This window comes from Oryctolagus cuniculus, chromosome 12 (assembly GCF_964237555.1).
Source record: "Oryctolagus cuniculus chromosome 12, mOryCun1.1, whole genome shotgun sequence".
Taxonomy (NCBI): domain Eukaryota; kingdom Metazoa; phylum Chordata; class Mammalia; order Lagomorpha; family Leporidae; genus Oryctolagus; species Oryctolagus cuniculus.
Window position 1 is genome coordinate 9,443,873 of NC_091443.1, and position 568,037 is coordinate 10,011,909.

The following is a 568,037-nucleotide window of genomic DNA, read 5'->3' on the forward strand; positions in this document are numbered from 1 at the left end:
GCAAACAGGAAGGGGGCAGGGGCATCCGGGGAAAAGGGGCTCACTGCAGGGACACGAAGCGGGCCCATTGTGCAACCTCCACTGTTTTCCAAGAGCGCAGGGCTCGGGTGACTCCGTGGTGTGCTGGAGCTGAGGCGGGCAGCCGGGCAAGGACAGAGCTATGCTCAGACAGTGTGAATGGGGACGCTCGGTGCAGTGATTTTTTTAAAAGAAAAAAATATTTATTTGAAAGAGTTACAGAGAAGGAGAGACAGAGAGGTCTTCCATCCACTGGTTCACGCCCCCAAGTGGCTGCAATTGGCCAAAGCCAGGAGCTTCTTCCAGGTCTCCTGTGTGGGTGCAGGGGCCCCAGCACTTGGGCCATCTCCACTGCCCTCCCAGACATGTGACCAGGGAGTTGGACTGGAAGTGGAGCAGCCGGGACTTGAACTGCCGTCCACGTGGGATGATGATGTCGCAGGTGGTGGCTTTACCCGCTGCGCCACAGGACCCTCCCCTGCAGTGATTCTTAGAATGGGTGTATCTTTGAGCGTCTGCGTTTAGGAATTTGCCTGATTAGGAAGTAGTTGGACAGGTAAAAAGACTTGGCTACAGGACTCGGTGGTGAGAAATTGGGTGGGGTGGCGTCCTAGATGCCCCGCACGTAGCAGGGGATTCCGCGAAAGGAACTCCTGTAGCTCATGTATGCTCAAACACAGGTATGGCATGGTAGACTATTCAGGGAAAGGAAGCATTATTTTAAAAATCTCTAGAAAACAAAATACGGGATAAACCTCCAGACATCCAGCGTTTCCAAGCAGAATGCGCACTCCTGGGTGATTTTCCTGCCTTCCTTGCTTCTAGACGTTGTGTTTACTCTGTTGTAAGAAGGGAGTGTAAATAGGAGGAATACTTCTACGGCAGAGTGAGACACCTCTGGCTGACAATAATTAACTGAATATTTCAAAATAACGAGTAGGATTTTGAGTTTTCCGAACATAAACGATATGAGATGATAACTGCCTGTTCACCATGTCCGGTCATTACATGTATACCCGTATTGCAACATAACGCTGCATTCCATGTGCAATGTGCAATGTGCAATTACTGCATGTCAGTCGTACACAGACACACACATACATGTTTAAGAATGCAGAGTGCCACACAGCGGTTAAAACCACATGGTGTGAGGTCAGGAGTCCAAATTTGTATTTCTTGGTTTGCTTGTTTGAGAGGCAGAGAGCGATGCCGTCAGCTCCTTAACCCCCAGATGCCCACCACAACTGCGGCTGGGTCAGGCCGAAGCCAGGAGCCAGGAGTTCAGTCGGGGTCTCCCGCGTAATTGGCGGGAGCCCAGTCCTTGGGCCATCGCCTGCTGCCTCCCAGGTGCGCTGGGCTCAGGGGCAGCGCTGCAGCTCATGGCCAGGCTCCCTGGTGAGGGGCCTGTTGTCCTAACTGGCCCCTGAACTGCGAGGTGCAGCATCCTCCCCAGGTATCCAGCTCTGACCCCTCAACGCCCTGTGGCCGACGGAGGCCAGTGTCATGGGCAGGGAGGAGAATTCACTGTAGAACAGAGAGGAGTGAGCAGAGTTGGATCTACTGAAATCCAGTGCGAGGGAGCAGTGGGCAGGGGGGTCGGGCGGAAGCTGACGACTGCTGAGAGGGCTGTGACCGGGCGGTGCGCATCCGAGGCAGACTGCTGCTGGCTAGGGGCTTTCCCTCACTACCGAGTGCCTTGTTACCGGGATTTTCACGGGGGGCTTCCTTCTCGCCAGGGTCCCGGGTGACCTCCACGCTCTGTACCCACAGGAAAACTTGGTGATGTCCCCAAGCCTCAGTTTCCTCATGCGTAGAATGCGACGGGAGCTGGTCCCGGCTGCACTCCCGGTCAAGCCTGCAGCAGGTGCCCGGCATGCAGTGGGCATTCTGGGAATGTGTCTACCATTATTATCAAGGGAGAAAAATAAAATCAGCTAAGTTATTTTTTTATTTAAAAAAAATACACTTCTGCCTGTAGTGGATTCCATGTTTGTGTCCCCCCGCCCCTGACCCCCAGGTTCACATATTGCAGTCCTAACCCGCTAGGTGATGGGGTGGAGCCCTCGTGGGTGGGATTAGTGTCCCTCTGGAAGTGACTGTGGAGAGCGCCCTGGCCCTCCTGCCTTCCTGTGGCCACACAGTGAGAAGGCAGTGGTTTGGTTCAACCCAGAGGAGAGCCCTTACCAGAACCCACCATGCTGGTCCCCTGATCCCGGACTTCAGCCTCCAGAGCAGGCAGGAATAAATCTCTTTAAATGCACGAGTTACCCAGTCTGTAGTACTGTCACAGGTGGAGGCACTGTCCTAATTTGTGTAGCTGGAGGGGGTTGTGGGGCTTTTGGGGGACCCAGGTCTGCCCTGCTCTGGTAACAGTTTTGGTGGGTGATTTTAAGTCCGTTTGTCTGCTGTCCCCAGGGCCAGGGCATGGGCAGGTAGCTGCCAACAGGAGCCTGGTGACCTGGGCGGGCCATGATAGGCAGATGTAAGGGGTGGGGGGGTGTCACTGCCCTTCAGACCTGGGTGAGAGTCCACGCAGGAAGTCCAAGGCCCGCCCAGGCGTCCTGGACTCCCCCAGGCCACCTTGCCTGGCCGTCCCAGGCTGATGTCCTCTTGCCCTGGCCCTTCCTGAAGCCAGGACGGTCCTGTCATTGCCACCTCACTGGGGAATTCGGTCCCCTCTCAGCCTCCCTGGAGAGTCACACCCAGCACCCTGTTCAGAGCTGCATCTTCAAACCTCCACTTTGCTGTCTCAGCAGCAAAACCGCAGTCCGAGACGCCCCACCCCATTTCCCAATCTCCTGGATTTCGCCAGCACCGACCTTTCAACTCCGCTCTGGCTTCCCTGGGCGGACCCGGGAGCGGTGCCCGGCACTGGAAGGACTGACTCAGCTCCTCCAGGGGCTCCACCTGCTCCTCCGTGGCTCAGGATGGAGGCAGGAAACGTTCCGCAGTCACTCAGCACTCAGGAACTTAAACGGGTTTAGATGTTCAAGGTTGCGAGACTAAAGTCTCCGAGGCACCCTTGACATTGCGACTGAACCCCTGTGCGAAGCTCCCTCAGTGTGGAGGCCAGGAGTGACATCAGCCTCCCCTGGTGCCAGCTGTCTTTCAGGATGAACTGCTTATCAAAAGGAATCCACCGAGGTGGGTTAACCTTAGCCGATCGTTACTTGTAGTCACATTGAAACATGACGCTGTACTCTGTGAAAATGTACAATTACCACATGGCAATCAGACACACACACACACTATCTTAAAGAGTGCAGTGTACCACACAGTGGTTAAAGCCACAGGTCATGAAGGCAGGAGCCCACATTTTTATTTGTTTGGACCTACAGGGTTCTAATCACTGGATGCAAGAGGCCATTTGCTTCTCCAGCAGATAAAACCCTGTTGGCCAGCGCTGCCCGGAGCAGTTTAGGCGAAGTCCAGCTCCAGGCAGGGAAATCCCAGGTCTGGGACCTCCCAGCCTGTATGGAACCCCCTAGACTCACAGAAGCCCCCTCAGCCGCCGTAAAAACTCCCTAAGAAGCACAGCATTGCTGCCCATTCACAGGAAGATTACCGGCACCACGGGCCAACCAGGAACGTGAGCAGGAGCTGAACACACACCTCTCAGCCCCAACTTCAGTCTGTAAGAACCATCACCCCCAACCCCTTGGGGAGCCCAAGAATGAAGCCATCGCGGTCCAGCTCCTCGCTCTGCAGTTTGCAACTAAGCACCGACCTTCTTCCTCCACCTGGTGTCCGTGGTCGGCTTTCTGTGCATCAGGCACGCGGACCCACGTGTGCGGGTCTTGTTGCACCTTCACCTAGTTTGGGGGTTCCTTGGCAGCAAAATGACGTTGAAAAGTCATGGGGGGATCTCTGAGAATGTCGGACACACCAACAATCCCACTCCTGGGGATTTGCTCAAGAGAAATATGACATTCTGGAATCCAAGACCATAGGCACAGTCACCAGATCAGATCGGGGGTGTCAGGGTGCAGGGAATTTTCTAGAATGATGAAAGCGCTCAAATCTCAATTCTGGGAGTGGCCAACATGCACCAAAATAATACACAGTAAAGGGATGTGTTTTACTGTATGTGACTTAAACTCCAATAGGCCTGTGTTGAAAAGGGGGCTGGTATTCCTGAAAAAAAAAATAGAGAGTAAATAAAGAAAATTGCTATATGATCCAACAACCTCACTTCTGGGCGTGCAGAGGCACACAGAGATGTCCGTCCTCTGATGTCCACAGCAGCACTGTGCAGCACAACTGTCCACTCACCGGAGACTGGCTAAGCTGTATGCAGTCCATCCGTACAATGGAATAACACTATTCCGTCTGAAAAAGCCGCTTCCGGCACCTGCCGCAGCCTGGATGAACCTCAGGGACATCGGGCCAAGGCACAAAAGCACACGTGCACGATTGCACGTATCTCAGCTTCCCAGAGCAGCCGAGATCACAGACAGAGGCAGAATGGTAGTGAATGTGGCTGCGCTAAAGTTCAGGTGTTGCCAATGCGATGGCATTGAGCGGTGATTAGGCCACGAGGGCTGCTGCCTCGTGGGTGGGATCAGGCCCTTGTAAAAGGTGCCGTGGGCAGCTCGCTCCCCTGCTCTTCTGCCCTAAGGCTTCGGCCGTGAGGGGCCATCTTGGAAGCAGGGGCCGGTCCTCCCCAGCACCCACCCTGCTGCCTCCAGGCCTGGGAGAGACGAGCGTGTGCTCTGTGGAGGCCACCCCGGCTCCCGCGGCGTGAGCAGAGCGAAGCCGGTAGTTAGCAGGGGCTGTGCGGGAGGGGGGCGTGGGGAGCTAGTGTTTCATGGGGGCAGGGTTCAGTCTGGGGGGCTGAGACGTTGCTGGAGATGGACGGCGGTGATGACTGCCCGGCGCGGAGGATGTGCGTGGCCGAGTGGCAGCTGTTGTGTGTATTTTACCGAAGTTGGGGTGGGGGAGCGTTGAGGGCAGCGCTTTCCTGAGAGGCTCTGGGTGTGCTGGCCAAGTTTGGGAGCCAGTAAGCTAAGACGCTGCCTACAGGGTGAGACTCGCGGCTGTGGGGCAGCCCCTGCCCGCTGTCCCGAGCTGTGTGGCCCAAGAAGGCCACCCCTCACCGCGCGAGGCCACCAAGCCCTTGCAGTATGGCTGGTCAGATTCAGACATGCTGTGTGCAAACTGCACATTGGAAAGACAGCATGAAAAACGCCCAGCGTAATGCTTTTTACGTTGTCTACAAACGACAATGTTTTCAAAGTGCCGAGGGGACTTCAAAAAGTTTGTGGGGAAAAACGGAATTAAAGGTTTATTTGGGTGCGAAATTTTCGAACTCTGTGCATTTTTTTGTAATGTACTTTTTTTTTTAAAAGAATCCTCTATCTGCATGAACTTCAAATTTTTTCCCACCAACAAAACTTTTAATTCCATTTCCACCAACTTTTTAAAGTCCACCTGTGTGAGGTTACCAAGAAAGATGGTTGAAGTGACTCTCACCTGTTCCTTTAGCCGTTCTCCAGGGTACTTCCTGGGAAAGGTGAGCGCCCACGGTGCTTCCCGGTGTGTTTCTGCGTGGGTCTCCTGCAGGTGCCTGCAGTCCTGCTGATCAGACTTCCCGCGTGGGCTTCCTTGTTCTCCAGATGGGCTCTGGTTAACGTGCAAGTTCCCAGCCATCCACGCAGACCCAAGCGCGACCGGGGTGGACAGCTGGGAGGGAGCAGGAGAGCAGGTCCCAGCCATTTCACGGCAGCCTGCAACTGCAGGGCCAGCCCAGGTGCGCTCTCCAGAGCCCCTCTCAGAGCAGGGTCCCTTCCTGGCACGCCCCTCTTCCCATGTACCCCACCCCAGCCCTCCCTTGGCACCCCGGGGTGCTGCTTGCCCCAGAGCTGTGCTGCCCTTAGCAGCCTGCCCTGGGTGACTGCTTTGCGCAGGGATGGAGACCCAGGCCCCCTTGTCTAGGTTTGAGACACCGCTGAAGGCCAGTCCAGCACCGACTTCCTGTGGGTGGACGCCTTGGGTGAGTGCGCAGTCCCACGTCCCTGCCTGCTAGGGGGCGTGGGTCCCAGGATCGCCGCCCACAGGTCTGGAGTCTGACTCCCAGGCTGACCCGTGGCCGCGTGTGCCAGGGCGAAGCTGACTCTGTGGAATTTGAAGCCCGTCCTCTGACGCCCAGCAGGGAAACCTGAGCGCTGGGGGGAGGTGGGGCCCACCTTTACTCTCCGGGGTCTCTCTGGGGTGGCCGCAAGCAAGCCCACCAATGGGGCGGCTTATGCAACAGCCGTTTATTTCTCACTCTCCTGGAAGCTGCAAGCCCCAGCCAGGTTGGGCACCGCTGACCTGGTGTCGGGGGCAGATCGCTCCGTGGCTTGCGAATGGCCTCTTTCTCACCAGGTCCTCCCGTGGTGGGCACAGGCCATCTCTGGCACCTCGAGAGGACAGGGGGACAGTACTGCCCTTGGGAGCGTGGCCCTCGCTCCCAATCCCATCACACGGGGGCTTGGGCTTCGACACGCGAGTTTGGAGAGGACGCCAACATTAGTCCCTATTGGGTGGGACACTCATGGAACGAAACTTGGTGGCAAGTGAGGTATTTCAGGATGGGGGAGCTTCAGAGAGCGGAAGTGGTAAGGTTAACTGATGTGGCTGGCGCAAGGAGGGCACTGATGAAGGTGGCGAGAGGGGCGTGGGAAGCCCGAGCCTCCTCCCTGCCCAGGCAGGCTCTCGCCTCCTGCGGCTGATGGAAGACCAGGGAGTCTCCTACGGGAGCAGAGCTGCAGGGAAGGGGTACGCCAGCCCCCAGCTGGCCACGCCGAACTCAGCTCCCTGAGTCATGGGTCGTGGGAGAGCCGGGCTCACTCAGGATTCCTGGAACTTCAGGTTCTATGAGCCTCTGGGCCTGCCAGGGGCTGTCCCCCAGCACGCCCCCTGCAGGCCTGCAGTGTTCTAGGTAGGGGGTAGCTGGGGAAGTGCTGGGGGGGCCCCCAGGACTGGTGGGGCGTGGCTTAGACAGTGAGGAAGGGTGCTGTTGGATAGCAGGGCAAGTGAGCGTGCGCTGGGTCCAGAAGGGCGTTGCTTGGCACTTCCCAGGGCTGGGAAGCGAGCAGGTGCGGCGTCCATGGCCTGGGCAGGGCTGGCCCAGGCTCAGCAGACAGTCCCGGCTGAAGGAATCGAGAATGGGTTGCTGGAGAGGAGAGAAGCCTTGGGACCCGCTGCTTCCCTCCTGTGAGTTTCCCTTGGTACAGAGACCCAGCAGAATCCTGAACAAGTCTCACATGGAAATTCACAAGTTTGGAAAGTGTGGATTTCAAAAGTAATTCACATTTCAACAACAGTGGAATAGAGAACTCCTTTCTCTGAATCTTTGCCCATAACATGGATTAACACTTAATCTGCTTTTAATGACTTTACCCATGTTTAATTTGCATGTTTTTAGCTGCTGGTAAATCTGGGCACATTTTAAGGGCAGCCGTTTGGTTAATTGGATTAGGTTCTGGTGCATACAGTGGAGAAAGCACAATGGAAATCTAAATTGGATGACTGATTTCTGTCTCTTATCAAGGAGTCTGGAGGCTGAGCAGGCAGGATGGCTGTTGTGACTTTGCAAACTTTGTTCAGTTTTGCTCTCCCTAGAGAATGGCTGTGTCCTCTTCAGCCCTGTGTTCCAAGATGGCTGCTCGAGCTCCAGCCATCACATGCTCATTCCAAGCAGCAGGGCAGAGGCAGGTGCAGAGGAGCGCAGACTCTCTCTTTAAAGAGACTTCTCGAACGTAGCATATAACACCTGTGCTTTGTGTGTATTCCCTCAGAATTAACACATGGCTGCATCTTGCTGCAGGCTGGGAACCGTCTGAGCCAGGCAACCCTAAGTAAAACTGGGTTCTGTTCCTGAGAGGCAGGGAGGCGGTGTGAGCTGGAGGAGGTGAGGAGGTGGTGTGAACTGGAGGAGATGAGGAGGCTGTGTGAACTGGAGATGAGGAGGTGGTGTGAACTGGAGGAGATGAGGTGATGTGAACTGGAGATGAGGAGGCGGTGTGAGCTGGAGATGAGGAGGCGGTGTGAACTGGAGGAGATGAGGAGGTGGTGTGAACTGGAGGAGATGAGGAGGTGGTGTGAACTGGAGATGAGGAGGCGGTGTGAGCTGGAGATGAGGAGGCGGTGTGAACTGGAGGAGATGAGGAGGCTGTGTGAACTGGAGATGAGGAGGTGGTGTGAACTGGAGGAGATGAGGCGGTGTGAGCTGGAGATGAGGAGGCGGTGTGAGCTGGAGATGAGGAGGCGGTGTGAGCTGGAGATGAGGAGGCGGTGTGAACTGGAGGAGATGAGGAGGTGGTGTGAACTGGAGGAGATGAGGAGGTGGTGTGAACTGGAGATGAGGAGGCGGTGTGAGCTGGAGATGAGGAGGCGGTGTGAACTGGAGGAGATGAGGAGGCGGTGTGAACTGGAGGAGATGAGGAGGTGGTGTGAACTGGAGGAGATGAGGAGGCGGTGTGAGCTGGAGGAGATGAGGAGGCGGTGTGAGCTGGAGGAGATGAGGAGGCTGTGTGAACTGGAGGAGATGAGGAGGCTGTGTGAGCTGGAGGAGATGAGGAGGCTGTGTGAACTGGAGATGAGGAGGCGGTGTGAACTGCAGGAGATGAGGAGGCGGTGTGAACTGGAGGGGATGACCATGCGTTCTTGTGCTGATCCTTTCCGGTTGGTCGTGTGGCCTCTTAGTGGGGGCAGGAGTCCACGCTGTGCAGACTGAACCATGGGAACTGTGACTATTTTGCTCTTTGGCCGACAACGGCAGCCGTGCTGACACCGCCTAGCAGAGACGCACCCTTGCCCTGATGCCGCCAGCATGGCCAGCCTCCTGGTCCCGTTGCCGTGTACGTGTTGGAGTGGCTTGCGGACCTTTCACCTTCCAGAAACTTCAAGTCTGCCGCACTCGGCTGTGCCTCCTCTTCTTCCACAGCTTCTGAGCTGCCTGACTGGGCAGGGAATACTCCTATAATCTCGATTTTCTTCCAAGGTGTGAATTGCATTATTTTTTTTAAACACTTCGACCTTGTGTCATGGTGGAGCGTCTCTTTGTATACGGTATAAATAGGGCTCAGCTGGCTTGTCTCCCAGCTGCCGGCCAGTGCCGGACACACCAGTGTGCTTGAGCGATGTTCGGGAAGCTCGTAGAAAACGCACTTAGGGAAGACCTGTGCGTGGATTCCGGTATTTCTTCACCAGCTCTCGGAAGGACCCTCACATTAAGCAGCCCCGCCTTTCCTGCCAAGGTCAAAGTCCCTGTAAAGATGTACTCGCAGTAGGATCTGCTTGGGGGCTTTGCGGGGAATGTCAGTCTTTAACTTGACCAATCAAGGTTTTTTGCATTTTTAGCTATTTTATTTCTTTGAAAGGCAGAGAGACAGAGCCAGAGTGCCCGTCTGCTGGCGGCCGGGCCGGGCCGGGCCGGGCTGGGTGTCCCACATGGGTGGCAGGGACTCAAGGGCTTGTGCCGTTGCTGGCTGCCGCCCAGGGTGAGCGTGAGGAGGAAGCTGGAGTCGGGAACGGAGCCAGGTCCGGAGCGAGGCCCTCTGATACAGTGTGGGCAGCCCACGGTCCTCCTCACCATCGAGCGATTGCCTGCCCCGGGGACCCACTGGAAATTAACATGCTTCTTCCCCCTCTCCCGGCCCTTTCTACTGGTGGCTGATGTGTGACCGGCAGCACTTTGGGGAGGGTGAGCTCTGTGGAAGGGGTACCCACCCTCTCTGAACCACCACTTTTTTTTTTCTGCATAATCTGGTTGGAGCCCTCGCCCTGTGGCATCCTTAGTCTGGGGGTGTCACCTGTGGGCGGGTCAGGTGTTCAGCTCCAGCTGCCTTGCTATGCGTCCCATCAGCCCCTTCCTGCACTGGGCCATCTCTGGGCTCCGCTGTCGGAAGGCAGAGGGTGAGCCTTTCCCATCCCTCCACCCGCAGCGTCTACACTGCAGCACTGGACGTGGGTGCCACCCCTTCTCTTGCCCTGTGCCCGTGCTGTCTTCAGTGCCTCCCGCGTGCCCGCTTCCTCACAGCCCCACGGGAGGCTCCTGTTGGCGTCTCCATCCTGTCAGTGAGGAGTCTGGGCAAGGGGAGTACTTGTGGAGGTCGCGAGGGGCACAGCTGGACGTCGGGACCCAGTGGCCTCCGTGCAGAGCCCAGGCAGCTGACCCGCTGCACACTTGCCAGGGTCGCTGCTATCGGGGGAGAGTACAGGTGCGTTGGCCCCATGTGGTTCCGGCCACCCAGGCCCCAGTTCGAGTGTGGGTCAGGAACCATGTGGGAGGAGAGGAGGCAGAAGGGCTGCAGGGCCTCCAAGGAGACCCCACCCTGGCTGCTGGACAAGAAGTGGGGAGACAGAACCACAGGAGAGCAGGGGCAGATGTGTGCCGAGAGTCTACACATGGGAGGGCCTGCGTCCAATCCAGGCTTCCGCTCCCGACTCCAGATCCCTGCTGATGTGGGCCCTGGGGGCGATGGTGATGGCTGCAGCGATGGGGTTCCTGCCATCCACGTGGGAGATCCGGATGGAGCTCCTGGCTTTGGCCAGCTCAGCCCCAGCCACTGTGGGAGCTTGGAGACCATGGCCGTGACTGTCGCCTGCTTCTGCCGGGAGGCTGGTCTGTCAAACGGTTCCCCACCTGGGCCACGCCCTCTCGGGAGACTGTTTTGGAGTTGCATCCCACACCATCTTTCCAAGGGCGTGTCCAAGTGAGCAGTTTTGGAAGAGAGCTGCGATGTCTCCCTCTACGGAGCAAGGGCGGATTTATTTGCCGCTCAGTGTAACAGAGATGATGCCTCCCTGTGGGCAAAGGTTGGGCAGGAATGCCTGCAGCTCTTACAAAATGCGGGGCCCTCAGCACGGGGCCCCCGAGCTGTGACGGGGCCTGATGTGAGAACGTGACTCGAAAGACATGGGTCTCTAGGAAGAGCCAATCCAGCCAGCGCCTTGACTTTGGACTTCTGGTCTTCAGAACTGAGTTGTTAACCTTGACCCTTCGAAGCAGCCGAGTTGGTGGTGATTTGTTACGGCGGCCTGGGAAGTGAGCCCGGGGATGGGGGGCGGGGGTGGGTGTGAAGAGTGGCCGCCAGCACATGGCTCATGATGAGGTGGCCACGCGGTGGGCTGTGAAGCCCCCTGCCTGACCCTGGGTCTGCCGCTGGTGTCTGCGTGATGGGGGCAGGGCGCTGGGCCAGGGGCTGGCACAGGTGACCTGGCAATGAGCACGTGCTGCCGACCCGGACGTGGCTTTCTCAGAGGCAGGGCAAGGGCAGGTGTGAAGTCTCCACTCCCTGCCGGGGGTGGGGCGGGGGAGGCGTCCAGTCCTGCCGGTTCAGGGCTGTTACCATCAGGCTGAGCAGCGCGGGGCGGGGCGAGTCCAGGGATGCCTGGGCAGCTGCTGGCCTGCCTCTGGGCAGACAGGGACGCCAGGACACGGGGGTAGCAAAGCCTGCATGTGGGCCAAAGGCAGTGTGGCTGCACCTGCTGAGCCAAGGAACCCCCAACACAGAAGTGGCGTGGGCAGGACCCAAGCTGGAAGTCCCTTTAGTTGAGCCCTGGCCAGCATGGGCACTTGGACCCGAGAACCGGTGCAGCACCTTGAGTGGGCTGCCGCCTCCCTCCACGCCCCTCCCTCCCTTCCCTGTGTGCTGACCTCCATCACCAGGAGAAAGCTGGGATGCTGGAGGTCCAGGGAGGGGAGAGGCTCAAATTTTTGTGGTCCTCTAACGGTGCCCAGTTCATCTTCGTACTCTGTACTGTATTCAGCTGGTGGGTTTGGGGTCTTCCTCACTAAGGGAAGTGCCCTCCCCTGGGGGTGGTGTCCCAGCACCGAGAACAAACTGGGTGTGTGATCCCTCACCCGCCAGCTCTGGGCCCCCGGCTGGCTGCTGCCCCCACCCTTAGTCTAGCTCGGCGCCTCCACTTGTGGGCGGTAAGGGGCTTCCTGAACTCTGCATGTTCCGGGGGTGCTCTCTGCTGGCCCAGGGTGGGACGCCCCTCCTCTAAGATCGTCTTTGCATACCTGTGACCTCTGGTGCTCCGTGCACTTGACGCTAACGTGGTGCTATAGAGCAGATGGCTTGTTGCGGGTCTGGGGCTTTGCGTTGTTCCTGCAGAGTCGCTTTGACCTCAGGGAGGCTGAGCGGCTGAGGTCAGTTGCATGGGGCTGCCAGTGACAACCCTGGACGCCAGGGCTTGGGGAGCGTGCGTTGTCGCGCGTCGCTGCTGGCACTGTCGGGGTGACTCCCCGGGGAGGACACTTGGAGGCTCTGCTGTGTTTCTCCTGGAAGCGGCCCGCGTTCCTGCTGCACGGCTGGTGTGAGCTTGGCTCCTCCTGTGAACCGTGGCCATGAGCGCAACAGCTTGTCTGGCTTCTCCGAGCCCTTCCGGCTAATCGCCAGAACTGGGGCGGGGTACAGGATCTTGGGGGTCACGATCCCCCCCAGAGCACCTGTCAACACCTCCGGATGTCTTCCCTATCAGCCAGGGACAGGATACCCGAGGACAGCTGCCCCTCCATGATCGAGGACAAAGAGCCTCAGTTATTCAACGCGCAGGGCCGTGATGAGGCTAACCTGTGTCCTGGCCGACGGACATGTCACTGGGGTCCATAGCAGCAAACAGAAACAGCCCTTCCTTCCGGGGACACCACGTGTGCCCTGGGCGATGCACTTCCTGTGCAGACGGATGCTGGCCACTAACTGGCCCCCCTCCCCCAAACACAGTGTTTGGTGGTCCGAAGAGGTCCCACGTGCCTAAGGAAACACCTTGGAAGCTCATGTGGCAATTCGGGGACCAGGGATCTTGCCTGAACGAGCTGGGCGTGGGTCACTCAGGGCAGCTTCCAGGAGGGGTGGCGGCTCGATATTCGGGAGGCTGGGAGGGGGAGGAGGCTGCTCTGAGAGTTGTTCCTGGGGCGGGCTGCAGTGACGGGTGACAGCTCCGTGGCCCTGGAAGCGCGGTCTCAACGTTAGTGTGCTAAGTGACAAATGCAACCCAGGACTCGTGTCTGCACCTCTGAACGACATTGGCGCGTGTGTGAGAAAGGTTGTCCCCAGGGAGGCCCTCAGCATGTCACCAGCTAGAACAGGGTAAAGTCCCCGCCACCCATGGGTGGGCTTTTAGGAAACTGTGCCTGCCCTCACTGCACGCCATGGTGCCCTGTTTCTCACCCGTCCTCTCCCCTGTTGGAAGATGCTAGCCACGCCCTTCTCGGGCGATTCCAAGACCATGAGCTGGTTCTGGCCATCGTCACTGGCAAAGCGACACCCTCAGCTGACTGTGCCTGGCTGTGGGCCTGGCACGCAGTAGGGGCTCGCTGCAGCACTGGGAAACCTCAGTGGCGGGGTGAGGGAGGAGGAGCCGGCGAGGCGGCAGAAGTGAGGACTAGGAAGCAGGATGTGGCCGCTTCTGCCTCGGCTGCCAGGAAGTTCAGAGCAGAATCTGGAGCTCAACTCTGAGTTCAAGAGTTAAACGTAATCGAGCGTTCGGCTTGACCGGACAGTTTAAACGTGCTTATCGACATATCGCACGTCGATTTTGGGAGGTGCCTCCCGTTCTTTTTGAAAGAACCAGATATTATAAATACCCACACACCAGTTAGCAAACAGATACTTGCTGGTCTGGATGCAAATTCCTGGGCTTCTATTTGGATCTTTTCTTCATTCTTCCAAAGGCTCGGTTCCCAGGCCTCTTGCATAGAACAGGATCCTTCCGCGAGGCCCCGAGTGCCATCGGTGTTGGAAAAGGCGGAGCTAACTTCTATCAAACCCAAAGGTGCAAGCCCCAGCGAGGCTGCAGCCCTGACCACGAAGTTCTCGGGCCCTTGTGAGGCAAGGAATCCTGGCTGTCCACTGCCTCCAGCTGCCCCCCGTGGTTGGGAGCCGATTCCCCAGTGTTCCATGAGCCCGAGGCTGGGTGTGCCAGCCCCTCGTCCCACGTACCCAGCATAGCCCAGGTGGGACAAACCCCACAAGGTTAGAAGCGGGTCGGTGTCCCTGGGCTGCCACATTTGTCTTTCAGTGGGAGACAGCTGTGGACGTGACCCACAGGGGGAAGTTTCAGGACCGAGTGGCAGCTGGCGGCACCTGAGCACCCTGCTGCAGGAGCTATAGAAGTTGTAGAAGTCATGAATTAGGATGAGGCTGTCCTGAACTTGGTCCCTAATCCCAGGTGGCTGGTGTCCTGTGTAGGGGGGATGGACACCAGGAGGGTACAGGTGCAAAGGAAAGCGTGGAGTTGGGGACACCGGGCTAAGGAGCGTGGGCCCGGGCCAGCACACCCCAGGAGTTGGAGCAGAGGCAGAGGCTGGGAGTGCTGCCCGCCAGGACTGTCTGCAGGGGGCAGCCCTGCCCTTCCATTGCAATACTTACCTTCCGCGAGGTGTGACTGCCCTGCAGTGGCATCTCGGGACAAGTGCCTTCTCGGCTCACGGCTTTGACAGCTTCTGGAAGTTTCCCAAAGCTGCTGGACGTGGGCTGGGTCAGAGCTCCGGGTCTGCAGCCGGCCAGCCCCGCGTCCAACAGTCGGCCACGGACTCCTCGGGGCCCCGCCTCCCGCCTGTGCCGCGGCTGCGTAGGGACTGTTCTCTGACGGAGCCCTCTCTGCGCCGGTCCCTGTAGCCTTTTTTGGTTCTGTCTTACCTGTTTTTCTTTTAGCCTTCTTTGTGTGCTTTGTTTCTGTTTTTCTGATGCTGGTGAAATACTGAAGCTTCCCTTTCTTACAATGTTAGCTCCTGAGGTCGCTGTGTGCTTGGTGTGTGCTCTCCACAGAGATGAGAACCCCACGGGGGAGCAGCATGTGGCTGCGGAGGGGTCAGGGGAGGGAACGTGAGAAGGGACTCCGTGGGGGTCCCCCAGGACAGTCCCAGGGGCCAGCACCCCCAGGAAGTTGGAAAGGCAGGACTCGGAGCCCCGGAGCCCTGCGTGGGAACACTGCAGAAAGTGCATTTTGGCACCCACGGCCTGGTGTGCACCTGATCCCAGCTGAGGGCCCTGCTCGCTCGTCCCTCCACTGGGCCTGTGTCCCAGCTGCCCTGTCCAGGGGCGCGCCCTGCGCTGCTTTCCTGCTACCCTCGTTTGTGTCCCAGTCCCTTGTCCTTGTATCACCTCTGTCCCTGAGCAATGAGACTGGGCCAGGGGGAGTGAGGGGCGCCCAGTTCCTCCTGTGCTGGCCACGGGGCCGTGGGCGGGTGGGCGGGGCACGTGGACAGGGAGACTTGGGCAATTCTGGTGTGGAGGTTCCTGGAGTGAGGCCCACCCTCGTGTCTGAAGGGATGGAGACCTCCTCACCCCTCCCAGAAGGAGTGAGGGAACTCTGCAGGAGAGAGCTGGACTTGGGCAGAGGGACAAAACCATGGGCCACCAGGGCCGACGTCAAGTGGGGGACAGGCGCCTGCCTGGGGAGGCCAGGCTGTGGGGAACATGGGAGGACTGGCATTGCATGGACTCTGCCCCCCGAAGGCCCAGCCCCACCTAAGGGAGACGCGAGTGGAGGCTGCCAGCGTTATCAGGGGCCGCCTGGGGAGGCTCTGTCTGCTGTCCCCATGCACCGCACAGCAGAGGGCCGGGCCCTCGGGAGCCGCCGAGGGTAGCTGGGCTGCCTCCCCAGCCTACTTCCCCACCTCTGCGGCTCCCCTTTCTTTCTACCTAGCTCCGGGGGCTGCTGCACCCACCTGCCACGGTTTGCTCAAAGTGTTGCACCTCTCACCTACCCACGTCTTAGCTCGCACCGTTGTCCCATCCCCAAATGCCCCCCTCCCTCTCTCTACCTTGTGAAATGCTTAGAGATAGTAAATATAGAGCCGGTGGAAAGAGAGAGGGAAGCAGTAGAGAAAATGGATAAAACCAAAAGTTCCTTGAAATGATCAAAAAGTTGACAAATCTGTAACTAGACAAAAAAAAAAAGACTCAGATTATTAAAATCGGGGGTGAAAGAGGCCACTGCACTCCTCCCCCACTTTTGCAATCATAGATGAGCTGGTCTTCTCATACATATGGAATTTCAAAGGACTTGGAACAGCCAAAATCTTGAAAATAAGGATGAGGATAGAAGAGGCACAATTCCTTCAAAATTTACTACCAAGCTGCAGTCCTCAAAGCTGGCGCAAGAATAGCCATATAAATCAATGGGATCGAACTGACAGTTCAGAGAAATCCTCGTATTAAAGATCCATGGATTTCTGAGAAGGTCGAGACCAGCGCATGGATAAAAAGTCTTTTCTACAAATGGTGCCAGTTTAAATGGATATCAACATTCCAAAAAATTATATTTGCATCTCTACCCACACACCATATGTAAAAAGAACTCGAATATAAATCTGAATGTAAGGATTGAAACTAAACCCGCAGAGAAGAGTGCAGCTTGGAAATTCTGTGACCTGGGATTAGGTGATGGTTTCTGGGATAGGACGCCCAAAGCGCAAGCAATCAAAGCAAAAATAGATAAATTGGACTTTCATCAAAGGTATCAAATAATACTATCAAGGAAGCAAAAAGCCCACACGCTAGAAGAAATTGTTTACAAGTTGGCTCTCCGGGGAGCGCCTGGTTTCCAGGGCATATAGAGAATTCATCCACCTCACCAACAAAAAGACAAATGGGTTGAAAGTGGAGAAGGGATCTGAATAGACTTCTCCCCAAAGAAATGGCCAAGCGGAACATGGAAAGATGCTCGATACAGCAAGTCCTCAGGGAAGTACAAATCCAACCACCACGAGATGCCATTTCAGGCCCCGAGGATGGCGAGCATAGAGAACTGAAATAACCAGTGTTGACAAGGAGGCAGCGCAGTTGGAACCTCCCTGGGTTTCTGGTAGGAATGTGAGATGGAGCAGCAGCTGCAAGAAATACTTTGGCAGTTCCCGAGAAAGTTAGACACACAGTTACCATATGCTAGGACGGTTCCTCTACTAGGTGTGCATCCAAGGAAACTGAAAACATGTGTCCACGCCGAAATACCCACTCGGAGCTTCATAGCGGCTTTAGTCAGAGTCAAAGCAGAACCACCCAAATGGCCGTGACCTGGCTAACGTGCAAACAAAAAGCAATAAATCCATACGATAGAATATTACTTAGCCACGGCAAGATGTGAAGAACTGATCCATGCTACAACACAGTGAACCTTGAAGGCGTGATGAAATGCTAGTGAAAGATGCAAACACACGAGGCCACATGTTGCGCGATTCTCTGCACAAGACATCGAGAACAGCAAACCCACAAGGCATCCAGGGCGTCAGTGGCTGGCAGAGGCGGGGTGGGGGTGGGGGTGGGGATGTGCTCGGAGGAAGTGGCTTCTAATGCCGAGCGGGGCTTTGGGGAAGGTAGCGGTTGTGCAACTTGGTGAGCAAGCTAAAAGCCTCACTGCACCTTGTCCTTTAAAATGGCGAATGTTTTGATCATTAGATCTCAAAAAGATACCCGGAGTCCAATCCAGGATGGCAGGGGGCATTTCTTGTCAAGTTTCTTTAATCTCCTTTAGTTTAGAATCCCCCACCCCACCCCTTTCATGACTGACATTTGGAAGAGGAAGGGCCACTTCGTAGGATGCCCACCATTGAGATTTCACTGGCTTCCCTGTGATTAGATTCAGGGAAGCAGTTTTGGGGGGATTTTTTTTTTTTAGTAAAAGATTTGATTTGAAAGTCGGGGGTGGGGGGAGATGTAAACTTCAGCTGATAAACGTGTATCTTACAGGGGTCTTCCACGTGGGTGCAGGAGCCCAAACCCTTGGGCCTTTCCCAGCCACCAGCAGGGCGTGGAGTGCAGGTGCAGGAACTAGAGTCCAGGAATTTTGTTGCTTCATGTTTGCTGTTGGTTTATAGAAATACAATGGATTTTTCAGAGTGACCTGATAGCCATTGACCTTGAGTTACTGCATTCACTTTATTGTTTTTTTAAAGATTTATTGTACTTAGTTGAAAGGCAGAGTTAGGTCTTTCATCCACTGGTTCACTCCCCAAATGGCTGCCATGGCTGGGGCTGGGCCAAGCCAAAGTCAGGAGCGTCTTCAGGGTCTCCCGCGTGGGTGCAGGGGCCCAAGCACTTGAGCCATCTGCTGCTGCTTTCCCAGGCCACAGCAGGGAGCTGGATCGGAAGCGCAGCAGCCGGGACTCAGCTGGCGCCCATGTGGGGCCTGCAGCGATGCAGGCAGCAGCGTAACCGCTCCGTCCCTGTGCTGGCCCCGGTTCCCAAACTTGAATGCTTTGCTTTTTGTTTGCTTTGCTTTTCTTAGTCTGTCATCTGACATTTTGAGAGGTTGTGCTTCTTTCCAGTATTTTTCTGTACTTGCTTTTCCTGCCTTACTGTACAAGCTGCCTCCCAGACCTAACACTAACCCCAGGCACCCTTTAATCTGGTTTCTTCCTCTGTAACTACACTGTTTCCAGAATGTTGTGTATGTGGAATCGGAGTATGTCATGTCTTAAGCTGGCTTTTCTTTTTCTTAATTTGGCATCCTTGCCCACTATTCAACTGCTATTGTGTGTCAATATTTGTGTGATTTGAAGAATCAGATTACATCAATCTCTTAAGGAGGACTGAGTGTACCGATCCATGAATGTAGGATATTTTCTTATATCTTTACATTTTCTCTAAATGTTTATTAGCCTATAATTTTCTCTTCTCACCCCCATTAATGTGGGATAGAATACCTCTGGTTTTATTTTTTTAAGATTTATTTTATTTCTTCGAAAGGTAGAGTTACAGAGAGGTAGAGACAGAAAGAGAGATCTTCCATCCTCTGGTTCACTTCCCAAATGGCTGCAATGACCGGCACTGGGCCAGGCCGGAGGCAGGAGCTTCTTCCGGGTCTCCCACATGGGTACAGGTGCTCAAACACTGGGCCATCTTCTGCTTTGCCAGGCTCTCACTACTGAGGGAGCTGGATTGCAAGTGGAGCAGCCAGGACTTGAACTGGTGCCCATATGGCATGCTGGCACTGCAGGCCGGTGCTTTACCTTGCTGTGCCATAGCGCCAGCCCCATTTTCTCCTACACTCTGGAAGACAGGACTAGTGTCAAATGTTGGGAGAACTCACTGGCGAAATCCCACCTGATTTTCTCTCTGGGTGTGTTTTTAGACATGCACTATCCTTTCAATTTTTTCTACCGAGGGCACGCGTTTGGAGCAGCAGCTAAGATAATACATGGGATGCCCCCATCTCCTATTGGAGTGCCCGGGTCTGGCTCCCAGCTCCACCCCCAGTTCCAGCTCCCTGCTGAGTGCACCCTGAGGGGCAGCAGGTGATGACTCAAGTACTTGGGAACCTGCCACGCACTTGACAGACATGGACGGAGCCCCTGGCTGTTGGGGGAGTGACCCAGCAGATGGGAAAGGTCTCTGTTTCTCTTTCATTCAAGTAAATTAACTACAGTTTCCCAAGCTTCTCAGTGTTGCTTTAAGCCTCTGTTTCCCCTTCATTTCTTGGCAGTCTCCTCTGGGTACGGAAGTCCAGTGTGGCCGTTCCCGCATTTGCCGGCTTCCAGCTTGTCTCTCTCAGAGGTGGACTTCTCTCCGTTTTTATCAGCCCGCTGTGATGTGCCTCGCCCTGGTGTTGCTTGTTTTTCGTCCTGCTGGGAGTCAGGCTGCTTGAACCTGTGGTCTGAGGCCCTTGCACGCAGTACTGCCCCCCTCTCCTTTCCTTCGGGCTCTGATGCCAAGTGTGCCAGCTGTCTCCACCACCCCCGGCACCGCGGTGCGGCTCGCGTTCCTCTCCCTGGTTTCCGACCGTGTGTCTTCCTGTGTCTGTCTCCTCCTGTGTACTTTCAGCCCCTGTTCACTAATTCTTTCTCAGTTAAATTCAAACTCGTATCAAGCCCATCTATCTTGCTAATAATTTCAGGTTTTTTTTTTTTTTTTTAAGATTTATTTAGTTTACTTGAAAGTCAAAGTTACACAGAGAGAGGAGAGGCAGAGAAAGGTCTTCCATCTGAAGGTTCACTCCCCAAATGGCCGCAATGGCTGGAGCTGTACTGATCCAAAGCCAGGAGCCAGGAGCTTCTTCCAGGTCTCCCATGCAGGTGCAGGGGCCCAAGGGTTTGGGCCATCCTCCACTGCCTTCCCGGGCCACAGCAGAGAGCTGGATCAGAAGTGGAGCAGCCGAGACTCCAACCAGCGCCCATATGGGATGCTGATACTGCAGGGGGCAGCTTTACCCACTATGCCACAGCGCTGGCCCCATGGGCTCAGATCTTTTACATAGTTCTATATATGTAGAATTTTTACAATTTTTACATATTCATGCTGGGTTCCAGGAAGCACTGCCAACCTCAGGTCCCTTTAACAATTCTATCTGGAGTCCTTTAGTGTTCAGCTCACACCTGTGGGATTTTTATTTCAATGTGGCTTCTGCTCTCTGATTAGTTTCCTGGCCTTCATTTGTGTTGGTAGTGGTTTTATTTGCCATTTTCACAGGCAAAGAACAGGGAGGGATTTTTAAGCAGACTGACTCTTTGCCGCATGAATTTCACCTTATTAGTTTGTCACTTGAGAGCGTAACATTTTAAGCAACGACAGCGGTGGTTTCTCCAGCTCAGTATCTGCAGGGGGGCTCCGAGAGCACAGACCCCACAGAGCCACGTTTGCTTCCAGCTCCAGTCGGAAGAGCTGATGCCCGTCACCGGCTCCCCAGCGCAGCTCCGCCTGCTGCAAAACAGACTGTAAGCCCCGGGTCTCGGGAAGCTTAGGGGAGTGAATCAGGAGACAGTGCTGTGAGCTTCTTGCATCAATAAGCATCAGTAGAGCGCCTCCTATGGTGAAAGGCGACTTTGCGAAGTGCTAGGGACACAGCAGTGAGGGTGGGTGTGCATGTGCACACGCGTGTGGTAATGGCGCAAGAGTAACGTGTATTTCAGGCGGTGGTGAGTGCTATGGCAAGCAATTATGTGGATGCAGTAAAGGGGCCAGGAGTGAGTGAGTGTGTGTGTGTGTGTGTGTGTGTGTGATGTGTGTGTGTTCATCATCCATCCCTTTGACACCCCTAGCAGATGACTTGGCGCAGAACAGAGCTCCGTACATAACAGCTCGTAAGACACCTGCTGCTCTCGGAATGGGTGTAGGTATTCCTGGTTCCCCCTTCTCCAATCCAGTTGTTGGAGACAGGTGCACGGGTCCCTGAAGGCTCACAAAGCTGTGTTTGGCTCAGGAATTATTTGGACGAAAATTGGGATGGAAATTGATGCCCTGCTCCCTCCCGCCTCTGCCCACCCTGGGGGTGGGAGTGAAAGTGGGGGAGGGGGTGCCGCTGGAGTGCCCCAAGCCACTCTCCACCCAGGATTGTCCTGCTTCTACCTGGGAGCCCACACAGGCCGCCTGAGCGGCAGACAGGCCTTCTGTTTTCCGGCCTGGGCTCTCTTTTCCCTCTGGGGAGACTTGGGAGTGCCTGGGGTCTAGGGTGAGCACTGCAGAGGCCTTGTTTCACGCCCAGGTGTGCGTCCAGGTGCCGGCGAAGGCACGGGTGCTGAGGGGTGCAGCCGGGCAGCCGGGCGCCGTGAGGGCGGCCGGCCGGCAGGGGGCGCTGTGGTGTCGCCGTGCTCTCAGTGCCAGGCCGCCGACGGGAAGCACCGGGGTTCGCCCAGCTTGTGGCTGCGAATGACAGGGGTGGACGCGAGTGGCCACACGCACCCCGAAACACCCGATTTCCTTGGTGTCCCCAGGCCCAGGCTTGTCAGGCCAGCAACCCCAGGTGGCAGAGCTCGAAGGCTCCAGGCTGAGGCTGGGTTTGCTGTAAGCATCCGGGCTGGGGAGGGCAGGGTACTGAGCCCCAAGTGCACCTGCTCCCGCAGGACCCGGGGTACCTCCACGGCAGAGGGCGCTGCTGCTGCAGATGGAGTTCGGGCAGCTAAGCAGCTTGGAGGAAGCTTAGCAGGGGTCAGCAGGCCGGCCGGTGTCAACCCAGCGTCCGGGCAGTGGGAGGGGCAGTGGCCCTGGAAGGTGACAGCCGGGTTTTCTGGTTTGAAAATGGAGGAGGGGCTGCCAGTCAAGGCGTGCAGGTGGCTCCAGAAAGGAACGCAGCCTGGCCGATGCTGGGATCTGAGCCGGGGACACCCGTTTGGTCGATTTCTGTTCAAACCACAGAGTTCTGCGTCATCTCTTAGAGCAGCCCTGAGACAGAACACACCCACCCTGGGCCCTGTGTCCAGAGGCCTTGGCTGAGCTGTCCTGGGCAGGTGGGTGGCCTGTCCACCGGTGGAACTTTACTGATGAGCCCAGGACAAGGCTGCCGCCTCCTGGGCGGGTGAGGAAGTGCAGGGCCCCAGGGCAAGAGCCGGCAGGTACTTGCAGGCCCTGGGGCTTGGAGCTCCCGGGAGGGAGGAGGGTGGGGTAGCAGCAGCTTTGAGAGCCGTGGTTTCTGCCTGCTGCTGAGTGGGGGAAGCGACACCGTGCAAACCCGAGCCCAGCCCGAGGCCCCAGGCCCTGAGGTCCCACCGGCTCTGCCTCTGGCTGGCTGTGTGGCGCTGGGTGGGACACTTTGCACCTTCTCTCTTCGGATCTTTGTGATTCTGGCTGGAGATCTGCCCATTTTAGTGGCCGTTCCAGAGCGCCCAGTGCATCCATTCTCTGCCTTGTTGACTGCACACCATTCCATGGTCTCGTTCCTTCTGCCGCGTTTGGGTCTGGCTTGCTTTTCCCTCGTGCCGTAAGGCCGTTGATCTGAGGTCTTTTGTCTTTTATGTACAGCTGTCAGTCTCCCTGTGAGGGCTGGCTTGTTTTGTTTTCATTCTGCTCTATGTGTTTTCTGGTGATTGTCTCCCCTTGGCTCACTGGTTCAGTGTGTGTGGTTAGCGTCACATATTTTCTTGATTTTTCCAGTTTTCTCCTGTTACAGATATCTGGGGTTATCCTGTTGTGGTCGGAGAACATGCAGTGTCTGATATCCATCTTTTAGAATCTATCGAGGGCAGGTGTTTGGCCCGGGGCTAAGATGCTACTTGGGGTGCCCACACCCCTGGCTGCCCGAGTTTGAGTCCTGGCCCTGCTCCCAATTCCAGCCTCTTGCTGACGTGGGATCTGGGAGGCAGCAGGTGGTGGTTCAAGTGCTAGGGTCCCTGTTGCCCATATGGGAGCCCAGACTGCGTTCCTGGCTCCTTGGCCTTGATCTGACCTAGCCCTTGGCTGTTGGGGACATGCCCCCCATACTTCTCTAATGAACGACATTGTTAAAACCCTGTGGAGGCTTTGTTTTGGGACCTAATGCATGTCCTGTCCTGGAGAGCGCCCCTCCCTGTGGGTGTGAGAAGTGCGGGAGTGCTGCTGTTGTTGGGCGGGGAGCCCTGTGCACCTCTGCGGGGTCCGGGTGGGGAGCCCTGTGCACCTCTGTGGGGTCCGGGTGGGGAGCCCCACGCACATCCGCAGGGTCTGGGTGAGGAGCCCTGCGTTCATCCGCCATGTCTTGGGTAGGGAGGCCCACGCATCCATTGGGTCCGGGAACCTGTGGCCAGCGAGCCCTCCCCAGTTTCTTTCTCCCTTCATCTGTTCCTTTCCCCTCCCTCCCTCCTCCTCCCCCTCTCCCTCCCTCCTTCTCTCCCTCTCCTTCCCTCTCCCTCCCTCCCTCCCTCTCCCTCCCCCCCTCTCTGTCCCTCTCCCCTTCCTCCCTTTTTTTCCTTCCTTTCCTTCTTTCTTCCTTTTTTTCTTCCTTCTTCCTTTGCTTCCTTTCTTAGAGTTATTTATTTATTGAAAGACAGAGTTAGAGGAAGAGAGAGAGAGTCCTCCATCCGTTGGTTCACTCCCCAGAGGGCAATGGCTGGAGCTGTGCCAATCCGAAGCCAGGAGCTTCTCCTGGGTCTCCCATGTGGGTGCAGGGGCCCGAGGACTTGGGCCATCTTCTACTGCTTTCCCAGGCCACAGCAGGGAGCTGGATCAGAAGTGGAGTGGCTGGGACACAAACCTCCGTGTCCCAGCTTGCAGTGCCTGGGCCCAGTTCTTGGCTCTAGCTCCTGAATCCAGCTTCTTGCTGATGTAGGTCCTGGGAGGCAGCAGTGATGGTCCAAGGGATTGGGTTCCTGCTGTCCATAGGGGAGATCTCAACTCAGTCCTGGCTCCCAGCCCGGATGCCAAATGGGGGCTGTTGTGGGCCTTTGGGGAGTAAACCAAGCAGTGGATGTCAGCTATGTCTCTGTCTATGCCTCCCAAACAAATAAAAATTTAAAAAAAAGTTTTGCAATTGTTCTATTAAAAATGTACATATTTTTCATATACCTTGATCATTGCTGTGTGTTTATTCCTTTTATGTCTTTTCTACTCTTTTCATCATGATGGTTATTCTTTTATTAAATTTTTTATTTATTGGGCTTACTCTTTTTTTTTAAAAAGCTTTTATTTAATAAATGCAAATTTCATAGGTGGGAATATAGTGGTTCTTTCTCCCATAACCACCCTCCCACCCCCACTCCTGTCCCACCTCCTACTCCCTCTCCCATCCCACTCTTCATTAAAATTCATTTTTAATTTAACTTTATATGCAGAAGACCAACTCTATACTAAGTAAAGATTTCAACAGTTTGCACCCACACACATAACATATAAAGTACTGTTTGAGAACGAGTTTTTTTTTTTTTTTTTTTTTTTTGACAGGCAGAGTTAGAGAGACAGAGAGAAAGGTCTTCCTTTTCCGTTGGTTCATCCCCCAACGGCTGCTGCGGCCGGCACACTGTGCTGACCGAAGCCAGGAGCCAGGTGCTTCTCCTGGTCTCCCATGCGAGTGCAGGGCCCAAGGACTTGGGCTATCCTCCACTGCACTCCTGGACCACAGCAGAGAGCTGGACAGGAAGAGGAGCAACTGGGATAGAATCTGGCACCCCAACCGGGACTAGAACCCGGTGTGCTGGTGCTGCAGGCGGAAGATTAGCCTATTGAGCCACGGCGCCTGCAGAGAACAAATTTTGCAGTTAATTCTCACGGTACCACACATTAAGGACAGAGGTCCTACATGGGGAGCACAAGTACACAGTGACTTCTGTTGTTAACACTCTTATTTATGACATCAGTGATCACCTGAGGCTCTTGCCTTTAGCTGCCAAGGCTATGGAAGACATTTGTGACCATAAACTCTGTCAGTATTTAGACAAGGCCATAATCAAAGTGGAAGTTCTCTCTGCCCTTCAGAGAAAGGTACCTCCTTCTTTGATGGCCCCTTTTTTTCCACTGGGATCTCACTTAGATCCTTCATGTAGGATATTTTTTGCCACAATGTTTTGTATTTCCATGCCTGAAATACTCTCATGGGCTTTTCAGCCACTTCTGAATGACTGAAGGGCTGATTCAGGGGTCAGAGTGTTACTTAAAGCAATTGTCATTCTATGAGTCTGCTGTGTGGACTTCTCCCCATGTTGGACACTTTCTCCTTGTAATTCTGTTATTATTACCAGGCACTTGATGGTATTTATGTGATCTCTTTAACACTTAATCCTATCTACATGATCACTGTAACACTTAATATGGTCACTTTTACAATTAAGATGGCATTTTTACTACCAATTTTAATGAGATTTGGGGTCCCATGGCAAGTTCTTAAACTGTACCCTTAGAAGTAAGGCCATAGGACCATGTGCAGAACTATACGGCTTTACAGTTACAAACTTCCTCCTCCCTCTTATTCCCCCTCTTAATTTTTACTGTGATCTATTTTCAGTTGAATTCATACACATATAATTAACTATGTTAAGTAAAGAGTTCAACATACAGTATGAAGAAAAGAAAAAAATAAAAATAAAAAACTGTTCCTTGACAGTCAAGAGGAGGGCTGCTAAAGTCATTGTTTCTCAAAGTGTCAATTTCACTTCTACAGCTTTTGTTTGAGGTGCGCTATTAATTCTCACAGATAAAGGAGAACATATAGCATTTGTCCCTTTGGGACTGACTTATTCACTAAGTAGGATGTTTTCCAGATTCATCCATTTTGTTGCAAATGATCAGAGTTCATTATTTTTCTTACTGCTGTGTAGTATTCCACAGAGTACATACCCATAATTTCTTCATCCATCTTTGGTTGATGGGCATTTAGGTTGATTCCATGTCTTAGCTATTGTGAATTGAGCTGCATTAAACATGGGGGTACAGATAGCTCTTTTGTTTACTGATTTCATTTCCCTTTGTAAATTCCCAGGAGTTGGATGGCTGGGGCACATGGTAAGTCTATATTCGGATTTCTGGGGTGTCTCCACACTGTCTTCCGCAGTGGCTTTACCCAGTTTACATTCCCACCAACAGTGGATTACAGTACTTTTCCCCAGCATTTGTTTATTGATTCTGTATGAGGCCATTCTGACTGGGGTGAGGTGAAACCTCATTGGGGTTTTGATTTGCATTTCCCTGATGGCTGTGACCCAGAACATTTTTTTCATGTGTCTTTTGACCATTTGGATGTCCTCTTTTGAAAAATGTCTGTTTAGGTCCTTGGCCCATCTCTTAACTGGGTTGTTTGTTTTGTTGTTGTAGAGTTTCTTTGTTGATTTTCTGTCTGGTGGATCTGTCCATTACTGAAAGTGAGGTATTGAAGTCCCCTGTTACTGTTGTATTTGAGTCTATATCTCTCTTTAAACGCCTTAGCAATTTTTTTAATAACCAGATGCCCTTTAATTAGGTACATATACATGTATAATAGTCACATCTTTGTGTTGAATTGATCCTTTAATCATTATATAGTATCCTTCTTTGTCTCTTTTAATCATTTTTGTGTTAAAAGTCTATTTTCTCTGATATTAGGATGGCCACACCAGCTCTTTGTTGGTTTCTGTTAGCATGGAATATCTTTTCTATCCTTTCACTTTTAGTCTGCATGCTTTTGTTGGTAAAGTATGTTTCTTGTAGGCAGCAAATAGATTTTTTTTTTAAATTCATTCAGCCAGTCTGTGTTTTTTAACTGGGGAGTTGAGACCATTTACATTCAGTGTGACTATTGTAAAATACTGTCTTTGCCCTGCCTTGTTTTCTTTCCTTTTTTTTTTTTATTTGACAGGTAGATATATAGATAGAGTCAGAGAGAAAGGTCTTCCTTCCAGTGGTTCACCCCCCAAATGGCCACTACGGCCGGCGCTGCGCCAGTCTGAAGCCAGGAGCCAGGTGCTTCCTCCTGGTCTCCCATGTGGGTGCAGGGGCCCAAGCACTTGGGCCATCCTCCACTGCACTCCCAGGCCACAGCAGAGAGCTGGCCTGGGAGAGGAGCAACCGGGACTAGAACCCGGCACCCATATGGGATACCGGCGCTGTAGGCGAAGGATTAACCAAGTGATCCACGGCGCCAGTCCCAGCTATGTTTTCTTAAATAGTCCTGTGTAGTATTTTGAGTTTCATTTATACTTCTGCTGGGTCAATTTCTGCTTTCAACTTCTTTTGTAGGGCCGTGTGCCTAATTACAAATTCTTTGAATTTCTGCTTGTTGTAGAAGATCCTTATTTCTCCTTCATTCATAAAAGAGAGTTTTGCAGGGTACAGTATTCTGGGTTGACAGTTTCGTTCTCTTAGGGCTTGGAATACGTCTCGCCATTGTCTCCTTGCCTGTAGGGTTTGTGATGAGAAGTCCGGAGTGAGTCTAATTGGGTTTCCTCTGAATGTGATTTGTGGTTTCTCTCCTGTGCATTTTCGGATCTGTTCTTTGTGTTTCACTGAGGTGAGCTTTGCCACAATGTGTTGTGGTGAAGTTCTTTTCTGGTCGTGTCAGTTCTGTGTATTTCTTGCACTTGGATGTCTCTCCAGATCATGGAAGTTCTCGGTTATGATCTCATTAAGAAGGCCTCTAATCCCTTCTCCCTTTCCACACCTTCTGGAATTCCTAGGATCTGTAAGTTTGATAGAATCTGCTAAATCTCCAACTGTGATTTTTAATTTTCTAATTTCTTCTTCTTGTATTTGGTCTGACTGTATTATTTCCAGAAATTTGTCTTCTAGTTCTGAAATTCTTTCTTCTGTTTCATCTGTTCTATTGCTAAGACTTTCCACTGCATCTTTGATTTGGCCAATTAAATTCTTCATTTCCAGTATTTCATTCTGGCTTCTCCTTAAAAATCTCAATTTCTTGGGAGTGCTTTTCATTTAGCTCATGAATTTGTTTCTGATTGCTTCTAAGGAATCTGACCATTTTCTGAATTCCTTTTCTGGCATACCCTTGATCTCTTCTTCAGCCTCCATTACTGAAGATTTGTATTGCTCCTATGGCGAGTTCGTAGTCTGCCTTATTCTTATTGGGTATTTTTCCTTTGTTCTTTGGCATTCTGGTCGGTTTCTGGTTGATTTCCCTCTGCTGTGAGCTGCTGTGTGTCTGTGTGTTGCACGTGGAAGCACTCAGCCCACCTCCTGGAGTTCTGTTTCCTTCTGGATCCTGATGGAGGCTCACGCACTAGGGACTCAGTGCGCTAAGCCCCGCCTACTGGGGCTGGGCTCGCTTCTTACTGGTGCATGAAATGAGCTCGGGTTTTTGTTGTTTAGAGTTACTCCTGGTTGCACAGCTTGTGTGGTGGGGAGAAAACTCCCTCTGAAATGCTGGGATCCTCCTTCCCGGGTGGGGGGTGTTGTGAGGTGGCCCCTACAGTTGATGGGCGTGTTCACAGGAGGCACACACGGCAGTCCCCTGCTTACACTCAAAAATGTGAATAACTGATATGGCTTCTCCCCACCAGCTGTAGGGCCAGTTGAGGGGAGGGGGGAGACACAGATGGACCGTGGTGTGCGCAACCTAGAGCTTCAAATGCAGTCCACCAAGACTCGCCGCCCGCCACTGTCTGCAGCTCCATGGACTCGCTGCGGGGGTGGGACCAATCTCCTCGCTCGGTCCCCCTACTGCTCCTATGCTGCACGTCCACCCCTCTCCCTCCTCTCTGCTCTCCCTGCGTGGACCTGAGCAGTCTCTGGCAGACTCCTGGGCCACTCTGTGATTCTGCTGCTGTCTTGTATCCCCTCTGCTCACTAACTATCCGTTTTCCCTTGCTGCTATACTGCCATCTTGGCCCCCCAGTGGTTAGTCTTTTAAATTTTATTTATTTGAAAGTCAGAGTTACAGAGGGGGAGAGAGAGAGGGAAGGAGAGAGAGAGATCTTCCATCCATTGACTCACTCCCCAGATGGCTGCAGAAGCCAGGAGCCTCCTGCAGGGCCCCACGTGGGGGCAGGGGCCCAAGCACTTGGGCCATCCTCGTGCCACTCGAAGGCCATTGGCAGGGAGCCGGATTGGAAGTAGAACAGCCAGGACACAAACCAAATGGATGGCACCAAATGGAGGCCAGCAGCACAGGCAGTGTCCCCCCCTGCTTTGCCACAACACTGACCCCCTCAATGACTGTAATTGTACATATTTCTGGGGTACAATGTGATAATTTGATATATATATATATATATGATATTTACTGATCAAATTGGATGAGCACTATCATTTCCTTAGACTTTTACACTCAAATTTTTACTACTAAATAATTGTACATATTTTTGGGGGCACAGGATACTTCAATAAATGTATTGAATATATACTGATAACATCAACAATTAACGTCTCCCTCTCATTGTTACTGCAGGCCGGGAGGCTCCGAGCTCCTCTGCACTGATTCACCAGTCATGCAGCAGGTTACTTGAACGAAAGTCAGCCGACTGTGCTGTGAGATGCGAGAACCGGCTCCTCCCTGTGCCTTGCTGTCTGCTATCCAGCCTCCCTCCTTGCCCCGCCCACACTCCCCCCACCGGTAACAATTGCTATTCTACAGTCACAGTGGGTTTTATTCTACATTATAGGGACTTTTGTTTTTTTTTTTTTTTAGCTTCAACAAAGGAGAAAAAAATACAGAGGTTGTCCTTGTGAGCCTGACTCGCTTCAGTTAGCACAATTTCCTACTGCTCCCTCCATTGCACCACAGAGGATGGGATTTCACTGTTCATGGCTGAGTAGTATTCCATCATGTCTATATTTACCACTCTTTCTTCATCCATTCCTCCATCGGTGGGCATTTAGGTTGATTCCATAGCTTAGCTGCTCTGAGTACTGTAGTGGTATCCTTGGGAGTTGTACGTATCCCTTTTTTCCCCCAAAAGACTTATTATTTATTTGAAAGGCAGAGTTAAAGAGAGGCAGAGACAGAGAGAGAGAAGTTCACTCCCCAAATGTCTTCCTTGGCAGGAGCTGCGCCCATCTGAAGCCAGGAGCCTCCTCAGGGTCTCCTAGGCAGGCGCAGGGGATCAAGGACCTGTACCATCCTCCACTGGGTTCCCAGGCTACAGCAGAGAGCCGGATTGGAAAAGGAGCATCCAGGACTTGAACCAGCGCCCGCATGGGACCCCAGCAGTGTAGACGGTGGCTTTACCTGCTATGCCACAGTGCCGGCCCCCTGCAGGTATTATAAATTGTTTTTAGTTTTCTCCGTAACGGCTGTGTTAATTTACATTCTTGCCAGCTGTGTATAAGGGTTCCTGTGTCCTCTTTCCTCCACATCCTTGCAAGCATTTTTTTTTTTTGTCTTTGATAATAGCTGTTCTGACTGGGCTAAGATATCTTACTGTGGCTTTGGTTTGCATTTTCTGGACAGTTAATGGTGCTGAGCAATTTTTAAAATGTTTGTCATTTGACTTTCTTTTACTTTTTTGTAAAAATATTAGAAGGCAGAGTTACAGGGAGGCAGTGGCAGAGAGAGAGCATGAGAGCGCTTCCATCCGCTGCTTCACTCCTCAAATGGCCAGAGCTGCGCCGATCCGGGGCCAGGAGCCAGGAGCTTCTTCCGGGTCTCCCACACGGGTGCAGGGGCCCGAGGACTTGAACCATCTTCCACTGCTTTCCCAGGTGCATTGCCAGGGAGCTGGGCCAGAAGTGGAGCAACTTCACTCAGTTCAAGTTTTTTGCTGGAGTCTTCAGGTTTTTCTGTACATACAATCCTGTCATCTGCTAAGAGGGATGGTGTGACTTTCTCTTATTCTATTTGTGTGCTTTTCTTTCTTTCTCTTCCGTAGTTGCTCTAAGATTTCCAGTACTACAGTGAGTAAGAATGCTGAGCCTGGTTGTACCTGTCTAGTTCCCATCTTCGAGGTGATGCCTTCGGCTTTCCCGTTAGATACAGTGTTGGCTGTGTGTTCATCATATATCTCCTTTACTGTGTGAGGTACAATCCCTGTATATATAATTTGTTTTTTATCACGAAGAGGTGCTGAAGATCATCCAAAGCTTTTTCTGCATCTAATGAGATGACAGAACTTCTATTTGGTTATTTCAGAGGCAGAGAAATAGAGCCCCATCTGCTGACTTACTCCACAAAAGCCCAAAACAGCCAGGGCTGAGGCCAGAAGTCAGAAACGCAGTCCAGGTCTTGCATGTGGGTGGCAGCAACCCAGTTACTTGATCCCTCACTGTGGCCTCCCAGGGTCTGCATGAGCAGGAAGCTGGAGCCAGGCGTTGGGTCTGGGCACTGCAGTGTGGGCACCGTGACCACCAGGCTGACGTCTGCTCTCCAAACGCCGTGACGACCATCCTTCAATGTGTTGATGTGGTGTGCGTTGATTTGTTTACATTTAACCATCCCCGTGTCCTGGGGTAGGCCCCACGTGATCTTTCTGATGTAGTGTTGCTGATATTTTATTGAGAATCTGCATTTGTGTTCATCAGGAATATTGATCTGGAGGTTTGAATTTGTGTCTTTGTCCAATTTTGGTATCCGGGTCATCCTGGCTTTGTGGAATGGGCTTGGGAAAGTTCCTTTTTCTGGAATAGTTTGATACGAATCGGCACTGGGTCTTCCTTGAAGGTCAGATAGGACTCAACGGTGATGCCTTCTGCGTCAGACTTGTGTGTCTCGCAAGATGTCTCACTACCGAGTCGGTCTTGCTACTCCTGTTGGTCGGCTCTGGCTGTATTCGCGGCTCAGTTTTGGAAGTTACATGTATCCACAGACTTACCCACTTTTTCTAGGTTTTCCAGTTTCTTTGTGTACATTTTTTCATCATAATTATCCCTAATGACCTTCTGTATTTTAGTGGTATCAGTTGTAATATTTCCTTTTTCACCTCTGATTTTATTTGAGTCTTTTTCTCTCAGCTAGTCTAGGAAAAGGTTTGTTGATGATTATCATTTTTTAAAAACATTGGTTCATAAATATTTTATATTTTTTGTTTCAATTTCATTTATAAATATCTGCTTTAACCTTTGTTCTTTGTTCCCACTAATTTTGGGTTTTCTAGGTCCTTAAAATGCATCATTAGATTGGCTCTTTGAAACCTTCACCCCTCCCCACTTATTTTTTTTTAAGATTTATTTGAAAGTCAGAATTACATAGAGAGAGGAGAGGCAGAGAGAGAGGTCTTCTGTCCGCTGGTTCACTCTCCAGATGGCCACAACAGCTGGAGCTGCGCAGATTGGAAGCCAGGAGCCAGGAGCTTCTTCCGGGTCTCCCATGTGGGTGCAGAGGCCCAAGGACTTGGGCCATCTTCTACTGCTTTCCCAGGCCATAGCAGAGAGCTGGGTTGGAAGAGGAGCAGCCAGGACTAGAACCGGTGCCCATATGGGATGCTGGTGCTTCAGGCCAGGGCATTAACCCACTGTGCCACAGCACCGGCCCTTCCCCCTCCCCACTTTTTAAAATGTAGGTATTTATTGTTATAACCCCCATCTTAGCACTGCTTTTGCTGCATCCCCTAAGTTTGGTAGGGAGCATTTCCATTTTTACTTGTTTCAGGAATGTTTTTCTTTTTTAAGAGGCAGAGGGACAGAGACAGAGTGACAGAGTCGCCAGCGCTGGTGCACTCCCCAAATGCCCACAATGGCTAGGGCTGGGTCAGGCCAAAGTTGGGAGCCAGGAACTCCGTTTAGGTGTCCCATGTGGATGGCTGAACCTCCACCACCTGAGCTGTCATCGCTGCCTCCCAGGACGCTCATTAGCAAGAAGATAGAATTAGGAGAAGAGCCGGGACTTGAACACACTGTTCTGTTAGGGAATGTGGACGTTCCAACTGACAGCTAACTGCTGGGCCCAACAACTCCCCAAGCGTCAGGAAGTTTTAGAAACTTCCCATTTGCTATCTTCAATGACCCAGTGTTTGTTCAGAAGCAAGTCATTTGGTTTCTCTGTATAATTCCTAAAATTTGTTTTGTTGTTGATTTCTAATCTTATTCCATGTGGTCAGAAAAGATATGGGATATGATTTGATTGTTTGGAATTTGTTGATTACTTTCAAGTCTAACATATATGGTTTATCCTAAGAATGTTCCACAGCTGATGAAAAAATGTGGGCTCTGCAGCTGCTGGATAAAATACTCTGCAGACGTCTGTGAAGCCCACCCCACCTGCAGCTTAGCTCCGATGTTCCTTTGTTGAATTTTCCCCTTTGGATGATGTGTTCACTGGTGACAGTGGAGTATTGAAACCCCCCACTATTATTGTATTGGAAGCTGTCTCTCCATTGATGACTGATAATGTTTGTTTTAGAATTAGGTGTTTGGTAGGGCTGGTGCTGTGGTGTACCGAGGAAAGCCACCGCCTGCAGTGCCAGCATCCCATATGGGCGCCAGTTCGAGTCCCGGCTGCTCCACTTCTGATCCAGCTTTCTGCTATGGCCTGGGAAAGCAGTGAAAGATGGCCCACGTCCTTGGGCCCCTGGCTTCTGGCTTCGTATTGGCACAGCGCTGGTCGTTGTGGCCAATTGGCAAGTGAACCAGCGGATTGAAGACCTCTCTCTGTCTGCTCCTCCCTCTCTCTCTACGTAACTCTGACTTTCAAATAAATAAATAAATCTTAAAAAAAAGAGAAATAGTCCTTCTAAAAAAAAAAAGAATTAGGTGTTTGGTATTAGTTGCACATTTATAATCATGATTTTCTGTTGTTGAATTGATCCCTTGATCATAATATAATACCCTTCGTTATCTTTTTACACTTTTTGTCCTAATGTCTTTTTTCCCCTTAATGTAAGCATAGCTACTTCTGCCGACTTTTGGCTTCTGTTTGCATGAAATATCATTTTCCATCATTTCACTTTCAGTCTTTGTCTTTACCAGTGAAGTGAGTTTCTTAAAGGTAGCATATTGGTTATTTAAAAAAAATCCGTTCAGCCAGTCTATAGTCCATTTATATTTCAAAGTTATTGTTGATAAGTCAAGGCTCAGTCTTGCCATGTAACAACGTTCCGTCTGCATAACCTTTGTTCTTTCCTGCCTCTCCTGCTGTACATCTCTGTGGATTGGGGATTGTTCCGCTAGCTTTGGGGCCTTGCTACTTCGAGCGTGGTGGGTGTTACAGCTTCACCTGAATCCTGGTGGTTGCTACCTGCTTTGCTTCCGGAGGCGAGATTCCGGTAAGCATCTCTTGCAAGGCTGGTCTGGTGATGAACTCCCTGTGTTCACTTGTCTTGGGAAACGTTTCTCCTTCATTTCTGGATGGCCGCTTTGCTGGGTTGAGGTTGGTAGGCGGAGGTTTTCCCTTCACAACTGGGAGCGTGCCACGCCACCCCGCCTGGTGTGTCGTCAGTCTGCAGGCTTCTGTCCAGTGTGACTTGATGGTTCTCCTACAGCTTCTGGAATTCCCTTCGCTGTGCTGCTGACAGCTGTAGCACGTTGCTGTGAAGAACCCTCCTGCTCACGCCTGTCGGGACTCCTGTGGCTCTCCTGTGACCAGGCTCTCCGTCATTCCCAGGACTGGGGGACGCAGTCAGCTGTTACTTCATTTCATAGATTTTCTACGTCTTTTCCACTTTCTGCCCCTTCCGGGACCCCAAATTCCAGTATCTGTCCATTTACCAGTGTCCTATTGTCTCCATCTCTGTTGTTTTTTAATCTGTCTTCAAATTCTGATATTGTTTCTTCTGCTTGACCCAGTCTGCTTCCAATTCTAATTTTCATTGGGCTCACGGAGTGCTTCATTTCCAAGATTTCTGTTCGGTTGTTTTTTCAAGATCTCTCTCTTTGCTGGATTTTTCATTCGTAACGTGTGTTGTTTTCCTGATTTTGTTAAGCAGTGTTCTCATATCTCAGCGAATTTCCTTAGAATCATTGTTTAATGCATTATTAGGCGTTTCATCAATAGCCTTCTCTTTGGAGTCTGTTTCTGAACACGTTTGTTCCTTTGGAGGCATCATGTCACCTTGCTGTTCTATATTTCTTCTTATTTTTTTTTTTTTAATTTGAAAGTCAGAGTTATGCAGAGAGAAAAGGAGAGGCAGAGAGAGAAAGAGAGGTCTTCCATCTGCTGGTTCATTTCCCAATTGGCCACAATGGCCGGAGTTGCACCGATCCAAAGCCAGGAGCTTCCTCCAGGTCTCCCACGTGGGTGCAGGGCCCAGGGACTTGGGCCACCTTCTACTGCTGTCCCAGGCCACAGCAGGGAGCTGGATCAGAAGTGGAGCAGCCAGGACTTGAACTGGTGCCCATATGGGATGGCAGCACTTGAACCCACATACTCCAAAGTGGGATTCAGGCATTCCAAACAGTGCCCTACCTGCTTAAATGGGGGCTTTCATGGTAAAAGGCTTTTTTCAGAAGATGTTTCTTGGGGTATCTCTTTGGTGATTACTCTGTCTTTAATTCCAGTTGGATGCCATAACACAGTCTCCCCACAGACCCTCCTGCTGTAATCACTGGTGGTGGTGCCGGTGCGTGGAGCACGCGGCAGGATCACACGTGTGTGGTGGTGGCCTGGGGTGGGGGTAGGGGTCACAGCAACAACTGTCCTCACCCAGAGTTGTGTGGATCCCAGCAGTGGCCTGTGGTGGGCGGGTGGGGCTGGGGTCAGGGAGTGCCAGCCCACAGTCAGGGTGGGGTGTGTGATCTTGGTCACAGACTGATGGGGGAAGGGTCAGTGGGAGTGCCACCAGCCATTCTGGCAGGGTTGCACGGGTCCAGTGGCAGCTGTGGTGGCAGAGGTGGGACCAGGGATGTAAGAGCACTGAGCCAGCAGTACCCATGGGGGCGCAGGGGCCCAGCAGTGGCCTGGAGGGGAGGGGAGAGAAGGCAGGCCTCAGCTCTGAGGAGGGAGCTGCCCTCTTCTAGGGTCCAGGGGCAGGATGACCTGCTGTGCTGGGCCCTTTGTCCCCTGTAGTGCAGAGAACCGTATGGGCCAGGGTGCTGGGGTCCCTGTTGCCCTGCTAGGTGCAGCTGGACTTGTGAGGCTGCGGTTCTGCTTGCTGGTTTTGCTGGCCTGTGTGGGACCCAGGGCTGGGGATGCACCTCTCTCCGGATGGAGTCACGTGGCTGCAGCAGGGTGTGCTGGGAGCGAGTGCGCCGAGCCCTCAGGGAGCCAGGATTGCTGGGGCCCAGCATTAGTGAGGGTGGCCTTTGCAGGCGCTCTGCTGCCCACCCTCTGGGGATCCCCTGTGGCCGTGGGGCCGGGGTCACAGGTGCCAGTTCACCGCGTCCTCTGCCCTCCCAGGCCTTCGAGTCCCACAGGGTTCCCGTGTTCTTCCTCGGCCGCTCTCCTCCAAGCTCTTCTCCGTGGAAGGGGAGGAGACGTGGAACCTCTGTTCAGCTGTGTTGGAGTCCTGCCTCCATCATTTTCTCCTGACTTAGCTTGTAGTCTCTGACCGCTCATTGGCTTTGCATTTCTGTGGCCTACTGGCAGTGCTGCCTGTGTTTTGGGATTTGGGACTGGGGGCTGACCTTAAAGGGCTTCCCCTCTGGGAGTCTTGTGCACTTCACCCAGGGGTAGCTTCCTTCCAGTGCTTTGGGTTTGCTTCCCTGAGGGCTCGGGGTGTAACCAGCCTGGGTCTGCTTCTCATGCCCGACTTTGGCTTGGAGTTTTCTAGACTATGTAGGTCATATATGACCAACTCGACTGCCAGCACAGGTGTGTGAAGGCAAATCCTTTGTTTTTAAAATAGTCATTTATTTATTTGAAAGGTAGAGTTACAGAAAAGCAGAGGCAGAGAGAGAGGTCTTCTATCCGCTGGTTCACTCCCCAGATGGCCGTAACGGCCGGAGCTGTGCTGATCCAAAGCCAGGAGTCTCCTCTTGATCTCCCACGTGGATGCACTGTCAGTTTCTCATCGTGGCTCCTCCACCGCTAGGGCTCATCCCCCACCCCCGGCCCCGCACCCCTCGCCTCTCACCAGATTCCCGAAGCCACCATACTGCTGTCTGGCTGGCCGGCTCCCTGTGCTCTCCTGCCCGCCCCTCCCGCCCGCACTGCCATGTCTTCAGTGGGGAGGCCCGTGCAGTGGCTCGGAGGAGGACCAGTCCATGCACCAGGGAGGACCGTGGGCTGGGAAAAGATGAGACAGGATGTCATTCCAGGCCCTGCGTGTCGGGAGCCATTCTGAGAACGGTGGGTTTTCCTGGCTAACACTAGACAGAGGGCTGCTGGCTTCCTGCGCAGGCTGGGGTCACCTCCAGGGATGTGCAGAGATGACGCTGACCGAGGTGTAGCTGGACTTGGCCATCTGGGAGGTCAGCTCCTCTCTGCTGAGTGGCACCAGTGGCGTGTATCTCAAGGCCTTAGACAGTCTGCTCTTGGGTGCTACGTCCCAAAGACTTGTACACGAAGGGACAAAGGAGACTCAACACGGTAGTGTTTGGGGACAGTAGGGAGTTAGATGCAACCTGGCAGGCGTCCACCACGGGGTTATGGATGAATGAAATGACAGGCGGTCACAGAAGTTATTCACAGCCACACACCGGCAGCTGGCCACGGCCTTAAAAATAGTGCTGAGTAAGAGCAGTGCGCCAGAACACAGTACATAACAGCATGTTATTTATCTAAATGGACAGAACACGCCCAGAGGCCTACGTGTCAGCACAGAGGAGAAGGATAGACTGAGTTGAATTGTGGGGGTGGGGATGAAGTCGACTCACAGCAGCGGGACCCCGCAGGGAGAAATCACGGTGCTGCGTGAGCTGGACAGCGGGTCAACTCTCTGCTCCTGAACGCAAAGAACTAAAGACCTAAATAGCCAAGTGTAAGCTGTGGGTGTGGGACAGGGACGGCTCCTGACGAGAGCGTGAGCGAACCTTCCAGGCAGGGCCGGCTCCTCCCTCTGGCCCGCCCACGCCGACAGCAAACCCTGGCCGAGACTGGAGCAGAGGCCTCCTCCAGCCTGGGTTTTGTCCTGTGCTTGGGCTGTGGTCCAAACACAGGGCAGGATGCTCTTGGATGCCAGGATCCAAGGAGTGGTGGCTGTGCCAGGGCCCCGCCGTCCTCCCTCTTCGGACAGGAGCCACCGGGGGCCTCTCATCTCCATCCGTCTCCTGATTGAGATCTCGGCTCCTAGCCCAGGGCCTGGTGGACAGGTGATCCTCAGACGAGGAACGCACAAATGTTCTCATCTATTTCACACCTGCTGATCTCTGGTCGGTGAGAAGTGGAGCAACCATGTGATCGCTGGTGTGCTGAGCACCGTGAAGGAAGCACAATGAGGCTACTCCTCCCCCTCCCTCCCCCTCCCTCCCCCTCTCTCCCCCTCTCTCCCCCTCCCTCCCTCTGTGTTCCGGGAAGGCAGTGGAGGATGGCCCAAGTGCTTGGGCCCTTGCACCCACGTGGGAGACCAAGAGGAAGCACCTGGCTCCTGGCTTTGGATCAGCCCAGCGCGCTGGCCATAGCGGCCATTTGGGGAGTGAACCAATGGAAGGAAGACCTTTCTCTCTGTCTCTCTCTCTCACTGTCTAACTCTGCCTGTCAAATTAAAAAAAAAAAAAAAAAGAAGTGGAGCATCTGGGACTCAAACCAGTGCCCATATGGGATTCTGGTGTCACAGGCTGCGGTTTTAACAGCTACACTGCAACACTGGCCTCCCCAAACCATTTCTTACTCCAATATTGTAAAAGTGTTTATGTTTTATTTGGAGACTTTTATTTTTTACATTTAGGACTTTATTCTATTTTTTTAAAAGATTTATTTATTTATTTGAAAGAGTTACACAAAGAAGGAAAGGCAGAAAGAAAAAGAGGTCTTCCATCTGCTGGTTCACTCTCCAACTGGCCGCAACGGGTGGAGCTGTGCTGATCTGAAGCCAGGAGTTTCCTCCAGGTCTCCTATGTGGGTGCAGGGGCCCAAGGACTTGCACCATCCTCCACTGCTTTCCCAGGCCACAACAGAGAGCTGCATCGGAAGTGGAGCATCTGGGACTTGAACAGGCACCCATATGGGATGCCAGCACTGCAGGCAGCCAGCCCCATGACTTTGTTCTATTTGGAGTTAAGTTTTCATACATGGTGTGAGGTAGGGATCCAATTCATTCGTTTGCATAAATATTTAGTTGTCCTAGCACAATTTGTTGAAAATATTCTCAATTCAATGGATTATGATTGTTGAAAATCAAATGACTATACATGTTTGGGTTTATCCTTGTGCCAGTACTAACTAACCACACTATCTTGATTACCATGGAGAAATTGAACTTGATTACCATGGAGAAATCCACTTGTTGCCGTGGATTCTTTCTGAGAGGAGGAGCGTGGTGGGGGCAAGAGGTGTGGAGTCACCACACAGACACCAGGAGTCGGGTGAAAGCCGGCCAGAGGGGAGCAGCCCGCAGACTCGTTTATTTCAGTTAGTACAGCAGCTTAAATAGCCAAGGCAGCCAATCTGGTCAAGGGGTGGCTTATGCCCTAACCAATCACAGCCTGTTGCCAGGCAGTCTCTGTTGCCAGGTGGGTTTCGAAGCCATTCCTGAGTAACTGATGCTCGCTTGCCAGCGGCCATCTTGGCATGGCCTTCTCATTCCACCACATCCAATTATTCTTGTTTTTCTTTTTTAAGATTCTTTTGGCTATTCTTTGCCATATTTAAAAGGATATTTTAGAACTAGTTTTTATATCTTTGTAGAAATAGGTAGTTGAGATTTTATTAGGAATTATATTGAATCTGTAGACCAATTAGGGTAGTATCACCATCTTAATATTAAATCTTCCAATTTAAGGACAAGGGATGTCTTTCCATTTGTTTTGTGTTCTTTTTTCTTTTTTTTCCCCCCTCAAGGTTTGTTTATTTATTTGGAAAGGCAGACAGGAGAAGTGAGGGGGAGAGAGGGGGTGAGGCGGAGTGAGAGAGGGGGTGAGGTGGAGTGAGAGAGGGGGTGAGGCAGAGTGAGAGAGGGGGTGAGGTGGAGTGAGAGAGGGGGTGAGGCGGAGTGAGGGAGGGGTAAGAAAGGAAAAAGGGAGAGAGCGAGCGAGTTTCCATCCATTGGTTCACTCCCTAATGGCCACAATGGCTGGCTCCAGCCGAAGCCAGGAGCTTTGTCCAGGTCTTCCACACAGCTACAGGGGCTCCAACACTCAGTCATCGTCTGCTGTTTTTACAGGTGCATTAGCAGGAAGCTAGATCAGAAGTGGAGCAGCCAGGCCAGGACCCATATGGGGCGTTAGCATCACAGGCAGTGGCTTTACCTGCTGCACCACGATGCCTGCCCCTCTTTATTTTTTTTAGACAATGTTTCCTTGTTTTTAGTCTACACATCATTATGGGGTTTGGGTGTGATTGGTCCCCACCAGGACTTCTACTGAAGTTTGATTGCCATTGTAGCAGTGCTGGGAAGTGTGTCCTTTAAGGAATTAGTGCCTTGGTGTTTCTAAATAATGATGCAGTAAGCCTGGGGGCACAAATATCTTTGACTAATTTCTCTTTATTTGAGTAAATATCCAGTAGCAGAATTGCGGCATCATGTGGTAACTATATTTTTTTTTTGAGGACTTCCATACTGTTTTTCTTACTGGCTGTGCTAATTTACATTACCACCGACAGTGTATAAAGTTTCCTGTTTCTCCACATCCTGGTCAATGCTTCTCTTTCTTTTTTTTTATTTGACAGGTAGAGTTAGAGACAGAGAGAAAGGTCTTCCTTCCATTGGTTCACCCCCAAAATGGCCGCTACAGCCAGTGCGCTGGGCTGATCTGAAGCCAGGAGCCAGGCACTTCCTCCTGGTCTCCCATGTGGGTGCAGGGCCTAAACACTTGGGCCATCCTCCACTGCCCTCCCGGGCCACAGCAGAGAGCTGGACTGGAAGAGGAGTAACCGGGACTAGAACCCGGCGCCCATACGGGATGTTGGGATGCTGGCGCCGCGGGCGGAGGATTAACCAAGTGAGCCACGGTGCCGGCCCTATGCTTCTCTTTCATCTTTTTTGTAATAGCCACTGTTTTTACAGATTTCTTACTTTGAGGGAGGGAGAGAGGCAGGGGGTTAGGGGAGGGCACGCAGGTTCACGCCCCCACCTACTGGTTCATTCTCAAAATGCTCCTGCACCTGCTGGGACTGCGCTGAGATGCAGGTTCCGGAGCTCCGTCCGTGCCTCCCACAGGGGCGGCAACTACCCGACTGCTGGAGCCATCGCTGCTGTCTCTCGGGGTCCGCATGAGCAGGGAGCTGGAGCCAGCGGCTGGAGCTGGGGCTTGAACCCAGGTGGTCCAGTGGGAGAAGCTAGTGTCCTAACATCCAAACGCCTACCCCAGCCACAGCTATTTTAACAGATGGGAGGCGATACCTCATTGTGGTTTTAGATCTGTATTTCCCTGATGATTAGTGATGTCCACAAGCTTTTCATAGGATTGTTGGCCATTTGTATGTCCTTCCATGAGAAACGTCTCTTCAGGTTCTTTCCCATTTTTAAATCACATTATTTGTTTTCTTGCTATTGAGTTGTTTGGATTCTTATATATTTTGGATAGTAACTGTCGCTCCCCCATTCGCGGAGGAGCGACACAGGACCCTGCGCTGTTCTTTTGTCTGCTTGGCCCTCCCCGGGTTTGCTGCTGGTCCTTCCTGGGTTGGCTGCCAACCCTCCACCTCCGTGGAAGGGCGGCTCCCCCTGCCACTTTCCCCACTTCCGTGGAGGAGTGGCACACCGCCGGCCGGCCGGCTCTCTCGGGGGCTGCTCAGATGTTATCCGGATGTTCCCCTTAGATGTTCCTGGTGCATGTTGTTCTCTCTCCTCCTTTATAGTCCTCTTCCACCAATCCCAACTCTGCTACCCACACGCCGAGTACGCTGCTCTCCTCCAATCAGGAGCAGGATCAGCTCCTGCAGGTTACTGGTCGAACTGGAGGCAGCTGTGTAAACGTTGTTTACTCCTCTCCCAGCGCCATATTGTGGGAGAGCAGATGCATAGAATAAGTCTTAATTCCAGTAACTTAGTCTAGTCCGAGTTGCTCCCCACAGTAACCCCTTCTACATCTATGGCTTGCAAATATTTTCGCCTATAGATTACCTTTTCACTCTGTGGATTATCTCCTTTGCTACGCAGAGGATTCTTAATTTGATGTAACATCATTTATTTGTCTATTTTGCTTTCTTCCTGTATTTTTGGGATCTTACTGGTACCAGCATTGCCCAGAGAACTGCCATGTAACTTCCCATGCGTGTTCTCCTCTAAAAGTTTTTACAATTTCATGTCTTAGCGTTTAAGTTTTTAGCGCATTTTGAACTGATTTTTGTGTGTGTTTGAGCTAAGAGGCTCATCTCCTTCTCCCACACGCTGCTGTCCAGTTCCCAGCACCACCGTTTGAAGAGACGGCCCCTCCCCACTGTGTGTCCTGGCACTTCCGCTGCCAGTCGGTTGTGAACGTGAGGACTCTGGCTCTGCGTTCTCTTCCAGCGGGTTACGTGTCCACCCGAGTGATGCGCTGTTTGGATTCCTGCAGCTTTGTGGCGTATTCTGAAGTCGGGGAGTGCGATGCCTCCAGTTTTGTTCTTTTTGCTTGCGATTGCTTTGGCTGTGTGGGCTCTTCTGTGGTTCCATAGGACTTTAGGATTGTGCTCTTAATTTCTGTGAAACATGTAATGAGAATTTTGATAAGGGCTGCGTTGGATCTATAGATCACTGTGGATAGAACGGACATTTTACCAAAACCTCCTTCCAATCCATGAATGTGGGATATCACATTTATAATAAATAAACAACATTGCATCCTCTTCATCATATTGTATATTTTTAATCACTGTTACATAGTTCTCAGCATATAGGCATTTCACTGTCTTGGTTAAATTTGCTCTCAAGTATTTGATGTTTTTGTAGCTAATACAAATGGGATTGTTTTCCTGACTTCTTTAGATGGTCCTAGAGCATGTCCTTTATTCTCTTATTGTCACCATTATGTCTCTGTATGTCACGCGTCCACCAATCAGACTTGTACAGTTGCCTTCTAAATCAAGCAGGAGAAGCAGCAGTCAGAAACAGGAACTCCAAGCCTACTGTTCTTCTCTTGTACCCATGTGGCTCCTGTTGGCAGTGTGGCTCACGTCTTCGTCTGGATTTGTATGTCTTTGCCACCTCACCCTCTGCCTGCCCGTTCACCCTCCGCACTGGCTGACTTACCCTCCTCCTGCACATTTCCAGACGCCCTCTCATTTCACCCTGTGGGTTTGCGAGAGCTTCGCCTCCTATCCATGCAACCTCTTGCTGTCTCTCCCTGCCCCGCTCCTGAGCACGCGAGGGCATCCTATTGCTAAGCTATGGGAACGTGACCCACTTGAAGGCAAACTGACTTGGGAAAAAAAAAATGGCATTTCTCATTCCATCTCTAGAGGCTGAGGCTGAGACCTCCATGGTCTCTGTGTTACCCCAGCCAATTGCATAGTTGGTGCCCATTCAGTAAAGTAGTTGCCTCCGTGAACAGACAGACAGGCTGCAAAACACGGTGCAGACTGAGCAATGGGTTCCTGGTAAGAACAGACCACCAGGGCCGGCCATTAACACGGCATTATCCAGGACCATTGTTAAATGACTCCTCCACTGTGCATTAGGGTCTCGAGCCATGTATGACTTATTTGTGGCGTGGTGTCGCCATCAATCATGGTCTGGACTGAAGTGAGCTAAAGGTTGAGGTTTAAGGTTTCTTGAAGCCCAGCTCACTTAATGATATTCATGAGCGGATGACGTGTTGTGGTAACCAGTCCTTGGGATCGGTCCAGTCCCATCCGTGATCCCTGGGGCCAGACCGCTGGCCAGATGCCGAGCTTTCTGGAAAACAGTGATGTGTATTCAGCAGGAGGCTGGGGAGAAACCGGATACAGCACTTCTTGTGCTTTCAAAGCTTCGACCAATGGAGACCGAACGAGAAGGAGAGGTTTAAGATTTCCACATAAAACTCAGAAGCTGTGTTGGCCAGGGAAGAGAGGCCAGGCTGCCTTGCAGTCTGAGCTTCCTCTGAGCCCCTCAGCGCTGGAGACTGACCTGAGCACAGAGTCGGCTCTAGAACCGGACACACAGCATTCACCATTATGTCTCAGCCGCTGTCACTATCTTCAGCAACAACGATACTGATACTTCTCCTCCACCTAGTCCGGGCCAGCTGCTTCCCTAGGTGTCTTAAGACACCAGCACCCATTGCTCAACTTGTCAGAGCAATTTCATGGCAGGGTGTGGTGTCCCCAGTTTAGAGGGCGTTGGACGTATAAACTCTGGGGGTGGGGGAGAGCGAGGGCCCCAGAGAGCAGGTTCTTGTTCCCACAAACCCCCTCTGCGGCATTGGTTCTTCCCTGGCCCCGAATGCAAATGTTGGCCGAACGAATTTTCTAGTCTCTCCTAGGTAATAAAAACAGTGCTCCACTTTCTCAAGGCAACTAAAATTGCAAAATATGGATTCATTTCAGCAATAAACATCAGTTCCACGTCCTGATCCAAGTCTGGATTTCACATGCAGTTGTCTCTCCACCACCTCTTCTCGTGTGGGCAGGAAACCCGCCTGGGAGAGGATGTCCGAGACGAGCCTCATGGAGCCTTGCTGCCTGGTGTTCTTCCTCAGGGCCTTGGACAAGGTGGAGAGCAGAGGCGACCAGCATCATTTCAGCATGACAGGGGTGGCTGGCCCTCTCTCTCCACGAGGCCTGCGTCTCGGTGTTCAAACGTCCGTGGATCACAAATATTCAGGAGAAAAGCTGTGAACCTGTACTAGACACAGACACAGACTCCCTTTCCTGCCAGTGTCCCCTAAACAACCCAGTACAGCGGGTGTTGATGTAGCACGAGGTCGTGTTAGGGGCTGTAAGTCACCTACAGGTGGTTTGCACATACGGGAGGGCGTGCATGCGTTCTCTGCAAATCCTATGGCATCCCAGATAAGACTTGGGCAGCTGTGGGTCCCGGCAAGTCCCCTGTGGATAGCGGGGCACACTTGCATCCACGTGGCTGTCACGTGGAAGCCTTGCAGGGCCTGAAGCATGACCTGTCTTCCTGGAGCACTTTGGGGGCTGCTGGGCACACACCCATCACCCCATCAGCTGCTGCGTCGCCGTGAGGCTGCCATGACAGACTTGGTTTCTGCCCTTCGTGACCGGAGTCCTTCCTTCAGCTCCCGGGACACGGGTGGATCACGGTGGGTGGACCCCCTGTTGTAGTCTCCTTACTGCACAGTCCTCCAGGACAGGCCCTAGGCCGCTCTACGCTGGCCCTGGGGACGCAGGCCCACCCTGGTGCTGTCTCTCCTCTGCCGTGCCACCAGCGTCTCTGGGCAACCAGCTAGGAGCTGAATTTTGTGCTCCTCAAGTTCGTGTGTCAAAGTCCTAGCCTCCGACGGGGATGGATTTTGGAAATGGAGCCCGTGAGGAAGTCAGCGAGGTTAAAGGATGGTCAGCAGGTGGGGGCCTGGACGGACGGGGTTGGTGCCTCTGTAGGGGGACACACCAGAGAGCTCGCTCTCTTTCTCCCTCGGATGGAGAGGAAAGGCATGTAAAGGCCAAGTGGCCTTCTTGCAATCCCAAAGGCATGCCCTCGCCAGGAGCCGAGCTTGTCTGGGCCCTGGCCTGGGCCTTCCAGCCTCCAGGGCTGGCTACGCTGCCATCTGCGGGGCTGTGCTATGGCAATCCGAGTAGACCAGGACACAGCCCATCCCTCACCCAGGTGGGAGCCAGGCCGCTGTCCACCATGCTACTCAAACTTCCAGGCACCTGTGTGGAATCTTTGGGAGGTGCCCATGCTGCCCGCTTCCGTCGGCTGGGCCGGTACGCAGGCAACCTTGCCAAAGAACCTGTCTCATCCCCAGAGCCCCGCAGTCTAAGGGGCTTAAAGTGGGCTTTTGATTGATGGCTTTGGCCGGGTGCTGTCCTGAGCGTGGGGCAGCTGTGGTCTCAACACTGACCCGCCTTTCATTGTCACATCATTCGTCATGTGGCTGCTCAGGAGCTAGGCCCCCATCTCCATCCGGGTCTCCTTGTCCTTTCCTGTTCTACCTACCCCATAGCCCTTGACCTCTAATGTGCTCAGCACCGAGCCCACATGATTGGATGGCCCACATGATTGGACGGCCCACATGGACTGGTGCTGCTGTCTTGCCTCTGCTGTGTCAGCAGCCGGCACGGAGCCTGGCAGATAAGGAGGGCTCACTCCGTAAGTATTTGTTAGTTGTTGAGTGGAACTGAGAGGCCGGAATCGGGGGCTGGGAACCACATAAGGGTTCTGGGACCTTCTCAGTAGGTGAAGGGTCTGCCTGGTGAAGGGAGCATGCATGCTACACAGTGTGGGGGAGGGATACCCTTGGTCCTTTCCCTGGGTGGGGGGGGGGGGTCAGGCCAGATGCATTTCCATCCGGGTCCAGTTTGCACCACCTCTCTGCTTTCTTCCAGGCACCAGCCATCTCCCTTAGGAGAATCTCCCTGGGTCCCAACGTTGGCAGTCACCAGCGGACGGAGCCGCAGTGCCGTGAGTGAGCCACGACCCTCAGCCGCCCGGCTTGGGAGGGATTCTGCCTAGATCCAGATGTTAGGGCAGGGCTCAGTCGCTGGTTTGGTAGATCTGCTTTGGCCCTTGGCCAAAGCAGGGAGATAATAAATCAGACAGCGGCACAGCCAGGACACGGGGCTGAGGGTCACTGTTGCTTTTGGTCTCACCCCTAATGTGCTGTGTGACCTTGGCACGAATCTTCCTCTCTAAACAAGCTGGGTGGGGCAGTCTGCTGGCTAATGCTTTGCATATGGGTGTTGTAAGGAATAGTGAGCCAGGCTCCACGAAGCATGTTTTGTCCTTGGGGGACAAACAGTACGAGCAATTTATTTTAAGAGTGTGGCTTAACCAGCTCATTCGCTCAGCCCAAACCTCTCCCACCCCCTGGCTATCCTGGCAAGGTCCGTGTAGAAGCAACAAAATCTAACTAGACCTCCTTTTCTGCCTACAGCCCAGCTAGCCAATTCCAAGCAGAAGGCAACGGGCTGTTGGCCTGGCATGGGAAGGCCCGTGTTTCCGTCCATGGCCACCTCTGGACCTGTTCATTCAGAGACCTCTGTTGAGCCCGTCCTCTGCCCAGGTGTGAGCCCTCGTGGGCACGTACTGGCCTCTGCACCCCCGTTTCAGCTCCCATTGCCACGTGCCAGCAAAGCCTACCCACCGCTGCCCCTGGAGCCACACCCCCTTCTGCCCTCTGCACGCTGTGAGGTTGCCATCGACTCCACGAGGCAGAGTGAGCTGTTCCTGTGGCTTGGCAAGGCACAAGGACTGAAGATGCCCTCCCAGCTTGGGAGCCCTGGTGCCCAATGGGGCTGCCCACCACTCTGAGACTGATGGATAGTTCTGGATTATTCCACCAGACCCTAAATGCTCAAAGCCAAGCAGGGCCTCATTCTGGGGTGGTTTCACCCATCAGTCAGCCAGCCCTCGGTGTCGGCAGGGGCAGTCTCCATTCTGATGAGGGATTGCATAGATGGGAGGACAGACGCACCAGGCAGCCCGCGGGATGGTGACGCGAGAAGATTGATTGGTTGGTATTTTCTGTCTCAAAGGGGCCCAGAAGGCTCAGGCTCATTTTGCAACTTAAAGAGGAAGTGTGGGCTGGGGGCCAGCTGGAGGCGAGGGGGCTGAGGGAGAGACGTGGGGGTTGGCTGCTGATGGTCTGCTAAGACCTACCCGTGGACTCCCATCACTCGCTTCCCGTGGAACCTGCCCATCAAGGCAGACAGGCCTGGAGAGCCCACCTGAGGCTCCCGTCTCAGTTTTCCCGACAGCCTGGCCATGTTCCTGTTGGAAAGACAGCGCAGGCATAAAAGGCATAGGGGTTGACATTGGCAAGGTCCCTTGGTACAAAGTTTCCGGGGGCAGGGGATTTGCCTTGGGGGTCACGCGGGAAGCACCAGTGTCAGTCAGGAGCTCATGGGGTGAAAACGTGGGCTGAGCCTTCACTGTGGGTGCTGGGGGCAGGGAGGCACAGAGCTCAGGATTTGCTGGTGTCTGTGGTCTCGGCTATGGAGCGTGCGGAGTGTCCCTCGTTGCTTGGGCCCTGGGCGATGAGGGAGGTGGTGGGTGAGGACACAGGGCTGGCTGGTTTGCATTGGAAAGGCACACCTGGGGTGAGTTTTTGGTTATCGCCAGGTCCTGGAAGAGGCAGCCCCTATAGGGTCAGCCATACCCTGGGTTGACGGTATCAAAACAGGGAGTGAAAGATATAGGGAACACAGCCTCCAATCACCGAGGCGTGTGGCTCTGGGCCTGGGCACCCTGGGTAGACAGGCCTCCCTCTCCTGACAGCACCCAGCAGCTCTGGGCTGTGCTGACCTGGACTGAGCCCACATCTGTCCAGCACTTGCCAGGGCACAGCATGCAGCTGGTGGCTCTGGGGTAGGGGAGGGGGCGTGGAGACGCAGGAAGTGGACTCTGGGAAGAATCAGGATGGTGTTCAGGGGCTCAGGTGGGAGGTTGTGCTCTTGCCTGGATTCCTGATGCTAAAAGATCCAGCGATATGGAGGTAAACGTGGGGTGGGCTGCAGGGGTTCTCTTGGGTCAGAGTCCTGGAAGTGGTGCCTCCAGAGGGCACCTGAGAGCAGCGGTGTGGCCTGGCAGGGCCTGGGGAAAGGGAGGCCAAGGCGACACCTGTAAAGGGACCAGGCTCTGTTTTCTTTCACTGCCTTTCACGCTCTCTCTGTGCAGGTGCAGTGTCTGCAGGCTCAGGTCCCTAGGGGGAGAGCCACACAGCCCAAGGAGCCAAGTTCAAGTTCACGGGCACCTGCTGGAATGTCCTCGCAGAGCTGACCCGTGGCTGATGGGACAGAGTCCTGGCACCATCACCCCTGACTCAGGAAGGAGTGCCCGCAAGGCCTCCGTCCCCTCTGACCTGGAGGGAGGGCGCGCTCTCTCATCCTTCATGTCTTGTGTCCACAAGGGACAGCCAGCCCCAGCCCAGAAGGAGCTCACGGCCTAATGGGGTCTATGAGTCTTTACAGAATACCCGAGGCTGGGCCCTCACACAGCAGAGAGGTTCGTGTAGCTCAGAGAACTGCAGGCTCGAGAGCCTGCTCTGCGAGGGCCCCTGTGGCCATGTTCCTTGTGGATGGCATCGTGGCAGGAGCAAGGTCACCCAGTGAGCCCAAAAGCCAGGGAGCAGACAGGAACCAGCCTCGCTCGTTTCTAATAGCGCTCTCTGGGGAACCGGCTGGGGTTCCATGAGAGTCCCATGAGTCCCTTCCAGATGTCCTAATTCCCTCTCCCCAGGCTCCGCTACCTCAGCACGGCCTCATGGGAGGACCACGTGAACCTCTGGGGGACACGCTCAGGCCATATCCACACCACGGCAGGCAGAGATGGAGTGATCACGGACAAGTGACTGTCGTGTGAGCCGCATCAGGGTGACGGGGCCACGGGAGGTGAGGAAGGAGGGGCAGGTGAGGCAGAGGGACTGGCAGGGTGGCGGGCCCGAGAGGCAGAGGGCTTAGAGCCCAGTGGCAGACGTGGCTGCGAAGGGCCACGTGATGAATACAATGGGAGACGGAAGGTGACAGGACTTGAGCACGTCATGTTTGTGGGCTGATGCTCAGGCTGTAGGTTTTGTTAAAGGAGTGCAGGGGGAGGCCGCCCACCAGCAGGGCGGAGGGCCTGAGCAGTGACCCCGGGGGCTGGGGGAGACTGGGGATGGAGGGAGCTGAGCCTCCCCAATGCTCCGCTCGCTGGAGCCATCTCCCCTCGGCAGCAGTTCCGCTCCCTGCAGTTCTCGCTGAGCTCTGACGACGGGGACAGATCCCAGCACTAAACCGCGTGTGGATTTTACGGTGTGCGTCATCCTGTGTGTGCTGTGGAATCCTGGGCCGTCTGCTCCACACCACCAGGGGTGTGAATCACCCGTGTCCAGAGTGTCCGTGCTGTATGCACTGCCTGCCCGTTAGTCACGCCACAGCCGTGGTGCTCACCTGGCTGCCAGTCAGTGTAGCTCAGTGGTGTGTTCAAGTCAGCCCCATTTTACTCAACAGTGGCAACTCAGAAGTGTCAGAGAGACGCTCTCAGATGCTCCCTGTGAGTGAGAAAGTCACAGTTCTTAATAAGGACATAAGGATGTCTGAGACTGTTGAGTTCTTGGGGCTGGCGTTGTGCTGCAGTGAGCTACCCCCCCCCACCCCAATGCTGGCAGCTCATATTGGAGTGCTGGGTCAAATCCCAGCGGCTCCGTTTCCAATCCAGCTCCCTGCCAATGTGCCTGGGAAGGCAGCAGAGGATAGCCCAAGAGCTTGGGCTCCTGACACCCATGTGGGAGCTGGATAGAGCTCTGGGCTCCTGGCTTTGGCCTGGACAAGCCTCAGCCATTGTAACCATTTAGGGAGGGGATTAGCAGATGGAAGATTTTTCTCACTCTCCCTTTCAAATATTTTTTTTAAAAGATGGCTAAGACCTGTGGCTCATTGTTATTAACTGTTCTCTTGTGTTATTGTGGCTATTGCTAATCTCTTGTTGTGCCTGGTTTATGAATTAACCTTTCTTACAGGCATCTGTGCATGGAAATGCACAGATTTCATGGAGTTCAGTACTACTGGCCATTCCAGGCATCCGGTGCAAATCTTGGAACGAACGCGTCCTCCGTGGAGAACGGGCAGTCACTGTGGTCGTTCCTTCTGGTTTAAGATCTTGCCTCTTTATTCTCGGATACCCTCAGCCGTTCATTCTTTTGTTCTCATCCCTGGAGTAGCTCTTGGATAGCAGTTGACACCTTCTGGAATACCTGTGCCCATCCATCTGCACCTTTTTTCTCCCTTTACTTTCTTTGTCTCTACTGCCTCTGGGTAAAATTCCGATTTGTGACCCCTCCGTTCGAGTCCTCCTCTGGAAGTCCCTCTAGCGTCTGGATTCTTCACTGGAATGACTTTGCTCTCATGCTCTGAGTTTCCTCGTTGGGCCTTTTTCCTACATCTTCGATTTTGTTCTGTGGCTTCCTGTCCTTCCCGAAGGTGTGGCATCTCTTGCTTCGTCTCTGTGAGCATCCTCACATCGCCGTGCAAAAGTTCAGCTCACGCCTGCCGCCGGCCACGTGCAGACACCCCCATCCACCACAGGCAGCCATCGCGGTCTGGGCGCAGAATACCACGCAGGAGCTTTAGGTGTGGTCTGCCACGTGCACACCCTTACAAGGCAGGGTCACTGTCGCTATGGAGTGGTGCTCGTGCTCGGTCCAACGTCGGAAGCGCAGGGTTCGTTCGAGGGTACCTAGGAGGGGCAGTCACCCCCTGAGAACTTGGCTGTGGCACGTTGGATGGCTCAGCGGACAGCAGATCCGATTTCTCCTTGGGTAGGGCTTTGTTTATCCTGAAGCCAGAGCCAACAGCCCTATTAGTTTTGAACAGACTTACATATTTTTCCACATTTGGGCAGGGCCACCTCTTTGCCAAGGGGCACAGTAACTTATTGCTGTGGCTCTGCGGACAGGGGACTGCGCCTTGCTCATCCACCACCCCTCCACCCCATGTCGACCCCACTACTCGATAAAAGCTCATCGATTTATGCTGAAAAGGGGACATGATGTAAATATGTTTTATATAGTTATTTTTATGTCCCTCGCGGCTCCTGGTCTAATTGAGCAGTGTGCCTATTATGCAAAGGATACCAGGACCCTGTTGGATGGCACCCAGTTGCAGGCACTGTGGGCAGGCTTCACGTGTGTGTGTGTGTGTGTGTGTGTGTGTGTACAGAGAGTAAAATGCAATATCATAATGCAATATATGCGGATAGCTAATACACACAAAGCATTGGCGAAAACCATTGGCCCATCCAACCAACCCTGCTGCAACATTTACAGCATTCTCTCCTCCATCTCCCGAACCCCAATTTAATAGGCGGCGTTTGGCTCCCACGGAGGTTTCAGTCTTTCGGTATTTGATAGGTCAACAGTTAGATCGTGTGTTGACTTTGCAATGTAGCGTTTTAATGACGTGTTAATACTCGGCGATCCTGGGACCCAGCTTCCCGAATTGCTGCTTTATAACCATCAGCTGCCATGTTACAGCCAGCCTTGGGGGCCAGAAAGCCAGTCGCTGGGAGTCAGCACCGGCCAAGGACTGTCGAATGTGTGATTGGCACACAAAGAAATAAGCTTGGAGTGAGCACTCGGAGCCTTTAAAACTTCTAAAGAACAGTGAGTGTGCAAGGACGGGGTGATGCTTTGAGAGGCGTTTTTAAAGGGCACTTAGCCATCTACAGTCTCGGCGAAGCCGGCTCTCAGGGCGGCCCCCGAGTGAGCCCCGGGCGCCCTGTCTGCACCTGCAGTGGAACCACGGCAGCAGTGGCAGAGAAAGCAGGAGAGAGGGAGAGAGAGAATAAATGCTGAGACGAGAGAGAAAGGCGAGGCAGCGAGAAGGAAGCGCAGGGAGGAGGGGAGAAGCAGGTCCCTGGGCACCGCCGTCTCCCCGAGCCCTGCCGAGCCGGGCTCTCCTCGGGTGCTCGGCTTCTGCGCCTGGGCGGGAGCGCTGGCGAGGGCGCAGGAGGACGCTGGGCTGCGTGTGCGGCTGACGCTTGTCCTTTGCTCTGGCCGGTCCTTCGCGTTCTCCCGCGGGAGGGCGGCTTCCCTAAGGCCTGGATGTCTCCTCTCGTCCAAGGGAAGTCCCAGTGTGAGAGAGCCCCACAGGGAAACCGAGTCTCTCCTGGCCAGTGCCGAGTGCTGCTGCTTGGCCGCTGGGGCTGTGGAAGGGGCTTCAAAGCTGGGCAGACCCCAGGGCGCACAGGGGAACGGGCTGGCCTCTGGCCGGGGAACTCCCCCCCCCCCCCCCCCCCCCCCCGGGAGCTGCCCGTCGCGCCCAGTCCCAGCCAGGCACTTGGCTTATCCCCACGGCTCGGCTCCGTCCTGCAGCTTGGTTAGAATGTTCCTGCTACGGACACCAGATGGCAGCCCCACAACAAGCTTTGCAAATGTCCTCCCCAAACCACGGCGGTTCTCCTGAGTCCGACCCTCTGCTGTCCCCAGAGAATGGAGTGGGAACGGCTTCTAGATCGCCACGGCCACCCCCAGGAACACCCGGCTCAGTTGGAGGGGTGGCTGACCAGGCGGAGACGTTGAAACACAGCAGACGTCTCTCCTCGTTGACTTGAAGCTGTTGTCCAAATATTTGTATCATTTGCAGAATAAGCCAAAAACATTATTGAATCTAGAGTGCATTTTTATTACCCCATGCAAACATCTCCTGGTACGATCTTTAGTTTATCTGAACATAATTTAAGCAACAGAGATTGGAACCAGGGCAGGGGAAGTGTGTTCCCTAGTGCATATGGGTCTGGGTGTGGGACAGGCAGGGGAGGGGACCCAGCAGCACACGAGTGGGACATGTGTTCTGTCTCAGTGGAACTTTCTAGATGGGTGGGAAAACAACGATGTGCATGTAACAACGTTAGCAAAATAACTCTAGGTTGGGACAGGTCCCGAGGAGGGGCCAGCAGCCAGGCCTTGGGAAGCCGGGAGAGGCAGAGCACTCGGAACAGGTCTGGGTGAAGAGGCACCGGAGGGGGCAGGTGGCGAGGCAGGGTCCCCAAGTTGTGGGGGGCGGGAGGGTGCAGCCAGGGCATGAAGCTTAGGTTTCGATGATGGCTGATGTGTTTCGAGAATTACCCTGGCTGGGGTGTGGAGAAGGAGCCGGAGAGGGAGGAGGGAGGAGGGAGGTGCCGTGGTCTGAACATTCCAGTCCTCCCCGCCTGCCTTTGTTGGAACTTCCCCTCAGGGTGGGGGGGAGGGGAGGGGGCCCTCTGAGGGCTGAGTGGGCCTTGAGGGCTGGGAGCCCCCGCAGAGGGGGCTGTGGAGAGCTTGCCGGTGCCCCGTGAGGACGTGGTGAGAGGTGCCATCTTGGATAGAGAGAGCACGCCCTAACCAGACCCTGAATCTGCCAGGGCTAGGTCCTGGGCTTCCCGGTCTGCAGGATTGCGAGTGATGAGAAATTCCCGGGTCCAAGGCGTTTTCTTAGAGCAGCCCGAATGGACCAGCGCAGGAAGGCTTGGCAGGGGAGAGTGAGAGGTCCATGGCTTGGTCCTCTTGGCCTTGGGTACGAGAGGCACAGGGAGAAGTGGACAGGCTAGAGACAGCCAGGCCGGTGCCATGGCTGACTGGATGGGAGACAGAAAGGGAAACTGAGGCAATGGAGATTTTGAGTGAGGTTTTGACGCCTGACATGGGTTGGTTATGAGGTGGCGGAGCCCCAGATAGATGGAGGGAGGAAACCGGGCACTTGATTCTGTAGGAACGGGAGACTGAGGCCCGAGGAGGGTGCTGTGGGGTGCTCTCTTCCCGGCTCCCAGGAGCATGGCTGGCGCTGCACCCAGCAGAAGGGAGTGGACTCTCGAGTACAAAGGCCCACACTGGGCCTCCGTTTGGGCCACCTGTGAGGGGCTGGTCCAGCGCCACGGCCCCCTAGGAACGGGCTGAGCCCGTGTTGTGTCTGTGTTAGGGTTCCTGTACCCCGTGCCTGGTTCCCGTCTCTCCACCATGGTGCTCCTGAGGGCACTCCCCCCGCGCCTTCTACCTGCCCACAGACTCCGCCTCCGAGACTCTCCTGAGAACCCCAACAGAGGCGGCTGGGGGTGCCGCCAGGCGTGCTCCAGCCAGCAGAGCCTGGAGCTGTCGTGTGCCAGTCGTGGACACAAGGCCTAGCTACGGGAGGGAGGTCCCTGGCAGGTGTACAGGGCGATGGTTAGTGCCTCACAGGCACTTGCAAGACGTGCAGAAACCAACACATGAAGGCAACGCATTGACTTTGATGTGGCAGCAACAGCACAGTGGTGTGGTGTGGCAAGATGCTAACAATGCTGTGGCTGAACCCCGCTGGGGGCGAGTGTCCAAGGCTTCCTCGGTGGCACAGACAAGGCGCTTCTCCCTCAGCGGGAGGCAGGGAAGGCAGGGCCTCAAGCCAGGATTTTTATGATGGCCACGGAGGCCACAGAGGAGGTTGAATCGTCCGCCTAGGAAGGCTGGCTAGAGGCGGGATCCTGATCAGGAAAGAGTGGGACCTGCAGTGGGCGTGTGGTCAGTTTGGATGTGGTTGGTCCTCAAGGGCTCACGTGCTGAGGCCTGGTCCCCACAGGAGGTGGAACCTGTAGGTGGTGCGGGGAGTGGGCAGGTCAGGGGGGCGCTGCCTGCAGAGGGGATTCATGTTGGATTGCCAAGTGGGTTGTGACCCCAAACACTCAGCCCTTCAGTGCACAGCCGGCCCTGTGTTTGCCTGCCACGGCGTGGCACAGCTGGGGGAGCACATGACGGGCTGAACAGAGGGAGCCACCTGCTCTTGGACTTTTTAACCTGTAAACTTCGGGCCTAAATAAACCTCTTTGTTTTTTTCAAGATTGTTTTTTAAAGATTTTTAAAGATTTTTTTAAAGCTTTATTTGAGAGGTAGAGTTACAGAGAGAGAGGGAAAGACAGGGTCTTCCATCTACTGGTTCACTCCAAATGGCCACAAATAGCCAGAGCTGAGCCGATCCCAAGCCAGGAACTTTCTCTGGGTCTCCTACGCGGGTGTAGGGGCCCAAGCACTTGGGCCATCTTCTGCTTTCTCAGGCCACAGCAGAGAGTTGGATTGGAGGAGGAGCAGCTAAGACACGAACAGGCAGCCACACGGGATGCCACGCCACAGGCAGAGGTGCGGCCTGCTGTGCTGCAGTGCTGGTCACTGGCCCTTTAATTTTTTTTCTAAGTTTTTATTTTATGTATTTGAAAGGCAGAGAGAGGGAGGGAGGGAGGGAGAGAGAGATAGAACATGCAAAAGAAAGATCTCCCATCCACTGGTTCATTCCCCAAATGCTCACAACAACTGGTGCTGGGTCAGGCTAAAGCCAGGAGCCCAGAAGTCCATCCGGGTCTAGTTGGCAGTGACCCAACTATTTGAACCATCGTCAGCTCGAGTCATCACCAGTGTTCGCACTATTAGGAGCTGGAATTGGAACTGCAGCCGGGACTCGAGCCCAGGCGCTCCCGTGTGGGATGTAGGATCCGAGAGCACCTTCGCTGCTGCACCAAACACGCACCTCCTCTTTTGTTTTAACATAAAGGACCCAGCCTCAGGTGTTGTTTAAATAAGCATATAGTACTTATCCGTATTTGTGGGGTGCAGTGTGAGAATTCAACCTGTGTGTGCAGTGTGTACTGATAAAACTGGGGTCATTAGCATTTCCCTCTCCTCACCACTTCTCTCTGTTTCTCCTCGTGGTTCACAAGGCCTCTCGCAGCCTCTACAGCCACCCTCTGTGGAGCCCTAGGATATTGCCTCCATCAGCTGTGTATTGGAACTGCTATCCCCCTCTCGTTCTCCCCTCTCCTCCCCTCCCCTCCCCTCCCCTCCCCGACCGCTAATAATCCCCGCTCTGCACTCAAATGGACTTTTATAGCTTCCACATGGGAGAGGGAACGTGTGCTCTGTGTCGTTCCGTGTCTGGCTCATTTCACTTAATGTCCTCCAGTTCTGTCCATTCCACAATCAGTTTTTAGCCTGCTTTCTAAGCAATGTTCCGCTCTGCCCACCCATGTGCTGATGGACACCACTGGACACGTACCCGGAAGTGGGGTAGCTGGATCAGGTGGTGCACTGGGGTTTAGTCTCTGAGGCACCTCCACGCTGTTTTCCCTAAAGGCTGTGCTAGTTTATATTCCTGTGAAGCCTGTACAAGAGTTCTCTCGGGCCTGCATCCTCACCAGCGCTGGCATTTGTCTTGTTCTGTGCAGCCATTCTCATCACGGTGAAATGACATACATCACCATGACTGATACCCATTTCTCTGATGGCTGGTGATATTGGGCATTTCAGCCTTTACTATTTCCTCTTCTGAGAAATGACTGTCCAGATTACTTGCCTACTTTTTTTAAAAAAAGATTATTTATTTGAAAGGCAAAGCTCCAGAGAGGCAGAGAGAGAGAGAGAGAGAGAGAGGAAGAGAGAGTTCTTCCATCACTGGTTCACTCCCCAGATGGCCACAATGGCTGGAGCTGGGCTGATCTGGAGCCAGGAGCTTCCTCCAGGTCTCCCATGTGGGAGCAGGGGCCCAAGCACTTGGGGCATCTTCCACTGCTTTCCCAGGCCATAGCAGAGAGCTGGATCGGAAGTAGAGCAGCCAAGACTCAAACTGGGGCCCATGTGGGATGCTGGCACCGGGCAGAGGCTTTGCCTGCTACCCCACAGCGTTGGTCCCCAGCTTTGTTCTTTGGTTCAAGATGGCTTTGGCTGTTAGAGTTCTTTGTGCTTCCATGTAAGTTTTAATATTGTTTTTTCTAGTTCTGTGAAGAATGTCATTGTATGTTGATGGGGATTGCACTGAATCTGTAGGTTGCCTTGGGGAATAAGGACATTTAACAGTATTAGTTCTTCCTATCCATGAATATTGGAGACCATTTGTGTGTGTGGATATTTTTTATTTCATCAGTGTTTTGCAACTTTCATTGCAGAAGTCTTTTGACTCCTTGGTTAAATTTATCCCTAGGCATTATATATATATTGATAGCATTATACATATTTGCTAAGTTGTCCTCCTGATTACTTCTCAGCAAGGTTTTAATGGTGTATAAACACGCTACTGAGTTTTGTGTGTTAGTTTTGTATTCTGCAACTTCACTGAATTCATGTATGATTTTTCTTTTTCTTTTCTTTCTTTTTTTTTTGACAGGCAGAGTTAGAGACAGAAAGGTCTTCCTTCCATTGGTTCATCCCACAAATGGCCACTATGGCCAGCACGCTGTGCCAATCCAAAGCCAGGAGCCAGGTGCTTCCTCCCCGTCTCCCATGCGGGTGCAGGGCCCAAGCACTTGGGCCATCCTCCACTGCCCTCCTGGGCCACAGCAGAGAGCTGGCCTGGAAGAGGGGCAACCGGGACAGAATCTGGAGCCCCAACTGGGACTAGAACCCGGGGTGCCGGCACCGCAGGCGGAGGATTAGCCTAGTGAGCTGTGGCGTTGGCCCCCATGTATGATTTCTAAATGCTGTTTGCTGGCATCTCCAGGTTTTCCTGCATATAGAATCCCACAGTCTGCAGATAGTTGGACTTCCTTCCTTCCTGTGTTTATGCCTTTTCTTTCTTCCTCTTGCTTAATGGCTCAGCTAAGATTTTTAGGACGACGTTGAATCAAAGCAGTGAGAGTGGACCTCTTTGTGTTGTTTCGGATCTTAGAGACAATGCCGTTGGCTTTCCTCCCATTCCGTGTTGGCTGTGGGTTTGCCATGGCTGGCCTTCATTAGGTGGCTGCTCCAGTCCTGACTGGTGCAGGGTTTGATCACGAGCGGATGCTGAACTTTATCACACACCTTCCTGCATCTGTGGACGACCATGGATTCTTACCCTACATGCTGCTGATGGGAGGAGTTAGGTTTAGCCAAACCCCTCAAAAGAAGCCTCATTTTGCTTCTCTGGATGAAAATCCTGCTGGTCTCTCTCTCTTTGACCCTCCCAAAAACAGCCACAGTGGTATGTCCCGTCCCACCTGCTCTTCTAGAACCTTGCTACGCCCCGACGAAAGGTGGGCTCCTGTGCTCTCCACCTACCCGTGGGCGGGCCTCCCTGTGCCTCACTGGGGTGGGGCAGGAGGGAAGCATTTGAACTGAAGCAGCTGTCATGAGTGTCCCTCTGCTCTCTCCAGGGTTTTGCCACTGAAAACATCTGTCATGTTGCAAGAGAGCCAGCTGCCCCAGAGAGACCCCTGTAGGTGTCCCACCAACACCCCTCACTCACTGAAGTTCAACAGACAGCTGGCAGGTGCTGCCGGGGGTGTGAACACAGGAGCCTTTGGATAGCTGTCCTTGGAGCCCCCCCTCGCCCCCAGAGGTGAGCCATTCCCCCTGAGCTCCCTGCCCAAACTGCAGGTATGGGACGACCCAGCAGGGCTATCCCAGTCTCAGAGCTTCCGGGGATTGACCTTGTAGGTTCAGAGACCACGCATGAGTATGGAGGACGTGGGGTGGGGGAGCTCCAGAGCCAAAGAGTTTATTTGGGAGGTGACCGTGTGTTTTTAATTTCATTTTATTAGAATCTTTTCCATCTACTAGTTCAGTCCCCCAAGTGCCTGCAGTAGCCAAGGCTGAGCCAGGCCAAAGCCAGGAGCTTAGAACTCCATCTGGGTGTCCCACGAGGACCCAAAGACAGCTGCTGCCTCCCAGGACGCACACTAGCAGGAAGCTCGGTGAGAACCAGAGGGGCCAGGACCAGACCAGCCACTCTGATAGAGGAAGTGGCTTCTTAACAGCAACTTGTCCACTGTGCCAAGTGCCTGCCCCGTACATGGTTTAGGGTCTGGATGATCCGACCTGGGGAGAGCATGGAGAGAGGGGGGGCTGCAGAGATGAGGAAGAGGAGAGGGTCAGAGTGTGGTGCTAAGGAAGCTGGGAGGTGAGGACATGGAGGTGTCCCTGCAGCCTGGAGCCCGGAGCCAGTGCAGAGGTGGAGGCTGGCGGCATGGCCGCAGGGCACCACAGGGTCAGGTGTGGGTGTGAGGAGCGCTGGCCTTCGGGCAGGCCACCAGCAAGGCGACACAGGTGCAAGCAGATTGGTGGCGGGAGGAGAGTGCCACCATACGTAGGCTCCTGCTCCACGCCACGTAGTCCATGTCTGGAGGGTCAAGCAACAAACCCACCCAGGAAGTCCTGCCCCCCCCCCCCCCGGGAGTCCCTGCTCCTCTTGCTCATTTCCTGTCGTGTGGTGCCCAGCTGTGTCTGCAGGCTCAGGGGGTGGGCTCCTGAGCAGGTCTCTTACTCTTTCACACTCCTGGCTGTTCTAGGACTGCTCCCTGATAGACACCGGACACTTGCTGATGGGGACATTGTCATTGTCATCCAACGGCCACAGCGGCTGAGGGCCACCCAGGACTGGAAGCAGCACTGAGAGACTGCACGCCGCCAGGGCGGTTCAGAGTCAGCCTGCAGAGATCAGAACATTCCGGAAGGGGAAGGCTCTTCTAGGTTCTGGAGGTGGACAGGTGATGGAACTTGAACTACAGGTTTCCTGGCAACAGGGCAGGGGTGGGGGCGGCTGGGGGCGGTGTGGTGTCTGAAATTCCTGGGTGCTGCTTTACTTACGAGGCGGTCCTTTGTTCTTGAGTGGGGACCTCCGTCTTCCAGTCCCAGGAGATGGGACACCCCTACGCCCCATCCCCAACTGTGACATTCTTTTCCCTAGCAGATGGGGTCCAAGGGCTGCGGTGGTCCCAGGCGTGCTGCCCCTGCCATGTCCCCCGTCCTGGGAGGGGGTAGGGCCGGCCCCCACACCTGCTGGGGAGGCAGTCTGGCCGGGCCATCAGCAGGGGCTTCAAGTTGGACATCCTGCAGGAGGGAGCAGGTGCCTGGTGCGGCATGACAGGACCCCGTGCCCTGTTGGAGGCACCCACATAGCCGCCCTCTCCCACGGAGCGTGGGCCACGCCGCCAGCAAGGTGACCCCTGTTCCCCATCAGACACAGACGCACGCACGGCTGCCAGATCTTCCCGTCCCCACCCAGGGTTTTGGGAGCACACAGGGATGAGGCCTGGGGCAGAACGATTTGTTAGCACTCGCTCAGGCGTCCTCTGGCCCTGGCCAGCCAGGCGGCCACTGCGTAGCCAGGGACCTGGGCCCCCCAACAGCTGCCAGCCCGTGGGGACTGGCTTTCGTCTTTTACTTCAGACAGCTTAAAACTGTTATGGAAAAACATTTTATTACACATATTCGACTTGCTTCCAATGAAATGATTAATTTTTCATGTATAATGGTGTCCAATGTTTGTCTTTTTTTTTTTTTCTTTTAAAACCAGCACCAAAAAAGTAAAACAAATACCACGGGTACAGTACATAGTGGAAGTTACTAGTGGGAAGTATATACATCTGACTCTGCAGTGGGGGAGGGGGATGAGGCTTCCGTGTTCTGATAGAACCAAGCCCAGTCAGCTAGGGGGTCTCGTGTTGCACCAGTAAAAATAGCACCGAAAGGGACAGGTACAGTACTCGAGTGACAGTACGGGACATTTTCATCCACAGAAGCATCACCGCTCTAATCTGAGCTCCAGGGGCCCACACAAAGTGGGTCGGGGAGGTCACCACGGCTTCGTGGCCGTCAGCCTGGCGGGGGCCTCGGCAGCCACCCTGCGATCTGAGCCGAGAGGGCTGGGCACGATGTGGGCTTTGAACCCAGGGAGTGCGTGCAGATCTGAAGGCCTGGGCCCTTGCGCGGGGCGGCCGCCTGGCAGTGGTGGCAAGCAGGGGATGCCCAGCTGCTGGCGTGTGCACTGTTGGCCAGGCTCAGGTGGGCCCTGGGCCCGTGCGGAGGCACAGGCGGTGTTGCCGTGTAGACCCTGGCCCCCGAAGCTCATGTCTGTTGAATCAACAGCCTGTCTGGGGAGTGTGGAGCCTGTGGCAGCCAGGCCTGAGCTGGGGGGCAGGGTACAGAGCTAGGCACAGGCCTGGGGGTGACAGCGGGAGGCCACCCAGGCACTTTGTCTTCAGGAAGCTTCCCAGCAGGTCTCCTGGGCCAGCTGGGAGTGAAGCCACGCCCACCCGGCCTTTCCTGGTACTGCTCTGCCTCCAGGAGGGGCAGAATCAACAAGAAAACCCAGCCCCGCACACAGGATGGACAAGGCACAGAGCTGGCTGCTTTTATCTTCTGATTTAAGCTAACTCCTAAAGTTGCGACATCAAAAAAGACACAGACACACAGCACCAATAGACCAGGAAGCACTTGGAAGTGAGCCCAAGGAGAACCTGTGTGAACCCTGGGGTGAAGCCCACCACGTAAGCGCCCAGGAAGAGGCCGCCTGGCTCCGGAGGGGCAGGCAGGGCCCTCCGGGCCTCCGTGGCCATTGCTTTGGGCTTCTGCGGGGTGTGTGTGTGTGTGTGTGACACCATGATGACAGTGGGCTCAGGGAGGAGTGGGGGGTGTGCCGTGATGCCAGCCTAGACCCCCCCTCCAGGCTGAGTGGTCCTGGGGGGGACCCGCCTGGTGCCAGGATGAGGAACAGGCTTACCCTGCACACCCCAGGCCGGGGCGTGTGTCCTCGGAGATCCGAAAGGGGACCCTAACCTCAGAGGCCAGGGTCAGTGGAAAGCTCCTGGGAGGTGACCTGGCGACCGCAGCGTGTACAGCTTTCTGTGGCTGGTGCGGGGTCCCAGGCCCCGTCCTGGGTTCACCTGTGAGTTAAGAAGCAGTCGCCCACCTCCAGGATAAGGCTCTCCCGCGTCCCCACGCCCGACCCTTCCGCCATCACGGGTGGCGAGGGGAGTGTCCACTCAGAGACGGGCAGAGATACAAAGTCCTGGTTCTCGTGTTTCCGGGAACAAGACCCGCCCCTTGCTTCCTTGAGTCAATCAAGTGTCTTCTCCTTTGCAGCGTGCTGCCCCGCGAACGTCCAAAGCAAGCCGAGACAGAGGCCGGGACGCCGCGCCTCTCCGGGACGGGCGTCTGTCCCGGGCGGCCCCCTCTGCGGTACTTGGAGCCTTGGATGTTGACCAGACTTTGTGACCCGGGCTGGTCTTTCCCTACTGTAGAAAGCCATCCAGTGGCGGTTAACGACACGTTAAGTAAGAAGCACTAAAGGCAAACATCAAGTCCACGGTCGAGTTCTGTGTGGTTGGATTCCTGGGGCAGCCCCGGTGGGCGCGGGGGTGTACTCTGGGGGATCCCGGCCGCGGGGCTGGCACCTGCCAGATGCCCGGGTGTCAGACCCAGAAGGGGAGCGCTGAGTGACGGCTGCACCAGCGTCAGGAGCTCGGTGGCGGAGGCGGCTGGCGCATCTTGTTGGCGTAGAAGTCCCTGCAGGTCTGGCAGCAGCGCTGGTACCACCGCATGTCCTGGCATAGGTTCTTGTCTCGGATGACCCGGCAGTACACCGCCCACTGGTCCCGTGTGCACTTGTAGGTCAGGGCAGCTAAGGCGGGGGGCAGAGAGAACACCCGGGGTGAGGGTGGCCTGAGCCTGTCCCGACGCACACAGAGGAGGCCCCACTCTCTGGCTCCCGGCCCCTCATGCTCACAGAGACCGCGGAGACCATGCTCCTGCCAGGGACCTGGGGATGCACCTTGCATCTGGCCCAACTGCCTGAGTGTGGGGGTCCTGCTGCCCCTCTGGGGGCCAGCGTCGGGGGACACAGGCCACTGGCATCTGAGAGCCACTGCTGTGTCCTGGAGGACACCACTGCTGGGGGCATTTATAAAACAGGAGATGAACAGTGGACACGGAAGGACCCACAAAAGGCCAAAGCAGAAACAAGTGGCCCAGGTCTCCTGCAGGGTCCTGGTCATGAGGACGGGGGGGTGGGAGGGTCTCTGGAGGACGCCAGGCAGACTCAGGCATGTGAAGGTCACAGGTCATCTGCACCCCCAAAAGCAGCTGCCGGACCCTCCTTCCCCTTGGGTGGAGGGCCAGGGTTTAGGGAGAGGGCCTTGGGGTAGCAAAATCACTCTGAGGGATTTCTCTTTGAAAAGCGGCAGCTCGGCTGCAGGGACTCCTCAGATCAGTGCCAAGTGTCCCACTCTGCTTGTCCGCCAGTGGCCCATGGCGTGGCTGGCTAAAGGGCTGTGTCCCCTGCACGGAGCGTGAAGCCGCACCCAAAGCTGCCAGCTGTCCACCGTGAGGAGGGGCCGCAGTGGACGGCAGCAGGGCCTAACACATGACGCCCGGTCTTTAGTAAGCCCCCTCCCCCCTCACGGGCTCCCTACCATGGCAGAGGGACAGCTCTGGTTGTCAGGGGCTCGTGGGGGCTCAGGTCCCTGTGAGACCACAGCCAGTCTCCCTCACGACAGGGGGAGTCCATCTCCTCCCAAACCCCTTCTACAACGCTGGCCTCGTGAGTGTAATTCCCCAAGTTCATGGAAAAACAATTAAAAGATAAGCTTCTGTTGGAGCCAAGTTTTTGAAAACTGCATATGAGGGGGGAGTCTTCAAAAAGTTTGTGGAAAATACCTATGGTGACAAAACTGTGCACGGAAAACACGTATGGTGACAAAACTGTGCACGGATTTCAAAATGTTTCCAGGCCAGAAATGAACTTCGCTCTGGGTTGTACCTTCTCGGAGCTTCTGGAAGGCCCTTGCATGACAAGGCCCACGAAGAGGACTCTCTGGCTTGCAGAACCCAGCCCAGCAGGGGCTCTCGCCGGAGGACACCGCGCTGGGCGGCGGCCGGCCGGGCACTCACCGAGCCGAGGCGAGGTGATGGTGTTCACGTTGATCTTGTCGTTGCACACCTCCTGCTGGCACTGGCTGTAGGCCGCCGGCTTGGAGAGGGCGGTGCACTCGTTGCCATGGCGCCCGGTGACCTTGTGCATGCACTGCACCACGCGGGACTGCAGGCCCTTCCCGCAGGTGGACGAGCACTGCGGGCGACAGGGACAGGCTGAGCTGGGGGCCTGAGCTGCACTGGGGGGTCCGCCCCTGGGCCCGGCTCCTGTGTGTCCTTCCCAGGTATGGCAGCCATGCAGGACGTGAGTACTGTCCACTTGGCGGAGCCCTTCCCAAGACGTTAATGGCTGCTTTGTGTTCTCCCCGCCCTCTTAGGCACCTGTGGAATCCCTAACCCACCCCGGGGTGGTGGTAGGGGCTAGGCTCTGTGGGAGGTAGGGAGCTCCAGGTGACGTCATGGGCTGGGGTAAGTGTCCTTCAAACCAGAGACTGGAGCCCCCTCCCCACCACGGGAAGAGACGCTGGGAGGAGCAGCTTCCCCAGACCCTGATGGCCTGGCCTAGAACCCCCACCCGGCAGTGAGACGCTGGAATCTGACGGCCAGGGCCTTGTCCAGAACCCCTGCCCGGCAGTGAGACGCTGGAATCTGACGGCCAGGCCTGGTCCAGAACCCCCGCCTGGCAGTGAGACGCTGGACTCTGACGGCCAGGCCTGGTCCAGAACCCCTGCCCTGCAGTGAGACGCTGGAATCTTGTAGAAGCCGCCTGGGGGCGGGTGGTGTTTTGTGATAGCAGCTGGAGCCCAGGCCCAAGACCACTGCTGGAATACAAACTCCTCCTGGCTGCCTTCGGCTCTGGCTTCTGTTCCAGGCAGAAAACTGGGCCTCGAGATTCCTGAGCTGCTGCGCAGGGGGGCAGCCCTGGGCATGGCGAGGAGCCCAGTAATGCCTGGAGTTGAATTTCCCACGAGATTGGAGGTTGGGGCTTAGAGTGAGGTAAGGAAAACACAGGGCCACGTTTCCCGCATGCCAGGGTCGTGGAGTAATAGCTGGGGCTGACAGTGTCGAGGGAGACCCTGGGGGCCTCGCTGCTGGCACCTGCGGTACTTGCTGTCCTGGCACGAGGGGGTGCAATCTGCTCCAACCGGGGCCGTGTATTCAGTCGGTGCCAAGTTCCCAAGGAGTGGCCCTGGTCCTCTTCACACTCCCTTAGCGGCCTCTCCAGCAAGGGGCCTGCTGGGTGCCGACCTTGACCCTATCCCTGAGCACCTTGGTCCTTCTGCTGCCCTGGGTCCCCGCCTGGGCTTCCTCCAGCGGGTGCCCGGGGTGCCCTCGGCGCCCAGTTGACATCCAGTGTTCCAAGGGCACCCTGCAAAAACCCCAACGTGGGTGGGGCCTCGGGTGCAGCAGCTGAGGCTCACAGCGGCACTGCAGGTGGGAGGGGGGCAGGCCTGTCCTGCTGCCCTGACCTTGGCCTGGGCCGGAGGACAGGCCTTTTGCAGGCTGTAGGAGACCGCGGTGTTGGCTTCTCTGCCCAAGCGGCCACTGTCTGTGCCCAGAGGGTCCCCGGGAGCCAGGTGCATCGTGGCTTCCTATGTGGTGAGCAGCAGCACGTTCCCTCTGCACTCTAGAAAGTCACACCCAGGGGCTGGCACTGTAGTGCAGCGGGTAAAGCTGCCATCAGAGATACCGGGATCCCACGTGGGCACTGGTTCGAGTCCCAGCTGCTCCACTTCTGATCCAGCTCCCTGCTAATGACCTGGGAGGGCAGTGGAGGATGGCCCAGGTGTTTGGGTCCCTGCACCCACGTGGGAGACCCGGATGAAGCTCCTGGCCTAGCCCTGGCCGTTGCGGCCATCTGGGGAGTGAACCAGCACATGGAAGATCTTGTTCTCTCTCTCTGTAACTCAGGCTTTCAAATAAATAAGTCAATCTTAAAAAAATTCAGAGGTAATGTTGCTCATTAGGGGACCCAGAAGAGCTGGGAAGACCACCAGCAGCCCCCTGTGGCCCCCGGCCGCCTGGCTCTGTGTCCCAGCAGACCCGTGGAGGGCTGCCTGACTCTCCTGTGTGACACCGCAGAGCTCCAGGTCCCTCCCAGGCTCAGCCATCAGCCGCGGGGGCCCGTGGGCGCTCGAGGGGTGAAGTCACAGGAAGGAGTTCCCGCCAAGAGAGATCTTGACCATGGGCAGGGGCTGTTGTGACCTCCTTCTGTGGGGTCACCTGGGCTGTAGGGTGGGGGCCGCACAGAGTTACCTGTCATCAAGCTTTTAAAAACCTCACGTTCCAGGCCAGTAAAATCAGACTGGAGTGGGGTGGCGGGGTGGGGGCCGGGCATGGCTGCTCTCCGGCCCTCCAGGTGGCTGCGATGGGGGCCAGCCTGGGGTCTCCCGGCGCCCTGTGGAGGACGCAGAGCTGTCTCGGCTCTGGAGGCACAGGGGCGACACAGCCCTCTTCAGGCTTCCACACGGCCCGTGCACCGGGCTAGGAGCACATGAAAGCCGCAGTCGGAAATCCTTCTAGAAAAGACAAGCTGCCTCCTCGTCAAGGAAGACGAGCCCCATCATAGCGGGTGCAGGGTGTGGGGTGTCCTGAGTGATCTGTAGTCAGGGCACTGTCGGGGGGAGTTGGGCCAAGCTGCCCGGCCCGAGTCGGGGCTCACTGGAGACCCTGTGGCGGTCCCCTGACATTAACAAAGAGGCCCCAAACTGCCTCATGCTCCCGAGGCAGGATGGGTGAGAAAGACCGTGGAAAGGAAGCCACCTTTACGCCAAGGGCTGCGAGCCCACGCAGACGGCGCACGGTGGAGAAGGTCGAGGGGCCCAGCGCAGTGCCACACCACACGAGCACCGTCACCCCAGGCAGCACAGAGCCACCCCACAGACACAAAGTCATCGCACGCAGCCCAGGGCAGCCCCAACACGGCCTAAGCTACCCCAATGCAGAGCAAAACCACATAGGCAACACGGCGCAAAGTAGCTCCAACACCACGTCCGCCACCCCTGTGCAACAGTCACCCCCGACACGGCACAAAGCTACGTCGACAGAGCACAGGGTCAGCCAGCACAGCACAAATCCAGGCCACAGCTCGTGCCGAACGCCCAGGGAGGGCTGTCCACACGATCTCGAAGGGTGGGAGTCGGGCGGCAGTGACCACGCGCGCCCTGGCCTGCTGGCCTGGTGCCTCAGTGTGTAGCTGCTGGAGCCGAGGCAGACGGCGCCCGCGTGGGGCTGCCCTGCAGGGCTCGCGTTCAAGTGTTCTCACTCCGCCAAAGTAGCAATTTCACAGTGGTCAGCGCTATCACGTGCCAGAGAGAGAAAACAGCAACACTTCCAACTCCAAGCAGCTCTGAGCTTATATTCAAATTCCAATGTACAGCCACAGTAAGTTACATGTTCTTTTTATTTTTTTATTTATTTTTGGACAGGCAGAGTGGACAGTGTGAGAGAGAGAGAAAGGTCTTCCTTTGCCGTTGGTTCACTCTCCAATGGCTGCCATGGCCAGTGCGCCACGGCCGGCGCACTGCGCTGATCCGAAGCCAGGAGCCAGGTACTTCTCCTGGTCTCCCATGGGGTGCAGGGCCCAAGCACTTGGGCCATCCTCCACTGCACTCCCGGGCCACAGCAGAGAGCTGGCCTGGAAGAGGGGCAACCGGGACAGAATCCGGCGCCCCGACTGGGACTAGAACCCGGTGTGCTGGCACCGCAAGGCGGAGGATTAGCCTAGTGAGCCGCAGCGCCGGCCTACATGTTATCAAAATATTCTCACCTCTTTGAAAGGCAGAACCAGAGGTCGCTTATCTGCTGGTTCACGTCCCCAGTGCCTGCGACAGCCAGGTACAGGCCAGGCCGAAGCCTGGAGCTGAGAACTCCATCCGGGTCTCCCACCTGGGTGACGGGGCCCAGGCTCTTGAGCCATTATCTGCCTCCCAGGATGCATCAGTAGAAGCTGGATCGGAAGTGGAGGTGCCGGGACTTGAACCTGCATGCGGATACGGGGTGTGGGCATCCCCAGCAGAGGCTCCACTCACCGTCCCGTAACACCTGCCCCAGTAAGTTCATGTTTTACACAGGCGTTGGACCGCTCCACCAATCCTGAGGAAGACTTTTTATGCCCTGCTTGCGGGCAGAGTGACGGAGAGCAGTCATTGCTACCTAATTTTAACGCCTGCTTGGCATGGAGGAGACTCACTGTCTCAAGAAGTCTGGATGGAAACGGGATTAAAAGGTGGTTGACGGGGCCTGTGTTGTGGCGCAGCAAGTGAAGTTTCTGCCTGTGACACCAGCATCCCACAGGGGCATGGGTTCAAGTCCCGGCTGCTCCACTTCCGATCCCGCTCCCTGCTAATGAGCCTGGGAAAGCAGTGGAAAATGGCTCAAGTGCCTGGGCCTCTGTGCCCACGTAGGAGACCCAGGTGAAGCTCCTGGCTCTGGCCTGGTCTAGCCCTGTGGCCGTTGTGGCTATCTGAGGAGTGAACCAGCAGATGAAAGATCTTTCTCTTGGTAGCTCCGGCTTTCAAATAAAAAAATCTTAAAAAGAAAATGCCTTTTTTTTTTTTCAAAAATTTTCCAAAAATGTTTGGTGCCAAACATTTTTGAGAGCTCTGCATAGTTTTTATAACGTTCATTTCCCATGAACATTTAGCAGACTCCTCATATGCACGTATTTCAATTTTTTTTTCTGCACCAAAATCACCTTTGAATTCCATTTGTCCATGAACCTGTTGGGTTCCTGGTATGTGCTGATCTAAGGCGACCCTACATCCCCTTCCTTTCAGTTCCTTTCAGGTCTTTACTTGGACCACGGCCACGGAGTCACCCGCTGACGTCCACCCTCCAACAGGTCTCGACTGCCCAGCGCCATGCAGCACCTGTGCTGGCCCGGGCCACTGCTCCAGGAGCTCAGGGAAGACTGCATCTCAAGTTCAAGGAGACAGACGAGAGTCTGTTCTCGGGCAATGGCCCAGGAGCCCAGCAAATGCTGTGGCCATGTGTCCTGCTTGAGCCACAGCGGCACCCCGTGTGGGCACTGGGCCAGGGCTGGCACCGCTGTTCTGAGACACACACGTTCCACAGGCCTGCATGGGAGACGGGATTCCCGGGAGGGATGGGGACAATGGGTACCTCCTGTGCCGGCCCTCTGACCTCTCGGCCCACCAGGGGCAGCTGGTTCCACAAAGGATGCAGGACGCGGGGTGGGTGCGGGGGCAGAAGGGGTCAAGGCGACCAGGGCATTGGCCCTGAAACCCAGCCCGTGTGCAGGCCACTTCCAGGGGCTGCTCCACTCCAAGCAGCCCATCTCTCAGCTGAGCAGGGCCTGGCCTCGGACGCTTCTCCGTAACCCTGAGCAGGGCGGGCTGCCGTCGCTCATGCGACACAGTGCACGCCCCGGATGGAGCTTCCAGCAGCCTGTGACTGTGCGGAGCAGGGCTGAGGCACCCACAGTTCCACTTCTGGTTTCAGACCAGGGACGCAGGCCTGTGACATCACTGTGCCCATGAAGGGAAGCCAGGAGAGGAACCGGAGGCAGGGAGAGGCTCACAGCCCCAGAGTTTGTAGTCGTGTGACCTTGAGGGGAGGCCTTGGTTTCCTCTTCTGTAGAATGGGTACAGATGAGTGAAACGGTCAGTCAGGGTGGAAGGGCTTTGCAGGGGCTGGCGTTGTGGCACGGCGGGTAAGCCGCTGCCAGCAGGGCCTGTATCTCATATGGGTACCGGTTCAAGCCCTGGCTGCTCCACTTCCAATCCAGCTCCCTGCTAATGTGCCCGAGAAACCAGCAGAAGTTGGCCCAAGTGCATGTGCCCCTGCACCCACGTGGGAGACCCACATTAATCTCCTGGCTTTGGCCTGGCCCAGCCCTGGCCGTCGTGGCTGTTTGGGGAGTGAACCAGCAGATCTCTTTCTCCAACTCTGCTTTTCAACTAGATCAGTCAATTGTAAAGAAAAGGCTTTGGGGCCGGTGCCGCGGCTCACTAGGCTAATCCTCCACCTAGCGGCGCCGGCACACCAGGTTCTAGTCCTAGTCAGGGCGCCGGATTCTTTCCCAGTTGCCCCTCTTCCAGGCCAGCTCTCTGCTGTGGCCCGGGAGTGCAGTGGAGGATGGTCCAAGTGCTTGGGCCCTGCACCCCATGGGAGACCAGGAGAAGTACTGACTCCTGCCATCGGATCAGCGCAGTGCGCCGGCCGCAGCACACCGGCCGCGGCGGCCATTGGAGGGTGAACCAACGGCAAAGGAAGACCTTTCTCTCTGTCTCTCTCTCTCACTGTCCACTCTGCCTGTCAAAAAAAAAAAAAAAAAAAAAAAAAAAAAAAAAAAAAAAAAAAAAGGCTTTGGAACTGCTGCAGTCCAGAAATGCTGCAGTCCAGCAGTGAACATCCACAGCCCAGTGTCACTGATGCCGGTAACGGCAGCGCACACACCCCTGGGGGACGTCTGGGTCCCCCAGCGCTGAGTGCACACCCGCACGGTGGGATTGGGGTGCCCTGCCGCAGCCGGCTCCCTGTCCACTCTGGTGCCTCCAGCAAGGGCACAGCCCAGGGAACGCTGGCCGACCTGCAGGCCCATGGCAGGAGAGGGATCCGGCCGGGCGGTCAGGCCCCACCAAGGCACGCGCAGAGTCCCGGCGTGGTGTGGAGCTTAGATGGGCTCTGTGAGCACCCCCGTGACGCTGGTCTGCCCAGAACATAGGGGAGCACTCAGCAGCCGCATGTTGGGGAGTTCACGGTCAGGTTCTCCTGGCTTCCTCCCAGGGCTCACAGCGCAGGAGTACCTTGATCTTCCGAAGGCCTTGGGACTCCACATGAGGGGCAGAAGGAAGACAGACTCCGCCCCCTCCCACGGGGCCTGCAGGGGCTCCAGGAGGTCAGGGGGCACTTTGACCTTTGCAGCACAACTGAATGGACAGCAGGGGGCGTCCTTTCAGAACGTCCCCCAGTGCGGCCGCCCAGGACAATGGCTTCTCTTGGGAACAGCAGCCCTCAATGCCTCTGGTCTGGAATCTGAACACTGCGGCTTGTGACCCACAGCCAGGCTGTTCCGGAAGGAAACACAGTTGCCTCCTCTTCATTTCATGTGAGCCTCGGCCTCGGGCTGCACACGTGGACCCAGCGTCCAGTGGGTGGGATGACCATTTGCACGGTTTTCTGGAAAGAGTCCACAGCCTAGCAGTGAACGCAGCTGTGGGCCACTTCCCAAATGGCGGGAGCGGTGCCCTGGGCAGGGAGAGCGGCGTGGCGCGTGGTCCTCGTTCACGGCCCTGGCTGGGGCTTGGCCAGGACGAGGAGGGGGGCTTCACCTTCCCTGGGGACCTGCCCTGCTCAACAGGCAGCCGGCTCAGGCCCCTGCACAGCAAGGTGGGTGCCAGCCCCGGGTCGGCACCTGGGGCTCATTCTTGGACTGCCCGGAAATAGCACCTTGGGCTGAGCTACAGAGACCGCCTACGTGGGAGATGTCAGCACTCCACCCACCCGAGCTCCCTCAATCCCAACAGCTCAGGCACCTGCTCAGCCTGTGAGCTTCCACCAGGCCACTGGGCCCTAAAACGCATCCATGGGGCCCAGCATGCTGCCACAGCCTGTTAGGCCTCCACTTAGGACACTGGCATCCTATATAGGGCAACAGTTCGAGTCCTGGCTGCTCCACTTCCAATCCAGCTCCCTGCTAATGCACCTGGGAAAGCAGCAGAAGATGGTCCGAGAACTTGGGCCTCTGTCACCCATGTGGAAGACTCGGAGAGAGTTCCTGGCTCCTGGCTTTGGCCTGGCTCATCCCTGACTATTATGGCCATTTGGGACATGAACCAGAGGATGGATAAACAATCTCTCTCCCTCTCCCTCTCCCTCCCCCTCCCTCTCCCCATCGCTCTGCCTTTTTAAGATTTATTTATTTATTTGAAAGTCAGAGTTACACATAGAGAAGGAGAGACAGAGAGAGAGGTCTTCCATTTGCTGGTTCACTCTCCAGTTGGCCGCAATGGCCAGAGCTGCACCAATCCAGAGCCAGGAGCCAGGAGCTTCTTCAGGGTCTCCCATGTGGGTGCAGGGATCCAAGGACTTGGGCCATCTTCTACAGCTTTCCCAGGCCATCGCAGAGAGCTGGATGGGAAGTGGAGCAGCTGGGACTAGAACCGGCGCCCATATGGGATGCTGGCACTGCAGGCGGTGGCTTTACCCGCCTGGGGCACCCAAATGCCACACTGGAGTGCCTGATTCACATCCAATCCAGCTGCCTGCCAAGCATCCTGGTGGCAGGAGATGATGGCCCACGTGTGTGTCCCTGCAGGCACGTGGCAGACGGGGACGGCCTTCTGGGTTCCTGACGTCAGCCTGGCCGAGCGCTGGCTGCGGCACATTTAGGGAGTGAACTCACAGGAGGAAGATCAAGCTCCTTGTCCTACTGTCACTGTGCCTCTCTAGCAGGTGACATAACTAGACATTTTCAGAAGTGCCCCAGTGTCCCCCAGGAGCACGCAGTGGGCAGACTGCAGGACATGCACACCAGGGAATCGACTTGGCAGTGAGACGAGTGGATTACGGGGACTGGACCTCAAGGACATGCAGCAGCTTTGTGTGATCCCACTTCCGTACCGCCCACGAGGTAGCAGCCCAGGAGCTGGAGGACAGAGCACGGCGGCTTTACCGGCTACGCCACAGCGCCAGCCCCAACTCTGCCTTTCAAATAAGCAAATAAATCCTTAACAAGAACAACAAACCCAATCACAGATTCGTGGGTGCTCCCACAGGGCTTGCCCTCTGCCTCCCCCCCCCACTCCTGTCACACACCTGCTGACGCGAGCTGCGGAGCCGGCTGTGGGAACGCGACCCTGGTGACGGGCTCACACATGCAACAGAGCCGAGTGCAACAATGGCACCACTGCCGCGGGCAGCAGGGAAGACAGCGACCAGAGCAGACCCCAGTAACACCTAGCACCACGGGGCCTGGCCACGGAGCCCAGCACCGCCTTGCACCATGAGGCCTGGCCACGGAGCCCAGCACCGCCTACGCCTTGCACCATGAGGCCTGGCCACGGAGCCCAGCAGCTTGGTTGCAGCCAGAGGAGAGTGGACAGGTCACTGAACCACTCTGAGCCTGTCTCCTCGTCTGCACAACTGTGGCAACAGCCCTGGCCAGAGAGGACAGGTGACATGAGAGACAGGGGCACACCACAAAGAGGAAGTGAGTGCCAAGCACCCCTCCAGCCCCAGACAGACAAAGAGGGCTCAGGCTGGCACTGACGGCTTTTGGCCTCTGCCTCCTGCCCCAGGTCGTCGGCAGCAACAGGAGGCAGTGGCGGCACAGGAGGGGGTGGGGCCGCTAGGACCCTGCGCTTCCCCAGCTGAACACAGCTTCAGTGCAGTCATGCCTGGACACGGGGCGTGCCCACGACGGCCTCTGTCACCACGTCCCCCGCATCCGCCCGATTCTCAGACCACTTGGGTGTCATGAAGTTGCATCTTCTCTAAGCGATCCCGACTCAGACACTGGGGGACGCTTTGCTTATGGGGCAGAGCCCAAACCTAATCAGAGGTCACGCCCTTCCCTCCCCCGGTCTCTTGCCTGGCAACCTTTCTTAAGATGGGTCCGGATGTGCCTGGATACGAGTCGGCATTTCTCAGCGCCCGTCAAGGCCAGGGAGCCCTCCTGATAGCACATTCACGTCAGGACAGAGCGGGCTAGACGTGGGGCCGTGCCTGGCGACAGAGGATCTGGGGCTGTGAGACGCTCTTACGTCCTGCACGGGCTGCGTCCCCCGTCCTGGGCACCTTGAACCCTCTCGGCGTCCCCGACAGAGCAGCAGGCAGGAGCAGCATCCACGTTGCCCGTTCCAGGGGTCCAGAGGCTGAGACACAGCCGCAGAAGTGAGAGCGGCCCGGGCCCTCAGTGTCTCTGTCCCTGTGGGCTCTCACGCACGCTGTGCTGTGACAGCCTCTGCGAGACGCCGGCCAGCAGCCCCGTGCTGAGCTTTAGATGCCCACGTTTCCGTGTGATCTGCCTTTGCTCTGGGGCAGAGCTGGCCCGCTGGTTGCTTTGGTTAGGACCTGTGACCAGGGGCTCAACGGGAAGGCGGCACCTCTGGCCTGCCTCAGGCTCACTACTGCCACCCAGAGGCTGCGTCCAAGCACAGCGCGGCCCACCAGACCCGGGAGATCCGCCCGCTCGCCCTGGGAAGGTTGGCAGGGGTTGGCACTGGGCCTGGGTTGCAGGGCCGGGGGAGGGGTCAGTCTGCACAGGTCACATCCAGTGAGATTTGCTTTCCGATGGCCAAGCCACATTTCCCGCCATAGACTGGAGACAGCAGCTAAAGCCCCTGCCTGGGCCGCATCGCCAGATTCCTGCAGTGAAGCCCAAGTGCAAATCTGCAGGAGGAATGTGCCCACGTTGAAATGGGCTCTGGAGTGTTTCAGACACTGTGCCGACCCGGGGGCCCCAGTGGCTCGTGGGCCACCAGCTTGCAACCTGTGAGTGAACACAGAACAGGAGACGCATGCAGGGGCCTCTTCCAGGCAGCGCAGACACACACGGGCTGCACGGATTGTGGGAAGGTCTCTGAACGCCCACTGGAGAACGATGGGCCTACGCACACCTCTGTCCCCAGGGAGATGAAACCCAGAGGTATCAGGTGGACGGCCACGGAGCGGGGAGGCGGGGAGGCAGGGAACAGTCTGGCCTCCTTGCCCTGGAGGCCGGCTCCAGCTCTGGGACGCCCCTCCTTTTTCTCTCCCCCGACCACCCCGCCCCATCTGCCCCCACACCCTCCAGGCCCTTGCCTAGCAGCCTGGGGATGAACAGCATCAGTGTTTGTCCGAAGCCCGCTACAGTCTGCCCTGCCCAAGGCTCCACGGGCAGGCCGGGCCCATGGCAGCAGGGGGGCCCAGCTGGCCCGCTGACCTGGACAGACTGGACCCGCAGCACCTTCGTGAGCCTCTGGGCTGCATATGGTGTCCTTCCTGGTGTACCCCAAGCAGTGAGCTACGCCCAGCGAGCTCTTGGGGCGGTGGGCAGCACCAGCCATGGCCACAGGAGCACTGGCTGCGACCACAGGAGACGAGGAGGGACGCGTGCAGGCGCGGCACTGGGGGAGTGAGTTTGCCAGGTTGCCCGGGGCCCATCGTGAGAGCCGTGAGCCCCCCCCAGCACCATGGTGGAACCGGAACACCAGCGCGCCCTCCTCACCTTGGACCAGTCCCCTGTCTTCCACTCGTAGCAGCCCGAGTAGTCCTCGCAGGCCTCCTCGGCTCTCGGCCGCGTGGACGCGTCACACTTGCCTTGCGAGTTGGTGCACGTCACTGTCCGCTTCTGTAGGCCTTTCCCACAGCTGGAAGAGCACTGCAAGACACCACCCGGTCTCTCAGCGCCCAGAGGCCCCGCTGCGCCAGCCCCGGGTCTGGGGTCTTCTGTCCACGGGACCCCCAGCTGAGTGGCCGGGGTGGGGAGGGACACAGGAGTGAGGATAGGAAGGAGTTGGGCCCCAGCAGGTCAGACGAGGGGAGTGGGACTTAGTGCCTGGTGTTCTGCCGGGAGAGCAGGAGTCGGGGCAGCTGGGGCAAGTGGAGGCTGCAGAACCAGAGGCCTAAGGCCGGCTGGCCTCCAGGTGTGAGTGACAAAGACCCGGATGGATGGGACAGACAGAAGTAAGGCGTGTGGCGAGCCCTCGGCGCGGGTGCTCCAGGGGCTGTTTCCATGCGGGTGCCAAGGATGAGAAGAAAACAACGCTCCCTGTGGCGGGTCAGTTCCTTCCTGGGACCCAGGGTGGGAGGGGCCTGGAGGGGGCTGCCAGGGTGAGTGACGCGCGGCCCCCACGCGCACGAGTGCCATGCCTGGGCTGAGCCACAATGAGACCGCTGAGGACGCGAGTTCAGAGTTAGCACTGGGGATGCACAGAGACAGGGGTTTTTAAAAACCTTGTTCCAATTCTCTCACATTTCCCCAGTATGGTCATCTTCAGCCCTGGGCACTCAGGGCCAATGGGCCGCCCTGGGAGGGGCAGAGGCGGGGCTGCACACTTGGCCTCCACTGGTCCAGCAAATATCTCCCGCCCCCACCAATGACCCCTTGAATGAGAAACCTAGACACATAATGGAAGAAAAAAAACCCCGAACATTAAAAAATTCTCCTTTTCCTAAAACATCAAAAAGGGTAACGATTCAGGCCTTCGAACGGGCAGCTGTCCACGCCTGCTGGAAAATGAAGCTCAGCATTACAGTGCTCGGGGCAGACGTTCCTTCACCCAACAGCGGACTGGCGGCCAGTGTGGGGCGAGGTGGGCAAAGCTGCCTGAGATGAGCATCCCATCTGGGCGCCGGTTCAAGTCCCGGCTGCCCCACTTCCAATCCAGCTCCCTGCGAAGGCGCCTGGGACAGCAGTGGGAGATGGCCCAAGTGTCTGGGCCCTGCACCCATGTGGGAGACCTGGAGGAAGCTACAGCTGGGGCTGTTGAAGCTGTTTGGGGAGTGAACCAGCAGATGGAAGCTCTCTCCGTCTCTCCCTCTCCAACCCTGCCTTTCAAATAAAAACTAAAGCTTTAAAACAATACACTGAGTACTTTTCTATTAAAATAATTCATTCTGCTTGGCAATGCAAGGGAACTTTAAGAATATTTTGCACACTGAAGAGTGTCTCGGAGTTCGTCTATTTGAGCTTCCTAGTGCGCCCTTTGTGCTGCCACGGACTGGGTTTGCGTTCCAGCCAGTCAATCAGAATCACTGCTGCCAGGGACGACACCACCAAGGACACAGTGACGTCCCCGGAGCCAGCCTCTTCCGACAGCGTCTCCCGGCGTGAGACTTGGGGCTCCAGCGAGCACACGAAACTCCTCCCTCCCACCTCTAACCGTGCACCCTACAAGGACTGCTGTGCATCACAGAAATGGTGAATGTTAGGTGGGGGATAAACCCATCACTCCACCTGCTTCCTACACACGGTGTCCACGTGTCCAGTGTCACAGTGCAACCCAGAAATACCGACAGTTACGGTGTCAGCTTCAAAAACCTGCAGCGGAGGTAAAGCAAAGAGTGGAATCCACTGCCCACCTGGCCCACACGCCAGTTCAACTCTGCCCAGGGGGCACCAGCAGGCCGGTTCGTGCCTGCAGGGCAGTGCCGCCGCCTGGCATCGGCATATCCATCATCCAACACACGCCAGCCACCTGTTGTTAGCCATGCTGTGATGTCAGCTGGAATTCAAGAACACGTGAACTTGAACACAGCCCTGCGCTGACCTGGAGGTGGGTGAGTTCTGTGATAATGTGGGGGTGTGTAACAAACACCCTGGGGTGACTGGGACGTGCGGGGTCCCCGAAGGCAAGGCCCATTAACCCTCATGGTCGGTCCAGCCCCAGTGGCCAACCCAGGCACCCACCTGTGACCACTCTGATGCCTCCCAGATGGACAGACAGTCTTGGCCTTCGCAGCTCTGCACTGGCGATGGCCGGGGGCCCGGGCAGTAGAGGGGCCGTGTGGCGACGTGGGTGCCATTTTGCAGCTGGTACACGCAGGTCACCTCCCGATGCTGGATGCCCTTCTCACAGGTGGCCGAGCAGGAGCTCCACGGGCCTGCCACCCACCTGCTCAGAGAGAGGAGAGAGACGGTGAGCGTTGGGGGAGGCCAGCTCCCTGCTGCCCCAGGGGCCTTCTGGATGGCTGGCGCCCCCTGGTGGGGGCAGGGAGACAGAGCCAGCGAGCTTTGCAATCAACTGCAGAGGTTCGGAGCAGGTGGGGCTGGTTCAGTGACTCTCAGCACGCGACACGGCTGTGTCAGGCTGAGCCGCTGTTCGCGATGGCCACTCCCCTCTGCCTGCGGTCACGGGCATGCTTTGTTCAGAGGGCTGTGAGTGGCCCTGTGCTGCCTGTGTCCTGGCAACGGCTCTGCGTGCAGTTCCTTGGTTTGGCTGCCACTCCCTGCTTCCTGTCCTTCGCCACACCAACAGCAGGTGGCAGTGCAGGGGACTGTGCCTACGCCTAAGGTCGGCAGTGACACGGTGTGCCGCTGGCACCCTCCCCCCCCACCCCGAGGTGCTGGGACTGTTGGTTCCTGCACCTTTAGCTGACCGACCCAGCCCCTGACCAAGGACCCCAGTGCCAGGTCCTCCCTGCCCATGAGAACAGTGGCCGTGACCTCAAGGCTGGCGTGCGGTGTGACAGGGCTCATCTCCAAGTTCACCTGCCTCCTAGCGCTGAAATGATCTGGATTTCTGTCAGGGTCCCCGTTGGTCCCAAGGTGCTGGGGAGCAGCTCAGGTCACACCTAGGTCCCTAAAAGACTCCCTCTCATTGGTCCCTGGATGAGCAGGCAAACTTGGCCCTTGCTCTCTCTCCTGTCCTTAAACCATCCTAGCTCCCAAGAGATCACCACTGGATGGTGCAGCTCCACCCGCTTGGGCAGCCACTCAGTCTCTCCCCCTGAGTCCAACAGTTCCTGCTTCCCTGTGACCAGGCCTTGCTGTCCAGCCATGCAGGACACCGTGGCGGCTCCTGGAGGCTGGGTCCTCTGACGCGGGACCCCGGTCCAGCAAGTGACCCTCCTCTTATTGGGCCTGTGAGAGGGAGGCAAGGAGCCGCAGCACCGGCCGAGGGGCATGGCCGCAAGCACCAAGGGTAAACCGCTTATAAACGGCTACAAGTGCGTGGCACGCGGACCTTGCCGATTACGGCAGGAGGCGGGGATCTGGCAGGGGGAATGAGTGTTCCACTCAGTGTGATAACTGCGCAAACCTAGGGAAACCCAACTAACATCTATGCCCTTCCCCACTTCTGTCTTTAAACAGCATAGACTGAGCGTCCAGGCCGTCCCAATGCTCGCTCCCTAATCAAACGGGCGAGACGGCCCAGGCGTGCCGGGAAACAGCAGGTGGGCGTGTGCTGCTTTCTCTCTCTGGAGATCTGTGAGGCTGCCCGGCCTGGCTCAACCTCTCTTAAGCAGCCACGCTCCCCTCTGGTAGCTCCACCCCCACTCCTATTTTGTCTTCACTCTCAGGAGCTGACTTTGGCCCAGATCTCCCGTCCTGTCCTGTCGTAACTGACTTTGTGAATACAAATGCCAGCCTTTAGGGCGATACCTTTAGGTGATACCGCGCTGACCCCAGCTGTGAGAACAGCCTTGTCGGGGCCAGCACTGTGGCGGAGCGGGTGAAGCTCATATGGGCAGCCACAAGGGCGCCGGTTCAAGACCCGGCTGCTCCACTTCCGATCAGCTCTCTGCTGTGGCCTGGGAAAGCAGTGGAAGATGGCCCAAGTCCTTGGGCCCTTGCACCCACATGGGAGACCTGGAAGACACTCCTGGCCCCTGGCTTTGGATTGGTGCAGCTCCAGCCATCTGGGGAGTGAACTAGCGGTTAGAAGACTTCTCTTTCGCCGGCGCTGCGGCTCACTAGGCTAATCCTCCGCCTCGCGGCACCAGCACACAGGGGTTCTAGTCCCGCTCGGGGCGCCGGATTCTGTCCTGGTTGCCCCTCTTCCAGGCCAGCTCTCTGCTGTGGCCCGGGAGTGCAGTGGAGGATGGCCCAAGTGCTTGGGCCCTGCACCTCATGGGAGACCAGGGGAAGCACCTGGCTCCTGCCATCGGATCAGCGCGGTGCGCCGGCCGTGGCGGCCATTGGAGGGTGAACCAACGGCAAAAGGAAGACCTTTCTCTCTGTCTCTCTCTCTCTCACTGTCCACTCTGCCTGTCAAAAAAAAAAAAAAAACACCCTCTCTTTCTCTCTGCCTCTAACTCTTTCAAATTAATTAATTAATTAAAAAAATAGCCTCGTCTCTGCTTCTGTTGTATGTGCTGTGCTTCCAGGGCCTGGCCTGAGTGGCACTCCTGGAACCGTCCACCACCCTAGGAGGACACGCCCGCTGCCCTGGGGCACAGCTCCGTTCCTGGACATATGGCCAGGAGAGGTGCTCCAGCAAACACGGTGGCAACTGTGGCCCAGAGAAGCCACTCCTTGTGGGGGGGCAGGGGAGATGCCGGGTGAGGCTCAGCAGCCCCTCCTGGATGTCTCCTATAGCCTCTGCACCCTCGTTGGCTTGAAAAGTCCCACCTAAGGGGAGAGGGTCCCAGGCCGGGGCGGGGGGGGGGGGGGCGGAGAGTCTGACATGTGCCACAGCACGGCAACTCAGAGGACAGCCAGTCGCAGAAACACAAATGCCGATTTGCGGTACCTCGCAAGGTCAGGTTCACAGAGACAGCGAGGACAACGTGGTTGCCGGGGTTGGGGCTGGAGTGGAGGCTGGGAGACGGGGGGTTTGCCGAGTCGACTTTGAGCTTGGGAGCAGGAAGCCTCCTGGGCATGGGTGGTGGTGATGGGTGTGCGACACTGCAAATGGAGCTGTGCATGTAAGAACGGTGGGGATGGCAGAGTTTACGTGCGTTTTCCCACAACTCCCAGAAAAGCGGGTGAGAGCAGTGGGTGGTTAGAATCAGGCGCGAAGGAAGAGACAAAGGTGAGACAACAGGCCGCTTTCCAGCTTCGCGCTCAGACCTGGCACCTGCAGGCGGGTGCACACGTTCCCACAGCCTGCTGTGGGCGGAGCCGTCTGCAGGAGCTGCTGTCTACGGGCGGACACCTGTGCCGTGGGCATCGGCTCTCCATGGTTTATCTTAGCTGGTTTTCGGCCTGACCATTCGCTCCTAATCTTGGCACAAAGCAAGGTATGGAAAGAAAATGATTTTTTTTTAATTCTTTTTCTGTGTGCATGTGGCTGATACCATTTCACTCTCACAGTCACGGCTGCGGGAGCCCCAAGTTCCATGACACCTGAACAACACTGACACTGCACATGGTGATAAACGCTCATTCAGTCCAAGTGAACAAGTTGGCAAAGCAGCTGCAGCCCTGTGAGATGCGACCGCTCCCGCCACCACCTGCGCTTTATCGTCTTCCATTCGTGCTCCCCAAAGCCTGAAGAGCCAGTTGATGGCCACATTTGAGTCGGCAGCTCTTCTCAGAGGTCGTGTCTAGAATGCTTGGGACAGAAGGGTTTCTGGGGTTTGGACTCGGAAGTATGTGCACAGACACAGTGAGGGATCTTGTGGATGGCACCCAAGTCTAAACGTGAGACTAACGTCTCACATACACCCCAGGCACAGGAGCCGAAAGCGACTTTCTACACTTTCAGTGCACCTGTGTTCTGACTGTGTTGGGGTGGAGTTTCTGACATCACATTGGCGCTTGGAACATTTAGATCAAGGAGCATTTTGGATTTCAGATAGGGATGCCAGCCGGGGCCTGGGGTCACGTCACCGCGCTGAGAACGTGTGGGCAGCCCGGCGACTGTGGAGACGCCGTGCCCTGTCGCTGTGACAGATCACCACGAACGTTTACGGCCCAGAGCACACACATTTGCTACGTCAGGATTCTGAGGTCAGAGGTCTGACACGAGGCCCCCTGGCCAGGGGGTCTGGTCCCCTCTCGGGAACCCCACAAAGTAATTGCTCCCTTGCCTCCTTTTCTGGCTCCTGGAGGCTGCCCCAGTCCTTGGCGTGGGGCGGCTCCTCCACCATCAAGGCCACCAGGGCTGTCCGAGTCCTACAGTGCACCCTCCACCCCTCTTCTTCCTCCCCCCTCCACTTGTAAGGACCCTCTCGGACGATCTAGAATCATCCATTTGAAGGCCAGCTGATTAGGAACCTGGACTAGCTTTCTCGGGCTACTGTTAAGACAACAGAAATGCATTCTCCTTGCTCTGACGCAGGATGTCCCAAATGAAGGTGTTGGCTCCTTCCCAGGGTGAACCTCAGACCCACCCTGTGTTCTCACGACATCGGGGGGGCCCTGGGTGGCCCCTGGCTTGTGGCTGCCCCCCTCCCCTGGTGCTCTCCCTGGATCTTCTCACCAGGTCACCCCGCATCTCCACCAGGTGCATCGGCCGTGATCTTACTTCCACGTAAGGTTGTATTCAGAGATGCGGGGGTCAGGACACCAGTGGGGGACAGCACGCACCCCTCCACACAGCTGACCTGCCTGCAACCTAACACACTCACAGACACCAGGCCTGCAGAGGCAGCAAGACCAGCGACCGGCCCACGGCCCACGGCCCACAGCCCACGGCCCACGGCCCACGGCCCACGGTCCCCCAGCCTCTGCGATCCCAGCAAGGGCTTCCTGCCTTCCGTTTCTCTCAGCACACTTCCAGCCCAGGTGCACCCGACCAGCCCTGAGAGTGAAGGCGTGCACACTAGGAGTGAGACTGTCTCAGACTCTCAGTGGGACCCTGGCGCCGACAGACCCAAGGTCAAGTCCTCACTCTGCCGAAACACCAGCTGTGCGGCCGCGGCGGGTCAGCCTCAGTGCTCGCTCTCACCTCGCAGGCCTGTGGGTGGGTCAGCGGGGACCTCAGCCTGGGTTGGGCAGGAGGCAGCCGCCATGACTGCCGGGATGGCGACTCTCCATCCAGGCTTCGGCTCAGCCAAGAGGAACTGTTCTTCAGAGCCCTCTGGGAGGGGCCGTCTGGGTCGATAATCTGAACCCAGACAGGGACAGACAGACAATTTCTTTCTGATTTCCAGCATATTTGCAGGATTGGGATGAAAGGAACAGAAAGCCAGCACAAGGGCCCTGGAGACTGGGACCCGTGACTTGGCACAAGTGATTTCCAGCTCTGAGCGTCAGGGTCCTCCTCGGTGACACAGAGCCAGGGCAGAGCACACATCTGTGCGGCCTGCACCACAGACACACGGGAGGCAAAGTGTCCAGGAGACGCCTGGCCAGGTGCCCGGCGATGAGCGTCCTCCTCGTCCCCAGGGCAGGGCTGCTGTCCACTGGGCTTTGGCTGCCCCACCGAGGAAGCCTGTACGCTCAGCTCGGCCCCTCCTGGGGCAACGGCAGCTCCGTGCACCAGGTGTGCTGCACACCTGGGGTGAAGGACACGCGGAGGCCGGCTGCTGCCCAGAGCCCCGTCTCCCAGCTCCTGCCACACGACGGCCTGGAAGTCCCGGGCAGTGTCTGCCCCTCCCATCTGCCTGAGACGGAATCCCCCTCACAGCTCCTGGCAGACGGCAGCCACAACTGTGTTATGAAACACATCAGAGCGCAACTCGGACACGTGCCATTTATGGTCTCTGAAGGTACGGGCGGCTCTCACGGAGCAGATGTCCACCAGGAAGGGCGGGCGAGGAGGTGCGAGTGTGACGTCACGAGCGGGCTGCGGTGCTCCCCTGGGGGCCCCCGGGGCCACTTTACGGCCGCACGTGATGTCTCAGCTCAGCCTGTCTCCATTTAAAACCCGAGGATTATGAGTTCCCAGATACGTGTCCCTGCAAGGTCGTATTATTCACGTATTTGTTTTTTAACAGGAAATGAGAACCTGAAGTGCATCTCGTGGGGCGACCTGCTGGCCTGCGGAGGCGGCTCGGCGGGAGCAGGTTCCTCTGCTGGGGGGGGGGGGCAGCCTTCCCCTCGGCCGCGTGCTCTTCTGCAGGGTGAACGGGGGTGCGGGGGGAAGGACCCCCTTCCGGCCCCGAATCCAGATAAATGTACTTGTTGCTGAGGTCGAGGACGCCCCTGAAAACTGGGGTGGGGGCTGTCAGGATTGGGGACCAACCCAAGCAGCCCGAGAAGACCTTGGTCATCGCAGCTCGTTCTCCCCTGCAGGGCAGGACGGACGGATGGATATTCACCTGCCGCCAAGGCACAGCCGCAGGGGCGGTGTCTCCAGTTCACTGACCTCCTTCCAGAGCCTCCCGCGTGCCCAGCCACACCCCCAGCAGGACCTTGGTAAGGACTCTGAGCGGGTCTAGTCCAGCGGTGAGGGGACCGAGGCACAGAGCGGTCTCGCTCTGGTCACAGGGCTTGCTCAAGGTCGCAGGGCAGTGAGGGTGGGGCTGAGTTCACCACGCAATGCAGCCGTTTACAGAGCACAGTGTGCTCACAGCTGTGAGACCACCACTCATTCTGGAGCGTTTTTATCATATCACCCTTCACCCTCACCCTGACTCCCCCGATCACTGCCAGCCCAAGGTCACCCCTATCTGATGGCTGTCACTCTAGACTTGTCTACTCCGGACCTTTTGTTTGAATGGCATCCCATAATACGTGATGCTTTGCCATCATTTCTTTCAAGTGGCACAGCGTCTCCAAAGCTCATCCGTGTATCACCTGCCACGTATCTGCTTCTATTACTGAGTGAGAGCCCGTCTGCGGAGACATCACACTTCACTATGCATCATCAAGCGACAGAAGTCTGGCTGTTCCCCTGTCGCGGACATCAGCAACACTGCTCTCGCAAACCACCGTGTGCAAGTTTACGTTCTCACTTCTCTGGGCTCACACCCAGGAGTGGGGTTGCTGAATCGCATGGTAGCCAACACTATTTCCCAGGGTAAATGCCCCACTTTACACCCCCACTGGTTGGTGTCCTGGCTGCTCCCTGCTGTGGCCTGGGAAAGCAGTGGAGGATGGCCCAAGGGCTTGGGCCCCTGCACCCACGTGGGAGACCCGGAAGAAGCTCCCGGCTCCTGGCCCTTGCAGCCGCTTGGGGGAGTGAATCAATGGATAGAAGATCTCTCTAATCTCTCTCTGTGCCTCTGCCTTTCAAATAAATAGAATCTTTAAAATAAAAAAAAGAACTATGCCTGGATTTCAAAATTAAAAAAACAGTGTGACCTAGTAGCTCTGTGTCCAGAGATGGGGGAGTCCTTACAGAGCAGGGGTCACAGGACACACGGGGCAGCGGTCCCTCTGTATCGGTGCTTCTGTTTCCTGCTGAGTCAGCTACTCACAGACCACCATGGTCTGAAAGCATTCAATGGAAAATTCCAGAAATAAGTTTGAAATTTCACACTGTTTGCGTGGTGCGATGCAATCTCATGCTGATGAAGGATCTAAGGTTTGCAGCCCGGGATCTAGGGTAGCCCATTGTCCAGGGCGTCCACGCTGCACGCGCTGCCTGCCGCCCGTCACACAGGAGCCCTCGCGCTTAGCCTGGGCGGACTGCTGGGGGCTTGGCGTCAACGGCCTGTGTGCACGCAAGAGGCCCCAAAGCACAGCAGGCGTGCTCGGATTGCCAGAGAGAAGCCACGCAGTGCTGCCTTCAAGAGAAAGGGGAACGCTCCCGACTTGCCCAAGAAACGGAAACCGCACACTGAGGTTGCCGCGGTCTACGTGAGAGGCGTTTCCCGCCTAGGAGTCGGGAGGAGGGAAGGGGAGGGTGTGCACCTGTGCTGCTGTCCCTCCAACCGCGAGGCCACGGTCCCGGGGCAGCAGCGCTGAGTGAGGGTGGAAAGGCGAGCGGGCACATGGGCGATGCGGCCTACGCAGGTCACTACCGGCTGCAGCTTCAGGCAGCCCGCGCGAGTCGTGGGCTGTGTTCCCCGAGGACGAGCGGGGATCCTGTATCTACGGGGAGCCCCCTGGCCAGCAGGCTCTCACTCAGCAAGCCCGGATCACACCATCTTGCACACGTGCATAACTGTACAAACCCACACGGGAAGCAAACAAGCCTGGCCGGTGTATGATGAGACACACGGAACAAGGGGAAGGATGGCACAGCGCTGCACAGGCCGTGGGGAGGCCTGACAGTCGCACCCCTGCTAAGGGACGGCGGCCCACAGCCCACGGAGGGCTCTCCTTTGTGGGTCTACGCATACAAACACGGAACTGTGGGTGGGCAGCAGATACAGCCCCAGGGGAAGGGAGGAGAGGGGGCTGGGAGTGCATCTATCACGAATCATCACATCAAAGACCGTGAACTTGGTAACTGGGCGGACTGGGAGGCACAGGGGCCGATGCTGTGGTGCAGTGGGGACAGCCCCTGCCTGGGGTGCCAGCATCCACACGGGCGCCAGTTTGCTCCACTCCCAGCCCTGTCCCTGCGAACAGCCTGGGAAAAGCAGAATAAGATGGCCAAGGATGTGTGTCCCTGCCATCCATGTGGGAGAGCCAGACGAAGCTCCTGGCTTCCGCCTGGCCCAGCCTTGGCCGTCGTAGCTATCTGGGGAGTGACCCAGCGGATGACCCCTTTGTTTCCCCCTCTCTGGCCATGACTTTGGTCCATCTCAGGGCCTCTCTGTACACACAGAAATCTTTATAAGCGTGCTTTCAGAGGCCACACTCAGGCTAGTGTGTGCTCACTGACCTTGGCCTCAGGGAGCGGCTGAGACCTGGTCACCTGCAAACGTGGTGCCTGGAGTAAGGGGCAGCCGCTTCCCTCAGCCCACAGTGGCCGTGTGGTCAAGGGTTGCCATATCTTCCATTTATTTTTATTCTTAAAGATTTTATTTATTTACTTGAAAGGTAGAATTACAGACAGTGAGAAGGAGAGGAGACAGAGAGAGAAGTCTTCCATCTGCTGGTTCACTCTCCAAATGGCCGCAACGGCCAGAGCGGCACTGATCCGAAGCCAGGAGCCAGGAGCTTCTTCCAGGTCTCCCACGTGGGTGCAGGGGCCCAAGGACTTGGGCCATCTTCTACTGCCTTCCCAGGCCATAGCAGACAGCTATGAGGAGCAGCCGGGACTAGAACTGGCGCCCATATGGGATGCTGGAGCTGAAGGCAGAGGATTAGCCTACTACACCACAGTGCCGGCCCCCACATTTTCCATTTTTAAAAGCAAAGCTGAAAATCCAGCTTCCTCCTGATTTAAAAATGTTGGGGGCCAGCGCTGTAGCATAGCACGCAAAGCTGCTGCCTGCAGTGCTGGCATCCCATATGGACGCCGGTTCAAGTCCTGGCTGTTCCACTTCTGATCCAGCTCTCTGCTATGGCCTGGGAAAGCAGTAGAAGATGGCCCAAGTCCTTGGGCCCCTTCACCCAAGTGGGAGACCCAGAGCAAGCTCCTGGCTCTTGACTTCAGATCAGTGCAACTCTGGCCATTGCAGCCATCTGGGGAGTGAACCAGCAGATGGAAGACCTCTCTCTCTCTCTCTCTCTCTCTCTGCAGCTCTTTCAAATAAAATAGATTAATCTTTAAAAAAATATGTTGGAATGAGGATTTTTTTCCTTTTTTGTAAAGCAGAGTTATAGAGAGGGAGGGAGGGAGAAACAGAGAGAAAGAGAGACGGAAAGAGATTGATCTTCCATTTGCTGATTTACTCCCCAGATGGCTGCAATGGCTGGAGCTGGGCAAGGCTGAAGCCAGGAGCCAGGAGCTTCTTCCAGGTCTCCCACGCGGGTGCAGGGGCCCGAGCACTTGGGCCACATTCTGCTGCTTTCCCAGGCCACAGCAGAGAGCTGGATCAGAAGTGGAGCAGCCAGGACCAGTGCCCATGTGGGACGCCCACCATACCACAGTGCAGCCCTGGAACAGGTCTTCAAAACCAGACAACGCCTGTGGGAACTGGGCCCTGCAGCCTCCAGGCTAGGGCTTCACACTTTGATATCCCAGCAGGCTGTGTGTGGCCCACTGTGCAGGTGCACAGCTCTCAGCCCACGAGGCCGTGGCCCTGGTGTTGCTGCTTCCTCCTGGGCTTGGACCACCACATCCCGTGTCACACACATGCTAGTCTGCCTTAGGGCTGTCGCTCCCCCTCTTCACGGAGGAACGACACTAAACCCTGCCTAGGCTTCCTATCCGAGTCACGGCACCATTATGTCACTCCCCGTCTTTGTGGAGGAACGACACAGGACCCTGCATTGTTCTTTTGTCTGCTCGGCCCTTCCCGGGTTTGCTGCTGGTTCTTCCGGGTTGGCTACCAACCCTTCCACCTCTGTGGAAGGGCGGTTCCCCCTGCCACTTTCCCCACTTCCGCGGGGGAGCGGCACACCGCCAGCCGGCTCTCTCGGGGGCTGCTCAGGTGTTCCTTCAGATAGATGTTCCTGGTGCATGTTGTCTCTCTCTTCCTTTATAGTCCCCTTCCACCAATCCCAACTCTGCTATCCACACGCCGAGCATGCTGCTCTCCTCCAATCAGGAGCAGGTCCTGCAGTTTATTGGTTGAACTGGACACAGCTGTGTAGAAGCTGTTTACTCCTCTCCCAGCACCATATTGTGGGAGAGCAGATGCATAGAATAAGTCTTAATTCGAGTAACAGTCTAGTCCGAGTTGCTCCCCACAATTCCCCCTTTCTTTTTATTTTTTGGCATTGATACGCGCCTGTCTTCGATGCCCCGTGGGACACTCTCTGCTCTGCTTGCTAGAGTTGCCCACAGGTGCTTACAAGCCCTACCAATCAGGCAAACCGAATCCGGGTCCTCTCTTCGCCATGTTGTGAGGAGGTTTTTAGGCGCTGATGCGTGCCTGTGTTCGGTGCCCTGCAGCGCATGCTCTGCTCTGCTAGAACTGCCTGCAGGTGCTTACAAGCCCTATCAATCAGGCAAACCGAATCCGAGCCTTCTCATTGCCGTATTGTGGGGAGACTTATTGATGTTGATTTGTGCCTGTCTTCGGTGACCTGCGGCGCATAAGCTGCTAGCCGCCCGCAGGTGCTAACTGCCTCCCTAATCAGGCAGACCGAATCCAAGCCCTCTCATTGCCGTGTTGTGGGGAGGCCTTATTTTTCTCTATTTCTCTATCTCCGGGCATTCCTATCTCTCCTATTTTACTCCTATCTGCCAGCATTCCTATTTCTCTCATTTTACTTCTAAACTTCTGTTTCTCTTATCCCTGCGGCTTCCCGGCGCCTGCCCCGAGGCTGATTCTTGGCGCCTCGCCCCGCGGCGGCTTCCCGGCTTCGTGCGCTTCGCGGTCTCAGCGCCCTTTGCGCCCGCACCACGGCCTTCGCGGCCTTCGCGCTAGTCCCGCGTTTCCTACTAGCGCCCTGTGAGCGCTCCCCGTTTGTGCCCCGCGCGCTCTCTCTGCGCGCGGCGGCTTCCGCGAGTCACACAGCCTAGCTCACGTTTCCACCACCGGTATTCAGTCTAAGTTCCCCGGGCTAACCTGGCGAATTCAACCTAGCTTACGTCTGCGCCTTTCGGTTTGGCTTCCCGTCTTTTGCTCCCCGGGCTAATCTGACGGATTCCAACCTAGCTTACGCGTCTAGCTTTTCGCCTTTTGTTCCCCGGGCTGACTTGATGAATCCCAACATAGCTTACGTCTCTGCCTCAGCCTGCCCCCGCGGCTTCATCCTCCCTAACATATTTTTCTCTACCCGGTATGTTTCCCTAAGTTTCTTCCAACAATATTCCCCTCTCATTTCTCCTGGCCTCTCCCCACAGTCGGTATCCGAGTCTAAGTTTCTTCTAGGTTTCACTTTCGCTTTCGACCTTAGAGATTTCTCCCAGCTTTCACTTTCGCTTTCAATCCTAACGTCCAATCCTAACTTCTTTCCCACAGTCCGTATCCGAGTCTATGCCTAGGCTTTCAATAGCTTCTTCCAGCACCTTTTCCGTCTGGCTTTTCCCTAGGCTCTTTGCTAGTCTCTCCGGTATTTTCCCACTTCTTCCCGTTTCTTCCCTCCTAAGTTTCCTATCTGAGTCACGGCACCATTATGTCGCTCCCCGTCTTCGTGGAGGAACGACACAGGACCCTGCGCTGTTCTTTCGTCTGCTCGGCCCTCCCTGGGTTTGCTGCTGGTTCTTCCCGGGTTGGCTACCGACTCTTCCACCTCCGTGGAAGGGCAGTTCCCCCTGCCACTTTCCCCACTTCCGCGGGGGAGCGGCACACCGCCGGCCGGCTCTCTCGGGGGCTGCTCAGGTGTTCCTTCAGATAGATGTTCCTGGTGCATGTTGTCTCTCTCCTCCTTTATAGTCCTCTTCCACCAATCCCAACTCTGCTACCCACACGCCGAGTACGCTGCTCTCCTCCAATCAGGAGCAGCTCCTGCAGCTTGTCAAGTTGGTGAGAGGCAGCTGGGTAGAAGCTGTTTACTCCTCTCCCAGCGCCATATTGTGGGAGAGCAGATGCATAGAATAAGTCTTAATTCGAGTAACAGTCTAGTCCGAGTTGCTCCCCACAAGGGCTGGCTCACGGTCACCCCAGGCCTAAGGTGATGCGGGAGAAGACTGCTCCAGGTGAGTGAGGCGGCACGGCTGTCCCACGATGCCAGTCTGAGTGGTGCCCAGCAGGCACAAGCACCACCACCCTGAACCGAGAGAGCCGCGGAAACCCCGAGGGCTGCTGGGTCCCAGAGGGCAACGCGGTTCCCTGTGAAAACACGCGGCCAACGCCTGGCGCTCTGGCCTCGCTGCTGCCCCGCTCGGCGAGGGAAGTGCTCAGAATTTCATGGGACTCCTAGGAAAGATTCCTGGCGGGAGTTCAGGGCTGCCCTGGGCACGGGCACGGTGCTCGGAGGCAGGGCTCCGGCAGGGCCACACGCGGCTTCCCGCAGGCAGCGTTGGGAGCAAGGGGCCCGCGGCTCTGCCTGCTTCCCTAGCCACGGCACAGGGGCTCCAGGGCTGCCCAGGACACTCAGGAGCCAGCAAGGGGGCGACCCCGCTGCGCCACTTCCAATCCTGGTGCCTCTGCCTCTGCGGCTGGTTACTGGTACTAGCATTTCTTGTTGTGGCCGGTGAAGCCCACAGCCCTGGGGAACCTGCAAACAGACTGCCCAGGGGTGACAGACACTACTGGAACCACGTGGGGTCAGCTGGTGCCTGAGGACCCAAATCCTTGGGCAGGGGCTGGCACACGGCAGCGTCTGATGTCCAAGGGTACCTGGCCTGCAGGACTTGCTGTAACAGCACCGGTGACAGCTGTGACGCTGACGGCCATGCGTCCTCCCTTCTGGGTGGCTGGGGTGCTCTGCCTCCTACATGTTCCATCTCCTCCCCTATCCGCAAAGCACGGCCCGCCCTGCCCTTGCTCCAGCCTTTGATTCCTTTGCTCCATGGTTCACTTGACACTTTGTCTTTTGCAGACCTGACCTATGCTGTGGCTTCCACAGATGCTTGGTACAAGGGATCCCTGGTCCCCACCTGGGTCTGAGTGACTGACAGGGAGTCCCACGTGCCCGTGCGTCTGGGCCTGCGTGAGCAGTCACAAACCACTCTTCCTTCCTCCATGGCCCAGGCCTAGGGGCCACTCCCTTTCCAAAGAGCAGATATGAGGGGTCAGGATCTGGGGGTCGGTGTGGCTACCGGCTGCATCATGGCCGAGCCACTCAACCCCCACAGGGAACCTCAGATCTGTGGCCCCATCTCCACACCCAGGCTATCCCTCTCCTGGGTGCTGCCCACCTGTAATCCCCTCTCCCTTCCAGGTAACCCACGCGCTCTGCGTGCTGTAGCCACATCACTTCCTCACTCTGAGAGCTGCACTGGTTCCCGAGTGTCCACGCAGGTCTGACAGTCAAAGCCCAGTCTGAGAACCCAGTCATTCGGCCCACGTTCCCCATCGTCCCACCCAGGAATCAGACGCACTCAGGAGCACACGCTGGCAGACGGAAGTGAGACGCTGGACTAAGGGAAATGTGAGTTGGGATAGACGGAGGTAGGAGGAATCAGCTGGCCCCAGGCCCTCCGCCCTGCCCCAGAGCTGGCAGCACCGTCCCTCTGCCCAGCACCCATCTGCATTTCGTTCAGTCTGCCAGTCTCATGCCTGCTCCTCCCAGAGCTCCATGCAGGGTCCACACTGTGCCCCCCTCCCCCTCCCCCTCCCGTGCTCACAGGGCTCTCTATGTGGTCTGACACACACACACACACACACACCCCAGTCTCACCTTGCTACGGCTCGGAGGCTCCTAGGAGTTAAGAGGCTTGCTTCTTGTCCACAATCCCGCCCAGGCCCAGCTGTCCCTGTGTGAAGTGGGGCGAATGACTTCCCAGAACCGGGTGCTCGCACAGATGTGGGAACACCTGGGCCATCACGGTTGACCTTTGGTACCTGAGAGGCGCTGGTTCCCGGACACGCACAGATACCGAAGTCTGCCGCTGCTCAAGTCCCTTATGTCAAACTGCATGAGACTCACACAGCCTATATGCATCCTCTTGCATGGCTGAAGTCCCACGTAGGTTACTTACGCAGGCTGAACATACTTAATCCTGAAATCCAAGATTCCCTCAAATCCAAAACCTTCTGAGCACTCACACGACACCCAAGGAGAGAAAATCCCACACCTGGACTCCTGTGCAGCACAGTCAAAACGCAGGTGCAAGAGCAGACTGTAGAAGTTACCCTCCGGCTGTGTGGCTACGGCATCTTGGGACATAATGAACTTCGTGTTTAGCTTTGGACTCCAGCCCCAAGACATCTCATGGCATAAGCATAGATCTTCCAAAGTCCAAACACTGTGCAACTCAAAACACGCCTGGTCCCAAGCATCGTGGGTAAGGGGCCACTCGACCTGTAGCACCTAGTACAAGGTGAACGCAGAGGACACAGCTGTGGAACTGTCTTTCAACAAAGCCTATACACGTTCAGCCCACACGTGGCTTTTAATCCTGAGCATTTCTGATCCACGGTTGATTGAATCCACGAATGTGGAACCCACACACGTGGAGGGCTGACTTCTGGGGTGACTCAGACCTCGAGCGAGCACATCACAGAACAGTCCAGGCTCTGTGCCAACACCCCTCCCCCATTCATGGACTTGGCTGCACCCTCCCCCCCTCCCCCTGCAAGCGGACCTCACTGAGGCAGTGGGCGCTGAGTACCCCCTAAATCCCGGCTCCAGCACGTCGGGGAAGACAGTGCGCCTGAACGCTGCTGGCTAATAAAACCACCAGCAGTTTCCTATAAAAAGTTACAGGGGGATAAATCTACAATAAAATATTCATGCCCTTTCGTTCACTTCACAGAAAGATTCAAACGTCCCAACCTAGTGGAGCCACCGCAGCTGCGGGGCAGATGTGCGTCCGGCAGGCGAATGAGAGACAAGAATTAGTCTCAATTAAGTTCTCAGTAAATTATGTCACGGGAACCTTGAGCTCCCAGCCCTGGTGAGCCCTCCCAGCCTGGCCGAGCCAAAGGCACTGAGCCTGGTCCAAGGCTATTTGGAAACCCTGGGCTGCTCCGGGTAAGTCATGTTCTGAGCAACCTGCACGGAGTCTTGGCAGGAGAGGAAATCGGGACTACCATCCCCACTTCCAACTGCAAATAAGAATTTGTTAATAATTGTCATAGCTAATGAGCTACAGAAACCACGGCCGGGAGTCCTCCAGGCAGAGGGGAAAGAGATCTACTTTACTCCCGTCTGGATTAAGTCTCTGCCATCAACCACTGTGTGTGCTGTGGAGACGGCTGGCTACAGGAGGTGCCCTGGCGGGCCATCTACAGGTACGCACGGTTTTCAAACCTTGTCTGCACCAACATATATTTATCTTCTGATTCCATTTTCCATGAATTTCTGAAGTCATCGCCCACATCTTTAGGGGAGTACTGACACTTCTCCCAGATTTCTGACAGTTCCTTCAGCGTCTGCTCTGTGGACATTTCTGCCAGGCCATGAGAAGTGCCCCCCGCCCCGCCCCACGACCAGCAGGCCCCCATCTGCCTTCCAGACCCCGGGAGGAGCGACTGCCAAGTCAGGCCTTGCTGCCCACGCTTTGCAAGCTCCTTCTGCCCCCTCCACGCGCAGCAGGTTGTCAGTCCTCGAAGGAAACCGTTACTCAGGGGACGCCCCACCCCGAGTCCAGCCACTGCCTGGGCACAGCTGGCGGCAGGCGGTCCAGGTCCAGCCCTCGCCTCCTCCCTGGCCCTTCTGGAGGACGGTGGCTAGCACAGGGCCCCGCGCTTGTTAAGGACCCCGTCCGTGCCCCACGGGAAACTGAGCCGTGAGCTGGGCTTCCGGAGTGATCTCCATGCTGGCCTCCGGGGGTCTTGGGCTACGCCTTCACCTGGTCTAGCACTGTCTTCTGCAGCCATTGCTTTTTGTCACTTCACAGAAACGCTACGTGCAGTTCACCCACGTCTGGAAAATCCGCATGGTGGGCTGGAGAGCTGCGGCACACAACCCCCAGCACTTATTAACGCTGACGTCACACTGCCAATCATTTGCCATCCTGCTTCTCCGGTGACGGCAGAAGCAATTCCTACACACTCAAAGCTCTTTTCTAAAAATCACCTCCTTCCAGCTTGCCTAATGCTCCGTCACACAGACAGAGCCACAGGTTCCTGGAGGCCAGGCAGCGCCAAGAGGGCAGAAATGGACGCCCCGGGTCCAAGGTGCTGAGCGGCAGCATTCAGAGTTCCAGCAGGGACTGCTTGGGTCCTCACGAGACGGGGAGCTCATTACCCTGTCACCCGGCTGCCACGGCCCCACCTGCCTTTGTTCCAGATGGTTCTTTATCTAAGCCATGGTAGACAGATGCACTGGCCACAGAGACAAGGGGCACTGGGATGGCTGACACATGTCCACGTCCCTGCCAACAGCCGTAAGGAGCTGACTCATCTGCTCAGAGTGGAGACTTCCCGCGCTCTCAGAGCCGCCAGGCCGCGGAGAGCAAGCAGTTGCCCCGAGCCCCTGTGGCATGAGCCCTCACCGCAGGCCCGCACGGCTCACCCAGGAATCTGCTAAATCAATGGTACATTGCTGGGGGCTCGCCCTTGAGGGGAACAGAGACAAGAGACCTGCAGGAGGGACGGAGGTGTCCTGCCCACACGTGGCATGTGGCCTGGGTAAAGCCACTCTGGCCACAGAGGATGCCACAGATGCAGAAGCTATGGATGGGATCCCTCAGTGGTCAGGTTTAGCTTCCTGGCCAGAAACATCTCATACCGGGAGCACAGACTGCACGTAGCATCCTCCAGTCCCTGATGACTTTGGCCACCGGTCACTTGGGGTCTGAGCTAGAAGGTCCCTCCTGGCCCCTAGGAGCCTGAGGCTGGCTTGCCGTGGGCAGAGTGAGTTGCTTTGGGATTTCCAGGATGCTAGCACCTTTCCTGTTCCCACCACGAACACCTGCCACACACAAGTCTCCTGGGAAGTCACCTTGTCCTCTGGCGTCCTCCCGTTGGAAGGCTTAGACCCTGAACTTGACCTTCTCTTCCAGCATGCGTCCATATAACACTAAAAACAAGCCAGAAAGTGGGCCAACTGCAGCTGTCCAAGAAATGGCTCTGGTGCTTAGTTTTATAGCTTGCAGCCTCCAACTTCGTCTTCACCCCCACAGAGGTGAGCAGCAGTGGCTCCTCTCAGAGCCACAAACCTCTACACAGTCCCCAGCTGAACCCCGTGGCTGGGCGTCTCTGCAGAGGTGCCTTAACCAAAAGCACTCATGGACATGGTACTAGAGAAGTGTGTGCACTGCTGTGAAAACGAGCCATGGGTGGCAGAGTATGTGTAAGATTTCAAGTTGGAGTTCCTTGGTCTGGGTTCTCCTTGCTACGGGCACGGGCGGGGAGAGTCCATCACTGGGCATCTCCAAGTCCTCACGAGCAGAATGAGGCGAACAGACTGGCTTCCCAGAGGGACCTCAGTGTAGCCGGACACCCCCGGGGCAGCCCGCAGCCACTTCCTGCCTTCTCTCCTCGCTGTCCAAGGTCTGGAACAGGCTGGCCCCGGCTTCCTCCTGCAAGCTTTGGCTTCCTGCCATCTTCCGGATTTCCACGTCATCAGGAGAAACACAATTTCTAAGAGTCTCTACTTTTACAATGAACTCATTCTTGTGCTTTGAGAGAAAAATTCTTTTCTGAGACTCACGGAAACAAACTGACTTCTCAGCCATGAAGCAGAAGGGTAAGAGACAGAGCTGAGTCAGCAGCTGACGACTCCACCGGACACACTGGTTTTTTTTTGTTTTTAAATTTTTTTTAGCCATCGCACCTGATCCCATTACAGTCCAGGAACTGGAGCTAGCATCGGCACAGTTTTGGGGTTAAAATAACCAGAAGTCTGAATTGGGTAACAAATTGTACCCCACCCAGTCACGAAGAATTTGGGGAAAAATTCTCTCATGCTCTGAGAATCACGCAGCCGCCGATGGAGAGAAGTTCCAATCCAAGAGTAACATTCCAGCCAGCTGCTTTCCTCCCGCGAGCACGGGGATTTTCCAGTTCAGTAGCCCTAGCAGGCCTGCAGCCCTCACTCTAGCGGGACAGTGTCAGTGGAGGAGCTTCGGGCCTTAACCTTGGTCTCATCATGACATCAGCACCGGTCCACGCAGGGTGCACCTGCTGTGGCTCGCCTATCCAACGTGGTCTCCTTTCGCCTGATGAGAACACCTTGGTTTCCTTTGGGTGTCTACACCACACCTCCAATATTCTGGCCACCAGGAGGGCACGTGAGCTGAGCCCCGCCAAGGAGACCTCAAGGCAGCCTGCGCTGTGAGTGTGTGGGGGCGGGGGACAGAGAAGCCCAGCCCAGGCTGTCCCCTGCAGCAATACCACTACCTCCTCTCTCCAGCCCGTTTTCAGTGCCTCTTCCACTGTGGGAGCCACGCCACATCCTGCCTGGATTCTCTGTTGGGTGTACTTTCAGCTCTGGTCTCTGTGGCCCGGGGTCCCAGGCCCTCAGGATGTAGGTTTCTCCCGCCTGGCGCCTGCTCACTAAATGTGATGTGGAAGGTGGTGGTGCCCGGGCCACCACCCTGCACTTCCATGTCACAGCTGCAGCTTCAGAGCAGGGAGGGGGCACTGGCGGGGCAGGACGGTCGCTGGCTCCTGCCACTAGGTTACGGGACAGCCACCTCACCTTGCACAGCACGTGGCCGTCTATCCAACACGAGGAAGAGGCTGGCTGAGTTCCAGTGCAGTCAGCTTCCCCGGCAGCCTGGTGGCCCAGCCTGCTGCCAGGGCAGCCCCCTATGCAGAATCTCAGGAAGGTGGGTTCTAGGGTCAGGCTTCTCCAGGCACACAGCTCCGTGGTGGCTTCCCTGCAGTGACTCCCAGCACAGTAGGGGCACTGGGCGACGCCGAGCGTGATCTGAACTCCATGGACTTGATGCACCCAGACATCCTGTCTCCCTTTAGACTTGCTGTGGGCCATACCGTGGGAGGTGCTGCCAGCACCAGCACACAAGTGTCTAGAGGATGGAGGCCTGGCCAGCTGGCCCACAGGAGGCTCATGGGAATCCCAGTCCGTGGCCGTGCAGACGTGAGCTGCCATGGCCTTACCTAAGGGCACCATGAGCCCGGGGAGGGAAGGGGCCGCCATGCTGAGCTGCGAGCCGAGGACACTGCACTGTGCACCACCGTTAGCACGGCTGGGCATCCCTCACCGGAATGCATGGGACCAGAAGCGATTTGGACTTGAGATTTTTTTAAATTTTGGAATATTTGCATATAAAATAAGGTATGTTGGGCAGAAGGCCCTAGCCTACTAAAAATTTTTTTTTTTTGACAGGCAGAGTGGACAATGAGAGAGAGAGAGAGAGAGAGAGAAAGGTCTTCCTTTGCCGTTGGTTCACCCTCCAATGGCCGCTGCAGCCAGCATGCTGCGGCCGCGCACTGCGCTGATCCGATGGCAGGAGCCAGGTGCTTCTTCCTGGTCTCCCATGGGGTGCAGGGCCCAAGCACATGGGCCATCCTCCACTGCACTCCCGGGCCACATCAGAGAGCTGGCCTGGAAGAGGGGCAACCGGGACAGAATCCGGCGCCCTGACGGGGACTAGAACCCGGTGTGCCGGCGCCGCAAGGCGGAAGATTAGCCTATTGAGCTGCGGCGCCGGCCTGAAATTCTTTATGTTTCAAATACACCCATGCACATGGCCTGACTGGGTCTGGTCGCGTGAGGTCAGGTGCGGGACTCTCCACCTGTGCCCGGAGCTCAGTGAGTTTTGGATTTCGGATCATTGTGGGTTTTCAGAGGAGGGATTCTCGAGGTGCTCACCCGCCTCCAGCCCTTTCCTCCGCCTCTGCTCTCTGAGACCCTCACAGGAAGAAGCACGCTTTCCCCACCGTGTTATGTTCAATGGGTGGTATGGAAATAGTACTTTCAAGGAAGAGAGAATGGCCCTTCTGTTTGCACAGACTCTGTTTCTGTCAGACAGACAGGGGACACGGGGCTGTGCCCCAAACGACCCGACGAGGCCCCACGGGGAAGAGACTGTTGGGGGGCAGAGCCAAGTGCATCCAAGTTCACCGTGAGAGCCGCACCGCAGGGCCGCCAGTCGGGGAAGCTGCCGCCGCCGCCTGCGCTGCGCTCCCTCCTGTGCCAGATGTTTCTCCCAGAACGGGGGGGGGGGATGGACCTCTCCCCCACCTCTGATGGAGCAGCACCGTCGTGGCTGTGTTTGTGCTCTGTCCTCCTTCACCTTTCCTCCTAGCTGTGTCGCAGACGTGGGAGCACCCAGGACCGCGCGACGTTGAAGCCCTGTTGCTCCAGGAGGAGAGAACGGCTTCTGCGACCTCCTCGCAACAAGAGACATCGCCTCAGCTGCAAACCTGGGCTCTGGGCGCTCTCAAAGGGAGGAGTGCCCGGGTGTTCAACAGCACTCCCCACCCCGAGTGTCTCCTCAGGTAGATAACCAAGCAAGGCACAGACTTCGCTGTTTAACTAACACAGGAGGAGTTACGGAGTTTGGAAGGTGTCAGAAGGGAGCTCCAGCATTCGGAGCCTGTCAGTTTCTCCCCAGAGGCATGGAGTAGACCAGCGTCCCCAGTCACGGTTAGATTTTAGGAGAGAGGAGGAAAGAAAATCTGTTTCAGCTGGCAAGAAAGGATTAAACAATGGTAATTCCTCAGACTGTGGCTGTAGCTAAAGACCCACACGTTTCAGCCTTCATTCTTAAATCGTCTCTCTCTCTCTCTCTCACACACACACACACACACACATGTGCACACATGGACACGTTCATGAACACACATCATGATGGAACACACATCATGATGGAACATGATTTAGTAGGAAAAAAAAATGGGGGAATCCACAAGGAATTTCATTCGATTTTAACCTAAAACAAGACCAGTCTGGTTAAGATAGCTGAGTAACGAGGACGAATTTAAAAACCAAATACACTTCTTGCACATGACTGTTCAACTGCCAGTAAGACGTTCAGTGTTCTTTCCTGAGTCACCCTCACGCAGCGCACAGCTCAGCGTGTGCTGCCTGGAACGCGGTCAGATCATAGATACTACAGGGAAGTGTCTAGCAACTGGAACAGCCTTCCCTAGTGGTTAGTAAGCTCTACAGGGCTGCAACACGTTAGACCTGGGGAGCCCCAGCTCTGTGCCCCCGGTGAGCCCTTTGCCCTGTCCGCCCCTGCCTCTGGGGGCTGTGCACAGTGTCACTGCTGGGGTGCTGAGCGATGCTGGGGTGCTCCTGGTCAGCAACACAAAGGCTGCTGGCCACAGCCCTAACAGCTGGGCTGCTCCGTGACTCCTGTCTCGCCTGCCAAGGCTGAGGCCAGGTTTGCTGATGTGTGTATTGGTTGTACAGGTGGCTGGAGAGAGGCCCTCTGCCCTGTGGTCAGAGTCCAGACTGCATAGGGTGACAGCAAGGTTTGGGAGAATCCACAAAGCTAGGCACGGGATTAGATGAAGAGGTGCTAATGGCACGCAGTCGGGAAGGCCAAGGAAATCACTGGAACTTGCTGGAAAAAGAAGGCTGAAGAAAGTTAAAGGGGGATCAGGAGATTAAAGGGGGAAAAGGAAACATCCCTGTCGTGGCAAAGGTCAAGGCGTAACAGTGACACAGGACGCCTCTCCCACGGCGCCAGGATCCACGCTGGGCTGCCAACATTCACAGCACCGGGCTCCGGTTCCGGGCTCTGTCCTTCAATCAGGCCCACCTCCTCTGACGCAGCCATTGGCTCCCCAGGCCTCACACAACTCGAAACCCCGCCCCCCTACCCAAACGCGGTCTTCGCAGGTCAGACTGTGCATCCCCTTGCCAGCCCGAGACCACGTAACCACGGGGTCTTAGGCGAGTCTCACGAGCACTGGGACACACTGTGCAGCAACTCAAACTTCACTGTCCACATGTGTGCATGTAAATACACACACGTGTACGCAATAGCTGTACATGTCTATGCATATTCTGCATGGATGTACGACATTTGAGATGTGCGTGTGCATGTACATATATGTGTGTTAATATGTATGTATGAAGGCATTTCAAAAAAGTTCTTGGAAAATGGAATGAAAGGACATGAGCGGCACTCAGAGCCAGACCAAAGCATTCACCTGGACTCGAGTGGAGTGGGGGCGCAGGCAGCCCTGCGTGGCGTGGCGGAGCCAGCGCTCTGCACACGGCCCCGCTGAAGTCACAGGAGGCGGGGAGACCTTACCCACCAGCACCCGAGAGGTCGCTCCAGGACGTGTGGGCAGTGTGGCTGGGACAGAGTCCTGGCAAATCCGACACAATTAGCACCATGACATGTACACACTGGTGTTGATTCCAGCCACACGCACCAACCTGTGTGTGTGCTCCCCCGCTGGGCGCCTGGACCCTAACATCTACTTCAACCTCCTTCAGGAAAAAGAAATCTGGGGGGCGGCGGCACTGTGGCCCAGCGGGTTAAGCCACTGCCTGCAACACTCACGTCCCATCTAAGCACCAGTTCGAGTCCCAGCTGCTCCATTTTTGAACCAGCTCCCTGCTAATGCACCTGGGAAAGCAGTGAAGGCAGGCAGAAATGCCTGGGCCCCGCCTCCCACGTGGGAGACTCGGATAGGGCTTCCTGGCCCCTGACTTTGGCCCGGCCCAGCCTCTGATGCTGTGGACATTTGGGGAGTGAACCAGTGGATGATATTCTCATTCTCTCTCTTCCCCCGCCCCCAACTCTCTATAACTCTGCCTTTCAGAGAAATAAATAAATCTCTAAACAAAGAAGGAAAGAAAAAGGAATTTGGGGGAGCTGACAGGTCCAAGTTCAAAGTGTGTGGCAATAGCTCGTTTCTCTGTGTGCCACTTAGTAATGGTTCTGATGAGACACCTTCCTGTTGGGACTGGACACATTTTCTCCATCAGAATTTGGGCTCAGCTGGGAGAATCTGGTCTTTTCAGGATGTAGAAGTCACCAGAACATGGCACGGAGCAGCCCTGGGGCACTAAGTGGGCACCACTGTGCCCGGCACCGCCCCCCCATCATCACCTACCCTCGCGAGACCATGCAGCTCCTTACCGGGACTGGCACGGGTGTGTGTTGCACCTCCGGACCTGGGGCTCCGGGCGGCTCGCTGCGGGGCAGTCGCTGTCATTCACCAGCGTGGTGGTCTTGTTGACAATCCGCGTGCACGACACGACCGTCCTGCGCTCCCCTGGAAGCAAATGCGGGGAGCTGAGCCACTGCAGCCACACCCCCGGGGAGGCCACGCGGCCACGCTTCTGGAGGGGGCTCAGAGCGACCACTGCTCTGTGACTGCGGCCGGCTGTCAGAACCGTAACGTCAGAGCTGATGGTGGCCGAGACGCGGCAGGGTCAGTGTGTGTGTGTGTGTTGGGGGGGGGGGGGGTTGTCAGAGCGCAGCAACAGCTCAGAGCAGCTGAGGCCAAAACTCTCTTACTTTCCACCGGAGATGGTCAGTGTTTTGGTGTCTGGAGTCTGCAGGGGGCCTGGTTTCAGTGAAGGTTCTCTGCACGTCGGCCCTCACCGAGGACGGGGACTGCTGACCAAGTGCTGGCAGGTAGGGGACAGTGGGGGCAGGGCCTGCTCACCAGGCGAGAATGTTCCAGAGCCCGTCCACAGCTGTCTGGCTTGCCCACTGCTACTCAGGCCTCAGCCTCACCTGCTGTTAGGCTGCCCGGCTCAGCTGTCAGCCCTGCGGCACTGCACAGCCGCGACTGTGTCAGGGAGACGGAGACACGGGCCGCGAGGAGGTGGCCCCTGGAGCCAGGCTGTCTGGGTCTCAGCCTCAGTTTCCTCCTTGTGACTCGGGATGGGTGACATAAACGCACAGCTGTAGAGCGCCCGGGGGGAGCCTGGCAGGCGTCTCAGTCCTTGGGCTCCAGCAGCGGGAGAGACCGGGAACGCAGGACAGACAGGGGAGGCGGCATGGCCGCCAGGATCCCGGACTCCTTGCTGGTTCTCTCTCCTGGGGCATCCATCACGTAGGGCAGACTCAGAACTGTGCTGAGTTCCACCCTCACTTCTGCTGCCCACAGCAAGCACTTAGCACCTGACCCCCACCCCCACCGGCCCCAAGCATCCTGCAGCTTTGGCAGAGGTCCTGCATTGGTAGTGGGGAGGCACTGATGTCCACGACAGCAACAGAACAGGTGCCACCCTCCCAGACCCGGGGGAGCCCCCGACCTCCCCAGTCTGGGCCAGGCTTAGTCTGCAGCAAGCTGCCCACGAGCAGGTCCGGCTGCTCTCCGAGTTCCAGGCGCTGGCTGGGTCCGGAGGTGAGAAGGCCATCGGCACGGAGGGGCAGCTGGAGGACCGGGGCAGGGACTGAGACACAGGGCAGGCAAAGGACAGGGCTGAGGGCGCTCCAGGGAGAGGCTGAGAGCACCAGGGCGGTCAGCCAGGCTCCCAGCCGACACCAGCAGCATCCGACGGGCTCGGTCACCTGCGGCTGGCCCCTCCCAGGCAAACTGAGATGAGTCTCACAAGGCAAACAGCCGGTTCCATGCTGACAAATCCATCTCAGGGGTTAGCAGCTGCCCAGGGTGGGGTGGGACGGGCTGTGCCCAGGTTCCATCCTGTGGACCCCCCCCGGGGTGGCACCCAGAGCCCAGGCTGACCTTCTGACAAAACTCTGTGTCCATCATAACCCACCCTTCCTGTGCCCACCTCCCAGGAGCCTGCCACCAGCCCCGCTGGGGCGACCAGTCGTGCTGAGCTAAGCCGTGGCCACCCCCTTGCTGCTGCTGCCCCTCAATGCCCACCCTTTGGCCCCTGCTGACCCTTGCAGCCTGATAACCTCTGGCTCCCCACAGTCCCCACAGCAGGTGTGAGGGATGATCTACCTGCTTCGAGGCGAGAAAACCCAGGAGGCCCAGTTATGTGTTGAGGTGGTAGATGGGGCAGCTGTGTGGTCAGGGCTCATGCTGGGGGCGGGGGGGGGGGCACTGCACCTGACCTGTAGTATTATTTTCTTTCCATTATGTCCTGCCTCTGATGACCAAGAGCCAAGGATACTTAGGAATGGGCAGAGACATCTGGTGACCTCCTGCCAAGCAGCAACAGTTGAAGGTCGACCTGTTGCTAACAAGAGGATGAAGTTGCCACGTGGAAGTCAGAGGTCAGACCTCACACCCCATGGAGGGGGTGGGTGGGCTCAACTCTGTGGCGAGGGAACGGGAATGAGCCTGCCCAGGGGTCCAGCAGGGAGACTCACCAGATGTGGCTAGGCTCCCCTGGGAAAACAGGCAGCAGCGTGTCCCTAACTCACCCTTCCCGCGTGCCCCAGCCCCGCAGCTCACCTCCTCCACACTGCACGCTGCACCCTTCCCAGCCACTGTGGGTCCAGATGAACAGAGAGTCCTGCGCCTTCGCCGGCTCACTCTGGTTCTCAGCCGTGTGGTTTACAGGAACGGTGTATTCGTAATGAATCCCGTAGTTCTGGTCATGAAATAGCAGCACCTGGACCAGCAGCAAGATGAAGGGCCGTGCTGACACGGAGCGAAAGCCTGGGTAGCTCCTGGCTCCTGGCCTTGGAGTCCTCCGGGCCTCCACTTGGAGTTGTGCAGGTGCAAACCACCAGCAGGAAGCTCTGCTCCTGTCTACTCCAGAGACCCCATTAGACGAGGAGTTTGGGGGCAGGGAGGGAACCTGTGGATGCTCACTGCATGAGCTGCTCGTGCAGGGAAAGTGCACATTCCCTGCCCCCACCCTCCATGGAGCTGCCTTTACAGACAACGGCAGCACTGCCACCTGGAAAGGCGTCCTGGGGGCAGGCGGGGCTACCCTACTTCTTTGAAAATGAGTACTGCGGGGCCGGCGCTGCAGCGGGTTGAGCTGCTGTCTGCATTGTCAGCATCCCATCTGGGCGCCAGTTCAAGTCCTGGCTGCTCTGCTTCTGATCCAGCTCCCTGCTACGCTCCTGGGAAAGCAGTGGAGGATGGCCTAAGTCCTTGGGCCCCTGCACCCACGTGGGAGGCCCAGAACAAGCTCCTGCCTGCAGTCTAGCTCCTGCCTTCAGTCTAGCTCCTGCCTTCAGCCTGGCCCAGCCCCAGCCATTGCGGCCATCTGTAGAGAGAACCAGTGGATGGAAGATCTCTGTCTCTCCTCTTTAAAAATTGTTTTTAAATGATTAGTTCCCTTCACTTCCCTGATACAGATCGGATGATCAGAGTCAGGCACGCCTGAAGGCAGAACACAGCGTGCCTCGGGAACTGTGGGGAGTCGCAGGGTTCCTGAGTTGTCCTGCTGCCCTGAACACCAGGATGACCATGGCCAGGAGTGGCAGAGGCCTGGCTCTGTGATTAAACCTGGGAGTGGAGGGCAGGTGGGGGGAGGGACCCTTGGGTCTGCAATCCCGCGGGGTGTAAAGAATGGGTGGGTCTTTACTTTGGGCGTGCACGTGCCAAGCTCTGTGAGGCCAGCAGGTGCACTATCAGCTTTGTTCCTGCAGACACGAAGGTGCCAAACAAGACTTCCTGGAGGAGCTTCAGGAGGCCTGGCCATGGATAATGCACCTAAGGCTAAGCCTGGAATCAGTGGGTGCTCCTGGGTCTAAGCAGCTGGCACATCCACTTCTGGCTCAAGACGGCTGGGGAAAGAGGCCAGCAGGAGCTAAGGACACAGAGAGCATGATGGGGCAGGCCAGGTGGAATGTTTGCCAGGTGACAACAGCCAGCTTCCCTCCTGAGCACCTCTCGCCACCAAGGCTGAGGGGTGGGGTGGGGTGGGGGTGCTACGAGCTAGACAGACAGGCTTGCAGTAATGCATTTGGGCAAGCACCTCTTTTTGCTTTTTTTTTAAACTAATCTTTAAAGGAGATCTTTGTTATCTTAGTATGGGAATAAGGTGAATAGAGCATCCACATGAAACCAATTTCATGCAACTTTGAAGGCACATACAACGTGTGTGTGTGTTTGTGTGTGTGTGTAACTGGTTTCTAGTCAGGTCCCCATGACTCTGGGTGCACCTGGCTCTGCCAGCACGCGTGTACCCCAGTGGTAGGACAGTGGCTTCCACACGGAGGCCAAGGGGCGCGTCTCACTCCGAGGTTTAGAACTTGAAGTGACAGTGTTGCTTCCAGAAAGAACAGCCGTCGATACTGCCTGAGGGCTGAGGGTGCAGCCGAGGCGGTGGCTGTGTGCTCCCGGTGGTCTGCCGTGGCCTGGATGATCCGGCCATAGCTCGGCTTTATCAGGGACGGCCTGCTCAGCTTGCGAAAGCTCTGGGCACAGAAGGGGAATGGGCTTATCCTGGTGTCTGCCGGAGAAAGCGGATGTGCAGGTGATGCTTGCGGTGGGCTTATCTTGTCCCTGCCCCCTCTCAGCTCCTCCCAAGAACTGTTTCTAACTTAGAGTGGAGAGATCTGCTCTACTGACATTGTGCAGGAAACAGTCTCACCCCAGAGAAACGGCTCACGCGCAGGTGTTAGAGGCCCAGAAACGTGCGTGCAGGAGGGTATTTGCAGAGGATTTCCTGGGCCGAGTGCACCTGCACTGACAGCCTTCCCTGTGGCTCCTGTCGCACGAGTCAGGAATGCACGGGCACTGTCACCCACGCGGAGTGCGCTGCTCACGGGCAGAGTCGGTCTCCCCAGGGGCCGTCCCTGGGTGGGGGCCAGGAAATCTGGGCGTCACCTAATCCTCCACAGCTGCAGGGGTTGCCAGAGATCACAGAGGATCTCAGAAAAAGAATCACCAAGCGGAGACTCCGAGCACGAAGCGCGCTCTTGTTACCGGCACACGTGCTGCCGTTAATCCTGCTCTTTGGAATCAATAATCGGGAGCGATCCGCAGCTGGGCGCTCATTCCTAGACCTTGAGGAGGGTCTTTGTTTAAAAGGATGAAGGAGGACAAGAGTGGCCTCACAAAGTCCTGTCTGAGATAACAGATAAGACAGTGGCACCCGGCCAGGCCCCACTGCACAGGTGACTCAAGTGCACCTGTGGAATAAACAGATCATGGAACCTGAGGCTCCTTCCTCACTCCCGATGCCTGCTGCAAGCTGACCCGCAGAGCTGAGCGATGTTGCACTCATCCGGCTTGGGCACGGAGTCAACAGTTCATTGTCAGCCTGGACAGGAGAGCTGTGCAGCTGGTCTGCACAGCCCGCCCTCTGGTAAGCAGAAGGGCTGTCTGCCTAATGGCGCCAAGTCTCCCCGGCTACTGCCCACCTGGCTAAGCACGTCCTCCCTGGAGGCAGTTCCTTCTCAAAACTGATAGGAGGGGTCAGCGTTGTGGTGTGGCAGGTCAAGCTGTCCCATACGGGAGCTGGTTCATGTCCTGGCTGCTCCACTTCTGACCCAGCTCCCTGCTAATGAGCCTGGGACAGCAGTGGAAGATGGCCCAGGTGCTTCAGCCCCTGCACCCATGTGGAAGACCCAGAAGAAGCTCCTGGCTCCTGGCTTTAGCCTGGCCCAGCTTCAGCGGTTGCAGCCATTTGGGGAGTGAACCAGGGGTGGATGATCTCTCTGTCTCTCTGTAATTCTTTCAAATAAGTAAATCAATATTTAAAAACAAAGACACAAAATGACAGCAGCTCTGCCAGTGAGGACTCAAGGAAGCTTCCGCTGAAACACGCGGTGGGAGGGGTTAGACAGAAAAGATGGGGAGAGCGCAGGGCAGGAGTTGAGCACCTGCCAGCTGGGTATCTGCAGGGGTCCTGGAACCCATCCCTGTGGGTGCTGGGGGCCTAACGCACCCCGAGATGGACCCTGGGGGCCTGCTGGGGTTGCACATCTCAGGACGGGACAACGTGGGAAATTACCATCAGGTGCAGCGGCGTTTTGGTGGGCCCCTTGGCGGAAATCTTCTCCCACAAGCCCCTTCGCACGTAGCGGACTGTCGTGCCTGCGACCTGGAACTCTCCCGGCAGCTCGATCTTCCAGTCGCTGTTGATGGATCTCTCGCCAGAGTCCTTGAGAGCTAGAGAAAATTGCAAGTCGGCGAGTCAGGGGGCCCCGCCTGTCTTTAAGCAGAATCCGGGAGGTCCCGAGTGGCTGAGAGGGAGGCATGACATGTGAGGAGGGGGCTTTCCGTGCACTGAGAACAGAGCCCTGGCTCACAGGGAGACCCGGGAGGGCTGCCAGGACGGTGGCATCACCGGTGGCGTCACCTTCCAGCCCCATGGCAGCTCCTGTGTTTCTCTTCTTCATACTATTTGTTGAACTCTTTACTTAACAGAGTTAATCGTATGTGTATAAACTCAATTGAAAACAGATCTCAGGGGCCAGCACTGTGGCGCAGCAGGTTAAAGTCCCGGCCTGAAGTGCTGGCATCCCATATGGGCGCTGGTTCGAGTCCCGGCTGCTCCACTTCCAATCCAGCTCTCTGCTGTGGCCTGGGAAAGCAGTGGAAGATGGTCCAGGTCCTTGGGCCCCTGCACCCACGTGGGAGACCCAGAAAGAAACTCCTGGCTCCCAACTTCGGATGGACTCAGCTCCAGCCATTGCAGCCATTTGGGGCGTGAACCAGCAGATGGAAGACCTCTCTCTCTGTCTCTATCTCTCTCTGTAACTCTGTCTTTCAAATAAATAAATAAAATAAATTTTAACAAAAGAAAATAGATCTCAGTAAAAAATAAGAGTGGGAGTAAGAGAGGGAGGAGGAAGTTTGTAACTGTAAAGCTGTATAGTTCTGCATACACTCCTATGGACTTACTTCTAAGGATACAGTTTAAAAATTTGCCATGGGACCCCAAATTCCTTTAAGCTGGGTGGTAAGAATACCATCCCTTTTTTTCCCTTATTTGACAGATAGAGTTAGACAGAGAGAGAGAGAGAGAGAGAGAGAGAGAGAGAGAGAGAGGTCTTTCTTCCATTTGTTCAACCCTCAAATGGCTGCTTCGGCTGGAGCTGTGCCAATCTGAAGCCAGGAGCCAGGTGCTTCTCCTGGTCTCCCATGGGGTGCAGGGCCCAAGCACTTGGGCCATCCTCCACTGCCTTCCTGGGCCACAGCAGAGAGCTGGACTGGAAGAGGAGCAACTGGAACTAGAATCTGGCGCCCACATGGGATGTTGGCACCGCAGGCAGAGGATTAACCAAGTGAGCCATGGCACCGGCCCCAAGAATATCACCTTAAGTGTTAAAGTGACCATAGTAAGTGTTAAAGTGATCATATAGGGCCGGCGCCGCGGCTCACTAGGCTAATCCTCCGCCTAGCGGCGCCGGCACACCGGGTTCTAGTCCCGGTCGGGGCGCCGGATTCTGTCCCGGTTGCCCCTCTTCCAGGCCAGCCCTCTGCTGTGGCCCGGGAGTGCAGTGGAGGATGGCCCAGGTGCTTGGGCTCTGCACCCCATGGGAGACCAGGAAAAGCACCTGGCTCCTGGCTCCTGCCATCGGATCAGCGCAGTGCGCCGGCCGCAGCGCGCCAGCCGCGGCGGCCATTGGAGGGTGAACCAACGGCAAAGGAAGACCTTTCTCTCTGTCTCTCTCTCTCACTGTCCACTCTGCCTGTCAAAAAAAAAAAAAAAAAAAAAAAAAAAAAAAAAAAAAAAACAAAACTAAAGTGATCATATAGCTAGGAAACTGTTAAAGGGATCATATAAATAAGACCAAGTATCTGGTAATAACAATAGATAGAACTAAAAAGGAGATAATGTTCCAACACGGGAAGCAGTCCACACAGCAGACTCATAGAATGACAATCGTTTAAATCATACTCTGAACTCAGAATCAGCCCTTAAGGCATTCTGGTCTGGCTGAAAAGTCCGTGAGAGCATTTCAGGCATGGAAAGCCAAAACACTGTGGCAAATAAAAAATGTTTTACATGAAGTATCTCTGTGAGGGAGACCCCAGTGGAAAGAAGTGGCCATCAAAGAAGGATGTACTTTTCTCTTAAGGGAGGAGAGAACTTTCACTTTGCTATGGCCCTGTCTAAATACTCTCGGAGTTTGTGGGCTCAAAAGGCTTCCATAGCCTTGGTAGCTCATGTCAAGAGCCTCAGGTGATCACTGACATCATACATAAGAGTATTGTTAAATTAACAACAGGAGTCACGGTGCACTTACTTCCCATGCAGGACTTCTGTCCTCAATGAGATATATTATGAGAACTAACTGTAAAACTTGTTCTCAGTTTTGTGTGTGTGTGTGTGTGTGTGTGTTTGTGTGCAAACTGTTGAAATCTTTACTTAGTATAGAATTGGTCTTCTGTGTATAAAGTTAATTAAGAATGAATCTTAATGGAGAATGGGACTGGGAGTAGGAGAGGGAGGGAAAGGAGGAGGAGGGGTGGGGTAGGAGTGGGGGGGTGGGTATGGTGGGAAGAATCACTATATTCCCAAAGTTATGCTTATGAAATTTGTACTCATTAAATAAAAGGTTTCTTTTGGGGGAAAAAAGCAAGGGGCAAGGGAGACAAGCACAGCCCAGTGGAACTTTGCCAATCCCCCCAGTAGACGCTTTTCCACCTGCTGGATTAATTCTATTCTAATGTGTCCAAGGCTACAGAAACAGGTTCTGTTGCTCTGGCAAAACGCATCCATTTGTTTTACTCATGGAGCTTTTGAAACAGGGTGTCTAACTCCAAGGTCTCTGAGGACCCCAGCTGCATCCCCCCATGTGGCTGTCACACTGGGCAGCTGTGTGGGGGCAGGGTAGGCAGGAGTGGGGTGGGGGCAGCTCCCACACCCCGGATCTGTGGGCTTCCGTCTCACCCATGTGCTTGCTCAACCTCTGCCCCCATGAAATACAGGGGACAGGAGTCCTGGTGTTGCTGACTGGCCCTCGGCACAGGTGCGGCCTGACAGTGCGGTGCCCACCTGCAGCTTCGTCTGCCTCTCCCCCGGGCAGGAGAGTGCATGCCATTACCCTGAAGTGAAAGTCTGGTTTTTGTTCTTATTTAAAAAAAAAAAAAAACTAATGAGAAGCTACTCTGGCCTTTAGGGGAAAGTTGCAAAGGACAAGAAATGAGAGCCAGGTCCCAGAGTCTTGTGCAGAGTGAGACCCCAGGGCCCTTGGTCCCCCACAGCCGGAGCCCCCAGTCCCACTCAGTCTACACTCGGTGAGCCCAGCCTCCGCCCCAGCCGCTGCATGCTGCTTACTGAGGCAGAGCCCTTGGGGTGACTTCTCCCCTCACAGACGAGCACCTGGCTGCGGACCAAGCCCAGCACACCTGTCCCCATGACCATTCCCCATCCCCCCTTCTTTGGGCTACAGCGTCAGTCCAGCTGTTTATGCAGAATGCTGAAACGTGCAAAAGTAAGGCCTGTTTTTAAAGAGAACAAACTTCAGGTCTCACGTTCTGTGTCCTTATAGAAAACCTTAGTTTCCAGGGAGCTCATCACCTGAACAGATTTGGTCGCATTAACCACTGGGGAATCCACGTGCCGGCTGCAGGGTGCTTGCTGGTCTGGAAAACCATCTCTTGCATATGCATGTGGGCATCTGGTCTCAGGAATGGGGGAGGGGTGGGGTGGGAAGAAGCATCCAGAAAGGAGGAGGGGCCAGAGCCCTCTAAGACATGCACAGAAACCCCAGCAGGGCAGCCCGTGGCACAGCAGGTGCGTGCCTGGCTGAGGGTCTCTGAGCTGGGGGCTGGAGACACACGCAGCCCCTGCGCGCATGGAGCTCACAGTCTTCCAGAAGGAAGACAGACACACGCCTGATGCCAGTTCCTCAGCTGCTTCCAGGGCCCAGGGGTGTGTGTGGGGAGCAGGAATGGGAGAAGCTGGGAAGGCTTCCTGGAAGAGGCACCCTAGCCGAGCTTGCAAGACAAGCAGGGAGGAGAGGGGCTGGGGGTGTTTCTGCCTTGTGGGGAGAAATAAGAGGAAGGGGGAGGAACAGCTTTGCAGAGCTCTGGCTGGGAATAGGCGGCGAGAGGTGAAGCGGGGAGATGGGGAAGAGGGCAGTGCCATGGGCTGGGGGCCAGGATGCCTGGGCACTGGGGGTGCCCCACACGCAGCAGCCAGAGTCGGGCCAAGAGTTTCTGCCAAGCCGCACCCATTCCTGAGAACCCACTCCCCCCACAAAGCGCAGAGGGGCGTGGGGTGGCAGCCCTCCCTGCCTCGGCCCACCCATGGAGCCAGGCAGCTCCATCAGCCACGTGCGTCGAGTGGACCCGAGCTGACTGCCCTGGGCCGTGGCCGGACGTCTGGGAGGTGGGCCCTGACCTGTTCCTGCTTTGTGCTCCCTGTGAACCCCCACCGCCTGCCACCTGGCACCTAGGTCTCCAGGGCACAGCACCCGGGGTTTCCCTGGAGAACGCGTCTCGTCCCAGTCCTCCAACTCTGACATCGGGGCTTGGCGTCACCTTGAGGAGAGCCAGCTGTCTTCCCACAGTGTGGTCCAGAGCCTGGCGTGAGCCTGGGTCAGCCTGCATGTGGCGGGAAGCCCCCAGGGGGAGGGACGCCAGGACGGCGAGAGACTTCGCTATAACGTGGTTTTCAGCCCCCGGGTGCAGCACTCACACTGTGCTGTGGAGTTTGGTCTTTAAAAAAAAGGAATCGTGACGAGGGCAAAGAAGTCGGAGGGGAAAATCACTGCTTTGGGGTCCAAGAAATGCCCCCAGCAGCTCCCCCGACGTGCAGGCCCAGTGCAGGCCCTCACTCTGCTCCTTCGCAGCACTGTCTTCCCGCCCAGGTGTCACGCTCCCACCTGGCCTTGCGTGTCGCACCTGCTCGGCCCTGTGGAAGCATCGAAGTCACCTGCTGCACTGCACACACTGGAGTCAAGAGTAGAAAGGCCTGGAACACGACAGGGGGTGCACCCGGCGGCCGTTCAAAAGCCACGCGCAGGGTCTCTGCACAACGGCCCGGGGAGGCACAGCAGCTACTGCCACTGAACGTGGAGGTCAGGCCGCCTGCAGCCTGGGCTGTGCCACCCTCTGCCCACCACAGCGGGATCTCACTGTCCTTGTCCTCAGCGCAGGAGGGGCGAGTCTTCAGGAATTGGCTCGTGGCGTGGGTCAGGGAGCCCTTGGAGGAGTTACAGGGTGTGGTCAAGGAATCGGGAGAGAGGCTGTGGCTATGGGCTAACCTCGGTCAGCCGCTGATGGCAGCCAGGAACACACCAGCTGGGGGGGGGGTGGGACACGGGTGACCACCAGCTCCCTGTGGAACCAGCTCGGATTTACGGTGCCTGGTGCTCCCTGAGGTGTGAAGCCCTTTGCCACATGGACTCAAGTTCTCCACCCGACACGTGTGAACAAGCAGCAGGTGAGGTCTGTGCGCACTGGGTTCTCACGGGCTACTCAGGAGTCCCGAGCAGGTCTTCACGCTCTAGAGGAGCTGGGCAGAGCTGCAGAGGGGCGCAAAGCATGCACCATCACAACGTGGCTGGGGAGGGAGTGGGCCGGAGGTGGGGCGGTGCTTAGGGCGCCCAGAAGAACACACACTGCACCCCCAGCACTGCTGGCTGCTCCCTCCCCAGCAGCTGCCAGCACATGGGCCCTGCATTTGCAGCATCCCCTGTGCCTGGCCCCGTCTCGGGGCTGCTGGAGGACCCTCGTCCGTGCACCTCTCAGAAGCATGAAGACGTAGAGGCAGGGCTCGGAGCGGAGACCGGCGGTTCCGAGAGGCGCAGGGTCGGCTCCCGCTTCTTCGACTTTGGTGTAACTTGGCAAGACTGAAAATTTCCAAGTTGCCGCCCTGCAGGCCAGGACAGTGGAACTTGCTGTGGGTGACAGCCCCTCGCAAAGGGTGAGGCCTCAGCCTCAGGACCAGGTGGGACATCACAGCAGACAGGGGGGTCCAGCGAGGGGTCCAACATGCACAATGGCTTCATGGGGCCGGCAGCCCCAGAGACAGAAGCGCGGGCGCTCCGGCTGCTCTCGCACCTGCTGGCAGCTGCGTTCTCGGGAAGAGGCCCCTCCCTGGGGCTCGGTCCTCAGGGCCAGCGAGCGCCCCGTACACGCATCCTGAGGTTGCTTCTTAAAACTGTGCGTTCAGAGAGGACACGCCGGGTCAGTCCGGTGGTAAAAATGCTTTGATCTTACAGACAAATAACGAGGCTGAGAACACAGGAATCCCCGCGGGATTCGGCTCTCCATCTATGATGTCTGAAGCGCAGATTCGCCAGTGAGGAAGGCTGGCCCTTGTGGTCCCGCCTGGGCCAGAGGCTGGATGCTCTAAACCAGCGTCCACCATCAGGGAGCGTGTGCGGGCGTGGAGCTCGCTCAGCAGCCTCTCAGCCGCTGGCGAGCGGGCTCACTTCCCTTTGCAACCGCGGCAGAGCAAAGCCCGACTGGCTTGCCCCCCGGGGCTGCGTGCGCCTCGTTCCTGTCCGTCCTGGCCTATGCCTCTCCATGCGGACATCTCCCTCTCTCTCTTTCAGCTGGAAGACCTGACCCACGGTCAGCCGGCTTCTAGTCCGGGCAGCGAGTCAGCTCTTTCCACTCCCGCTCGGAGTCTGCGCTCAGCCACGGAGAGAATGCAGAGGCGTTTCCTGTTCCAGGTGGTTCTAGCCGCAAGCCAGCCGGCGCGGGCTGGAGGGAGGCAGGCGGGGCAGGTTGCTCAGGAAGTGCTCCCAGCAAATTGGAGAGTGATTCAGCTCCTCGGGGTTGACTTCCCAAGCACCCAGCCCCGAGTGCTTGAACTCACTTCAGAAACAGCGAGTGTGGACCACCTTCAGGCTCACTCTTGACCACTTGCAAGGCCCTGGGACACTGGGCCTAAGATTTTCTGAGTGAGATAAGGGGCTGGAGAAGAAGTCTACTCTCCCACGGAGGCACAGTGCTTCTGGGGAGCCAGCCTCCTGGGGACAGGGGTTGGCCTCTCTGGAATGCACACGGTGAAGGGACAAGGGGCAGAGGTCACGTGCACTCCCCAGCACGCACACTTCCGTTGGCCATGACAGTGACTGAGCACCTGGTAGCTTTTCTGGGAGGCCCCACAAACTGCAGGCTGCTCAGTGAGTGGGGGGCCAGCCCAGCCACTAACCCAGTGTGCTCCCCGTAAGTGAGCGTGGCGGTGCTCAGCTGGACTCGGCTTCCGATGCGAATGCTGGTGAAGCTGACCCACCTTCCTCGGGTGGACTAGAGAGCGAGAAGGTGCCGGAAGTGCACAAGGCCCTGCGGTAGCCAGCGTTTGCAGGCACCGTTCCATCTGTGGGGTGCAGCCGGATCAGCCAAGCTTGCCTGGGTCAGTGTCCACTCAGGACACTGGGGAACTGCTGTAGAGCCACACGGAGGTCGACCTGAGGGCCAGTGAGGCCCCACCTTGACAGCAGGAGCACCATCAGCTGTCACAGCCTCAGGGAGGCCAGGGACAGCAGGTGACAAGGCTGTGGAGGCGATGGAAGCTGTCTGGGGACACGGGGGACCCGCCGGGGACCCCTGGAGATGAGAGCTATGCCTTCTCCTGCATCCCTGTGGCAGGTGTGCACAGAGCCCCACTGTGTCTTTGGGTTTCCTCCCAAACAGCAGGACTGCCACCTTCACTGTGAACTTGCTACTCAGGTCTGTTTTGTGTCTCTCATTAGATTTCTGAGTAGAGACCATTTCAAAGAAAAAGCTGGATGCTTTTTGTCACCCACGAAGGTGGGAGCGTGGACAGGGATGTAAGTTTTTTTCTTATCAGTGATGCAAAGACTTGGAATAAAAGGGCTTTGTGGGCACCTACAGCACTTCAAACCAGAGAAGCCACGCCCTCATTCCTCTCCTTTCTCTCATCTCAGACAGCACCCTGCCACACGGGCAGAGAAACTCTACCCTGAGAGCAGACCCTTCTAGCTTGACAACAACCCACGATGGGGATGTGGCACTAGGCCCACAGAGGGACCCGGGGTGTCACGTGTACCACCCCACGTGACCTGGACCAGAGGCAGCCCCATGTCTCCCGTGGCTGCCTACAGGACACGTGTGCTCTGTCCTTGCACCCCAGGCCTCCTTGCTGGGCTGACCTCTAACGAGGCAGGAACTGAGCCCGGGATATGCTCAGAGGCTCCTGTCTCCCAGAAAGGGGCTTAGCGGAAGGATTCTTCCTGGACTTTCACCATGGTGCTGCAGAAGGCAACAAAGAACAGCCTGGAATGGATCCAAGTCTATGGGTGGACGCAGGTGCTTATGCTTGGAGTCAACAGTTGGCCACTAGGAATTTTGGGTGCACAGAACTTAGTGAAAACCAGTGCCCTTGTGGGTTCCCACCTGATTCAGGGCTGCTCTCTCCAGCAGGGACGTCCTCTGCAGAGCCACTGACAGCCCCCAGGGAGTTCCTGCAGACGGGGTGATGGACCCGTGCTGCTGCCAGGGCAATAGCTGGCTGGACTCGCCCGGGGGGACTCCGGGAATCTATGCTACCGGGATGCCTGCCAATTTCTCCACTCTCTGCCAGTTTTCTTCCTGTCCAAGGCTAGTGGTCCCAGCTCATTCCTGTCCCAACCCCCATATCAGGCCAATACGACGGTGCTGTGTGTTCCACTCTGAAGGTTCACACACGACAGTGAAAGTGCAGGTGGAAAGCTGGGGTGACCTGAGAGAACCATCAGCCCAATCACCAAAACCAATTCGCAGAGCGTAAACAATGAATCTGATTATCATGTGTTACCCAGAAAACTGTGGGCAGGCTTATCCTCAACCACACGGATCCTCCGCGCTCCAGCCGGAATGACAGCAGCTTCAATGTAACCTGTGGCAAGAAAGGACACGCAGGTGAGGACCCTCCACCCTGGGTCAGAGCCTCCCCCACCTGATCTACCCCCACTCCCCACGCGGGCCCAGGGTGCTTTCAGAGACTGTGGGCTCAGAACCTCCGAGCTGCCTAGTCCCCAGACAACACCATTTGCTCGTTATGGATTGAAGCCTATTCCTCCCACCCCCGAAGTGCAAATGCTGAGGTCCCAGCCTGCAGGCCTTAGAAGGCGGCCTTATTTAGATACAGGACCTTGTGGATTCTTTAGTTAAGATGGGCTCATGGAGGAGGACGAGCCCTGAGTACAACAGGAGAATAATCATAAAAAGGGAGATGTGGACGCAGGCGTGCAGGCGAACTCGGAGGTGGGTGATGTCCCCACAAGCCAAGGACACCAAAGGTGGCCAGAAAAACCACCAGAAGCTAGGCAAAGGGCCTGGGGCAGAGCCTCCCTCGTGGTCCTCAGGGGAACCAGCCCTGTGGACGCTACGAGGCCCTCCGACTAAAGAGCTGAAGGGGGGTAGTTTCTGTTGTCTGTGCTGCCCAGTGCAGGGCCCTGTGACACCTCAGGCCCGGGAAACCACGCAGCCTGGAGCGCAGGTGCTGGTGCCTCCCTGGGGCCTGAGGGAAGCGTGCCCGGGTCCCCCTCAGCTGCTGAGGCCCTTTCACCCTTTGCTGCAGTCCACGTTTCACTGAATGTCCACGGGAGGATGGCCGAAGCTGAGAGATCTGCCCTGTGACCAATCTGCAGCCTGTGCGCCATTCCTTCCTCCCACTGCCTTTGGCCATTCCTGCAACTCCAAGGGTGTCTGCGTTTGCCTGCTTTCTTGAGAGGTCGCACGTGGCCTGGGAGGCTCCCAGAGACCTGTGCCCTCCTCCGCCCATGCGTGAGCCCGGAACAGAGATGGTCAGTGCCACAGCTAATGAGTCAGTGTTTGCTTCTTCTTGCCCAGTCTTCCTCCTCCTCTCACGCTGCTGGTTGGGACTTACAAATGCACGCTGTATGTCAAGTGAGATCTTAGCATCCTTCCTACTTGGACGTCTGTGGGAATGCTCCCAAAGGCCTTCCACTGGACAAGACGTGTGGGTGAGGCCCTGGTCGTTAGCATTCCCCAGGCTACGGAAGTTCTTTGATCCTGCTGTGGTAGGAGCTGTCACCGTGAAGACACTGAAGTTGGTCAAATGCTCTGTGCATCTTCTCAGGCTGTCACGCGGATTTTCTCCCAAATAATACGAAGTCCTCCAAGCAGTCTGATTATGCTCATTGTGGCTTAGACAGTGTGGGGGCCAGTATCCCATTCGCCGTCTTCCTCCTCACTCCACCACGCCCTTCCACATCGGGGCGTGCTCCTGGGATACTGTCCTTCCTTAGCCCACGAGAGCCATCTGAGTGCAGGTCTCCCGGCTGCCGTAGAGCCTCTCTGATCGTGTTATCTGGACATGTCTTCACTCACCCTGGGCATCCTGGGTACCTGCCTCTAGCGCTCACTGTTTCCTTCCACCCTCGGAGGATCCGCACCCACGGTCTGCCAGCCTGCTGCAGCACCCGTCCGTCTCCAGGGCTGGCCTTTCTCCCCGGCTGAGCCGTTCCTGGTGTCCTGTAGGTCCACGGCCCCCACCTCGGCAGGCGCTCTGTGCTTCCCGCTTCAGGGCCCGTCAGCACCCCGATTTATCTTCCCCCAGTTTACTGATTTGTACCAAGACGCTATGGGTTTTGTGCATCAATGTTGCATCTGGTCAACACAATCTTACAATCTGTAAGAACTTCAAGGTCGATCGTCTTAGGTTTTCAAGATGGATAACAATATCCCCTGCCGCAGAATAATTTTACTCTTTTCAAATGTTATCGTCTTGTTTTTCTTTTCTGGAAGAATGCAGATGCATCAGTGAGTGCCATAAATATTCCTGGTGAGACTGGATGTCCTTGTTTTGTTTCTGATGCTGATGGTATTTGGCTTTTGAACAGAACATGGTTCAGGGTTATTTACATGGCTGTGTAGATGATACAGCATGATATCATAATTTATAGTATGTATGACGTCATTAAATTCAGGAAGCTGTGTTTATTATTTTAAGAGCTTTATTAGGAATTAAATTAAATTTTACCATACACTTCCTCAGCATCTAAGCACATAATTATTTTTCCCTTGCTCTGTTCATGACATCATTATGTTAATATATTTCCTAATTGCAAACCATCTCCACAGGCCCAGAATAAACAGTATTTGGCAATAGTAACAAAACCCTAGCATACTGCTTAATTTTATTTGCCAATAGAACTTCTGAAACCTTATTTGCAAAAATAGCAATTATTTTTGTGCTTTCTTTGTTGGAATGGATTTTAGTATCAACATTATTCTTGCATTAATAAAAAGTGTTTCTATGTTTCTTCTATAATAATTTATCTGCACTGATTTTCAATATTATGTAGTCACAACTAGGAGTTTATTTTTTCAATCATTTACTTCAAATAGCTTTTAAACTTATTTACAGAGTTGAGCAAGTAATCTCTTAAGATTTATTTACTTATATACTTTATTTCCCTATTCTTTATTATTCTACCTATTTGTACTTTTTTTCTTAAAGATTCATTTATTTATTTGAAAGAGTTACACAGAGAGAGAAGGAGAGGCAGATAGAGAGACACACAGAGAGAGAGAGAGAGGAGAGAGAGGTCTTCCAACCACTGAGTCACTCCCCAATTGGTGGCAACGGCCAGAGCTGTGCCGATCTGAAGCCAAGAGCCAGGAGCCTCCTCTGGGTCTCCCACGTGGGTGCAGGGATCCAAGGACTTGGGCCATCTCCTACTGCTTTCCCAGTGCATAAAGAGCTAGATGGGAAGGGGAGCAGCCGGGACTTCAACTGGTGCCCATATGGGATGCCGGCACTACAGGCAGCGGCTTTACCCACTATGCCACAGCGCCAGCTTCCATTTTTATACTTTCCACCCCATTTTTGTCCCTTAGGTGGGCAAACAGTGGTGCTGTACACAGTTGGTTGTACTTCTTTGTCCTCTCCTCTAGTAATAAATTTCAGCCAATTATCACTTCTGTCTCCTTCTACTGTTGTCAAGTAAGCTTTACATCGACACTGCACGTGAGTTTTCAGCTGAGGTATTCTGGTCCTTGGGTATTGAAAGGAGGAAATCGGCGGTTTTACAGCGTCCGACCTTCCGATCGTCCACGTGGACTCTAATGACCTCATTTCCACGCTCCATCCGTCTCTCACACTTGCCTTTGGCTGAAGCTGTTCCTGCAGCTGCTTTAGTCTTCGTCATGAGAACAGATTTAATGTCTGCTACATGGTTTTTTTTCTTTTTGGCCAGTTTCTTTAATAAATTACTGTACCAAGTGTGTTCCTTTTGAGACGGGCTTGTGAGAATTATACTTCCTGAAATATAATAAAATAAAAAACACTACTGCTCACTGTCCTCATCCTTGAATGAAATCGTGGAGTTACCCTCACTTCGCCCGGGCTGCTCTGTGAGTCATTCCGTTCTTGGGATAATCAGATATCCATGCGGAGAGGAATGAAGTTGAACTCCTATCTTAGATCATACCAGGAAAAACAATTTACTCAGAATGGATCAGATCTAAGTGTAAGAGATAACACTTAGGACATGGGGGTCTTTATAAGCCAGCATTAGGCGATGGCTTTTTAAAAAATGACACCCAATGCACAAGCACTAGAATGAACAGACAGACTGGATTACATCAAAGTTTAAAACTCTATGCTTGGCTGGCGCCGTGGCTCACTAGGCTAATCCTCCGCCTAGCGGCGCCGGCACACCGGGTTCTAGTCCCGGTCGGCGCACCGTATTCTGTCCTGGTTGCCCCTCTTCCAGGCCAGCTCTCTGCTGTGGCCAGGGAGTGCAGTGGAGGATGGCCCACGTGCTTGGGCCCTGCACCCCATGGGAGACCAGGAGAAGTACCTGGCTCCTGCCATCGGATCAGCGCGGTGCACTGGCCGCAGCGCGCCGGTCGCGGCGGCCATTGGAGGGTGAACCAATGGCAAAGGAAGACCTTTCTCTCTGTCTCTCTATCTCACTCTGCCTGTCAAAAAAAAAAAAAAAAAAAAAAAAAAACACACACAAAAAACAACAACAACAAAAAAAACACCACCAAAAACTCTATGCTTCAAAGGATACCATCAAGACAGTGAACAGACGACCAACACATTCACTGGGAAAAAATACCTCCAGGTCATCTACCTGCTAAAAGCACTGAATCCAGAATATAAAGAATGCTTTTAACTCAGTAAGAAAATGACAAAGAACACAAGCTAAACATGGGCAAAGAATTTCAATAGGATTTCTCCCAAAGAAAGCACGCCCATGCTCAACAAGCACTCAACAAGACGCCTGGTGTCATCGGTCACCAGGGAAACGCAAAGCAAAACCACCACGAGGAGGCACCACTTCCTACCTAGCGAGGTGTAACAGGGGAAGGAGAAGGTTGGAGAGAACGTGGAGAAATCAGAACCTTGGCTCCGTGCGGAGAAATGCAGACGGGTGCAGCCGACCGTGTGACCCGGCAATTCCACCAACAGGTATGCGTACAAGAGAAACGAACGGAAACCTCTGTCTACCCAAAATGTGTAAACAAAAGTTTGCACCCACACTATTCACAGTACCCTAAAGGGGGAAACAACCCAACACTCACCCACCAATGAATGTGTTAGAAAAAAAAGGGGTCTATTCAAACAATGGAATAGTATTGGGCAATACAAAGAATGCAACCCTGACACACGCTATGACATGGATGACTCTTGAAAGTAGCCAGTCACAAAGGGCCACGCGCTGCAGGATTCCATTTCTACAAATTGTCCAGCTCACAGGCAAATACAGATGCAGAAACCAGATCTGTAGTTCCTGGGGCTGGAGTGACGGGTGTAGGAGGACTGTGATGTGGTTAGACAGCTTTGTTCACTGATTGGCGCTTAACCCACCAAACTGTATATTTAAACGGGGTTAACTTTACGGCTTGTAAATTGTATCTTTATAAATATACTAAAACAGTGCCCAAACAGTACTGCAATGAACAGCTTTGTACATCTTCTTGTGCATATGGGTGATGTCTTTCCAAGTCACCTCTGTAGAGCAGTCAAGTCAAACCCATGAGCTGTTTAATTGTTTTTGAGCTGTTTAGTTGTGAAAGGTACTGATGGGTTGCCCTCTATAACGCTTCAGTGAAGATGGGGTGACTTCAAAAAGTCCATAGAAGAATGAGATTAAAAGATGAGTTCATTTTGGTGCAAGACATTTTTGCAAACCATGCATACTTTTCTCATAGTATGCATTTTTGATGAATTTTTGTCATAAGCCAACCAGCGTTGGGAAGAGTATGTGTTTACTCTCAGGCTTCTAAATACTTGAAATAATCAGTCATCTTAAGGTCATGAAGTGTTACGTCACAGATTTAATTTTACCAATGACGCTCACCATAGCACACCCTGGCCATTTGCTTCTCCTCTTCAGTTAATGGCCTTCCTCCTAAACGTTCCTCGTTTTCCTATGTTTTGCTTTCATTTAATCGACGTCAGAGTTTTTAAAATATATTTTAATACACAAATGCATTCATACTATTTGATATATTTTGGACTCACACTCTTACCAGACATGCTGCAATGTTTTTGTCTCAGTCTATCGCTTGTGTCTGTGTCTTTGTTTACGGTGCCTCTTACCCCACGGCTTGAATCTAACAGTCGGTTTGAATCTAACAGTTGGTTTGAATCTAACAGTCGGTTTGAATCTAACAGTCGGTTTGAATCTAACAGTCGGTTTGAATCTAACAGTCGTATTTCAAATTCCTGAGATCTCCTTCTTGTTCTCATGATTCTCGTTGTATCAACTCGACGCCACTGTCACTCTCCCTGGACCTGACCTCCTGTGGTTTGAGTCACCTGCTCTTCCCACGGTCATGTCCTCAGGTTACCTGGGTCTTTGCCCGTTCCTGCGGCTGATTCTCTTTCCAGGGTGCCCAGGCGGTTCTTTCTGCTCAGTGTGGGGCTGGCCTCCAGCTGGGGGCAGGCAGAGACCTTGCTGCTGGACACCGTGTACCTGCAGGCCTCTTTCTGGAAACCAGGCAGGAGTGTGTGACCAGGGACTCACTCCGACAGTGTCTCTTCTGTGGCGGCTGGCAGACCTTCAGCGTCCCTCACCTCCGTCAGCAGAGGTCCACGAGTGACCACAGCACGCACAGCCCCCTGCCAGGCCACCGTGAGGGGAGAGGAAGGGGTCTGCATTGTGTTTATTGCAAAAAGCCAAGCAGGTTGATTCTGATCCGTCTACGATGGGCGTCTGCCTGAGGCGCCTCGTTCTCCCCAGACCTTTTTACCTGCTCATTTGCACTCATTTTCAGGTGGTTTTGGAGAAGATGGGGACAAAAGCACATGTCAATCAGCCATCACAAAGTTTCCCAGAATCCTTCAGGCTTGGCAGCCAACACCTTAGCACGGTGAGCCCAGCCCCAGCCCCAGCCCCAGGTGTGTATAAATAATGTCTCACCTGACGAAGATGGCACAGACCTCCCCAGCGCACACATGGTCTACCCGGGGCAGCTGCTGCCTGTGCCTGAGCCCTGAGCCATCCGCATCCCCCAGCACGCCCCCTTCCCACTGTGTCTGACTTGGAACGGCCAACCCCACTCACCGAACAGCCCCCACGTGGCCTCAGCCCGGGCCGGGAGCCGCAGGGTGAGGTCGAGGGCCAGCTTTTCAGATGACGGTGTTGGGTTGCATGCAACAAATTTCCCCTCGGAGAAACCATCTCGTACGGGGAGTTTGAGGAGCGCTGGATTACAGGACAGAGGAAGCCAAGGGCCGACAGCTGAGACAGGAGCAGCTCAGGATCTGGGAGTCTTTTTCCCACGTGCACGCCATGGTGTGGCCTCCTGCTCCCTGTGGGTCGCTGGGCAGCCTGCCGAATCCGAGCCACAGACTGGCTGCATGGACAGCCCACACTCCTCGTCAGGTGCATTTGCAGCCATCGCCTGGCCACCACGCTCACTGTCATGGCCAACTTCGGCCCAGCTGACGCCCCACAGTGTCTGCTCTCCATCTCGTCTTGCGTGCCCTCCACTCCCAGCAAGGGTGGGCACTCAGGGCAGACGCAGGGCTCAGGCGAGGCCCCGCGGGTGAGCGCTCCGACAGGGCGGGCGCTGCAGAGCCCGGCGCCGCTCACTTTTCCTTCTGAGCTTCTCTCTTCACGGTGCAGCAGCCGATTCAAGAGCACACCGCTGGGGCGAAGGCAGGCCCCCTGCCCGCAAACCAAGGAGCCTGCCTCACCTCCTGCCCTCACCCTGAGCTCAAGTGACGCCCGGGTTGATGGAAGAGTGGCCAGGAGGGGCTGGCACCCCGTCACCAAGTCCCAGGGCACCTGCCATGACGCAGGCACCAGGTGTCACTACGCTGGCCAGGCATGAACGAGAATGAGAAGAATTTTCCCTAAGAATGTAGAAGACGATTCCCGTTTTAGGTATTTCTCACCTTGTGACAAGGGCCCAAGATGGAGTGGAAGTAAAGCTCTGGCTACGTGCGCTGGGACTCTCCCCAGGTCGCGTGAAATAAATGGGGAAAAATTCAAAGCTCTTTTTCTGTAAACCAATCACAAAATGCTTCAAAAGTCTCTTGTGTGAGTTTATGTTTTCTCTGTCTGCAGAAGCTGTTTATGAAACACAGACGTACCTTGAGCTACGATCGGGTGGCTACTGAAAACCCACCAGGAGTTGAACATTCTATAAACGGGGGCAGGGTTTAGCTCGGTGGTTAAGGCTCCTCATCCCACACTGGGAAACCTGGGTTCGGATCCCGCTCTGTGTCCTAACAGCAGCTCCCTACCAGTGCGCACCCTGGGACGCAGCGGGGATGGCTCAGTTAACTGGGTCCCCACCGCCTACGTGGGGGACCTGGGTTGAGTTCCCCACTTCTAGCTCTGGCCTGATGCCAGCCCAGCCATGACAGGCATCTGGAAAGTGAGCTAGCAGATGGGAGTGTGTGCTCTCTCACCGTCACACACACACTCTCTCTCTAGGCCTCTCAAATAAAAAGAAAATTAAATATTAAACAATCATCAATTGAAAACATACTAATACACCTAACCTCAGCAACACAGCATCCTGCAGAATCAGTGGTCCCCCTGGTGACAACGGGGCTGCCTGGAAGCTGCACTCACAGCCACTACCTAGCACTGCTAGGGAGAACCATGGAGCAGTGTTGCTAACCCAGGAAAAGACCAAAATCCCAATTCTGAAGCATATTTCCCACTGAGTACAGCTTTTGCACCATCCTAAAGTCAAAAAATCATGAGCTGCTCCATAGTACGTCACAGACCGTGTGCGTTCCTCATTTTAGGTTTATCCCTGAAGGTTGTCCTGGGTCTGATGGAAAAGGCCTCACGGCCTGGGGAGCCTGAGCGGCTTGATGTGCCTCAGCTGACCCTCAGATAAGAGGTCAGCGTAAGTGGGTCAAAACCAAGGCCACGGGCTGTTGGCTGGGGGCCTTACCCAGTGCCCAAAGGCCTCTAGGGAACGGGCTGGCCTGGGCAGGAAGGCGCCAAGTGTGGGCAGCTCTCCTGCACAGCTGAGCATCCCCTGGCAGGTGCGGGTGTGTCGGAGGAGAAGACCCCGCCCCGCACCGTGGGACCACTCCCCTCCACAGTCTCCATCCCCCCCCATCTGTTCTCACTCCCACGGGGGTTTCGTTCCGCCGTGTGTCTTTCCAGCAATCAGCAGTCATACAGCATCAGCGAGAGACGGACTTGGTGTGTTTCCACGTCTCCCTGCACGACTCTCCCACGGATTCCACTCAGCACCCACCTGGGCAAGTGAGGGCGGAGCCCCACACCAAGCACATCTCCGCTGGGACCGCACGCAGCGTCTGAACGCCGTGCCCGAGAAACGCCGGGGGCAGCTTTTGCCACCACACAGACGGACGCCTCCAGGAAAAGATCATTCTTGACCGAGAGAAAGACATTGGCTTTGGCTCGGAGAGGATGTTGTCATACTTGACCACAGCACAGAGAGGCCGCATGGGGTCACCGCTACACAGCAGTGAACTTCCTGTCCGTTCAAACCCCGGCAACCTGTCACTTCTAGGGACATGAAGACATCACCCCTGCCAAAACGTCCCCTTTGTCTTTTGGAAGCGAAAGGGAAGTGCCGGGTCACCTGCGGACTCCTCACCTGGACCTCAAACAGCAAAGGCAGAGAAGACCCCCGAGCACTCGGCTGTGGGGCAGGAGGGGGGAGCACACAGCACGCGAGCTGGCTGTCCCGCGGGCAGCACTCACCTGTGCCCCGGGAGTGGCTGAAGTCGCCCTTGACCACGCGGCAGGTCTTGCCGTCCCCGTTGCAGACGCCACACCGGTCCTCTTTGGCTGCAGACCCGATGACACCATCACAGCCGATTTTCTAGAGAACCAGAGGGTTGAGGTTACTCTGTGTTTGAGACTCTGACTGTCTTAAAGGGGACGCCCGGGAGGCACGGAGTCTGGGCCGCTGCCGCTTTCAGATGCCCAGGGGAAGAAGAATTTAATTTCTCTTAAACTCAGCAAGAAAAACAGTGGACACAATTCAGCCTCTGTACCCACAGAACCACCCAGTGCGTTTCTGAGCGCTTGCCATGGAGAAGCGGGGCCCAAGGCGGCAGAGCGCCCTGGAGACCCCATTGTTGCGCCTGCGCTGCCGGGGGCAGGGAACCTGGGCCGCCAGTGAGCCTGCTGCCCCGGCCGCACATCGTGTTGCCTCAAGTCCACGCGTCAGTGTCGCTCTGGGCGGTGCCGTCACCTGTATCCTGGCTGGAGCAACCAACAGCCTCAACACATGGCACAGACCACATGGACTTTTGGGCTGGGGTGGGGAGGCCAGGGCTCATTCTGGCAGGGCTGGGGACACCTGGTCCAAAGGAAGCCCCCACATCACAAACCTTGTCAAACAAGTTAGCTCTGAGAGCCAAGGAAGGCAGCCTCTACCCTGAGTGAGTCCAGGAATCCAGCCCATGTCTCAGCAGACGCAGAAAAAGATTTTGAATTCACTTTTCTCAAAAAAAAAAAAAAAAAAAAAAAATGAGGGGTAGCGTTATGGCATAGCAGGTAAGGCTGTAGCCCGCAGCAATGGAATTCCATATGGGTGCAGGCTGGAGTCCAGGCTGCTCTACTTCTGATCCAGGTCCCTGCTTATGTGCCTAGGAGAGCAGTGAGGATGGCCCCATATTTGGGCCCCCATCACCCATGTGGGAGACTCAGAAGAAACTCCTGGCTCCTGACCAGCCCAGCTCTGGCTGTCGTGGCCATCTGGGGGGCAAACCAGTAGACAGAAGACCTCGCCTTCTGTTTCCACCTCTGCTTTTCAAATAAATAAATCAGCAAACAGACAAACATGTTAAAAGAAAAAGCAAAAGAAATCTGAGTTCTGCAAGATAACCTAAGTTACAGTAAACCTCGGGTATTTACTGACCACTTCCATTTCTTTCCTTAAAGTGAACGCGTTCAGAACAAGAGCTGGGTTTTCCCAGTGCCAACCGCCCAGCTGTATTGGTACCGGTACTGCTGACCTGAGAGGCCATCAGGTCCCAGATGAGCAGGTTGATGTAACTGGGTTCTTTCCAGCGATGCCTGGGGACCTGCCACTGCTCCCTTCCCCTGGCCTGCCTCCCTGCACGGCAGGGCTTGGGGCAGAGCTGGTGACCAGCGGGTTCCTGGAGGGGAATGGGATCCCACATCTCCCCAGTGGACTTAACTTAGAAACCTGGCTTCCTCAGGGCAGCCGTTCCCCAACCTGAACGTGAGCCCCCTTGGGCCAGACGGGGCTGTCCCAGAAAAGCTGCTGGGGTCCAGCCCCAGAGTCTCCGACCTAGTGGGAGGGCCTGAGACTCTGCATTGCTGCAGGTGCCGCTGCTGGTCCGAGGCACACTGCTGCACGAGGGAGGGCTCTTCTGAGGGCCACCAGGGGGCTTCACAGTATTTGTGGAAAAACGAAACAGATAAGAAAGGACTTTGGTGCAAGAAATGCGGAAATCCATGCATTGCACAGTTTTTCATGATGTGCGTTTTCCATGAACTTTTTGAAGACCTCTTGTAGACGAATGTTCCTCCTATTTAGCAGTGCTTAAGTGTCATCCTTGGATCCTTGCATTCCTTTGGGAAGGAGTCACTGGAAAGTTACTATGCATGTCTAAAAACAACGGCATAACCGGGCACATTTCAGTCATGGCTTGATGGCATGCTGGGAGTTGGGCAAGTTGATTCACAAAGTGATTTTTATGAAAACTGAGAAATGGTAGCATTTGAGTAATAGAGGATCCGACGTGCTCAGATAATGGGAAAATCTGGGGCCAGGCAGGGAAGATTCCATGGCAGGCAGGGAGAGGCAGGTGACACAAGATGCAGGTGGTGACTGGCAATGGGTTGCGACACTGCCGGGGCAGACCACGCAACAGCAACCGAGGGGCAAGCAGCACCCTGAACCTGGAGCTGTGGCGGGAACCTGTATTCTGGACCAGGGCTGCAAGATACTATAAGGCTGCTTGATGGACAAGGAATAAGCATGCGAACAGCCAAGATCAGCACTTCTGTAAGTACACGCTCAGCAAATGTCCCGGGGCCACGTCTGGGGCAACAGAGCTGCCCTGTCGCCGTCCCCAGACTGCTTCTGGTACAGCCACAGGGCCAATGCCAACAGCATGAGGCCACACCCTCACCAGCCTCCTCCGTGTTACCTGTGCCTGTCCCTGCTTGCCTTCCGTCACCAAGTGCTCTAAGCTCTCGAGCTCCCCTAACCTGGCTCCCTATGACTTCTAAACCACAACCTTGCTTGCTAATAGTCTCTGGCTTCACGCCTGGCTCTTGGTCCCGCATCTCAGTCAGGGCTTCCTGATTCATCAGCTTCCAGATCTTCTTACTAAATATTCTGCCGGGTCCAGACAGCTTCCCCAGCTGCACAGAGGAGGCATTTCAGGTCAGGTGCAAAAAGAGACGCACACGGGGAGGCCCTGGATGCTAACGCTACAGTGCCCCGGGTGCTGGCAGGTCTGTGTGCTCTGCCCAACCCACCTGGCGCTGCCTGAGGCGCTGTTTATGTCTGGAGGCCGGGCATGCGGGGATGTCTGTCTGAACGGCGGCAGATCCAAGGCCCACAGGCCACAGCCAAGTGGAGCTGCCGGTGGGGCTTTTTCTTCCTTCGCTACCGTCAGAGCAGGCAAAGTGTGATGTTTTTGGCAGGGGCGCAGATTTTTTTGAAATGGAAGCTACCATAAAATACAATTGGAGTCATTCACTCTGAGTGTGAGAGGAGCTTTAATGATTGCATTTATGAGCTTGGCATCGCAAGAGAACAAGACGACCAAGCTCTGAAATCTTCACACGTAATCCCGGGGATCCTGTTACTCGGTGACAAGGCCTAGGGAACCCCGTCACCATCAGTGAGCTGTGCACACGAGCCTTCCCATCCCAGGCCTGCACCTGCCGTGTGGGGGCCTCTTCTGCTGGCTACATCAGGGTGTGTGCCACACAGAGACCAAGGGGCAGCACCGCCCTCTGGCAAAATCCAGCAAAGGCACGGGATGGCATGGAACGAGTTCTCTCTGGTCCCAGGGAACATGCAGAGTGCAGGTAGGAAAGCTGTGCACTCAGACCCGGGTGCTACAGGAGGGCACGGGACGGACCTCGGGGTGGGGCCTCTTCCCAGAAGTGAGGAGGCTCCATCTCCAGGGACGAGGGTCCTGGATTCCACCCGCAGAGTTCTGCAGCCAGCGGGCCATCCTCATCCCCTCTGCCCTCTCGTTCTGCAGCATGGGTTGCTGTGTAGCACCCACCCTGCTGGTAGTGTAGGGCTGTCTCCCAGCAGCCACTGGGATCGGCTTCGGGGCCCCCATGAATTCCCGAATGTACATATAACTTACAAACACCCTCTCGTATCCTTTACATCCTTTCTAGATCACTAATAATACCCATAATTCAATGTAAGTGCTATGTGGATAGCTGTTAAGTTATAAGAGGGCTGTGTTTATGGAAAAATGGAATTAGAAGATAATTTTATTTTGGTGCAAAGAATTCTGAATTCATGCAAGATTTTTTCTTTTAATTAGTCAATTTCATTTTATTTGAAAGTCAGCAAGATAGAGAGCGAGAGCGAGATCTCCTATCTGCTGAGTCACCCTCCAAATGCCCACCAACAGCCAGGCTGGGCCAGGCCCATGCCAGGAGCCAGGGACTTAACCAACATCTCACACATGGGTAGCGGGGACCCAATATGTGAGCCATCATCTACTGCCTCCCAGGGTGTACACCAGCAGGAATCTGGACGGGAACTGGAATAGCCAGGGGTTGAACTCAGACACTCCAGTATGTGATGCAAAGATCCCAAGCATCAGCCTAACGGCTGTGCCAAAACTATGCCTGCCCCACATGCAAAGTTGTCTCATAACACACGTTTTCCATAAGGCTTTTCAGGACCTCCTGTATTGCTTAGTAGGGAATAATGACAAGAAAAAAATGTGCACGCAAGTTCAGTATAGACACAATTAAAAAATATATTTGATCTTTGGTTGAATCTGTTGCCATGGAAATGGTAGACATGGAGAGTCAACTGTACACAGTAAACATGGAGAGTCAACTGTATACAGTAGACATATAGAGCCAACTGTCTACAGTAGATACGGACAGCCTACTGTATACAGTAGATATGGAAAGCCAACTGTACAGTCGATATGGAGGGCAAACTGTATACAACAAACATGGAGGGCCAGCTGTCTACAGTAGACATGGAGATTCAATCACCTATAGTAGATATGGAGAGCCGGCTGTATACAGTAGACATGTAGAGCCAACTGTGTACAGTAGATATGGAGGGCAAACTGTACAGTAGACATGGACAGCCTACTGTGTGCAGTAGACATGGACAGCCTACTGTGTGCAGTAGACGTGGAGACTGAATCGCCTATGGTAGATATGGAGAGCCAACCATCTATTCTCAACCAGCACAGTTACTGGATGCGTGTTAGGTGCCTCCCCTGGGCATGAAGAGCACAGCAAAGAGGGAGGTGGCAATGTGGAAACAGACAGCCCGCAGCTCACGCCCTCAGATGCCAGAGCGGCTAAGCTTGTTCAATCTCTTCTGCCCCTTTTGGATGCTGCCTGCTGCCCCTTCACCTCATTGACTTCCTGAAAACGGTAGCTCCTGCGTGTACCCTGGTCCTTCTCTTCCCTTCACTTTTCTTAGAAATGCCACCTCCCCTGCTGGACATCCTGGGCCACTCCCACACGGATGACCCCCGCAGGCTCACGCTGCCAGGTGTCCGCTGAGCAAGCTTGCCAGGGCCTCAGTCCCGGCAGGCCTGCTTCTCAGAGGCCGCTCCCTCTGACTCCTTGTGCAGCTGGACACCACCACCGCACTCTTGGCACCTGGCCCGAGACCTACAAGCCATGTCGACTCTCCGTCTCCTCGACACACAGTTTGTGGCTGAGGCTCCAAAAACCCTGTGTCTGCTTCTCTATATTTATGGTCACTCCCTGGCTGAGATCCCTTCACCCAGGACAGGAATTAATCTCTCCCCCTGCTGCAGGCTCATCCTCCCAGGATGGGGCTGGATGAGATGACGCATGGCCAAGGCTCCTGTATGTCCTGTATGTCCACACTGAGCAACCCCAGGCCTTCCTGGTCAAGTTTCCACAACCAGGACCATTGCTCTGCTCTGTTTCAATCCGTTATGCTCAGGATAAAATGCTCCAGGCCAGCCTGCTCCTCCATCCTCTTCCGTCCCTGGAATGCACCAGCCTTGTTTCTGCTTCCAGGTGCCTAGAGCTCTCTGCCACACTGCCACATTCACAGTCCCCCGGCACAGTCTCCAGCTTGGTCTCCTTGTGGCACCGTTTCATCCCCCCCCCCCCCACACACACACTCAGTCCCTGCAATGACCACGTCCGGCAGTTGATGGGGTCTCGGCCGTATGATGGGTGGGAACAGTCATCCTCTCTGTCCTGCTCCCCACTGCAGTGCCCAGCGCGTGGGACCGCCCAGGAAAGACTTGGGCCAGGAATTAAGCAAACTCCACCCTGAAGGCTTTCTGCTCTAAGACCAATCTCTCCTGGGCTCTTGCTCCAGCCTTGCCTCCGGTTGTTCGATTCTCACGTGAGCGTGTGGGATCCTCCACGTGTTAAGGACTGTGTCTTGCAATTTTTTGCGTTCCTGTTCCCCCCACAGTGGCTGGTATGGTGTTGAGCACATAATGTGCGCTCAGTCAGTGCATAAAAATGACCTCGAATCAAGCTGCGCCCTGGGCAAAACTGGGAGTAACAGATTTTGGTTTTCAGAAAGAGGTCCTGGGGGGAGGGACTGGTCTAGCGGGTAGGACTCCCACTCTGGAGTGCCGAGGCTCGCTGCTGGCTCCTTATTCCAGCTTCCGGCCAAGGCAGCCCTGGGAGGCAGCAGTGAGGCTCAAGTGATGGGTTACTGCCACCATGCGGGGGACCCGGACTGAGTTCCAGGCTCCTAGCTTTGGCCCACACACTCACTCAGCCCAGCGCCCACACACTCACTTAGCCCAGCGCCTACCCACTCACTCAGCCCAGCACCCACTCACTCAGCCCAGAGCCCACCCACCCACTCAGCCCAGCGCCTACTCACTCAGCCCAGCGCCCACCCACTGAGCCCAGAGCCCACCCACCGAGCCCAGCACCCACCCACCCACTGAGCCCAGCACCCACCCACTCAGCCCAGAGCCTACTCACTCAGCCCAGCGCCCACCCACCCACTGAGCCCAGAGCCCACCCACTCACTCAGCCCAGAGCCCACCCACCCACTCAGCCCAGAGCCTACTCACTCAGCCCAGCGCCCACCCACTCAGCCCAGCGCCCACCCACCGAGCCCAGCACCCACCCACCCACTGAGCCCAGCACCCACCCACTCAGCCCAGAGCCTACTCACTCAGCCCAGCGCCCACCCACCCACTGAGCCCAGAGCCCACCCACCCACTCAGCCCAGCATTCACTGATTTTTTTCAAAACACAACCAAAGGCTCCCTTGGGGCCAGCGCCTTGGGGGTGCACAGATCAATCAGACACCATTGCTCCCAGGAGGAAGCTATGGACCCCGAAGGTGTTTGGGTTTGGTGCTGACCGGGCCCAGGATATGAACACTGTGTCCAGCCCCAGGTAAGCCTGCGCCCAGTGGGAGCAGACAGGCTCTGGCGTGCACGGGTCACTAAGCATCTGCCCGTGGACAGAGCGGACCTCTGTCTGGATCTCACGCGTACCGGGATCTGTGCACTGTGCGACGGCAGAGCCGCACGGAGGCTCGGCCCAGCCACAATCAGCTGCTGCGGGGTCAGGCTCACACTGGAGACGCAGTACCTTAGGGCCTTTGTTTCTGGAGGCCGACAGAAGCTGTCCATGATGGGCCTCTGATTCATAGAGACTCGCAGAAAATACACAATGCTTGTGCTCCTTCCCCAGTTCCCTCTCACTTTCACGAGGGCAGAGGAGTTTAACCTCAGCATGCTACGAAGTCTGTGGCTCACCGAAGTGCCCTGGCACAGTCATCGCACACCCGGAAGAAAGGGGCGTTTCTGTGTCCCGTGCGGGGGTCTGCGCCAGCCTGCTACTCGGATCTCCCACCTCCTCCAGGTAGTCACTGGGTTCTTCCCGACAGCCCCCAAGTCCTCCTACCATCCCCCAGCAGCAGACTTCACAGCTGAAGGCAACAGAAGGAGAAGCTCATGAGCAAACTGCTGTCTACAGAAAGCCTGGGCCACTTCTCCCTTTCTTACATCTGTGCTTAGATGCATCTTCGGCTCTCTACACCCCAGAGATATATTTCTATGATTTTCTTTAACCAATTTCTCCCTTGCCTGTTCATTCCTACTGCCGTTCCATTTTGGCGATTATTGCGACTAGTCATAAATACCATATTTACTGTTAATTTGCACTCTTACTGACACACAATTTTCATGACAGCGCTGCACTGCCTCTGACTTCAGCAATTTCGAGTTTTGTGGGGACTGGCGGGGCGTCGCCTAGGGCTGATCTTCAGTCTCTCTGGGGGAGGAATACTACCGGAAAAATGGCAGGAGGCTGTTGACTTACTTCAGAAAGCAAGTTTCCCAGGGTGTTGAAACCTGTGCTGGGCGTTCGGCAGGCCCTGCTGCCACCTGTTAGGTGTAGGCCTGGGGGCAGCCTGGAGGGGCAGGGTGCATCCAGCCCAGCAGATGGCGCTGCTGGGAGCTGGCAGGTGTGGCTGCCCGTGGAGGGTGTCTGGGGAATAGGAATAGGCAAGGGAAGCAGGGACCCCACGGCCATCCTCCTCGCACCTGCTATGGACTGACAGCTTGTGCCCCTCCCCCAGATCACAGGGTAGCCCTCAATCCCAACGGGATGGGACTTGCAAAGGGGGAGCTTCGGGAGGCAAACAGCACTTGAGGGTGGCTCCCTCATGAACGAGATTAGTGCCTTTAAGAGAAGAGGCCGGGAGGGAAGTAGCTCTGCGGGGAGTCAGCAGTCTGCAGCCTGGCGGAAGGTCCTCCCAGACCCAATCCTGCTGGCACCTCGGGCGTCCTGCAGCCTCCACGACGCTGGAAATCCATGTCCGTCGCTTACAAGCCATGCGAGTGGTCTGTGCCACTACGTTTCCGCAGCCTGGACGGACTGAGTCCACACCCAGGTGCAGAACAGGCTTGGGTTCAGCAGTGCCCGGATGGCCACAGACTTCAGGCTGCCGCAGTGTCTTGGGCAGTATCGTGCTTTTGTTCCGCTGACTAAAGAATGGAAGGCTTTACTGTCATGGCACAGGGACATTTCCCGAGCGCAGAAGGCCAAGATGAAAACCAACATCATGGCAGAGGATCCCCTGGCGTAAATCACTAAGAGCAAGCAGCACAGAGCCCTGGGCAGAGACTTCCAGGGTTCTTAGCCAGGTAAGAACACAGCAGAAGGTGCTGGCGGGAGGCTGGGGGTCGTGGGGGACTCGGCTGGGGCTGCTCTGAGGGTGAGGGAAGTCGTTAGCAAAGGAGCCTAAGCTGTTGCGTGGCCACACCTTGGCACACAGGCTGGCCCCGGCTGGCGGGTCCCTTAGGAAGGAAACAGCCCTGAACTTGGCTTGGGAGCAGGTTTACTAAGAACGGTCAGCACAGCCTCAGGTCAGCACGCTGGTCCTGCTGCCCTAGGGGCAGTGCCTCACACGCTTCAAGGAGGAGCTCACCGCTGCCTCGCCAAGACCCCGGCTCTGAGCATTTGGCTCCCACACTCGCCTGTGTTTGATAACAAAGCCAGGCCATCCCGGAAACGGCCCTGTCTGGGACAGCGAAGAAAACCTGCTGGGCCAGACGGTTAGCTGCAGGCGTCGCCTCGCGAGCTGGCTGGGGACCCGGGTCTTCTGCTTCCCTTCCTCTGCCTCTGCCTTTCACGCATTCCCAACCCCGAGGCCGGAACTCTCTGCTAGGCACCCTGGCAGCAATGAGCGTAGGGCACATCTGCTGCCCCCATGGGCCAGGGATGCCCAGCTCAGGGGCCAGGGTCCGCACACGTAGTGAAGTGAGGATGGCAGCGTCTCCCCCAGGGCCCCAGGAAGGTACAGTCACTCAAATGCTGTCGAGATCTCCCAGAAGCAACCTCAGGGACCTGCGTCGGCTCTGCAAGGTGTGCGGAACGACGCGAGGAGGCCCCTGGGGCCTTTGGCAGGGGCTGCCTTGTTCAGTCTCACGCTGGGGTCAAAGGAAGCCACAAATCAGAGGGAAGACGCAGGGGTCCTTTCTAGGCCAGGGCACAGCAGTCCTGCCCCCCACCATTTCCGACAGCTCCAGGTGGGATCATCTGCTGAGGATACAGCTGAGGGGGCGTGGCTGCACTGTTGATACGGGCGGGCACGCACAACGGAGGGCGGAGCTCCCCGGGTGCTGTGGTCAGAATGTGTGCGTCCCCCCAAACTCACAGGCTGACACCCCACTTCCCGCCAAGGCGATGGCCGTAGGAAGTGGGGTCTTTGGGGGGTGATGAGGTCGCAGGGTGGAGCCCTCATGAGCAAGATTAGTGCCCTTATCAAACAGACCCCAGAACTAGCCAGATCCTCCTCCCACACGAAGACACAGCCAGAAGGCATGTCCCCCCCTCGGAAGGAGAAAACCCTCCCAGACACCAAATCTGCCAGGGCCTTGCTGCCGGACTTCCCGTCCTCCGACCCCGTGAGACCAGCTCCTGCTGTGCACGACCGGATTTCATGAATGCAGCCTGGGTGACATAGGCCCCCTCACCCACCCCGAGTCCCCAGGAGAGATACGGCAGCACCTGTAGCTACTTCAAGTGGGCAGCACCTGACCCGCCTCCTCCAGACGCCAAGAGCCCCGGCCCTCACCTCCACCGCTGCAGCTGGGGCACGGCATCACAAACCAGGAGCGCAGTCACCCGCCCTGCCACAGGCTGCAGGGGCCCTCGGCTCAGGCGGAGGGGCAGCCTCCTCCCCTCCTCCAACCGCACCGACCAGGGCTGTACTGAGCTGCCGACACCGCGTCAGGGTGGCGTGCGCCTCCGCCTCGTCTGGGGAGCACCCGAGGAGTCTGCCTGCTTCCACAAGGGCGGGGAGCAGGGCCCCTGCACGCGCCCTCCGGCCCCTCCAGAGTGTGCCACCTGCTCTCGCGCGACACCTGACGCCGCCTTGGAAGTTCCGAGATGATTTTTCAACCAGCCCAGCTCCCTGTGGACCTGCAGGCAGGCATCAGGCTCCATCACTGCCAAAGACGGCACCAGGACAGGGCTGGCAGCTGCCGGTGTGGCCCTGCTGGGAGCCTTCCCAAGAGAGTCCACGTCCTCACAACCCAAGTCCGTCACAAGCCTGTTAGGGGAAGGGCGCCACCCTCCAGTGCCCCGCGGGAGACTCGGCGGAGGTGACCTCACCTGGCAGCTGCCATGCACGCAGAGGTCGGTCTCGTAGGGCCCGCAGGGGGTGCCGTCCAGGACCCTGTCGGCCACCAGCAGTGGGGACTCCTTCCCAAGGGGCGAGCAGTAGAGTTCACACGGCTTATCTGAGGAGGGAAAGGTTGGCGGACGTTGACATAGGAAGAAGTGTGCGGGCCAGGCAGGCAGCAGGTGTATGTGGGTGATGCGTGAGCCCACGGGAAGAGAGGTGGACACAGGTAAATAAAGCGGCTTAGCAGGCTCTCTCAGGTCTATGCACCTGCTCCTCTGAATACCTGATACAGAGAACGGGGGGAAACCCTCAGACTCAGGTCAGTGACAGTGTGGCAAGCCCTGTCACCTTTACCCTCGGCTCAGATGCAACGTTTCCTCTCCCCGAAGGCAGCACACACACGAGGCTGCACAAAGGCAGAGTTGCGTGCTAACCTCTACGTATGCTGAATATGGGCCAATAGCGTGAGCCTGGGAGGGAGCTGTGGCCATCTCCGGGCGGGGGCTTAACCTCGCAGTGCCCCCACGGCAGTGGCTTTTGCTAAAGGCTTTAATGCTCCCCAGCTGCTGGACAGCAGAGCTGTGCTATGATGAAGGTTCTGGAAGACACTGAGCAGGAATAGGTACCCAAGGGGAACGGCAGGGGGCGAGAGGGTGGACATCCTGGTTCCCGCAGCCCCTTGATGCACCTGCACTCCCACAGTGCTCCAAGCTCTTGTCCTTGGGCCTGGGCTATTCCCTGTCTGCAAACTCCCCCAGCACTTGGCCTTCTAGAAGGCTCCCATCACCCCGTAGCATGTAGCCCAGCACTCTCCTCCCAGGTCCTTGCTGGTATGGGGTGGGACAGACTTAGTAATGAGCACCTTGTACACACAGCCCTCAGCCTTTAGTCTGCTGTCCTGGTCAGCACTTGAGTGACTCGGTCACCCGGCTGGGGAGTCCTTGTCAGGGCAGCTGTGCCATCTCACCCAGTCCCAGGGGCTGTCGCGACTGGGTAGCCTCTGTGGTCCTTAGGCTCACGAGGAGAGCTTATCTCAGAGCACCAGAGGAGTCTCCGGAATTCAGCTCAGTTCTTCCAGGGAGTTGCAGAGGGGAAAAGTCTGATCTGAGGGACACAGGGGAGAGCTTCAGCTCCCCAGGTCAGGGTGCTGGTCCTCTGACGTTTATTCATTCAACAAACATGACTTGCGCCCCTCACTCACCTAAGGCGGTCTGTGGGCACTGCTCAGGAAAGAAAGGTAACAGTATCACATGGGCAAGCACAGGGCAAGCCCTGGATGAGGTGGAATGTGAGAAGTCCTGTGGGCTGAGTCTGATATGAGCCATCAGAGGCACAGGGCATGAGCAGAATGACTCATTTCCTAAGGGCAGGCTGGGGCAGCTGTCCCTCCATTTAGATGGAGTGGCCCACGGAGGCGCCTGGTGGAGAACGGTGGGATGCAGATGGTCACTGAGCCCAGCTTCCAGGGGCTCCTGTGAGAGACCAACGAGTGTTCTTTGGGGTCTGAGGTTTTCTGGGGAGATGCAGAGACACAGCCCCTGGTCTGATCAGACCCGTGTGTGCACTGCGCTCACTCAGCTGCCTCTCATGCCTCACTGTGCGGAAGGGTCCCTCGACTGCGGTGGTTCGGCACTGTGGACTTTAATCCCCACCAGAACAAAATGCTGGCTGAATGCTGGGAGTAAATGGGCTTTGATGACAATAAAATCAGAAGTAACAGTCATCTCTTATGTAGCAGGCAGCATGCTATGCAGTGTCTATGCATTTCAGGTGTGTGCAGTCATCATTCCTTCTTACGGATGAGCACACAGGCTCACAGAACACGCATGGCCGTGCCGAGTCCCTCGGCTGCCAGGGCATGGCTATGCCTCTTCGCTGCAGCCTGGTCTCTTTCCCAGCATCACTACTTATGCTCTGAATCGAGAACTGTTGGGGTTAAAAGTAATGAGCAGCAAAATGGTGTCACAGTGAAAACAAACCACCAGGCTCAAGGAAGCTCCTGGATTCCAAATACGGTCTCTGACATGAGCAGAACTAGGAAATCTGGATGGAAAAGGAGAGGCTGTTTTGAGGGAAGCTGGACCAGCCTGGGTCAGAACCAGCCTGCCGTTTGTCCAGGCTGTGAGCATCAGAGGAGTGGAGACTTTGAGAGCAGAGGGGTCCACTTTGAAAGCACGGGTACTGGCCATGAGCCTAGGCAAGGAGGAACGGTCAACTCCACCTACACTGGACTCGCACCTGTGCACACTGCCTCCAAGGCTCTGGATACCCCAGGGGTCAGCACAGAGTCAGAGGTGGGATGCTTCCTCCGCTCAGCTGGGCCTCTCTCTACATGTCCTCCTTTTCTGAAGACCCTGTCAGGGTCCAGGGCACCCCCCCCCACACACACAAGTGAAGTGTAGCCTTGTTTCCCACGGGGACTGAGGATGACTCTACAAACGTTGCGATGGGTGCTCAGAGCTCTCTAAGAGTCACTGCACATTTCCCCCCTGCTGCCTTGGGTGAGGAACGCATCTCCGGCATGAAGACCCTGATCCACAACACGGGGTGATGGGTTTTCAGCTTCGAGCTCAGTGTCAATGTGTCTCCACTGCAGGTGGTATGGGAGTCCCGATCCTTTTGAGAGTCACACACCCACACACACCAAGGAGAGAAGTGCGCCCAGGCCCCTGCGAGGCTGTGGTGCTGAGGTGAAGCTCCCTGGAGGCTAGCCTGTCTAAGCCTGCCCTGGCTTCCCACCAGCCTGCTGCTTGGCTAGGTAAAGCCACAGGTGGGGCAGGGGAGGTGGGTTCAGTCACTCGAGAGCCACATGGCTGTAAGGGCTGGGTGGATGCTTGGAGGACCGCCTTGGGCCCCACAGCACACAGGAGCCTTCCTGCTTTCTCTGCTCTACAGGACAAAGTCTTACTCAGGCAGAGGCACCATTTAGTTTAGAGGACAAGACAAATGCTCACCCAAACTCTGCTGGGGCCTCTGTGGGAGACACACGGTGAGCAGCTGCTGGGGCCCCTTCCCCGGCCTTACAGCTGGTTCTCAGCAGTCAGGCCTCAGCTGGTTGGACAGGCATGATCACCTGACCCTAGCCGGATCAGAGTCCCTCCATGGGAATCCACACCGGCATTCAGGCACAGAGAGGTGCACCTGCTCACAGCTGACAGATTCCACTCATGTCTCTGCCTTTGCCTGGAATTCAGAAACGCAAAAAGCTCTGACACCTTGCGGTGTTTTCTGGTATTTGTGGCAAGCACATGGGGCAGCCATGCCAGCTGACCCGAGGCTCCAGGGGTCAGAGCCCGCTCTAGGAGGCTGCCCCAGGTCACCGGTGGAGTCCCCTGTGTCTGACCACGGGAGCTTCCCCGGATCCCACTGCGAGTGTCAGTACTCGGCTGTCACACCGGCATCGCCTTTCCAGCACTTTCCAAGATGCTCTGAATACGGAGCCACCGCGAGGATTTGCGCAAGGGATGTAGGCTCCCCTACCCAACTAGGAGGAGACAGCCGGCCTGCAGGGGGCGCTAGCGGTCCGCCTCCTATGCATGTATCATGGAGCTGGGCCCGGGGCAGCATCCCTCTCTGTCCTCATCAGCGCCAGCTCGCTCGGCTAAGAGGGGGTGCCAGACCCTCACCACCACGTCCCGTCCCCTGGGAGGCCCAGGCCTGGGGGATGGGGCTAGTTCTCTCTGCGTCCAGCCCTCAATGGGTCCCCGGCACCTAGGTGGGCTCGTGCCTGCTGCCCTGCGCGGAGCAGGCAGAACTTTCTAGAAGGTCTCTGCCCAGGGGCAGGCAGACGGGGGCTGCGTGTCTGCCCGCGGCTTTTCCACCTGGAAACTCTCCGAGGCGAGGCTGTGTCCTCCCAGGGAGGGCTCTGGACTTGCGGTCCGAGTCCCTCCTCGGAAAATCCACCTCTGCAAGAACTCTTGAAAAAAGAAAAACACCTCGCTTTCCTTCCCCGGGGCGACCCTCGCCAAGGCGCCGAGCAGCGCGCGGCTGCGGCGCGCACAGCCCACAGCCCGGCCACAGGAGTCCCGCCCCCGGAAGCCCGGTCTTCAACATGGGAAAATGCTCCTTGAACAAACGCTGGCTTCCGGTGAGTGTGCAAGGACCAAACGTGGGAGAAATCGCAGCAGTTCCACACCGAGGAGAGCGAGGGGGGCGGGTCCGCTCCCCGTGCAAAGCCTGGACTCAGCCTCTCCTGCAAAGACGAAACGCTAGGGGTCTGCAGGCAGCCCACGGGCGATGCCTAGCACAAAAAATGAAAAAAAAAAAAAAAAGTTTGCATGGACTTCAAAAATTTTTGCACCAAACTCCAGTCATTGTTAAATTCCGGATTTCCATGAACTTTGTGAATCCCTTGTGCTTTGTTGCCTATTAGCTGCCCTTATCCAAAAGGCGTTTTCTCCCCCAGATCAAAAGCAGTGGCATGCTAGTTATGTATTCCTCGGCAAAAACACGCCAAAAAAAAAAAAAAAAAAATCAGGTTGAGAAGCCTCGTTCCCAGCCCCGCGAGCTCCCTCTGGTCGCTCGTCTCGCTGTGAGGCCGCCTGGCTGGAGGACCTGGTCGGGGGAAGTCTCAGCCGGTGAGGATGATAAGGACCCAGAGGGCGCAGCCATCCCGAAGCCGCCGTGAGTAAACCGGGGGCTTAATCTGCTCTTGGAGAAATCTGTGGAAAATCAGGCACTGAAGTGGGATTTGTGCACTGATGAAATGAGGCAGGAGAATTCCACAGTGAGGCAAGCGACCAAGGAAAGAAAAACAGCAGCTCTGTGCGCACGGTGGGCCTGCGGCAGGCGCGGCGGCTCCTCTCCGCCTGACCTCTCCTTGCTCCCGCCGAGTGGGGGCGGCTGAGGCTCCGAAACCAGGCTGCTGCGCTCTCACTCCTGGTCAGGGTCTTTTTTTTTTTTTTTTTGACAGGCAGAGTGGACAGTGAGAGAGAGAGACAGAGAGAAAGGTCTTCCTTTTGTCGTTGGTTCACCCTCCAGTGGCTGCTGCGGCCGGCGCACCGCGCTGATCCGAAGGCAGGAGCCAGGTGCTTCTCCTGGTCTCCCATGGGGTGCAGGGCCCAAGCACTTGGGCCATCCTCCACTGCACTCCCTGGCCACAGCCGAGAGCTGGCCTGGAAGAGGAGCAACCGGGACAGAATCTGGCGCCCCGACCGGGACTAGAACCCGGTGTGCTGGCACCGCAAGGTGGAGGATTAGCCTAGTGAGCCATGGTGCTGGCGCCAGCCCCAGTCAGGGTCTTGATCGGCCCACGGCTGGAAGCCTAGGGGCTCCCCCACGGGGCAGCCTGCAGCTGCGCACCAGACTCCTCCTCCCCTGGCCTGCTGGGAAGGCAGGGCGCGAAGGTGGCGCTGCTCCCGCGTGCTGGAGGCTAAGTGTGCAGCGGCAGCAGCGACGCAACCCCCAAAGGAGGGGAAGACGATACTTGAAACAGAGGCCACAGCTACTCAGGCTGGTGTCATTGCTGTCACAGCGTCCGCGTGGCTTTGCAGGTTGGCTCAGAGCTCTCAGGTCAGGCTGTGGGGTGAAGCTGTGTGTGGGAAGCCACCGTTGCAGCGATGCCTGGGCCCGTCCCGCACAGTGATGCACACTTGAACTTGTCAAAGCACCCGCAGAGGGAAGCCTGCAAGCATCCTCCTCATCACTGGGGAGAAACGAAGACTTGGCCCGGAAGGCCCCTGCTCCGAGGCCGGCTGGGAGCCAGGCCTGCTTGGGCAGCTTCCTCCGGAGCTCCCCTGCTCTGCGCACAAAGTGGTACTTCCTGTCTTCTCCATGTGTTGGGAGCCAGCAGACAGGCAGCTATTTTCTGAGTCTGTATTCCTCCATTATTATCGGGGTCGGCGTCTCTCCTGCCTCTAGTCAGCTCAGACTGGTCCCCTGTCACCTCCCGTCTCCTGCGCAGCGAGATGCTGTGTGCAGAGCTAATGCGTGCCTGACACATGGTGTAAAGGGGGCCATACATCCAGTAACGAAACCCGAAGGCTTGTTTCCTAAAGAGGAGCCGAGGTTTAGGTGGGGAAAAAAGCCACACAGAACTAGGCCCTGGGCTGTCCTCGCTTACAACAGACATCCCAGAGCCTCAGAGACGTGGTCCGCCAGCTGGGGTCCGACCAGTCCCAGAGCAGCCTGGGGGTGCTGCAGTGGGGGCAGGGCCTCTCAGCCTGGGAGGAAGCTCCTGGGAAGTAAATGTGATCTGTGCTTATCAGCGCCTCCCTGCCCAGCAAACTGTTTCCAGGATTTCCCTAAAATCCCAGTCAAGGGGTCGGAGCCAGAAAGGATTGGGAAAAGCATTGCAGGAAGATATCAATGCTAGGAAGCAGGAGAGCAGACACAGCACCCTACGGCTCTGCTCCACCCCCAGAAAGCCTCGCGGTCCCCAAAAGCTTGTCCTGGGTCCCTCAGCACCTGGCAATGAGGGGGGACAGGTCCTGGCGCACCTGCTGTGCTGCAGCTGGAGGAGTGCAGGATGAGCCTGGCCTGCTGCCTGCCTCCTCCGCTGTTCCTGGCCAAGCTCAGAGAGCTGATCGTTCAAGTTCAACCCCACGGCTCAGGGAGCGGCCAGAGCTGACCTGGGGAGAGGGTGCCCTGTGGGCTTCCCTAGGGGCTTTTATGTTCTTGGGAGGAGGGAGGGAGACCACCACATGAGAAGCTCCGTTTGCCTTTACCGTCAACCACCACCGCGGTCAGCAGGCCCTTCTTCCTGCTGCTCAGTCGGTCATGCGCCTGGCACTGCTGGTCCCGGAAGCTGGGCAGACCCTTGGGGCAGGGCAAGTTCTCGCAGACTGCGTGCTCCACACTGGTGCCCGGGCAGTGCGTGCCTCCAGGCCCTGGGCTGGAAGGGAGACGGAGATCTGCGTTAGCCAGATGGAGCTGCAGAGGTGGACAAGGTTTCCCTGGAAAGCCTTCTGCTCTTTCAGACCCCCTCTCGGCCATCCCAGAATGTGCTGCCGGCACCTTCAAGTGAGCCGTCACAGGGTGCATCCGGGAGCATTAAGTCAAGGGTATTGGGAAACGGAAGCAAGCCAGAGCCACAGATCGCGTCTTTCACTTGACCTTGACAATGAAAACCCGAAGGGAGATTTTTGATGTGTGTGTGTGGTCTTTTTTGGGTCTTCTCTGAAATGATTAAAAAAAAACCTTCAAATTTCATGGTATTTGAAAAGGAGAGAGAGAGAGAGAGAGAAGCTCAATCCTAGTCCTCCTTGTGGGTGACAGGGACTCAAATACTTGAGCCATCACCAGTGCCTCTATGGGGCTCCCCCAGGCACTCTGCTGTGGGACCTGGGTTTCCCACGTGTACTGTGCCATGGCTCCCAGGCGTACTGGGAGGTTGCTGAGTTCCAGGGTGATGAATAAGTAGCTCTCGTTTACTTTAGAATGCAATGAATCGGAAGGATCCGTGCACCTGCCGACAGAGCAGAGCCTGTTAGATCCCGGCTATGCAACCCTGACCAGGGCAAGTGTGCAGCCATGCATGGTCAGTGCTGCAGCCTGGAGGCCCAGGCTGGGAGCTTGGCCAGATGTTTCAGCAGCTCTGGAGACCAGCCTGCCCTGAGTGGGGCAGGCAGGCAGATGAGAGGCACTGAGGTGGGGGTCGGGACGCTGGTTGGCAGAGCGCGGCGTGCTCAGCTCCACCACAAGCCCTGGGGTGTCCCTGGGGTGTCCCTGGAGGACCCTGACCTGGCATCCTCAAAGGTTCCCTTTATCTCCACAGTGCAAGCTCATCTTGATGGAGTAAGGTTTTGTTTGTTTATTTTTTTATTTGAGAGGCCCAGTGACCGGGTTAGAGATCTGACCTGCTGGTTCTCTACCCACTGGTCCAGGCTGAAGCCGGGAGACCCGAACTCCCTCTGGGCTTCCCATGTGGACAGCAGGGCCCCAAAGACTTGAGCCATCGTCTGCTGCCTTCCCAGGTGCATTAGCAGGGAGCTGGATCAGAAGCAGAGCATCCAGGAGTAGAACCAGCACTCCAGAGGGGATGCCGGCATTGTAACCAGCGGCTTAACCCACTGCGCCACTACCCCGGCCCCACGTTCTGTTTTCTTCCTCCTGTGCTTTTCCTGGAAGGTCAGTATATGAGAAGACAGCGCAGCAGTTTCCTCAAACCACACCCAGCTCTCGGCGGGAGACACGTCCGACAGAGGAAGCCACTTCATTCCTCTTCCTCTGGCAACTCTCATGTTCAGACGGGAGGGTCACCCCAGGAGCACTGCTTTAGGGGACAGATAAAGGAGCGGGAGGCGGCTTTGGTGTCAGGGAGTGGAGGTTTCTGGCTTCATGAGCCACAACTCAAGCCCTCCACCTTGGCACAGGAGCAGCCAGAGAAAATATGTAAGAGATAGGCACGCTGTGTGCTAATAAAGTTTTACTGACAAAGCCAGGTGGTGAGGCAAATGGGTTTCATGGGTCACAGTTTTCCAGCTCCTGGTCTGCAGAGACGTCCTGGAGAAAACATCCTTAGTGGAGAAGGCTCCCTTCACGTCTCAGCCTCCGACTTCTCTGTCCACACTCGGTACAACAGCTCTGGCCCTGGGATCGGGGAGGCCTGGAGAGATTTTGTACACTGGTGGCCCCACAGAGGGACCCTGAGTCCTGTTCTCCAAGATATAGACCCAGTTAGGAAATGGCTGGTCCTCTATGAGGTTTATGGGCCCCGAGAACCTTGTGCTGTGTGTCCTGTCGAGAACTCCAGGCAGGTGGAGTTCAGAGTAACAACCATGTGGTGTCTTTAGACAGACAGAGAGCCTCACACAGTCTCCCCCTAACCCGGGCCCAGGTGCCAGGTGTGCACAGGGTGAGCAGATTCCCTGCCACAAAGCTGAGTGTGGAAGGAGCAGCCACACAGCCCAGCAGGAGACCTCGCCAAGGCAACCAAGTTCCTTGACTGGGGACTGAGAGGGGACGAAGGTTGCAGCCGATATGGTCGGGCACGGTGCTGTGAACTGAATGCCTGTTCCTCTCTCATCTATACGCTGAGGTCCTAACCCCAGTACCTCGACAGATTCTTCCCAAGCTCTCTCCCGGAGGGGAGGACAGCCTACAGCCGCGGCACCCTGGGCAGACCCAGGCGTGGAGCAGAGAAGCAGAGAGCTCTGCAGAGAGGAGTAGGACCAGGCAGCAGAGGGGCCCTCTCCTTGCCAGTGGGTGAATGTGCAGATCTGAGGCAGGCTGGAAGGGACGGGGGCGCCACTGAGCGGCCATGGTCTCTGCTGTGCCCTATTACAGGGAGATAAAGTCACACAGCGTGCGCAGCAGAGACAGCAGTTCCAGCCCATCCAGGCTCCGTGAGCTCCCATGAGCGAGCAGGGGGAAGCTGCCGGGCTGCTGCTACACGCTTAGGGCAGCCGAGTCCTGGGGTAAGGCCTCGTGTGAAAGGTACCCCAGTAACACACGCAGCCCACGTGTAAGTGGAGCAGCCTGGGATTGTCAGGAAGTACTCACAGGAGTGCTGGGTGGCCGGCACCGTGAGCACACACGTGGGTGTGACTGGGAGAGGAACGACCTGCAGGCCTCAGCTGTGGCCCCTGTCCTCCCGCTGGGACTTGGGGGCGAGCTGCTGCTCTCCTTGCCAGTGCCCGACAGGCAATGCTGCGGGGTGAGCCTAGGGCATCCCGTCCACACGCTCCTTCCCACCCTGCACTTGTAGGGTAAGAGCACCCCCAGGTACACACATTTGAAGGGGTGCCTAATTCTACCGAGAGATGGCGGCTCTGTCCTTCCGTCTTCTGTCACTCCCACCAAGCGTGCAATGAGTCAGGGCAGGAAAGGCTGAGCCCAGGAGCTGGTTCAGAAATGCGGATGGCGGGGCCGGGGCTGTGGCACAGCGGATGAAGCCACCACTCAGGACACCCACGTCCCCCATCAAAGGGCTGCTTTGAGTCATGGCTGCTCCACTTCCAGTCCAGCTTCTTGCTAGTGCACCTGGGAAAGCAGTAAAAGTGGCCCAAGTACTCGGGCCCCTGTACCCACGTGGGAGACCTGGATGGAGCTCCTGGCTCCTGGCTTCAGCTGGCCCAGCCCTGACTGATGTGGCCATTTGGGGAGTGAACCAGCAGATGGAAGATATCTCTCAAATAAATAATATTTTTAAAAGATTTATTTATTTATTTGAAAGGCAGAGTTTCAGAGAGGCAGAGGCAGAGAGAGAGAAGTCTTCTATCTGCTGGTTCACTCCCCAGATGGCCGCAAAGGCTGCAGCCACACTGATCTGAAGCCAGGAGCCAGGAGCTGCTTCTGGGTGGGTGCAGGGGCCCAAGGACTTGGGCCATCTTCCACTGCTTTCCCAGGTCATAGCAGGGAGCTGGATCGGAACTGGAGCAGCCAGGACTCAAACCAGCACCCATATGGGATGCCACCAGCACTGCAGGTGGTGGCTTTACTGGCTATGCCACAGTGCCAGCCCCCTAAGTAATCTTAAAAATAAAAAAAGATGGTCTCCAAGGCTTCAAGGTCAGCTGGTTAAAAAAAAAAAAAAAAAACAAGAAGAAGCAAACAAAAACTAAAACAAACTTCCCAAGGCTGTAAAGACCAAGACCAGCAAGAGCTTGGTCACATTTGGACAGTGACTAACCCAGCTGCAGAAGACGGGAACAGGAGCAGGGACTATTGAGGTGAGAGGATGGGGGAGGGGAGGGCCATCGGAGTGTCCCAAGCCCAGGCCCACACTGCAGTGAGATGCACACGTCCTGTGCCATCGCCAGACAGCGGGCCCAGCGATTTGACGAGAGAGATCGGGAGAAGACGCGGCTCGGGCCAGAGCTTGGCTCCGAGGCCTCACTCAGCTGTGCTTTGCAACATCATTGCATCAGGCCATTCTGTAGGGCAGGCTGCAGCACGCATGCGGCTTCAGCTCCCTACAGCGCTGACTGCACCGCACTGTCAGGAAGCCCTGCACACACGGCGAGGACCTCACTGAAAACTACAAGGAAAGAAAGAGCCCATTGTTTCTGCACGAACCAGGAAGTGGGGCTGCACGGACCAGGAAGTGGGGCTGCATAGACTGCAGGGGCGTACACATTACGGAGCAAATCTACACCGTGCCTGTCACTCAGGGTGCAGAGAGCTGGGTTCTGTGCTAAAGGGGAGGCATCCTGAGAGGGGCTGGTACCCTGGCCTGGGCGCCGCAGCCTTGCTGCCGATGGGCTCCCCTGGGCTGTCTTAGTGGCGGCAGACGGCAGCAGGGAAGGAGGCCCACCTGGTGAGCCACCTGCTGGGCCCAGTCACTTCCAGGCACTCTGGTGTCTCAGAGCATGGTGTGGGGGAGACACAGGGGTGTTTCAGAGCCTGGGGATTGCAGAGGTGGCCTCTCCTGGGCAAGCATGCATCGGGGCGCCTGGTCTGCAGCGTGGCTGCTCTGCTGCGGCCGGAGGAGCGGCCGGGCCGAGAAGGGCGGCCCATCCCAGGCCTTTAGTGGGGAGAACAGGCTGAAAGCAAGGGAGCAAGGAGACAGCCGTACCAGCAACCATCCTCATTCCTGCTACGTCCAGAACAGGTGCCGAGGGAGGGGTGTCACGGACAGGGCCTCTCACATAGGACACTCACGGAGACCTGGAGGGGCAGAGGCATGGCCCGGGAGTGACGGCAGCCTGTGAAGGGCCCGAGGCTGCAATGTGCAAACAGCAGGACTGAAGAGGAGGCACCCAGCCTACAGGGGCGCCCCTTCCCCCCCACACCGAGGTGCACCCAAAACCTGTGAATGCAGCCTCCCTTGGAAAAGGGGTCGTGGCAGGTGTGAGGAGATGAGAACCATCCTGGATTATGTTTCTATATGCAACACCAAGTGTCCTTCTAGAAGACACACAGAGCAGAGACCACGTGAAGATGGAGGGAGAGATGGTCATGCATCTTCAAGCCATTGCCAGCCAAGCACAGCCAAAAACACCAGCGGTCAGGAGAGAGGGGTGGGATGGATTCTTGTTCAGAGCTTCGGGGAGGAAAAACCCCTGCCGACACCTTGACCTTGGAATCCTGGCTTCTACTTTTTTTTTTTTTTTTAAGATTCATTTACTTTTTTGAAAGGCTGAGTTAGAGAGAGAGAGAGAGAGGAGCAGACAGAGACAGGGACAGAGCTCCTCCATGTGCTGGTTCACTCTCAAAAGACCACAGCAACCAGGGCTGAGCCAGACAGAGCCAGAAACTCCATCAGGGTCTCCCACGTGGGTGGCAGGGTCCCAAGCACGTGGACCATCTTCCATCGCTTTCCCAGGTGGATTAGCAGGGAGCTGGATCAGAAGTAGAGCAGCCGGGACTTGAACCGAGGCCCACATGGGATGTTGGCATTGCAGCATGCAACAACCCTGGCACCAGGACTCCCAGTTTGCAGAGCTGAGCTGCAGACCCGGCCTGTGCGCCCTGGGACAAAGCACTTAACTCCTCCGTGTTTCAGCCCTGTCTGTGCGATGGGGGTGCTGTGTGCAGTGACTCACTCCACAAACACCTGAGGGACCCAGCAGCACATGGGGGCCCTGTGGCATTTGCCTCCTCTCATGGTCAGACAGGAAGGAGGAGGAGGAGGGCCACGGGAGATGGTGCAGGTTGCGAGGCTTAGTGTACAGGCTACAGGGGCTAGGTGGTGTCCTGCGACGGTGGACCTGTGCTGCGAGGGGGATTCTCAAGTAGAGAGAGCCCGGTTTGAAGCATGCGGGAGAGAGCCAAGGGAGGCTGGGGGGCCCGTGCCCTGAGGGCAGGAACTGTATCTGTCTTTGCTGGTCACTATGGTGCACACATATAGTGACAGAGTCTAGAAGGACCAGGGTCAAGTTCATGAAGGTGCAGTGTTACAAGGCGCCCCAGGGGCAGAGGCCAGGAGCTGGCAGGACTGAGGACCCCAGCCTCTCTCTGCTGTTTCTCCCGTCGCCCTTACCCATGGGTGCTGCTGGACGACAGACCGACAGGAAGCCCCATCAGCACCTGAGACCCATGAGCCCGGCTGCTGGAGGGTGGCAGCCCTATTGTCCTCCTCCCCAAGGGAGGGTGGCAGCCCTATTGTCCTGCTCCCCAAGGGAGGGTGGCAGCCCTATTGCCCTCCTCCCCGAGGGAGGGTGGCAGCCCTATTGCCCTGCTCCCCAAGGGAAGGTGGCAGCCCTATTGTCCTGCTCCCCTAGGGAGGGTGGCAGCCCTGTTGTCCTGCTCCCCAAGGGAAGGTGGCAGCCCTATTGTCCTCCTCCCCGAGGGAGGGTGGCAGCCCTATTGCCCTGCTCCCCTGCGGAAAGATGCAAGAAGAGAAACAAGGCAAGATAAAGCTCCCGAAGACCACGGTGGGCCCCGGGTGCATACCCGATCCAGAAGAGGAATTGACGAATTTCACAACAGTGTGATTTCCCAAACAGCCTCCCTGGGACCACTGGCCCCTGATGAACACAGGAAATCCCCGCCAGCTCAGGCCAGGGGCCGTGGGTCAGCGTGGGGCCGTTCATCCCAGAGGGCCCGTGGCAGGCAGGGAGATGGGGCACAGCCAAGGCCAGAAGCCACAGCGCTCAGGAAAGTAGGTGGACGGACACCCTAGCAAAGTCGTCCCCAGAAGCAGGACAGCACTGAGTCCCTTACATGCCATGCCAGGGTGACTGACATGCTGCTAGGACAGCCGCATCCACAGCAGAGAACCTGGGTTTCTGTCCCCGCTCGGCTTCTGATTCCAGCTTCTGGCTGCTGCAGGCCCTGGGAGGCAGCCAAGACTTGTCAGGCAGTGGCATCGCTGCCACTTATGGGGGGGACCTGACAGAATTCCCGGCTCCTGGCCTTGGCCCCAGCCCATCCCCGGCCCTGAGGCTACCTGGGGAGTGAAGCAGGGGATGAGAGCTTGCTCTGCCTCCCAAATAGAGATAAAAATTGTGCTTAATGCATTGCCCAGCACTGACATCTGATTCTCTCAATCAGACAACGTCTGATGCCCTCACCCGCGCACAGCCTAATTGTTGATGCTGTCCACAGTCTGGGAACACAGGATCCTCTGGACATCTAGGGCCTGACCGCCCCGGCTGTGATGCCGACTGGGCGTCACCTGACTCAGGATGACCCACGCTATGTGCCACAAGCTCCCCCCGCAAAGGGGGGGCACCTACGGCAACCACAACCCTTGCAAACTTCAACCTGTCCTCGGCAAGGCCTTCCCCAAAAGCCACCTCCTCTGAGCCGCCAGTCAGTCTGCGCGTCGGCCAGTGGGGCGAGAGGCCCCGCTGCTCTGCCATTACTGCGAGTCCCGGGAGAGGCGCGGATCACGGGCTGCCACGACTTCGCAGGCGTCCCGAGAATGGTGCTGGTTTTCCTGTCAGGCAAGCGCAGTTCTCACTTGTTATCTGCAGTCACACTGGTCTGCCCTGGGCTTCAAGCCCGGATCTCCCCTCTGGGCCACGTCAGCTTCCTCCAGTGGGGGAAACGGAGGCCCAAGGCACAGGAGGAGCTTCCTGAGGTCACAGCACCAATAACCCACAGAGTGGGGTCTCAGTCTCAGCACCACCAGCTCAAACCCCAAGCTCTCTTCTAGTGGTCCCAGCTCCAACACAGTGCAGTATTTTAATTTTATTAATAATTATTACTAATAATTATAGTCATTACACAATCATACACAATTATATGAATCATACTGGCTAATTATAATATTTACTAATTATGTTAATCATCATGCAATTATATAATTATACTTAATAAAATGACTAATAATTATTAATAATAATTGTATATCAATTATGTACCTTAATTTCTCACTGTTTAGCTAACAGGGTCATCTATGCATCTATGCTTCTAATGAAAAGTCAATCCTAACCACTCTAACATCTAGGCACTCTGATGTTTGCTACAGGGAAATTTTTGTGGGTGGAAAGTCCCAACATGTTCCTAAATCTATATATACGAAATATATAAAACTTGTATAACAAATAAAAATTTTTAAAAAGACAATGTATTTATTTGAAAGGCAGAGTGATGGAGAGAGGGAAAGACAGACACACAAACACCACCAGAGAATGAGAGAGAGAGGGAGAGAAAGAGGGAGAGGGGGAGAGAAAGGCGGGGGGAGAAAGAGAGAGAGAAAGAGAGAGATAGATCTTCCATCTGCTGGGTCACTCCCCAGATGGCTGCAATGGTCAGGGCTGGGCCAGGCTGGAGCCAGGACCCAGGAGCTACAGCTGCATCTCCCACATGAGTAGCAGGGGCCCGAGCACTTGGCAGGCCATCTCCAGTTGCTTTCCCAGGCTCATTGGCAGGGAGCTGGATCAGAAGTGGAACAGCTGAGACTCGAACTGATGCTCTGATATGGGATGCCAGCACCGCAGACGGCGGCTTAACCTGCTGGCTACAACGCAGGCCCCAGCACAAACTCTCACAGCACTACCAGGAAAAATGGTGTTCCTGGCTCTGATTAAACCATGGGCCTAAGTTTAACCTGGAGGTCCCCAGCCTCAGCCAGCCACTGGAATCAGGGGGCATGGAGTGGGGAGGGGACAGGAGGCATCCAACTCCTGGCCGCACCCCAGAGCGTGTGCTGTGATTTATCTGGGATGGAGCCGGGGCATTGGAGCTGTTAAACACGAGAGGCGTTCGCTTTGTTATCCATCAACGTGACGTAACTGTGGAAACAGACATTTCTCTGAGTTACGACTTCACAGCTTGCTCACTCTCAAAACTGCCGTGATGCCAGTGACGACACCCAAGACGTAAGAGAGACCATGGAGGGAAATGGCAAGGAGCGGGGAACTCCAAGGCGGGGACGTGTGGCCAGGGAAGGTCCGTGACCGAGCACAGCACCCGCCCTGAGTTTTCCAGGGCAGATGCTCCAAGGTGCTGTCGTAGCCAGCGAAAGAAACCACCTGGGAGAAGAGCCCAAATCCTTTCTCCTGTCAAACAGGTCCAGGGCGACCCAGGAAAACCACGTGGCCGAACACCGGCACCGGAAGCCACAGCACTCCGAGTGGCAAGGCTGCTCCTGGCTCAGCTAACAGCCAAGTTCAAGGCTGGCCTCTCTTTCCTGGGAGTCTGCAGGCTTCCCTGGAGTGAACCTGGATGCCATGGCCGTCTCTGGATGCAGGCTCGGGGTGGGGGTAGGATGACAGTGGCAGCCGCCACAGGGCCCACGGGCTGCAGCTGGTGGAACACACTCCAATGGGGCTGCGTGGCACCTGACGCTCAGCCCCTGTGCCCCAGAGCTGCAACGCACCGCCTTTTCCCGGCACGCCAGTGCTCGGCAGGAGACGCACCTGGCCTTGCCTGGGCACAGACGGAGCCTGGTGGGGGACTTACGGGGGGTTGTCACATTTCCTCTGCCGGAAGCGGGCTCCGGTCCCACACGTTCGGCTGCACATGCTCCAGGCGCCCCAGGGGCTCCAGTCCCCATCCACGTGCTCCGGGATGGGCGTCTTGCTCACACACTCCCCAGCGCGGCACCACTGCGACAGAGCAGAGGGGTGGGAGGGGGGGCTCAGCAGCGCTGCTCGCTCCATTCCCAAATCCCCCCAGCCCCCAGCCCGCAGTTCCCAGAACGTGCACGGAAGCGTGCCTGTGCACTCTGTGACACCCCCTGCGTGGCCTCCAGATCGGGCCCTGAGCTGCCACGTGGAACTGCTCCCTTGGGACTCTCTGTGTTCCCAGCATCGCTCGTGGAGAGACCTGAGCTTCTGCAGAGATTTCGGGGCTGGGCTTGGGGTAAATTGGTTATCCTCGGAGATCTGAGAGAGCCTATCCTGTAACATAGAATTCCCCAAACGTGTAGCACACACCTGAGGTGCAAGATGCGACCCAGTGCTTGCCCACTCACGGCATCCGAGGGAAATGCCACCTCCTCTGCTCTCCCTCCACCCTCACAAGACAACGGAGAGGGCTGTGCGGCTGCTGGCCCCAAACACCTCTGCTCTCACTCCAGCACGCTCCCGACACCCGCCTGGGACTGGGTAACACTTGGCAAATGATCATGGTAGCCTCTGCATAAGGCAGGTGTACTGACAGACACCTCTCACTGGAGGTCCATCACTCGCATGACAAAAGGAGTTCCTCTAACAAAACATTAAACAAACGATTCTTGTATCCTATCAGAAATAAGGGGGGAGGTGGTGTCATCGCCCCCTACCCTGTGCCCAGGGTGGGCTCTGTGGCCTTTCTGCAGGGCACCGAGCTCAGACTGTGTCTAGAGAGAGAGAGGTCCCATGCCCAGGAGACATGGGGCTGCCTGCTGGGGCAGCGGGGGGCCGAGGGTTACCTTGTCTGCCCCGCACTCGGTGCCATCCAGCGGGGGGTCCAGCTTGGTCTTGCAAGACGTGTCTCCTTCCACCAGACACCACAGCCCGGCGCACATCAGGTGCTGTGGGAGAAGGGAAGGGAGTGTGACGGCTGAGAACACCCCCACGTGCACACGGGGCACCGTGACGGGCTGGAAGCGTGGCCCGGCTACCATGTCAGATCTGGGGCTGAAACACGTAGGAAGAGGGGGTCATGAGTGTGCACACCCAACAAGCAAGTGCATCAGTTCAAATGGCTCAATCTGCTTAAAAAAAAAAAAATTCTGTGCACTTTCTCCCGGGAGGCTCATCTCACGGCGCTGAGTTCAGCAGTTCCAGCCTCAGCTATGGACGGCTGAGAAGGAGACAGAGAGAGGCAGGGCTCAGGCAGGGAACATCAGCCCCTGCCCATTGAGAGCCATCAGGCCATCAGCAAGCACGACCCCTGCATTCAATGCAGCGAGGAGCGACCCCACAGCCACATCCTCAGATGCATTCTGGAGCTGAGGCCGCGGCCGGCAGACGGCTCGGCTCTCAGGAGGCCACAGAGGCAGCCGCCTGTTTCTGGCCCAGCAGAGCTGCGTGTGATCTCCTAGTTTCCCACCTGGAGAACTGGGGGACATCCACGACACACGGTTAAAATCATCTACCAGGAGGGGAACGGACATTTAAACACAGACTCCCCACTGCGTCAGGAAGAAATGTGGATGTTGACAAAGTGCTCCATCACCAGCCTGGAGGCAGATGCAGCCCACGGCCTCTCACGGGAGCCGCTGCAGACGGCACAGCCACCCTGAGGGCTGCACGAGGAGCTGGACCTGAAACCCCCATCACGCACCCTCCGTGGGGCCCGGTGGGGTGGCCCCTGCCAGTGGCAGTCACCCCCGCCGCGGTGCCCCTGTGCTGTCTGCTCTTCCTGCCCTCACGGTGCTTCCCAGATAAACTACTTGTACCCAAATCCCTGCTCATGGTCTGCAATGGGAAACAGATGTAGGTAAGTGTCGCTTAAAGACACAGGACACTGCAGGATGCCAAGCCCAGTCCCTCGGAGAGGCCCGAGCTGGAGGGGGCAGACGTGAGCCTGCAGGGTGTGGCCTGGGGAGCCCCTGGTGCGCTCTGGGCAGGGGGGAGGTCAAGGGGCCCCCGCGGTGTGGTCACAGCCCGGTGTGCAGAGGGGGAGCCATGCTCAGTTTCGAAGTCTGCTGTTCCGGCCAAGCGCAAGCATCTGCATAGAAGCCGTGTGCGGCTGTGCCGTCTACAGGGAAGGCGCGAAGAGACGGAAAGGGAAGGAGAGCAGAGCTGGGGGGGGGGGGGGCTTTGTGAAAGAGCCCCTCCCATCCTGAGGACGTCGGGGCCGACCTGTGCAAGAAGCGGACAGCTCGGGCACCGCTCCCGTCGTGCACGGCGGGGCGAGGCGCAGCACGAGACACCTGCTCTGTCCAGTGCCCGAGGCCCTGAACTCCGTGTGTGCGGCTGCGGGAGCTGGCGGGGCAGGGTGCTCGGGGGCCACAGAAAGAGCGGCCGCCTGCGGGGACAGAGCGAGAAGGCGAGTGTGACTGTTTCTTAAGCTTTTAATGGACAGCACTTTCTCGTCAAACTTCTGATCTTCAAGAGAACACACAGGCCGAGATTTCTTAAGCAGAAAACAGAAAGGGCCGACCTGTATGAAAAAGGGCTTCTGCTATCACAAGAAAATCCTAGGAAAATGAGAAGATATTCACAGTATACGGGAGAGATATCCGTAATGCATACAACCCAGACAGTGTGTCCAGAAGCTACTCAATTTCTACCTAAAATTTCCTGCACATCAATTAAGAAAAAGTCCCTGCAGAAGAATGGGCCAAAGACGGCAGGCTTCAGCAAAGCGGACACTAAATAGGCACAGGCAGTAAAAATATGGAAAGGTGCTCAGTTTATTTAGCCAAGGGGCAAAGAGAAACGACAGCCCAGCCCCCACTCAATACCTCCGCAGGGCCCCAGCAGGGCCAGGGTGAACACCGCAGGCACACCGCACGTGTGCAAGGGGGCAGCAGATGGTGACTCCCTCGTGCTCCAGTGCAGGTCACGGCTTGGCCCACCACCCCGGGTGACCTGTGACACAGGAATGGCTGCTGTATGTGTTACTTAGGGAGTCACGATGAGTAAGAATGTCTGTATGTGTTCAGGTACAGCTTTTTGTGCGTGTGACTATCTTTGACCTGAAAAATACTGGTTGAATGCATGGATTCAGAACCTGCACAGCCCACTCCAGGACCCCGCAGTTCCACTCCCACGCACGCATGCACCAAAAACAAAGGTGTGCTTGTGATCACCAGAGACATCGTCTAGAATGTTCACTGGGACTCTGCGTTGGTCCCAAGTTGGAAACGACTCATACACTGTGGTGTGTTTGGAAAATGACAGGATTTCATTCACAGAACGTGTGAAAACAAGGCAGGACGGTAACGCTGGGAGTCAGGACAGGGTTACCTTTGCGCTCAGTTAGGAAAAAGGGAAGAAGGCACTGAGCACCAGAGGAGACTTCAGGACAGCAGCCTGGGGCCCCAGCTCAGCCGCCAGTATTGCTGTGGTGCCCGAGGCATGCCACCGGCTGTGTTACCAATGGAGAACATGGGGTGGACGACACACCCCTAAACTCCAACACCCGAAACCTTCTGAGTGCTGACACAGCGTCACAAGCGGAAGATCCCGCCCCTGACCTTGTGTGACAGGTTGCCATCAAGATCCAGGTGCACTAACAATGTTGCATAAAACTGCCACCAAGCCACGCATGTAAAATGTATGTCAAACACATGTTTAGACTCAGGTTCCACCCACACCTCCAATTTTTAAAAAGTTAATTATTTGGAAATACACACAGAAAGAGCTCCTGTCTGCAGGTTCCTTCTGCAAATGCTGTCCATGGCCAGGGCTGGGCCACGGCCAAAGCTGGAGCTGGGAACACAGTCCAGGTTTCTCCTGTGGGTGCCTGGGATCCAACTGCTGCCTCCCAGGGTCTGAATCAATGGGAAGCAGGAGTCAGGAACCAGAGTTGGGAATCAAACCCAGGCACTCCGAGGTGGGGGTCTTAACCGCTAGGCTAATCTGCCCCCTACCCCACTCATGCACGCCTATTTCACTATGCATGTGCAAATAGCCAACATCTGAAAAACTTTTGGATAGACTTTTGGATAGAGCTACTCAACCTGTATCTACCAAACTGTTGCTCAAGTCACAGACAAAGCTTTTTGAATATACAAATAGGTGAACCCTTTTTTGGGAGAAGTACCAGAGGGTGACCTTCAGCCACTACGAAGTGACTGCAGAGCTCACAGCAAAAGGGCAAGCAGCAAGCACTGATAAGGGTATGACTGGAGATGTTCAATGAGGGACTGAGACCAGAGACCCAGACACGGGGCGACTGGGCAGAAACAGGCCGGAAGGAGGGTGGGAGAGGTGGGAGCAGGGAGAGCCTGGTCTGTATTAACATTGGTTTGTTTATCTTTTCCAGCTGGGAGACGAGCAATCAAAAAGGGGTCTTCAAAGGTTCATGGAATGAAAAATACTACGACAAATGTATGAAAAATACTATGCATGGACTTCACATTTGTGTCACCAATATAATCTTATTTTTAATTCTATTTTCCATGATCCTTTTGAGCTACTCCTATATAACAGATAAATAAAATAACCAATGTATGAGAACATTTAAAGAAGCACTAATGAAAAAGGGAAACTGTGCAGTAGGAATGGAAGGGAAGAGATGAGATACATTTATTTCATCATCCTCCCAAGCTAGGATAGGTAGCTACCCTACAGAGAAGGGTGACTGATGGCTGTACCTTGTGCTTCCAGCCAATGGCAGACGAGAATTCTGTGGGAGGCAGGGCTGCCCTTCCACTACGGAACAGCGAGGTGCTGGCATACAACATAATCCTTACTACTGAGTTCCTGGAAATAAGGGAGTGACCAAGGAAGCCAATACAAAATACCTACATGGGTGTATTTACATGTAACCCAGACCGACCCCAGGTCATGACACAAGGGCTGGGCTCCCCAAGGGCAGGGCTGGGCTCCCCTAAGGGCAGGGCTGGGCTCCCCTAAGGGCAGGGCTGGGTTCCCCAAGGGCAGGGCTGGGCTCCCCCAAGGGCAGGGCTGGGCTCCCCAAGGGCAGGGCTGGGCTCCCCCAAGGGCAGGGCTGGGCTCCCCTAAGGGCAGGGCTGGGCTCCTCAGGGGCAGGGCTGGGCTCCCCCAAGGGCAGGGCTGGGCTCCCCTAAGGGCAGGGCTGGGCTCCCCTAAGGGCAGGGCTGGGTTCCCCAAGGGCAGGGCTGGGCTCCCCCAAGGGCAGGGCTGGACTCCCCAAGGGCAGGGCTGGGCTCCCCCAAGGGCAGGGCTGGGCTCCCCAAGGGCAGGGCTGGGCTCCCCTAAGGGCAGGGCTGGGCTCCCCTAAGGGCAGGGCTGGGCTCCTCAGGGGCAGGGCTGGGCTCCCCCAAGGGCAGGGCTGGGCTCCCCAAGGGCAGGGCTGGACTCCCCTAAGGGAAGGGCTGGGCTCCCCCAGGGCAGGGCTGGGCTCCCCAAGGGCAGGGCTGGGTTCCCCTAAGGGCAGGGCTGGGCTCCCCAAGGGCAGGGCTTGGCTCCCCAAGGGCAGGGCTGGGCTCCCCCAAGGGCAGGGCTGGACTCCTCAAGGGCAGGGCTGGACTCCCCAAGGGCAGGGCTGGGCTCCCCAAGGGAAGGGCTGGGCTCCTCAGGGGCAGGGCTGGGTTCCCCAAGGGCAGGGCTGGGCTCCCCAAGGGCAGGGTTGGGCTCCCCTAAGGGGAGGGCTGGGCTCCCCTAAGGGCAGGGCTGGGCTCCCCAAGGGCAGGGCTGGGCTCCCCTAAGGGGAGGGCTAGGCTCCCCAAGGGCAGGGCTGGGCTCCCCAAGGGCAGCGCTGGGCTCCCCAAGGGCAGGGCTGGGCTCAGAGCTGCAGCTGGGAAGTGGGTCTGGGCGGGCAGTAGGGTCAGAGCTCTACCCCAGACACCATCAGCCCAGGGAATCTCGAAGGTGCCCGCCAGTTCCGGAAAGGCTAGCGACAGCCCCTGACCTTGGGTAAAACAGTAAAAATTCTCCAAAAGGGACGCAACTGCCACCAGGCTCACAGAACTCCATGGTTATGCTCAAAAAATGTAAACTCACAATCCCTCGTGGAAATGCGAGTGACAGTCGGCAGGAGGAACGGACAAAAGGCTCAAACTACCAGGGTGTTCAGACAGCACGCTCATCAGAGTCCACGGGGTCACCTATAAAACGCTCAGACACCAGACAGGAGATCTCGGAGCTCAGCCAGCAGCGAGAACTATCAAACACGGCTGGATAAATATGGAAAGGAAACCAGAAGGAACACATGAAAACGAAATATATAATGGCGGCAACTCCCTGGAATCTGACACCCCAGGACGAGAGGGCTGGTGACTGGAAAACAAGTCGTCAGAAATTACACACACAGCAGCACGGAGCAGAATGGAGGAAGGGAAATATAAAAGGTTGATAGAGTTCTTTTATGATTTATTTTATTTATTTGAAAGGCAGAGTTACACACTGAGAGATGGAGAGACAGGTCTTCCATGCCCCAGGTCACTCCCCAGATGGCCATAACTGCTAAGGCTGTAGCAGCCCAAAGCCAGGAGCCAGGAGGTTCTATCAAATCTCCTATGTGGGTGCAGGGGCCCAAGGACCTGGGCCATCCTCCCCTGCTTTCCCAGGCACACTGGCAGGAAGCTGGATCAGAAGGTGGGCAGTGGGGTCTCGAACCAGTGCCCAAATGCGGTGTTGGTGCTGCAGGTGGCGGCTTAACCCACTACACCACAACACTTGTCCCCGTGGATACAATTCTAAGAATATAACAATACTTCCCTCTCTCCCTCCAAGATCTTTAATAGAAGAGTGTATTTCTGGGCTGGCGCTGTGGTGCTCTGTTTAAGCAGCTGTCTGCAACACAGACATCCCATATAAGTACCAGTTCCAGTCCCAGCTGCCCCACTTCTGATCCAGCTTCCTGCTAATGTGCCTGGGAAAGCAGGAGAGGATGGCCCACGTGCTTGGGCCCCTGCACCCACGTGGGAGACCTGGCTCCCGGCTTCCACCTGGCCTAGCCCCAGCCGCAGAGGCGACTTGGGGAGAAAATCAGCGGATGGAAGATCCCTCTGTTTATATAACGCCAACTTTCAAATAAATAAATAAATCTTAAAAAAATAAAGTATATTTCTTCATAGTAAGAAAACAACACTTGGACAAATTGTCAAATCTTGTTGAATTATAAACATTTCCATATGACGTGCTACCTTCCTACGTATTCAGCTAAGAATGGAAAATCTATGAGTTTATGAAACTGGTACTAGAAGGCCTTCAGAATCCACCTGCAGATATAAAGCGGCACAAAGCATCTGTCTCCCCACGTGGGGCTGCAGCAGAGCAGCCGGCAGTGTCCGAGCGCGGGGTCCTCGTTCCTGCTCCCGTCCCACTGCAGTGTGTAGGTCCGTCCTGGGGCTGCTGTCTGGGTAAACTTGCCCCGAGGCTGCTATCCATGGGGTAGTGCCGGAGACCAGAGAGGACAGACGCTGCACACCTGGGTCCTGAACAGAGACGCCGCCGGAATGAGACGGATTCTGCTCGCTTCCAAGCAGTGCTGCCAACCCAGGAGTGCTCTCTCCAGCAGGATTTGAAAGCGCTTCCATCCGGGCTTGGAATCGGCTTCATCACTGGCACTCTCATCTCACCCTCCTTCCCTCTTCTCTTTAAGGGTTTGCAAGTGTTTACCAGCTACAACCGTCTTTGCTGTTAGATCTGCCAGAAACTGGGAGGTTTCTGATTCCCCTGCGGTATTTGATAAAGCTCTTTGAGTCAGCACTTCTTCTTTTCCATTGGCCTGTTTTTAGGAACAGGTGGCCAGATATTGAGCCAAGAGATCTGGGGGCTTTGGCTATGAGCACGAGCCAGCACCTCCTGGCTGGGGCTGGGCTCCTCAGGAGCTCTCCCTGATGACCCGATGCAGGACGGGGACCGCGAGATGCACCACTGCTTCCCACACTTGTCTTTGCCAACAGCCACCGCCACACCTCTCTGCTCCTAGTCCAAAGAATGCAGCAGAAATGTCAGGACGCAATCCGTGAGCTTGCTATGAGTCTCAGATGTCTGCCTTTCTCCAGCGTCCTCTCCACTGCCTCCCTGGTGCCCGCTGTGACGGAACAGTTGCCAATACTGGAAAGAACCACATGACGAGGAACTGGGGGCAACCTCTGGCCAACCACCAGCAAGAGACGGAAGCCACTGGTGCAGCCACCTGCAAGGAACTGAGTGCTGCCAACCGCCACCAGGTGAGCTGGCAAAGAGCTGTCTCCAGTTTTGCACCAGGTGCAGCCGGGTGAAAGGCTGAGACGGGATCCAGCCAGCTACGTCCTCCCCCAGCCCACAGAACCTGAGCAGTGACAACGCCGTGACATTTCCAGATACCAGGTTTCGTGGCAATTTGTTGAGGAGAAATAGTTAACACAGATGCATTTCTTACATCCTCCAAATAAACCGAAGAGGAGATCTTCAAAGCTTCCAGAGAATGAAAACGTGGAGGATGAGATGTATGCGAGTGTTTGCAGGGTAACTGCAGGGACAAGGATAAAAGTCTTCTGGAGAGTAAATGAGGGGGGCCGGCGCTGTGGCGTCGTGGGTAAAGCCACCGCCTGCAGTGCCGGCATCCCATACAGGGCGCTGGTTCCCATTCCGGCTGCTCCACTTCCCATCCAGCTCTCTGCTATGGCCTGGGAAAGCAGTAGAAGAGGGCCCAGGTGCTTGGGCCCCTGTGCCCATGTGGGAGACCAGGAAGAAGCTCCTGGCTCCTGGCTCTGGATCAGTGCAGCTCTGGCCGTTGCAGCCAATTGGAGAGTGAACCAGCAGATGGAAGACTGACTTCTCTCTCTCTCTCTCTCTCTCTCTCTCTCTCTCTCTCTCTCTGCCTCTGCCTCTCCTTCTCTCTCTGTGTAACTCTGACTTTCAAATAAAAAAATCTTTTTTTTCTAAAGATGAAATGAGGGTGTTTGGCGCAGCAGTTACGACGCTGCTTGGGATGCCACCTCCATATTGCAGTGCCTGGACTGAATTCCTACTCCACTTCTCATCCAGCTTTCTGCTAATGCACACCCTGGGGGCAGCAGGCGACATGGGAGACCTGGACGGAGCTCAGGCCGCTGGGCAACCTGGCTCAGTCTGGCTGTTGTGGGCATTTGGGGAATAAACCAGAGGATGGAAGAGAGCGCCCCCCCGCTTCTGTCTTTGAAATAAAGGAAAACTTTTAAAGACAAAGGAATGTAAGGTTGAAAAAAAGAGAGAAGAGAAATCCAGAAAATATTGTAAGAGGAGAAAAATTAAGAAGCAATAAAGTCAGAAAGCGTAATGTAAAACATGATAACTGGGACCAAGCAGACTAGAATCTAAAACAGCAGGAAATGAGCTAAACTTGTTTACTAAGACACAGAATCCTTCAGATTAGATCAGAAACTAAAACTCAATTACATGCTAAATAACAAGAAATGGTCAAAACAATGCGATTTCGATAGTAAAAAAAAGTGAGAGCAAAGGAGAAGCTGGACCCCAGCGTCAGCTAAGCCTGAACCCAAAATCCAAAGCATGAGATGAGCTACAGAAGGTCTCCTGCTGGCATAAAGCCATGACTCCCAGCGCGACGCACGGCCAGGAGAGTCTGTGCACCAGACAGCTTAGCGGGCAACCCCAGGAAACAAGGCTTACTTGAGATTTAAGGGGAAATGCAACAAAATTAATAGAGAAATTCAGCTCACCTTTCTCGGTCCAGGTCAAATAAAACGGACAACAACATGCAAGGACACAGAATATCCAAGATCACATTAGCAGAGAGATGATAAACAAAGCTCCACACCCTAAACAAACACAACTTCAATGGACTCAGAACATTCTGAGACTTCATATAACCAGGCAAAGAGGGCTATAGCATGACACATAAAACTAGGAATTGATTTTTTCACAGAAGAAGACCTACAGAATAAATAACCTTACCACCTGGAAATGTAGACATGTTATTTTGAGTATTTCTTGTATGAAAGAGAAAAATCAAGCAAAACCGCAGAGTATGCAGGAAATAACCAAGGTGAACACACGGCGCATCTTGACGCGTAACGTGCCCGAGGGAATGCTGAAACGCCCAGGAAGAAAATAAACAAACTGCCCACTTCAAGAAGTTTGAAATGGAGTAATATAAATATGTACAATAACTGAGTCAATTAGTAGAGATAAAAGGAAATGCGTGTTATTTAGGAAACAAACAAAAAAAACAGAAGGGTTGTTTTTCTTGGAAGGGGGGGGTGACCCAGATAATCACCTGCCAACCTATTCCCGGAGAGGAGAAACCACGAGTAGCAAAGAAGAAGAAGAAAATAACTAAACTGGGGGAAACGCGTTGGATGACCAGTGACCACGTCACTCAGCTCCATCGCTACTGGAGATGAAGTGATTTTCCAGGCGTGCCTACGTTGACAGACCCACTGTCCAGGACCGATTAACACAGAAGACCCAGAGAAGCTGCCTCAGAGCTGCCCTTCTGGACCCGTGGTCCACACGGGCTCCCGGCAGCATTTTTATTATTAGAGACGGATTCTATTTCAGCTTTAAGGAGCAGAGCACCCATGCGCTGCAATGATTTAAGAGCATGAAAAGAAAGGGCGCATTTTCTCCATCCTCTACATTAATATGACACTGATGCCAAACCATCCAAACTCATTTACGAATACTGTTGCAAAGATCTCAAATATAATTCCAACTAATACACTACAGCCAAACAAACTGAACTCTGAATTAGAATACAGCTCAGTACTGGAAGACTGTCTAATCTAATTCAGCATATTAACAACTCAAAGGGGAGAACTCATTTGGTCCTCTGCAAGGATACTGAAAACATTTAATAAAGTTTACACATAATCTCTTATTGAAATTCTTAATAAAATCAGATGCATATAAACAGGTAAGTCTGTAGCTGGACAAAATCTCTCAGCGGGGAGGTTAGAAGCACACCGTGCATCAAAGTCAAGAAGGGACAACAGACAACCTTGACTGCAACTGAAATTTAGATGAGAGGATCAGGTGGGCACATAGAGCCGTCTCACGAGCAAACTCCGTAGTCTAACTAAAACACGTGGGCCATCTCTGACAGAACGGGGCGTAAGATTAACGTACGGGACGGTTTTCCACGGTCTCAATAAAGGCAAATGCCGACCAACTCAAAGACACAGCGGAAGCAGTGACCCCACTGAAACAGGAAGCAATTGCGTCCCGACAGTGCAGCCGGGCTCTGGGCGGCGGCTTCCGGAAACAGCTCCACTGCTCGGCTCCTGCCACCCGCAGGACAAACCTGCACTGAGTTCCCCTGGTTCATCCCAGGCCGTCGTAGGTGTCTGGGAGTGAACTAGCAGGTGGGGTCATTCTCAGTCTCTCCCAGAAAGAAACATGTTTTTTGAAGCCAAAAATATTCTGTAATAATAAAAAGAAACTTGTAAGATCTATATGAGAAAATTTAGAATTCCTGTGGGCGTAGGAACGGATGCAACAGAACTCTGTTCCCCAGTAGGAGACTCCACAGGGTAAGGGTGTACTTTCCCTAAGGTAATCTATGACCGAATGGAATTAAAAATGCCAGCACAATTTAACAATAAACAGGTAGGTTTCTGTTTTTTTTTTTTTTTTTTTTTTTTTTTTTTTTTTTTTTGACAGAGTAGACAGTGAGAGAGAGAGAGACAGAGAGAAAGGTCTTCCTTTGCCGTTGGTTCACCCTCCAATGGCTGCCGCGGCCGGCGCGCTGCAGCCGGAGCACTGCGCTGATCTGATGGCAGGAGCCAGGTACTTATCCTGGTCTCCCATGGGGTGCAGGGCCCAAGGACCTGGGCCATCCTCCACTGCCCTCCCGGGCCACAGCAGAGAGCTGGCCTGGAAGAGGGGCAACTGGGACAGAATCCGGTGCCCTGACCGGGACTAGAACCCGGTGTGCCGGCACCGCAAGGCGGAGGATTAGCCTAGTGAGCGGTGGCGCCGGCCAACAGGTAGGTTCTAAAGATCATATTGAAAAGCAAATGAGGCATAATAATAGTAAAATTGTAAAGAAATGCTTAGTGTATTAAAATATCTTCACTACAGTGAAATACAGTCAGGATGTATATGAGTAGATCAGTGGGGCTAGAAAATCCAGAATATATTTACAAATAAGACATGTAAGAGAGGCCAGTGCTGTGGCACAGTGGGTTAAGCTACCATCTGCAGCGCCGGCATCCCACATGGGTGCCAGTTCACATCCCAGCTGCTCTGTTTCTGATCCAGCTCTCTGCTATGGCCTGAGAAAGCAACAGAAGATGGCCCAAGTGCCTGGGCCCCTGCACCTGAATGGGAGACCTGGAGGAAGCTCCTGGCTCCTGGCTTCAGCCTGACCAAGCTCTGGCCATTGCAGCCATCTTGGGGAGTGGACCAGCAGAAGGGAAGATCTCTCTCTGTGTCTCTTTTCTCTCTCTCTGTAACTCTTATGGATAAATGAACCTCTTTTCTTTAAAAAAAAAAAAAGACATTCAGGAATTTAGTATATTTCAAAAAGGTGTGGGAAAATATGAATTCTTTAGTAACTGGTACGGAATCACCCAACGAACCATCCAGAAACAAAGTGAGCATGGTTCCCTCCTTCACATCTGACACGGAAATAAGTAATTGCTGCATTTAGGATTTAGCCATTAAAATGAAATCATTAGAGTGCTAGGAGAAACTGTGAGAGTTACATTTATACTCCGGGAATGGAAAGACCTTTCTAAGCATGGTAGACAATCCAGAAGCCTTAAAGAGACATACCTTACTCCACACACACCGTTCTGCTAGACATTAAATACCACAAGCAAAGCTAAAAACAAACTGGAACATTTTAAACTCACATTTCAGTGGAGGCTCCAATTTCCTTAATGTATAAAATTCCTAACATACCATTATCAACACAGAGCTGTGAGGATAATGTCAAACTAGTTAACGAATACAATGATACCTGCAGCAGGTGCATCTCTTCAATGCAGACTGGCAAAGCTCAGACAGGCTGGCTGAGAGTGACAGGCGACCACCTCTCTGGGGCATTGTGGCAGCATCTGCCCCCGGCCGCCCACGCACACGACTGTGTCAAGTGCAGACAGGCACAACGAGCCCGTGGGGCCAGAAAGTGAGGCGGTGGCTCCCTCGGTGCAAGGGTGAAGCAGTCATGGGGCGGCAGGGAAGTCGAGGGGACTCTGGGGAGGTGGGGTCCTTGCTGTGCGGCTCACACCTGGGTGCTGCCTACGAGAATGGACGGAGCTGCACACTCACGCTGCGTGGACCTCCCCGTGTGCCTCCTATGAAACCACAAAACTAACGTCTGCCTAAGGACCTCGCGTCCACTCCTGGGATCTACCCTACACGTCATTTGGAGGTTTGCCCTCCAAAGTGCATTTTTGGGGGTGTCACCCTGGGGGTTATTCTTGTGGGTGGGGGCCAAGAATACTAAGGCCCTCAGAGCACGAGATGGTTCCTCCAATGGGGGATGCGGCAGCCCAAAGTGGCGCTGGAGTCCAGGCGGAGAAACCCTGCCACGGGTAAGCTCGGTCACAATGATGCAGGCAGCACGTGTGCACACCCCGTGAGGTGGCCGGCAGCACATGTGCACACCCGTGAGGCCACAGGCAGCACGCGTGCACACCCGTGAGGCCACAGGCAGCACGTGTGCACACCCGTGAGGTCACAGGCAGCACGCGTGCACACCCCGTGAGGTCACAGGCAGCATGCGTGCACACCCGTGATGTCACAGGCAGCACGTGTGCACACCCCGTGAGGTGGCCGGCAGCACATGTGCACATCCCGTGGGGATGCCAGCAGCATGTGTGTATACCCCGTGAGGCCACAGGCAGCACGTGTGTATACCCCGTGAGGCCACAGGCAGCACGCGTGCACACCCGTGAGGCCACAGGCAGCACGCGTGCACACCCGTGAGGCCACAGGCAGCACGCGTGCACACCCGTGAGGCCACAGGCAGCACGCGTGCACACCCGTGAGGCCACAGGCAGCACGCGTGCACACCCGTGAGGCCACAGGCAGCACGCGTGCATACCCCGTGAGGTCACAGGCAGCACGCGTGCACACCCGTGAGGTCACAGGCAGCACGTGTGCACACCCGTGGGGAAGTGCGGCATGAATGCATCCACAGCAAAGCGAGGCCTGGCTTTCACAGGGTAACGCGAAAGCTCCTCTCCCGTGCTCACTGCGCCGGGGCGTCATTCGGGGACCATCAGAGTCATCTCGTCACTGCTCCTGCCAGCTCTGTCCGACTCGCCCTGTTCCATGGATGAGGAAATGGAGGGCAGTGTCTGGCCTGAGTGCAGAGTCCAGGGCCTGCCCCGAGCCCGGAACACAGCCTCTACCCTCGGGTCACTCTGCTCCCCGAGCCGGGCCCCACGCCCCCTTCCCATTTCCTGCATTCTCCGTCGGCCAGGCCAAGCTCACGGCACCCCTGGGCGCTGCTCCCTCCACTGCTCCGCTCCGTGGTTGAGTAGTCTGCGTGCTTTGTGTTCCAGAGTCGCTCCGACGTGGGGACATTCGCACAGACTTTCCTGGTGGAGGACCCCCCCCTCCCCCGTCTGAAAATCCGAAATCCCAAGTGCTCCCATATCTCTAAGAGTCAATGTCAATGCTCACAAGTTCTGGATTCGGGAGCCCTCGGGGTTTGAGGGTTCGGATGAGGGGAGCCGCAGGCCTGTATGTGGAGGTCACTGGCCGGCGGCAGGCTTGGCGGTGGGGAAGTGTGCACAGAGCAGACCGGAAGCAGATCGAGGAGCGGCCACATGAGCTCCTTCAGGGTGGGGGGCCCCACAGGCCCCAGCGCGGCCCTCGAATGCAGCACAAGCACTCGGGCCTTGCCAACAGCAAGAAGTGAGCCTGCTCCCTGGGCCAGCACCTGTCACCTGCCTCCGTTTCAGGCTGGGCCAGAGCCATATGGAGTATGCTTTGCCTCAAGATGCGCTGTGACAAGACAGGAACGCTGTGGAGACACAGGGAGGGCCCCGAGTCCTCACTGGTCGTGCCGCTGCCACTGCGGCGCGTGGTGACCCTGCCAAGGACAGGGCAGGCCACCCCGCTGTCCTTTGTTCTCACAGTCACAGGGCGCCCGCTGAGGCTGTGGGGAGACGCTCTTCCCCAAAGCAATCGAGAAGGGACTGGCCCCGTGAAATCCCTCAAAACCGTGCTGACCACACAAGCCCGAAAGCAGATAAAAAGAACACCACGAGCTGCATGCAAAAGTGCCCACTGCAAACGTTCCACAGCTGCTGCTAGGGTCGGAAGTCTTTCCCCGGGCCGGCGTGCCAGCCCAACTTCTGGAAGGCTCCCCGAGTGCCAGCCTGGTCACTCCTGCCACGACCCTGAGGGTGGCCGGGGCTGCGGCCGGGGTGGGGGCTGCTGGGTGAGGGCGGGGCCCCGGCTCCCTGGCGCTCTCGCCGCACTGGGGACCGGAAGTCAAGGAGAACACGCAGCCTGCGCAGCTCTCCGAGAAGGCAGCATCTACTGTAAACTTCTGGAAAATCCAGGCTCTCTGCTGCCAGAGTCCGGCAGCTTCCAGAGAGGCTGAGCCGAGACGGAGACAGGCACGCCGGCGTCCAGCTCCACCAATGACCACACAGCCCTGTCTGTCTGACACCCAGCCAGGCCCCCGCCCTGGCCAGGCCCACCGGCAGGCAGGGACAGAGCTCATTTAGGCCAGCAGCTGCCAAGCCTGGCGGGGGTAAGGACGCAGAAAATGACACATTCCTGAAACTCACCCTGCCCCCGGGACCTGAAGACAGGGATCTGCACCAGGGCGTGGGAGTGTGCCAGTCTCCGGGGGTGGCTCCAACGACCCACCAGGCTGAGTAGCAATGGGCACCAGCAGAAAGAACCCCATGGATCAGGGTGGAATCTCAACACCCAGAGCTCCTGGGGCCACAGGGATCTCACTCCCACCAAGCTGCCAGGTGCAGATCTCTGGGGCACCTTGGAGAGGAGGGAGACAGGCTGCCTGCCTGGGGACCAGCAGATGGCCTGGAGACAGCAAGTCCCTGGGAGTGACAGGCCCCCAAGCGCAATGTCGAGGATGGCACAGGGAGGACACAGAGAAGGACCTGCTGACCACATGCACAGCCAGCGGGGACCCCTCCTCGCCCACTGGCTCTGGGAACAAGGGGACAGGAAGACGGCCCCCACGGGCGCCCAGTGCATCCTGCAAGCTCCACTTTATTCGCTACGTAACTCTCCTAACAACCCCAGGAGTGCAAACAGAACTGACCGTCCCACTGCGCAGACTAGCAGACAGACCGAGGCAGACAGAAGCCTCGTAGGTCATTCTGGAGAGAGAGGCGGGACGTGACCCGGGGCACCTGGTTCTAGAGCCCGGCTTCCTCATGCTAAGGCCAGTGAGAGCTCAATGGAGAACAAAGGAGGGAATGTTGGCGGAAAAGATCTCCCGATGCCCTCTAGGGCCTGACTGCTCTAGACAAGGGCCCTCCTGAAAGGGCCGGCCCACAGCTTCTGGGCCCCAGAAACACAGCCCACCACTGTCCCTGGGAATGTCGTGGCACGGAGGCACGCCACGCTCGGGGCCACTCAGGACCACTGCGCCCCCCTCCAAGTACTGCCTGCCTTTCTGTGGCAGGCATCCATGCTGGGGCTTGGGGACGGGGACAGTGGAACCAGTGTTAGGAAGCAGGTGGGGTCCGGGGGTCCCTGCAGAGTCCTTCAACAGAGCATCCGGGTACCGGGGTGGGCGTTAAGGACGGGAAAAAGGCCTCTTCCTGTTGGAAGGGGTGGGGTTTCGGGAGGCAGCGGTCAGAGCCAGTACTGCCGGGGCTGCCCCTGTCTTGCTCGGTCTCCAGTAGCAAGGCCGGCCCCGTCCTTTCAGCCAATGGCACCTCCACAGCCCCCCTCCCCGCCACCCCGTTTCACCTGGCAGGGTATCGGAGTCTGAACAGCTTTCAAACCTTGCTACGCCGGTGGACGGGGACAGGAGGAACGTGTAATCATAAAAAAGACGGACTGGGCTAATTGCACAAAGTTCATTCCCCTTTCTAATAAATATTTACCATCTAGTGTTTATAACTTCTATGTTTGGACTTTCTTGAAATGCTCTGTTGAATGAAAAACATCACATTATCATTGGCTAAAAGAGGAGACAGCTCTCTTTGCCAATAACTTCTGCAACAAATGCCAGCTATGGATGCCAATTTTTTAAAAATTTTTTTTGTAGCGCATATTTCCATAGACAGCTCTGGGCCTTAGGGCATGGGGGTTCAGTGGGGATGAGGCGGAGGCCCCCAGGGCCCTCAACGTGAACATGGACCATGTGTTACTTCTCCCTGGTTCCCTGGTATGGGAATATTTCAGGGAGCAGCGACCTGGTTAGCATTTGCAGCCTCGGCTGCTCCCAAAGCAAACGTAGCAATATTTTCCCAAAGTCGTTTGCCCCACACCTCTGGGCGAGGAAATGGTTTTTAATTGGATTGGTTCTAAAACAGCTGTTGCTGGTGAGTGCCAAGAATGAAAGTCCAGCCAGAAGGGAGCTCCGCCTGCAGCCGCCGCCTGGATGACCAACAGCTCAGAGAGAGCTCCCGCGGCGAGCAGGGCCCAGCCTGTCACTCCCCGCGCCCAGCGCCTGGCCATTCCTACCCAGAGGCCTCTGCTATACTCTGAGTATAGTACTTCTAAAATGCATACCATTACCAAGGCAGCGACTCGACTGAAAAGGTTTGCAAATCCCCCCCCCGCCCCCAAGACTGGTAACAGAGTCCTGCACGCGTTTCTCCATTGACACACCACACGACGCCATCTGGCCATGGGTCCAGTGGCCACTGTCATGTGGATGTCAAGGGGAGTGTACACGACACTTTGAGATGGCAGCCTCGACCCTGATGTGGAGAGAAACACCTGGGCCTCCCAGGAGCAGTGACACGCGTGGGAACAGCCAAGAGCGTGGCAGCACACGGCCACACTCAAAACTCACAGAGACTATCGTCACCCAGCAGAGGACAAGAGGTCCTCTTCGTCCTATATTTTTTAAGGATTTATTTATTTATTTGAAAGTCAGAGTTAGAGAGACGGAGAGATGGAGAGGGAGGTCTTCCATCTGCTGGTTCTCTCCCCAGATGGCCAAAACAGCTGGGGTGGGCCAGGCCAAAGCCAGGAACCAGGAGCTTCCTCTAGGTCTCTTATGCAGGTAGCAAGAGCCCAAGCACATGGGCCATCTTCCACTGTTTTTTCCCCAGGCCACAGCAGAGAGCTGGAACGGAAGTGGAGCAGCCAGGACTCGAACCGGCGCCCATATGGGATGCTGGCATCCGCCGGAGAGGCAGCAGCAGAACCAACACTGCCCAGCCCTGCTCATGGGATTAGTGCTGCCCTCAAAGCAAACCCCATCTTGTTCTTCTATCCCCCTTTCCATGCGCCGTATCCCAGAAAAAGAGAACGTTCAACGCCTCACCAACAGTGCATCTCATGGGTTTATTCCCTTGGAAGTGTATGTCCTATTTCATTAGTATTGGTTCTATAATAGGCTTAAAGGTTCCAGAAAGTTTTAAGACAAAAGACCACACACACATCCATATGCGCGAGCACACACACACGCGTGCACACATGCACATACACACGGGCGTGTGTACACACGCGCACACATACATGTACATGCACACACACGTGCGCACACACACACATACACACACACGCACGCACTTTTCCAAGCCGCCCGAGAGCTGTGCAGGGCCGGAGGCCAGCTCAGAGGCCAGCTAGAGAAGTTCTCACCCACACCATCCCCGCAAGAGGAGCCCAGGCCTTGGGGACTGGGACGGCGACCTCAATTCCTTGATGCAAATGCAGCATTCGAGAGGGGGGGGGGCGCTTCCAGATGGGTGGGCTGCCATTCCTTCAGCACACGCGTGTGCGAGCACAGCTGGCTGTCACTCTTCCTCAGCACCCAGCAAGCAGCATGTGTTGCTCGCTTCTCGGAAAGGGGCCGAGAGGGGCTCCGAGGACATCGCTGAGAATTCTGTACCACAATCCCCTCGAGGAGGCACCCAGAGACGCTGTGGGGACTGGCGGGGATGGGACAGGTGGGGTTGTCCACCTGAAGATACAGGTCAAAGCCAAGGTGACCTGCACCTGAAGCCTCGGCTGCTCCCAAAGCAAATGTAGCAATTGGCCACGTGGCCAGAGCTGAGCCGATCCGAAGCCAGAAGCCAAGAGCCTCTTCCAGGTCTCCCATGCGGGTGCAGGGGTCCAAGGACTTGGGCCATCTTCCTCTGCTTTCCCAGGCCGTAGCAGAGAGCTGGATCAGAAGTGGAGCAGCTGGGACTCGAACTGGAGCCCATATGGGATGCTGGCACTGCAGGTGGCAGCTTTACCTGCTACACCACAGTGCCGACCCCAACCATCTTACAGATGCATGAAGGGGACCCGCTTTGTGGTGCAGTGGGTGAAGCCGCTGCTTGTGACGCAGCCATCCCTGAGCAGAGTACCAGTCCCTGTCCCGGCTGCTCGGCTTCTGAGTCTGCTTCCCGCTAAAGCACCGGCGAAGGCAGAGGACGACGGTCCTCATCCTCGGACGCCTGCCACCCACTGTGATGGAGTTCTGGGCCCCAGGCTATGGCAGCTGCCTGGCGAGTGAGTCAGCAGATGGAAGCACCACCTTTCTCCCTCTCCCTCTCTCTCTCGGTCACTCTTTCAAAGAGATAAATATTTCTAAGAGAGACATGTAGAGAGAGCTCAAGGTAGGTCTGTTTACGCAGGTAGGCACCAGTCCAGGACTCCTCATCCTTTGTGCAGATCCACGTTTCCACCCACACCAGTCTCCTGCCGAAGACTTTCTTGGTAACAATATGGTATAGGCCTGCTGGAAACCAATTTTTTCAGCTTTGGCACAACAGAAAAACCAAATTCTTATGCATTTACTTTCAAATGTTTCATTTCTTTATCAGAGAGGCACAGAGAAAGACAGAAAGCAGCGAGCACCCATCTGTGGGTTAACCTCCAACTGCACACCACGGCTGGGGCTGAGCTGAGGCTGGGAGCCCGGAACTTCTCCCCTGTGGGTGGCAGGAGCCCAATCACTTGAGCCGCCACTGCCCCGGGGTCCAGGCTGGCAGGAAGGTGGGGTCAGGAGCTGCCGCCAGCATCAAGGCCAGGCAGGCTGTGGTGGACACAGGCAGCTGAAGCGCCAGGCCCACCCTTGGCCCCCACACTTACCTTTGAGCCATATTCCTGCTGGGTGAACAGCTGTAGCCTGGTCGCCTTTTCTTCCCTCCGCGCCTTAAATGGCCTTGCCCTGTACTGCTTCCAGCGAGAAGTCCGCTCTGTCTCTAACAACCCGTCTTCTTGCTCCCTGTTCAGGCTTTCTCCCCAGAGCTGCTTGCAACCGTGCCGTCATGGTGATGATGAGCGTTGGCCTGCGTTTCCTCACGGGGGCTGATGAGAGTTCTTGGATCTGTGGTCTCACAGTTTCCACCGAATGCAGAAATTTCTCAGTCCTTTTTTCAAGTATTTTTCCAACCCCCCCCCCCCCCGGTCAGCCCCCAGATCACTAATTCTGTACTGCTCGTTCGTTCTTCGCTCTCTCCATATGTCACCTTGGATAGCTTTCTCTTTGCCTTCATAAGCCTTCTCTGCTGCGATGTCAGGTTTGGCATCAGTCCTATCTAGGGTATCTTTCATGCAAGAAACTGCCGTTTTCCTTCCTGGGAGTTCTGTACGGAGATGGAGACACACACACACACACACACACACACACACACACACACACCCCTATCTTTGTGTCACTGTCTGCATGATCTCTTCTTCCGCTACCCTCTCGAACCTGGCACGTGGCTATAACTACTCTCTGAATGTCCTCAGCACTAATTCTCTCTTGGGGCTTTGGGAGACCTGGAGCCAGACGTGTGTGTTCTAGGCCTGCCGAGTGCTGAGCAGTCGTCTGCGTCCGCACACACTTCGCAGCTTTGTCCCAGGACCGTGGTGAGTCCCCGGCAGCACTCTGATCCTCGCAGACCTTGCTCTCAGGCTTGGTTAGCTGGGACCTGACCAGCACTGGGTGCAGAGAAGCCAAGCCCTGTGAACCCCACTGGTGCCACGCCAGCTCCGTGGGGCTGTCCTCTGACCCTTCCAGGCGATTCCTCCCCTGCTGCAGGCACTTCGCTCACTCCTAGGTGACCGCGAGGTTGGATCTTCGCGGGGGACCCTCTGCAGATCTCTGTGCAGCTCTTTCTTCCATGGTGCTGTTCCCTGTGAGCCCTGCCTGCCTCAGTTTCCCTGGATGACCAGCTCTGTCGCCTTATCTAAAGAAGCCCACTGCCTCTCTGTGGTGCTCCCCAAGGCCCACACAGCCGTGGGCTCACCTGCCCCCTCTCCGCCTCTGCAGAACCACGCAGCTTGCTGGACAGGGTCCTGCAAAATCCCCACTTCATGTATTTCACTGCTTTTTGGTTGCTTCCGACAGGAGGGTAAATCCGAAGCCCATGATCTCATTGACCTGAAAGCCGAAATTGGGCCCAGGCGTAAACGCCACTGAGGACCACGCCCCTTCATCACAGGATCCCACCGCAACCGTCAAGAGTGAGAGCGAGGACCACGGCTGGAAAGATCAGGGACGGCACTCAGGGGAGAGAGCGCTCTGATCAGCGCTGGGAGTCTCTGGCTGCAGACGACGCCGAGGTTCAGCTGCAGCCGAACACCACAGTGGCAGGCGCCGAGGCTAAGCACTGCTGACCTTGGGGAAGCGCAGATACTTTCGCCCCCGTCACAGACGGGAATGAGAGTGACCTGGGCAGGCGACGGGTCCTAGGCGTCAGCACTTGACACGGGGCAACTCCCCGGGAGCTTACCAAGGACATCAAGGCTGAGAGAACGAGAAGCGACCACCGGGCAGCAGCCCTGGGCCTTCACGGCACTGCCTAGAACAGAAGGAGCCACAGGAGCCGTTGGCATGGCCCCTGCAGGACGTGTGACCAAGTCCTACCGTCATTCTGGGGAGCCGGATGCAGAACCGTGGAGTGAGCCTTGGGGAGTGGCGCGGGGCTGCCTCAAAATGCCGGAGGAAAAATGGAATTAGCAGATAAGTTCACTTCTGTGCAAAAACTTTTTAAATCCATGTGTAGTTTTTCCTAAGTTCATGGAAAGGCATATGATGAAAAAGCTATGCACAGGTTGCAAAAAATTCAAAATAAACCTATCTGTTCATTTCCCACAAACATTCTGAAATTCCCCCGTGCATTACCCAGGAAGGTCTCCAGCGTTTTCTCCACTCTGAGCTTGTCCACAGGTTCCTCTGTGGGAGTGTGAAGCCAATAAGAAGGACCCAAGAGTTGGCTGTGGGGTCATGGCCGGGTCCCATGACGACAACCATGTTCAGCACCCACAGCAGGCCAGGCACTGCTCGCTGCACTGGGGAACCCTGAGAGCAGCAGAGACGGCTTCCCCCAGAGGTTTGTAACCGAGGAGGGGAGATCATCACGCCCAGGATCATAGCAACACGCAAATGCCAGAGATGCTGCAAGGTGCCACGTGCCCGAAGGCTGGAGACCCGGGTGCTGCAGGGGTGGAGGGCGGGTGGTCATCTTCAACACAGTGGCCCAGGCAGGCCCCCCTGAGGAAACAGAACTCAACACACGTGAGGGAGGCCATCACATGGAGAAGTGACCACAGAGCCAGCAGACGCCAGTGCGCGTCCCTGCTGGGAGTGGCCAGGCGGGCTCCAGGAAGACCCTGGAGGCCAGCAGGGCAGAAACAGAGGGAGGGCAGGGGCCCGAAGAGCAGGCTGGGGCAGCAGATCCCAGCGTCGGGAGATGATGCCATAGAGCAGAGAGCCGCACTGGCCACGCCCATCCTCCGCGGAAACACTGACCCAGGAAGGGGCCAAGGCGCACCCCTGCGAAACGCAAGCCCTGGAGCCCTGCAGGGTGGCACTGTCTGGACCCTACTGGAGGCAGAGCATCTGTCCCAGGAGGCAGAGGCCGCAGCTCCTCGGCTCTCAAGGGGGCCCAGGCAGGCGTCTGATGCTCCGCCTCCCCCATCCCCAGGGTAGGGGAAGAGCTGGGAGTGACACATTCACCCCATCAGGCTCTAGGTCCAAGGGAAGTGACGCGAGCCTTGCACGTGGGGTCACCACCATCAGCCAGCTGTCCTGGGGGCCGTCGCAGTGACTGCCATGTCTCTCCCCTAACCTGATCACCAGCTAGCTCAGGGCAGGACGCTGCCAAGGACGGCGTTTCATTACTGGTAAACTCCCAAGGAGCCCGGGAAAGCAGCCGCAGTTCCTGGGAGCTGGGGGCAGATGCCCAGCCTCATGGTCACTCACAAGCGCGCGATGTCACCAGACACAGATCTGGGCTGGGGCTTCCAGGAAGCAGCTGACCTTGAACCGAAGGGATGCTAACGAAAGTTCACACAACATGGGGCGGGGGGGCGCCCTTCTTCCCTTCCCTCAGTAACAGACGCATGGGGTCCACCGCCCAGCCCATGGGAATCCTGGCCTGCTACTTAGTCTCTTTGAACCTCTGTTTTTACACCTGTTAAAATGGAGTTAAAAGCCGCTGGTCTGGGGGCTGCAGGCAGGGCTTCACGGCACAGGGCGGGCAGGGTCCAGCCTGGGCAGTGGGGAGCCCCCATACGTGCATCTCCCCCTGTCCCTACTCCCCAGTCTCCCGGTTCCTGGAGGGGAAAATGACCCTCGCTGGCATGGAAGAGCCTGCCCAGCTCCACGCCATCAGTCCTGCCCCGCGGGGAGGGCTCCCTGCTGGGCACGTGACACAGCATCACCTCCATGGAGATGTCCCCTGCCCATGGGTGCGACTGCACACACACACACACAGACACACAGGTACGCATGCATGTGTGGCCATCTGTGTGTCTGTGCATGTGAACGCCTGTGTGTGCACACGTGCGTGGGCGTGTGCATTTGTGCAGGTGCTGCGTGTGAATGCCACTGCCTCCTGCCGAAGCCAGGCCCGCGGAGGCCCAGCCAGGCCCGCGGAGGCTCAGTCAGGCCCGCGGAGGCCCAGCCAGGCCCGCGGAGGCCCAGCCAGGCCCGCGGAGGCCCAGCCAGGCCCGCGGAGGCTCAGTCAGGCCCGCGGAGGCCCAGCCAGGCCCGCGGAGGCCCAGTCAGGCCCGCGGAGGCCCAGCCAGGCCCGCGGAGGCCCAGTCAGGCCCGCGGAGGCTCAGCCAGGCCCGCGGAGGCCCAGCCAGGCCCGCGGAGGCTCAGTCAGGCCCGCGGAGGCCCAGCCAGGCCCGCGGAGGCCCAGCCAGGCCCGCGGAGGCCCAGCCAGGCCCGCGGAGGCCCAGCCAGGCCCGCGGAGGCGCAGCCAGGCCCGCGGAGGCCCAGCCAGGCCCGCGGAGGCCCAGTCAGGCCCGCGGAGGCCCAGCCAGGCCCGCGGAGGCCCAGTCAGGCCCGCGGAGGCTCAGCCAGGCCCGCGGAGGCCCAGCCAGGCCCGCGGAGGCTCAGTCAGGCCCGCGGAGGCCCAGCCAGGCCCGCGGAGGCCCAGCCAGGCCCGCGGAGGCCCAGCCAGGCCCAGGCCCTCTCCCAAGCCCTCCCGGGGCTGCTCACCTCCATGTTCCTGCAGAAGGTGGCGTTGGTGCCGAACAGGATCTGGCACTGCTCATTGGCGCTGTAGTGCATGCCGGGCAGCTTGTGGGGCAGGCGCACAGCGTGCTGGCTCCTCGGGTCCGTGACCAGCAGACAGGCGCTGACTTTGGATCTGAAACAGCCAAGGGACAAGCCGACTCGCGTGCGTACCAGTCGGGATTTTGTGCCGACTTGCCAGTCCTGGAGCAGCACGCGCCTCTGAATCATGTATGGGAAAAGGACCCAGGCGCTCGGACGTGAGCAGAGGAAGCACCCATGTTGTCGGGCTGACCTCCCGTGCAAAGTGAAACAATACCAAGAGCTGACAGCGTCCGAGCAGGACTCCGGGCTCCCAGACACCCGGTGGGGGGCAGAAGCACGAGAACTGACGAGCGCGTTCACTCCTGAGCCTGTTGGCCACTAACTCTGAGGCTGACACTAAGGGACTCGGGTGGCCCGTGGGGACAGACCCCGACAAGGGTCTGAAACCGACAGTCAACTCCACGGAAGCCTGTGGACAGAATGGCATGGACACCTTCTGGGGCACCCCTCCACCAGAGCTCGGCTGCAGGGCAGCCTGGGGCGCCTCTGGGGCGGCGTGTGCTCCCGGATGTAGGCTGCAGAGAAACGAACCCGGGTTCTTCCCGAGACAGCACCACAGGGCGGACTGTGATCAATCATTTAGACGGAAGGGGAGCCCAAGGAGACGCCAGGCCCGGGGCGGTGGTGGCACCCACGGCCTCTTCAGGGCCAGCTGAGAACTGGACAGGAGCCTCCGCTCTCCCTCTCACACTTGGCCGGAGTCGCCTGACTTCTCGGGCGGTGACCCCTGCAGTGCTGGCTGCACCACATGACTCAGGACTTACCTGAGGAAGTTTTCCAGGTCCTCGCGACTGCAGGGAGACCAGGAGAGGTCGCTGGGGTTGCGGCCTTTCACCCACTCCCCAGACATGACGTGGGAGCGGCCGGCGCAGGACGTGTGCTCGTCGTCATGGTTCATGCCCAAGCTGTTGGGAGGAGAAAACAGGTGCGCTTCAGCCACAAGTTCAAGGTCACAGGTCCCGGAGTTCAGGCCTTCGACACCAAAGGCGAGTGGGATTGGCGCTTGTCCTCTTGGGGCAGACGGAGGCCCAAGGTTTGGCTCAGGTCCATTCAGCAAACAGCTGGGACCTTACACTCATTCCACTGGAGGCTGGTGCTTCCGTTTGCTTCCTAACACGCAATGCTCCTTACGGGGAAGAAACTGTGCTAAGGGCCGGGGGTGGGGTGGGGTGGGGGGACTGTCCAAGACCAGGACTTACAGAATCCGGAGGGGCCAGTGCTGTGGTGTAGCAGCTTAAACCGCCAACCGCTGTGCCGGCATTCCATATGGGTGCCGGTTCCTGTCCTGGCCGCTCCACTTCCCACCCAGCTCCCTGCTAATGCACTTGGGAAGAGCAGCAGAAGATGGCCCAAGTGTTTGGGCCCCTGCCGCCCACATGGAGACCCAGAAGCAGCTCCTGGCTTCAGCCTGGCCCAGCGTTGACCACTGCAGTGGGGAGTGAACCAGTAGATGAAAATTTCTCTTTCTCTATAACTCTTTCAAATAAATAAATAAATCTTGGAAAAAAAAAAAAAAAGAACGTGATGGAGGTCGTTTCTTCAGTCACGCAAAGTGGTGGCTTTTTGGTCTTCATCACTGCACCTGCCACCTCCCCTGCCCCACTGTCCCTGAGAGGCACCAGGCTGCCGTCCAGGCTCAGGTGGCTGAGCGCCGTGCAGCTCACGCCACTGCTGGGTGCTGAGTCCAGGACAGAGTCCCAGTGTGCATAAGGACTCCTGTTCTTTGTCAATGATCCCCGGGGCTGGAGGAGAAGCAGGCTCATTCACTCACTCACTCATTCATTCATTCCAAAAGTTTTTCAGCTGTTTCCCATGCACCGGGTACCAGTGCAGAAGACAGAGGGGTGCACGGGACAGCATCGCAGGCCGGGCGATGAGAAGCCAGACGCAGCTCACCACTGAAGGCGCTGCAGGTGCGGTGCCAGAGCCAAGCCCTCCCGTTCCTCCTCACAGGTCTCTGGCCATCTTCCACCAACTCCCTGCCTAGTGCTTGGTGCTGACGCCACCCCAAGATGGGCCTGTTGGCCACTTACTGGTCCCCGCTGTCTTCCACCTGCCTACCTTGTGGGAAGAGCTCCCCTGGGCTAAGCTGACACCGGGTGGCACGAATGCACTCGGGGGAGGGCCCAGCAGGGTCCCCTCGCCTGCCAAGGGCCCGCTTGCTGAGGGCCAGCTGTATTTACCCTTCAGCCTACCAGTGCCAGGGGTCCTGTAATCCATGCACGTGGATACCTGCTGGGTTAACCGATAAAGAGCAAAGGGGTTGTTTTCAAGAAAACGATTTTAGCTAATAGCTAAAACAGACTGCTGACAAAGTGCATCTGGGCAAGACGGCCTGTAAAAGATGAGGGACGAGTCATAAAAATCTGCTCCCAGAGGGTCCCTATATAGACAGACAGACAGACACACACACACACACATGAAACTCAGTTCAAACTCCTATCACAGGTGTGTTCTGTGTGAAGAAGGTGGAGTGTGACAAGGGACATTCGCCCTCAAAGGCAAGGCTTAACCCAAAACATAAACTTCGTGAAAAAACTAACTTCATAGCTTACACTAACACATGACATGGGGCCAGCATGGTGCCGCACAGGGTTAGCCTCTGTTTGTGACATCCATGTCCCATATCAATGGGCTGGTTCAAGACCCAGCTTCTCAGCTTCTGATCCGGCTCCCGGCTAATGCACCCGGGAAAGCAGCGGACCAGGGCCCAAGTGCTTGTGCCCCTGTCTCCACGTGGGAGACCTAGGTGGAGCCCCAGGCTCCTGGCTTCAGCTTAACACAGCCCCAACTGTTGCAACCATTTGGGGAGTGAACCAGCAGATGGAAGATCTGTTTCTCCCCTCTCTCTTCACTGCTTTGCTTTTTGAATAAATCAACCTGTTTTCCAATAAGTAAAGACCCCTCCCTGGTCTGCACAGCCTCTGCCGACAGGCCTGAATCCCCCAGGATGGCTTCTCTATCAGTACCTGGCACACAGCAAGTACTCAGGAAATGTGAGTCAAATGGAGTATCCTTCCAGTCCTGAAGAAAGCACCCCCCAACCTGGAGAACCCACACCCAGGCCACGTGAGCCAGCTGAGTGCAGGAGCACATTGCTGGGGGCACAGGGAACTGCCTCCGGCTCTCCCATCCTCCTGCCTGGATGTCGGCCACCCTTCCACTCAGGGTAAAGGAAGAGCCAGGAAATCATCATTTACTCTGGCCCAGGAGAACAGCTGAGACAGATTTCCAACAGTGTCTTTGCTGAACACAGTCAGTCCTGGTTTTCAATGCAATTACTCAGCTTCCCGGCCACCCCTCATTTCTGTCTCTTTTTTTGGTTGGCAAGAAAAAAATATTTATTTACACATATTTACATAAGAAAGCAACTTCCAGTCAGCTTTTTAAAACATTCTGTTATAATTAAAAAAGGTTTTCAAATCCTCCTTCCTGCACAACATTCTTTCTGTTTTTATTCTCAGTATGAATTATTTCTTTTTGAGGTCCTTTATCTTTTTTTGTATTTTACTGTGACAAGAACACTTAATATGAGAACTATGCTCTTAAAATTTTAGGCATACAACACAGTACTATCACTTCTAGTTACAGTGTTATACAGCACATCCCACTGTTAGCAAAAGTTAGTGTTGTACGCTGGTATCTGCTGTTGGCTGTAGCTACAGTGTCTCCCCTGTAATCATGAGTGTTGTTAAGCAGGTGTCTGCTGTTGGCTGTAGCTACAGTGTCTCTGCTGTGATCATGAGTGTGGTATAGCACGTATCTGCTGTAGGCTACAGCTACAGTGTTTCCACTGTGATGAGTGTGGTACAGCAGGTGTCTGTTCTTGGCTGTAGCTACAGTGTCTCCCCTGTGATCATGAGTGTTGTTAAGCAGGTGTCTGCTGTTGGCTGTAGCTACAATGTCTCTGCTGTGATCATGAGTGTGGTATAGCACGTATCTGCTGTAGGCTACAGCTACAGTGTTTCCACTGTGATGAGTGTGGTACAGCAGGTGTCTGTTCTTGGCTGTAGCTACAGTGTCTCCCCTGTGATCATGAGTGTTGTTAAGCAGGTGTCTGCTGTTGGCTGTAGCTACAATGTCTCTGCTGTGATCATGAGTGTGGTATAGCACGTATCTGCTGTAGGCTACAGCTACAGTGTTTCCACTGTGATGAGTGTGGTACAGCAGGTGTCTGTTCTTGGCTGTAGCTACAGTGTCTCCCCTGTGATCATGAGTGTTGTTAAGCAGGTGTCTGCTGTTGGCTGTAGCTACAGTGTCTCTGCTGTGATCATGAGTGTGGTATAGCACGTATCTGCTGTAGGCTACAGCTACAGTGTTTCCACTGTGATGAGTGTGGTACAGCAGGTGTCTGTTCTTGGCTGTAGCTATGGTGTCCCTACTGTGATCATGAGTGTTGTTAGGCAGGTGTCTGCTGTTGGCTGTAGCTACAGTGTCTCTGCTGTGAGCCACACTCACAGTGTCTTACAGCAGATCTCCAGAACCTGCTCGTCCTGCTTGGCTGAAATTCACGGTCCACTGAGCAGCAACTTCCATGTTTCCCTCCCTTCAGCCCCTCGCAACTGCCCGTCTGGACTGGACTAGCTTAGCTGCTTCATGTTAGTGGAATCTTGCAGCATCTTTCCTTCTGTGACAGGCTTGTTTCATACAGCATAATACAAAGGGACGCAAAAAAGTTTATGGAAAATAAGTTTTATGAAAGATATATTTTTGGGGCAATGTTTTCACCAAAATAAACATCTTTCAATTCTATTTTCCATAAATATTTTGGAGTACTCTTGCATAAGTGGTTACTTTCCAAACTACGTAAATAACTCTTGCAGCTGAGTAGCAAAAACAAATATAAAAAACAAACCCCAACAACAAATGCCCTGATTTTAAAAGGTGCTCAAGCAGTGGATGTTTGGAGCAGAGGTTAAGGTGCTGCCTGGAATGCCCGCGCTCCACGTCACAGTGCTTGGGTTCAAATCCACTCTGCTCTCTCTCCATCCAGCACCACACGACGGCTCACGTTCTGTGTCCCTGTTACTCACATGGGAGACCCAGGTTGAGTTCCTGGTTGTTGGCTTTGGCCTGGCCCAGCTCTGGCTGTTGTAGGCATTTAGGGGGTAAAGCAGTGGATGGAAGATCCCTCTTTCTCTCTCTCCTTCAAATCCATCATTCTTCTTACAAGTCACATTTTAAAAAATGGGCTATAGACTCGATAGACATTTCTCCAAAGACAACAGACACATGGCCAGCAGGTACATGAAAAATGCTCAGGGTTTCCAGTCATCAGGGAAATGCAAAAATAACCAGCAATGGGAGATGGCCTCAACCTGCTGTGCTGGTACCACCCGGCCTCACAAGCACCCGTGAGGATGCAGAGACCCTGGGACCCTGCACACTGCTGGCGGGAACGGGCAATGGTCACACCGCTGGCGGGAACAGGCAATGGTCACACTGCTGGCAGGAATGGGCAATGGTCACACTGCTGGCGGGAACGGGCAATGGTCACACTGCTGGCGGGAACGGGCAATGGTCACACTGCTGGCGGGAATGGGCAATGGTCACACTGCTGGCGGGAACGGGCAATGGTCACACTGCTGGCAGGAACGGGCAATGGTCACACTGCTGGCGGGAACGGGCAATGGTCACACTGCTGGCGGGAACAGGCAATGGTTTATCTGCTGGGGAAGAGGAGCATGCAGCATCCTCAAGACATTAAAAATGGAACCACCCTGCGACCTGGCTATCCTACTCCTGCCGATTTATCCAGAAGAACCGAAATCAGGATCGCAGAGAGAGCAGCGCCTCCATGCCCATGACAACAACCCGCACGTCTCCCGGCAGACGGCAGGACAGACACATCCCAGTGTACGCATGCAGTGGGGGTATTAATCCACCTTTTACCAAAGGATATCAAAAGACATCCACTTCCAGTTGGATTTAGGGTTTGATGTCTGTTTTATGGTTATAGTGCGCTTCTATAAAGCTTCCTTACGTGTACGCATTTGTGAGGCAGAGAGGGACACGGACCTTCCATCTGCCAGTTCACTCCCCAAATGCCTGCAATCACCAAATGCTAAAGCCAGGAGCCAGGAGCTCTATTCTGGCCTCCCACCGGGGTGGGAGGGACACAGCACTGGGGCCATCATTGCGGCCTTCCCAGGTGGCCATCAGCAGGAAGCTGAAGCGGAAGCAGAGCATGGACCCAAACCCAGGCCCTGTAACACGGGACAAGGGCCTTCCAAGCAATGGCTTAGCCCACTGTGCCCCCACACCTGCCCGACTTGACATTTCTAAGTCAAACTGGTGAGAGATTTCAGAATCCATTGCAACGGCCTGGGCTGGCTATAGAAGGTCGCGGGAACACCTGGTGAGAAAGGGCTCAGCTTCCTCTCACAGGGGTCAGGATCACCACCTCGTGTGGCCGGGTGGAGCTGCCCTGTGTCCACCCCTGCCAGGCGTGGCCCTGATCCAGCAGGAAAGGTGTCACAATGGCCACACCCAGGACCCTCTGAGTCCTGGTCTGCGTCACAGACCAGGGTCTCCACCTTAATCGAGTTCTTGCTCCAGAAGGGAGGAGGAGAGGTCTCGGCCTGCTCACATCAACAACGGGATATGTCCAGGGGCCAGGAGCCCAGGAGAAATGAGCCTGTTGCCTCTTTAGGGAATGCCAATGGTTTCAGCAAGCCCCAGCATCCCCGATCCGGGGAGGGTGGATGGGAAGCGCAGCCGGGAGCTTCCTCAGGGGTCTCCCTGCCTGAGGCACCTGTCCCCCCATCTCCCCTCACCAGGTTCGAAGGCCTCGCCGGTCGTGTTGGCGAGAACAGCTCCACATCGCCAAATCTGCACCCTTACCAGCGAGAGGCAGCACCCGCTGATCTTCAGGAATTCCCAAATCCCCCAGCGGGAGCGCCTTCTCCCCCTCACCACCTCCACCGACGTGGTCAGTATTGGAGGCGGCTGCCAGCTAGCGCGGTGGGGGTGGGGGGGAGGCTGTCCTGCCAGAGCCACACACACCGCCCGCTGCCCCAGGCTGCGGCCTCCCCAGCAGCCACCTCCAGACGGGTTTCCAACCAATAATGAGATGTCTGGAGAACCGTGGATCCGAGGTCCGAGGTCCACAGCGGGGGCGCGGCAGGGTGGGGTGAAGGGGAGTCTCGAATGTTCCTCTTGGGACCACTCCCCAGCCTGCCCTGCTGGGCACACAGTCACTGCCCCCATACCATCAGCCTCTCCCGGCCTGTGCCCTGGGTGCCCTCTGCCCGTGCTCAGCGGGGTGCCTCCTGAGCTCCTGCCTTCCGGGACCCGCCTCTGACCCGGGCGGCACCCAGTCTGGCTCACGGCAATCGGGCAGGGACACAGCGCCACAGCAGTGCACAGCTCCGCCAACGAGCACCGGGCTGGCGGGCTTGATACTCGAGGTTCCCACAACGCCCCACTGAGGCTATATTTAGAGTAAATGAGAGAATACCCAACTGAAAACCCCACGTAACTTCAGGTCCGCAGCCCAGCATCTGTTATTTCGGGTGGCGTCATATTTAACGAAAATGAGCAGTGTTCAGTCCACCCACAGAGCGCGGGACTTGCAGCGACCATGGAACACAGGGCACACAGGGGCCTCACGCCCCACGTGGCCTGGACTTTTCAGACCCACTGCGAACCCCAAGGCTTGGGGTTGACTTTATCTTGAAGCAGAATCACAGGTTACTCCCGCGCTGGCTGCAGGGAACGCCATGGGCGGCTCTGGGGATTTCTACAATGCTCGCCTCCTCCTGGCCTCCCCCAGATGCTGGAAGTATAGGAGGCAGCATGGGGTCCCAGACTCGGGGCATCTGCCCTGCTGTGAGGGTCAGCTGCAGCCTGTGCCAGGACAGCTCCGGGATGCGTGGTCAGGTGTGCGACTCGTGTCCGACTCCAGCTCAGAGCGGCCTGGGCTGAGTTTGTGAAAAATGCTTGGGGTGGGGTTTGCAGAACCCAGGGCGCCAGCTCCTGTGCCACGGCCTCCCCACTGCAGGCAGCGGCGCTGGACCCGGCCCTGGGACGGCAGCCCTGCAGGCACCTGGCTGGGCGGTCCCCACTCAGGAGACATCTGCTGTGACAGGAACGGCCCAGGACAGCCCAAGGAAGGCTGGGCAGCTCTGTGCTCCTGCGGTGAATTAACTCAGGATGGATCGGTGCCCCAGGGGGGCAGGCTGTCCGCAGCTGGCGCCCCCTGCTGTCCAGACTGCGCCCCAGCCATCAGATACCCAGAACTCTGCCCTCCAAGGACGCAAAGTCACATGGGGACAGGAGGCTGCACTCACTGATGCGAGATGAATGGGGTTAATCATCGTGATCACCAACGACCTCACTCCTGGAGGAGAAAACAGACACACACACACAGGGTGGGGTGGGGAGAGAATCTTCCATCTGCTGGCTCACTCCCCAAATAAAAAAATAAAAAAAAAAAAGAAGTGGAACATCCAGGACGTGAGCCAGTGCCCATATGGGAGCTCAGTGTCACAGGAAGTGGCCTAAGCTGCCATGCCACCGGGCCGGCCCCTGTATGTGGGATTTCGATGTCCGTCCCAAGAGTCGGGTACAGCCTCCCTTCAGGGCAGACCTGCCTGAACTGTGTCTGCGTGAGGACGTAGGAGCACAGCACACAGGGAAGACTCACATCAAGTGGGCTTTTCAGTTTAACAAAAATCAACAAAAGAGACAAGACAGATTACGGTCGACGCTGCCCCTGCTCAACTCACCAAGCATGTTGCACGTGCTTGCGTATGTTCGCATGTGCACACTGACACGTGATTCTAATGTTTCATGACACACATTTTGCATGCACCCCAGGCACGAGGTACACAGTTTTGATGTGAGCAGTGGCAGGAGCGTGAGGTGGTCCCTTCCAAAGCAATTTTCAAAGATCATTTTGGCCACGTTATCCTCCTGCCTTAGACACGAGCCCTGTATGGAGATTCCAGTTCTGCCTCTTGGCAGAGCCAACGTGGAATCTTCGAGCGAGGCCCAAGCAAGGATAATAATGCTGTCAGCTACTCACTCGACAAACATGAGGGTACTTCAAAAGGCTGGTGGAAGACGGAAACACGAGATGAAGTTCATTTTGGTGCGAGATTATTTGACATCTGTGAATATGAGGTCTTCAAAAAGTTTGTAGAAATGCATACTATGAAGAAACTGTGCACAGATGTCAACTTTTTTAACCAAAATAAACTCATCTTTTAACTCCATTTTCCCACAAGCCTTTGGTAGGACCCTGGCACGTGTCGAATGCCTTCCAGGTGCTCTAGGTGCTGGGCTGGTGGAGTTTCCATTCTGTCGGCAGCGAGGGGCGGGGTGAAGGGAGGACACTCAGCCGAGCACCTGGTGGTCCACCAGTGTGGACAGTGTGGACGACAGGATGGGCTCCTTTCTTCCCAGCACAGACATCCCCCTGCAGGCAGCAGGCAAAGCCCAGCTGCAGGCTCTCCAGGGAGGTGGGGAGGAAGGTGGGCGGGGCTGAACTGAGAAGCTCTGCCCACCACTTGCCATTCTTCTTCCAGTTCACACCCAGGGGACAGGGCAGGCCTGTTCTTGCAGACTTGGCCCAGGCCCTGCAGGGGAGACCCCTGCTGAGAGCGCCATGGGGGTGCTCCCAGGCTCAAACACCTCCTAGGCAGTCCCCCCGCCCACAGGACAAGCATGGAGAGCACTCATCCACACCACGTGTTGGCTGCTCTGCCTATAAAGGGGCTAAACACAGTGGCCTGGACACAGCCTCTGTGCCCTCCCCTCTCATCAGCAGGGCCTCGACGGAAGGACCCGTGTGGACAGCCTCAGCTCCAAACACCGCAGCACTCACAAATCAGAGGCCCCGGCACGCCTCTGCCCGCCCAAGGCTCAGGGTGTCACTGGGACTCTGCTCCCCCAGCACCACTTCCATGTGTAGGAGGCACGTGCCCGCACACAGAGGGCTCCGAGCACACAGGCTTGAGGGGCTCAGAGCTCCTGGCTCCCTCCCCGAGCCTGTCTGCCCAGGTGCTCTGTGCATGGCGGGGGGGGTGGGGGGGGCGCGGGTCTCAGGGCTGAGCCTCGGCTCCACGGTGGCTCCACAGGACCAGGTGCACAGGGCACAGGGGAGCTGAGGACCAAGAACTTCCTTATCAGACGCGCTGCCAAAGTTCTCCAAGGAAAGATGGGGAGGGACTGCGTGGTGGGGGATGTGCTGAGGGCGGGATGTGCTTTCTGCTCGTGCGCCTCAAGAGGAACCCCCAAACGGTGCTGCAGACCCCAAACTGGACTAGGGCATGACGTGGGAAGACGATGAGAGCCCCTCCAAGATGACAACCCTGGGCTAACAGAGCCCATTCTCCGGAGGTCACGGAGGACAGCACAGGACTGGTACCCGCCCACAGGTGCAGGGGCGGCCAGTGCTACCAAGCACAGAAGGCAGAAGTCCTGTGTGTGTAGCTGGAGAGCGCTTTCTGTCTCAGGGAAACTTACAGCCTCCCCGGGAGCAGGTGCCTGTCTGTCTCCTGTGCAGCGCTACAGAGGCAAGCACATCAGAAGGTCAAGGTCAAATGGTCCCAACCAACACAACCCCTGGGCCCACACGGCCCAAGCTCTGCAGTGGGGGAGGGAGCAGGAACAGGTGTTATTCTTCCCCTTTGGTACCCAGTGCCTGACAAGGCCCAGTGTCCAGGTGACCTTGAATGGATGCCCTTGAACCAAAGGAACCCTCCCCCCACCGCCCCAGCACTTTGTCTTCTAAGGTGATCAGGCTTAGCACATCTGCCCAGAGGAGGGAACCCCTGGGCAGGGGCACTGGACCCTGTGGTGGCTAATGGAGTGAGGAGTACAAACATGATGGAGGCATTGGTGCCGCCGCTATGGTGTAGCGGGTACAGCCGCTGGCTAGGACACTGGCATCCCATATGAGTGCCGGGTTGAGCCCCAGTTGCTCCGCTTCTGATCCAGCTCCCTACAATGGCCTGAGTACGTGGGCCCCTGCGCCCACATGGGAGACCCAGATGGAGCTCTTGGCTTCAGCTCGGTGCAGCCCCGGCTGTTGTGGCCATCTGGGGAGTGGGAGATCCCTCTGTCTCTCCCTCTATCTCTGTAACTTTGACTTTCAAATAAATAAATAAATCTTTAAAAAAAAACACACACACAGTAAAGGCATCCTCACTGCAGACTATGCTGGCCCACTCCCTCCTAGGCAGGCGTCTGTCCACTCCCGGGCAGGTGAGGCTGCTGCTCACTTGGGTCTGAGCTGGGGAATGAAGATGGGGGCTGAGCTGCTGACGCCCTAACCCCTTCCATCTGTGCTCTTTGTCGACTGACACGGAGTCCACTGCTTGCCACAGGTCAGGCATGGCGCCAAGCACACATGTGCCTGTGGAACACCCATCTAAGGAGGGGCCTCTGTCCACACAGGCACTGGGTGGGGTGCTCAGAGTGGGAGCAATCCTGAGAGTGCAGGGGGAGGAAATGCTATGTGCACAGTGGGGGCCCCCTGCCCAAGAAGTGGGGGGCACTATCACTATTCCCCATGGGCCAGGCAGCACCTGTCAGATAGTCACCAACCAATTCACCATTATTACCCCACTTCACAGAGCAGGGAGCCGAGCAGGGGTTGAGAAGCTTGTCCAAGGCCAAAAGCATCTGTGGTTAAGGGCGCAGCAAGAGCTTGGCCGAGGCTCAGTCCTTTGAGGTGAAGCCTGCCCGTAGCCAGTGGACAGCAAAGGACCCGCACCTGCTCACAGGTGCAGCAGGCAGGGAGCCTTCAGGACACTGTGAACTGTGTGCATCCACTGTGTAGCCCCGCAGTCAGCAGGAAAATCCCTCCTGGCTTAGAGGTGAAGAGCCAGGGGCATCCGAGGGGCCCAAGCCTGGCTCTCGGGACACTGGGACCTGCAGGCAAGATGGTGTGGACTTGGCTGGGGAGCAGCCAGGAGCTTTCCTTGGCTTGGAGGAACTAAACCTCTGCTCTCGGGGCATGGGTGCCCTTCTTGCTGGATGCCTCCTATTTCTCCCGTGGGAGGCACAGATCTGAGACATTAACAGTAGCAGCTCTACCCTCCAGCCGTCCCCCACACGCCTGAGGCTTGGAGCTTAAGGCCGGGAAAGGGAAGCTGATGGGGCAAAAGACCACAAGAGTGGGCACAATGTGGCTCGGGAGTGATGGCAGGCAGCGTGGGGGACTCTGAGATTATTTGTGAAATACATCCGTCCACACCTTTTCGTTAAACTTTTTTTCTAGTGGCTGAGGCATTTTATTGGACGTTTGGCGATCAGCTCTGGGGATGCACCTGCTTCATCTGGCGTGGGGGTCTGCAGACGAGACCACGGCAGACCCAGTCCCTGTAGCCCCGGAACAGATGCTGGACTCGTCCCATGGGGCCTCCTACCGAAATCGGTAGAGCTCCTGGCTATTTTTGCCCTGAGAAGGATTCCCCCAGCCTGCCCTCCAGGCCTCCCGAGGTCAGCACCTGCCATCCCCGACACCTCAATGATCATAACAAAAAGTCTCTACTTGGTCCACTTCCAGGTCTTCCTGAAGGTAGAGAAATGTGCACAGCCGCTTTAGTGCATACGCAGTTTTGTCTTCCAACAGTTCCCACGCACTTTTCTCCTCTGACGGTTGCTTGTTCAGCAGATGCCGGGGGCTGGCCTGTCCTTTGATTTCCTCCACCAGTCTCCCCAGCGCTTGAAGGCACGGGTGATTGCATAGACGATCTTCCCTCAAACCGCCCTCTGCCAGGGACAGCGGTCTCCGGCCCTCGGGGTTCTCAGCGCACACAGGCGTTGGTTCTCTCCATTTCAGGAGCTGTGCCCCCTCCTCCTGATCCACTGGGCACTGACCTGGCCTTCTGCTTCCCAAGACCGAGTCCACACTGGCTCCTCCAGCAGGCTGAGCCATCCCAGCTGCCGACTCTACTCAGCTTGTCGATGTTAAAACCATATAAGGGTAGTTCCAAAAGATTGCGGAAAATGGAATTAGAGATTTAACTGAGCAAAAAAAATTTTTTAATTTATTTTATTTGAAAGGCAGAGTTACATAGAGAAAAGGAAAGGCAGAGATCTTCCATGCACCGATCACTGTCCAAATGGCAACAGCCAGAGCTGTGCCAGGCTGAAGCCAGGAGCCTCTTCCAGGCCTCCCACACGGGCAGGGGAGCTGCCTTTCCCAGGCACCTTGGCAGGGAGCTGGGTTGCAAGCAGAGCAGCTGGGGTGCGAACCAGTGCTGGCGCAGCAGGTGGAATCCTAACATATTGCACCACAATGCCGGTCCCCAAAATTGTTTTGAAATCCACACACAGCTTTTTCATAATCCAAATTTTCCATGTGTTATGAAAAAAAAAAAACTTGCAGCTGAATGAACTCACACTTAATTCGCCTCCCATCTCCCCAGGCACGTTTGAAGTCCCTCCGCACGGCCAGGGGACTGCTCCAGATGCCAGCTCCTCCTAGAGCTGAGAGGCGGGCTCGAGGCGGCCAAGGGTTTGCGACATCCACGCTCTCAGCCCCTTTATCTGAAGCCACGTGGAAGCGGCAGCCCTGAGCAAAGCGGCCTGGCCCTGCCGTGTGCAGCCAGCTGCTACAGAGCTCCCCCAGCCCTGGGCCGCCTGGGCCCTCGGAAATCCACCTTCTGGTCGACCTCACCTGCCCTGGCCACAGAAGCTCGGAAGCGATCCCAAACCGGTGCTCGTCCAAAGTCCCTCTGCAGACGTCAGGGTCAAATCTGTTCGGGCGAACTTCGCAGCCTGCTGTCAGAACATCTTTCGCAGGTATTCACTTCGCTCTGGGTGAACCGGCTTACAGCAGACGTTTCTCTCCCAAAGAAACGAAGGACAGTCCTTTTTTTTTTCTTTTTAGCCGCTGACATCCCTACGCAGACGAGGGTGTTTTCTGAGCCCCTGGACTAAGCAGCTTTGATCCCTGGAGTGTGCATGCCCAGAACCAAGTGACTGCTGGGTTCTCAGAGAGGGCTTTTGTCAGCACGCAGCTAGGTGCACCGTAGAAAGTCAAAGGACACACAGGGGGCAGGAGACGGAAACTGAGCCCCTCTCCCACGCCCAGGAGCTCCCCAGGCCCTGCTGCCTGTCCCAGAGACCATCTCGGGGTCAGCTCTCCCAGGGGCACTGGAAACCAGCCCCCTGCACTTCCTAACCCCTTCGGTGACTGCACGGAGGCGAGGCGGGGTTAGCAGGCAGGCGGGGCTGCGCACAGAACCTGCTGCTTCCCAGTTAAAGCTTAAAGACCCCTGGGGACATCAAAGGGCAGGGGATGCTGGGCCGCAGGACCCCCAAGGACAGGCTTCTCCTTCCTTCCTCAGAGGCTGCGCATCAGGGAGGGAATGACGACCTCATTATTGGGACTCTGCCTTTTCCATCCTCTTGGGGATGGGGGCGGGGGCAGGGCCAGAAGTGTGTCCTACTGTGAAACACACAACAAGGTCAGGGAAGCCTGGCCCGGGGTCACCCCAAGTGACCCCAGCCCCCCAGCCCCTGCACAACTCACGCTGCACCCCTGCGCATCCGCTCATGCGCCCTGTGCCCATCAGATGCACCTGCCCACTCTGGCCCAGCTTGCAGGCCACTTCCTCCCTGCAGGGGCCTGAGACCCTCTGCCCTGAGGAGGATTCCCCCAACCTGCCCTCCAGGCCTCCCGAGGTCAGCCCCTGCCATCCCGACACCTCCCCCTGCCCAGCCCAGCTCCTCCTACGGCCTGGGCCCGTGCCAGACACACGGAGGGGGCTGCTAAGTCCTCCCAACATCAAACAGCTTCACTGTGTCTGAGAATCTCTCTTAAAAGCAATTCTGCATCTGTGATCTCGTTGCCTAGGTGGCAGAGGTGGCTGGGTGTGGCTGGGAATATCACCTGAGCACAGAGCCTCTGGGAGGCCCTGCGCCTGAGCACCTACAACAAGCAGCCACACCTCCCATGGAGCCATGGGACAGTCCAGGCCCTGCCTAACAGAATTTAACACCTGGCAAACAGGAGAGGATGTCAAATGTAAATTCCAGAATCACAAGACCAGCTAAATTTCTGTAAAGCACAAGTTCTCAAATGTGTCTGCACTATGGATCCTCCTACAGACTTCTAGAAAATTCCATGGTCTGGCCGCCACCACCAAAGTCCTGATTTCTTCAGCATGAGGCAGGTGCTGCCCACATGGATTTGTAAGCGTTCGCAGGTGCTTCCATAGACATCAAGGTTTGGGATCACCACTACAGCGAAGGCGGTGAATCGCTGGTGCCCATCGGAACGCGCATGGGGGCCTGGGAAAGCTCTGGATGCGGGGGGAGGGGCGAGGAGCCCCACTTCTTCCACATGCCCCATGGGTGCTGAGGGGGTGCCACGTGGAAGAGCAGCACCGCTCCAGGAAGCACCCAACTTGGCTCTCAGACCCAGCCGAGAAGGCAAAGTCGCCTGGGACTGCTGCCACTCGGGGAGGGGGAGGGCAGGCCGCCAGTCGGTGAGTCACACACACCTACGGGGCGGGAGACAGCCAGGCAGACACAACCGAGGTGTTCTGGCCGCAGACAGGGCGTGTCTGCGATGCCCGGCGCTCCTTTACCGCGGACTCCGTCCTCATGGACCAAGGACAAGCGTGCAATCCACAAACGGCAGCGGCTCTCCTGCATCCCGACCACTTTTCTCTATTCGGCCATTTCTTTTGCCCTTGGCTTCACTGTACATAAAGCAACTGCTGTTTGTGCTCAGCCAATGGTATGCTTTGATTGACATCAAGTGGAGATGAGTCGGGGCAAACGTGGGCTCTGTGAAAGAGTCCCTGCCTTCCAGTAAGGGAACACAACAACACAACAATCCATGCAAGCCTTAGTCTTGGGGTGGAGAATTTTATTGGGTTTATCATTGGAAAACCCAAGGAAGACGTTTCTGTAGGCAGCTGGAATGCACAGGGCAGTCTGTCTTCAGGTAGTGTAATTATTCTAAAACACGAACCCCAGAGAATTTGCCCTTCCAGTCCTACGTTTTGTTTAAAAAAACTGTGATGGGGGACACGCTATTGTGAGGCAGTGGGTGAAGCCGCTGCCTGCCCCACTGGCATCCCATATGGGCACCAGATCGAATCCAGGCTGCTCCACTTCCAAACCAGCTCCCTGCGAATGCACTGGGAGAGCAGCAGAGGACGGCCCAGTCCTTGGGTCCCTGCACCCACGTGGGAAGCTCACGTGGAGTCCCAGGTGCCGGCTTCAGGCCGGCCCAGCCCTGGCCATTGCGGTCATCTGGGGAGAGAACCAGCAGATGGAAACTCTGTCTTGCTCTCTGTAACACTGTCTTTTCAATCAATCAATAAATCTGTTTTTTTTTTTTTTATTTTATTTTGAAGAATTGCCTGGGACCCTTCAAACACACTAACACCAGAGGTGTGCCTCAGACCAGGTCAACCAGGGTCCCTGGGGGCACTCCTGGGGGAGTCCAGGGGACCTGGGCTGAGAAGCACGCCTCCAGAAACAGAGCTTACACTGCTGGCACCCCCGCCTCTCCCGAGACCTGCATCCCGCAGCTGCCGGCTCGGCCCAGCCCACCTTCCAGGCCAGCGCTGGCGGAGCCCCCTCTGCACCCCGTGACCAGGTCGCTTCCCTCTAATCTCCTCTCCCTTTGCGCCCAGGGCCTCAGGAGACCGCGTGCACCATCACCAGCAGGGGTCTTTGCCAGGGCCACAGCCAGGGGATCGATCTGTCAAAGTCAAAATCCTGCCCGCAGTCTCGATTTTCAGATGAGACCAGGGAGGGCACACCCAAAACACAAGACCCGAATGGCTCGTGTACATGATCTGCCGTGACGGTGGAGCCTGGGGGGAGCAGGCACAGGTACAGGCAGCACCTGCGGTCACGCTGCCGCAACGGTGGACATGGTTGCGTGTTGCCGAGTGACGGGGGTCGCCGAGCAACAGGGACTGCTCTGGCCGACCAACTCTGGTCACCACGCGATAGCATCTTACCATGGCAGGAAGTGCCACCTGTCACCCACCTCCACGCCGTCGCGTGTGACCCTCTGCAACACTGCCTGGTGCTCAAGGACTCATTTCCCCAGCCTAAAGGGTTTGCTTTTCAAATCTCCTTACTGTTGAGCCTTTGGGAGCTTTGATTCCGGTATGTCTGTCTGTTTTTTTTTTCCCCCCAAGGCTCTTCTTAAGCAATACTTTTTATCTTTAAAACAATCTTCACTTCCCCTCGTATAAATTATAGCTCCTCGCAGTAATCACTACTGCTTAGCTGGCATCCAATTTACGGGATAAAAATATATTCCTTCGCCGACTTGATGACTGTGTACACAACTTGTCCTCAAACCTTCTCTGCTTCTTGGCTCAAGCAGCGCTCGTGGTAAGAGTGTGGAATGTGGTTTCAAGCACTGCCAGGTCTTGCGTAAGCGATAATTGATATTTTTACTAGCGGTGGCTTTGTAGTTGATAATGGGTTATTAAAACAGGCAAGGAGGCCCTCCCTCCACATCTCCACCGCGAGGTAAAAGGAAAAGGTGTTCCAGGAGAAAGCCTCCCGGGGCTGACAAAGCACAGGCCGGCGGTTCCGTATCTCCCAGACGTGCCGCCCCAGGGGAGGGAGCGCCAGGGGACGGCCGCGGGTCCCGTGTCTCCCCAGATGAAGCCCCTACAGCTGCTGCCCACGGCCCCTCACCTTCCAGCCACCCACACCCCAGCTCACGTGGGATGCACGTCCACAGAGTGACCCGGGAATCAGGAACAGCAAGGCTGCGAAGCTGCCCCCGTTCCTTTTCTGAAAAGAACTTGATATTGGCCTCTATTTCAGTGTCTGCGTTCGGCTTGTTTGTGCAGAAGAGATTGGCGCCAACCTGGCAGCCCGGCCAGAGCAGTGGCTAACCAGTCTGCAAGGACAGCTTCAAGGGCACAGCCTTCTGTCCCTGCCCCGGGCCACTGCCCGCAACCACAGGCCTTGCCTTCCCCTCCAGTGGGACGTCGGGGAGACCACACTGAGCGGAAGGCAGTGTGGAGATGGTGCAGCCACAAATACCGTAGTTCCCCCGCCTCCCACTCTGAAATCGCCAAGAGAATCCCCGTGTCAGAAAAGTAAGACTGGACCTCAACCCTCACTGCAGGAAGGGAAACTGAGGCACAGGGCAGCAGGGGCAGGCATTCAGGGCGTGACGAAGCCAGGAACCTCAGGGACACGCATGTGGCTCAGTCACCTCTACCCGCGCCACCCCGTCCCCTTGTCACTTCTCAGCCCGGTGAAGCCCCTGGCCCACTCCAATCTTCCCGTCACGTCAGCGCTGGTGCAGCTCGAAGCCACCACATCTTTGTTTGCACAACTGGTGCCCCGCCCCCTCCCCCTGCAATGTGGCAGCCCGCGAGTCCCCTCCTCCGCCTCACCCTCCAGCCCTGTGACAGTCAGGCCTTGCAATGTCGCCAGCGTACAAACATTTACTTTTGGCAGCCGAAACTTTTCTTTTTAGAGCACAAGAAATTGTGAAATGGATTAACCCAGCACCCAAGTAAGATGACAGCCCTTGCTCCCCGTCTCCCGTGTTCCTGACACTCTGGATCCAGACGGGCCCGTACCCCTCGGCACAGGCGTGTGGGCAAGCCACAGAGGACACCTCCAGGTGGCAGACTCTCCAACGCCAGCTCACCCATCCTCGCCGAGGAAGCAGAGTGCATGGGAAGCACCAGGCACGCTGTTCCACCTCAAGGTCGCTTTCTCCTGCACTGGGAGAAAGGCCCCGGAAGCCAGGTCGTCTCGGCCCCTGCGCAGGAGGCGGCGAGGCCCACTGCGTGAGGGTGAGGAAGCCCAGTTCTACGCTTGGAGCATCCTCAGTCAGTGTCCGGCAGATCCACAGCAGCGGGGGCTCAGGAGGGCAGTTCCCATCGACCTCAAACGGGTGATGGCTGGAAAGCGCCCGAGTGCTTCAGACTGCCCAGCAGAGAGCAAGGGCCTGTTAGTGCCTCTCGGGAGGGGGAGGGGCAAGGGGAGAGGGGGAGAGGGAGGGGAGGGGGGAAGGGAGAGGAGGAGGGAAGGGGAGGGGGAAGAGGCAGCTGGCAGCCACTAACAATGTCGGGCAGAAGTTCACAAACATGAATGCATGCAGGAAGCACCCACGGAGTAGAACACACAGGTGCCATCCACGGGTAGAAATCATGATTTAATTGCAGGAGGTGCGCCCTGATTTTTAAAAGACGGTAAAGGCGTTATCTCTTTCCTTTGTCTTTTCAGTTTTAACCTGGAAATGTTTATAAATTCACAGGAAGTCAGAAGAAACACGGGTTGCTTCTGTGTATGGCCTTCAGCCAGTTCCCGCAACGGTAACACCCGGCGCTACCTGTAGTACAACATCCAAATCAAGAGGTTGACATGACCCACGGACCACGCCTGGTTTCCCTGGGGACACAGGCACTCGCCGTGTGTGTGCAGAGTCCTGTGCAGTGCTGTCCCACGTGGGGGCAGGGGGACAGCCACCGAGACCCCCTCCTCACACCCTGGCGACCCCGCTCTGTCCTCCAGCTCCTGGGCTGCTACCTCGTGGGCGGTACGGAAGTGGGATCACACAAAGCTGCTGCATGTCCTTGAGGTCCAGTCCCCGTAATCCACTCGTCTCACTGCCAAGTCGATTCCCTGGTGTGCATGTCCTGCAGTCTGCCCACTGCGTGCTCCTGGGGGACACTGGGGCACTTCTGAAAATGTCTAGTTATGTCACCTGCTAGAGAGGCACAGCGACAATAGGACAAGGAGCTTGATCTTCCTCCTGTGAGTTCACTCCCTAAATGTGCCGCAGCCAGGGCTCGGCCAGGCTGACGTCAGGAACCCAGAAGGCCGTCCCCGTCTGCCACGTGCCTGCAGGGACACACACGTGGGCCATCATCTCCTGCCACCAGGATGCTTGGCAGGCAGCTGGATTGGATGTGAATCAGGCACTCCAGTGTGGCATTTGGGTGCCCCAGGCGGGTAAAGCCACCGCCTGCAGTGCCAGCATCCCATATGGGCGCCGGTTCTAGTCCCAGCTGCTCCTCTTCCAGTCCAGCTCTCTGCTATGGCCTGGGAAAGCTGTAGAAGATGGCCCAAGTCCTTGGGCCCCTGCATCCATGTGGGAGGCCCAGAGGAAGCTCCTGGCTCCTGGCTTTGGATTGTCTCGGCTCCGGCCATTGCGGCCAACTGGGGAGTGAGCCAGCGGATGGAAGCCCTCCTCCCCGTCTCTCCTTCTCTCTCTGTGTAACTCTTTCAAATAAGCAAATAACATTTTTTTTAAAAAAGTCCATAACCCACTCTGAGTTAAATTTGGGATAAAGGTAGGAAGTTGAGATCAGGAATCTATCTATCTATCTATCTATCTATCTATCTATCTATGCCTATGAACAACTGATTGTTCCGGCAATACTGATTGGGAAGGCTACTGAATAGCTTGCACTGAATTATTTTTGTCTTTGTCTAAAGTGAATTGGACGTATCTGTGTGGATGTAACTGTTCTCTGTGCCCTGACCCGTCCTTCTGCAAGCACCCTGCAGATACACAGTAAGGAGAATGACTCAGCTCATTTTATTCTTAATTTTCCATTGGCTCTTGGCTATTCTAGGGCCTTTCCCATCCCCCATACATTTTAGAATACGCTTGTCCTTGACTAAAAATACCTTGCTGACATTTTGACAGGAATTACATTAAACCTACAGATCCGTCTAGGGAGAATGGATCTCTTTACTCCACTAAGTCCTTAATCCGAGAATACGACTCTGCAAGTATGCAGGTCTTTGTCTCATCAGTATTCTGTGATTTTCACTAGATACAGCCTGTATATACTTTGTCAGGTTTATACTTCGGCATATTTTTAAAGCTTATTTATCTACTTGAAAGGCGGAGCTACAGAGGGAGAGGGAGAGACAGACACACAGGAATTTTCCATCCACGGGTTTCCACTCCAAATGGCCACAACAGCCAGGCCTGGGCCAGGCTGAAGACAGGAACAGGAACTCCATCCAGGTCTCCCATGTGGCGGGCAGGGACCCAAGCACTTTGGCCATCTCTGCTGCTTTCCCAGGCCCATTATCAGGGAGCTGCCTTGGAAGTGGAGCAGCTGAGACTCAAATCGGCGCTCACATGGCATGGCAACTGTTGCCGGCAGTGGAAGCTTAACCTGCTATGCCACCATGCCAGCCCCAACACTGAGGTGTTTTTGTTCCTGTAACGTAGAAAGCTGAGTCTCAACCATTCACTGTAAGGCTGTCTTGTAGATGCAGTGGATCGCATATTTTTATCATGAAAGAAGTCAGATGTATTAACCAATGCTTTTCCTACATGAATTAATATGCTTTTCCTTCGTTAGCCTGTTGCTATGGTTGACTGATATATTAGGAAGTATTCAAGAGAAAGACAGAACCATTTCTGGTTCACTCCCCCAAACACCCATAATAGCCAGGACTGCGCCAGGCTGAAGCCAGGAGCCAGGAACTCAACCCAGGTCTACTACAGGGGCAGCGGGGACTGAACTACTGAGACATCACTGCTGCTCCCAGGGTGTGCATTAGCTGGAGGCTGACGCTGGACGTGGAGTTGGGATCCAAACCTGAGCACTGTGGTAGGGCTGCAGGCATCACACCCTGGCATTTCACCACCAGGCCAAATGCCCACCCCAGTCCATTTCTTCTTCTTTTAAAATATTATTTATTTGAAAGTCAGAGTTAGAGAGAGAGAAGGGGAGGAGGGGGAGGGGGAGGAAGAAGAGAGAGAGAGAGAGAGAGAGAGAGAGGTCTTCCACCTGCTGGTTTATTTTCCAGATGGCTGCAATGGCTAGCACTGGGCCAGGCCAAAGCCAGGACCCAGGAGCTTCTTCTGGGTCTCCCACATGGGTGGCAGAGGCCCAAAGACTTGGGCCATCTTCCACTGCTTTTTCCCCATGCCGTTAGCAGGGAGCTGGATCAGAAGTGGAGCAGTGCCCTCGTGGGATGCCGGTGCTGTAGGAGGCAGCGTTACCTGCTACACCACAATGCTGTAGCAGGTAAAGCTTCAAACAGCACACCCTACAACAAACAGCCTCGAACAGACCTCCTACTTCCCAAGTGCACAACACCACTAGGCAATGACGAGTTAATCAAGTGCCACAACACACAGGAAAGCTCCCTGCAGGCTAACACCGGAGCCACAGGCCACACACCCAGGGCTTAGCAGCGTACACGCCCAGCCGGTTCCACCACCGCCAAGCTGTTGGGGCTGTGGCTGTCACTTAACTCCTCTGGGCCTGAGATTCCTTGCCTGTAGACCAGGGAGAATGACAGGACTGTTGTCTGTCTCAGGAATCCATGGGGGACTGGTTCTTGGACCCCCGTGGACACCTGAATCCACAGTTGCTCTAGTCACCATACAAGGTGGTGGGCTGTTTGCACACCACCTGTGCACAGTCTCCCTGCGCATGCGTCTCCCATACAGGTTAGATGACCCCTGAGTGACCGACCACGCACACACCACGTTACACTGAATCATCTGGGGGACAGGAAGAGTCTGGTCACGGTCAGACACCAGGGTTCTGAGCCTTCATGATGGCGCTCAGCCGAGCCTGTGGACACAGAACCCCTGGATACGGAGGGCCGACCGTCCCTACCTAGTGGGAGGGCCAACCGTCCCTACCTAGTGGGAGGGCTGACCGTCCTTACCTAGTGGGACAGCCGGGGGCTGACGGGAACTAATGCACATGAAATGCTACAAACTGCCAGGGAGGAGCTGTGGGACCCCCCCCCCCACCCCGCCACTAACACACACTGCTGGGTGGAGCACTGCCCACGAGCTGCAAGTGTAGCCTCCGTGCCTGGAGGCCCAATGCATGCGCTGCCCAGGCCCTGGACTCCCATTCCCCTACACCCAGCAGTCATGAGGGTCTGAGGCGAGACGGGAAATCAGCCCCACCTGCAATCCCCAGTTCAAGCCCCAGAAGAGTGGGGACCAGCCCCGTGCAAACCCCAGGGAGGCCAAGGAGACCAGCATCACACTGCCCCTTGCGTTTCTGAAGAGCTCCCCCTACCGGGACGGCTTCCTCCTGCTGAGACGAAACCTCCCTCTCTGCCATCCAGGCTGTGCAAGACCCCCGCTGCCCTGAAGTCGCCAGCGTGACCGTCAGGGGCCCGAGTGGCCTGCACGCTTCCCCCAGATGAAGACCCCAATCTCCCAGGCGCTTCTTACACCGGCCCCTTCCCTGGCACGTGGCCGTCCACCTGGCTGCTCAAGGCCTGGACGCAGCACATGGCCCGGGCTCAGCACAGGCCCCTGCAGTGCACCGCACAGCCACCCCTGCCTCCTGCTTCCCAGAGACTTTGTGAGCCTGCATCTGACCTCACGCCGCACACAGGATGGTGGCCCAGCTTCCTCCTTTGTGCCACTGCCTGCAGAGTTAGGAAGTCGCTGAGCCAGCACTCGGTGGCATGGGGTGCTGGGATCAATTAGTGATGTCTGTTAGGGAAGGAGGGACAGGCACGGTCGCTGGGAGACACTGGGATCTTTTTAAGCACCACCCACCGTTAGGCTGCATTTCCACTACCCAGTCTGCACCACGCCCCATCGAACTGATGTGGGACTCAGAGACCCACGTTAAATAAGTCTGGGAAGCTGCATGGCACACGGTCAGCACATGGTGCTCGGTGTTGACAAACAGCAGTCAGGAGGGTCTGAGGCTGACCCGTGGGTACCACTGGGTCCCATAAAACGACAGTGCTGCCATCACTACAGGAGAAGGGTGGCAGCGAAGTGCACACCGTCTCCTCGTCTTTGCGTCACTGCAATGTCTAAAGGGGCACGCAGCTCCTCTTCAGCCAGACCCCAACTAAACGTCCCCCAGGGAGTGTCAAGGCAGACAGGAAGCGTCTCTCCCAGGGGCTCGTCTCTCAACAAGCACCCAGCGGCTACAAACGCCTCTCAGTGCAGCGCTGCTCCGTCCCAGGCCTCCTGGCCTCCCCGGGAACAGCACGAGCACTCGCGACACTCGTGGAGTCCAGCTGCTCCCTCCTGCACTCCCGAGAGCTCACCATCCAGCTGGGTGAGCCGTTCTGGACTCTGTCTTCCCAATGACGCTCGCAGCGTCAGCACAGGACATACGCCGTCTTCTCTTTTCCCTCTCTCCCAACAGCACTTGCCTGTTTTCTGTCTTCAGGCTGCTCGCTTTCCCTTCAACGCTCCTGCGTGATGGTCCACGCTGCACGCTGGCTTGCAGAGAAGTTCTTTCAATATGGGCCAAAAGAGCTCGATCCATGGGAAGCGACTGAGGGCTCTCGGACCACCCATTCGGTTATCTAGATTAGTTCTCACAGGACCTGGTGCCCTGTGCAACCTCCGGGAGTATGAGAACCAGGTGAGACCCGCTGGGCCACTGAGGCGGCAGCGAGCACGCCCGCCGGCAAGGGCAGGGTCAACTTTCAGTGGGCTCGGCCCTTAGGGGAGAAGGCGTGGCCATGAGGCTTTGGCTCTTCCACGGGCCAATCGGGCATCTCTGCTGCCCTCTGGAAATCCCACGTCTGAAAACGTCATGGCTCTGGGAGCGCATTCTTGAGCCTTGTTTCACAAGGAAATGTTTATTTGAAAGTCAGAGTTACATAGAGAGGGAGAGAGAGGTCTTCCATCCGATGGTTCACTCCCCAACTGGCTACAATAGCCAGAGCTGCGCTGGTCTGAAGCCAGGAGCCTGGAGCGTGCAGGGGCCAAAGCACTTGGGCCATCCTCTACTGCTTTCCCAGGCCATAGCAGAGAGCTGGACCAGAAGTGGGGCAGCCAGGACTTGAACCAGTGTCCATATGGGATGTCGGCATTTCAGGCCAGGATGTTAACCCACTGCACCACAGTCCCGGCCCCGTGAATTGTATTATAATTCTTGCAGCAGTTGCTATGTGCACAGCAAGGCCCATGGAGAATAATACCAGGTGGTCTCAGGGCACACGATTCTGTGAGTGCTGCGGCGAGCATTCTGGATGTCAGGGTTCACACTAACCCGCCAGGGTCCAGACGCTTCCACGCAGCATGGAGGCTGCACTGGTCTTCCAGCCCATGGGCAACCGTGCGCCCACTGTGAAAAAGGAAGCAGCTGCCTTTCGTATCAGATCTGAAAGACAACGCGACACACTGACCTTCCAGGTCTGGAGCGTCCCAGCGAGGCAGCCACGAGACCGACTGTTCACACGGTGCCACCAGCGGTGAGGACGGGAGAAGCCCGAGTGTCAGCCTCCACCTCCGAATGGACAAGCAAAGCGGACGGGACACCCAGAGGGGAAGACGGGGCCAGCATTTCACACCCCAGGCCACCGGCCCAGAGTCTGCCTGGCTGGCAGCTCAAAGACCCCCGTGCTGGGGACTGTTGGGGAGCACGGGCCGTTTTTGTCCAGTGCTTCTGCAGTCCTGTGGCCCCCACGCATCCTCTATATGCAAGACCCCCAATTCCCAGACCACCCATGTTCTGACTGGCCAGCACACTGCCTGCTGGGGTTTGGTCAAATATTTACCCGATTCGATGATGCGTCAAGTTCAATGTTTAGACTAGACCGGGCTGTTGCTGACAGGTAGGATCAGTGGTGACTGCTCCAAGCACACCTACGAAGACACTGGCTTCCCTGCTGCAGGGAAGTGGAATGGAAACTGGGTCTCCAACTCCGGGAGCCAGCCCAAGACCCCAGGAGCCAGCCCAAGACCCCGGGAGCCAGCCCAAGACCCTGGGAGGCTGCCGACACTGCACAGGAGGCGAGGGGGTGAGGAAGATAAGGGGCCGCAGAGGAGGTTCCAAAGCCAGGACGAGAAAGCTACAAACTGCCCCACCCTCTAAAAAAAAAAAAAAAAAGAAAGCAGCTTTTCTCCTAAACGTCACCAAGTGATAGCCAAGCCACCAAAAAACACTAATTCAGTCACCACCAGACGGCGTACATGACGGAGCTGCAAGGCTCCCCTTGCTGGGGACGCCACAGGCGGCAAGGCATCACACAGGCTGCTGCTGGTGACCTGGTGTGGACACCTGGCACACGGTCAGCCACACCAAAGTGCAGCAAGCACAACCACGCACGGACGCAACTCTTGATAAGGATGACAGAGGGCTGTGCGACTGGTTGACACGTCCGCTACACTTCCCATGGTAACCTTAGAATACACGACCTCTACCTAGAAACACACGAGTGTAAAAAGGAAACAGCACAGCCCGTGTGACCCTGGCAGCAGCCTCCAACAACCCCTGCTGGCTGTGTCTGCTCTGCACCCCGAGGCCGATGCTGCACACACCACCTATAGGGCAAGTGCAACGTCAACGTCAGGGTGGAAACGATGTACGGCTCAGACGGAGTCCAGGCGGCCGCACGGCTCTGGGTGTACCTGCAGCTGGAAGCAGAAGGGGCTTCGTGGAGGTGCCTCGGGGGTCTTTTCAAGAGCTCACGTGCACAGGGACATCCAGGTAGGCCTTGGGTCCTTGCCCTCTGCGCAGGCTCCCAGGTGACACGGATGCCCTGGGGCCCACACTGTGCCCTGGAAGGCAGGCACGGGGCGTCCTGTGGAGTTTGCTACCTGGGCAGCACCAGGTGTGGGGCTTCCTCACTCTGACCTTGGCCTGGATGGGGGTGTTGAGGAGACCCTGTCCAGTGAGGATGGACAGTTAAGCTGCAGGGGGAGAAGGCAGGGTCAGGAGCTGGTCCAAGGAAGCCAAGGTTTGGGGGACCAGGCAGCCGCTTCTCCTTCATCATGCATCTCTTCCTGCTTCTGGGACACAGTTTCCGACACCCCTGGGTGGGGAGGTGCAGAGCCTGTGCCATGGGATGAAGGGCCCTTAATTCATCCAGGGCATCCGCCCCCTGCACAGCCACCAGCAGGGCCACCTGCAGGTGCACTGGTGTCACCGACTGAACCAGCTGACGCTTCTGCGGCTGGCCGGGGGCTCCTCTGGGCAGCAGCCGGCCTCATGCGACTTTTGGTCATCCGGGGTCTGGTCACTCGGTCCTCAGTGTGTCTGAAACTCTCCCACGGCAAGGGGGCCTGCTGCCTCAGCCACACCCTCCGTGTGGGGACACTGCTGCCAACGTCCACTTCTGAAGACCCCCACTGCGGCTCTGCCCTGGCCTTCTCTCGGACAGCCCAGCCAGTCATAAGCCGAGGAGGCCGTGGCCAAGGCACGGTGCGGGTTCCGGCGCCTGAGGCCACACGCAGCTTCTGCCGGCAGCTGTCTGCCTCACGCCGCAGCATCACCAGGGACCTTATAACCAGAAGCTTCTGCCGGCTCAACTCCAAACCAGCCACCCTGCCTTCTTCCCGCTCTGCCTCGGTTCCCGGGACAGCCTGCAGCAGGTGCCGGCAAGTCAGGGGCACACAGGCCCCCGCTCCACACCACGCAGTGTGGGCACGCTTCAGAGATGTCGTGTTTCCAAGACTTCCTGTGACTCACTGAGGAACCTGCCACCTCCCCCATCCCATGTGCATCTGCTCATCTGTGTTTCTTCCTAAGAGAGGCCATCCCAGGTCCACACGCCACCCCCGGCAACCACCAGGCTCTGCTCTGACGTCAGGAACCCAGTGCGTGACCTCTGTGGCCGTCTGACCTTGGTGTTCTCAAACAGACCAGCACAAAGAGGGCCTACCCCAGTGTGCCACGACGGAGCTCGTGGCGAGGCCCCCGGGGTGAGAATCTCCCAGAGCAGTGGAGAGCGGATGCGCAGTGGCTGTGTGGGGGAACATGGACACAGCCCCTGGAGAGAGGGCTGCATCCCAGCCCGCCCCTGCCACCGTCCACAGTGCGAGAGCAGGAGGCACCCTTCTGGGAAGAGTTAGGAGCACCCAGCAGCGGGGGGAGCCCCTGGGAAGGGCTCAGCCATGGCCTGGGCCCTGTTCACCTGTGGGAACGGGACTGTCTGCAGCCTGAGGCTCCGGTCTGAGTCAGCACTCAGCCGCTGGGAGCCGTGGGAAGCGACCTGACTCACCACCTGCAGAACGACACTTGGATCGCTCTGGAGGTCCCTTCCAGCTCCGAGAACCAGGAGAAACGCCACTTCGGTGGAAGCTGCCAGAGCTGCGGACTCCAACGAGCAGATCAGGGTTGTCTGATTGCAGGCCGAGTCTGGGAAGACTCAGAGCCCGTTCTTCAGCCAAACGCAGGGCTCCCCCCCTCCCCTGCCTCCCGGGGCCATCCTGGACGCCCTCCCTGCAGGCCGGCGCGATCCGCCCCATAATCAGATGCTGAGCACTGCTGGGGGGACACGCTCACCAGCCCGGCCTGTGCGGCCCTCTTCCCAACCACGAGGACACTCCGGGGGCAGGGGAGGCCTCGCGGCAGCTGCGTTTCCCATCCCGCCAAGCACTGCTGGGGCGCCACTCGGCACAGGTGCAGCGGCATCTGCCTGCACGCTGACGAGCTTTTAATGGCTTTCCGTCTGTTTGTGTTCCCCTGCCTAGGAGCCGGGCGCGGGGCCTGGGCGGCTCCCATCTGGGAAGGCCGAGGTCAAGGTCCTCTTAAGGACAGAGGCTCTAGACTTTCCAGACACCTGGAAGTCATGTTCTCACCAAGGACTGTGCATCAGCCAGAGGACTCCAGAAGAGGGCCCGACAGCCCCCTGCAGCCCCTGCAGTGCGGACAACAGATCACTGCTGGGGCAGCAAAGGGCGGCCAACAGCTGGGACCCTCCCTGCTGCTCTGCTCAAAGCAGCACCCCCAGTTCCAGCCGCCTGCCGTGGGGAGGGTGTGGAGGACACTCCCTGGGCCCTGTGTGTGTGGAGGAGGGAGGAGGAGAAGGGGAAAGGGACAAGGGACAGTGCAGGCGTGTAGGTCTGAGTCTGGGCTCAGCGGGGTGCATCAGCTACCAAGAAACAACTCTGGGGTTCTCAGCAAACTGGTAGGAACAGACAAATCCATAAATAAAAGGCAAGGAGGTGTGCGTGTTTCACACAACCTGGGAAGGCCACACCCAGCAAGTGCACACGTGGCTTTTTGAAGATTTATTCATTTATTTGAAAATCAGGATTAGAGAGACAGAGCAGGAGCCACTCCCCCAATGGCTGCAACAGCCAGGCTGGACCAGGGCAGTCAGGAGCCTGGAACTCCATCCGGGTCTCCCACATGAGTACAGGGCCCCAAGCACTTGGGCCATCTTCTACTGTTTCCCAGGTCCATTAGCAGGGAGCTGGGGCAGAGGTGGAGCAGCTAGAACAGGAACCTGCACTCTTACGGGCTGCCATCTTCACAGGTGGCGGCTTTACCCACTGCCCCACACACCAGCCCCAGGACACACGGCTCTGGTACGGGGCCCTCGGGAGTCACTCCCAGCCCCTCTGCAGGAAACGCGAGAGCCCACGAGCACAGCCAGCAGCACCATGCACCCCTCCATCGGGAGGGCAGGCTGTGTAGACCCTGGGAGCCAGAGAGGAACCATCCGGAAGTCAAGCAGGACCCAAGGCACCCCCTTTCCTGATCCTCCAGGAAGGCCAAGCCCCCGATTCCTACTGGCGGGAAAACACGGCCCCTGCGTCCCCAGGGTCTCCACACGGCGACAGCATTTCCAGGAAGTCTCTCTGCGCAGTCCCTCCCTGGTGAGGTCGGCACGGCTGAGACCTGTGCCAGGCTTGCCTGGCGGAACTCCCCAGCCAGACACTCAGGTAAGGGTGGCTCCTGCCCACTGGGGTCTGCAGGGAGTGACCACACCCAGGCAGTTGTCTCACGGGAATCACCAACAAGCATGCCGTGGTCTACACGTCTGCGTCACAGCTGGACCCATGCCCCCCCCCCCACACACACACCATGGCAATTCCGGTTCTGGAGACATTTCCCCCTGCAATGCTCGCTCCCCTGCCCCCGGCTCCTACCCTGGCCTGACCCCACCCATGAGCCATGCTTCCAGAGATGGGAATCTTGTACCTTCTGGGCTGCAACCAGGTGAGCATGTACATGGGCAGAGGGTCAACAGGACATCCCCGGGATGTCCACAGTCCTCCGCTCACCTGAGCTCAGTGTCACATCCCAGCCGGAAGCATCCAGGGTGACTGGGTCTGGCTGTGACAGGTGTCCTTACTGGAGGACACCGGCCGTCCCATCCCACCTGCAGGAGAGAGCAGGGCAATCACGTCCGCCTCTGCTCAGGCTTCCACACTCCCCCTGGGTGCACCTGCCAGGACGGTGCTTACAGAATAGGCGGGCAGCCCCAGAGGGCGGGGCGCCTGTGCAGGTCTGAGAGCCCACGTATGAACGCACAAGGCTGCGACCAGGTCCGTGTGTGGCATTCTGTCTGCGGGCAGCCATGTGGCTGCTCTTTGGGCAAGCACCACTCTTAGTCAGTGCATCTGCATCTCAAAGCCACAGCCCAGGTTCCTCTCCCGTGGCCCCAGGTACTCAGTACCTGGACCTGCCCTGCCAGGTGAGATTCCTACAGGCCCCACCCATGCCTCTACTTCCCGTATCCTAGCTTCTGCTCCCAGGCTCCTGTCCCTGCCCCACTTAGGTCCTGTGTCTCTGGAGAGGGCTTGGATGAGAGGCAGCAGGACTAAGCTTATGGCCATGAGTGCGTCGGGCAGGTGGAGCATTCAGGAGTGGCCAAGTGCACATTTGGAACTCGGGGTGAACGAGAGAGGGCTAGCGTCCTGATGACCTCAGCCAGGAAGGGGGCCCAGGGCGACAGGGGAGTGGAGACAAGGGACAGAAGCAAGAAGGTGGCAGATGCCACAGAGAGAACCAAGGAGAGCCCCGGGACGTCAGGTCTGCTGGGTTTCTCACCTGGGGTGCACGGGAGCCTCCCGCAGAGCCCTCCTCAGTCTCCTCCCCCCGGAGAGGTGGTTTAACCACCCAGGATGAGCGGTGGCCACAGCACAGCTATGCGTCCCCTACGCCCCGGCACAGCTACACGTCCCCTACGCCCCGGCACAGCTACGCGTCCCCTATAGCTATGCGTCCCCTACGCCCCGGCACGGCTACGCGTCCCCTACGCCCCGGCACAGCTACGTGTCCCCTACGCCCCGGCACAGCTACGCGTCCCCTACGCCCCGGCACAGCTACGCGTCCCCTATAGCTATGCGTCCCCTACGCCCCGGCACAGCTACGCGTCCCCTACGCCCCGGCACAGCTACGCGTCCCCTACGCCCCGGCACAGCTACGTGTCCCCTATAGCTATGCGTCCCCTACGCCCCCACACAGCTACGCGTCCCCTACGCCCCGGCACAGCTACGCGTCCCCTATGCCCCGGCACAGCTATGCGTCCCCTACGCCCCCGGCACAGCTATGTGTCCCCTATAGCTATGCGTCCCCTACACCCCGGCACAGCTACGCGTCCCCTACGCCCCGGCACAGCTACGCGTCCCCTACACCCCGGCACAGCTACGCGTCCCCTACGCCCCGGCACAGCTACGCGTCCCCTACGCCCCGGCACAGCTACGCGTCCCCTACGCCCCGGCACAGCTATGCGTCCCCTACGCCCCGGCACAGCTACGCGTCCCCTACGCCCCGGCACAGCTATGCGTCCCCTACGCCCCCGGCACAGCTATGTGTCCCCTATAGCTATGCGTCCCCTACGCCCCCACACAGCTACGCGTCCCCTACGCCCCGGCACAGCTACGCGTCCCCTATGCCCCGGCACAGCTACGCGTCCCCTACGCCCCGGCACAGCTACGCGTCCCCTACGCCCCGGCACAGCTACGCGTCCCCTATGCCCCGGCACAGCTACGCGTCCCCTACGCCCCGGCACAGCTACGCGTCCCCTGCGCTCCGGCACAGCTACGCGTCCCCTGCGCTCCGGCACAGCTACGTGTCCCCTACGCCCCGGCACAGCTACGCGTCCCCTACGCCCCGGCACAGCTATGCGTCCCCTACGCCCCCGGCACAGCTATGTGTCCCCTATAGCTATGCGTCCCCTACGCCCCCACACAGCTACGCGTCCCCTACGCCCCGGCACAGCTACGTGTCCCCTACGCCCCGGCACAGCTACGCGTCCCCTACGCCCCGGCACAGCTACGCGTCCCCTATAGCTATGCGTCCCCTACGCCCCCGGCACAGCTATGTGTCCCCTATAGCTATGCGTCCCCTAAGCCCCGGCATAGCTACACGTCCCCTACGCCCCGGCACAGCTACGCGTCCCCTACGCCCTGGCACAGCTATGCGTCCCCTACGCCCCGGCACAGCTACGCGTCCCCTACGCCCCGGCACAGCTACGCGTCCCCTACGCCCCGGCACAGCTACGCGTCCCCTACGCCCCCACACAGCTATGCGTCCCCTACGCCCCGGCACAGCTACGCGTCCCCTATGCCCTGGCACAGCTATGCGTCCCCTACACCCCGGCACAGCTACGCGTCCCCTACGCCCCGGCACAGCTACGCGTCCCCTATGCTCCCTCAGCTGGCTCTGTTCAGAGCTCGCTTAGACCCAGTCCCGCGCTTCTGTGACCCGTATTTTTCAGAAGTCAGAGATGGAGCCTACCCCGCCAGAACAGCAAATGGGCGGGAATGTGGGGTTGGTGCAGCAGTTAAGACGCCCACAACCCACATCAGACCACCTGGGCTCGCAGCCTGGCTCTGCGTCTGACCCAGCCTCCCGCTGATGCACACCCTGGGAGGCAGTGATGGCTCATGTACGTGGGTCCCTGACATCCACGTGGGGGACCTGACCGAGCTCCGGGCTCCTGGCTTTGGTCTGGCACAGCCCCGGCTGCTGGGGGTGTCTGGGGAGTGAATGAGAGTGTGGAAGAGTTCTCTGTCTTGGCCTTTCAGCTCAAAATGGAAACTGAACAGTCTTCCATTTCTCTACACAAAGATAGGGACCTTCTCTTCCTTCTGAGCAGGCGCTGGGAGTGCACCAACTCTACCCCTCCTGTTTCCAGTCACCCAGCCCAGACGACCCTGCCCTTAGCTGCTTCCGAGGAGCCCCAGCCTCCCCGGGTTGAGCCGTGCCTGCGAGCACAGCGTCCTGGCTTTTCCAGGGGAGACTCGCTCTGTGCCGCCCTGGTGCTCCCGCACCAGGAACCACGAGCCTCCCCGGGACGGGCTGTGCTGTTAGTCCCACCTCTCAAGATGAAAGGCAGCCTTGCCAGCTTTGAGAGATCTGTTTGCTTCCTTTTTTAAAACGTAACTTCCAAACTGTCACCAGTAGCAGACAAATTACAACCGAATGTCACTCTCAAGTCACCAGCAACCCCGCCTCGATCTGGGAAGGTTTCCCTTTGATTTTGTTCTTGCTTTGTCTCACGGGCAGTCAGCATGAACTTGAGCTTCCAGCCTTCACAAGGGACTGTCCTTCTCATGGCCAGAGACGAGCCTCAAAAACAGAGGACTTTGAGAGAAACAAACTCTCACCGTCAACGTCTCTATTCTGCAGGTGAGCCAAGAGGTAGCGTGGTGCCGCCTCCCAAGCCAGCAGCCCAGGTGCCAGGTGCTCACTGAAGCAGCTCAAAGCTGTGGTCAGGACAGCTGCTACCCACAGTCAGCCCCTGCCCGGCAGACACAGAGCACCCAGGTTCTCAGCAGGACCAGTGCCAGGACGTGCAAAGCCTCCGGCTCCTGTCGAGCTCGGGCTGGGAGTCCTCGCCCACCTACACTTTGTCAGGGCACAGCATCAGAAAGCTGTTTGCTTTTCCTGCAGTGTGAAGCCTGCCAGGAACCTCCATGCCACAGCATTCACTGCCCTTAAGCAGAAACCACCCGGGTTTCTAGATAAAAGGCAAGCTCTCTATTGTATTTCCCCATTTCTTGTCATTTGGATCTTACTTTAATGGGCCTGTATTGCACATTTGTCGTCACAGAAGTGATCCCAAGTCATGCTGAGTAGAGACCATAAAGGCAGAACTTGACATACAAATGTAGAAGAATGAAATTAGATCCATACCTCTTAGCATATACAAAAATCAACTCAAGATGGATCAAGGCCGGCGCCGTGGCTCAATAGGCTAATCCTCCACCTTGTGGCGCTGGCACACCGGGTTCTAGTCCCAGTCGGGGTGCCGGATTCTGTCCCGGTTGCCCCTCTTCCAGGCCAGCTCTCTGCTGTGGCCCGGGAGTGCAGTGGAGGATAGCCCAAGTGCTTGGGTCCTGCACCCACATGGGAGACCAGGAGAAGCACCTGGCTCCTGGCTTCGGATCAGCACAATGTGCCGGCCGCAGCACGCTGGCCATGGCGGCCATTGGAGGGTGAACCAACGGCAAAAGGAAGACCTTTCTCTCTGTCTCTCTGTCTCTCACGGTCCACTCTGCCTGTCCAAAAAAAAAAAAAAAAAGATGGATCAAAGACCTAAATTTAAGACCTGAGACTATGAAGTTGCTGGAAGAAAGTGTAGGGAAAATATTCTAAGACATTGGTATAGGGGACGATTTCTTGGATAAGATCCCCAAAGCAAAACTAGACAATACGAAACTGAGAATCTTCTACATATCAAAGTAAACAAATAACAGAGTAAAGAGGGGGGCTGGCGTTATGGTATAGTGGGTAGGCTGCTGCCTGCAGTGCCCTCATCCCATATGGGCACCGGTTTGAGTCCCAGCTGCTCCACTTCTGATCCAGCTCTCTGTTATGGCCTAGGAAAGCACTGGAGGATGGCCCAAGTCCTTGGGCCTCTGCACCCATGTGGGAGACCCAGAAGAAGCTCCTGGCTTCAGACCAGCCCAGCTCCAGCCGTTGCAGCCATTTGGAGAATGAACCAGTGAATGGAAGACCTCGCTCGCTATCTCTGCCTCTATAACTCCATCTTTCAAATAAATAAATAAGTCTTTTAGAAAAAATAGAGTGAAGATACAGCCAACATAAAGGGGAAAAATATTTGCAGGCTATCTGACAAAGATTAACATCCAGGATATAGGGGCCGGCGTTGTGGTGTAGTGGGCAAAGCCACCGCCTGCAATGCCAGTATCCCATATGGGCACCGGTTCAAGTCCCACCTGTTCTACTTCTGATCCAGCTCCCTGTTAATGTACCTGGGAAAGTCGTGGAAGGTGGCCCAAGTGTTTGGGCCCCTGCACCCACGTGGAAGATGTAGAAGAAGCTCCTGGCTTCTGGCTTCAGCCTGGCACAGGCCTGGCCATTGCAGCCATTTGGGGAGTGAACAAGTGGCTGGAAGATCTCTATCTTTCCCTCTCTCTCTGTATCTATGCCTTTCAAATAAATAAAAATCTTCTTTTTCAAATATCCAGGATATATCAGCAAATCAAACTCCCAAAAATAAAAAAACAACAACAAATCCAGTTAAGAAATGGGCTAAGGACCTCAAGAGACTGCTCTCAAAAGAAACACAAATGACCAACAAATATATGAAGAAATGCTCCACATACCAGCCATCAGTGAAACAGGAATCAAAACCACAACGAGGTATCACCTCACTCCCGGCAGAACGGCTGTTATCCAAACACAGAGGGCACCAAATGCTAGCAAGCATATGGAGAAAGGGAAACACTTTTCCACTGTTGGTAGGAATGTAAATTAGTGCAGCCACTGTGGAAAACTGTGTGGAGGTTTCTTTAAACATAAAATAGACTTGCTATAAGATCCAGCAATCCTACTACTGGGTATACACCCAAAAGACACGAACACATTGTGTCAGAGTGACACCTGCACCACCCTGTTCACAGCAGCACTGTTCACAACAGCCACACACGTAATCAACCACAGTGTCCATCATCAGACAAACGGACAGTGTGGTGTAGATACACAATGGGAAATCATTCAGCTATAAAAAGAGTGAAATTCTATCATTTGCACCACAATGGTTGCTATCAGAGGACACCAAGTTGAGTGAAAAACAAGCAGACACAGAATGTTCTCTTATATATATGGGAGCTGAAATTTAAAAAACAAATTTAAAAAGCAACACTCGTGCATATCAGTTTTGCTGCAAATATAGTGTTTTGTCAAACTTTGTTTTAAATCTTTGTCACACTGTTAAGAATGGCATACTACTCTAGTTTTAGTGACCCATGATTGTCTTAAAATTTACTGTGTATGAATGAAATTTGATTATTCTTTACAGCCCATGCCTATATCCCCGGTGAACTATGATCTTTTTACTTTTTACTTGTTGAATTCTTTATTTAGTGGAGCATTAATTATGCCTTTGAGTACAATGTAAACTGAAAACATCATCTCAAAAATAAAAAAATAAGAAATAACTAACAAGCAATACTTGCTTCCTACTCTATGAAGTAAAAGCTAAACACTATCTACTCTGAAGACTGACTCAATAGCACAGTGGCGGCACAGCACCTAACACGGTGCCTGGCACACAGCAGGTGCACAATGAACAAGAGCTCTGACGGGCCAGAAACATCATTAGCACACTACTGATTCACACACAAGGCAGCAGTATCGACGTGACCGTGGCAAGAATTTTCCACTGACTTCGTAATTCACAATTATAGCACTTTATAAATACACTGTAAAAACATAACTTACAATTGAATTAACATCTTAAGTTTTAGCTTCTAACTTAGAACTTGGACTGGAGCCAGTTACCAGCACCAAACACATGAGGTTGGAACCACTGAAAATGAAAACTACGCACACGGAGAGACTTAGAAAGAGGAGAAGGACAGCGGTATGACGCCAGCACGCGGATGAGTGACCTGCTGGAAATGAGCCCTAAGGTAGCCAGAATCACGTCCACTCCCGTGACGCGGAGTTTGATAAATGATGCATGCAGCTCATCTAAACTGATTTTCCTCCCGACACCTGGGCCTAAGAGTGGCTGCTCACCCCGAACCTTCTGGGCACCTCAGGTGAGCAGCAGCAGAGCCGCACCTGCCGGTGCCCCTGGGCAAAGGCACGCGCCCACTCCGGGACCCTTCCCCGTCTCAGGGCCAGTGGGGAACTTCCTAACACCCCCTAAGTGCTCCACTGCGCTCCTACACCTGCAGTGGCTTCCGGGTCTCCTGCCCGCGAGGCAGGGTGGCCCAGGGCTCCCCCGACAGGGCCCGTCTTGGCCTTTACAAGTGGTCCATGTGGTCTGGGTTGCTGCTCCGAGCCCAGGTGACCATGGGGCTGGTGGGCAGGCAAGATAGGGCTTTATCACGGTGCGGGGGAGCCGCTTCCCGGCACTTACAAAGAACCGCAGACGACAGGTTTCCGTGGGGAAACCAGCCAGTGGGAGAGCCAAGTGCTGGTGTGATTGTTGGCTTTGATGAACAATGCCTGTCTGTTTCTGTGGGTAATTAAAGTTCAACAGAAGCTATAAAGAGCTCTCCAAGAAAGTCTAAACAGCCTTTGGCTGGAGGGTACAGCAGCGCGACTCAATCTAACCATTCATCTTTGTAGTTCCCGGTGCTACTCCACACAGGTGTTACAACCAAGCAGCTCACCTGGGACAAACAACCCTCGGGGCTGTGACCATCCCAGGAGCAGAGACCTCCGCGCAGCCCACGTGTGCCCCACACACTTGCACACAGCCCTCCCACGTGTGCCGCGGTGCCGAGCGCTGCCACGAAAGACCGCAGTTGCCATGACTGTAGCTCAGGTCTTCCCACGAGGGGGCTTCAAGAACTCCTAGCAAATGCGCGTTATAGAAAAACTATGCATGGGTCTCAGTAATTTTTTTACAACAAAATAAAATCATAGCTTTGAATGCCATTTTTTCCCATGAACTTTTTGAAGGACTCATATTTAAAACTGACCAAAGGTCCCTAATGAGCTGGATGCTGGGAAATGTGTTGACAGCTCTGCATTGTCCCAGCCAGAGGTGGGTGGTTAGTGAGGGGGCACTGCCACGGGCTGGCCGTGGCCTCTGGCACAGGAAGATGTTTGCCAAAGCCATTTGGTTTAATGCTCTTTTTCCCCAGAAAATCACTCAGTACAGATTTTTTAACAACTCCCTGCCATCAGTACAAATTTTAGTGCATTTAATTTTAAAAAAGTTTGGGCAAGATGTTGTTACCAATACAGGTTGAGCATCTCTTATCCAAAATGCTTAAACATTTCAGATTTCATATTTTAGAATACCTGCACATACACGAGGTGTCTGTGGGCCAGGACCCAAGTCTAAATGTGACGCTCACGTGTGTTTTATACACATCTTATACGTGTGATGAAGGTGGCTTCACACACTAGTTCTAGTGCACCTGCATTTTGACTGTGACCTATCACATCGGCTCAGGAGTGGGATTTTCCACTTGTGGTGTCATGCCGGCACTCGAACACGTCCATATTTTGAAGCATTTCAGATTTCAGACATTCGGATATGGGATGCCCAACCGCATTTTAAAAATCCCATCAAGTTGAAAGCACTGTATTCAGAGCCAACTGCGCATCTTGCCTCGCCAGCCCCCAGGTGGCTAGCATGGGATCCCCTCGGGTGATGCAGAGGAACTCACACACAAACGCGACTCCCACTCTGCACCCACACCACGACACTGAACAGGTGCACCAAAGCCAAAGTCGCTATGGAAATAGGAGACATTACGATGGCACCAGACCTCAAAACTACAAAAGCAAAGCCGGGCACGTGGCTGAGGCTCGAGGCAGACGGTTGCTTCGGCTGCTCCCTGGGCACCGACTTCACAGCTGCAGAGGCCTCGGCCAACCCCGGGCCCTCCCTGCGGCAGGCGGGAAGGAAATCTCACGGGATTCCTTTTCCCTGGGAACTAGATTTCCACCTTACTCTGCTCCATCCGATCCAATATGCATTTCCCACTGTTCCGCACGCTCTCTTTGAGGTTTCCAAGTAGGTATGTAACCGACACTTACTCTGGAAAAAGAGTAAAACCTAGGACCACAGTTTGATTGACAGCTGTCTTCCTGCCACCCGAGCCGCCCTGTGGGTGAAGGACAGTCACTCACCCGTGTGTTTCTTCACCTGAAAGACACGGAGGTGGCCTCGGCTTCTGCCTGCAAAGGCACCTTTGAGCTCTAAGGTTCTCTGGTTATTCCGCCCTAAACAGAAGCATTTCTGTGTGCAAACAGAATGAGTTCTACTCAGGAGGTTGGACTTGGCTTGGAACTGGCTGAAAGGAAACTAGAAAGCCAATCACGCAAAGATAAACTTGACAGCGCATCCGAGACCACGCAGGGGGACAGAACTAAGTGAGCCGCTCTGAGAAAGTCCTCTTCCCCTCACTGAGCTGGCCTCAAGGACAGCCAGGCGCATCGAATTAACACGTCAACCCTCCGGGTCAGCCTGCTCAGCGGGGCTGGGAGCCTGGCTCGCAGGACGTACAGAAGCCAAGGGAAAACACGTGGTCAGAAAGGAATCCGAAGACGCAGAGCGACCCGGGGACTCATACTTACTTGTGGCCCAGCTCGTGGGCAATGGTGAACGCCAAGTTGAGACCATTGTCTTCGGCAAGCACGCACTTCCTCTTAGCGCTGCACACGCCTCCCAGGTACGCGATGCCTGCAGCGAGACACAAAACACACCCTCTTCAGAACGTGGGCGCCAAGGCCGTGTGGTCAGCGTCACGTGGGACCTGCAGTGGGGCAGGCAGGACCGGGTGGCCGCGGCGGGACCGGCAAGCCTGCAGGTTTGTGTTCACCCAGCAATAACCATGATGGTAACCACAGACAACTGTCAAGCATTCGACGTGTCAGGTGGGCTGCTGCGTGGTCCACACGCAGGACACTTCAAGAGTTCACGCAACGTGGGATTAAAAGACAAGCTTATTTTGAGGCAAAACACTTGGAAAGCCATGTATATGAGAAGCTCATATTATGAAAAATCTGCACATGGATTAAAAAAATTTTCCCACCAAATAAACTTTGAATCCCATCTTCCATGAACTGCTTGAAGTGTCCCGTTTAATCCTCCTCACCGAGGATGGAGGAGACACAGGCGCAGAGAGGAAAGGTAGCTTTCTCACGGTCACCAGGTTCGCCCCGGGACCTGGGATCCTAAGCCGGATCTGTGCAGCTTCAATGCCCAAGGCTGGGAACAGGCGAGGCCGCAGGGAAGCAGTCACTGTGCAAAGCTAAGGGAGGCCCTTGCTCTTCCGAGCGCCTGCACACCCCCAGCGGAGCCTCCTTGAATTCTGCACCTGCACACTTTTGTCTAGACCTGGTCCTGCGGGGATCGATGCTCTCAGATGCCCCTGGGGTGCCAGCTTGGCTCCAGCTCGCCAACAGCAGCTGGGGAAGGCTGGGCAGAAGGTTCTGGAAGATGCTCACGAGCCCTGAGAGAGTGTGCAACCAGGACCCGGGGGAGCAGAGAGAACACGAGCACAGGACGAGCCCCCAGGCCAGCTTCTTCCTCTCCACACTCAGCAGACCCGAGGACCCAGGGAAGCAGAGAGAACACGGGTGTCACCAGCGCCCAGGCCAGCTTCCTCCTCTCCTCACACACTCAGTGGACCCGAGACCTCACCCTGAGAGCCTGCATGGCCAGGCAGCCTGCTCCAGCAGGAAGGCGGGGCAGAGAGAGGTGTTAGCAGGACGATGCACACACACGGGGACACAGAAGGGGACACACGATGGCACTGCAGGAGGGAGGCGGCTGCAGGGAAGAAGGCTCTGGGACTAAAGGGGGTGTGAGCAGCACCTGTTGGGGGAGGGGCTCTGGGCGGCGGGCACAGCAGGGCAGGAGGACAAACCCTCCCCTCCCCCTCGACCAGACTTCTGGAGGCCACACTGCAGGCCCCGTACTGCCCGCGTAATCTGCACACTTCCATCCACCCTGCACCCTGGACGAAGAAGCCTCATCGCCCAGGCCCCCCAGACCCCCCAGGATGGGTCTCACTTGGGGCCCCTGGACACCTGCCCTCTGCCCTCCTGGTACTGGTGCCCTCTGACCCCTCCGAGAGCAGCCCTTCAACAGTCCTGTGAGACACACAACTGGGTGGGGAGGACAAGGAGGCACTGGAGGCGGCGGCTTGTGCTCCCTGCTGTGAGGGCAGAGCCAGTGCAGAGTGGCCTTGGGCCCCCTGGGCGTGAGGCCCTGCTGCGGTGGCTGGGAATGGCAGGTGGAAGCAACACCCAGCTGGACCGGCCCTGGGAGGGGCTGTGGCGGCTGAGCAGGGCCACCTCTTGTCCACCACAGATGCTGCCCAGCTGCCCTGCTGTGGCTGACTTGTACAAGGTCCCTCAGGGCGCAAGGCACTGGCAGGCAGGGCAGGAGTTAAGGGTGACCCTGCACCCAAAGAGCTGAATCAACCTCCCCTTGCTGACATCAAAACCAAACTGGTGCAGAGCTCAGCCCCACCCAGGCACTGCCTCCTTGCTGGTCCCCTGGGCCAGGTACAGAGAGGAGGCTCTGTGGAGATGCCGTTCTGGGCCCGGGCCCACAGTTCAGCTTACATCCCTGCACCAAGCCTGGGTACCACACCACGTGTCTGTTTTTATTTGGAAACGTGCAATGTGGCAGCCCAAGACTGAAGAATTTAAAATAAAATTAAAGAAAGAAATCAGAAGCTATTTGCCCATGAGATGATTCTGTTGCACGTGGACATCATAAACCAACAACGCCGGCCGCCGGGAGGAATGGAAAACAGCAAAGGACGTGGCCTGGCTTCTCGGTGCTGTCGAGGTTGTCATTTTGGTTTTGTTTAAAACTGCCTGTGTGGGCTGCTGCAGAGGGCCAGGGGGTGGGCGGACGGCGGCTGCACAGCCTTGCCGGCAGGAGTGTGCAACACACGTGCACACCCACGCACACGCTTGGTCGCACTCCAGCAGTGTGGATCCCGCCCACCCTTGCCTGGGTCAATGCATCAAAGTGAAAGGATCCGGAGACGGGTGGGAGACGAGACCGGGCTGAATGTGCTGAGCTTGCTGTGGCCGGGCCCGGCCGCTGCTGAACCAGCAGCCCTCAACTGCCACCCCAGCACTTCCTGCGGCGCCGGCCGCCCAGCCTACAGCACCGGGAACACCAAAGCCACGAGCCTCCCGGTAACTGCATCTTAATCCTTCCAAGGCCCAGGCGACTTCTCTCTCTCGTTAGAAAACACAGGACCTGTTTAGTCAGTAGCATTGTTCTCGCACAAAGGCGTACTGGGGTCCCCTGCCTCGCAGGATTTGCTGGGGCAGCGCCCCCCAGGTCCCGAAGCCCAGTGAGGGAGCAGACATCAAGGCGCTCGGGCCCCACTGCCGCAGCGCAGGAGCTGCTGCCCTGTGGACACAGGGGTGGCAAAGCTCGGGGGGCAGGACACGGCCTGGGGGAGTTCCTCGTCATTAAGCCATGGAGCATCCGCAGGAAATCATGCCACTGTAGCCCACCGCTGTCCATGCTTTCTGGAAATAAATGGCTACAGGGAAGGGGGACCCGAGACCCTCCCATTGCCTCAAGCTGCACAGGGCACCGACCTGGAACCCCCGCCAAACCCCAGGGCGTGCTTGTCAAGAAAGGAGGAGAAACCAGTGCTCACGGCATTCATCCGTCAACACTCATGGTCTGCGACACGGGGCGGGGGGCTGTGGAGCCAGGGGTGGCCCGACGGCCAGGCCTGGGCTTCCTGGATCCTAGGCCAGCGCTTCCGATGCTCTCAGCCTCCTGGGACTTGAGGTCCCCTCTGAGAGACGTCACAGTGGAGCTCACAGGAATGTGTCGACAAACGTCAACCCCACGAGGTTGCACAGCTGCTGGGGAGCCCCAGGGAGCAGAGGGAACGAGCGCTCTGCACGCCTCACTCCCCCTTCCTGGTCCCGTCTTACAGATGGGAAGGCGGGGGCACAGCGCCGGGTACAGGCTCAATCCGCGCCCTCACCAGGACACAGAGGTAGGGCTCTCTGCCTCCAACGCTGCTGCTCTGCCAGGCAAACCCTGGGCCTCCCCAGCCAAAGCTTTGGTGAACAGCCGCAGTGACTCAACTTCAGGGCTCAGAAGGTCGTCCCAGATCTTAACACCTTCCTGTGTGGACACGCGGCTGGAGTCAAGTAGGCTTTCGTGTCTAAGTCCAAACTTCTTTTAAGCCAAAAGATGAAAGACCCAAGGCCAGCTCATTAATCAATTACTTAATTGGCACAGCATTAATCCACCACCTCTGACACTGCATCCCGTGTGGCCACCAGTTCAAGTCCCTGCTGCTCCACTTTCTTACCCAGCTCCCTGCTGATGCACCTGGGAAAGCAGCAGCAGACGGCGAAGGGCGTGGACCCCTGCACCCAAGTGAGAGACCTGGATGAAGCTCCTGGCTCCTGTCTGGCCCAGCCCCAGCTGTTGTGGCCATTTGGTGGATAAATCAGTGGATGGAAGATCTGTGTGTATGCGTGTGTGTGTGTGTGTGTGTAACTCTGCCTTTCAAATAAATAAATCTTTAAAAAAAAAAAAAACTAAAGGAACACGTCCAACAATGTTGACAGTAGTTTGCGTTAGGTTGTGCTGTTGGAATTGGAGATCTTTTTCATTTTCTCCATTTTCTTCTTCTAGGAGGAGAATTCAAAAAGTTCATGGAAATATATATTATAAAAAAACATGCATCGATTTCAAATGTTTGTGCACCAAAATAAACTTAGCTGTCAGGTCCTCTTCCCACGAACCCTCTGGAGTTTCCCTCATTAGGAAATTAAATCCGACTTGAACCTGGTATAATTAACACGCGTGTTGCTATAACAACTAGAGTGACTGACTGCACCTCAGTTATCCACGGTGGCACACAGCAGAGGTGGAGGCCAAGAACACCAGCCCTCTGCCCTGACTCGGCACGCACGGCGCTTCTGGCCAGAAAAGCACAAGTTTGGGGTCAACAAGCACAGCCCAGCACACGCTTGCCCCCAAGACGGGGGCTCGGCTGCATCACCACCCCTTGGCACGGCTCAGGGGAGCAGAACCCTCTCCTACATCGGAGTGCAAACAGAAAGCTGCACTGAGTCTCTGACTCCCGGAGAAACAGGTCTGACTCATCCAGAGACACGAGCCACGTGCACCGGACACACAGACCTGCCTCGCCAGCGTCACGTGGACCCCCTCTCTCCTCTCTACACAGAGGCAATCAGGTAAGCACATTAAATCATTTTCTTCCGGGGCCAGCGCTGTGGCGCAGCAGGTAAAGGTGCCGCCTTCAGTGCCAGCATCCCGTATGGGCGCTGTTTCAAGCCCCGGCTGCCCCACTTCCCATGCAGCCCTCTGCTGTGGCCTGGGAAAGCAGTAGAAGATGGCCCAAGTCCTTGGGCCCCTGCACCCACGTGGGAGACCCGGAGGAAGCTCCTGGCTTTGGACTGGCCCAGATTCTGCCATTGCTGCCATTTGGGGAGTGAACCAGCAGATGGAAGACCTCTCTCCTCTCTCTCTCTCTCTCCTTCTCTGTGTAACTCTGATTTTCAAATAAATAAATAAATCTTTTAAAAATTTATTTATTTTTAGTAGAAAGCATGGCACCAAGAGCCCGTGATTCCTAAGCGTGGGGTTGGCCGTTTGGCCCTCTTTAGACGTAACAAGCAAACAACACGCACCTGTGTGAGCTCTGGTTATCTGGTGAACTGCTGCGTGTGAGCACGTGCAGCTGGGGGGCTTGGCCACGCTCCAGACCCGCATGGGCTCGGCCTCTGGGAGAGCCAGTCAGGCACCCACACTCAAGGCCCCAGCACCGTCACGGGGGCCACTGGGACATCCCACTGTCAACTACAGAACGCACCTGGCACCCACGCACAGGGTAAACATAGCCGTCCACATCAAGCCCCACTTTCAGGCCCCTCAACAGAGTGTGTGCTCTCGTAAACCTCACCTATAGCTGTCGGTGTGGCCAGCAGCTAAGAGTGCGTGCCTTGGAGTCCAGGAAGCAACAAGTGGAAAATCAGCCACAGCCGACTCCTGTTGTTCACGGTAGCTGCGTTCTAGCAAATACCACCACCACTGAATTGTAACCCCGGTGGAATCCAGATTCTTCTCTGGGAGCCATGGGCTCCAGATTTGCATCAGCCAATCTATATGTCATCTGTGTGTTTGTTTAAAGACACCCTATTGGTCTGCCAGGAGACAGACTCCAAAAAGCTCATGAAAAATAAAAGTTTATTTGGGTAAAAAAAAATTCAGAAATCCACGCATAGCATTTTTTTTTTTTACAGGCAGAGTGGACAGTGAGAGAGAGAGAGAGAGAGAGAAAGGTCTTCCTTTGCCGTTGGTTCACCCTCCAATGGCCGCCGCGGTCGGCGCGCTGCGGCCGGCGCATCGCGCTGATCCAAAGCCAGGAGCCAGGTGCTTCTCCTGGTCTCCCATGGGGTGCAGGGCCCAAGCACTTGGGCCATCCTCCACTGCACTCCCTGGCCACAGCAGAGAGCTGGCCTGGAAGAGGGGCAACCGGGACAGAATCCGGTGCCCCGACCAGGACTAGAACCCGGTGTGCCGGCACCGCAAGGTGGAGGATTAGCCTAGTGAGCCGCGGCACCAGCCTTAGCATTTTTATAACATGCATTTTCCACAAACCTTTTTGAAGATCTCCTTGCATGGATTTCAAAACTTTTCACACCAAAATATCTTTTAATTCCATTTCCCACCAACCTCCCGAGGAGCCTGCCGATGCTGCTGACTCACGGGCACTGCCCTGGCAGCCCAGAGCGCGCCAGCTCACACTGCACGTACCCAGCACTCGGGTTTCTCCCCAGGCTGCCCCCTCCTGCGCCCAGGAACAGCAGGTAGCACGGCAGCCCTATGCCTGGGGCGTTTAAAACAGCGGAATCAGCACAAACCCAAAGAGCGTGGCGCTCGGCGGGAAGCGGCGCTTGTTGACGCTGGTCTAGGAGTCGACAGGAGAAGGCGGGGAGGCCTGGCTCGCCCTCAGCCCGGAATGTGCCTGTGCGGTGACTAAGCGTCCCCACAGCCCTCGAGTCACAAAGGCACTAATTTAGCAAGTGGGTGAATTCGCGAGCCCAGAGCACGGGTCTCAAAAAGTCAGGCGAAGTGAGGTCCTCATCCGTCACAGGAGACATTCAGCTTTCATGTAGGGGCTGCTTCTGCTGCCCGACGGCACCATCAGTCCGTCCTCCTCTTCAATTTTTCTTCTGTGCTTTCCAAGGCCAATGGACCACAAGGCCGTCATCCCTCGTAGGCACAGGGGCCCCACGGAGACTCCGTCAGGGGCTTCCGGAACAGGCACTGATGCCTGGCAGGCAGGGCCCGGGCAGGTTCAGCTCAGGACACTGGAGGAGCCTTGAACCTGTCTTGTTTTCACAAACACTTCATCAGGCGTTTCCTGACGGCCTGCACGCTGCGGCCCCGGGCCAGGCGCGGCCTGTAAGTTGAGCCAGAGCAGTGCAGGCCTTGAGAAAGTAGCCTTCAGAACGTCACTCCCAAGACAGACACGAGAGCAGGTGGACAGGTGAGCAGAGGGGTTCTCAGCCGGGCCCTGGGGCCCCACGGGTGGGCGCTGGGGTCTGTAAGACGGCTGCCCGGTGACCGAGTCCAGCCATGGCCTCTGCAGACAGGGGGCGAATGGAGACTGCAGGTTAAGGCCTCCTCAAGCGCCCGACTCTGCCCCCAGGTGGCGCCCCTCTCCGGGTCACCTGCCAGAGCACAGGGCCCCGCGCTGAGCCTCACCCTCATTCTCACTTCTATTCCCCCCACCAACATCGCTGAGCGCCCTGGACCAGGTGGGCTCAGCTCCGTGTCTGGGGAGCACTGAGGGCACCACTGTGAGTGCAGCAGGCTCCACCCCAGCACCCCTGGGCCCTCCCTGGGCCGTCTTCCAGCACCTGCCATGCGGAACACGTGACCACCTGACAGCTTGCTCGCCGCTGCAGGTGTGCAGGTTTGTGCGTGGGGCCACGTCCCTGGGTCCCCCTTGCGCACACGGTCACTGACGGCCATTCGCCATCGCCACCTGCTGCACAGCCACCTGACAGGCGATGGGAGGGGCTCTGTGTTCAGGACACAGTTTGACAACAAGGAACCCAGAGCCAAGCTGAATAGGCTGCAGAGAGCCCCGGGAGGGAAAGGGCGAAACGGCGGCTGGGTGGGAGCGCGGACGTCAGCCAGCTGCCTTTGGGGCACAGAGTGACGTGCCTCGGTCACCTGGCGATGGGGGCCCCGCGCAAGTCACAGCCAGGGATTCCCAAAAGGAGAGCCGACGGCCCCCGGGGGGGGCAGAGGGGAGACATCGTGGCAAGTGGAGACCCGACGTTCATACCATTGGGCACTGAGAGATGCCCAGTCTCCAGCAACGTGCGACAAAGACGCAGACAGCCTCGGAGGGAGGAGGGAATTTCCCAAGTAACACAGCACTGGGCTGAAGCATCAGGGGCCGATGCAGTCTCTTCACAGCCCCGGAGAATCCCAGTGGATGTCAGGGAAAAGAGCAAGGCAGCAGGCGCTGGACCCGACCTTCCAGGCCTCCTTGGAAGCCGTGGGCCTCAGCTGGCGCACAGTGGGCCTGCAGGAAGATAGCTTTGCTGCTGGCTCCGCTCGGTGAACCCCAGCAAGAGCAGAGCAGCAATGGGCAGCCAAGGTGCACAGGGCCCCACCTGGCAGGAGACGCCAGCCGCCGCCGCTTCTCACTGGACTCTGGAAAACCGCGAAGGCGCCAAGCTGGGAAGCCCAGAGGTCGTCTCCGTAGACGTCCAGAGAGGGGTCACTTGTCATGGGGGAGGGAAAAGGCTGGGATGGAGACAGGGCCTAGGGAGGGGCATCCACACAGCCGAGGGACTCTACAGCCTGACCCACAAGGATGCTGGCCTTAGAGTAACAGCTTAAGTGATTAGACAGTAAGGTTGTTCAGGCAGGTGCTTGGTGCAGTAGCTATGATGCCACCTGCTACTCCCGTATCCCACCTGGAGAGCCAGGGTTCAAGTCCCAGCTCTGCTTCCTGCTATAGTTCACCCAGGGAAGCAGTAGGCGATGGCCCAAGGACGTGGGTCCCTGCCACTCGTGTGGGGGATGCAGGTAGAATTCCTGGCTCCTGGCTCTGGCCTGGCCTAGCCCCAGCCCTAGTGGGCATTTGGGGAGTGAACTAGCAGGTGGACGGCTTCTCTGTGTCTCTTTCTTGTTTGTTGCTTCATCTTTCAAACACACATGAACAGATAAATAGTCAGGCTGAGGTTACCCCAAAGTGACCGAGTCCCAACAGGCACGAGACAGCTCGCCAGGGGCTGGTGTGGTCTCGTTTCTTGACTCAGGTTCTGGCTACACAAGGGTGTTTCCCCAGTGAACATTCGCTGAGCTGTGCACTGAGACACAAAAATGATGCTTCAACTAAGATCTCAAAAATGAAAGAGAGATGCAAGGGGAACAGAAGGTGGCCCTGGTTTGTCTGGGAGACCAGGATAACCGGCCCGGATAGAGGCTAGGAGTGTGTCTTCAGTCCAGGCAAGGCTCGAAGGTCAAGAAAGCCACAGTGATGCACACAAAAGGGCTTCAAAAACATTCGTGGGAAAATGGAACTTAAAAATGGGTTTATTTTGGTACAAAAAGAATTTGACATCCACGCGTAGTTTTTCATGAGCATTTTCCATGGACCCTTGGAAGACCCTGCGTCCTAGGCCTCACTTGTATTTTTTGGAGCTCATGAGCCATTTCTGTAATTCACCTCCTCGTCCACCAAGGATCCTCATTCCTGACACCCACTGGGGACAACCTTGAAAAGCAGCCTCCCTCCTGGTACTCGTTCTAAACACCGAGTGCGTGTCCGGGCCAGGCACACAAACATCTGCCGAGTCAGCAGAGAGAAGGAAATGCTTTCTCAGGGCGATTAAGACGCCGCACTTCTCGTTAAACGCTTAGCACAGCAAAGCCGTTCTCCAGGGATGAAATGTGGAGTCCACAGGAACCTCCGGACCAGGTAAACACCTGCAGTCGGCGCTCTGGGCCAGGCGTCTCCTGGGGCCTGCTCGGTGGGTGCTCTGGGCCAGGCGCCTCCCGGGGCCTGCTCGGCAGCTGTGCTCCAAAGGCCCCGGCTCCCGTGCACAAGTCCAGAAGCCGCCCCCTGGCAGGGCCCTGCGGCCCCTCCACTGCAGAAGCTGCCGCCATGTGGCTGTTGACTCCATACTCCTGAGCCCAAACCCCTCCCTCCGATGGCCAGGGAGGCCCTAGGGTAACCTCAGCCTGAGCTGACTGGATGCAAGAATGATCAAGCTCCATTCTACGCAACAAAAACACTGGTCTTGGCTGGCGTCGCGGCTCACTAGGCTAATCCTCCTCCTTGCGGTGCCGGCACACCGGGTTCTAGTCCTGGTCGGGGCACCGGATTCTGTCCCGGTTGCCCCTCTTCCAGGCCAGCTCTCCGCTGTGGCCAGGGAGTGCAGTGGAGGATGGCCCAAATGCTTGGGCCCTGCACCCCATGGGAGACCAGGAGAAGTACCTGGCTCCTGCCATCGGATAAGCGCAATGCGCCGGCCGCAGCGCGCTGACCGCGGCTGTCATTGGAGGGTGAACCAGCGGCAAAGGAAGACCTTTCTCTCTCTCTCTCTCTCACTGTCCACTCTGCCTGTCAAAAACAAAACAAAACAAAACAAAACGCTGGTCTTTGCACAGGTGTTCCTAGGTTTGATTCCTGTCTCCAGCTCCCACGAGATGCAGACTCTGGGAGGCAGGCCTGACGGCTCCAGGAACCATGCACGAGGGAGTCCTGGATGGAGGTCCCAGCTCCAGGTCAGCCCCAGCCCGACTCCAGCTGTTGCAGGCACGGGGGCACTGAAACAGCAGATGGGAGGGCTCGTTCTCTATCTCTGCTTCTCAAAAATAAACAAACAAAAATATTTTTTCAAAAGTTATTGGAAAGTGGAATTAAAAGCTAAGCTTATTTTGTTACAAAAAACGTTTGGTATCACGCATGTTCACACTCAAGTCCACACACACAGTACACAGTTACGTATGTGTTTGCGCACACAACCACCATCCCCTGGCACAAAAGTCAGTCTCCGAGAGGGTCAGCGACTCTCCCAGGCTCGGGCTGTAGCCGAGCAGGAGAACTGAGGAGTCGGCAGCCTGTCGGGCCGCGCATCCTCCCTGGGATCGGCAGAGGTGGCAAGGACCCTGCCCTGGGGAACGGGCGGCGGGCGTGGGAGCAGACTCACGGTCAGGCCTGTGCAGGACGCATTCCAGGAACCCGAGAAGTCTGCCAACCCCTGTGCGAGGTCCAGGGAGTTCCCTAGTAAAACACAACCCAGCAGAGCCCTCACACAGACTCTGACCCTGGGACTGTGCAAACCGTGGCACACACGTGCGCCTTTCTCGCAGGACAGGTTACAGCTTTCATCAGATTGCCAAAGGGGTCCATAACCTCAAAAACCAAACAAAACAAAAAGGTAAAAAACACTAAACACAGGAATCTCAGGGTTAATCAAGCATATTCCTTTGGAAAAAAAATCCTCTCTGGATAGCCAAGCCAGTTCAACAGATCCTGGGAAAATCACCCTTCAGCCCTCAGGGATCGCCGAGTGTTCCTGGGACAGTGACAGGCAACAGTAGCTCACGGAGCACGTGTCTCCCTGCCAGACCTGAACTGACTACTGCATGGGGGACACAGGGAGCGGGCGAACCTTCTGCACACAGGACGTCCTCTGAGAAGGGGGTGACCGGGGGTGAGGGCCGAGACAGCCTGTGTCGTACTCCCTGGGAAAGCGCTGGAGTTAAGAATTCAATGTGAACAGATGCAGTGAGGGTGAAGAATATAAAAATGAGCAAAAACACAGCTGAGGGGCAAGCACACACTTGTGGTCATGCACAGGATGCGATCCTGAACTTGAACTTGAACAAGCAGCCACTGTTTTGACAGGGCCCCGACCGGTTCCCTGGGAGTGCTCCTAACGCTGGCAGCTCCTCTGTAACCTGGGGTCTTTTCCTAGACTGTGCCGGATGACTGTAACGGGCACGGGGGTCACGCAATGGAGTGCGCCCTGACCTTCGTCACACACTGTCTCTGTCTCCCACACACGTCTCTGAAATGGATTTGTTGCGGGTCAACGTGATTGAAATCTCAAATGTAGAAGCCATTTGTCAATGTGGCCTCCACTCGGAGGACATGCCAAAAAACCTCGCGTCATGGTCACTCGGAACAAGGGCCACGGACCATTGTTCTGTTTCAAGTCTGAAGACACAGGGCCGTGAACTTCCGCACCAGTGGCTACCTGCACAGCAACGGAGTAGGGCTGAGTTTTCCCATAAATCATTCTCGGTCGTGGTCTAACATAAACCATCAATCAGAGAAACTCGGAGGCAAGGCTGGGCGAACTCTGAAAGGGGATTCGTCCTCGCAGGCAATCTTCTGAGGGAGTATGGATTGCACACACATATTTTCTAGCCATTTCTTAACCACACTGCGAACCTGGCCACACTCCCAGTCCTGGAAGCCACGGAATGTTCTAGGTTCACGTGCCCAGCCCGCCACCCACATAGGAGACTGTGACCGTCTCTCTGCGGCACCCGTGTGACGTGCCTGGACCAGTCACCGGGTTCCCAGGGCTGAATGCCTAAACGGGGCAGTGGGTTTCCTCCGAGCTGGGCCGGATCATCACCAGTGGCACAAGGACATCGTGAGGAATTGGCGGCAGACCCGACGTGGCCCCTCGATGAGTCTGCGACTGTCCTGCAGAGACAACTGTCCCACAGGGAACGAGAGCTGCCCCAATCCATTCTACTGCCCCGTGTAGCCTGTGCCCCTGAGTCTGATGCAAACGTCACTTATCATGGAATAAAGATCACTCTCAGCCCTCTGAACACAGCCTCCTCTACTCAAACACAATAACCCAAGAATGCGGACTGCTATTTCCTGACCCCGGCCCTGTACCGGGCAGGCCCTGGCTACTGCTCGTGGCAGCCCTCACGGCTGCACCCGGAATGCGCTGGTGGGAATATACCCGACAGCCTGGCTAACGTGGCAACCAAGCTGCCAGATGGGGCAGGGGGAGTCCCGGAGCGAAGCGAGAGGTCGACACAGAGCGTGAGCGGCTCGTGAGAAGAGGTGATGATTTGCCTGGACTCTGTTTTCAGTTGCATGTCTGGATCGCGTCTGGAACGTCAACCAGATGGAATGAGGCCCGCATATCTGGCATTCCTCTGATAGCTGCAGTCCTGTAACTGTCCCACCGTCATAACACTGGGAACCTCACTGCTGGCCTTGATCGCGGACTGCCGGAATCTCCTCTGACCTCTATGTCCCTTTGCTAAGGACAGTTCCACATGGAGTCTTCACACCTGCCCAGCAGAGAACGTGGCGGCCCCAGGACACCTGCACTGACCACCACCGCCCTCGGCTGGCAAGCTGTCCCTTGCCAGGGCAGACACCTGTGAGAGAGCCCGCCCCTTTCAGGACTGTTCTTGAACTCTGAGTTCTTCCTATCTGACTTTTCCCAAGAGACCCAGGATGGGGCTCCCACGGAGCTGACACGGATGCCACTGTTTCCAGCATGCCCTTGGTTCCCTCCGCCAGTCTTGGGGACACAAAGCCATGGGAGTATCTCTGTGGGTCCGTGGCCCCAAGAGGGTGAGGAGGGCAGGCTCGGACCTTGGGTCTGCGTTGAATCCCCTCTGCCAGTTAGCACCTCGGGGACCACAGCAATTATTCAATCTCTCCAAGCCCTGTGTGGGTTTGGGGGATTCTCTGAGTGGAGAACCTGCAGAATCCCATGCACTTCCAAGGCCTGGCGCTCCCAGCGGCAGGGTTTAGTGACGGCCCCACTGTTGACCTGCGCTCAGGGCCGGCCAGGCCTACAGAGACTCCTCCTGCTCATGGGGACTCTGAGAAGCCGTGCAGGTGCCACTGCCACACAGGGGCAGGCGCCGCAGTGCAGCGGGCTCCAGTCCTGCCTACGCTTCCGATCCAGCTGGGTGCTAGTGTGCACCCTGGGAAGCAGCAGGTGACGGCCCTAGTACTTTGGTCCCTGCTACTCACATGGGAGACCCAGATGGAGTGTCTGGCTCCTGGGCAATCCTGGTTATTGTGGGCATTTGGGGAATGAACAAGATGAAATTTCAACCTCTCTCTCTTTTTCTCTCTCATTTTCAAATAAACAGAACCTGCTTTATTAAAAAAAAAAAAAAAAGACCTCTACACATTTGGGGACTCCATCAGCTGAGTGGGTTTTGTACGCACCTCAGCCTTGTGACCGTCCTGATCAGAGCTGTTCTCGGTGCTGGGATCCACCCAGTGATGTGCACCGTGACCACCCCCGACAGCCACCCAGATCTCACTCAAAACCATGTGGACTGCGACCCAAACTCCAGACGGAGTCTGGAAAGGAAGCAGAGGGCCAGGTGCAGGAGGGGCGACTGTATGCTGACAGCACTCTGCCTTAAGCCTGGGCATCCAGCTTCCAGCTACATGCTGGTGAGCAGGACACACGCTCCGGCCAGCCCCTGGGATCACAGGGACCAAGCCACGTTGGAACAGGGAGACGTGATAAGAACAAGTGCGGCTTTGTTCTACTGCATCTTCTGCAAACCCTGGTGGCCGTGGCCAGGATCAGACAGACCTGACGGCCCTCGGTGCTGAGCCGGGAAAGCACAGGGCCTAGGCAGCCTCCAGGTCCTCCCCACACCAAGCACCAGAGCCCAGGGCTGTGCCATCTACCCTAGGCACAACCATCCAGCCACCTGTCAGCCCCAGAGGGCTGTGCCTCTGTTCCCCCGAGAGCTGGGAAATGTTGGCAGCAGGGCAGGTGTGTGGGGGACAGATCACCATGACGGAGGGGTCAGGCCAGGCAGAAGCCGGGACGTCGAAGCCCTGCAGTGTGCCAGACACTCCTGCCCATGATGCCACCACGGCTGCGTGGAGGACGAGAGTCACACGCTCGAGGCGGCAGGGACTGGCAGGTAACACAGGGGGAGGCAGGCACCGTTCGAACGGTCTCTTCAATGGTGCTCTTCCGACAGGAGCTGTCAGGAGCTGAGCCCCAGAGGCGGGCATCCTGGGCAGGGACTTCGTGTTACGCTCTGCCCCTCCTCGCCCTCTCTGGAGGAAGACGTGGGAGCAGGAACACTCAGATGCCCCAGGCGCGCCACAAGGGCTGCAATGGCACACATGCGGGGCTGAGCGGCACTTGCCACCGAGCCTCCAAGAAGCGAGACAGGAGGGAATGGGGGGGACTGTGGCAAGCCGGAATCTGCCTACGGGGCACAGCCCAGGAGATCACTGCTGCACAGGGACGTGGCCAGATCTTTCCAGAGAAGCCACATGTCCAGGAAAAGGCACAGCTTCTTTTCTCAAATGCTAGAAAACTGAGAAAAATTAAATAAACATGTTTGGGGCCAGATGCAGGCCCAGGTAATGAGCTTGCTACTTCTGCACGGGGACTACAACCACGTCTCCCACGAGGGCGGCAGGACCCAGTTACTCCGCTTTCCAGAGCCTGGACTGGCAGGAAGCCGGCGGGAGCCCGCGCTGAGCAGCAAACCCAGGCACTCTGACCCGGGGCGCAGGCATCTTCGCAACACCTTAGCTACCATCATCCTGCGTATGACCGCATTTCTAACTGCAGTCTCTACACACGGTCCCCCGCTCATCTCATGGGGCCAGGGGCCAGACCCCGCCTTCCCAGGAGCTCAGGAGCACAGCAAGCAGTCGGGTCCCCAGTGTGAGCGGGGCAGGTGAACAGCCGGCTCAGCGACTTCCGTGTGGTGTGTGACGATGACGGCCAAGCAGATCCCAGCCCGCGGGCTGCACCCCGCGACTCTACTGCAGAGCCAAGTCAGATGCAGGCGCCCAGCAGGGGCCGAGGCGGGAGGCTCAGCCGCAGGAGCAGGGGCGCGGGGGCCGGGGAGGTTGTCCTGGTGCCAGCGGCCTCTGGCCTCCACAGCTGACGTGGACACGAGTGAAAGAACCATCTGAGATACAGACGTCAGAACGTGCCCGGTCATCACAAACTTCCCAAGGGAAGAGAGGCTCAGGAGCGAAGGATCTGAGAGAGACAACCCAGGCCATTGTGAAGGCGTGACAAGCCCTCGTTTCTCCCGGGGCCCGCCTGCTGCCCCTGGCGCAGAGGCTGGGGCAGGCCACGCTTCCCCGGCCTCCCCTCTGTGCTGCCGCGGCCTCTCTCACAGGCACACAGAGGCCCCTTGTTCAGCACTGACGTTCCAGGAAGGGGGCCTCGCCCCAGCTCCAGAGACAGCCGGAGGGGCCGAGCCACGGCTCTCCACAGTTCTGCTCTTTGTCAAGGACAGGGCCACCCACAGATCGGGGGGCAGGATCAGGGAAGCCACTGCAGGAGGCCCGGGGACTTCACCACCGAGGTCCCACCTGGGGCCCAGGTGCAGCCAGGAGGAAGGGGGCGGGGGCGGCGTGGGTCTCCCTGGCGACCTTGCTTGTCCTGACCTCCCCAGAACCAAGCCACCACCCCGACTCCTTGCAGGGAAAAATCTACCACCAAGCCATGGCCACGGAACGTGGCCTCTGCGGCCTGAATTCCACAAGAAACACACTTTCTTCCATGTGCGGCACAACAACGCGCCCGCTGTCGCTCCACCGTCAGCCGCGTTTGCTCTGCTGGCGACAGCCTTCTGCAGGGCACAGCGAAGATTCCACAAAGGAGCCTCTGGAATTTGCATAGCGGGGAAGTACGTCCAGAATCCTTTCTCTGTCACGTCAGAAAATGCATGTGGGTCCTTAAAGCAACCAGGTGTCGGGCACACACACCCCACCCCCGCCCCAATCCCACCCAGGATGCAACAGGGAGCAAGAGGAGCCCACAGGGGCTTCCTGGAGGTTCAGGAAAGAACCCGAGGAGTCCTCAGGCAGTGAGGGGCACTGTTCCAGTGCCGCTTCAGGGAGTGGAGCAGCGGGGGTCCGGCCAGGGAGGAGGACAGGGGCCTTTGCAGTACCCAGGGGAGCCCGTCCGGTGTCCGGTCGTCAGGGCATGCACCAGGTTTGCGACCTCCCGCAGGAGGCAGCCGAGGGAACGAGGCGCAAGACTCTTGGGAGCCTGAACCCCAGGGACTTCAGGCACGTAGACAGGTATAGTTTTGGGGGAACATAAAACAACTCCAAGCAGAAATGTGTACCTGGCACAGCCAGACCACCAAGGAGAAGCAACCTCAAGGAAACCAAATGCTGGGTGTGAAAACATACCCCAGGAGGCCAACGTAGTGGAAATGGGATTCTGGCCAAATCCTGGGGCCTCTAAGCCTCCCCTGCAGGCCTGGGGCACGGCAGGGAGAGGGAAGTGTAGGGGCTGTCGCCAAAGGTGGGTGAAGGGGGCATCAGCTAAGTGGGAGACCCACCCCATGGGCACGGAAGGAAGAGCGGTGAGGTTACGCAGGGGAGTGACCGAGTTAGTTGCAAGCAGGAGCTAATATACGGTCCAACCTGAAGCCACTTCAGGGCTGGAACCAAGACGCAGGAGGTTGAAGCCCATGCAACCGCTGGCTGTCAGCTGCACTGGCAACTGCGTGTGGCTCAGTATCGGTGACCGATGGCACTAAGTGGCAAAGGTGTGAGGCCATCCAGGGACACTGAAATGAAGACACTGGGCAGAACTGTCTGAAGTCCAGGGACAGAGCTGTCTGCCGCTGGCCCTCTCTTCGCCTACGTCCTCCCTAGCAGTCCCAACCGCCAACTCCATCCCGTTACCGACAACCCTGACACCTGCACCTGACTCCTCACGGCTTACACCGAACCTCAGTGCCAGCTTCAAGACAAAGCTGTTCCGGCTCAGACCACGGAATCAGTGGCCGCTCTGCTGAGGGCTGAGCCACGTGCTGGCTTGGTGGGCAACACGGATCCCCTCAGTCTTTCCCTCCCTCCAAGGGGGTCCCCCAGAAAGCCCCAGCCCCTCCAGTTGTTACCAAGTCACATGGATCTGGGACTCAGAGCCACGCGCTTTCCTTTATCCTCAGTCAGCGTGCACTTGGCGGCAGGTAGGGGCGCTCCCCTCATCTGAGCCCAGTGGATGGCAGAAACCACACCGAGTACTGAGCCCTGTAAGTGCGTGGGCTCGTGCCACTCACGTGGGAGACCCGGATAGAGTTCTGGGCTCCTGGCTTCAGCCTGGCCCAGCCCCCACCTTTGCAGCCATTTGGAGAGAGAACCAGTGGATGGAAGATCTCTCTCTCTCCTCCTTTCAAAGGAGAGGAGAGGAGAGGAGAGGAGAGGAGAGGAGAGGAGAGGAGAGGAGAGGAGAGGAGAGGAGAGGAGAGGCGAGGCGAGGCGAGGCGAGGCGAGGCGAGAAAAGAAAAGAAAAGAAAAGAAAAGAAAAGAAAAGAAAAGAAAAGAAAAGAAAAGAAAAGAAAAGAAAAGAAAAGAAAAGAAAAGAAAAAGAAGGAGGAGGAGAGTCCTCAGCGAACATTCCCCAAACCTTCACGTGGGCGACTTCCTCATGCTCAGGTCACCACGTGCACGGCTGGAGCTGCCGGCCCCCACACGCCACAGTGCCCCAGGAGAAGCTGCCCCCCGCCCCTGCCCCACGCAGAGCAGAGGGGACTTGCAAGGACGAGCATGCTGCACTCCGTGAGCAGGCAGATGCAGGGCTGGGCCCGAGTAATTCAAGACAGTTGCACAAAGTTGCCCGGAATAACCATGGCTGCGGGCCCCCTCCCCGGCTAAGGAGACAGGCGTGCAGCCCGTCCCTGGGCTCCAACACACCCCACTCCTGCCTCCGACCTCTCCACCAAGGCTGAAGTTCTAGAAGTTTCAGGTCAAGCCTGCGTGAGGGACATCAACAGAGCACATGAACTGAGGAAAACACCCTGGACAACAGGGTCTGCGTCCCAGACAACAATCACAGCAAGTACGGCCACCCACACAGGCCACAGCCTGGGCACCGCCCTCACAGCCATCGCAGTGCACAGCCACAGCTGCAGGCGCTCTCAATGTCAGTGTCAAGTGGAGACGGCAGTGTCCATGCCAGGAGGCCCAGGAGCTGATGCTAGACACACCGGAGCACAGGGCACCAGCAAGAGTGAGGGGTGGATGGGGGTTGAGCCCAGACTGGACTGCACGCAGCAAGAGGGCGAGGGAGGAGGCCTCCGAGAGCCACAGCCCCGCCCCCTGCGGGCATCGATGTGTTGGCCAGATGAGGACAGCAGGACCGGCATTTGCATTTAGCACCCCTCTCGGACACATGTGTCTGTTTCCCGAGCACCTCCAGGCCCAGGTGCTCTGACTGCCCAGGGACCCAATGCAGAAGCTCTCCCTGGGGACAGGCCCATCGGGAAGGACCCTAAAGGATCAGGAACACAGAAAGGCATGTCTCGGAAGGGCACCCCCCTCTCCTCTCAACCCTTAGCACCCAAAGGCACAGCGAGGCTGCCGACCCTCCTCTAGGATGCCGAGAGCCACACAGCCCTGGAGAAATGCCCCAACGCCATCTCTACAATAAAGACGTCCGCAAGGTGACTGGCCCCTCTGTGTCCAGAGACAACAGCCTCGCGAGTTCCAGGACCGGGCCGGGTGATGCCCCAGGTCGCTTTACGTTTTGAACATGCGCCATTTACCAAAACAATAAAATCCCAACAAAATCTGCGTATTAGCAGATAACCAATGGGGAGTTTGAGGCCCTGGTGTAAGGCCTCCTGGCAATGTCCCCTACCGGTCACTCCGCAGCTAAATCTCCACTTAGCAAAGCCAATTCCCAGGTGCCTAAGCTGCTTATCTCGTGCAGCAGCCACTGGAGCTCTGCAGGCGACAATCGTGGCGCGTCCTCCAGCCAGGCAGGGACCGCGGAAGAACACCCGGCCAGCCCCTGATGCCGTGGTCCCACTCCCCTCGCTGCTGCCCGTCTGCCATCCGGCCATCGTTCTGAGCGTCACACCAGCCGCTCTCGGACGTGGGATAAAAAGGCTCTCTCTGGAGCTGACGTCACCCACGCCCTGTGCAAACTTCCTGGCATGCCCAAGGCTTTCTCGGGCTGGAGGATGTCGGAATCACGTCCCAGGCTGGTCGTGTGCTGGCTTCCTCTGAACTCAGTGTGTCTTGCCCGAAAGCTCTCCAGCTGGGGGCTGCTTCCCCAGAGAGCCAGCTTCACGGCCACCCCCCCCCCCCGCCCCGTGTCACAGAACCTCACATGTGTGTAGACTTCCTGGTGTGCTTCCTTTAAGCCCCCCGTGGCTGAGCACAGGGAATCAACCCTGACCACTACACTCCTGTCTCGGTCTCTATGTCGGCTTCTAGAATCTTCATTTACCCATGGACTGTACTCACTCCAGATGTCGGCAGGTTAACAGAAATGAGTCAAGATGACCTTGCCCCTCTTGGACTGTCCCTCAGCGGATGTAACAAAGACAGGTGCACCCAGACTAAGGCAGAGAAGCCACCTTGGGCTGGCGGCACTGGCCAGGGGCAGCTGCGGGTCACAAATCTCAACACAGAACTTTCCATGGCGGAGTTAATGCCAGCCTTGTGCCAGTGCCAGCCCACCCAGGTGGTGCCCTCTCTGGAGCATGAGGGTCTGGCTTCTCCCCACCACTCACACCCATGCCCTCAAGGCTCAGGTGAGGTTCATGCTCTGAGTGTGGGCAGTCTGGCCGGGGACAGTGACAGTGCCAGTTACGGAGCAAACCCTCGGGGATCCTAGGCCAGCTCAGGTCACACAGAGGCTGGAGTGCTCCCAGTCAGCCATCTACCTGTCCCACACCTGCTGGTGCGGCAGAGCGACAGGCGCCAACTCGCCCTGTCCCAGCAGCACGGGCCTTGCCTCGGCAGCCACAGAGCTCTGGGTCAGGAGCACTCGGCCCGCAGCCGCCTGCTACCTCTCCCTGCGCAACGGTCACACTCCCTGCCCCTCCGGGCTGTCTCCTGAGTGGCCGAGGGACCTGGCCGTGAGCATCGCCCTCACGACATCTGTCGGCACTGACACCACGGCACTGGCACCCTCGGACCCAGGACCGAGGTCTGTGAGGCGGAGAGACCGCCCCACTCCACCCCCGTGGGGCCGGCAGCTTGGAACCTCCCGGGCCCCCTGCATTTCCGAAAGGGCTGGGACCCGGGCAGACGGTAGAATCTGAAGAACGGTTTCTTCCCGCACACGGGAAATGGTGTTGAACAGGACGGAAGGGGGCGGGCCATCGGCCTGGGGGTTAAGACACCCACATCCCGCACCAGAGGGCCCGGATCCAGGCCCGGGTTCCTGACTCCAGCTCGCGGGGAGGCAGCAGTGACGGCTCAAGTAGTTGGGTCCCCGTCAGCCAACACCACGTGGGCGCCGTGGAACCAGCAGATGGGAGTTCTCTGTGCATCTGTCTCCCTGCTTCTCCAGTAAATCAAAGGAAAAAAGTTTAAGTGTGGAAAACGAACTTGTCAGAAAGTTGTCTTGGTCCCCCTCCGTGAGATGATCAGCTGAAGCCATACAGCCCCTACACTGGAGCTGGGCCCTGCCCTCACCAATAGCCCACGGGGTAGGCGGGAGAACGGCTGTGCTTGGTAAGCGTGCTTTGTTCCATGCAGTCGCAGAATAAGATTTCACTGGCCGTCCACCACGTGCTGTCACCGGACAGGCAGCAAGAGATCCCAGACAGAGGTGGGCCCTTCCTGCTCAGAGAACGAGAGACCCACGCACTCGGCAGGGCAGGTACTGACCACGGAGAGGGAACCGAGAGCCACTTCTGTCTCTTTGAGGAAATGCTGCCAAGGAAGGGTGAGCATGAGCCACAGAGACGTCAGGAGGAGAGCATGCCAGGCCCAGGACCTGCAGGTGCGAGGCCCCAAACTGCAGTGACTCTAGTGAGGGGGAACATGGAGAGCCCAGCGTGGCTCTCGCACAGGTGAATGAGGCCATGAGCACTACCCCGTGCGGCCTGCAAGGGAGCCATGGGCCCCCTGCTCTGGGGCCTGAAGTTCTATGGGCTTCACCCTAAGTGTGTTACAGAGCCATGGGAGGGATTTAAGATTTCATTTATTTATTTGAGAGGTAGAGTTACAGACAGTGAGAGGGAGAGCCAGAAAGAGAGGTCTTCTATCTGTTGGTTCACTCCCCAAATGGCCACAATGGCCAGAGCTGGCTGGATTTTAAGCCAGGAGCTTCCTTTGGGCCCCCAACACAGATGCAGGGGCCCAAGCACTTGGGCCATCCTCCACTGCTTTCCCAAGTCATAACAGAGAGCTGGATCAGAAGAGGAGCAAGCAGGACTAGAACTGGCATCCATATGGGATGCCGGCGCCACAGGTGGAGGCTTAGCCTACTACGCCACATCACCAGCCCTGAGGGCTTCATTTTAATACTGTGTGTCCAAAATTTATTTTCTGTGCTTGAAAGGTGGAGAGAGGGAGAGAAGGGGGGAAAAAAGAGAAAGAGATCTTCCATCCCCCAAACACCTACAACACCCAGAGGGCTGGGCCAGCCCAAAGCCAGAAGCCAGGAACCCCACTCGGCTCTTCCATGTGGGCGGCAGGGGCCCAAGCACTTGAGCCATCATGCATTGCCTCCCAGGAAGCATCAGCGAGAAGCTGGATCGGCAGCAGAGTGTGGGACGCAGGTGTCACAGGCAGCGGCTTAACCTGCTGCACCGCCAACCCCGCCCCTTTGGAGCTCCCAGGGTCTGCTGCAATAGTGCGCCTCCGTCATGTAGGAGGTGCTGCAGGGGCGGCCGTGTGGAGGTGAGGGGCCCGGCAGGTGTGAGGCGTGTCCTCCCCTGGCCATGGGAGGCCAGCATTAGGTGGTGAACAGAGGGCCGACAGAGGCAGGGCGGGCGGTGGTGCTGGGCGAACGCAAGTGTGCCTCAGATGCTTCCGAGAGGAACACGGTGCCTCTGCCGGGCACTGCTGGGTGGCAGAGGGAACCCACGGCCGCCCTCCTCCATCAGGGAGCAGGCACCGTGCCACGCACTCCTCACTCATCCCACACTTCATCAGGGGACTCCACGAGGGAAGAGCAGGCAAAGCTCCCCTACCCCAGGTCGCCCGCGGTCAGCAGCAGAGCCCATCGGCCTCTGGGCCCCCTTCCTGTGCTCTCTGTCCGGCCCCCTGGGCCCTGCCTGTAACCTCTGCCCCCCTGCCTCCTACCCCCTTGCACACTCGAGGCACGCAGAGCCGGCTGTGGGGGAAGCAGCTGTTGGGTCCAGCACAGTGACTGCCTTCCCCGTTCCCCTTCCAAGAGGAAAAGCCTCTTGGGGCTTCAGCTTTATCTCCAAACACATGTTTATCTTGGCTGTCGGCCCCTCCATGGCAAAGGAAAGGCTGCGACCAGCCCAGGGGGCCTGCCCCAAGGACTCCCTGGCCACGGGAAGCCTTCCATTTAATCAGCGGCTGTGCCAAGGTGGAGTGGAACCGGCCAGCCCGGCTTCTCCGGAGGCGCCCCGCCCCGCCTGTGCAGCTGCTCCGTCCTGTTTGACTTTGTAACCATGGGGTACAGAAGACAATAGAAATATCTGGACTGTTATGAAATCAAGTCAGGGAAGGCAGCGGGGACTTGGAGCAAGCATTCCGCGGAATTGGTTTTTCCAAAAGGAAAGCCGATCGCTTTCGTGGGGTAACAGCCTGCAACGCCGTGGGAAAAGGGGAAGGAACTCCGCGCCGGGCCAGCAGCACCTTGTGGCTGTGCCTCCCCTGGCGCCAATCCGCAAAGAGGCAGCCGCAGGGCCCCACGTGGGAGATGGGGTGCAGAAGATGCGCAGGGGCACCCCGGAGGAACGCCCTGACGAGACCGCGATTCCACCTGCCCATCATGGCTGGCGCGGCAGTGCTGGGTGGGGGAGAGGCTCCACGGGACGCCCCTCTGGGTCTCATAATGCAGCTGCCGAGCATCTGGCTCCCCTGGGCGTGCGAGCCGGACCCCACCCCTCCACACACACAGCCAGTGGAGTTAAGCCCTCCTGTCTCTCTGATGCTGCCAAGGCTTAGATCAGTGGCTCGCAAAGCTGAATCCCCAGAGAGCCTGTGGAAGCACAGCCCGCCGGGCCCTGCGCGAGGGTCCCTGCAGAGGGGTTGCAGGAGGCCCGGAACGTGCATTTCCAGCCCCCTCCCAGGTTTTGCTGACGCTCTGATTGGAGTAGCTGTTTCGTCAAACACCATCACAGAGGGCCCGAAGGGCTGTCGGTGACACCTGCTGGGCTGGAAACACTAAAACCAGGATAATACGGCAGATCAGCCCATCGTTGTGTTAACTATCACAGAATACCAGAAACCAGGCAACTCAATAAAGAAGGGAGTTGTATTCACAGTTTCGAGGGCTCAAAGTCCGAGGTCAGGGTCCCCCTGAGCTGGACTCTGGTGAGGGCCTCCCAGCAGTTGGTGTCACAGCAAACAGGTGCAAGAAGACGAGACTGCAAGACAGGAGGCCAGGCTCGGGCCAGGCTCACTGCTTTGATTACAACTCTCCTGGGAGACCTAGCTGGGGTCCCTTCCCTGGGCAGCTCCCTCCGTGACCTAAGGACCCACCCGCATCACCACACTGAGTAGCCCCAGCGCCCTGCACCTGAGCCCTCGGGGAGACACTCAAACCAGTGCAGTGGTCACGAGGATCGCAGGCCCCTACCTACGGGAGCTCCTTCCCTTTCACTCCCACCCTGCCCATGCTGAAGATTAGGAAGGCAGAACCGAAGCACAAGCCAACCGCCCAGGGACCCCTCGGGGTAGCAGAGCTGGGACCTGAACCAGGCAGTGACACCAGACCGTGCCCGGCCCCTGCCTCTCTTGATGACCAAGTTGCCGGAAAATCTGATGAGGTGGCAGGACGTGCAAGGCAAGCCCGAGAGCTTGGATGTGAGTCAATATCCTAGGGACTGCGAGTCTCCACGTCCCCGTGCCCGGCTCAATCACCATCGCTAATCTCCCACAGCTGTGGCAGGCACGGCTGCTGCATGGCCGCAGCCTCAAACCCAGAGAATGCGGGAAGTGACTCGCAAAGTCACATCCCCACTGCTTTGTGGGAAAAAAAAAAAAAGTAAACGACTGAGACATTTATACAGTAATAACAGCACAGGGACAGTAAACACAGAGAGAGCTAGTCTATAATCACATCCTCCATGTTTTAATTAACAAACCATAACAAGCAAATTAAGGACCACCACCCCCCCCCCCCCCCGCCTAGCCACAATGATGTAGGACCCACACCAGCTGCATCAGCATCACGTGGCCTCCCCAGACCCCGAATCTGAGCCCATGCAGGTGGAGCTGGCCACGTGTGCCACGGAGACCTCCAAGTCACCTGCATGCCCAGGTGAGCTCACTCACCTGTCCAAACAGGTGTGCTGGGCCTCAGGGGCTTGTCCCACCCTGAGACAGCACCCACCCTGGCAGCTCCGAAAGTGACCATGTTTGGCAAGGGGGCCTCAGCATTTCTGGACACCCTGGCCGGCCAACGACACCACAGCTGGAGTCTCACTCCCAAACGGGACCTTCACAGCAAGGCCAACAGCCGCCCATGGCAACGCCAAGTCCACCCCAGCAACCGCCTGCCCTTCTCTGCTCTGTCTTCTCTCTCACTGACCTCCACCCACACTGTGGAGTTCACTGCTAATGGTACAGAGGCGCCCCATGCCCTGCACCAGGGCGTCAGCTCCATGGGGACGGCGCTGTGCGCCGAGTGTGTCCCGGGCTGCAGCAGTTCCCGGCTCTCAGTGAGCACGCAGTAAATACTCACTGCTCAGGAGGGTCTGTGGGGACAGAGACCAGTCCTGATGATGGCACAGGTCACAAACACACGGAAGAGAAAAGGTAGAAATGATGAGAGGCGGCTCCATGCTTGTGAAAGCCAGCCAGGAACGTGCACAGATGGGGCAGGATGGGCAGGCGTCAGCGCTGTAGGCTTTGCAGTGAGTGAGCCTGGCCCCAGCTCCGTCACTCAGGAGTGGCATGATTGGGGGTGAGAAAGGCAACCATTTGGACACTCAGTCTTCCCACCTGCTAATGGGAATAATACCTCACTTAATGATTGTTGGGAGGTGAGACAGCAAAGCAGGAAGGAGAGACCAGAACAGAACTGCCCAGGGTCAAATCCTGGCCCTCATGAAGTGCTTCTTTGGAACATGCGTACTTTGCTGTGCCTCAGTTTCCCCGTGTGTACAATGGAGACTACGGCAGCGCCTCCCTCATACGGCTGTGAGGATGCAAGGAACTAAAGAGCGAAGTTCTCTGTGAATGGTGGCTGAAATGGTCACCAGCCCCAGCAGCACGGCACAGCGTGGCACTGGTGGTGAGCCGTCCCCTGATCCACATGCTGACCAGGGCAGGGGCAGGGCAGGTGGCTGTGCTGGCAGCGAAACGCTTCAGCTTCCCCAGGCCAAGTTCAAAGAGGGTGTGCTGGGTGAGGGGCTCACCTGTGCTGATGCCCTCGGCCGGCTGCAGAGAGACGGGGGGGTGTGAGGAGCAGGAAGGGGCTCCCTTTGCGGCAGAAGGGGAGGAGGGGTCCCAGGAAGGGCTCTGGAACAGTGGAGAGGGGCATCTTGTCCAGGCTTGGATGACCAGTGAGCCACCAGCTTCCCTGACCAGCCCAGGGCTAGGGCCCTATGGACAGATGGGGGCAGTGCAGCTCGGGGGAGGGCAGCCAAGGACACAGGTCGCCCTGCTGAAGTGCCCCTGGCAAAGAAATCGGACAGGAACCCTGGGGAGGGAGGGTGAGACTCCAGGTAAAATCTTTACCATGTCCTGCAACTCGGTCGTCCCCCAGTCATCCTAGACGGGGAGGGACAGCAAGCGGTAACCTGCGCTGTGCACATCTGGGCAGTGCCCAGCCGAGTGCCCTGCTCTGTGCCTACCCGCTGCTCCGCACACAGGAAGGGGCCTGGGCTCCACTTTGGGCCCAACACCGGCTCTGGAGCTGCTGGCCCACACCCAGAGCCCCCCATCTGTATCCCAGGGCCAGGACCTGTGGCTCAGCTTGGCGAGGTCAGCCTGAGGCTGCCCAGTGCTCTGTGTGCCAGTGCAGTGAAGCAACCTGGCTTCAGGAACTGAGTCCTGGCCAAGCCTCAAAGTCAAGCGTCCCCAAGTCACAGGCCACGGATCAGACCACCCCAGACCACAGCCATGGAAGACCAAAGCCCAGCTGTCACGAACCAGGCCTGCTGTCCATCACCTCCTCCTGCCTGGAGCGCCGCCGGCTCCACACAGGAGTCAAGTCTTCATTTTACAAGGGAGACTTCAAGTCTACGAACTCACAAGGACCACAGCAGCCTGGGGAACGGCCTGAGATACGCAAGCTGCAAACACCCCAGCTCGGATCCTGCAGCCTCGCTCGCGTGCTACCCCAGAGATTAATCAATCAGGGCACCTGACCCCAGCTCTTTGCTCTGCAAGACCGACGGCTGAGTCACCACGGAGGAACCGAGGTGTTAACTGGACTCTCATGACGCAGACGAGGACCACGCACAACCCCACAGTATCAGCTCAACTGCGGTGAGCCTCAGCACCCGCGTGGGCCAGTGGAGGCTACATCAATGCAGCACAGTCTCACAGTCTCAAAGGACACCGGCACAGGCGTCCTTGGCTCCACCTCCACATGCCTGGGGCACTGACTGGGCTCCGACTCAGCCCAACAACACCCCTAACATGTCCCCTCTCCCACAGCCCAAGTCACTCTCCCAGCCAGCACCCATTCCTCTCCTTCCCTGTCCCTGCTCACCCTACCCAGGGTCCTGCACCACCCGCACCTCCTCTCCCCCCACCCCTCCCAGGGGAGGCGAGCAGGAGGGTCCCCTTCTTTAAGGACTGCTCTGCGCTCATCCTGACCATTTCTTTCTTGAATAAAATCTCAAAAAGTGCCGAGAGACTCAAGTTCACAACCATCGTTGTCTGGGTCATTTCACTTTATTATGTTTGTTTTTAAAGATAGGCAAAGTTACAGAGAGGCAGAGAGGCAGAGAGGCAGAGAGGCAGAGAGAGAGGCAGAGAGAGAGGCAGAGAGGAGAAAAGAGAAGAGAAGAGAAGAGAAGAGAAGAGAAGAGAAGAGAAGAGAAGAGAAGAGAAGAGAAGAGAAGAGAAGAGAAGAGAAGGGAGAAGTGTCTTCCATCCGCTGGTTCACTCCCCAGATGGCTGCAATGACCAGAAGTGCACCAATCCAAAATCCAAAGCCAGGAGCCAGGAGAGTCCTCCGGGTCTCCCACGTGGGTGCAGAGGCCTAAGCACTTGGGCCATTTTCCACTGCTTTCCCAGGCCATAGCAGGGAGCCAGATCGGAAGTGGAGCAGCCAAGACTCGAACTGGTGCCCATATGGGATGCCGGCACTGCAGGCAGCAGCTTTACCCTCTAAGCCACAGTGCCGGCCCTGTCATTTCACTTTCAAGCCCGTGTGTTGAAGGACGCACTGCATACAGTTTACCCTCCTCACATACTCAGTGCACAGCGCTGTTAAGGACACTCCCATTGTGTCAGTGTGCAGCCTGTGCCACCAGCCATCTCTACTGCATCTCCTTCCTCCCAGACTGAAGCTGTGCACCCATTTGTCCTCCTCCTTTCCCCTGTTGCTGAAACAAAACACCTGAGGCTGCACGCTCTCATACGTGAAAGCGGCGCGTTGAGCTCACAGCCTGGGGGCTCCAAGACGCTCGCCCAGCACCTGCCTGGCCCCGGCGAGGGGCCTTCTAGCTGCGTCACATGGCAGGCAGCACTGTGGGTAGGGGCGTGTTCTGGGGCAGGAAACAAGCGGCTGTGGAGGAAGCAGCCTGCTCTCTAGAACTCCCGTTCTTAAAGGAACCAGTCCAGCTCCAGGTCATCAGGCCCCTCCCAGGGCAGCCCTGAGCTGACCGCCCCTCCTTCAGCACCACCGCGAGGCAGCACACGAGCCCACAAAGGACAAACGCGAATCACACCCAAGCCACAGTCCAGACAGGTCAAGGCCCCGTCCCCGCTTCCCTCCAGGCGCTCCCCTTCCTGTCTCCATGACCCTGAGCCCTGGGTACTGCAGGTGGGTGGATCCGACCTCGGCATGATGTCCTTGAGCTCATGGCACGTGTCAGGATTCTCCTCCCTCTGAAGGTGGGACAGCACTCACCCGTCTACACCACATCGCGTGCGTCCACCCACCGCTGATGGACACCTGAGAGGCTCACATCCTCAGGCCACTGCAAACAAAGCCGCTGTGAGTGTGTGTCTACAGACACCTGTTCACGCCTCCTTCCGCTCCCTCTGGGTGGACATCAAAAGCGAAGTTCCCGGATCACATTTTAGAGCCGCCACAGGAACCATCAAGCTGCTTTCCATAGCCACTGCCCACAGCACGTCCCCGTCAGCAATGCCCCAGGGTTCCCATGTCTCGACCTCCCCACTGACAGCTGTCAGCTTCAGTTTTCTGGGGGATCAGTCACTGCCCGGAGCCCTCGCGGTAGCCCTGGCCATCTTACAGACAAGACAGCAGGGCTGATGATAGATGAGTCACACGAGGACAGCGCTGAAGGCAAGACCCGCAGCCAGGTCAACCGTGGCGCCCGAGCTCAGACCACAGCACTGCCTGTTCCCCCTTCCCGTGGGCGGCCTGGGCACAAGCTCAGCCTTCGCCATGGGGTCCTGAAGGGGGTGAGACTCGCTGTACCGGAAACCGAGGGGGGAGCCTTTGCCCGACTCTGTGCCTGAGACTTCCCAGGCCCACACCGTAGGAGGCAGGAGGAAGGCCACTGCGGATGGCACTTTCTGCCCCTCCCCCCGCCCCGGCGCAGGCTCCCAGAGCTCTTCCCGACTCAGTGTCTAAGCGCCATCTCCCAGGGGCCCCGCTCCCCTATTGCGAGTCAATCCCCTGCACTCGCTGTGCTCAGTGAGGGTGCTGCTTGTTTAACCAACCTCACAGGGGCTCGGCACTGACTCGGCGACGCGACACGACGTGCCGTGAGCACCTGCAGCACCAGGACGTCACCCTGCACCCAGCACCAGGGCGTCAAAGTGCTCCTCCGGCTGAGGACCCTTGAGGGACACGGCGGCTCCCCTGCCACCATCACCAGGGAGCGCAGGCCGAGGGCCCGGCACCCACACCTCCCGCTGCATCCTGGGAGCGGCCCCCACCGCAGGGGCTCCTCGCCATCTGTCAGCGCACGGACGCCGGGAGGCGCCCACGCCACTGTTGCACCCGCTTCCCTGATCCGAAGGCCAAAGGCAGCTCCAGGCCCGCGTGTAAAGGGCAGAGACCGAGCCCGCGGAGTGGGCTGCCTGCTTCTGTGGCCTCCCGCTCTGCAGCCCCCGGCTCCAGGCACGGCCGCGTGGTTTGCTGACGTCTGATTCCAAAACCAGCATGGGCTCCCCATCCCCCAAGGGAGATGCCCACGTGGTTTCACCGTTTTCCAACCGAGTTCAGCCATTATGCGGCCTTAGACAGGGCCCTGGCTGGAGGAACCTGAGAAGTTGAACTTGGCCCCCTGGGACACCGGCTTCGGTCACGGACTTCCTGCCAGCTACGACTGAGTGGAGAGCTACCACACGCGTGGGCACAGAGGACGCCTCACCAGGCCGCAGGTTCCAGAAGCCCACACCCTGCACGGCTTCAGTGACCACACGCAGCCAGGCATGTGCATGTACACGCGTGCATATGTGGCTCTGTCCACATGTGTTTTCCGCCCCGGCCTCTGTCCTCACCAGCGTGGTGCCCAGTCATTCAGGTGCACGCGCGGGAGACACCCAGCCCCTGTCTGTGTCTTCCAAACGCCGGGGGTGTGACCCTCTCTAATATCCAGAGACAGCTCTAGGCGCCTTTTTGAGAAAATTCTCTCTACTGATGTTTCAAGTAAACCTATGCGAGAAGGAACTGGCTTACACAAATGGATACTTTTTAATTTTTTTGCCTTCCCAGAAACTCTATTAGCCGAGAAATCCAAGTGGAATTTGTGGGCTGTGATGCCCTAAAGTTGACAGAAGGCCGCTTCCCTAACTCTTTTAAGTAGCTGGCTTCTTTTTTTCTTTACAGTATGAGGAAGGCAGACCCTGCCGAAGCAGCCCGGCCTCTGAAGGCCAGCTGCACGCATATTTGAGTCCCCAAATTGAAACCTTTCAAAGAGCCCCTCAAGCAGCACTGAGTGTGGGCAAAAGCATGATTCTAAACGCCAACGGGACTCCTGACAACGGATGCATTTGCTAAACCCACAGGCCGTCTGGTTCGGGACAACTACCCCGTCATCAACGTTCAACCTTGGCCTTGGAACCTGCTTGGAGTCGACACAAAGCCCCAGTGTGCACAAGCTTCAATCTGAGGCCGCAAGAGCTTACTCACGCAAAGCGGGGCAATGCTCTGAGACTACACTGACGTGTGGCGGGGTCCCATTGGGATAGCCATGTCATAGGTTTAAAACATGCAAGGCAGAGGCCCACCGAGCATACGGAGCCTGCCGAACATCAGAGCGGCATGGAGCTGCCCAGAACGTGCCGCGAACGCTGACGCGGGCCTGCAGTGGGGCAGAGTGACCCCACACAAAGCCTGCCCTGTGACAAAGCATTGACTGTCGCATGGGTGTGCACAGGTGCTTTGTGCTGATGCTTGGACGCACAACCCCCAGACACAGCATCAAAGAAACCCCGGGGCAACGGTGCACTGCGGGGCGTGGGTCTCCCTCGGCCCGAGAGGCTGACCGGGAGGGGCACGCGCCACTGCTGCCCAGCATCAGAGGGAGGCTCGGACAGCACAGCGCCAGCCCCAGACAAGATCTGAGTCCACGGCTCCGAAGTGAACGTGGATCCTGCACCTTCACAAACTCGAAACTCCGGCATCAAGCCATCACGGGTCACGGGTAACCACTTGAAGGGCCGCTTCTGTGGGGTTACAAGGAGTGCCGAGATAAAGTGAAATGAACAAGAAAGCCCCCGGAGACGCAGGAACCCTAAGCTTCGGCTCACCAGCAGAGCGCCTGAGTTTGTACCTCCAACACCACTCTCCAGCCTCCCTGGCAAACTTCAGGGCCCTCTTCTTCACAAACCCAGCACGGCAGGGTGAAGACTCAGAAGCCGCCCACAGGAAAGCCAGACGCCCTGCGCGCCTGTCCCCCACGGGCACCCCAGACCAAGGGCAGGGCTGAAGCACAGCCCTGAGGATGCATTTGGATACGTCTGCTTTTAGGCAGTGGAATTCCTTTCTCGCCTAAGCCCCAAATTACAATGGCACAGAGCTCACAACTTGTCTCCCTCCGTGACACATCCAGTGAAGAAACCCAAGGGGTCCAGCACCGTGCCCTCTCACGATCGCCCAGCACCGTTCGGCTTCCCGGGCTCAGGCATGCGGCTCCAACAGCCTACAGAGAGACGGGCCTCGAGGGCAGGTGGCTAAGGCCCTGGCCGGGACACCCACACCCCACATCAGAGTGCATAGGTATGGGTCCCCGCTCTGCACCTCGCAAGGCAGCAGTGATGGCTCCGCTGGACGGGTCCCCGCCACCCACGCAGGAGACCTGCACTGGGCTGCCAGCTTCCAGCTTTGGCCTGGTCCAGCCCCAGCCATGCTGCCATCTGGGGAGTGAGTCAGCAGAGGGTATTCTCTCTCTGCCTGCCCCTCCCTCCCTCCTCTCCATGGAATAAAGACACACAGAAGACACACAATTTCAAAAGTAAATGGAGGAGGCTTCATTCCCAGTCCCAGTGGTCATGGCGGGCGGCCCCCCTTCCTCAACTCCCCCCCAGAAAGGCTCTCTGCTGGGAGGTCAGGGGCCACATCTCTGCGGGCCACCTGTCCTGGTGCTGCGGGTGACACAGGCCAGGGTCCTTCCTTGGGTGGAAGACTCCGCAGGCCCCGGTGCCCAGACCAGGCATGGAGACCCTCGCAGCACCAGCATGGCTCAGGAACGCACCTGGGGGAAGCCCTCTCCTCCCCTACGGGTGCAAAGGGAGGCTTCTCCACTAATTAAAAAACAACAGGAGACCAAGCAAGGGAGAAAAACAACCCCAGCTAGATCCAGGCTATCCCAAAAGGCCCCGTGGCTCAGCTGGGCCGGCAGTCGGGGCAGGGGCAGCACGGACACCCGTGCCCACCAACTGGGATGCAGCCGCATGTTTGGCCAGCAGGCGAGAGGAATGTGAAGGGCAGCTGTGGCCTGCACAGGTCTCGCTGCTGGCCCGTCCGCTCACCTCCTGGGACGGCAGGGAGCTCCCCCAGGATGTCATCTCCGTTATGACTGAGGCTGGAAAGCAAAAACGCAGTCAGCAAGTGCACAGACGGAAGCACGTGCCCTAGGAGGGAGGCGGGCGGCCCTCCGGTAGGGGCGGAGCCTCTGCAGAGCCGCCTCCCACTGGACGGTCATCAGCAGAGCCCTCATGTGCTGCCCCTACTGTCCTTCCCACTCCAGCAAGGCCCAAGGAGCCCTGGCAGAGCCTGGAGGTAGGAAGGGGAGAGGGGGCCTTCCCCTGGGGTTTTTTCAACATGCATCCATTGCTCCATTCGGTCAGGGCCTCCTAGGCACAGGGGAGCTTGGTGAAGCCCCTGCGAACCTGGGAAGCCCCACTCTGCCACATGCATGGACCCCTGGGAAGGCCAGACGAGAAGCCTCACACCCCATCCTGCCAGCTGCTGTCCTGGCCCTGGTGAAAGCACACTGGTCCCCCTTGGGGATCCCATGTTGATTCTCTGTGAGAGGCGCCACTGCCCCCCACCAAGGACATACAAGGGCCAAGGCCTCTGTCACCCCCATCACCCCTGCACAGGCGGCTCAGGCCAAGGCCCTGGACTGTGAGCTGGGGACAGAAGGAGGTCATGGCCCTTGGCCACAGTCGGGCTCTACCACTACCTCTCTACATGGGGTTTGTGGCCTCACCCTTCTGAGCACCCCAGGTGCTGCTGGCGTCCCAAGCCAGGCCCCCCAGCCTCTCCTGATCTACACCCCTTTTGCCCATTCCTCACAAGCAGGAGTTCACACTGGCAAATGGGCTGATGCCAGCTGGGTAGTGGAGACGGAAAGTACTCTTCATAGAACCCGAAACCCACTCAGCACCTCAGAGCACCCTCTCAGGTGTCACTCGCATTAATCTCTGGGGTCTAGGGCTTAAAGGCTTCACATATGTATGTATGTATTTATTTATTTGAAAGGCAGAGAGAGAGAGAGAGAGAGAGAGAATGAGAATCAATCTTCTGGTTCACTCCACAAGTGGCTGCAGTGGCTACCGACGGGCCAGGCTGGAGCCAGGATCCTGGTCCTCCATCCAGTCTCCCACAAGGCAGGCAGGGGCCCGAGGACGTGGGCCATCGTCTGCTGCTTTCCCGAGCACATGGCAGGGAGCTGGATCAGCAGCAGAGCACCAGGACTGAAACCGGCACCCACACACCCTTGCAGGGGCAGGCTTAACCTGCTGTAGCACAGCGATCGTGCACTTACAACCACACGTTAGTTACCTCTCGGGAGCAGGGACTGGGGAGCGGCACCAGGCAGCCCTCTGCAGGCTGATTCTATCCTAATCTGAGTGGTGGTTTCCAGAGGACGGCTTACATCGTAGCAAACGACAGAAAGCCACTGAACCACATGCCCAAGGTCGGTTCCAAGGGCAAATTTCACATATATGCCACAATAGACAAAGATTAACATTCAAACACGGCTATAAAACTGTGTCAATAAATACAACTCAAAAAAAAAAAAAAATCCCAGCATAGGCATGCATCTACAAGTCCACCAAGATTTGTGCTTGCTACACTGTAGGAATCACGCCTCAGTTAAAACAAGACAGCGCTGCTGCCAAATTCCTCCACCGTGGGGACCCCAAAGCTTTGCTCGCTGTCCCCAGGTACCAGACACCCCACCTTCCACAGCACTCGGGGCAGAGCAGCGCACGCCCGAGCTGCAGCCAAGATTCCAAAGCAGCCGGCCAGACTCGGCGTCGGCAGCCCCGTCTACGGCACTCGGATTTTTCAGTTCTGGGCCATCAAACAGAATAGCAAAGTAGACTGGATGTTGGACAACAAAATCAGAAACCGACTCGACAAACAGCCACCAGGGGCTCGGGAAGGGGCGGGAGGGGTGGCTCTGCGGGGACAGCCAGAACCAGCTGCCCTGATGGGGGCGCTCGGCTGTCCAGGGCAGGATCACTCTGTGGGTACACAGCACAGGCACCCCCGGCTCGGCAGGCAGGGGCTCGGCTGAGGACGAGGGGCGCTTTAGAAATCACGGTGGGGTGGCTGCGCCGTGTTGGGGACGGAGAGTCGCAGCCATGCGGGGTGGGCTCCAGGACCCCTTCAGATACCCAAGTCGGCACATGCTCGAGTCCCTGACACGGATGGCAGGATATCCACATAGAACCAGCACGCATCCTCCCGTATACTCATAGCCATCCCCAGGTTACTTGGCATACCCGATCGGCGCTAGAGCTGTCACACCACAAAGTACGGCCTGATGTCATTTTTCAGTCGCATTCTGTGGAGGATATGCCTTCTGCTGTGAGTGATTTCAAACCATTTTGGAAAACAAACAGAAGTCAATAAGGTCAAAGAGCCCTGGTACACGAAGAGAGGCGGCAGGCTTCACAGAGCTCACCCGAGGACCGAAGCCCTCACTCCCGACCGCAGGTCTCAACTCACCCACGGTGTCGCACGGTTCGTCTTTGTGGACGCAGAAGTCTGTCCTGAAAATCAACAAATAAACAGCGTCAGGTGCCTGTACTGGCGTAAAACAGGGGAGCCCTGGTCAGTGGTCCCACGGTGTCACCGCTCAGAGGATGACAATGAGTAACACACCCGTGACATTTCCAAGGGGGCGAGCCCCACGACACAGACAAGCCCCTCTCACAGCCGACCTGTTCCACACGTGAGGGCGGCTGGAAGAACTGCCAACAGCCGGGAAAGTGTGGAAGGAGACGTCTGCGGAGTCATCGGCAGAGACGGCTTTCAGCCAAAATGGCCAGGTGACAGTGGCTTCCCCAGGCGTGAGGGCGACACAAAAGCCACTTCTATAGTCTGTCCTCTGACTTCCCGGGACATCCCAGTGTGAGGCTGTGGACAACCACCACAGCAAAGACACCCAAGCCCGGGACAGCCCCCGTGCTGCGGTCCGAGGCACTCCCAGCCTCTCTTCCAACAACAGAACGTTCCCAGGGTCAGCAGGACGAGAGCACGCTGGCCTGGGCAGCATCCTGCCCGGGAGCCCAGCAAGGACAGTGACACCGGGCCCGGACGCTGCCCCTCCTGGGCCCTGCACCCACGTTCTCATGGGGCCTGCAGACAGCACCTGCTCACTCGCACCTGCCGGAACGCACGCAAGTGCACGGTGGACTGGAAAGCTGCATTCTGAAGCCACCTCTCCTTTTTGTTTTCACAAATCTCCTGAGAAGGAAGACGGGAACAGCCAGACAGGAGTGATCCGAGCCAAGCCACGCTGTGCCGTGGGAGCCCTGGGTCAGGCCATGCCTTGGCCTCTCTCGGTGGGTGACATCACCCCTTCTGAGCCCCATCCCTGCCCTGATTCCTCCCCTGCCCCCGGCGGCCCCCTTTCCCAGGAAGGATGACCCGCAGTCACAGTGGGCAACCACAGGGCCCTCACTGCCACTGTCATCCCCACCTCTCCCAGGCATACCCCCATGGCCGGCCAGCACACTTCAGGCCCCTGGGTGCAGCAAGCCCTGTGTGGCCCCAGCCCTGGCTCTGCTTCAGGGATGGGGACTGATCAGGAAGACTCCCCCCCACCCCCCCGCCCACTCACACCCTCAGATCCCAGATGTGCAGGTCCAAAGCCTCCACTCGGACACCTGAGGTACAGAATCCCAGCGCCAGGCCGCTGCCTGCAGCCTGAGTCAGTCCACCAGGCCTGCACACCCTGCAGGTGACAGCGACCGCATTGAAGCTGTGGCCTGCAGACACACAGACGGGAACTCTGAGCCAGTCACGTCGGCAACTTGCATGGGTTTTGCTTACGGGAAATTTTATCTTCTCATAACACAGATGTATTTGGTAAAGTTTCTGGCCGATGTATCTTTTATTTATTGACAAAATTCACATGTATGTACGGGGCACAATCGATGGAGTACAATGTGATCCCCGTAAACACTGCAACACAAAGAAGTCAAGCTCAGGCCCCAATCCACAACCCCCCACCAACAATGACGTTTCCATGGCAACAACGCTTCCTCCCTGAGCACAGCTCAAGCGCACGTCGCTGTCAACGATGGCCACCACGCTGCCCGGCAGATCCCAGAACTCGATCCAGGTGATCACAAAGGAAAATGTAAACCCAAGGGGACCCCGTGGACAGGGAGAGGGAGCTGCACGGGGAGGCTGCGTGCCTTCACCCTCTGCTGAGGACTCCCTTTCAGAGGACGGGTGAGCAGGTAGAGGTGGGAGGGAGCCGCCTGTTCCCAGAGACAGCAGAGGTGGTGGTGGTGGTCACAGCAGGTGGGCTCCATCTCAGGTTGGCTTTGGATGCTCTCCCCACCCTCTCAGCCAGATCAGCCGGGCTGCGGAGGAACCCTGGGGCGCTGGGTCCACTAAGGAGCCAGAGGCCAAGCCGTGTCAGGTGTTGAGGCCCCTCCGGAACCCTCAGCCTCTGCACGGCCCCCAGGTCCAGCCACACTGAGGTCTTTCCAGCCCCAGACGCCACTGCAGATGAGCCAACCTCTTGTGCTGGGCACGATGACGCTGCACTCTCACCCTCCACAGGTGGCCGCCTGTCGTCCAGGAGACGACACTCCTGCACTCAGCCCCAGGGGGAAGAAGGAGGCACCCTCCCATCGGTGGTCCTAGGCTCAGGATCCAGGGATGCCGTGCCCAGAGCAGTGCCTGGCCAGTGTGACCTCCCACTGCTCACAGGGATTATTCTGGGATGGAGCGCGCGCTTCTCAAGAGCAGTAGCTGCCTGGCACCCACCTCCCTGCCGAGGCGTCAGCTTGTCATCATCGCAGCCCAGGGAGCCAGGGCTCTCCACCGTAATGACTAAATGCTGCCACTGGTCCAACTTGGCGTCTGCCGGCTCTCAGCTCCAGTGCTACCTCCCTGTCCCAGCAGGAGCTCTGTGGTTTTACAGCGGCCAGGACCCCGAGGGCAGGGTTCTGAGCCGCCAGCAGCTCCACAGAAGCAGGTGAGAGGAGTCCAGGCTGCTTAGGTAGGGGCGGGCGCTGTGGCAGAGCAGGTAAACCCGCCACCTGTGACAACGGTATCCCAAGTGGCTGCCAGGTTGTGTCCCGGCTGCTCCACTTCCAATCCAGCTCCCTGCTAATACCCTGGGAAAAGCCCTGGAAGATGTCCCTGGTGCTTGGGGCCCTGCCACCCATGCGGGAGATCCACAAGAAGCTCCTTGCTCCAGCCTGTCCCAACCCTGGCCATTGTGGCCATAAGGGGAGTGAACCAGTGAATGGAATACCCCTCTCTCTTCTCCCTCTTCTCGCTCCTCTCCCTCTCCTCTCTCCTACTGTAACTCTGACTTTCAAGTAAGTAAATGAATCTTTTAAAAAAAGATTACTCAGGTAGCTGGCAGGTGCCAGAGAAATGCATAAGGAGAATGTGAGCTCCTGGGCCAGCCACAGGCCCTGTCCCTGGATGGGAACACCTCCCAGCCCCAGCCCCCTCACCCAGAACCCTGCCCATAGGATCAGGGACTAGCCCCGCTCCAGAGCACTGAATTAGAAAATATTAAATGTATTTTTAATCAGGCAAAGTACAGGTAACATAAGATTTGCCATGGTGACCATCAAGCAGACAGGTGGGGGGGTTTATCACTGCATTCACTTAGGCATCATTCCCTGCTGAAGTCACACCCACCACCTGCTGGCCCCCAGCCCCCAGCCCTACAGCCCCGGCAAACCCCTTTCCACTTCCTGTCTCCCTGTCTGCACTCTAACAGCCTTTGGAAGTGGACTCATTCAGCATCTGTCCTTCCATGCCTGGCTTACTTCATTCCCACTACAGCCCTCCTGGTCCATCTGGGTCGCACAAGCCCATGTCAGAGGCCCAGGCCCAGGCCTGACTGGTAGCCTGCTGCGGCCTCTGTTACACTGGGCAGCTTCCACCTGCTGGCCTTTGGACATGAATGAATGCTATGAACACAGGAGTGCAAATCCCCTGTTGAGACGCAGCTCCAGTCCTTTGGGGTACCTGCCCAGTGGTGGGATTGTCAGACGATACAGCGTCTCTGTTTGTACCTCGTTCAGGGCCATCACGCTCTCCACAGCGCCTGCACCACTGTATTCACTGGCGTGCACAGCGTCCCAGTTTCCCCACAGCCTTCCAACACTTACTCCCTGATGTTTTTTTTAATAGGAGCCATCCTAACGGATAGAAGGCCTAGAGGAGAATGTTTTAGGCAGCAAATGTTTCATTTGTGTTAAGTGAGCCATTAGGAGGCAGGAAAAGACACAGGCAAGAAAGTCTACTGTCGCTCCCCCTCTTCATGGAGGAACGACACTAAACCCTGCCTAGGCTTCGTATCCGAGTCACGGCACCATTATGTCGCTCCCCCTCTTCGTGGAGGAATGACACAGGACCCTGCGCTGTTCTTTCGTCTGCTCGGCCCTCCCCGGGTTTGCTGCTGGTTCTTCCCGGGTTGGCTACCGTCCCTTCCACCTCCGTGGAAGGGCGGCTCCCCCTGGCCACTCTCCCCACTTCCGCAGGGGAGCAGCACACCGCCGGCCGGCTCTCTCAGGGGCTGCACAGGTGTTCCTTCAGATGTTCCCCTTAGATGTTCCTGGTGCATGCCGTCTCTCTCCTCCTTTATAGTCCTCCTCTGCCAATCCCAACTCGGCTGCCCACACGCCGAGTACGCTGCTCTCCTCCAATCAGGAGTAGGTCCTACAGTTTATTGGTTGAACTGGAGGCAGCTGCGTAGAAGCTGTTTTCTCCTCTCCCAGCGCCATATTGTGGGAGAGCAGATGCATAGAATAAGTCTTAATTCCAGTAACTTAGTCTAGTCCGAGTTGCTCCCCACAGTCTACCAGCAAGGGCTCTGGGCCAGGCACGCATTCCCCTCTGCTGACGGCTTTGGTAAAAGGGCCGACCACAGGCAGTGTCCACACTTGCTGGTAACACTACTGCCCCTGGAAAAAGTGCTATTATTCCCAAGTCAGGACCACGTGCGACACCCCAGTGCCTCCCCACCCAGGCAATGAAAGCACAGAGCAGCAAAGACGGGTGGAGGAAAAGTACCCTTATTAACATTTTAAAATAAAATATCAGTTTATACATCTACTTTTTAAAAATTCCACCAGTATCATGTGGGCTACAGCAGGAAATTCATTCTTTTTTAAAGAGTTATTTATTTGAAAGAGTTATACAGAGAGAGAGAGAGAGAGAATCTTCCATCCGCTGGTTCCCTCCCCAAATGGACACACAACGGCCGCAGCTGAGCCAATCTGAAGCCAGGAGCTTCTTCCGGTCTCCCATTCGGAAGAGGGGCTCAAGGCATCCTTATCTGCTTTCCCACACGCATTAGCAGGGAGCTGGATTAGAAGTGGGGCAGCTGGGACTTGAACTGGTGCCCATAAGGGATGCCAGTGCCGCAAGCTGTGGCTTTAATCTGCTGAGCCATAGCGCTGGCCCCGTTTGTACATCTTATGCACTGTGTATAAACACACTTTCCAGTTTGGGAGCTGGGGAGTTCAGCTGCATCATACAGAAACGCATTATTTATAGCTCCCCCCACCTGGAAGCTCAGTCCTATTAATTTATGGTCACACACAGACAAGAGCTCCTGCTTGCTCCCCAAAGTCCACTCCCGAACTCCAACGCTGCAACCCGGAGAGCCTCTACAGGAGAGCCTTGAGTGCCAGCAGCCTCTGGTGATGGAGGAGAGTGGCCAGTGCTGGTGGGGAAGGTGGCAGCTGGGGTCCTGGCACTCACTGGACTGGGCAAGCACGGATCTACAGCCCGAGCCAGGGTGCTTGTCCCTGGGCCCTCAGTGCCTGTGGTGCACTGGGCAAGCCACAGGCAATGAGAATTCTTGGGTGGACTGCTTATTTTTTTTTTAAGATGAATTTATTTATCTGAAAGGCAGAGTTAGAGAGATGCAGAGGCAGAGAGAGAGAGAGAGAGGTCTTTCATCCGCTGGTTCACTCCCCAACTGGCCGCAACGGCTGGAGCTGTACCCGTCCGAAGCCAGGAGCTTCTTCCGGGTCTCCCAGTCTGGTACTGGAGCCCAAGCACTTGGGCCATCTTCTACTGCTTTCCCAGGCCATGGCAGAGAGCTGGATCAGAAGTGGAGCAGCCGGGACTCAAACCAGCGCCCATGTGGGATGCGGGCACTGCAGCCCCAGGACAGACTGTTTCTAAGATGCCCCAGCATGCATCGGGAGCAGCCCGTGGCCTCACATGGGCTCTGCAGTTACAGGGCACAATCCGGTCCTCTGAGGCTGGTGACTGAGAAGCCACCTACAGGCGTCAGTGGGTGCACAGGCACCTGCTGGGTGCCTGGCGGTGCACTGTGGATGCCCTGGGTTTGCAGCACGGAGCTGCACAGCTTCCACAGCTGGCTCTGGGGGTCACTGGGCTGGGGCTTTGCAGCTCGTGGCCAAACAGACGTAACTAATGAGCCTTTCTTCCCTCAAAATCCAACTGTTAAATAGGATTAAGCTCCTCACAGGGCCAGGTTTCTTCAAAGGTAAGAAAAGGATAAAGTTTCCCTTGCATAACTTCACCCTAAACTCAGGAGAAAAAAAAACCTATGTACTTAGGGAAACAGTTCCTTTAAATTAAAAACGAACAAAGCCTAGGGGTCAGCACTGTGGCACAGAGGGATAGGGTTAAGCCACCACCTGCGATGCCAGCATCCCATATGGGTCTGCTTCTGCTACGGTGCCTAAGAAAGCAGTGGAAGATGGTCCAAGTTCTAGGGCCCAGATAAAGCTCCTGGCTTTGCTTGGCCATTGTAACCATTTGGGGAGTGAACCAGCAGATGGAAGATTCTCATCTCTCTCTCTCTCTCTCCCCCTCCCTCCCTCGCTCTCCCTTTAATTACCTTTCAAGTAAATAAATAAATCGTAAAATAAATAAATAAATAAAAGAACTTCCAAAAAAAAGTAGCTCTAGGACCCTGGTGACACTCAGCGTTACCAACGTTACAGAAATGTCCCTCAGGGGGCCTGTGCCACAGATGCACCTGTGGTGTTTGAACTGCATCCCTCAAACGAGATCCGGTCACGTCCTAACCCCAGCACCTGTGAATGTGACCACGGAGCCCAGTGAAGACCTGGTCACACTGGGCTACGGTGGCCCCAAGCCAATGGTCAGTGTCCTTCTTGGAGGAGTTTGCACAGAGAGACACACGCAGGAGAAGGCCATGGGACAACGGAGCAGAGATGGGACGGGCGCATCTACAGCCAGTGCAGGCCACACACTGCCAGGAACGGATGGAGGAAGAACCCAGCCCCAGGGCCCTCAGGGAGAGCGGGCCCTGCCAGCTCCCCAATTCAGAACCTCCAGGCTCCAGAACAGCGAGGGGTAAGTTCCCGCAGGTTTAAGTCTCCTGCTTGGTGTTCATTCGCTATGGCAGCTAACGGGGCAGCGCCGCCTCCTGGCTCGGAGGCTGCCAGTGACGCACACTGTCCACCACGGGGCCCCAGCTTCCCTCAGTCCAGTCCTGTGGCCTTTAACGAAGCTCGGCTCCCAGCTTCCAACAGAGGCTCCACGTGGCCCCCTGCCGGTGTCCAGTGTGCCCGTGGGTGGCCAACATGCAGGCAGGGCCGCCGTGGCACACGCATGTCTGCATGGCCTCCTCCCCCACGGGGCGCTCATGGTGCCCGCACTCCCGGAAGCAGCTTCGCCAGAGGCCAGCTCTTCCCAGGGAGCGTTTTCATCGGTAGTAGGAGACGTCACAGGGGAATTTTTCACGTGCAGTTGGAAGACTTGGTCATCCTAGGATTTCAGCATTTTTCCGAGAGCAGTACTAGCTAATGCGCTGAGCTGGGCTGTGGCGAGGGCTGCCCGTGCACTAAATCACTCCCCGCCCCCCTGCCAGGCGGTGGACTCCTCCATTAACCCCCGTCACTGACCAGGACACGGACGTGTAGGCAGAGGCCCTACACGACGACTGTCCCCTCCCACGCATCAGCCACGGGCCACGCCCACTCGTACCTGGTCACAAACACGGCGGCGTCCACAGGGGGCGTGTCGTCCTTCCCGCCGGGAACCTGGTTGCTGCCCAGGTAGCGTGCGCCCCCGTACTCCTCGTTTTGCCAGTGACAGAAGCTCTCCAGGGACCGCTCGCCGTGGTGCCCAATGGACAGCTTGGCCTGGAGGACATCGGGGAACAGTTAGAGACGTGGCCACTTGGGGAAGCAGAGCTCATGCCCAGCCTGCAGACACTGAGGTGGAAGAAGCCGCCCGCTGAGTCATCCTGCAAGGACCCACTGCATCCACACCGAAGAGAGAACCAGCGGGCAGGTGGCAGCGACAGAGAGGCCACCCCAAGGTCGAGTGACGAACATTTTCAGAGAAAATCCTCTCTCTCTGCAAACAGAACAGTGACCCTAACTAAGCCGCCTCCCTCAAGGTCATGTTCATCGCCGGACTCTGCAGGTCAGTCTGCCCCGTGGGAGGGCACCACGTGGAAAAGACAAACACTTCTCTGAATGCACACTGGAGCAGAGACCAGCGTGGCGACAGAGGGAAGCCACAGGTCCGAGGACCTCAGGTGGAGACCCGAACGTGTCTGAATCCCGCTTGCTGCCGGAGTGGAGGGCAGAGTGGGAGCCACGTGCGAGACCCTCCCGGGTGGAGAAGGCGCAGGATCCCGGTGCTGGGTTCCCTGAGGTCCTACACCACCCAGGCCCACACCACCCCCATGACAGGCCATGCACGGAGAGCGAGCAAGACACACACGGGATTCTCAGAAAGTCCACAGAAGCATGGAACATGAAAACACTACACATGGATTCCCAACTGTCTGGCATTAAAGTCAACTGATCTTTTAATTTCTGCAGACAGTGTGGGGTACCCTCTCCTGACCCCGGGAGCCAGGGGGACGCTCTGAGGGCAGCCACGCTGCCCATGCACTCACAGGTGTGGGGTACCCTCGCCGGAGCCAGGGGGACGCTCTGAGGCCAGCCACGCTGCCCACGCACTCAGCAGGTGTGGGGTACCCTCACCTGGCCTCAGGGGCCAGGGGGATGCTCTGCGGCCAGCCACGCTGCCCACGCACTCACAGGTGTGGGGTACCCTCACCTGGCCCCGGGAGCCAGGGGGACGCTCTGAGACCAGCCACACTGCCCACGCACTCACAGGTGTGGGGTACCCTCACCTGGCCCCAGGAGCCAGGGGTATGCTCTGAGGCCAGCCACACCACCCGCACACTCAGCAGGTGCAGGGGGTGTGGGGTACCCTCTCCTGACCCCGGGGGCCAGGGGGACGCTCTGAGGCCAGCCATGCTGCCCGCACACTCAGCAGGTGCAGGGGGTGTGGGGTATCCTGGGGGCCAGGGGGACGCTCTGCCGCCAGCCACACCGCCCACACACTCAGCAGGTGCAGGGATGTGGGGTACCCTCTCCTGACCCCAGGAGCCAGGGGACGCTCTGCTGCCAGCCACGCTGCCCACGCACTCACAGGTGTGGGGAACCTTCTCCTGACCCCAGGGGCCAGGGGGACGCTCTGCCACCAGCCACGCCTCCCGCACACTCAGCAGGTGCAGGGGTGTGGGGTCCCCGGGAGCCAGGGGGACACTCTGCCGCCAGCCACACCTCCCGCACACTCAGCAAGTGCAGGGGGTGTGGGGTACCCCGGGGGCCAGGGGGACGCTCTGCTGCCAGCCACACCACCCGCACACTCAGCAGGTGCAGGGATGTGGGGTACCCTCTCCTGACCCCGGGAGCCAGGGGGACGCTTTGAGGCCAGCCACGCCTCCCGCACACTCAGCAGGTGCAGGGGTGTGGGGTACCCTCTCCTGACCCCGGGAGCCAGGGGGACGCTTTGCGGCCAGCCACGCCTCCCGCACACTCAGCAGGTGCAGGGGTGTGGGGGAGGGGTACTCACCGGACGCTGCTGCAGCAGCACCAGCTTGGTGACCTGGATGTTGACCTTAATCCCAAGGCTCTGGTGCTGAAACATGTTGTACACCTGCCAGGACAGGGGAAACACACAGACACGAAAAACAAAGTAAACACCCCACGTAGAAACTTGGAACAGAGGAGAGAAGCCAGGTACGAATTAAGGCCGTCGGACCAACTGATGATAAAATACACCAGTCCTAAAGAGACGAACACCACGTGTTTTCCCTGATGTGCGGTAACTAACAGAGCACCCAGACTGACGAGTGGGCGTGAGGTGGACAGGCTGAGATCCGATGCCTGTCCACAGCCCTCATCTCCACGGTGCTCTTCTCTCCTATTTGGTGAACTCTTCACTCAGTGACTTAGTGTGGGGTCGATCTTAGCATCATCAGGAGGAGATCACTGCAAAGAAAGAGGGACTGAGAGTGGGAGGAGGAAGGAGGGTGTGGTGGGAAGTACTATGTTCCTCCGTCTGCATAAATACATGGAATTCATTCACCTTAAAAAGTGTTAATAAATAAATAAATCTGTTAGGGGAAAAAGATGTTAAGGACAGGGAAAGTGGCCGGTACTGTGGCATAGTGGGCTAAGCCTCTGCTGGCGGCACCATATGGGCACTGGTTTGTGTCCCGGCTGCTCCTCTTCCTATCCAGCTCTCTGCTTATCCAGGAAAGCAGTGGAAGACGACCCAAGTGCTTGGGCCCCTGCACCCATGTGGGAACCCTGTTTGAAGCTACTGGCTTCAGACTGGCTCAGCTCCAGCCATTGTGGGTGTTTGGGGAGTGAACCAGAGGATGGAAGATCTCTCTCTGTAACTCTACCTCTCAAATAAATAAAATCTTTAAAAAAAAAAAAAAGGAACAGGGAAAACTGAATGGGACTCTCTTCCATAATCTTCTCACTTTTTCTCAAAATCTAAATAGTTCTAACATAAATTCCATTCATGAAAACTGTAATACTTTAAGATTCAATATTGAAAGTACAGCTTGTATTCACCCAGTACTACAGGAAAATCTACAGAAGCCTAATTATCTGTAATTCAAATTCCAATGTTCTCAGGTGAAGTTTTATTGTTGGACAAAAAAAGTACAAATATGTGAGAAACACAACCTGGATTTTATTAAAAAGAGGCTTTCTGAGACCAAAATCTCCCATTAAAGGAATTCCCCCAAAGAAAAATGCATCACAGAAAACTCTGGATAGACACAGACACGTGTGCACACGGAGACACACACGGGTGCGTGTGGACGCAGACATGCAAAGCTGGAACCAACGGCTTTCAAACAACGTCTGAGGGGCTGCAGGGGACCTTCAGGGAGGGAAGGGGAGACCGAGGCCACTGCACGCAGCCTGCTCCATCTCCAAGCCTCCCCAGAACCCCCTGAGGTCCTCCCCCTGCCGGCTGCTACGGGGAACCCCAGGAAAGAGGCCCCCAAAAGAGCCAGGAGCAGCTGAAGACCCACAGCCCTCAACAAGGAGCTGGCTGGAACGCAGCTTGTGCAGCCAGGAGGGCCACCCCCCTGCCGTGTTCCAGAAAGTTCTCTCTCTAACAAGGTCGTCCCTGAGACAAATGAGAAAGGGATGCATCCTCGCAGTCCTGCATCTTGGTTGGTGACCCTCGGCTCCAGGGACCTCAGCATCAAGAGGCCAACGAGGAATCAAGTGGACAGGGACAGATCCTCCCCGGTTCCTTTTCCAAGTATGGGGGCGGCGGGCAGGGGACAGAGGACAGGACGAGCGCCTCCCCAAGCCTCTGCAGGGTGCTCCCCCACACGGGGGCTGTGGAGAGCCGCCCAGCAGGCGTCGGAACTCCGCCCGGGTTGTGCCATGGTCACGCCATCAGTGCAGCAGCGAGAGCGGCAGAGGGGTGGCCACTGCCAGGGTCACTTCAGGCCAAGCGGAGCTGCTCAAGGACCCAGCACTCAGCCCACAGCTGGGGGAGCGGGCACAGTGTTCAGGCATCTGCATGACAGAGGAATGAGCTGTGTCGCCGGCATCGAAATCTGCTCCCAGCATTCCAGAAAAATCTATCTCAGTGCGACTTACTCTCTCCCAGGGGGAAAAAGAGAACGCGTTCAACTGTTGCGTTCTCACTCCCCTCACCACTGCCGAAGAAACCTTTTCCTTGCTCAAGAACCAAGCACTTCAAAAACAAAATGTACGGTTGCCCCTCTTCCAGGCCAGCTCTCTGCTGTGGCCAGGGAGTGCAGTGGAGGATGGCCCAGGTGCTTGGGCCCTGCACCCCATGGGAGACCAGGGGAAGCACCTGGCTCCTGCCATCGGATCAGCGTGGTGCGCCGGCCGCAGCACGCCGGCTGCGGCAGCCATTGGAGGGTGAACCAACGGCAAAGGAAGACCTTTCTCTCTGTCTCTCTCTCTCTCTCACTGTCCACTCTGCCTGTCAAAAAAAAAAAAAAAAGTGTGAGAGATCCTCACAGCCAGGTGACATCTAAGGAGACCTCGTGAGGAAATGTCACGTGGTCTTCTCGCTGGGACTTGGAAGAAAATCTTGGTGCTCCGTGGACTTGAACAGCTGTGTGTCTGCCCTGGTGCTGATGGTGACAGAGGTATTGCACTAACGTAAGACGGTCCTAACACGGAAGCATGGAATGAGGGCAGGCATGGGGCCGGGCCACAGGGGGTGGGGGAGGCCCACGTCCCTCAAGCTCCAACACAGAGTACAGGGCAGGGCAGACACACCCGGTCACCCCTCCGGGCCCTTCATCCAGGAACAGCCTCGGAGCACCAGGGCCAAGCCGCACAGACATGCCCGCCATCTTCCAGCTGCTTTTTCCCATGGAAACTCATGCTCTGCTCAGGCCGAGCCCCGGAAGCCACCTGGTGTTTGGAGAGACACCCGGCTGGGCGTGGAACAGTCTGGCCAATCGCATGGACATCCCGCCTCCTGTGTCCAGCTCTGGCCGCGTGGCAGCGAGCGCTCAGAGCCCCGCGGCGAGCCGGGTGGACCTGCTGCCGGCAGCACACAGCGGCAACGTGGGGACGCGGTCAGCAGCCAGGGGAGGAGGGCAGGTGGGTAGGAGCTGCTTATCCCGCCAGATTTTCACAAGCCACCCTCACCTGTGCGACCCTGAGCTTGCCTAGGACAGACAGGGACTTGTGGCTGGACACTCAGGTCCCACACAGACCACCAAGAGCCCGGACAGGATGGGGCTGCCTTCTGTGGCACAGCGCCTCCAAGTGGCACCTGTCAGAAACGCACCCTCGGGACTCACTCTGGGCTTTGACACTGCTAGTGTCTCTGGTCACCATGGAAGCTACTGTCATTTCATGTGGACGCTGAGTAGAACAGTCGTTTCCGCCCCAGGCACACCTTGCCTGGAACGTCCCGGGGTTTTCATGCCCTTCCCTGGTCACCAAGGAAGACACAGAACAACCGAAGCTCTGTCGGGTCCCTGAGGGTGCCTGGTGTCGGCACCACCTGCTTCCATCTGCAACTTGTTCTTTCAAACACTCCTGCCCCCGTGTCTGTCCCCGCTGCCCCAACCCAGGGGCGATCGGCTGCAGGTTGTGCAGAACGGCCCCCAGCACAGCCAGACAAGCTGCAGCCGCCCACCCAGCCCATCATCCTAACCCACCTGCAGGACAGGTGGGTGGCGCTCAGCATGGCCTCGTGCGCCCAATCTCCAGGGCTCTCCTCTTGCCAAAGCGCAACCCTGCACCTGTGACCCGTGCAGCCCTGCCCCGCCCCACTCCTCCAAGCTCCAGCCCCGGCAACCACACCACTCCAGGGACCTACCACGTGCACAATCTTGCTTCACTCAGCACAGCACCAAGGGCCAGGCACACTGCTGTGTCCCGGTGAACTTTCTTCCCTTTTCAGGGCTGAGTAATGTTCCACTGCCCACAGGGGCCATGTGTTGGCTGCACACACAGCCGTCAATGACCTGGGTCGCTTCTACCTTCCAGTCACCATGATTGCTGCCATCACAGACCTGCGTATGCAAATGTCCCTGAGACACTGCTTTCCACCACGTGGGAGGTCATTCGAGCCCACCTGTCACACGCTAGCTTCAGAGGGCTACACGCTCGGCTGGGGCACGGCCTGAACCTACCACTGTGTCCACTGAAGAACAATTTCTCCCACGGGGTGAGCTTTGGGGGAAGGCAGGGGCCCTCACTGCACGGTGGAAACCAGAGTGGGCGCAGCCTCAGTCTGCCCGGCCCAGCAGCCCAGGACTGGGGGGCAGAGCCTGTTCTGGGAGCCCTAGGGATTGGACCCCTGCGGGCAGGGCTGGCGGGTGGAGGGGCAGTGGCCATCAGCACGCAGCAGTGCCCGACGGCCCTGAACTTCACCTTGACCTCTCCTGCTGCCTGGTCTCCCCGAGTCCCCTCCCCTGGACCTTCTTCCAGCTCCAGGCCTGGTGACTCAGCCCCCACCCGGCTTTGGTGCAGGACACTGCCCTCTGCACGGCCCAAGACGCGGTCCCTTTTCTCCATGGTTTGCTCAGATCCAGTCTCTTGCTGTCGTCAAAAGCCCTGACTGACACGGACCTGCGCTTCCTGCCCTGAGTTTGCCAAAACCCCTCCTCTGCTCCCTGTTCAGAGACGAGGCCACTATGTACCACAGCCCAGCACTCTGGCGCCTGCCCCACGCCACACGGGTCCTCGACAGCGGCTTCTCCCGTCGCTCTGGGACTGCTCCAGCGGACACGGCTAGAGTTGCTGCACGTCCAGCTCCTGTTAACACAATCCTGTCTCCTCACCCTCACACCGCCATCCTTGACAGGCAAGGGGCAACCTGACGGACTGGCTGCAGGCCCTGCCCGTCACCCAGGGCCCCGCCCCAGGGCTGGGTAGGAAGGGTAAATCCGCATTGGCTGTCACATACCCACCCGTGCCGCCCAAGCTCAATGTGCTGTGTTCTGTGTGATGCGTGGGATGCAAGAGACTCCACCAAAGCCTGTGCAGAGGATGTCACGCACACAGTTACCCGCTTGAGTCCTCATAGCCCAGACTCCACACACACTGCTGCGTCATGTCCTGCGTGCAGGCCAACCTCAGGGTAAACGCTGGGAAGACAGAGTTTTTAATTGTGGTGAAATACACATAGCAAGGGCCGGTACCGTGGCACAGGGTAATCCTCCACCTGTGGCACCGGCATCCCATATGGGTGCCTGTTCATGTCCCGGCTGCTCCATTTCCGACCCAGCTCTCTGCTGTGGCCTGGGAAAGCAGTAGAAGATGGCCAAGTCCTTGGGACCCTGCACCCGCGTGGGAGACTGGGAAGAAGTTCCCGGCTCCTGGCTTCAATCCGTACAGCTCCAGCTGTTGCAGCCATTTGGGGAGTGAAGCAGCGGATGAAGACCTCTCTCTCTGTCTCTACCTCTGTCTGTTAACTTTACGTCTCAAATAAGTCTTATAAAAATATACATAGCAAAATGTTACCCTTTGGATGTTCAGTTCAGTGGCAACGAGTGCATTCACACTGTGAGACAACAATCGCCACCACCCATGTCCAGAACTTTCTCCATCTTTCAAAACTGAAACCCTGGGCCGTCACACAACTCACCCCTACTCCCCGTCTCTGACTCTGACTCCCCGGGTGACTCACGCACGTGCAGCCACCCAGTATTGCCACCTGTGACTGCAGAGTGTCACTGAACATTGTCTTTCAGGTTCATCCGGGGTGTGGTATGGGTGGCAGAACCTCCCCCTTTCTTTAAGCCTGAATAATATTCCATTCACACGTAAACCACGCTTTAGCAACTCATCAATCAGTGGGCACTTGGGTTGCTTCCACCTTTTGCTATTATGAATAATGCTGCCATGAACACAGGAGTGCAAATACCTGTTCACCGTCCTTGCTCTCCATCCCATGGGTGTTTATCTGGAACTGCTACATCATAAGGTTGCTGTTTTGTCTTTCACGTTCAAAAAGTGTTACAACTTATTAATAATTGTGCGTGCTCATAGGCTACAGGGTGGTATCTTGATATCTGTGTACAACATGTACTGATGGAAACGGAGTACAGGCACACAGCGTGTGCTGACGGAAACGGAGTACAGGCACACAGCGTGTATTGATGGAAACGGAGTACAGGCACACAGCGTGTATTGATGGAAACGGAGTACAGGCACACAGCATGTATTGATGGAAACGGAGTACATGCAAATAGCGTGTGCTGAAGGAAATGGAGTACAGGCACACAGCGTGTGCTGAAGGAAACGGAGTACAGGCACACAGCGTGTATTGATGGAAACGGAGTACAGGCACACAGCGTGTGCTGACGGAAACGGAGTACAGGCACACAGCGTGTGCTGAAGGAAACGGAGTACAGGCACACAGCATGTGCTGATGGAAACGGAGTACAGGCACATAGCGTGTGCTGACGGAAACAGAGTAATCAACACTTTCCCCTTTGACGTTACTTTGTGGCTGGAGGCTTGGAGTTTCTTGCTCCTACTTGGTCATGTGACACACACTAGATTACTGCAGGTGACAGGCCACCCTCCCACTGGGCTGGCTTTTGAGGAACCACCCTGCTCTCCAGAGGGGCTGTCCCATTTTACAGCCCCACAGGCAGTGCACGAAGATTTCCACTTCTCACCCTCACCAGCACTTGCTCTCTCCCATCTCTGTGCTTCCCCGTCTGTCTCGCAGCAGCATTTAATGAGCACAAAGTGACGTCTCCTTGGGATTTAGACTGGCGCTTCCCTAAGGATTACTGATGCCAAGCATCTTCCTCATTGGTCTTTGGCGTATTTTGCCCATTTTCAAGTTGCACTTTGTTGACTTGTAGGGACGCCGTATATATCCTAGATGCTATCAGATATGAAACTCTCAGGTGCGTCTCCCATTCGCGAGCTTCCCTCGTTCTCTCGACAGTGCGCTCTGACACAAACACGAACCTTACTGATTTGGGTGACGCCCAATTTGCTTGTTTTTCCTTTCCGCTGCGTGCGCTTTGGTGCTACATCCAAGAAACACTGCCAACGACCGTTGTCACAAATGTCCAGAAACCTCCCTCCTATGTTTTCTTCTAAGACTTTTTACATTTCAGCTCTTCTGTTTGGGACGCTGGTCATTTCCATCCTTGTATACTGTAGCAGGGTCCAGCCTCCTTCCCTGGCAGGTTCATACCCAGTTATCCCAGCGCCGCCTGGCGGGAAGACTCATTTTCCATTGAAAGGTGCTGGCTCCCTGTTAAACACCAGCTGATCCTGTACGTCAGAGCGGATTTCCGTTCCGTCGTCCTGTGGGCCCATTTACAGCAGTGAAGCGCTTGGATCACTACTGCATTGAGTAGGTGTTGAACTCTTCTTCCTCAGGACGGTTTGGGCTACTCAGGGGTGAGATCCCGAATGAATTTTAGGGCGCATTTCTCTACCTCAGCCACAACAACAACGTCACTGGGATTCTGACAGACGCTGCACTGACTCCTCGGGTTGCGTGGGTGGTACTGACATCACGAGGTTGGCGATGCACAGACGTGACGAGTTTCCAGTTATCTCTGACTTTCCTTCAGTGTTCTATGGTTTTCAACATAGAATAAGTTCTTCTCAGCTCCACAGTTCATTCCTGAGTGTTTTCTCCTTTTCAGTGTGGTTTTACATGGACTGACCTCCCGTATTCTTTTCAGATGTCTCACAGCGAGCAGACAGAGATGCAGCTGCTTGTGTGCGCTCGGTTTGTATCCTGCTGCTCTCCTGGCCTTCCCAGTCCTAACAGTCTGTGCGTGTGTGTCTGTGTGTGTGTGTCTGTGTGTGTGTGTGCCTGTGTGGCTCTGTGTTGGTCTCTGTATGTCTGTGTGTGTACCTGTGTCTGTGTCTCTGTGACTGTGTGTGTGTCGGTCTCTGTGTCTCTGTGTGTGTTGGTCTCTGTATGTCTGTGTGTGTACCTGTGTCTGTGTCTCTGTGTCTCTGTGTGTGTTGGTCTCTGTGTGTCTGTGTGTGTACCTGTGTCTGTGTCTCTGTGACTGTGTGTGTTGGTCTCTGTGTGTCTGTGTGTGTACCTGTGTCTGTGTCTCTGTGGCTCTGTGTGTGTTGGTCTCTGTGTGTCTGTGTGTGTGCCCACATGTGTCTGTGTCTCTGTGTCTGTGTCTCTGTGTGTGTATCTGTGACTGTGTGTGCGTCTGTCTGTGTGTCCCTGTGTGTCTGTGCCTATGTGTGTCTGTGTCTCTGTGGCTATCTGTGTGTCTGTCTGTGTATGTGTCTTTGTGTCGGTCTCTGTGCGTCTCTGTGTGTGTCATCCTCCAGGTTTCCCACATACCAGACACCATCGTGGTTGGGCTCATCTGACTTCTTGCTCTCCTACTGGAAGCCTTCTCCTTCTTATTCTTGCCTAAATACTGTGGCAGGGACTCCCTGGACCTGCATGGAAGTGGCAAAGGCAAGAATCCTTGCCTTGTGGCTGACTTTGGAGAAATGCTTTCTTGGTTACCACAGAGTGACGTTAGCTATGAGATTTCACTGTGGCTTTTAGGATGTGGACATCACTTCCTTCCATGACTAGTTCACTGACACGAGAAGGTGTTGAATTTTGTCAAACTCCTTCCCTGCATCAATTAAGACAAACATGAAGTTTATAAAAAAAATTTTTATTTTAAAATCAGAGTTACAGAGAGAGAAGGAGACAGAAAGAAAGATCTTCCATCCACTGGTTCACTCCCCAGATAGTCTCCCACGTGGGTGCAGGGGTCCAAGTACCTCGGCCGTCTTCTGCTGCTTTCCCAGGTACATCACCAGGGAGCTGAATCAGAGGTGGAGCAACCGGGACATGAACAGGTATACATGTGGGATGTCAGCATAGCACGTGGCTACACCACAATGGGTTCCCCCCCTTTTTGTTAATGGGCTACAACATGACTATTGATCTGTGTATCCAGTATTCAAATACATAAATATAATTGTTAGATCTTCTTGCTATGTGGGCGGTTTCATGAATATGCTCACATAATAACCTTCTTTGCTGTGGGTAACCTTTTTTGATTTGAACTCCATTTAGTCGGATGTTAGTGTATGTATCATCTCTCTCCTGTTACTATTTGCATGGAGTATCTTCTTCCATCCTTTCACTTTCAACCTATTTTTTGTCTTTGGATCTAAAATAAGCCTTTAGGGGCCAGCACTGTGATACAGCAGGTAAAGCTGCCACTTGCAGTGCCAGCATCCCACATGGGCACCGGTTCAAGTCCCAGCTGCTCCGCTTCCAATCCAGCTCTCTGCTATGGCCTGGGAAAGCAGTAGAAGATGGCCCAAGTCCTTGGGCCCCTGCACCCACGTGGGAGACCTGGAAGAAGCTCCTGGCTCCTGATCTGTGCATCTCTGGCTGTTGTGGCCAACTGGGGAATGAACCAGCAGATGGAAGATGTCTCTCTCTCTCTCTGCCTCTCCTTCTCTGTGTAACTCTTTCAAATAAGTAAATCAATCTTTAAAAATAAATGAAATAAGCCTTTAAATACAGCTGGGTTATAATTTGTCTACAGATGCATTTTGCCAAGCTCTGTATTCCAGCTGGAAGCCTCAGCCCGTCGACACGAGGCAACCACTGCTGCGGAGGGACGCCCTCCTGCACCCGCTGCTGGCTCTCTGCGTGCCTCGGCGCCTCCTGCCCCTCTGTAGCCGTTTTCTCGGGGGTTCCCATGGGGCTGCACTGCATCAGGATGGAAGGTGGCCACGCCCTGGCCTGACCGGACACCAGCTTCACCTGGGCAGCCAGAGAGGTCTGCCGCAGGGTGGTGTTCTATACGCGAGTCCACACCCAGAGCGGGCTGCTGAGGTCCAGGAAACAGGGCAGCCCCCAGGGAGGCAGCCAAGGGGCGCCCTGGGCAGGGGTGTGTGCGGAAGCCCTACAGCACAGGGGCTGGCCCTGCAGGAGCAGCTGGGACTCGGAGGACAGGCAGGGCGAGGGGGCGTGTCCAGGGCTGAGAAGGGGTAGGAGAAGCAGGTGCAGGGCCAGGCCCTGGTCACGCAGGCCAGAAGGGTCACCTGGGAGAGGGCTCCTGGGGGGGGGGGGTGACACTGCTCCATGACAAAGGCCACTACACAGGCAAGGATGCAAGGAGGAGGATATGGAGTCAGGACCCCCAACAGGCAAACTCAAGGCTGAGATGATGGTGGGCAGCCCAGGGCAGAGAGGGATGGACCACAGACAGCAGCAATCAGCCCCCACAGCCGCGGGAGAGGCCTCTCTCTGCTGGGCCTCACTGGCTCCTCCCCTGGCCCTGGCCCGCCTCGGAGCCTCCTGGTGGGCACAGGAGTGTGCACCACCACCTGCTGTGGGGCTGCTGGTGTAACCCACGCGGGCACTTCCCGCCTTTGGTGCTGCCCTAATCCACGGCAGGTGGGAGGTCCTGAGATGCCAGGAGCACACACACCTGACACCTCACTTGTCTGGCTTTGCGTGTGCTCACAGCACGCATTAGTCTGCCTGTGGACAGGGCGACATGCACAGGTGAGCCCGGCCTCTGCCTACAGAGCCCCAGGAGGGAGCCCAGGAGGACACGGGCACCTGGCCGCCGGCACCACGGAGGCCGTCTCCCACAGCGTGGGGAGGAACACGCTGGAGTCCTTCCTAAGAGGAGGTCCAGGAGACACAGCCGGTCACCTTGCGGCCACAGGAGGAAGGGGACACATGGACTGGCATGCGGCATCCCACCTGCTCACTGTGACAGGGCTCCAGTCCCCGCCGACTCTGCCCTTGTTCCTGGCTTACAGCTCATCCACTCACTCCCAGAAATGTCCGCTTCGCCCAAATGGCCACAGGCAGCAGAGCCGCCTCTGGGTGTCCTGACAGACAGCCGCGGGCACTGGAGAAGGGCTTGGGGTGTTGGGCCTCAGTGACTACCTGGGGACAGCAGGAGGGGCGTGTGGCGAGGCTCGGTGACAGGGTGGCTGTGCAGTAACTGGCTTTCTGGTCTGCAGCAGACCCACTCACACTTCAGGACGCACCTGAAGCCAGACTTAATGTGTCTGGATGGTGAGCCTCCGACGTCTCAGCATGGGAAGCCCAGGAGGAGACACCACGTCGGTCGGGTCCCTCTTGTCCTCCGAGCTCAGGGGGTGGGGGTGGGGGCGGGGGCGGGGGTGGGGGATTCCCCGCCCGCCCTCCTGGCCTGAAATGGAGCAGCTGCTGCAGCCCAGACAGTGGGTTATAGAGCCAACACCCCATGGAAGCCGTGCCTGATTACCACCCTGGTGGTACTAATGAGTGTTTATCCCTCACACTTGCACCCTGTTCATTTTTAAAAAGCAAAATGAGCTGAGCTGATGTGCAGATGGGAAACCCTGGGGCAGGGCCAGGCCCCAGCTGCCTTCCTCCTGGCCTTGCATGGCGCCCACGTGAGCACTGCGGGCCGGGCCATAGTTAACCAGCTCTCAGGAAGCCCCAGGGCCCTTGTGAGGCAGGTACCACTCCCACAAGAACAGCTTCAAACAGGTAGGGGTGCAGGCACTCACAGCGGCACCATCGGCAGAAGCCGACTCAGCCCTGGGTCCCCTCTTAGCTCAGAGCCTCTGTGTCCACACCACTCCAGAGGCTCCTGCTGGCCACTCTGAGCCCGGGCTGCCCGCATGCAGCCACTGGGGCTGCTCACGGCAGGAACCTGGACACGCTGCCGCCCCGACAGCACCCCCGCCTCGTGACATTCTTCTTTTTTCCTCGTCTACCTTCCATTTTAAGACATTTTATTGAAATCCAAATATGCAAACCACAAAACGCACACAGGCGTACAGGTCAATGCGGTTTTTGCTCCCTGAGCACGCTGGTAACCAACACACAAATTAGGAACAAAACATCACCAGTGCCCGACGCGCCTCACCATTCCTCTCCCCCCACTTCCATTTTTTATAAACGTGGGAGAGCAGCAGATTGTCTCTCACCCGGTACGATTCAGAGCAGCGACATCCACAACCCTGCACCCAGGGCCGGGCCAGCCACACGATGCTTACGCGCCACAAACTACACACGTCTGCCTGGTTCCACTCTGCAGTCCGTCCACTTGGCTGCAGATGTCAGCGTTTCCGTCTTTTCTATGCCCGAGTAATGCTCCATTGTGGATATACACCCTGCTCCCTACCCAAGCAGCTGATGGACATCGAGGTGGATTCCATACCTTAGCTACTGTGAACTGAGCTGATAGAAATTATACTCAGGAGTCAGGAACCTTTTCATACGCTGACTTCATCTCCTTTGGCTCTGTGCCCAGGAGCGAGATAGCTGGGTCATAAGGTAGGTCTATCTGTAGTTTTCTGAGGAAGCCCCACACCGTTCTCCAAGTTGCACTCCCGCCAACAGTGTCCAGCATTCGCCATTTTTTTACTTTCGGGTAGCACTTGCTCTAACTGGGGCGTGATGACACCTACTGTGGTTGGTGTTTGCATTTCCCTGATGAGTAGTGACCTGAGCACGTTTTCCAAGTGTCTCTGGGCCACGTGTATTTCTTCCTTTGAAAAACGCCTGTTCAAGGCCTTTGCACATTTCTTACTCACCTCCGTCACCCCGCCTGCCCACATCTCCAGGCTCCAGGCTCCGCCCCTCTCTGCTCATGCCACCTGTCCTGCACGTGGATCGGACACCCCTCTGGGCCTCCCACCTGCCGCACCTGCCGCAAGACCTCCCAGCCCCCAGCCAGCACCTTTCTTTCTACTGGAGGGCTTGTGCTTCTGCGCCACAGGTTGACCCCAGAGGCCCCTGCAGGGGCTTCGATGGTGGCGCAGAAGCCTCCTTCACCTGCTACCACCACTGCTGTCCACGGGAGGGGCCGGTCCTGTTCGCCTTTGTACCCCTGGCTCCAAACGTGAGACCACAGCGGGGTGAAGGTCTTCAAACAGGCTTGCTGGGGGAGAGGACTGGAGGGCAGTCCGGGAGCCGGCCCCTCCCCCAGGCACCCAGCTCCGCCCAACAAATCCCACAGGGACACAGACCTCACGGCCCCCTCCCCGGCTCCTACATCTGGGCAGCCCCTCTCCCTGCTCCCACCAAACCCTCCCGGCACAAGGTAAGCTTCGCTTGCCACTAAAGCTTGACTTTCTCTCCTTCACTAGGTTGCTGTCTCCTTGTCCAGTGTGGACGGGCCCTTGGCGTGGGTCTTCCACAGAGCACAGGGCCTGGCAGCCCCCGGGGCACACGGCAGGGCCTGGCTGGCAGCAGGCCCGCTCTCACCGGGGCCCAGGGGCTTCATCCCCCTCCCCGGCTGCCTCCTCACCCCAGGAGCTGAGCCCACAGCCAGGGGAGCACAGAGGCCCCCGCAGAGCGGACACAGGGACTCACCATGTTCATGACGGTGAGGATGAACCTCCGGGCAGCCTCGGCCCCGTGGTACTGCACCATGTCGGCGTCGGCCACCACCAGGGTCTCCACCGTGCGCTCGCTGAGCTGGATGGCGTGCCTCCGCTCCCGCCAGTCCCGCGCCGGCCTGCTGCCGTTCAGCTGCTTCTCTGCAAGATGATGGAGACGTTGACGTTGTCGTCCTCGGCAGAGAAAAGACCTTCCTAGGCGACCCCCAAGAGAAGGGTCTGCCTACTGTCCAGTGTCCTCCAGCACCACACGGGAGTCCCAATCACTCGCCAGGGGTTGTGTCCACTAGGCAGGAGCGAAGGAGCTGGGGAGGCCTGGCCTGGGGGGGCCACCCACACAGCCACACCCACAGCCAGGCTGGCATCGCAGAAGAGAACCCTGCCTGTGCAGAGGAACGTGGCAGGGGTGGGGGGGGCACAGGTCTGAGCAGGAAAAGGAAGCCTGGACCAGAGGGGAGGGGCCTGGAGGCTCCAAGGTCAATGACACGCCTGACAGGCACTCCCACTTCTGATTACAGGGCCGAGGAAGAAGGGCCTTCAGGGACCAGACTGTACCCCAGGTCCGGGCTGGCACCCCAGCACCTGGACAGTCACAAATGTGCAGCCATAAACCCTGGAGGGCACAAAAGCATCATTTAAACATAATCAGAATAACCCAGGACACACATCTAGGCTAAGAAACAAGTGTGACAGCTCCTCCCACTGTGTGACCCTTTAGAAAAGCTATCTCCCTGGGAGATCTGACTTTGATCAACAGCTGTCGTGTTGATGGAGGAGCCCGCCCTGGCGGCCAAAGCGGCTGCCATCACTGTGCACATGCAGTCACCCTGGCCGTCGCAGCAGGTGGCAGGAGGAGCAGGCCCTCTGGAATCCACATGGGAGGAAGGCAGGTCTCTCATTTCACAGCTACGTCCACTGTTGGCATTAGCATGTATGAACACAGCCGCTACCACCAACATGTAGTAAACAGTCTACACAGGCACCAAGAGCTTCCTCAGTGAACCCGTCATTCCGGAACCAAAAACGGGTACTAGGAAGTAATCCAACACAGGGGTCGAAATTCAGAAATGAATGTTCCATGCAATATAATTTACACTCATGAAAAATGGGGCAACGGCAGAGACATGGAGCTATAGAAAACCCAGAGATGGACAAAAGGAAAGCAGTCATACACAACATCACCACCTACATGATTACTTAGTGATGCGGGGGAACTCCTCTGAAAATCAGCCGGATCTCAGCCTTGCCAAACTTTTACACAGAAGTACCTTCAGGCTCCAAAGATGTAGGTAGGTAGGTAGGTAGGTAGGCAGGCAGGCAGGCAGGCAGGCAGATAGATAGATAGATAGATAGATAGATAGATAGATAGATAGATAGAAAGAAAGAAAGAAAGAAAGAAAGAAAGAAAGAAACAAACAAACACACACACACAACATATATATATACACACACACACACGGTGTTTAAAAAGTACATTGGAAAAGTATGCTATGATTTACATATGCATATCCAAATTTCTGCAACAAAATAAACTTGTACCAACCTGCTGTAACAAGTGTGAATAGGACCGAGTGTGAAGCAGTAAGGACAAGACCATCTGAAGAGCCCTGTGAGAGCAACACGAATTCCGCCAAAATCAAAGCGAGAACCAGCATGAGTGATGGTGAGGGCGGTGGACGGATGCTGAGCTCACGGCTGCTTTATGGAATGCTGATGGGGAAGCGCCCCAAAGAAGTCAGTGGTTTACAGGTGGAGAGCTGCATTTGAGGAGAAGGTGGGGGCCGGCGCCGTGGCTCACTAGGCTAATCCTCCACCTTGCGGCACTGGCACACCAGGTTCTAGTCCCGGTCGGGGCGCCAGATTCTGTCCCGGTTGCCCCTCTTCCGGTCTAGCTCTCTGCTGTGGCCCAGGAGTGTAGTGGAGGATGGCCCAAGTCCTTGGCCCCTGCGTCTCATGGGAGACCAGGATAAGCACCTGGCTCCTGCCATCGGATCAGCACGGTGCGCCGGCCGCGGCGGCCATTGGAGGGTGAACCAACGGTAAAGGAAGACCTTTCTCTCTGTCTCTCTCACTGTCCACTCTGCCTGTCAAAAAAAAAAAAAAAAAAAAAAAGGAGGAGGTGGGGGCCAGCGCTGTGGCTCACTTGGTTAATCTCCGCCAGCAGCACCAGCATCCCATATGGGCACCAGGTTCTAGTCCTGTTGTTCCTCTTTCAGTCCAGCTCTCTGCTGTGGTCTGGGAGGGTGGTGGAGGATGGCCGAAGTTCTTGGGCCCCTGCACCTACATGGGAGACCAGGAAGAAGCACCTGGCTCTTGGCTTTGGATCAGCACAGCGCCGGCCATTGCAGCCATTTGGGGGGTGAACCAATGGAAGGAAGACCTTTCTCTCTGTCTCTCTCTCTCACTAACTCTGTCAAAAAAAAAAAAAAAAAAAGGAGGAGGAGGCGGCGACGACGCTAAAGGTGAAATCCCTGGCAACAGATTGCGCACATCCACTTGCAAGGAAAAAATTAGCCCCACTCATGCCCTAATGAAGAGGGCAGACAGCTAATCGAAGGAACGACAGCCAATACCACAGACATCAGCTGGCAAAATCCTGACTGACAAATTAAAGAGCAGCAAAGTTTCTCACTGGGTGCTAAACCATGTGGTCGATTTGGAGGAGAGCAGAGCAGAGCTTCCCATGGGGGTTTCCAACAAGTGGGGGGACCGAGGTCCTGAAACATTTCTTCCGAGAATCTTAATGGGAGATGAAACCTGGCTTTACCAGTATGATCCTGAAGATGGAGCACAACCAAAGCAGTGGCTACCAAGAGGTGGGCGTGGCACAGCCAGAGCAAAGGCAGACCGGTCAAGAGCAAAGGTCTGATATTTTAGTATTCTACAATCTGTGAGCCAGTGAGAGCTCTTTTGCTCTAACAGAGAATTTATTTGATGTGAGGTATAAAGGGCGATATTTTGCCCTAATGTAATTTTAGATACCTCCTCTGTCAGCAAGGCAGCTGCTGCTATCATCCTTAGGCAGTGGAGGCCATCCTTGTGCAACCATGTCTAAGGTTTTAGAAAAGTAGCCCACAGGTCACTTAACAGGTCCCAGATCCTGAGTTAACCCTCCTAAGGTGACTCCCTGCCTCCCAGTGATGTGCAGCTGGGAGGGTCTCCCTGGGTTTGGCAGTCCTAGCACAGGGGCTTTAGTCATAGCATCCTTTAGCTGAGCAAAGGCTGTGGTTTTCTCTTTCCCCCAAAGGAAGGGGCTCTGCTTTGGCTGCCTGTTGAGAGCCTGGTTTAGGAACTGTGCTGTTTCCCTGTATCTAGGAACCTGACAGAGAAAACGAGGACTGCCTGAAGTTTGAAGAAGTAGGAATTTGCGCATGGCCCATATCCTCTCTGGGGCAGGTTTTCTCTCCCCAGGGGTGAGGATAAGGGTTAAATAATTAACACTCTAATGGACTAGCAATGCTTTGTTTTCCTCTGGATACCTAGTAGCTAGTTTTGCTAGGAAGCCAATGTACAAGACTAGAGTCTCAGGCTGGGAAAAGAGACAAACCAACAAATCATTTACATTTAACCATCTACATTATGGATTATTGTGCACCCCCCTCAAGAGATAGGCCCTTTAAGTCCTCAGTGAGGACCTGTCCAAATAGGTGCAGGACTATCTGAGTTGGCTGTTACTAAAAGCCCTGTTTTTAGGAACTGGCAGGGAGGGCTTTCTAAGCTTAATACTATTGGATAGACTTTTAATACTATTGGATAGACTTTTAAGCTGGGTGTGTGAGTCCCAGACCTATCCATGGGGTGCTGGAAGAGAACTGCAAGAGATGCGAATCTCCTTTAAGGGAGGCACCCTGTTGACTTGCATTACATGGCTGGACTAGGAGGAGAGCTGAATAGGAGGCTGATAGAAATAGGCAACTTGTGTTTCACTGACCCTAAGCCATCCCCAATAGCAGTGGCTGGAGCTGGAAGCTGGGCAGATTGTAGAATACTAAATATCAGGTCCTCCTTCTAGAAAACCCTCAGGTAAAAATAAGACATTGCTCTACTCTAAACCCGGCTACTTTAATGCCAGTTCCAGGGGAAAGTGGTCCCCTCCACTCCTGTACTGAGACTGTAGACTTGATCTATGCCAGCAGAAGGGACCCAAGAGACAGCCCCCTGACTAACGCAGATGAGGTTTGGTTCACAGACAGAAGCAGCTTTGTCAGACGGGACCTGCTTCTCAGGGTAGCAACAGTTACAGCCTGGCACGTTACTGAAGCGTGCTCTGCCCCCAGGAACTTTTGCTCAGTTAGCAGAACTGATTGCCTTAACCAGAGCTCTAGATCACACAAGGGATTTGTAAGGCACCTTCACTCTGCATGGAGACCTCAGTCTTCTGGTAAGGTAGAAAGAGCCAACCAGGCTCTATGGAAAACATCACAAGTATAGAAATGTGTGCTTGGTAAGAAAGGTCAAGAAGTAAAGAGTGTTCTTGGTAAGGAAGGTTAAGAAGGAACGAGGTTTTAAAATAAGGAAAGGACATGGTTTGTAAGAACGACTATCCTGATGGCTAGTTTACTCTAGACCGGAATGGAAATGATGGAATGTTTAAAGTAAGTTGAAGAGGGTGTGTGGAAGTCACAAAAGGTTATGAAAGAAAATAATACTGGACATGCTAACTGCTGCTCCAGGGGGTATCTGTGCCATGTTCCAGGAAGAATGTTGTCTCTGGGTCAATCAGACTAGACAGGTACAAATCCAAATTCGTACTTTTCCTGGACAAAGCCAAACAGCTCCAGGACCAGGCCAAGCAGGGCTGGGATTTCTGGCCTGACATCTGGTCATGGAAATCCTGGCTATTTCCTCTCCTTGGCCCACTAACTTCTGCAATCTTGATGCTTCTCTTTGGACCGTGTGTTTTTAATGCCCTTGTTCATTTTGTCTCTAACAGACTAAAAGCTGCCGAACTCCAAATTGTCGTCAGACAAGGCTTCCAGCCCATTCCATTGGACGACCTGAGCAGCCCTCTGGACCGAGCAGCACAGTCTTTCCAAGGCCACTGTTGCACACCACAAGACAGGTAGCAAGAGGAAATACCCAAATCCCCCTCGACGCCCATATGCCAGCTTTGAAGAAGTTACAGAAAACGGAACTCCATCCATAATCCCAAAGACGAATTTTGGGTATTACCTCTTGAGGGGGGAATGTTAGGTAGGAAGTCAGTTATGAGCTTATGTGTGTGTGACATAAAGGCCTAAAGAGAAGACATCTATGTCCAGCATATGCTGCATCTCAAAGTCATCCTGATGGTGTTTCAGGGGCAGTCCAGTATTCACATCCTGCCCTGCCCTGACCCCTTCTACCTGATAACCCACCCCTTCTGCCTGACAAATCTTCCACAATCTCCCAGGTGCAGCCCAGTATCTGCATTTCAAACACCCTGCTCCAGATCCCAATTCTCTAGGGGGTCCTGCCCACCCTTCCTCCTGTCTGATAACATTTGCATCCATAAAGTCCTTTGTTTCAGACCTTCAAGAGAAAACTCAGAAGTTTTTCTATTTACATCCAAAAAGCCCTTTGTTCAAGAGGAGCAGAGGTGGGGAAGCAAGACCCATCTCCGTAACCCTCCCCCCTCAACCAGACTGCACGCTCAGCCCTCTGCCTCTCTGCTGAGCCGCCTGCCTGGCCTGGCCAGGTGTAATCTCTCCACTCAACTATGTAACCTTGCTCCTTCCCCTCCCTCTCCCAGTCCGAGTGACTGGGCACTCTCTCAGTCTCAGGTTCTGTCTGAAGAGGTGCCCATCCGTCCTTACGGATGTCCCTTCCCTAATAAACTTTGCTATTTTACCTCCCACAAAAAAAAAAAAAAAAAAAAAAGAGCAAAGGTCGTGGCAACTTTGGGGGGATTCTCGGAGAACTTTGCTCATTGACTTCCTGGAGAGCCGAGGGATGGTGACATCTGTTCCTTGGGAGAGAGCCCTGGCTCCTGCGGAAAACTGCCCGGGACAGCCTGCTAGAGTCCTTCCTCCCCATGGCAATGCCCCTGCCTCACCAACTCCATGAGAGCTTCGCTGGGCAGTCATTACGTGTCCAATTAGAGTCCTGGCTTGGCTCCTTCTGACCTCATTTGGCTTAATTATCTTAAAGTTTTTCTACAGTTAATAGTGAAAAGAGACTGCACTGATGTAGCTGAATCCCAGGACCCTCAGTTCTTTGGGATGGACTAACTGGCTGATTACAAATCTTGTTACAAATGCTTCTTGGCCTTGAAAGAGATCTGTTGAAATCAACTTTATATACATCTTATCTTTGAATTCCGTTTTTTACACAAACTGCTTGAAAGCTCCATATTCATACTAAAAAACCTGGGAAGAGCTTAACTGAAATATTAGTGAGTGGTGATGTGGGGTGACGTGTGACAGTCATTTCTCCTTTCTTCCTGATCTTCCAAATTTGGGCAACAAGCATTACTTTATTTGAAGTAGTTCCACAGAAATCACTTTTATTTTATTTTTTTAAGATTTACTTATTTATTTATTTGAAAGTCAGAGCTGCAAAGTCAGAGACACAGAGAGAAAGATCTTCCATCCACGGGTTCACTCCTGAAATGGCCGTAACGGCCAGGGCTGGGTCAGAACGAAGCCAGGAGTTTCTTCTGGATCTCTAGGGAGGGTGGAGGAGCCCAAGCACTTCGGCCATCTTCTGCTGCTTCCCGGTGTACATTAGAAGGGAGCCAGATTGGAAGGGAGGCAGCCAGGACTTGAACCAATGCCCATTTGGGATGCTGGCATCACAGGTGGCAACTTTACCAGCTATGCCACAGCGCCCGGCCCCGGAGGCCATGTTTAAACTCTGAACAATAAGACAGAAGGCACCAAGTGGACACAAAAGATTCTGATTTATAACAAAAGACGACCTGAAATAAGTGAAGGTGTTGTTGGCCCTCCAGAATGGTTCTCTCCGCCCCTTGGGCCACATCCCATGGAGCGCCTTGGGTCTCCAAAGCAGGAGGAAGGAAGGCAGGATCCATTCCAACACAAAAGGGGAGGTACTCAACAGCACCCCCTCTGCACAGAGGCAGGACAAAAGCAGCCCACGGCTGACACCAACGTGCACCTGCCAGTAACCTCCGAGCTGGCCAACCTAGAACTGGTGAAGAATCACCTTGTCTCTAGTATAAGGCGGCAGAGCCGAGGGTCACCTGCCTACAGGCACAGAGACACCCCAACACCGGGTCTGACAACCAAGAAGGCTCCTCAGTAACCAACAAGCAACAGCAGGCAGCGTACACCGTGAGGCCACACAGCTCGGAGGGCGGCTCAGGTCGCAGGTAGGAGGAAGCAGGACTGCGGGAGACTTGATCGTGCTCATCAGAACAGCACACCATCCCAGAGGTACGAATGGCTTAGTTCCGGAATGTTCCATCATGATTTCCGGTCTGTGTTTAGTGCAGGAAACAGAGCGTGGAAGGTGACACTGTGTACAGGAGAGCAGCAGAGAAGGGCTGCAGCCCCTGTGCAGCTCACGGCTGCCCCTCTAGGTGGACGAGGAACTATATAGAAGGATACAAACTCCCTAAGGTTCCAGGCACCTACTGTGGCTCAGGAACGTGTCCCCAAGGAGCTGAGCACCTGCTAACAGCAGCAGCCCATCACTCCTACTCACTGCACCAGGCATTTAAGATACCAAGGCCCTGTACCTGGAAGTCTACAAGGTGGGACCAATAAGACCTGCCCCTCTCTCCCTCACTCCCTGTGGGCCTTGGCGAAACATGCAAATGAGCACAGGCCCAGAGGGTCACATGGCAGGTCCAACACAATGGTCGTTTTTTGTTTTTTGTTTTTTAAGATGTATTTTATTTGAAAGACAGGGTTATAGAGAGAGAGGAAAAAAGCAGGAGGCGGGGGTGAAAAAGAGAGATCTTCCATGTGCTGCTTCTCTCCCCCAAATGGTCCAGCCAGGAGCCTGGAGCTCCATCCTGGGCTCCCACATGGGTACAGAGGCCCAAGCACCTGGGCCATCTTCTGCTGCTTTACCAGGTGCGTTAACAGGGAGCTGGATCTGAAGTGGAGCAGTCAGGACAAGAACCGGCACTCACAGGGGATGCCGGCATCACAGGCAGCTTAACCCACTGCGCAGTGCCAGCCCCATTCTGGCTTTTAAAGGTTTTATCTACAGTGGATTCCTTTTCTCTGTTCATTGCTTCTAGGCTTAGCACAGCTCCTGGCGGGGAATAAACCTCGGGCAGGGGCACGTGTAGCAGGGAATAAAGATGCTGCCTCAGTAGTCTCGCACCAGTGCCATGAAACAAGCATCAAAAACGCTGAATATGGGGCCAGCGTCATGGTACAGAGGGAGAAGCTGCTGGTGACACTGGCACCCCGTATCAGAGCTGCTCTGCTTCCAATCCAGCTAATGTGCCTGGGGAAGCAGCAGAAGATGGCCCGAGGGCTTGGGCCCCTGTACCCATGCGGGAGACCTGGTTGGAGTTTCAGGCTCCTGGTTCAGCTTGGCCCAGCCCTGGCTGTTACAGCTTTTTGGGGAGTGAACCAACAGATGAAAAATCCCTTTGCCTATCTCTCCTTCTCTCTTTGTCACTCTGCCATCTTTCAAGTAAATAAAACAAATCTTAACAATAATAAATAACCAAGCCCTGCCCTGGGTTTTGGGATTGCAGGGAAGATACAGTGGGCTTGCATTCCCTTCCCACTCTGCGGTGGTTCCTGGAGGTGGGAGGTGAGCAGTGGGGGCGGAGGCGCCCTCACCCTGCTCCTCTCTCCCTGCACACATCAACCAGCTAAGCCTACAGATGGTGCTGTAGGAGCAACTGCTCCCTTCCCCACGGGAGAAGAGGACGCCCTGCGCAGCCGCGCCCTCACAGGCCCGTCTCACAGGCGCCAGCACTCAGCTACAAGCATCTTGAAAAGTGAGGAGCAAGGCAGCGGCGGCAGAACGCGGCAGCTGCGGGACCCCAGCCTCCCCGGAGAAGCCCAAGTGCAGGCCGGCAGGCTGCAGCCACCGGGGCGCCCTCCAGGGCCGCTCCTGTTCAGGAGAGCTGAGACGACCCCTGGCACGGGTCAGGCCCCTTCCCACGAGCACCAGGGAGCTTTCTGGAAGTCAAGCCGCGTGGCCTGGGGCAGCACACACGGAGCCGGTCCCGAGCCGGGAGGCGATGAGCAGCCCGCGGCTTCGTGGTGTTCCTCTACGTGTATTCAAGGGAAGCCTTTGCTTCGCTCCCCCACCCCAACAAGAGGCTTCTCCATGTATTTCCGTAACACCCGCGTCCTCTTGGATCAAGGTGAGGAGGCGAAAAAGGCAAGGATGAAGTAAACGGTGTTCGAAATGTTGTAGCTTGAGAATGCTCGAATTCTCCTTTGTTCTAGAAGTGTGGGGACGGCTGAAAATATCGGGCAAACATATAAATGGTCCCTGTGGTTTGTTGTTTTGCTCTTGAAAACTGAACAATACCCAATTATGGATGATCAGGCCCTATGCGGAACAGACAATTCTGCAGCTTAAAAACTGTTATTCCAGGGCTGGCGCTGTGGCGTAGGAGGCTAAGCCTCTGCCTGCAGCACCAGCATTCCACGTGGGCACGGGTTCGTGTCCCAGTCCGTCCTCTTCTAATCCAGGTCTCTGCTTGTGACCTGGGAAAGCAACAGAAATTGGTCCAAGCGCTTGGGCCCCTGCTCCCACTTAGGAGACCTTGGATGGAGTTTCTGGCTCCCAGCTTCAGCCTGGCCCAGCCCCAACCTTCGCAGCCATTTGGGGAGCAAACCAGAGGATGAAAGATCTCTGTCTGTGACACTGCTTCTCAAATAAATAAAATCTTTAAAATAAAAAATGAAGCCATTATTTCCCAGGGGAGACTCACTCGGGGATCACAGGACTTGGTGTGGGAGCTCCCCGACTTTCTCTGCTTCCTGCTCCAAACACAGAGCCTTACACCTGCATTCTGCCGGGACCACCCTCCATGCCACGGCAGAGGGGACGCACCTCCACCAGCTTGGAGGCCAAGTGGAGGGCAGAGAAGGCACAGCAGGGCCAGGGAAGGCGGTGGCTGCCTGGGGCGCTGTGGGTCTTGAGTCGTAGACAGGGTGTGCGTCAGGCCAAGAAGACAGGGATGCACGCTGGGGCTGGGTCCTGGGTGCCCCTGCAGGCCACGGGAGAAGCAGACCTGACCTATACTTGCAGGCCAACAGAGCTGCTCCCCACAGCAGTGCTGCAGGCTGGGAGCAAGGAGCCCTCCTCAGTGTGTGCACACAGCGGACACCGCGGGAAGGCACAGTCCCTCCAGCCCGACTAAGCCGGGCAAGGGGAATCCCAGCGGAAGCCCTGGGTGCCGCCTCGCTGTGCTGCCAAGAATCCACCTGCAGAGACAGGCAGGGCACCTGGGCCTCCTCACCGTGCAGCTCGGACTCGGCGGCCGAGGGGATGGGGGACAACCTGCCCCACAGATGGGCCATGGCATGGGAGATGCAGGGACGGGGACCCCTCCCACCCCACCCCGGGGTCACATCTTTGCAAAAATGTTTAAGATTTACTCTAAAATATGTGGATTAAAATTAGAGAGAAATTTAAAATTGAAGAAAACACAAACATCAATACAAAGGTCGACAGAGGTGGTCTGGAGGTAGGTGACCAAAGTCACCAGTGACCCACGGGCAAGAAACGCTTAGGATGGGCCACCCACGGGGCCCTGGGTCACTGCTCCATCCCATGCCCAGAGGAGCAAATGGAGGCACAGACGTTTCCTACACAGCTCGTCCGAGGCCACTAACCCAGCCAACGCAGGCCCTCGCCCCGCATTCCCAGGCCCGTCTGTCTGCCTTCAAGTTTGGTTCCAATTTCCTAAGACTGGGGTAGGGGTGTGGGGAGACCATGCCAGACACCACTCCCGGGGTAGGGGAGGATCTTCCTGCCATCGACTTCTAAAATAAACAGCCCACGCAGGACATCATGGCAGAGATTTCGGTGCTGTATGCAAACATGATCACAAACTGTGGACGGTCACAGAAGGAAGCTTCATTGACACCAGGGAGCCCAAACCGAAAGCACTCGTCAAAGGCCACCCACAAAAACCTCAGCCAGGCCATCACTGGGGCCAGCAGAGTGGTCAGGGCAGAGGTGGGGCCAGCAGACTGGCGGGGGCTGGGAGAGAAGAGAAAGGACAGACGACCCCACCCTGAGTGCTGGGGGTGGGACAGGGAGATAAGAACACAAGGGGTGCCTCTGGTCCCAGAAACAGGACTGGCGCTGGCCAGCAGGAGGTGCCCCTCGCTTGCTGAGTGGCTTAGCCCCCTGGGGCCTCCCATCCTACCCCAGCTCAGAGGATCTGCAGTCCCGGACCTGGGTTGGTGTGGCTGCTGTGGAAGGTGTGTGACTGGCAGGACACCTGCTTACTTTTTCTCCAATCCATGCCAATAATTCAGACCCAGAAACTGGAAGTAACATGGTAAAGCCCAAAGCCTCTCAGACCAGATGGAGCAGGAGCCAGGGGCCCTGGGGCCACCTCACCTACCCAGGCAGCCACGAGACAGCCAACCTGGGGGACCTGCAGTGCCGCCTGGCCCCAATCCCTCCTCCACACGCACTGCTGTCCAATCCACTTACATCCGTGCCCTCTTTCTCAACCACGCTGACATCACCTGAGCATCAGGACCCACAGGAACCCTGCCACCAGCACGGCGCCCTGCCCCGCCTGGAACACAGTGCCCTCAGCTGAAGGAGCTGTGAACACTCTTTGGGGCCTGGCCACCACTGTGGCTGACGGGTAAAGCTGCCGCCGGTGACCCTGGCATCCTACATGGGCACTAGTTTGTGTCCTGGCTGCTCCATTTCTGATCCAGCTCCCTGCTGATAGCCTGGGAAAAGTAGCAGCAGGTGGCCAAGTGCTGGTGCCCCTGCCACCCACTTGGGAGACCCGAATGAAACTCCTGGCTTTCACCTGGCCCAGTGCTGGCCACTGTGGCCATCTGGCGAGTGAACCAGCAGGTAGATGACCTGTCTGGCCCTCTGTAACTCTTTCAAATTAAATAAGTCTTAAAACACTATTTGAAGGGTTCACATGCTTCAGCGTCTAATGGTTCAAGTGCTAGTTAAGGTGCCCTTGTTCTGTGTCAGAGAACCTGGGTTCAAATTCTGTCTTGAGATCCCCATTCCAGCTTCCTGATAATATGCACCCTAGAGGTGGCAGCTCTGGCTTCAGTAGTTAGGGTCCTGCCTCGTGTGTGGGAGACCTGGATCCCAGCTTCAGCCTGGTACAGCCCTGGCTGTGTGGGCATGTTGAGAGTGAATCAGTGGATGGATGCTCTGTGTGTGTGTCTCTCTCTCTGCCTCTCCATTTTTTTTCTAATTTAAAATTCTGAGATCCCAAGTTAACAACAAGACAAACTTCTAGTGAACTTAACAGAACACCTGGAAATGAACTTCTCACCAGCTGCTTCCTGTCCCTGAGGAGGGGGTGGCAAAGCTGGCTGGGAGGTGCCCAGCGTGGATGTCCAGCAGAGCTGGCTGGCATCAGCCCTGGACTCCAGGTGACCATGGGCAAGTGTCCTTCCTGTCTACACAGCACGGTGCTAATTACTGCTTCCCCTCTGGGTGGACATGGGAGTAACTAAGACGAGCTCTGGCTTTCACAGGGGAGCAAATATGCTCACACCAGCCCATGCTCGCCTGATTTCTACCAATATCATGATTGGTTTTCACTGACGTGGATAACTGGGGGCTGAACACCAATCCGGAAACCGTGCGTGTCTACAGAACCCACAGGCTCCTGTCTGCTCCATTACCCCTCCGCCAGAGCCTCTCATGCCGATGCTCACCAGCCAGCCTGTCGCCTTCCAAACCCCTTCGCTGGCAGCGGGTGTCCAAGGCTCGCCCCGAAGGCCACTCTCAAGCCCGCAAGAGCAAACTGCAACTGATACCAAACCAACAGGTTGGGGCGCAGTGTTGTGGTGCAGTGGTTAAACCACAGCCTGCAAGGCCGGCAGCCCGTATCAGAGCTCCGCTTAAGGCCCCGGCTGCTCCAGTTCAGACCCAGCTCCCTGCTAGTGCGCCTGGGAGCACCAGGAGATGGCCCTAGTGCTTGGATGCTGGCACCCATGTGGGAGGCCCGGACGGAGTTTCTGGCTCCTGGCTTCAGCCTGGCTCAGCCCTGGATATTGGGGCCATTTGGGGCGTGAACCAGCAGATGGAAGAGTGCTTGCTCACTCTCGCTCCCTCTGCCTTTCAAATATATAGTTTAAGTTTTTTTAAATTAAGTTTCAACCCAGGGCGTGGAGGAGGGACTTCAACTGCCAGGCAGGGGACACAGCATGCTCCAGGACTGCACGCAGACAGCTGGTGTCTTGGGACAGAGCGCGACCCCTTCTCCCAGGCCCAGCTGCACTGAGCTCCCCACCCCCCAGCCACAGCAGCCCTTCCTCAGGGCACCAAACCCACCTCCTGGAGAAAACAAGGTGTGTGCTTCCCCTGCGTATCCAACAGCACCCTGGATTTTCGTCATGAGCAGCCCCGGTGTATTACAAAGACACCTCCAGGCTGGACATCGGGCACCCCGGATGCTGACCATGTCCCCTCTGGTGCCACCGACCCTATTCCCCAGGTACTGGGTGCCTGCACCTCTCCTGCCCTGCACCCTCTGATGCCGGGGCCGGAGCCTGGGCAGCGCACTTTGCAGCCTCCCTTCCCAGGAGGCTTTGCTGCTGGGGTACTGCAGGCAGAATGCAAGTCTGGAGGCAGGGCTTTCGGCTCAGGGACGCCACTCGGGCGGGCAGCCTCCCATCAGGTACCCCAGTACATCTACCGCAGCCTCCCCCTTCTCCCCCAGACGCATGGCCATCAGATGCCAGCTCCCCCACCCTCTCAGTGCCCCTCAGAAGTCGGAGCCCTGGCCAGGGAGCCCCTCCCTCACAGCTCCTGGGTCCTAGAAATTCACCTGTTCTCTTCTGCATCCCCAGCTCTAGGGTGACACTGGCTCCCCGGGCGCCCTCAGCTGCCCCCTCTGCTCACTCACACATGGACATGGCTGTAACCAATCCCCTGCGTCAGATTCCTCTGTGAGAAACGCCTAGCGCGGTCCCAGTTTTCCTGGCTAGACACCATGGACACAGACTAAAACGGGAGGGTTGGTCCCTTAACCTCCTGTCTCTCAGTGGAGCTTCAGGGATCACCGCCTCCCAGTTCTGGAATGAAGGATTTTTTTTTTTTTTTTTTTTTGACAGGTAGAGTTAGACAGTGAAAGAGAGAGAAACAGAGAGAAAGGTCTTCCTTTTTCCATTGGTTCACCCCCCAATGGCTGCTACGGCCGGCAAGCTGTGCCGATCTGAAGCCAGGAGCCAGGTGCTTCCTCCTGGTCTCTATGCGGGTGCAGGGCCCAAGGATCTGGCCCATCTTCCACTGCACCCCCGGGCCACAGCAGAGAGGTGGCCTGGAAGAGGAGCAACCGGGACAGAATCCGGCGCCCCGACCGGGACTAGAACCCGGGGTGCCGGCACCGCAGGCGGAGGATTAGCCTAGTGAGCCGCAGTGCCGGCCCACGAAGGATTTTTTAACCATAGAAACACGGGCCCGTAAGTGCGCACCTGCACATGGTACAACCCTGCCTGGACAGGAGTGTTGGCCTTTGCCAAGTCCTCATTTAACAGAACACCATCTGCAGGCTGCCCCGAGACGCAGACAGGAGCACCAGAGCATGCCACGGGCGTCCTGACAACTCATCACCACCACACCCCGAACCTGGAGCCAGTGCCTTCCACACTCGAGGTGGGGCAAGGACTCTGTGAGCAAACCTGAGCCAAGCAGCAGGGCTTCATACAGTTCTCACACGCACACACATGTAGAGGCACTCGTGTACACACGTGTTCACATGGGCACACACATACATGCACGCATACACACACACAGGGTTACAGACACAAGGCCTCCCAATAAGGTTGTCAGGCACAAAACAAAATGATTCTGTGGCCACGTCTTTTCCTTCGGCTCAGCAAAGGGCTCGTGTGCAGCAAAGCCACCTTCCTGACAAGAAAACCCAGCTCCATGTCTGCAGCCAGGCGCCGGCAGCCGCACAAACCCAACATCCTTGAAAAACCGTGGCCTTCACTTTGTTTTTTGCGAAAAAGGAAAAAAAGACAGGTTTTGCTCTCCAAGTATGAATTCTTTGAATAACTTCCCCCAAGGCCAAGTCACTTTTATAAAAGGCATCTTTTTCATGTACATTCCTTACAAAGAAAGGTGAAAAGTAAGAATTTGGAGTTGTTTTTGCGGGCTTCGTGTTTCTACAGTTGTGTGTGTGCACACTACACGTGTGTGGCTAAAGCCCCAGACGAACACTAATGAGCCTTGGAGTCCAAAACCTGTGCTGGAGAGGTGTGAGGAACGCAGCAGGGCTGGGGGGTGGGGGTGGGGATGGGTAGGGGGCCCGAGGGACGGTTCCGTGTGGGGTCACGGCCCCACGGACACACAACAGCCAGGCATCACTGCCCGCAGGCACAGCTGAAACTCACTCACTCACTCAGACACCTGCTACGTACGCACAGTGCCACGCACCTCCACAATGGAGGGGACCCCTGAGAAGATGCTGACATCATGAAGAGACGCGTGCAAGAGGAATTCTATATGTGATGAGTGCTAGCGAGGAAGAGGAAGCTAAGGAGCGAGCCCCTGCCCACACTGGGGCAGGGGTTCAGGAGGAGGACAAGGAGGCATCCCGAGAAGTGACCACGAGCCACTGTGGGACCCGACAGGCTGGGGCAGGAGAGAGGAGCCGGGTGCAGTCCAGGCGGCGGGGACAGTGTGGGCACAGGCAGTAACAGGCACACGCAGGCTGACGTGGAGCGTGTCAAAGATCTCTTCCCCCCAGGGGCTTCCCTTCTGCACACGCCACCCTGGCTTCTCTGGGTAGAGAGGACCCCAGGGCCCAGTGTGCAGTGGGGACGCTGGATGGACAGCTCCACGGGAGCCCAGGGGAGAATGGACTACAGCTGGACAGGGAAGGCAAAGCTGCCCGGCTGGGAAGAGGCGGCAGAAGCAGCACTGGGGACATGGGCAGGGAGGGGCCGGCAGAGCCCGGTGCCTGGGAGGGAAAAGCACAGCCCGTCCGAGGGCCCAGGAAAGAGGGCACTGGGTTGATCCAGGGGTACCTGGGGTCTCGCCGACAGTTCCTGGTGGGGGTGGGGGGACTAAAACCGGACCAGAGACGGCTGAACACACAGACTTTGGAGCAGTCCGGAGAGGAGACACAGGGAAGCAGCTGGAAGGGACAGGAGTGGGAGAGGAGTCCCCAGGACGAACTGGGGTGGGGGGCACTGAGGGCCATCTCCCCTCACTCCCTGCTGCTCTCCCCTCGCCGGCTGCAGCTCCACAGGCTTCTGGTGAATGCCAGTGCCTCACCGGGGAGGTGAGGTCACCCACCTGCACCTGTCACACCGACTCTGGCGGGTGCTCCCCCCAGCGAGGCAGAAAAGCAAACAGCAGCCCTGGCAACGCCCCACAGAGGACAGAAGCCTGCTGGGAATCTCCGCCCGGGAAAAGCGTGGAGGGCGAGCCGGAGCTGTGCACGCCCCAGGGAAAGAGGGGACACGGCGAGCGGAGAAGCCCGCCGCCGTGGGAAGAACGCTTCAGGCTGGCTCCCCAGGCCGGAGGCCGAAGGCCGCATTCTCTAGTTGACGTGAGTCAGGCCTATCTTTGTCCCAACCCCTAATAACTAGTAACCGTGCTGCTTGCTAAACAGGCCTACGGCAGCAGTCACCAAGTGGCTCCTGGTCTGGGGGCCAAGCGTCTGAGACCAAGGTGGCAGAGGGCTGGCTTCTCCTGGGCCTCTCCCCTGGGCCTGCCCCCCGCTGGGTCCTCAGCTCCTCTTCTCAGAAGCACAGCCAGCAGATCAGAGGGCCTCATTTTCACATACTCACTTTTTTTTTTTTATTTCTTTGAAAGAGTTACAGAGAAAGACAGTGAGAGACAGAATCATCTTCCATCCATTGGAATGGCCACAATGGGCCAGGGTTGGGCCAGACCAAAGCCAGGAGCCAGGAGCTTCCTCCAGGTCTTCCAGGTGGGTGCAGAGGCCCAAGGACTCGGGCCTGCTTTCCCAGGCCATAGCAGAGAGCTGGAACGGAAGTGGGGCAGCCGGGACTCGAACCGGTGCCCACATGGGATGCCAGTGCCGCAGGTGGAGGCTTTACCCAGTTCGGTCACACAGTGGCCTCTTTAAAGACCCCAGCTGCAAACAGTCACCTCCTCAAGTGCTGAGGGGTGGGGAGGGGGCACACACGGCTCAGCCACAACTGATGCTCTTCTGCCTCCCTGACGTCAGCAGCACGCGCAGCACCAGGCACCTGTGCACGCTGGGTGCCGGCGAGTCTGTGGCACCCCCGGGCCGGACTGCGTGGCCACGGCTCAGGCCAAGGACGAGCGTCTCAGCTGCGGCGAGACACGCCTGGCGGACTCAGGAGAAACCAACGCCAGCACGGAGGATCACCGTGTGCTCCCCCGCCCTGCTCCACTCTGCGGCCAGCCTGTTGCTGAAAGCCGACACCAGCCTGCTGGAGCTTGACAGTTTTATCTTCAAAATTGATGGAAGGGGAGAAAAGAACATTCCCCAAACACACAGCTTGAGGGAAGAAATTAATTAACGTGCTCGCGTTTCAAGCAGAGCAAGACGGGGCAGACAACGGCGTGCAAAGCAGCCTACGTGTCCTCCGCACCTGGAGCCCCCGCTGGCCCCCGGGTAGGGCTGCTCTCGACAGATCATCTTTCACCCGAGACGGGGACGCTCAAGGGACCTCAAGCGACTGAGAGAGACCTCGGGCAGCTTAGAAATGCCCCCTGCACACGCACACAACCGCCACCCGCCTCTGCAAGGGGCCAGCCACTCTGAGGACCAGTAACTCCCACTCCAGACGCCACTGCTTCTGCGCAAGACTGAGTTAACGCTGAAGGCTCCCTCCGGCCTCCGCCTGGCCCAGTGCCCCCAGCTCCCCGGGCACACCTGGTGGTCGGCGACTTCCCCAAGCTGCCGGGGAGTGGGGGCGACAGCCTTCTGGCCTCCGAAGCTCCCACTCAGTGGGTGTTCGGTCAGGGCCTTTGAATGAAGGAGCTGAGGGGAGAGGAAGTTAGTGAACTAAAGCAACTCCTCAGCTCCACGTTTACAGGCTTGGGAGAAGGCGACCACAGACCTGGGGCCCTGGAGGGCTCCCGGTCATCAGACCCCGCATGGACGATCACGCCCAGGTCGCTCCTCCAGAGGCTGCTGGGAGTTCCGCGGCAGCCTGGTCGTCCCCAGGAGGTGGTGAAGGCACGCTCAGACCACCTCCGATAGGCCTGGGGTGGGCAGAGAAGTCAAACCGCTCCTCCTGGGGCCTGGACCCAGGCCCTAGAATGGGACTCTCGAACAAAGGATCCCCTTTCCAAATGCCAAGGCCCTCCAAGGGCAAATGCACCTGCTTACGTGTCTGGGAAAGCAGCGGAGAGAGGCCCAAGTGCTTGGCCCCTGAACCCACACGGAAGACCCAGAGGGAGTTCCTGTCTCCTGGCTTCAGCCTGGCCCAGTTGGCCGTCGTAGCTATTTGGGGAGTGAGCCAGTGGGTGAAAGATCGATCTCTCTCTCTCTTCACCTCTCTATAGCTCTGCCTGTCAACTAAATAAATAGTCAAAAAGAAACTATCCCTGCTCCATAGCTTCCTGATTCGTAAATATTTTATAAATGTAAGGTACGAGTTGTTACTAAGGTATTATACTTTAAATTTTATCCCTTCAATTTTTAACAGCTATCTTGAGATTAACTAAAAACTATGTAACTCAAAAACTATATAATTCACTAAAGTATGCCACTTGCAGTTTTTAGTATATCCGCGGAATTAAGCAGCCATCACCACAATTTTAAAACAGCGCTGTGGTGCGGTGGGTTGGTGCCCTGGCCTGAAGCGCCAGCATCCCATATGGGTGCCGGTCCGAGTCCCGGCTGCTCCACTTCCAGTCCAGCTCTCTGCTGTGGACTGGGAGGGCAGTGGAAGATGGCCCAGGTCCCTGGGAAGGGGCTCCTGGCTCCGGATCAGCACAGCTCCGGCCGTTGCAGCCATCTGGAGAGTGAACCAGTGGATGTAAGACCTCTCCCCCAACTCCATCTCTGCCTCTCCTCTCTTCTCCTCTCTCTTTCTCTCTCTCCATATCTCTCTGCCTCTCCTCTCTCTGTGTAGCTCTTTCAATAAATGGATAAATCTTTAAAAAAAAAAAAAAAAAAACAGGTTCATCACCCAAAGACACTCCCCACTTAGCCATCCCCGTTTGCCTCTGCCCTTCCCGACTCCACTCAGGGACATTTGAATTGAGTTTCCTTTCTGGCTCCTGTAACAGTGCTGCTCTGGACACATCTTTCCATCTCTCTGGGGAGCAAACCAGGAGTGGGCCTGCCGGGTCCCGAGGCAACCAGGAGTGGAACCCTTAGGTCATCCTGCGTCCAGGAGCAGAACTGCTGGCTCACACGGTAACTACCTCTGTGCTCACGCGTGCAGGAAATGTCCAGGTGGTTCCCTCACTCCCCATCAACACCTGCTGATCCATCCTCTTTCCTGTTACAGCCACTCACGGGAGCGGGACGCGGAGCCGCACCACCACTTTGACCTCCCTTCTCCGAAGGCTAATGGCACCTTTGCACAAGCCTGCGGACCAACCCGAGAACCGTCCAGGTTCTCTGTCCGTTTTTTAAACTGTGCTGTCTCTTTGCTCTCTAATTACATGAACTGTTTATATATTCATTCAAGTTTCTTTTTATATGTTTCACGTGGAGAAGGTTTTTCCCACGGTGAGGATGATCTTTTCACATGTATCTTGGTCTGATGAAGTCCAATTTACCTGGATTTTCTTCTCCATCTTGTGCGTTTGGTTCCACATCTAAGAAACCTCTTCCTAATCCAAGGTCATAAATATTTACAACTATGCTTTCACGGAGGAGTATGCTAGTGCTAGCTCCTAAGTGAAGGTCTTGGCTCCTCCCCTAATTTGTAAGTGACTGCACTGCATTTGTGACTACATGAGCATCCTCTGCTTGGCGCTCTGTTGAGCCACTCATGACGGCTATCAAATCTTTCCATCCTGAATCCCCTGTTCCTGATCTCTTTCTTTACTTTTGCTTCAGCTCAGAACAAAAAAAAAAAAAAAAAAAAAGTCAACGTCTGTTCTGTCTTAAAGCAATCTTTCCTGGAGGAGAGAAAGTACGGTGTAGAATTTCTTACCCTTAAGTAGCTAAGTGCACCTTTCACTTCCCTTCACATTTGAACAGAAACCTGAGTTGTCAGATTCCTAGGGCGCAACCACTTCTCCGCCCATCACTGTCACCCTGGCTCAGCGTCACGGATGAGCCCGACACCCGCCAGTTGCCTGTCTCCTGAGTAGCCCATTCTGTCTGCTTCAATTCAACACTAGCATGTTTCCTTTCATCTTACAACTCCAGATTTTGCCAGCATAAATCCAGCTGTGGGTCTATGTGTATTAATTCTGACCAGCACACAGTAAACCTTTTATCCTGAAGATGGAGGTTTTTTCCCCTATACCTTCTGGAAGTTCTTCACTCACTATAAATCTTTGATCCATGCTCCCAGTGTAACGGGAGGGAAAGGGCTCCTCTTCACTGAGCTTTTAAAACGATTTATTTTCATTTATTGAGAGGAGGGAGGGAGGGGGAGGGAGGAGGGAGAGGGAGGGAGAAAGAGGGAGAGGGAGGGAGAAAGGGAATCTTCTACATGGGCAGCAGGGGCACAAGTACTTGAGTCACCACCTGCTACCTTCCAGGGCGTGCACGAGCGGGAAGCTGGATCAGAAGTGAAGATGGGACTCCGAGCAGGCCAGTATGGGACGTGGGTGCTCCAAGCCACGATTCAGGCTGCTCGGTCACGGCTCCCCCTCTCCACGAGTCTCCGGGGGTCTCCACCCTCTCGCCTTCATTTCCAGCTCTTGCTCACCACTGTCCTTGTCCCTTTGCCTCCTGAGAGAGCCTCTCGCGTGGATTCGGTGTCTCACTCAGTCTTGCGGCCATGCCCACTCTGCTCCCTGGGTTTCCATTCCACCACAGCCAACTTTAAAAGTAACGACTTGCAAGCCTGTCTCACCCAGCTCTCTGACTGCAAGCTTCCTGTCCCTGCCTCTCAGCCTGAAGTCACCAGGGCGCTCTGCTCGCGGGAAGCCCCGCCTGCTCGGAGCCGGTCTGAGACGTCACCTCTGAGACAAGCTCTTCTCCTGCACACCCCCACAGCTCCCCTCCCCTGACCTGCGGCACCTGGAGGCCAGTCCTCTGCTCACTCACACGCCAACGGGAAGAGCCCTACCAAAGCCAGTGCACAGACCGGGGGCAGCGAGACAGCCTGGCGCTGTCCCATGCCAGGTCTGCTGCATTCGCTAGTCAGCTCCTCCAGGCTCCAGTGGGTCCTCCACTTCCCCAGAGGCTGGGACAGTGTGTGCTCAAGTGGCCAGGCCCTCCCCTCTGACTTCTGGGCCTCCTCTGTCCACTGGCCAGTGCTGGATGCCATGTGCCAACAGCACACCTCCTGCCATGGGGCCCGGCTGGCGCTGGCTGTAAGGTGGGCCGTGGAGCAGGGTACTGCCAGGCCAAGGTGGGCGACTGGCCAGTTTCTCAAGCCCCGGGAATCCCTGAATCCCAAGACCAGGGAGACGCAAGCAAGCAGGGCTGGGGACGTCTTTCCTCTCGCCCGCTTTCAGAAAGGCAGGGCTCGCCACCCTGAAAAGGCCAGCCCTCCCTCGGGAAGCCAGGCCCGTCGTCCTCCGCAGTCAGGGTGGTGTCTGCTTCTTCACTTTTCCCGTATGCTTTGTCTTTCGCAAAGCTCGCATGGGTTTCAGCAGAAAAGAAGACTTGCCAGTTGCCATGAAGCTGAGCGTCGCTCAACAGGAGAGCGGATGAGCAAACTGTGGTTATCCACACAGCAGAACACTGCTCGGCTGTAAAGAGGCGCCAGCTGTTGACATGATGACAACGTGGATGAATCTACAAGGAATCAGGAGCGAAAGAGCCAGACCAGTCAGAGCACGTCCTGCAGATGCAGCACCGCCCTGGCACCAAGAGCAGACGAGCGCCCAGCAGAGAAGATGGCTACAGACCAATCTCCCAAGTGAGCACAGTCGCAGAAATCCTCCACGAGGCAGCAGCAAATCAAACCCAGCAGCACACCAGAGAGAGCATTCACCAGGATCGGCTGGGGTGCATCCCAGGGATGCAAGGATGGCTCGATCTCCCCAGATGGATAAACGTGACACATCGCATCAACAGAACGGAGGTAAAAATCACATGACATCTCAATAGATGCAGAAAACACACTTGACAAAAACCAACATCCACTGACAATAGATACCAGGCAGAAACTAGGCACAGAAGAACCATTATAAAAAAAATTCTGAGCAGTGTAAACCAATCCAGTGATGAGAAGCAGCCCAGCAGGTCCTGGGAGAAGGACCAGGGTGAGGGGGGAGAGCGGCCACAGACATGGAGGAGGCGAGGGTGGGGACATTTCCACATCCTGACCACGGTGCAGTCCACAGCATAGTCACTCATCAAAGTGCACATCCAAGTTCACTCTGCCGCAGGTCAGTTTTACCTCCTGTAACTGATCCTGTGTACTGAGTGTGGCCATGCAGCTCTCACACCAAGGCCCACGCTGGATGGACCCCAGACTCCTGGGCAGGCTTTCCAGGGCAAGCAGAACAAGCCTCTTCTGAAGTCGTCTCTGACACCAACCCACCCCCCAAACACACACACACATGCACGCACACACACGAACATGCACACGCACAACGCAGTGGGACCCTCGCCACAGCACTGTCAGCTACACACCATTACAGGGGTTTAGGGTGCTGCTAAATAAGACCCCCAGATTTGAGTGGGAGCATCTGTTTCCCCGCACTGAGACACCTGGGTGGGCGTGTGACTGCCTGGACCAACAGCATGCGGTGGAAGTGACACTTGGGACAGCAGAAGCCGGCCCTCCAAGGCGGGGAAGCTTCTACCTGGCTAGCTGCAAGCCATCCGCGTGCCCTGAGCACCTGAGAAGCAGGACCACCATACGTGGGGACGAGGCCAAGCCACAGGTGCTTCAAGGACACTCACACCGAAGGTGTTTCCAGCTCGCTCCTGCCCCCACACCTCAAGCCTGCCCAGAGGAGGCCCAAACAACACAGCGGAAACCAGCTGCCGCCACTGTGCCCTGCAGAGTCTCTGACCCACAGATGGGCGCAGCCTGTCAGAACGCAGCCTCCAGCCTCGCCACCTCGGGATGATTCAGCAGCGATGTTCACGGATGCGGTAACGGGCCGGCTCCTCCCACGCTGAGCCCGGCAGAAACTCACGCCCAGCTACGCTTCCAAAGTCCAAAGCAGAGGCAGAGAACGGCCCACCCCCTCCTATGACCTGAGCTCGCCTGCACCTGTGCCCCCAGGCATCCAGTGGGAACACAGCCCAGAGAACGCCTCTAGAAGGTCATCTTACCTCAGCACGGCCCCTTCCTTCCTCTACTGCCCTGGGGACAGCAGGACGGTGTAGCTGGGGGCAGGGAAGCATCAGGGGCTGAGCGGCCCTATGTGAACACCTGTGGGCAGAGGCCACCCCAGAGGAAGGTGGAGACGGACAGAACCGCCGAGGCCTTCTCTAAGAGGGCATCGGCAGTGACACTGCATCCTGACCACAGGACTCCGTGTGCCTTTGGGGCTCATCACCAGCCCCATCTCCCCATCCCCCATCTGACTGCTGGGGTGACCATGTTAAAGGGACAGAGTGACTGGGCCAGGGACGGAGGTGAGCCCTGAGCTGGGCTGCTCCGGGGATTTTGTGACGCCTCATGCAACCGAGTCCACAGAAGCTCGAGATCACAGAAGCTGCAGGCGCCAGGAGCCACCTTTGCCTGCCTGGGGACTAAGGAGAGGGAAACAGAGGCCAAAGATGGCCAAGGAGAGCCACAAAGACCCAGTCCCGTTCCTGCAAGCCCGGGTGAGCCACGACTGCAGCTCACACCATCTGCCGAGCCTCTCACAGCAGGGAAGGACCCCCCCCAACCCCTTATGGGGGCAGGGGGAGGCAGGGCCTCACCTGAGATGGAGCGAGCCTTGACCCACACAGGGCCCCCCGGCCCTAGTGCCCAGCGCTCCTCCACATCTCCCCAGCGCACTGGGACCACGCTGTCTCCCAGCCAAGGACACAGCTGAGCACTTCGGGAGGAGAAAGCGAGGCGGGAGACGTCACGTGGCCAGCACAGTGCCAGGTGTGCAGTGGACAGCCTTCAAGAGCACCCAGGGCAGACCCCAGAGTGGGTGCCCCCTGACCCCGCACACAGATGAGGTGCCTTCCTGCACCCAGCCTCGTGCACTGAGACAACCACACCTGGGAAACAGACCGTGCCCCAAGGGGTCTTCAAATGCCCATGGGCAGTGTGCAGTGCGTGGGCACAGGAAGCTCTGCGCCAGCAGCAGGGCCAGGGCTAGTTTCTATTTTTCCATGAATTTTCTGAAGTACCCTCATATACATACCTACATATATGCAAATATATACATACGTGTGTATACATACATACACACACACATACATACACACATATATGGCTGCCCCACTAAGACAACCCAATAAGCAAAAACAACATCAGGACCAGCACTGTGGTGCAGTGGGTCAAGCTGCTGCCTGCAACACCAGCATCCCGTACGAGTGCCGGTTCAAGTCTCCGCTGCTCCACTGCTGATCCAGCTCCCTGCTAACGCGCCTGGGAAAGCAGCAAGGGATGGTCCAAGAGCCTGGGCCCCTGCCACCCACGTGGGAGACCCAGATGAAGCTCCCGGCTGCAGCCTGGCTCAGGCCTGGCTGTTGTGTCTATTTGGGGGAGTGAACCAGTGGATGGGAGATCTCTGTCACTCTGCCTTTCAAATAAAACAATCTTAAAACACACACACACACACACACACAAAATTAAGCAACAAGTACACTCTGAGCAGCTGGGGTACGTCCTGCCAGAAACGTCTCCCGTTTGCAGGATCCACTCCAGATTTCTCTAAAATGGTAAGCTCATCTACTTAATTTAAAATTTGATTCACTTAACAAAAATCTCACTTTATAAACAACTTCCCCGTGGCATCCAGGACTGAGAACCCAGCAGGACAGGCCCTGCTTTCCCCCGCAGAGGCACAGCCCTGTCAAGAGGTTACTGTCAAACACTGCGTTGCATCTGGCAGCCAGAAGTGACGTGCAGCTGTCTGGAGCCGAGGCAGCTAGCGGCCGCCTGCCGCAGACAACGGCCAGGGAGGAGGCGGAAGGCGACGGCGCTGAACCCGCGAATCCCCAAGGCCGACAGCAGCGGCCCGACGCCGAGGCAGTGAGGCTCTGAGCGCCCCTCGTGCTCCTGCTCGGCGTGCGCTGTTCTCTCCCCTTTCCGCGGCCGCTCACCACGTTCCCTTTTTAGGCAGTCACGGGAGCATCGCTCGCCAGGCAACCGCGCCTGGCACGTCCTCTAGGAGTCTGCCCTGTCAGTGTTGCAACCGTGAAAAAAAAAGTCATGGGAAAGGAAAACAGAGGCCCGGGCTTGGCCATCCTGGCCGCCTCCCAGCCGCTTCCCCCAGCAGGCGGCCCGGAGAGCAGTGACCGCGGGAGTCTGAGTCAGCCGGGGGGCGGGGGCCGGGCACACACACGGGGCACTGGACGCCCCGTCAGGCGAGGGAAGCCACAGGGGACTCATGCCTGGCAGGTCCCAGGGCTCCTTTCCAAATCAGCGTGTCCCCAGATCTGGCGAGGAGGGAGCCCCTGCACCTGCTGGGGAACTGCTTTTCCCCACACGGACATCCCCAGGGGCACGGGAAGCTCCGGGCCAACAGCAGGGCCAGCAGTCAGGCCTGGGACAGAGCCCCCCAGCAAGCTCATGGGGCGGGCACGCGTCGCTCCAGGTCAGCATTAGCAGTCTGGCCTGCCCACTCACCACCCTCCCCATCTCCCGATCCCTTCCCACCAGCTGCCTGGGAGTCCCCAGCCCTCTGAGATGCCAGGCGGCACACGACGCACAGAACTGCAGACGACACAGCCGGCTGTTCTCTGGGACACACGAGGTCCAGCAGGGTTCAGGCCTGGCTCTCATCCCGGTCCCCCAGGGAGCAGCCCCCAGCCGGACCTCTTACCTTCCCCAACGCCGCCCAGGGTGCGGGCAGCTCAGCCACCTCCAGAAACTCTCGGCGCTGCCCCTCCTCTTCCCTACCACGGCGTCCTGCAAGGGCCAGGACCCACCCAGGAGCCTACAGGAGCCCAAAGCTTCCTGCAGCACGGCCAGGGCAGGACTGGGGGGAGATCTGGGGCCAGGGACAGTGGTTCCCTGGGAAGATACCCAGCAGTGCCCATTTGTGCTGAAGAAGGCACTTAGCCAGCTCGGGGGTGGGTTAGATGGACCCTGCAGCCTCCCAGAAAAGAAACCCAGACTCGTCCCAGGGACACAGCAGGCAGGAAACCCCGCAGGCCCCCATGCGCGGAGGTGGAGCCAAGGGAGCCTCCCCCACAGCACAGGCCAGCTGTCTTCTGCAAGGAAGTTGCACCTCTGTCCACACCGACCCAGAGCAGGGTTCCTTCCCACAGGGGCTCCCAAGGCCACGTGTATTCCCTAAGCGAGCCAGGGACCCCACCTGATGAGCTCTCTCTAAATCACAGCTGTGTCCTTGGAGAGCAGAAAACCCCCTTGTCACCTCCCCAGGCCTGATCAGCCCAAGCACAGGGTGTGGACGCCCAGGCAGGCAGATGCCCCGGGCAGAAGCGGGTGAGCCCTACCCCCGTCCCTCCACAGCTGGCCCCAGGTTCCCTCCGCACCACCAGCAGCGCCGACCACCACTGACGCCAAGTTTTCTGCACCGCTAGGCAGGGACAGGCTCGGCTTTCCTGGGCTTCTCCCCCCACACCCCCACCCCGAGGTGTCCTGGTCCAGCTGACAGACAGACAGGGAGTCTGATCTATGACTTGCTAATGGGTTGAGAAAGGTATGGGCTCCGTAAGCCCCAGGGCGGTTTGTGCAGCCCCAGAGCGGCTCCAGCCAGCGAATTCCCTGTCTAGTCGTGCACAAGCAATTGCCCGATGCTTGGAAAGGCGGCTGAGCAGAAAGGAACCCGCTGCATCTGCAGCTGGAATTTGCCCAACAGAACTGGGCAGCAGCTGTCCCGGTGAAGCCTGGGCCGGGCTGCTCCATGAGAAACCAGTGAACTGAGAACGCCGGGCCTTTTTCTTTTTTTTTTTTTTTTTTTTTTTCCTGTTGCAGGGGTGAGGTGGGGGAGGGATGCAGCTCTAAAAGCCATTTCTTAAGAAGACCAGAGCCTCCGCTCCCCTCCGCCTGGCCTCGAGTGGACTTTCTGGCCGGAGGCCTCTTGCCGGGAGGGGAGCTGGGCAGACTCGCCTTCGCTCCGTCACACATTCTCTCCCCCGGAGGCGGCAGGGACGCTGCTGATTCAAAAATCAGACGCTTCTGCGGGAGCTGGCAGGGGCCTCGCTCTCTACCGCCACCGCCCCGGAACACCAAGCCAGCGCCGCGGCTGGGCGCTCGCTCGGCGGCCGAGCCCGTGTCTTTCTGGGGGCCACCGTCCCTCCTCCAGCCTCAGGGCTGGACCCGCTGCCAGGAGCTTCCCCGAGCCACCTGGACAGCCCCAGCCAGCGTGCACTTTAAATAATAAACTGTGCATTCCTGATCCAGGCAGCTCCAGGCGGATTTTCCTATTGAAGCTGGAGGCCTGCTCTGCCCCAAGTTCCTGAGGCGGGCGGGCGGCCTGTGTTGCATAAGCACCGGGGCAGAGCCGGGAGAGACGGCCTTGCTCCTCGTCCAAGTCCTCGGTCTGGTGGAACCGCCTGTGGGAAAACGAACCCAGGCGCACAGAAGGACAGCGCGGTGTCCTCGGCCGTGTTTTCTTTCCCTGGGTTCCAGCTTCAATGTTTCTTTCTCCACCAAGTAACAAGGCTCTCCGTGGAGAGGCCCAGCAGGCTGGCCTTATGGAGACGTGTTAGGGGAAGGGGAGGGGGAGGGGGGTTGCTGAATGTTGGCGGTGACTGTGATGCTTAGATTTGTGGGTTGCAGCAGCTGTTCAGCCCCCCTCCCGTCCCCCCACTGAAAGGTGTCCACATCCCAACCCCCAGGAGCCACTGCGGCACGAGCGCGCCTGGGCACAGGTGCTGTGCAGGTGGGACTGAGCTAAGGATGTGGAGAGACAGGCAAAGGCTCTCCTGGGTTAGGAGACGTGTGCCTTGCAAGGGAGAGGCAGAGGGCCACCCGATGACAGGAAAGGACTGTCCAAGTGATACAGTGTGAGGAAGACTCACCGCCCCGTGGCCTCTAAAGACAGAGACAGGGGCCACGAGCCAAGGAGTGTGGGTGGCCCCTAGAGCTGGAGAAGGCCAGGATGTGGGGCTCCCCAGAGCCCCCAGGAGGAACCAGTCCTGCAGACACCCTGAGTACAGCACAGAAAAGTGGGTTCCAGACTTGAGCCGTCAGATAATGCATCTGTGCTGTTTTGTTACAGTGGCAATAAGCAAAGTAATGCACAAGTCTTGCCATCACTCAGAGACCTCGGATACAATGAAGGCAAGACACAAGAGAGAAAGAGAACGTGACACTCAGAATGCAGACCAGGCGCCAGGTAGGGCAGGCAATCAGAGAGGGCTTCCTGGAGAAAGCGACATCTGAGTCAGGCCTCCAAAAGCAAGCCGTATTCTCAAGAGTGATGAAAAGACACAGAGGTTGCTCCATAATAGCTTTAATACACCAAAAGGCCTTAGACCCAGGAATGTGCAATCTAGTCTGAGCCACATCAAATTATAATTCCTTAATCTGCTCACTACAGGGGCGTTCTGTGCACTGATGGAAAACCTGGATGAAGTTTGCAGGAAGCGTGAGTCACCCAGACTGACCCCAGGCAGCAACCAAGCGAGCTTTTGTAGAAGACACAGAGGAAAGACACACAGGAGCACGGAGCTGCGACGGCTCTGCAGGGGGCTCCACCAGACCCCGCGAGGCCCGACGGCCTGCCTGGCTCACCCCCTCTGAGGACAGCCACAATCAAGGAAAGTGAGCACACTGTTTACTGTGGAGCTGGTTGGACATCAGTGACTCGGCGGAGAATGACAGCGTGTGCACGCACAAGCAGTTACAGAGCAACCCAGACTTGGGTGCAAAGTGTTTAAATACAACATTAGCATATAGGGTGCAGTAAAGTTGTTTGCAGATTCACTTATTTATTTGAAAGGCAGCCTTCCAGAGAGAGAGAGCGAGTCCATGAGTGCGTGCAATCTTTCTTCTACTGGTTCACACCCTAATTTAGGCTGCAGTGGACAGAGCTGGGCTAAACCAAAGCCAGGAGCCTAGAGCTCCATCCGGGTCTCCCAGGCAGGTAGCAGGGCCCCAAGGACTTGAGCCACCTCCCACTGCTTTCCCAGGTTTATTAGCAAGATGCTGGATGGGAAGTGCAGCAGTCGGGACTCAAACTAGCACCAACAGAGGATGCCAGCATCGTAGGCAGCAACTTAACCAACTCTGCCATAACACTGGCCCAGGAATGCAACATCACTTTAAATAAATAACATCCCGGGGCCAGCGCCGTGGCATAGCAGGTAAAGTCGCCATTTGCAGTGCCGGCATCCCATACGGGCGCCGGTTCCAGTCCTGGCTCTTCCAGTTCTGCTCCAGCTCTCTGCTATGGCCTTGGAAAGAGGTAGAAGATGGCTCAAGTCCATGGGCCCCATACCCATGTGGGAGAAATGGAAGCTCCTGGCTTCAGATCAGTGCGGCTCTGGCCGTTGTGGCCATCTGGGGAGTGAACCAGCAGATAGAAGATTTCTCTCTCTCTGCCTCTCCTTCTCTGTAACTCTTTCAAATAAATAAATCTTTTTTTTTTTTTTTTTTTTTTTGACAGGCAGAGTAGAGTGGACAGTGAGAGAGAGAGACAGAGAGAGAAAGGTCTTCCTTTGCCGTTGGTTCACCCTCCAATGGCCGCCGCTGCAGCCGGCGCACCGCGCTGATCCGATGGCAGGAGCCAGGAGCCAGGTGCTTTTCCTGGTCTCCCATGGGGTGCAGGGCCCAAGCACCTGGGCCATCCTCCACTGCACTCCCTGGCCATAGCAGAGAGCTGGCCTGGAAGAGGGGCAACCGGGACAGAATCCGGCGCCCCGACCGGGACTAGAACCCGGTGTGCCGGCGCCGCAAGGTGGAGGATTAGCCTATTGAGCCACGGCGCCGGCTTCAAATAAATAAATCTTTAAAAATAAATAAATAAACAATACCCCACAATGTAGTGTAATTTATTCCATGAATTTAAGGTTGGTATAACACCAGGAGACCATTTACATAATATATTAATATATATAAGGAGAGGGGCCGGCGCTGTGGCACAGCGGGTTAAAGCTGGCCTGAAGGCCGGCATCCCATATGGGCGCTGGTTCAAGACCTGGCTGCTCCACTTCCGATCCAGCTCTCTACTGTGGCCTGGGAAAGTAGCAGAAAATGGCCCAAATCCTTGGGCCCCTGCACCCACATGGGAGACCCGGAGGAGGCTACTGGCACCTGGATTTGGATCTGCACAGCTCTGGCAGTTGTGGCCAATTGGGGAGTGAACCATCGGATGGAAGACCTCTCTCTCTCTCTCTCTCTCTCTCTCTGTTCGCCTTCTCTCTCTGTGTAACTCTGAGTTTCAAATAAATAAATAAATCTTAAAAAAAAAAAAAAAGCTAAGGAGAAAAGTCATATGCATGTTGCTATAATGTTGCAAAAGCCACAGCAATCCACTGTCCTGTCTGATCTTACACTGCCGAATCTGAGAGTTAAACATCAGAATAAACAGAGCTACAGGGGGCCAGCGCCATGGCTCACTTGCTTAATCCTCCGCCTGCGGCGCCAGCATCCCATATGGGCACCAGGTTCTAGTCCCAGTTGCTCCTCTTCCAGTCCAGCTCTCCGCTGTGGCCCGGGAAGGCAGTGGAGGATGGCCCAGGTGCTTGGGCCCTGCACCCGCATGGGAGACCAAGAGGAAGCACCTGGCTCCAGGCTGGGATCAGCGGCCGTAGCAGCCATTTGGGCAGTGAACCAACGGAAGGAAGACCTCTCTCTCTCTGTCTATAATTCTACCTGTCAAATAAATTTTTTTAAAAATTAAAAAAAAAAATAAACAGAGCCATAAACAAGTATCCATGGATACATAAGAACCTGCCAGTCCACAGAGACATAAGTAAGTGAACGAGGGAGAAGGGTAACTTCCCCTGGAGGGTGGCAGTGAGAAACATGGATAAAATGATGGGAGTTTAAAAACCCCAGCATTTCCAAACTCTGACAGTAATAACGGGCTCTGTCAAGAACCAAGGGATGCTAAAACTACTGGAGGAAACTGATTAAGAACAGGACACTCACATGGCCTCCAAATAGCCCCCCAAATTACTTCCTAATCATTTATGGAAAGGTCACCTCACAGCAGGTTAACCGAGAAACCTACAAACGCACCTTCCCAGGAGGCACGAGCCAGCGTGCACGGTAAAGGGACACACAGCACACCAGCAAGCCTGAACTGCACAGCTTCAACCTACCCGCAAAAAACAGGCAAGACCAAATGCAGAGACACCCCACGAGGGAACCAGCGCGTGCTAGTATTTTTGAAGAAACGGGAAGATGGGCTAAGGAACTTGCCCAGACCTGAAGACACTTTAAGCAAGTGGGAAGCCATATGCAATGTGAGATTTTAGACCAAGGAGAGCTGTGGGGGATGCTCACGGGCCTACTGCAGAAGCTTAAGTACAAGTTGGTACCAGACAACAGCACCGCTCCCGTGTCTCATCTCCTTCATCTAGTCCCTTGGTTCACAAGGGTTCTTAGAAAATGCAGACAACGTACAGATGAGGGGACATGACGTCCACAGACTACTCTCAACTGGTCAGAAAAAAAGTGCACGTGGAGGGGAAGAGGAAGGTGAAAGGCAGGTGGGGAGGGGGGAAGAGAGAGGGAGATGACAAATATATAGAGCAAGTGGGAAATGTTGGAGTGAATGTGTGGGACAAGTAAACCAAAGCTGTTTGCAACTTTGTAACCACAAACACCCTGACTCACCAGGGGGTTAACCTCCAGACATACCCATCCCATGTGTCAAATACCCTAACTGGAAAATGCGGAGTAGCCTAACCCAGCCGAGCAGCCCGGCACATGTGGCCTGTGAGTGCTTCCCCCCGATGGTCACCATGCTAACAAGAGCTGCATGTCCTCCTGCCACCCGGCATCACCGGAGAGAATCGAGCCAAAGAGGAGATCCGAATTCAAAACCCCCAAGCCCGACTTCTACTGAACACACTTCTACTGATGGCACTGTACGTCAGGGACTGTGTATAGATCAAAGCGCGGGGCCTCGCAGTGAGGCTCACGGCCCTCACCGGAACCCTGGGCTGATACCTGCCTTCGACCCCGGAGTCCAGCTTCCCGGCAGTGCAGGCCCTGGGAGGCAGTGGCGATGCCTCAGTGTAGCTGGGAGACCTGGACTGCACTCCCGGCTCCCGGCTCCAGCCTGGGCCTTAGCCAGGGCAGGCATTTGGGGAGTGAATCAGAGAATGGAATCAATCTCTCCCCTCCCCCCGTCAATACGTGTAATAATATTTTTCTAAAGTACGGGGGAATATGAATGAAGGGGACAAGGATTAGAGTGCCAAGAGCTGTTTTTTGAATTGCTGAGTCCAGGTGATTGAAACCTTTTCCCCAAAGGTACTAGGTTGGCGGGCAGGCATCACCACACTGGGGTTTGGTTCAGAAACACCGAGTTACAAAGACAAGGAGGCACCTTGCAGCCAACCAGAGACAGGCAGCTGTCGCTCGGCGACTGAGCTGGGGAGACACAGCAAGAGGCCTGCCGCGCGGGGCAACTGGGCAAGAGACGGTAGGAACAGAAGGTGCAGCCTGGGAAAAAACTGGGTTAGGAGGCGGAGAAGGACAAGGAGCCAGACCACCTCAGCCACGAGCGTTTTACAAACCGAGGCTGAGACGCACAGGAGCCAGCAGCTCAGCACACAGCTGCGGAGCACAACCCAGGGTCCCGGAGCCCACCTGGTCTCGGAGGGAAGAGCGGTGTGGAGAGCATACAAGGGTGCTGGGGACAGGGACCAGGGCCAGCAGGCAGGCAGGACGTCCACCCCCTACCCGGGTACCCGCTGCAGGACAAGGTCACGACGCCCACATCCCACGTGGACGCTTCCGCTCCCGCTCCGGAGCCTCAGCCATTTGCCTGCTGGCCGGGTCCCCCGGTCCCTCCTCCCCTCTAGCCTTCCCAGCCAGCACCACGGGGACTCAAAGTCCCTCCACCCTGCACTCCCCTAGGGAAGGAAGGGGCACTCGCAGGGTGCGACAGGGGGTGTACGCAGTTGCTCCAGGATGTCTCCTGTTCAGTGCTGGATCCTAGCACCCGTGCAGCACTCTAAATAGCCAACAGCAAACAGGCAGCAACCTACCCTGGATGAGGGGGGCATATGACACATAAAACACCGAGTCCTAAAAATCAAGCACACTCGAGCCAGTTTTGAGAACACACACACAGTCACTGAGGGCTGAAAAGCATATAGAACCTCACCAATATTTACATAGAGACTCATCCAAGCACCACCTCCAGGCCTGGTGTATCTGCTTGACTGCTCAGACCACACAGCAAGGCCTGGGAGAGGCAAGTGCAGGTGCGCAGGTGGGGCCGGCGGGCAGCAGGGAGCCCCCGTGTGCAAGGCCTGGGAAGCCCTTCACAGATCTCCAAGCTCCTTCTGAATGACTCTGCTTCGTAAAAGGAGGCTGCAGAAGGAGGGAGCCGTATTAGCAGGTCACCTGCCTGTTCGTACACAAGGATTTTTCCCTGAATATATGAGGAGGTCTTCCCAACGTCCGTGGAAATACACACGATGGAAAACTGATGCCCGAATTTCAAATGCTTCTGTGCCCAAATCACCCTGAAGTAACTGGACAGAAGCAGGGTCTAGTTGGAGGCACTAAGAAGGATAAGGCGTCAGTTAGACACAGAGCCCCTAGCAGAGCAGCATGAACTCTGCCTAAATTGAAGCCAGAGCAAACATCAAATTGATGGTGAAGCTTGGGCGGAAGAATGGCAAAAGTCACTTACAGGGAACAAAGCCCCGATAACCAGTGGATAACCATGTATGAAGAAGCATGGGATGACACCAAAACAGTGGCACACATCCATATTAATTTGCAAGAAAAAAAGATCACCTTATCTGTGCCCTAACTGAAGTGGACTCCCAACTGCAGAAACATCAGCCAACACTACAGACATCTCAACCGGCTCAGCCCACAGATTCCTCACTGAAAAATTATGTGGAGCAAGCTTTCGGCTCGCTGGGTGCAGGAGACAAGAACAGAGCTTTCAATAGAAGTTTTCCAACAAATGAGATCAAGATTCTACAGGAATTCTTCAAAGAACTGTAGCAGGAGATGGAATCTGGTTTTATCAGTACCTTCCTGAAGACAGAACATGATCAAAGCAATGGCTACTGAGAGGCGGCAGTGGTCCGGCCAAAGCAAAAGCAGACCAGTCAACAGCAGAGGTCACAGCAACAGGTTTTGGGGACGCACAAGGCATTCTGCCGGCTGACTTCCTAGAAGGCCAAAGAACCACATCTGCTTACCAGGAGAGAGTGTTGAGAAAGTGGTCCAAAGCTCTGGCAGAAAAACACCTACGAGACCTTCACCAGCGAGTCCTTAACCATCAGGACAACACTGCCTGGAACCCTCCCCCACCCACACCAGCCACCTCACCCAACCCCTCATCTCTGGCTTGGCTGTCAGGAAGCGCACTCCATGGACTAAAGTGATGACACTTTATATATCAATAACTTCTACGTGATGGAAGCATACTGACATCAGCTCACTGAACTCCCAGCAACCATGGAGGTAAAATATCGGCGTTTCCATTCTTCCAGATGAAGGTAGGAAGAAGAGAAAGAGCTGACGTGGCTCAGGACCTCTGCACAGCACAGAGGAGCCGCATGGACCACATAGGCAGGAAATGGGTAGTGTCCATTTTTTAAATTTTTTCCTTTTAAAATTTTATATAAAGAGAATAAATCTCATGTATTACATACAGTTTTAAAAGCATGATACTTCCCACCCCACCCTCTTCCTTGTTTTTAATTTTTATAATGACATACTTTCAACTTTTTTATAATCATAAGGTTGACCCTCCACTAAATATTCCATAAGTAGTAAGTGGCTATAAACAATAACAAAATCTGAAAATGTCAACTTTGCTCACATGTTACATATTTTTGTCCTCTGTATATAACCACAGATCAGGGAAAACTTGTCATATTTGTCTTTTTGAGACTGGCTTATTTCCCTAAGCATGAGACAGAGATGGACGCAGATTTCCCATCCACTGGGTCACTTCCCGAACTCCTGCAACAGCCAGGACTGAGCCAGGCCAAAGCCGGGAGCTGGGAACCCCACCTGTGCCTCCCAGGTGGGTGGCAGGGACCCACACGCTCGAGCCTCACCTGCTGCCTCCCAGGTGCACGAGCAGGGAGCTGGAGGTGCACCCAGGCACCCCATGGAGGGTGCAGGCGTCACGAGCAGCAGCTCAAGGGTTGCAGCCAAGGCAGGGTCGACCCACAGCATCCTCCAGGGCCTCCTCAGTCTCCGCGTCCGGGAACAACGCACAGGGGTGTAACTGGGTTTTAATTTCAACTCAGGGGACTTAACCAGCATCCTCCACCCAAGCACAAGAGAAAACGCCAACAGCGTCTTGGGTCACTTGTCTGAAACAGAAATGGAACTGAGATCAAGGGGCCGGGACGAGCGCGGGGTGACACGGTGTCCAGCCTGACACGCTCCTCCTGAGCCTCACTGCAAACGGCAGCCGGGGGCCTGAGTCAGGCTGGGGGGCCTGTGTCAGGCTGGGGGACCTGTGGCAGGCTGGGGGGCCTGAGTCAGGCTGGGGGGCCTGTGTCAGGCTGGGGGGCCTGAGTCAGGCTGGGGGGCCTGTGTCAGGCTGGGGGGCCTGAGTCAGGCTGGGGGGCCTGTGTCAGGCTGGGGGGCCTGTGGCAGGCTGGGGGGCCTGAGTCAGGCTAGGGGGCCTGTGGCAGGCTGGGGGGCCTGAGTCAGGCTGGGGGGCCTGTGTCAGGCTGGGGGGCCTGTGGCAGGCTGGGGGGCCTGTGGCAGGCTGGGGGGCCTGAGTCAGGCTGGGGGGCCTGAGTCAGGCTGGGGGGCCTGAGTCAGGCTTGGGGGCCTGTGGCAGGCTGGGGGGCCTGAGGCAGGCTGGGGGGCCTGAGTCAGGCTGGGGGCCTGTGTCAGGCTGGCGGACCTGCACCTCAGCAGCGCCCTCTGGGAGCACCAGGCTGCCAGGAGGTGTGGGCGTGGGGCTGCTTGCTCACAGGGGCAGGAGCTGGGCAGACCCGCTGGTCTTAAAGAATGGCTCCTCGCTCAGTGGCCATTATCACAGAGCCGTCCCCCACCCCCGCACCCCTACCCCACTACCCAAGGTAGGCTGCTGCACCCAGCAATGCACAGGCTGCACTCTGCCAGGCCCACACACACCTCCCGCCTGAGACAGCAGACGCAGTTTCCACGTGAGGTCAACGTGGAACATCCAGAAAGCTCACGGCACTTGCACTGAGGGGGACTTGCGTCCGTGGACACACAGCTGTGACTGTGGCTCTTCTCTGGGGCCACTGTGACAGGGCAGCGGGGAGCGTGGCAGGGCCCAGAGCAGAAGCTGTGGGCCTGCCGGGCACAAAAGCCAATCCTGGTTCAGGGTCTGAAACCCGAGCTCCCCAAACAATCGCAGAGGGACAGGGTGGGGTGGGGGCAGCTTGAGACGAGGCTGCAGGGGCAGAGGCGGTGAGAGCAGAGTGGCGGGGAGACCCGGCCACGCCACAACCCCAGAGAGAATGGGACCACCACGGCCCCGCCACGGGCACCTCCCAAACGCACCCTCGTCAGGGGCCATGCAAGCACGTTGCAGCTGCTTTCTAGATCCTGGGGACTTGGCCACATGGTTTCCAGCAGTGACCAGAAAGCTGGAAGCAAAATGCCTGCCCATGACCGCCCTGCACCTGTACGGCCCTGGGGACAGCTACACAGCATGGGAGGGGAGGCTTCCATCAGCGAGGGGGTGGGGGGTGAGTGGCAGGGACCGAGGCGGGCAGGATGAGGTGCTGGGCCTTCCCTCACCCTCCAGGGTCCGAGAGTAACACAGCCGTGCCAAGGACACTGCTCATCAACAGCAAACTCGGAGACACGGTCGCCTGACTGCAGAGACCCGGGGTACTGCCGGCACCCTCCCCCAGAAGTATCCTAGAAGTACTGTGGGCTGGAGGTCTGTGGCCCAAAACTCGGGCCCTGAAACCTGGCTGCAAAGGGAGGAGATAGTGCCAGGCGCGGGGAATCCTCACGACGGGGCCGAGGGCCCTCCCCACAGGCTCAGGCGAGTTCTCCACCAGCACCTACCTCCGGAAGTCACAGCAAGAAGGCGCAGTCCGCTAGACCCTCACCAGACCCAGGATCCGCTGGCGCTCTATGGTGGATGTTCCCACCGCCACCTGTAAGCTGCCCAAGGTAACAGCATAGGCAAATGCAAAGAACAGAAAGTGACAGCTCAGAGCACCAGAAATGCGGGCAGCGTCGTGCCCGAAACAGCGTAAGGGCGATCTGCGCCCCGGCAAGGCAGCGGATTCCGGCCACACGGACGTGCGGGGGTCGGCAGCTCCATCCAGGGCACAGGGAAGAGGTGCAGGCAAGGCCCCAGCCTGTGCTCCACACGCAAACGTGCACCACTCCTGGCTGCACGCACCCCAGGGATGAACACAGAAATCATGCTTGGACCTATGACAGAGTCCTGGGCGTCTGACAGAAGTGCATGGGGAATTGGGTTTTTCCTTCACCCAGGGTGTGGAGGCAAGAGGGTGAGGTCCCGTCAGCCTGACTTGATCACAGCCCACACAAGGAAGTGGCCCACCTGAGGCTGAATGAGCAGACGAGAGCAAGCAGGATCAGCACCCTGAAGAAATTAAGAAGGCAACAACATCAAAGGAGACTTCAAATAATTCTGCTAAAAACATCCAAAACAGTAAAGGTAGAACCACACTGAGATTAGGAAAAGGGCCGGCATCAGACAGAGGCGCACCCGCAAGTACAAGAGTGGACAACACCACCACTGAAACGGAAAGCTCAGCCGACGGACTCGGCGGAGGTCAGCTCCAGTTCAGGGGAACCTGGCCACCTGGGTGACCCGAGAGGCGATTCTTCAGAACACAGAGAAAGGGGGGCCGGTGTCGCAGGCAGCAGGCTGAGGCACTGCCCATGATGGCGGCATCCCATATGGGCGCTGGCTCAAGTCCCCGCCACTCTGCTCCCGATCCAGCTCCCTGCTAATGCACCAGGGAAAGCAGCAGAAGATGGTCCAAGTGCTTGGGCCCCTGCACCCACGTGGGAGACCAGATGGAGTTCCAGGGTCCCGGCTTCAGCCTGGCGCAGCCCCAGCCTCCACAGCCATGTGGAGAATGAACCAGTGGATGGAGGATATCTCTTTCTAGCTCTGCCTTTCAAGTAAATCTTTTTAAAATTTTTGAAAAGAATAGAGAGATACAGGCCAAAAACATAAAAAGTGCAAGACATGAAGGAAAGAGGAGTCCATTGTACCTTAGAGCGTCGGAAATGCCCTTGGCTAATCTGTATCCTCCAGCTACACATGGTGGCTATTTGCATCAAAATAAACTTAGGTGTATCTTTTAACGCCTTTTCCCATGAATTTTTTGAAGCACGCTCATACACTAACCAGGAGAGGAAGTGACCAAGGGTGGGGGACCCCCAGGGATGGAGGCTGAGCCCCTCTCACAGCTGAGCACAAATCCTCACGTCCACCATCACAAGCTCCCCCGCCCCCCTGCAGTGGACATGCAAACTCCGCCACAGGGACACCACGCCACTGTGACACGGACGCTGAGTCTGTCCCCTTGGGCAGATATCGGGGCACACCTGGCAGAGTGAAGCCTGCGCAATGCTTAGGTGCTAGCAGTTTACCTCCTGCAGCGGGGGGGGGGGGGGGGAGTGTCTGACAGTGGCAGCTGAGGGAGGAGCCATCCCACATCTACTCTTCCTGGCTGCCTGGTACTCCCAGGGAGCACAGCCGAGGTCACCAGGAACCGCTTCTTGGTCTTCAGCCGCCTCCCTGACAGAGGCTCTGGGCACCTTCTGCATAGTGTTCTTACAGGCAAAGGGACAGCCTTTAGTACGTAAGCTAGAGATGAAGACGGAGCAAAATTCAGTGACTGAATCTCCTATGCAAGAAGTTAGGAAAAAAGGAACCTGAGACATTTAGAGAACGTAAAAGAAAAGGAATAAAGATACAGATAGAGGTTAAAGAAATGGAAAACAAGAAACAGCAGGAGGAAAACAAAACAAAACAAAACTAGTTCTGAAAGGAGGAATCAAGTCCACAACCGGTACAATCAGGAATGAAGCGGATCTGTATTTACTACCATGGGTAAATCCAGAAAACATTAAAGCCTGTGAAAAATGCAGCTGCATGACCTGAAGCCACTTATGCAAATATTAAAACATGCAAAACAACACACAGCTTATGATGCTATATTGAAAGTGTTGGGGGGGCCTGCATTGTGGTGCAGTGGGTAAAGCCACTGCCTGCATCCTATATGGGCGCCAGTTTGAGACCTGGCTGCTCCACTTCTGATCCAGCTCTCTGCTCTGGTCTGGGAAAGCAGTGGAGGATGGCCCAAGTCCTTGGGCCCCTGTATCCATGTGGAGACCCAACTCCTGGCTTCAGATCACTGTAGCTCCGGCAGTTGCAGCCATCTGAGGAGTGAACCAGTGGATGGTCTCGTCTGTCTCTCACTCTCTGTAACTCTCTCAAATAAATGAATACAATCTTTGGGGCGGGGGGAGAAGAAAGAAAGTGTTGGACCAAAACCCGGGTAGGAGAGAGTCATACCAGTGTTGGTGTGGCGGTTACCTCTGGGGACCTCTCCAGAGAGACGACAGGGGTGCCGGGTGGGAGAATCTGTTATGAGCATCAATGTGAATTTCTCTCATAAAAGCCGCAGCCAGTATAAAAGAACCATGGCCAGATGTCCACGTGGGCCACGGCTGAATGGTGCGTATGTGGATTTCTAGTTTTCGTGTTGTGCAGTGTCTTTGCCTGCTTGAAACATCCCATAACTAACAATAATTTGCACCTGCCACGTGCTGGCTTCCTCGGTGCCTCTCTGCCACCAACCCACACATTCCCTGAAGGCAGGGACCACGGGAAGTCCTGCTCAGCACAGTGTGCTCAGTCCCGGGGACCCGTGGCAGGAACAAGATAAGCACCCAGCCTGCAGGCCAACGTCCCGGCTGCAGGTACTAAGGGGCCTGGATTGCACTGTGGGTTTGCTCACTGGAGAGAACGGCGATCCGGGATGAGAGGAGGTGTCGGCAGCTCCCAGCTCCAGGCTCCGCAGGGCCTCTCTCTTCCACTTGCCCAAGAACGAGGGCATTGAAGCGGTCCCCTCGACACTGGAGAACGGGTATCAAAGGAGAGCCATCCCGACAGCTGCCGCAGCGGCTCCAACGTGTCAGCCACTGGCCGGCAAGTGTGCCTCGCCTCGAGTGGGCAGCAGAGGGTACCTCCCAGCTGTGCAAGGGGCTCAGGGCGGCTCAGGGCTTTCTAGCTTGCTACGCATCCAGCGTCCCTGGAACGCCTCTCAAGACGGGAACCGGGAGGGGCGGCCGGCCAAGTGCGCTGCGTGTTTCAACCCGGCGCCTTCACGTGGCTTCGCTCTTTTTCCTCTAAACCCGATGCTTCCCTTCCAGGCACCTGTGGCCGCTCTCCTGTGAACACGGCCCCAGAGCAGCTGCAAGTGGAAACACCACCTCTCCCCGGCGGTGTCCTTGGCAATGGCCCCGAGACGCCGACCAGGTAGGTCGTGTCTGTGTCCCCGTCCCTCCCACTTCCCTGGAACCTCAGACTGTGGCTGCAGATAGGTTTTCTAGAGCAGCTGAGTGAAGCCATGAGGGAAGGTGTATGGCAGGTGTCCTTCTAAGACAAGCTGTGGGCACGGACACGCGGACGGGAGACCTGGGGCGGAGACGGCCCCCTGAGAGCTACGGAGAGAGGCCTCAGAGGAGCCAACCCCGCCGACACCTCCACCCGGGACTCGCTGTCTGCAGAGCCGTGAGACACAGAATGTGTTCTTCCAACCACTGGCAAGAGCAGAGACCACGCCGGGCCCGGAGGTGTCCAGGAGACTCCTTTGGGGCCACACCATAGGGAGGCAGACTGGCCCTCTGTTCTCTTTCGTGTGAAACAACTCTTACTACTTCTACATGCACATAAATAAAATATCAACTTGGAGAAACTCAGAGCAGCCGTTCAAGTCCATCTCTTCTAGGCCCCACTCCTGGTTCACATGACACAGGACAGGAAAGACGGCCACTGCCACTGCACGAGGGACGCTGGGACAAGTGCAGAACCACCTATGTGCATAAACATAGCAGGTGCACGCCTGCCCCCACACACACACTTGGCGAGCTGAGCCGCCTTTCAGGACCGAGCCCTTCCGAGGTGAGCAAAGGCCAGGGCCATCTGCACGCATGGACACAGGTGGAGCAGGGAGCCGGAGGGCTCAGTCCCTCTCTGTGCAAACAGGAAAGAGCTGGCCCTGTTCTCCTCCGCCTGAGGATTAGAGCATCCCCCATCCCCACGGCACTCTGGCCAAGGGGGCGGTGCCTTGCAGGAACAGAAGCAGGGCGATGCCTCCATGGGCACCTGGGGACTGGATTGAGCCCCTCGGAAGGGAGAGCCGTGGCACTGCCTCTAGTAGTTTTCAGAGACGTCTTCGGGACAGTGGGGAATGCAAAGCAATCCAAGCCAGTCCCACCCAGATGGGGATTAAACAAAGAGCTTCCTGCTGTCTCCTAGCTGCCCGTTTGGCACCCGTGGAGGGGCCAGCCGAGGACAAAGCTGTCAGGAGGAGGAAGGACTTCGGAGACGCTGAGCTGGGTCAAGCCTCACCTGGAGCCCCGCCTCCTGCAGTCCTGGGCGGCTCCATGGGCCCAAGTCCCCGACAGCTCTGGTGTGTAAGCCGTCAGAGCTCCGTCACTTCCAACCAAACGAATCCGGATGGATAGGAATCCCGAGTCCTGACTGTGTTTTTCCCGGTACAGGTCAAGCAGCCATGCCCTGCAATTCTCAGCTTTTCTCGGATTTTGCAATATGAGCAAAGACTTGGCCAGCTCAGCATCCCTAATCCAGAAACCTGAAACCCCTCGCGCTCCAAACTCTGGAGAGCAGCAAGTTTCAGATTTGGAAAACATTTGGGACTTTGGAGTATGAATGTTCAACCTACGCAAAGGGCTTCGAAAGGTTCATGGCACAATGAAATTTTAAAATAGTATGCATTTCCATGACCTTCCTGAAGACACCTCATATCTATACAATTAGCGCACAGGCAAACGTCGGTGTACGTTAGCAACACGATTTCTGAGGAGCCACAGCATCCTCCAAAGCCCAAGACTGTCGTCTACAGGAGAAGCAAGCCCACCAGCAAACAGCTGCAGTAACTGCGTCCAAACAGTCACAGAACTCCAACTACGACACCCACACTTCAGAGCACCACCGCCTCGTTCCAAGGAGCTCACGACGCGACGCTCACATGCGGGATCCCTACTCTGAGGACACTTGCGGCAAATGAGTCTTCTACTTTCTCAGCCACACGCGACACCCACCCCAGGGGAGGAGAAAACCACCCAGACTCTGCCTGAACACCACAAAGCTGGCGACGGGAAGATTCTGAACCAAATCTGAATGGAGACACTGAGCGGAAAGACAAAAAGTTTGGAAGTCCAACCCACCACTTAAAAACCGAAGACCACTTCAAGATAGTCAAAACACCAAACTCTCACCGAAAAAAAAAAAAAAAAAAGGGTTGCACATTGCACACTTTCATGCCAAGTTCCAACCTGGAGTCCTGTTTTATGGACCAGTTTATAAGGTCTTAAAAATAAAGAGCTAGAAGGCAAGAGGAGCAGCCTGTCCCCCCACCAGGAGCCCCCGGACGACTGCAGGTACAAGCTGAGTGTCACCAAGGGAAGGAGGCAGCTCCTTCTCTGTAAAACCCCTCCTCCCCCAGACAATACCGGGCTCACCCACACGCAGCTCCCGCGTAGACAGAGAGGCTCCTGAGGGAAGAGGGGGTGCCAGGCTCCCCCTGCCTCTGGCCACGTCCAAGGTGAGCCAAGCACAAGGTCAACCACACAGAGAACAGGTTCCCACGGGAAACCTCGGGTTAATCTGATCACGCTTGCTAGGAAGCGTCAACCACGGGTTCTGCTGGAGCCTCAGCAAGTTAATTTTCCTGACTTCTAAATGCCCAGTGGTTGAAACCTAATCCAAACTGCACGAGGCCTAATGGACTTATCAGCTAAGCCTGTCAAACGGCCAAGGCGTCCTTCTCAGCTCAGCAACAGGCGCCGAGTATCTCCTGCGAAGCAACAGAACCAGGAGCAGAGATCCCCGTCCTGTGGCTGCGATGCCACCCGGTGCAGAGCCAGACTCTGGCGCCACCTTAAAGACGCACTGCTGCACCTCTCCGCGCGCTGCTGCGAGGCCTGGGCAGGGACTTAGCGAAGCAGCTTCGGGAATTTCTCTCTGCAGCCTTGCACGGCTGCTCTCGTTTTACCTCAGTTGCCATAGCATGCACCCAACCCTCGGTTCTTTTTAATTATTATTTTATCTAACGCACTAAACAAGCCATCAAAAGGGTGCCCCGAAACCAGCCCGAGGGACAGAAGTGCAAACACAGGAACCCTCGCTGTCCCCTCCAAAGATGGACGGCAGCCATGAGACGAAACTCCCGTCTCATCTGCACGCACACCCGTTCCTGCGTTCAGGGAAGCACTGGGGACCGCTGGCTTGGGTGGAGGAAGAGGAGGAGGCAGGCTCAGCTCCAGGCCCTGGGGAAGGATCTCACCCACTCCCACAGGCACCCACCCCGGGCTCTGTGCTCATCAGCAGTCCTCAGCACAGGGCTTCCAACAGCAGCTGGGGGTGCTGTCACATCAGTGCACCCAGGCGGGAGGAGCGGACAGCCCCCTGCTGATGTCCTAGCCAAATCCTCTTGCCTCGGACCCCAATGTGCAGGTCAACAGCAAGATCATAGGGGACAAGGCCACTGAGACTGCACCCTGACGTCAACCAGCCAGCCAGACCTAGCAAGACCTCTGCTCCCCGAACTGCCTGCTTTTCCTTAGGAGTAACGCTATGCCAGGGTCCATCTGCCCCGCACTATGTCAGGGTGCAGAGAGGAACAGATTACTCCTGCCCCAGTCTGGTACCTCCTCACCCACAGCCGAGGCTACAGGGAGGCTGAGCCGTGACCAGGCTGAGCTGCAAGCCTTGTTTATACGCAAGGTTATTCCACACTCATGACAGAATCAGCGCTTCTCCAAGGTCACGGAAATGCCACACCGAGACCTGCTACCTCTGCACGCAGACAGCTCCTGACACCACAAAAGGTCAGCCGCGGGGTCACGAGATCTGCTAGGAGGAAGGTAGCCTGTGAGCACGGGGTGATCCCACTTCCTGGGGGGCACTCGCAGGCAGACAGCTGTGACACGGCACCACGAAGGGCCCTTCAGCACCTGCAGCTGCTCAAACAAGCGCAGGACATAAACGCCTGGATTCCCCACTCTACGCTGCGTCACAGAATCGGCTTTAAAAACACCGATGCCCTGGGGCTGGCGCTGCGGCGCAGCGGGCTAAGCCACCACTGTGACACCAGCGTCCCACAGCCGAGCATCGGCTGGTTCGAGCCCTGGCTGCTCCGCTTCTGATCCACCTTCCTGCTAACGCACCCGAGAGGCAGTGGAGGATGACCCGACTGCCTGGGCCCCAGCACCACAGTGGAGACTTTTTTGGCCTGGCCCCAACCTGGTCATTGCAGCCATTTGAGTAGTGACCCAGCAGATGGAACATCAATCTCTCTCCATCTCTCTCCCCTCTCCCTCTATGGCTGTACCTTTACAACGAGTGAGTAAATCTCAAACAAACAGGACACGCTGACACCCAGTCACCACCCAGACCAGTCAGATCTGGGTCTTAGGGGAAGGTCACGGTGTGGCACTTTTTTTTATTTTTTATTATTATTATTATTATTTTTTTTGGACAGGCAGAGTTAGACAGTGAGAGAGAGAGAGACAGAGAGAAAGGTCTTCCTTTTCCATTGCTTCACCCCCCAAAATGGCTGCTACAGCTGGTGCGCTGCACTGATCCGAAGCCAGGAGCCAGGTGCTTCCTCCTGGTCTCCCACGCGGGTGCAGGGCCTAAGGACCTGGGCCATCCTCCACTGCCTTCCCGGGCCACAGCAGAGAGCTGGCCTGGAAGAGGAGCAACCGGGGCAGGATCCAGCACCCTAACCGGGACTAGAACCCGATGTGCCGGCGCTGCAGGCGGAGGATTAGCCTAGTGAGCCGCAGCGCCAGCCAGTGCAGCACTTTTTAAACACAACAGCGAGAGGGAGGCTATGTAGCTACAGAGGACCAGCCCCAGCCCGGAGTTTCCAATTCTGACTCTGGCCCGAGAGGTACCTTTCTACCAGGTTTCCAGGAGATGCTAATGCTGCAACCCAGACACCTGCTCTGAGAACCGCTACAGTGATTCGTGGGGAGCCACAGCCAGGGCACAGAAGACACCTCGGTCACCAAGAGATGGCAGGGGCGACATGGTCCCTAGTGTTGCAGCAGCCGTCTCCACTGTGTTCACATGACACAGTGATCACCACACACGACCACGTGGGGAAGTCCGATCTGGAGCCCAGGACCTCGGGGCACGACACAGTGATCACCACACACGACCGCGTGGGGAAGTCCGATCTGGAGCTGAGGACTTTGGGGCACTTGGGACCAAAAGCTGCCAACTGTGCGTGCGCTCTCAGCCGGCCAAGCACTCGCCCAGACTCACCTGTTAGTACCTTGCAGAACCGCCCAGGTGCCTGGGCCCCGGTGGACCATGTGCGCCTGATCAGATGTTCTCGTCCGCTGAATGGGCCCCGGGAGCTGTTGAGGGGCCGCAGCAGCACCTGCTCATGCCCCAGCTGGATGAGGCCGACCTGCCCAGAAAGGAGAGAACAGGGCGTCGGTCACGCTCACGGCACCCGCCCTGGGCGGCAAGGCCACCTCCCGCGGGCTCCCCCACAGCCGGGCTCTCGTCTCTGCCAACTGCTTAGACTTGCCTGAGCCCAAGAGCGAGTCTGGGTGACTGGAAGACAGCCCCCCAGCCGTTGTGCTGAGGGGCAGGGGACAGGGACAAGCAGGGGAGGGGTGCAGAAAGCGCAAGGGAGATGTGCGCCAGGAAGGAACCAGGCATGGTTCTGCACCAAAAAACCATACCATTTCTCTTGCACAACACGCGTGAACTGCCCCATACAACAGCACCCACCACCCACCATTTGAAGTTTTCAGAAAGGCGGACAACTTCATTATCAACTGCTTCTAACTGTGCTTTTATTGATTTGAAAGGCAGAGTTAGAGAGCGGGAGAGACGGAAAAGATCTTCCATCGCTGGTTCGCTCTCTAAACAGCTGCAACAGTTGGAGCTGGGCCAGGCAGAAGCCAGGAGACAGGGAGGTCTCCCACGGGGCTACAGGGGCCCACGCACTGGGGCCACCTTCTGCTGCTCGCCCAGGCCATAGCAGAGAGCTGGACCAAAGTGGAGCAGCCAGCACCCGAACCAGCGCCCACATGGGAGGCCAGCACTCCAGGCCGCAGCTTAACCTGCTACACCACAACCCGGGCCCTCTTAAAATTATTTTAGAAATCATCCTTCGAAAGGACCACTTAAGGAAGTAACCCCAAGATTCTGAGGAACGCACGTCAGCCATGTGGATGCTCAGAACTAAATATAGACACAAGGAGGCCAGTCAGACTTGTAATCGTTTTATGATAGGATATTTCCACTTTTCCCCCCCAGAACTTGTAGTGTTTAAGAGAACTTGGCAGAGCATCTCATGGATTAGACCAGTGATTCTAGTTTAAAGTCTATCATTCTCTAGACTTGTGATTGCAAAATCGCGCTGGGTTTATAAGCAGTATTAAAATATATGAGAACTTAAGACTTCCCATGTTTATGAAACTGAGAGTTTATAAGAATTACTAGGTTCTTGTGAAAGGTTTGTATTTTTAATTAGACAACCAAAGAACTTGAAAATAAAACTGAATATGCTAAATTGCTAATGGCAGTTTTAAAAGTCATGACTCACCAAATTTGTGAATGGAGACAAACAGTGTTCAGCGTTGCCTTGGAAGTGATTACAGGCGTGGCTAAGACGCCACTTGGGATGCCCGCATGCCTACTGAGGGCCTGGGCTCGAATCCAGGCTCCCCTTCAGCGCATGCACACCTGGGAGGCAGCAGGTGACGGCTCACGTAGCTGAGTCCCTGCCACCCACATGGGAGACCCAGACTGCGTTCCAGGCTCCTGGCTTCAGCCTGGCCCCGCGGTCAGCTGCTGTGGGCACTTGGGGTGCCAACCAGCAGGTGGAAGATCTCTTTCAAATAATTTTTTTAAAAATTAATTTTAAAAAATGTTAAAGGGGCCAGCACTGTGGTGCGCTAGGTTGATCCTCCACCTGCAGTGCCGGCATCCCATACGGGTGCCGGTTCTAGTCCCGGCTGCTCCTCTTCCAATCTGTCTCTCTGCTGAGGCCTGGGAAAGCAGTGGAGGATGGCCCAAGTGCTTGGACCCCTGCATCTGCATGAGAGACCAGGAAGAAGCTCAGATCGGCGCAGCTCCGACCTTTGTGGCCATTTGGGGAGTGAACCAGCGGATGGAAGACCTTTCTCTCTGTCTCTCTCTCTCTGTAAGTCTACCTGTCAAATAAATAAATAAAATCTTTTTTAAAAAATGTTAAAGTGTTTGCAAAAGCTTGCTAGATACAATTTATATACTAAAGGAAAATACTGAAAACTAGGATTTTTGGCACTTTAACAAAGTCATTTTTTTTTTTGACAGGCAGAGTGGACAGTGTGTGTGTGAGAGAGAGAGAGAGAGAGAGAGAGAGAAAGGTCTTCCTTTTTTCCATTGATTCAGCCCCCAATGGCCACTGCAGCCGGCGCGCTGCGTTGATCCACAGCCAGGAGCCAGGTGCTTCTCCTGGTCTCCCACGTGGGTGCAGGGCCCAAGGACTTGGGCCATCCTCCACTGCACTCCCTGGCCACAGCAGAGAGCTGGCCTGGAAGAGGAGCAACTGGGACAGAATCCGGTGCCCCGAACAGGACTAGAACCCGGGGTGCTGGCACCGCAGGCGGAGGATTAGCCTATTGAGCTGCGGCTCCGGCCAACAGAGCGCATATTAACATGTATACACATTCTCTCTCGTCACGTGGAGTCAATGCCGGCATCGTTAAAGCAATCTGCCCTCCTTGGCCAGGACACCTGCTGCCAGCTTCCCTGGACGGGAGTGAACAGAACAAGGCAACCCGCCCACCCCCCAGGGACCCGGCGTGCTGGCTGGGGAGGACGCCCGTGTGCACTGCTCCAAGCAGTCAACACCCCCTCCCCGGGCGTGACAGTCCCAGGCCACCTGTGCTCACTGTCAGCAATGGGGCGGATCGGTCCCAGGAGGTCAGGAAGAGCCTGCCTTCTCTACGTCTTGTACTGTCTCGTCTCTAGAGCCACAGCATACACAGCCAGAGGTTCTCGAACCCTGGCGTGCACCAAAGCCCCCTGGGGCCGTGGGTGAGACCGAATATTGCCCGTTTCCAGCAAGGGCCCACCCACACAGGTGCTGCAGGGCAAGGGACCACGGGGTGCGCAGCACTGCTCTCAGCATAGCATAGCCATCCCCCCCCCCCCGCCCCCACAAGGAGCTTGCTGACATGGTGCAACCCGGAACCCTCCGTGTCCTGGGACGACACGCCGGGACCAGCCCTCTTGGAAAGGGAATGAGATCAACCAGGAAGATCACCCCCAACCTCTCCTCCCCACGGCACGGGGGCATGAGACCATACCCACAGCTCTAAGCACCAGGTTTCCGTTTCATCAGAACTTGAGCCAAGAACTCAGATTTTACTGCCCAAATAAAACTGCCTCCAAGTGGCAGCGCTGACCCGAGGGAGGGCGAGGCTTCCTTCCTTCCCTCGGCTAGGAAGTGGGACTGGGATGCCTCCCCTCCACGCTCCAGGACACAAAAGGGATGGAGGGCGGCAGTGGGGGTGTTTGCTGGGCTCCACGGGGAGTGCAGGAGCCCACGGGCAGGTGACGGCAGGCAGGGAGCCCCGCGCCCCTCTCCCTGGGGGCTGGACCCTCCAGGACACCCGCAGCTACGGGTCACTGCAGGAGCTGGCCACTGCTTCGGTCTCCGGTGGGCATTACCAAGCCCCTCTACAAGAGGCATGCGCTCCAGTGTCAGCGTGTCAGGCGGTGTAATCACACCCATGCCCAGCGACGGTCCCCGGGGACAAGTCTTCCCCCATGAGGCCTTTCCTGGCGGAGGTCCCACACATTGCTGACACCCATTCAAGGAAAACAGCCGCACTGGTGGGAGAGATGTGTGGGGTGCTGGAACGTTCGCTCCCTGGCCACCGCGTGCCCCCTTGGCGCCTGAGCTTGAAGCAGGCATCTGCGCAGGACTGGCACCCAGGAGGCGGGGTCTGTGCAAAGCCCCCACCCTGAGGGGCGCCGGGCTGCAGTCTCGCTGAGCTGGCTTTCCTGGAGCTCTCTCACATGCATGGGGTGCACACAGCACCAGGGATAGAATGTCCGGTTGAAGGCAGCTACACGTGTCTTACACACATGTGCACATGTGTGCACACACGCAATCTCACCCAAAGCACCTGCCAGCCTTGTCACTCTCTCCTTGACCTCCCCTCCCCTGGTTACAGAACACCTTCCCAGCCCAGCAGTCGATTCCTTTTGGAGGGGATCAGAATCGTTTCTGATGCCACATCACAGTTCCTCCAACGGGAGCGGGCTGCCAGGGTGCCCCAGCGCAGCGGCTCTCGCCACCGGCTGCATCCTGGCATTATTCTGGAGCTCTGAGAACTCCAGATGCCCGGCACACCCCTGGCCTCCGGCACGGAAACAGGCACTGGCCCACTCGGAGATCCCAACGCACAGCCAGGGGCAGCCACCACTGCCCTGGCTCTTAGCTGGACGCAGGAGAACCTGGTGGCCTACTGTTCTGACCCTAGTGAAAGAAGGCCCCCGGAACTGGAAGTTCCTGCACGGTGCGCATCTGTCCACGGCCCTGGCTTCTAGCCCCTCGCCACCACGTGGCCTAGAGAGCTGGGCAAGGCTGCTTGGGTTTGTGTGGGACCCTCGGTCCCCAGGGACACCAGGAAGTGAGCCCTGGGGAAAGGCTCCTCCCAGGCCCCCACCCCCACCCCCAGAGGCTGCCGGGGTTGCAGTGAGGGGAGCAGCCTGCAGAGACCTAGCAACACAGAGGCGGCAGCAGACAGGGCCGGCAGCCCCGAGCCGCCTGGCCTTGGGGATACGATAATGTGCCTCTCCCTTTAAAGAGAAATCTGGAGTTTTGCAAGACACAAACGCTACAGCAGAAGGCTGGCCCTCCAACCGCCGGGAGGGGCCCTGCCTCCCCCAGAAGCAGCTCTCCCTGCAGCGGGTGGGTCCGGGGCTGCTCCGAACGTCAGCACGACGTCTCGGCCTAACAGGAAACGCACTGAAGACGCTGGACGGAAAGGCACTCCCATATACGTTCTGCAACTCAAGACGGACGCTCCTTGGAGGGGACGAAGCCACTGGACTCTGCTGGGTCCCACAAGACCCCCCACGGCAGCCCGGTGCCCAGGGAGCCCGCCCTGCCTGGAGCTTGCTAGCCAGAGCAGGTCCCAGCCACCTCCCTGCACACAGGTGGTTGCAGAGGGCTGGGCCTACGGGCTGCTGCCATGGGGAAGGCAGGCGGGCTTCCGCCCCTCCTGCAGGAGCAGCATTCCCCGCCCGAGGCACCTCTGTAAACTGGAGACGCCCACACCGACACTGGTCTCCTCCCCTAGGGACCAGAGGGCCACTCGCTGCAGCGTCTCCCCTTACGGACCCCTGCACCGAGGCAGCCGGGCACACAGAGCAGCCGGTCCTCCTTCCTTAGCATGCCCGCCTCTGCCAGCCGAGGCTCGAGCCTGGGCACCAGGCACCCCAAACGCCCCTCCCTTCCCTCTCATCTCCCACACTGCTCAGCAGGTCTCCCCCAGCCTCCTCCGCTATGCCCAGCCTGCAGGCCTCAGAGCCCACCGCATTCCCCGGGAACCTGTGGCAAGGGACGTTCCCTCAGCCCTGCTCCATCACAACACTGGCAGGGCAGAGGCCCGCGACCAGTGTACCGAGCCCTGATGCCAGCTCGCAGCTGAGAAACCTGTGCCAGGATCAAACTCCACACGCCCTGGGTGGGCTCGCGGGCTCTGCCCTACCTGACCTGCACACTTGGCTGGCTTGTCCACCTGCCTCCAGCCCCCGAAACAACCCTACCCCATCCCACAGCTGACTCCCGCATCCCTCACCTCGGGAGCACCTGGCCTGGGAGACCTGCCGTGGCTCCTCCTCCCTAAAACCCGACGGACTCCAGCCCCCTTTGCCACCTCAGTCCAGCCCCCGGAGCCTGTCCTTCCTTCCAGCCACCCGCGGGCTCCGGCACACCTTGCTTCCCTCGCGGATGGGGCCCACCTCTCTGAGCCACGCCAGGAGCCCAGCAGGGCATCCTGCGGCCCCGCAGGTGCAGACAATAACCTGTGCCTGCAGGCAACAGGCTGACAACCTGCGTTCAATGCCTTCGCATGGAGGGCTCTCAGGGGGCGACTTCCCACCTTCTCATCCTCTGTGCTATCGGCAGCCATGTGAGGCTGCTCACATCCAGCCCACCTGGGAGAGAAGTGACTCGCTCAGGATCCCAGCCCCTGTGGCCGTGCAGTTCCAGCTCCTAGGGAACGAGGGTGTGGCTGTGCGTGTGTGTGCAGGGCACAGGAGTGCGCACACCCTGAGAGGTCAGCCAGTGTCTGCAAGAGCAGCCCCCGTGGCACACACCCGAGGCCGGACAGCTGCAGGATCTCAGAGCTCAGGAAATGCGCTCCAAGAATGCAATCAGTCTTCGACGCCTTGCTCAGGTCATCCTCCCAGTGTGCACTTCTTGTTTCTAAATGCTGCCAACGAAACACAAGTTCAAAGTGGAGAAATCCACTTACAGGCCCGAGGTCAGGCTCAAGGGCAGCGGCGTGGAAGCAAGCCGGAGCCTGGCGTCCTGAGAGGTGTGGGCCTGGCTCTGTGGAGCTGCAGCGGGGAGGAGGAGCCAGCAAAGCCCGCGGGCCACAGGGGACGAAGGGCGTGGAGAAGCCGCCATGGGGCCACGGGGCCACGCTTTAATCCCCCGACGCGCCGCACCTGCCTCTGCCTTGGGCGCCCTCTGTGGTTTCCTTCCACGACACCCTGAAGGTGCTTTCTGTCCTCCAGATGCGATCATTCTTCTGCAACATGAAGCAGTCGTGCCCCCCCCCCCCCGCCTGCCCAGCCCCAGGTGCCTCCACAGCCTCCGAGCGCCGCTGAGGCTGGTCCTGCTCCACGGCATGGGATCACGTGGTGCCGCTGTGAAGCTGGGCGCCCTCTCCGCCTTGGGGTTCATCACAGGAGCCGCGGCCGAGCAGGCCGCGCCCCAGCCGCGTCCAGTCTCGCCTGCACCACGCTTCTCTCTCCCATAAAAGAGGGGTGCGTCCAAAAGGAGGCGGCACGCAGAGCCTGAGCAGAAGCAGCACTACAGATGAGGTGACAGCCACGTGCTGGCCAGGCTGGCTGGGCCACCACGTTGTCCCCCTGTGAGAGCCCAGTGCTACATGGCCACGGCTCCGGCAGGGGCCGCAAGCGGGGGTCCCTGGGCTCCACTCAGTGCCCCTGGTGTGGCCTGGACAACGGACGTGGCTCCTCCAGCTCCTTGGTGGCCTCTGTCGGCCCCAACAGCTCACATGCAGCGTGCCCCTGGCTGGAGCCTGCTGAGTGGGCATCTGGGAGCCGCGGTCTCTGTGAAAGGACAGGTGCGCTCGGCGGACCAGACCCGACGGACGGCAGTGGCCTCCCGGCCGCTCCTCTCGGCTCACTCTCCCTGAAACAAGCCCTGCCCCCACCCGGACGAGCCACACCACACGGGGTCCTCTCAGCCCCTGAAGAGCCATCTGTGCTGCCCCTCCACCCGTGAACTTGAACTTGGAACACTTCTCAGCCCTTCAGCACCTGGGCCCGCTGATCGCAGGTCCACAGGCCCAGCAGGAGTGGAGGGACCTTTCTCCCGGGCCTGTGCTCACTGCGTTGGTATCGTACACGCAGAGAAACCTGCGCTGTGTCAGGAGACTCCCTGAAGTGCACACAACATGAAGACATGTAAACAGAGAACAGTGCACACGGGGACGTGGCCATCTCTGAAAATCCGAGAAGTGGAGCTGGCACAGCGTTTCAAGACAAGATAGAAAAGATGCCAGGGGCACACGCCTCTGCCCGCCTATGCCTCACACCCTGCAAACAGCCAAACAGCTAACAGACGCCAGACCTCCCGGAGATGAACCGCACGGGCGCCACGCGCTGCGGGCCAGAGCCTGTGTTCCCCCTGCTAAGCCACCCTGGACACGTCCGACACGGCGGGACTCACCAACAATTACGATGACGCTCACCACCCAGCGAGCGAGAGGCTCCGTCGAGCGCGGCCACATCCGTCTGTTGATATACGGTCCATGACAGTGCTGAGTTGTCGTGACAAACACCGTATGGCCCGCAGAGCCTCAAATATTTACGCTCTGATCCGAAAGGGAGAAGCGGGCCAGCCCCTGAGGCGTGTCAAGTCTTCAGACTCAAGGGGGCTTCTGAAACGGCCCAGCCCCCAAAATCCACCGACTGGACACTGCTCGGTGCTGAGCCTGTCCTGGGCTACCTGGGCTGAGAACCTCAATCCGCGACCACTCGGGGAGCCCAAGTTCCTGCGCAACCAGGGGGTCCACTCCAAGCCAGCCCACCATCGCTCCCCGCCCGCCTCCGGCCCTGTGTGTACTTAGGGAGACCAGCAGCCGAAGTCCAGCTCACACCAGCGGGGTGAACAGGCAGACTAAACACCGGCAGCGTCTGCTCACGCAGGAATCTAACAGCTGAACTCCTGGAGGTCCCCCGGCAACTGGCACCGGGCGCAATCAGCCTCTTGGCTGGGTTCCTTTGTCTACAGCACAGCGCCCTCACATGGTGCCGCAGGGAAGGGCAGCTGTCCCGGGAACACCAGGGCCTGCACCCAGGGAGGATTTTTAAATCGGCGTTATCCACATCTCCACCCTGGCCTCCTCCACGGATCGCTCCCCGCTGGAAACTTTACACCACGAAATATAAACTCTGACCTCTACAGAAACTCACTAAACCGCAGCAAATGGGATTCAGATGTTACCATGTGATCTAGACTTTAAACACTCTGGCAAAAACAGGAAAAATGATGTGGGCTTCCAGTCCCTCCCAGAACATGATACAGCCTTGACCCGAGCCTGCAGCAATGGGGCCTCTCTCAGGCCTCCTCGCCCACCGCCCACGAGCCCTGCCCTGTGCCACCGCAGCTCCCGCCAGGGCTACAGTCTCACCAAAGCGGATCACCCCCTAGTCAGGACTCACAACCATCCCAAAAGGAGCAGTTGGCTGATCCTAGGAACCAGCCAGTGTCTCCCCCCTCCCCGCCCCCACAGAGCTGGGAAGAAACAGCCTCCCATAAAGCTTGAACCCTGGGGCTTCCCAGGTTCTGTCTGCAGCAGATACAAAGGGCAAGGCCTGGAGAATGCTAGATGTGGCACCAGATAAGGGGAGGTGGCTGGGAGTCTGGGCCAGGGCAGACACAAAGCCCTATCAGAAACTGGTTCCCCTGGGGGAGTGAGACAGCCCCTGCTTTCAGCTCTGTGCTGATACCAGGCTTTGCAAGGGTGGCCCATCTGCCGGCCATGTGTGCTCCCTGGAGGCCGCGCGGGAGAAGCTGAGGAGGCTTTGGCTGGGCACCAGGGTAGCCAAGTGATGGAGCGACAGCATGGGCAGGACCACAGCCCAGGAGCCCTCCAGGCCAAGGACAACCTGTCACGGGGCTGCCGGTGCAGCACAGCAGGGTCCGGGGTCTGCAGTGGGGTGGCCGCCAAACACCTGCCCACCGTGTAAAGAGGAGAGGCCCCGACAGCCCCGCCTCTCCCGTTCTTTCAACTTAGAAAAAGAGACCTGTCACCTCTCTGGGACCGCCTCCCCCAGACCCTTGGCCAGGTGCCAAAGACTCAAGGGGTCAAGCCAGGAGGTACACCCAGCACCGCCCAACTCCACGACCAACAACAGACTAGCCATACACATCCCACGCAAGTGGTCCCCTTGACACGCACACACCTGTGCACATGCGGTGTTCTCGACACCTGGACTAGCTCAGCCCCCTGGGCAACCCCAGCACACGGAGGCCATCAGACGCCCGCCCTCCTGCCCCGCAGGCTCACGGCCCCTCCAGAGGTTGGTAGGGAAGAGCATCGCTCACTTCGGGCCCCCAGACCCCCGTTGAGACCCCCACCCCGGGCCTCCCAAAGGCCCCTACTGGCAGACGAGGGGAGGGGACGGGGTGGGGGTAGGCTGGGGCAGTACCAGGCCGCCGGCGGCGCCGCAGGCGCTGAGCGAGACCAGGGAGCCGGGGTGGCCGAGCACGCGGCCAGAGTAGAAGCACAGGTCGGCCGGGCGTCCGCCGCGCCGGGTCGCGCCGGCCTCCTCCACCTCGAAGCCTCGGGATAGGAAGCGCACGTCCCGGCGCAGCTGCAGGTACAGGTCGCGCCCGAAGGCCGGCAGGTGCAGCAGCAGGGCGCGCTCCCCGGGCCGGGGGCGCGGGGCGGCGGGGGGCGTGCGGGGGCGCCGCCGCCGTCGGGGTCCCGCGGCGCCGGGCAGCGACAGCAGGTGCACGTCGTCCGGGCGCACCCGCCGAGGCAGCACCACCTCCACGTCGGCGGCCGCGTCGCCGACAGCTGCGGGAGAGAGGACAGGCGTCAGCGCCCTGGCGACGGCCCGCCCTCGCCCTCGGCCTCCCGCCAGGCCCCCCCCCCGCCCGGGCCGGGGCCGGACACTGCGACCCGCAGCGGGCGGCCCCTGCCTGCCCTCCCCGCGCGCCACCCGGACCGAGTCCCCGGCGTGCCCGCCCGCCCGCCCCGGGCGCTGTCAGCCATCCGAGCCCCGGCAGCGGCCAGAGGCGGCGGCGGGAGACGGGCCGCTACCTGTGCCCGAGTCCAGCCCCCAGAGCAGCAGCAGCAGCAGGGGCAGGACGAGAGGAGGCAGCAGGGCGCCGTCGCACATGGTACTCGGCACCCGCGGCCCCGGCCGCGGCGGCGGAGCGGGAGCGCGCGAGGCGGCGGCGGCGGCGGCGGCGGCGCCAGCCCAAGTGCAGCCCCGCAGCCTTCGGAAAAAGTAATCAGCGCTGCGGACAAACCCAACGCGGTCCGGCCCGAGCCCCGCCCCCTGCCCGGGACGCGGGCGGGGATTGGGCGCGCGCCGGCGTCCGCCCCGCCCCCTCCCCGCCCATTGGCCAGCGCGGGTGGAAGCCGCAGTGCGTGGTTAGGTTGTAAGCACTTTCTTACACGTGGTTTCTGGGCAGTAGCGCGGCCGCGGCGCCAGGGGGCGTGCGCGAGCCGACTGGGGCCGCGCGATGTGGACGCGGCGGGGTTGAATTCGGGCCGCTGCTCCGAGAGGGTCGTGGTGCGGGAAGTCGTCCCTGAGCCGGCGTCGCGGGAACGCGAGCCGGAGATCGCCCCGGCCAAGCGGCTTGCTCTGAGAAAGCATGTCTGCCGCCGCGGGCTCTGTGCGGGGCTGGGGGCGCACCTGAGCTTGCACCTGACGGCTGCGAGGTCCGCCAACCCCTCACACCTGCGCAGGGCCCGGGCGCGAGCGCCCCTCGCGTGCGTGGGGGCGGACGCTGGCAGCCCTGCGAGCCACACGAGCGGCGGACGGTGGGGAACCGGCCGCGGCCGCCGCACGGCCTCTCCACGCAGGCAGCCCCTCCTGGACCTCTGTGTCCCAGGCCTCGGAATCCCAATCCCGTGGCCGAAGCGTCAGCGGGGCCCGGGGCGCGGGACGCCCTGTGGGCGGGCGGGGGTACTCGCGCTGCCCCAGGCCGCCCCCTCCGGCTCCGGCCGGGCTCGGGCCGCTGCGCCCCCTCCCGGTGTCCAGCAGGCAGCCCAGGGCAGCGGGAGAGGCCGCACTGGCCCAGGGCGGCCACACTGTGCCCAGGACAGTCTCCTCTGCCTCGGGGGTCAGCGGGCGAGCTGCGGTCCGAGCGCCGCCCCTGCGGTTCCGTCCTGGCGCTGTCAGGTCCCGGAGCATCAGGGGCACAGCCACTGTGCGGGACCCCGGGCCTGGCCAGGGGGGCGGGGGGGGGGTCGAAAACCGCCCACCCCCAGCGCCTCACAAAGCAAAGCCCCGCAGCAGGCTGACTGTGCACCGATGGGCGGACGCCGTGAGCACGCGGATCCCGGACTGAAACCAAGGTCAGCGGTGGAGTTAGCAATCGGTGCGAATACGCGTACAGAATGACATATATATATAGTTGGCTACTTCACAAAGTTTGTGGAAAGCGCGATTCAAAGGTAGGTTTGGTGCAAACGGCTTTGGAATCTACAGATTTTTCATTTGTGCTTCCGTGAGCCCTGGGAGACCCCCTCATCCACACACCCAGGGCCATGCACACACGCACACACGCACGTGCACGGATACAGATGAGGGTATGTGAAGCGAAATCCAAGAGCAGCCGGGGGATAGGCAGCTCTCTTGGGGTCGCTGTTCTTTTCCTGTTACATTGTGTGCCAGGGAAAGAAGCCACGCCTATTACATTGTGTGCCAGGGAAAGAAGCCGCGTCGGGACAGCTGCTGCCTCTCGCCGTGTGTGTTGGGCCCTGAGACTGTGGCTCGAGCCACAAAGGGAGCCGAAGGCGGGGCCACACCTGGCCCTCAGCTGGGCCCCGCCCCCGGGCCCATGTCTCCCCCGCCCCGCCCCCGGGCACTGCGCAAGTCCCTGTTACCTTTGTCACAGTCGGTCTGGATCTGCCCAAGCAGTGCTGCCTTGGCCAGAGCCCTGTCCACACAGCCAGGCCAGCAACATCACCACTGCTGGTCCACCTCCTCATCCTCTGACCAGGGCGGGAGGCAACAGTGACAGCCGATGCTCACGGTGCCAGTGAGGGCCTTAGGGGACGGCGCGAGTCCCTCCCAGGGCAGCCCCTAGTGACCAGCCTTCCGCTCTGCCTCCTCAAGGCCCCACCGCCCCAACACCACCACACTAAGGACCCCGCGTCCAGCACGGGACACAAACAGTACCCAGCATTAGCAGTCAGCAGAGGGACGGGGCTTCCGGCTGGGTCGTGTGCTGGGTGGGAACCAGCGACTGAGCCCCGAGTCACTCGCGAAGCCCTGTGGAAAGGACACCAGTTTTCCAGAACCAGCTGGCCTGTCGCCGTGGCGGGGGGGGGGAGGGGCAGATCCTCCAGCCTTGGGCAAGCCTGGGGTGACTCCAACCTCCGGCCTCTGCATCTGTCCCTGACATGATGAGCAGAGACTGGCCGCTCTCAGCTGTCCTGGCTGAGCTGCAGACCAGGAAAATGTGAGAGAAGACAAATCACTATCACCGTCTTGAGTCACTAAGCTTGCAGATAACTGGTTCTGGGGCAGTAGCTAATAAGGGATCCGTGACGCGTGCTAAAATGAATCCTAAGAGAGGTAACGTGCTTGGTGGTGGCACGCGGGGGAACGCCGTCCGGAGCTCCGGGCACTCAGAGGCAGCCAGCAGGGTGGGCAGAGCTGGCTTCCCTGGGACGCACGGGGTGTGGATGCTCGGCCCGTGCCCATGTGTGTCGGGCACCTTCCGGCGGGAACCGAGGCTCTCAGGACCCAGAAGGTGGGCAGGAGCACTTTCTAAAAACCCAAAACAGCATAACAGGAAGAGACACAATAATACATGCTTGGCTCTGCAAAAAAAAAAAAAAAAAAAAAAAAAGTATTTTCACACTCATCATAATGTAAACACTGCAAGAGAACTTTGAGGATCAACCAGAGAGAAATTCCAGGATAGATCACTGTGGCTGCAGAATCAACGTGGACAGCTGTCATTCTTGGCTCATGTGAAGGTGAAAGATAGAAAACAGAGGAGGAGGGACGGGAGGAGAACAGAAAATGACAAAGTGCCGAGGGTCAGCGCTCTTGTCTTCCAAGGTGGTGAATCCCAAGCTACTGTGTATGGTTGCTAAGATACGAAACAAATGTCTCCAGAAGTGGTCCATCAGAGAAGCGAAATGTTCTTACTGGGGTCAAGGTGAGGTGCATCCTTATCCATTGTAGGGGTGAGTTAATTGATCTAATTTGCATACACAAAGATATTGGTGTAAGAATCATTTTTTAATGACATGGAGAAAACCACCAGAACTAAAGCCAGAAACAGTTGAAAGCGTCGCTTCCTAGGAGGGAGGCAGGGGCAGGAGAGAGCTGGGCTCGGAGGTCATTTCCCGCGGCAGGAACTTCTGTGTCGCTTGCTTTCTTCAACTGTCGAGTGTGGCATTTTGAAAAAAATTAATAAACATGTGAACGATTCCAAGGCGGTTCCACTTCCAGAGGCGTGCACTCCGCTGTGGTTGGAATGAGTCTCCCAGAGCTCATGTGGCGCAAATTCAGTCCTCAGTTTTACGACTAGGCTGACATTGGTAGGACATAATATTCACAAATAAACTACTAAATCCTGACAATAGCCCGGTGAATATGAAAGTAGCCTCTCGCTAACAGGTGGGGAAAGGGAGCCGAGAGGCGCTAAGGATTTACCCGGGGGGGCTTCGGTTATTCCCCTAAGAGTTATCAGGTCTTAAATCATTTCCATTGCTCGCAAATGCCCCACGAGGCGGAAAGCCCCACCTGGTGGATGAAGATGTCCTAGCAACCTCTCCGTGGTTCCAGGACCGCAGTGGATGAGCTCGGGTCCCGCCCCCTTCCTGCTTCGCGGCTTTCCCTGCGGGCACTGGTGGCCATCCACGTGTCCGTCCAAGAACTGGAAGGGCAGGTGGCTGAGACGCGAAGGCGGCACGAACATCGCCAAGGGCAACAGCACAGCCGGGTGAGCACTGGCTCGGCAGCGGGGGGGCTGGAGCCGACCCAGATCCTGGGCACCAGAGCCACGCCCTCTGTCCCTAAGGGGGAAGCGGGAGGAGAGGAGGAAGTCCGACTTGGCTCTGCAGGGAAGCAGCCGGTGTGGGACCCTGTCTCTCCATAGTCACGTACAGTGTTCTCATTCTAGATCCTCAGTTTTCTCATCTGTAAAGTGGGGTGAGCAAGGTCGTCTCCTTTTTGTGCTTGATTCAGACTTCCCTGGAAATGGGAACAAGGGGTTCAGAGGGCCCCGGGACTTTATGAACAGCTGGTTACTGTGACGGATTGTATGAAAAACTAAAGAAAATTATCCCGACTTGTTACAGAAGTTGTAAATGCATGAGACACTGTAGCGAGGATGACGGGCGCTGCACGGCGTTGCTTGTCTGTTGATACTGATTTTCATTTCTTTTCCAATTGCATCCTGCTGGGCAGACGCATGATGACATTGCTGCTTACGGAATTCTGAAGACGAGTTCAAAGCTTGTGTGGAAGCGGGTTTGTCCAAGGCACGCCTGTGCTAGCAACTGCCTCTCCTTTCAGCCCCCAAATCCCCCTTCAGAACTCAGCTCCGGGGCGTGGGGGCTGCGTCTCTACACACAGTACATCCCCACCTCCCTTGTCAGTCAACTTCCCGTTAGGTTTGTCAGCGAGAACCATTAATAAGGAACCAAAATATAGAAAGAGGTGAAAGGGGAGGATTTCCTGTTTCCGGCCTCTGTGGGCAGCAGCTGACGGCTGAAGTACCAGCAAGACCCAGGTGATGGCCCTTTGATGGTCTTCCACCTCTTTCACCTGCTGGGCTCCCTCTGGGGAGGTCCCCACGCCCACTTGTCTGTGTGCCCTTCTTAGACGGCCCAGGACGAGGGGCCAGCCCTGTGGTGTAGTAGGTAAAGCCACCACCTGCCCTGACGCCAGCTTCCCATATGGGTGCCGAATCAACAGCCAGCTGCTCCACTTCCAATCCAGCTCCCTGCTAATGCACTAGGAAAGCGGTGGAAGATGACCCAAGCGCTTGGGCCCCTGCACCCACATAGGAAACCTAGGCTCCTGGCTTTGTCCTGGCTCAGCCTTGGCCGTTGGCGCAATTTGGAGAGTGAACCAGCAGACGGACGGTCTCTCGCTCTTTTTCTGTCCATAACACTGACTTTCAAAGAAATAAATATTCTGTTAAAAAAATAAAGAAGTCCCAGGACAAGCCACAGAACATTCCTCTTTTTAGTGGCACGAGTCACTGTCACCTGCCTAGAGCTTGGGGCCAGCCGTGCGGAGCCAGTCCCTGGGAAGCCATGTATCAGTCGCATGAGACTGTCCCTCCAAGACCCATGTTCTAGAAAAGTCCTCACCTCAACTTCCTGCGGTCATTACGCCTGGGTCACTCAGGGCTTCCTTTCGTGTGTGTGTGTGTGTGTGTGTGTGTGTTTTCCTGGCACTTCACACCTGTACTAGCGATTCCTGCTTTAAATCCCCTCTGTTGGAAATGCCTGGCGTGGGCTCTGAAAGACGCATTGCGTGTCCAGTGACCCCACCCACTGGACTCCCGGGAAGCAGGACTGGGACTGGGGTGTGATTGTTGTATTTTTTTATTATTATTATTTTTTTGACAGGCAGAGTGGATAGTGAGAGAGAGAGACAGAGAGAAAGGTCCTCCTTTGCCGTTGGTTCACCCTCCAATGGCCACCGCGGCCAGCGCACTGCGGCCGGTGCACTGCGCTGATCCGATGGCAGGAGCCAGGTACTTCTCCTGGTCTCCCATGCGGGTGCAGGGCCCAAGCACTTGGGCCATCCTCCACTGCACTCCCTGGCCACAGCAGAGAGCTGGCCTGGAAGAGGGGCAACCGGGACAGAATCCGGCACCCCGACTGGGACTAGAACCCAGTGTACCGGCGCCGCAAGGTAGAGGATTAGCCTAGTGAGCCGCGGTGCCGGCCTGACTTGTTGTAATTTAATCCCGTGGACGGACCCACAGTGAGCCTCAGCAGATGGGCTCATCCATCCATGCGAAGAGCACGGGTCTTGGAGATCAGCCCCAGGCACACACGAAGCCCCAGCACCACCCGGCTCTTGATAACAAGCTCCAATCAGTAAACCCATCCTCGCTGGCAGGGTTGCACACCCCCTGCTCCATTATGGTGGCTGCCTGGCCATCTAATTTGCTGCCTTCTGACCCCTGAGCTGACCCCAGCTTGGCCACCTTTGGGTGCTCAAAGCGTCAGATTCATCTGCTTCTACAGAGGATCACTCCGCTGGGTCCACATGAAGGTCTTGTGAAGGTGCAGGACACGAAGCCAGCAGCGTCCGGGCCGTCCGTGGCACTGGCAGCCTGGGCGAGGACCGCTGAGCTGTCTTCCAAGACCCTGGTCACGTCCTAGGACCCGTGTTGCTGGCGCAGAGGGAGCCCAGCCTGTGCACCACCGGCCTCCTTTACCAAGCTCACTGTTGTCATGACCGAAGGTCCCCATGAAAAAGCTGGGAGCCAGGGACTTGCCAGTCTCCCCAGATGAATAAGGAAAGCCCATCAGATGGGAATCGGGGGACCCTTTGCCACTCACAGTGGGAAATAGGGCAGGAGGGGTCTGTGCAGCCTGGCACAGGGGCTGGCCATGGATCTCAAGCCCTTTCACCCAAATCCCAGCCTGGCTGCCACACGGCCAAGGCAACTGTGTAGGCCTGGCTTTGCCCGTTGGCTTCTCTGGTTGGCCAGCCTCTCTAGCACCCAGACCAGGATATGTGAAGCTACAGAGCAAGCTCAAGGAACGTGACATCGCATTTTCCCTTGAGACCCGAGGTCCCCAGCCAGCCTGCCTCACTTCCTCTACCTCTCAGCGTCTTCTTACGCTTGCTTCTGTTCTCATGTGTACCTGGCAGGAGGCGTGGTCCCTGTGTCCCCCCCACCCCGTTAGAACCCTGTGGATGCTGCCTGCCCTCTTCCCCAGGAACTTGAGAGCCACCTGGTGGAAGGTTTTGTTAGTAAGGCCAGGAGGGGCTTGTGTGCAGTGTGCAGACTTGGCCAGAGGCCTGCCTGCAGACACAGGTTGTGGGGAAGCCGCTGGGACAACACCCGGGGGAGGCAAGGCTGGGCTTCCCAGCCACAGGGCAGGACAGGTGTACTTACCCACCACTGAGCGGCCACCGGCCGGGCACCCACGCTCACTGCCAGAGCAAGGCTTGCCGTGGGCTCTGGGTTCAGCTGTGGCTGCTCACAGGCACCCAGGGAAGCCAGGGGTGAGGCTCTGAGGGGGACACGGCTGTCACTGTGGGGGCAAAGGGCCAAGGAAAGGGCCACGGTCAGCGTTGCTCTGCGAGCCAAGCCTTGACGACTGAGTGTCGGGCACTTGGGCTGGACCCCACCCCACCCACCCTGGGTCCCAGCCAGGAGCCGGCTACGACAGCAGGGGGCCTACATCGCCCACCAAAGGGAAAGGAAGCCACCAGGTGGGGCTGAACATGACCCTGAAGTCCTGAGTCCACGGGCAAGGCCCTTCTTCTAGATGGGCTTTCGACTCTCCGTTGAAAAAATGGCTCCTCCTCCGGTGAGCCTTGGTGATGGCCGGCCAGAGGGAGCTCAGTCCCACACAACCAGGGGCTGGGGATGCCCGGATGAAGCACTGCCTTCCCCAAACCAGCCGTCAGGGGCAGGAGCTCCCACACAGCCTGATGGGAAACCCAGGCCTCCCTCCAGGGGTTGGTTCCCCCGGTGCCTCATCCTGGAACCTAGGGGTTCCGGTAGGAAGCTCACACCGCATCCTGACTGTGAAAACGAGCAGCATGCCCTTGTCGCAGGGACGTAAAAGTCCATGCGTGGGCCCAGTCAGCCCCGCTCTTTCAAAGTGGACGCACACCTGCAGGAGAGGCCCTTCCCTTCCTCAGCCACTCCCTGTGTGATGGGTTTGCCAGGGGCCGGAAGACCAGCTGTCAGCCTGTGGGCCTGGCACTGCCCCAGCTCTAACTGCACGGGAGTTGACTATCTGAAATCATGGCCTCCCGCATGGAGACTATCAGTCCACCAGCACGATGGGACCCTTCCAAGTTAGTGGCAGGGAAGCACATGTCCACACGCCCTGCAAATAACCCCCACAGAGCAAGTACAGAGGGAGACGCGAGGACGGAAATAAGAAAGGAGAGAAGTTGGAGCAAGTTAAGTGCTACACCAATAAGTGTAAATGGAACAGACTCAGCTATTAAAGGACTTCTGGACCCGGTAGACTCGTCACTCGTCCCCATGCCTCCTGCCAGGTACACATGAGAACAGAAGCAAGTGTAAGAAGATGCTGAAAGGTAGAGGAAGTGAGGCAGGCTGGCTGGGGACCTCGGGTCTCAAGGGAAAATGCGATGTCACGTTCCTTGAGCTTGCTCTGTAGCTTCACATATCCTGGTCTGGGTGCTAGAGAGGCTGGCCAACCAGAGAAGCCAATGGGCAAAGCCACCCTCAGAAAAATCGGGTCTCTCCGGCAAGAGGCCTCGGAAGACAGAAGAATGTGCTAGTCACTTCCTTACCGCAGCCACATGCACAAACAGAAGACAAGACAGGATGCAAAGGGAGAGCGACTGGGGAAAGGGAGAGCGATCGGTATTGACAGAGAATTCATCAGACAGAGAACAGACATTGCTGAAAACCTGTTAGAGACGTGAGTTAGCTACAGCACACAACTGGAAGTCAGTAGCTTTTCTACTTAAGAAAAAATGGAACTAAATTGAAAGCCAGTAAGATTTTAAAAAAAGGTGGAAACATGGGCTACAGAGTCAACCATGTGAAAATCTATTTCAAAGCTCCCCAATTAAACCATTTTGGTGGCATTTCAAAGCACAAGAGAAAATAAAAAGTCAGCAAGCGCCTTGTGGGGGAGACCAGCAAATCATTTAAAAAAATCCCCAAGATCCTACTTACTTCACTTCTTACACCCAAATAAAAGCCCCATGAAGACAAGAGTTAATTAATCTATGTCACTTATACAAAAACAGGAATGTTAGCACGTGCGGTTCTGCTCAGGGAAGATTTTTCCAAGCATAAAAGAGACCCCCAGTAATGGTGAAGGAAATGATTGATATATTTTACTACAGAAAAAAGAGAATTCATGCATGCCCCCCCCCCAAAAAAAAGAAACTACATATAAAGTCAGAAGGGCAGAAGCAAACGGGGAAATATTTATTACACACACTAGAAAATATGCCAGTCTCTTTCATTTCCAGTAAACCCGGAGAAATCCCTAAGGACAGGCACTAACTTTAGGTAATGGGGCAGCGAATCAAAGACGCCCACTGCGGGTCATGTGAGGGAGACCCAGGTGACGTCACAGGGAGACGCTGCCCCTCTCAGGCCCTCCGGGGAACCGCAGCTCTGGCCACCGCCGGCGGAACAGAAGTTGACTTTTGTTCGGATGAGAAGGTGGCGTGTGCCTTTGACCTCCGGCGCAAACGCACCCACGGAAATTATGACGGATAAGCTGCGTTACTGGTTATTGAGTGCTTGCTGTATGAAACGGTGAAAAATGCTTTGTGTGGACTTTCTCACTTAATCCTCGAAAAGACGCAATGTAGTTGCTCCCGTGCCCAGTTTGCCTGTGAGTAACCTGGGGATGGGAGATGAAGTCGCTTGCCCCAGTGACTTGCCGGGCAGGAATTCTGATGCGAGCAGTCTGGGTTGAGTACTTCCTGCTAAAGGTGCTCACTGCAGCGCTGGAGGTGGCTCAGTGCCCACCACAGGACCCCGGCGAAATACTCGGTCCCCGGAACCTGGTAACTGCGGCGAACCTGAAGTCACCCCCGTCTTCCAGGAGCGTCTACACGGCCTCCTCTGGCTCCCGTGACAGCACTGGGTCCTGCATCCCCCGAGGGCAAAGGCAGCCTCCTTCCGTTGCTCAGGGAGTTCCCCACGTGCACGGAATGTTATAGAACCTGTGTGCTTCCCTCTCGTTCACCAGCTCTGGATTAGCCGGGTTCCCGGGTCTGGCCAGAGCCCACGGGAGAAGGGTGGCAGAGGCGAAATGGAATAGATTTGCTCCAACGCAGGCGTCAGACACAAGCAAGCAAGGCGCACCCTGTCACTCGGGGTGTACAGTGCACGTGGCTGCCACGGAGCCCGTATGTTGTCAGGGTTTATTTATTTATTTATTTATTTATTTATTTGAAAGGCAGAGTGACCAGAGCGGGTGGGGGGGAAGCGAGAGATCTTCCATCCCCTGGTTCACTCCCCAGATGCCCTCAAGAGCCAAGTTCAGGGAGCCTGAAGCCAGAAGCCAGACCACCCTCTGGGTCTCCCTCCAGAATGGCAGGGCCCGCGCACGTGGGCCAGAACGCGCGGCCTTCCCAGGAACGCTAGCGAGAAGCCGGGTCAGAAGCAGAAGAGCCGCGGAGCCAGGAACTGGCCCTCGTATGTGGGAGGCTGGCGTGGCCAGGCTGTGCTAATGCCCGCCCCCAACAGCCCACGCGGACCCAAAGGAGCCCGTCCAGCGGTCACAGCCCCAGGCGCAGGCACAGACGGTGCCTCTGGGCCTCCCTCTCCCCTCACCTGGGCACAGCAGCGCACAGGTAAGCGGGCCGAGGGTCCCTAACGTGGGCACGCCCGGGAAAGCCCAGAGCGCGGGCCCGGAGCTCCCACGGCGCACAGCTCTGCGGCTGGCTCAGCGCCAGCCAGAGGACATCCCAGGGCGGTCCCGCACCGCCCCTGGAGCGCCTTCTCCCAGCGCAGCGCTCTGGAGAGCGAAGCCTTGACAGGCAGCCCAGACGAGCGAGTCTCTCTGAACCCCTGTCGCTGTCCCCCGGCCTGGAAGGCTCCATCACACGCAGTTCTAGGAAGACCCCGTAACCGACTTGAAATCAGGGCCGCGGCCCAGCGGCTCTGGGGAGGAGGTGCCGTTCCGCCCTCCGACGTGAGCTCAGCTGCTTCCCCGCGGGTGGCACCGGGAGGCCACGGGGAGCTGGCCCTCGGCCACAGCCACCGACTCTTCCCGAGGGCATCACCGTGACCGTCAGCGCCTCCCGTCCCCAGAGAAACTGCGGAGAGCTCTGTATCCCGTGCGGTCCCTCCGGGCCCCTGCACCTGTCCCTGTCATTACGACGGCTTTAAATACCAGTAGGAAGCAACTGGCCGTGAGTTGGTGGACTTCTATGAGTGTTTTAGAGACTTTTTCTACTAGAAGTCTTTATAAAAATGGTTAGCAAGGAGGTGTCTGAATGTTTCCCAGAGAGAGAGAGAGAGAGAGAGAGGGAGAGAGAGAAAGAGAGAGGGAGAGAGGGAGGGGGGAGGGAGGGTGGGAGGAGAGGGGGAGGGAGGAGAGGGGGAGAGAGAGAGAGAGAGGGAGGGAGGGAGAGAGAGAGAGAGAGAGATTGGGAGGGAGAGAGGGAGGGAGGGAGGGAGGGGGAGAGGGAGAGAGGAGAGGGGGAGAGAGAGAGAGAAATAGAGAGAGAGAGAGAGGGAGAGAGGAGAGGGGGAGAGAGAGAGAGAGAGAGGGAGAGAGAGAGAGATTGGGAGGGAGGGAGAGAGAGAGAGGGAGAGAGAGAGAGAGATTGGGAGGGAGATTGAGAGAGAGAAACGTTTGAAGTGCTAGAGACGCCCGTTATCCTGATATGATCACTAAATGGCTGGTGCTGTGGCAAAGTGGGTAAAACCGTGGCCAGCAGTGCCGGCATCCCATATGGGTGCTGGTTCGAGGCCTGGCTTTTCCACTTCCAATCCAGCTCCCTGTTAACACACCTGGGAGAGCAGCAGCAGATGGCCCAAGTCCTTGGGCCCCTGCACCCACGTGGGAGACCTGGAAGAAGCTCCTGGCTCCTGGCTTCGGCCAGTAGGGGAGTGAACCAGCAGATGGAAGACCTCTCCCTCTCTCTCTCTCTCTCTCTCTCTCTCTCTCTCTCTCTCCCCCCCCACCTCCCCACCTCTGCCTCTCTGTAACTCTGCCTTTCAGTGAAAAAATTAAGAAGGAAAAAAAACTGATTGCTACACATCACATGCATGTATTGAGACATCACACACATGTACTGAGACATCACACACATGTACTGAGACATCACACACATGTACTGAGATGTCACACGCAGGTACTGAGATATCACACGCATGCACTGAGACATCACACACATGCACTGAGACATCACACACATGTACTGACATCACACACATGTACTGAGACATCATACACATGTACTGAGACATCACATGCAGGTACTGAGACATCACACACATGTACTGAGATGTCACACACATGTACTGAGACATCACACACATGTACTGAGACGTCACACACATGTACTGAGACATCACACACATGTACTGAGACATCACACACATGTACTGGGACGTCACACAAATGTACTGGGACGTCACACACATGTACTGAGACGTCACACACATGTACTGAGACATCACACACATGTACTGAGATATCACACACATGTACTGAGATATCACACGCATGTACTGAGACATCTCGCAGCAGCCGATGACTGGACAATCCTCACGTGTCAGTTAAAATACAGGATACACATGTATGTTCAGAACAGGAAGGAGAGACCGGTCAGTGTCAGGAGGATGACAACATGAACAGCACACGCCCTGAGGGGCAGGGCGAGGATTTACACACATCCAGGTAAGCGCCCCAGGCCAGGAAGCGCACCACCACCTGGGCTGCCCCCACAGGTAACACGGCCCGACCCCCACCATCCTAGGCTGATTTTTGCCTGCTTTTGAACTGAATATAAAGGTGGGAACACCAAATGCGAACTCATTTTTGAGTAGATTCTTTCGCGTTTCAGTTGGGTTCCTTCGCCCACACTGTGACTGGGCTGCGTGACGTCATTGCTCCCCTGTCCCACTCTGGGTGGGCGTGGCGAGGGGCCCTTCAGGTGCCCGTGAGCTTTCCTATTTGAGCTCACGAGGACAGTCTCTTGTGTCCCGCGGGAAGCTGTATTACTGTGCCTGTTACGTCTGGATGTAGACAGAACACGGAGTTTGGGCGGTGCATTGCTAAGTAATGACCAAGCTTCATTGTTCTGCAGGATTTCAGCCGGCCACACACGCAGGACATCACGCCTGAGCTTCAGCCATTGTGTTATTCCACCCTGCCGTAAACACGGGCGTGTTAAGTCTTCACATTCGGTAGAAAAAGTTCTTTCTCTGCTTGCCCTGGCCAGCCTTGCTCTGTGGCACTTCCTTATAAACCACACACACGCATGTATATGCACACACGCGTGTACACCACACAGGCACGCACACACACGCACGTATACCACACACATGCACACTCACCCACACACGCATGCACACATGCACACACACGCATGCACACATGCACACACGCACATACACTACACATGCACATCCACCACACATGCATGCACACACACACACTCACACACACGCATGTACACCACACACATGCACACATGCACACATGCCCACACACATGCACGCACTCGCATGCACACATGCACACTCACTACACATGCACATACACCACACATGCACACTCACACACACGCACACACACGCACACCATACAGCATGCATGCACATGCATGCACACATGCACACACACGTACACTACACATGCATGCACACACACTCGCACGCACGCACACTCACATGCACACACACACACGCACGTACACCACACACATGCATACATGCATGCACACACGCACGTACACCACACAGGCATGCACACACACACGCACGTACACCACACACATGCACACATGTACACACACCCACACACATGCACACACACGCATGCACACATGCACACTCACACACACGCACACACACGCACGTACACCACACAGGCATGCACACACACATGCACGTATACCACACACATGCACACATGCACACACACCCACACTCACACGCACACACACGCACGTACACCACACACGCACGCACGCACACTCACACGCACACTCACCCGCACATACTTTTGCAATGGCAGTGACACTTGTGGTTCCTCCTTTCCGATCACCATCTGGGAGATCAGGTCGGCTCCGATGGGAACGCGATGCTGGACAAACAGCAGGAGGCGCGTCCTCCGAGGGGCGGGGCAGCGAGTCTGACAGGTGGTTGGCAGCGTGGACACAGTCTTGGGTTTCACCTCTGGGCCTGCAGGAGACGCGCTCTACCTGCGGGCGTCACTCTCCACCTGCTGACATCACACTCCATCTGCTGACGTCACTCTCCACCTGCTGATGTCACTCTCCACCTGCTGATGTCACACCCCACCTGCTGATGTCACTCTCCACCTGCTGACGTCACTCTCCACCTGCTGACATCACTCCCCACCTGCTGACATCACTCTCCACCTGCTGATGTCACACCCCACCTGCTGATGTCACTCTCCACCTACTGACGTCACTCTCCACCTGCTGACATCACACTCCACCTGCTGATGTCACACCCCACCTGCTGATGTCACTCTCCACCTGCTGACGTCACTCTCCACCTGCTGACATCACTCCCCACCTGCTGACATCACTCTCCACCTGCTGATGTCACACCCCACCTGCTGACGTCACACTCCACCTGCTGACGTCACTCTCCACCTGCTGATGTCACTCTCCACCTACTGACGTCACTCTCCACCTGCTGACATCACACTCCACCTGCTGATGTCACACCCCACCTGCTGACATTATGCTTTACCTGCTGATGTCATGCTCCACCTGCTGACGTCACTCTCCACCTGCTGACGTCACTCCCCACCTGCTGCCGTCACTCCCCACCTGCTGACATCACTCTCCACCTGCTGATGTCACACCCCACCTGCTGACGTCACTCTCCACCTGCTGACGTCACTCTCCACCTGCTGACGTCACTCTCCACCTGCTGACGTCACTCTCCACCTGCTGACGTCACGCTCCACCTGCTGACGTCACGATCCACCTGCTGACATCACGCTCCACCTACTGACGTCACTGTCTACCTGCTGACGTCACACTCCACCTGCTTATGTCATTCTCCACCTGCTGACGTTACTCTTTACCTGCTCACATTACTCTTTACCTGCTGACATCATGCTCCACCTGCTGACGTCACTGTCTACCTGCTGATGTCATGCTCCATCTGCTGATGTCACTGTCCGCCTGCTGACGTCACTCCCCACCTGCTGTCGCTGTCCACCTGCTGACGTCACTCCCCACCTGCTGATGTCACGCTCCACCTGCGAGCGCCGTGCTCCACCTGTGGGTAAGGCTCTCTGAAGCTGTTGTTTATGAGGTGAATGACATCCTACTTTGCTAACAGGGTGCTTGTTCTGTTTTAACGAATGCATGTTGGATTTTAGCAAAGGTTCTTCACCAACGGCCTTTTCCTTTATTCTTCGTAAAAAGTGAGAGATACATGCGCTCCAAAGAGAAACCAGGGAACCCTTCACTCTCTTACCACGTAGCGGTTGAAGAGGAACTCAAGATGCTGAACTAAATGCAGGCGGGTCCAGGCACTATTCTCTTGCCATATTGCCAAATTCAGTTTGGTTTTCTGTAGGACGTTTGCACTTGGGTTTAAAGATAACTTGTAGGGTTTTTTTTCTCCCTCTAATATTCTTGTGGGATTTTGATATCAAGAATATGCTGGCCTTATACAACAAGTCAGGACAGGTGGCTTCCCCTCGTCTCCGAAGGACACCTGCATGCCCCCGTGTTAGTTCTTCCTAGAGTGTTGGAGGATTCAGTCGTTTGGGCCTGCAGTGTTTGTTTTACTGCAGGAGGGTATTTTAAATTTCAGATTCAACTTTGTCTTAGGTAGGGCACTCTCTAAATACCTGTTACCTCGTCAGTTTTTCAAAAAGATTTCCTTCATTTAGCTGAAAGGCACAGTGACAGGGGAGAGGGAGGGGGAGGGGGAGGGGGAGGGGGAGGGGGAGAGGGAGAGGGAGAGCAAGCTTCCATCCCCTGTTCACTCCCCAGGTGGCCACAACAGTCAGGGTTGGGCCAGGCCAAAGCCAGGAGCCAGGAGCTTCTTCCGGGTCTCACACATGGGTGCAGGGGCCCAAGGACTTGGGCCATCTTCCGCTGCTTTCCCAGGAGCATTAGCAGGGAGCTGGATGGGAAGTGGAGCGGGCAGGCCTGGAACCAGCGCCCATGTGGGATGCCAGCGCTTCAGGCAGAGGCTTAGCCTTCTACCCCACAGCGCCAGCCCCTCCTTTTCTATCCGTGTAACTTCTGCTTGCTCATGGAGACAGATCTTTTCATTTCTGATACTGCTTGTCTGTGTCTTTCTTGACAAACCTTCCTAGAATTTTATAAATTCTCCTAAAGAATCAGCTTTTGACTACGCAATACTGTCCTGTATGCATTCACTATTTCCTTAATTTTCCTTCATGCTTTTTGAGCACCGAGTTTTGCCAGCCTTCTTTATTATGAAAGCATTTAATGTTTTTTACTATATTTTTATGGTAACTGAGTTTCGAATGTTTTGTTTCCATTCTGACTTCTATGCTCTGCAGGTTACTGAGGCTTTGCTGAACGTGGGGACTTCGATTTGCCTGCTCCAGATTCCTAGTGAACTCGCCAGGGCAGGGACCACACCTGATTCGAGGCCTCGTCACCGTTTGGGGTCTCTGAAGCACCTCACAGGTCTGTGGGGGTCAAAGTTCACGTGCGCTGAAAAACACGGTTCCTCTGCAATCGTTGGGTCTTCTGTGTGTGTGCAGCGGGCCGGTCTCGTTGACTTCATCATTTAAATCCAGATTTTACTGATTCCCTCTCCTCTGCCTGTTCTATCAGATTCCGAGAGATGTGCTAACACCACTCACACAGAGCAGGGACTTGTGACTCCTTCACTTCCGTCTTACCAGGCCTACACGGGTCTGCGTTCCGTGTCGGGGCGGCTCGGCCCTCTCACCACGGCAGGGCACTCTCTCCCTCCACTCCCTCCCCACCTATCTGATGCTGCCAGGCGCACCTGCTCCCCGTGGGTCGGCACCTGCTCCTCGCGGGTCGGCACCTGCTCCCCGTGGGTCGGCACCTGCTCCTCGCGGGTCAGCACCTGCTCCCCGCGGGTCGGCACCTGCTCCCCGTGGGTCGGCACCTGCTCCTCGCGGGTCGGCACCTGCTCCCCGTGGGTCGGCACCTGCTCCCCGCACCTGCTCCCCGTGGGTCGGCACCTGCTCCCCGTGGGTCGGCACCTGCTCACCCGTTCGCATCTCGTAATGCGCCGAGCCGCGGGCGGGCCCCTCACAAGGACACCACCGGCCCACAGGGACGCCCCGCGCCAGAGAGCGAATCCCGAGCCGAGATTGCGCGGAGGGCAGGGCACCGAAGCCAAGCCGGACTCGAACCTGCGCCGGCGCCCGCCCTAAGGCCCTGCGCGCCTGCTGAGCCCGGCGGCCGAGGAGCGGCCTCCACCCGCTCCCGCCACCCCGGAGGACCACGCAGGGAGTCCCCAGCCCTGGGCAGCGGCCTGGGAGTCAGCACCGGCCCGCGCCCCGGGTCTGCTGCGGTGACGCGCGCACGAGGCCGCCCACAGGCCCGCGTCCGGGGCCTCCGCGGTGCGTCCTGAGCCCGGAGCCGCAGAGACTCGGAGCGCGCCCGGGAGGGCGGCGCCCTCTAGTGTTGAAACAGCAACAACGCAGCCACAGCGGGCTCGCTCTAGCCTGGACTCGGTGCGCCACCTTGTGCTCAAATCGTGGAAGTGTCCTCAGATTTCCGGAAGGCAGCCACAAACTAGATTAAGAAGCCTGGAAAATATTCCTCATCCAATAGGACAGGGAGGGGAGGAAGGGTGGGGGGGACGTGCCACTATGTTCCTATAACGGTATAAAGGAAATATACGAAACTTGTATAACTTAAACGAAATATGTATCAAAGGAAAAAAAAGAAAAATACACTTTAAAAATAATGAATCCAATGATACAGAATTTTAGCTTTTAATCTATTGACATCTAATCAGGATAAAAGATATCAAGATTTGCTTATCCTCTAAATGTATTTATATCACAATAAAAACATGATGTATTTCTCAAAAAAAAAAAAAAGAAAATATTCCTCATCCGTCAGTGTACAAAATGACATCATATGCCAACAGGCACTGAGGACTTTGGGGGCCCATGACCTCACCTAACGAACAAAATAAGGTGTCCGGAACCAACCAATCAGAGAGCGACTGCAAATGCAGACATCAAAATAGATGTATTAAGGAAACTCAAGGACATTCAGGAAAACACAGAGAAATACTTCACTAATCCAACAGAGACACTTAACGGAGGGATGAAGTGATTTTTAAAAATCAAACAGAGGGGCCAGGGCTGTGGCATAGGCTAAGCCTCAGCCTGCAGCACCTGCATCCCATACAGGTGCCAGTCCATGTCCCGGCTGCTCCTCTTCCGATCCAGCTCTCTGCTGTGGCCTGGGAAAGCAGTAGAAGATGGCCCAGGTCCTTGGGCCCCTGCACCCACGTGAGAGACCTGGAAGAAGCTCCTGGATTCCCATCAGCTCAGTTCCAGCCATTGAGGCCATATGAGGAGTGAACCAGTGGATGGAAGAGCTTTCTCTCTCTCTCTCCCTCTCTCTGTCTGTAACTCTACTTCTCAAATAAATAAGCCAACCTTAAAGAAACACAAAAATCCCTGAAAGTGCAGTAGGCAAAATTTAGAGTGGTAAGTGGTACTGACAGCAGAGTGGATCAGAGAGAATTGGTGATCTCGAAGACACAGCTATGTGAGAAAACACAAAGGGCAGAAATGGAGAAACTACGAAAAGGAATGAGGAAAGACGATGGGACCTTCGGGGCAGCACTGGGAATATCTGGGCGCTTCCAGGGGTTCCAGCAGGCCCTGAGAGGGGCGAGGGAACAAAGCAGATTCAGCTGGGTAACAGAAACCCCCACCCTAGGGAAGTGTGCGGCATCCAGACACAGAGTCCCGTCAGAATCAGCTCGGTCAGCTCTACCCCAGGCCACATGACACTCCAGCTCTGAGAGAGAGAGAGAGGGTTCTCACAGCTGCGGGAGACCAGGAGCAGTGGGGCCCGGTGTGCCCGGCTGCAGACTCTCAGCGGCCTCCTTCCAGGCCAGCACCGTGGGATGAGGGTTCTCACAACCAAAGACGCACCACACAGTCAAGTGATCCTTCAGATGAGACAGCGCCACACAAAAGCTGAGAGGATTCACCACCACGCCTGCCCTACCGATGTGCTCAGGACAAGGCTTTGGATGAAGAGAGAGATGCAGACCAGTACCAAGATACGAGAAGGCAGCAAACCCCGGAGACAGCCGGGCCCACGCCCAGGCACCTGCAGCCGACAAATCTGCAGGAGCAGGTGCTGCCAACACGGCGCCGGGCCCTGGATGTCCACATGCAGAGCCTCTCTCGCCCCACACACGTCGACTCAAACTGCAGGGGAGATCTAGCTATCCGACTGGACCTTGGACGTATGACAAGAAAACGGGGAGATTGTTCCGGACGTCATGGATCAGGCCACGAAACCAGAGGAAATATAAGGGAAAACACACTTAGGGGATTTCATCAAGCCGAAAAGTTTCTGCATAGCAAAGGAAACCATCGATAGATTGAAGAGACAAACTACAGAATGGGAGAGGGTGCTCACAAAGAATACATCTGGGCCGGCGCCGCAGCTCACTAGGCTAATCCTCTGCCTGCGGCGCCGGCACACCAGGTTCTAGTCCCAGTCAGGGCACCGGATTCTGTCCCGGTTGCCCCTCTTTGAGGCCAGCTCTCTGCTGTGGCCCGGGAGTGCAGTGGAGGATGGCCCAAGTGCTTGGGCCCTGCACCTGCATGGAAGACCAGGAGAAGCACCTGGCTCCTGGCTTCGGATCAGCACAGTGCCGGCCGCAGCAGCCATCTGGGGGGTGAACCAATGGAAGGAAGACCTTTCTCTCTGTCTCTCTCACTGTCTAACTCTGCCTGTTAAAAAAAAAATAAGAATACATCTGACAAAAGGCCAGTAACAAGAATATATAAGGTTCTTCACTCAACAGCACAGGCCCAAGTAATCCAATTTAGAAATGGGCAGTAGACCTGAACAGGCGTTTTTCAAAGGAAGACATACAAATGACGAACAGCTATGAAAAAAAAAAAATGCTCAACAAGACTGATCAAATACAACTATGGGAGCCATCGCCTCCCTCGGGTTACGGCTGCTGTTAGGAAGGCTGGCAGGGACCCTCACACACGGCTGGGGGACGCAGCAGGGAGGCCCTCGGGGATGAAACACAGACCCCCCATGACCCAGCAGGTCCACACTGCGTGGTTATACAGAGGCCGTGGGCACTCCCATGGCTCACACCAGGCGGGAAACACAAGCAACGTAGGTGTCCGTCAACTGATGAACACATGGAGAAAACCTGACTACCCAGCCATGGAAACAGGATGGAATCCGGTCACCTGAGACCAGACGGAGGTCCTTACGGTGGACGCCATCAGCCGGGCGGAGGGCCACAGGAGCCGTGTAGAATCTGAAAGTGCTGCTCTTATAGGAGCTGAGCCCAGGGACAGGAGGCTGGGAGGGCAGCGTGGGGGAGGGGGCTCCGCTGAGGACAGAGACATGCTGGTGCTCTGCAGGGGGGCTCGATGGTGGCAGCGTCACACGGAGGGGAGTACGTGACGTCAGATGTGTTTCACGTGTTCTTAAAGCTGGACGAGAGTATGTTGAACGTTTCCGCCAAAAAGGGTTCATGAGTGTCAGGACTCAGGCTGAACAGTGCCCGAAGCACGGGGGACCGGGCACTGCAGGAAGCCCCGTCCATGTGTGCAGTTCTTAGCTACCAGGTAGAAATCCAACACTCTTCCGTTTCTGCCCCCGGGGGGCACCAAGGCAGTGAGGGAGGCGGTGAGCGGGGCTCCCCGGGTCACGCTGATGGCCGCCAGGGGCCCTATGTCGGCCTTCCTCCTGCAGCCTGGCAGTGGAGACACGGAAGCTATGGCTGAGACCAGCGGGCCCGAGAGCCTGCCCTTTCCCACGACCTCCAGGGTCCCACGCAGGCCCGGGTGCCGTCCCCACCGTGTACAGTGAGAGGCTCCCGCCTGGCAGGCCTGGGCGAGCTGGCCAGGGCCCGCACTTCCCACCTGGCCCCTGGTGCACAAGGCCAGCACCCGAACACCCACACCTGACACCCGGCCTGTGCTACCCTGGGAGGCCCGCGTCGTCTCCCAGGAGGCAGCGTGCACTGATCAGTCGGACACTCTGGGTGCTGGATTCCATTTCAGTTTTATTCTAAGTCCTTGCCATTCCAATGACAGGGAGGCACTGTGGCTTGCTTTCTCCTGAACTCCTGGCACAGGCCTGAGCCCTTGTTTCCTGCGGAACGAGAGAATCCCTTCACGGCGAACCACACGAGCCCTCAAGGATGCTACAAAGACGCAGACCCCGCTCTCGGGGAGCAGCTGAGCGCGTCCGGCAGCAGCGGAGACGCTGGAACTGCAACGTGGGCTTCACCTTTGACATTCAAATGACAGTGACAGCTGGAAGACAGAGAAGCAGACACACCGCAGCTCACGGAGACAAGGTCTGTGGTGCAGACAAGACCAAAGGAAGTGTAGGGAAGAAACAGTCTAACTAGAAACACAAAATAAATGCCTTGGAGTGACCTTCTATGTAACAAGGATACAATGCCAACAACAACTCAACGGCCGCGCCGCGTGAACTTGACACTGTGTGCCGCGATCCCGCGTCTGGTGCCGTCCTCATGCAGTGTGCGTTCTGCGGGGAAAACCTGGTGGCTGCTTTTCTCTCCCCGAAAACTCCTCAGAAAGATAGTTCACTGGGAAAGGATCTGAAAAGGGTTTTCATTTGTTTTTCTGTTTGGCCTCAAGGTTTAAAAACATGTTTTTATTAAAAACAAAAACCAGAACCTCAGCCTCTTTTGCTGTGCACAGGGCCTGCCCTGCTCCAAGGCCCTGCAGCCTCCGGGGCGGGGCAGGCTCTCCAGTCTGGGGGCTCACCTCCCACAGGCTTGCATCCAACTCAGGCTTCTCAGCAAAGGAGCAAAAATACAAAACCTGACCCCAAACTCTGCACGGCTGCAGTGGGCGTGGGCAGACGCTGCGCCATCCATTCCTCCTCTACAGGCGAGGAACCGTGCCGGGGCAAGGCCAGAAGGGGCCAGAGCTGTGTTCAAGTGTCCCCCATGGCCCCCGCCCTGGCGGGGAGGGGGAGCCAGCAGCTGACCCCAGCCCTCACGCCCGCCCCGAGTCCTCGCTGCTGCCAGGGTTGCTGGGGGGGTCTGGATACGCAGGGCAGGCCCCTGGATGATGGGGCTCAGGGAGCCACCTGGGGGCCCCCCGGGAGGGGCACAGCAGCAGGGATGTGGCCCTCTTAGGGAGGACCAGAGCGAGGCGCCAGGAAAGCCGAGGAAGAGGGGCCACAGCTCCTTGGGGGCCGACAGGAACAGCAACGGCATAAAATGGAGAGCGCCTCCAGGTACTGGCATCTCTTGACGTCACCAGGCGCTGGCCTCTGCTCAGGGCTCCCTCCCCCCAGACCTGGCTGGGCCCCAGCACAACCAGGCTGGGGGCAGCACAGCAAGCACTTGGGCTTCTGCTATCCCATCGGAGCCCGGCCCCAGGCCTCTAGCCTGCACTGTGGGGGTGAAGCACCCTGAAAACCATCCCCTGGTGTGGACCTCTGCCGCTGTCCCACGCCACCTGCAGCTCCTTTCTGGGGGAAGAGCCGTGCTTGTGGGTTTAGTCAGCACTTGTCGGACTGTGCAAGGCGTGTGGTGACAGGGCGCCCCGCGAGGTGAGCTCCGGAAGGTCACGCTCTCGCTGCAGGAAGGGAGGTGACCACAGCCAGGACGGCCCTGGAGAGACCCGTGAAGCCCTGAGCAGTCTGCGCGAACACCCGTGGGCACCCATGGGCACCCACAGGCATGCTTCCATGTAACATTTTCCTAACACAAGTGAACATTGCTACACACATCTCAGGCAGGTTGGGAAGGGGGAGGGCAGAACCCGGGGTCTCGGTCGGGGCTCCGGGCCACCACAGTCCTCGCAGCACCTGTGCAGGGCCAGCACGTGGGCTGCGGGCTAGCGGCCGTGCTGGCCATTCGGAACCAGATGCCTGTTGGCCCCAAGGCCATTCTTCAGAGAGTCTCTCTCCTTGCTTTTGGAAGCCTCTTCCTCTTTTTCCTCTTCCTCTTCCTCCTCGTCCTCATCCTCGCTCCTCACATCCTGGATTTCCTAGACAAAGGAAACAAGGGTGGTCAGGAACCATCTCCCAGGAGGCTGTTTGTTTAACAATCCTTTATTTGAAAGGCAGAGTTAGAGAAAGAGAGAAAGGGAGAGGTCTTCCATCCCCTGGTTCACTCCCCAAGTGGCAGCAACGGCAGGAGCTGTGCCGATCTGAAGCCAGGAGCCAGGAGCTTTTTCCAGGTCTCCCACATGGGTGCAGGGGCCGAAGGACTTGGGCCATCTTCCACTGTTTTTCCAGGTCATAGCAGAGAGCTGGATCGGAAGAGGAGCAGCTGGGACTTGAACCAGCGTCCCAGTGGGATTCCAGCACCACAGGCTAGAGCTTTACCCACTACGCCACAGCCAGTCCCTCACAGGAGGTCTTGAAGAGCAAACCCAGCATCCAAACAACCAGGCGCTCACCAGCCAGCCCATGTCATTAGTCATAAAACAAACTAAAGGACTGAGATTACACAGAGTGTATTTCCAAACCACAAGGTAATTAAGCTAGAAACTGGTATCAAAAAGTCAGTTAGGAAAATCTCAAAGCACTTAGGAATTAAACAACACCCTCCGAAATAACCAGTGGGTTACAGAGTGAGACTTAAAGAATCTTAGAAAACACCTTTAACTAACTGAGAATGAAAACAACAATCAGGACTGCAGTGCAGTTAGAACGGTGCTGTACAGGAAACACTGCACTCGATGTTTCCATCAGCAAAGGAGAAAGCTTTCAGACAGCCTGAGTTTCAACCGTAAGAAACTAAGAAAGAGGAGATCAGCAAAATGAACTCAAAGCAAACAAAAGGAAGGAAATAATACAGGTAAAAGAAATGAAACTAAAAACAGAAAAACAGCAGGGAAAAGCAAAACCAAAACAGCTAAGACTTAGAAGGACTGCCAACACGGCCGGGGCCGGCACTGTGGCCTATGGGTACAGCTGCCACCTGCAACACCAGCGTCCAGTATGGGTGCTGGTTCCAGTCCCGGCTGCTCCACTTCTGATCCACTTCCCTGCTAATGTGCCTGGGAAAGCAGTGGAAGATCGCACAAGTCCTTGGGCCCCTGCACCCACAGCCACAGCCACAGCCACAGCCACAGCCACAGCCACGCGGGAGACCTGGAGGAAGCTCCTTGCTTCCGGCCCCACCTGGCCCAGCCCAGGCCGTTGTGACCACCTGGAGAGTGAACCAGCGGAGGGAAGACCTTTCTCCTTTTCTGCCCACAGCTCTGCCTTTCAAATAAATAAATAAATCTTTAGAAAAAAGAAAGAGAAAAAGAAAGCAAACATGGTGTGACCAGTAACGTCTGGGAAGTAAAACAGCACTTGTTTGCTGGTCCGATTGCCGGGAGGTTTCGCGCTGGCTGATCCGCATGCTTCCTAGCGGCCTTACGCAAGTGGTCCTTCAAGTCCCTAACACCGAGCTGGATGCTTCTCCTCTGGGGCTTGTTACAGCAGTTTTCCAGGGCAGTCTCCTTGAAGGGCACCGGGCCCCTGAAGCAGGGAGCCGGGGCTTACAGAGCAGCCCTCACTGTGGAAGCCAGTGGCTGGTGTGAGTTATCACGGCAAATCCGAGAGCTCAGCCAGCTCACGGCGCCTCCGGCCAGCCAGCTTAGAACAGACGAGAGCAGCGATGGCAGAGGGACGCGGTTTCCTCCCACATCATCTTTCAAGATGACATCTATAACCACACCCCTTACTTTCTCCTTCTGAGACCTGCAGGCTAAACCCGCCCACCTCCCCCGCGTCTCGGGGCTCCTGCCATCAAACAACTCCCGGGGTGGGCACGCAGACGCGGCTTGGGAAGAAACAGCGTGCACACCGCCTGCTCCATCACTGATCCACACATCCTGGGGTCCTCTGGGTGTTCTCCCCATCAACACAGAAATGGTCTCAAAGCCAACGCACCTCACCACACACACCAAGAATGAACTTGAACGTGGCACCTCCCCAGTGAGGAGGCACCAGAGACAGGTGAGCCTTGTGCCCTGCGCTGAGCCCCCTCCTGTGGACGATGCCTCCCGGGCAGGGGCCCCATCGGCTGGCGCTTCCTTCCTCGGTCACTGCCCCTCAGTGGAGTTTTGTGGGGAATAAGAGGAAGCCCGAATCAGAACTAAGAACCTCATCTCTGCAGGCAGGAAGACGGGCTACAATCCACACAGTCTCCCGGGACGTGCAGAGCTGCCTCAGCACAACCTGGAGGCTGCCCCCACTCCCCGGCCCCAGCCCCTCGCCCACACCCCCACCTCTGGGGGCTTTGCAACTGTATGGCATCCTCATGATCCCGCATGTCGGAGACCAGTACTGACGCCCACATGTCCCACTGGACACGCGTGCAGGTGAAAACCCCGCTCAGAGCTGCCCAAGCCTAGAAGCCAATTCCACTTGACACTCGAGCACAGCGACTTTGCGTGGCCCTCCCTATCTGTGCAGCCCGCCAACCACCAACTGGAAATACTCTGGTAAAACACTGTGTCTGTGCTGAATGGGTACAGGCCTCTGCTTGTCACCTCCTAAACAATTTGTACCATAGTCACACGTATCCAGTATCGCAAGTAACCTGGAGACGGTTTCAAGCCCACAGAGGCAAAGTGCAGGCTCTACGCAAACACCTCGCCACCTGACAGGAGGGACTGCGGCGTCCACAGATCCTGATGCCCTGTGGAGTCCTGGAGCCCGCCCCCTCACAGACCAAGGGATGCTTGGATTCGGGGTTCCCCAGGAAGACAGCTGCATACAGGGTCAAGGGAAGGCGACCTCATTTTGCTTGGAACTTCACAGCTCCATGGTGAGTCTACACACACAAGAGCACAAACACTGGTGCCCTCATCAGGCTGTTCAGCGTAATCACGCACACGTGTTACCCAGGAAACGCATCTTTTAGCAGAGCTGTCTTTCTCCTTTTCCATTTTAGGACACTGGGGCATTGTATTACTGTTTGAAATGATGGTTACAGGCAAACTACATGATGTAGACATGCCCTCACAGGCTGGCAAAGGGGTATGGGGCTGACAAGATTAAGAACCCTGGCCCAGGACACGACTCCAGCTGGAACGGGCCCCATGTGTGAGATGGATGTACAGGGTGGGCTGCATGTTAGGCAAACAATATAAAGAATTTGCATGTTATTCAAGTAATAGTCAAATCTCATTTTATATTCAATCTTATAATAAATTTATAATAGGATTTCCTGTCATTTTCAAGACAATGTTAATGGCAATGACACTTAAGGGGCTTACTGAACCCAAGGCATGGCTAGACTAAGCAGCTAGTGTGGACAGTAAAAACCCCTCCTCACAACCACAGGATACTGGAACTGCTCCCCCCAGAAAGGAGTTCAGTAAATCCCGCAAGGCCAACGCCACGCGAGGCAGCCAGCGGAAAACGCAGGCCCTGGGCTCCGGAGCTGCGGTGCCCTGCAGAGCCCTGTGGGCAGCTGCACACCCGCGGAGGGCCAGGGCACGGGCAGGCGGCTGACCCGGGGCGCTCTGAGGCCAGCTTTGACAAGAAAGCGTCTTTCTGTCTCCTCTCCCTGAGCCCAGCACCCACTGTCTCACGGCACATCCTCACTCCACGCTGACCTTGCCCTTGAAGCCCTCAGGATGGGTCTGCATGCGGAACACTGGAAACTTTCCCTTGTTGATGGTTTTCCCCAGGTGAGACAAACACTGGCATGCCCCACACCACTCCACTCAAAGACGATGGCTGAGATCTGCGAGGCCAATTTGGCAACCTCTGAATAATGCTTCAACCCACAGTTTGCAAACCACTGGCTGAGCAATGCTGGAAGAATGAGGCTTTTCTAATCATCTGGTATCAGAAAAGCTGAAGAAAAGATGTAGACCACAACCGATACTCAGCAAAAACACTTCAAACTGCCAATCCCATCCAGCCATTAGAGCACCTAATGGAAGTCAGAACAGAGTCGCGTCGGCTCCAGGGGGAGCGAGAACTGGACGCAGACGCGGGGCTTCCGGGACCCGCCTGTCCGCGCCCGGCCGGCCAGGACTGCTTGCACAGGCAGCCGAGCCCTTCCCTCTCGTTTGCTGCTCTTGGCTCACCAGCGCCCCGTGCTGGGCGCGGTCCCCAGGCTGTTAGAACTTAGCACGGTGCAGGCTGCCGGCCCTGAACCTTTCAACAGATCACTAAAGGCCCAAGGAGATGCACGCGTGACCGAGGATGCGGAACCACGGCTGCACTGCACAGTGGACCGGGCCCCAGCGCCGCAGTGTGCGGGGCACGCCTGCGCGTTCTCTGCCGGGCCGGCACAGCGCTCCTCCGGTAACTGCAGGGAACTTTCGGCAACTGGCAGTGTCCAGCTAGCTTTCCCACACGCGGCCGAGGCTCTCCAGAGCAGGGTGTGAAAGGCATCGCTGACGCCACAGCTAGGAGTGCACGAGTAGAATTTGGTCTCTGCCCCCAGCACCTCCTTTGGTTACACAAAAGGGTGGTAAAGCTAGGAGGAGCAGCTTACTGGCTTGGTGGAGACTTTGTTCCCAGTCCTAACAGGAGCTTTGGCGCTCCCCGTCCCTGGCCAGCACAGGGGGAACCTGCGTTCAGGGCACTCACTGTGAGGGGATCACCCTGTATGCCAGGGGAAACAGAAACCCCGCAAGTGAACTCCCCCTGATTACAGTCATGCTGAAGTTCAAACCTGTCCTTGGGAGGGCGTGTCCTGGCGCAGAGGCACAGAGATGGAAGCCCCACTCCTCCCAGGAACCACAGGCTCCCTAAAGATGAGGGCAGACTTCAGCTTCTGCTCAGGCTCCAGGAGAAAGGACTGGAGCAGGGCTAATGCTTGTGGGGTGATTTCCATTCCCGGACAATAAGTGGTGCTGAGCACAGGACGGGTGCTTAATGGCCAAGGGAAGTCCTCTTAGGAAAAACGTCCACTCACACTCTTCACCCACTTTTGAACTGGGCTGTCTGGGTCTTCTCGCTGCTGTTGGGTTTTAGGAGGCCTTAGTGTATTCTGTCCACTAGTCACTACTGGGTACCTGACTTGCAAACATCTCCCCTCATTCTGTGGGTTGCCCCCAAGTTATTATTTCTCATTAAATTCAATTCACCAATTTCTTCTATTGTTGCCTGTGTCTTTGGTGTCACAGTCACGAACATCATTGCCAAGTCCAGGACTCGAACCAGTGCGCACCTGGGATGCTGGTGGCACTGCAGGTGGCAGCTTTACCTGCTATGACACAGAGGGGACCCCTGTTCTCCTTTTACAAAACTATTTTGGCTGTTTACAGGGCCTACAGTCTTTTAAGTCTGTGAAGTTTGCACCTAAGTTGCTTAAAATAGAACCTTAGGAGCCGACGCTGTGGCGTAGAGGGCTAAACCTCCGCCAGCAGCACCAGCATCCAATATGGGCATCAGTTTGAGTCCCGGCTGCTCCACTTCCGGTCCAGCTCTCTGCTATGGCCTGGGAAAGCAGTAGAAGATGGCCTAGGTTCTTGGGCCCCTGCACCCATGTGGGAGACCCAGAAGAAGTTCCTGGCTCCTGGTTTCAGATCGGCCCAGCTCCAGCCGTTGCAGCCATTTAGGGAATGAACCAGTAGAAGAAAGACCTCTCTCTCTCTCTTTCCCTCCCTCTCTCTGTCTGTAACTCAAATAAATAAATAAAATCTTTAAAAAAAAAAAGCCATGGGACCTTAACGTGGATTTATTTTGGTTCCCTGACTCACAGAACAGACCTCACCGTTGTGACTGGTCTATGTATACAGGACACTACCTCTGAATTCCAGAGTCAGACACACTGTGGCTCAGCCATGCAGTACAGACTATGCTCTATTTTAAATCATGAAGCAACAAAGTAGAATCTATAATTAAATCATAATTTGATTAACGTTTTAAATATAATTTGCTTAAAGTATTATTAAATTACAATTTGTAATTTATTTATAAGTCCTTAAGACATTGTTCACTGAGCTAACACTCCGAGCTTTTAGGGGAAAAGTAGGTTTTCAGGCCAGAGGGCCTCTGGGGGCATGTGAGCCAGCACGTCCACCTCCCTGTGGGGTCAGCGCTCAGGCCTGGGCCCGCCAGCCGAGCGGCCCCCGTGGCCCGGAGGCCCCACACTGCGTGGCCCGGGATGAGCTGCGCGTTTCGTTCACACTCCCCAGCTTCCCCACAACAAGTAAACACCACAGAAGACTGCAGGGATCACCAAACAGTGATGTGATTACGCCAACACAAGGGCTTGGGGACTAATGCTGCTAAAATGACAGCCTTCTCCTGACTGTTGCATTCTGCATCCTGCAGAAACCTGGCTTTAGTTTCTAACTGGCCTGAAAGTTCCAGAACCCAACTGGACAAAGAGATGCAAAACCACTGTGAAACAGAAGTTCAGAGTTTAAATAAAGCAGCTTTTATGACATAACCATGGCAAAACAGACGACTAAGTCCAGCAATTTTGCATTAAAATTGAAATGCTAAAGCTTGTTTCAAATGTTAGTATCTAGGACACTTGAGGCACCCAAAGAACTCAAAGCAGCATTAAGAAGGGAGGAAAAAAACTGCGATAGAAAAACAGGGCAAGGATACAAAGAGGTAGTTCCCAGGAGAGGCCACACAGGTGACGAAGGAAGTACTGAGGCTCCAGCTCACTCACCAGGAAAACGCAAACTCTAACAGCTGAGACGAGATCCCACGTCCACTAAACTAGCGAACACTGAAAACACTGACAGTCCCTGAAGCTGGTGAGACTGTGCAGAGTCCCTCACAGGCTGGGTCTGAAAAACCGTGTGCAAGGCCACACCCACGCTCAGCCTGAGCAGTCGGGCAAGGGAGAAAACCAGAGCAGTCACATGCACCCCACGTGCCACGTAGGTGGAGGTCAGCACTGTACATGCTCCCATGTTTGTGTCTGTGCATAAACATAACATGGGGCCAGCACTGCGGTGGAGCAGGTCAAGCCGCCACGTGTGATGCCAGCATCCCATATGGGCACCAGTTCCAGTCCTGGCTGCTCCACTTCTGAACCAGTTCCTTGCTGATGCACCTAGGGAAAGCAGTGGCAGATGACCCAAGTGCTGGGGCCCCTGTACCCACATGGGAGACCTGGATGAAGCTCCTGGCGTCAGCCTGGCCCCGCCCTGGCTGTTGTGGCTACTTGGGGAATGAACCAGTGGATAGATGATCTCCTTCTAGGTTTCAAAATCAATCAATAACTCTTCAAACAAACATATAAACACAGAGGCATGGGTGGGAGGGTACCAGCTTCAGGAGGGCAGTGGTCCCTGCAGAGGGAGAGGGGAGGCGGGAAGAGCTGGAGCACACAGGGCCACACCACCTCTCCTCTCTAAGGCGTCTTAGGTGCCTTCATGTGCGCACAGCAGGCACTCAGGATGCGTGAGCGATGAACGGATCTCTAGCCCAGCAAGAATAAAATACCAGCTCAACACGACTTCTCCCCCCTTGCAAACTCGAATGCACAGCTGCTGGGCAGTCTGCCCTCTGCCGTCTCACCGTCGCATCAGACTCCGGCCTCCCCCCCCCCCCCCGCCCTGGTCTGATTTCAGTACATGATTCTGCCATCCATGCAGCTGCTCCTGACGGCAGCCCAGACACCATCCTCGATTCCCGCCTTCCCTTCCTGTTTCAGTTCCCTGCCTAGGCCACCAGACCCTGTTCAGCGGCGGCCAATTCTGTCAGATCTCTGCGGCCGGGACCCAGGGTCTGGGCTGGCAGCACCTGTCAAACCCACACTGCCTCACAAACTATTTCTGGAGTCCCCGTGCATTGACGCTGTGCGAGGTTTCTGCCCTCAAAGAGCCAAACCCTAAGGAATAAAATAAGAAACATACGCAGCCCGGCACCACCTAGCAATGTTTCAGTCTGCAACGGACTGCACCTAAAACAGTGGCCCCATAAGACGACACTGGAGCGGAGACATTCCCATCACCTAGAGACATCGTAGGGGTCACGGCATCAGAGCTCAGCACGTTACTCACATGTGTGGGGTGGGGGGGCTGGGGAATCAGATCTCCAGTTCAGCACACATGACCATGGAGAGAATGTGACATTGATAACAGCCAAGGACTATGGCACTGGTCTATCTTTACCATACCAAACTTTGTTAATTTAGGGTTGTCATTAAGAAAGGCTGCCGTGGGACAGCATGCTAAGTGATGCCGGCAGCAGCAAGCGGGCACGCCGGGTGCCTGTCCTGCCCTATCCACGTTTGGGCAGCACAGGCTACGATGCTCCACATACTGCGATGTGAAGCAATGCATCACTACGTGTGTATCTTTACCAACTACACAGCATTTGCCTGTTCACGAAGGTAAGGACTTGGCCCTGCTCGGTATGTCCCCAACATGACTGCAGGGATAACCAAACAAAATAAACCTTGACAAAGAGAAAACACAATGTGCATTTCAAGTCAGTGCGAAGTCTGCCCACAGCACCTCCACGGACCCTCGGGGAGGACAGCTGCGCCAGTGGCCCCATAAACCCCCAGCCCGGGGTGTTGAGATGTTGTAACTGAAGTCGGTGCCCTGAGTCTGCGGGTGCGCAGCCCCGTGGAAAGCCCAGGAGGCTGTGAATGACTCATAATGTCCCCCTGCTTTCTGAATGACTCCACGTCTAAATCCACCACTGGCAATGCAACAAAGAGCAATATAATAAGCATTTTATGTTGTTTTGAAAGCAAACTTTTAGCTTTAACTGTATGGGGAAAAAGTACACTCGAAGCACTCAACTTTCTAAACTCCTAGCAAATCGCATCCCTTGTGCTGTATCAGCTCTGAGTACCCAAGTCCACAAGGTCACAGAAAGAACAAAGACTGCTCCTCCCCCACCCCTCCAGGGCAGCGGCCTTGCATTTGAGTTGGCTCCCGGGAGGGAGGGCTGGCTGCACCCAGGCCTTTCCGCTCAGCAATCTGCAACAGGATTCCCTGCACACTTCAGCATGCAGGTGACCACCTGAGGTTCTTGACTTCTCATTTGGTCATTTCCCCGTGTCTAGGGGTACCTGGGCCCATGGTCAGAGCTCAGCCTGTTAGCAAGGATGCTTGCTGCCCCCAAACCTGCCACGGACGGCCGCTCTCTGCTGGAAGAAGAAAGGGAAAGCAAGGGGTCACCTAAGGCTCTTTCAGGTCCTGAAATTCCACGACCTCAGTGCTCTGCCCTTCCTTAGTCTCCATATTTCATGAGCGAATTTTCAGGCCAGAAAAGCAGTACACGTATGTGTAAAATTACACGTATGTCTCACTCCATACAATAAAAGATTCTTTGAAAATAATTAGTAAGTCATTTTGTGAAATAAATCATGTTTTCAATTTTCCAGGGAAATGTACTATTTAAGGAATTCTGTTTCTCTGCAAGGAAAGAATTCCAATGTGCTGATTTCAAAGTCTGAATTTTCATTTATAAGGCTGTGTGCGTGTGCGTGTGTGTGTGTGTGCGTGTGCCCAGAACACCTATGCGACATACAAGTCTGCTACTCCTGTCACCGTGTACAAGATGGGAGTGCCTGCTGAGGTCCCGTCCACGAGGTTCACCAGCCACTTGGGCTGCTTGGCAGGCAAACCCTCGCCAGCTGAGGGACCGCCGTGGCCCCTGCCCGGTGGTGGAGAGGACACAGCCTGTTTGTTCTGCTTAATCTTGTGGCTCTCAACCCAGGATGCAAACTGAAATCACTTATACGGGGGGAAGGAGGAAGACTGCCAAAAATTCCAACGTCTGGGTCCTCCCCCGCGGATTTTGATTTAATTGGTCTGACTTGGGGCCAGGCCAGAGTATTTTCTGTTCAAGCTCCACAGGCCATTCGCATGGGCTGAGATCGACATAACCAGCACGTAACAGGAAGGCCTAAAGTAAAAGGCTGAGTTTCTGGTTCAAATATGTATTAGGCAAAATAATAATGGCATTTTTATGAAACAGTTTAAATAAAATAGCCCTGAATTCCTTTAATAGGCCTTTTAAACAAAAGAAACATTTAAGCACCTGTCACCAAATGCCATTCTTTCCCAAACAAAAGACTCAAATGGTAACCGGATCAAGCAAAAGGCAGTTTAAAAAGGAGGACTGTGACTTCCAACAAGAGCCAGTCCTGAGCACCACCAGCCACTTCCCCGCTCCCGGAATGGGGCCGGACAACAGCACAGGAGAAGAGCCAGAGATCTTACAGCACCAAGCTCAGCCGGCACCAGCGACAGTTAGGGACCAGCTGCCACGCAACACGGACAGGCCGAGCAGACACGCTTGATTTTGTATTAATGAAGCCATCTCTCGAAACCTCTGCTCAGTGCTAGGGACGACACTTAAAGAATCGGGCTCGCATGGGGCAGGAAAGTGAGCAGGTGGGCGGAAAACGACTCCAGGGCACAGCTTAGGAGCGACGGTGGCAAACGCCTGGACTGTGACTGCCGGGACCGGGAAGGGAAGAGGCGAGCCCCACCCCCGCCTCCCTCAGTCTCCTGCCTCGGTGCCGTTTCTAGGCTGAGACACAGCGACCAACCCGAACAGGTCCCAGTGTGCCACTCGCTGAGGGAACTGCCATTGGAGTCCCTCAAAGACAGGGCAGTTAGTGTGGGGGCAGGAACGGCGGCGGGAGGGAGCTCTGGCAGCACCAGCGCACGCTGCAGAGGGGACTGAGGGGTCCCCTGCAGTCTCTTGGCCAGGTATGGACCGTGCACATGCATGAGCAGATCATCTGAGCCCAGGGGAAGAATCACCAGAGAGGCATTAGCAGGACAACCCTGGCACACACACTGGGTCGGCAATTTCCCCTCTCACCAGCCAGAGTGAAGAGGCGGCTCCGTACATGGCATACATTAGGGCAGCCATAACTAAATGACATTCTGCTCTCATCCTAAAAAGACTTAAATGCAAGGCTTAAAAGATCAAACTAATCACAGGTAGCTTAACTATATACAAAATCCAATACTATTTGAAGGAATATAACAAAATCCAGCATCCAACAGTATAAAATCCAATATATATGGCATCTAATCAAAAACCACAAAATTTGAAAAGGGGCTGGAAAAAAGACACATGGCCAGGAGAACATTTATGAAGAGAGACAGATCTAGGGGCCGGCGCTGCAGCACCTTGGGCAAGGCCTCTGCATGCAGCTCATCGCATATGGGCGCAGGTTCGAGTCCCAGTGGCTGCTTCTCTTTTGATCCAGCTTCCTGCTAATAGCCTGGGAAAGCAGAAGATGGCCCAAGTTCTTGGGCCCCTGAACCCGCATAGGAGACCCAGAGGAAGCTCCTGGCTCCGGAACAGCTCAGTTCTGGCTGTTGTGGCCATTTGGGGAGTGAACCAGCAATTGGAGGATCCCCTGCCCCCCGCCTCTGCCTGAAGGATACAATAAAAATGAGGCCTTTGAACATGCAGAAATGATGCCACTTCTGCGTGTGGCGGAGCTGCCTCACCTCCCCAGAGAAGGGAAGGGGCGTCTGTGCGGCGTCTGTGCGGGCCTGGTCCCATCCATGGCAGGTTGCCCCTTCCCCCCACAGTGGACATGTGACAACTGGAGCCCAGCGTGGTTGTCAGACGCAGCATGGGGTGCTGCTAGCATCTCCCGGGTAGAGGCCAGGGATACTGCTAACAGCCTGCAGCACACAGGACGGCCCTCACAACAACAAAGAATTCTCCACTCCCAAATGTCAGTGGCGCCACTGCTGTGACGCCTGGGGCTGGATGCGGCCTGCTGAGGCTGAGAGGGAGTCTCCCACGGGAGGCCGAGCCTGACTGCTGGGGTCTGCGGGGAGCTTGGGGCCGCGAGCTCAGGCAGGTGCACCCCATCTTCCCGATGTCCTCCTGAGCCTCAGTGGGGCCACCCTGACAGCGCCCCCTTCCCAGGACACGGCCACCCTGACAGATCAGGACACGGCCACCCTGACAGCGCCCCCTTCCCAGGACACGGCCACCCTGACAGACCAGGACACGGCCACCCTGACAGCGCCCCCTTCCCAGGACACGGCCACCCTGACAGCGCCCCTTCCCAGGACACGGCCACCCTGACAGTGCCCCCTTCCCAGGACACGGCCACCCTGACAGACCAGGACACGGCCACCCTGACAGACCAGGACACGGCCACCCTGACAGCGCCCCCTTCCCAGGACACGGCTTCTGCAGCTCCTCCACCACACACACTGCCCAGAGCCCCGCCAAGCAGGCTGGCTCGGCTGACACCACCCCACAGTGCTTCCCTGCCGTGGGGGATGCTGGGGCTCAGGAACTCCTTTCACCCACTCCCCGCACTTGACAGAAGGACGTGCAGGGTGCTAAGAAGCCCTGCACAGCAGAGGCAACAACCAGCAACAGAGCCAGACGACAGGACCTGACCAAGGAGTCACGGCTGAAACACGTGCAGAACCCAGGAACGCAGCCCCAGAAAGCAACCAATCTAGTAAAGAAGTGGGCAAAGGACCTGATGAGACTTTTCCCAGAACACATATGGCAAAAACTACATGGAAACAATGCTCAACCCCACTGGCCGCCAGGGAAACGCACCTCAAAACCATGAGAGGAATCGCCTCCCCCAGTTGGGATGGCTATTAGCAAAAAGGCACCACGTAACAAATGCTGGAGAGGGTGTGGAGAAAAGGGAACCCTGCTACACCCTTTCTGGGGAGAGAAATTAGTGCAGCTGCTATGGCGAGAAGCAGGCGGGTCCCTCAGAAAACGAAGAATGGATCTCCCACACGCCCCAGCTCTCCCCGTTCTGAGCGTGTGTCTGCAGGCAGCGAGGGGAGCATGTGGGGGAAATACCTGCACCTCCACACTCACTGGGGCACCACTCACAGCAGCCAAAACATGGAATCAACCCGGGTGTCCATCAGCAGACGAATGACAGGTTGGCAATGCCACACAGTGGCTTAGGCTGCTGCGTGGGATCCTGGCATCCCATTATTGCAGTGCTGGTTTGAGTCTCAGCTAATGAGGCTTGGAAGGCAGAAGATGATGGACCAAGTACTTGGGCCCCTGCGACCCATGTGGGACACCAGGATGGAGTTCCTGGCTCCTGGATTGGGCCTGGCCCAGATCTGGCTACTGCAGGCATTTGGAGAATGAACCAGCAGACAGAAGAGCTCTGTCTCTCTCTCTCTCTGTCTCTCCTTCTTTGTTGCTTTGCCTTTCAAATAAATAAATCTTACAAAGAAACAGGTGCATGGATAAACAAAATGTAGTCTATAGACACAATGGAGTATTATTCCACCATGAAGAATGAAATCCTGACATTTGCAGCTAAGTGGATGACACTGGAGTTTATTATGTTAAATGAAATAAACCAGACACAGAAAGATAAATACCATGGTTTTTCTCTCATGTATGGGAGCTAATAATAATAAAAATAGAATGCATGTTCAATCCGAATTTAAAATAGTGATCACTAGGAAGGCTGGGGGATAACAGGCACCACACGCCAGCAGAGTGACAGGCAGCACAGGGGGGTGAGTGTGGCCCTTGGCGACGTGCAGTGTTCTGCGTAACTGGAGCAGAGGAGGTGGTAGGCTCCAGGCACAGTGGCAAGTCAAGAAGAGGAAAGCCTGTGGGCCTGGGATGGTTGGTCTAAGCTATGTACAGGTGTTGAAAAGTTGCATGATCTTCATTAAATGGTAACCTAAAATTGAAAAATAAATTTAAAAACTAAAAGGACATGTAACCTGAAGGAAACTGGTGTCTGGGGGTGGGGGAGAGGAGGGTTAGAGGGGGAAGGGAGCCACAGCAAGTGGGCTGGCTTGGGACGCGTGGGACACGTGGTTCCACGGCTGTACCACCACCCCTGTTTTCTGCACACTGAGGAGTGACAGTCATTTCCCTTCCAGCAGTTCACCCCCGCCACAACCCTGTAAGGAAGGCAGGGAGGGTGATTAGTAACCCTCCTGAGAAAACAGCTAGAAGAAAACTGATGGCTTCCTGAAGACGTCACAGCTCAGGTAGAGCTGGGCCACAGCCTGGCGGATTCCTACAAGGGAGGCACAACTGTCTTCCAGGGAACCAGCTTCAGGGGCGGGGCAGGGAAGGTGCAGCTGGAAGCCACACAGGTGCATGGCGACCAGGAACCCCTCGGCACCCAGGCTCCGACACCCACCGTGCTGGGCCCTCTCTGGGGTGTTATTTTTGGCTGGAGGTAGCTGCCTTGCCCATTCCAGTGACCGGTTAAAGGGCAGGAGGACCATGCTCCCTCGAGCTGCCTCCCTTCCTTGCAGGTTAACTTCTCTCTGCCTGTCCAGCTCCCTTTTCTCCCTCACAAGTGTAGAAGCCAAGAGTTCCCCCCAATCCTCCTCCTTATGCACACTCATGCATGTGCACACACACACATGCACACAAAGCACATATCCATGCTTGCTCACACAAGCGCAAACGTACACATTTGTGCAGGTGCATATTCCCGTGCACACACAAGCACATGTGCCCTCAGCGAGGCACACACAAGCACAGGTGTACACACTTGTGCATGCACACACGAGCACATGGCTGCTTTCCCTGGTTCACACTGAAAATACTAGAGAAGCAGACCACTTGCTTGGAACAGTTCAGAGGCCAAGGCTTAGGTGAGGCCAGAGCTTGGGCTGCGGAGTCAGGTGAAGAGTTCGTGCCTGGCAGGGCCCTCCGTGGGTTTTCCTGAGCCACCCACGTGGTGAGAGGACGCCATTAGAAGAACACAGCCCCTGTGAGAGTCCTGAGTTCCCAAAACAGAGCACGGACCAGGCCATCTGCATCGTCAATCATTCAGGCGCTAAAGCCCACATGATAAATCAGAACGAGAATGTGTTAAAGACTCGTTTCTTTTACCCACGTCCACAAACTGAATGAGTTTCCAGGAATAAGGTTTCCTTTGTGTGACATAAAGCTCTTTCCTGAGATGTGCATACTAGGGGTGGAGAGTACGGGGGAGGGGCGCAGCCATGGAAAACAGTGGGGATCCCAGGGACAGCGCTGGCCAGCGTGGGGTCACCCCACACCTGTTTTCACCAATCTCTCTGGCCCAAGAGCCCATTAACAGAACTTTCACATTCTGGTGTGAACGTGTAGATTTATGAACAAGTCATGCATGTGCCTGTCAAACTCAGACCCAGTGAAGACACCTGTGTGTGCGCCAGGCTGTGTGTGTGCGCGCGTGTGTGTGTGCACTGGGCTGTGTGTGTGCGCCAGGCTGTGTGTGTGTGCGCGTGTGTGTGTGCACTGGGCTGTATGTGTGTGCGCTGGGCTGTGCATATGTGCACTGGGTTGTGTGTGTGTGTGCGCATGTGTGTGTGTGCACTGGGCTGTGTGTGTGCGCCAGGCTGTGTGTGTGTGCGCATGTGTGTGTGTGCACTGGGCTGTGTGTGTGTGCGCCAGGCTGTGTGTGTGTGCGCGTGTGTGTGTGCACTGGGCTGTGTGTGTGTGCGCTGGGCTGTGCATATGTGCACTGGGTTGTGTGTGTGTGTGCGCTGGGCTGTGTGTGTATGTGTGCAGGGGTGTATGTGTGTGTGCTGGGCTGTGTGTGTGTGCACTGGGTTGTGTGTGTGTGCGCTGGGCTGTGTGTGTATTGTGCTGGGGTGTATGTGTGTGCACTGGGCTGTGTGTGTGTGTGTGCTGGGCTGTATGTGTGTATGCTGGGCTGTGTGTGTGTGTGCTGGGCTGTGTATGAATGCTGGGATGTGTGTGTGTATTGTGCTGGGGTGTGTGTGTGCGCTGGGCTGTGTGTGTATGCTGGGTTGTGTATGTGTGTGTGCTAGGCTGTGTGTGTGTGTGCCGGGGTGTGTGTGTGTGTGCGCGCTGGGCTGTGTGTGTGTGCACTGGGTTGTGTGTGTGTGCGCTGGGCTGTGTGTATGTGTGCAGGGGTGTATGTGTGTGTGCTGGGCTGTATGTGTGTATGTGTGTGCACTGGGCTGTGTGTGTGCTGGGCTGTATGTGTGTGCGCTGGGCTGTGTGTGTGTGCTGGGCTGTGTGTGTATGCTGGGATGTGTGTGTGTGCACTGGGTTGTGTGTGTGCACTGGGCTGTGTGTGTGTGTGTGCTGGGATGTGTGTGTGCACTGGGCTGTGTGTGTATGCTGGGCTGTGTGTGTGTGTGCTGGGGTGTGTGTGTGTGCTGGGGTGTGTGTGTGTGCGCTGGGCTGTGTGTGTATGCTGGGCTGTGTGTGTGTGTGCTGGGGTGTGTGTGTGTGCGCTGGGCTGTGTGTGTATGCTGGGCTGTGTGTGTGTGTGCTGGGGTGTGTGTGTGCGCTGGGGTGTGTGTGTGCACTGGGTTGTGTGTGTGTGCACGGGGCTGTATGTGTGTATGCTGGGATGTGTGTGTGTGCGCTGGACTGTGTGTGTATGCTGGGCTGTGTGTGTGTGCGCCAGGCTGTGTGTGTGTGTGTGTGCTGGGGTGTGTGTGTGTGCTGGGTTGTGTGTGTGCACTGGGTTGTGTGTGTGTACACTGGGTTGTGTGTGTGTGCACTGGGCTGTATGTGTGTATGCTGGGATGTGTGTGTGTGCGCTGGACTGTGTGTGTATGCTGGGCTGTGTGTGTGTGCGCCAGGCTGTGTGTGTGTGTGTGCTGGGGTGTGTGTGTGTGCTGGGTTGTGTGTGTGCACTGGGTTGTGTGTGTGTACACTGGGCTGTATGTGTGTGCGCTGGGCTGTGTGTGTATGCTGGGGTGTGTGTGTGCGCTGGCCTGTGTGTGTATGCTGAGTCGTGTATGTGTGTGCGCCAGGCTGTGCGTGTGTGTGTGTGTGCTGGGGTGTATGTGTGTGCGCCAGGCTGTGCGTGTGTGTGTGTATGCTGGGGTGTGTGTGTGCGCTGGCCTGTGTGTGTATGCTGAGTCGTGTATGTGTGTGCGCCAGGCTGTGCGTGTGTGTGTGTGTGCTGGGGTGTATGTGTGTGCGCCAGGCTGTGCGTGTGTGTGTGTGTGCTGGGGTGTATGTGTGTGCGCTGGGCTGTGTGTGTATTGTGCTGGTGTGTGTGTGTGTGTGTGTACTGGGCTGTATGTGTGTGTGTGCTGGGCTGTGTGTGTATGCTGGGCTGTATGTGTGTGTGCTGGGATGTGTGTGTGTGTGCACTGGGTTGTGTGTGTGTGTGCGCTGGGCTGTGTGTGTATTGTGCTGGGGTGTATGTGTGTGCACTGGGCTGTGTGTGTGTGTGCTGGGGTGTGTGTGTGCGCTGGCCTGTGTGTGTATGCTGAGTCATGTATGTGTGTGGGCCAGGCTGTGCGTGTGTGTGTGTGCTGGGGTGTATGTGTGTGCGCTGGGCTGTGTGTGTATTGTGCTGGTGTGTGTGTGTGTGTACTGGGCTGTATGTGTGTGTGTGCTGGGCTGTGTGTGTATGCTGGGCTGTGTGTGTGCTGGGCTGTATGTGTGTGTGCTGGGATGTGTGTGTGTGTGCACTGGGTTGTGTGTGTGTGTGCGCTGGGCTGTGTGTGTATTGTGCTGGGGTGTATGTGTGTGCACTGGGCTGTGTGTGTGTGTGCGTGTTTCCTTTACTAGTCAAGTGACAGCCTGATCCTTTCAGGATTTTATTTAAAGAGAAAACCGTCCGACTTTGTGAAATGATCTTTAAAACCATGGGTACGAGAGATGTCCGAGCTTCTCGGGTCTCCTTTTACTTGGATCTTCCCCGTCCCTCGTGCTCTTTTCTAACTTCGGCTGGGGCAGCGGGGATCCCAGCCACCACTGGGAAGACAGGAAGTGAGTGGGTCTGCGTGCGCCCAGGTGGCCGTGAGATGCACGCACCGAGCGCTCCCTTCCTGTGCCGGCTGCTTCGGCTACTTCCTGTTCCCTCCCGTGACAGCTGCTTCTCTGACTTCCTGGTGGGCAAATGCTCCCAGCAGACCAGCACCTCCAAAGAACTAGTATTCTGAAACCTTGTTAAAAACATGCTAAACAGGAAATTTCAGAGCATGCATGGTAGAGCGCATGTCTGGTGAAGCAGGTAGGAAAGATCACGCGTAAACCATCCTTGGGCATTCGCAGGGAAGTGAGGCTTCCCTAAATTTTTAACAGGCACCTGGCAGCTGAACAGTCGCCCTGCCCTGGCATCCAGCAGCTTCCTACTTTCAAAGAGCAGATGATGGAGCTAGGGAAACTGAAAGAAACACTGCTTTACTTTGTAAAAAACTTAACCTAATCTGTTCCCATTAGAGGTCAGTTTGCCTGGAATTAAGAGATGAAGGGGGCAGGGGACAGCATTGTAGCACAGGGGATAAAGACGCTGCCAGTGAGGCCAGCATCCTATATGGGTGCTAGTTTGAATCCCAGCTGCCCCACTTCCAATCCAGCTCCCTGCTAATGCACCTGGGAAAGCAGCAGAAGATGGCCCAAGTGCTTAGGTCCCTGCCACCCATATGAGAGACCCAGAGGAAGCTCCTGGCTCTAGCCTGGCCCAGTCCTGGCTATTGTGGCTGTGGGGAGCAACTGGGAGCAACTCGGACTAGACTAAGTTACTGGAATTAAGACTTATTCTATGCATCTGCTCTCCCACAATATGGCGCTGGGAGAGAAGAAAACAGCTTCTACACAGCTGCCTCCAGTTCAGCCAATAAACTGTAGGACTTGCTCCTGATTGGAGGAGAGCAGTGTACTCGGCGTGTGGGCAGCCGAGTTAGGATTGGCGGAGGAGGACTATAAAGGAGGAGAGAGACGGCATGCACCAGGAACATCTAAGAGGAACATCTAAGGGGAACACCTGTGCAGCCCCCGAGAGAGCCGGCCAGCGGTGTGCCGCTCCCCCGCGGAAGTGGGGAATGTGGCAGGGGGAACCGCCCTTCCACGGAGGTGGAAGGGATGGTAGCCAACCCGGGAAGGACCAGCAGCCAACCCGGCAAGGACCAGCAGCCAACCCGGGAAGAACCAGCAGCAAACCCGGGGAGGGCCGAGCAGACGAAAGAACAGCGCAGGGTCCTGTGTTGTTCCTCCACGAAGAGGGGGAACGACATAATGGTGCCGTGACTCGGATATGAAGCCTAGGCAGGATTTAGTGTCGTTCCTCCATGAAGAGGGGGAGCGACAGTGGCCACTTAGGGAGTGAACCAGTAGGTGGAAGATTTGTGTCTGTCTCTGTCTCTCTTTCTCTTTGTCTCTCTCCCTGCTCCTTTCTCTGTGACTCTTTCAAATAAATAAATAAAACCTTGGGAAAAAAAGATGTGGAAGGGCACCTGGGCGCCGCCAGCAGCAGCGAGAGGTGCAGTGGCATTGGAAGGTGACTAGCATGATGACTGTCCCAAGAGAAAGAGGAATCATTTTGGAAAACCACAATGGGAAACTTCCAAATAGCTTACAAAGAGATGCCAGACACCCTGGGAGAAGAAGTCACGATGGGGCAGAGAAAAGGCCCCTGACCACCAGTCACTGCACGGGCTGCCATCCTGACTCCCCCAGACCCCGGGTTCCCCCGCAGACGGACCCTTCCTTTCAGCTCTGCGCTGCTCCCACCTCGAGGGGTGAACACATGGCTCTGCTTCATGGCACTCATCTCTGTGCCTCTGTTGTGCCGTGCGCCTAGCGCAGAGGCCTCCTGGCCAACAACAAAGCAACAGGTCTTCTCTGGGGGTGGGAGAGATAGGGACGACATGGGGCCCTGCCTCCTCTAACACACTTCCTTGCTTTTATTACCCTGGAGCCACCAGATGGCTGCCTATTCAACTCTGTTCTCTAAACAACTCCACCCTTTCAGGTTCATAAACACTTGGGCTTCTGATCACTTCAAGCCAGACAGTCCCTAATGGTGACACCACGCACAAGCTTTTTCATCATGCCCTCTGTGAAGAGCTGGGATGAACCCATCAATTCCTCACCAAACAATGAGAACAAAGAGAACTGGACAAAGTCAAAGACGCAATCGTGAAATGCGTGAGCACGGAGCACAAGCCACAGTGGGCACGCCGGAAACACATCCAGGATGTGCACAAGCCCACGTCGCCTGTCTTGAAGATGCACGTTCACAGACACAAACCCGGGGGACCCATGAGAGCGATGCAGAGCAGCGGGGCCCTGGAGCCTCAGGCTTTGTGGGCGTGAGCGCCCATCGGAGAGCTGCGTGCACAGTGCCTTGAGACTCGCAGGCAGAGCTCAGTCAACTGCCCCCCAGCAGCAGGGTCACACGGCCCACAGAGGCCCCTTCCAGTTCTAAAGCTCCGTGGGAACTCCATTCCAGCGAATGTTCAGGGTGGAAGGATGTTCAAGTACCACATCTGCTCGGCCAAGCAACTTAATACAGTTCTCCTCATCACAAGTTCACAACCCACTGCTGTTTCTTGGGTAAAATTCAGAAACACACATAGCAACTGACAGCGTTTCAAAAATACTGCATCTCAGGCGTCACTCTCTGTGCTGTTTTTCTGAAGTCTTGTTTGGTCAAGGGCAGCATCTAGCCCCGCGTCCCCTCCCGACAAAATGCTGTTTCAGGTTTGTGTCTCCGCCCCGTGCGCTCACATCTGCGAGGCGAGGAAGCAGCAGAAAGGACTGTGGGGACTCTGAGTCCGCACAGCTGCCGCCACCTCTCTGAGCGACCGGAAGAGGCTCGGCGGCAAGCCACCTGCCGGGCAGCTCGTCACAGGTTCTCGGTGACTTGGGACAAAGACCTGCTTATGTAGTCTGGTGACAATGAACAAGGAGCCGATGCTTATCACGGGCTCCCCATGTGCCCCGCACTGGCCCGAGGGCAACCCCGTTCTACACATGAGGGCACTGAGGTGACAGAGGTCACATTCCCAAGGTCACAGCTAGCACGTGGGGAAGCTAAGGTCTGAGTCCACACTCTCACTACCAGCTGCTGCTCTGGGAAGCTATCTGAGATTCACTAAACATTAGCCAAATATCTTCTTATGCTTTTTAAAAATCCACAAAGTAAAGGCTTATGCTGCATTTCAATCTGTTAGCTTGATTATTCTATGTGTCTATACTGTCTTTCCCTTCATACTACTGTTTTAAATTCATTTTTTCTGCCTTTAAGTCAGCTAAAGAATAATAGAAAGGCAATGCAGTGAAAGTGAAGAGACTCACACTTCTCTTGGCTTTCCCATGAACTTACTGTGCGGACTCGGGCAGGCCTCAGTCTCCTCGTGTTCCTCTCTTTAACTAAAACAGGCAGTGTGTGTCAAGTGTCCTCTGACAAGCTCAAAGATGCTGCCTGTTGAGCTACGGATGGCTGGGCCGGCTCCAGGCGGCAGCTCCCCCGGCACGTCCTGGCTGGTCACCAGTGTGAGGTGTCACGGCCACATGCTTGAGCTGGCCAGGACCCAGCGTGTATTTGTAAAGGAGGACAGAAAAGCTTACGTACAGTCAAGTGCTCTCAAGTAATATTAAACAAAAGCACCCCTTGTTCCTTCTAATTTCCGCTTGACACGTGCGTCTCAGGTTTGCAGAGAACAAGAAAGACGAACGCGTCTGCCTGTCGTGCGTGGCTCTGCTGTGCTGTGGGGGCTCCCGGTTCATCATGAAGTCACCCATTTTATAGAAATCAGATACGCTTCCGTGCTGAGCTGTGTTCTCAGGCAGCAGACGCCTGCTAAGTCAAGTCGGTATTTGTCAGCGTCCTAAAGTTATGGTGGTGTTTTACTGTAAGGACTTCAAGAACAAAGCAGTGGGAGGAGGTCCTCATTTATCATATGTATGCAATGACCCTAATTTTTTAAGGGAAAGTTAAGATGTGGCTATTACAAAAAATGCCATTTTTAAGAAATATTTCTTTTCAATCTGCCACGCAAACTCATGGAGACCAACACTGATGAATCACCTGTTTCGTGATTCCCGCCCTGAGCAGTGCTTACCCATCTTACTTATTCATTTGCATACGCAGTGACTTACTGAGGTGCTGCGCAGGTAAGGAACTGAAGGCACAAAATCCCAGCCTCGTAAGACCGAGCCTGTGACCTTGTTCCGCCCCATGTTTCAGACAGTACTCAAGAGCTGGTCACCTCAGTGACAACCGGGGTCGCAGTGAGCGTCACATGTCTTGCAGAGAATGAGAGCTGATTTGTAACTTGTTCTCGAAGAATGCAGCCCCTGCCTCTGTCCCTCTGCTCTCCTTTGCAATTCAACTCTGCCTTCCAAGCCACCCTTGCAAAGGCAGCTTTATGGCTTTGGAGGAATGAGCCGATTTCACAGCCAGTTTTGCCACTGCTGTGGAAAAGAGAGTGCACATGCGAGCTGACTGACGTCACAGCAGCTGCAATTGGAAACAGCTTTTCCCGAGGACAGCGTGAGAGGCCGGGGCTTCCTGTCCAAGCTCTCTGAGCTGCTGAGCTCCTAATCAGGCCTGGCGTGACTCCTGAGAGATCAGAAATTGGAAAATCCCACTGAAGGCAGCACGGGTGCCTCCTGTTTTCCAGGCAGCCCTCGCCTTGGATCACGTCCAGGCCTGTCATTACTGTCACTCACCGAGGAGGAAGGAACAGCTTCCCCCAGGGCCAGGATCCCCAGGAAGCCCTGAGCCCCTGCAGCGACAGGCGCCAGGCGCACCAGGGCCCCGCCCTCCTGCCAGCTGAGGATGTGGGAACTGTCCAGCGGCTCAACCTCCTCAGCTCAGTGACTTCACCTCTTATCAGTCATTTGGATGTAAAATAACTTTTTCAGAGATGATAGAAAACACTAGTTTGAATTTCTATGAACTAGAACCTGATTTAATGAAAGCCTTCTTCTTGGTACTCCAACTTTAAGGGAGAGAGTCAACTCTCAATATAGCAAGCTCACATCAGCACTTCAGTTTAAAAGAGAAAGGTCAGAATTTGGTCTCCTTTAAAATCAATCCAGATGCAGCCGGATTTCTTGATCGAGGAGCCAAGCGGGAACCCAGAGGTCAGCCTCACAACACCCATTTAATCTGCCAGCTCTTCAGCGATCTTTGAGACACACTTGCTACAGCGGAAAATGAATTAATCAGAGCTGATCAGACTACTTAGCAGAACACCTGCCACAGCCGGGTCACCACCCCAGGAGAAGTGGCGCCGTGTCACACACAGCGGCAGCACTGACAGCGGGCCCGCACGCCCCTCCCCTGGAGAGGTACACGGCTTCAAGGAAACAAGGAGAGGCACCTGATGTTGAAACTTGCCTTAAAGGCCGAACACAAGCGCTACTGCTCCACAAAGCCTTCCACACCCCCCGGGCCACTTTCTCCTCAATCACTTCTCTGTCGCAAGCCTGCAGAACCTCTGTCTGGCACGGGCGTGGTCCGCGATCTGCCTGTTAACTGCCAGTCAGTGAGCACCCCTGACAACCGCCCACAGGGTGGGCTGTTCCCCCAAGTCCACGCCTGCATCCTACACGTGTCTGTTGTGGAAGCACCGTGGAAAACCAGACTCCACACCAGAACCTCGCACTGCCTCACTGTGCCATCATCGGGGGAGGATGCTTCCTGGTGAGAACGAGGATGCAGGAGAGCCCCACACGGCCTGCGTCTCACTCTGCGCGTGCAGGGCGGTGGCGGGCGGGCCTCACCTTCGTGAATATGCATCTCCTGAGCATCTTCAGGATGAAGTAGCCCCAGTAGAGGTGAAGGCCCTGCAGGAGCACGAGCTGCAGGTTGAGGAAGACGTAGGAGAAGAAAGGCTTGAGGTAGTGCATGGGGATGACCAGCGTGCAATACAGGATCCTGGAAGCACAAACAGCAGGATCGTCTCAGAGCCAAAGCACTCGCAAACTGCCAATGAGAAACACGTATTTCCTCCCCCAAAGCATACAACAGGTATTTCATTTACTAATGAGACAGAAAATATCCAGGAAATTCACACGATAAAAAAATAGGGTAGTATTGTCTTTAATCACATCACTGGCAACACCAGAAGGGTTTCAGAACTGCTAATTTAAAAAGAAGACCATTCATTTTGCACTCTTTGCAATGCCCTGACGGTTTCCCCATGTCTACTGAGTAGTCCTTTTCCCTCTTGTGAGATATGGGTCCCAATTCTCTGTTTATTTGACAAACAATGATAAGAATCTATACAGTTAAATATATCAGCCATTCATCCATTTTGTTTACGCAAATATTGGCCATTTACTTTTCAATGCAAAATGTAGTAATGTCATAGATTGTTAGAAACTTAGGAATTATATAACAAACATAAAGAGGCTAAGCAAAAGTCGCCTAAAATCTCACCCCTCACAGGTAACCCCGCATGCTCCAGTGAACATAATTGAAGACATCGCCCCTAAAAATATCTTCCTTAACGTGTGTTTGCCCCTCGTCACCACAGAAGTGTACCTAACAGGAATCACGCTATGTTCCAGGGAGTGTCCCGTGCCCATGATGCAGGCGGACTTCAGCGCGTTGTGCAGGGCCAGGTCACGGGTCACAGCCTCCTCTGTCACCACAGCATGGCCAGCAGTGACCACCCCGTAAGTTCACTTACGTATAGACAGCACACAAATTAACGCGTGTGGCTGAGTTCCAGCAACTGTGGTAACAAACCCAGGCGGCGGGCGGAGTCGGCCTGAGAGGCACAGTCTGCCAACCCCACTCCGCATCACCCGCTGAGTGGCTGCACGGAAATCCACTCTACAGATATATCAGAATTTAACGGACTCCTCACTGAGAAATTTCAGCTGTACCAAAAGTTTCATTCTAAAGAACACTGCAGTATTTACAAAAACACGTAGATAAAACTGTGTGATTGTCCACTAAGAGCAGCTAGAACCCAGAATCAAAGAGGAACCTCACTTTCCATTTTTGGAATATTCCGCTATATTAACTTCTAATGAGATGCATCAACTTCTGTCCTTGCACCCTCTATATGAGAACATACTGGCTCCCTCAGATCTCAACCAATACTGTATTTTGTCAGTCTCTACCTAAAATAGCATTGCACTACTTATATTTACACTTTTTAAATTTTTAAAATTTATTTTTATTTATTTGAAAGGCAGTTAGAGAGAGAGAGAGGGAGAGGCAGAGAGGGAAGATCTTCTAACTGCTGGTTCACTTCCCAAATGTCCCCAACAGCCAGGGCTGGGCCAGACCAAAGCCAGGAGCCAGGAGCTCCCTCCGGCTCACCTACATAGGTGCAGGGGCTCAAGAACTTGGGGCACCCTCACTGCTTTCCCAAGCACATTAGCAGGGAGCTGGATCAGAGTGAAGCAGCCAGGAACTGGCACCCATATGGAATGCTGGCATCGCAGGTGGCAGCCTACCTACTATACCACAATGCCAGCCCCTGCATTTTTTATTTCTTATAAAGAGATTATGTAAACATATGCCTTAATATAGTTCATTTTTATTTCTTCTTTTGTGAACTGTTTGCTCACTGTATTTGTCCATTTTTTACTGATTCATTTACCTTTTCTGTTGATCCATAAGTATCCTTTGTATATTAAGAATCAACACTATTTCAAAATTATATTAACGATCACTACACAATCTGATACTTCCTTTCAACCTTGAAATAAAATCTATCAATTGTTTCCTTCGTAGGGAGCTTACACACTATGCTTTAGAGGACTTCTTTTGGGGTGGGCATTTGGTTTGGTGGCTAAGCCCCCATTTGGAAGGTCACCCACATCCTGTATTGCAGCGTCTGGAGTCAGCTTCCTGCTAACACACAGCCTGGGAGGCAGCAGTGATGACTCAAGAGCTTGGTCCCTGCCACTCACGTGGGAGAAAGGGACTGAGCTCCTGGCTCCCAAGTTCAGCCTGGCCCAGCCCTAGAGGTTTCAGGCACTGGGGAGTGAAACAGTGGATGGCAGCTCTCTGTGTTTTTCTGCCTCCCCAGTAAATACACCAAATAAAAAAAAAAAAACTTAAGTCCTTTTATCCCCCATCATAAAATACATTTTCTCATATTTTCTTAAAATCCTGGCTCTACTATTCACAGACTGTGTAGCTGTGTGGCACTTCTTGGTGCCTGTTCTCACTTGTACAGTGGAAGAAGAGCACCCATCTCTCTCACCGCACACACTTCCTGAACACCTACCAAAGTGCGCCCTGAAACTGGGAAGGAGTCTGGAATACAGTAAAGAATAAAAGGGCTCAGAACCCTTGAAGTAGCAGCATGTACATCTGGTGCCCAAGCTCACGGGTGACGCCTGGCGGTTGCTCTGACCCTCACGGGTGACGCCTGGCGGCTGCTCTGTCCCTCACGGGTGACCTGACTGCTCGGACCCTCACGGCTGACACAGGTTCCTGCTGCTCTGACAATCATGGGTGACACAGGTTGCTGCTGTTCTGCCCCTCACAGGTGACACCTGGCTGCTCTGACCCTCATGGGTGACGCCTGGCGGCTGCTCTGACCCTCACGGGTGACACCTGACTGCTCTGACCTTCACAGGTGACACCTGACTGCTCTGACCCTCACGGGTGACACCTGACTGCTCTGACCTTCACAGGTGACACCTGACTGCTCTGACCCTCATGGTGACACCTGGCGGCTGCTCTGACCCTCACGGGTGACACTGGCTGCTGCTCTGACCCTCACGGGTGACACCTGACTGCTCTGACCCTCACGGGTGACACCTGACTGCTCTGACCCTCACGGGTGACACTGGCTGCTGCTCTGACCCTCACGGGTGACACCTGACTGCTCTGACCCTCACGGGTGACACCTGGCTGTTCTGACCCTCACGGGTGACACCTGACTGCTCTGACCCTCACGAGTGACGCCTGACAGCTCTGACCCTCACAGGTGACACAGGCTGCTGCTATTCTGACCCTCACGGGTGACGCGTGGCTGCTGATACGGTTTTCCATGTCCTTTGGCAATGTGCCCTCTCCCGTACTCTCTCAGCATAATGACCTTCCCACTTCCTACTGGAACGCTTGTCATCCACCAAAGCAAGGGCACTGCTACCACAAAGGCCCCGTGCTATTGGGTCACCCCTGAATTCCTACCTTTCTTCGAGACTTCTGCTCCAATTGCTCTGGGGTGTTTGGCCTGACATCCTACCTGGCACAACGGTTGCACCTGTGTGAACTGGCCCCTCACTAGCAGTTATGCTGCCAAGGGCAATGTCGACGACCCCCAGTCATCTCCATGTCCTCCCTTACCCAGCCCGACTTGCCCCTCACGAGGTCCCTTGTTGGAGACTTGCCAATGTCAAAATTGACAGAAGACACACTCAGAAACGCCTCCTTTCACGGTCTACCAGAGAACATGTGCAGTGAGCAACACGTGCTGCTGCTCGCTCAGGCCACGGGAGGACAGCGAAGCACGGGGCTCTCTGCAGGGCTGACCCAACGGCGACGGCCCCGCTCCCGCAAGCCGAAGGGAAGGCAGAACAGAGTGGCTTCTGGTGGGAGGGGTTTGCATGCCAGGTGCAGAAGCCCTCTTGGGGCTTTTCTGGCGGGAGATGCCCTGACAAATTCTAGGAGCTGGAAGACCACCAGTGTGGCTTAAGTGGAGGAGTGGCAGGGAAGGGCAGTGAACGAGGAGCCATGAGCGTGAAAGCCGTCTCAGGTGGGCTTCCACATGAAGGTCGGGGCCTGGCCTTCATTTTAAGAGCAAGGGCTGGAGGCAGCGCAATGGCGTAGCAGGTAAAGCCACCGCTTTCAGTGCTGGCATCCCATGTGGACTCCGGTTGTAGAGCCGGCTGCCCCACTTCCGATCCAGCTCTCTGCTATGGCCTGGGAAAGCAGCAGAAGATGGTCCACATCCTTGGGACCCTGCACCCATGTGGGAAGACCTGGAGGAAGCTCTTGGCTCCTGGCTTCAGATCAGTCCAGCTCCAGCCATTGCGGCCAATTGGGGAGTGAACCAGAGGATGGAAGACCTCTCTCTCTCTCTCTCTCTGCATCTCCTTCTCTCTCTATGTAACTCTGACTTTCAAATAAATAAATACTTTTAAAAAAAAGTGAGAGAGAGCAACAGGGAGCTTTGCCTGTCTTCACAGGGAAGCCTTGTACTGGGTGCAGAGTCAGAGCCGAGTGCTAAGCCTGACACCACTAGCTTCTTGCCTTGAAGTTGCACAAGTCACTGTGCGTTAGTTCCTTTGTTCCTGGGTGGAACCAACCCTGGCCATCGGCCTGGGGGGCTCCACAGAAACACTCCAGCTTCATACCCCAGAGCCCTCAGAGAGCAAGGAATAGCCCTGAAGTGCGAGTGCCTCTGAGCTCACTGTGTCTCTGGGCAGAGGAGAGGCCCTGACCTGGGCTCTGGAGCTGCAAGACTTGGCTAGGCCCCTCCTTGGGATTTGCAGCAAGTTCCCTCACCTCTCAGAGCCTCAGTTTCTTCTGCGAAATGAGAAAACCCCAACCCCCCTCATCGGGGGGCTGAGAGGGCTGAGTTGATGAACACTGCGAGTGTAGCCCAGTAGGTACCCAGAAACCGGAAAGTACAACTCCTCCTCCTACTACTGCTGACCATGAGTGGCTTCCTGTCCCTAGCCCTTCCTGCTGCTAAGGACTTGGGCTGAAAACAGAGACAGCAAGAGAGATGGCAGAGTGACCAGGGCAAAGTGCTAACAGCAAAGGGCATAAAGCATGTGTGGAATTGGCCTATAAGCTTGAAATCATTCCTAAATTAATAAAGGAACTGGACTAAGTTACGAACAAGGTCTCTCATCCTAAGAGCCCGTGCTTTGAAAAAGGTGCTTGGTGTAACTGCCTGTATACCTTGGTGTAACTGTATACCTTGGTGTAACTGCCTGTACACCTTGGTGTAACTGTCTGTATACCTTGGTGTAACTGTCTGTATACCTTGGTGTAACTGTATACCTTGGTGTAACTGCCTGTATCCTTGGTGTAACTGTCTGTATACCTTGGTGTAACTGTCTGTATACCTCTCCAAGCGGCATAAAGAAGGCCCGCATGTGGGGGTGAGAGTAGGCGCCCCCAAGGGCTCGTACTGAGCATGGCAGTGCGCACATCCTGCCGCTCTGTCTACTTCCTCAGGTGTACAACTGCAAAGTCAAGTTCTGAACTACACACCTGCAGCAGCGGCTCACGGGAGTGGCCCCAGCTCCCACAGCGCACATGCCCCTCACCCCTGCTGGCAGGGCCTGGGCAGTGAGCTGGCCGTTGCCCCATCAGACCCACGCTCTGCCCTCTGCTGACCTTCGGGACCCAGGCCTGGCCTTCCAAGGATGAAAAGCAGCCACTGTGAACTCAGCCTGCTCCCCACTGACGAAGCCCATCAAGAGCACCGGGTGATGCCCTCAGTGGGGTCTGTCCTCACTGTTCACCTCCTGTCTTGGTTAGCCATGCGAAGTGTTTATATGGCTTCAGTGCCCATAAAGTTCTCTTTTACGTGGGGCCTCACAGGGTTCTACCCTGCCCTAGTGACGGCCAGATCACCAAAACTGAGACCTGGAATCTGCAGACCAGCGTGCAGAGAAAGTGACCACAACGCAGGCTCCGCGGAGGTCAGGAAGCCGGCTGTCGTCTGCTGGTCTTTCTTCCTTTTGCAACATCCAAGAAACACAAGTCAATGTTAATCGTCTCCCAATACGTGAATCAGGGTCCACACAAAGATCTCTCCTGCTGCCATCACCACCCCTGCTCTCCTCACCACACTCGGCTGAGATGAGGTCAGCGAGGAGACAAGAGCCCTGCCAACACCTGCCCACTGCAGCACCAACAGATGTCCCACTGCAGGCGGAAACACCGCAAGGCCAGCGCCCTTCCCTTCCTTCCCTTCATGTCGGCCTGAACAAGGTCAGCTCCTTGTCATTCACGGGGAACTGCAGAGGCAGGGCAACAGCGGGCTCATCTTCAGCAAGGTCTTCATGGGCGATGGTTCTCGGATGGTTCAAGTAAGTAGATACAGCCAATAATGCGGAAATGCAGAAGTCGTTGTTTGAAAACAATAGTTGGGAATACAATGTGAAAAACATAAGCCTGCAAGTAAAATTATTTTGAATAAAAATGCAAACAAATAGGGTTTAGCATCCAATTCAATGAAAGCCATCTGACGCCAATTGAATCTCTGCCTAATGGTGGTGAAGCAATGCTTAGAAAACCAATGAAACGAACTCTTGCTGACACTGGCTGAGAAGCTGCCAAATGAGGCTCTGAGAAACAGCGGGCGGGAAGAAGAAGAGCAGGCACACGCGTGGGGGTGTGGACGGGACACGTGGGAGCAGGTGTTCAGTCAGCGTCTGAGAAACTCCCGTCCACACTGGGATTCCTGGCCCCAGCTCCTGACTCTCGCTTGCCGCCAGCGCGAAGCCTGGGAGGCAGCAGTGATGGCTGGGATGACTGGGCTCCCGCCATCCAGCGGGAGACAGGACTCCTGGCTCTGGCCCCAGCCTGGCCCTGGCCATGCAGACATTTGAGGAGTAAACCGGTGGCCAGAAGCTCTGTGTCTGCCTCTGTCTCTCTTCCTCTCAAGTAAATTTCAAAGTAATAATAATCAAAATAAAAACGAAAAGGAGGGGAAAGCAAGAAAAAGGAAAATCGAAGAAGGAAAAGGCAAGTAACATTCAAAGCCCTGTGCTCGAGGCTTCCAGACAAACCCGTTAGCGTTCTCCCCACCCTACAGCTCACCTCGAAACACACAACCAAAGCCACTGACACACAGAACAGAGCAACTAGTGTGCAACCGCCTCTCACAGCGTCTCCAAAACGTCTGAATCCTGAAATAGGTCAGCCGAGTCACCTTCTGATTGTACCTATTATCTGCCTGTGGCTTGGTCAATACGAAATCCAAAAAAACCTGGACTGAATAAAATGTCCTTGAGAGGCCGGCGCCGCGGCTCACTAGGCTAATCCTCCGCCTAGCGGCGCCGGCACACCGGGTTCTAGTCCCGGTCGGGGCGCCGGATTCTGTCCCGGTTGCCCCTCTTCCAGGCCAGCCCTCTGCTGTGGCCAGGGAGTGCAGTGGAGGATGGCCCAGGTGCTTGGGCCCTGCACCCCATGGGAGACCAGGAAAAGCACCTGGCTCCTGGCTCCTGCCATCGGATCAGCGCGGTGCGCCGGCCGCAGCGCGCCGGCCGCGGCGGCCATTAGAGGGTGAACCAACGGCAAAAGGAAGACCTTTCTCTCTGTCTCTCTCTCTCACTGTCCACTCTGCCTGTCAAAAAAAAAAAAAAAATGTCCTTGAGAAATGAATCTGCAGAGTTAGAAGTCTGGGATAGATGGCTGGAGCTGGGCTAACAGCAAAAAACTAGATTCCCAGGGGGCCGGCACTGTGGCGTAGTGGGTAAAGCCGCCACCTGCAGTGCCCGCATCCCATATGGGTGCTGGTTCAAGTCCCAGCTGCTCCACTTCTGATCCAGCTCTCTGGTATGGCCTGGGAAAGCAGTAGAAGATGGATCAAGTCCTTGGGCCCCTGCACCCGCATGGGAGACCTGGAAGAAGCTCCTGGCTCCTGGCTTCGGATCAGTGCAGCTCCAGCCATTGAGACCATCTGAGAAGTGAACCAGCAGATAGGAGACCTCACTCTCTCTCTGCCTCTGCCTCTCTGTAACTCTGCCTTTCAAATAAATAAATATATCTTTAAAAAAAAAAGAAACTAAATTTCCATCTAGGCAGCGCTGAGCGGACTGCGTGACAAGGAGATTCCAGTCAGAGTCTGCACTATGGCGGAAGAGGTTCCCTTCCTGATGAGGGGCATCAGCATGAGGGTGCTTCTTCCAGGGACCACGGGAAGCTGATACCAAACTTCCAATGGCTTGGTGAGGTTTTCCTCAACCTTCCAAACACTGAGGCTCTGTCAACGTCAGTACAGTAATATTTTTGCTGATAAAAAAATTCTTTGCGGTCAAGACTGCTCTTACTGGTTTGTTTACAATCTAACTCCTTAACAACAACCAACAGTGATCCTGGCTTACCTGTCAATGGGCTGGTGCCACAGAACCCTCAGCAGACACTCTGCAACAGCTTCCCTGGTGTGGGCTTTAAATGCATCTGCAAATCCTTTAAAATCACTTCTACCAAGAAATGGAAACAAAGTTCCCTCCCTTAATGTGAAGCTTAGTGAGGAATCTGAGGCTGGACTTGCGAGGCTGGGTTACAAAAGGAGATATGGCTCTGCCTAGCTTCCTCCTGGGATGCTCAGCCCTGCAATGTGGCCTCCACGCCTCAAGGCCACGGCAAGCGCAGGGGCCACTGGCAGGTGTTCCAGCTGAGCCCAGGTGGAGGTCACCACCAGCCTCCCTTCCATGTGTCACTCTGGCTCCATGACTGAGGAAGGCTACACAAAAACCCAACACTGCATCCCGGAGTGAAAGCCTCCCAGCCAAGGCCAACCATCCCAGAACCACAGAGCTCATAGTAACCAGTGAATGCTGTTGCTTGCAGAAAGATACCTACGAAGAGGGCCTGGGAGTGAAAGCTGACCCCCACCATGTTTCTGTACAGCCTGTGAACCAAGTATGGCTTGGTACTTTTTTAAAGCATTGTAAAACAAAACAAAACAAAACAAAACAAAAGAAAATACGCAACAAAGGCCACATGTGGCCCTCAAAGCCTAAAATACTTATTCTTGGGCCACCGCCCACTGCTGTGTGAAGCACAGAGCTTTCAGATGGATTCTGACACAGCAACAGAGCCTGGAACCCACAGTGCACTGGGGAGGTGATGAGGGCACCACTGGGCAAGTGCTGGGCTCACCCATGAAAATCATGGTGAGAAGCCTTACCCAGCTGCTGTCCACAAGTCACTGCTTATCCCCGCAACGCCTCTTAGTGCACAACATTATAACTACAAACATGCTTGCTTAGTCAAAGTGAAAAGATAGATTAGCCAACAAAGGAATGTGTCTGAGACGTGCACTTTGATTTGATTCTAGACCACATCCCAATTCCTGAGCTATTCATTAGCAATTTCAATAAAACACTAGGTAGCATTTACTGAGCCCTTCTGACGTATCAGACATGCTTCTGGACTACGTTATACTAGCTCAGTTATTTCCACTTTGCAGGTGAGAAAACTGAGACAAAAAGAGAGGCTTTCACCTGTCCAGGATCACACAGGAAGGGAGTATGCAGCTGGGACTTGAATCTAGGCCTGCCTCTTGCACAGATGAACTGAACCACTGCACTCCGCTTCTCTCAAGAAACTGCCTGGCAAGGCCCAGTGTACGGGAGGCAACACCCCGTAAGTCTGCTCTCGTCAGTCAGCACATGGCATTATGCTTGCCCAGGGATAACTGTCACAGGAGGCAAAACAGCGGTTCTAAGGTCGACTCTGTGGTGTAATGAGCTAAGCTGTTGCCTAAAATACTGCCATCCCATAGAGGTGCCAGTTCAAGTTCCGGCTGCTCCACTTCTGATCCAGCTCCCTGCTAATGTGTCCAGGAAAGCAGTGGAGGATGGCCTCTGTACCCACATGGGAGACCTGGAAGAAACCTCTGGCTCCTGGCTTCAGCCTGGCCCAGCCCCAGCCCCAGCCATTGTGACCATTTGGGAAGTGAACTAGTAGATGGAAGATTCTCTTTCTCGCTCTCTCTCTCTCGTGCTCTCTTTAGAACTCTGCCTTTCAATTAAATTGGCAAATAAAAAAAGCTGTCTGCACCTCAATGTTCATTGCATCTCAATTTAAAATAGCTAAGACCTGGAATCAACCTAAATGCCCATCAACAGTAGACTGGGTAAATAAATTATGGGACATGTACTCTATAGAATACTATACAGCAGTAAAAAAAAAAAAAAAAAAAAAAAAAAAAAAAAAAAAAAAAACAATGAAATCCGGTCATTGGCAACAAAATGGAGGAATCTGGAACACATCATGCTGAGTGAAATAAGCAAGTCCCAGAGGGACAAATATCATATGTTCTCCATGATCAGGGACAACTAACCGAGCACCAAAAAGGAAACCTGTTGAAGTGAAATGGACACTAGGAGAAACAGTAACTTGATCAGCCCTTGTCCTGACTGTCAAGGAAAAACTTAATACTTTATTCTTTTTAGTATTCTTTTTTGTTTTACTTAATACTATTGGTTGAACTCTTTAATTAACATAAAATTATTCTTAGGTGTTTAAATTCAACTGAAAAGTGATCCCTGTTAAATATAAGAGTGGGAATAAGAGAGGGAGGAGATGTACACTTTGGCACATGCTCAATCGGAGTTGCCCCAAATGGCAGAGTTAGAAACATGCCAGGGGATTCCAATTCAATCCCATAAAGGTGACATGTACCAATGCCATCTCACTAGTCAAAGTGATCCATTTCAGTTCACAACTGATCATAATGATAGGTCTAAGAGTCAAAGGGATCACATAAACAAGACTAGTGTCTGCAAATACTAACTGATAGAATAAAAAGGGAGAGAACGATCCAACATGGGAAGCGGGATACACCGCAGACTCATAGAATGGCAGATGCTCTAAACAGCACTCTGGCCTCAGAAGCAGCCCTTAAGGCATTCAGATCTGGCTGAAGAACCCATGAGAGTATTTTAGGCATGGAAAGCCAAGACACTTTGGCAAAAAAAAAAAAAAAAAAAAAAAAAAAAAAAAAAAAAACCACAACACCTAAATGAAAGATCTCTGCAAGTGAGATCCCAGTGGAAAGAACAGGCCATCAAAGAAGGAGGTAACTTTCTCTGAAGGGAGGAGAGAACTTCCACTTTGACTATGACCTTATCTAAATAAGATCAGAGTTGGCAAACTCAAAAGGCTTCCATAGCCTTGGCAACTCATGACGAGAGCCTAGGGTGATTACTGATGCCATAAACAGGAGTGTCAATTTGTAAAGTCAACAAGAGGAGTCGTTGTGCACTTACTTCCCATGTAAGATCTCTGTCCTTAATGTGCTGTACATTGTGATTTAATGCTATAACTAGTACTCAAACAGTATTTTACACTTTGTGTTTCTGTGTGGGTGCAAACTGTTGAAATCTTGATATATACTAAATTGATCTTCTGTATATAAAGAGAATTGAAAATGAATCTTGACGTGAATGGAATGGGAGAGGGAGCGGGAGATGGGAGGGTTGCAGGTGGGAGGGAAGTTATGGGGGGGAAAGCCACTGTAATCCAAAAGCTGTACTTTGGAAATTTATATTTATTAAATAAAAGTTAAAAACAAGAACTCTGCCTTTCAAATCAATAAAACAAATCTTTAAAAAAGAAGTTCTTCATTCCAGCCCATAGCAAAACAAAATCACCTGAGTCAATCAATATCAAAAGGGCACCCTAATCATTGTGAAGACTAGTAGTCACTGAGAACAAGATGAGTATCGGTTTCGGCATCTGTGAAGTGGCAGTGATAATACCCAGCTCCCTGGTTTGTCGGGTAGACTGGAGCCAAGATACATCAAGGACCCAATCTAAAGTCTGGCATTGCATTAGCAGGTATAATTACAGGAACGCAGAACACGCCTCTCCTAGAGACCTGATGATTGGCCAATGACTCTTCACTGGGTACCTGGAAGGTCGCCGATCTCAAAGAGAGATGCACACTCATCAGACAAGCTGCAAACGAGGAGGTGCTCAGCTACTGGGGCACACAATTCTCCACCTCCCTTTGAAATGAGACTTTTTTCACATTGGAGGATTCTGCTCTTCTTATTTATAAAAATGCTCACATTCCTTTTCTCCAACTGAAGGTGGCACGACCAACCAGGGATGAACACAAGGAAAGGCAAGACAACGGCGACGGTAACGCCTGCTCGACAACCCGAGTGCACGCCGAGGCAGGGCGAGCGCCTGTCCACTTACCAGAAGGGGAAGACGATGAAGCGGCTGACAAAGAAGAGCAGGGAGAAGATGAAGAAGAGGCAGTTGCAGGTTTGGTTCCATCCAGCGTAGGAAAACATCTTAGCAGACTGAGGACGAAGAAAGCAAACTTCAGCGGATAAAGTGAGAGTAGCACAGACTTCACAAATTAAATATGTATAAATTAAATGACAGGGCATCTGGGATTAGTTTCAAAGCAGTCTGCAAGGAAGGGACAAGTGTGGGTGGGCCGATGGATCGCACAAGATCGGCCACAGTGACAAGTGCTAGAGCTGGACAGCTCCTCACACTGTTCTCCTTACTTGTCATATGTTTGCAATTTTCGGTAACGTAATAATCTAAAAGGACGTCACAATGACTACGATAACTCATGCTAAGTTAGCATAAACAGTTCTAAGATGCATTTTTTTAGGGCATTTATTTACTATCTCCATCAACGGTTAACAAAAGGCTGAATGGTGAGCCCCTGGCCCAGGCTGGGACCGCTGCATCAGTGTGGCCACTTCAGAGAGGATGACGGGAGATGCAGGGTCAGAGGCAACTCTGGAACCCTGTGCTGGCTGGAATAAAGAGTGGACACCTGATTTCTCCTGCTTTATGCAGACTGTGCTGCTCATATTATCTGTGTAGGAGCCACAGAAATGCAAACACAGATGCTGAATGTGCTGTCTGAGGCCGGCTGAGGAAGGGTCTCTGCCACATTACCAGGGAGCCCAAGGCTGGAAGGGAACGTTTCTGATGGGGGCCGGGGGCAGGCAAGCGGGTGAAGCTGCTGGGGCGCAGACCATCCCTCGAGGGACCGCAGCTTGTCCTTGGGCGGGCTCAGAAATGACGTCACCTGGAGGCTCAGGGCCTTCAAGAATCAGAAAGGCTCCGCACTGCATTTCCAACCCAACAAGGTGCGGATGTGGGACCAGACCGTGGGCTGGCAGCGACCGCAAACTCAACAGCTTCAGCTGTGGCCCAGAAGGCGAGCACACCTAGGGCTGGGAGTCAGGGGTGAGGGCAAGACCAGAGGTTTAGCATCGCTGGAATTAGCTGGGTCACTGTTTGGAGGGTCAGCGTCTAGGCCAGCATGGGATGTGAGGGATGCACATGTTAATGACAGAAATTCCGTGAACCCCTTGGGGAGGCAAAGTAGCTTTCTCGGCAGAAAAGCTGCTGCGCACACTCTGGCCTGACTGATAACGAGAAACCAGGCGACAACCTCCCTTGTTTGCTCGGGACCACTGAGGAGACTGTGGGGGTGCTGGGTCTGCCAGGGGAGGGCAAAAGGTCACCTAGGGGTGAGGGGTGTAGATGCTGGGGAGCTGACCAGTGGTCTACCACCTGTCCTCAGGAAGAAGAAAGATTAACCAGCTCCTTCTCAAGAGAGGTCTACACAGGGGAAGAAGCTGTATCCTACGTGGGTGCAATCAGCCCCTGACCGAGAGAGCAAACACTAACTCACTGCTCCGGAAGTGGGCGATGCGGGCAGCGCCATCTGCGACACCACCAAGGGGCCCTGGCCCCCAGGCGACGTCGGCGCTACCCCTGGTGCGGAGGGAGTTGCAGCCCTGCTCTGGGCCTCCAGCTACACCGAGACCTGGGCTCCTCCAGCTAGACCTCCAGCTACACCGACTCAGGATCACTGTCGACAGGAGCTGTCCTCAGGGCGCAGCCATGAAGGGCCCCGCAGCTGGACATCTGGCTTCTCCTGTTTTGCTTCTGTTATTGTTGCTGTTACCGAAGGACCTCAGAACATTTTTAAACAGGAATGAGCTAAACCCCACAGTGTACCCTAAGGGACAGACAGGACTTCTCAGGTTCCATGAGGAGAGAAAACAAAACAGTAAGTGATTTGTCCAAGTCTCTCAGGGAGTCGGTTGTGTCACGTTAATGACAGGAGGTATGTGGGTGTGGGGGTGTGTGTGCGTGACCACTCAGTGTCTACTGGGGTCTGAGCACCCACCCCCTCCCCAGCACAATGAAGCTGCTGCTGCATTGGACACACCCAAAGGCAGTGGAACCAGAGGGCTCAGGAACAACAGACAGAACACAGCTCTGGAGCCAGGCCCGTGTGCTCTTAGTCTTCAGTCAGGGTGGCTGAGACAGGATCAGAGGGGGAGGTCAGCACGGTGGAGACGGCCGCGCATGGCCGCGCCGGCCCAAGCCCCCTCTGCTCAGCCCATGACTGCCCTGAGCACCTGAATCCGCTCCACCTTCAGAGTGGGCTTGACAGAGCTGATCTTGGTTACACACCAGGTGGAGGCACGAGAACACTTCCACGCGGCCAGATGCTTCGAAACGGCTTCAAACACTTCTGGTACCTTGTGAACAGGGCTTGGAAAATTGCAGCCTGCCCACAGGCTGAAGTGGGCCGGCCCTTAAGAATGGGTTTCACATTTTTAAGGGGGTGTAAGGAAAAAGAAAAGACCAAAAAACAAAGAAAATCACGTGCAGTCCACAACTAGATTTACTACCTGGCCCTCTACCAAAAAGTTCACTGAACCCAGAACTAGAGGTGCAAGATTCTATTAAGTTTAATTCCTTCCATATCAACCTATTTTCCATGATTAGCACCTCAAGGGGCAATCCTGAATGTGAAATGGTCAGCATCGCTTTCACTGGGTTCATTATAAATGATGACACCTAAGTGGTCCCGGCACCCACTGCTGAGTCCAGCAGGAGACTGCAATGACAGGGACCATTCAGTCATGGCCAGGCGGTCAACAGGAACCGACACGTAAGAAACACATGGCAAGGAAACACGTGGCTTTGATGCTCCTATTTTGTGGGTGATGTGAGTGGGGTGAGGCATTTAGGAAGATCGCTGTTTCAGGAAGCACCCTAAGCCCTCTTTCTCCCTTGGCAAATGATGGCCATTTAGGAAAACATCCCTAAAGGAGCAGACTGGGCTGGAGCAGGTGAGCACTCACTAGCTAACTCAGGCATTGGCCAAAGGGAACAGATGGTGCTGTCCAACTTTAAAATCCCTGATACCACAAACCAAGGCTTTCCTTGGAAAAGATTAGAACCCATTCCTTCTTCAGACACCCCATCTTCCTGACAGCCTTCCTGGCACCCACATGCACCTGCCACCTGTGGACTCCCCCACTCTGCCTCTCTCTGGCACCACTCAAGAGGTTTAACAATTAACACTGACAGGGTTCGCTTTTTCAGTCTTGAAGGATCTGGGAACCCAGACACATTCTCGGGCTTGGGATGCTTTCAGGGCTACATCGCCCCAAGACCACGTCTTCTGGGAGCAGCTGCAGCAGCCCAGGACCTGGTCTTGTCACTAGGTCTGTAAGGGCCTTCGTGTACCTCCAGCCAAATGTCAGCCACGTCGTGCACAAACATCACGAGGGTCCCGCTGCGGATGTAATTAGCACACCACGAGAAGCTCATCAAACTAATGGCAGCCAGGTGGTGGATGACGTGTGCCAGGAAGTCCTGTGGAACCAGGGGGAGATGGAAGGCATTAAGCAAACACAGTTATTTCCCAGTCACTGGAAGACATAATAACACCACCAACAACATGCATCCGTATGGTTTGAAATTTCTAAAATGCTTTCACTTTACATCCTTAAACATGATCCTTGCGAGAAGGCTAGCACAAGTATCATCCTCACTGATGAAGTCATTTAGCTTGAAGACTTGTCATCGAATTGCTAACATGTGCTTGCTCTTCCCTGCCCCAGACTGGACACATGCGCACATACACACAGATGCACACACGTTTATTCCTTGCCTAATTCCAAAAAAGAAAAAAAGTTATAATAAAAATATATACAACCATTACAATAAATGTAGATGGAACAAGTAACACCCATCTGTGATAAAAGAAAAATCAACCACTGTGAAATAAACGTGGGAGAAATACAGGATCAATCTACTTTTCTGCGAAGGTTTTTTTTTTTTTTTTTGAAAAAACCCAGGATCTTTAATAGTAGAATGAACAACTAGCACCTTTACAAAACTATGCAACAGTAAGAATAAGTTAAATACAACCACACTTATTAATATGGATTAGTCTCATATTCAATATTTGGGGGAAAAATCAGAAAATACATATGATCTGATGCCTTTACATACAAATGTCAAAAGAAACCTGAACGATATAGTAAGTTGTCCACATGTGATAAACCCGTTAGGAAAACTGAGACACTGATGACCATGACCTTCCCTTTGCTCACTACCCCGACTCCCCTTCCTGTAATGGTATTATTACTTTTGATTCTGACACTTCCTTCCTCCAGTGAAGATTTCTTTGAGGAAAAATACCCAAACAACTAAATTGTGATGCCTTCTTGGACTGAAGTAGGTAACAGTTAAACGTGTAGCTATTATCGAGTTACGTGGAAGTGGAGAGCACATCTCTCATTCCTCCCCAGCGTGCTCTTGTACATAGTTTAAGTCTTTTTGTTAAATGTTCAGTTGACCAGCGTGCCCTTTAGTAATGAGGAAATGTCCTCCTCACTCAGCTCAAGCACCACTCAGCTGAACCTGGTTTGCCCTAATATTGAATTAAACTTCATTTTATTCATCATACACACGTTTGCAAACCAAGCTTCTATGTGGGGTGCAGAACATGAAGCATCCACTACAAGTATTCATGGTCGGATCTACAGTGCTGACATGGGAGGAAGTCTCGGGACTGGTTTTCTGGTCTAGCAAAGGGGAACCGGTGACAACCAGACAGTCCCCAAGCACCTCCTCCTGTGACCTCAGAGGAGGCACTGTAGATGTGACTCAGTCTCCCTGAAAATAAGGCAAAGGTAATAAAGCCTGAAGCAAGATTTCCTCACAAGGCTATCCAAGGGCCTCTACAGACCAAAAATGTCAGTGCACCGGAGCTGGAAACACCATTAGAAATTGGAATTTTAGGCAGACGGATGTGAATTTCCAAAGAAACTGATCAAGCAGCTTTGCAAATAAGATGCTTACCTTCCTCTTGACGTCGGAGCTGAGGCTGAACAGCAGAGAGAAGTAGAAGCTCATTTCTAAGGTGTAGTACCAGTACTGGGAGGGCAGCAGCGGCTGAGGAGGAGAATTCACTACTTTACATACCACCCTGGCAACACTTATCTCAATGCACCAAGACCTACTGCTATACCTACTTGTATTACACAAAAACTCCATCAAATGACAGTGATTTATACTTCAACTTTCACAAAAGGAACTAGAGATACTATCTTGAGGTGTTTTATTTCTAAAAAGGTAGACAGTTATTCCAAAATCAAGTTAAATGTTTTTGTCTAAGAAGTTTATGAAATAGCCACAGCTGTGCATACTTTAAAGGAGCAGTAATAGTGTATACAACTACTTAAGGACTCTACAAATGTCTTCTCAAAACATATATCTACAGCTAGAAGCTTCCCTAATAATTGCATGGCTGTGGGGGTGCTTATTTTGGCTACGTGGAGGCATTCTGTTCTTGCTGGAGACACTGCCACCTTCATGCTCCCAGTGAGTGGTCCTGATGTTGGCCCTTGTGTGGTCTCCTTCACACTGACCAGGGACGTGAACGGAAGTAAGTGTGGTGCAAGCAGGGGCTTCAAACCAAGCACCGTTAAGAAATCTGAGCTACCCTGGGGGAGGGGCTTCAAAGAAGACAATCAATGGGCTGACTGCTAAAGACATGAAGGAAGGCATCAGGGACACAAGCCCTCCCCTGAGGGAAAATAATATACGGGAATGAATTCAGCTGATGCTGCACGGAGCAGAATCTCTGCTTAGCTGAGCCCAGCCCAACTCCAACTCAAATTTGAGCAAATAAATGGTTGTTATCTTAAGGCAGGGAGCTTTGAGGATGATTTGTTACCAACAGATAACTGGTACATCTGACAAGATAAGACTAAGTTGGAGGTGGAAGATGATGGGACGGGGTTTGGCAGAGAGAATGCCTAGGTCTCTTCTTTGATTCTTTAATGCTGAGGATAACAGCATTAAAGGTCCACTGGTCCACTCGGCAGCCTCCACGAGGTCATAAAAGAAGGGGAGAGTCTGCTCTCTTCTGAATAACAAGCCTGTAATAACTTAGGCCCCATAGTGGGAATAACTTTTAAAAATCTGAATAAAAGACAAAAAAAAAGTGTTTGAAGGCATCACAGAGCAATCAAGGTATCCAGAACCCAAAGAGTTAAGACTCAAAGCGGGGAGGGGACTCATTAGAGCAAACCCTTCATGTGCAAGTGCACCCAATATTTAAGAATATTCTACTTACTAATTCTATTTATGAATTACTAATTACCATATTCTACTTACTAACTGTAAGTAGAATAAATCCAAAGAAAACCACCCCTATGTATATCATAGATTCTGTATTTTTCAACTTATATGCAGCTGGATTGCAGAGATGCAGATGCAGCCGATGGTGTGCAGGGCTTCTGGGAACCGCATAGCATCAGAAACAAGGCAGTCTTCAGGGTGACCAAGACAAAGGAGTCCTAACACGTCACCTTCCGTTCAAACCACTGAAGAGCAGCCTGCGACATGGATTGGCTGGCAACACACCGACCCTCACAGACTGTGGTCCACACTGAATTGGCCCACTCGTGAATTAAAGGTGACTGGCCCTTCCCTGACACCCAACAGAAATAAAAGTGAATTCACTCGGAAGGAGGATGCTGCTCTGGTCATCTATAATTTCTCACATACGGTGTCTCTAATTCAACCGAAGGTTATCAAAGCATAAGGAGATGAGAATGAAAAAGAAAACAGCTCCAACAGAGATGAAGATATGAGACTCATAAGATTTGGACTTTAAAATAAGTTCAAAAATCAATTAGAAGATGGGAAATTTCAGTAGAGAACTGGCACCCACAAAAAAAGAATTAAGGGGGCCAGCGCCGTGGCACAGCGGGTTAACGTCCTGGTCTGAAGTGCTGGCATCCCATATGGGTGCTTGTTCGAGACCCGGCTGCTCCACTGCCAATCCAGCTCTCTGCTATGGCCTGGGAAAGCAGTAGAAGATGGCTCAAGTCCTTGGGCCCCTGCACCCATGTGGGAGACCCGGAAGAAGCTCCTGGCTCCTGGCTTCAGATTGGCACAGCTCCGGCCACTGCAGCAAATTGGGGAGTGAACCATCGGATAGAAGACCTCTCTCTCTCTCTCTCTCTCTCTCTCTCTCTCTCTTTCTCTTTCTCTCTCTCTCTCTCTCTGCCTCTCCTCTCTCTGTGTAACTCTGACTTTCAAATAATAAATCTTTTTAAAAAAAAAATAAATGAAAATTAGAGAAATGAAAAATGAAATAACTGAAATTAAGGCCGGGGCTGGCACTGTGGTGTAGAGGGTAAACCAGCTGCCACTTGAGGGCCGGCATCCTATATGGGTGCCGGTTCAAGTCCTGGCTGCTCCACTTCCAATACGGCTCTCTGCTGTAGCCTGGGAAAGCAGTAGAAGATGGCCCAGGTCCTTGTGCCCTTGCACCCACGTGGGAGACCTGGAAGAGGCTCCTGGCTTCGGATAGGCCCAGCTCCAGGCTTTGTGGCCATTTGGGGAGTGAACCAGAGGATGGAAGACCTCTCTTTCTCTCTTTCTCTTTCTCTCTCTCTCTGCCTCTGCCTCTCTGTAACTCTGCCTTTAAAATAAATAAATAAATAAATCTTTTTTTTTTTTAATAAAGACATGAAGGCCACAAAAGAAGAAGGCACGAGTGAACTAGAGGACATCAAAGTAGAAAATACCCAGAGCGACCAGAGTCTGAGATTCCCACCCTACTCGCGAGCTAACAGTCAGAGTGTCACAAGTCTCATGGATCCTGGGAGACGAAGGAGACTCCTGGGTCAGAGAGAAAGGATAGGCTATGGCTCCAAGTAATAGCAGTAAGCAGAGTGTCAGTATCTGGGCCAGGTCTCCTGCCCTCAGTTCCCATGGGGCTGAGCAAAGAGGGTCAAATCACAACCACACGCACAGTGGGTCCCTGGGCTGGAGAAGCTGAGTTTTTGTAGTGGACAGCAACACGCTCACCCTTTGCTCTAGAGAGAGAAACTGTCATTATCTGCTCAGCTCTTTGACAACACTGGAAAGAAGTGCAGACAGAAGGCAGTCGGTGCCCCATCTCACACGACACACAGAAATGCCAGAGACCCACGGAGGGCTCCTCCCAACAGACCAAAGAGCAGAGAGGCAAGAGGATGGCGACAACTTTGAAAGCATAAGGGACTCTCGGGGCCTCCTGTGAAAGGCTAGCACATTAGCACCGTCGCACTTGGAATCCAGACAGAGAAAGGAACAGCAGCGACGGCTAAACATTTTCCAATCTCACTAAAGATACCAAGCTGCAGATTCAAGATGTACTACGTTTTCCTATGTATATCGTAACAAAACTGCTGGAAGCCAGAAAAAAAGATAAACAAAACAGAGAGAGAAAAAAGACATCATATTCAAAGAAGGAAAAAAGTGATAGCTGAATTCTTAAAGTTGATGGATCCCAGAAAAAGACAGAACATTTTTAGGGCACGAACTGGAAAGACCTAGAATTCTATACCAAGCAAAAGCATCCTTTAAAAAACAAAAACAAAAACAAAAACAAAAAAAAAGGCAAGGTGCTAACACTTTGAGACACACAAGACGTGTCAGACTTGCCCTTCAGTAACACCAAGATGATTTCTTCAGCCAAAAGGGTAGCAGGAAGCAGGCGACAGCGTGCGGAGGGAAGCCCACTGACCACCAAAACAAGGACAGGAATGACCTGCAGGGTTTTCAATACTTGAAGGAGGAGGGTGTGTGGTATATCGAACGACCATCCAGCGGCTGGCCAGAGGTGTGGGCTCTACTGGATACTGGACTGTAATAATCACGCATGTGTGTGAGTATCTCCAGGATAACCACGAATGCACAGCTCACAGTCACTCTAAGGGAAGACAGAGAACTCTAATGAAAAAAAAAAAAAAAGAAAAAAAAATTTGGCTGTCCCACAGAAAAGGAGGGTGTAGAAAAGGTGCTAAAAAATACAGTCGACAGGGGGCCGGCGCCGTGGCGCAGTAGGTTAATCCTCCGCCTGCAGCACGGCCATCCCATATGAGCGCCGGTTAGAGTCCCAGCTGCTCCTCTTCCAATCCAGCTCTCTGCTGTGGCCTGAAAAAGCAGTAGAAGATGGCCCAAGTCCTTGGGTCCCTGCACCCGCGTGGGAGACCTGGAAGAAGCTCCTGGCTCCTCCTGGCTTTGCACTGGCGTAGCTCCAGCCATTGTGGCCATTTGGGTAGTGAAGCAGAGAAAGACCTTTCTCTCTGTCTCTGCCTCTCTGTCTGTAACTCTAACTCTCAAATAAATAAATAAAAATCTTAAAAAAAAGAAGTCAACAGTAAGATGGGCGATCTAAGCCGTAGCGCGTGATTACAGTGGCTGTACACAAACCCCAGGACGAGACGAGTGAGGGGCAGTAAGGGTGAGGAGGCTGCGGCATGGTGGTGCCAGGGCAGTGGGCAAAGCCCAAGGGGGGACAGCCCTAGCCAGGGGCAAGCTCAGGGCCCTGGGTGTGGAAGTGAGGGGGTGCTGTGCCAGAGGGGACTTACCTGTTTGGGGTAGCCATTCCAAACCTCCCACAGGTCATACGCCCAAGGTTTCTGGGGGGGAAAAGGAGCCAAGAGAGAAGTTAATTTATCAGAGTCCAGGGGTCAGCGTTATGGCAGAGCGGACTAAGCCTCTGCCTGTGGCACCAAAATCCCATTGGGCGCCGGTTCAAGTCCTGGCTGCTCCACTTCTCATCCAGCTCTCTGCTATGGCGTGGGAAAGCATTTGAAGATGGCCCAAGTGTGGGTCCTTGCACCTGCATGGGAGACCAGGAGGAAGCTCCTGACTTCGGATCAGTGCAGCTACAGCCATTGCGGCATCTGGGGACTGAACCAGCGGAGGGAAGACCTTTCTCTCTGTCTCTCCCTCTCTCTGTAACTCCACTTCTCAAGTAAATAAATAAAAGAGAATCTCTTAAAAAAAATTTTTGTCAGAGTCCAAGGCTAATTTCAGCAGAAAACATGAGCTGTTCCTGACGTTCTTTTTGGGAAACGAGACACACGGCAAGATCTACTTCTGCTCTCACTGTCTGGGTGTTCACTCTACCACCTGTGAAATCCACGACTCAGAGAGAATCTGAAGTCGGCAGCCAGTGCTGAGGAAACGCCTGTGAACCCAGGAACTGCCGTGAGCAAGTGAGTCCACTAACACATGACTTCCAAACCAACTAGAGATCAGACTCCCATAGCAATGTCAGTATCTGGAGACATCTGTAGCAATGAGATATCTGAGAGAGAGGCCAACGTCGGGCACAGTGGGTAAAGCCACCACCTGAGACTCTGCCATCCCATAAGGGCGCTGGTTTGAATCCTGACTACTCCACTTCCAATCCAGCTCCCTGCTGATGGCCTGGGAGGGCAGTGGAGGAAGGCCCACATGCTTGGGCCCTGCACCCATGTGGGAGATCAGCAGAGGCTCCTGACTCCTGGCTTCCGTCTGGCTCAGCTCTAGCCATTGCAGGCCATCTGGGGAGTAAACCAGTGGATGGAGGATCTCTCTGTCTCTCTGTATAACTCTTTCAAATGAATAAATAAACTTAAATGTATATATTTAATATATATTATATAATATGTAATACATATTTAATATATAATGTGTAATATATATCTGAGAGAAATCTCTAAAACTGGTTTTCTAACTGGAAGTACCGGACCTTACAGGAATTTTTAGGCAAGAATCTTTAAAATTACAAATTCCAATCAAAGAGATAAAAAAGACAACTTACATCATAAAGGAATGCGGCTCCAGCAATGTTGAGCACTAAGTAAAATGCAAACCGCCAGCTGTGGGAAGAAAGAACAGTCTTCACCGCCTTGCAGAGCAGGCTGAGCCGCAGGGCAGACCGGGACTGGCGAGGCAGAGCTAAGAGTGCACAGTGGAGTCACAGGCTCCCGCGTCCACACCCGGCTCTGCCCTCCACCAAAGGCTACTGCACAGCGAGTCCTCCAGCCACAGGGCTGCTGCACAGCGAGTCCGTCAGCCACAGGGCTACTGCACAGCGAGTCCTCCAGCCACAGGGCTACTGCACAGTGAGTCCGTCAGCCACAGGGCTACTGCACAGCGAGTCCTCCAGCCACAGGGCTACTGCACAGCGAGTCCGTCAGCCACAGGGTTACTGCACAGCGAGTCCTCCAGCCACAGGGCTACTGCACAGCGAGTCTTTCAGCCCATAATATGAGAACAAACCTTATCTCAAAACATAACAGCCATTGAAGGTAATTTGTGAATGGTCTCGTCATCTTTTTAACCTGAAGCAAGCAACAACATGCGCTAGTTGTCCAGACATAAAGCCAACAATGGTTCGATATTAACACTGTCGCCAACAAAACATGACAGAGTCTAATTAGCCCAATCACTTATTTTATTCCCATTTAAATTCCATTTAAAATATCTCTATATGGCCAGACTTCAGCCTTTTCTCTTAAGAGTAGATTTGAAAGAAACTATTTTTTGCTGTATATGGAAGAAAGACTTATGCATTAAGACGCTTGACAGACACTGTGTCAACCAACTGCAATATATGGATCTTATTTAGATTCTGATCGAAATAAATTATAAAGAAAATCATTGAGGCAATTAAATCTGAACACTTTTGGAATAGTTGTTGCTATTAAATTAAAATTTTTCAGATAAGGTCCTAGCCTAGTATTAGAATTTTTGCTTAAAATACAAGAGTTCTATATTTTAAAGACACATGATACACTACCGACAAACCAAATCATATAATGCCTTACATTTGCTTCAAAAATAGTCTGTTGTGCGGGACAGGGTGAGTGGGGTTGGATGACATAGGAGTGGCCTTGGGTGACAACTGTTAACAGCTAGTGACAGGCAGTAGCATACACAGTTCCTTACGTACTCTGTCTACCTTTGTGTGTGTGCAACTTTCCAAAATAAAATTCCTCTTAAAAATTATTCCTATTTTACCTAGCGACTGCTGAGATAACGATCATAAAGCAGTATTTGTCCCTTACACGTGTGCAAGGTGTCGCTCCCCCTCTTCGTGGAGGAACGACACTAAGCCCTGCCTAGGCTTCATATCCGAGTCACGGCACCATTATGTCGCTCCCCCTCTTCATGGAGGAACGACACTGAACCCTGCGCTGTTCTTTCTGTCTGCTCGGCCCTCCCCGGGTTTGCTGCTGGTTCTTCCCGGGTTGGCTACTATCCCTTCCACCTCCGTGGAAGGGCAGTTCCCCCTGGCCGCATTCCCCACTTCCGCAGGGGAGCGGCACACCGCCGGCCGGCTCTTCTCGGGGGCTGCACGGGTTCCCTTAGATGTTCCCCATAGATGTTCCTGGTGCATGCCGTCTCTCTCCTCCTTTATAGTCCTCCTCCGCCAATCCTAACTCGGCTGCCCACACGCCGAGTACGCTGCTCTCCTCCAATCAGGAGCAAGTCCTACAGTTTATTAGCTGAACTGGAGGCAGCTGTGCGGAAGCTGTTTACTTCTCTCCCAGCGCCATATTGTGGGAGAGCAGATGCATAGAATAAGTCTTAATTCCAGTAACTCAGTCTAGTCCGGTTTGCTCCCCACAGATCCCCCTTTCTTTTTATTTTTTGGCGTTGATACGCGCCTGTCTTCGGTGTCCCGCGGCACACACTCTGCTCTACTTGCTAGAGTTGCCACAGGCTCTTACAAGTCCTATCAATCAGGCAAACCGAATCCGGGTCCTCTCTTCGCCATGTTGTGAGGAAGTTTTTAGGCGCTGATGCGTGCCTGTATTCGGTGCCCTGCAGCGCATGCTCTGCTCTGCCTGCAGGGGCTTACAAGCCCTAACACTCAGGCAAACCGAATCCAAGCCTTCTCATTGCCGTATTGTGGGGGAGACTTATTAGTGTTGGTTCGTGCCTATCTTCGGTGACCTGCAGCTCATACTCTGGTCGAGCTGCTTGCTGGCGCTTACCGCCTTAATCAGGCAGACCGAATCCAAGCCTCCTAATTGTTGTATTGTGGGGAAGCCTTACTGATGTTAATTCGTGCCTGTCTTTGGTGACCTGCGGCGCATAAGCTGCTAGCCGCCGCAGGTGCTCATCGCCTCACTTAATCGGGCAGACCGAATCCAAGCTTTCTCACTGCCATGTTGAGGGGAGGCCTTTCTATTTCTCTACTTCTCTATCTCCGGGCATTCCTATTTCTCCCATTTTACTTCTATCTTCCAGCATTCCTATTTCTCTCACTTTACTTCTAAACTTCTATTTCTCTTATCCCCGCGGCCTCCCGGTGCCTCGCCCTGCCGGCAGGCTCCGCCCCGAGGCTATTTCTCGGCGGCTTTCCGGCTGAGCAGCCGCTTCAGCCCGCGCCTCTCTCATCTGCGCGGCTCGGCTTTGCGCGGCTCGGCTTTGCGCGCACACTCCGCGGTCTCACACTTAACCCTTTCGCGTCTGAACCACGGCCTCGCGCCAACCCCGCGTTTCCTATGTACTTGAGCCCCGCACGCTCTGTCTGCGCGCGGCAGCCTCCGCGAGTCACACAGCGTAGCTTACGTGTCCGCCACTAGCATTCAATCTAAGTTCCCCGGGCTAGCCTGGCGAATTCAACCCAGCTTACATCTCCGCCCCACGGTTTGGCTTCCCGTCCTTTGCTCCCCGGGCTAATCAGACGGATCCCAATCTGGCTTACGTTTCAGCTTCTGGTTTCAACTTTCGCCCCCTATTCCCGGGCTAACTTGAGAATCCCAAAGTGGCTTTCGTGTCCGCCTCGGCCTGCCCCCCGCGGCTTCAATTTCCCTAACACTTTTCTCTACCCGGTATATTTCCCCAAGCTTTCCTCCAACGATATTCCTCCCTCATTTCTCCTGGCCTCTCCCCACAGTCCGCGTCCGAGTCTGTTTGTTCTAGCTTTCACTTTCGACCTTAGACCTTAGAGATTTCTCCCAGCTTCCCCCCGTAGTCCGTATCTGAATCTATGCCTAGGCTTTCAATAGCTTCTTCCGGCACCCTTTTCGTCCGGCTTTTCCCTAGGCTGTTTGCTAGTCTCTCTCTCCGGTATTTTCCCTAGGCTGTTTGCTAGTCTCTCTCTCCGATATTTTCCCAATTCTTCCCGTTTCTTCCCGTTTCTTCCCTCCTAAGTTTGCTATCCGTCCTAGGTTTCCTATCCGAGTCACGGCACCATTATGTCGCTCCCCCTCTTCGTGGAGGAACGACACTAAGCCCTGCCTAGGCTTCATATCCGAGTCACGGCACCATTATGTCGCTCCCCCTCTTCATGGAGGAACGACACTGAACCCTGCGCTGTTCTTTCTGTCTGCTCGGCCCTCCCCGGGTTTGCTGCTGGTTCTTCCCGGGTTGGCTACTATCCCTTCCACCTCCGTGGAAGGGCGGTTCCCCCTGGCCACATTCCCCACTTCCGCAGGGGAGCGGCACACCGCCGGCCGGCTCTTCTCGGGGGCTGCACGGGTTCCCTTAGATGTTCCCCATAGATGTTCCTGGTGCATGCCGTCTCTCTCCTCCTTTATAGTCCTCCTCCGCCAATCCTAACTCGGCTGCCCACACGCCGAGTACGCTGCTCTCCTCCAATCAGGAGCAAGTCCTACAGTTTATTAGCTGAACTGGAGGCAGCTGTGCGGAAGCTGTTTACTTCTCTCCCAGCGCCATATTGTGGGAGAGCAGATGCATAGAATAAGTCTTAATTCCAGTAACTCAGTCTAGTCCGGTTTGCTCCCCACACAAGGCCCCTGTGGAGCGTTGCCCACCACGCCTACACTTGCAGGAACAGGAACGTAGGCACGTTTCATTTTCCGGTCTTGGAGATGCAGTCACTGGCCCACTGCCCCAGGCCACGTAAAACCCAAAGGGCAGGGGTTAGGATTCTGCCCCTCGCCTGTCACTGCCTCCACACTAGATCACAGTCCTCATGGCTGGTTTGGGTTCAACACTCAGAAAGCTGAACCACAGCGAAACCTACAGGGCTTTGTGCCACATGCAACTCGAGACCTGTCTGTCCTTGCTTTATCTGCCTTTGGTCCAACAAAGATACACAGAACATTTCCTTGGGTTCCTGGATTATCTTTGTCCAAACAAGAAGCACAAGAAAGAGGAGACCATAAGGCCAGCCAGCCCACCAATGCAGCTCGAGCCTAGGGGGCAAACCTCATTTTGTTTGTTTCTCAAGCATTTATTGATGTCTTGACCCTGTGCCCAGGACTGTGCCAGGCCACGTGAGTAGTCACAGTTTTATCAGTAATTTAAAACATATTTTAACAAGATTATGAAGCTGGTATTATAATTAGCCCCTTCTTACAGACTATTTCTTCCAGCCCTAAAAAGTAGATACAGTGCATCCTGACGGGATCTGAGGCTGAGCGAGACCTCAGAGCTCGCCCTGTGCCGGAGGTTCTCAAGGGGTGTGCCAGGGGCCCTTGAGGCCAAAAGTGTACATAATAACACTGAAGTATTATTCACCCCTCTCCCTCTCCTTCCCTCACAAATGAGGTTATGTGACAGGATCACAACACTGCTCTCAGTAAAATTATACTGATGAAATGACAGCTTGCACAGTCTCATGTTTTACAAATGTCTCACTTTCCATTTCTAATACAGGAAATATTATACAGGTATAAGGCACATAATTGTTCTTTGGGAGCCTCAAGAGCTTTTAAGAGAATATGATATCCTGACACCAAGAAGTTTGAGAACTGCTACCCTCAACTGATAACAAGATGAATGATGCTGTCTGTTGGCGCCATTGCACTCACTTCAAATAAACCCAAGGTTGTAAAACTTCCTTTATTCCAGGAAAGGCTGAGATCCATGTAATTGTGGGAGAAAAAAAAACACTGAGAAAAAAATTCTGACATTGGTCGCTTATGCAAAGATGACAGTAACAAGAGAAGATGGGACTGCAGGGTGAGGTCAGGAGGAACTTGGCAGAGCGAACGTGGCTGATGGTGATGGGGCCAGAGACGGGGCTGGGGAGTGGGAGAGGCAGCCAGGCAGGCCAGTGAGGGTGAGGGGAGAGCCCCCGTCCAGCTCAGGGGGCTCTCCTGCCTAGAAACTGCAGGTAGTCGGGAATCATGTCTTACTACAGGGGAAATGTTATCTCAGCTAATAGAGACCTGATTTAAAAACTACAAAGGAGTGAGTGAGCCCTGTCACCTAGAGTCAGGGTGCCTGGGCTCTACACTGCAGTACCTGGATCAGCGTGGAACTCCAGCTTCCTGCTAGTGTGCACCCTGGGAGGCAGCAGGTTGGTGGCTCAAGTAATTGGGCCCCAGCCACCCATGTGGCTCCCAGTTGCAGCCTTGCCCAGCCCTGGGTGTTGTGCTCATCTGGAGCATGGACCAGGCAATGGGAGCGCATTCTTTATGTCTCTGTCTCTCAAACAAAAATTAATTTAAAAAAGTACCTGCTAGGGATTAAAGCCCTGAGTGCTCTGGAACAGCAGGTACGGGCCATCATTAAAGAAAGTACGGAGGACAACACAGCGACCCCAGGTGCCCAGAGAAATCCACCTGGAGTCAGGGAGGAAGTGCTGCCTGGTGGGCAGTATCCATTAGAGCCTGGCGCTAGACATTCCCACAGTGCCTGGGGCTGCAGACCTGGCACTATGATCTCCTAACCCTGCCCAGACCTGGTAGAATAAAGCAGTCTGCACACAGTGAGAGAGCTTGGTGTTTTACTTTGATCTGTTTATCTAGTCCAGAACAACTTTTAATGGTTATCTGTGCCATTGTTAAAAAATAAGATCAAGTGTGAATGCTATCTGTGGGCCCACGTACTATTTCCTGAATATACTGGATCATTTCCTGCTCTGTGTCTGCTTTGCTTAGAAACGCTGCCCAGCTCCTGCTTCCGCTCTTGCTGAAACCCGACCCATTCTCTGGGGCTGGCTCAGGGTCCTCTCTCTGAGAAGCTCCTCTCCAGCTTCCGCAGCCATGCTGCCGCCATGCCAGGTGCACCTGCCACACTCACCTGGCCCTGCCCTGAGTGGGCCGCAGAACACCATCCTGCGGCTTGGCACGGGCTGCGGCAGGTCAGGGGTCTCGCACATGAGGCTCCCGTCTCCCTACTCAGCTGCTTAAGGCTGCTGGCCAGACCACACCTTCCCTCTTAAACCAGTGCTGTGTGGAGGAGATCCCAGCAGCCCCCTCTGCCTTGCCTGGCTGGAGAGGGGCACTCTGAACTCCCTCCTGGGCCTGAACCCCATGGCAGGCTATCACCCGTGTCACCAGCACAGGGAACTCTGCAGGGTGGCAGGTGCAGCACATGCAGCAGAGACAGCAACAGAATAGGAGGCAGGACACTGCACCCAGCAGCTCCTCAAACAGAGGGCCCTGGTGCATCCTGTGAAGCCGACTGGGAAGCCACAGTGGGACAGGCTGGGGGCCACAGCCAGGCTGGACAGAAGGAGGTCCTCACAGCTGGAGACCTGAGAGGAGGACACGCGCCTCTCAGAACCTCTCTGCTCTGACGAAACCAGTGAGTGAGTTGGGACGCAGGCCAACCTGGACCCAGCGAAGGCTTCCTGCGATTCCTCCGGACCTCAGGAGCAGCACACGGCACCTCTGCTCCCCTCAGAGCACGTGTGCTGCCTGCTTTGTAGGGAGGCGACTGCAAGCACGGAGGCAGTGAGTGGCCAGCCTCGGACCAGACCCCCTCTGCACCCACGCCAGTGTTCCCGGAGATGACCACAGTCCCAGGATACAACCACAGCATGTCCAAGCCCTCCGCACCCTCCTCACCAAGCCTCCTGGAATTTCTTCATCCTGGAAGGCTTGTCTTGGATCCGCCGCCTCCTAAACCATCTTTCAACCTGGCGCTCTGTCAAGTGACACTTCTTTGCCAGTCCATAGATGTCGGTCTGAAACGAGAGGAAATGAGCGAGCGAGTGACAACCGTAGAGCAGCCTGGCAGGCAGGGAAGACAGAGAGGTCGGCTACGTGAGCTTGAGTCCAGGGAAGGAGAGGCATCTTGCCAGCAGGTCTGAAGCCAGGGGCCTGCGCTGTGCCACAGTGGGTTAAGCTGCTGCCCATGATGTCAGCATTCTGTATCAGAGCACTGGTCAAGTCCTGGCTGCTCCATTTCCGATCCAGCTCCCTGCTAATGTGCACGGGAAGGCAGCAGAAGGCAGTGTAATACCTGGGTTCAAGTCCCCCTCTATGCTAACACATACCCTGGAAGAGAGCTGGTGATGTCCCCATAGCTGGGTTCCAGCTGCCTACATGGGAAACCTGCATTGCGGTATCAGCTGCAGGCTTTGGCCACGACCCAGTCCTGGCTGTCGCAGGCATTTGGGAAGTGAGCCAGTGAATAGGAGCGCTCTATTTCTACCAAATAATTATTTTTTTTTAAAAAAAGCACCCCTTTACTCTAACATAATTTGAAAACATAAAGCAGATTCCCCAAGGCCATCGTTCCAATGTGCTTGCCTGGTGGGTGGCAGGATATATTCTGAGGCCCCGACCTACTGTGTTCTCTCTGTTCTTACACTGAAAGCGCTCCGGGCCCAGCTCTACTGTCTCAAATGTTTATTAACTTGAAGCCAGTGAGTGAGCTTCCACTGCTAGGTACTAGGTGCTAGGTACTGCAGACTCAGCAGTGAGAAAAACTAACGTTCCCGTCCTCATTCTGGAACTTTCCCAACGTTAGGACAAGCCCAGTTTTGTTACTAGCCCACCACTTTCACAAGCATCTTGATGAAGGCACGTACAAGACAAGCAGCAATACCCCCCTTGTGATCTGGCCTTTTTCTGTGTCCAAGTGACCCTGGACCAAAGTCAGGCTTCACCAGGCTGGGCTCAGCCACCACAATGGCACTGGGAGGGAAATTTGCAAACAGAAGTTTCTGGAAGTATTCTGTTTAATTAATTTGTGAGACAAGTATTTACTGAACACCTACAATGCACAGACAATTGCACAAGATAGACGGGAAGGGAAATAAGCATCATTGAGAGACAAGGGATGGTCTTGTGAGACACAATTGGGAAGCTAGGTCTAAACATGTTCCCACAGAGGTCAGTGTAGACGTCTGTGCTGGGAACAGACTACCAACAACAGCTGAGCCCTACTAGCATCCACTGTGCACCAGGCACTAGTCCAAGCACGTGACTTGCTTCCGTTGCATCCTCACAAGAGCCCTCTGAGATGAACACTGCTATTCTGCTCAGACCATGGAGGGGAATGAGGCCCACACTGTGAACTGCCCATCTCCACACACAGCCTGCAGCAGAGGCAGACCCGGGCCGACAGTCTCCCACAACCTGTGTTCTTAACCTCCATACTGCAACTGCCAGGAACACTCAGGAGTGGGTTGCAGGCTGAGGCAACCCCGCAGGCAGCACCTCCAAGACGGGCCTACGGGTAGAGCAGCGACTGCCAGCAAGAGACAGGCCTAGGGGCTGGCGCTGTGGTGTAGGGGGTAAAGCCACTGCCTGCAATGCTGGCATCCCATATGGACGCCAGTTCAAGTCCTGGCTGTTCCACTTCTGATCCGGCTCCCTGCTAATGCACCTGGGAAAGCAGAAGATGGCCCAGGTCCTTTGGCCTCTGTACCCACATGGGAGTCCCAGCAGAAGCTCCTGGCTCCTGGCTCTGGATCAGTCCAGCTCCAGCCATTGCAGCCATTTGGGGAGTGAACCAGTGAATGAAAAACTCTCTCTCTCTCTCTGGCTCTCTGTAACTCTGCCTTTCAAATAAACAAATAAATCTGAGAGAGAGAGAGAAAGGGAGAGAGAGGAGGGGAGGGGAGGGGAGGGGAGGAGAGAGGGGAGGGGAGCAGTCCCTTTCCACTCTAGAAGGTGTGGGGAAGTTCTGTTTCATGTGGTATTTCAACTGCAGCTGAACAATAGAGAGACGTTAACACTGGACGTGTCAGGGCACTAGATTTTACAGCTATTAAACTTAAATCTCCTCCTCTGATGCATGGGCGTGCAGTGCACCACCAGCGTTAGGAAGGACACTTTGTAGGGGAAGAGGATCACGGTTCTTGAAGTGCAATCTCTGAGAGCAGGCAGCGGCACAGCGGATTTGGAGCTCGCCATGAAGGTGAGCTCAGCAGACACTTCCTTGATTCATGCAATGTATTCTGGCGTCATCAAGACGGCACATAGGGGTTTCTGCCCTAATGATTATTTCTTGATTAGTACACTTTGTACGTTATGACCATTCAAATTAAACCTAACATTAAAATTTAAACTTTGATCTTTAAACCAAATCATGGTATTGATCTTTAGGGCTTAAAACTATAGAAAACAACAATTCAACTACTGAAATTTATGATCTTACATCCTAATATGTATTTGTAACTTTGAGTTACATTTGAGATGCTGTATAACCTGTCAATAGCACAAAGAAACAAATCCAAATGAATCAAATTCTTTGTAGTCAACTGGAGTTTTTTTGGTACAAGTGAGATAAGACACAGATGATTAAGAAAGGAGGTTTTGGGGCTGGCATTGTAGCACACAGAAGGTTACCTGTGATACCAGCATCCTACGGTTAGAGTCCCTGCTGCTCCACTTCCAATCCAGCTCCCTGCTAGTACACCTGGCAAAGCAGCAGAATATGGCTCAAGTATTTGGGCCCCTGCACTCCTGCAGGAAACCCACATGGAATTCCAAGCTCCTGGCTTTAGCCTGGCCCAGCCCCAGCTGTTGTGGCCACTTGGGGAATTAACCAGAGAATAAAAGATCTCCCTTCTCTGTCTCTTCCTCTCTCTCTGTATCTCTGCCTTTCAAATAAACAAAAGGAAAATATTGAAAAAAAGAAAGAGAGGAAGAGAGGAAGGAAGGCAGGGAGGGAGGGAGGGAGGGAGGGAGGAGAGAAATTAAAGAACTGGTACTTACTTGTGATGGATGCCTTGTAGAATGATTGAAAAAATTCTCTAAGGTGGCATTTGGAATAATCTTTTGAACTGTCTCTTTAATGCCAAATGTTTTTGCTAGAGGTGTAGCAACAAACCTACAAAAATATGGAAAGTCAGTTCAGTGGTGGACAGTGAATCCACAGACTGCATAGAACTGAAGCTGTGACCAGTTCCCCCATGAATCGCCAACCATTAGCTTGTGTTGTCACTGGGGCTGTGTACAGCCAACAGCCTGCCTCTTAAAAGTGCAAGGCACTCAAGTCCCTGTTCATGTGCCAAAAAAATAAAAAATAACAATGCAAGGCAAACAAATTTTCAGGACTTATATACAAGCAACAATTTAGAAAAATACAATAAAATACTTGCACAAATTCTAAAATTTATTTTATATTAACACACATACTTATACATGAATATTAGGAATTAGGATGACTATCCTACTTAGAATTTCATTTTTAAGACAGCTGGGGGGCTGGCACTGTGGTGTAGCAGGTAAAGCTGCTACCTGCAGTGCCAGCATCCCATATGGGTACTTGTTCAAGTCTTGGCTGCTCCACTTCCCATTCAGCTCTCTGCTATGGCCTGGGAAAGCAGTGGAAGATGGCCCAAGTGTTTGGGCCCCTACACTCACATGGGAGACCTGGAAGAAGCTCCGGACTCCTGGCTTCGGACTGATGCAGCTCCAGCCATTACAGCCAGTTGGGGAGTGAACCAGTGGAATGAAACTCTCCCCCTCCCCCCAAACGCCACCGCTTCTTCTCTCTCTGTGCAACTCTGACTTTCAAATAAATAAATAAATATTTTTAAAAAACTGCTAGGGATTAAATTGTTATTAGAAAAAATTTTACTTGGTGACATACTCTTAAAGAAATTAGTATGTAATTTCAAATTTTAACACATGAAAAAATGGTACGACTCTTGAGTAAATACTTAGGAACTGGATGAATGGGTGGGAAGGCAAGTGTACATTTAACTTTAAAACAAACTGCTTTTCCAAGTGGCTGTACCAGGGCCAGGGCTGTGGTGCACCGGATCAAGTTCTGCCTGCAGTACCGCCATCCCATATAATAGGTGCCTGTCCTGGCTGCTCTACTACCAATCCAGCTCCCTGCTAACGCACCTGGGAAAGCAGCAGATGGTTCAAGCACTTGGGACCTTGCACCCATGTGGGAGACCTGGAAGAAGCTCCTGGCTCCTGGCTTCTGTCTGGCCTAGCTCCAGCCGTTGGGGCTGCCTGGGGAGTGAACCAGCAGATGGAAGATCTCTCTAACTCTCCCTCTCTAACTCTGCCTTTTCAATAAATAAAGAAATCTATAAAATAAAAAAGTGGCTGTACCATCTTGAATCCTCCCTACAGGGCTCCAGTTTTCCATTATCCTGTGAACCCTTGGTACTCCAGCCTCAAGCAGTTCTACTGGGCATGTATTAGTTCTGGCTGATTTCCCATTCTTTTCTGTTATTTCCTAGCTTTGGCTTGCTTTAAGTTTAGTTTGATTTTATTCTAATTTCTTGAGATAGAAGGTGAGATGATTGATTTCTTTCTTCTTGTTAAATTTAGGTATTTGCAACTATGAATTTCCCTCTATTGAAATTGCTGCATTCCATATTTCGAGCATAGGATCTTCTTTTTCATTGGTCTGAATATTTTCTAATTGTCCTTATGAGTTAGCCTCTGACTGCGTATTTAAGTATGTCTCGGAGGTGGGCGTCTGGCCTGCATCCCATACTGGAGAGACGCAGCATCCCATTGCTGCCTCCAGCTCCTGACTCCCACTTCCGCCATGCAGACCCAGGGCTGGTTCAACTGATTGGCTTCCTGTCACCCACGTGGGAGATCTAAATTGAGTACATGGTTCCTGACTTCAGTTCTGGCCCAGCCCAGATCCAGCCATGGTGAGCATCTGGGGAGTGAACCAGCAGACGGGATAGCTCTCTCTCGCTCTCTCACTCTAACACGTAAATTTTTAAAATGTTATTTAATTTCTATGTATTTGTTAATTTTTCAGTTTTCTTGTTATTGATGTCAAATATCATTTTATTGTGGTTGGAAAACATACTTTGTGTGATTTCAACCCTTTTACGTTTATGAAGACTAACAAGCGATCTCTCCGACACAGTGCTCTCTGCACCTGGGACAAACACTCTGATGCTGTTGGCTGGGTCGCTCCACAGAGGTCTGTCAGCGCTGGGCGACTCACAGCACTGCTCAAGTCTTCTGCTTCCTTCTTGATCTTCTGCCGAGCTGTCCTATCTATTATTGACAGCGGGGTACTGAGTCTGCGAGTACTACTGCTGTCTGTTTCTCAGTTCTGTTAGTTCTTGTCCCATGCATATCAAAACTCTGTTGCTGTGTTTGTGTGTAAACTTTAATTCCTTACTCATTTTTTTTTTTACTCTTTTAGTTATTTTTTAGAACTTAAAACAGGAAATTACAATTAGCATCTTAAACTGTAACATCCTCGTTCAGGTTAATCCCAAATTGATTTCAATAGGATACAAAACCTCCAGCATTTCCTGCTTCCTTGGTACTAGTATTGTCATACAAATTATATCTTTATGAAATGTAAACCCATGACACAGATTTATGATTATTATTTTATGCAAATGTCTTTTAAATCAGGAGAAAAATGTTAAAAGCAAAAAATGCAGTTACATTGTTTTCTGATATTTTACACAGGTTACCTTTACTTGTTTTCCACATTTTTCCTTGTGGATTCAAGTTACTCCCTTACATATTATTCTCCCTTCAGTCTGAGCTTCGTTTATTTGAGGGTGTCTTAATTTCTCTTATTCTGGAGTGCCGTCTCACTTGGTGGACAGTCTTTCTCCCCTTCATCACTTTTATGTCGTCCCAAGCACCTCTAACATTCCATCCATCCTAGAACATGCTCTTTGTGCACACGACAAGATGTGTATCAGCGCCCGTTGACTGACAATGCTGTTCAAGTGTTCTACTTCCTTCTTGATCTTCCTCCAAGTTGTTCCATCCATTACTGAAAGTGAGATGTTAAAGTCTGCAACTGTGCTTAGACAAACATCTCCAGGGAAAAGGCTTTTTTTTTCCCCACCAAGTCTGGTCCAATAAAGACAGCCTTGCTGGTAAGTGTCTTCCAAGAAGTCACCCGGCAGGTCTGACAATGACCCTCCTCCAGTAACAACGCTTTGATGCAATGCCAAGTCTGCAGAACTCCCTTCAAAAGCTGCCAGGCAGTCACTGTGGGCTCCTGGTATTTGAGGGCTATCACAGGTGTGGCGAGGGCAGGATGGAACAGGGCAAGGACAAGTGTCCCAGGCTCACTCTTCTTAGGGAAACTTGGCCACTTTTCTTGAGTAGCAGTTCCTTGCCTGCTGTAAGCCTTCAGCTAATTCTGAATTCTGAAAATTTTGATTCTGATCATTTTTGTTGGTTCTTAGGCTGCTGCTATGGAGGAGAGGATTTGTGTAGGCCCCTACTCTGACGTTGTTGCTAACTTCTAAGACATTGTGATCTTAGTGTCTAAATAACATTTTAATGTTATTTTCTTAATGACTAAATTACATCTTTTTATGTGCATGTTTCCCATCTTCATATGTCCTTTGATGGAGTTTTTTTTTTTTTCAAATCTTTTGCCTATTTCAAATACTAAGTTACTTCTGCTTATTACTGAATTATGAGAATTCTTTATATATTCTGAATTTAAGTCCTTCATTAGATATACACTTTACAAATATTTTCTCTCTGTCTATGACTTGTATTTACATTTTATTATGCGATGTGGTTTTTTTAGAAAAAATAACTTTAAGGCATTGTTGTGTATCATATAATTCAACTGTTTCGCATATACAATTCAATGACTTTTTCAGAATTCTACCAAGTTGTACAACCATTACAATTGGTATTAGAACATTTTTATCACCCCAATCTGATCCTGCAGGCTGCTACTGTTAATCCCTGTTTCTTCTCACCTTTGCCTTAGGCAACTACTAGTCCGTTTTCTGTTGGTCTGGCTTTGCCTTTGATGGGTATTTAATGCAAGTGTAATACAGTGCGAGTGTACAGTTGTGTGTGTCTGGCTTTGCCTTTGATGGGTATTTAACGCAAGTGTAATACAGTGTGAGTGTACAGTTGTGTGTGTCTGGCTTCTTGCACTGAGCACACTTCTGAGGGACAGCCATGTCACAGTGTCACAGTGTGCATTTGTAGTTTGTTTCCATTCAGTGCTGAGTAATATCCCACTGTGTCGCTCCCCCTCTTCACGGAGGAACGACACAGGACCCTGCGCTGTTCTTTTGTCTGCTCGGCCCTTCCCGGGTTTGCTGCTGGTTCTTCCCGGGTTGGCTACCGTCCCTTCCACCTCCGTGGAAGGGCGGTTCCCCCTAGCCACTTTCCCCACTTCTGCGGGGGAGCGGCACACCGCCGACCGGCTCTCTCGGGGGCTGCTGGGATGTTATCCGGATGTTCCCCTTAGATGTTCCTGGTGCATGTTGTCTCTCTCCTCCTTTATAGTCCTCTTCCACCAATCCCAACTCTGCTACCCACACACCGAGTACGCTGCTCTCCTCCAATCAGGAGCAGGATCAGCTCCTGCAGGTCATCACTCAAGTTGGCGAGAGGCAGCTGCGTAGAAGTTGTTACTCCCTTCTCAGTGCCATATTGTGGGAGAGCAGATGCATAGAATAAGTCTTAATTCCAGTAACTTAGTCTAGTCCAAGTTGCTCCCCACACCACTGCACACATAGACACTCACAGTGTCTTTAGAGGAGCAAATGTTTTAGATCTTTCCCAAGAAAATAAAAGCGTACGTCCGAGTATATTCTGGTACTGAAATGTTCACCGCAGCTTCATTTGTAGTAGACCCTAACTGTAAACAAACAAGTTTCCATCAGCCAATACAATGATATTATATTGATAATATAATGATAAATAAATTGCAGTACACTATATCCATAACATTGGGTATAGCAATAACAATGATTCATAGATACATACAACACAAACAAAAGTCTCACAAGCTTTATGCTAAATGAAAAAATCAGACAAATAAGACTATAGTCTATGATCCACTTACAAGAAATCCTAGAAAATGCAGTTATAGTGGCAGAAAGTAGGTTGCCAGGGACTGACAGGCAGGGAGGAGATGGACTGAATGGGTACAAGGGAATTTCTCAGATAATGGAAACCTATTTTATGATTTGGTGATGGTTGCGTGACTGTACACATTTGTCAAAATGCATTGGGTTTTGGATGAACTTCATTGTATAAAAATCAGATCTCAGGAAAGTCTATTTGTAAAACAGTGACATGTCCCTAGTCTCCTTCAGTTTGTGCGAATGCTCGCTTCTGCTCAGTCTGTCCTAGCACTTACTTAGAAGTTTCTGCGTTTAATTTAATAATGAAAACTTTAGTAATGATTTATCACTGATCTCTTTAGTTCAATATTTTTATCCGTGGAAATTGGATAAAAAATGTACTAAGATAATCTGATAAAAAGTGTAAGTCAGTTCAACTTCCAGATGGACTAAGTTCTCTTGGAAATGGACCACACATTTCACAGACATATAAAAACAAGCTAATTATTCACCAGCTGTACACAGAGCAATGTGAACATATCACAAAATACAGTGATAAATTTTAAAAAAAGAAGAAAGAAATGAGGCCTTACCACTTATGAGAACTAATTATACTTGTTCATGGACACAAAGCATGTGGTTTACTAGGTCATACAAACAAAGGGTTATCAAATGCATCAGAACACAGTGAGGGGTGGGAGTGGTGAGGACTGTGAGCAAAGAATGCAGACAAAAGGTAATTAATGAAAAAGTAATTCAGAAGACCTCTTACACAAACCAAAGACGATGTGATATGTCTTTGTGATCTGAGGAATCTGATTAATGATTTCGCTATCAGCATAAGGAAGGAGGAGGAAGGGCAGGAGCGAGGGTAGGGTGGGAAGTATCATCACACTCCCAAATCTGTACATAGGAAGTACATGAAATTTGTCTACCTTAAATAAAATTTTTAAAAAAGAATTAACACACACACACAAATGTACCTTTGTGCACTACATTTAAGATATATAAAACAAATGAATTTCGTGTTTAAACCTGAAAAAAAACTAATATAGCCTTAAACTTAACTAAATCTCAAAAATATATTTGACAAAGTTTTGGACAAATAATGATATTGGTTAATTTATCCATACTACTAGTTAAAACATTTTATGGGAGAAATCAACCATTTTTTCCACAAGTAGAATAACACAAATATGAAATGGTTTCATAGAGTAGTATTATTCTCAATTACATTCACTCAATGCTATCTCTTCAAATGTTAGAAATGAAAAAATTTGGAAAAAGAGAAAAGCAAAGTGGAACTGAACTAAAGGTTTATGTAGCAATGGAATAAAACCAACCACAGGGTCAAATATAACATTCCTCCCTCCAGGGTCAAAGGGTCATGTGAGAGATAAGTGTCAAGTATACACGTTTGAATAAAGAGACATGTCCACAGCAGACCTGCTGACATGAGGAACAAAGACATATTAAAATCATTAATTCAAACAAGAGAAAGATGGTCCTCTCTGTTCACTTTGAAGACAGAAATAGCATTTTTAATAGAACAGAGGAAGTACATACAGGGTGGATGTCTGGCAAGCTGTTAAGACCTCGCTTGGGGGCCTCCATCCCACATCAGAGAACCTGGGTTCAAGTCCCAGCTGTGTTACTGATTCCAGATTCCTGCTAATGACACCTGTGAGATAGTAGATAATGGCTCCAGGGCACTGCACACCAGATGGAGTGGCTTTGGATGCCCATCCCCGGCTGTTGCGGGCACTGGGGAAAGAACTGGCAGATGAGCTCTCTCACCCTCTGCGCCCCAATCCCGTGTATGTGTGTGCCTTTCAAATAAAATAAAGACTTTTTAAAAGAACCAAGAAGTTGTATAAATACAATACAGTTTTCAGATTCAGTTTCCTCCTCCCTTTTCAAATAAACCTAGGAAATCTATCACCTTCTCTGACACAGGTAGATGAATATGAATAAGGACCTAATTAAAGATCTGTTTTGGGGACGGCACTGTGGCACACCAGGCTACGTCCCCGCCTGCAACGCTGGCCTCCCACGTGAGTGCCAGTCCAAGTTCTGGCTTCTCTACTTTCCACCAGCTCCCACTAACGCACTTGCGAAAGTAGCGGAAAGCTGCCCAAGCCCTCGCACCCCTGCACCCACATGGGTGGCCCAGAGGAGTTCTAGGCTCCCGACTCCAGCCTGGTCCAACCCCAATTGTTGCAGCCATTTGAGGAGTGAATGAGCAGTTGGAATCAATCTCTCTCTCTCTCTCTCCCCTGTTCTCCCTCTCCTTCTAACTCTGCCTTTCAAATAAATAAATCTTTTAAAATAAATAAATAAAATCAATTTTGAAAAAGAAGAGAAGCACAACAAATATTTGATAAACAGAACTGAAAGGAGGAAGGATATAGTAAGTCTTAGTTCCAGAATAGACCTGAGAGATTTCTGAGCTAAACATTTATTTTATTGATACAGTGTAGGGAAAAAAAAGCCAGAGAGGAAGGAGAAGAGGCGGCACACTTCTGCTGCCACACAAATGGTCCCACGTCAGGGTAAACACCAGCAGGGCCCTCAGGCCGGCTGCTGCTGTGGAGCTGAAACTTCAGGTGGCCCCACTCTGACACCTTGACACCCCTCTGGCCAGCACCCATCGGCTACACGGGACTCAAAAGTTAAGCCATCTCAGGCCTTGTTTATTTTCAGTATTGTGTCACAGAATAAAATGTAGGACTAAGCAGATACTAAGTATGTTAAGTTTAAACACTTCTCATAAGTATGAGGGCACATCAAAAGTTCATAGACAAAAAGAATTATGAATTTATTTTGGTGCAAAAGGTCGTTTGAAATCCATGCACAGCTTTTTCATAATGTGAATTTTCTATGAACTTTTGAAAACTCTTTTGTAGAAGCAACAGCCTACTGATGGAAGACTGAGTCCAATTCCCAAGCATGCAGACACTCTGTAAGGAGAGTTTTTTAAAGTGTTTTATAAATGAGGACAAAAATATCTGGAGTAACATGGTTCCCACGCAGAACCCTGGTCTCATGCACATATTTTTTTTAAAATTTATTTGACAGGTAGAGTTACAGAGAGTGAGAGAGACAGAGAGAAAGGTCTTCCATCTGGTGGTTCACCCCCCAAATGGCCACATGGCCAGAGCTACGCTGATCTGAAGCCAGGAGCCAAGTGCCTCCTCCGGGTCTCCCATGCGGGTGCAGGGCCCAAGCACTTGGGCCATCCTCCACTGCTTTCCTGGGCCACAGCAGAGAGCCGGACTGGAAGAGGAGCAACCGGGACTAGAACCCAGTGCCCATATGGGATGCCGGCGCCGCAGGCGGAAGATTAACCAAGTGAGCCACGGCGCCGGCCCCTCATGTACATGTTTTAAGACAGTCAGTGGTAGTCCTTTCTCCACTCCTGTCGATCAGCACACTTGGACTGCTCCACCTCCCCCAGCCTTCTTGCCAGAATGGTGGACACACCGCCCCACTGGACCTATGCTGCCAAGCAGAAATGATGGAGGCAGGAGGGCCAGTCATACAGTTAAGTGAAATTAAAAAGGTGACTTTTGGGATTTTTTCCACCTCCCCTCGTGCTTTGGTCTCTTCCGGGACCCTAATTTATTTTGAGAGAATGTATTTATTCCGCAAGTGTTGAAACTTGAGTAGCTTAAATTCCTTTCAAATTACACTTGAGACACATAACGAATGCCCAGGAGGTAAACTAGTCAGCTGCCCCTTCCCTCCACGGCATACCTCGACCGCTAGCCAACACCTGCAAGGACTGAGCATGCAAACACAAAGCAAGTGTCAGCCACTTTCAGTCTGTTTCTTCATTTCTGACCGTCTGTCTCGCCTTTCTTGCTTTCGAGGCAGGGACATTATTTCCTCAGTGCTTGGCTCTTGGTTAGCACCAAGGACAGACTGAGCTACCCAAGTCCCTGCTCCTGCTCCCCTCCCGGGGCGAGAAGGTGTAGTGCAGATTCCGTCCAGGACTGAAGAAGGAAGCTCTCTTGTGGTAAGTGTACCACAGGATGTGCTGAAACTGGGTGTCAGACCTACAGGACTTTTTAAGACAGCCTAGTTAAGGTTCACAGTGGTGACCCCCTCTTTAAGCCATTTCTTCTTGGGCCATCAAAAGTGCCTCACGGGGAAAGTTCGAGCAGTGCTAACACAGTAGAAAAGATGTCCGGGGCCAGTGCTGTAGCATAGCAGGTAAAGCCGCCACCTGCAGTGCCCGCATCCCATATGGGCGCCGGTTCAAGTCTTGGCTGCTCCACCTCTGATCCAGCTCTCTGCTATGGCCTGGGAAAGCAGTGGAAGATGGCATGCATGTGGGAAGACTCGGAGGAAGCTCCTGGCTCCTGGCTTTCGAACAGTGCATCTGCACCCATTGGAGAGTGAACCAGCAGATGGAAGACCTCTCTTTCTCTCTCTCTGCCTCTCCTCTCTCTGTGTAACTCTGACTTTCAAAATAAATAAATAAACATTTTAAAAAAAAAAAAAAGAAAGAAAAGAAAAGACTGTCCAGCAGTGTTGAACCTGGTAAGTACCAGGCCTGCTCCTTAAATACTGACTGTGGGGTTCCAAGACAACAGAGTAGGGAGGGCGCTTACTGCTCTAGCCCAGGAGAAGACAGCTTAAAAAAAGTGGAGAGAGTGTAGTCTCAGGGAAGAGTTAGGGAGAAAACTGCAGAGGAAACTCTACCAAAATTAGAGGGACACAGTAGACCTACGTGGAGGGTGTGAGTGCCCACGGCTCAGGACTCCAGCAGCCAAAAGACTATGCACCAGCACTGCAAAGTGAGTGAGACCAGACTGCAGCGGCCCAGGCCACTGGGGAAAAAGTGGCAGGAAGAGCCTAGAGGGAACCCGGCTCGGAGCCCTGTGGAGGAAAGTGTATCAGCCAGACTAGAGGAGAAAAAAAGAAAAAAAGGACGGGATGGACATGTTTCTCTCTCTCCGATCACTTTACAATGGCGTTCTGTAACAAGCCGATAGAGCAGACACCGTTTTGGACATACATAACAAATGTACCAGCTCACGTCTGCACCCAGCAACCAGCCGAGTGGAGACTCCTGACTCTGGTGGGGAGAACTAACAGGGGGCTAGGAGCTTATGGCTGTGTGAGGCTCCTGTACCAGGACTGTGAGAAAAGAAAAAAACTGAGGCTGTGTGGGAGAACTCACGGTGTGGCTGGGACAGTGAGCAGTTTCAGTGGGGGACTCCACAAGCGTGGGGGTTCCTGGTTACCCGGTGGGAGACATTGCCGGGGAACCTGAACTTACACTGAGGATTGCACAGATCCTTTGTGTGGTCCTTGGTCCACAGAGTGGACGAATATTATACCCACTGGGGTAGCACTCAGGCACCAGTCTCCATTGAGGAGAGGAGCTCAGTTGAGCAGAATAAACCTCCCTTCTGATTAAAAAAAGAGAGAGGCAGAGAAGATTTATCACATCAAACCTGGGTGTGTCATCTTAGGCACGCCCTTAACACTAGAGAACTGAATGGAGCTCTCTGGCCACACCCACTACAAGTCTCCAGAGATTCACTGAAAGCAGACATTCCACTTCTCTACAGAGTCATAGTACAATGATATGAAAGCCAGCACAGCATGTGTGCGCATGTGCATGCACACATTCGAGGGAGGGGGAGGGAGGGTGGGTATAGGGGGGAGGGTGGGAAAGAGTGAAAGAGGGGGAGAGAGGAGGAAGAAGAAGGAAGGAGGAAGGAGGAAGAAGAAAGGAGAGGAGAGGAGAGGGGAGGGGAGGGGAGGGGAGGGAGGAGGAAGAAGAAGGAACAAGAAGGAAAGGAAGAAGGAAGCAGAAGGAAGGAGGAAGGAGGAAGAAGAAAGGAGAGGAGAGGAGAGGAGAGGAGAGGGAAGGGGAGGGAAGGGGAGGGGAGGGGAGGGAAGGGGAGAGAGGAGGAAGAAGAAGAAACAAGAAGGAAAGGAAGAAGGAAGCAGAAGGAAGGAGGAAGAAGAAAGGAGAGGAGAGGAGAGGAGAGGGGAGGGGAGAGGAGAGGAGAGGAAAGGAGGGGAGGGGAGGGGAGAGGAAAGGAGGGGAGAGGAAAGGAGGGGAGGGGAGGAGAGGAGAGGAGGGGAGGGGAGGGAAGAGGAGAGGAGAGGAGAGGAAAGGAGGGGAGCAGAGGGGAGAGGAGAGGCGGGGAGGGGAGAGGAAGGAAGGGGAGGGGAGAGGAGAGGAGAGGAGAGGAGAGGAGAGGAGAGGAGAAGAGAAGCAACCAACCAGTATCTCCACAAATGTCAAACAACAAATGCACCAATCCAAGAAACAAGAATAAGGAAGACAACATCATGCCCCTGAAAGCACATGACACTTCAATACTAGATTGTGAAGATGAGGAGACAGAAGAAATGCAAGAAATGGAATTCAAAAAATTGATCATAAGATTACATAGAGGTAATCAGAAGCAAATGCACAAGCTACTGAAATCCATACAGGACATGAAAGAAAGTTTCTCCCATGAAACTGAGATCTTAGAGACATTAAAGAATGAAGAAAGTGTTAAGAGACAAAGAAGGGCACTACATAATGATTAAGGGATCAATTCAACAGAAGATGTAACGATTATAAACATTTATGCATTTAATTGCAGGCACCTGGCTATTTAAAAGAAATGTTATGTAGAAGTGAAACTGACACTATGCAAAGCAATGACTTGATCTTCCTTGTCCTGACTGTCGAGGAACAGCTTATTATTTTATTTTTTACTATTTTCTTTTTCTACTTAATACCATTGGTTGAACTCTTTACTTACTTTAACACAGTAAAGAACATAAAGACATTAAAGAATGAAGAATTCAACAGAACAAATAAAAAATGCAGTGGAGGGCCTTATCAACAGAATCGGTGAAGCAGAAGAAAGAATATCTGACTTAGAAGACAAAGCACAGGAAAGTATACAGGCAAACCAAAGACAAGAAGAGGAAATTAGAAAACTAAAAAACACTGTTGGGAATCTACAGTATTTTATTTAAAAAAAAAAAAAAACAACAACATGTGGGATCTAGGAGTTCCTGAAGGCATGGAGAAAGAAAGGATTATAAGGACTTTTTAATGAAATAACAGCAGAAAACTTCTCTGCTTTGGAGAAAGAAAGGGACATCCAAGTACAGGAAGCACACAGAATTCCTAATAGATACGACCAGGAAAGATCTTCACCATGACACATTGTAAGCAAACTCACCACAGTGAAACATAAAGAGAAGATTCTAAAATGTGCATGAGAGAAACACCAGATTAGTTTCTTTTTTTTTTTTTTTTTTTTTTTTTTGACAGGCAGAGTGGACAGTGAGAGAGAGAGACAGAGAGAAAGGTCTTCCTTTGCCATTGGTTCACCCTCCAATGGCCGCCGCGGCCGGCGCACCGCGCTGATCCAAAGCCAGGAGCCAGGTGCTTCTCCTGGTCTCCCATGGGGTGCAGGGCCCAGGCACTTGGGCCATCCTCCACTGCACTCCCAGGCCATAGCAGAGAGCTGGACTGGAAAAGGGGCAACCGGGACAGAATCCAGCGCTCCGACTGGGATTAGAACCCAGCATGCTGGCACCCGCAGGCAGAGGATTAGCCAAGTGAGCTGCAGCGCCGGCCACCAGATTACTTTCAAAGGATCTCCAATTAGATTCACAGTGGATTTCTCATCAGACACTCCACAGGCTAGGAAAGAATTGTGTGATACAGTCCAAGTCTTAAGAGAAAAAAACTGGCATCCCAGAATATTATACCCTGCAAAGTCTTATTTGTGAATGAAGGTGAAATAAAAACCTTCCGTAACAAACAGAAATTGAAAAAATTTGTTACCACCTGTCCAGCCCTACAAAAGATGCTTAAGGGTGTGTTGCACACGGAAACACAGAAACATGGGCATCACTACAAAAGAAGGTAAAGGAAGAAAATCTCTCAGTAAAAGATCAAAGAAAATTCAAAGTAAAAATGAGGAACATTTTTGGAAAAATGGCAGGGCAAAGTCATCACTTATCAATAGTCACCTTGAATGTAAATGGCCTCAGATTCCCAGTTAAAAGACACAGAGCAGCTGAATGGATTAAAAAACAAAACCCATTTATTTGCCGCCTAGAAGAAACACATCTCACCAACAAAGATGCACACAAACTGAAAGTGAAAGGTTGGAAAGGATATTCCATGCCAACAGAAACCAAACAAGAGCTGGTGTAGCCATCTTAATTTCAAACTATCAAACAAAATAGACTTTAACACAGAAACTGTTAAAAGAGACAAAGAAGGGCACTACATAATGATTAAGGGATCAATTCAACAGAAGATGTAACGATTATAAACATTTATGCATTTAATTGCAGGCACCTGGCTATTTAAAAGAAATGTTATGTAGAAGTGAAACTGACACTATGCGAAGCAATGACTTGATCTTCCTTGTCCTGACTGTCGAGGAACAGCTTATTATTTTATTTTTTACTATTTTCTTTTTCTACTTAATACCATTGGTTGAACTCTTTACTTACTTTAACACAGAACTATTCATAGGTGTTTAAATCCAACCGAAGGGATATCGCTGTGGCTCACTTGGCTAATCCTCCGCCTGTGGCGCCAGCATCCCATATGGGCGCCAGGTTCTAGTCCCGGTTGCTCCTCCTCCAGTCCAGCTCTCTGCTGTGACCCGGGAAGGCAGTGGAGGATGGCCCAGGTGATTGGGCACCTGCACCTGCATGGGAGACCAGGAAGAAGCACCTGGCTCCTGGCTTCGGATTGGCGCAGCGTCGGCCGTAGCAGCCATTTGTGGGGTGAACCAACGGAAGGAAGACGTTTCTCTCTGTCTCTCTCTCCCTCACTGTCTAACTCTACCTGTCAAATAAGTAAAATAATAATAATAATAATAATAAATCCAACTGAAAATTGATCCCAGTAAAAAATAAGAATGGGAGTAAGAGTGGGAGGAGATGTACAGTTCCCACAACTTACCCCTAAGGGTAAAGCTAAAGACTTGCCATGGGACTCCAAATCCCATTAAGCTGGGTGGTACTAATTTCATCTTACTAGTTAAAGTGATCATTTTAAGTGTGTAATTGATCATACAGATAGGAATAAGTGTCAAAGGGATCACATAAATAAGACCAAGTGTCTGGTAATAACAGTAGATAGAATTAAAAAGGAGAGAATGATCCAACATGGGCAGCAGATCACGCAGCAGACCCAGAGTGACAAATGCCCTAAACAGTGCTCTGGCCTCAGAATCAGCCCTTAAGACATTTGGATCTGGCTAAAAAGCCCATGAGAACATTCAGGCATGGAAAGCCAAGACTCTGTGGAAAAAAAAAAAAAAAAAAAAAAAAACAACCCTCCATGAAGGATCTCTGTGAGTGTGAACCAGTGGAAAAAAAGGGGCCATCAAAGAAGGAGGTACATTTCTGTGAAGGGAGGAGAGAACTTCCACTTTGATTATGGCCTTGTCTAAGTAAGGTTAAATAAGGTCAGAGTTTGTGAACTCAAGAGGCTTCCATAGCCTTGGCAGCACATGACAAGAGCCTCGGGTGATCATTGGCATCATAAATAAGAGCGTCAATTGTTAAATCAACAACAGGAGTCACTGTGCACTTGTTTCCCATGTAGGACCTTTGTCCTTAATGAGTTGTACTATGAGAATTAATAGTAAAACTTGTCTTCAAACAATACTTTATACTTTGTCTGTGTGGGTGTAAACTATTGAAACCTGTATGTAGTGCCAGTTTCTAGGAGTAGAACCTGTATGCATATATAAAGATAACTGAAAATGAATCTTAATGAAGAATGGGATGGGAGAGGGAGTAGGAAGTGGGACAGGAGTGGGGGTGGGAGGGCAGATATGGGGGAAGAACTGATATATTCCTAAAGCTGTGCCTATGAAATATATATTCATTAAATAAAAGCTTGCTAAAAAATACTAATTGTGTGACCTTGACCACCTGCAGACTGAGGTCACACCACTTGTGGCCTATCATTATACTACAAATTTCTATTTAAATGCAAGGTAAAAGTGATTTTTTAATGATATGAGTGGTTCAATTTACCATAAATTATATAGAGGCCCTGGAAAATAGACTCAGACTTCAAACAGTGTGAGTTCTCTCCCACAGTAAGGGGTCTTTCCGTCTGCTGCACTAAAAGGGATATGAGGCAAGGAGGGTGCCACACAGTTCTCTGTGGCCTCACAGAATGGAAAAAGCTAAGGGTGAGTTACTGGAGTTAAAATTATAATGTGATAGGAAAAAAAATACAGACCCTACTTGATCCCTTGATAAAAAGTGACAATGGTCCTGGTACTAAAAGAGGATGAAATTTCTTCCTGATTGTTCTAGACTAAGGCATAACAAGTTTGCTGCTTTGGCAACCGAAAGCACCTCCTGGCTCACCATCCGGACCAAATTCTGAAAAACAGAGCTGCCCACCAAGAAGTAGAAAATCTGTAACAGAGCAAGTAATGAGCCTAGACACCAAACTCAAAGACCACCAGAAGCAAGGCAAGGAAAGCGAGTATTACAGGATAGCAAAGAGGAGTACACTAATTCTGAAGTACAGTAGCAAACTACCCTATTTACCCACACATTCTTTGACAGACTCAAATATGCGAGGAAAAGTAGAATTAACTGTTAAAAGGGAAGTAACATTTCCAAAAGTCCTCAGCAAGGGCTGAGTGGTATCCAGAGGCTCCCTCTCCCTCCCAAAAGCAATCGCACACTGTTGGCCCAAGTGAAGTTGTTATTTGCAGAAAAACCTTTTGCACAGTCCATGAAACAGAGCTGGACAAACTAACTCCCGAGATAAGGACCCTGCAAACAGTTACAAACATATGATCTGCATTATGGTTCTTCTTGGACAAAATGATCTTTATCGGATTTTGTCTTAAGTTTCTCCAACTCTTGACATTTGAATATTCTTTTTGCTCCAAATGAATTCATGTGCTAGTAACAGCTTTTTGAAATAGAGACAGCTATAGAGATTATAGACGAATATTCATCTCCTGTTATTGTAACACCAGTCTAATTTTAATAAAAAGGCTAGAAGTCAAATCTACTTAAATTGAATCAAGAAAAAAGAAGTTCACTTTTTCTAGGAAAGCAAATTGATTTTTTTCCTTTTATTTCCTTATGCTTTGTAATGAAGGCAGTTATAAAACCTTTAAATAAATCTTCAAAGTGAACTATGTTATACAGTAATATTTGGCCTGGCTCTCATGAGCCATGTTTGCTATTTTACATGCATTCTAGAATGAGAATGCGTCCTCAGGTCAGACATTCTTCTAATGCTGCCTTTCTGGGAACAGAGAGGGCAAACTGGGTGCCCGTGTTGTCAACACAAAACGCTCGTCTCAGTTTTCTAAAACTGAAGCACTCAATGGGTTCTGTGTTTCTCACTTTTTCTTATTTGGCCTCTAGACTGCATCTGGGGTGCCTCTGATCATGTGAATCCCCCAAGAATCTGAAGCCCATCAGTCTATCAGTGGCAACCACTGAACAACAGAGTCTTAAGAACCTCAACAAGTCTAAGACCTGTGAGTTGCCTGTTAAATGGGAGCAACACGGGGGCCTGGGGAGGGAAAATACACGACCACTACTTACTTTTCAAAGAAATATCTGATGACCAGCAGGAGAAAAGCACAGGGAATCGTCATATATAAGTGGTAAGGTTTGGCAAAGACAAGTCCGTTGTGATCGTCGAGATCTGACCACTTCATTTTTGGAGGAAGCCAGAATCGTTCCAACCAGAACCATTCTTTGAGTGTCTGAAACATTCTAGAGAAACAGAGAAACACGTTAGACTCATACAACAAACACTCAAAATTGAGATAACAGTGAGCAGCTTCACCCAAAATACCTAACTTCAGCTAAAATACATGAAATTAAGGCAAACATGGAGCTCTATTTTTTAAGTAGGTTTCATGGCCCTTCATTGTATCAAACATGAATTGCTCTTCAAATGCTATCCGAGCAATTGTGGCGATGGCACAGCACATGGAAGTTTAACTCACCACTGTGCACAGTTTCAGCAGAACGTATGTGAACACTGTGGGTGTATTTTCCTATTACAAGGCATAAAGGTTAACAATAGGTCTACAATTCCAACATGCCACAAGTCAGCCTTCTGAAAGCTCCCAGTATATACAAATCTTCACCAGGACCCCAGCCACGTCCTAGGAGACAAAGGACAGGCACGTCCAGATTCATCTTACAGCAAAGAGTTCAAAGTAGCCCAGGTCAATAAATGCTTAGGGAGATCTTATTTGTGTAGCACTGTGTGAGGCATTGAGGACACAGAGATTAACACGACAGAGCTCCAACCCTGACAGCCGGAGAGTCTCAGGGGCACATCAGCCTTGAACAGATAACTCCGATGCTTTTTCAAAAACAGTCCAATAAAAGGGGGCCGGCACCATGGCGCAGTAGGCTAATCCTCCACCTGCGGTGCCAGCATCCCATGTGGGTGCCAGTTCTAGTCCTGGCTGCTTCTCTTCCAATCCATTTCTCTGCTGTGGCCTGGGAAAGCAGTAGAAGATGGCCCAAGTCCTTGGGCCCCTGCACCCAGGTGGGAGACCAGGAGGAAGCACCTGGCTCCTGGCTTCAGATCAGCGCAGCTCCAGCCATTGCGGCCATTTGGGGACTGAACCAACATAGGGAAGACTTTTCTCTCTGTCTCTCCCTCTCACTGTCTGTAACTCTACCTCTCAAATAAATAAATAAAATCTTTTTTAAAAAAGTCCAATAAAAAAGGTAAATGCAGGGTGATGCTGGGACAAAGTGATGGCAGTGAGCCCAGCCAGGAAGCATCAGGGAAAGACAACTGGAGCAGATGGCCCTGGAGATGCCTTGAACAATAAGTGAAATACAGAGGGGAAGGCAGAGAAATCGGGAGGAGGGAATGGCAGTTTTAAAGAGAGAAAGCACTCGGTATGTAAGTTTCCAGAGCACAGGATAACCTGGAATTAGACAGCACCTCTCAAGGTGGTTTAGGCTGTGTTCATTTTGATTCTGCATTCTGACCTTGAGATGGCCTGGTTTTATCTTCTAGCATTTAATCAGAAAAAAGAGTCCAAATGGTGTCATATTTGTAACAGGGAAGTCAAAATAACTCTATCAATACCTCCTTGCTTCAGAAATAAGACACATATGGAAAACGGGCAGCCCCGGTGCTGCCACAGTGACAGACGCGAGGTGTGGAATGCCGCTCTGTGGGGACTTGCCTAGGCAGCCCTGGTCTACTGTCCTGACATGAGTACTCATAGCTCCTCCTTTCCGAATGCTTCAGTCTGGACAGTAAAACACAAGGCGCTGAGGAGGGCAGGGCGGGGTCGCAGAGGGCTTGCACGTCCTGCCAGGACCTGGGACTGTCACTAGTGGACCTGCTGGGGAGGAACACAGTGGACAGGTAGTTCAGCAAGGTACTTTAGCAGCCAGGCCTTGTACGAGCCCACATGGTATCCTCACGCCAGTTAGAGGGGTATCCCTCCAGGCAGACACAGTTCTTCAGTGCAGTGGAAATGATTTGGGGAATAGACAGGGAGTTAGGGGAAATGAACTGGAAGGTTTCTGTCTTTTGGTCTCGCACTTCAACCCCACCCCCTTACATGCCAATCCAATACGCCCACTTTCCCATAATGCACCTGTGTCTCCAGGACTGGGCAGGAGGAAACACCATGATGAACCCATACAAGCTAAATTCTGAGTGGAGACACAAAGACACTCCCAGAGGACCTCACAGGCACTGAACCCTGCCCAGCTGTGCTGCATCTGTACATGCAGTTAGGGTACCGCCCTGCTCCACAGAGGGGACTGCTGAATGCGGAGGGTGCCTATTTGGACCGCCCTTCTTTTGCCTGCTGCCACACTTTCTCCTTGTGGAAAGTTCTCAGGCCTCTCACGGCGACTCCCTCTCCTCCCTGGGTTGCTTCGCCTCCTGCCTGAGTGTCTGCCCACTCTCCCCTTTCCAATAAAGCCTGCTCTCGTCTATGCACCTGACCAATGTCTCGCCTTTGAATTCGTATCTCACATGGGGCAAGGACTTGGAATAAGCGCTGGGAAACACATTCCTGCAACGGAATGAGAGCAGGATTTCATCCCACACGTGCCGGCCTCCGTCCCAACCCCTCCCCCGCCCCAGGCTCACACGCGGCAGCTCAGCTGGCAGTGGTGTGGACATGTTCCCGGACAGGAGAGCCTGGAGTGGAATCAGGGGCTGAGAGCAATAGGTAGATGCAGTCGGGAAGGGGAAGGCTGGTGTCAGAACAGTGGGGACTGAAGCTGCTGCTAACAGCGTGGTTCATGGGATCCAAACTGGAAAAGAATTAAAGGGGGGCTAGAGAGTGAGACGAGGAGGAAAAAGAAAGTCAAGGGGCAGAGGTCAAAGGAGCAGCGTGGCAGGCATGAGACGAGGCCCAGAGGGAGGGAGACAGCTCCAGCCACGGGGCCGCAGAGCCAGCCTTCTGGCTTCAGACGCGAGGAGGGGACCCAGCTGCAGACCACAGCCTTCAGAAAAACCCACACCACACCAAGGACTGAACCCTGGGAAGGGAACTCCCTCCTCGTCTCGCCTCTTACCCACTGTTCCAGGAAGTGCTCATCCGGCAGCCCCGGCCAGTCTCACCTGCACCTGCAAACTGTGTCCCTGGAAGCAGGCTGCCTTCCTCAGGGAGTGTGGCTCTACCCTACCTCCTACTTAGAGGGGAAGTTTCACTTACACTGTTGCAAAATTGGGCCAAGACTTAAAGATGATCAGCAAACTCTTTCTCTTGGGCTTTGGGCTACAGAAGGGAAAGGGAAGCTCACAAGTGAGTTGGGACTGACTGGATGTGGACCAGGGAAGAGCAGGAGCTGAGCGTGGTGTCCAGACGCAGGGATTAACAAGTGTCAGCAGCCCATGTGGTAAGGCAAGGAGGAGTCCAGCCCGGTCACCTGGCCATCTGACACAACTGACCGAAACAGGAAATTAGAGAGGTCCATTTAATTTCTCACACCCACGTATAGCTCAGGACAAGAGCAGGCACACGTCTTTGACTCCAACTGAAATCTAGCGTTCCTACAGGTCTTAGAAACCAGCCCAGGCCTGAGTTCCTCAACTGCATCAGAACTAAGCCCAAAGCTCAGGCAGAGATATCTTTCCCTAGAGCTTTGCCTCAGCACAGTCATTACCTTACTGGCCGCAAATTCAAAGGACAAGGACTCAGGGAATAAATAGCAAATGGTAGAGAGTGAGTTTCATTTTGTTTTTCTAATATTGTTACAATAATGGGTATACATTTCTTTTACTCTTAAAACACAACTGAAAGCAGTATAAATTATTTTGTCCAGTGTGAAGTACAACTAACCCAATAGTTTATATTGGCAATGTAAGAGTTGCTACCCTAAATAATTCCTTGTGCATTCTATGCAAGCGATGAATCAAGAGCTATTTAAATCATGTAACTTTAATTCTCAACAGCCAAACTCACTGAAAGAGAATAAGAAAGCAAGCCAGCCGGCGTTTCTTCTCCAGATGAAATGGGCCGGCGCTCTCCTCTAGTCCTCCATGCATTCAGTGTGCTAGTGACCAGGAGACTCCTCCGCTCTGGACCCCACAGCCTGTGCTCACCACGGCCAGAACCTCTGGCCGCCTTCAGCGTCCTCCGTCCCTGAGGCAGGCGCACGGGAGGGGCCTTGTCAGAGCTTTCCCAGCGCCCAGCCCTCACGGGGGGCAGGGGAAGCCAGCCCCGGGCATGGAGTTGGCACGATGCCTTTCTTGTGGTGAAGGCCAAGGCGCTCAATCTTCACCTGCAGCATCGCCAGCGGGATGCTCGTCTCAGGACTTGTGATCTGGAGAAGAGAGGGTTTTTCAGCAGCAGCCGGCGCGGGCCGGGGCAGCTACAGCCGGGAAGGCAGTTGTGGTCCCTCCGCGTTCTGGTCTCCTGGGTTGCCTGGCTCTAGCTGTCATCGCAGTCTGACCCACCGGCCTTCTGTCAGTGCTGTCAGTCGCCGCTGACACAGTCCTTCGTCTAAGACACCGAGGAGGCAGAGTTGGATTCCCCCGCCCACAGCAGGAACCCCGGCAGAGAACCCCGTGCCTTTCATGGCCGCTCCCGCAGGGAGGCTGAGGCCCTGCTCAGCTGCCTGAGCCAGAAGTGGCTCCTCGCAGGCCTTCCTCTGAAGCTTCAACCGCCTGCATTTCGGGAGGAGGGGCGGGCAGACTGGCATTTGCCAGTTTCTCCCATTAGCCTCTGACCTCAGCTTGCCGGCAACGGGCACTCACTCGTCCCGTTCCCTTCTTTCCCTACGGCCTGCATTTGCCCAGAGCCTGACAGTGGCCCTGACAGACACTGAATAAGGTTTTGTGCTGTCGCTGTTGCTCAGAGGTGCAGAAGGGGCTTCTAGCTTCCCTGATAACCTTAAAAAGACGCTCGGGGGCTGGTGCTGTGGTGTAGCAGGTAAAGCCGCCGCCTGCAGTGCTGCCATTCCATATGGGTACCGGTTTGAGTCCTGGCTGCTCCATTTCCGATCCAACTCTTTGCTGTGGACTGGGAAAGCAGTAGAAGATGGCTCAAGTCCTTGGGCCCCTACACCCATGTGGGAGACGCGGAAAAAGCTCCTGGCTCCTGGCTTCAGATCAGCGCAGCTCCAGCCATTGTGGCCAACTGGGGAGTGAACCAGTGGATGGAAGACCTCTCTCTCTCCCTCTCTGTCTCTCCTCTCTGTATAACTCTTTCAAATAAATAAATAAATCTTAAAAAATAAAAAAGATACTTGGGAGATGATGACACACATGAGGGAACTTCAAGAAGTTTGTGGAAAATGGAATTACAAGAAAGTTTTATTGCAAAATATTTTTTAAATTCATGCTTTTTGTTCATGACATGCCTTTTCCATGAATTTTTTGAAGACCCCTTCATATTACCTACCCAGTGGGAAAAGACGATACATTTATTGGGAACTAGGACTGGGATATCTCAACAATATCCAAAAAGGAAAGTTACAAAATATTGAAAAGAGAGATACCAGTTGTTCTTAAACACACACACACACACACACACACACAACACACTCCACAGTTACTGCTGTGAGAAGTTCCCAAGCCTTCACAACAAGGACAGACTTCCTCACTTCCTGGGCGGCCTCAGAAACCGGCTGACCCTCGCTAAACTGGGTGACCTTCAATCATGCTCACCCTCACTAAACTGGGTGACCTTCAGTCATGCTCTCCCTCACTAAACCGGGTGCACCTTCAGTCACGCTCTCCCTCACTAAACTGGGTGCACCTTCGGTTACGCTCTCCCTCACTAAACTGGGTGCACCTTCGGTTACGCTCTTGGCTCCACCCGGGTGCCTGCTCCGCCAAGTCAGAGCAGGCGCCAACGCTCTCCTGGACGCAGAGGTGCTCGTAGGTTTCCCTCGGTCACTCCCAGGCCCTTTCTTTCTCTCTTTGGATTGGCATCCCTTGTACATTCTTAGAGAACTGTGATTTTTATTTATGTAAAATACCTAGACGAATTATCAATTTTTGTTTATATTCAAGCAGCTGACACTATTTTTTAAAACGAGAAGTCTCTGCAACAAAAAGTCTCTTCAGTCACTCCTCTGTACCCGGGTGGCAGCATTAGGACCCCCCCACCCCCACCCCGGGGCTTCCCCAGCTGCCAAGTCTGCAGCTGCCAAGCGCACACAGGCGACCAGCTAGCTGACGTTCGGCCCACTGTCTTCTGGCCTCACAGGGAAAGAACCCGACAGGGTGAGTGAATGAAGCCTGCTGAGCCACTTCCCCAGATGGACAGCACTCAGTGTGACCGCAGGACTGAAGAAATAAAGCCACCTGGGTACCAGCTTGTCGCTATTTAAGGCAACACTCTTATTAAGTAAGAACTCCTCGTCGAGTCAGCTTCTCGTAACGGTAAAGTCCCCAGCAGCAGAGGGGCTAACAGCAGAGAACACACTCTCAGATAAAGGAGGGTGACAGGAAGTATCTGGACAGGACAGAAAGTCTCAGAGCGAGGGCTGTAACAGAACTGGGCTGCTAGGAAGACAAGACAAATGGAAGCAAAGCGATAAAATCAAACGTGGCCCTGAACCAGCAGCCCAGCCTCTGAGCGCGGATGACAGCTGTGGGGTGGGTGGGGTGACCAGCGAGATGACAGCTGGGCCAGGGTTCTCTGGTGAACAGTAGCTGGCTTTGCAAGAACAAGGACCTGGTCTGTCCTGCTCACTGTTGGCCACCCATAGCTTGCCACGTAGCGGACACTCGATAATCATTTTCGGAGTGAATGGAGAGAAAGCTTACTGAGGCTACCAGGAATTTCTGAATAATCAAGATTGATTATCTACAAATAACTTCATTTTTATTAGTTGCAAAACAATCCTTAAAATTTGGTTCGAGGGTCAGGCAAACATGTTTGTCTACATTTAGTTTGTTCATGTTTTCTTCAGAACTAACTATAAACTCAGCCTAAAAAACTGGTTTTGCCTTTAAGGCAAAGCCGAAGGGAACACAAGCACCTGCTGCCGCCCGTGTGCAGTGTTAACAACGGGGCCAACTGCAAACTCCAGTCCTCAGAGCAGGTCAAATTCTCCCTTTGCAGGTGACAGGAAATTTAACCCTGAAATACACTGCGATCACGTTAGTGCTTTAAAGACCCTGTAAACGCCTGCACTTACAGCTGTAAGAAACTGAAGAGAAAAAGAAAAAAATTCTCGCATTTTCTATAGAGAAGCAATAAGCTTACAAGACAAAAAGCAATTTGAAGCAATTCTCCCACGCTTGATTGTACAATTATATCAAGTTAAAGCCCCGAGGAAGCCCAGGAGAGACTCAGAGATTCAGCAGGGCATTAGTAACACAAGCATGGTGTCAGCCCACGGACCTCATCAAAGGGCACCGGATGCCCCAGAGAATCTGCTCACTCTGCCTCTCAGTTCCAGACCCCCCCCCCTTCCCTGGGCTGCCTGCCACGGGAGACAGCATCTCCCAGCCTCCCTGTGCCCAAACGTGGCCACACAGTCAAAGACACAGGAGTGGAACTGATTTCACGAATCCCCCTGAGGACTAGGCTGCAGGTCCTGGTTCCTCCCCTTCCTGATGGCTAGAGATGAAGATGACAAGATGGGGCAGGCGGCTCCTCAGCACTGGCCCACTGATGCCTGGACTGTTAATGTGCAAGAGAAACACAATTCTGCCCTGCCCAAGTCCTTGAATTTTGAGTTCTCTTTGTTGTCACAGCTTAAACTGCAATGCTGACAGACAGAGACTACTATGCAGGAGACATAAACAACAGCTGTATTATGTGTTGTTCCAGGTATTACAAAATCTGGAGACGTCTGCTCGTCCAAAAATAAAAAAGCGTCATGGGGGCCAGCGCTGTGGTATAGCAGGTAAAGCCGCCGCCTGCAGTGCAGGCATCCCATATGGGTGCTGGTTAGAGACCCAGCTGCTCCACTTCCGATCCAGCTCCCTGCTATGGCCTGTGAAAGCAGTGGAAGATGGCCCAAGTGCTTGGGCCCCTGCACCTGCATGGGAGACCCAGAAGAAGCTCCTGGCTTCGGATCAGCACAGCTCCAGCAGCTGCAGCCAACTGGGGAGTGAACCAGTGGATGGAAGACCCCTCCCTCCCTCTCTCTCTCTCCCTCTCCCTGTCCCTCTCATTCTCTCTCTGTGTAACTCTGACTTTCAAATAAATATATAAAATAAATCTTTAAAAAAAATCATGAAGAGAATGAAAAGGCAAGCCACAGCCTGGGAGAGAATACTCAAAGCATCCGCAACCAAAGGGCTCGCATCTAGAACACAGAAAGAATTCCTGAAACAGCCAAAGATGAATCAGAGTCGGCTCAGGGAGCTGGGTTTCCATCGACACGCCACCTGGCGAGGCGCTCTGCCTACAGGACTTGCACGGAACTTGTGCCAATTCTCCGTTGAATCCTCGCTCCAACATCACCCTTTTGGCCTGCTCTTGGAAAATGGATCCAATCCCTTTAGCTGGCCCTGGAGCTTTGCCAGGAGGGGGCCGCGGGGGGATACCACTAGAGGAAAGGGTTCTGCTTCCTTGCCCTGGAGAGCTGGCTCACCGCCAAGGGCTCCCGTGGCCCCCTGCAGTGGCAGAGTCCAGCACCCCGAGTAAGACACCCCCTGTGGGGAGCAACTGGGAGCAACTCGGACTAGACTAAGTTACTGGAATTAAGACTTATTCTATGCATCTGCTTTCCCACAATATGGCGCTGAGAAGGGAAACAGCTTCTACACAGCTGCCTCCAGTTCAACCAATAAACTGTGGGACCTGCTCCTGATTGGAGGAGAGCAGCGTACTCGGTGTGTGGGTAGCAGAGTTGGGATTGGTGGAAGAGGACTATAAAGGAGGAGAGAGACGGCATGCACCAGGAACATCTAAGGGGAACATCTAGCTGAAGGAACACCTGTGCAGCCCCCGAGAAGAGCCGGCCGGCGGTGTGCCGCTCCCCTGCGGAAGTGGGGAATGTGGCCAGGGGGAACTGCCCTTCCACGGAGGTGGAAGGGATAGTAGCCAACCCGGGAAGAACCAGCAGCAAACCCGGGGAGGGCCGAGCAGACGAAAAGAACAGCGCAGGGTCCTGTGTTGCTCCTCCACGAAGAGGGGGAGCGACATAATGGTGCCGTGACTCGGATATGAAGCCTAGGCAGGGCTTAGTGTCGTTCCTCCACGAAGAGGGGGAGCGACAACCCCCGATCAGCTCTCCTCACACCCGCGAGGTCAGATTCATGCCAAGTCCCAGAGGGCTGCACCTGCGCCCTGGCACCCCTCCCTCAGGTGCTCACTCTGCCGGGGTGGTGACATTCCTGTTTTCTTTAGAATTCTTCTCGCTAGCCAGGCCCTCGCTCCTTCATCCTACTGGACCCCATATGGAAGAGTCCAGTGATCCCTGAGCCCACCCTGAGAGGAGATGACCAAGGCTGAGGGGCTTCAGAGCTTGTCCACAGACTCTGAAATGCAGACCAGGCAGGGGCTCTCTTTTCCTCTTGCTACGCTGTTTGTGGAGTGTGCTTTACTTCCCCAGCCTTATGATTTAGACGATGACTTGAAGTTTCAGAAAAAAGTAATTCTGCTCTTTTGTTCCCATTGCTTGTTGTTGTTTTTTTAAGATTTATTTCTTTATTTGAAAGGCAGAGTTAGAGAGAGGCAGAGTCAGTGGGAAAGGGGGAGAGGGGGAGGGGGGAGGGGGAAGGGGGGGAGAGAAGAGGGAGGGAGAGAGGGAGACGGGGAGAAGGGGAGGGAGGGAGAGGGAGAGACGGGTAGAGGGGGAGGGGGGAGGGGGAGAGGGGGAGAGGGGAGGGGGATAGGGGGAGGGGGGAGAGGGGGAGGGGGAGATCTAACTGCTGCTTCACTCCCTAGGTAGCCACAAGGACCAGAGCTGGGCCAACCTGAAACCAGGAGCCAGGAGGCTCCTCCGCATCCCTCGTGGGTGCAGGGCCCAAGCACTTGGCCATCTTCTACTGCTTTCCCAGGCCATAGCAGAGAGCTGGATTGGAAGTGGAACAGCCAGGACTCGAACTGGTGCCCATATGGGATGTCCGCACTGCAGGCGGCGGCTTTATCCACTACACCACAGCACCAGCCCCTCCTATTGATTCTAAAACTTGGTGTCCCCAAGAGCCAGCTGTCACTTCCCAGGAAGGCAATACTTTCCCTCATTATTTTCCCAGCAAAACTGGCAAGCCACTAAAAGGCCGGTTGGGCACTCAGCACCTGTAGGGGTCAAGTTCCGCTGCAGGCCAGAGCTCTGCCCTAGTCTCTTCTCTTCAGGCCTGCAAGGAAACTGCACGGCACACCCTGACCTGGGCTGCGGCTCGTCAGCCAAGGACGTGCAAACCCCAGGAAAGTCGCTGCCTGCTGAGGTGCGTACAAGAAACTCCACCTGGGGAAGCTCTGGCCACAGCTGTGCTGCCCAATGGCCCGGCCCTGTGAGCAGGCCGCTCCCTGCACACCCTCCTGGGAATGTGATGTTTCCCAGGCGGGATGCGCAGGTCCTCATCTCGTGTCCAGCCACTCTGTGCCACCTTCCCCTCACTCTGTGACCCCACGGACGCGACTGCATCTGCTTCCTGATCCTCGAGCGCGCCTGGGCATGCACAGGCCGTCCCTTCTGCCCAGCATGCTCTTCTCACCCGGCCTCAGCCCAGCCCGACCCCTCCAGTCTCCATGTAAGTGTCTGGAAGATTTCACCCAGGTTTCTCAGGACCCCTGATCCCCACCATCCCCAAAGCTACAAGAAGGCCCCTGTTGGATGCTGCCATCACTCCCTGTCCCTCCTCTGACACGTGTCAGAACTGTCATTATGTGTTTACACATTGATCCGACTAAAGTCTGACTCCCTCACTAGACGTCAGGATCCACGCAGACTCACTGTGGCTTCCCTACCTCAGCGTACAGTAAGTGCACAGCCATCAAGCACTCAGCATATACTGGGGAGGCTGAGCACTCTGTGGTCAAGCACACAGACTTGGGAGCCCGGCAGCCTGCGTCTAACACGGGGCTGTGACACGTGACCAGCCACGTGCCCTCATACAACTGACTGACGTCAGATTCCTCAACTAAGAAATGGGCACGGTAATGAGAGCTCCCCGCGGGGCTGTCAGAGGGGAATGGGTGAATCCTTGGAAACCACGTGACTACACATCTGTCGGTGAATGATAAATCTGATTTACCCGTCTAAGAGAGAAGAAAAATGAATTTCCAGATCCTAAAATTCTGTAATTGACATCTATTAAATTAGAAGTAATTCAAAAACAATATTCAGCACTAACTATGATAAAACTACAACACGCATATGCTATTAGTAGCAACAGAAATAAGAATGCCCTTTTAGAAATTAGATAATACATTGTAGGAGTCACTGAAATGTCAGGCCTATCTGGGAATATATGTAAACTTAGACAAAGAATGTAAACCACAGTTAATAAATAGCACATCAGTGTTAGTAATACTAGCTTTTTAAAAGTCAGATGGTTTAAAGACATTTTGAAATGTTAACTAAGGGTTTACATATTCAGCTGGTATTAAAAATTAGGAAATTTGCTAACACGAAAGATGTTTAAAAGATAAAAACCAAATCTAAAGTTATATCTGTGCTATAGCCGTAGTAGGGCATGTAATCTCACTACATTATACTATTTTATGCATATATATGTCTGTGTGTGTGCATAGACAAAAACTGGAAATAAACATGAAAAAATAACTGATGCACTAACATTTTGATTGTTAAAATTTTAAAAACATTGTTACTGTAGATTCAATATTGGGATAATTTGTAATTGATTTTATTTGAGGATTCAAATCAACAAATGAAAACTGTGTTCCAAAAAAATCATAAAGAGGCCCTTGTTGTGGCATAGCAAATAAAGCCATTGCCTGCAATGCTGGCATCCCATATGAGTGCCAGTTTGAGTTCCAGCTGCTCCATTTCTGATCCAGCTCCCTGCTAATGTGCCTGGGAAAGCAGGAGAGGATGGCTCAAATGCTTGGGTTCCTGCACCCATGTGGGAGACCCAGAAGAAGCTCCTGTCTTCAGCCTGGCCTGCCCCCAGCTGTTACAGCTATCTGGGGAGTTAATCAGCAGATGGAAGATCTCTCTCTCTCTCTCTCTCTCTTTCTCTCTCTCTCTCTCTCTCTTTCCTTTTATCTCTTTCTAACTCTGCCTTTCAAACAAACAAAATAAATCTTAAAAGATAATCATCTGGGCCGGCGCCACGGCTCACTAGGCTAATCCTCCGCCTTGCGGTGCCAGCACACTGGATTCTAGTCCTGGTTGGGGCGCCGGATTCTGTCCCAGTTGCCCCTCTTCCAGGCCAGCTCTCTGCTGTGGCCCGGGAGTACAGTGGAGGATGGCCCAAGTGCTTGGGCCCTGCACCCCATGGGAGACCAGGAGAAGCACCTGGCTCCTGCCATCGGATAGGCGCAGTGTGCCGGCCGCAGCGCGCCGGCTGCGGTGGCCATTGGAGGGTGAACCAATGGCAAAGGAAGACCTTTCTCTCTGTCTCTCTCTCTCACTGTCCACTCTGCCTGTCAAAAAAAAAAAAGATAATCATCTGGGGCAGCACTGTAGTGTAGTGAGTAAGGCTGCCACCTGCAGAGTCAGCATCCCATATGGGCACCTGTTCAAGTCCCAGCTGCTCTACTTCTGATCTAGATCTCTGCTATGGTCTGGGAAAGCAGTAGAAGATGATCCAAGTGCTTGGGCCCCTGCACCTGCATGGGAGACCCTGAGGAAGCTCCTGGCTCCTGGCTTCAGATCGGCATAGCTCCAGCCATTGCAGACAATTGGGGAGTGAACCAGCAGATGGAAGATCTCTCTCTCTCTCTCTCTCTCTCTCTCTCTCTCTCTCCCCCCTACCTTCCCTCTCTGTGTAACAAGGACTTTCAAATAAATAAATCTTAAAATATATATAATCATCCAACATCTAGTCCATCCCCACAGAGGTGAAGAAACTGAGACCCGGAGAAATAAAATTGTTTTTGGGAATCAATCTGGGAAAGTCATACACACCCATATTCTTCTGGCTGGAAGGTGTTACTAAGGTGCTTTATTTCACGTTAGTATTTCTAAAGAGGCTAACTTCGCACAGTAAATGTTTCATACAGACACTATAATGGCTGCTTTCAAGTAAGGCACAATCTGCACACACACATAAAAGCTTCTCACGACCTTTCTACACAACAGCCAACTGCTGGACTCCTCTGTGTTTTAATCATGTCAGAGAAAACGCCAAGCGTGCTTCCTTAGTCCACAAGCAGACGGCTATGGACACCTCCCTGAAGGCTGACTTTAGATTTGGTGGGGAGGGGTACAAGCAGGACAGCACAGGAGTGGAGGAGGCAGGGGTCACCCAGCGTAGCTCTTCCCAATGCTCCCTCCCTCGTCCGTGTCCACTCTCTGGCGCTCATAGTCCCAGTCACTCACTCGCCACAGGTCACCAAACCCTGCTCAGGACCCGAAAGGCCGTGAGTTGGGAGGCTTCCTTCAATCCCAGGACATGGACAGACACCTGCAGAACCGCAGAAGGGTGGAGAGCCATGGCAGGGAGCAGGTGCATCTTAGAGGAACCCAAATCTTAGGGTTCAAGGTGACTGGGAGAGACACTAGGAGAATGAGAACCTCACACAGGATCCCCGACTCTGCCTTCAAAGGTAGAGCTCCTCCCCCCACCTTGGCTTTTTCCTGTTAACTTCAAGCATCTCAAATGCAAACCAGTAGGTGGGTCGCTAGGCCGTGGTGTTGCAGTGTTAGGAAATGTTAGCCCAAATAGCTTGCTGCCAACCCCCACGTCCTGCCCCACACTTCCCAGCTCTCTGCAGGCTCTGCCCCTTGCCAGGTGAGTCACACACCTTGCTTCACAGATGACCCTGTTATTAGTCTCAGGCACAAGGTAAGTGGTTCAGGCAAAAGCAGGGGGTGGGGACCTGCTGCTGGTGACTCAGAGAGGCCCTGGGATGCGTCACCCCGTTCTCTCTCCTTCTCCCATTCAGAGACTGAGCCGCCCAGGGAGCAGCAGGGGCTTTCCTCTGTTAAAACGGCATCAGGATGGTCATCATAGACACTGTTAAATGAATGAAATAAAAAGCTAAAAAAGCCAAGCAACAGAAGGAATGCAGGGCTTCACACACGGCCTGCAGCAGCTCCCTCGCACGAGGCCCAGGGGCTGCAGGACACCTGTGCTCTGGGGCAGCCCTGTCACTTAGCGGGTCCAGAGTGACCTCGGCCGGCTCCATCCCCTGGACGCCAGGTCTGCTCGCCAAGGAAGTGGGGCTCTTTCAACCTGCTACAAAGCCCCGTGCTGGGATTAGGGACAATCAGCACAGGAGCCTTACCTTTCTGACCTACCAGCTGTGGGACAGAATCCGTACCAGGCTGGTGTCAACCAGAAGGCGAAGCACTGAGCTGAACGAGATCCCCAGGGAGCAGTGGGATGTGAGGCTTTGAACGCGGTCTTCATCCCAGCTATGTGAAAAAGGGCAAGTGATGCTTTCTAACCCTCGCTTCCTCATTTATAAACAGGTATACTATGAACTGTCTTGTGAGGGTAGGTCAAGATTCAATAAGGACACGTGTCCAGTTCACTAAGGGTGACGCCTGGCACCTAACAAGTGCTTGAGAAGCTGCAGGAACTGCAGGCACCGTGTGCATTCCCCAGCAGAGGCACCAGGGCCTTCCTGCCCCCCTTCCCTGGTCCTCTACGCGGCCATGATCAGCGTTCAGGTAGCCCAAGACAGGAGCTGGTGGGGAGGTCGTGAGGGTGACTGTCACCTTTCTCTCAGGGGTGGCAGAATTTCTTACATCATGGGACCCGTCTCAGGCAGTGTCACCATTTTATGAAAGACAGGATGACTTGGAGAAGGGTGTGAGGCCCGTCTTAATTAGGCAGGAATCTGGAACACCTGCTGCACCCACAGGGCGAGAGGAAGTCAAGTCACCTTTAGGGAAGCCTGGTGGTGACGGAGGCACACTGATGAAGCAAGCCCCCGATTTCAATATTTTTAAACACACGCTTACTTAGGGTTTCCTGTTGCACCACAGGCTGCCCCCACAGAACGTGGCACCCTTGAAAGAGAACAAGATGACCAAGCTCCTCGCCATCTTCAGAAGAGGGTGGGGCGGGTGAGCACCCACAGGGGAGGATAGGGAGGTGGCGAAGGGTGCAGATAAACAGGTGCAGGTAAACAGCCCCAGCGACACCTCAACTGCTCTCTTCCTGAGCTCTGGAGAATCCAAAAAGGCAGAACAAGACACAGATTTCCCTCGGGCCAGAGGTCACTGGCATCAGCACCTGCTGGAGCACTGTTGACTCCAGCGAACAAACTGGGACTGGTCATCTACTCCTCTGCCCCCTCTGCCCAAGACCAGCCTGCATATTCACCAAGAGAAAACAAATCATAACATCTCAAAAGCAAAAAGAGCCAATCATTCCTGTCTAGACCCTACCTAGTGCAAGAAAGCTCTTAAAAGAAAGACATGTGTGACATCCGGATGTTAAACAGGGCGGTAGGGGTGACGGGGGGGAGAGAGGCTGGATATGAATAGCTGTATGCTGGTCTGCAGACTGTGGAACATACAGAATGTATTTCATTGATTCAATGCACTGCTTTTGCATTAACGATTAAATCTATCTATGACTTTCAATTCAGAGATACTTTGCCTACAAACACGTCTGGCAGAAAAAATCCTGGACATATTGTAAGAAAATATAACATATAATTTAAAAATAAAAAATTCCCCGAGTATACAGACTTCAAATACGTATTCTTTCAAAAAAAAGGGAGGAGTGTCCTCAACCTTCATCAATAAGCATTTATATAACTTATTTCACACCTCTGATGTCTGCCCATTAGGAAGCAGCTCCTGTAAGGGAGAGAATCTGCTGTGCTAGCATGAGGGTACTTTTAAAAATTCATGAAAAAAAGGAATCAAAAGTATGAGCATTTTTTTGGTGCAAAGACATTTTTGAAATTCATGCACAGCTTTTTCATAATATTCATTTTCCATTCCAATTTTTATGAAAAATTAATTTTGCACCAAAATAAACTCATACTTTTAATTTCACTTTTCCGTGGACCTTTTGAAGCACCCGATGCCCTGCATGGCGTTTCCTGGCTCGATGCCCCGCTGGCACATGCTCACCCCTTTCCCGGCTGGGGGCATCAGTCATTTGCACCAGCGGGATATTCTGGTTACTCCCCTGCTGATCTTGAGGTAAGGTCTGGGGGTCCTAAGCCTTCTTCTTAAAATTTCTTTTTACTTTATTTCCTAGATTTATTTCTATCAGAAAATATGGCTGGCAAAGACCAGGGAGGATGGTGAGGCTCCGTGCCACCTGTGCTGCCCAGTGCCACCTTCCCAGTGTCTATAGCACTTCAGAGAGAGGAACACAGCGGTCACCTTGGTCAAACACCACCCCCGCCCAGAACGTGGAAGAGAATGCCATATAATCAGTCTTGTGTCATGGACACAATTCTTCCAGGTTACAGCTAAGAGAACACAATAGAGGAAAATGTAAATAATAAATAAAATAATACATAAATAACGATGATTACCTTGTTATTTGATAGCTTTTTGATATTTGTGCGTATATATATATATATATTAAAATGTTGGTTGACCTTCACAACATCCCTGCAGAAGCAAAAAAGAAAAACATAATTAATACGCTATGCAATTATATCTGTAAGATTCCTTCTAGCTCTAAAACATGAAGTCAGAGTTAGAATCCGATAGTGGAGCCAGTCAAACTGGGCCTATACTTCGTTTGGTTTGACATGCACAATGGGTTAGGATAACGCAAGCCAACACATAAAAGTCAGGGATTTTCACAACTTAGCTTGAAACATCTTAAGACCATCACTGGAGCTGCAGACCTTCAGTGGAGCATACATTTACTAACCTGCCTAACTTCCACTACTATCTGGCTTCCTAAGGCATTCAACTCTGGAACTCCTTAGGTCACCAAGATTTCTCCTTTTGAATTACATCTTCAACATCAGAATAAGTTGAATAAGGTCATCAGACCTGCACTGTGACGTAGTGGGCTAAGCCTCCGCCTGTGGAGCTGGCATCCCATATGGGTGCTGGCTCCAATCCTGGCTGCTCCACTTCCGATGCAGCTCTCCGCAGACCCATGTATGCGCTTCTGCAGGGCATACAGCTGGTAGTCAGAAGTCACAGGCATAGTCAGGTCTAACGGATGCTGCGGAACAGTTTTCCAGAGACATTGTGCCAATGTCCACTCCCACAACAACACGTGAGAATTCCAGTTGCTTAAAACATTTGCCAACACCTATATCGTCGGTCTTTTAAATTTTGGTCTTTCTGACGGATGTGTAGTGGTCCTTGGCTGTGATTTAATCTGCATCCCCCCAGTAGCTAGTGAGAGTGAGCCATTTGAAGATGCTCTTTGATGGAGGACCTATTCAAGTCTCTTGTCCATTTTCCCACTATTTCAGTCCAGGTTTTGCGCTATCCTTGTTGATTACATACATGGCAAAAGCTCCCTCTGCCCTCTGCAGCTTGCTTCTTGCTCTTTTAATGGTATGCTTTGAGAAACAGTTGCTCTTAATTTTAACACAATAGAACTTGTAAATCTTTTCATCATTTCAGGACTTTCTGTATCTTGTTTAAGAAATCACTGCTTACCCTGAGACCATGAATGCACTCTATTCTGTCATCTAGAACACTGGTCAGTAGGAAATAATGAGTCACATTTATTTATTTATTTTTTTTGACAGGCAGAGTGGACAGTGAGAGAGAGAGACAGAGAGAAAGGTCTTCCTTTGCCGTTGGTTCACCCTCCAATGGCCGCCGCGGTCGGCACGCTGCGGCCGGCGCACCGCGCTGATCCGATGGCAGGAGCCAGGAGCCAGGTGCTTTTCCTGGTCTCCCATGGGGTGCAGGGCCCAAGCACCTGGGCCATCCTCCACTACACTCCCTGGCCACAGCAGAGGGCTGGCCTGGAAGAGGGGCAACCGGGACAGAATCCGGCGCCCCGACCGGGACTAGAACCCGGTGTGCCGGCGCCGCTAGGCGGAGGATTAGCCTAGTGAGCCGCGGCGCCGGCCATGAGTCACATTTTAACAGTAAGATTAATTTTTAACAATATGCATATTTTATGTAACTCAATATATCCAAAATATCACTGCAGCTATAATCAATATAAAATCACTAATGAGGTGTTCTGTATTATTTTTCTATAGAAAGTTTTTGAAATATGGTGTTTTTCGTGTCAAGCACACCTTAATTGGACGAGCCACATTCCAAGTGCTCAGTAGACACATGGCTTGTGGCTGCCTTAGTGTGTGGTTCAGATCTATTTTTTTTAAGATTTATTTTATTTATTTGAAAGGCAGAGTTACAGAGGATGAGGGAGACATAGAGAGAGACAGGTCTTCCATCTGCTGGTTCACTCCCAAATGACCACAACAGCCAGGAGCCAGGAGCTTCTCCCAAAAGGATGCAGGGGCCCAAGCACTTGGAACATCCTCTGCTGCTTTCCTAGGCACATTAGCAGGGAGCTGGGGTAGAAGTAGGGCAGCCAGTACTTGAACCGGTGCTCATGTGGGATGCTGGCATGTAGGCAGCGGCTTAACCTGCTATACCACAAGGTCGGCCCTGCAGTGCAGAACTGGATGTGACCCGGTCTTACCCGTGTTAACCAGATTTAGTATTTAGATCTGTACAAATTTTGAGGCGAGAATCCATTTTCTTTTTTCCAATGCAGATATTCACATGTCCATGCTTTCCTACAGCACCCACATTCTCATAATCAACAGTCCAGATGAGCTCATGTGCTTCTAGCGTCCCATAGTCCTTTCCATCAGTTTACTGTGCCTCTGACTGTAGTACCTGTTTTAAGTTCTGTAGTTGATTTAGTAGGTCATGACTAGAAATTGTATCGACTGGAATGGAATGGAACAGAAAATATCACTATATATCAAGTACTGCTGTGTGAAACTACTATTTCTGGAAATCGTGTGTGTGTGTGCTTATGTGTGTTCCTTAGAATCTCTGAAGCTTTCCTATTGCACAACTGGATGTAGACCAGAATTCCACACAAAGCAGACCCTGCTGGAGCCCAGCGAGGAAAAGCCAGCGACAGCTAGCGGAACAGGAGGGGCTTATCACAAGACCCTGCAACTGCGACCCAGAACAGAACATGGCAATGACGTAATCACTGCAATCACATAAACATACAAATAAAAACTGTTACCCTGCACACTTTAAGACTGTCTAGCATCAGCATACGGTATGTTTTCAAGGTTCTAGTCATATGTCAAACAAGAAAACAAACTTTGAAGGGAAGAAATTGAAGCCAATTTAGTTATTAAATGATGTCAAATAACCTTCATTACTGAATGAAATGTTCTCAGATTGCTTTGCTTGAATCTTGAAACGATTAGTTATTGTTCAGCCTTGTCAAGATCAATCTATTCAACAAGGATTTATTGACTATCCAATAAAATATTTCTGGAAAAAGAATAAAAATAACACAAACAGCCTAGTTTCAGCTTACACATACTCCATAGAGAATAAAACGTATTATTGCATGATTTTTTCATCACTAAGTACTTCATTTGTGAATATGAATAAGTAAATAAAATAATTTAAAACCTCTTAATGTGGAGTTGGTACTGTGGTGTAGTAGGTAAAGCTGCCGCCTGCAGAGTCAGCATCCCATATGGACACCGGTTCATGTCCCGGCTGTTCCATTTCCAATCCAGCTCTCTGCTATGGCCTGGGAAAGCAGTGGAGGACAGCTCAAATCCTTGGGCTGCACCGTGTGAGAGACCCAGAAGAAACTCTTGGCTCCTGGTTTCAGATTGGCCCATCTCTGGCCCTTGCAGTCATTTGGGGAATGAACCAACAGATGGAAGACCTTTCTCTCTCTCTCTCTCTCTCTCTCTGCCCCTGCCTCTCTGTAACTCTGCCTTTCAAATAAATATTTGTCTTAATAAAACCTCTTAGCATAATATTTTATTTCTTAATAAAAACTAAATATAATTCCTATGCTGTGAATTTTATAGTTTTACCATAGTACGCAGGCACACAGATCTGGGCATATGCTTAGCAATCCCGAGCAGAGGAATTTGGGTATTTTGGTTAAATATCTCAGTTTCCCAGCATTTTCCATTAAGTTGGAACTTCTATAAACCAAACCCCAGCACAGAGCCTTTCCCCAAACTTCTCAGTGACCAGCTAGGTCAGAATATGAAGAAATGGTTATCCATCCATCCCCAAGCCCTTCCAGTGCGTGTCTGAGTAGTACATACATACTCACAACTTGAGGAATTACAATTCCTCACCCAAAAGATGAGATCTGTCCCAAGGTCACTCAAGCCAATTTCCCTTCTCACTCAAACTACCTTCCATTTATGCAGGAATTTTCTCAGACTTTAAGGTCTGATAATGATGGATTTTGAAAATAATTTAACTGTTTTAGAAACACAGTGATCACTGAAGCCCACTGAAAACTGACCATCTGTCCACCATCTGATGGAGAACACTGGCTTCACAGTGCCACCCAAGGCCAGAGTCAACCTCTCCATTCTCACCATGCCAGCTGCAGTTTCTGTATGTCATTTTTAGTTGTTTGTTTATTTATTTAAATCAGGCTTTTAGCTTAATTTATGTTTTCAACATTTAGAATTCCAGCAGTAAGGATAAGGCTTAAGGCAACATATATGGTGTGGCTATAAAATGATGGGACTGTTACACAGGACTTAGGAAAAGAAACGCTGCTACTTTAGACTGCTTTCATCCGTCTGTCAGTTGTCTGGGCTGTCTAGGGCTCCTGCAGACTTCCATCTTCCTGGGTCCTCCAGTAAAGAAAACCACAAACAGGTGATACACATCCAGTGAGATCAGGGCACTGGGTGTGGAGGGGTTTCCGGGAGAATACAACTGCACTTGGCTCCAGAGGGAGCTTCCCTGTATTCCCCTGACCCATCTCTGCCTTCACCTTCCGTTCTTCAGGATTCAAAGTTAGGACAGATTGACAGAAACCCCATTCGAGATGCCAGCTGGCCTAGCCAATGAACTTGACTCTAGGCTTTTGGCACTCATCTCAAATCCACCTTTGTAAAAGCGTACATCTCTAGGTCCATCTCCTGCACCTCTCGACTCACAGTGGAGAGGCCCTGGCCAGCCCAGCGTGGTTGTGTGGATGGTCTAGGGCCCACAGTAAGTGCAGGCAGTAATGCCACCCTCTGCATCCTGTAAGAAGAGTGAGCACCCTTCTCCCTCGCGCCATCTGCCAGCTCCTGGCAATGCTTCTGCTATGACTTTGTGGACCGGGAACACTCACACCAGCTGTGTGATCCTCTGGCCTTGTATTCTGCAATCATTAGCACATGGTTCATTCACTGCCCCAGAGGCTGTCTCCCAGTCGGAGCAGAGGAAGAAAAGCGGATCTCAGTAAACAGAAAGTGATTCCAAAGAAAGCCCCACGCTGATACAAACCAATACCCATGGAAAGCAAGCTCCATGAGGGCAGGACCTGTCTACCCTGATCACTGCTGAAAGCCCTGTGTCCACAACAGGACCCAGCATGCCAAAAAGTATTAGCAAATCACTGCAAACAGGAGGGAGGGTGTCACTTATCCAGAGCCTGCCATCTGTCAGGTCAGGCAGAAAGCACTCGGCATGCCTTGTCTTCCTGTTCCGTACAGAAACCCACCCTGTGTGACTGACATTACAGTGGTTTATAAGTAAGGGAGCTGAGGTCTGCAGAATTTCACGGACTTGCCTAGGTCACAACCAGGAAGGGAGAGGCAGGGATTCACATTTGAATCTTTTTGGTCCATGTTCTGCCCAGTGCATGAAGTGTTCACCCCAATAGTGGGAGCAAACTGCAGATCGACCTCAGCATCACGGTGCAGAAACTCCTCCACGTGACGGGACCCTTGAAGGGTCAGTGGAGGGGACGGGGATTCGAGGAGCTCACAGCGAATGTCTCGGAACGCACACACGCGGCCAGGTGTCGGCGTCCCCACCTCCCTGCTGCGCCACTGCAAGTCTCGCCAGGCCTGCATCTCCTCACCTGAAAACTGCCTATTAGGAACCCCAGCTCTTTAAAAGTAAACAGAAAAATGCATATGCACATGGCAAGGACTGTATATAATAAATACAGGCTACAACTAATAAATTATGCATAATAGATTACAGATAAATGTAAATGGATAGTAGCCGAGAATTATCTTCAAGCTTATGTAAATTAACTTGATAGCTATTTTAGAAACAAGCAGAACATTTTTAATGGGAAGACTGCACAACTATTAACTGTATAAACATATGGCTATTGTCTCTTTAAAGAATTTGCCTCTTTGGCCAGCAATTCTAGGCGGAAACTCCTTTAAAAATAGGTTAACTGAGGGAGGGCAATGAAAAGGTAGAGTTTTAAGACTGGACCCTTGGGCCTAACAGAGAAGGCACCTGATGATACAGATGAATGAAGAAATTAGTATTCACCAACTGGGGAATCCAGTGTTTTTTCCCCTAGCACAGTATAAAGATTCTGAGAAAATAAAAATGATTAAAATAACATCCTTACTAAACATTTGCTTGGATTAGGAAAAACAAAGCTTTGCTCTGCCTTATTTACAGCAGGCTGGCAGCTTTGCAACTAATCAGCTAATTTCTTCCGGGGATAGCACTGAACACTGGACGCCCAGACAGAACCAGCCTAGCACGGCCTGTCTTGGAAGCAAGCCGTGCCCTTGCTCTGAAAGGCTCGAAGGGGACTTAGCACGGCCACCCAGCCAAGATCTGTGGTCATCCTTTGGGTTTCACCCTTGAGTCAGGGCTTTCCTGATTAACCCAGCCCTGCTGAGTGCCGTGTGTGATTTCACCATGTAAACCATTCCTCCTAACACATCAGCGAAGCAGCTTGTACTTGCCAAAGGGCAAGCGGGAGCCGTCACAAGCAGAAGTTTGGATTCGGTGTGCCAAAAAATTAGGGCTTCGCTATCAAGCACTTTGGTATCTCTTTGAAGTATCTTTTCCCAAACAACACCACAAAAATGAGCGTTTTCATTTTGTTGCTCTCTCATACATACACACACACACACACACACACAGCACCGAGGCCAGCGTGTTCAGAAAGTTCTCAAGTACTAACAACATCCACCAGATGAAGAGAGGGCACCTACCTTTCCGAACTGTCAGTCCACAAAAGGCGTCCCTTGCTGCGAGAGCAGTCAGAGGTGTGTGCAGCTCTGTTCTCAGCACACACCTCATTATGTGAATTTTTTTTCAGAGACCCACCCTGCAAAGTTGCAAGTCAGGATTTCTGACTGAGGGCAATCAGTGACGTGAGACAAAGCTACTGGATGGCACTTTCAGGTTCTTCCTGATGGGACGCTGCTTCCTGTTTCACCACTTGGGAGGGAGACTGGAGGGAGATCAGAGCAGGATGGCACTTGCCTTTTGGTACTCACAGTCTCGAGCCACCCCTGAGCAGGACCATCGTGCTATTACTGTAAAAGGAAGGGGCTTATGTGGCAGAGAGAAACCTAAAACACTGTTGCCAGCGGCGCACACCGCAACCAACCCCCTCACTAGAGCTGGTTTGACAACTACAGGACTCCCGGGAAGCCTGCAAATCCTGCCGATAACTAAGTCCCCACCACTTCCACACCCCTACGCCATAAATCTCATGCAAGGGGCATCAGTCAAGAGTCATGCCATTTCTGTGCCCTAGGAACTGAAACAACAACAAAAAGTGCTTTTTTGAACCATACAGCAAACAAACAAAAAAGTCTGGCAAACCTAAGAACAGTCAGAAGTCACCCACTTTGTTTTTGTTTCCCTGGCAAAGAACAATCATCACAAACACAAGCCTATTAGGACCAGGAAATCAGCATCCTGTCTCTGCTTAAAGCCCTTCAGTTTCAGAGACAAGTGAGGACACACTTTATGGTGTTTATCAGATGGAACTTTTGCAGTCATTTTTCACTTTCTCTTGCTAAAGAGGAAAGGACCCGGGCTTGGACTGCTTCAAGGTGCCTTGGCAGGGGAGGAAGCCTCAGCAAGTTGATTCAGGTATGATTCATGTAGCACCTGAACCAGGGCCCCCCCTGGACGCCTGCTCTGAAGGTCTCAGGAGCTGGCCCCCTCTGCTGAAAGACACTCTTCTTAGGCCGTCAGCTAATAGACAGCAAATTAGAAACGGACTGAAGGCAGAGAAAGGGGAGCTCCCAAATGTTCAAATGCCGCTAAGGAATTCAGTTCAGAGAAGAAGAGACAGGTAAAAGCCCTGGCTTGCTCAGCTCTCCTCCATCTGCACTTCTCTCCAGCCTTTTCCCTCCCTCAGGGGCTCATACCGCCTGTCAGCAGGAACTGCCAGTGGGCTGGCCACCAGGTGGGTGGGGGTGCTGGGGTCTTCCAGGGGCCTCGCCAGGAAGGGGAGTCCTACAGGGACTGCCGCCAGCTCTGGTCCTCACTCATCAGCGATGGGTTCCTCCCTCTCCTGCAGCGACAACTGTGAAAACCAAGCTGCTGCCCCAGGTACGTGAGAGGAAGGCGAGGATCCTCGGGGGACCCCTTGGGCCTGGGAGTCTCCCGCAGCTGCAGCCCAGCTCCCCTAGGAAGACAGCCCCGAGGAAGGGGGAAGCTCCCCTAGGAAGACAGCCCCAGGGAAGGGGGAAACAAAGACCACCATGATTCTTCCAGGGATCCCTAAGGTAATTCCTTTCTTTCTCTCTTTCTGACTCATGCCTTGCGGTAAGTGTTCCAGTTCATTGTTGAGAGAAGAGAGCGTCCTGGGAGGTTTTACAGACCAAAGCAAGATGCCTGTGTAGGTGTCGTTTCTTCTGGGTAATACTTAACTGTTTCATTTTGTGAGAAAACTTGAGCAGTGGGTTAAAACATTAAGTTTTACATTTTAAATCCTCATTAATGCATATGAAGTCAATTAATTAGAATGTTAACTGATTGCATAAAAAAGTGAAATCACACCTCTGAAATGAGATCTAGATAATTCAGCATGCCATGAACAGAGTGGTTTTGTGGAGAGGAGTGGGGGGTGCAGCAGAAGACCCACGGGATTTCACACAGAGTGAGCTTGTCACTGACTATTACAGCCATGAGCAGCTGCTGCCTTCCTGGAACACTTCACACAGGAGAGGAGGGGGGCAGACGAGTGGACCTGGACAAGTCCACTCCAGGTGCTGGAGGGCCACTTAAGGGCGCAGAAGAGGAAAACAGAGGAAGCAGGGGCAGGAAAGTCAACTCCAGCAGGAAGAAGAGAGGCAGATACTGAGCCTGGGCAGAGGACGTGGGGAGAGGGAAGCCAGGCAGCTTCCGGACTCCGCACTGTTTGATGCTTTCAACCAATGCTTGATCAGAAAGAACAAAGTGTCAGTCACACAGAAGCCACCTGCTTTCCCTCCAAGGACAGAGTCCCTCCAGGAGACTTAAGGAGCATGCTTTGGGCCGTACTGTCCCTCGTCTGTCAGAGAGGAAGTCAGAAATGCCTTGTGTGAGGGGCCTGGACAGAAGCTGGGCAGCTCCCCTCGGAAGCAGCCCGGTATTTCACAGGACAAAGTCCTGACCACACCCCAGGGACTTCACAGGTGGCCCCAGCCTCCCCCCAAGGAAGGCACCCAGGGGAACCTCCTCCGTCCGGTGCCAAGAGAGCTGCCCAGTCTGATAACACTGGGTGATAAAATCTTAGGAGGAATCTTACCTACTTCACAAACCCTTTGTCCAGGAGGAAGGGAAGAAACAGTGACAAGAACTGGACAAAGTTCCCTCCTACGCCCAGGCTGTATTCACTTCCCTGAGATGCCCACCTGGCCGCCCGGTGATCCTCTCCATTAATCTAAGTAACCTTCTGTCCTCAGCCTGAAAGGCTGGGCGTGCTCTCTCGGCTTCTGCTGGAGATGTGCCCATCCCTCTGGCGGCTGCCCTCACCATCAAGCCCTGCAAGCGTGCTGACCACGCATCTCTGTCCCACCTCTAAGCCCTGCTAGTGTGCCGACCACGCATCTCTGTCTCACCTCTAAGCCCTGCTAGTGTGCCGACCACGCATCTCTGTCTCACCTCTAAGCCCTGCTAGTGTGCCGACCACGCATCTCTGTCTCACCTCTAAGCCCTGCTAGTGTGCCGACCACGCATCTCTGTCTCACCTCTAAGCCCTGCTAGCGTGCTGACCACGCATCTCTGTCTCACCTCTGAGCCCTGCTAGCGTGCTGACCACGCATCCCTGTCTCACCTCTGAATTCTTTCTTGGGCAAACACAGAAGCTTTTCCACTCACCTCTTCTGACAGAACCAGCCGATCTGCTGAGTTTTTACTTTCAATGGATTGTTTTCTTCTAATGCTTTTTGTTACCATTTTCAAAAAGTGAAGTTTGTTCATAGGTGAAAATTTTAAGTCAATATACCACCCAACAGTGTACTCTTCAAATGTGTGTGGGAAAACTGTGGGATACAACGAAATAGACAAAGCTCTTCAGAGTGTTTCCCCATACACTGGGAATTCTTAAGGGACACGCCCTAGACATCCTGCCCACACTGACTGAATTTCAAGACTACACCTTATTGACATCAGATAGCTCCCCCAAACGTGGCTTCACCTAAAACCGCGTTATAGGTGGGTTATAGGGTACAAGACCGAATTCTCTCTTCTTGTCCACCCCACCCAGCTTCCACTCTCAACCTGACCAAGTGCTGAAAGGCTCCTGGCAGATCATTTGGGAGAAGCTCACTCACTGTGCAGTGAGGCACAGGCACAGGTGGGCCTCAGACATTCAGACTTCTGGGGTGCCCGCCTGCCCCCAAAATCTCCCCGGTCGCTCTTGCTTCGCTTTCCCCTTCTAACTTACTGCCTCTTTTATTTGTTGCTTATTGTCTACCTCTCCCCAGTAAGATCACAACAGAGAGCCATGGTGTTTGTCTGCTTGTCCATTGCACAGTACCCAGGAGACTAGCTACAGCAGTCGCTGGCACAGAGCTGGCACTTGATGCTGACAAACTCAGCTCATTGATCGACACACTCACTCTCTTTCACAACAGGTACTTCCTATCGGGCACTTCCTTGAGCTCTTTCAAGATCTGAAGTCTGTAGTGCGTGCAGTTCCACTCGAGCTCGCTGCGCGACGGCAGGCTTTCTCCTTGAAAGGCTCGAGTCTGTCACGTGCTGAGAACTGGACGCAAAGGCTCCTACGGATCACTCTCGCACATTCTCTGGGAATAGCGTTCACCAGCCAGACCCTCAACACAACTGCCTCTCAGGTCAGCACCCCTCCCAGGGCAGGCCAGCGGTCAGGGTCACTTGTGACCAGCCTGTGTGTGTCAGCCAGGGGCAGGCCGTGGCTCAGCCTGTCACCTCCGGCGAGTTTTCGTTGCTAAGCCCCAGCCGCACCTGGTGCTCACTGTGTGAGATCACTCCTATCACACAAGTCACTGAACTTCTCAACTGCAAAACGAGTACACATAATAGCAGCACGCAGAGTTGTAAAACCACTGAACGAGATACACACAAGACACACAGCACCCTGAATGTTAGCTAGGATTACTGTTATGATGTCTATTAATCTACTTACTACTGATATAGTTAATTTATAGGCGTTTGTTCTTATGTTCTTTGTAACAATTTATTTCAAGACTATAGACTTAGTTTCTCAGTTAAATCTTGAGCACAAAGACTGTGTAGTCTCCAAGTTGTAGCCATTCCTGTCCTCTGAACATGGTATTCATTTAATAATTCCTCAGCAAATATTTATTGGGTTCATATTACGTGCCAAGACCTATCATATCCTTTGCAGGAGCAATGGATCTCAAGATAAAATATGGATCTCAAGAGCACAACAGCCAAAACAGCGACAAAGGAACACACAAACCGATAGACAAAAGCATTCACAGACCTACACACACTGCACTGGGGAGCAGAGAAACAGTCAAAAGCCTGTCTGTGGTGTGGGTATGTTTTTATGTGCAAACACACTGGGGGAGATGAACTCTTAAACACTTACTAGTCCATATTCCACGTGCAGAAAAGCATTAGCCATGGACTTTAGACGAAGATCTAACACTACAGGAACAGATGTGGCCATTAAGTTCTCATCCCTCTAAATAGCCAAGCCCATGCCTGTCTCAGTCTGTAAGCAGAACCTGGCAGTTTCAACACCGGTGGTCCCTTTACCTGACATTGTGCTGGGCATCTCAGTAAATATTCCATGAGCTTTAAACGGTCATGGTGAGTCACATCACCAGCAACTCACAAAAAAACAGGTAGAAGAAACAGGGGGCAAGAGGGGGATTAACATTTTAATAAATACTTGGCTGTCAATGCATGTCATTCGTCAACAAGACAGGGAAACATGCTACTTGCGCACCCAGCATTTATCCAACACATGTTTGTACAAGAGGCTTGAAACACAATCACGAAGACCACACACCTGCCTTCAAAGAGACTGGGATCTACCATTCCCCTCTTCCCCTGCTCTACTTCCTGCTCCATAGCCCACCACGTCAACTGCTAACAAAGACCCGAGACACTCAAGAATGTGCACCTCTCGGCAGCCTTTGGTTCTCTGAGAAGCCAGTAGCTAGACTAAGTTTCATGACATCGACACCTAAGACCCATTCCTGAGGAGGAGACACTCCTGTTTTCTGCCTTCGTATTAGCACAGATTCCACAGGGGTCTAGAGAAACGCAAAGCACACTCAACGCTGAGCAGGAGCACGGGAAGGATGGTGGATGCTTGCAGGCTCGGTCTCTCTGACCTCTCCACACCCTCTTAAGGGTGAGATCTAAAACAAACGCATTTTCTTTCATCCACTGCCTTTTTTTTTTCCCCTGCCAAAGCATCCATGGGACTCAGAGCGGTACAGAGATTCCAGTCCTAGGGAGCTGTGTGCTTCCTCTTCTGGCTCCTGCAGGACAGCTGCCCCCTGCTGCTGCTACCAAGTATTCTCAGCATGCAGCCCCCAGCTAATTACTTTCTCTGTCCAGAAGTTATGGCTTCTCTATGCCAGTTACATTGACCTAAACCTCTATGACTATTTATTTCCTAACAGCTCCCCCTCTAAAATGTGGTCTCCCCCCAGCCTATGCCACCCTGTTCTCCACTGTACCTCAACATGTCTCTCTCCTCAGCTGAGCTATTTCTACGTTAACTCTCCCTTGGATCATGCCCCACCTGTCATTCCTCCTTATGCAAACCACACCCATTTGCTCTGGGAACCTTTACCTCTCTCTTTGAATCTTTACACTTATTAACCAAATAACACCAGTGGCTCCATTTTATATGTAGCCATAGTCTTTAATAGTATAGCGCTGTTCTGGCATCGTGGCGTAGCAGGTAAAGCCGCTCCCTGCTAACTTGAGTGGAAAAGCAGCGGAGTACAGCCCAAGAGCTTGGGCCCCTGTACCCATGTGGGAGACCCGAATGAAACTTCTGCCTCCTGGCTTCAGCCTGACCTCGCCCCAGCCATTGCAGCCATTTGGGGAGTAAACCAGCAAATGGAAGGCCTCTCTCTTAACTCTGCCTTTCAAATAAACAAAATCTTAAAAAGAGTAGTACAGCACAAACTACTTGATCGGAGGATGTGGGGAGTGCCTGTGTGTGCACACACAGGCATGTAGATATGCACCCTGTCACCCAATGAGCTTAGATCTCACCCCAGAAACACTACTGGGTCTATGGGAGACCCTCGCCGTGGATCAGAGTCTGATCACTTGCTCTCGTCAGAGAAGAGCGTCCTCAGATCTGATGGTGACGCCCCTTCCCTTTTATAAGAAACACAGCTTCTGCTTCCCTCATGGTACTTTCATTCATTCCACAACCACCCACTACTTTCCAAGCCGCGGAAGACAGGGAAATCAGAGTGAAAACAAAGAGGGGGCCCTCTTCCAGCTCCTTGGGGTCTGCACCTTCCCTGAGTGTAAGCAGTGCCCTCTCTCCTCTGCGGGAGGCTGACTGCTGACAGTCACCTGAGCTATGCAGCAGGTGCTACGGACACACGAAAGATGGGACACAGAACGCCTCACACCACGGGATTACAGAGCACTCCTTGCTGGCTTCTACTGAGACCCTCAGTAAGGAAAAAGACCGCCCCCTCTTAAAAAAAAAACAACCTGTTTGTCACTTGATTGGTTTTTGATTAAAATGTCATCTAGCCCATTTCACTGTTGGGTGCTGTTGGAAAGTGTACGATTGGGTAGGATGATTTCTGCTCACTTACCTCATTTCAGACCGATGCCTCACACTTTCCATGAAATAAACTTGCCAAAAATTAGTTTCTCATAAAAGAAACCAGATGTAGAGATTAAGTTTACTAGAAACTAATAATATATGTCACTTAATATTAAGATAAATAATTTATAATTCATTCATTCATGGAGATCCCATCGATCCCATATGTTTAAAATAAAAACAGTATTGCTTCACCATGGTAAACTTGTTCCAAGGTCCCTATGAGAAGTGGAGATTCTAACCATTCATAATTAAATGGCCTAAACAGGCAAGGATAAATAGTGTCCTCTAGAAATATAATCCAAATGTTTTGCTATTTAAATCTTCAAATGAAAATCCACCAACCACTCACCAAATACATTCAAACAGAAAGTTACCATTACAGCAAGCATTAAGTGCCTCAAATGATTTAGAAAATTAAAAACATCGAATCTGAAGTTAGAACTACTTGTCAATAACAGACCCCTTCAGCCTCAGGAAAGCACGGGATCAAGGTTTCAAGCCTTTGGAGGAAGCCACGTAAGAGCTGGAGCACTGTGGCACAGCCGAGTAAGCCAGAGCCTGCACCGCCAGCATCCCATACAAACACCAGTCCCAGTCCTGGCTACCCTGCTTCCGACAGCTTCCTGCTAACGCACCTGGGACAGCAGCAGCAGATGGCCCACGTACTTGGACCCCTGCACCCACATGGGAAACGTGGATGGATTTTGGGCTCCTGGCTTCAGTCTGCACCAGCCCTGGCTGCTGTGGCCATGTGGAACCAGCAGATGAAGATCCATTTCTCTGTCTTTCCTTTTTGTTGCTCTGCCTTTCAACTAATAAATAAATTTTTAAAAAATTTAACTGGAACAGACCAGAAGAGTTGTGGACTGTTAACCCTCACGACTGGGTTTCAACAGAGATGACGCAAAGAGCTCTCTTTGGTGACACGTGGTAATCCCTAAGTCACACATCCATTTACGGTAGCAGCGGTGGCTCACGGCTTCCATAATCAGCAACCATCCGCGAGACTATCTCACATACTGGAGCAATTCTGCCGTCCCACTCCTTACATGTCAGGGATGATCTGTGTTTAGCGTAATGGATCAGATACCCCAGCTCATCCTGTGCTGATGCTGTGTGAAGTAAACGTGAAGCATGGAGCCAATTAGTGCAAAAACACCACCGAGACTCCTGCAGCTGCAAGCGTGTGGGTGACTAGAACTCAGGATGCGCTAGTGCTACTGCAGAGGCGCCATCCGTCTACGCGACAGATGTATCCCGGTCCACACCAGCAACAAACTGGAAAGTGCAATAATCCACAACAAACATACTCTACAACATGATCCAGTATAAATGTGTGTGTCTCTAAAACCAAAATCTCACAAAATAATACTTATCTAATACTACGTGTAGCACACTGCATCATCTATTCCAGGCTAAGCTAGACGCCTTAATTTTGAAAAACTCTGGGTCTGGACCCCCTAAGAAGAGTTGCTGACCCATTAATGGATGAAGAGGCACAATTTTCAGTGCCCAGACCAATCGAGCCGGATTGCTTTGCCTTTTCCCCAGTTCCACATGTGGCTCAGGTCCCTCCCGCCACCCTGCACCTCGTTCCAGTTAAAGGCACTTTCTGATGAGATAAAGAAATATTTGGGTGAGCTCAAACATCGCAGATCGAGGCCGCCAGATGACGCCGGCACGCAAGATACGGCGCCCTTCTCGCCTCCGAGCTCCAGAACTGGAGCGTGGGTAACTTTTTAAATAAAGGGGCACTTTTAGTGTTCGCTAAGTGTCACGGGGGACGACACCTTCCACCCGAGAAAAACAAAGCCCACTCCAGGAGGCTGTGTGGCCAGGGTCCCCAGTGCTCCCTGGGAGCCCCCGATGTGCGCACAGCGGAAACCTGGGGACCCCCCTACCCACCTGGGGGGACCCACGGGGGGGGCCTCCCCCGGGAGGGACCCACCCCCACCCCCACCCCCACCCCCACCTCCCGGGACCCACCCCCACCCCCACCCCCACCCCCCGGGACCCACCCCCACCCGTCACCCCCACTCTCAGCCTGCACCCCGCAAACCCATGAAGGCCGAGATGGAGGCCGGCTGGGAGCTGTGGCTGGCATGCCGCCTCTGGGACTCAGAGGGGCCCTGCAGGCCAGAGCTGCGGTGAGAGGCCTCAGGGGCCCATGCGGGGACACGGACCCCGGCCCTGGCCTCGGACTGCGTAGAGGCACAAACGCAGCAGCGGCCCGCACAGGGACGGGCCTGGGACCCCGCCGCGGCCCGCACAGGGACGGGCCTGGGGCCCCGCCGCGGCCCGCACAGGGACCGGCCTGGGGCCCCGCCGCGGCCCGCACAGGGACGGGCCTGGGGCCCCGCCGCGGCCCGCACAGGGACCGGCCTGGGGCCCCGCCGCGGCCCGCACAGGGACCGGCCTGGGGCCCCGCCGCGGCCCGCACAGGGACGGGCCTGGGGCCCCGCCGCGGCCCGCACAGGGACGGGCCTGGGGCCCGGCAGCGGCCCGCACAGGGACGGGCCTGGGGCCCGGCAGCGGCCCGCACAGGGACGGGCCTGGGACCCCGCCGCGGCCCGCACAGGGACGGGCCTGGGGCCCCGCCGCGGCCCGCACAGGGACCGGCCTGGGGCCCCGCCGCGGCCCGCACAGGGACCGGCCTGGGACCCCGCCGCGGCCCGCACAGGGACGGACTTGGGACCCCGCAGGACCCGCATTGGGATGGGCCTGGGGGTCCCGCCCGCACCCGCAGCTGGCCCCCACTCCCGGGAGCCGCCCCCACACCTTCTCCCGTGTCCTGAGGCGAGGCCGAGGCCGCGGCCGCGAGTCCGCCAGGCCGCGAGTCCCGCAGGCGGGTCGCGGCGGGCGCGGTGCAGCCTGGGACGAGCCCCCGTGGGCCCCACAGGCCACCGTACGTGCCGCGGGCGACGGCGCCCTGCGTGGGGCCCCTTCCACGCCGGAGCGCCGCCTGGGCTCCCCTTGGCCTTCGACGTGACGTCTCCCGAGCACGTGGCGCAGCCGGGCTTGAACCCGCTGCTGACGGCCTGCGGGCGGGGGATTCTAGAAAGTTCCATGGCGTCAGCGGCGCTCCAGCTGGATCCGCGTGGAGCCCTGCTTACGCGTGTGCATTAGAGAGATCCGGGATGGCGAAGTCGTGGATAGCGTGGATGGCGTGAGCGCTGAACTTCGCTGGTTTGGAACGTGTGCCCCGGGGCTTTCCAAGGGGGAAAGCCACTCCTCCGGTTTAAACGAGATCATGTCCGTAAGGTGTGAAACACTCCGAAGATGGCAGCTGGCCTCGCTAGCATCGTGTGCAAAAAAAGAACTGGAAGATTCCTGCTTCGCGTGGAATGAAGACGCAGTGTCGGGAAGCGCTTGAACCCGCAAGGGGCTGGGCTAGCCCAGGTGCACAGCAATCCGGGAGGCCGACAGAGCCGGAAGACGTAGAAAAGCCACGCGGAAAACCTGCTTTGGCATGGGATGTCGTGGTGAGGGGTTAGCGGGCGTTTGAGGAGTGAACCAGCAGACAGCAAATCCGTCTCTGTCCCTCGGAAGAAACAGGGAAACTTTCAAAACAGCCCCGCCCTGGGGGCGCTCCAGGGTTGACTGACACTGGAGATGACGCAGTGAGGTCCCAAGTGGAGTTCAGCTACCTTCCTAAAACACACAGGACAAAGAACACAGCAGGGGGGACGGTGGGAAAAGCCGATCCGCGTGGAAACCAGAGATCCGAGACTTGGGCCCAGGGTTCTAGTGCTGCCACCGCCTGCAACACCTGCATCCTATATGGGACACCAGTTCAAGTCCCAGCTACTCTACCTCCAATCCAGCTCCTCGCTGATGAGCCTGGGGAAACACTGAAAAATGGCCCAAGTCCTTGGGCCCCTGCACCCTCCTGGGAGACCTGGGTGGGGTTCCAGGCTTCCGGCTTCCCCCTGGCCGAGCCCCAGCTGTTGTGGCCATTTGGGGAACAAACCTGTGAATGGAAGATTTCTGTGTGTCTCTCTCCTTCTCTCTGTAACTCTGCCTTTCAAATAAAGATTAAAAGGAAAAGAAAAGATACTTAACCTGTACATAAAATGAATATGTAACTGAAGGATGGCAGAACTTAGCAAAAAAGTGTTGGGATGGTAGACTGTGGGGAGCAACTCGGACTAGACTAAGTTACTGGAATTGAGACTTATTCTATGCATCTGCTCTCCCACAGTATGGCGCTGGGAGAGAAGAAAACAGCTTCTACACAGCTGCCTCCAGTTCAGCCAATAAACTGTAGGACTTGCTCCTGATTGGAGGAGAGCAGCTTGCTCGGCGTGTGGGCAGCCGAGTTGGGATTGGCGGAGGAGGACTATAAAGGAGGAGAGAGACGGCATGAACCAGGAACATCTAAGAGGAACATCTAAGGGGAACACCTGTGCAGCCCCCGAGAGAGCCGGCCGGCGGTGTGCCGCTCCCCTGCGGAAGTGGGGAATGTGGCCAGGGGGAACTGCCCTTCCACGGAGGTGGAAGGGACAGTAGCCAACCCAGGAAGAACCAGCAGCAAACCCGGGGAGGGCCGAGCAGACAGAAGAACAGCGCAGGGTCCTGTGTCATTCCTCCGCGAAGAGGGGGAGCGACAGTAGACTAAAAGGCTCCCTGTGTTCCCGGAGAGAATGTTCAAAAGAGAACCACCCTGAGTTACAACCTCAGCAGGCTTTGGAATTTCCAGTACAAGAAGGGATTTTGGAAGCACTGCTCACAAAAGCAGTTAACCTAAACTAGTCAAAGGCAGCTGGTCTCAAACGTCTCTTCCCTACCACTGGACTAACGCCAACAATTGACGTAGCAGATTGACATTAGTTGAAGAAAAATTTGACCCAAAAATGACTCCCAGGCTCCTGCTGTTCAGGTCATCAAAAGGAAAGGTAACCAGGATCTCTGACATACAAACTCCCGGTAGAGGCAGCTCCGCTCCTCCTAGGACATTGCCTGAGCCCATACCGGCTCATCCTTCCCGGCAGTGTCACTAGACGCAGCACACAGCCGAGTCAAGACTGAATCCTACCTGGGCCAGTGATGGAGAATGAAGCGCAGATGGCAGAAATCAGATCAGAAGGGAAGATACAAACCGTAGCAATGTGTTGGGAAGGGCAGCTTGGTGATGATTGCCCAAGATGGAATCAACACTGAGGGCTGCAGCTCGGCTTTGAAAAACAAATGATTTTATTTTCCATCTACTTGAAAGGCAGAAAGGAGAGAGGAGAGAGAGAGCGCGCGCGAGCGCTTTATTTGGTGGTTCACTCCCCAAATGCCCGTAACAGCCAGGACTGGGCCAGGTTGAAGCCAGGAGCCCAGAACTCCACCCACCCTAGGTGGGTGGCAGAAGCCCAAGCACTTGAGCCATCATCTGCTGCCTCCCAGGATGGGCGAGGAGGGAGCTGGATTGGAAGTGGAGGTGTGGGAGCTCCGATCCACACTCTGAAATGGGATGTGGGCGTCCTCCGCGGCGGCTTAACCTGCTGTGCCGCACGCCCATCCCAGCCTGGGCTTTGATGCTGGGACAAAGGAGTGCTCAGGCGTGTTGTCTGGAAAGCACAGAGATAATGATTTGTGTTTCAAGACAGCAGGTATGCTTTCCAAATAAGCACTGAAGGTAAAGACTAGCGACTGACAACTTCTGTGTAAGCCAAGAGAAAACAAAGGAAGCACCCAGTAGTAGTCAGATAAAATGGCAAATATGTAAATGTGTGGATGTGTGCCCCGGCCACTCCCACCCACAAATCAGGTGGCAGCTGCAGAGGCCGGGGGCTCCTGGAGCAGTGCCCTGAGCGTGGAGGGGCTCCGGGGAGTGTGGAGGGGTGAGCGTCTCACCCCACTCCCACAGTTCTTCGTGCTTGATCAGGATGGCAGTGGTGGGAAGAGTGATGGCTCATATTGGGTTTTTGTTTCTAGTAACACAGATTTGTCTTTAGAATAAAACTCATTTTGTGTACTCAGTGAGGCATTAGCAGAATCCCGCATTTTGCAGTTATTTTTGTACAGTAAGTATGTAACTTAGGACAAGCAAAATCATTTAAAAGATTAAGCCTATGTGGGTTATTCTTCCATAAACAGAATAAAGGAGCAAAAGCTTTTTTGATTGTTTTTTTAATATAAAATTCATTATGGTGCTTATAAATGATCAGACCAAAAGAAAAAAAACACAATCACACCAAAACGTTTAGATTAAAAGTGACGTAATAAATGGTGGAGCCCCGAAGCCTGGCCTTGGCTTATCCCAGTGCATTCTTCTCTTGACATGACACTACAGTGGGCTTTCCACCAGCACCTGCAGTAGGACAGGCAGCAAGTGGACCCAGATGGCAGAAGGGTCGCCCAGCGCCTGTGCTGCTGTCAGATTCCCAGTGGCGGGCTGCTGTGTGTGTCCACCAGCCTTCCGCAGAGGGATTCTCACCGGTGGCCTGTGACGAGTGGAACGACGCAGCCTGGCTGGAGGCAGCCGTACTGCCTGTCTACTCCTGAGGGTCCTGTGAGGAGAATCACCTCTCCAGAGCCCTGCCAGCCAGGAGCTGTGAGCGCTGGGCAGCTCCGATCCCACAGCCCAGCTCCCGGGAGAGGGGCTGACGGGCAACTTTTCAGACTCCAGCTGCCTGCGATCCCTCCCAAATGTGACTCTGATGCCGTTATTAAGTGGCAGTCAAACTCACCTGTTGGATGCGCGAGCCTTGCCAATTCCTGTTACTTTCCGGGTCATCGCTCATCTTCCCTCCATGTCACCTTCAGAGCATTCCCTGTACACACCAGGTGACACCCGCGGAAGACAGCATGTGCCACATACAAGCAAAGACGGTGACGGGAACCACAGCCATCTGCCTGTCAGCTGTCTAAGGGATACCTTTTAAGGAGAAAAATCATAAAACCTGGGGGAAAAAAGACAACTGATAGGAAAATGAATGGGTCAGAGATCCAGTTCTGATTCCCACACACAGGCTATACTACCGTTTCATATTTTACAGAAAAACAAAAATACCCAGTGACTTGCAGATGGCAAACGTACTTTCCCCTTCTAAGCAAACAGTTCAGTGCCCCTTCATTATAGCGCATTGACTAACTTAAAACAATGAAGCCAGCGGCAGTCATAATGCTGCTGGTGTGGCCACTTCCTGGGTCTCCAGGAGCAAAGTGTCAGGAGGCTTAGAGCGCTTATTTCCCAGTCAGCACCTTTAGAAAGTAGCTGTAATGTAAACCCGTGTTTTAGACTCCACCGCCTTCAACAATCGGCAGGCCCTCGTCTCAAGCTGGACCTGCCAACACCTGGGCCTTTCTTATGATAAAAGAAATCATACATAGATCACAGTCCATTTCTCAATGCTTCTAAATATTAGACAACTTTTTTTAAGATTTATTTATTTATTTATTTGAAAAGCAGAGTTACGCAGAGGCAGAGGCAGAGGTAGAGGTAGGGAGGTCTTCCATCCGCTGGTTCACTCCCCAGATGGCCGCAGCAGCCAGAGCTGTGCTGATCCGAAGCCAGGAGCCAGGAGCCTCTTCCGGTCTCCCACATGGGTACAGGGCCCCAAGGACTGGGGCCATCTTCTGCTTCCCAGGCCATAGCAGCGAGCAGGATCGGAAGTGGAGCAGCCGGGACTCGATCTGGTGCCCATATGGGGTGCCAGAACTGCAGGCAGCGGCTTTATCCACTATGCCACAGTGCCAGCCCCTAGACAACTTTTAAAACAAAGCAAAAGTCCTGAAAAGGAAGACACACATAATGCAAGGAATGCACAAACATGTATTTTACCCAGTGCAGTAATTAACTGGGCCACCATTAAGTCAACTTCTTGGTAAGCTCAATGTCAACCACAAAATTAGAAGTGGATCATGGCCGGCGCCACGGCTCACTAGGCTAATCCTCCACCTGCGGCACCGGCACACCGGGTTCTAGTCCCGGTCAGGGCGCCGAATTCTGTCCTGGTTGCCCCTCTTCCAGGCCAGCTCTCTGCTGTGGCCAGGGAGTGCAGTGGAGGATGGCCCAAGTGCTTGGGCCCTACACCCCATGGGAGACCAGGATAAGCACCCGGCTCCCGGCTTCGGATCAGCGCGCTGGCCGTGGTGGCCATTGGAGGGTGAACCAACAGTAAAGGTAGATCTTTCTCTCTGTCTCTCTCTCTCACTGTCTACTCTGCCTGTCAAAAGAGAGAGAGAGAAGTGGATCACAGTTTGTTTTTTCCACATTTTAAAAAATATACCAGGGCTGGCACTGTAGTGCAGTGGGTTAACCCGGCACTGGCACCCCACATCAGTGTACCTGTTTGCGTCCCCAGCTGCTCTGCCCCTGATCCAGCTCTCTGCTAGTGTGCTGGGGAAAGCAGAGTTGGTGGCTCAAGTATCTGGGTCCCAGCCACCCACACAGCAGACTCAGAGTTCCTGGTCCAGCCCGGTAGTCATGCAGCGTGAAGCACGGATGGGAGCCCTCTCTGTCACTGCTAGTGAGCTCTGCCATCAGGAGGGCATGACGTTAACTAAGACTGATCTGAGCTCACCTTCGCCTTCCCTAGAATAATCAGGAAAATCAGAATTGGTTTATTAGTCTGACCAATGATAATTTTAATGAGAAAAGGCATTTGTTTTTACCAACTACAGTTTACAAATGAGCATTTTAATAAAGCAAGACAACTTTACACAAATGCTGTCATACATGATAATCAACCAATTAAAGTTCAATATTTAGGTCACATTTCCAAACATCTGGGCAGCAATTTGCTTAAAGCAGCCCCTTGGGTTCCGTCATGAAGGGGCAGGTGCAGCCCAGACGCTCTGAGGAAGACGTGGGCGGAAAGGCCACAGGCCACGTCAGTGCCTCAGACGTGCATGTCACTGGCAACACCCACGGGGATCCTGCTCACACCCGGTGTTGCTTTGGTGCCACTGTTTCCACCCCTCCTTTCTGCTATTTCAAAGGCCTTACCCCAAATCCCACTCTTCAGGTGGTCCAGAGACCACAAGTTGAAAACCACTGCCCTGTGTGCACCTGTCTCGGACAGCACCAGCAGCTTCCTAAGAATCAGACTTGCGCGGCTTCTTCTAACTGTTCCCCTGGAGACACTGAACTGCACCACATGCCTTCTCCACAACACGGTTCTTCGGCCTCTAACTTATTTCGCCCCGTTCTCTGTGCAGGCCTTTCTCTGTCCTCTCAGGGCTGCGGCAGCCTCCTCCACGCTGTGCATTTCGTGGGTGTCGGTGACTCCCGTAGCTTGTTCGGGTGCTGCTCTTCCAGTTTGTAACAGAGGGTGTCTGTCCGCTGAGCGTCACCGCGTGCACATGACGCTGCCTGAAGTCACCCAGGTGAAAACTGAACTCATTTTCACCCTTGCAACACTTCCTGCTGCCCGGTTCCCCCACACAGCGGTAGCATCTTAGCTGTCAGGAAAAAATGCTCCTGTTCCAGGCACAGCCCCTGCCTCCCTGCTGTGTGCTCCTTTTCTCGCTACGCCTGCGCACAGGGTCCCGCTGCTGCACTTACTTCCGCAGTGTTCTCGGCTCAGCCTTACCGCATCCATGGAGCCTTTGCATTTGTGCTATCATACTGTTAACAGCCTCCACTTAGTACTCTTAGACGTATCGTCTTATCGCTGAGGGTGTCAGTAGATTAACCTCCTCCTGGTTTAATCTGTTCCCTGTTTATTTTTCATGTTAGAGACTTTCCCCAAGTACCTGATGATCCCTGGCTGTTCACCCATGTGGCAGAGTAGGAAACTTAAATGCCAGTTAGGGGGTGGTGTTTGGCACAAAGTTAAGATGCTGCTTCAGGCACTGGCAGGCCACGATCAGGTGCTTGGGTCCCTGCTGACCATGTCCGACATTCAGATGGAGCTCCTGGCTCCTGGCTCCGGCCTGGCCCAGCCCTAGATGTTGCGGGCATTCAGGGAGTGAACCAGCAGATGGAGGTTCTCTCTGCCTTTCAAACAGAACTAACGAAGAGAATTAGGAGTTCTGTGCACATGCTGAGGTTTACAACTGCGAGCTGCCCAGTCGTGATCTGGCTGAGTAATGTCTTTGGGCATCTTCCCATGTCATTATGTTTAGATTTCTTCTCTTGGGTTTATCAGATTCCCCAGAAAACTTCTGTCTGCGATACACTGTCTAATCTTTTTTCCTATTATTCATTTTCAATTCACAAAACAGAAATTGCAAGGTAGTCCTACGAGTCCCCGTGTGCCCCATTTCCCGCGAACGTTCCGTGCTGCTCTGTGTCACGGAAAGAGAGCCACACCCAGCTTCCCCTATTTTTTAAAATCCAAGTGCCCTTGGCCTCTCCCACCCCCTAGTAATCGACATACCGGGTTCATATTGAGGGGATTTCTCCTCCTCTAGTTGAGCTCCCACACACACGGGAGAACATGCAGTATTTCTTTCTGTGTCTGGCTTATTTCACTGAGCCTGATGTCTTCCGGTTCCAACCACTTTGCCGCAAATGGTAGAATCTCACTCTTATTGCAGCTGAATAATAGTCCGTGGTGTGCACTACCGCATTTTCTTTATCCATTCACATCATGACGGACCCCTTGGTTAGCTCTGTGTTTTGGTTACTGTGAACAGTGCTGCTGTAGACATGGTGCAGCAGGTATCCAATCTCTTTGTGTGTCCATGTAGCTACTTTCTTCATCACTTAAAACCCCCCTCATCTCTCCACTGCCAGAGCAGTCAGAAGTCCCCAGCTCTGGGCACCGTAGGTCTTGGGTGATCTGACTCCAATGTACTTTCTTTTTTAAAAATATATTTTTTAAAAGGATTTATTTATTAATCTGAAAGGCAGAGTTAGAGAGAGAGAGAGAGAGAGAGATCCTCCACTTGCTAGTTCACTCCTCAAACAGCCACGAAGGCCAGAGCTGCGCTGATCCAAAGCCAGGAGCCAGGAGCTTCTTCCAGGTCTCCCATGCAGGTGCAGGGTCCCAAGGACTTGGGCCATCTTCCACTGCTTTCCCAGGCCACAGCAGAGAGCTGGATCAGAAGTGGAGCAGCAGGACACGAACCAGCGCCCATATGGGATGCCAGCACTGCAGACGGCGGCTTTACCTGCTATGCCACAGCGCCGGCCCCCTCCATGTACCTTTCCCGGGTGACTTCCATGCCAGCCACCGCACATAGCCAAAGCTGCAACCACTTAGTTTTCACAGTGCGTTTCCATTAGCTTCTGCCCTGAAGGCAGGGAATAAATTATGGAGAGAAGAATGAGGATGGAACCAGACTACCTGACTCATGCCCTCACCAGCTGGGTGATCTTGGGATGGTTACGTAATCTCATTGGCCAAACTGGGATCACGAAATACCCACCTTCCGCCACTCCCGGGAGGATGAGAAGGGCACTGAGAGCAGAGGCAGCAGCTGAGAGGCGCAGTGTCCTGTTCAGGGGCTAACGCCCTGCACACCTGTCTCCCACAGAGTCCCAAGTCCCCGGAGAAGGCTCTGTTCTTTATTCATCGCTGTGGTGTGCCTGTGATGTGACAGATGCTGCTCACCAGGGCAATGTAAAACGAGCTTGGCCGATGGACAGACTGTGGAGGAGTGACCCGGATATCCTGTGACAGCTGCTACAGGAAGTGCAAAGTGTGGAGATACAAGGCCCCTAAAATCCGACGCTCACGACACTTGGGAAGGCCTCCCAGATCTCCCTGGAAGCTGGGCTGGTCGACGCAATACGTAAGAACAAAAGGTTGTGCTGCTGCGAGGCGTGGGTCGGGGAGGAGCACGGGTGAGGCTGGGGAGCAGGCTGGGGCCGATTGCACAAGGCCCTGCACAACCTGTTGGAGTGCAAACTATTGTTCAAGCAGTGTTTGTCAGCCTCGCTGTCCTGGCCCGTCCACCAGGTGTGTCACAGATAATCGTGAGGAGTCACGAGTAAAGTATCACTAATCACAGTCGAAATGTGGCTACCTGCCACTTAGAAAATAAACTAGAACACATTCCCAAGTAATGCTCCATAGAGGATGCCAGGAAGAGTACACTCCCCAGGGTTCCATTTATGCAAGGACAAGGCCAGGTGAAGGTAAAGTCTTAATTCAGGACGCATCTACCTTGAGGGGGACAGTGACTGCAGGGGAGCCAAGCGGGCTTGTGAGATGCCACTGGTGTCGCCAGCTGGGTACCGGCCCCACAGGTGCACTCTGAGAATTCTGAGCCATACACTCAGGCGTGCTCTCTTCTGTATCACTGGCGCTCTACGTTAAAACAAAAAAACAGGGGCTGGTGTGGTGGCGCAGTGAGTTAGGCCACCGCCTGGGATGCTGGCTTCCCATAATAGTGCCAGTTCAAGTCCTGGCTGCTCCACTTCCCAACCAGCTTTCCAGTAATGCACCTGGGAGGAAAGTGGAAGAAGGTCCAGGCACTTGGGCCCCTGCTTCCCACATGGGAGACCCCGATGGAGTTCCAGGCTCCTGGCTGGCCCAGCCCTGGTCATTGTGGCCATTTGGGGAATGAGCCAGCAGATAGAACAGCCCAGGGATGGGCTGAAGGGCCGACAAGAGTCCCCTCACAGCCTCGGACACGGTTGGCAGCAGCAGGGCTTACTGTGAGATAAACTGGGGTCAGCTGTACACAGACTCTGACACACCAGCACCCACCTCTAAGATAAGCTTTCCCCTCATTTTACATCCCACGAGGGGCTGACGGGTCCTCAGTCACATTATAGAAAAGGCTGTGTCTGCGTAAGCAAGAGTTACACTGCACTTACACCACAAGCAACATTTATGTCCTCCAGGAATGGTTTTCTTGTCTCAAAAAATTTTTTTATGAAAAAATATGCCCCCGGCTTAACAGAATACAGAAAGCTACGAGCACTCAGTCTTCCACCTCAGACCTGTCTCCTGAGGCGACCACATGGTGACTTTCTCGTACATTCTCACAAATTCTGTAACCACACAACAGCAGTCAGCCTTCCGTGCTCCTGTGTCCCACATCCATGGACTCAACCACCCAAGGAGTGAAGATCTGGAAAAAGAAACTGTGTCCGTACGGAATATGTACAGACTCTTTCCTTGTCATCATTCCCTAAACAAAACAGCCAAACAGCGACTTACACGGCGTTCACACGTATTGAAAGGCTCACCTTTCCCTGAGAAAGGGGGTGTGACCTTTCCTTGAGAAGGCTCTGCTGTTTCCAAGGCTGGCTCCAGACAAGAGTCCATCTTGAAGGCAGGAGAGCAGAAGGAGTAATTATATCACAGCTTACTTTTTAATTAATTTGTGTGAAAGGCAGCAAAACAGAGACAGACCCTCCAACCGCTGGTTCACCCCCGTCAAACGTTTGCAACAGCCAGGGCTGGGCCAGGCCCAAGCCTGGGGCTCAGAACTCAATTCAGGTCTCTCATGTGGGTCAGGCAGGAACCCAATCACTTGAGCTACCACCTGCTGCCTCCCAAGGTGTACACAGCGGGAAGCTGGAATTGGGAGTTGACCCAGGACTAGAACTAGCCGGTGCCCTGACAGGGGACGAGGGCATCCAAGTAGTATCCTAACTGCTGTGCCTAACACCCTCCCTCCACCCATATCACAATTTAAACAGGAACACTGGGGCTGAAGCTGCCGCCTGATGCCAGCATCATGGATGGGTGCCAGTTTGTGTCCCTGCTGCTCCATGGTTGTGTGTGTGTGTGTTTTTTTTTTTTTTTTTTTTTTTTTTTAATTAGGGTCCCTAGAAGGGGAACATTGGATAAAGACATGAGCACAAGGGAAACGCCGCGTGGGGCAGAGACTGGAGTGACGCAGCCACAAGCCAAGGGACGTCAGGGATTGCTGTCAAGCACAATCCAGGGAGAGTCAGGCGAGGATTCTTCTCCGCAGGCTGCAGAGGTGTGACCCTGCTCTCACCTTGGTCCTGGACTTCTGGCCTCCAGAAGTGTGAGAGAAGAAATTGAAGTTGTTTTATGCCAGCCAATACGTGTTAATTTCTTATGGCAGCCCTAGGAAACTAATACAGTGACCACCCCAAATGCTGTACAAGTCTGAACTACCACAGTAGCTGTCACTCCAAGTGATGGACAACTATATAAAGTGATGTCATTTCATGTTTTCCAGTCATTAGGCTGCTTCCAATTAAGAAAAAAGAACTCTATTGAGAAAATCTTTTGTGGTTACTGATTTATTTTTAAAAAAATATTTTACTGAAAAAGTATTTATAGTTTTATTTGAAAGCCAGACAGAGAGGGAGGGACGGAAGGAGAGAGGTGGAAAGACATGGAATGGAGATAGAGTAAGAGAGAGAGAGAGAGAATCTACTCACGGGTTCACTCCCCAAAGGCCCACAGATGCTGGGGCTGGGCTACACTGAAGCCAGGAACCCAGAACTCCATCTGGGTCGCCCACTCGGGGAGCAGGGACCCAGGTCCTCAGGCCACTGAGTGCTGCTCTCCCAGATTCTAATGCAGAAAGCTGGACTGGAAGCGGAGCAGGTCAGACCAGAACCAGCACTCCCATACGGGATGTGGGCATCCCATGACACTTGCCCCCAGAGGTTTTTTAAAGAACATAATTATCTCATTGAAGCACAATTTATACTATTAAGGAAAAACAGTTCCTGGAGATAAGATGTCACTGTTTCCCAAAGCGACCATACTTTTATCATACATTGCCTCTACATGTTTTAACAGCCTCAGAAGTGCAGTTGCATTATATGGGAAAAGACTTTTCTTCTGCAAACGGTAAATGGCACCCTGCAGCTCTCTGAAGCATTTTACTGTTCTGTGAAACAGTCCTGCTTCAGAGGCAGTATCTTTGGGGGGCGCCTCACAGTCAGTGGAGAAGGAAGTGGCGGATCCCTTTGGAAGCGGGGGCCTTGCCGGAGTCTCTCGGCTCAGCTCTTGACCAGCACTTGTGCCAGCTGTGTCCTGGACTGCCTTGACTGCTGCAGGGTGTAAAGACGCTTGCTTGCTGTTGGCTACGCTCTGGCCTGTGCACTCCACTTCAGAATCATCAGAGCTGTCATAATCTACCAGACCTGGAGCGACCTGTGGGGAAGACGGCCGGTGAGCCTGCATGGTGCAGGTCTCCTTGGGGGTCACGGCCTGGCTCAGGGGTTCACAAGATGCACCAGAAGTCCTGCAGAGCCACGCGCAAGGCCTGCCGTGACTATTAAGAGCAGTCACTTGGGGGGGTGCTGCCTGGCTGCAGCTTGTGCCTTGGGCAAGTGAGGGGACACGACCACAGGAATTCATGGCGGGTTCAGGTGCAGTTCCGTCAAAGGACTTGCAAATGGTGAAGAAATTATCCCATTCTTTTTGCAGCAGTTTTAAATACCTGACAAAATATTCAAGAAAACAAGTTTCTGATGAAATCAGGAAGTCAAGAAGAACTGAAGCATCAAATCCCACGTTTTTTAAGAAGAATAAGAAAATGCAGTGTGGATTGCAGCCGTTCTCATGCATGTGACGATCCCACGTTTCTCCTGGGGCCAGGCGTTCAGTGGCTTCGTGTTCTCTGAAATGACGACCATGGAGAACCCAGGTCAATAACTTTAATAAAAACGACTTTTAACCGCGAGAATCTGCATAACATAAGTTCACCTATGGAATTACTTTTAAATCTAAACACTCAAATAGCAAACACTTCCAAAACCAATACCTTTCCCAACAAATCATAAAGAAATCTGACGCAACAAAAGAACACCCACCGACTTGGGTCGCCCTAGTTTTTGTCTGCGCGACAAGGCATCCTCTCCCCAGCACTGGAGTCCTCATTCTCTCGGGCAGGGGCTGGAGCCTCAGCCTCCTTCCTCAGCTTCCTGAGTAGCCGAGGGCACATGACCTGCAAGGACCAATCGGAGCACTCCTGCTCCTGCCCACAGGGCTTTCGGTCAAGCATCTCTGATTCCTGTGGGGACTCTGGCCGGTGCCACGAAACACTGTAACTGCCAGACTGTCGCAGCAGGCTACTGGTGGCCCCTCAGCTGTGAGATGGAGGAAGAGACACCATCGATGGGGTGCCTCGAGTCCCTGTACACACTTGATGCCAACTTGGCCTCTTAGGATTCCCAAATACAAGCCCCAAGTGCTGCTGTTAGCTTAAATACTGAGTTGGTTTTTATAGTTTACAACCAAAGAACTTGATACTACTATATTAAAAAAAATACATATGCCATGAGAACATGCCTCTCTGGACACGCTGAACTGCAGTCCAGAAAGTGAGATCCACACACACAGCAAGTTAGATCCAGGGGCTTTCTCTCTGCCGGGCAGCAGGAAGCCAACTCTGAACGCAATTAAGATACGCTCTTGCAGGCATGTGCATTTTCGGATTGAATTTGTGTTTGACCGTTTCGGAGCCTAATTCAAATCACATGCAGGAGTTTTGTGTTCCTGATTAGAACCTTTTGAAAACTGGCCCCAAACACTTCCAGGCCGAGAGCAGCCGCTGCCAGCAGTGTCACGGCACAAGTCCGTGCTGGCAGCTCAGCACCGCGCCGCCAGTCATTAGGAAGAAATCCCTTCCTCGCATGCCAAGAAAGAAATGGAAATAAAGCAAATACTTTAGGGCTTTAATAAAGTGGAAGCAGAAATGGTGGAAGGGGTCATCAGTGTTAACTTCAGAAGCAATCACAGTTATTCGCCACAAGAAGATATTAGCTCGAGTGCAGCTGCGGCAATAAAGCAGAAACAGAACCTGTAGAAAACCTCATGGGTCACATGACTTTATAAGCCAATTTCAGATATTTGCCTCAATATGCTATCTGCCCAAATTCAACTACACATTAAAACAAAAATTGGAACAGTTCCTTTGATTATTTACAAACCTGTGCTCACCTTTAAAAGGCTGACATTATCTGACAGAAGCTTAACACAGAGAAGTGAGTCCTGAGGCAGCCAGCACTCTACATGTCAATCAGTTCGTGGGGGCGGGTCCTAGCTTCCTCCTGATCACCAGGTGAAACAGGTGGGGGCTAAGGCAGGAGCCAGGCTCTCAGACCCCAGGCTGGTTCGGGTACCTGAGACCTGCCCAGCCAGCCACGTTCTCAGAGCAATGCGAGTGTGTGCACCTCCATGTGAGGTAGAGCTAAAGGAGCGGCAAGTCACAAGATGGCCCCCCACCCCACCCCACCGCAAATGACGGACGCGGATGATACACCCTGCACATCTTCAGAAACACCACCTGCTTTCTGGTTCGCAGGTGGCCCACCGACCTGGTCAGCTTCACGTAGATGCCCAGTGCCGCCTTGGCAGCCTCCAGCATGTCATCATCTTGCTCTATGAAGACTCTCGGCAGCCACTCACAGGGGCCGTGCAGCGAGGGCGGCAGGTGAGGCCTCAGGAACGCCAGGAGCTCAGACATGAACCTCCGCAGAGCCGCTTAGAGACGCGAGACTCAGTTATAGACGCTCCCCACAGCCTGCCCCAAGGGGCCTCATACACACATTCAAAAAGGCTTGTCGGTTAGCTGTCAGCTTTACTTTGCAAATGAGAAAACTGAGACTTGGAGGGAAAAAAAAGTGACTTATCCAAGAACATTCATCTAAAAGGCACAGTTAGGTTGTCTGTTCACCATCACTGCCAAATGACTTATTACCTCGGAGAAATAAAAGCAAATCCACTTCTGTTAACACAGCCTACTGGGCAGACAAGAGAATATTTCATCGGGTGTCACCGCTGTCTGTTACCAGAGGCAGTACTGTAACCAAACAAAAACAATTTTCCCTTCAAAATAACAGGATATCTATTTTCTGTCTGTTTAAAGTACTATTAAGCACAACATTTTTTTTAAAAAGTTTTCTGGAGTTTTAATCACTACTAACTCTGAGTTATGTGACAGATGCCACCTAGTGTTGTGAACTAGAACTGCGCAGCCTGAGACCTTGGCTAACAGCTAAGGGCAGCCAGGGCTCCAGCTCAGACTTCGCGCTGCATCCGCAGGCGGCGGGCAGGGGTGCTTCCTGCTACTCCACATTCTGAAAGGAAATGCAGGACACGCCTCTCCCGACAGCGACAGCGGCGCTGGGAATCACGCTTCCTTCCACCTTCCCACCTGCCACCCTGGAAATTCTATGCAGCTTCACACATTCGCTTCAATTCATTTTCTAATGGTCAGCAATCACACCAGTAAGTACACCAACTTTGTGAAGGACATAAAATACTCTAAGTATCTGAATAACCTTGATTTCTATCACTTCCTTGGAGGTGACTCAACAGCAACTTTTAAAGATTTTATTGATTTATTTATTCATTCATTCATTCTAAAAGGCAGACACACACAAAGATCTCTCCCATTGACTTGTTCACTCCCCAAATGCCTGCCAACAGCCAGGGCTGGGCCAGGCTGAACTCAAGAGCTGAAAGTCAATCCAGGTCTCCCACATGGGTGGCAGGAAACCAAGAACTTCAGCCATCATTGCTGCCTCCCAGGGTGCACACTGGAAGCTGGGATTGGAGCCAGGACAACAACCCAGGCACTCTGACATGGAACGTGGGTATCCCATGTGGTTTCTTTTTTTTTTTTTTTTTGACAGGCAGAGTGGACAGTGAGAGAGACAGAGAGAAAGGTCTTCCTTTACCGTTGGTTCACCCTCCAATGGCCACCGTGGCCGGCACGCTGCGGCCGGCGCACCACGCTGATCTGATGGCAGGAGCCAGGTACTTATCCTGGTCTCCCATGGGGTGCAGGGCCCATGCACCTGGGCCATCCTCCACTGCACTCCCAGGCCACAGCAGAGAGCTGGCCTGGAAAAGGGGCAACCGGGACAGAATCCGGCGCCCTGACCAGGACTAGAACCCGGTGTGCCGGTGCCGCAAGGCGGAGGATTAGCCTAGTGAGCCACGGCGCCAGCCCCATGTGGTGTCTTAACAGCTGTGCCAAATGCTTTTCCCAACAGTAATTTTTAAGAAAATTGTTATTGGGGCCAGTGCTGTGGCATAGTGAATAAAGCCGCCGCCTGCAGTGCCAGTATTCCATCTGGGCACCAGTTCGAGTTCTGACTACTCCACTTCCAATCCAGCTCTCTGCTATGGCCTGGGAAAGCAGTAGAAGATGGCCCAAGTCCTTGGGCCCCTGCACCGGCATGGGAAACCCGGAAGTAGCTCCTGGCTCCTGGCTTCAGACGGGCGCAGTTCTGGCTGTTGTGGTCAACTGGGGAGTGAACCATCGGATGGGAGACTTCTCTCTCTCTCTCTCTGTCTCTCCTTCTCTCTCTGTAACTGCCTTTCAAATAAATAAATAAATCTTAAAAAACAAACAAAAAAGAAAACCGCGGTCCATTACACCATACAAATTCAGCATTAACTCACAAAAAGCAGATGTGTTTTTTAAGGGAATTCCAGCTCTTGTTCTTTTTTTGGAAGAAAAATTAATGAATTATAATTAGGGTAACACAGAGCTTACATTAGTAGAATTTATACCAGCTCTGAGAGCTGACAATTATGAAGTATTTAAGTAGATAATTACGTAGTAGTTTGCATAAAAAGGGATTTCAGAAGAATTACCTTTCATTTCATTTGCTGAAGTGCAATTCTGAAACTTGACTTCCAGGGATTTCATTAGAACCAAGCTCACTGCTCTGAGGATCACGTAATCTGGAGCGCAGATCCGCTCCCCTCGGGGCTGAACCTTGTCACCTCCAAAGCAGGACGGTTTTCCACGAGCAGACAACTTCTTCAACAACCCCAGATCCACCGCCCGCAAAACGGCATCAGCTAGGGCCAGCGTGTCGGCGTCTGCAGGGTGGCCCGGCGACAAGAAAGCGGGCACGGGTCCCCGGCACAGGTCTTCACCCGCTTTACAGAGAAGGCATTTCTTGATGAGTATGATGAGCTGCCTCTTGACAAAAGCCTGCACTGGCCAGGTCATGACGCCCAGCATGCAAGAGGGCTTCAGAAGCACGACCCTCTGGCAGGCGAAACGCGCCTGCAGGTAGACGCCGGAGGCGGTGAGCAGCTCCAGCAACCCCAGGAAGCTCATCAAGCTGTTTGTTACTTTAGAAGTGTCTCGGCAGCGTTCAAAATGCTGAGAAAATACAGAATTATAGAATGCTTCAAAAGTCGTGTCCAAAGGGGTCAGGAGCTGCTTTATAATTTCTGCAGTTAGAAAAAAAAAAAAAAAAAAAAAAAAACCAGTGACTGTGGCCAACAGGAAAAACAACTTGGTGAAACCCAAATTTACAGTTCAGCTTTTATAAATACCATTTTTATAAGGTGAAAAAACTGATATGGAATATTTATGTCTGGCATGAACAGATGAGGGTATACAGACAAACAGCTAATAACCATGGCTAACATCTATTTGACAAACACCAAGAGAATTAGACTACGCAAGGCACACATCATAAGGAAAAACTTTCATTTTTCCCTGGTAACTTTTTTTCTTTTAAAAAAATATATCCTCAATCAAAATTATGGAGAGATTCTTTAGCTTTTCCTAGTTTAAGACAGATCAGGTGTAATGTAAATTTTATTCTTCATTATAAGTATCATGCTCTTGGGAGTGAGATGATTGTTTATGGGGCAACACAATTCGTACCTGTTTTTTGTGAGCTTGTATCTTTCAAGATTTCTTTTATTACTACTGTAAGGGTAGAGAGGCAGTATACTGCTTTGTCACTCTCCGGGTATTCAGAAAGATGTTTTTGGCAAAAAGCAATCCAAGAATCACTTAATGGTATCTACAGTGAGAAAATAAAAAAGGTGTTTATAATAGGTATCTTCTTTGCAATTACAAATTACTCATGATACATAGTACATATCGAACATTGTTTACTGATTTGTCCAACAAAAGTATGATAATTTGTGGTAAAACAAGAAACAGTCCAATATTCTGTAAGCCACGCCACTCAGTATGCCATAGAATTAAAGGATCAGAAGGAAAGACAGGAGGTTAGCACTGCTATGTGTACTCTGTAAAATGGTGTGCTTTCTTTCTGTTCTTTATACTTTGGTCCAGTTTTAAAGCTTTCTACTATAAATCATCACTTTTATATTCAGAAAAATAGTTGTTTTAAGAAAGAAAAAGCAACTATAACTGAAATAAGTGAGCATATGCTTATCTTTATTAGCTAATCAGACGTAGGAAAGAAATCTGATTCTTAAATTGTTACTTTTGTTTTTCACTATGCTGTGAGCCACTCTCTAAATGTATTTATATAAACCAGTGAAAAATGGGCTTGGCCAAGATAAAGGTTCTTAAACCTCTTTTGGGGGCAGGGTAGCCTACCTACTATAGACTCCTTGATGTGAAATTCATTCCTCAGGTTAAAAATCTGATTTATTGCTGACACTGTGGCTCAATAGGCTAATCCTCCACCTGCAGTGCCAGCACACTGGGTTCTAGTCCCGGTTGGGGCACCGGATTCTGTCCTGGTCGCTCCTCTTCCAGTCTGGCTCTCTATTGTGGCCCGGGAGTACAATGGAGGATGGCCCAAGTGCTTGGGCCCTGCACCCGCATGGGAGACCAGGAGGAAGCACCTGGCTCCTGGCTTCGGATCAGCGCAGCACGCTGGCCGCAGCAGCCATTATGGGGTGAACCAACGGAAAAAGGAAGACCTTTCTCTGTCTCTCTCACTGTCCACTCTGCCTGTCAAAAAAAAAAAAAAATCTGATTTATTATGATTTATAATATATTCAAGACTAATCCTTGACAGAAGCCACTATCGCACTATTCCATTCTTACATTTTTGTGGATTGACACATTATTATGTGAGCAAACATATTATTACACATTATCTGCAGGATGAAATTTTAAAGAAGCTATAAAGAAATAATAACCAAATCTGGTAACTTATCTCACCTTTTCTCTCAATTGGAAATACAGAAGCAACGCAAGACACTTTGCGGCCATGTGGGATAACAATTTATCCGAGTTTTGGAACATACAGATCTATAGGAAAACAAATATATTTAACCATTACTGCTCAGTGTTTTTAAGCCTCTTATTTTAAATATCTAGGTCTCTGAAAGAAACAACAAGTAGCTTACCAATTTTGAATCGACTTCAGCTGACTGTAAGAGAGTTTTGATTACATCTCTGTACTTCTCCTTCGAGCGGCTCTCGATGCTGATGGAAAACACCCTGGCTAGCATCACTTGGATCACTGTTAACTGAAGGAGCACTGTCTCTCGGGCACTGCTCCTCTGTGAGCTTGTCGTCCAACACACAGGTGCTGTGGGGACAGGAGCCAGCCTGACGGAGGATGGCTGACGCCTGTCCTGGTCACCACAGGCGTCCGACCACTCTGCGGAGGTGGTGCTGGGGCCGCCTTGACCTGCCACTGCTGGGGTGAGATGACAGATGTAATCATGGCTGTCACTTTCGAGTGTGGCTCCCAGAAGTACTGTCTTGTACAACTGTTCCAAAACTTCACAGGAAGCTATCATTCTGACTTCCAAAATGTATCTCAGGAGAAGGCAGACAACTTCAACTTGTCAATATTCATATCTTAAGAAAAAACATAAATCTGTAAGATGTTTCTTCAGGAAAACCTAAAATAGGAAAAATAACTAAAAATTACAAGTGTTACACGCATATAAACAAGTGTTTGCATTAAATCACTAAGTCTCCAAGTTAAAGGTCGTGCTGATTGCTGAATTTCTAAAATGGGAAGTAGCAGCAAGGGCGCTCCTTTAGGAAGCAGCAATGGGACGCGTGCTTGCGTACCCTTTAAGAACATAAAGCTCTGTATTCACCACAGCAGACACTTCAGCTTTGCCCTCCCAATTCTCGGGGGGCTGTCAGGGAGTCCCAGCCTTGGCACCGTGACATTGGAGCCAGATGACTTTGTCACAAGGGAGCTGTCGGCAGCGTCCCCACCCTCCACCCTCTAGAAGCCCAAGGTACTCCCGCCTCACCTGCCACACTTTGACAAGCAAAGATGTCCCCTGCGGAGAAAACCTGCCCCAGTTGAGAGCCACTGGCCTAGCTCACTAACCTTCACCTTCAATTCAGATGGAAACCTAAAGTTAGACTGCTATGGGCTCCACCAATATTACGGCTGATGCTGATTAACCTCCAACTCTAGATGCCAATACCAAGAACCCTTGGTCATTACCTAGAACATTAGATGACAATGTATGGGCTGGTCAGGGAGTTTAAAGCAGAGGATACGAGTGATCAATGCCAGGGGAAGAAGCAGGCACTGTGGAGGCTCCCGCGTGAGCAGAGCTCCCTCGATATGCGGTCGGTGGAACATCAGGGCCTCCGGGGAGAGGCTGACCTGGGCCGGGGGGGGGCAGCTCCCGTCCTGCCTCTGAGCTAGCTCACAGCCCTGACAGCACTGCAAACCCCCTCATCTGCAGACACACAAGTGACACCTGCTGCAGACCACGGGGAGAACGGGAAAAGCCAGTGTTGCTGCCATTAGTAAACCCATTTCCTTTCTCCATGGAAGCTCAGTTTCCTTACTTCTTCCTGTTTTCTTTCTTTTCTTTTTTTTTTTTTAAGATTTATTTATTTATTTGAAAGGCAGAATTACAGAGAGACAGAGCGAGAGAGAGAGAGAGAGAATCTTCCATCCGCTGGTTCTCTCCCCAAATGGCCACAACAGCCAGAGCTACGCCCATCTGAAGCCAGGAGCTTCTTCCAGGAGCTTCTTGGGTGCAGGAGCCCAAGGACCTGGGCCATCTTCTGCTGCTTTCCCAGACCATAGCAGGGAGCTGGATCAGAAGAGCAGCAGCTGGGACTCAAACCAGTGCCCATACGGGATGCCGGCACAGCAGGCGGCGGCTTTACCTGCTACACCACAGCACCGGCCCTCCCTCACTTCTTTAAAAGAGTATCTGCCTACTTCTCTAATTAATTAATGAGTTAAATAAAATCATTGAGAGACTTTTCCCTTGTGAACTCTCTCATTTCAACAGCCTGGGTAGCTATCTGGTATCCTTTGTCACACCACTGTATTTTGTTTACTACAATAATGTTTTTTCTCAGTAAAACTGATGCTTTAAAATACAGTATTTGGGCCGGCGCCGTGGCTCACTAGGCTAATCCTCCGCCTTGCGGCGCCGGCACACCGGGTTCTAGTCCTGGTCGGGGCTCCGGATTCTGTCCCGGTTGCCCCTCTTCCAGGCCAGCTCTCTGCTGTGGCCAGGGAGTGCAGTGGAGGATGGCCCCAGGTGCTTGGGCCCTGCACCCCATGGGAGACCAGGAGAAGCACCTGGCTCCTGCCTTCGGATCAGCGCGGTGTGCCGGCCACAGCGCGCCAGCCGCGGCGGCCATTGGAGGGTGAACCAACGGCAAAGGAAGACCTTTCTCTCTGTCTCTCTCTCTCACTGTCCACTCTGCCTGTCAAAAAAACAAAACAAACAAACAAACAAACAAAAAACAGTATTTGGAGCAGACATTTGGCCTGGTGGTCAGGGGCCATAAATCCTGAACATCGGAGTGCCTGGAAGGCCATACATACATCAGGCTCCTCGCCTGACTCCAGCTTCCTGCTAGTGCAGACCCTGGAGGCAGCAGGCGGCTGCTCAGGGACTTGGGCCCCTGCCATCTGTATGGGAGACCTGGCTGGAGTGCCCGGCTCCTGACCTCAGCACCTCAGGTCAGCCCGGCCTGGCATTGCGGGCATCTGAGGAATATTCTTCAGGTGAAAGCTCTCCACCTGTCTCTTTCTCTCAAATAAGTAAATGAGTAAAAATTAAAAGAAGATATTTTAGGTTTTAACTAATACAAAAAGCACCTCAGAAGTTCATGGAAATAGAATTGAAAGATAAATTTATTTTGGTGTGGAAATTTTGAAGGCCATACATACAAAGTGTCTTCAAAAAATACATACTAAGAAAAATCATGCATGGATTGCTAAATTACCTTGTGTGGGGAGCAATCCGGACTGGACTGAGTTACTGGAATTAAGACTTATTCTATGCATCTGCTCTCCCACAATATGGCGCTGGGAGAGGAGAAAACAGCTTCTACCCAGCTGCCTCTCACCAACTTGACAAGCTGTAGGACTTGCTCCTGATTGGAGGAGAGCAGCGTACTCGGCGTGTGGGTAGCAGAGTTGGGATTGGCGGAGGAGGACTATAAAGGAGGAGAGAGACGGCATGCACTAGGAACATCTAAGGGGAACACCTGTGCAGCCCCCGAAGAGAGCCGGCCGGCGGTGTGCCGCTCCCCTGCGGAAGTGGGGAATGTGGCCAGGGGGAACCGCCCTTCCACGGAGGTGGAAGGGATAGTAGCCAACCCGGGAAGAACCAGCAGCAAACCCGGGGAGGGCCGAGCAGACAAAAGAACAGCGCAGGGTCCTGTGTCGTTCCTCCACGAAGAGGGGGAGCGACATAATGGTGCCGTGACTCGGATATGAAGCCTAGGCAGGGCTTAGTGTCGTTCCTCCATGAAGAGGGGGAGCGACATAATGGTGCCGTGACTCGGATATGAAGCCTAGGCAGGGCTTAGTGTCGTTCCTCCATGAAGAGGGGGAGCGACACCTTGCATCAATATAATGCTTACGTTCCATTTTCCCACAAACCATTTTTTTTTTTAAGATCTATTTTTCATTTATTTGAAGGAGTTACAGAGAGAGGTGGAGACACAGGGAGGGAGAGAGAGGTCTTCCAACTGCCAGTTCACTCTCCAAATGGCCACAACCAGGAGCCAGGAGCTTCTTCCAGGTCTCCACATGGGTGCAGGGGCCCAAGGGCCTGGGCCATCTTCTACTGCTTTCCAGGCACATTAATGGGGAGCTGGATCGGAAGTGGAGCAGCTGGGACTCAAACCAGCACCCATATGGGATGCCAGCGCTACAGGCCAGCGCTTTAACCTGCTGAGCCACAGAGCTGACCCCTCCTACAAACCTTTTAAAAAGTTCACTTATTATGTGAAAGGCAGAGTGACAAAGAGAAAGACAAGGAAAGACAGAGAGATCTTCCATCCGCTGGTTCACTCCCCAGATGATCACAGCAGCAGAGCCGGGCCAGGCTGAAGGCAGGAGTCAGGAACTCCATCCAGTCCTCCTCCTTGGGTGGCAGAGGCGCAAGCGATTGGACCACTTTCCACTGCCTTCCCGGGTACGTGAGCGAGAACTGGACTGGACAGAGCAGCTGAGATGCCAGAGACACAAGTGGCAGCTAAACCAACTGTGCCACACACTGGCCCTTCCACAAACTTCCGAAACATCCCTGTATCATTTGCATAATTCTATATTACCCATTTCAACAAGTAGAATTATCTTTATTTCAATGCTGTAGAAATAAAAATGCTTCCAATAATCTTTTTATGGGTCATTAAATTTATAAGTCCTTAAATTTTACTACCAATGAGAATGAAATTGCTAATTGACTGTTTTTAACCTACAAAAAGGGTAATTTCCTATGGCTTGATCATCTTAGCACAGACTAAAGTGAACGCTGGTAAGGACGTCAGTATGTCAGGCGGAAAATGGACTGGTTCTCAGTTAAGGGGACCCAGGTTCACTGACAGAAGTGAGTATGGGAAATCGGATTGAAAGGCTGTCAACCTTAGGCGAGGAAATACAGATCCAAACTCACCCTTTACAAACACAAGTGCTCGCAGGCCAGGCAGCTAACGGACAAATGGCGATGACAGGCGTGCGGCGGCTTCGGTGGTGACTGGGCACAACCCTCCTTTACCACACTGTCCTCTAAAACACTGATGAAGGCCACAGACACCTGCACGGAAACCAGTGACCATGAGCAGCCTGCTGGGATCTGAGAATTACAGGTGTTTGCTTGCTTTTTAAAGCAATCTGTGGAATCAAAGGTGAGAACAAATCCCCACAAATAAAGCAGGGGACTGCCGTGACCACGTTTTTCAGGCGTGGCTACTCCAAGGTTGGGACGTCTCAAGCTGCCCTTCCATGCTGGGCTGGAGAAGGGGGCAGCCTGCTGACAGCAAGCTTTGGAGAGAGCCACAGAGCCTGGTGGGCGGAAGGCCCTTGGCAGGCCAAGAGGCTCTGAAGCAATGCGGACAGAACACACTTCAGAGACGCGTCTAGCCTGGAAAGGAAACAGATCTCGGACAAGTGAATGAGCAGCACTCCTCGTGGCCCCTTGGAGGGTGGCCTAAGGGGGTATCCATACAAGAACAGCCCCCTAGTATCTGGGGGAGGGAGTAGGGATTGGTTCCAGGAACCCATGGATATCAAAACCTGCCTGGGTGCTCAAGTCCCATACACATAATGGCAAACTCCCATACAGCGACCCATTTCCTCCGGGGAACTCGACATCACCTCTGGGTGCCAATGTGAATATTACGTGAACGGTTATGCTATGACGTGTAGGGGCTACATGGCAGGGAAAAAAGTCTGCACGTGTCCAGTGCAGATGCAGTTTCATCTCCAGACACTCTTGATCCAAGCTGAATCCACGGATGTGGAAGTTGCAGACACAGAGGGCTGACCACACACAATCTGTCTGAGCCTCATTTATGTTTAAGTAGAATAACCTATTTGAATTGTGCCTCCTATGCCTAATCGAACCGTGTATGCCTTTACATAAAGATGACCCACTTCCCACCCATCTTCACATAAGACTGACTGTTTGGGACTAATAACTGCTGTATGCTAGTGAGTGCCCTCTGTGTACCAGGCACTGGTCTAAGTGATTGCCTAGGTGAGCGGCACAACCACCTTAGGAGGTGGTACTTAACTATCACACCCATTTCACAGATGAGGGGAGTAAGGAACAGAGCAGAGCCGTTAAACCAAGGTCTGAAGGCTGACGTCTAACCTCAGAGCCGGGCCTCCCCGTCAGGACTGCAGAGGCCCTGCCCCGCCTTCCTTTGGTGCTCGCCAGCCCCGCGACGGGGCTGCATGGAGGACTGCTGTCTAACACACCTGCTAAGTGTACGCAGTGACTCACACAGCCTAATCTCTGACACCTTCCCCTCTTCTACAAAATCATAAAACTGAACAGCGACCCTCAAACCATTCTCACATACTGCGCACACTCTCAAGTCAGGAAGGTGACTAGCAGGCAGCCTCCCTGTGAGAACCAGGATCAATGTGTTCAAAAGCTACTCAGCAACCAAAGGTGGAAGGACACGTGAGAAGACACCCAGTGATCTATTTTCATAAGAACCTAGCTTAGCCTACGTACAGCCCAGTCCTCAGCCGCAAAGGGGGCCAAGTGGAAGAAACCCAAAGCAGATCAACAGATGAGCTCACTTAGCTGTTTGAGTGAACAGGTTCTTGTCTTCCAGCAAGGAAGACTTCAGCCGGGAGGCAGAGAGCAGTGATTGGAGGGTGGCAAGGTTTGGTGAGTTGGCCATCCTTCTCTCCAGACAGGATCTGAGAGTGCCTAGTTTACATTTAGACCGGGGCTATTACGGGAAAGGGGTCCAGTTCTTCCTGCCATTTCCCTTCCCTTCCATCCTCCTCCCCAGAGGATTTGCTGAGTGTGGATTAGGTAAAATTCCTTCCAAGATTTTACTACCCAGTGTAACCAGACCATCTAGCCCATCTGGTGCAGGACAGAAGCGATGCCCTTAGGGTGCTTTCCTTGGGGGAAGGCTGTGAAGGGCTTACTGCCCCACGTCAGGCGGAGTGGCCCACAGGGTGCTGAGCAGGGGAGACTGCCCTAGACGTCTTTCCCTGGGGAAAGGCTGGGCCCACCTGCAAGGCTCTTGGGGTTTGGGGCTGGACTTCATAGTGTCAAATGCTGGGCTGCTTCTAAGCTGTGTTTCCAAGGCAATTACAGTCCTTTTTTTTTTTTTTTTTTTTAAGATTTATTTATTTATTTGAAAGGCAGAGTTACAGGGAGAGAGAGAGAGAAAAAGAGAGAGAGAGAGAGATTTTGGGCTCATTCCCCAAATGGCCACAACAGCCAGGCTGGACCAGGCCAAAACCAGGAGCTTCATCCTGGTCTCCCACATGGGTGCAGGGGCCCAAGCACTTGGGCCATCTTCCGCTGCTTTCCCAGGCACATTAGCAGGGAGCTGGATTGGAAGTGGAGCAGCTGGGACTTGAACCTGAGCTCATATGGGGTGCCAGCACTGCAGACAGCGGCCTAACCAGCTGACCCCCAGGGCCAGCCCCTACATTCCTTTATGAACAACCCGAGTATAACCTCCTCCCCCCAATCCTACCTGTCCAGCAACGCCCAGCCCCCAGTACCCTCCCCCTCCCCTTGCTTTAGGCATCATAGGGCCTTTAGATCCTGACTCCAGAGCTGCTCCACCGAGAGCTGGGGGGAAGGGATCCCTGCCTAAAGGAATGGACGTCTGAGGCAGTGCCTGCTTCCACTTGCTGGCGCTGCACTGGAGACGGGTGGACAAACACCTCCCTTTACTTCCTTCACGTTTCTGAGTCCATCCTTAGGTGGGCAGGTGGGCTCGGGAGGGCTGACCCCCACAGACTCCATTTGAGTGAATTTCTATACTAAAATGACTTTAAGCTACTACACCAAACTCAGCAAAATCCTCACAAAAAGTCTAATTATCCACTGATTCTACTTTGGTATCAGCACATCAATAGTTTACGGGCATTACAGAAATGAGTGTGTAAAACCTTGCCTTGATTTTTCACCATTTAAAATAATTTCAACCTTTTACAAAAACTAACCCAAAATGGGAGAATGGATGTAAAAGTTTAAAATTAAACTTTGTAGGACAAAAACAAAACAAAACAAAACAAAAAAACTAGGAAGAAATCTTTAAGATTGACAGCTAGACAGAGTTCTTAACCTTGACGCAAAAGCATGATTCATAAAAATAAAAACTGATAAACAAAATGAAAATCTTGCTCTGTAAAAAAAAATGCTAATAAGAGGATGAAAAGAAAAGCCACAGCCTAAGAAAAACTCTGTATTTACAAGCCACATATCTGACAAAAGGCTAGTATCAAGAATAAAGAACTCTCAAAACTCAACATGAGAAAAATAACTCAATGAGAGACTGCAAGAGATGAACATTTCATTAAAGAGGATACTGAGGTGGCCAAGAACCACCAAAAAAGCTGTTCACCCACGCTGGCCATTAGGGGAATGTAAACTAAAACAACAGCAAACTAGCACTATCGGAACAGATGAAAAAAAAACGCAGCGACACCAAATGCTGGCGGGGATGTAAGGATGCAAAATGGCTCAACTACTCTGCAGAAGTCTGGCAGTTCCTTCAAGAAACCAAACATGGAGCTACCACGTGACCCAGCAACCGCACACCTGGGTGTTCAGTCCAGAAAAAATGAAGACCTGTACGTGATGTCCTTCATGGGTGATGATTAAATAAACCGTAGCACGGACACTCTATGGCATACTAGTCAGCGATAGAAAGAAAAGAACTGTTGACACACCAACAGCACACATGGCTCTAAGGGCAATTTTGTGTGTTTCTCCCCACGTGGAGAAATACCCAACATCAGTGGGCCAGAGAGCTGTCTATGGGGAGAATGGGAGGAAGCCAGAGAAGGGCCCATAGCATGGTTTAGAAGCCCAGGGCCAAAGAAAGGTGCTGGCACATTAACAGTCTCTCCTATGAGACAGGGAGGCTTTCTAGGGGTTTCACAGTGCCTCCATGGGGAGTTGAACTTCCAGCTGGCCTTGATGGCAACTGTTCCTTCCTGGTGCGTCATGGGAAGGTGGGTTTACTGGATAGACAGGTGAGGGGGTAGAGATACAATGCAGAGCTGGCAGAAACCGTGATTCCAGCTTACCTATCCTACCTAATCTGGCCTAGTGCCCCACATCCCATACACATACACCTGCATGAATACAAGTAGCCTCCAAGGCTACTTCATTCGTCCTGTTCCATTAATGAAGATGTTGTGATAATCCAAGAAGGTGAAGCACTGAGGACAAACGCTGCCTTCCAGGATTCAGGTTCCCTCTCCCAACCGGGACAGCAGTAACTCTGCCAGAAAAAACAAAAGGGGTCTGTCAGCCTCTTCAAGCAGGGAGGAGGCAAACTTCCGGACAGCAGGCACGTGCTGGGGAGCTTCGAACTTCCGGACAGCAGCCATGCGCCGGGGAGCTTCAAACTTCCAGACAGCAGCCATGTGCCGGGGAGCTCGGGCTGGCTGGTTCCACTCCTGCCCTGTCAGGCTCCAACAGCAGACCTGAGGGTACAGAGTGGGGTCAGCAGGCCGCACTTTCAAGTTCCAGGAACTGGGGGCCTCCAGCCTTTAGGCCCGAAGGAAGTACTGGCAGGGACTAGTCCTGGGGGCTACACCACCCCCTGCTGGTTTCCTTCAGACAAAAGTGCTTGAAATTTGGTGTGCATCACAGTCCCTTGAAAACTTGTAAAGGCAGAGGACAGCAGCTTACCTACCCTGGGAGTCTCAAATGATTGGATTGGGGATGCGGCCCAATAATATGTGTTAGTTCTGACAATTCTCAGGCTATTGCTGGGACACTGGAAACATTTAAGCCCCATCCTTGCTGGTGCCACGGCTCAGTAAGCTAATCCTCCGCCTAGCGGCGCCAGCACACGGGGTTCTAGTCCCGGTTGCCCCTCTTCCAGGCCAGCTCTCTGCTGTGGCCTGGGAGTGCAGTGGAGGATGGCCCAAGTGCTTGGGCCCTGCACCTCATGGGAGACCAGGGTAAGCACTTGGCTCCTGCCTTCGGATCACCGCAGTGCGCCGGCCGCAGCACACCGGCCGTGGTAGCCATTGGAGGGTGAACCAATGGCAAAGGAAGACCTTTCTCTCTGTCTCTCTCTCTCACTGTCCACTCTGTCAAAAAAAAAAGTAATAAAAAAAAACCCCATCCTGTTAGGACACTGTCCTCTTATCAACTCTTTTTTTTTTTTTTAAGATTTATTTTATTTATTTGAAAGACAGAGTTAGAGAGGTAGAGACAGAGAGAGAGGTTTTCTATCCACTGGTTCACTCCCCAGATGGCTGCAACGGCTGGAGCTGTGCCGATCTGAAGCCAGGAGCCAGAGGCTTCCTCTGGGTATCCCACGTGTGTACAGGGGCCCAAGGAGTTGGGCCATCTTCCACTGCTATCCCAGGCCATAGCAGAGAGTGGGATGGGAAGTGGAGCAGCCGGGACTAGAACCGGCGCTTATATGGGATGGCAGCGCTTCAGGCCAGGGCTTTAACACATTGCGCCACAACGCCGGCCCCCTCTTATCAACTCTTGTTATGACTCTGATACAGGAAAGGGATTTTTTCTTTTTTTGGCATGAAGGAAAAGTCTGGCAATCAAGTTACAGATAAAAGGCTTCTTAAGGGGCTGTCATCGTGGTGCAGTGCGTTAAGCCACTGCCTGAGGCAACAGCATCTTGTATGAGTGCTGGTTCAAGTCCCAGCTGCCCCACTTGTGATCCAGAACCCTGCTCATGTGCCTGGGAAAGTAGAAGATGGCCCTGTCCCTCGCTCTGACTTCTGCATGGCCCAGCCCGGGCTGTCGAGGCCAATTGGGGAGTGAACCAGCAGATGGAAGATCGGTCACTTTCTCTCTCTGTAGCTCTCCCTTTCAAATAAAGAAATAAATCTTCATTATTATTGTTATAGCTTCTTCATTTGTGAAAGCGTTCTTCTGTCAAAGTGGAGTACAGTAAGAGCCTGTGACCGCGAGTCTCCGCCGGGCACTCGGCCTCTCAGCCGGTCTCCAAGGCCGTTAACGCTGGCCTCTGGCTCACAGGATGCCAAGGACCCCTGACACGCTCGACTCCACAGCCCGCCCTGCTTGCTCCCTTTTTTTTCCCCTCTGCACTTCACTCAGGTGTGGCGTAAAGCTATTTTTGAAACATGAGTGAACACGGTTTGAGAAAGCCAGTCCCCGCCTCCCCCGCTTTTTCAGGAGGTGCAAGTTAAACACTGGTTACAGAGCCTTGGTAAGGAAAGCGGTGAGGACCGACTCAGGAACACGGGGCCTCTGAAAGCGGGGGCAGTGCAGAGCAAGGTCACGTTGCTCTGAAAGACACCTTGACAGTTCACCTTTAATAGAGCGGCTCAGCAAACACAGAGCTGTTGGATAGCCACGAAAGCTTGTATTGGTTTCCCCAAAATAACAAAGCAGTTTTGGTCCCAGCAGCCTGGACAGATGGACTTAGCGCCTAACAACCACATGACCCGCCCCGTGGCTTTCCCAGTTAGCTCTGTCATTCCAGACGCACCGTGTCCCAGCAAGGCACAGGCTGGCCCCAGATGTTGCAATCAGGATACCTCAGTCCCAGACAAACTCTTGGAGACAACTCGATCAGAATTCCCTGCACAGCCCACCCCACTGATTCTGACCCAGTCGGATCCGGCCAGTATGGAGAGGGCCCGAATGGGACCAGGTGCCACTCTGAGAGCCACTAACCGATCTCCTGGATTTTACCTCCTCAGAATCTTACCTCCCTGGGTTTATATCTGTGCTGATGTCAAGCACCTTTTTAAAAAGCTGGACAATCTTCAGCGTAGCAATACAAAAAACAAAACTTGTTTGCCCTCAGTTGTTCACACGACGCTCTGTTTAACTGCTGAGGCTGGCAGGTTAGTGCAGGGACTGTCCAGAGAGGGACACCACTCAGAATTCACTGACTACATACGGACGGGACGTGGTCTGCAGGTGGGAAAATACGATGGCCAACCTCCCCGGCAAAGGGGCACACGCTCAAAGACTGGCAGAGTGTACAGGGCTCACCTGGTGACCAGGGTCCTGTATCTCAGGCAGGAGGGTGCAACGCCCCCTCATTTAGTCACCCTGGAGGGTTCCCTGCGCCTCTGGGTCTGCACGAGGTGCTGCCTCTTTGCTTAAGCTCTTCCGTGCCCTTTCCTTCCTGCTTCAGGGGCAAACACGCCTTTCTCCAGCAAGGGCAGGCCTCGTGCGGGGCTCCTGGCCCCACGCACTGGAGGTCTCACGCAGGGTCTCCACTGGAGGTCTCACGCAGGGTCTCCACTGGACCTTACTGAGCAGTGCCGTGGCCGCGTTCCCAGGCTAGACGGCAACGTCCGCACGCGCTGTCTGCTGGCGCACCACTTCTTCCCCAGCTCCCACACGGCGCCTCCCACAGGGCGGGACTTGGACTGTTGTCAAGGATACTCCTGGATGAAAGGAAAATTAGTAACATAGAGCATGTGTGAAATAATTCCACAATTAGTTCCCACGGCTATTTTGCTATTATTTTGATTTTCAGTATTTTCAAAGTGCTATAGTTTTTAACTTTTGCAGTTTAAATTATCCAAAAAACTAAAAAAACCTCATGCCAAGAATGTGTGAATGCAGTCAGATTCGGAGCAGGAACTGAGACCTCAGGTCGCTCAGTCTTCCCGTGAGAATCAGACACCTGACAATGAGTCCAGCAGAAGTGGCACACACAGTGACATCACATCCTAACACAGCTCTGGGAAGTGTAAACTAAAACTGCCCCTGGAGAAGAAAACCCCTCAGGCTACCAGAAGTTACCAGGACAAGAGCTACAAGGAACTCCAAGGCCACCAGTCAGCCTCCTTTCTTCCAGGTCCCTTTTTGCTGGGATGATGGGACCAGGGTCTACAGGAAACGCCTTTCCCCAGCCTCACCATCCACCCTTCCTGCAGGTGGACGCACCTCTACGTTCACGGTGGCCCTACCTGCCGCACCCAGGTTTCCAGACAACCCCTGTGGCCCCAGAATGCTGCCTGCTATCTCCCCGAACATAAACTGCTCATCCTCCCCACCACAATGAGCTTCAAGGGCCAGGACACAGCCTCCGGGCAGTGGCCCTTGACCCTGGCCACACCACAACCCCTGCAGCACTAGGAAAATCCCAAGCCCTGGACACCTGGGGATCAGCAGCATCAGAATCGCGGTGCAGGTGGCTGGGTATTTGTCCAACGCCAAAGTCTTCCGCTACTCAGGGAATAAATTCAATTCTGGCTTCGTAAGGGTTTTTAGGAATTAAGTTCCATAAACATTTATGCTGAATTACTTCTTTTATATTTTAGGAATTAAGTTCCATAAACATTTATGCTGAATTACTTCTTTTATATGTTTTGTAACATTAGGATTAATATTTCTGTGGACTTTATTGCCTAAGTAAATGAAAAATAAAGTATGTCTGTCAAAACCTAGTCAATCTAAACTGCTTTTAAATCAATGAAAAGTTATAATATGAAAATTACATGGAGCCTGCACTGTGGTGTAGCGCGTGAAGCTGCTGCCTGCAGTGCCAGCATCCCATATGGGCGCTGGTTCGAGACCCTGCTGCTCCACTTCGATCCTGCTCTCTGCTATGGCCCAAATCCCTGGGCCCCTGCACCCACGTGGGAGACCTGGAGAAGGCTCCTGGCTCCTGGCTTCGGACTGGCCCAGCTCCGGCCATTTCAGCCAATTGAGAAGTGAATCAGCAGATGAAAGACCTCTCTCTCTCTCTCTACATAACTCTTACTTTAAAATAAACAAATAAATCTTTTTAGGAAGGAAGGAAGGAAGGAAGGAAGGAAGGAAGGAAGGAAGGAAGGAAGATAAATTACCAATTTGACACCACCAAGTCAATAAAGGAATTTGGAATGATTTTGTAGCACATTCTATGAAATTGTGGCAATATGATGCTCCTTATGATGAATCATTTGAAAAATTATTGCAACTTGAAGACGGGATTTTGAGGGAAAAACAAATGGCCAGGAGTATGGATGAGCTGGGAATCAGGAGACAAGTCAGCTCCCAGGAGCCACCTGGGCCCTCATGGAACCAGCACTTGGCACACACACTATCTCAACACATGGGTGCTGGGGCTGCTACAGGTTGAGTGCCCCTCACCCAAAAATCTGAAACTTGAAATCTGATACTTGAAATCTGATACTTTTTTTTAAACATTTATTTTATTCATTTGAAAGACAGAGTTACAGAGAGAGGTAGAGACAGAGAGAGAGGTCTTCCATCCACTAGTTCACTCCCCAGATGGCCGCCGCAACGGCTGGAGCTGCACCAATCCGAAGCCAGGAGCCAGGAGCTTCCTCCGAGTCCCCGACTTGGGTGCAGAGGCCCAGGGACTTAGGACATCTTCTACTGCCATCCCGGGCCATAGCAGGGAGCTGGATCAGAAGAGGAGCAGGCGGGACTAGAACCTGCGCCCAGATGGGATGCTGGCACCTCAGGCCAGGGTGTTAACCTGCTGCACCACAGCGCCGGCCCCCTGATACGAAATTTCTGAGCACTGAATTCCAGAGGGCTTTGGAGTTCGGATTTTTGGATTAGGGATGCTCTCAATTCTACATGTAAATATGCCAAAATCCAAGAGGAAACAGTCCAAAATCTGCACCACTCTGGTCCCCAGCACTCTGAACAGGGGACCAAACTGTAAGACACTCTACATAATCATTCACATCATTTATTCACTTCTCTCACTACTCTGTTTCATTCCTTTTGGAGTTCAATACTGTCCAGTTCTATAATCAGTAAATGTTGTGAAACTGAACTTGTAAATTTCACTCCAGTGTTAAAAATTGCAACCAATCTGAAGATCTAAGTGGCTTTTATTAGCAATTCGTGAAATGGGCAGCATGTCTCTTAGAGAGGGTAATTTGTGAAATGGGCAGCATGTCTCTTAGAGAGGGTTCTGGGAAGCTGAGCAGAGGAGGGGCTTAACAGGGAGGAAGGGCGGCAGAAGCAGGAAAGGGAGAAGAAAAAGTGGATCGGTTGTTTCCAAGAGACTTTCCTTACTTGGTAAAACAAGGTCGGCCCCGTGCATAGTGGGGAAAGCAGTCACCTGAGACACTGGCATCCCATATGGGCACTGGTTTGAGTCCCAGCTGCTCCACTTCCAATCCAGCTCCCTGCTAATGGCCTGGGAAAAGCAGAGAATGGTCCAAGTGCTTGGGCCCCTGCATCCATGTGGGAGACCTAGAAGAAGCTCCTGGCTTTGGGCTGGCCCAGCCCCGGGCCGTTGCAGCCATCTGGGGAGAGAACCAGTGGTTGGATGACCTCCTGTCCGTCTCGTTTCCTTTCTCTTTGTAGCTCTTTCAAGTAAAAATAAATAAATGTTAAAAAAAAAAAAAAAAAAAAAACCACCTGAAGGGAAACTTCCGTATCTCAATGGTTTGGGTAAACCAGGTCCCCTCTGAAGTCATTGGCTGTTTAGAAAACTGGACCATCTCACCGGCACCGTGGCTCACTAGGCTAATCCTCCGCCTTGCGGCACCGGCACACCAGGTTCTAGTCCCGGTCGGGGCGCCGGATTCTGTCCCGGTTGCCCCCCTTCCAGGCCAGCTCTCTGCCGTGGCCAGGGAGTGCAGTGGAGGATGGCCTAAGTCCTTGGGCCCTGCACCCCATGGGAGACCAGGATAAGTACCTGGCTTCTGCCATCGGATCAGCGTGGTGTGCCGGCCATTGGAGGGTGAACCAACGGCAAAGGAAGACCTTTCTCTCTGTCTCTCTCTCTCACTGTCCACTCTGCCTGTCAAAAAAAAAAAAAAAAAAATAGAAAGAAAACTGGACCATCTCAAGTCCAGCCTGCTTATGTGGCACCTGACACTGGTGCCTCCATTCTGGTTTGGTCTGGTCCGCCAGCTTAGTGTAGGCGTTTAGTGTAAGACAATGGCGTCTCAGACATTTCAATACACAACAGCAAAATACCACTGTACACTGGGAAAATCTGAGAGCAGATAGGTCCTAAAGCCGCTCGTATGTCTGAAATCCCATAACCCTAAAGCACTAGAGGTGTGACGTGGAGATCAAGGCTCCCGAGAGCCAGCGACGGCACCAGGGAGGAGCCAGGGACGAAGTCTAGCAGCACAGGCAGCGTTTCAGCCCTGTGGAGGGGACCGAGACACGAAGGTGTCACTGGAGAAGGAGGTATGACAAGCACGGCCCAAACCGCCTGTCTCTGTAACTGAACCCGGAGGAATCCCGACTGGAGCTGACCCATCTCCAGCCCCGCTGAAATCTAGCATCTCACCATGATTCAACTATCTACTCGAAGGAGAAAGGAAAATTTAGAAATTTGAACTTATGAAACGTGACTGTTGAGAAGTGTTAACAGGGCAAACACCTAAGAGCTGATTTTAAAATATCAGAAATTGTACTTCCAAAAATATGTGGCATCCTTAACATTTATTCTTTAAAATTACTTATTTATTTGAGAGGCAGAGGGAACAAATCAAATGCTATCCACAGTCTCTCTCAAAATGCCCACAATGGCTGGGGGGGGGGGGTGGGGTGGGGTGGAGAGAGCTGAGGCGAGAAGCCAGAGTTCAACCTGGGTCTCTCACGGGGTGTGGGGATCTAACTGCTTGAGCCACCTGAGCCATCAGCCGCTGCCTCCCAGGACCAGCATTAGCAGGAAGCTGGAATCGGGGGCTGGAGCTGGGAACTGAGCCCCGCCACTCAGATGTGGACTGCAGGCATTCCAACTGCCAGGCCGCACGCCAGCCCCTCAAAGCTGGACTTATGTGATTATTTTTTTCAGGAAGAATTATCTCGTTCTGAGCGTCACTGTTCCACACTCTGGGCAAAACCTCTCGTTTCAAGCTGCTCCCACACTCGGATGTATTTTCTTTCAAATATACCTTTAGATAACTGCACTTTCTGGGTGAATTCAGCTGTGCAGGGGTAGGGAGACTTTTCCCTGCCAAGGGCTGTTTGGGTATTTATAACATCACTCACAGGCCACACAAAGTTATCCGCTTAGAAATCAGCCTGCTACAGATTTACTGAATTTCAAGTCCTGCCGAAGGCCTCCTTGGCAAGGACAGACCACATGGTTCCACGGGCCTTACACGGTGTGCTGGCCGGAGAAGAAGGACTTTCATGTATGATTTGGAACCTGGCTCTTACTGAAACAGAACTTGGGTTTTCCACTCCGTGCCTGTGGTGAGGCTGTTCTTCCAAGAATTTGTATTTTCAGAAAAGTCTTACACAGATCAAGGGAAAGAGAACGTTGGGGCTCACCAGATGTGCATGCTAATTTAATTATCGATTAACTGATGCCCACGTCCCGCTACCATGCATGAGGGTCCCTCCAGAAAACGCACGTTTGGATGCCCCTCTTCCTACAAACCAGTGTGCTTTTCCATGTGTGATTTCATCGTTCAGTTCCTGGCCCAAGGGGCAAATCTTTAAAGGAAAAATGGGCATCTCAGACATTTCAGTCTTCCTGTGAAAAAATGGTTCTGCCAAAAACATGGTATTTCCCCAAAATACACGCCAACCCTTGACAAGTCAGCCTGTCCTGGAGTGGCTCCTCTCCCTCTGCAGGCTCAGCGCTCGGCCACCCTGCCGGGGTCCCCTCCTCCGGGGTCCCCTCCTCCGCTATCCTAAACGTGGCACCTGCAGGTGCTCAGTGCTCAGTCCCTCCATCCTGCCTCTCCTGAGATCTTCGGTTACTGCAGGTAGAGTTCCCTTCTCTGCAATGCTTGTATTTCAGATTTCAGGGTTTTTCTGATCTTGGAAATTCTGCAGGCTGGGAGCATCCCATTCCAAACCCCAAAATCAATGTTAAATGTGACGTTTTGGACATTTCAGGTTTTCAGACGAGGGACACTCAACCTGTACCCCCACCTTTAGGGCCTGGCTCTCTGCTGGGCTCAAGTCCCCGATGCCTCCTGGAGGCCCACAGGCCCCTTCCACGCAAACTCAACCCCTTCCATCCGCCCTCAAACTGGCTTTCTCCTGCACACCCCACCTGTCTCAACCCCCACCCCCCACCCCTTCCACCCTGGACACCTGCTGCAGGCGCCTCCCTGAGTGGCCGCATCTTGGCCCATCCTATGCCCACTGCCTTCTCAAAAGCCCTCAACTCTCCTAGGATAAAGTCCCCAAACCCATCAGCCGGTCTCCCTGGCTCTTCAAGATTGACTCCCGGGGTCTTCTCACCTCTGTGTCCCATAAATTAAACTCTTGGCTTGCTTTCTTTCTTTTTAAAGATGTATTTATTTACTTGAAGGTCAGAGTTACACACACACACACACACACACACACACGGGGGGGGGTCTTCCATCCATTGGTTCACTCCCCAATTGGCCACAATGGCCAGAGCTGCGTCAATCCAAAACCAGGAGCCAGGAGCCTCCTCCCGGTCTCCCACACAGGTGCAGGGACCCAAGGACTTGGGCCATCTTCCACTGCTTTCCCAGGCCACAGCAGAGAGCTGGTTTGGAAGTGGAGCAGCCGGGACTTGAACTGGCGCCCCCGTGGGATGCTGGCACCGCAGGCGAGGGCTTCACCTGCTAGGGCGCAGCGCTGGCCCCATAAGCTCTCGGGGGCACTTTAAGGGTGCCCAGGATGTGCTCCGCTTCCTCCCACCCGCCCGCACCCTTCCAGACAGACACCAGCAGCCCCGGAAAGCCTCCCGCATGTCGACTTCGGGGTCAGCCAGCGCGGCCGCACGCCCGGTCTGCCCCGGTCAGGGCGTCCACCTCCCCGCACGGCCGCCTGACCTCGATCAGGAGTTTCCCAGCACAGGACGGAGCCCAGGGCCCAGCTAAGCCATCCACGGGTAGCTCGTGTGCACGGCGCTGGGTATGACCGCGGGGGACAAACGCCACCCTTGGACCCCACCTGCCACAAAATGTCCGTGCATGTTTCTTCTATACACGGAGGAGGAAGGCTTTCTTTGAGGACACTGGACACGGTCAACTGTGATTGAACCCCAGCCCAGCCCATCCCTCGCACACTGCAGAGCAGCCAGGGACCTCCCCGCAGCCCCGCAGCCCCGCACCGCTCCCGTCCACGACGCCGGCCGTGCTTCTCGCAGCGTCTGTCAGGAGCAAAGCTCCCTCCGGAGGCCCTGCCGCGGAGCCCGCTCCAAGGTCACTTTCCAGCCGGCCACGACCCCCGACGTCCCGGCGCCCGGTCCCGGGCCATTGCGCGTTCGCCGCCTGCCCCGTCACGGTGAAGGCACAAACGTCGGGCCGGCGCCCGGGAACAGCCGCCGGGTCAGCACACCGCCGCGGACCCAGGAGACGCCTTCCCAGCCCGAGTCCGCGGCTCGCTCTCTCTGCCTTCCCCTCACACACGATTCCGAAAGGTCGCTACCCTTGCCGGAAAGCGCCCGGGCCGGCATCACCGGTCCTCCCTCCCACCCCCAGCCCGGTGGCTAACGGGGTCTCGGGGAACCACAGAGCGACCAGCGCCAGGCACCTGCGTCTCCCAAGCGCTGGGGAGCGACGGGTCAAGGCTCGCAACTGCCGCCTCCACAGCCTTTACGCCCCTCAGCCTGCCGCACGCACGCCGCCCCCGCCGCCGAGCCCAGCGAGAGCACCCGGTTACCTGCCCGGAACCCTGCTCACGGAACTCCGCACTCGCAACGCCATTCCATTGAGCCCTACCCTCTCCGGGCCACCGTAGTTCACGGAAAGTACACGATGGCCCCTCCCCCCGCATGCGCAGAGGCCGCGTTCAGCGTACCGCGTCTCTTAGCAACCGCTTCGAGTCCCCCCCGCCAGGGGCGGAGCCTCGGAAGCCACGGCGGGGAAGCCGCGGTGGGGGGGGGGGGAAGCAAGTGAGACCAATCAGAAACGAGTCCCAGCCCAGATCGGCACGCCTCCTCCAACTGTCGCGAATGCGCAGGCAGCTTTACGGCATCCAGGGGGTGGGGGCTGCCGGGGTAAGGAGGAGAGAAGGAAGCAACCAACCAACCAAGTCGCCCCCACCCCCCACCCCCACCCACCCCGGACCTGGTTTACGGCTCCGGGCTCAGGCTCCAGGGCGGCCGCTGATTGGTCGCTGAAGGCTTGGTCCCATCCCAGTGACCCCAAAGTGCTGGAGGGAGGGGGCGGGGGTGGCCCAGTGCAAAGTGCATCCCGAAAGCCCCCAGTCCGGAGACCCCGCTGCTGGCACTTGGGCCCCTGTATGACCCGGGACCTCGCTGTCCCGCGACCTCCTGGGTCCCTCCGCAGCTGGAAGCCTCCGGCCCGGAGTGCGGCAAGCCCCTGCTCCGAGCCCCTGGCCCGGGACTGCCCCCCCACCCGAGCCGGGACTTCCTCCCTGCACCCCTGCCCCGAGGCTGCCCGGCCGCCGGGACCGCCGCCCCGCGCCTGCTCGGCGGTGCGGATGCTCGGCGGCTCGGGGCCGTGAGGGGAGCCCCCGCGTCCGGCCCTGCCTGGGGTGTTTCTTCAATGGAGAAGTTGGCGAGTGTGGAGGAGACGCAAAGGAGGGAGAGGGGCCGCAGCTGAGGGGACAGGTAAAGTCAGTTACCTCCGCCGGGGGGCCGGGGCCGGCCGGGAGGGTGGGCGGGGGCGAGCCCCCTCCTCGCCGCTGCTGTTTTCCAGGTGGGAGCCGGCGGCGGCGGGGAGCCGGGCACCAGCATCTGCGGCCAGGTAAGGAGCCGGGCCTCCCCTCCCCCATTGTTCATCCCTGCCTCCCCCCCCCCCGCGCGGGGCTGCATTTGGGGGGCAGTTGCCTGGGAGTGCACCCTCTCCCGGCCCCGCTGCCCACGCGTGACCCCGGCGCCCCGATAACTCCTGCACGCCGGAGCCGGCTCTCACCCCTGCGAGGGCCCGGCCCCGTGTGTTTCCGCGTTTTGCATGAGCTCTGCCCTGTGGCTTTGAGAGGTTTCGGGTAGCGACCCCCGCTTCCTTGCTCTCGGAGGAATTCCTCAATTCCGTGTTAATTGCTCGTTAATTCTGAAGGACCCTGCGTGTTAATTAACCCGCAGTTTACTGCTCTCCCCGACCCCTTCCCGTGTCCCCTTGCCTCTTCCTCCACCAGGAAATCTTTGGGGTTTGCTAGGGGACGGCCTTTGGTAGGGGAAGGGAAATTAATGGCTTGTTTTAGGAAATAATTTTGATTTTTTTTCCTACTAAGAAGTGGATCTGTGCACCTTCCTCGTGCAGGCAGCAGTAGTGGGAGCACTTGGGGACCGTGAACTCGGCTTCTGGGTGACCGATACAGGTGGACTAGGAAGGGACTGGAGTTTGTTACACCGAAGATCTTCTAGAACTGATAGAATTTTGCACAATGTGTTATTAAGTCATTTGACACTCAAAAAATTAAAAAAAAAAAAAAACACCAAACCAGAGAGATCGTTTGATGTGTTGAAGTATGTGGGGCTTCCAGTGGCAACACTTCGTAAACGAGATTCTCGCTTCACAGCTCTTACAGACTTTGCGTGTCTAGTTCACGTGCCGCTGCGTGGTGTGCCGCTGCCTCGCAGATCCGCCCAAGGTAAGTGAGCGTTAGTGTCGTCCCCGCGAGGCGGACTCGGAAGTCAGGTCTCACGGCAGCCGCGACTTTGTCACCTCCCGTAGCAAGAGTGAAAGGCAGCCTGTTCGCCTCCGAGTTGTTCTGATGTTGCTGACCACTTAGGGAATTTCTGGCGCAAAGACGTTCTTGGGAGAGATTCAGATTGGTGACTTCCTCTGGGTCACTAGACCTTCTGCTCCCACGACGTCTCTGCTGATTCTCTACATGTGGCTGAAGACACTGTAGCGGGGTCTGGAGACCTGGACGCCGTGGGAGACTTGTAACGAGGGTGCTGCTCCGAGGGAGGATGTGGGAGACTTGTAACGAGGGTGCTGCTCCGAGGGAGGGTGAAGGCAGCCTTGGGTGTGCGTGTGGGGAGCCAGGGGTAGCTCCTTTTCAGGTGCACTTGTGTTTGTGGCCGTATGGAGATCACCAGAGACATCGAATGATTAAAACTCTGCCGTGCTAGAGCATTTGAGGTGTGTTTCCTTTGCAAACCTTTTCCTGTTTCACGTTTAGTCAGCATCTGAGGCACTAGGTTTCTGGGATGTTTACTTTGCTGAGGGGTTTTGCCAGCTAAGATGGTAGGCGAGGGACCCAGGGCCTCTCCAGCTTTGAGGTAAAGAAAGAACCTTGCTTTCTCCGGTTGTCTAGCCAGGTCGTTCTCACTGCTTCAGCAGTATTTCGTGTGCCCTCTCGATTTCTCATGCTTTTTCTAAGATTAGGGAATGTCCAGTAGAATTGTCAGCGTCTGTCACGTTTCTAATGTTAGCATGATTGAGAATGTTTGATGTAGGTGAAGCCGAACATCTGAAATATGTGAGTATTTTTATTTACCGACACGGTCAGTTAGGTAGTTGATGTGTTTCAACCTGGCGGTTACCTTGGTGTTAATTCTGTTGCCAGTTGCTTGGTTTTTTGGGGGAAAAATAAATCATCTGGTTTGCTTGGTAACCAGACACACATCTGTGATCACACAGGGGATAATGGATTCTGTTGTTGTTGGAGAGAGCTTCCATCCTCTGGTTCACTCCCCAAAGGCCTGCAGTGGCCGGGGCTGGCCTGGGCTGAACCAGGAACCTGGAACTCAATGTAGGTCGCCCACAGGGGCAGCAGGGACTCAGCTTCTTGAACTTCCACGGCCGCCCCCAGAGTCTGCACTGGCAGGAAGCTCCGATCAGTAGCCGAAGCCGGGAATCTAACCCGGGCACTCGGATGCGGGCTGTGGGCATCTTCGCTGGTATCTTAACTGCCAGGCCGAGCACCTGCTGCAGAATTGTTTTTAATGGAAGATATTCAGCGATACCTGTTCAGTATCACTAGATGTATTATGGCCAAGACTTGTGCTTTCTATACTGAAAGTGATGTCATTCTCAATTAGTCAGCGTGCTGCATAAGGTGTGTCTATTTCATTCTCACTTGACTTTGGTGGTGCAGAGGTTTAAACCATCTGTAAAAAGTCCAGGTTGGGTGGAGTTGATATTCTCATCGCTGCTAACCTGAGTTCCAGCCTCTCTCTTCACTCTGAGCAAGGGAGGCGAAGCCAAGTGCACTCCCCAAGTGGAGCGATGGCCTCTTTCCCACAGATTCCCTAGGCAGCGACATAGGAGGCTGCTAAGCCGATACTGGCAGACGTGGTTAATAAGACAGGGCCAACCAGACCTCGTCGTTTATAGTGTTTGTGACTTAAGCTTCGAGCTGGATCTGGATAAGTGAGTTTTCAATCTTCCTCTATTGCCTCATCCACGTTTCATGAATGTGTGTGTTTTTACTGGAACTCGGGTGACTCATAGATAAGTCGTGGATAATAAATCCTGAGGTATACGGATGCCCAGTAACGGGGCGGAAGTAGAAATCCCCTCACTGGCTTAGGAACATCAGCCCTTGGTTGTAGCGAGTGACGCTGACATAACACATCGACTTTCTTTTGGGTGCTGGGCCCTCGAGCACACCAGGAGGGCTGGGCAGCCCTCGTGTGTTTTGGTCTGGCCTCTCGGTGTTTGCTGCAGGATGTCCGAGAGCCACTGACTTCACTCCCTTAGCGGCCTGCACCGTGATTTACTCTGCTGCCTTGTTCCTAGCTGGTGTGCAATCAGAAGGCACAGTTCTGATTTGTGTCACCTGCTCAGAAAATGCGTGGACTCTCAGTGAGAATAATAAACAGAAAAACCATACATACCTTAAATACCACAAATACCATGAATCAGTTATTCCAGAGAAACGAGATGTGCGACCAGCCTTGGTGACGGTTGTGTGATGCTGGGCAGGTCTTGAACACCCCTGTTTCATGGTTGTTTTTACCATTCGCCTTATCCTATCAGCATAGACTTTTTTCTGTCCACTGTAAGAAGTGAGAAGTCTTACCTTTAAATGAAGTTCACGTGGCAGCTCTATGGAAATCAGGTGGTAATGTATTTAAATCCCTAAATTTGTAGTTTCTAATATGGTCCAGGGTATAAAAGCTGGAAGCCTGTTTTCTATTGATCTCACGTGGAGTGGGAAAAGATGCATTAGCGAAACCGACGCATAGTATTAGCATTGGCAGTGAGACTTTGGGTAAAACGACGTATGTTGGGAAAATGGTTCATTTTGATTGTGCAGGCTTGTTTGTGTGCAGCTTTTTTGTTTTCTGACTGAAGCCTGGAGTCTCTGAAGACTGTCCTCTCCTGGGTCCACAGCCACCCTGGTGTAGGACGGCTGACACGTGCATCCGCTGTCGGGACACTGGCCTCCTTGGCCGTGTCCCTTCATTGCGTAGGTGGCTTGCAGGACCGTATTAGATTTTGAAGCGTGCGCTCCCTCAGGGGGAGTGGGGCTTTGCCGGTTCTCATCTCTGGAATTCCTCGGTGGCTTTTAATAGGCGTCTTTACCATTGGATGCTGCATTTGCTTTTAAATTGCAGTCTTCCCCGCCCCTTTTCTGTGCACAGGTGAACAGCTGTACTCTGTTAGATGCAGATCTCATGAAATAGCCAGAGGACACTAGTCACTTGACTGTTGACGGTTCTCTGGTAAATCGTTGTCCTCTGTGATTCCAAGTGACGAGGTGGCCGGGGTCATGTGTGTGTCCCGCACGTCTTACCCCATGAATATCAACACACAGGCACATGCCACAGGCGCTGTTTTGGTTTAAACCTATGGTGATTATATATAAATAATCTTAAAGTTCACTGGGGGTCTGCAGAACACTGTGTTAGGACATCACACAAAGGTGACTGCCGTGGCCGCGACAAGCACCGGGCCGCGCAGGCCAGGTACTCAGCGGGCGTTCGTCTGACTCCAGTCGGTCGCGTGCAGTCACCACAAGGGCTCTTGTTTGTGCGTCTTGCTTGTGTGAGAAATCATTTCGTCGCTCATCTTGCACGCCAGGCCTTTTCCTGGCGTTACTACCAAGTTGCTGCTGTTTTACCCTCTCGGCCTCCGGCCTGCGTGCCCCTTCCCATTGAGCCCAGCTGCCTGTGTGCGGTGGTGACAGGGAGGCAGAAGCCAGCAGCGCCCCTAAGGATCTGGGCGGGAGGCAGAGGGTGTGAGGGCACACAGGTGGGAGGCGTCCGGGGTGGTCCTGCAGCTCCCGCGGGACGATCGCAGGTTCCGTGCGGGAGGCAGACGGTGTGAGGGCACACAGAGACGGGAGGCGTCCGGGGTGGTCCTGCAGCTCCCGCCGGGACATTACGCAGGTTCCGTGAGGGAGGCAGACGGTGTGAGGGCACACAGAGACGGGAGGCGTCTGGGGTGGTCCTGCAGCTCCCGCGGGAAAGGATCGATCGATCACAGGTTCCCTGTGGGAGGCAGACGGTGTGAGGGCACACAGAGACGGGAGGCATCCGGGGTGGTCCCGCAGCTCCCGCGGGACGATCGCAGGTTCCGTGAGGGAGGCAGACGGTGTGAGGGCACACAGAGACGGGAGGTGTCCGGGGTGGTCCTGCAGCTCCCGCGGGACGATCGCAGGTTCCGTGCGGAAGGCAGACGGTGTGAGGGCACACAGAGACGGGAGGCGTCCGGGGTGGTCCTGCAGCTCCCGCGGGACGATCGCAGGTTCCGTGAGGGAGGCAGACGGTGTGAGGGCACACAGAGACGGGAGGTGTCCGGGGTGGTCCTGCAGCTCCCGCGGGACGATCACAGGTTCCATGCAGGAGGCAGAGGGTGTGAGGGCACACAGAGACGGGAGGCGTCCGGGGTGGTCCTGCAGCTCCCGCGGGACGATCGCAGGTTCCGTGTGGGAGGCAGACGGTGTGAGGGCACACAGAGACGGGAGGCATCCGGGGTGGTCCTGCAGCTCCCGCCGGGACGATCGCAGGTTCTTCTGCAGGAGCGTGTGAGCTCGTCATCAGAGACAGTTCCATTTTAGAAATAAAGTTCACCGTAGGTTTACAGAAGCTAGGACAGAGGTCACGTGTTTTCCATACCTGCTTCCCGTCTGTCATTGGTTCACGTGGCCCCACCTTGGCAGGGGTGGGGACTGTCCATGCGCTTCTGAATTTTAGAACAAGCTTCCTTTCTCCTCCATTTTTTAACTGAGGCAGTTATTTATTTGTGTCAGTATGAACTCACTGAAAGTTACGTGACACTTTGGGTTTCCATCCAGACTTCCTGAAGCGCTTCCTTGCCCAGATCATCCCGCCTTGTCCGTGGGAGCTCTCTGAGCTGGCTCCTCCGTCCCTCTGTCATGCCCCGTCCTGCCGCTGTTCTGTGGGCGCTTCCTTGCTGACCGGTGTACAAGACAGCACCAGGGCCAGCCTCCAAGTTCCTGCCCAAGTCTTAGAATCCGGCACGTACGGAACGTGGTTCTGTGCGTTTTACACAGTGCCTTGTAGGAGTCAATCTGATCGTGTCGAGCTCATGTAGTTAGAAATACTAGAGTTTTAAATCCCATTCTGTTTCCAAGTACAAGTTGGTAAGCTCTCTGCCTTCCCTGAAGAAGTGTGACAAGGGAGAGTCAGGTGAGAAGAGAGGACGAGGCAGACGGGGCTGTGCCTGTGCCGGGATGGAGACCTGCAGCCGGCGGGAGGCCTGGCCCTGCCTCTCCTGAAGGTGCAGGTGACAGAGGGCTTGGCACACCACACACCACGCAGCGGTGCGGCGGGGCTCCCATACGTAATTCCTGCTGTGTGGAAGTCACTGTGCATGTGGCCCTAACCCTAGTGGAGCGCAGAGCTAGGATTTCGTCGGCAGGGAGGAAGCGCGCCATACACATGAGTGTTCTCAGAATCCCGGGGAAGCTGGCAAGACTGTTAAGGTTTTTCTGAGTCTGCCGTCTTTCTTCATAGAGGAGTCCGTTTCAGCATGAGGGGCTTGGTGTCTTCGGAGAACACGAAGAGTGGCTTTTAAAGGTAGAATCACCGCAGATTGCTTTTTCGTGCCGGCCACCTTCTGTATCGAATGCACAAGCTTTCTCGTTTTAGTCCTCTTTAGAGAGAATAGGTGATCATGGTGTCAGAAACAAGTGGAGCCAGTCTGGGAATATATTCTCAACAGAGGAAGAAGAATTCGTGCATACCTACAAGTCCTGAATGTGTGATTTATTCTTTTCTTCACTTAATCTTTTTTGTAAAGCTGCCATCCGGTGGGAGGGAGGGATCCTGAAAATAAATCACGTTTGATTTCATCTTGGAGATTAATACGTAAGTGACGAAAGCATTTTGTCAAAGAACTGATCTGCGTCCGCAGCCCTCTGGATTTGCCGTCAAGTGCCGAGACCCCGCGGGCAGCTCTGGTTCTGGATTCGCTCAAGGAGTTTCCCACGGTTCTTACTCTGTTTGCTTGCAGGTTGAGAAGGCTCTGGGGCTCTGCCGGAGGACGCACACTGAGCCCATCCCCACCATGCTGTATGTGCACAATGGTTACTAGGCAATCCACATACCAGGAGAGGGGACATTCTTCCGTCAGGTGAGGTGACGCGGGGGCTGTGTTGGGAGACCACCTGTTCAGCTTTCTGTTTCTTCCTTTAAGCCAGCCAGTGTGTGCTGGAAGAAAATTCAGGATTGCATCGCCGCATTCACCCTCTGCCACGGTAGACCGGTCTGCCACCACAGCAGAATCTGAAAGATGATGGTCTGAGCGTGCGACCGTAGATCCCATTAACTCCCTCTGATGGCCTTTAACACGCGGACTACGATAAGAATCAGGAAAGACCTATTCCGACAAGATTCCTTATTTTCTTTCAAAATTTCTGAGACGAGACTTTAGTTTTGTCATTAAGTGAAGGAGTGAGGGAAATCTTACCGAGGAAACAAGTTGTTAAGTCTCTCATCTCCTGGTTTTCTCGGAGAAAATGGCGCTCGATAGCAGTCATGTGACAAAATTCCACCACTTGGTAGTGACGCTTCGGGCTGAGTGAAGACCCCGACTCTGTTGAGAGCACCATCAGGTGCCTGTACACGCCATCTGTAATGATTCGACCCGAGCTGGGCTTCCGTTTACCCGTGTGCAGTCCGTAACGAGAGGTTTTGCAAGATACATTACTGTTAGTAGCAAGACTATCCTGAGATCCTGAATCCACGTTGGAGAGCACAGTGTCTTTAAAGAGCTTTATCACATAATTGTTTTTTTCTATTTTTAGAAATGGAAGGTACTTGTTAAGAGATGAGTCTAGTCTTCTACAAATTAGCCCAGTTTGGAATGACTTCCTGGAAGCTAGTTAGTTTAGATTTCTGTATGTACTTAACTTAAAATCCCACTGGGCCGGCGCCGCCGGCTCACTAGGCTAATCCTCCACCTTGCGGTGCCGGCACACCGGGTTCTAGTCCCGGTCGGGGCGCTGGATTCTGTCCCGGTTGCCCCTCTTCCAGGCCAGCTCTCTGCTGTGGCCAGGGAGTGCAGTGGAGGATGGCCCAAGTCCTTGGGCCCTGCACCCCATGGGAGACCAGGATAAGTACCTGGCTCCTGCCATTGGATCAGCACGGTGTGCTGGCTGCAGCAGCCATTGGAGGGTGAACCAACGGCAAAGGAAGACCTTTCTCTCTGTCTGTCTCTCTCACTATCCACTCTGCCTGTCAAAAAAAAAAAGAAAAAAAAAATCCCACTGAACTGAATTTGTAACGCACAGACATACACACACACACACACACACGTGCAGCGTCTCACCGTTTCATTCTGAACTTGGTATGAAGGCGATGTCATTTTCTGACACTTCTTGTGACCTAGTGAGTGAAGGGATTCAGTGTGCTACTCTTTCCTTTCAGATAATTTTATCGTAGGGCTAATTGACAGATTATTTAGATTCTCAGAGTTTTAAAATGTATGTTATTTGTTGCTACTTTGATTATTTATGGAGTGGAAAATAGAATTTAGAAACATGTACCAGAGGCTGTGTAGACAGTAACAGGAAGCGGGAAGCGCTGATAGAAAGACAAACAAACCAATAAAAGGAAAATAAATCCCATCCCAACATTTTATTCTGATTTCTTAATCTGCTACTTCTCTACCCAGCCTTCCTCGCTTTGTGCTAAAGATAAAATGTTGTTGAAATACTTGAGAGAAATAGTCAAAAGGTTTTTGTTTGGGGCTTTTTTTTTTTTTTTTTTTTAACCCACTGCCTTCATTGTCTTTGGTGTTCCCAGTAAATGGGTTGTCCATTTATTGCTCCATGTTGACTATCTCCAATCAGTGACAGCACCCTTGAACGGCTTGTAGCTCCACCTCCTCCCGGCTTGTAGCTCCACCTCCTCCGGGCTTGTAGCTCCACCTCCTCCGGGCTTGTAGCTCCACCTCCTCCGGGCTTGTAGCTCCACCTCCTCTGTGGTGCGTCCAGTGAGTGAGAGCTCCTGAGATGGGCACTCACCTGATTTGCTACCTGGCATCTCCTCCCTCTTAGCTAAACCCGCATGCCGTGCTCGTGGGCTGTTTGCTGTGAGTGATTTTTTTGTTGAATAAGAGTGCTGTTTCTTTTGAAATAGTTTGTAATCTTAGGGAAATAATCGAAAGTTTTGGTCTCAACAGCCGCATGTTCACTAGTAGTAGGAAGGGTCATTACCAAGGATTTCTGATTGAGGCCTTGAACAGTGCTGAGATATCTAGTGGACAACTCCCAGGCGCCAAGTACGCTCAATTTCATCTCTTCTACCTGCCCTTCAAGGCTGATCCCTGTGACCTAATGACTCCTTTGTAACAAGCGGACTCAGCTAGGATGTTACACCACCACTGTCGAAGGAACCCTGAGCTGCAGGAAGAATTGCAGATCCAGGCCGCGGTGGCCGCTGGGGATGTCCACACCGTGCGGAAGATGCTCGAGCAAGGCTACTCTCCGAACGGCCGCGATGCCAACGGCTGGACGCTGCTCCATTTCTCCGCAGCAAGAGGAAAGGAAAGATGTGTTCGAGTATTTCTGGAACACGGAGGTGAGTGCCAGAGGCCCCAGGAGAAGCTTGAAATGCAGTTATATTTAGTGTTCAACTCTGGGGCTAGCACTCAGCATCTTCAGCTGTCCTGGGCAGATTTCTTACCGTCGCACTGAGGTTTCCTTTAAAACAAGGTCGCTTGAAAAGATCAGTTTGGAAAGTGGGCTTTTCCACGTGCTGCAGCAGTCTACACAGCCTGACTCTCCCAGGGGATTCTGACCCTTTCTTCGGGATCGCAGTCGCTTTTGTTTCGGAAGCAGAGTGGCTGTGGTTCCTACAGTTGGAGGATGGCAAAGGTTTTCCTCGCTGGTAACTGCTTAATCGAGGGACCTAGCTCAGGCCCTGGGAGCTTCGTGGCCCTCACAGTGCCCTTCCTTTGAATTTACCTCCCTTGTAATTTTGGGTGCTCTCCTTTATGATGACTGTTGGGGAGCACTTGCCTTTCCCAGAGTTGTGCACGGCTCCCAGGTATCCTAAGAGGAGCCTGGGTATCCGAGGTCTGGTCTTGTATATTTATGCAGTTGGAAATTACATCTGACATTTTTTGTTTTTACTTCAAGGGAGTATTCATTCCCATAAAGTTGTAAAACTGACAGTTGCCCTGAACTGATTTACTTTTCCTCCAGTTGAATTTCAACTTCCCTTCCTTTCCTAAAGATGGGTCTTGAGTATTTTATCAGCCACTCCTGCAGTGTCTCCTGCGTTACGGCGTCAGGCCGCGGGTTGGCACTCGCATGCACACCTGTGCCGTTCCAGGGCCCGCAGAGATCTGCTGTCATTCCTCAGGTGCACTGTTAGAAGCCTGGCCAGCCTTGCTTGCGTCCTAAGCGCAGAAAAATGTTAGAAGCCCCACAGCTCTCCTGAGGAGCGTGTGAATCTGTGAGTACAGAGGCCCTGAGCTTGGGCCAAGTGCACGGCAGTGCTAAACCTGAGCCTGGCCAGTCACACGTGCCAGGGACCCTGAAGCGGGGATCGTGGGCCTGAAGTAGTTGGCTGTGGACAGGCTGCAGACACCTGAGGGGCTGGAGCTGCACCGTAGCTGTCTTCCATGTCATTTCACCCTACAACTTGAAAAGCCTCGGTCTGGCCTTGATTAGGGGCGACGTAGGCGGAGTGCAGGAGGGCCACGAGAGCAGACTGAAAGGTGGTGTGAGATCAGAGCATCAAACGTCCTGGCAGTGCTTGGGAAGACCGAGGTCCGAGGGCTCCCAGCGTCTGTCCCACCCAGTCCTGCTATTTTCTGTTTGAACCAGCCTCACTCGCAAAGAAATGAATTTTTAAAAGTTCAAATATTCAGGTTAATACACGAATAGTGTCTCTTTGAAACAAATAAAACAAATCTTCAAATACATTACAAATAAAGCCCCCTTTGACCAGCCTTGATCCTGTTCTGCCTGCCGCTCGGCCGCAGGACCCAGAGGTGTGAGTTTGATTTGCTGCTTATTCCTCTAGGTTCGTTCTTTTTTACTATTAAGATTTACTTATTTATTTGAAAGGCAGAGTTACCCTGGGAGAGGAAGAGGAGAGAGAGAGAGAGAGGTTTCATCCACTGGCTCACTCCCCAAATGGTTGCAGTGTCTGGGGCTGAGCCAGGCCAAAGCTGGGAACCTGGAGCTACATCTGCGGCTCCTTCTGCTTCCAGGTGCATTAGCAGGGAGCTAGATTGGAAGTGGAGCAGCTGGACCTTGAACCCCCACCCGTACGGGATGCTGGCATCCCACACTGTGCCTTAACCTGCCATGCCGCAACACCGGATCCCACGTTACTTCTTAATACTGTTGGATCTGCGTAGAGAAATTAGGTCATGTTGTATTGTGTGTGGTTTTAAACACACATGTTATACTGACTGTTGTTCTACAGTGGATGTTTTTTATGCAATTAGGTGATTTCTTTACTGTCAGGGTTCTGCAGACTTTTCCCATTAAAAGGCCAGGGTGTAAACATTTTAGGGTTTGTGAGCCCTACAACAGTTTCTGTTAAAGCTGCTGTAATGCGAAAGCAGCCCAGATGCTCTGCTCTGTAAACTAGCAGGTGTCGCTCTGTTCCGTTAAAACTTTTTTCATCAAAACAGTGGTGGGAGGAAGAAAAGATGGAAAGAAAAAGGAAAAGATGGACTTGGGCCATCTTCCACTGCTTTCCCAGGCCATAGCAGAGAGCTGGATCGGAAGAGGAGCAGCCGGGACTAGAACCGGTGCCCATATGGGATGCCGGCGCTTCAGGCCAGGGTGTTAACCCACTGCATTACAGTGCCAGCCCCTGCCCCTATTTTTGATTGGCTTATTGATGGATTTGAAAGGCAGGACATCAGAGGGAGAGGGAGAGAGATCTTCCATCTACTGGTTCCTGCCCCCAATGTCCACAGCTGCTGGGGTTGGGGCACCTGAAGCCCAGAACCAGGAACTGCACCCTCATCTGTCACGTGGTGGCAGGGGCCCAAGCACTTAGGCCATCATCCACTGCTTTCCCAGACGGATTAGCAAGGAGCTGGATCAGATGTAGAGAAGCCAGGACTTGAGCCAGTGCTCCCATATGGGAAGCCAGTGTCACAGTAGTGCTGCCACACAACACTGAGCCCTGACCCTACTCTTTCTAAAGATTGACTGATTTAAAGGGAGAGACAGAGCCAGGAAGAGAGCTTCCATCTGTCTGTCACTCCCCTGGCCACAGGGCAGGGCCAAAACCAGGAGGCAGCTAGCAGGGAGCTGGATCAGAAGTGGAGCAGCCGGGACAGGAACCAGTGCCGTATGGGATGGCAGCGTTGCAGGCTGCACCCCTGTGCAGTGTTTGTTCTGCCTGTTGATTTGTTCACATAAAGCCGGTAGTACAGTACTAGCTCCTTGTCAGTGTGAGACTTTCTCGGATCCCAGATTCTCTTGGAGGGAGGGCTGTACCGGCTTTATACTGATCTGCTGTTTTTGGACATTCCAAGTTGTTTCCACTGTTCCATTAGGAGATACACTGTTACGGAGGGTGTCCTTGACAGACCTTCCTGCCTGTGGGAAAGCTGGTGTCTTGAATGGTTCCTGGAGGGTGGTTGTTGCAGGGTGGATACTGACGAGGTGGCCTCTGGGAGGTTGTGCTGCTTGTGTCCTTATTGCCTGCGCTGACCGCACCCCCCTTAGCGAGAGCCGCTTAGCACGTGGCTGGCTTTTCCTGTGTGACACGCGTGCCTTCTTATTTTTTTATAAAAAAGACGTGAGTAGCAAAACATCTGAAGACTGAGCTTTTTTATCTTTTTTAAAAATCGACTCGTAGGAATTGTTAAATACACTCTCCTCTGTTAGTTATGTGTTGAGTAACCTTCTCCAAGGTTGTAGTTCTTTTGCATTGTTTTGCGGGTTTTAGGAGAGGCAGAGGGGACTCCTATCTGCTACTTCACACCTCACTCCCACCCCCACCCCCTGCCACTGCAACAGCTGGAGCTGCGTCCAGCCAAAGCCTGGAGCCTGGAATCCCATCCATCCAGGTCTCCTACATGGGTGACAGGGACCCAGGCACTTGGGCTGTCACCTGCTGCCTCTCAGAGCATTGGACATGGGAGCACAGCCCACGCTGTGGCCCTGCACTGCGTCCTTCCCCCTTCCCAGTGAACAGCACCGTGGCCTGGACTGGCCACGCCCAAGCCCAGAAACCATCCTGCACCCCTTTTCCTCTCCTGCAGTTTGACCAGATGCTCGTTCTGGTTGGTCGTGCCTGTGGCATACTTGCCGAGTCTTTGACAGGCGACACTGCCCTACTGTTGGGCAGGGCACCCTGGCTCCTCCTCCTCCCAGCCGCCTCCAGGTAACGCAGTCTGTTACACAAGGAGATGCAAATGCTTGCGTGGAGTCCATCAGTGGGTCCCCGTTTCCCTAGGACGGTGCTCCTGGCCCTTCCCATGCACACACGGCTCGTAGTGCCCAGCTCCAGCTTTGAGCCGCAGAGCCGCGGCCCCTCTGCCTCCTGGCGGTCCCTGAGGTCCCTGGCGGCCCCTCTGCCTCCTGGCGGTCCCTGAGGTCCCTGGCGGCCCCTCTGCCTCCTGGCAGTCCCTGGCAGTCCCTGGGGGTCCCTGAGCACAGGCTTTGCCTGGGAGTGCCCGGGTCCTGCGCATGCTCACTGTTCCTTTGCCTTCCTTGTGCCGACTGGGGAAACCCTGTCTCGCCATCCAGCGGGTCAGATGAGATCTGGTTTACGTCCTGTTAGGTGATCCCTTTGTTCCCGTAAGGCTTTGTCTTCCTGAGGGTAGGACCCACATCTGCTTTGCTCACAGAGCCTCGCTGCAGCCCCCTGAGGCAGCTGTCCTCCAGCGTTGCTGAGAAATGGGCCGCCCTCGGCGGGATTCGAAAGCTACCTGAGTTCATCAACGCACTTTTCAAAATCACCAAAGTCACTTCCCTCCCCTCCCCTCCCCCCGCCCGCCGTGTGGAGGAGCATGTGACACACCCTCACTGCCTGCTGGGGTGCGGGACTTGGGCGCAAGGAAGGGTTCCTAGAGACGGTGGGGTTCCTAGAGACGGTGGGGTTCCTAGAGACGGTGGGGTTCCAGTGGAGATCTTGGGTATGTGGGTGGGGGGTGGGGGTGCCACACACGGAGCACGCCAGGTGTGGAGGGTTGGAGGAGGGACGGGGAGCATGTTTGCTTTTAGGAGCTGAGAAATGGCCGAGTAGGGTGGGGTCCTATCCAGTCCCTTATTCTAGGGCGTCACTGAGCTGGGAAGACACTGGCGGCGAGGCCTGGGAGACGCAGACCTGGGATCTAGCGCGTTCACTGGTCACAGCTCGTGGCCATGCCACAGGTGGGAGGGAAGGAGACCCAGGATAGCCGCAGGTTGGGGCCTAAGGAATGGGAAGGAAGGAGTTAGCATCAGTTGAAGGTTAAGGTTAGGTGAGGAGCAGGGGAGCCGGCGGGATTAACGGGACGCAAGTGTAGAGGACAAAACGCCAACCGGAGGTTGTGTCTCACACGTGTTAAAGGAGCAGGCTTTGGCAGCATCAGGTCCGAGCCTCCAGGGAGCCAGCCACACTGGGAGCCGAGCGGCCGCCTCTGACTGCCAAGGAGGAACTCAGTGGGGCAGCGCTACGTGGGGCCGTCCCGGCTGCCCCTGTGGGCGAGTGTGGGTAGCTGGTGCTGTCTGCGTTGCAGAAAGGGCGCGGTGGGAGTGAGGTTTTCTTGTTAGTTTAATGTAGACGTGTGGTCCATAGCACACCGTGGCTAATTAAACTTCAGTTAAAAATTCAGTTCTTTAATTACACTGGCCACATTCTAAGACTGGTAGCTGCCATATTGGGCGGCACAGATGTGTCGGGATCTGCCTATGCAGACAGGTGTTAGTTTGCTGCCTTGCTTTTCTTTTTTCTTTTCTTTTCTTTTTTTTTTTTTTTTTTTTTTTTTAAGATTTATTTATTTGTTTGAAAGGCAGAGTTATACAGAGAGAAGGAGAGAGAGAGAGGTCCTCCATCCGCTGGTCTACTCCCCAGTTGGCCGCATGGCCGGAGCTATACTGATCAGGAGCCAGGAGCTTCCTCCGGGTCTCCCACATGAGTGCAGGGGCCCAAGTACTTTTGCCATCTTCCGCTGCTGTCCCAGGCCAAAGCAGAGATCTGGATCGGAAGTGGGGCAACCGGGACTTGAACCAGCACCCATTTGGGATGCCGGCACTGCAGGTGGCAGCTTTACCCGCTAAGCCACAGCACTGGCCCCTGCTGCCTTACTTTCAAACATCCTGCTTCAAAGTGCTAAAAGCTTAGGGTTTTATGATGTTCAAAAATGTAGCGGGGGCCAGTGCTGTGGCTCAGTGGGTTAAAGCCATGGCTTGCAGCACCAGCATCCCACATGAGTGCTGGTTTGAGTCCCAGCTGCACCTCTTTCAATCCAGCTCCCTGCTGATGTGCCTGGGAAAGCTGTGGAGGATGGCCCAAGTCTTTAGGCTCCTGCAGCCTTGTGGGACACCTGAAAGAAGTTCCTGTCCTGGTTTTGGCCTGGTCCAGCTCAGTCATTGCAGCCATGAGGGGAGTGAACCAGCAGATGGGAGATTTGTCCCATGTCTCTCCTCTCTCACTAGCTCTACCTTTCAAATAAGTAAAATAAATAATAAAATAAAATCTTTAACTAGATAGATAGCTAGATAGAGAGTTTTCCAGCACCTCTGGGATGCACACAGTAATACCTCAAGTCCTGGCAGTCTCTCTGGCCAGGCGAGTGTGCTGTTGGAACTGTAAGGGAGGAATCTGTTGCCGAGTGAGAATTAGAGGGAGCCCATCGTTGTCATCTTGACTTTCCCGTGTTGAATCTGTAACTTCCGAGCCTATGTAGATGTATTTCAAGAAATACAACGAAGAGACCCTATCCTAGTGCACTTATTCATCTTCACATTCAGTGTTTTTGCACACTGGCCTGACGCTCCGGACACCCATCCCCCAGGGACCCGGGAAGCACCTGGGTCCTCCTGGTGAGGCGGAAGGAGCCCTTGGTGAGACCGGAGGAAATGGCGGGAGAGAGAAGGCAGCGGTCCGGGAACCGCAGCAGGACACTCGGAACTGTTTGTAGCTTTTCAAAAACAGAGAGTCTGAGGATCACAGTCGCAGCTGTGGTGAGCAGGCACGTTGCGAGAACTCCTGAGGACGCCTTTGGGAAGCAGCTCAGCAGTGTGTATTAGGACCTTAAAAATGGCGCCGGCGCCGCGGCTCACTAGGCTAATCCTCCGCCTTGCGGCGCCAGCACACCGGGTTCTAGTCCCGGTTGGGGCGCCGGATTCTGTCCCGGTTGCCCCTCTTCCAGGCCAGCTCTCTGCTGTGGCCAGGGAGTGCAGTGGAGGATGGCCCAAGTCCTTGGGCCCTGCACCCCATGGGAGACCAGGATAAGTACCTGGCTCCTGCCATCGGATCAGCGCGGTGCGCCGGCCGCAGCGCGCTGGCCACGGCGGCCATTGGAGGGTGAACCAACGGCAAAGGAAGACCTTTCTCTCTGTCTCTCTCTCTCACTGTCCACTCTGCCTGTGGAAAAAAAAAAAAAGTAGCCTTTTCCCAAAACCCACTTCTGTTTAAATTTAAATTTAATTAAAGTGACAAACTGCTATAGCCAAGGAAACAAACTTAATCTGCCTAAAAATGTCATTACTCATTGTATATAGTTTTTAAAAATGGAAGCATTCTCAGTGGCCAGATAGAAAAATTTAGCAATTAGAGTATTATTGCAATAATGTACATATGTTTTAGAATGTGTAAAAGAAAGCTGAGGAGCCAGTGCTGTGGCATAGCTGGTAATAGCGTGCCATAGCACCTGCGGTGTGGGCACTGGTTTGAGTCCCACCTGCTCCCCTTCTGATCCAGCTCTCTGCTATGGCCTGGGAAAGCAGAAGAAGGTGGCCCAAGTCCTTGGGCCCCTGCACCCACGTGGGAGACCCAGAGGAAGCTCCTGGCTCCTGACTTCAAATCAGCTCAGCTCTGGCCGTTGTGGCCATCTGGGGAGTGAACCAGCAGATGGAAGACCTCTCTCTCTCTCTCTTTGCCTCTGCCTTTCAAATAAATAAATCTTTAAAAAAGTAAAAGATGCTGCATCCTGGACAAGTTGTTGTCATTTTTAATTTGAGAGGCAGAAAGAAGGAGAAAACTCCTATCTGTATCACTCCCCAGATGTCTGTAGTAGCTGGGGCTGGACCAGGCCAAAGCCAGGAGCTGGGAACTCAATCCAGGTCTCCCATGTGGGTGGCAGAAACTCAACCGCTTGAGCCATCAGCCTGCTGCCTCCTAGGGTTTGTATTAGCGAAGCTAGAATCAAGAGCCAGAGCTGTACTCAAACCCAGATAGATCATCTTATCTTCAGCCTAGCTTGTTAACTGCTAGGCCAAATGCCTGCCCTCTAACTAGTTATTGGGAATCCAAGATTTGTTTAAAATCTGAAAATCAGTAGAGTGAGTAGAATAAAAGATAGCAAGTGCTCACTTAAGTTGATGCAGAGAATGCATGTGCATTTAGTAAGTAGCTTTCCGTGGTGAAGACTGAACGAGGGGTGACTTGCAAACCCTCAGGAGGGGCCTCTGTGAAAAGCTCTAACTTAGACGTGCACAGTGATGAGCTATCAGGAATGAGGCAGTGGGGTATGGCTTGGGGAAGCTAGAAATGGGAGCGGAGGTGGGACTCAAACCCAGGCACTCCAGTGTGGGACGCAGGTGCCCCAGGGGGAGATGTGATGCTGCGTAGACACCTGTCTCCTTCCCCAGTGTTATGGAAGGTTGGAGGACTTACACCACCTCTATCCAAACTTATGTAAAGCTCCAGTAGTCAGACCAGTCTGGTATTGGTATGTGGGTAGACTTTAGATCAGTGGGGCAGAACAGAATTCAGAAATAGACCTGTAGTTATATGGTAAGTTGATTTTTCTGCAAAAACACCAGGGTAAATCATTGTGTTGGAACAGATACCTGTACAGAGAATAAAGGACTTGACCTTACTTTATACTGTACACAGAAATCAAGTAGTAGATCACTGATCTAGAGAGCTGGGGCGGGCATCAAGCAGTGCTGTGCAGTTGAACCATAGCTGTGCCACGAGTGCCAGTTCCATCCCAGGCTGTCCCATTGGTGATCTGGCTCCCTGCCGACGCGCCTGGCAAAGCGGCAGGGGATGGCCAGAGTGCCTGCGCCCCCGCACCGATGTTGGAGACCAGAGTGGGTTCCAGGCTCTTGTCTTCATTCTGGCCTTTTGGGGGAGTGAACCAATAAATGGAAGTTTTCTCTTTTCTCTTCACTTTGTCTCTCTGCTTCTTTCTGTCTCTTCCCCCTCCTTAAGACTTTTCAAACAAAATAAATAAACCTTTTAAAAATAAGCTAAAATGCAAAATTCCTGCAAGAAACCAGAACACCTTTGTGATGTTTTTCAAAGGTGTCTTAATCAGACACCAAAAGCAAGCTTCAAAATTTAAAATTTGAATCTTCAAAAATAGTATGAAAATGAAAAGGCAGGGTCCAGCATTGTGAGGTCGCAGGTTAAGCAACTGTCTGAGGCTTGAGGCACAAGCCTCCCATGTGGGCACTGATTTGAGTCCGGGCTGCTCCACTTCTGATCTAGCTGCCTGCTGATGGCGCCTGGGAAGGCAGCAGAGGATGGCCCAAGTCCTTGGGTCCTGCACCCATGTGGGAGACCAGAGGAAGCTCCTGGCTCCTGGCTTCAGCCTGGCCCAGTCCTGGCCATTGCGGCCATTTTGGGGGTGAATCAAATGGAAGATTCTTTCCCTATTCCTCTCCCCTTTCCCCTCCCCCTCTCCCTCTCCCTGTAATTCTGACTTTCAAATAAATAAATTTTTAAAAATGAAAAGGCAAGCCGCAAATTAGGTAAAAATACTTGCAAAACATCTAGCAAAGGGCTTGTCTCTAGAATACATAAAGAGACCTTACTGTTCAGTTATGAGATTGGTGAATAGTTCACAAAAGAAGGTATGTGAATGAGCCACGTGTCACCAGGTCTGAGGGAAAGGCAACCCAAGAGCACAGGAAGCCATGGTTTCACTGTGGAACCGGTGAAGTTAGAATTACTGAGGATGCCGGGGGAATGCGTGCCGGTGAGAACAGAGTCTGACGTCCATTACCACGTGACCAGCGGTGCTGGTGTTTACCCAGGTGAAGGTGGGAACGCGGCCACCCACACAGTGTGAGTGTTCACGCTGGCCTTACTCAGGCCTTCAGATGAGAAGTACCCTGATGTCTGTGTGCTCACGGGTGCTTAGGTTCTGCGTCAGTATTTGGAACACTGCTCAGCAATATGGAGAGACAGACAGCTGCACACACAGCCACTCAGATGGAGTTCAGAGACACCAGGCCAAGGGAAGTGAGGGCGAGACAGCACTTTTCACGGAGTCCATTTACCTCAGCTTTTAGGAAAGGCAGAACTTCCGCTGGCCGGTGCTCTGCACGGGGCTGGAGTGCTGGCAGGGAACTGACGGGAGTAGGCAGGAAGGAGCCTCCTGGTGCTGAAGTGCTGGGTGTTTGGAGTGGCTGTGGTTACGTGATGACTGTGTAGGGTTAGCAGGCTCACCAGTCTCTCTCAAGTGGAGTGAATTTTATTCTACCTCAGTAAAGCTGTTAGAAAAAGAAAAGCTGATGGCAGGAAAGTCCCCTTGCATAGATTGGTAGGTAGACTGATTTAAATGGGTTTGTTGAGATTACCTGCCGCTTGTTTAGAATAAGCCCTGCCTGGGGGGAAGCGTTTGCTAAAGGGAAGGGAAGAAGTTATCGAAGTGGCCGGGGTTGTGTTTTGGGGGAGTTCAGTTAGCTCCCTCAGCAAGGTTTTCTCCATGGGTGCCTGGCACATTTCTTAATACGCAGGTGTTTTGAGGTTTCTGTTGCTTTCCCAAGTGAACTCGTTTTCTTGTCTTATTGCATTGGCTGATAATAGTCCTTCAGTTCTGCCTTGCATCTCCCGTTCTGTTAGCGCTGCCCTGCACCCCCCAGCTCCTCGTTCTGTGCTGTGTCCCCGGGTGCTCTCAGTGCAGTGGCTTTAGGAAGCAGGTCACTGCCGTGTCAGGCTGTGAGCGTCCTCAGCTCAGGGGGCAGCGAAGTTCTTAAGTCCTGAGTGGGGAGCAGAGGGGCAAGCGGGATCTGCTGTAACGGAACTTTGATGTTATTGTCAGGAGTGCAGGCTGCAGACAGGGTGGTGCCTGGCACCCTAAAGGCACCCTTGGAGGGTGAAAGGCTGGAGTATAGGTTAAGAGAGAGCACGTGGAAGCAGTGGCTGGGCAGGTAGAGATTGGAATCGACACTAGGACAGTTTATTGTTTCGTTAGGATAGAGGTGATCCCCTAAAAACCCTGCCGGTCCACACCTAGCCCCAGCCTGGTGAGTGAGGCAGGTGCAGCAGGTCCCCGGGACCAGAGCTCTGTGATCAGTGGCAGGAGTAGCGCATATGTATGCTTTACCAGTAGGTGGCAGCAGAGTGCCATGGCAAAATGTTCTTGCTTTTTTTTTTTTTTTTTTTTAAGCTTTGTGGGGAATAGTTACAGTTTGATTTTCTTTCCTTTAAGACCAAGGGCGACAGGACAGCCTCATTTTCTCTAAATAGATAAAAGTAGAACTACCTCTGTGTCCTTTCTCTATACTAAATGATTTTGGAAACCTACACAAATGTAACTTGCTTTTGTATGTTTTATTAACAGCTCCTTCTTACCTGAAATGTGCACTGTTTTGGTATTATTCCTGTTTTACAGTTTCTCTGCCCCATCGATTCCCGGGAGAGCATCCGGCTGTTCTCTGTTGCAGAACTAAGTGATATTTTATCAAATAATACATGAATGTTTACACCCATAACTTTGGAGTCATTTAACATGTGAAAAACATTATTTTCTCTCTTCTGTAAACAGACCAGCAATTAAGGGCAGTGTATAAGAAGAAAGCGTTCTGATCTTAGTTAGGTCTGAACAGTTTGTCTTAGCCATTGAATCATGGCTTTGAAGGAAAAGACACAAAACTCTCTTGTTCTGCCATTGCCCAGAGAAGTCAGTGGGACGGAAGCCGCAGAGCACTGGCCTGTGGCTCGGTGGAGGAGCTGAGGCAGGTGACGGAGGAACGCGCTGCAAGGGTCAGATAACAGCTTCTCCCCAGTAGCAGTTGAGTGCCGGTTTTTGGAAACTTTTAGAAAAATGTGTACGGTGCTGGGGTTTCTCCGAGTTTGTCACATACTGTCCTTCTCAATTCTGATGAACGATAAAGTTCATGAAAAACCAAGAGTCCAGACTAGGCTTTTCTGTGGTGAGAACACGCGTTATCCAGGTCATTTCACTACAACCTTACATGCCTTGGGCTTTCCACAGACCACGGAAAGCCGCTGACAATTAGTATTTTTACCTAACGTGCCCTGAGACAGTCGGCCTGCCAGACGCAGTACGTCGTCATTTGGAGCAGCGGGTGTTGCGACACACACTTCTCTTTTAAGACCAAGAAGAAGCACAGGAGAAAATAAAACCAAAACCGAACAGGAGAGACATACGAAACAACACAGACACAGGGTAGGGGGTGGAGGGTGGCTGTGCCCCAGGCTGTGGTTCAGCGAGCCAAGAAGGGGGAAGTGGTGGTGGGGAGCTGGACTCTGTTCTTCGTCTGCCTGTTGAAATACTTGCTAAGTCTCCCTCCGTTGGCCCAGGCTGGGTCACTTTTCTGCTCAGGTTTATTTTCTGGGAAAATTAGCGCTTGGTAAAGCCGGGGGTGGGGGGAGAATCGTACTTGCTGCCTCCTGGTGGTGTTGGGTCTCCGCATGTGTGTGAGCCGGGGCACCAGCGTGCTGCGCCCTGGAGGGTGTGCTCTCGGCCGAGGTCCGCTAACGTCTCGCTTTGGTTTCAACTCCAGCCGACCCCACAGTGAAGGACTTAATCGGAGGCTTCACCGCTCTTCATTATGCAGCCATGCATGGCCGGGCCCGGATTGCACGCCTGATGTTGGAGTCTGAATACAGGAGCGACATCATTAATGCCAAAAGCAACGACGGCTGGACTCCCCTCCACGTGGCTGCCCACTACGGGAGGGACTCGTTTGTCCGGCTCCTACTGGAGTTCAAGGCCGAGGTCGACCCGCTCAGCGATAAAGGCACGACGCCGCTCCAGCTCGCCATTATCCGCGAGCGGTCCAGCTGCGTGAAGATCCTGCTGGACCACAATGCCAACATCGACATCCAGAACGGCTTCCTGCTGCGCTACGCCGTGATCAAGAGCAATCACTCCTACTGCCGCATGTTCCTCCAGAGAGGGGCAGACACAAACTTGGGGCGCTTAGAGGACGGCCAGACCCCTCTGCACTTGTCCGCCCTCAGGGACGATGTGCTGTGTGCACGGATGTTGTATAATTACGGAGCGGACACGAACACAAGGAACTACGAGGGGCAGACCCCACTGGCTGTCTCAGTAAGCATCTCTGGAAGTAGCCGGCCGTGTCTGGATTTCTTACAAGAAGTCACAAGTACGTAATGTTGTTCTTATTACTATTATTGCGTTGTTTGAGTTTGAGTCTTCTCAGGGCCTTCACGTAACTGCTGACGTAAAATGACCAGACGTTAATCACGCAGCGTCCCTGCCTGGCGAGTAACGCCTCATGCAGCCACAGCTTGCCTTCTACGGTCCTGTCTCACAGTGGAGTCAGTGGGGCTGGACGGAGAGGGTGGAGACGGAGAGGAGGGCAGAGTGGGTGCCAGCCTGGGAGAGGTGGGGGCAGTTTGGGACTTGAGATTCCAGGACGCTGTGCTTTCACGGTGAGTGCTTGGCTTTTTTGCTTCCTGTGCACCCACGTGACGTGGAACACAGCCGTGTTACTTGCGTGGGTGCCCGCATAGCATAGGTGCAGGGGTCAGAGATTGTGGTGAGGGACTCCCGCTCTCCGAGGGACGCCGGGCTCCAGGGAGACCTGGGCCGCGCAGTTTCTGTCACATCCGAGCTCCGCCTGCGTGGCACTGTGGTTCAGAGCCTGGAAGAGGCTGGCCCGCCCCGTGCGGTAGCTTGTGTGTGCAGGGTGTTTTCTGGGGGTCTGGCTTCCGTGGGCTCAGCCACCACCTCAGCAAGCTTCCCCGTGGCCAACCGGTCGAGTGCCTGTCCCAGAGGTTAGCACCCAACACGAAGCCTAATCTGTAACCAAATTGATTTTACTCTGCTGCGTTTTTAATGAATCCCCTTTGCTGCCATCGACTTTGAGCTTTCTGCAACCTTGTAGAAGAAGAAATATTGGCGTTCTGGGTGCCAGGCGCTGGGGGGCAAGGCATTTGTTTGGCTTGCTTGTGAGTAACCCTCTCTCCCCCTGGGAGCTGAACTTTGGTGTGAAGCAAAGTAATGAAATGCAATTTGGATTTTATGCATTTGTCATGGGGGATAAGATGAAGGAAATATCATAAATATATTCAGACTCAAGCACTTAAAAAAAAAAATCACTGAGCCCTAACTCCGTTGTAGCCAAGAAAACTTCCTGGGTTGGTGGGAATGATCACTGCCCTGCCAGCCACTAGCCTCTTGCAGTTGGAACCTGTCAGGCGGCCAGTGCCATTGAGGAGCTGCCATTTTAATCGTTACCTAATTGTGACCAAGTCACACGCAAATGGCCACAGACGCTCATGACCCCTTGCAGGTCAGCACAGATCCGCCCGCCTGGGGAGAGGCCCGGGGCAGGCGATGTTGTGACGGGGGCTGCCGGCTACCTCCAGTCTTGTTGTTGTCGTCATTTTAACGTCCACCGCAGACTCCCTGGTAAAGCTGTGTGGCTGCCCTGGGGAAGGCGCGTTCTACACGCACATGGTGCCTCGGCCCCGCTGTGGCCAGTGGCGTAGGCCAGAGCTGGCCCAAGGGAATCTGCAGCCTGGCTCTGCCCGTGTCGGCTGTGACCTCGGGCCGGGGCCCTGAGTCCTCTGTGCCTCAGTGTCCATCCTCAAGTTGGGACAGCAGCTGCGTCCGTCTTACAGGCTGTCGCGAGGGGCAGGTGAGTTGGGATTTACAGTGCACACACTCGGTGCTGTGTGTCCTTCCCAGACAGTGGCGCGGAACTGCTGATGAGGGGGGTGAATCCCCGGAGCCCTACTCTCTCGAGCCCCCCTTTACCCCTGTGGACTGTGGGTAGCGGCAGCCGTGGGTGGCGGAGCTGGGACTTGATGCCAGGTATGACAAGCGTGTGGGCGGCTCCCTCTGTGTCCCCGGACCAGCAGGACTGTGCAGTTAAGGAAAGAGTCACAGGTCCTCAAAACTCGGGGCGGGGGTGGTTCCAGAGGAAACACGATGGGGCTGCCTCCCCGTTGCGAGTCGAGCAGAGCCGTGCACCCCGTAGGCTCTCAGCAGTGCTGCGTGGCCGCCGACTGCGTGGGCAGAGGGGCGGGGATGAGGACGCCGGCGGCGCTGCCATCCACTGTTTCCTTGTGCTTGCTTTGTGAGAGCGCTCTTCTCCGGCGTCTTCTTCAGGTGCCTCCGCTCGCTCACTCCCTTCCTTCTTGACTCCAAAGGCCTTGTCTCCTGCCAGAAGCAAGTTTGGTGCTGCTTCTTGCCCTCGCATTCCGCGGCTGCAGTAGGCGTTCTCTTCCCCGTGCGGGATGCGTGCTGGGAGAGCAGTGTAGCTGGTGCTCCTTGGAGCCGTCTCCCGAGTGCTCTCGCAGACTCCAGCCTGAAAGGGAGTGCGCCAGTTCAGGGAGCACCAGGGCCCCGGGCCAGCCCCTCGCGCCAGGCACCGAGCGCTTGGCTTCTGACCTGAGGACCCAGGTCCTCTGCTAAGGACAGCGCCGGCACCCCTCGGTGGTCTTTCTGTCCACTGGGCCGCTTTGGCCCGAGCAGATTATTTAAATTAGGAAAGACCCGAAATATCATATCCCTGGGATTTAAAAACTATCCCAATTATGTGGAAAAATGACCGTTAAAAACTCTGCTAGCCCCTACATAAAATCCAGGCGGATCAAGCGGCTTAGTCATAACGTTGTGTCTTTGGTGCCTGGTTGGTAACCAGTGGAGGGAGAAGCCGGCAGGGGCTGCCGTGGCTGGTGCCCCGGGGACAAACTGAGCTGTCCAGCGGTCAGACCGGGGCAGCCTGTGCCTTCTAAGAACGGCCAGAGCTCCGCGTGGGTGTCTCCAGAAAGCCGGTCAAGTGGAGGGGCTGCCTCTTGGTGCCCGGAGCTGGGAGAGCCAGGGCCCCGCCTGTGTGCGGCAGTGCGGCAGTGGGGATCATGCTGCAGAAGGAGAGGTGTCACCCGCTCGCTTGGCCGTGCTCGGGAGAAGCTAGTCTTAGTGTTTTCACTTGAAAGCCACAGAGAAAAAATATGGAACCAATGAAATACAGGGTCAGCAGGCAGAGCAGCGTGGCCAGAGCCGAGAGCAGACAGCGGCAGGCGTGGTGGTGGGCCAGGCGGGGGCCTGGCGGCCGGGGCTCCGCAGTCCGGGGCCGGGGCTGAGGGCGAGCAGGCAGTCCGTGTGAGGAGGCCCGGCTTGCCCGTTGTCGGGGTTGTGCCGGCGCACGCAGCTGCTGGAAGTTGAACAGCGTGTGTGTGATGTTTGCACAAACACCGTCTCGGGGCGGGTCCTGGGCTGTGACTCCTGGGGCTCGATGAGGGTTCCTGGCTGGAGGTGGGGAGCACAGCGTGGTGGGAGCGGGCGGAGGTGGGGAGCACAGCTGGTGGGAACGGGCGGCCGTGCAGCAGTTGAGTGGTTACACACAAGGAGGGGCAAGCGTAAGACCGCGTGGTTGAAGACGCACAGTTTCATAGCAGCTGTGTCAGACTGTTTTGTGAATGAAACGTAACCTGAGGATAGCGTTGAATAATAGAAGCCTGGACCCCGGAGGCTCCGCTGTGATTCAGTGCCCGTTTATCAGCTCCCTGCCCGCAGTCTTCCCTCTCGGGTCGGCGTGTGGACCAGCGTCGCTGTATGGAATGTCCTAGGAAGGCATGCCGGGAGATGCAGGACCTCAGACAGGCACCAGCGCGGACTGTAGCCTTGCACAGGGAAACAGGCGATCGTGGTGAGCTGCAGGCCTGCAGTGTGGTTCAGAGAAGAGCCATACAGCGCTTGGGGGGCGCACCCGCCTCGGGGTGCCCAGGCCCCAGGTCCTGACACGATCCAGTGCAAGCCTGTTTGTTCTTCCCCGGCCGCTTCTGCAGGCGAGAGGGAAGGTTGCCGGGAAAAGAGCTGGCGCGGACGGTTCCTTGTGTAAAAGGTGCGCGATTGGAGGAAAGTTTTCCCTAACACAGTCCAGGCAGGGTTAGGAGAGCAGGGAAGGAGGTGCTCCGTATCGGACCGGCTGCATTACTTCCCGAAGAGGTGCGGCACGCACTACCTGCCTGGGGAATCCCGGCATCGCAAGGCTTTACCCTTTTGGTAAAAGAGGGAAAAGTTCAGCGGGCAGGGGGCAGCGGAACACTCGCACAGACACAGGCCCAGGGCTTCGGAGAGCTCTGCTCCAGGGTGTTGACGTTTCAGTGCAGTGTTAGACGGGATCTTACCGTTATACCCCGTGTTCTCCCTGCCCTTAAATCCCCTGGCTGGTAACTCCGTCCCGTCTGTGTCACACCCAAGTCTGGTTTGACATTGTACCTCTTCAAACTGAGTTTCTTGTCTTGCCTTTTAGCCTTCCTTGTAATTTTGTTTAGAAGCTAGCTATTTAACGGAAGCCTTTGCACTCATCCAGCTAGGCGCTGGGCCGTGTGGAATGCCGGCTGTGGCTGTAGGTGCCAGACAGTTCGGATCCCTTGGGGCTCCCTAGGTGCACCTCTGGGAGCGCACGTGTGCGGCCGCTCGCCCAGCTCTGCTCTGCTGGTCTGCGCCGCGGCCCTGCTGGTGCAGCTGTAACGTGTACAGGAAGGCAGGTCTCACTCTTAGCGGGCCTGTGTCCCCGGCTGTGGCCTTCACCCGTGGTCCTTGTCTGATTTCTTCCAACCCTGGGAGGTGACACAGGCAGGCAGGCATTCAGAGGCAGGCAGCCCACACCGGGTATGACCAGGCGTTCCTGTCCTTGGGAGAGCAGCCCGCACCGGGCATGGCTGGGCGTGCCTGTCCTTGGGAGAGCAGCCCGCACCGGGTACGACCAGGCGTTCCAGTCCTTGGGAGAGCAGCCCGCACCGGGTACGACCGGGCGTTCCGGTCCTCGGGAGAGCAGCCCGCACCGGGCACGACCGGGCGTTCCGGTCCTCGGGAGAGCAGCCCGCACCGGGCACGACCGGGCGTTCCGGTCCTCGGGAGAGCAGCCCGCACCGGGCACGACCGGGCGTTCCGGTCCTCGGGAGAGCAGCCCGCACCGGGCACGACCGGGCGTTCCGGTCCTCGGGAGAGCAGCCCGCACCGGGCACGACCGGGCGTTCCGGTCCTCGGGAGAGCAGCCCGCACCGGGCACGACCGGGCGTTCCGGTCCTCGGGAGAGCAGCCCGCACCGGGCACGACCGGGCGTTCCGGTCCTCGGGAGAGCAGCCCGCACCGGGCACGACCGGGCGTTCCGGTCCTCGGGAGAGCAGCCCGCACCGGGCACGACCGGGCGTTCCGGTCCTCGGGAGAGCAGCCCGCACCGGGCACGACCGGGCGTTCCGGTCCTCGGGAGAGCAGCCCGCACCGGGCACGACCAGGCGTTCCGGTCCTCGGGAGAGCAGCCCGCACCGGGCACTACCGGGTGTTCCGGTCCTTGGGAGAGCCCTCTTTGTTACTGAGTCTTCTGGGAGGCTGCCCTGCCGCCTCTTGCTGTGCGAGGTCTTCGTGGGTTCTAGGAGGGCTGGATAAAACCAGCAAGCCTGTGTGTGCTCCCTAATGCTAGGGCTCCCACGCTCAGACTAGGCCGTACAGGCTGCTGTCAGCTCGGGAAAGTCTCCATTCGCGTGCTTGTCCCGGTTCCCAGGTGAGCAGGTGCCAGCCAGCGGGGCTCTCGGAACGGGTTGCGTGGCAGGGGTTTGCCGCAGCCTCTGTTTCCTGATGGGTCCACAGCACTGACTGTGAGTTTGTTGGCGTGTTTCAGGGGACAGTCTCTAAGCTCTTAGACGGGATGGGCCCAAAACTGGAAGCTGTTGTGACATGTGTCACCTTTACTCATGGTGGCCAAGCACATCCTGTCTGTAGTCCTCTGAGCCAAGGACTGTGTTGGCCACTGGGATCAGAGCCCCCACGTCACCAGTCCATCATCACCGAGACCTGTCAGCTGTGCCTGGGTCAGAGCAGGCAGCCGGGGCCAGGGAGACGCCTGTGGGCTACTGGCCCAGGGTCCGAGTTGTTGACTCCCAGCCCCTCGTCCTGAGGATCTCCGTGCCCCCCTCTGAAAAATGGGAGAATTCTGAGGCCCCTCCCTTCTGAAAACTCTTGCCTGCGTCACTGCGCCTTTTGTGATGTTGTAAAGTGTTGAGTCGTGATGTAGAGCAGCGTTTTTCACAGCGTGGACTCCCGGGGGTCCTCTCAAGAGACCGGCGCTCATTTGCCAGGGGTCCTAGGGCCTGCCTGCCCCTGCTCCGTGCAGACCCTGCGCTCACACTCACGGTGATGGGCTGGGGGTCTATGCCAGGGGTCCTAAGGCTCGCCTGCCCCTGCTCCGTGCAGACCCTGCACTCACACTCACGGTGATGGGCTGGGGGTCTATGCCAGGGGTCCTAGGGCCCGCCTGCCCCTGCTCCGTGCAGACCCTGCACTCACACTCACGGTGATGGGCTGGGGGTCTATGCCAGGGGTCCTAGGGCCCGCCTGCCCCTGCTCCGTGCAGACCCTGCGCTCACACTCACGGTGATGGGCTGGGGGTCTATGCCAGGGGTCCTAAGGCTCGCCTGCCCCTGCTCCGTGCAGACCCTGCGCTCACACTCACGGTGATGGGCTGGGGGTCTATGCCAGGGGTCCTAAGGCTCGCCTGCCCCTGCTCCGTGCAGACCCTGCGCTCACACTCACGGTGATGGGCTGGGGGTCTGTGCCAGGGGTCCTAGGGCCCGCCTGCCCCAGCTCTGTGCAGACCCTGCGCTCACACTCACGGTGACGGGCTGGGGGTCTGTGCCAGGGGTCCTAGGGCCTGCCTGCCCCTGCTCCGTGCAGACCTGCGCTCACACTCAGGGCTACGTGCTGGCGTCCTAGAGGAGTCCTAGAGGTGGTCCCTGTGTTTCTCACTCCCCGTGAGAAATACTCCAGGTCCGTTCAGGAACGCCTCTGGGGAGACGCTGAAGCTCGCTGTGTTAGTGGTGTCCCTTTGAGTGCTTTTCTGTGGGGTGGAAGTGCAAGAAATTCTGGCCGCGTGCGCGCCCGCGTGTGGTGCTGAGAAGCACCCGGGACTCGCTGCGCCAAGCCGGCGCCTCTGCTCTTGGTGCCCCGTTTGTACTTTCGAGACGGACTGGCAGTCAGACTGAGTGTCCTGTGAAGACACTGCCCCCGAGATCAGCGGGGACAGTAAACAGTGATTTTTTTCTTTTGACATCATGAAGCACGCCAACACTTGGAAGGTTTACGTAACCATTAAACGGCATTTTCCAAGAGACTGCCGCCCAGCGTTACAAAATCACACGTGCGTGGAAGATCCTCTCAAAGTACAAGACAGACCGAGGATTTCCGTCTAAAAGTCCAAGGTCCATCCACTCGGTTTCAGGTTCCGTAGTGCGGCTAACCAGTGGGCTAGCGGAGGGAGCCACGCTTATCTGAGAAAGCTGATCGCACAGCCCTTCCTGCCACCGCTCTGGGTCCGAGCGAGGCTGCCTGCACGGGTGCCCCCACCGGGACGGCGCTGAGCCCTCTTCCACTGCACCCCTTCTCTTCTGCAAAGCACCTTGATTCTTTTCTTTTTTCTGTAAAATTTTATTTCAACAGATGCTGCATGCATTACTGCTATTTCTTAGTGAAACTTTTTTGATGTCTCAATTTTAATTTCTGCATACGGCAAATTCAGACAGAGCATCTTTGAGATCTGCAGTTTGAAAGGTGCGCAGGAGTCCTAACACTCAAACACGGAGACCTCATGCTGCCCAGGTTTCAGCATTCAGGCTTTCAACGCGTGACCTGTAACTTGGTTTTTAGAATTGGACGCATCTCACATATTTCTGCTTAAAGTTAAAATTTGTGGGCAACAGGCAGTGTTTTAAGGGTCTGCTCGTCCCTGTGCTAGCACATTACTAGAGATGAGCGATTCTTGAAGTGTGTGAAATTGCGGCTCCACCAGATAGACTCGCAAGGGAATTCCGTTTGGAAAACGGGCGCGAGGGTCCACGCTCACGGGAGCATCCCAATGCCGAGAGCTGACGTCAGCTGCTTCGCTCTCACGGCTTAGCTTCACAGAGTGTCTTATTGCTGCGACAAGCTCTGGCCTAGGTTATTCGGAGGGCAGAGGGCACGCTGGCTGTTTGTGTTTGTAGTCGGAGCCGAGGCCGTGAGCTGTGTCTCTGGACAACCCTGTCGGACACAGGCTGGGAGCAGCCGCCCATGCGCCTCCGCGGTGTGCGTAAGGCAGGACTGGGCTACATTTTGATGAGGAAGAGATGAGGCGGAGGGGAGCTGAGCTGTGTGAGCCGTTTTGCAGGCGCCTTAGCCCGGCCAAAGGACTTACCCACGCCGGCTGCTTTCTGAGAGTCGCAGCGACCTGAGGTACGCTTCCGTCTCGTGTCAGCAGTCGGCGGCGCTGTGTGGTGGCTGCAGACACGAAGGATTTCAGTTTAAAACAAGGCGTCGTAGAAACGATGGCTCTTCTTTTTCCACTTTAAAAAGGGAAATGCAGGCTGTGGCCCTCTGAGCTCAGTCTGACCCAGCGGTGGGTGGGTGGGCAGATGATGCCCTCGGGACTTCCCTGCGAAGGGTCCCGTCGCCCGCCGCCCCTTTCCAGGGCTGTTTTATCTAACCAGCGTCCTGTGCAGAGTGAAGTCTGATCACCCCACACTTCAGGGTTCTCCGGCACGCAAGATACACTCTGTACTTTGCTCGTGGTGTTTGTATAACTTTGTATTGTTAATGTAGGCATCTAGAGGTTTCTTGTGGTTGTGTTTGACTTAGTGCAAATGGAAAAATATAGGTTCACGTTCTGGGGGAGAGGAAAAAGGAACCAGTAGACAAACGTCACAAGGCTGATGGTGTCTGCATCTGGGTTCTAGATCAGAGACAGCTGTGAATTGTCTTTAAGGGAAGCTAGAGATCACGTTTTTTCCCTGTCAGGCAGGATGTGTTTAGTACATTTCATACCAAGCCTGTGAGGGCAAGAGCAAAGATGCAAAATGCGTTCACGGTGGGATTTTCACGTGGCAGGCTGAGCTGAAGCAAAGAGGTCTTGGAAGACGATTCCAGATGTTGGCCTGTGAGGGAGGGGCTCTTGCCGGGAGAAGGGACGGGGGACAGGGGGCCGCTTCTTCGTGACCTCCCTCCGCCTCTAGTCTATCCCGCAGCCACCACCAGAGAAACAGCTCAGTCTTGCTTTCGTTTTGCCCACTTTGGTCATTTTTTAAAATGTGACCTTTATGAATCCAGGATATGTCTGTCCCGTCATAGATGTAGTAATGACTGTGTCAAAAGGGAGTGCTTTAGGGTATTTAATTTTCCAAATTATGCTGCCAGCCCCGGTTTTGTAATTTATACTAGACCAGACCTTCAAAAGCTGATTTCCTGCCCTGCGCCAGCCCAATTATTACTAATGATGGGCTTCTTTACAAAGTGGCAAGACTCGTAACCCTTTGAACTGTTATGTAACCCATGGTCGTTCAGTGGCATGAACGCGGCGCAGGTTTGCTGCCACCCCACGTGTTTATAATTCCTGCAGCTCCGCTCACTGGGGAGGCTTCCCCCAGGTTCCCCTTGCTGTGATCCCATCGCCGGGCCGGCGCGCGGCTGTTACGTAACAGGCGAGGAAGTGGGTTCCCAGGCACCTAACCACGTTGGTGTTTGTCTCATTCCCTTTATCCTCTCTCTCCGCCTTCTGTGCCCCGGCTCCCGGCTCCCGCTCCTCCCTGCCCTTTCAGCGTTGGGGAAGTGGCTCGTGGAGCCCGTGGTAGGTGCTGAGTAAATCACTTTAGTGGTCTGTCGACAGAAATGCGCGCTTCTCTGTTAGTCACCAGCTCCCGTTGCTGAAACGGTATTCCTGAAAACAACTGTCGCAAGGAGTGACCCTTGCCACTGTTCATTGTTTAACCCGCTGTCCATTCAGCCGTGTTGGGAGATGGCAGGATGGGTTCTGTGTGTATCCCGTGTTGCTGGAGAGGCAGTGATGTGCTGGCCCCCACTCTGCCCGGGCGTCTCTGTGTACATGCACGGGCGCTCACAGCTCTGCCCGCCGCACGCCATGCCTGCTCTAATGTCTTGCCGTGACCGCCCTCGGCCCACTCGGCCCACGACTCTTTGAGTGGCTCCTTCCCGGTTAGGCCGACCGCGGCTTTCCTGCTGTCCTTGCACCAGGGAACCAAGAAGCCAGCTTTCCAAGGAGGGGCCCTCTGCTTAGCAGTTCAAAAAAAAAAAAAAAATAAATCAGTGTTTTCGCATTTTATCTGCCAGGTACTCACTGTGTGCTTGGCACTGGCCTAAGCACTTTGCCAAAATTAGCCTTTGAGGTGGCTTCTGTTATGAGGAAACTGAGGCAGGAGGCCACGGCGCTGACCCGAGATCAAGCAGATGCTTAGCGGCCGGGCCAGGAGCCAAACCAGGCAGTCTGGCTCCAGAGCTGTTGCTCTTTTTTTTTTTTTTTTTTTTTTTTTTGGACAGGCAGAGTGGACAGTGAGAGAGAGAGAGACATAGAGACATAGAGAAAGGTCTTCCTTTACCGTTGGTTCATCCTCCAATGGCCGCCGTGGCCAGCACACCGCACTGATCCAAAGCCAGGAGCCAGGTGCTTCTCCTGGTCTCCCATGTGGGTGTAGGGCCCAAGCACTTGGGCCATCCTCCACTGCCCTCCCTGGCCACAGCAGAGAGCTGGCCTGGAAGAGGAGTGACCGGGACAGAATCCGGCGCCGCAGGCCGAGGATTAGCCTAGTGAGCCGCGGCGCCGGCCCAGAGCTGTTGCTTTAACCGCCAGGATCAGCTTGTGTCATTGAAAGGAGTTCCGCAGACAGCAGTGACACAGGGCCCAGAGATACTTAAAGGGCCACCCACATTCCCCCAGAGTGCCTAGGGACCCCAGGGACACCCTGGTTTAAGGGGGAGAAAAAATCAATCAGAAATTGAGTCCAGTGTTCTGGTACCTGAGGGGTCTTCAGAAAGTTCGTGAAAAACGTGTAATTTCCTTCCATTTGCCTGTCTGTGAAACATTGAAGCCCCTGCCGTGCGGGCCTGGGGCGTGCGGGTGCCGGTGCTTCTGTGGCTGCCGCCCGCAGTGGCAGTTGTTGGCGCGGCCCTGCTCTTGCCTGCGGACGTCTTCCACAGCACAGCAGGTGCCAGGCTTCCCACCCCTGCGCACAAGGCCCCTCTCCTCCGGCTTCTAACAGCAGTTAGCCTTTCAGTCCCGACCAGCGTCCTGCCCCCCTCCCCGTGGTGGTGGCAAAGCCCTGTGTCGTAGGCTGGGCTGGCCGCCTGTTCTGCCTGTGGCAACACCCCACTCGCAGGCCCCAGGCTCTCGCCCGGTCATCCAGTGCTGCGGAACTTCGTGGTCTAAGACAGTAGTCAATTGTTTCACGTCTCGGCTGCATCAAGTGTTTCCTGGAGCAGCTTGACCTTCCCCAGATGGCCCACTCTGCCGGCCCGTGGGTCAGCGCAGGCAGTCGGCTGGAGCTCGGGACTGTCAGCCGGCGACCTCGGTTGCTTTTCATACCTGCTGAGGCTTCTCTGTGGCAAGGCGGCTGCGTTCTGAGAGCGAATGCCTGGGAGCCACGCGGAAGCCGTGTCACCTTCTGTGACTCAGCCTGGGAAGTCACGTAACTTGGGCACACGTCCACCCGGCTCTGAGCAGAGGGGCATAGATCCCCACCCCCCAGCGAAGGGAGGGCCCCATCACATCGCAAAATCATGAGGAGTCAGGACTACCGGGGTCATCGGTGGAGACCACAGTCCTGCCACGGAACCGGTCCCAGCAGGAGGGATCCCGTGACATAACCTTCTGTTTCAGTCCCTTCCTTTGCCTTACTAAGCCAATCCCAGTCATTTCGTTTTTACCACTTTGTTGGCCGAGACGTTTTCATTTAAGGACGCAGATGTCAACTTTGTACACAGCTGGGTTTTGCCCAGACGCATCGTGGTGGTTCTCTAATAAAAAATGATGCTTGGAAGGAACCTGTCGTCTGTGAGCAGCATCAGGATCCGCACTTGTAAAGAAGATGCCATCACCTCTGTAGTCTGGTTTGCATGTGCAGATCAAGTGCTGTGGGCATTCAGTGAGAAGTAGCAGCGCTAACTCGTTCTCTTCTGACGGTGCTCCGGGAACGGTGTTGGGAGATAATCCAAAACAGGTCAGGAAATGATTTGCTGTAGACACAGGCGTGTTTTGCAGCGAGTTGACTATTTTATGCTTTTGGGACAAGCATATTAAGCGTATTTTATGCTTTTGGGACAAGCGATCTGTTGAGTGCCGTGTCAGGCTGTGGGTTCACACTGGCACATAAAGGCAGACGGGGTCCTGCCCTCACGTCCCGTGTCAAGAAGTGTGGAAGATGGGCATTGAGCGCACCTGTGAAGAGAGGGAGCCGCAAGAGAGTGTGCGGGGGAGGCCGGCTTAGCATCCTCCAATGAATGTGGAGGAGACACACCCATACCCAGAGACACGTGCACATGCGTGTCATCCGTGCAGGGGTCCTTGTGCACACATCTGTGGGTCCACCTCCCCTGGCAGATACACACTGCCAAGGAGGGGGCTGCCTCTCTGTGATTCTGCTAAAAGATCACGTGTTAACTTGAAAAAAGATGCATTTGCTTGAAAGGTAGAGTGTCAGGGAGGAAGGAAGAAATCAATCTCCTGTCCCATTGGTCCTCTCCCAGATCACTCCCCAAATGGCTGCAGTAGCCAGAGTGGACCAGATTGAAGGGAGGAGCCCGGAACTGCATCCTGTCTCCCACGTGGGTGTCAGGGACCCAGGTACCGGGCCATCATCCACTGCCTTCCAGGATGCGGTGGCAGGAGCCGGAAGCTGAGGCGGAGCCGCGGGGCCGCTGACGATGCTGCGGTCTGGGAAGCCTGCGTCGGAGCGGCGCCTTGAGCTGCCGAGCCGCATCCCGAGCCTGAGGCGGCTCTGCTGGAAGCAGGCGCTCAGCCAGGCCTCGCAGAGCAGAGGCCGGAGTCCAGGAGCTGTTTCTCACTTCTGAAGAGCTGGCTAATGTGGAGCCGCGACCCCTAATTCAAGTAGCAGTTCAGTAAGGCACCAGGCACCAAGTCCAGCAGAGGCCGTGGGGTCTGGCCCAGGAGGACTGGTGTCCCCAGGACCCCTTCAGGATATCTGTGACGTCACCGGTATTTCCTGGACTGTGGCATTATCTGCCTTTTGCCCATTCCTTCTCTCCTGAGTATTCGTGGAATTTTCCAGAGATCAGATAATGTGATTTTATCACAGCAGATTAAATACGCAGGCATATAAAAACTCGGCTCTCATTTGGTAGGCCACTTAAGAACTTTGCAAAAATGTGAGAGTGGCATTCTCACTGAATTTTTTCGTTTTGAATGAAAAGTATGTTTTTCTTAACTATGTATGTTAACATGTAATGGGTTTATTTTTATTATTTTTAGGTGAATTAATAAATATTTCTAAGTTTTTGTTTGACCTTGGATGTGGTAGTCATCCATAGATTTAGCTCGCATGCAAGTTGTTTTGAGTCCTTGGTAAATTTTTTTTGAAGGTTTATTTATTTATTTGAAAGGCAGAGTTACAGAGAGGCAGAGGCAGAGAGAGAGAGGTCTTCCATCCGCTGGTTCACTCCCCACCCAGGTGGCCGCAACAGCCGGAGCTGAGCTGATGGAAAGCCAGGAGCCAGGAGCTTCCTCCAGGTCTCCCACATGGGTGCAGGGGCCCAAAGACTTGGGCCATCTTTTGTTTTCCCAGGCCATAGCAGAGAGCTGGATGGGAAGTGGAGCAGCCGGGACTCAAACCAGCGCCCTTGTGGGATGCCGGCGCTGCAGGCGGTGGCTCTACCTGCTGTGCCACAGCTCCAGCCCCTCGATAAATTTTTAAAGTATGAAGGAGTTTTGAAACCAGGTAACTTGAGAACTCCTGAAATACAGCATTCTGCTTCACTTGAAGTGTGTCCTGAGTCTCGCTGAGACCGTCTGTCACGCGGCAGTGACGATTCAATGTCCTTGTAAGAGGCCTGACGGGTTAGTCCCCGCCAAGAACCCCAGCAGTGCGTGGCACACCGCAATCATCCCATCGGTGCCGGCTTTTACTGTCGTCGCCATTTAACACGGAAGCATTAACACGGAAGTCTGTGTCTCCAGACTCCAGAAACACTTGGAAAGAGTCTTTGCTAGTGTCTGTGGCCATCCGTGCCATGTCGTCACGAATTAGAATATTTGAAATTGAGCTTTGCAGTTTTTCCTTGGAGTTGAGCGGTGGCAGGGGTTTTTCTGGGCAGGTGGTCAGGGTCTGAGGCTTGAAGCCCGTTAGATTCCACATAGCTTGAGCTGCTTCTTCAGACGACCTGCTTCCTGCCCCTCGCCCTCAGCCAGGGTCCCGCAGACCCTGGTGAGCACAGTCACGGCGAGCAGGTGGGCACATGGGCACATGTCCCCGGACACTCCACGGAGCTGGCGATAGGCATGCAGGCACTTGCGTCCTAGGCCCGGGACTGAAAGGAGCCCCCGCCGTGGGGGGCATCTCTCAGTCTGCAGGCGAAGACTCGCTCCCACGGGCTCCCCCTGCACCCTGGGGCCTCCAGCAATTCCAATTTGTAACGGGAAGAAGGCTGGGCTAAGGGCTAGGAGCCCCTGGGCTGAGACATCACTGGTCATCTGACGCTGAGCGGTGTAGTGTAAGCTGTGATGCTGAGAAGTGTTGTCTGCAGAACAGAAGTGGGGACACCTGCCGTCCCCGGGTTGGGGAAAGGGTGAGACGAGACGCAGGGAGGGCGTGGTGGGCTTGCGTGCACAGGAAGCGCACGGCGAGAACTGCCCGAGGAGATCAGCCGTTCTCTCCCCAAGCCCAAAAGCTCCCCTTCAACACAGTGCCTTCGTAGCTTTGTTAACGTTTTCTTTTTTCTGTCTTTTTAGGACAGCCCAGGAGCTTGCAGGACCTGTGCCGAATCAAAATCCGACAGTGTATAGGCCTTCAAAACCTAAAGCTACTTGATGAGCTGCCGATTGCCAAGGTCATGAAAGACTACTTAAAACACAAATTCGATGATATCTGATACGGAAGAACTGAGAGAGATGAGGAGTTCTGGTCCAGACACTTAAGAGGCTTTTCGCCTTGCACAAAGTATATCCTATGCAATTTCTGATTTGCTGTGAAAGTCAGAAAGCAGGTATACACTTTTAGGTTTTCTGTTTGGTTGGTTGGTTGGTTTTCATTGTAGGGGAGGGATTTTTTTATATATATATAAACACACACACAAACACACACAGACACCCCCCCACACACACATGCTTGAAAGTCTTAATTTGGTTTCTTGGTCCAAGTTTAAGTGGTCCAATCTTTCTATACAATATTGCATTTAGAAAACCCGTTTTCCTTAAATGACACAAGCAGGTTTGGAGTGGCGCATTTACCCTTTCCCCGTTTGTCGTCCCATTGGTGAGCACGGTACTGTCAGCCAGCAGCACACTTGGGAAAGTCGGGAGGCGCGGCGTCACCCAGGGGGCTCCTGGGTCGTCCTGGAAACTGCCCCGAGAAATTGTAAAGTGATGCTGTCAGCTCATTCATTTCTAATGAGCGCAGATTGGCTATTTCACACTGTTCTTTTCCTAATTAATGTAGCTTTTGGGTGACATACAGCCAGCACCTCTGCTCTCCTGGTGTGCTCTTGTTTTTAACTTATTTTTTTTTTTAACAGCTGTAGGACACTACCCTGAGACATTGTGTCTTAAACTTCTGTCTCTGGTCAAATTGTGCTTTAACAAAGATGAACAGGAAAGAAAACCTCTATAAAGCCAGTGTATTCTGTTCTTCAAACAGTGCCTCCAGTGCAATACCTTTGCTGGTGTTTTATCCATTATTTCACTCGCCGTTCATTCCACAGCCGGCTCTGACATGCCCACAAGGACAGGAGCCACCGCTGTAATTCTCACTTCAGAGCCCCCGTGTGTCCGTTGCAGTTTCCATTTTAAACTGTCTTTTTACTTCACCTTAAGCAGAAAATTTCACATCCTGGTGTTAGAGTATTCCCTAAAACATAGCCCCCGATATTGTTCAGCCATTTGGCTTTGCCGGTTAAATAACTTAGGGTGGTTTCGTGATGGTTTTTTTTTCCCCCTTTCCAATTTAAAAAATACACATCCTCTCCAGCGGGTACGCATTTGAAAGTCTGGCTGATTCCTAGCGGGCGAATTAAACACTGCCCGTCTGTCTGAGTGCAGTGAAGCCCTTGGGGCGGGCGTGCTGCCCTCGGGGTTGGTGGGGCGTGCCTGCAGCGTGAGGGGGGCTAGGCTGAAGTATGCAGACCCCAAAAGGCCCCCTGCACTGCGTCCCATGCCTGATACCTCGTCACGTCTGATGCAGAAGAGCCTTCTCGAACGTGCCAGGGTTGTTCGCGCTTTGGGATGCTTCCAGATACTTAACACTCTCCGTCAGTCTGTTAGGAGACACCCGCGGGATGAAGGGCATGTCCTTACTGCTCCGAGTCTCTGGCCTTAAGTCCTGAGGTTGGAAACGGTTTCAGCGAGGAGCGACCTCTGGGCTGTTTCCTGCCACCCGGGGCCCATCCCTCCCCGGGCTGCAGCGTGGCGGCGGCGGCCTCGGAGGACGGGCTGTGCCCGTGCCGGGCGGCACACAGCTTTCTGAGGCACCCTGGCGGGCGGCACACACTCGCAGGTTCCTGTGTGCGGGTCTCAGGAGCTTCCCCACACCCTGGCTGGAGCCAGGGGACAGGAATGGGTCCTCTGTCCCACACCTCCCAAAGTCATCTCCGTGGAGAGGGTCCCACGTGAAAATCGTTCCTGCGGCCTTGTTCTCTGAGCCGACACCCGGGCCGGCACCCGCACCTCCGCAGCACCGAGGGCACGCACGGCGCGGCCTGAGATCGGGTGTGACTTCTCTCTCCCTAAAGCCCAGGCCAGGGAGGCGAGGAGGCAGGCCCCTCCAGTGTCCTGTACTCAGCTCTGCCCTGTGACATGGGCCAGGGGCTTCTCCCCACGTGGGTGTGCACTAACTTACTCACTTCATGTTGCCAGTGCTTCTCGCTCCCCCAGCCAGTCAGAGGTTTCCAAACTCAAGCTAGCGTCAGGGAATTCCAAGTGAAAAGATCAGATTAAGGTAAATTCTTCCTTCTGTATTGCTGCTGTAATTCAGAAAAAAAAAATTATGAGCGCTCTTCCTGGAATTGAAAATTTCTATTTAATGAAGAAGTGTATAATTCCATTATTTATTGTTTGAGGTTTGATTTATCTGGAAGCTTAAAAAGAATGTTTTATTTTTGTTGTTGTTGTTGTTAATAAAATCCCAATCGCACACGGTGTTTCCCAGTGACTGAGCGTCTTGAGGTTGGTAACTGGGGGGGTGCAGTGTTGCAGCTGCAGGCCCCCCCCACAGCGGACTGGCAGGAAAGCCGTCTGTGGTCATGGAGTGAGTGAGAACCGGCATTTTACGAAATTAATGGATTGGTTTTTCCAGAGTCTTGACTAAAACGTTCAGAATATTATCACACTTGTTACTGATTCCTCGCTGTATTCCTTGTTTGTTTTTTTTTTTTTTTGAGATTCATTATTTAAGCCTATTACTAAATCTTTATTAAAAAAATATATTTGGCAAGTAGACCAAAGAAACCAGCTCATAAAAGATAATGATCATTAATGAACTGCAAACCTCATCTTTTGAAAACAAGGGTGGTTGTTTTTCCTTTTTTTCTTTTTTTTTGTAAATATTTGTGTTTATAAATGTACAGCAGAGTAAGAGTTGTTTTTTTTTTTTTTTTTTTTTTTTTAGATTATTTAATTCCCATATTTCTAAACTATTTACTACAGAGTAACCCATGCTCATTGGTTTGGAGGACTTGACTGTTTGGTTTTTTAGTTCATTTTCAGTCCTGCTGGGAACTGTTTCTGCCAGAGAATGAGTGTTCTGGTGGCAGGGAGCGCGCACACCTGGAGTGGGAGGGAGGCTGGCGCCGCCTGTGGGACGCGCCCCAGGAGGCCCAGCGCAGTGCAGTCAGCGGTCAGCGGTGGCCCTTCCTGCTCCCTGCAGACTGATTGGGGTGAGGCCCGGTTGCCCACAAACTTAGCTTTCATGTAACTCCTAGTGTGTTCTATCACAATGTATTCTGTTCTTCCTTTGTAATGTAAGTTTTGCTTTGGGTCAATTTGAATTAAAAAAAAAAAAAACTAAACCTGGTTTAAAATGCATTGGAATCGTGTTTCATTTCTGCTCTAGCTTAGCAGACAGATATTTCCAGCAGCATTTCAGTTCCAGTTCGCTGGGAATCAGGTTCAGGATGCGACACAGCCGACAGCGCCATGACTGCTTGGGCCATATCCAGCACCTGCTGGCACACGTGCCACAGCCCTTCTAAACACAGCGGGAGACGCAGGCAGGGAAGGCATAGGGTAGTTGACCAGCTGCACCGCGACTCCGGTCTCCCACTTTCTGTGTGAGGCGAGCACAGGCTGCAGCGCCCCCTGCAGGCGTCGGGGTGTCACCCCTGTGACCCTGCTCAGATCTGTCCTGGGCTGAGCTTCGGGACCTGTGAGACCCAGCAGATGGGCAGGGGGAGCGGAGATGTGAAGAGCGGCCATGTCCCTGGGACATCGTGAGCCCTTTCCCTCTCCACCATGATATAAGTCGCCTAGCATGTTTTCCAGCTTGCTGTTGGGTCAGAGTGCGGCACATAAGCAGGTATGGGCGATGAAGAGAATGGGCTTGGTCGTCTGCCTGTGTGTGTGCAACTCCGCGCAGCTCTGTGTGCCCTTAACCAGAAGCACTGGTGTTTTATAGGTATAGAATTGTTACCAGCTGAAATACCAATGAAGACATTAAGCAACCGTTGCCGGAAACGGTTCATGGCCGGAGTGGTAGACTCCCAGGACACACAAAGGTGACTTTTTCTGTCCCCAGCAGTCCTGTTGTCACCGATTAGATCTCGTCAGCCTCAGAGAATCAGACTAAAGGGTGAACGGCTGGTGGTGCCACTGGCTCTCAGAACTGCTAAACCCCTGAGAAACTGCTCCATGTTTGTAATTTTTAAAAATTTTTTAAAATTTTTATTTTTATGTGAAAGGCAGACAGAGCTCCTCCGTCCACTGGTTCACTCCCCAAATGTCCACAACAGCTGGGGCGGGGCCAGGCTAAAGCCCGGAGCCAGGAACTCCACCTGGGCCGCCTCTGTGGGTGGCTGGGACCCAAGGATGTGAGTCCTCACCTGCTGCTTCCCGGGGCGCACACAAGCAGGAAGCTGGATCCGAAGTCAAGTAGCCGGGACTCGAACCCGGGCATTCTGGTAAGAGATGCAGGCGACGCAAGGCAGCAGCTTAACCCCCAGAATATATTTCCTAAAGGCCATGTGCATCTTAGACGACTCCAGCTCCCAGACGAACTTGATCCCACAGTGTCTGTGGACTTTCTGAATCGCAGTCACATAAACGTCTGTAGGAGGTCGTGGGTTTGGGAATAAACCCGCAACTGCTGCCTCGGTGTTTGGTCTCTTACTCTCCTGTGTGAGGGTCTTGCTGTGAGTGGTCATGTGACCCCTTTCTGCTTCCTCTGTCCAGCTGCACCCAGAGGGGTCTGTGCCGGGTTTCAGTTGGACATTCGGAACTGGTTGATCCATTCTGAAGACCCGTAAACCATTAGAAGTAAAGGGTCAGATTAAAGAAAATCATTTCTCTTCCTTTGCATATAAGAAATAAAAAAAAAAAAAGGTGCCAGGCTAGGGGTTGGGGCTGAGCAGGTTGAGCCACCACTCCCATGTTGGAGTGCCCGGGGTCAAGTCCCACCTCTGCCTCTGCCACCAGCCCAGCTTCCTGCCGATGCCCGTGGGAACCAGGAGGTGCGGGCTCAAGTACTGTGTCCCTGCCACCCACACGGGAGACCCAGGTGGAGCTCCTGGCTCTTGGCTTTGGCCTGGCCCAGCCCTGGCTGTTACAGGTATCTGGGGAGTGAAGTAGTAAGTAAAAGGTAGCTCACTCACTCAATCTGCTCTGCAAATAAATAAAAATGACTTCTTAAAAAGTACACAGAAAGTATTTTTAAATCATGTAATCATTTGTAGTTACTATAAATATACTTTTAATTCAATCTTGATTTGCTCCAGCATCTTAAAAGTCACACTTGGAACTTTTTAAATTTTTTTACTTCCTTTTTATTAGGAAATAGTTTTAAATTAGTAGAGATATGATTTATTTTCTGTGGTGTTAAGAAATAGTGATTCACTTTTCTGTGAAACACAGTATTTTATGAGTCAGACAAGAGACAGCCAGTTTTACACGGGGGATGGTTTGAGTCCAGCGAGCTGGCTGTGGGATGAGGAGATGACCCAGATGCAGAGGGCCCGGCGTGATGCAGCAGACTCTGGTGTGGGTCAGGCCTCCACTTAGAAAAGCACACAGAGGGCCGGGGTGTACTGTCCACACCAGTGAAGATTTGTCCAGAGGACGTCCGGGTGCCCCCCAGTGTGGGTCCCCTGCCCCTCCGAGGTACAGACTCGCACTCCTCAGGTTGCTTTTGGGGTCAGTGTTGGGGTTTCTGTATTGCTTGGCTTTTGCCCCCTGACCTGGGTGGAAGTGCAGTGGAGGCCTAGGAGCTACCTCTGGGCTACAGCCGCTGCCCACTGAGGTCATGCCACGGAGGCCAGCTTGCACTTCTCCCTGGTTTATGGCTGGTGGTCTTCAGAAATCTCTTGCCGAGCTACCCAAGGACAGGCCCTGGGCCACGCCTGCCCGACTCAAACAGTGGCTGCTGGAAGAACACACTCCCCAGGCCATTGGCTACACCTGGCACCGGCCTTAGCCTGAGACCGGCCCAGGTAGATGACAGCCTCCAAGACCAGGCCCAGGTAGATGACAGCGCCTGCGTTCCTAGCTCCAAATCTCAGGTAAGTGTAGTGCTCCTGATTCCTGCAGTGTTGTCGCTACTGTTTCTTCCCTCCGCCAGCACCTCCCCGTGCCCACCCCTACTCCACCATAGTCACCAGGTGGTGCACCCTAGCCTAGGCCCACTCCCGGTGGGCACTGGCATGGCGAGATTGTAGAGAGAACTTTGGACACTGCTACCCTGCATCAGGGAATTGTGTCAGGAGACTCCTTGGGCTCCCACAACACGAGGAGGAGGGGGCTTCCTGCAGGGAGGCCGGGCTCCCCTGAGTGACTCTGGGTGACAGCTGTGCTTGGACACAACACCGTTCTCAGGGCCGCTGGAGACTAAGAGGGAGCCCCGCCTGGCACCACCCCAGCAGCCCCTTTCTCTGCGTGGATGGCATCGTTTTACGTAGCAGGAAGGCCCTGCCCTAGCTTGGCCTTGCTTTCTCGAGCCAGCTCTGCTCTTGTGCCTGACTGGCACCGTGCCTTCCCCAGAGTGGACACTAGCAGTTTAAGTGAGTTAATCCAAGCCCTTCCTTGTCCAGGAGGGAAAGCCGAGCAGTTGCGAGTGGAAGCGATTCGGTAGCTTTGTGGGTTTCACTCCTGGCGGTGCAGGGTGTGGAAGCCAGGCCCCCTTAACCTAGTAACAGATCTCCAGCCCTCCCTGGTGAGTGTGACTGCCGTGGCACCCTTCCGTGTTGCGCCAGCCACAGGAACCACCCCACTGTTGAGCCATCAGTAATAGGCTGTGACGCCTTTTGGCAAGAGCTGGCAGGGCCCGCGGTCTTCTGCGCGCTTCCTGGCCGCAGAGCGCACGCATTCATGACTGCCCGTGATATCCTCCGGGACGTGCTGCGAGAGGCCGTCTTCCCTGCCACCACGCGTGTCTGAATAGCCCACGACCCAGCTTGGGTCCTGGGAGAGACCCTGGATCATGGGTGCCCTTTGGCTACTGTGTGAGTGCGACACTAGGAATTTCTTCCGGCCCCACTGCGCTTCATTCTGCTCTGCACGACTGCGGGACGGGTCGATGACAACCTGAGCCCGCACAGAAGTGCCCACGGCGTGCACACCTCACTCTCTCTGTAAGCCTTTGTCACAGGTTGTCAGACGAGCACCCTTCATCGTTTTTCTATGACCCTTCGCGTTTATAAAATGCTCGCTCCATTGGACGTTTTAAAGAGACCTGGGAGGATAGGGAGACTTGACTAGCAACTGTTTGGTTGCTGGATACACTTGAAAATTGGCTTTTCCTTGGAGGTCTCTGCTGAAGTTCGTGGAAGAGGCTGATAAACTCATCTCTCCAGTGTGCTGGGCCTTGAGCTCACCGCCCAGCAGGTAGAAAGTGTCAGCTTCCATGGCTTGTCTGAGTGTGGTTGCTGACCTAAAGAATGTCCAGTAGAGTTGTCCTTAATACATCAGCCCCTAAAACTCGGGAAATGGGCCCGGCCTTGTGGTGTAGCGGGCCAGGCTGCTGCTCGGGATGCCGGAGGGTGGGGTCAAGTCCCAACTGCTCCCCTTCAGATCCACCTCCTGCTAGTGAGCCTGCGAAAGCAATGGAAGATGCCCCAAGTACTTGGGCCTCCTGCCACCCATGTGGGAGACCCAGATGGAGTTCTTGGCTCTCGGCGTTGGCCTGTCCAGCCCTGGCTGTTTGCAGCCATTTGGGGAGGGAACCAGTGGATGAAACATCTCTCTCTCCCTCTCTCTATCACTCTGCCTTTGAAATAAATAATTTTTTTAAAAAAAGTGTACAGAATATTCCCCTGAATTGTTAAAAAAAAATAAGGAAGTGATGCTGTATTCCAGAAAGTACTGTTAGCTTGAACTTAAGAGTGAGCTTCAAAGAGGTCACAGCAAATTCACAACATCATCTAATCCCACGTGCCGATGAACTTGGGGACGCCTCCCCGTACTTAGTCTGCTGGGTCATGAACTTCCTGTGCCGCACCACACCTCGCCTAGGGATGAGGGGGCACAGGACAGGGGCTGCAGTCCAAGGCCAGACTCCAGGTACCGCTGGAGACTGCAAGGGAGACAGGCAGAGCCCGCAGCTGCAACAGCCTGACCAGGAGCCCGTGAGGCCACTGTGCATTGCTCCTGCTGCCCGTGAGGCGGCCTCGGGGCACAACACGTGTCCTGTGTCATGCACATGACAGACAGCTGTCACCAGTCTCCCCAAGGGCTTGTGAGAGAATTCAAGCTGGAGAGGAACAGCCATGGGTTCTGGCCGGAGTGTTGGGGGGAAAGTGGAGGCGGGGCTGAGCCCATGGCTCCTCTTCCTGGAGGCCCGCCTGTGGTTGTGTGTAGCTAGGAGGCTTCGGCGTGCGCTGAGGTCCTGTGGGTTAGAGTGACTTGGTGAGCAAACCTGGAAGGAGGTATGCGAGGGTGAGGAGACGCGGCGGTGGCCCGCGTGGGGCCGGCACCAGAGTTCCCCGCTGCTTCCGAGCTGGGGAGAGCCGTGCGAGGGGTGGCCCGTCCTGCCGGACACGGAGCTGTCCCCGGGCCTGCAGCTAGGGCTCCCGCTTGGACCAGCTTCTGCAGGGCAGCCCTGCTCCAGCTGGGAGGGTGGAGGCCCTGGCTGTGTCCTCGCGGGGGACAGTCTGTCTCCACCTACCTCACCCGACGCCCTGGAAGCAAGGAGGCGGCCTTGGGCTCCGTGGCCCAGCCCCTAGAGCCGGGCTCACCGGCGGCCAGCTGATGTTCCACCAGCAAGGCAGTGGGTGTGGCCCTGGGCCTGGGTCCGAGGACCCTCTTGGCTCAGCCACTTTGTGTCTGCCCTGCTGGTTGTCCCCAGCAGCTTGCCAGGCAAAGATCTGATGGCTTCCTTCCGCAGATGGAGAGGTGGGGGAGGGGTCCTCCTGGCTCCCGCGCCCTCTCCGCCCTCTTTCTCACCAGCCAGGCCGCCCTCAGCGTCTGAGCGGGCATCGCTCTCTTCCCTGGGCTCCCACACTCGCCCTGTGAGCGAGTCCCCGCGGCCGTGCTCTTTGTAAGGGTTTGTGCTGACCTCAGGGCTGGGTGACCGGCCCCAGGAAGAGCATCTGTGGTCCCGACCGTGCGCTTGTTCCCGGGCCCCGTGTTCCCCACGTTCTCGCCCAGCTTCCCGTTCCTGCAGGGGTCCAGTCTTCACTGCCAAGGTCTGAAGGGGTCCAGGGAGCCCAGTGCCGCAGTTGAGTGGGAGAAAGACGTGAGAGGACTGGCAGCGGCGTCCCCGCTGGTACCGGCACCTACCAGGCTGGAGGCTCTTTGCTGCTGTCAGCCTGCAGCCCGCCGTGCTGGTGCTGTCTGCCCGTTGCCCTGACTCCCTGCAGGCTGCCTAAGGGCCACGCCCAGCCCAGCTCTCTGCACAGCAGGCTCCGGAGGCGGGGGGGGGGGGGGGGGGGGGGGAGCCGTGGTGCTGGCAAGTCTCCGATGACGAGCCTCCGTGTTAGTGCCCGTGAGTGTGTGTGCCTGCCGGGAAGGACTCCCCGGGAGGCCACTGAAGAACCAGCATGGGCCCTGCGGTGGCCCCATGGCCCAGGGCCAGGGCGGGGGCGCTGGCAGCCGAGTTCGCAGCCTTGCACCCGTTGCCACATCCGTGAGCCAGGCTGGCTCCCCAGGGCGTTTAAGTCCGCGCTGCATCCTCCCGTGCACACCTTTAGGCAAGAAGATAAAAGGGCTGGTGCAGGGCTCGGCGTGGGACATCTAAACCCCACATTATACAAGGGTCCTGATGATGCCTTTGAGAATTCTGTAGAAACACTCACGAAGCCTGTAATTAACGTCGGCTGGCTTCGCGGAAACGCTTCATGTTTAGGAAGTTATTAGGGGGTTCAAAAAAAAAATCCTACCCTGAGATTAACTGATACCATTACTTCCTACTCCGTTTAATAATTTTTTTAATTAAAAAATGCTTTCATCACCTTCTGTTTTAAAGGGCAATAGTAAAACAGCTGCTTGGTCGAGAACCCTCGCCTGAGTGCATGGAAGGACCCCGAGGGGTCCGTGTCGCCCTCACCCACACAGAGCCCGCGCTGGCTTCTGCAGGGGGCAGTCTTTCCTGGTCGCTGGCAGGCTCCACCCACCCTTGAGTTCTTCCCGGAGCAGGATCGCTGTGTCCTGGGGAGCTCCTCCGCGATGGCAGTGAGGCTGCCTTGCCCTCCTGTGGACTTTGAGAGCTGGGGTGGTGGGGAGCCCAGGAAAGAAGCAGGGCTGGGTGGGTAGAGATGGGTGTGTGTGTGTGTGTGTGTCTGTATATGGCCAAGGACTTCACTTTCCAAATTCAAAATGGCGTGTGTATACATGTCTCCACATCAGTGTATGTGTATCTTGTATGTAGCATGTAGCCTGTACGTACTTTGTATCTTGTGTGTTGTATGTAGTGTGTATCTTGTGTGTAATATGTGTGTTGTGTGCAGTGTGTCTTGTATATAGTATTGTCTTGTATGTAACATGTGTCTTGTATGTAGCATTGTCTTGTATGTACTATGTATCTCGTGTGTTGTGTGTAGTGTATATCCTGTATGTAATATGTAATGTGTGTTGCATGTAGTGTGTCTTGTATGTAATATGTATGTTGTGTGCAGTGTGTCTTGTACATAGTATTGTCTTGTATGTAACATGTGTCTTGTATGTAGCATGTAACGTGTGTCTTGTATGCACTATGTATCTTGTGTGTGATATGTAGCTTGTATGTAATATGTATCTTGTATACAACGTGTGTGTTAACTGCAGCCTCAGAGTCCCCCAAGGGGCTTGGCAGATGATGCTGGTCCTGGCTCTTAGATGTTCCTGATGTAACCGGTGTGGCTTGGGGAGGTAGGCAGGGGCGGGTTAAGAACCCGCAGTGCCGGCATCCCATGTGAACACTGCTTCAAGTCCCGGCTGCTCCACTTCCCACCCGCTCCCTGCTAATGCGCCTGGGAAAGCAGTAGAGGATGGCCAGAGTGCTTGGGTGCCTGCCACCCACGTGGGAGACCCATCCTTGGCCCCTGAACCAGCAGGTGAAAAATTTCTCTTCCTCTCTCTCTCTCTCTCTCTCTCTCTCCTCTCCTCCCCCACTCTGCCTTTCAAATAAATAAATCTTTTTTTTTTAAATCTACATTTCTAACAGGTGCCTGGGGGCTGAAGAGGACCACACTGAGAACCTCTGCATTAGAGTATCTGGACTCTTCCCCGGCAAAAAGAAAACAATCAAATGAGAAGAAGAGAGAGCGAAATCGCAGGCGCCATGAGATGCTACGGAAACCACCCACCAGCCCGCTGGCCCGTGAGCCGGGCGGGACAGGCGCAGTGACTGTCCCATCACAAGGAGCCTGCTTGGGCCAGGCCCCAGCCTCGGGCACCCCTGTGTGTGCTGACTCAGCCAGTGCTGCCCGTCCCTCCTGCACCGCGCAAGCTGACTCCACGCTAGAACCTTTATGTCTCCAATTATCTTTTGCAGCAACTTAATTTAAGTTGGGCACAGACAAAACCAGTAGCCTCTAGTTCTGTTTTCCGGCTGTTACTGTTCTTCAGCCTAGTTTAGAAGCTCGTAAATCGTAGGTGTGCCAAACATAGCCTGCTGGGGTGGTGGTGGGGCTTGGGGAGTGCCCTGGCTCCTTGTGCCTTGGCTGGCACGCACCATGGTACTGCCCAGGGGGGCAGGCTGCTGGCGGCTTGGCCCTGAGATCAAAGCACAGAAAACGCCTCATCACGTCCAGCTGGCTGCAGCCAGAGCCTCGGGGCGGTCGGCACCACGGCAGCACAGCCCCTGGCGGCAGCCTGGGCCGTGTAGGGGCGAAGCGGGTGTCTGCTGCTGTAGGGAACAGAGCCACTGGCAGGTGGGCTGCCCAGCATCAGGTGCTGCTGCTGCTGCCACCGCCGTTCTGTGAAGCCACGCTGAGGACCACTGGCACCGGTGACCTCTGCATGGAATCCACCTGCTAAGGTGAAGAATCAGGTCCTCGTTTTACAAGAGGAAAGCAGCCACAATGAGTGTGTTCTCTGAAGGGAAGAGAATTGCAAAGCCCATCCTCCAAGTGCGCTGGGCTGCTCCACACACCCCAGGGCCTGGGGCCGCAGGTGGGTCTGGGCAGTTGGCTGCTGGAAGCCGGTCCCACCCCTGGTGGTTTTGTGGCCACCTCCTGACCTCGGAGTGCCCAGACGTGAGGGAGATGGCAGAGAGAAATCCTTCACTGGGAAAAGGTGCTTAGCAAAGCGCTTTGAACGAAGCCGTGAATCCTTGCGAGGATTCCCAAGGTCCCGTCCTCCAACCCCGGTCTTTCCTAACTCCCCTAATGCATTGCCTTTCTAAAGGGAAACACAGCCGGATCCCCAGCCTGCAGGGGCAGGACCGCCACCCCTGGCCTGCGGGAATGTTGGGTACACTTGTCTGTCTGGGATCGGGAGGGACAGAGGGCTTTTTTTTTTTTTTTTTTTTGGACAGGCAGAGTGGACAGTGAGAGAGAGAGACAGCGAGAAAGGTCTTCCTTCGCCGTTGGTTCACCCTCCAATGGCCGCCGCGGCCAGCGCGCTGTAGCCAGCGCACCGCGCTGATCTGATGGCAGGAGCCAGGTGCTTCTCCTGGTCTCCCATGGGGTGCAGGGCCCAAGCACTTGGGCCATCCTCCACTGCACTCCCGGGCCACAGCAGAGAGCTGGCCTGGAAGAGGGGCAACCGGGACAGAATCCGGCGCCCCAACCAGGACTAGAACCCGGTGTGCCGGCGCCGCAAGGCGGAGGATTAGCCTAGTGAGCCGCGGCGCCGGCCTGGGACAGAGGGCTTTGGAAGTGAGTCCACATCTGCCACTGTCACTGTTTTCCGAGTTTTCCTTTTAATCTCTCTCCCAAAAACAAGATGGAAAAATTGTGTCCTCATGCCTTTGATTGTAAGTGTTTTGTGGGCTGGGTCCACTGGTCCCTGGGTTTTTAATTCCTGCACAGAGAGTGGCACATGGTAAACATCCACTCCTTCCTTGGAGTCTCGCGTGTTGGAGTTGATGCCGAGGAAGGCTCCGCAGGCTGCTAACGAGGGGAGGGTCCTGGCTTTCCCTGGGGTGGATCCAGGGCACCGCAGGCAGGGCTGGAGGGGGCACGGGCCCTGGAATCTGCCTTCCACACGTGTGCACATGTGTAGAGAGAGGAGAGAAACAAAAACACAGCTGCATGGAAAGACCGGGAGGCGATGGGAGAGCCCCAGGTGGAGGGCCGCCGAGCAGCCCGCTTCCTTTCTGGTTTGCCCTGGAGTGCGAAGAACGTGGGTGACTTGGGCAGCCCCCGCCTGCTGCTAAGTGTGGCCGCGCAGGGCACCCAGGCCCCGGCTCCGCGCAGGTCCTTTGCCCCAGACCGAACCAAGGGCTCCATGACCTACCCCATGCCTTGGCCTTGCCTTGCAGAGAGGCCAGAGGGGACAACAGCAGACGCCCTGGCTGTGAGCCCCTCCCCAGCCACCCAGCCACCCAGCCACCTCCATGGCTTCCTGGGGGCCGTTATGAAAAGGCTGGAATCCGTGCTCCGGGGCCCCGGGGCCGCGCTGGCAGAGGGGTCAGCCCAGCGGCTCCCGTTGTGCGAGTGCAGCAGCTGCGGTAAATGAGCTTAAGCCCCCATAATCGTTCTTCCCCTCTTCCCCTCTTCCCAATTACTCCAGGGAGCTTTGTGGCCCAGGTTAATACCAAGGAAGAATGTTAAAGAAGCCTCATTTTCCCTGTCTAATTAAATTAAATACTTGAAAGGTGATTCACGTATTGATTTTCCCCCTATTGAGTCAACTGAAAATTACAGGGCCTTTGAGGAGGCTAAGTCACCTGATTCTCCCGTTCGGCCCCAGGGGTCACAGTGCCCTGGTCCTTGGCCGGCTCCTGCCGGCCTCCTGCCTGCCAACTCCTGTGTGCAGCTGTCCCCGGGGGAGTGGGGGCCGGGCGCCTCGGGCCAGCACAGCTCAAAGAAGCCAGGGAGCACAGGCCTTGGGAAGTTTTCAAACATTCCTATAAAATCCACACAGGGTGCCTTTGTGCCCAGGTGTTGCGTAGTCCCCGTGGGAAGCAGGTCCGCTGAGGGGGAGTGGGGAACCGGAGGCCAACCTCACCCTTCCCAGCGAACAGGGAGCAGAGCCCGCCTGGGTCGACCAGCCAGCGTGTCCGGTCGGCGGCTGTCCCAGCAAGGGGACCCTGGCGACTTGGGTCAGCGGTGCCGACAGGGTGCAGGGCCCTGTTTATTTCCTATTTTTACACCTGCGTCCTTGTTTCTGAGATAACGCATTAGACTCCATTGCCTGCTATACAAAAGTGCATCTTGGACAGGGGCGAGCCCCAGGGGGTGTCGGGGAGCCTGGCCAACGGCGTTGTTCAGAGAGAGAGAGAGAGAACTGGTTTTCCATCCACTGGCTGGGCCTGGCCAAAGCCAGGAGCCAGGAACCCAGGTACCTGAGCCATGTGCTGCCTCCAGGGTGCACAGGAGCAGAGAGTCCTTTCAGACGCAGAGTAGCTGGCCCTGAACCAGGCACTCTGATACGAGTGCCAGAGTCCGAGCAGCAGCTAATGCCTTCTGGATGCTTCTTTTTGGGAAACCCTTTTTATTTATTTTAAATGTGATCAGTGAAAAAAATACACAGTGGCAAAAGATAAAAGATAAAAAAGATATTTGAAAGGCAGAATGTCAGAGAGGGAGGGAGGGAGAAAATCTTCCATCCACTGGTTCACTCCCCAAATGCCTGGGCCAGACCAGGCTGAACCCAGGAGCCTGGGATTCCATCTCCATCTCCCAAGTGGGTGACAGGGACCTAAGCACTTGAATCATTACCTGCTGCCTCCTAGGGTACACATTAGCAGGAGGTGGGGCTGGAGGCCGCGGCGGGCTCCATCCCAGGCACTCTGCAGCAGTTTAACCCAGCGCACCACGACACCCAGCCAGTTGTGAAGATTCGAACACCATCACTTTCTACGAGTACCTGGACACGTGTATCTTTTTTTCTTTGCCATTTGAAGATAAGTTACAGACATTATGATTCACCCTGCTTCCAGGAATAAAGGCATTTTGCAATGTACGCAAAATACCAATATCATCCCTAAGAAAATAGTGGTAATCCCACAACCTCATCTGATACACAGTTCGTTTGCAAAATTCCCCAGTTGCCTGCCACCAGAGTGTCTGTTGTAGCTTTCTTTCTTTTTTTTTAATATTTATTTCTTTATTTGAAAAGCAGAGTGACCAAGAGTGAGAGGGAGAGAGGGAGGGAGGGAGGGAGAGAGAGAGAATCTTCCATCTGCTGGTTTACTTCCCAAATGACTGCAAGAGCCATGCGTGGGCCAGACCAGAGCAAGGAGCCGGGAACTGTATCCTCCTCTGTCACCATAGGTAGTGGGGCCCAAGCACTTGGGCCATTTTCTTGCCAGACACATGCCAGAGAGCTGGATTGGAAGCAGAGCAGCCAGGACCTGAACCAGCTTTCTGATCCCAGCATCTCAGGCAGTGGCTTAGCCACTGTGCCACAATGCCAGCCTCACGTTCTAAGTGCTTGGATGCTACTTTCAAAACACCAGGATCTAATCTCGGTCACACGTTGCATTTGTTCGTGTCCCTTTCACCTCTCATTTCCCAGAACTGTACACCCTACTTTTTTTGGTTTTTAACTCTCCTGAGATTGACTGAATAGTTGACAAGAATTGGCTTGGACAATGTCCAGCATTCTGGATTTGGTGATTTTTTTTCCTCTGGGGCCATTTAACGTGTTCCTCAGCCTTCGGTATTTCTTGTGAACCGGAGGTTAGCCCGACACCAAGGCAGGGCAGGGTCCAGGGCAAGCACTCATGGCAGGCACGACTTAGAGGGAGCATGCTAAGAATTGCATCTCTGAAGGCAAGGGGGAGTAGACAGCTCCAGGCCTTGCAGAGTCGTCAGTAATCCACTCAAGCTTTAAACAGCCAAGACTCATGTCTATCCTAGGAGCGCCCTAATGAGGAAAACATCTGGCCCTCCCAGAGGCCGGGAGAGGCCTGGTCCGGTCCAGGAACAGGCTGCTGTTTGGATGTATGTGCACACACATCCATTTGACAGCATCTCCCCGGCTTGCCTCTCCAAGGCCTGGCCGCGCCCGCGTGGCCCTGCTTGGACGCGGGATCTTGTTCTTCGTTCCCCTGCACCACGGAGAGGGTTTGTTCCCCTTTGCCCTCCTGTCTCATCCCACATTTCACCCCTGAGGCCAAGGACTGAAAAACAAAGTAAACAGACGGCCTGAGCTGATCGCCCTCCGCTGCAGCTCCAGAGTCACTTGAAAAGTCCCTTAGATTGGACGCGTTGTGACTCAGAACGTGCGTGCTGAAACACACGCGCGCACACACCCCGCACGGAAAAGTGGGTGGCCAGTGCAGGACTGGGGTCCCCGTGACCCCTCCTACCCAAGCCGCCATTCCGAAGCTGTTTCCTTCCTCTAAGGGGCAGGCCTGAGCCCTCCTCGGCCTCGGGCCGCCATCCCCTCATGTGGACGAGATGGCTCTTTGGCCCTCTGCCTGTATTAGCAATGAAAACCGACTTTTGGAGCCTGGGACGCTAGCGCGGTGTGTGCGCATGCGTGCGCGTGCTCGCGCGTGTGCTCGCTGGATGCGCTTTGTGTCAGCCCACGCCGTGACCCCGTGTGGTGGGCGCCCCAGCACCTCCCGGTAAAGATGAGGCCGCTGAGGCGCCGAGGAGCGGGCTGGCTTGTTCAGAGCCACGCAGCAGGGCAGAAGTGGAGGTGGCCCGCGTCCCGCGGCTCCTCCATGGGCCCCAGCCCGCCTCGTCTTCTCTCCTGACCCCACCGTGGCCCCTGTACATGGGCCCGGGGGTGGGCTTTGTGGCAGATTCCACTGTGGATTCTTTGGAGGCTCCTGGTCCACTCCCCCGCGTGGCCAGGGGAGTTGGGTCCTGGTCAGCCCGTGCAGGGAAGGGCCAGCCCAGCTCCCAGGTCTAATCCAAGCTGCCCCAGCCAGCCAAGGCCGCCGGGTCCCCTGACCTGAGAAACCGCACGGTGACTGCAAAGCAGCATCCGGTTTCCGCACTGTCTGCTTCCAACCCCTCTGCCCCCGAGACACACCAGTTCCTGTGACCCAGGGCTGAGACAGGTTCAGACTGCAGGGATGTGGCACCCAGGAGCTCGGCCACGTGGGAGGTGCACACAGGGCCGCCCCGGGGTGCTCATCGCGGGTGCAAGGACAGGCTATGGGGACAGGAGTCACCTGCCTCACTCTTCAGGCACGAAGATGGCGCACACTGAGACGTGCACACCATTGCCAAGGAGCACTGAGGCCAGCGCCCTGTCCACCTAGCCCCAGCCTTGCTAATAGGATGTTCAGGATCTTTCCTGTAGGCCTGGGCTAGGCTCTGGCGCTGAAGCCCACCCCTGTGAACCCACGCCTGAGTTCCCACAGTGAGGGGAACCCCTGCAAGGCTTCCTGAGAGCTGCCAGCCGGGCCACACTGCTGGAGTGGCCGGAAGTCTCCGGAGAGACAGCAGCTCCGCCAGCACCAGGATGTGCAGGAACGGTTCCCAGCCCAGAGCTGGGGGCAGAGCTTGGCCGCCCTCAGCGCCTCCTCCCGGACACAGCCCGGAGGCGACGTCTGCATGCCGATCTCCGCTGGGAAGAATTTCAGGAAGGCTGATTGGCATCTCGGCGAAAGGACCACAGGCACCATGCCCCCCTCTGGGAATCCTGGGAGGGGGGTCTGAGGGACTAGATGCACCCCGTTCAGGTCCTGCATGACGCATGGTGACCTGGAAGCCCCCTCCCCATCCTGACAGTTTCTACAGCCCCTCAGGGGTCGCAGGCTTCTGTGACCATGACTAAGAGGGCGGTGCGACAGGAGCCCACAACCGACACCCAGTGGGCTGTACAAGGCAGTCAGCCGAAGTGCGGGCTCTGCCCCTATACACTCCACACTCTGACAGATGGAGGTGAAAGTACCCCAAGACCCTTCTGACTCGAATTCCCGACTTCATCAAGATACTCATCAATTTTTTTTCTTTTTAAGAGAAGTTACCCAGGCCGGTGCCTGCCGTGGCTCAATTGGCTAATCCTCTGCCTGTGGCACTGGCCCCCCGGGTTCTAGTCCCTGTTGGGGTGCCGAGTACTAGTCCCGGTTGCTCCTCTTCCAGTCCAGCTCTCTGCTGTGGCCCGAGAAGGCAGTGGAGGATGGCCCAAGTGCTTGGGTCCCTGCACCCGCATGGGAGACCGGGAGGAAGCACCCGGCTCCTGGCTTCAGATCAGTGCGGTGCCCTGGCCACAGCGCACTGGCCGTAGTGGCCATTAAGGGAGTGAACCAATGGAAGGAAGACCTTTCTCTCTGTTTTTCTCAATGTCTATAACTCTACCTGTCAAATAAAAAAAAAAGAGAGAGAGAGAAGTTACCCAATAGAGTTCGGAATTTGGTAGTGGATATTTGTGCACATCTGCAGAAAGCAAAATCCATTTGGATACAGAAATTAAAAAAAAAAAGCCGAAGTGTCTTGGTTGTTTGCTTTTTCAGATGGGTCGCTGTCCCTGTAGTGGTGGACACTGAGTGTCCTCGAGTCTAAGGCTGGATGGGACAATGATTGGAAGATGCATCATCAGCTTCTTTCAGGAGAGAAAAATGCTACCACCTTGGATACAAGAGGGTACTACAGAAAGGCCGCGGGACTTGCAATAAAAAGGAAAGTTTACTTTGGTGCAAAAAGTTTGAAATCCATGCATAGTTTTTCATAATACACACTCGCCACGGACTTTTGGAAGACTGTGCACATACATCCATTTGAAGAGGCGATGTGATTGCAGAAACGTTAAAACGCGGGCAGCAGTGAGTGTTTAGCTTTGCAGGAGGGATGCCTGCATCCCACATGAACCTGAGTTCAATCCCAGACCCTGGCTCCCGACTCCAGTTTCCTACAGACTCTGGGAGTCAGTGTAGTTGGGTTCCTGCCACTCACGTGAGAGACCTGGCCCAGCCCAGCCCTGGCCATTGTGGGCATTTGAGGAGTGAACCAGCAGACGGGAGCACTCTCAGTCATCTGTCTCTGCCTCGCAAAAAAATTTTACAAGTTAATTAAGAATGAATAAAGTGCAAAGCAGGAAATCCAGTGTGAGCTTCTGATCCTGTGGAGTTGGGTGCGACAGCTTTGGGCTCCTGTGCGGGGCTGGGGGCGGCCCCTGCTGCAGACGGGGTGGAAAGCTTGTGCAGCCTGGCCCCCGCACCCATCTCGGAAAGAACACAGCTGCCCCTTGCACCCCCACATCCCACGTAGGGAACCCAAGTCTGGACTATGTTTTCCTTTTTTTTACATTTCTACTTTTGGCATTGTAGATAATTCAATCAAGCTAATTAACATATCCATCACCTCAAATGCTTATTTTTTTATTTGACAGGTAGAGATATAGATAGTGAGAGAGAGAGAGAGAGAGAGAGAGAGAGAGAGAAAGGTCTTCCTTCCATTGGTTCACTCCCCAAATGGCCGCTACGGCCGGAGCTGCGCCGATCCAAAGCCAGGAGCCACATACTTACTTCTTCCTGGTCTCCCATGCGGGGGCAGGGCCCAAGCACTTGGGCCATCCTCCACTGCCCTCCTGGGCCACAGCAGAGAGCTGAACTAGAAGAGGGACAATCGGGGCTAGAACCTGGCGCCCATATGGGATGCCAGCGCTGCAGGCGGAGGATTAACCAAGTGAGCCACGGCGCCGGCCCTTGTGTTGTGTTTTTTGTTTTTTTGTTTTGTTTTGTTTTTGTTTGTTTGTTTGTTTGTTTTGAGAGGCAGAGTGGATAGTGAGAGAGAGAGACAGAGACAAAGGTCTTCCTCTGCCCTTGGTTCACCCTCCAATGGCTGCCACGGCTGGTGCGCTGCGGCCGGCACACCGCGCTGATCCGAAGGCAGGAGCCAGGTGCTTCTCCTGGTCTCCCATGGGGTGCAGGGCCCAAGCACTTGGGCCATCCTCCACTGCCTTCCTGGGCCACAGCAGAGAGCTGGCCTGGAAGAGGGGCAACCGGGACAGAATCCAGCACCCTGACTGGGACTAGAACCCGGTGTGCCGGCGCCACTGGGTGGACGATTAGCCTATTGAGCCGCGGCGCTGGCCGTGTTTTTTTAACATTAAGTGAGTCTCGAGAGTTTTTAAAAATTTTCATTTCATTTATTTATTTGAGGGGGCAGAGAGAGAGAGAGAGAGGAAACCAGTCTGGTTTCCCATGTGGGTGTCAGGGATCCAACTACTCAGGCCATCACCTGCTGCCTCCCAGGATAGACAACTGTAGGAAGCTGGAATCTGCAGCAGAACCGGAACCTGAACCCAATCATTCCAATATGGATCGCGGGCCTCCCAACCAGCATCTTAACTGCTAGCCCCAAACTGCCACCCCGAGGTTTACTTTGTTCTGGGCAGCATTGTTGTCAGAAGTGTCCCCAGTGCAGAGACGCTGTGTGCAACCCCCTCTCCTACGCCTGCACTGTGCACGCCCCACCATGGGACTCTCTCACACCCCTGCTGCGTGCATAACTGACCTTCCGTCTCTCCTGACGTCGTGTGTATAGCGTCCTCCAGTCCTCCATGTTGACATCACTGAGCCAGCTCGTAGCTGGTTGGAATCACATTCAGAAGCCCACCCACTCTGTTCACGCTGGGTGCACAACCTGGGTGCACGACCCGGGTGAAGTGCACATTGCTTTCAGACACTGCCCTGCGGGCCTGCCCTTGGTTCTTGGCTGTGCCCACCCCCACCCCCCACCCCACACTATTCTCTCTCTCCCTTCACCATCCCTGCACCTGCTGCTCCACAGCCTGGGCCCCTACCCCATCTCAGACCTGTGCTTCTGCTGGTTGAAACCCACCCTCCAGAAGGCCTTTTCAAGACCACCCCAAGGCTACCTGAGGGGGCTTATTCCCTGTGTCAACTGCTTAGGGGACCCTGCTTCCCAAGACTGTGAGCTTCACAAATGGGAAGGGTCTCATTCACCCAGCCTGTGGCGCCTAACACAAATTCCTTAAGACAATGGTGACCACTGTGTTATGACGTTAGGTGACGAGACCATGGCAACACTGTTGCCCAGGCCACGCCTAACGACACAGTCTGTGCACAGTGATCGTAGTGACAGAGAAGGAAGGAAAGACTGGCCGGTGGGCTGGGAGGTGGCGGGGGGAGCTACATTTGTCCCAGGGGACCCTCATCTCAGCTGCCTTCATGAACCCCATGGCCTGTCCTGTTGGAATCTCCTCTCTGTGTCGTTTGCTAATTGAGAAAGTGAGGTGCATAGCCAAATGTTGCATATGAAGTCGTAGAGATGTGTCCAGGTTGCAAATCTTACCCCTGACTGGATGCGGCTGCCCGGTGCCTCCCAGGGGTGGGGAGCAGGCCTGGAGCTTTGGGATACTGGGATACCCCAGCAGTGTGTCTGCTCTCTCAAGGGCCAGTCCCTGCCACAGGGCGACTTTCTGCTTCCTTAGCATTCAGTGACGAAGCAGTCAGTGGCCTTGAGCTACCTGGGCATCGCCTGAAAATTTTGCCTTTGTCAAAACTCTGAAGGCTGCTGGCTTTGCAGCACGTGTAACCAGGAGTCCTCGACGCTTGCTAGCATCTGGGCCTCCCACACGAAAGGATGCTTCAGTGAAAGGTTGGGGCTACGATTTCAGGGGCAACTGGCATTCTCCATCCCAACTCCAGATCCGACTTCATCCTGGGGTGCAGGTGCACCAGCAGTCTTCCCTGCGTGCTCACGTCACTTGCAGGCCATCGGGGTGGGCAGGGGTCGGTCTCCTAGGGACCCTGCTGTGGGTGAGACTTCTCCAATGGCTGCCCTAGATGGGAGAGGGGCTCTGGGGGGTGTGTGCGTGTCCAGATTCTACTTCAACATCCCCATCGGCCCCCGCTCCTGCCATACAGAGCAGTCACCTCCCATGCTTTTCTCCCACTTCCCTTGTGAGGCCAGGAACTGCTCCTTTCCATTGGAAGGGCCTGGCTGGGGTGTGCACCGGGGATGGAGGTGCTGTGGTGCTAGCGACAGTGGGTGTGTCGCAGGAAGGAGGGACAGGAAGCGTTTCCTCCACGCACACCCCAGAATGGCTATGGTTTGACACAAGTCTGAAAGAGAATCTGGCTCGTTGCTCCAGGAGACGCTGGCCTGGGAGCGCTGAGGTCCTGGCCCAGTGAGGTCCAGGCCCGTCCTCTTGGCAAGGGCCGCCTGCTTGCAGAGCTGCTGAGTGCAAGGGAAGAGGGGGCTGCTGCTGGACCCTGGCCCTCCCAGGAACAGGGGGGCCAGGAAGGATTTCGACAAAGCCCAGAGCCTTGAAAAGCTGACCCGTGGCAAGCGGCTTCCATACCTGGGTCCTGGAAGGGCACTGCCTGCGACAGGCGGGTCAGCTGCCCAGGGAACAGGAGATGGGGAGCCAGTCCGGGGAGAGGGACTCGTGTCCCCTGGCTGGCTGCAGAAGTGACCATGGGCCTCCCAGCAGGCAGCCCTGGACGGTGCCTGCATCAACACATCGCAGGCAGGACAGAGATGGGTGGAAGGTGGCCGTGCCGGTCCCAGAACTGCTTCCCTCCTTCCATGGGGTGGGCCCTAGGGGTGGCAGGAGGGGTCCTGCAGCCTCTGAGCACCACCTGTGCCCCTCGGGGGCTGTGGTCACAACGGGCCTGGGGTGACATCCTGACCACCAGCCTGCCTGGCCCAGCTCCCTGGGCTGCTCACCAACGTGGGGACAGCCGGAGCCGGAAGTGCCAGGCCTTGGCTGTTTTGGTTCTCCCTTTTCCTCTTTCTCAGGTGACTTGCAGCCGGTTCTGTGCCCGAGTTTCATCCTAGAAAGCATGGAGGCAGGGGCCAGGCTGCCCTCGCCCTGGCCAGGTGCTTCGGGGGTCCTCTCCTTTCACGGCTGTCCTGGGGGCTGGCGCTCATCCTCCTGCGCCTGCGCGGAGGAGCCCGGCCGTTTGTGGAGACAAGGTGCAGATTTGTCCCCTGTGTAGCCCCGCATCACCCCTGCCAGGGAGTGGACCCCAGTCCCTCTCACAGCTCAGGTAGCACCCACTGGATGTTCCCTGAAGGGCAGCAGTCCCCTCGCCCAGAGATCTGGCCGTTCCGATCCGCTGACCGCTGACTGCTGACCCGGGGGGCTGGTCTCCACCGCTGGCAGGAAATGAGCCCCTCGGGGGAGGGGTGGTATCCAGAGGGGTGGGTGGGCACACCAAGCTGGGGTGGGATGGGGTGGGGGCTCTCTGCAGGAAGCAAGCAGCTCCAGAGGGCAGAGGAAGCGCAACAAAAAGCTGCCTGGACAAATGGCCCCTCCCAGGTAAGAGGCTGAGCCTCCGGCCTCCCTGGACAGCTGCAGCCCAAGGCTGTCCTCCCAGGCCCCCCTCCTGGCCTCCAGGCGACTGCCTCCCTTCCACGTGCCACCATGGGGCCTCCATCATTCCTGGCGTCTCCACCAACCCCCGCCCCTTGCCTGCCCTTTCTCCAGCTTGAGGGGTAGAAGGAAGACTGGACAGGTCAAGTCCGCTTCTTAAGGCCCCCAACGGAAGTGACGCCACATGTCAATTTGTTTTCTGCTAGACACAGGGGAGGGGGTGCTTCCCAGGGACCACCCAACACTTGGTCAGCTCCCAGTGCTGGGCGGACAGGACGGTCCCACGAGCCCAGCGGGGTGAGAGCCCTTCGTGTGCGTGATGGACGTGGACTGCGTTCTTGCTCTGCACTTCTGCTCGCGGGGAGCAGACTCACGGCGGGGCCCCTGCTGGGGGATGTTCCGGAACAGGAGAGAAACAGGGTATGCTAGCAAACAGGTAGCTCCTGCAGAGTGAAACGGGGTCCTCTCCGGCTAGGGAGCCCGGAGGTTAGGGCGTCCTTGGCGGTGGCTTCACGGATGCTCCCGCAGCTGGGCCTTAGAGCTCGTGGGAGGTGGACAGCCCAGGCGCTGTCCCCAAGGGCCTGTCCATGGTGGTCTTCCCTGGCTGGTGGCTTAGAGACGGTCACTCAGCAGCCTACCCAGGAAGGGAAGGCGTGCGCAGCAGGTGAAGCTGACTCAAGGCTTGGACCGGGGCACCCACTGGGATGACAAAGCCTTGGGGACCCAGATGTGATGTGGGTTTTAATCCTTCCCCGTGTCTCACAAGTGAGCAAACTGGATGACTCATGTGTTGTTTCCCGGTGCCTAGAATCAATCTTTCGGATGTCTGTTTGGCTCTCCGTGGCTAGAGACTTCATTTGAGACCCGTCACGAAACAAAAACCATCCACAGCCCGGGTAGGAAGTGATTGAGGTGTGAGTAAGACTCATGGGGGCAGGCGGGACCAATGGAAGGGACCGTTAAAAAGAAAGGAAATTTGGTTTCCAGAAAGGAGTATTTGCCTGGTGTCACATACAGCGCGTCGATATTTGTCCTTGGGAGGAAACGTAAGTTTCAGTACACATTGTGGTTGTCATCGTGAGTTAATTGTGCCTTTCTGCCCCTCTGTGTGCCCCCACCCCACGCACACTCGGCCAAAAATGATATAATCTGTAAAACCAAGAAATCTAAGTGGGAGAAAAACTTCATCAAGATGATTAAAGGGCGGCCTGCCAAAAGCTCACCTGCCTGCAACCAGCGGGCCAATGTTCCCCAGAGGTGCTCATGCACAGCCATTCGGCTCGCGAGGAAACGCAGAGAACGTCCCCCGGGCCAGCGCGAGCCAGACACGGGACAGGGAGCTTCAGGGCGCAAAGGCAAAAGGGAGGGGACAAAGTGGAAAGCTTCCCGCGCGCGGATCACGGCTTCCACGTGACCGGCCAGAGATGCCCCCGCAGAAAGCCGCGGCGGGGAGGTCGCAATGTCACTCAGCCCCCACAGCCAGAGCCATCACTCAGCCCCCACCACTCAGCCCCCATAGCCAGAGCCATCGCTCAGCCCCCATCATGCAGCCCCCATAGCCAGAGCCATCACTCAGCCCCCATAGCCAGAGCCATCACTCAGCCCCCACAGCCACAGCCATCGCTCAGCCCCCATTGCCAGAGCCATCGCTCAGCCCCCACAGCCAGAGCCGGGAGAGCACGTTCCGGCAGAAGTGGGCTGTGCAGCCTGTGGACGCTGACGCCCGTGGAACTTCAGCTTTCCCCAAGCCAGAGCGTCTGGTGGCAGCATCCACCAGGGCTCGGTTACGCCGCGGAGCAGGATCCAAGGGCAGATGTGACGCCGCAGGGAGAGAGGGAGCATAGGAGAGAGAGAGAGAAGCTGTCAGGGAAGTGAGGGGGAGCCCTGGACAGGGGCTCAGGGCCCGCTGAGTGTGAACTCGGCCTCAGAGCGAATCCAGCCAATCCCCCGGCCAGGTGGAGGGAGAGGCAGCCAAGGCAAGACGCCTGGGGGCAGAAGAGCCACTCCAGCCCTTCTCACCTCATACCGAGGGGTCCCACCCAGGACCCCACAGCACCTGCTCAGGCTCAGTCGTCGCCATAGGCCTCCGGGCTGCCCAGAGGCGAGGACATCCCGTGGCAGCCCCAGCACTGCCCTTGGCCCTGCGTAGAGATGGGGCTTTGCAGGCCTGAGCCCCAGAGAGCGCATTCCCCAGCTCCTGGCTTCACCCAGCGTGGGTGTGGTACAGGGATGGGAAGCTGAGGCCCCCAGTCCTGGAAACTAAGGCAGGCTCTGCTTCACAGACCACCCCCTCCCGACCCCTTCTCAAACCTCCCCCCGCCTCCTCCCTCTGATTCCTTCTCACAATCTCCCCCCTGCCTCCTCCCTCTGACTCCTTCTCACAACCTCCTCCCGCCTCCCCACTCTGATTCCCTCCCAGGAGCCCCTAGGCCCCTCTCTCCCTATGTAGGGCAGGGCCTTGCTGGGAGTCTGCAGCAGAGGGGGAGTTTTGGAGCAGCAGGAAGACGGGCTCTGCGCTCCCCAGGGCCCCACACCACAGAGGCCTGAGCGTGACTCTCAAGTCCCCCAGGAGCCTCACAGGTCGAATGAAAGCCCGTGTGTCTGGGGCCGGCACCGTGGCGCACTAGGTTGATCCTCCGCCTGCGGCATGGAATGGGAGCTAACGGGTACAGCTCCTTACCTGAGTCCCAGCTTACTCCCACCTGTCTGCTCATGCCAATCAGGGTATTTTAAATGCCTGAAGATCCCTGGGAGAAACAGCCCCAGATGGGTTGGCTGAATCCCCCACCGTAACCAGCAAGTGTGGTGAACTCCCAGGGCAAACACTGGAGCTGCTAAGACACCCGTATTAGTTAGCCTTTCATAACCACAACAGAATTTCCAGGATCAGCTACCATAAGGTTTATCTCGGCTTATGGTCTTGGAGGTTCACAGTCCAAGACTGGGGAGGCCCAGTGTGTGTAGGGGAACAACCACATGGCAAGCCAAGAAGCAGGGGCAGCACCCAGGCCTAACTCAACATCAGGACCAAACCTCTTGTGAGAAGCACCTGCTGAGAGCGCGTCCCCAGGGAGGCTAGGTCCTCCCACTAGGCCCACCGGCTAGACACCACAGCTGGATTACGTTTCTACCCTCCTCGTACCATCAGCTTCTGACTCTGGGCGTTAAAGCCCATGGTGAGTTCTGGAGCCATCCCTCACTCAAACCATAGCAGCAACCTTCTCCTGTGGTTAGGATACCCCCACCAGCTCCTGGAGATGACTGACCTCTGCCCCGAAACTCCTGGGAAGCGCACCTGTAGCCACTGTCAGTGCACAGGTCCCACACGGAGCCCACAGCAGCACCGGTGTCTCAGGTCCAGATCTGCGGGTCAGCATTAAGGTCCGTTCCAACACAATGTCAGTTCTGAGCCAGCAGGGGCCGGGGGGCCGAGGGTATGTGGCTCCGCGGATTCTCAGAGGAATCTGCAGCCTCCCACATTCTAAGAACAGCTCCATCAAGAGGCGAATGTATTCTAGGGAAAAAGGCGTTTGGGTCAATTCTGTGAATAAACCGAACACAGCTCTCTGCCAGCTGTTGCCGAGGCATGCGGTGCGAAGCCAGTTCTAGTCACTTGACGCACACTGCTGTTCCTTGCCCTGAAATTCCTGGACTGAGAGCCTCCCTCGGTACCACTGCGCCCAGCCAAGTGACGCTGTCTCCCACATGCCTGGAGGTGCCTCTCAAACTGGGAGAGCAGCCAGTGCGTGCCCCCGGGGACACATATGACCTTCCCAGGCCTGCAGAGGGCCATGAGAAGCAGCCTCCCCCTCCCCCACCCCCAATTCCATGTTGTTTTGTAGAACTTTCCTAGCTTCTTACACTTCGCTGTGTTCTCTGCCTCACTTCCAGAACGGATCTGCAGTATCTGCTTTTGTCAAGATGCAGGCTGTGAATACTTTGCATAAAAGTCATTTCTTGGCCGACGCTGCAGCTCACTAGGCTAATCCAACGCCTGCGGAGCCGGCACACCGGGTTCTAGTCCCGGTTGGGGTGCCGGATTCTGTCCCGGTTGCCCCTCTTCCAGGCCAGCTCTCTGCTGTGGCCAGGGAGTGCAGTGGAGGATGGCCCAAGTGCTTGGGCCCTGCACCCCATGGGAGACCAGGAGAAGCACCTGGCTCCTGCCTTTGGATCAGCGTGGTGCGCCGGCCATAGCACGCCACTGGAGCGGCCATTGTGGGGTGAACCAATGGAAAAGGAAGACCTTTCTCTCTGTCTCTCTCACTGTCCACTCTGCCTGTCAAAAAAAAAAAAAAAGTCATTTCTCCAGAATGTTCAAGGAGGGCCCCTGATGGATTACTCAAGACCCAGTTAATCAAATCACCTGATTCACTTGAGCGAATCCAGAGGGTGACCTGAGGAACACCCCCATTTACGTCCCCACTGACAACACATGAAGACAGCAGCATCTCCAGAAGCGATTATTTTTTCCCTTGGATGGTTGGGGCGATTGCTGTGGGACTTGATGGCCCCTGGGCCACCATCTCTGGGTTGCCTCAATGCTGATGACGACAGCTGCGATCATTTTGGCGAGTGGTGGTTTTTATTGCTGTTCTATTAATACGCCTTGGAGTGAGTTTGGTTTTTTGTGTGTATGTGAGTTCTCTTTCTCGTTACAGGAGAGTCTTACAAAACTGGCTTCATGCATTCGGAGTTTTGCTTGTGCTCTGGTTCGTTGAGGTTTCAGCCCTGTAGCAACCTCAACCTCCGCCTTCAAGATACCAGAATTTTGAAGGCCTGTAGGCAGCCTCCAGGGAGCCTCTGGCCGGGACGTGCTCGCCTGCATTGTCTGGAAATGGACACGTGTTGCCCCAGCTCATGTCCCCTCTAGGCCTTGCCTTTCGGACTTTTCCCCCGAGGAGTGACAGTGAGCATGGCTCTCATCCGGGACCCCTGTTGCGACAGTGTTGAGAGTGTGCTAAGTGCAAGGCACACATTTATGTCTCTGTTCCCAGCTCCTCTCTGACCCACCAGCTCAGGGCCACACCAGCCACCTTCCATTTCCAACAGGAACCTGAGCCAGCCCTCATCAAGTCCGCCTTGGTCTTCCGTACGAACACCAGGAGCTGTCCAGTGGGTGTGGGAAGCAAAGGGCTTTGAAGCTCCTGGACGCTGGCACTGGGGCCCAGGGGCATCTGCTACAAATCCCACCTGGGACCAGAGCCTGAGGGAGACACAAAGAAGGTCGGGGGCGATGAACAGAAGACCAGAGTCAGGAGCAGAGCTTGGGGCAGCGCCCAGGGCCAGCACCATAGTATTTGGGCAGGTGCAGGTGGAAGTCCTCCCTGGCAATCTGGGGTGACCCGAGAGAGCTGGACGCCCTCAAGGCAGCTTTGCGGGGGTGAATGGACAGGGCTTCTGAGAGAGGGGACTGGAGGCAAATCACAACGCACTATTTAATCCTCTGGGAAAAGTCTGTCGGGCCTGACTGTGTGATACATCATAGAGGTCAAGCCAATGTTCTCCTCGGACAGACAAGGAGACGGACAGCCAGGGAAGCTGTGCCAAGTGCCCCAGAACTCCTGACCACTGGCGGCACTCAGGCCCCGGGGCCGGTCTTGCTCCTTCACCCGCACACGGTGGTCATCAGTACATCGTCTCGCGTCCGTTCGTGAACATGTCCTTGTCCTCAGAGCAGCGCACGCAGTGCCTCGCACCTTAGCTACTTCCCCAGGGTTTGGAATGCTCTCGTCTTGGGCTGTTTGCTGCTGCTATAACAGAGTACGACACCCTGAGTAATTTACAGAGAAAAGAAATTGGTTTCTCTCTGTACTGGAAGCCGAGAAGTCCAAGATCAAGGTGCTGGCCCCTGACGTTGGCCTCGTGGTCGGCGGCTGGATCCACGTGGTGACAACAAGGGTCAGGAGCCGGAGAGAATGAGGAGGCCAAACCCACTTTCACAACAGCTCCTCCTGCGATCTTGACCTCTATCCATGATGAGGGTGGAGCCCTGTGACCCAAAGGCTCCTGCAAGGCCCCGCCTCCCAGGGCTGTCACCGAGGCTGTCAATCTGGACGGGAGTTTTGGAGGGGACAAATCCCAGCAGTTCTCTCTGGATCTTCTTAGACTTCTGGGTGTTTCTAACTCTCAAAGCAAGAAGTCGTCAGGGGGTTTGGACAGGGCTCCCTGCCTCACAGTGTCACTCTGGGGCGTTGCGGCCTGGGAATTCCTTCAACTTCCGTTTCTTTGGGGTTAGTGAGCTCTGTACATACTCAGTGTTCATCAACCAGCCCCGCGCAGAGCCTGCGCCAAGGGAGCAGGGGCTCAGGCTTTGGGCTGCCCCGGCCTCCGCCCTCACCCGTCCCAGGATATCTGCGACACCCACGTCCTTGGACAAGTGCAGCGAAGCCATTCCTGGCCTGTGAGGCAATGCCCTTTCTCAGGCCACGGAGCACAGCCATGCTAAGATTCCCAGGCAGCTAAGCGTTTTAGTGCAGGCCAGAGGGAGGAGGGCGCAGTGGGACTGGCTTGGCAGAGGTGTTTCCTGCAGGGGGTGCAGGGTGGGGCAGGCCCCTCCCAGTCCCTGGCTCCCACTCCTCATGGACGGTCACTTTGCTCAGAGGGGTTGCTGGGGCCCCCGTGTCTCCCCTCAGCCCCTCTGCGGGCAGCAATCGCCTGTCCTTGTGCTGGTTCTCAGGGGCTCACATCCTAGGACACGTCCTGTGACCAGATAGACACCCATGTCTCCATCTGGAAAGGCAGGACCCCATGCATTGGCGTCACAGACACCCCCGCAGGTGTTCCTCCTGTAAGCCGACACGGCACGGGCGGACTTCCCTCCACGTCCCAGGCAGCTGCTGCTGTCCCCTCTCCCAGAGACACAGGCACCCAACTGAGCGGGGAAGCGGCTCTCCCCGGGCCACATGGGGACAATGGCAGGGTGAGGGTTGAGCCTGGGTCCCTGGGCCTCAGCATCCGTGCTCTTCACAGGACCCTCCTGGCGGGAACAGCAGCTGTGGGCCACCGAGGGGCGGGCCAGCAAGCCGAGTGGGCACACAGGGAGAGCGCAGAGAAGCAGAGAGGAACAGAGGGAAGGGGCGGGGCACCAGCCAGACGCACACAGCGGGTTGGACGGACCGGAATCAAGCCCACTTCCCACCAGGGCACTGCTGGCACTGGGCTGGGAGAACTGTCCAGGAGGTGGGGCTGTCCTGGGCACTGGTGGGCAATTCTCCAGCCCAGATCTTGCCCACGCACTGCCGGTCCCCACCCCCATCTTTGTGACAACCAAAATGCCTCCAGATATGCTGTAGGGCACCCCAGCCTGAGACCCATGAGAGCAAAGGGGAGCTGGAAACGAGGCTGGGCCTGGGCCTGGGGTCAGACGGAGGAGGCTGACAAACAAGTCTGACCTTGAGGCTGAGTCAATGAGAAGTCATCATCGAAGGTGGATGGGCGAGGAAGTGTGTGCGGTCGGGAGGAGAGACAGGAGAGGGGAGAGCCCAGACTTGGGCAAGCAGGCCCCGAAGGTAGCCGGGAATACCTGTGAGTCACCTGCGCTTGTCCTGCCGTGGCCTTGGATCCCGGTGGGAAGAGCCCCAGGCCCCAGCCAGGGGAGGGCGCCTAGGCAGGCATGCCCCTGTCTCCCTGACCGGCTACTGCAGGGATCAGGGCTCTGCGGGGGGCGTGGAGGCTGTGTTAGTCCATTTTCTGCTACTGTAATGTGGAGGCTACGTGTTTTATAAAGAGGACAACTTGGTTTGACTCACAGACTTGCAGGCTGCAAGGCCCAAGAGCAGGACTCTGGCTCCCGTGAGGGCTTCCCTGGCCACATCATGCTCTGGCAGGACCATGTGTGAGAAGGCGACAGAGAGCATGTACTGAGGTAGGAAGTCAGACAGAGACCAGGAATTCAAGGAAAGCTATGTTAATCACCAGTGACCTAAGGCCCTCCCTCTATGCCCCAAATCACTACATTGAAGACCAAGCTTCCAAAACCTTGGGGACCTGCACCTGCACCCTCGGGGACCACATGTAAGCCACATGCACACCGTGCCAGCAGGGCACGGAGAGTCTACGTTTAAGAGTTCTGTTCCTGGGGCCGGCACTGTGATGAAGTAGGTTAAGCCTCCACCTGCAGCGCCGGCATCCAATATGGGTGTCAGTTCGTGTTCTGGCTGCTCCACCTCCAATCCAATCTCTGCTCTGGCCAGGGAAAGCAGTAGAAGATGGCCCAAGTCCTTCAGCCCCTGCACCCACCCGGGAGACCCGGAAGAAGCTCCAGGCTTCAGATCGGCTCAGCTCTGGCCGTTGTAGCCATTTGGGGAATGAACCAGCAGCTGGAAGACCTCTCTACCTCTCTGTCTCTACCTCTCTCTGTAACTCTGCCTCTCAAATAAATAAATAAATCTTAACAAAAAAAAAAAAAAGGAGGTCTATTCCTCTGACTTTCCTATGAGGAAGAGAAGGAGGAAGGGAAACTAGAGGAGAGGTGAATGGGAGGCTTTCCAACGGTCGTTTTTCTCCTTTTTGGCCCAGTTTATTTAAAATGTCTCTGAGCTTACATCCACTGACCCAAGAGGTCATCAAACTATCTCGTAAACATCGTCAACTGATTAATTTGCAAGCAGGAACGTACTGGAGCCAGACAGCTCAAGGACTCGTGCTCACTGCAGGCTCTCAGAGCGTCAGCCCCGAGCTGGGCTAGCTCCAGGCAGAGCACGGCAGAGGAAGCCGAGACCCAGCTGTGCAGTGCCCAGTGCCAGCCTGGCAGAATCTGCAGAGACGGTGGGCTCCAGGCGTGACCTGTGTGTGGGAGTAGCCCCGCCGGGGAATGCGAGCTGAAACCCAAGCCACTGGGCATCACTCTTTGGCCTGGAAGAGCTGCAGCAAGGCTTGCATTCCAGTTATCAGACGGCTTCGAGAATGATATGTGGCTTTGTTTATAAGAAAAAAGGCCAAGCCCCTAAGAAAATTCCCAGAACAGCCATTGTAACTCAGGACGAGACGGAGCAGGCGAAGTCGTGCTGGTGCCTTGGTTGCTGATGTAGAACCTCGTGGGATTTTCTTTTCTGTCCTCTGAGGAAGTTGGGATTTTTCACCAAAATACCAGTTTTTAGAAAAGAAACATCATGAGTTTTCGGGGAGGATTCGCAGGAGTCCTCGTAAGAGCAGAGTTTCTCAGGAGCCTCCTCCGCTCGGTGCCGGCTGGGCTGCGCGCCATCGTCCCGGCCCGCGTGGGGGCTGGCTTTGCAATGCATTATCGCAGTGGTGTTGGCTCTTACCCAGGGTGTGGGGTGGTGTGATCCTGCTTTAATGAAAATCCAAATCCCCAAGTCCTACTAACACCCATAGCGACATGACAGCAGAGCAAATGTTGTGTATTTAGTGAGGAACACCACCCAGGAATAGATTCCCAACTTTCATCAATTCCAAATGTCTGGCCATCATCCCTTCAAACGTTGACTTGTCCTGTTCTCTCTCTCCTCTTCAGAGGCACGAGGGTCTTCTTACTCCCAGCCTGCACGTCTTGTAACCCTCCAGCTTCTCCCTGGTTGCTGTTGTCGATCCTGTTTCATTCTGCATGATTTCTGCTACTCCATCTTCCAGTTCCCAAATTCCTTCTTCAACCCTCTCCAGACTTTTGCTAAGCTTGCTGATTGTGTTCTACACTTGATCTCCACCAAATGTCCAAGATGTGGTTTTGACTGAGTTTTACATTTTTGTTCTTTTTCTTATTATTAGTCCTAGAAGTTTCTACTGGTTCTATTTGATTTGCCTGTTATTATTATTCCTAAAAGTTCTTATTATTCTTAGAAGTTTCTATTTGGTTCTATTTCAAATTTGTCATGTCACCTTTTATAGTTTCTTATTCTCTAAAGATACTTTTTAAACTTTAAAAAAAATCTTTCTACATTGCAAATGTAATTATTTTGTCTTAGGAGTGTAATATCTGACTTTTTGTAGGTCTGCTTCTGGCGTCCCTGGCTTCTTCTGGATCTACACGTGGTGCCCTGTTTCCCTGTGTGTCGGCTCTTGTTTTGCGACACGGCGGGCGCTGACTTGAGTACCTTGTTTGTTATTTGGAAATCCCTTTCAGGAGGCTTTGCATTCCTGTCTGGGAGTTGCTGGGGTTGATGCTTTATCCTGCCCCGGGAATGAGGATCCGGGACACACATCTCCCTCAAGGCTTCCCTGGGGCTCCAGAGTCTCAGCCAACTGCCCACCTCCTCAGCTCTGCCTGGCAGCTTCTGTGGGGCCCCCGACTTCACTGGGGGAGAACGTGGCTGCCCACGCATGCTTAGCCCGAGGGCAGCTTCTCAGGCTCCTGATTACTGTGGGGAGATGCTCCTACCGCACCCCACACTTTGGGCTTTTGTCCCCTCGCCAGCAGAAACCAAGCAAAGGTTCAGTTGTCCCCATGGCAACACGACACCAGAGTTGCTTTGCTGTCTCTCAGATCACTGACCTACCGTTCCCTGGCCGCTACATTGAAACACACAGCATCACTAGCAGCAGACCCACATCCCAAAAGTCTAATACTTAGCCAGCCTTTGTGTGCTTTTTAAACCAAATGCTTCTCTATTTTATCTGGCATTTTCAATGGCTTTCGGCAGGCAGCTTGGCCCAGACGATCTAGACTGGGAACTCAGAGCAGGGCTCTCTCGGCGCTCTCTGCAGAAGGGCATGGGAACAGCTTCGCTTCTCCAGGGCCTCGAAGCTTCTCCTGACTTCAACGACCCTGCCTTCCCCCTCAGCTCACTGCTCTCCCGCCTTTGTTGGTTAGTAGCTCTCGCCTCTCTCTTCATCGGAAGCTTCTCCAACAGGTGGAGGGAGTGGCGCTTCATT

General features: G+C 54.8%; 4 protein-coding genes and 2 long non-coding RNA genes across 33 annotated transcripts; 3 read left to right on the top strand and 3 right to left on the bottom strand.

The window, feature by feature from the left end:
* The first annotated feature begins 44,333 nt into the window (after nucleotides 1–44,333).
* On the top strand, nucleotides 44,334–62,496 carry LOC103345210 (uncharacterized). 2 transcript variants are annotated; one of them, XR_011380431.1, is made up of 7 exons: nucleotides 44,334–46,201; nucleotides 46,438–46,517; nucleotides 46,986–47,564; nucleotides 49,289–49,440; nucleotides 58,652–58,836; nucleotides 59,786–59,983; nucleotides 62,361–62,496. It is a non-coding gene; the product is annotated as an uncharacterized lncRNA (long non-coding RNA). The 2 variants fall into 2 exon arrangements; XR_001792301.3 differs by having other exon boundaries at nucleotides 44,336–46,201; nucleotides 46,438–46,513.
* Nucleotides 60,678–329,344, bottom strand: ADAMTS17 (ADAM metallopeptidase with thrombospondin type 1 motif 17). The gene is made up of 23 exons (XM_051822951.2): nucleotides 329,175–329,344; nucleotides 328,558–328,928; nucleotides 318,895–319,042; nucleotides 272,921–273,087; nucleotides 259,673–259,756; nucleotides 257,780–257,937; nucleotides 250,310–250,353; nucleotides 215,426–215,531; nucleotides 177,056–177,196; nucleotides 176,172–176,322; nucleotides 152,521–152,622; nucleotides 151,569–151,714; nucleotides 142,001–142,167; nucleotides 135,323–135,450; nucleotides 124,736–124,856; nucleotides 115,366–115,446; nucleotides 106,651–106,808; nucleotides 103,188–103,347; nucleotides 100,946–101,081; nucleotides 77,506–77,710; nucleotides 75,322–75,474; nucleotides 64,167–64,344; nucleotides 60,678–62,898 (listed from the first exon to the last, which is right to left on the bottom strand). The coding sequence occupies exons 1-23, from the start codon at nucleotides 329,251–329,253 to the stop codon at nucleotides 62,732–62,734; spliced, it is 3,351 nt and encodes a 1,116-aa protein (XP_051678911.2). The 5' UTR covers nucleotides 329,254–329,344; the 3' UTR covers nucleotides 60,678–62,731.
* Nucleotides 329,345–350,213: 20,869 nt separating this feature from the next.
* Nucleotides 350,214–458,128, bottom strand: CERS3 (ceramide synthase 3). Of its 2 annotated transcripts, none has more exons than XM_070053524.1 (12): nucleotides 457,984–458,128; nucleotides 441,548–441,626; nucleotides 425,100–425,273; nucleotides 408,442–408,556; nucleotides 405,340–405,458; nucleotides 398,382–398,439; nucleotides 397,159–397,209; nucleotides 392,588–392,680; nucleotides 390,965–391,093; nucleotides 387,641–387,747; nucleotides 375,550–375,703; nucleotides 350,214–352,202 (listed from the first exon to the last, which is right to left on the bottom strand). In XM_070053524.1, exons 3-12 carry the CDS (start codon nucleotides 425,270–425,272, stop codon nucleotides 352,050–352,052), a joined length of 1,152 nt encoding a protein of 383 aa, XP_069909625.1. In that variant the 5' UTR covers nucleotide 425,273; nucleotides 441,548–441,626; nucleotides 457,984–458,128; the 3' UTR covers nucleotides 350,214–352,049. The 2 variants fall into 2 exon arrangements, with proteins under 2 accessions (XP_069909625.1, XP_069909624.1); XM_070053523.1 differs by lacking the exon at nucleotides 457,984–458,128 and adding an exon at nucleotides 448,151–448,531.
* An 11,171-nt stretch (nucleotides 458,129–469,299) lies between these two features.
* Nucleotides 469,300–496,322, bottom strand: LINS1 (lines homolog 1). 25 transcript variants are annotated; one of them, XR_011380556.1, is made up of 10 exons: nucleotides 496,215–496,307; nucleotides 488,670–489,070; nucleotides 481,629–481,769; nucleotides 477,123–477,626; nucleotides 476,935–477,024; nucleotides 475,672–475,813; nucleotides 474,639–475,229; nucleotides 472,349–472,514; nucleotides 471,972–472,081; nucleotides 469,300–470,649 (listed from the first exon to the last, which is right to left on the bottom strand). XR_011380556.1 is itself a non-coding variant. In XM_051822939.2 (10 exons), exons 5-10 carry the CDS (start codon nucleotides 477,519–477,521, stop codon nucleotides 469,734–469,736), a joined length of 2,304 nt encoding a protein of 767 aa, XP_051678899.2. In that variant the 5' UTR covers nucleotides 477,522–477,626; nucleotides 481,629–481,769; nucleotides 485,796–485,946; nucleotides 488,670–489,070; nucleotides 496,215–496,307; the 3' UTR covers nucleotides 469,300–469,733. The 25 variants fall into 25 exon arrangements, 23 of the variants coding, with proteins under 23 accessions (XP_051678899.2, XP_051678896.2, XP_069909616.1 ...); XM_051822939.2 differs by lacking the exon at nucleotides 471,972–472,081 and adding an exon at nucleotides 485,796–485,946; XM_051822936.2 differs by lacking the exon at nucleotides 471,972–472,081 and adding an exon at nucleotides 485,796–486,151.
* A 143-nt stretch (nucleotides 496,323–496,465) lies between these two features.
* On the top strand, nucleotides 496,466–537,253 carry ASB7 (ankyrin repeat and SOCS box containing 7). 2 transcript variants are annotated; one of them, XM_008248763.4, is made up of 7 exons: nucleotides 496,466–497,127; nucleotides 497,216–497,263; nucleotides 498,039–498,110; nucleotides 503,894–504,013; nucleotides 506,202–506,463; nucleotides 518,775–519,380; nucleotides 533,973–537,253. In XM_008248763.4, exons 5-7 carry the CDS (start codon nucleotides 506,253–506,255, stop codon nucleotides 534,110–534,112), a joined length of 957 nt encoding a protein of 318 aa, XP_008246985.1. In that variant the 5' UTR covers nucleotides 496,466–497,127; nucleotides 497,216–497,263; nucleotides 498,039–498,110; nucleotides 503,894–504,013; nucleotides 506,202–506,252; the 3' UTR covers nucleotides 534,113–537,253. The 2 variants fall into 2 exon arrangements, with proteins under 2 accessions (XP_008246985.1, XP_008246984.1); XM_008248762.4 differs by lacking the exon at nucleotides 498,039–498,110.
* Nucleotides 537,254–539,366: 2,113 nt separating this feature from the next.
* LOC138844597 (uncharacterized) lies at nucleotides 539,367–545,376 on the top strand. The gene is made up of 2 exons (XR_011380557.1): nucleotides 539,367–539,941; nucleotides 545,017–545,376. It is a non-coding gene; the product is annotated as an uncharacterized lncRNA (long non-coding RNA).
* Nucleotides 545,377–568,037: the final 22,661 nt, after the last annotated feature.

Bases quoted from the DNA above. Each gene is read 5' to 3' on its own strand.
- ADAMTS17 (XM_051822951.2), bottom strand. From the start codon at position 329,253: ATGTGCGACGGCGCCCTGCTGCCTCCTCTCGTCCTGCCCCTGCTGCTG. The intron at 319,043-328,557 runs GTACTGCCCCAG...CTTTCTGGGCAG, and splicing joins GCGGCGCCGCCGGCGGCCTG to GTCGGCCTCATCCAGCTGGG. The intron at 64,345-75,321 runs GTGAGGAGGGCG...TGTCGCCCGCAG, and splicing joins AGACAGGGGACTGGTCCAAG to TGCTCGTCCACCTGCGGGAA.
- CERS3 (XM_070053524.1), bottom strand. From the start codon at position 425,272: ATGTTTCAGACACTCAAAGAATGGTTCTGGTTGGAACGATTCTGGCTT. The intron at 398,440-405,339 runs GTGAGGAGGGTG...TTCTTCCCACAG, and splicing joins AAGAAATTCCAGGAGGCTTG to CTGGCGGTTTGCATTTTACT. The intron at 392,681-397,158 runs GTAAGTCCCCTC...TCTCCTCCTCAG, and splicing joins GGAATGGCTACCCCAAACAG to CCGCTGCTGCCCTCCCAGTA.
- LINS1 (XM_051822935.2), bottom strand. From the start codon at position 477,521: ATGATAGCTTCCTGTGAAGTTTTGGAACAGTTGTACAAGACAGTACTT. The intron at 477,025-477,122 runs GTAAGCTACTTG...GTTTTCCTATAG, and splicing joins CTGAAGTCGATTCAAAATTG to ATCTGTATGTTCCAAAACTC. The intron at 475,814-476,934 runs GTGAGATAAGTT...TTCTCACTGTAG, and splicing joins ATTTCCAATTGAGAGAAAAG to ATACCATTAAGTGATTCTTG.
- ASB7 (XM_008248763.4), top strand. From the start codon at position 506,253: ATGTTACACCACCACTGTCGAAGGAACCCTGAGCTGCAGGAAGAATTG. The intron at 506,464-518,774 runs GTGAGTGCCAGA...TTTCAACTCCAG, and splicing joins AGTATTTCTGGAACACGGAG to CCGACCCCACAGTGAAGGAC. The intron at 519,381-533,972 runs GTACGTAATGTT...CTGTCTTTTTAG, and splicing joins TTTCTTACAAGAAGTCACAA to GACAGCCCAGGAGCTTGCAG.